Consider the following 576,716-nt stretch of genomic DNA (forward strand, 5'->3'; position numbering starts at 1 on the left):
GCACTGCCAGGTGTTAATGAGGAGGTGCTGCACTGTCAGAGGTGTAGCCTTTCAATTGAGAAACTGAGTCACTAATAATGAACATTTTTAAAAAATCTGACGTAATCCTCCAGTACCTGTGTGACACAAAATATTCCCGATCCTGCCATATTTCTAACCTTCCGATCTGGAACTCCCTCCCCCGTGGTAACTGTGTGAGTTCTGGGGTGTGATGTTTGTCAGATGGATGTTGCTCACTGTCTTCGATTCTTGAAGGACTCATTTCCTTCAAGACTCAAAATGCCAGGGGGTTAAGATCTTTAAATAAGGCAGCTTTTGGCACACTGGCCTTCATAAGTCAGGGCTTTGAGTATAAAAGTTGGGAGGTCACGGTGCTGTTGTACAGGACACTGGTGAGGCCGCACTTGGAGCATTGTGCTCAGTTTTGGTCGCCCTGCTATAGGAAAGGTGCTATTAAACTGGAAAGAGTGCAGAAAGGATTTACAAGGATGCTGCCTGGACTTGAGGGACTGAGTTATTAGGGAGAGGTTGGACAGTCTGGGACTTTATTCCTTAGAGTGTGGGAGACTGACAGGTGATCTTATAGAGGTCTAGATAGGGAATAGATAGGGTGAATGCACTCAGTCTTTTTCCCAGGGTTGGGGAATCAAGAACTAGAGGGCACAGCTTTAAGGTGAGAGGGGAGAGATTTAATAAAACTTAAGGGGCAACTTTTTTACACAAAGGGTGGTATCTCTGGAATGAGCTGCCAGAGGAAGTGGTTGAGGCAGGTACAATACCAGCATTTAAAAGACAGTTGGACGGGTACACGGATTGGAAAGGTTTAGAAGGTTATGGGCCAAATGCAGGCAAATGGGACTAGCTTGGGTGGGGCATCTTGGTTGGCCTGGACCAGTTGGGCTGAAGGAACTGTGTAAGTCAATGACTCGATAAGAAAAGTAGGATTGGGGGTGGGGGGGAGGTGATAGGGGAGGGGACTGCAGGAGATGTAGAAACCTTTACCACATTTAAAAAAACAATCTGATATACACTTGAAGAGTCATGACATTTACCACAGAAGAATTTGTCCTGGAAGCTGGGGTGAAGTGGTTTAGATTTTATCGACTGGCACACATGTGATAAGCCAAATGGTCTCTGATATTGTAAACTTTGTATGGTTCTATTAGGTGCTTTATTAAATAAAAGAAAGAGAGCGAGAGAGAGTGTTAATTTTGTCTGCACATTACAAATTCAGGCAATCGTTCCTAGCCCACAGCAGTGATATAAAGCAGTTGGTCACATTGTGCAATTTTTATGGGTGTGTACACCAGCACTGCATGTGCCACGGATGTTATGATCACGTTGCGCTGCTCAGAGGAAAGGGGAGCTCTGTGTGTCAACATGTCCCAACAAGTTGACTGTTCCCTGGAATGAGCAGGTTCTCTAATGAATGGTTGGACGGCCTGGGCTTGTAGTCACTGGAACGTAGAAGAGTGAGAGATAATTTGATGGAAAAAAATATAAGATCTTGAGATCTTGACAGGGTGGACGTGGAGTCAAACGTACAAGTCAGGCCAGTAGGTCCCTCATGCCCGCTCTTCCATTTAGTAAGCCATTCCTGTCTACCTATGGTAACCCCCCTGTGTATCAAGTATCTATCTAAATCTACCTTGAAAATATTCTGCCCTTTGGTATTGGTATTGGTTTATTATTGTCACTTGTACCGAGGTATAGTGAAAAACTTGTCTTGCATACCGATCGTACAGATCAATTCATTACACAGTGCAGTTACATTGAGTCAGTACAGAGTGCATTGATGTAGTACAGGTAAAAACAATAACAGTACAGAGTAAAGTGTCACAGCTACAGAGAAAGTGCAGTGCAATAAGGTGCAAGGTTACAACAAGGTAGATTGTGAGGTCAGAGTCCATCTCATTTGTATAAAGGAACCATTCAATAGTCTTATCACCGTGGGGTAGAAGCTGTCCTTAAGTCTGGTGGTACGTGCCCTCAGGCTCCTGTATCTTCTACCCGATGGAAGAGGAGAGAAGAGAGAATGACCCGGGTGGGTGGGGTCTTTGATTATGCTGGCTGCTTCACCAAGACAGCAAGAGGTAAAGACAGAGTCCATGGAGGGGAGGCTGGTGTCCGTGACGCGCTGGGCTGTGTCCACAACTCTCTGCAGTTTCTTGCGGTCCCAGGCAGAGCAGTTGCCGTACCAAGCCGTGATAGTTCCAAAAACTCATTACTTTCTGAGAGAAAATGTCACCTCATCCCTGTCTTAAATAGATGACCCCTTGTTTTTAAAGAGTGACCACTAATTCAAGATTCTCCTCTAAGAGGAAACATTTTCCTCAATCTGTGAATCCTCACATTTTCTTCTGTGAAGATCCGTCAGGATTTAGTGTTTCAATCAATCTCCCATTCACTCTTCTAAACTCCAGTGGATACAACCCTAGCCTACCCAACCTCTTCCCTTAAGACAGCCTGTTTTAATTACTCAGTAATCTTTGTGTGAACTGCTTCCAGATCGTTAGCATACTTTTTTAATTAAGGAGACCGATACTGCACATAGTATTCCAGTGCCTTATCTATCTGAATCATAACCTTCCTACTTCTGTATTCAATCATCTGGCAATAAATAACATTCTGTTTGATTTAGTGATTACCAACCATGCCTGCACATTAGCCTTTTGTGAATCAGGCACTAGGACCCCTCTGTAATCGCTCACCATTTAGATAATATCTCTTTCATTTTTCCTGCCAAAATGAATAATTTTACATTTTCCAACCCCACCTCTTGCCACATCTTTGCCCACTGACTTAACCCACCTTTGTAACCTCCTGTGCCCTCCTCACAACTTGCTTCCCGGCCTGCCTTTGTGTCATTGGCAAATTTAGCAACAACGCCTTTTATGCCTTCATCCAGTTATATAAATTGTAAAAAGTTCAAGTTCCAGCTCTGTCCCCTGTGGCTCACCGATCATTACGTACTGTTATGAGCCCAGGTTGCTACTTGATGAGTGTCCCTTTAAGGCGCCTGAATGGTAGTGTGTGACTGCTACGAGCAGGGAGCTTCTATAACTGGAATGCTGCAGATGTCTGAAGGAGGATTCATTGCAGTGCTGGCAACTGCGGAGAATAGAGGATAGAGAGCGAGAGAGAGCGAGAGAGAGAGAGAGCGAGAGAGAGAGAGAGAGCGAGAGAGAGAGAGAGAGAGAGAGAGAGAGAGAGAGAGAGAGAGTTGGGAGCACTGACTGCCAGTCTCTGTATCTATGAGTGAAGCACCGTTGTGACTGTCACTTTACAATCCATACATGGATTTTTGGAGCAATCTGTGGAGTCCACTTTGTCCTTAACCTGTACCGGGAAACAGGTACTTCTGTGGGTGGCCACGTGTCGAGTGCCCTCGGTGTGGCAGATACTTCGGAACAAAGCAATGGAGATCTTCGGTGATTGTGGTGGCGTATTGGTTCCATCGTGGAACTTGTGGATTTCATAAACTCCTTCTCTCTATATTATACTCTACATTTTACTCTACATTTTAATGTGGTTTTCAGAAGCCTTTGCTCATCGTTTTGCTTCATGACTTGCTGAGCTGAACTGGTTTACCATCATAAAATTTTGAGAACTATTCCTAGACTGGGTGGTTTGGGAACTAGCCACACACACACTTAGGTTTATTTTGATCAGTATCTAATATCTAACGTTTTCTTTTCTCTTATTATTACAAGCCGTTATTAATACATAGATTTTAACGTGGAAACCTGGCTCGCTGTGTTTCTATTGTTGCTGGTACGTAACAGTACACCCAACCAGACAAAGATCCACTTATGCCAACTCCCTGTTTTCTGTCAGCCAGCCGTTCTTCTATCCACATCAGTATGTCAGCTCCTACACCACGAGTGGATGTCTTGAGGAAAAATCTAGAACTTGGGGTCAATGTCGTCTCTTCCATTCTGACTGGTTGCATCACGGCCTGGTGTGGAAACTGCATTGCATAGAAACACAAGAGGCTACAGAGAGTGGTGGGACTCAGCCACTTCTGTTACGGGTACAGCTCTCCCCACCATCGAGGACATCTACAAGAGGTGACGTCTCAGGAAGGTGACATCCATCATCAGCGACCCCCACCATCAGGGCCGTGCCCTCTTCTCGATGCTGCCATCAGGCAGGAGGTACAGGAGCCTGAAGACCCCACACCTCAATGTTCAACAACAGCTTCTTCCCCACTGCCGTCAGGTTCTTGAACTGACCTGAAAAACCCCAACACTGCCTCGGACCATATTTCTTTCACTCTCAACTTGCACTAGTGTCGTTGTGTTCATTTTGTCATGGAAGTTATACGTAATATATGTTAATTTAAGTTTATGTTAACATATGTTTGTCATGTCTGTAACGTACTGTGCTGCTGCTGCAAACAGCTAGTTTTCATGGCATTTATACCCTGTGTATGTGTGCCCAAGACAATAAACTTGAACTTTTTATTGTTACTTTAACATTTCTTTACAGTTTGCTGTTCTATACTTTGCACTATTCCATTGTTTTTGGCGCTTGTCACCGTATTTACTGTTGAATTTATTATTACCATGTACGCTGTTTACATTACAAGCAAGGAATTTCATATGACAATCAACTCACCTGAATTGAAGACAGAAGATTACGAGTCTTTTGAAACGTCTTCCTCAAAGGGAGGTGGAAACAGAGTCTGAGTACTTTTAAAAGAGAGGTAGGTAGACACTCAAGTAAGGGGATGCAAGGTAACTGGAATGGGAGAAACCTGGAACTGAGCCATGAGCCGCCATCCTATAAAAAGCAGAACAGCTTGAGGGGCCGAATGGCTCATGTTCCCAATTCATTTGCTCAATAGGTAACTAAGATCTGTTTACTGATCTCATTGCTATCGTGGGATCAGGTGGTTGCTGCCTTTCTCATGTTACAACAGTGACTACACTTCAACAATGAATAAAGCTCTGGGAGTTTCAGTAGTTTGAAGTGTGAAGAACAAGTTATTTTGAGAAGCTGTATTGTCTGACCTGTCCTTTAAGGTCAAAATGACCCCAGGATTACGAGGGCTGAGCTGCATTTTGAGCACACACGTCCAGTAATGGTTATTTAGTAATTTAAGTTTACGAGATTCAGGAGTAACAAGTCCCAGCCGGGGTGGAGGGAGGTTTTGCAGGCGGAACGTTTGAGCGGCTGGCGGTTGCTGGGGGAGTGTTGTGGTGGGTGGGGGGAGTGGCCCGGCCCGGGAGATGCCGGCGCTGGTGGCCTTCGGGAGGCGCTGGGGCCTGGCCGGTGACGACCTGGTCTTCCCCGGGGCCTTCGAGCTGCTGCTCCGGGTTCTGTGGTGAGGAGAGCGGCGGCGGTCCGTCCCCTAACAGCCCCCCCCCCCGCGCGTCCAACCCCCTCCGTCCCCCCTCCCCTCCTCCTCCTGTCCCCCCTCCCCCTCCTCCTCCTCCTGTCCCCCATCCCCCTCCTCCTGTCCCCCCTCCCCCTGTCCCCCATCCCCCCCTCCTCCTGTCCCCCCTCCCCCTCCTCCTCCTCCTGTCCCCCATCCCCCTCCTCCTCCGTCCCCCCTCCTCCTGTCCCCCATCCCCCCCTCCTCCTGTCCCCCCTCCCCCCCTCCTCCTCCTGTCCCCCATCCCCCCCTCCTCCTCCTGTCCCCCATCCCCCTCCTCCTCCTCCTGTCCCCATCCCCCTCCTCCTCCGTCCCCCCTCCCCTCCTCCTCCTGTCCCCCCTCCCCTCCTCCTCCTGTCCCCCCTCCCCCTCCTCCTCCTCCTGTCCCCATCCCCCTCCTCCTGTCCCCCCTCCCCTCCTCCTCCTGTCCCCCCTCCCCTCCTCCTCCTCCTGTCCCCCATCCCCCTCCTCCTGTCCCCCCTCCCCCTCCTCCTGTCCCCCCTCCCCCCTCCTCCTCCTGTCCCCCATCCCCCCTCCTCCTGTCCCCCCTCCCCCCCCCCCCCCCCCCCCCCCCCCCCCCCCCCCCCCCCCCCCCCCCCCCCCCCCCCCCCCCCCCCCTCCCCTCCTCCTCCTGTCCCCATCCCCCTCCTCCTCCGTCCCCCCTCCTCCTGTCCCCATCCCCCTCCTCCTCCTGTCCCCCCTCCCCCCCTCCTCCTGTCCCCCATCCCCCCCTCCTCCTGTCCCCCCCTCCTCCTGTCCCCCATCCCCCCCTCCTCCTGTCCCCCATCCCCCCCCTCCTCCTGTCCCCCCTCCCCTCCTCCTCCTGTCCCCCTCCTCCTGTCCCCTCCCCCCCTCCTGTCCCCCATCCCCCCCCCTCCTCCGTCCCCCCTCCCCCCCATCCTCCTGTCCCCCCTCCCCCCTCCTCCTCCGTCCCCCCTCCTCCCGTCCCCCCTCCTCCGTCCCCCATCCTCCGTCCCCCTCCCCCCTCCTCCTCCCCCCCTCCTCCTCCCCCATCCCCCTCCTCCTCCTCCCCATCCCCCTCCTCCTCCGTCCCCCCCTCCTCCTCTCCTCCCCATCCCCCTCCTCCGTCCCCCATCCCCCCTCCTCCGTCCCCCATCCCCCTCCTCCTCCGTCCCCATCCCCCTCCTCCGTCCCCCATCCCCTCCTCCTCTGTCCCCCATCCCCCTCCTCCTCCTCCCCCATCCCCCTCCTCCTCCGTCCCCATCCCCCTCCTCCTCCTCCCCCTCCCCCCTCCTCCTCCTCCGTCCCCATCCCCCCTCCTCCTCCCCTCCCCCCTCCCCCCTCCTCCGTCCCCCATCCCCCCTCCTCCTCCGTCCCCATCCCCCCTCCTCCTCCGTCCCCCATCCCCCCCTCCTCCTCCGTCCCCCATCCCCCCCTCCTCCTCCGTCCCCCATCCCCCCTCCTCCTCCGTCCCCCATCCCCCCCTCCTCCTCCGTCCCCCATCCCCCCTCTCTCCTCCGTCCCCATCCCCCCTCCTCCTCCGTCCCCCATCCCCCCTCCTCCTCCGTCCCCCATCCCCCTCCTCCTCCGTCCCCCATCCCCCCTCCTCCTCTCCGTCCCCCATCCCCCCTCCTCCGTCCCCCATCCCCTCCTCCTCCGTCCCCCATCCCCTCCTCCGTCCCCCATCCCCCTCCTCCGTCCCCCATCCCCCTCCTCCTCCTGTCCCCCATCCCCCTCCTCCTCCTGTCCCCCATCCCCCTCCTCCTCCTGTCCCCCATCCCCCTCCTCCTCCTGTCCCCCATCCCCCTCCTCCTCCTGTCCCCCATCCCCCTCCTCCTCCTGTCCCCCATCCCCCTCCTCCTCCTCCTCCGTCCCCCCTCCTCCGTCCCCCCATCCCCCCTCCTCCTCCTCCTCCCCCTCCTCCTCCTCCCCCATCCCCCTCCTCCTCCTGTCCCCCATCCCCCTCCTCCTCGGTCCCCATCCCCCCTTCCCCCCCTCCCTGTCCCCATCCCTATCCCTCCTCCTCCGTCCCCAATTCCCCTCCTCCTCCATCCCCATCCCCCTCCTCCCTGTCCCCCATCCCCCCCTCCATCCCTATCCCCCCTCCTCTGTCCCCTATCACCGTCCTCCTCCTCCTCTGTCCCCATCCCCCTCCTCCATCCCTATTCCCCCCTCCATCCCTATCCCCCCCCCCCCATCCCCTATTCCTCTGGGATTCTGTGGTGAGGAGAGCAGCCCCATCACCCTTACTCTGCTTGTCATCTGGTGAGAGGCCCCACACCTCAAACGTTGCCTCTGTTTCTCTCTCCACAGATGCTGCTCGACCTGCTGAGTGTTTCAGACTTTTTCTGTTTCTATCTCTGATTTCCAGCATCTGCAGCTTTTATTATTCTTGTGTCCCTGATGCCTTGGTACCCACACCCCCGTGTTGCTTAACCAGACTGGGGATGGGTGAAGTTTCTGCTGGTGGGGGAAGTTAATGAGTGTTTGGAGCAGGATTTCACTCAAATGCTCAAGATTGTTTCTCATAAGATGGGTCAAAATCTGATGCTCCTTCAGTCTTTTGTGGATAAGTATGTCTTAATAGTGACATCTGTCAGGGTGACCCTTTCTGTGCTGACGTGTGGTAGGAGAAATTGGATTTATTGGAGAGTTAACCGGAATTCCCCACCTCCTGGGTTAGTTGTGTGTAGCTATGCCTCATCAATGGAATACCAAGTACCACTGACTCTAACACTATATTGCTGGAAGGATCCTGACCCAAAACGTTGACCGCCTGCTTTTCTCCATGGATGCTGCCTGGCCTGCTGAGTTCCTCATCATGTTTTTCAGCTAGATTCCAGAACCTGCAGTCCTTTATTTCTCTAACACTGACTCTAGCATGTATCTTACACAATGATAGTTGTGCAGGAAGCAGTTTAGAAATTTCTTGCTCAAGAATAGATTCTCAGATTGTTCCCACAGATGAGAAGGTAGCAAACAGAACTTCACTTTAAGAAAGGAGGATGAGACAATGGAGAACTAAAGTTTGGTTAGCCTGACCAGTGGTGTAGGGAAGACACTCAAACCTATTAATGAAGTAGCAAGGCAGCTAAAAAATAATAGTCAGTCTGGACAGGGTCAACATGGATTTATGAAATCGTGTTTGACGGATCTGTTGGTTTTTTGAGGTTGGATGAGAGGACCAAGTGTAATATATCCAAGTCTGCGGATGATGCTAAGCGAGTTATTGGTGTGGGTTGTGAGAAGGTGTTTTGCCAAAGTTAGCAGGATTGTTCGCAGATCTGACAGAAATAAGCCTTGCATGTGCAATGCAGCACACAACACACTTTATTGTGAAGTTACAACAAGTGGTACTTATCTCGGGAGCGCGCCTGAGCCCGTTTCACTGCAGCGCCCCGTTCCAATCGGTCCACGGCATCAGTCACAACCTGACCTGTGGTGAGCCCAAATCTGAGAGACCTCACCACCGGTGTGCTCACTCTTTTATACCCTGGTCACTTCTTTCCGCCCCCTACCTGGGTCGATCCTTTGTCCAGGTCGACCCATCACGTGACCATTGCCTCGGGCCCTGCTGGCTCATGTCTGCAGAGACAATACCTTGGTTTCTGAGCACCCAGGTCACCCTTCCCCGTGCACACACACCAGCAATTGTTCCTTGCGCTCTCTGGCCGACATTTCAGGATTCTTACCACAGAAGGATACGGAGAGGCATAATGGGGATACAGACAGGCTAAGTAAATGAGCAGGGGCTTAGCAGATGGCATATAATGTGAGGTCATTCAGTATGGTAGACAAAGCAAATGGGCAGAATATTTCCCAAATGTCGAGAGGTTGAAAAATATTGGCCTCAGAGTAATTGCAGTGTCCCTGTGTAGGAGTCACTGAACATTAATGTGCAGTGCAGCAGCCAGTTTAGCGACAAGCAGTACGGTGACCTGTGTTGCAAGAGGTTGAGAATGCAGATGTGTTGCCCGATTAATACAGGGCACCCGGAATACTGTGTATGGCTCTGGTTTCCCTACCTAAGGAGGGGCTTGTTTGAAATTGAGAGAGATGCTTCACCAGTTTGATTCCTGGGGATGGGATAGTTAGTCCTAAAGAGAGAAAAAGCAGATTGGATCCCTACAGAGTTTAAAAGAACAAGCGGTAATCTCATTGGAATGCAACAAATTCTTACAGGGCTTGACAGGGTAGATTTGGGGACGATGTTTCCCCTAACTAAGGTGTCCAGAATCAGGGAACACAGTCTCAAAATAAGGCGTGTGCCATCCAGGTCAGAGAGGAGAGAAAAATGTCTTTGTCCAGAGAGTAGTGAAGGTCGGAATTCTCTGCTCAAGAGGACTGTGGAGACTTGGTCACTGAGCATACTCAAGGCAGAGACCTTGGGATCTAAAGGGATGTGAGAGTGCAGGAAAGTGGTACTGAGGTAAAAGATGTGTCATGATGTTAAATGGTGGAGCAGGTTGATAGGACAAGTGGTCTAGTCCTGCTATTTTTTTTAAAACATTCTTTTGTTTCTCGTGTTCAGTTTTTTAAAATTCAGTTTTTCAGCATCTAGACAATGCTGGCAACGTTGCCCAACTCTAATTGCCCCTCAGAAGGAGATGGTGAGCAGCCCTCTTGAGCCACTGTAATCCTTCTGACGAAGGTGCTCCTGCAGTGCTGTTAGGTAGAGAGTTCCAGGATTCAGACCCAGTGATGGTGAAGGACCGGCATTAAATCAGGATGGTGTGTGATTTGGCAGGGAACCTGTGAGTGGTGGTATTCCCAAGCACCAGCTTCTCTTGGTGGCAGAGTTAGCAGTGGGGAGGTGCTGTTCAGTAGCCTGGGTGAGTAACTGCAGTGCATTTGGTTAATCGGATCAAGTAGTAACATACTATAAAGCGCTGAAACGTAACATTTATTGATTTCTTTCCCACAAGTTATTTAAATATTGTATTTTGCAACACTCGAGCCAAGTTGGAAATATCCCTCGGCAGCCTCAAAAAAACAATATGGAGGCAAGAGTACAAGTAGAATTTTCTGTTCCCATTCCGTGAAAACAAAATACAATTCCCCAACAGCAAAATTAAAAGTGCTTCTAAGATAATATAAAGAAAAACAGGAAAATGGAAGCAGGAGAAATTGAAGTTGACATCGAACAGGATCCACAAGATTAAGTTGGTTTGTGCAGTATTATAAGACGTTGGTGAGGCTGCCTTTGGAGTATTGTGTTCAGTTTTGGTTGCCCTGCTATAGGAAAGATGCCATTAAGCTGGAAAGGGTGCGGAAAAGATTAACAAGGGTGGTTGCCAGGAGTTGAGAGGTTGAGCAGGTTGGGACTTTATTCATTGGAGTGTAAGAAAATGAGGGGTGATCGTATAAAGGTGTATAAAATCATGAGGGGTGTAGCTAGGGTGAATGCACACAGTGTTTTCCCCAGGGTTAGGGAATCAAGAACTAGAGGGCACAGGTTTAAGGTGAGAGGGGAGAGATTTAATAGGAACCCGAGGGGCAACTTTGTCACCCAGAGGGTGGTCAGTGTGCGGAACGAGCGGTCAGAGGAGGTGGGTGAGGCAAGTACAATAACAACATTTACAAGACACTTGGACAGGTCCGTGGGTAGGAAAGGTCTCAAGGAATATGGGCCAAACACGGACAACTAAGACTAGCTTAGATGGGTGTCTTGGTCAGCATGGACAGGTTGGGCCGAAGGGCCTGCTTCCTTGCTGTGTGACTTTATGACTCTAAGCATTAATACAGTTGTCAGAAAGTGAATTATATAACAAAGTCTGTGGTGATTTTGTTTTTACTTGGTCACCTGATTCTAACTTGGTCGAGAGATCGTCCTTATTGGTTTTTATAGTTTATTTCACGCCATTATTTCCTTGGGGCTCCTTTCTTCTTGCTCTGTGCTGTTGACAGATTTAAAACTGGTCCTATGACACTAAGAATCTTTCTACCCTCCTGCTGTGCTGTGAAGCTGGCTAACGCTACCAGTTTGGTTTTGCAGGTGGATTGGGATCCTGGTTTTGTACTTGACGTACAGAGGCCAACTTGACTGTAAACATGGAAGAATTCTCCCCAGCTATCTTTTGGTCTTGATTGTCCTTTTGGCTGCAATCATAGTCATCCTATTGGTAATTGTGTGCACTAGTATGCAGGGTGAGTATTATTTGTTTACTGTGCCAGACTCATTGTGCATTTATTACCTCCATCCTGGGCTTCTGTCGCATTCAAGTAGCCAGAACTGTAAAATGTCTTAATTTTTGGGTGATGGATTTTGCAGTAAATTATTCTGGCAGGGTTATAAACACACAACTAGAAGTGGGATTAGCCACATGTCCTTTGATCCTGTTCTGCTATAAAGGAACCTGAAGGCTGGTGCTGTGCCTCAACCTCGTTCTCCTGCCTGACTTCCCCATGTTCTCTCTCACTGTCTTGGTGTCTAAAAGTGCCGGCCTTGAGTGTGCCCCAGTGGGGCAGAGAGTTCCAAAGATTCACTCAGCTCCTTCTCGCCATGTTCCCAATTGTCAAATGGAGGACAATCCGTTGAATGTGGAGCTGGGGGAAGGGGAAAGGTGAACCCAAACTTTGTTCTGGGTGGGTGGGTGTTGTGAAACAGATTCAAGGTCTCAGAGGCAGGGACTCTGAACACAGTCTTGGAGATAAATGATTTATTTACAAAAGACAAACGCAGGGAAAGGGTAACGGGAGCAACAAACACACGCGCACAGTTTATAGCAAGCATGGGAAAATCACAACGGGTAGAATACACACACACCACAAACTAGGTACAGACAATCAAGGAAAAACAATACGATACCCGCCACCCCTTGACTCAGTGCAGGCATGGCTCTATGCTACTGGGGTTACTAACTAGAACGCTCCCAATCCTATTAACAGTGCACACCCTACCAATGATTTCTCCTGCTCCGTTGCTCCGTTTGGGATGAAGCAGGGTGAATCCCTCGGAGCAGTCAAGAGAGCTGAGCACATGTGGCACTCTTTATAGTGCTGGAGGGCTGGGGGGTCCAGCCCAGGTAATTTACAGAGGCCAATGGTCAGGTGTGCACTGATGGGTGGGGCGGGGGCCAAACCTTGATTGGCAGTGCTGTCACGTGACAGCCACGACCCTCCACAATACAGTGGGGGTGGGAGGGGAAGTGTGGTGGGTATAGTTGATGGCCCTGTCAGCTACAGAAGGAGGGAAGCCACAATCACCTGGACACCCTTGGCCCCACCTTATCACAAACATTCCCTCCTCCATCTGCATCACCTCCCCTTTGTACAACTTAAAACATACTTGTTCCCTTTCTTCTGGTTCTGTTGAAAGGTGATAGACCTGAAACATTAACTCTCATTCTTTCTGCCTGAGCAGCATCTTCTATCATAGTAAATCACCTACAACTTGACTCTCCCTCCCAACATTTCTCTGCCTGTATCCGACCTAACCTGAACCAGGGTGATCCCGGAGATTTTCCAGCTTTAGAGCTCCAGTGTCGAAATGCAGTCAGAGAAGCAGTAACAAGGACACCTCAGGAAGTTTGGGATTCAGTAACAAGGACTCCTCAGGAAGCTTGGGATTCATTAACAAGGACTGCTCAGGAAGTTTGGGATTCAGTAACAAGGACTCCTCAGGAAGTTTGGGATTCAGTAACAAGGATTCCTCAGGAAGTTTGGGATTTATTAACAAGGACTCCTCAGGAAGTTTGGGATTCCACATTCGTCCAACTGGCCTTCTGAACTGAATTTGATAGTCGCTCTGTCTCACTTTGCAGAGTTGGGCACCGCTGCTTTATCTGATTGCTGTCATTACTTTTGAAACACTTGCCAACTTTATGCTTTCTGTACCTGAAAATAACCCCCAATGTAAAAGTAAAACGGTCACTGTAATCATTTCATCATCAGTTTTTGTCTGTTTCAGGAACAATCACCAATGTACGCCCACGGCGATATATACCAGTTCTGATCTACATCCGAACTGCTCTCTATCTACCCGAACTGATCTGGGCTATCTTGGGTGTTGTCTTGGTCAATGATGAAACAATGGGTTGCCCTGCCACCTTGGTTAATACAATTTCTATAGCTGTCATTGCAAGGTAAGAATGTGTTTAAACTCCAGTTACAACATTTAGCAAGTTGTTCAGCAATGGTTTAACTTCCCTCCTTCACAGAAGCCAGTCTTGATTCACTTCACGCGATATCAAGAAATGGCTGAGCACTGGATATACCAACAGCAGTTGGTCTCGACAGTAACATTGTACTGAAAGCCTGTGCTCCAGAACTAGCAAGTCAAGTCAAGCTTATTGTCATCTGCACAAGTCCATGTGTGCACCGGTGCGATGAGAAACTTACTTGCAGCAGCATCGCAGGCACACAGCATCAGATGAGCAGCATTCACAAGAAAAACATAAATTAAACATAAATTATACACAATCTTTACAAGAAAGAACACAATTAGAACAAAAAAGTCAATTTTAGTGCAAAGTGATCAAAGTGTTGCTATACCGAGGTAGTGATTAGGGTTGTGCAGGTTGGTTCAAGAACTGAATGTTTGAAGGGAAGTAGCTGTTCTTGAACTCAGTGGTGTGGGGTCTTAAGGCTTCTGTACCTCCTGCCCGATGGTAGCTGTGAGAAGATGGCATTGCCCGGATGGTGGGGATCTTGATGCCTTCTCGAGGCAGTGCCTCCTGTAGGTACTACCAGTGGTGGGGAAGGATGTGCCTGTGATGTATCGGGCTGAGTCTCTGAGTCATTACTCTCTGCGTTCCTGTACGTTCGGATTGCCGTACCAGAAAAATGATGGAACCAGTCAGGATACTTTCAACAGTACGTGTGTAGAAAATTGTTAGTGTTCGGTGACAAGCTGAACCTCCTAAACCTGCTAAGGAAGTAAAGACACTGGTGTGTCTTCCTTATGATTGTGTCTACGTGCTGGGCCCAGGACAGTTGACGTAAGCTAGCTGTCCTCTAGCCAAGCTATCCCTGTACAATCATAACACTGATGTCCACCTGACTGTGGAAACTTGCCTAAGTATATTTCATTTACAAAAAGCAGGGCAAATCCAGTCCAGCTAATTACCATCCAAATCTTGCTCTCAGTCATCAGGAAAGTGGGGGAAGGTGTGATCAATGGTGCTGTCGAGAGGCACTTATTCACCTATAGCCTCACTGGTGCCCAGTTTGGGTTTCACCAAGACCACTGGGCTCCAGACCACATTACAGCTTTGGACTGGGAGATGAATCCTAGGGAGGTGAGAGTAACTGCCCTTGTCATCAAGGCAGCATTTGATTTGGAGATAAGACTTCTTTATCAGTCACATGTATATCAAAGCACACAGTGAAATGCATCTTTTGTGTAGAATGTTCTGGGGGGCAGCCCGCAAGTGTCACCACGCTTCCGGCGCCAACATAGCACGCCCACAACTTCCTAACCCGTATGTCTTTGGAATGTGGGAGCATCCGGAGGAAACCCACACAGACACGGGGAGAACATACAAACTCCTTACAGACAGCAGTCAGAATTGAACCCAGGTACTGACGCTGTAATAGAGTTACCCTAACAGCTACACTACTGTGACATCAAGGTGCCCCTGATAACACTGAAGTCAGTGGACATCAAGGGGAGTACCTTCCAGTGGTTAAAGCCATACCTTGCACAAATGAAGATAGCTGTAGTTGTCCCTCACCCCAGCCTCTGGACATCACTGCAGAAGTTCCTCTGAGCAGTGTCGTAGTTCCAACCATCTTCAGCTGTCTCGTCAATGACCTTCCTTTCATCGTACGGTCACTGACAACTGCACGATGTTTATTTCCATTTGCAACTCCTCAGCAGCCCCGTCTGCATGCAACAAGACCTAGACAACATTAAAGCATGGGCTGGTAAGTGGCAAATCACAACGTTACCAGGTGAATTGGTTTATTATTGACATATGTACCAAGGTACAGTGAAAATCTTGTCTTGCATACCATCCAGACAGATCATTTCATCACATCAGTGCACTGAGGCAGTACAAGGGAAAACAATAACAGAATGCAGAATAAAGTGTTAAAGTGCAGTGCAGGCAGACAATAAGGTGCAAGGCCATAACGAGGTAGATTGTGAGGTCAGGAGTCCAGAGTCCATCTTATACTAAGGGACGGTTCAATAGTCTTCTAACAGCGGGATAGAAGCTGTCCTTGAGCCTGGTGGCACGTGCTTTCAGGCTTTTGTCTCTTCTGCCCGATGGGAAGGTGAGGGGGAGAGGAGGGAATGTCTGGGGTGGGTGGGGTCCTTGATTATGTGGGCAGCGGGAAGTGTAGACAGAGTCCATGGAGGGGAGGCTGGTGTCCGTGATGTGCTGGGCTGTGTCCACAACTCTCTGCAGTTTCTTGCAGTCCTGGGCTGAGCTGTTGCCGTACCAAGCCGTGATACATCTGGATAGGATGCTTTCTGTGGTGCATGGATAAAAATTGGTGAGGGTCGAAGGGGACATGCCAGTCACTAATAAGAGTCAAACTACTTGCCTTCCTTCACACTCAGTGACATTATCATTGTCAGGTTATGCACCAAGAACCACCTGGGGCTCACCACTGACCGGAAGGTCAACCGGACCAGCCACATAAATACTGTGGCTGCAAGAGTAGGTCCAAGGCTGCATATCCTGCCGTGAGTGCCTCACCTCCCGACTCTCCAAAGCCTTCCCACCATCTACCAGCCACAAGTTGGGAGTGTTGACAGAGCACCCTCCATGCCCGGATGAGTTCAGCTCCAACAGTTCTCAAGGAGCTCGACACCTGTGTGATTGGCACCCATCAACCACCCAAAACGTTCATTCGCTCCACCTCTGGCACAGTGGCTACAGTGTGTACCATCTGCAAAATGCACTGCAGCTACACCTGTTCGGAGTGGAAATAAACCGTGGGTCTGACTTGGGGAGCAGGTGGGGGCGTGGTGCACTGCTGAACATACACTAAAGCAATGGTTTTAAGATGATGATGATATCTTTATTGGTTGCATGTACACCGAAACACACAGTGAAATGCATCTTTTGCGTAGAGTGTTCTGGGGGCAGCCTGTAAGTGTCACCACGCTTCCGGCGCCAACATAGCATGCCCACAACTTCCTAACCCGTACGTCTTTGGAATGTGGGAGGAAACCGGAGCACCCGGAGGAAACCCACACAGAACGTACAAACTCCTTACAGACAGCGGCTGGAAGAGGTCCAGTTGAGTTTAAGAAAAGTTATTTTTGAGGAAAATACATTTTTTTGCTAATCCAAATATCCCTTTTGCAGCTGGATTTTCCTATTATTCACAGTGATTGCAGTCCTCATTGTCTTCGACCCTCTGGGCAGACCCAAGCGGTTGGGTTTGGCGGCGAACAATGAGCATAACCTGGAGAGCAGTGAGTCGTGGCAGCTGCTGTACACAGCCCGGTCCATGGCAGCTCGGGTGTGGGAGTACAGGTTTAAATTGCTGTGCTGCTGCATTGCGAGGGACGCAGATATCCAAGCTGCCTTCACACACATCGGGGAACTCTTCAGCAGCTTTTTCATGGTGAGTTCCCAAACACTGCATTTCTCTGGGCAACGTTTTAAGAACAGCTTGTAAAATCCCTCTTTGCGTTTAACGTGGCAAATCATTTCACTGAACCGTAAAGTGGAAAATAAAAGTTTAAAGAACGGGCAACCTGATTACTAGTTGGTATTGGTATTGGTTTATTATTGTCACTTGTACCAAGGTACGGTGAAAAACTTGTCTTACAAACCGATCGTACAGGTCAATTCATTACACAGTGCAGTTACATTGAGTTAGTACAGAGTACATTGAGGTAGTACAGGTAAAAACAATAACAGTACAGAGTAAAGTGTCACAGCTACAGAGAAAGTGCAGTGCAATAAGGTGCAAGGTCACAACAAGGTAGATCGTGAGGTCATAGTCCATCTCATCGTATAAGGGAACCATTCAATAGTTTTATCACAGTGGGGTAGAAGTGGTCCTTGAACCTGTTGGTACGTGCCCTCAGGCTCCTGTATCTCCTACCCGATGGAAGAGGAGAGAAGAAGGAATGACCCAGCTGGATGGGGTCTTTGATTATGCTGGCTGCTTCACCAAGACAACGAGAGGTATAGACAGAGTCCAAGGAGGGGAGGCTGGTGCCCATGATGCGCTGGGCTGTGTCCACAACTTTCTGCAGTTTCTTGCGGTCCTGGCAGAGCAGTTGCTGTACCAAGCCGTGATACATCCAGATAGGATGCTTTCTATGGTACATCTGTAAAAGTCTGTGAGAGTCAAAGGGGACAAACCAAATTTCTTTAGCTTCCTGAGGAAGTAGAGGCGCTGGTGAGCTTTCTTGGCCGTGGCATCTACGTGATTTGACCAGGACAGGCTGTTGGTGATGTTCACTCCCAGGAACTTGAAGCTCTCAACCCTCGACCTCAGCACCGTTGATGGAGACGGGTGCATGTACGCCGCCCCCTTTCCTGAAGTCTTGTGAGCAGTTCGGTTTGCTGAACACTTTGGTTTGCTGACTGCTGTTTCATTGGTGGGTTTGATTCGGATTTTCCTCAGTCTAACACGGTGCAGTACGATTTGATTTTTGCCTCTTGTTCTGGTTTTCTTTGTGTCTGCTAAATACTTTATCAGATTTTTAAAAAAAACTCTGCATGCTGTTCTTTACTAACTGGATTAGCCCCTCAGCCTTTGATTGTAACAGAACAGTAGCAAGAGCTCAGTTAAAACACATCGATGTCCATGTGAGTGACATTTCAGGAGCAAGCTGGGAAAGAAGTCACAATACACTGACCAGCATTCTGTGGGACTGACTTGCTGGACCCGATGGCACACTTTCCGTCTGCTAGACTTGTATATTCATGTTGTTTCTTATTGTGGGCCTCCTCGCCCCTCTCCCATCCATCGTCCAGGAGCGTCACTCCTTGGGTCACAGGCCACAGTCTGAAGAGCCAGCAATCCAGAAAGGCCCAAGGTTCTGCAGTGTCTAGGGGACCTGTGGGTAGAACGAGTCTCGTATTTATTAATTGTGCTCCAGAGGCTGAAAGTCAATAAGGAAACCAATGTTCTTTTTGCATCAAGGAGAGCTTGGGATGTATTCTGACAACTGCTCCCCGGGATTTTTGGAGTTTAGACGGGATATTATTTGTTTATTGGGTGTGGCAATCTAATTGCACATCTCAGAGGGCATTAGGTCAAGTGCAGTGGATGGGTCTGCAGTCGTGTGTTGGTCAGACTGGGTACAGGAGCAGATTCGAAAGGCAAAAGAACTGCAGGTGTCAGAGATCAGAACTAGAAATACTGGAAATACTCAGCCAGTCAGGCAGCACCTGCGGAGAGAGAAACGGATGAGGGTTTTGGGTTGATGAGCTTTCAGAATCAGATTATCACTGACTTAAATGATGTGACATTTGTTCTGCAGTAGCAGTACAGTGCAAAGATATAAAATTACTATAAATTACAAAAGTAAATAAATGGTGCAAAACAAAAAGAATAACGAGGTAGTATTCATGGACTGTTCGGAAATCTGATGGCGGAGGGGAAGAAGCTGTTTCTGAATCGTCGAGTGTGGGTCTTCAGGCTCCTGTACCTCCTCCCCGATGGTAGTAACGAGAAGAGGGCATGTCCCTTATGGTGAGGGTTCTTAGTGACGGATGTCGCCTTCTTGAGGCACCGCCCCTTGAAGATGTCCTCGATGGTGGGGAGGGTTGTGCCCGTGATGGAGCTGGCTGAGTCTACAACCCTCTGCAGCCTCTTGCGATCCTGCACATTGGAGCCTCCATACCAGGCAGTGATGCAACCAGTCAGAATGCTCCCCGCCGTACATCTGTCGAAATTTGCAAGAGTCTTTGGTGACAGACCAAATCTCCTCAAACTCCTATTTCAATTTTCATGACTATTTCCAGCATTTTCTATTTTTATTTAAATAAGCGAGTTAGATTACCTTCCCTGAAGGATATGAGGCCATGTCGTGGGTTGTGACGTGAATCCAGTTGTTTCACAGTCACCATTACTGGCACTAGATTTGATTTAAGTTCCTTAGCTGCAGTGTTGGGATTTAAACGTGTCTTTAGATCAACAGTCCATTATCCTAGGCGACTATATCTTTTATTATCTGTTATCTTCTGTTTTTTCTCCCCACCCATGGACAGGACACAGACCTGGTGCCCGGTGATATAGCTGCAGGGCTCTCCCTTCTGCATCTGGAGCAGGATAAGATAGAGCAGAGCAGGGACCCGGAGGATGTGGTTTGCACTGACCGACAGCCAGCATCTGCTGTAAGTTTGCAGTCAAAATCAGCTTGTGGATATAAAACCAGTGACGAAACTTGTACCACCTGCCTCTTCCCCCCGAGTGCTCCGGTTTCCTCCCACATCCGTGGGAGTCAGTTGGTTAATCGGCCGCTGTAACTTGCCCCGGGTGTGTAGGTGGGTGGCAGGACAGTGAAAGGCAGTTGGAGTTGAAGGGGACACAAGTGGGAAAATGGGATTAGTGTGAACAGGTGCTCGATGGTCAGGCTGGACAGGATGGGCTGAAGGGCCTGTTTCTGTGCTGTATGACTCAGCAGGTCAGGCAGCATCTGTGGACGAGAAACAGTTAATATTTTGGGTCACTAAAAGAACTGGTAACTGTGAGCACACCGTGGCAATGTTATCTGCGCCGTGCCAATCGCAGCCATTGAGTTCATCTTGCTACCCGTGCCACAGTGTGTTACCACAAACGCAGGCTAGCTGATCGTCCTGTCACTATTGGAGACCTGCCCTTCCTCAGCCCCTGCCCCTCGGGCAGCAGGATCCACCTCGGTGAAGTATCTGCAAGGGCTGCTGTGCACTGGTGGAGCTGGTCTACGGCTGTGGACTATTAGACGAGTTGACCTGTGAGTCTGAACAAAATAATCCAGACTTTATAAAAGTGAGATGCTCCCATTGAAGTATACAAAATCCTCACAGGGCATGATGGTAGATTCCCCCAGCTGGGGTGTCTGGAACTGGGGGTTGCAGATTCCAAGTAACAGGTCGACCATTCGGGGTAGAGATCAGAAGAAAATTCTTCAGCCTGAAGGTGGTGAATCTTTGGGAGTCTCGGGGGCTACGGAGGTTCAATCACTGAGTATATTTCAGCAGAGAATGATACATTTCTGGTTGTTGAGGGAATTGAGAGATACCGGGCTAGCAGAGGAAAGTGGCAGCAAGGTCAAAGATTGAGCCTGATCTTACTGAATGGCAGAACAGGCACGAGGGGCCGAATGGCCTACTCCCACTTCTTACATAGCTTTAAGTCGTGCGTGCCTTAGCATCAGTTCATTGTCCTCCCAGGCTGAGGAGCTGGATGTGGAACTGGAGAATGCTGCTCACTACATGCAGTTTGCCGCCGCTGTCTATGGATGGCCCCTCTACATCTTCAGTCACCCGCTGACCGGTGTTTGCAAGCTGAACCGTGACTGCTGGTGGTAAGTCCCTTTGACGTTATAGAGTAGTACAGCCTAGAATCCAAGGGGCATAGACAGGGTGAACGCACTCGGTCTTTTTCCCAGGGGAATCAAGAACTAGAGGGCACAGGTTTAAGGTGAGAGGGGAAAGAGATTTAATAGGAACTTGAGGGGCATCGTTCTTTACACAGGGGGTGGTCAGTTTGTGGAATGATCTGCCAGACAAAGTGGTTGAGGCAGATACAATAACTTTTAAAAGACAGTTGGACAAGTACATGGATAGGAAAGGTTTTGAAGGTTACGGGCCAAACACTGGGAAATGGGACTACCTTGGTCAGCATGGACGAATTGGGCTGAAGGGCCTGTTTCTGTGTTGCGTGACTCTATGACCATGTTCACGTCGACCATCTACGCTCATCCCATTTGCCAGCACTTGGTCCATTGCCTTCTCTGCCTTGGAGATCCAAGTGCTCGTCCAGATACTTCTTAACTGGCGTGAGAGTCTCTGCTTCCACTGCCCCTGCAGTCCCAGATTCCAGCCACCCTCTGGGTGAAAAAATTCTTCCTCTGATGCCATCTTTTCCCCATAACCTAAACCTATGTCCTTTAGTCTTTGGTCCATCTGCTATCGGGAAAAAAAATTCCTCCCGTCTGTCGGCCCTTATAACTTTGTTCCCTTCTATCGGGTTCTCTGTTGGCAGCCTCAGCTCTGAGGAAAACAAGCCCAGCCTTCCCAGTCTCGTAACTGAAACGCTCCATCCCCGGCAACAGCCTGGTGCTTCTCCTCTGTACCTCTCCAATATAATCAGCCCTATGGTGTTGTGACCGGAACTGCATGTATTACTCCAGCCGTGGCGCAACCAATGTGTTATAAAGTTGTACAATAATCTCCCTCCTCTTATATTCTGTGCCCCGACTAATGAAGGCAGGTATCTCATGTACCTTCTTCATCACCTTACCTACCTTGGTTGCCACCTTCAGGGATCCTTGGACTTGTTCACCAAAGTTTCTCTGTCCCTCAATACTCCCTAGGGCCCTACCATTCATTAATCCTCCCAAAGTACATCACCTCGCACCAGTGAGGATTAAATTCCATCTGTCATTGCTCTGCCAATCCTTACCAACTGATCAATAGTATCGTGTAGCCTAAAACCATTCTCCTTGACATTGACATCACCAATTTTCCTGCCATCTGCAAGTTTACTAACTGTACCTCCTACATTCATATCCAAATAATTCAGTATATAACAGCAGCAAGGATCCCAGCACTGATTGCTGTGGTACACCACTGACCACAAGCTCCCAATCACAAAAGCAACCCTACACCCTTGCCCTCTGTCTCCAATTACCAAGCCAATTTGGATCCAATTTCCAGACCCTTTCGCTTGGTCTTCCTTGGGCCTGTGCGGAGTACGGGAGAACTGATCGCGTGCAGTGTGGATGTTGTCCCTCCTGTTTCCAGACTGATGCCCCGAGGCCATTGCATCATCTACACGAGTTGGTTACTGAGCACCTAACATGTAATGCAGCCTGCCTCTGGTTAAAAAGCACCGTTGTTTCACCTGACTGAGTCTTTCACACAGTTGAACAGAAGCTGGTTATGGACTTGAAAGCGGCTTTTTATGTTGTGCTCTTTGTACCACTTCAAGAACATCTCTTGACCTTCCAGGTCAATGAAACACTCTTGTTGTGTGGTCATTGTAGTAATGAGACTACAGGTTGGCAAGCATCAACATCTTAAAAACAGTGAGATATTAACTCTGTTTCAGCTACATGGTTGAGGTATAAATATTGCCTAGGGCAGTGGGGAGAATTTCCCTGTGATGGTATATCCACCTGAGAGAGCAGATGAAGTTTTGATTTAATGTTTCATTAAAAAGACAGAAAAAATATAAAAGAAAAGGGATGGGCACTGAATGAGCAATCTGCATCTGCCTACAATGAAGAGAATATTGCTAAGTTTTACATAAGTACAGGGCTTTCTTAATTTTTTTTGAATTTCCTCTTGTGTCAGACACATTGCGCAATGTCCTGGGGTGTGGTGGTGGATTCAGTCAGACTTCTGAATTAAGCTATTGACACAGGCTGGATGTTGCAAAGCTCGGTTGCGACTCAGCAACTTGTCCACGTTGACATCCTGATTTCTAAATGGGCAGGTGGCCTTGAAAATCAACGTCGAGTTTATTGTCACATGCACAGGTGCAATGAAAAACTTACTTGCAGCAGCATCACAGGCACATAGAATCAGATAAGCAGCATTCACAATTAAAACATACATTAAACAAATTTTACAAGGAAGAACACAATTAGAACAAAAAAGAACAAAGTTCATTTTAGTGCAAAGTGGTCATAGTGTTGCTAAACTCTAGTGATTAGGGTTGTGCTGGCTGGTTCGAGAACTGAATGGCTGAAGGGAAGCAGCTGTTCCTGAACCTGGTGGTGTGGGACTTCAGGCTTCTGTACCTCCTGCCCGATGGGAGCTGTGAGAAGATGGCACGGCCTGGATGGTGGGGATCTTTGATGATGGATGTTGCCTTCTTGAGGCAGCACCTCCTGTAGATACTACCCCGTGAAAGGCAAGAGTTGCAAAGTAAAATCCTGCCAATTCCCAAATCCAGCCTCCCTGCTTCAGGAATTGTGTCCTGCACTGAGTTCACAGTTAATGTTAAAATTTGTTGGTCCTTTGAGCAATGACCAGAGAACATAAACTGAGCACATTAGTCAAACATGGCCATTGGTGGCCATTCACACGTCAAAACCAAAGGTGTCAGCAAAGGTAGATAAGGTGGTAAAGAAAACACAAGATGCCTGCCTTCATTAGCCGGGGCATCAAGTACGAGAGCAGGGAAGTTGTGGCACAACTTTATAACACACTGATTAGTCAGATTGGCATCATGGTCAGCACAGACGTGGTGGGCTGAAGGGCCTTTCTGTGCTGTACTGTAGGCCACAGCTGGAGTACTGTGTGCAGGTTATACCTGATGCTTGCCTTAACTCCACCTGTGGATTTGGTTCTGTGACCGTCAAGTCTTTACCAAGTAACAAAAAGTCTTTCCAACATCTTCGATATAAAATCCGGCCTTGCAGCTTTCTCTGTTTGGGATCGGGCACGGTGTTGGCGGGGTTGGTGCTGAGTTCCTCACTTCCCGCGCGGAGGAACTCTGCGCGTCCACCTGTTCGTTACCGGGTTGCCCCCAGGGGCCCTTTGAACATCCTGCCTCCGATCCGGTGTTCCATGTGGTGGTTATTTCCCTCTCCAGCTGCAGGAGCCAAGTTCTTGAGCATGACGTAGTCGGTGGGGACTGCCTGAACTGCCACTTCAGCTCCATGCTGCAGACCACGGGGCTGCAATACCGCGACTTCATCCACATCAGCTGGCACAATAAGGTAACGGCCTATCCCGCCAAACTGCCGCTCAGTTGGAAGGTCACGAGTTCTAGTCTCACTCTAGCGGCAAGTACTTAATCCAGGCTAACTCATCAGTGAGGGGGCAAGTCTCACTCTAGCGGCAAGTACTTAATCCAGGCTAACTCATCAGTGAGGGGGCACTGTACGATTGGAGGGTGGTCCCACAGCATGTTGTTGGAGGAGTGTTACTGCAAGGCCAGAACACTGCCAGTGGTACTGCTTATCAGACTTCAGCACTGTCCGTCTAAGAAGGCTTCAGGGCACTTTAGTAAGAATTCTCCCAGTACCTTGTGTTAAAGAGCGAATGTGTTTAGAACATGGAACACTACAACACAGTACAGGCCCTTCAGCCCATGATGTTGTGCCGACATTTTATTCTGCTCTAAGATCTACCTAACCCTTCCCTCCCACATAGCCCTCCATTTCTCTATCATTCATGTGTCTATCTAAGAGTCTCTTAAATGTCCATAATGTATCTACCCCCACAACCTCTGCCGGCCGTGCGTTCCATGCACCCACCACTCTCTGTGTAAAAAAAAAACTTACCCCTGACCTCCCCCTTATACCTTCCTCCAATCACCTTAAAAATTATGGCCCCTCACGTGAGCCATTTTCACCCTGGGGAAAACGTCTCTGGTTTGGTGTTCGCCTCATTGCTTTGTGCAAATAGATGTCAAATCTCTATACAGGCCACACCAGGTAACAAATGGGTTCTGATTTTACAGATGTCCATAAGTCGATTTTGTCTGTAAGTCGGAAAATACACAGAAATCACGGTCACCACACCTCCACAGTACTCTGATGAAGGGTATCGAAAGCACATAAGACTGATAAGAAAGAACAATTACTAAAAGTGGAGAGAGAGAGAGAGGAAACTAGTTCTGCCATTTGTAGGAACAAATGTTTGTGTAAACGTTGGACTTTTGAATTTAATTATATTATGGGAGCTTGTTTGTATGTAGAAGGGTGTCCTTTAGTCAGGTGTTTGTAACCTGTGTTAAAATAGTTGAACAGCACTTTTGAACCCTGCATCTAAGGAAAGATGTGGAGAGGGTCCAGAGGAGGTTCACAAGAATGATCCCAGGAACGAAAGGGTTAACGTACGAGGAGTATTTGATGTCTCTGTGCCTGTACTCGATGGCGTTCAGAAGGATGAGGGGGGATCTCATTGAAACCTCCCGGATACTGAAAAGCCTGGATAGAGCGGACGTGGAGAGGATGTTTCCATCAGTGGGAGAGTCCGGGATCTGAGGGCACAGCCTCAGAATAAAGGGATATCCCTTTAAAACTGAGATGAGGAGGAAGTTCTTCAGCCAGAGGGTGGTGAATCTGTGGAATCCGTCGCCACAGAGGGCGGTGGAGGCCAAGTCATTAAGACAGAGATTGATGGGTTCTTGATTGGTGAGGGGGTGAAGGGTCATGGGGAGAAGGTGGGAGAAGGGGGGTGAGGAAAACGAAATCAGCCATGTGAATGGCAGAGACTCAATGGGCCGAATGGCCTAATTCTGCTCCTATATCTTGTGGTCTTACTCACACAGAGGTGTGTAAGGATGTTGTAAAGTGCGAGTTAACCCTCGCTGGTGTACGAGCTGCTTTTGTTTCTTTGTAACACGGATTTGACTATTGCAAAGCTTGTCCTTCGCAGAGTCAGGTGCTGTTATTCCATTGGAGGTTTTTAGGAATAGAAGAATAAGCATTTGGGGAGGTTATCACTGGCGACTGCTCAGGGAATATTTGGCGTTTGGTATTGGTTTATTATTGTCACTTGTACCAAGGTACAGTGAAAAACTTTTCTTGCAAACCGATAGTACAGGTCAGTTCATTACACAGTGCAGTTACATTGAGTTAGTACAGAGTGCATTGATGTCGTACAGGTAAAAACAGTAACAGTACAGAGTAAAGTGTCACAGCTACAGAGAGTCAGGTCTGCTTCACAGTCGTTCCTGGAGGTCGGAAGACCGCCAGCCCTGTAAGAAGATTTAAAAGAACATTGTTAGTAATAGTAAGTGACCTAGAATTTAAGTTTAAAAGTGTGGAACGATTATAGTCAGGGTAATGAGCAGATCTGTAGAGAGCAGCTTGCAACGAGTCGCCACGCTCCGGCACCATCTTGCACTGATGGGCTTTAATTCTAAGTTTAAACTGCCACAAACTTGTAGCAGCTTTGGTGAGTGTAGACGAGTGCTGGGTCTTGCCCCATCACTGTCAGCCAGCCTGTGACAGAGGCAGGGGGTGTCTGCACATTGACAGCCTTTGGTGATTTCCACCTTGTAGGGTTATTTAACCATTGAGAGCACGCCCGCATGTAATCAGTATTCAGTACGAAAGGTGACATCAGGGGATTGGGAGCTGTCGGTTGTGAGAGGACAGTCGTAAATCTCCACATTTTATTTTCACCCCATGGTACAGATTTACGAAATTCCCTTTTTCGTGGCACTGGATCACAAGAAGGAGGCAGTGGTGGTGGCTGTGCGAGGAACCCTTTCACTGGAGGTGAGTTCCCTCTTGGTTTTTTAAGCTTCAGTTGTGCAGATTTTGAAGGCTGAATTGTATTGAGTGGAAGGTATCTGGAATCTGTTTATTTATCTATTTACGCACGAACGTGGTGCCTGACGTGAATTGGCTACTGTCCCATTGAAGTAATGCGGGCAGACTTGTCATCCTCCCAGTGGAGTGCGTTGTGTAGCCAGTAGCTGTCCACAGCTCCACAGCCCAGTGCAAGAGCAGAGCCTTGGAGTGTAGGCGGCTGCCTGCAGTGGCACTGCTACGCCTCCTGGCCCTGGACCACTGGCTCTTTGGCTTGCCCTGTGTTTTGGGTTTGAATTTGACTGGTGCCGGCTCTGCCCCTCCTCAGTCTCATGGCGAAGTCCACCTCTCCATTTACTCCACACCTGTTCTGTTCACTGAACCACATGTATGTCACAGCCCTCCCCGCCCTCGAGGGCATCTTCAAGAGGCGGCGCCTCAAGAAGGCGGCATCCGTCACCGAGGACCCTCGCCACCCGGGACGTGCCCTCTTCTCGTTACTACCATCGGGGAGGAGGTGCCTGAAGACCCACACTCAATGATTCAGGAACAGCTTCTCCCCCTCTGCCATCAGATTTCTGAATGGTCCATGAACCCATGAACACCACCCTGTTATTCCTTTTTTGTTTGGACTATTTGATTTTTGTAATTTATGGTAATTTGCACTGTATTGTTGCTGTAAGACAACAAATTTCACATCATCTAAGTCAGTGATAATAAATCTGATTCAGTTGAGCTCAGAACTCAGGACTCATGAGCTCCCCCTCGTGGCTCTCTGTCCCAGGGTCGATATGCACCTTAAACCCTGGTGGTTTAGATGAGTTTGCTTTGAAGTTAAATAAAACTTCTGGCCATGTTGCACACGGTTCCGTGAGTGCTGGTTATGCTGGCATTGGAGGATCTGTGTGACACTCGGTCACATTGAGCTGTGGGTCAGTGGCATCACTGTTGAATGAAAAAGCCATGCACAAAGGAGCTGGGGAACTCAGTGGGTCGGGCAGCATCTGTGGAGGGAAATGGACAGTGGATGTTTCTGGTCGAGACCCCTCGCCGGTCCAGATGAAGGGTCTCGACCTGAAACATCCACTGTCCATTTCCCTCTGTCGGATCTGGTTATTTTTGAATCCACAGGTTCTTTCAGGAGTCCAGGAACAACTCGGTGCTTCACAACGTTGTACTGGAAAAGTTTAAAACAAAGAAACAGTCACAGAGCGCACGGCACTAGCTTTGATGAGCCGAGACAAAGGGAACTAAAGATGAGCTCAGGCCAGGGAGGAGGAGAGCAAGAGAGAGATTAACAAAAAGCGACACCTTTTATACCTGAGATAAGAGGGCCTCCTTAGCTAACAATAGTCCAATCAGGAAACCTATTAGATACCTGTGGCCAAACCAACCAATGAAAAAAGCACATATTCACCTATGGATGAACCAATAAGCTAGTAAGCGGCCATTCCTCGTGCAGCCACTTGAGGTGTATTAAACACTTTACATGTTAAAAAAACTAATTAAAACAGTCGAATCCAACACCTCCAAAGATGCTGCCTGACTCGCCGAGTTCCTCCAGCAGTTTGTGTGCGTGTGTGTGCGTGTGTGTGTGTGTGCGCGTGCGTGTGTGTGGGTGCGTGTCTGTGTCTCCAGATTCCAACATCTGCAGTCCTCACTGTTGAATGGTGCTGCGATTTAAGGTGTTAATTCACCCTTACCTCATCAATTTGGCTACTCAGTTCACTACTCGGGGTGAGGGGAGACCTGATAGAAGTTTATAAAATTATGAGAAGCTTAAACAGGGTAGATCATCGGAGCCTTTTCCCTCAGGGCATAGGTTTAAGGTGAGAAGGTACAAATTTAAAGGAGGTTAATGAGGCAAGTTTATTTTTACATAGAGAGCAGTAGGTGCCTGGAACATGCTGCCAGGGGAGGTTTAAGACAGGTAAGTGAGGAGGCAGGGAATGAAGGGATACAGACCATATGCAGTTTAAATTGGCAGAGACAAAGTGGGCCAAATGGCCTGTTCCTATAATATTCTGTGTCCTATATCCACACCATTTCCGAGCTGGAATGGTGAGGGCAAAATGAGTGCTGGAGAGATTTGTGGAGGGAATTTCACAGCCTGGGGCTTTAGCAGCCGAAGTAGTGGAACGATGAAGATCTGCTCCCAGCACAAGACCAGAAGGATCTTGAGGGTCGTAGGGATGGAGGACATGAGTGAGAGAGGGAGGCTCAAAGCCAGGGGGGGTTCAAAAATAAACACGAGAGGTTTAAAGCTCTAAAGTTCACAAACTGTAAATAAAGTCCATAGCTCCCTGAAAGTGGCAACACAAGTAGATAGGGCAGTAAAGCTGGTGTATGCATGGCCAGGGCACTGAGTACAAGAGACAGGAAGTCATGCTGCAGCTCTATAAAAACAAACTTTGGTTAGGTTGCATGTGTGAGCAGTTCTGGTCACCCCATTACAGGAAGGATGTGGAGGCTTTGCAGGGGGTGCCGATAAATGTTCACCAGCATGCTGCCTGGATTAGAGAGTATTAGCTATAAGGAGAGGTTGGACAAACCTGGGTTATTTTCTCCAGCTCATCAGAGGCTGAGGGGAGACCTGATAGAAGTTTACAAAATTATGAGAGGCATAGATAGGGTAGACGGTCAGGGTTTTTCTTCCCAGGGTGGATATGTCTAATACTAGAGGGCACAGCTTTGAGATGAGAGGGGAAAGTTTAAAGGAGATGTGTGGGGCAAGTTTTTATTCCCACACACTGGTGGGTCCCTGGGACATGCCGCCAGGGCTGGTAGTGGATGCAGACCTGATTTAAAAAGCATTTAAACATAACGTCAACGTGCAGGGAATGGAGGAATATGGGTCAGGTGCAGGCGGATGGGGTTAGTTTACATTGGTATCATGGTCAGTGCAGACTTTGTGGGCTGAAGGGCCAGTTCTAGTGCTGTACTGTTCTATATAAAGAGAGGATCAAAATAAGGTTCGAAAACAAGGATTTACTAGAACGTTTCCGGGTCTTCAGGAGTTGAGTTACAGGGAAAGATTGAACAGGTTAGGACTTTATTCCTTGAAGCGTAGAAGAATGAGGGGAGATTTGACAGAGGTTTACAAAATTATGACGGGTATAAACAGAGTTAATGCGAGCAGGCTCTTTCCACCTAGATTAGGAGAGAGAAGTATGAGAGGACATGGCTTTAGGGTGAAAGGGGAAAGGTTTAGGGGGAACTTCTTCACACAGAGAGTGGTGGGAGTGTGGAGCGAGCTGCGGTAAATGTGGGCTCACTCTTAAGTTTTAAGAATAAATTGGATAGATACATGGACGGGAGAGGTCTGGAGGGTTACGGACTGGGTGCAGGTCATTGGGATTAGCAGAATAAAGTTTTGGCACAGACTAGAAGGGCCGAATGGCCTTTTTTCTGTGCTGTAGTGTTCTATGGTTCTAGACTAGTGTTTTCCTGACCTGGGAACGAACAAATGGAGGGAGCAAAATGAGCTGGAAATGTTTTTCGTTCTGACTCTAAGGGAGGAGTGTATTCTTGCTTCCGGTGCGCCCAGCTTCTGTGACTGCTCTAACGCTTGTTTCAACCTGTAGGATGCGTTGACGGATTTATGTGCGCACTGTGAGGCGTTGAACGTTAGCAGGGTGACGGGAGAACGTTTGGCACACAAGGTAGGTGTTCCACTCAATCTATGTTGACCGTCCAATGAGAATAACCGGATGTTGCAAATTAAAATTGTTAAAGCTACATTTCTGCACCTGTTTTAGCTTCAGGAGTCCAGCTTCTTTGCAGTTCTCGTTGCACTAATAATCTCGTGGCCTGACCATTGATTCTGGGCCACAGGACATCTCTGCAGGACTTCCTTGGGGTAGTGTCCTGGGCCCAACCATCTGCAGCTGCTTCATCATTGACTGACTGTTTATTCAATAGGTCAGAAGGAGGGATGTTTGCTGATGATTGCACAATGTTCAGAATTGTTCACAGCTCCACAGATAATAAAGCAGTCCACATCTAAATGCAGCAAGGCTTGGACTGATAGGTGGCAAGTAACATTCACACCTCACAAGTGCCAGGCAATGATGAGAGAAAATCCAGTTCTCATGCCCTGATGTTCAATGGCATTCCCATCACTGAATCCCCCACTTTCAATATGCTGGGGGTTACCACTGACAGGAAACTGAACAGGAGTGGCCACAAACACACTGTGACTACAAGAGCAGGTCAGAGGCTAGGGTCCTGAGGCGAGTAGCTCACCCCCGCACTCCCCAAAGCCTGTCCACCATCTACAAGGCTCAGGTCAGGAGTGTGAGGCAACACTCTCCACTTGCCTGGAGGAGTGCAGCTTCAACAACACTCAGGAAGCTGGACGCTGCCTGCTAGATTTACCACCACTCCTTCACCCCACCACCCACACACAGCAGCAGCAGTGTGTACCGTCTACAGGATGCACTGCAGCAACTCACCGAGACTCCTTAGGCAGCACCTTCCAAGCCCACCACCTCTGCCAGCCAGAAGGTGCTCATCACCACCTTCTCAGGGGCAATCAGGGACGGGCAATTAAATGCTGGCTCAGCCTGCGCAGCCCACACCCCTTGAATGAAAAGTAAAAGAGTTTGAAAGCCATTGGGGAATTCAGTTCAGTGAAGTAAGTACAAATCCAGAGTAAAATGTAATGGTGATGGTGAAGCTATCTGAAAATCTGCCTTCCTTACCAGGTCTGGTCGCTGATTTCAAATTCACTCCAAGGTGTCTGTTCAGTGATTTCAAATTCACACCAAGGTGTCCGGCCAGTGATTTCAAATTCACACCAAGGTGTCAGGTCCGTGATTTCAAATTCACAGCAAGGTGTCAGGTCCGTGATTTCAAATTCACACCAAGGTATCCAGTCAGTGATTTTAAATTCACAGCAAGGTGTCCGGTCAGTGATTTCAAATTCACATCAAGGTATCTTGTATAAAATGGCCCAGCAAGCCACTTAGTTCATTAGCAATAAGTACTTCAGTAAAATTCTACTCTGCATAGCTGGGGAGAGTTCCTGTTTGTGTTGTAACATTAGTTGAAGCCTTAGACCATCTGATTTGAGTTTCAGGTCAGCACCTGAGGTTAAGGTGTTTTACATTTATTCACCCTTGGGGTGTGGAAGTTGCTGGTGGGACTGGAGTTTGTTGCCTGCCTTTGGTTGTAGCCTAACCATTTCAGACTGGTGGGTTCGGAAGCTGCATCACCCCACTACCTAGGGGCAGATTTCTTTCTCTGTAACACTTCTGCATTCTGTTATTGCCTTCCCTTGTACGGCCTCAGTGGAATGATCTGTATGGATGGTATGCCAAACAAGGTTTATCGCTGTATCTCGGTACATGTGACAATAATAAACCAATTTACCTTCTTTGAAAGATGTTGGTGAAGCAGATGGGTTTTATAATAATCTGATGTTTCACGATCTCCTTTTATTGAAACCAGCCTTTTAACCCAAATGGAATTACTTGAATTTGAAGTCCCACTGCCATGTGCGCTGGCAGTGGAGTGAATTTGCGAGCTCCCTCAGTCCAGAGCAGGTTCAGGGAGAGTCTTGAAGGGTCAGAGGCAAGATCCCCACAGCAGAGGGCACTGTCGAGCTTCCATTGAGTGCTGCAAGAACCAAGCCGCCAGAGGAACTCAGTGGGTCAGGCAGCATCTGTGGAGGGAAATGAACTTTTCAGGTTGAGACTCCTCATCCGGACCTGACCCGAAACGTCGACTGTCCATTTCCCTCCACGGACACTGCCTGACCCGCTGAGTTCCTCCAGCAGTTTGTTTTTTTTTGCTTCAGATTCCAGGATCTGCTGTGTCTTGTGTTTCCGTTGACTGTTGGTTCATTGGCTCCGCAGGTTACGAGGTCTGTCTGGGTTACAGAAGGCCTGATTTACAGAAATCCAACTCCACATAAATTCTCCCATAAATTGAATAAACTGAATGTTTTGTTAGCTTAACAAATAATATTATCAGAATCAGGTTTATTATCACTGATGTATGTTGTGAAATGTGTTGTTTTGTGGCAGCAGTACAGCACAAGACATAAAGATTACTGTAAATTACAAAATAAATAGTGCAAAAAAGGAATAATGAGGTAGTGTTCATGGGTTCACGGACCGTTCAGAAATCTGATGGCTGAGGGGAAGAAGCTGTTCCTGAACCGTTGACTGAGGGTCTTCAGGCTCCTGTACCTCCTCCCTGATGGTAGTAACGTGAAGAAGGCGTGTCCTGGGTGGTGAGGGTCCTTAGTGATGGGCACCTCCTTTTTGAGGCACCACCTCTTGAAGATGTCCTCAATGGTGGGGAGGGTTGTGCCTGTGATGGAGCCGGCTGAGTCTACAACCCTCTGCAGCCTCTTGCAATCTTGTGCATTGGAGCCTCCATACCAGGTGGTGATGCAACCAGTCAGAATACTCTCCACTGTGCATCTGTAGAAATTTGCAAGAGCCTTTGGTGACATACTGAATCTCCTCAAGCTCCTAATGAAGAAGAGCTGCTGGCCTGCTCTAAGATCTATCTAACCCTTCTCTCCCACATAGTCCCCCATTTCTCTATCATTCATGTGTCTATCTAAGAGTGTCTTAAATGTCCCTAATGTATTTGCCCCCACAACCTCTGCCAGCAGTGCATTCCACACACCACTCTCTGTGTAAAAAAAAACTTACCCTTGATATCCCCCTGATAACATCCTCCAATCACCTTAAAATTATGTCCCCTTGTGTTAGCCATTGTCGCCCTGGGAAAAAGTCTCTGACTGTCCAAGTTGTGGTGTAATGGGATGGGGGTGGGAAGGGGGGATTCTGTGCAGAATGGGATGTAGTGAGTTGGAAGTGAAAGATTGCACTCTTTAATCATTCAGAGTGTGGATGTCTCTGGCAGGCACGGTAGTGTAGCGGTTAGCATAACGCTATTACAGTGCCAGCGATCCGGGTTCAATTCCAGCCGCTGTCTGTAAGGAGTTTGTACGTTCTCCCCGTGTCTGCGTGGGTTTCCTCCGGGTGCTCCGGTTTCCTCCCACATTCCAAAGATGTACGGGTTAGGAAGTTGTGGGCATGCTATGTTGGCGCCGGAAGCATGGCGACGCTTGTGGGCTGCCCCCAGAACGCTCTATGCAAAGGATGTATTTCACTGTGTGTTTTGATGTACATGTAACTAATAAAGATATCTTAAATCTTAAATCTAAATCTAATTGTCCATCTATAAATGGTGTTAAATTGTGTGGCTTGCTGGGTCTGGAGTGTATATAGATTAAGATTTCCTCTCTTGGAGGATGTTAGTGACCAGATGTTTTGCAACAATCTGGTGGTTTCCTGGTTCACCATCTCTGGGACTAACTTAATGAACCAAATTCAAATTCCCAGTTTCCGTGGTTGGATTCAAACTTACCTCCCTGGAATGACAGCCCAGACTGTCGGGTTACTAGTCCTGGACCATAATCACTACACTGTGTGTTGTCCTGGCCAGCAACCGTCCCAGCCTTGTCATTGGAAGTGGTTGCCACAGTGAACTAACCCACAAAAACTCTGTCTTTTCAGGGCATCCTCCAGGCAGCGACTTACATTTACAAGAAGTTAATGGACGACGGGATTTTGAGCCAAGCCTTCGCCATTGTTCCTGTGAGTCTGTCGGTTACTGTTTTTGAGCACTGGCCTGTCTAACCCGCCTCAGTTTTCTGAGAATAGCTGGAAGAGCAGAGACGGGGTCGCTCGGGGCATTCAAATTACAATCCTGACAAAGGCCATCTGACCCCAGCTATCTTTACTGTCAGTCCAGGATATCTTACTGATCCTGTTTTAAAGAAAGCAGTTTGTTATGAATGCCGTATCCTGACTGAAAGAACTGAATTGTTCTGCTTGTCCTTGCTTGCCTGCACTGTTGGCTTTGCATGCAGCAGCTGATCAGCACAGTGCATGAAAGCAGACCCTATCAGGAGCTATACAAATGTTCAATTCCTTCCTTAGCCAGAGCCCCGGGTAGGCTTTCCTGACAGTCACTGGTTAAGATCCCAGACCACAGATCTGAGCACAAAATTTCTTAAGCTTAGGTCTGTGGCCTCGGATGGATGCACAAGTCCTCAGAGGAGTATTTTCAAGGGGAGGGGAGATATTGTCCACAGTACTCCATATAATATTCAACCATAGAACCATAGAACACTACAGCACAGAAAACAGGCCATTCGGCCCTTCTAGTCTGTGCTGAAACTTTATTCCTCTCGTCCCATTGACCTGCACCCGGTCCATAACCCTCCAGACCTCTCCCGTCCATGCATCCATCCAATTTATCCTTAAGACTTTAGAGTGAGCCCACATTTACCACGTCAGATGGCAGCTCGCTCCACACTCCCACCACTCTCTGAGTGAAGAAGTTCCCGCTAATGTTCCCCCTAAACCTTTCCCCCTTCACCCTAAAGCCATGTCCTCTCGTACTTCTCTCTCCTAATCTAGGTGGAAGGAGCCTGCTCGCATTAACTCTGTCTATACCCCTCATAATTTTGTAAACCTCTATCAAATCTGCTCTCATTCTTCTACACTCCAAGGAATGAAGTCCTAACCTGTTCAACCTTTCCCTGTAACTCAACTCCTGAAGACCCGGCAACGTTCTAGTAAATCTCCTCTGCACTCTTTCAATCTTACTGATATCCTTCCTATGGTTAGGTGACCAACACATAGCCTTTTTTTTTAAACAAGGAAACCTGGTTAGAATCAAATTGCTGTTTATGGGATCTGGCTGTGCCCAGCTGGGTTCAGCATTTGTACATCAGGCTCCCCTTGATACAAATATCTAGTTGCTGATCCAATGTACCTGTTCTTGTGTTATCAGAGCAAGAAGAGGCACTGAGGCCATTTGGCCCACAATGTCTGGTGTTGGCTCTTTGAGACTATCCAATTAATCCCACTCACCTTCTCTTTCCCCACAGCCCTGTAATTTTCAAGCGTTTAAAATGCCTTTTGCAAGCAGCTATTGAATTTACATCCACATCCTCTTGGAGAGCATATTGGATTTTAGTAACTTGGATTAAAATAAAATCTCTTCCCTCTGGTTCTTTAAGTGATTTACCTGAATCTAAGAGCTCTGGTTACTAACTTTCCTGGCAGTGAATAGCAGGGGGGAGCAATCACAGCCATCTTATCCCTTGTACACACTAAACTAACCCTTTGTTCAACTGCCTGCATTTTAAATTATCCAGTTCTTCTGTCTTGTACTCCATACATTCCTAGTGTGCTGTGAGGTTTGTTTCTCTGGATTGATTACATGTAAATGATTAAACCAGTTCCTTTGTGGAGAACTTCCTGGAATTTCTTTAAGGGACTTCCCTTTTAACAAGCTGAATGTTAACCTCTGTACTTTGCTGACTGAAGGAGTTGTTTATGATGTTCCCCATTCTGAAAGCACTGAGTGGAAGATGATTCTCTCTCTGACTACTTCTGTTAGGCCAGCATTATAGACAACCAAACGTATAAGCCCAGCAACAGATCCTCCTTGTAGTGTTCTCTTGGCTGCTCTGGGGAGGGAAGGGGATATCCATTTAATGCTCCTGCTTATAGATTCACATTAACACAGCATCGAAACTGACCCTTTAGCCTAACTCGTCCATGCTGACCAAGGTGCCTATCAAACATTGTCCCATTTGCCGATCTCTGGTCCATATCCCTCTAAACCTTTCCTATCCATCTGCCTGTCCAAGTGTAAAAGTCGACCCACACTGTAATAAAGCAGACAACAGCAGAACCAAGGAGCGTACAATTAATGCTTTATTATTTAATGCTAGTGGGAGTGAGGGATACAGAGAAAGAGTAAACAGTGTAACCCGAGCTCTGTACTGATCCCCACTCTGAGACTTACATGTTAGTGTCCCTCCTTTTGTACTTAATCTAAAGAAGCCTACTGTGCGTGGGAAACTGCACATACTAGGGCAGTTGCTTACAGCAAACTTTTAGCAATATGTCTTAAGCACTTCTTTGTTTCTCACCAGCACCTGCACAACTTATAGCCATAACTATAGTCACACCATGGTTGAAGCAATAATGGCTGCACACCATTAACCCTTACATGTCCAGTTTAACCCTTACATTTCCAGTTGCCTTTTACACAAGGTTTTTCAACGTTGTGTACCCACCTCCACCACCTCTTCTGGCAGCTCATTCCATATACTCACCACCCTCTGCGTGGGAAAATCTTGCCCCTCAGATCCCCTTTAAACCTTTCCCCTCTCACCTGAAACTGATACCTTCTAGTTTTAGATGACTCTGGGGGGAAAAGATGGTAACCGTTCACCTTGTGATTTTATAAACCTCTGTAAGGTCACCCCTCAGCCTCCGTCGCTCCAGGGAAAACAGTCTCAGCCTCTCCCTATAACTCGAGCCCTGGTGTTCTCCGTGATCGTGTGCTCCTGGAGTAAGCCTGTTTCTCTCCGTAGGAATACAAGCTGGTTGTGACTGGCCACAGTCTGGGGGCAGGGGCTGCCTCCATCCTTGCCATTATGCTTCACACCTCCTACCCAGAGCTGCGTTGCTATGCGTTCTCGCCACCAGGAGGACTGCTGAGGTGAGCCACTGAGGGGCCGGTCAGGTGGCGCCGGGCACTCTCTGCGGCTATGGTCTGCTGAAGCGTTCAGCCAACGTTAACGCAGGGACTCTGCACTTGGGGAACTGTAACTGTGACATGGTCCCTCGACTCGGTGAAGTTGTATCTCCTCTCTCCTGCCTGCCGCCCATATTATTCTGTTCCATAGAACCATAGAACACTACAGCACAGAAAACAGGCCATTTGGCCCTCCTAGTCTGTGCCAAAACTTTACTCCTCTAGTCCCATTGACCTGCACCCAGTCCATAACCCTCCAGACCTCTCCCGTCCATGTATCCATCCAATTTATTCTTAAAACTTTAAGAGTGAGCCCGCATTTACCACGTCAGATGGCAGCTCGTTCCACACTCCCACCACTCCCTGAGTGAAGAAGTTCCCCTAAACCTTTCCCCTTTCACCCTAAAGCCACGTCCTCTCGTACTTCTCTCTCCTCAGAGATGTTCCCAGTGTCTAAGGTTTGTTGATCCTGTGAAAATCCCCACGGACTGAGCACCCGAAGCCGTCTGGAGGAGAGAATTCCAAAGATTACCAACCTTGTCCTTGAGTAGTTTAATGTTGAGTGGCTCCTCTTCACTGGACTTTCCATTGGCAGAGGCTGTGCGGTTGAAGGTCACCGTGGTAGGCTGGACCAATCAGGTGCAACTTGATTGTTGCTCAGTGACTGGCCAGATTTGGTTGGAGATTCTATCACATGATCACCTGCCTCCATAACCCCGCCCACTGCAAGTCAGAGACCCCCTCGCTGCCTGATTGACAGCTGAGTACCATCCAATGAGAAACCTTACTCCCACCGTGATTCCCGCTGTGTCGATCCTGCGTTGTCCGTGCATGGTCTTGGACCATTGGTCATGGATTACCGTGTCCCCTTATGGTGTTGGAATCTTCTAATCCCTTCAAATTAGTTTATGCCCTGTTACGTTTCAGGGAATCGTTCAGCGCAGAAACAGGCCTTGCAGCCCACCTCATCCACGCCCAATCCCACTCTATCCAAGTACCCGTCCGAATGCCTCTTAAACCTTCTAAATTGTATCACCTCCTCTGGCAGCTCGTTCCAGATATTCACCATCCTCTGTGTAAACACAACAGTACAGCACAGGAACAGGCCCTTCGGCCCACACTGTCTGTGCCCACCACGATGCCGATCTAACTAATCCCAACTGCCTGCACGTGGTCTGTATTCCTCTGTTCCCTGTCTCTTCATGGCTGTCTAAATACCCCTTAAATGTTGCTACTGTATCTGCCTCCACCACCTCCCCCAGCAGCGCGTTCCAGGCACCCACCACTCCGTGTATTTTTTAAAAAAAACCTTCCTTGTAAATATTTTAAACTTTCCCCCTCTCACCTTAAATGCATGCCCTCTAGTATCTGACATTCCTACCCTGGGAGAAAGATACCGGCTGCCTACCCTATCCGTGCCTCTCACAATCTTATAAACTTCTATCAGGTCTCCCCTCAGCCTCTGACGCTCCAGAGAAAACAACCCAAGTTTGTCCAACCTCTCCTCATAGCTCATGCCCTCTAATCCAGGCAGCAGAAAAACCTGCCCCTCAGATCTCCTTTAAATTTATCCCCTTTTGTCTTAAACCTGTGCCCTCTAGTTCTAGGTTCCTTCCCTGGGGAAGACAGTCTATCCTCTCTACGGCCCCCATAATTTTATAAACATACTTCAGCCTCCTATGTTCCAGGGAGAACAAACCCAGTCTATCCAATCTTTCCTTGTAACTACAGTACTCCGTTCCTGGCAACACCCTGGTGTGTCTCTTCTGCACTCTCTCTATTGCTACCACCCCCTTCCTGTAGTGTGGCTTTGGCAAAATCCAACCCCCCCCCCCCCCCCACAAAAAAAAACAAATATTGACCCTGAGTCATGCCCATCAGCACAGGCAGTCAGTGCATGGTCAGACGGACTAGGATACGGAGCTGAAAGCCTGTTGTTCATTGAGTTAAGATTGCTCCACTGCCAACTTGTGGAGTTTTAGTACACGGGTTAAACAAGTAAAGGTGTGGCCCCTGAGGATGGAACAGTTGCCTCTTGTCCTCCCTTCAGAGTGCAGGCGAGCCTGCCTGTTCCCGGACTTTGGGAGGGTTCCTCCAGCCTCTGAGATCGGATCACCTGGGTGATGACGAGGCAAGTAAATGGGAAGTGTCCGGTGCTCTCTCACGTAGCACGGGACCGAGCGGGCGGACATCGACGTTAATCCTTGCGGGAGAGTCACAAGCAAGGGGACATAGTTACAAAATAAGGAGCCAGTACACTCGGAGGCAGTACACTCTAAAGGGCAAGACCCTTAACAGTGTTGAAGAGCAGACAGACCTTGGGGTGCAAGTCCATGACTCATTGAAAGTGGCTACACAGGTCGACAGGGTGATTAAGAAGGCTTATGGAATGCTTGCAGTTATTAATCGGGGTATTGAGTACAGGGGTCAAGAAGTTCTGATGCATCTCTATAGAACTCTGGTTAGGCTGCATTTAGAGTATTGCGTGCAGTTCTGGTCACCTCACTATAGGAAGGATGTCGAGGCTTTAGAGAGGGTGCAGAGGAGGTTTACTAGGATGCTGCCTGGATTAGAGGGCATGTGCTATCAGGAGAGGCTCTTTTCTCGGCGGAGGCTGAGGGGTGATCTGTTGGAAGTGTATAAAATTATGAGGGGCATAGATAGGGTGGACGAGCAATATCTTTTCCCCATTATTGAGTGATCCAATACCAGAGGGCATGCATTTAAGGTGAGAGGGGGTAGGTTCAGAACAGACGTGAGGGTTAAGTTTTTTACTGAGAGAGTGGTGGATGCCTGGAATGCGTTGCCTGATAGGGCGGTGGAGGCAAACTCATTGGGGGCTTTTAAGAGGGACTTGGATGGGCAAATGAATGAGAGGAAAATGGAGGGATGTGGGCATTCTGTAGGTAGGAGGGATTAGCTTTATTGGCACAACATTGTGGGCCGAAGGGCCTGTTCTGTGCTGTACTGCTCTATGTTCAGTCATCTAAAACTGAGGTGCGTAGAAATTCCTTCTCCCAGAGGGCAATGAATCTCTGGAATTCTGTCCCCGAGGGTGGGGCAGGTCAGATCATTAGATATTTAAGGTGGAGATAGATAAATATGTGAAAGGTCGAGGAACTGAGGGTCGTGGGGAATGTGCAGAGGAGGAGCTGAGACCAGCAGAGATCAGCCATGATCATATTGAATGGTGGGGTAGGTTTGAGGGGCCGGGTGGCCTACTCCTGCTCCTATTTCATGTGAGGATTAAATGAGTCAAAGCCACAGTCTTCAGGTTGTTGTTTTCTGCATTGCTGATTTACATGTGATTTACTTATTAACATACGAGGAATGTTTGACGGCTCTTGGGCTGTACTCCTTGGAGCTCAGAAGAATGAGGGGGGAACCTCATAGAAACATTTCGAATGTTAAAAGGCCTGGACAGAGTAGATCTGGCAAAGTTGTTTCCCACGGTAGGGGAGTCTAGTACAAGAGGGCACGACTTCAGGATTGAAGGGCGCCCATTCAGAACAGAGATGCGGAGAAATTTCTTTAGCCAGAGAGTGGTGAATCTGTGGAATGTGTTGCCACAGGCGGCTGTGGAGGCAAAGTCACTCGGTGTATTTAAGGCAGAGATTGCTAGGTATCTGAGTAGCCAGGGCATCAAAGGTTATGGTGAGAAGGCAGGGGAGTGGGGCTCAATGGGAGAATGGAGCAGACTCGATGGGCCGAATGGCCGACCTGCTCCTTTGTCTTATGGTCTTATGGAGTTCGTGGGCAGTCTGCCTGCTGCCGATTCTCCTGTCAGCCTGCAGTGGCGAGACTGGAATCTGCAGCCTCCGGTGCCAAGCCTCCGCCATCCCAGGATCACCCCTCATCGAAACACGTTTCCCCCTCGATTCAAACTCTTCTGCGTTGCCCGTTTCCAAGCTCATTAACAGCAGCTTCAATCCCTGCCTCTGTTGTAATCGGGGAAAATATGTTTTGTTTTGTAGCAAGGCGCTGTCTGATTACAGCAAAGGATTTATCCTGTCTGTCGTCTTGGGCAGAGATCTTATTCCAAGGTCAGTGCACCACTTCTGCACGCTGTGGCTCTGCTTGTTTCCTGCGTGGGTGCTCCCGCTGCTGCCTCGATGCTCACTGTAACCTCCTCCTCCGCAGGCTGAGTCTCCCTAATGTCGAGGACCTGAAGAAACGGATACTCAGGATAGTTGCCCACTGCAACCGACCCAAGGTATTGAGGTGTCTGCATGCTGCACTGCCCTGCCTTTACAGGGCCTTGTCCTCTGGAGTGTACTTGTTCCCATCTTGGTAATTGGTTTATTGTTGTCAGATGTACCAAGACACAGTGGAAAAACTTTTGTTTGCGTGCCATCCAGACAGGTTAGGGTTAACCCTAACCCCCAGATTCTATGCATAAGTACATCGAGGTAGTACAAAAGGCAGAAAAAGCAATGCAGAAAGTGCCTGCACAAGTCGACAGGGCGTAAAGAAGGCCTACGACATTAGTCGAGGCACTGAGTTCAAGACTCAGGAAGTTATGTTGCAGCTTTATAAAACTCTGGTCAGGCCGCATCTGGAGTATTGCATTCAGTTCTGGTCGCCCCGTTCCAGGAAGGATGTGGAGGCTTTGGAGAGGGTGCAGAAGAGGTTCACCAGGATGCTGCCTGGATTAGAGGGCATGAGCTATAAGGAGAGGTTGGACAAACTTGGGTTGTTTTCTCTGGAGCGTCAGAGGCTGAGGGGAGACCTGATAGAGGTTTATAAGATTATGAGAGGCATAGACAGAGTAGACAACCGGTATCTTCTTCTCTGGGTCGAAATGTCTAATACCAGAGGGCACGCATTTAAGGTGAGAGGGGTTAGTTCAAAGGAGATGTGCGGGGTAAGTTTTTTTTTACACAGAGAGTGGTGGGTGCCTGGAATGTGCTGCCAGGGGTGGGGGTGGAGGCAGATACGATAGAGGGGTTTAAGACAGGCACATGGATGTGCGGAGAATGGAGGGATGTGGATATTGTGTAGGCAGAAGGGATTAGTTTAGCTAGGAGTTCAATTACTAGCTTAATTTGGCAGAACATTGAATTGTTCCTGTGTTGTACTGTTCTATGGTCTATGTAATATTAGTGTTAACTTACAGAGAAAGTGCACTGCAGGTAGGCAAATAAAGTGCAAGGGCCACGCCAAGGTAAATTGAGAGATCAAGAGTTCATCTTTATTGTTCTGTTCGAGGGGCTATGCAAAAAGCCACTAATAAATCTAACAGAAATTGAGAAACTTTTAAAATATCTGTGTGGAGTTTGTACTTTCTCCCTGTGCCTGCCCAGGATTCCCCTGGGTGCTCCGGTTTCCTCCCACATTCCAACGACCTGTGGGTCGGTGGGTTAACTGACTCCTAGTGTCCCTTTAATACCTAGAAATCGGTCTTTACTGTGAACGAGCTCGATAGCTGATTCCCCCAAGGGAGAGAATTCCAAAGATCCACCATCCTTTGAGTGAAGAAGTATCTCCCGATCTCCACACTCAGTGGTCGACCCTTCATCCTGTGACTATGACCCCTGGTTCTACACCCCTCAGTTGGAGAAACATCCTCCCTGTGTCCTTCCGCTGCAAGCTGTGAGAGCTTTTGAGTTTCAAGGTGTGGTAGTGTAGCGGCTAGCGTAACGCTATTACAGCGCCAGCGACCCAGGTTCAATTCCGGCCGCTGTCTGTAAGGAGCTTGTATGTTCTCCCTGTGTCTGCGTGGGTTTCCTCCGGGTGCTCCGGTTTCCTCCCACATTCCAAAGACGTACGGGTTAGGAAGTTGTGGGCGTGCTATATTGGCGCCGGAAGTGTGGCGACACTTGTGGGCTGCCCCCAGAACACTGTACGCAAACGATGTATTTCACTGTGTGTTTTGATGTACGTGTGTCTAATAAAGAAAACTCTCTGGAAAATACAGACCCGCTCTCCCCACGTACAGTAAACCCCAAGACCCAGGTGAAGGAATCTTCACTGCACTTCCTTCTGGCAACTACGTTCTTTCTTCAGTACGGAACCAAGACTACTCCAGGTGCAATTCCCCCCTCCCCCCCCCCCCCAAGGCCCTGTTTAACGGCAGCAAGAATTTCCTCCTTAGTCAAATTCAAATCCAAATCCTCTTGCATTGAAGGAATAACAGTGTGTGTTGGGTAGTGTGGGGACTGTACCTGGAGGGAAACACGAGCAGATTGGACCCATTGTGCTCTAATTTCTGTGTCACTGAGACTTCACTGGCATTGGGGTCTGCACACATTCCATGATGTGGAGCTGGTCGTAATCCCACCGTCTCTGCCTCTCGGCGGCACAGTGACGAGGATGTGGAGGGTTGCCAGTAACTGAAATCCATTCTGTCTCGTGAGCTGGTGTCAGAGACCAGAGTGAAGCATCGCTGAAGTATGTTGTGACTCCGGAGTCCTGTGTCTGCAACTTAATTACACAACAGTGCAGCCTATCTAAAAATAAAGAAGGTAATTACTGACCACAGAACGATTCAGCACAGGAGGCCCCTCCTACCTGAAACAGCTCTGTGGAGCCGATCAGTCCCCCTCTCCCTCCACATGCCAAACAAAGGTGCACATACTCATCCTGTCTGTCTCCCCCCACTACTCTGTGTGGGGAAGTGATTTCAGACATCACCCCCGCACAGCTCCTGTCTGGCCCCCAGCTGGAGTTGAACAAGACGTTGGTGAGGACGCATTTGGAGTATTGTGTTCAGTTTTGGTTGCCCTGCTAGAGGAAAGATGCCATTGAGTTGGAAACACTGCAGAAAAGATTTACGAGGATGTTGCCAGGACTTGAGTTACAGGGAGATGTTGAGCAGGTTGGGACTTTATTTCTTGGAGCGTAGGAGAGAGGGGTGATCTTATACAGGGTGAAGGCACAGAATCTTTTCCCCAGGGTTTGGGAATCCAGAACTAGAGGGCATAATTTAAGGTGAGAGGGGGAGAGATTTAATAGGGCAACATCTTCACCCAGAGGGTGGTCCGTATATTGAACAAGCTGCCAGAGGAAGTGGGTGAGGCAGGTACAATAACATTTAAGAGACCCTCAGACAGGTACATGGATAGGAAAGGTTTAGAGGGATATGGGCCAAATGCGGGCAAACGGGACTAGCTCGGATGGGCATCTTGGTTGGGCTGAAGGGCCTGTTTCCGTGCTGTGTGACTCTGCTGCCGCAAAACAACAAATTTCATGGCAAATAACTCAGTGATAATAAAGATAAGATATCTTTATTAGTCACACGTACATGGAAACACACAGTGAAATGCATCTTTTGCGTAGAGTGTTCTGGGGGGCAGCCCGCAAGTGTCGCCACGCTTCTGGCGCCAACATAGCACGCCCACAACTTCCTAACCCGTATGTCTTTGGAATGTGGGAGGAAACCGGAGCACCCGGAGGAAACCCACGCAGACATGGGGAGAACGTACAAACTCCTTACAGACAGCGGCAGGAATTGAACCCGGCTCGCTAGCGCTGTAATAGCGTTACGCTAACCACTACACTACCGTGCCTGCCCTGATTCTGATACAGTGAGTAGTATCTGCTCATCTGATCCCTTAGTCGTTTAACCATCTCCACTGGGTCATCCCTGCACACAGACCCAGCCAGCTGTTCACCCTTCCAGGGAAGTTGGTGAACAGATCCCAATTCAACCTTCGACACTGGTATTGGTATTAGTTTATTATTGTCACTTGTACTGAGGTACAGTGAAAAACTTGTCTTGCAAACCGATCGTACAGGTCAATTCATTACACAGTGCAGTTACATTGGGTTAGTACAGAGTGCATTGATGTAGTACAGGTAAAAACAATAACAGTACAGAGTAAAGTGTCACAGCTACAGAGAAAGTGCAGTGCAATAAGGTGCAAGGTCACAACAAGGTAGATCGTGAGGTCAGAGTCCATCTCATTGTATACAGTTCAATAGTCTTATCACAGTGGGGTAGAAGCTGTCCTTAAGTCTGGTGGTACGTGCCCTCAGGCTCCTGTATCTTCTGCCTGATGGAAGAGGAGAGAAGAGAGAATGACCCGGGTGGGTGGGAGTCTTTGATTATGCTGGCTGCTTCACCAAGGCAGCGAGAGGTAAAGACAAGAGTCCAAGGAGGGGAGGCTGGTTTCCGTGATGCGTTGGGCTGTGTCCACAACTCTCTGCAGCTTCTTGCGGTCCTGGGCAGAGCAGTTGCCATACCAAGCCGTGATGCATCCAGATAGGATGCTTTCTATGGTGCATCGGTAAAAGTTGGTGAGTGTCAAAGGGGACAAACCAAATTTCTTTAGCCTCCTGAGGAAGTAGAGGCACTGGTGAGCTTTCTTGGCCGTGGCATCTACGTGATTTGACCAGGACAGGCTATTGGTGATGTTCACTCCCAGGAACTTGAAGCTCTCAACCCTCTCGACCTCACTGTGGGAATAACCTGTGTGCTTAAACCGAGGGAGATCTTACTGCACTAACTGTTACCTTGTTCTCCACCTCCCCCCCCCACCCACCCCACCCCACCCCCAGTATCAGATCCTCCTGCGGGGCTGTTGGTACGAGGTTTTCGGCGGGGATCCCAACAGGTTCCCCATTGAGCTGACCGACGAGCACCAGGCACAGTTAACCCAGCCGCTGCTCGCCGAGCAGAACCTGGGCTGCAGGCAGTCGGGATCCAGCGGCAGCGTCTCCGACACGTCGCCTCCCTGCTCCCCGTTCCAGGGGCCGCCGCTCTTCCTGCCGGGGAGGATCATTCACATCGTGGAGGAACGCAGTGTTGGATGGTGAGTGACTCCTTCCCTCTGTGTTTGGATGAGGTTTCCATGCGAGGTTGGTGCAGGCCCAGAGCTACAAGGGAGGTGATTGGTGCAGGGGTGTGTGTTCGATCGCTCGGGTACACTGCAGTCCATTCGGCCCATCAAGTCTGCTCCCCCATTCAGTTATGGCTGATCTTATTGTTTTTTCTCAGCCCCCTTCTCCCTGTAACCCTAAACCCCCTCACCAATCAAGAACCTATCAACCCCTGCCTTAAATACACCCAATGACTTGGCCTCCACAGCCCTCTGTGGCAACGAATTCCACAGATTCACCACCCTTTGGCTAAAGAAATTCCTCCTCGTCTCAGTTCTAATGGGACATCCCTTTATTCTGAGGCTGTGCCCTTGGATCCTGGACTCTCCCACTGATGGAAACATCCTCTCCATGTCTGCTCTGTCCAGGCCTTTCAGTATCTGGTAGGTTTCAATGAGATCCCCCCTCATCCTTCTGAACTCCAGTGAGTACAGGCCCAGAGACATCAAACGGTCCTCATAAGTTAAGCCTTTCGTTCCTAGGATCATTCTTGTGAACCTCCTCTGGACCCTCTCTATGGCCAGCACATCCTTCCTTAGATACAGAGCTCAAAGTTGTTCACAATATTCCAAATGTGTTCTGACTAACACCTTATAAAGCCTCAGCAGTACATGCTTTTGTATTCTAGTCCATTCAAAATGAATGCTAACGTTGCATTTGCCTTCCTTGCTGCTGACTCAACCTGCAAGTTAAACTTAAGGGAATCCTGAGCTGGGACTCCTAAGCCCCTTTGCACCTCTGATTTCTGAAATCTTTCCCCATTTAGAAAATAGTCTACACTTTTATTCTTCCTACCAAAGTGCGTCACCCCACACTGCCCTACGCTGTACTCCGTCTGTCACTTCTTTGCCCACTCTCCCAACCTGTCCAGTACCCCAGCACATCTAACACTGACCTGTCAGATGTTACACATTGCTATAATTTTCCAGCAAGTCGGCTAAGTTGACAGCACAGGAACCCGGGCCCCAGTGAGCACGCAGTCACTCAGTGAGCCTCATGCAGAACCAGCGAGATTTCTGAACCATTGGCTAGCAGATTATTGAAGTTTGACTGCACAGTCTGACTCGGTCTGGGTGTACATTCCTCTCTGACCCTTGGACTAAACTATCCGGTTTATCTCACTCCTTCGTCCAAGTCTTTCAAGTGAACGTTCATTCTCTCTGCCTCAGAAGTGCTGACCTTCCATTGAGATGATAAACTCCATGTGTGCACTCCCTCATGGTCAGCCACAGTTGGCCAAACGTCACTAACAGATCAGAGCTGTGGTCGCTGTCTCGTGGTTCTGTGCACGGGAACCTGTTACGGGCAGATTGACTGTGGTGTATCCTGCATGGTGGCTCCAAATAATCTGTGTGTGGGGTGTGGACTGGGTGGGAGAACAGGCCTGAACTTGGGATGCCGTCAAGATGCAACACCCATAAATGACCCTGGAATGACACAGAGCCCAGGCAGTATAAGGATGGCAGATTTCACGGTCATAGAGCAATACAACACGGATACAGGCCCTTCGGCCCAACCAGTCCATGCCGACCACTGTGCCCACCCAGCTAGTTCCAATTTCCTGCGTTCGGCCCATATCCCTCCAAGCCCCGTCCCTCCACGTACCTATCCAAGTGCTTCTTAAATGATACTGTTGTACCTGCCTCACCCACTTCCTCTGGCAGCTCGTTCCATATACTCAGCACCCTCTGTGTGAAAAAGTCGCCCCTCAGGTCCCTTTTAAATCTTTCCCCTCTCACCCTAAGCCCATGCAACCTAGTTTTGGACTCCTCTACCCTGGGGAAAAGACTCTTACCCTCCACCTTATCTATGCCTTCATAGTTGTAAACATTTCTATAAGGCCGCCTCTCATTCTCCCACATTCCAAGGAATAAAGACCTCGCCTGGCCAACCTCTCCCTATAACTCAGGCCCTCCAGTTCTGGCAACATCCTCGTAAATCTTTTCTGCACTCTTTCCAGTTTAACCACATCTTTCTTATACCAGGGTGACCAAAACTATACCCAGTGCTCCAAGTGCAGCCTCACCGGCGACTTGCACAACTGCAACATAACGTCCCAACTCCTGTACTCAGTGCCCTGACTCAATTTCCTTGCATGGAAGACACTGGTGAACCAGATGGAGTTTAATGACCAAGTATGGTTTCTTGGACCCTGTTACCAGCCTTTGTGTAATTCCACATTGATTTAATTGAATTTAAATTCCCCATCTGTCAGAGTGGGATTAGAACTTGTCTCACTGGCCTTCATAAATCAGGGCGTTGAGTGTAAAAGTTGGGAGGTCATGGTGCAGTTGTACAGGACGCGGGTGAGGCCACACTTGGAGCAATTGTGTTCAGTTTTGGTGGCCCTGCTATAAAACAGGAAAGAGTGCAGAAAATATTTACAAGGATGTTGCCAGGACTTGAGGGACTGAGTTATAGGGAGAGGTTGGGACTTTATTCGTTGGAACGTAGGAGACTGAGGGGTGACCTTACAGAAGTGTATAAAATCCTGAGGGGCAGAGATAGGGTGAACGCACACCCTTTTTCCCCCCAGGGTTGGGGAATCAAGAACTAGAGGGCATAGGTTTAAGGTGAGAGGGGGAAGGTTTAATTGGAACCTCAGGGGCAACTTTTTTTTTTACACAGAGGGTGGTCCTTATCTGGAACGAGCTGCCAGAGGAAGTGGTTGAGGCAGGTACAACAACTTTTAAAAGACAGTCAGACAGGTACATGGATAGGAAAGGTCTGGAAGGTTATGGGCCAAACGCGGGTAAATGGGACTAGCTTGGACGGGGTCGGTATGGACCAGTTGGGCCGAAGGGCCTGTTTCCGTGCTGTATGACTCTATGAACTCTGAAAGTGATATTTAAAATACTTATTTTAATCTGAAACCCTGCACTAAAGATTAGTGAGTTAATTGTATTGAATTAATTGTTGAACGTTTAGTTCTAATCCCTCTCTCTCTGCCGTCTAGCCTCTGCTTTTCCAAGGTGAAGTACCACGCCGTGTGGCGTGACGCCTCTTCCTTCGATAGCATCCTCATCAGCCCCAAGATGATAACGGATCACATGCCGGACCTTCTGCTGAATGTCCTGCAGGATCTGACACGAGAGACTCCCTTTGTCCTCTGTCCCTCGCCTGACGCTGCGCAGAGTGAGACCCTCCGCGTCTAGCTGTGCCCTGGAGCCTCTCGACGTGACTGGAGCTGAGCCATGGGCGTGCTGGGAGAGAACAGAGTGGTTTTACACGGGGCTGTGCCTGCCTGTCGAGCTTGTTGCTATGCCTGTGTCCCTGTTGTGTGGACTCCTTGCATCTGTCTCATGTTCTGTACTTAATGGACTTCTTAGACTGAAAACTATTGTTCTGAGTTATTGAACACATTCACCTTAAACAATATAATGGATCTAATCACTTATATTAACGCTGAGCACTTTGTAGTGGTGGTAAGATGAGGAGAATTGAACAGCTCTTTCAATAAGAACTATTTGAGTGTACCAGGCCAAAATATTTCTTCTGATCTCTCAAAATGGAGTTTATGTGGATTAGTTTGACTTTTATAAATCTGAATGTGTAAAATCGTATTGTAGAACCGATAATATTTATTTCCTCAGTTTGGTGATGGGTTCGGCTGCAGCCTTGTGGGATGTGGGCAGTTCCACACGAGCCTCGACTCCTCTCCCTGCCCAGTTGTGTGTGCGGCTGAGATTAGATGTTCCCTCTCAGCTTGGTCCATTCATGTGTCTGTGAGGTTTGCCCATGGGATGTGGGTGCTGCTGGCTTTTATTGTCTGTCACTTGTACGAACTGCTTGTTGGGTGTCCTCGTCAGAAAGTCGGAGATGCACGAAGGCCAGAGCAGGGGGGAGGCAGATGCAGTGGACTGTCAGAACCCCCAGCAGGCTCACTCGTGTCATCGCAGTTCCTGAAACCCAGACTTGGTTCAGTAACATCCTTTGATCTCCAACCAAGCATCACCACAGCTTCTGTACTACACCTTTTTCAGATCCTGTTTGGGACTGTTGACTGGCCGCTTCCTTCAATAACTGCCCAGTCTGAGGGCTATTCCTCTTTAACAGCCGCAGTAGTCTGGGCTGGGGGCGGGGGGGAATAAAAAAGCTGCCAAGGCTGCACACCTTGTGTTTAATGTCAGTCCAGTGAAAAATCACAGCAGCAGTTGTCCTGTTTATTCCTCTCACCTTGTCCTGTCCCTTGGCCTCGGATGTTATGTGCTGTGTCCGTGGGTGCCCAGCCTCCGTGTGCTTCCATCCCCGCGTTGAGGTGCTGAGTCATTGGCCAAGGCTTCTGAGGCAGCGAAGGATTTGTTTTCCTGGAACGCTGGCTGTGAAGGAGTCTTGTGTCAGGTGGTGGACTGTGTGATCAGAGCCTGAGGCAGTTGCTGGTGGTGGCTCCCCTGTCTCTATTGCTTGACTACATGAAACCATAACCAAAGGTGTGGAGATGTAGGGCACTGGTGTGTGTGGGGCTTGTGGTAACCTCAAGCTCTCCAGTACCTCCCTGCTGACTTGTGTGTGACAGCTCTCACCGTGGGCTACATGAAGCTGTACCCAGAAACTTTAACTCCCTCCATGTTTTTGTCCCTAGCTGTTGAAATTCCACTATTGCAGAGACTGGGTACCAGTGGTATCAGGACTGAGCTCCTCCTGCTGGGTGTAAGTCACTGGTTGGCCTTGCATAGTGATAGTTTCACTCTCAAGCAAGAACAGAACCAATCTTACAGAAAGCTTCAACAGCGAGAGGGTGGTGACGACCTCGGAGCTGGTAGATTGTTGCGTTGTGGATACTTTACATGCAAAGTTCATTGCCCAACTTTTTTTTAATTATACAATTATATGGTCTGTCTGCTAATTAAATCTCTCAGCAGATGGTGGTGGGCACTGTCGCTCAGCTAGGCTCCTGCCTTGTTTTGCTTTTTATTTATCATTACATCAGCATCAGCCGTGCCCGGTCACCACTGCAGAAAGTTGAGATGCTGGCTTGTAGCTCAGTGCCAGAATTTATGAATGGAAGCAGTTGATGCCACAGGCAGCAGACATGTGAACCCCCTGCCTCCACCCCTCTGCTACTCACTGGACTCTCTATTTTTTACAAAAGACTTTTACAAGAAAAAATCAATGCTTAACCATCAGTTAACATTTAAGTAATCATGAGAAGTTTGCTTTTAACTTATCAGAGCCCAAGAAAATGAAACTATTGGAAAGTCAATGTACGTTCAGCTTTTAAAATTGAACTCCAGTAATTGATTCTCAGGAGGTGTGGGCCAGTGATGTTTAATCCTGATCTATAGACGTTCAATAATGTAAAGGAGGTTCCATACATCATTCCAGTTAATGTACAAAATAAAAGTTTATAAATGTTGTTTCCTGAGCTGATTGAGTTGTTCTTGGGTTTATTGGCGTTTTGGGGGTCAGCGGATAGCAATGCTACTGCATTGTTAGAACTGATGGTACACAGAGAGAAGTCGCATTCAAAAACCACAGCAAATTTTTGCCTCCCCGCTGCCAGCGTGGTAGAAAAGAATGCAAACAGCTTAAATCTTTCAATCAGGTGCTTAGGAAAGAGTCTCTCCTGTTCACAGCCTGCTAAGAAGCTTCGAAAAAAAAGATAGTGGTTAATGGCCTTCCTCTGGATTACTTGCAAAATCAAGAAGCAGTTCTAAACCAAGAATAAGATTCCCACTTCCTCTAAACAATGGTTGTTTTGGAACTGTTCTGGGTGAAATTTAGAACAATTGTACTGATAAAAACTACAGAAACACGCAAGCCTTTCATTGTAACACCCTCTGATAAGCTATGTCTGTAACTATGGCTTTGGACAGTAATGATATGCCTGAGATCATTTAATAGCCTTGGAGAGTAATGATATGCCTGTGGCCATTTAACCTGTTAATCAGCTCTTCAAAGGAGGAAATTCAAACTGCTCACACTTAGGCTAATGTTAAATCTCATGGCAACAAGTGTAAATTTTACTTGCAGAGCACACTAATAACTACTGCCGGAACAAGAGTAATTCAAGTGTTTTTACAAAGTACATTATCTGGGTTTTCTGCCCATAAACTTGTCCCCCAATGGCTCAGATCAAACAACAAAGGACATTCCCAAGGCACAAATAGTGCACTGTGGTACAAAACAAGAAAATTTCCCTGGCAACGAGTGGAACTGACAATTCAACTTCTACAGAGACACTGTTGAAAGTTTCCTGACCAGCTGCATCACGGTCTGGGACGGCAATTCGAATGCGCAAGAACACAAGAAGCTGCAGAGAGTGGTGGACTCTGCCCAATACGTCACACGCACATCCCTCCCCACCATCGGTAGTAGCTACAGGAGACGCTGCCTCAAGAAGGCGACATCCATCATCAAAGATCCCCACCGTCCGGGCCATGCCGTCTTCTCACAGCTCCCATCGGGCAGGAGGTACAGAAGCCTGAAGTCCCACACCACCAGGTTCAGGAACAGCTACGTCCCTTCAACCATTCTGTTCTTGAACCAACCTGCACAACCCTAATCACTACAGTTTAGCAACACTATGACCACTTTGTATTAAAATGGACTTTGTTTTTTTTGGTTCTAATTGTGTTCTTTGTAAAAATTGTGTATAATTTATGTTTTTCTTGTGAATGCTGTGTATCTGACGCTGTGTACCTATGATGCTGCTGCAAGTAAGTTTTTCATTGCACCTGTGCACACATGTACATAAACTTGACAACACAGACAACAAACACTTGCAGGTCACAGCCACAGATTCTTACCCTGTCCATGCAGTCACTAACAAAGCCAATTTTCACCTGTGTCACATTTGGCTCAGCAGCCTTTCAACTAACAAGGTGTTGAAACACTCATTTACAGTCTGACACCCTTTCACTTAGCAATTCCAACTCAGCAAGCCACATATCCCTCCCCGAACTTCTCTCTCTAAACCATGAGAAAACTTCTGGGCCTTAAGCTAATCCATCTTCCAAGCTCCTGTGACCTGCACTATGTTTAGGTTGAGCAATACTTCACAATGTTGCTTGCAAACCCTTTGTGGCCCCATCAGCTCCCCCAGCCCTGGTTAATTGTGAGAGCTATCCCACAACATGCTTTTCCAGTTCATTTTACCTCAGTAATCTCAACATTTACCTGAGCCACAGTTTCCAGCTATGACCCATTACTCGAACTTTTGCTCCCTTATCCCAATCGTTTGGTCATTTTCCCTAATAGTTCACGCAAAAGGCTCTCCTGTGAAGTGGTTGGGGGAGCAGTGAACACATTATATAAACTGGAGAGTTTCAATTTAAGTCTTTTCTGGCTACTTTGTTGAACAGAAGTTTTTTCTGACAAGATAGTCACATGCAAATCTCTAACTGATCAGCTTATTAACCATTTATTTAAATCACACAGTAAACATAGAACAGTATTTAGAATGCAAGCAAGCTGTTCCTCTTTTTCCAACATTTTAACACTTGTTTATATAAAAAGCAGATTAATTTTTGTTAACAGCTGTTCCCCCCCCCCACCGGTGGAACCCACTGTTCCAAAACAGATGAGCAACATGCACAGAACGTAACCTGTTAGAAAAATTAAGTAGAAAATACATTGGGATTATGTACATTTTTAGAATAAGGCGTCTATGGTAGATTTAAACCAAGCACGAGGACAAGCAAGGTGTTAACAGCTCCGTGCAGGATTTGGTCTTTAAGGCTTCTCAAAGTTGAAGCAGGAAAGTATTTTAAGATCTGCAGTCATGGAGGGATAAAACCAAGGTACTGAAAATACTCTTTTACTGACAGGATCGTCGCTTAAAGCATTTGCCACAGAATCAAGTGTTGACAAAAATTTGCAACTTTGTTCTCACTAATTGACTTCCAGTTCATGAAACAGCACTTGAGAAATGATACTTCCATACAACTTAATGTTAAAATTTACTTTTTTTTAAAAATGAAGATCTTGTTAGCCACATACAGCTGTGAGGTTAACCATCATCAGAAACACATGAAAGGTATGTTACACAAAAATCCCTTAAAGATACAAATCAGAAGATTGTTAGGACCCAGTCAATGCCTTCAATGAACCATTCTTTCTAACCCCAGGTTCTATAACTGCTCCTGCCATAATCAGCACTCCTTTCCACTTGTATCTTTACTAAAAATATACAATTCAGCAAAAACACATACAGGTGTTTCAAAAATCTAGCATCTGTTTTCCATCTCTAAATCAGTCCAAGAATACTGAAAACTCTCAGTTCAATGCCATATTGTTAACTACACCTCCAAACCGGAGCACCTCCTAGTTTTATTAGTAATTTGCGTAGACTTCCAATGTGTTAGTTTTAAGTTTAGGTAATACAGCAACAGACATGATTAACTTGTATTTAACGCTCGCATCAATAAAGCATCTGTGCCAACTTCAAGCTAGCAAGGTAATGTGGTTAGTGTATAAAGTAATAAGTAAAATCAGGGCCGACTATAGTAACCTGGAGCCTCTGAAGTTTTCTAATCCAGTCACATCTTCAGAGCTGTTCCGAGCCATACTACATCAACACAGTCACTTCCAGCTTGTGCTGACAGTTAATTTGGAGTGATCCTGAGATGTCTGGGAAAAGGTCCTACACCAGTAACGGTTAGAGTTCTGGAAAGCTTGTAAACAGTACCAGATGACAGAAAGGTGCAATTCCTTCTATGATTTAGTGTTTGCAGTGCAAATGAAGTGTTTCTCTAGTTTACAGCGGATAATTTGGCAATTTAAATACAAATGGGTGTAAATAGGCAAAAGGGGGAAATGGGGGAGGGAGTGCAAAGCAAGTAGGTTGTTTAACCGATCCTCTCGTTATTTATTAAATATCTGAAAAATTAGATGGGTGTGTTCAATAGCCATTCTAAAGGGGGAAAGTAATCACAACGCAGGGGAAAATATTGGCATACTTGAATCAATGTTGTGGGCCTGGTAAACTGGTGGGAAAGAGTTACAGAATGAAACATTTTCTCTTCTTCTTCTTTACAGGAATAGGGCAGAGAACGGCACGGATGGCTTCGTCGAACACGGTCTTTAGGCCTCGCTGAGTTAGCGCCGAACACTCCAGGTACTTCACTGAACCTGAGGGAATAAACAGGTTACAAAGGCGGCACTATCACGTCTGCGGAAAACATCCTGCCCCAAAATGTGTGGAGAAATCATGCGCAACTCTCTCTCACACGCACTCCCTCTGCCTCCACTCCCCCTCCAACTGCCACACAGGTCTAAAATGAAAATTAACGAACCTATGCAAAATGGAAGTTAACTATTGAAACTATTAACTATGTGAACTGGAAAGGGTACAGAAAAGACTTACAAGGATATTGCCAGGACTTGAGGGGCTGTTATAGGGAGAGGGTGGATAGGTCAGGACTTTATTCCTTGGAGTGTAGGAGACTGAGAAGTCATATAGAAGTGTATAAAATCACAAGGGCATAGACAGTGCGAATGCACTCAGTTTTTTCCCCCAGGGTTGGGGAATCAAGAACTAGAGGGCACAGATTTAAGGTGAAAGGGGAAAGATTTAATAAGAATTTGAGGAGCAACTTTTTTTACACGAAGGGTGGCACATATGTGGAATGAACTGCCAGAGGAAGTGGTTCAGGCAGGTACAATTACAACTCTTAAAAGAGATTTGGACAGGGTACGTGGATAGGAAAGGTTTAGAAGGTTATGGGCCAAAGGGGCTGTTTCCATGCTGTATAACTCTATGACTCTAATCTACAAATAGGAACTGGATAGATACTGAAAATCTGCAGGCATTTAAGGAGAAAGAAAGGAAACTGAATCTATTTGGAGAGTGTTCCCAAAGAGCTAGCATAGGGAGTAATGGGCCAAATGGAATGAGAGAACAGTGAGTGAACGTGTACATTCCCCAGTCGAGGCTCCACCGCCTTGGCTACAGCTGGCTGCCAGTGCACACATTGTTTACAGACCACACCACCCCCACCGTATTTTTCTCCTCCACAGCTGATTAAAGTTATCCTTGCGCTGTGCATGAATGCCAAATGATAGAAAGCACACAGCTAAAAATCACTCCCATATACAGCTGGCAAAAGGTGCACGGGGTACTCAGCTCACTGGAGAAATCTCGACAAAGTCGAAAAGCAGCAAATAGTTTAAATTCCAGCGAGTGTGAAGTGAGCTCCCAGACAATTTTCCAAATAAACCAAGTTTTGTTCATCTTCACTGCCACTAGATGAGTTTAAGACAGAGAAGCCTCGAAACTACTGCTCAAACTCAGACCACTGATAAATCTCAGCACGGATTAAAGGGAGACCAAGGCTGAGGGAGGTCTAGATAATGTACCTTCTGGAAGGAAACCCAAATAGGTTAGTGATAAACCTCATCCTTAACATTTTAGGGGCTCAGTTTACTTTACCCGACAGCAAGGAGACTAAATTTACATTCATCTGGATACAGAGAGTTAAACAGCGGATCAAAACAAAAGTGCTTTAGTTTAATCTTAATCTAACTACGATGTCCACATTGAGAGACAAAAGGAGTGTTACCCCCAGGAAAGGATTGTTGGTGTCTACACCTCAGACTGGTGTTCCTCTGCCTCTAGACCATCCCCATTTTAATTGCTCCACACTGGCTGCCAAGGCCCCAAGTGCTGGGACCACGCCCTGCCCTGCTCTCACCTATTTTGTGATGTTCCTTGGAAACAGTAGGCCACTCAGCCCCTCAAACCTGCCCCATTTAATGTGATCGCACCTGATCTATGCTGGCTTCGACCCCTCTCCTGTGCCATTTCTCCACACCCCCCTAGTCCTCGATCTTTCAAATATTTATCCAGCTCCACTAAATCTAATGATCCGACTTCCGCCACCTTTGGGGGCAGAGATTTCCAAAGATTCACCACCATCTGAGGCAAGAAATTTCTACGCACCTCAAGTTTTAAATGTCTGGCCCCTTATTTTCTAGCTGTGTTCCCTTGTTTGTGACTCTCACTGGTGAAAGCAACCCAACATCTACCCTGTTAAGCCCCCTTGGATCTTATATGTTTGAATAAGGTCACCCCTCTACAGAGCTCAGACCCAAACTGTTTAGCCTCTCTTGAAACCTGCCTGACCCTGCTTCTGGTCACTGGCCCAGTGTTATGTGACTCAAGGCCATGTGGTTTGGACAAGCATCTCGGCCTGTTTTAATAAGGTCACTGTGCTATATAAATGAATGAACTCAGTGAGTCAGGCAGCACCTATGGAGGGAAACGTCGACTGTCCATTTCCGTCCACAGATGCTACCTGACCCGCTGAGTGTTACTCATGGTCCCAGCATCTGCAGGCTCTACTGTCTCCATATAAAGGGGGAGAGAACAGCCTCCTGCTTAGTGAACCGTCACAATTGAGGAGAAATCTCTCTGCTTCCAGCAGTGTTATTGCTGGGGCTGGTCTCTCACCGCAGAGGCACCCCTGACAGCAGTTTCAGCGCCTGCGGACACAGAGCTGATGGTGCAGGGCAGCAGAAGGGGAGGGGAGGGGTGCCTACCGATCTCTTTGGCCATAGCCAGGCCCTGCGGGTAGGTGATGGGTGTCAGTTTCTTCTCTCGCAGCTTCTCAATCGTGTCCTTGTCATCTCGCAGATCAAGCTTGGTCCCCACCAGGATGATGGGCGTGTTTGGACAGTGATGCCTCACTTCAGGATACCACTGGGGGAGGGGGGGGGGAGGCAAAGGACGAAGAACATAAATCACAGCAGACCATTCCTGTCCCCACGTTCAATAAGAGCCCGGATAATCCTCAATCCCACCTACCGCAGCCTTGAGTAACACCCTCGCCCACACAGAGCATTTAAACAGGGATGAACTCCATCCCATATGCTTGGGGCCACAATGACTCAGTGTAATTTGCCCCCCAGCCCACTGAAGACATTGGGCAGGGCGTGGGCTCCTGAGTGGAAGCAATAGAGGCGGATACAGTTACGACACTTGGACAGGTACGTGGATAGGAGAGGTTTAAAGGGACGTGGGCCAAACGCTGGCAAATGGGACCGGCTTCGATAGGCAACTTGGTCGGCATGGACCAGTTGGGCTGAAGTGCCTGTTTCCGTGCTGCACAGCTCTAAACATTCAGAGGGACAGGGAAGAAACCTTCACACCATCGCTCAGAGATGGAATTGGACCCAGTTGGCGAGGGGTGAAGTGATGGTCAGCCACCCCACACTCACCGTTCCACCGAGGCCATTTCGATGCTAAGGGTTCTGTCTTAAGCACCCCACATTAAACTGCCAGTCACCTTGTGGCTGGACAGGTGCCCTTGGTAACAGCAGTGCAAGATGCAAAGTCTCGAGCTTAAAATGTATTCAGTGGACTGCAACAAGTCAAGTTTATTGTCCTGTGCACAAGTACGGTGAGGTACAGGTACAATGAAAAGCCTTACTGCAGCAGCATCACAGGCATGTAGGTACAGGCTACACACAGAACATAAATCATACACGTCAGAGTTGCACTATGTAGGTGACAATGAGTGAGTTTAGTCCCTTGTGGAGATGTGCTGCCTTAGTGGGTACTTCCCAAACTCTTCATAACCCCAGGTTTTGATTGCAGTGGCACCTAGACCATCACGAGATGGCGACAGAAGCAGGCTGCGGTGTGAGGCACTTACCTTGGCACGGACGTTTTCAAAGGAGGCCGGGCTCACCAGGGAGAAGCAGATCAGGAACACGTCCTGCACAGGAGCGAGAGACATGATCACGAAGGGTTACAAAGCCTCTGCTCCCTCCCCCCCTGGGTGTCAGACTCGAGCAGCCATTCACGGGCAGGGGAGACACTTGAATCTAACCAGCAGCTGACCCCACACAATGAATCACCACTTCCCACAAACGCTCAAGAAAGGCAACAAACAATCTGCTGGAGGAACTCAGCAGGTCGAGCAGCATCTGTGGGGGAAGGAACTGTCGACGTTTCGAGTTGAAACCCTGCAACTCCCACAGATGCTGCTTGACCCGCTGAGTTCCTCCAGCAGATTGTTTGTTGCTGATTCCTGCATCTGCAATCTCGTGTTCCTGTTCAAGAGCAAACCTGCATTGCTATAGCCACCATCACCTTGGGATGTCCCAAACCCTTTACAACCAGAGTCTTTCCACTGCAATGTAGAAAGTGCACAGCAAGCTCTCACAAATAACTGAGACAATGGGTCTGTACCTGTGCTGTATGACTCTATAATGAACAGGAAGGGTTTGGTCCCTGCTGAAGGATTAACTAGAGGCTGCAGTACAGATTCACTGCTTCTTCAAACCACACCATCGGGTCTCACGCAGCCACCTGAACACATACAGGGTTCTGGGGAAACATCCCAGTCCTCATTATAGGAAGGATGTGGAAGCATTGGAAAGGGTGCAGTGGAGATTTACCAGGATGCTGCCTGGTTTAGAGGGTATGCATTACGAGAAGAGACTAAGGGAGCTAGGGCTTTACTCTTTGGAGAGGAGGAGGATGAGAAGAGACATGATAAGGTGTACAAAATATTAAGAGAAATAGATAGAGTGGACAGCCAGTGCCTCTTTCCCAGGGCACCAATGCTCAATACAAGAAGGCATGGCTTTAAAGTAATGGGTGGGAAGTTCAAGGGAGATATCAGAGGAAGATTTTTCACCCAGAGTGGTTGGGGCGTGGAATGCGCTGCCTGGGGCGGTGGTGGAGGCAGGTACATTGGTCAAATTCAAGAGATTGCTAGATAAGCATATGGAGGAATTTAAAATAGAGGGATATGTGGGAGGGAGGGGTTAGATAGTCTTAGGTGAGGTTTAAAGGTCGGCACAACATTGTGGGCCAAAGGGCCTGTATTGTGCTGTACTGTTCTATGAACCACGATCACTGCTGTCTCAGGCACGTCTGCACCCATCCTGTGACTCGTGGCCACACTTCCCTTCCTGGTCTGGGGTGAAGAGCTTCTCCCACCGTGGCAGGCACTTACTCGCTGACCAACCAGGGAGGAGGATCCTGGCAGCACGTTCCCTCGCTGAACTGCACTACGCTTCCTGAACCTGCCACTCTAAATGCTGCGGAACCTCTCAAGAAGGTTTCAGCAAGCAGCCAAGTTACACGCCCTAAAAGCAAACAGCACAGCCGGTCGCTCAGACTATTTTTCCTGTAAGGATGAAGGTAGGACTGCAAGTTACAACACATCCACTCAGCCTGCATGTCTGAAAAAGCCTTCGAGTCCCTTTATCAAAGGCAAGAGGATCAAAATGCTAACGCACACTGAACCCACCTGACAACGTCCACACAGTACTGATGTTATCAGAGAAAATGCATCACTGGCCCAGGGTTGGTAGAGACCTGGTTATGGTGGAGGATTCTGAGCAGTGAATCAGATATTTTTCTCTTTTTACAGAGCCTGAGCCTATCATTCAGCGCTGAGTTGTGCTGGCTCCCAACTCCACCCCTGTTCTTCCCTCCTACAGAGTTAGAAAGCTGTAGACCTGAAGTATTTTGCTATTCAAGGTCTTTCAAAAGTGATGGAGCTGGCTGAGTCTACAACCCTTGGCAGCCTCTTGTGATCCCGTGCACTGCAGCCTCCGTACCAGGCGGTGATACAACCAGCTACGGTTGATATTCTCTCCATGTCCACATTTGAAGGGGAAAGTTTATAGAGGAATTGCCTGAGCTTGGACTCTGTAGGTGAGGCTGGGCTTTAGATAGCAGCTCAAGAAAACATGGATTCCAAGACTACAGAGCTTAAGTGGAAGACAACCGTTTCTCTTCCCAACTAACCTGTTAAATATTCCCAGCATTTGCTGTTTTTATTGGTAATAGGTTTATTATTGCCACACGTATCGAGGTACAGTGAAAAACTTTGTTTGCGTGCCATCCATACAGATCATTTCACCATATCAGTACATTGAGGCAGTACAGGGGAAAACAATAACAGAATGCAGAATAAAGTGTCACAGTTATAGAGAAAGTGCAGTGCAGGCAGACAGTAAGGTGCAAGGGTAGATTGTGAGGTCACGAGTCCATCTGATCGTACTAGGGGACCATTCAATAGTCTTATAACAGCGGGATAGAAGCTGTCCTTGAGCCTGGTGATACGTGCTTTCAGGCTTTTGTATCTTCTGCCCAATGGGAGGGGGGGGGAGAAGAGAGAATGTCCGGGTTCTTTTTTATTTTAACAACTATGATTTGGTATCAAGGACGAGAGACTTGCATGTATCCCAGGACCGAGACAACGTGGGCTGTTGAACATAGGGACAGGGTTGAACAGGATTTGGTGCAGGTTAAGGTGTCGAAGAAGGAGTCTCAAATCATTGCTCCACTGCAAGGAGGAAGCAAAGTACTCGGGGAAATCCATAGCAGTCTTTAAAGGCTCGTCAACTCCTCCCCCAACTACAGTGCCTGTATTATCAATCCATTACCTGCTCAGCAAGCACAGAAACCAAACAATGAGAGAAGGAAACTGGAACACAGAGCGCAGAATAATCAACTGGCTCCTTTAATCTATGGAGAGGAAAAACAGTCGGGTCGAGACCCTTCATCGGGACAGGAAAGGAAGAGGGCAGAAACCGGAATAAGAAGGTGGGGGGGGAGGGGGAGGAGTGCAGGCTGGTAGGTGAGAGGTGAGTCCAGGTGAGGAGGGGAGGGGGGAGATCTAAGAGGTGATCAGTAGAAGAGGCAAAGGGCTGGAGGAGGAGGAATCCAGTCGGAGAGGGCAGTGGACCATGGAATAAAGGGAAGGAGGTGGGGAATAGAAGGGGGGTCCATGAGGGAGGGGACCAGAGGAATGAGGTAAGATAAAGGAGGAGGGGGAGGAAAAGAGGGAGAAAAAAGAGGAAAGATGTGGGGAGGGGGTTACCGGAAGTTAGAGAAAGCGATGTTGAGGTCATCAGGTTGGAGGCTACCAAGGCAGAAGGTGTTGCTCCTCCGGCACTTCGTGTCTTGCTCCAGATTCCAGCATCAACAGAACCTCTTGTGGCTCCTTTAACCTGCTGCTCACTTGGGCCACAGACCTGCGTACCTCTGGCCCCCACCCACCCGTCACCTGGACCCCCCACTCCCCATATCGAGCTCAAGCAGCACACACCATGACCCGCTGACCACTGCCCACAAACCATTCCATGCCCGCTGACACCCCTCACCTGCTGCACCCTCGCTGTCCATCAAACTGGGAACCCCGGATGTTCCCCTCCCCAGTCACCTAACACCACCAGCTCCCCCCCGCCCCCCCCCCCCCCCCCCCCCCCCCCCCCGTCACTGCTCCACACCAGCCCCAGGACCCGCACCGTTCCGGGACAACAGCCCCAGCCCCGCCCCCTGGCAGCGGACGCACACTCACTGTTTGCGGGTAGGAAAGTGGGCGCAGACGGTCGTAATCCTCCTGTCCCGCTGTGTCCCACAGGCCCAGGTTCACCGGCTTCCCGTCCACCATCACGTTGGCAGAGTAGTTGTCAAAACTGCAGCAGGAGCAGAGGTTTAGGACAGCGTGCGGAGACAGGGGGGTGGTCAAACCCCTTTCACCACCACCCAGCCATGAGTTACATAGAACAGTACAGCACAATACAGGCCCTTCGGCCCACCATGTTGTGCTGACCTTTAAACCTCGCCTAAGACTATCTAACCTCCTCCTCCCACATATCCCTCTATTTTAAATTCCTCCATATGCTTATCTAGTAATGTCTTGAATCTGACCAATGTACCTGCCTCCACCACCACCCCAGGCAGTGCATTCCATGCCCCAACCACTCTCTGAGTAAAAAAAAACCTTCCTCTGATATCTCCCTTGAACTTCCTACCCATTACTTTAAAGCCATGCCCTCTTGTATTGAGCATTGGTGCCCTGGGAAAGAGGCACTGACTGTCCACTCTATCTATTCCTCTTAATATTTTGTACACTTCTATCATGTCTCCTCTCATCCTCCTCCTCTCCAAAGAGTAAAGCCCTAGCTCCCTTAGTCTCTCCTCATAAATGCATACTCTCTAAACCCCGCCAACACATCTTTGCCCCAATACCCCACATGCTTTAGAAACACAGAAAACCTACAGCACAATACAGGTCCTTCAGCCCATAAAGCTGTGCTGAACATGTCCCTACCTTACAAATTACTAAGCTTACCCATCGCCCTTTATTTTTCTCAGCTCCGTGTACCTATCTAACAGTCTCTTAAAAGACCCTATCGTATCCGCCTCCACCACTGTTGCCGGCAGCCCATTCCATGCACTCACCACTCTTTGAGTAAAAAAACTTACCTCTGACATCTCCTCTATATCTACTCCCCAGCACCTTAAATCTATGTCCTCTTGTGGCCACCAATTCAGCCCTAGGGAAAAGCCTCTGACATCTACCCGATCAATGCCTCTCATCATCTTATACACCTCTATCAGGTCACCCCTCATCCTCCGTCACTCCAAGGAGAAAAGGCCAAGTTCACTCAACCTGTTTTCATAAGGTATGCTCCGCAATCCAGGCAACATCCTTGTAAATCTCCCCTGCACCCTTTCTATGACTTCCACATCCTTCCTGTAGTGAGGCGACCAGAACTGAGCACAGTACTCCAAGTGGGGTCTGACCAGGGTCCGATATAGCTGTGACATTTCCCCCAAAGCTGCACTAGACCCCCAGACTCCTTGCTATCTCCGCCAACCCCGCTCCCAAAAAAAAAATCCAGGGAACACTCTCCCTACCTGTTGTAATGTCCATGCTGTCACACACACCTCCCACCACCCATCCTATACCCCATACCCGGACACAAAGAGTGAAAGACCCAGACTCACACAGTGGGGATGTATTCTCCGGGGAAGGCATTGGTTGTGTAGCTGATGAGCAGGCAGGTCTTACCCACCGCGCTGCAGGGAGAGACCAGAGTGGAGTTAGACGGGACTATCGGTGCCCACAGGGAAGGGATTTTCTGCTGACATGCAGGACGCTTTAACAGAGATACATCCGCTGGTGACTTCACCAGTTCCGTGCCATCGATTAACTGATTTAACCATACAGAGAATGCACCAGTTCCAAGAATTCTGGTTGAAGGAACTTTAAAAATAGACACACTGCAAGAAGTGAGCACGAGACACTTTGGGCTTTACCCTCATGGGTCAGTTCATGACCCACTGCCCCTCAGCCCTGTTACTAAGGGGCCACTAACTGAGGCGGTAACTTGGAGAAGAGGGCTCAGTTGGAAGCTGTGGTTGGGGAGGAGATAAGACCTTTTATCTTACAGAATTTGGATAAGATATGAAGCTTAGTCCAAAGGGATGGAATTCCAGAGGGTCTGGGCAGCTGAAGGCACGGCTCTCAGGAGTTCAGGACTGTCCGATGTTTCTGCGGGAATAACAACAGCACCAATACATCGGGGCACAGAGACCCAACATTCATGAATCGATAAGTCACAGTGGGAAAGACTCTGCGGAGAGGAGTCTGACTTTGATCTCTCGTGTAGCTATCTCCAAATCACAATTCGAAGCAGATGTGAAATGCTGCTATACAATATGGAATTAAGAACGTGAATATGGCTGTGGTGATCGGGGACAGATTATGGAATACTTAACCCAGTGTGGGATCGTGAACAAGACTATACATACACACACCCCTGATGTAATCACATAGCTCAAATTTATAGCTTTACTCTTGCAGAAACTGTACAAAAAAATTGATTGAGTTTAATGTGATAAAGCAGTACTAAGCACTTCACAGGAGGATTATCGAAGTTTTGATTTAGCTGAAATAGAGGGTTTTGCTTGAGGGTAGAGATTTAGGTAGCAAATACAGGCCTATGAACACCGACACCTGAAGGTAAAGCCACTAATGGTGGAACTAAATTCAGACACATACCGGTGATTGGAATCGGGGATCACAGGGTACAAGAGTGGGAAGGGCAAGGCCATGAATGGATTTGAAAATTAAGAGAACTTAATCAGGGCATTTTTAACCAGGTGGCAATGGAGGTTGGCATTGAGGGGAATAGGTTTCAGAGCATGTGGGGACAGAGGTAAGGAACATAAACCAAAATTAACACTTCAGGGATCTTTCAGCTAAGTGCATACCAAATGCACAATTCAGTACAAGGGCAGTGAAAACAAAACAGCACCAACTATTTACAAACTGTGCAGATCCTCCAGAACAGTCGAACAGAGTTACTCTGCCTGAGCCAGAGGTGAAGGGGAATCATTCAGAAAACCACTCGAGGCAACTGCCTGGAAGTTTACCAACCCGGCCATTTCCTCAAGAACAAAACACACCAAGAGTCAACCAGACCGTGAACATCATCGCAGAAAAGTGGTTTGCTCAACACTGTACAGAAGTGATTGATGATGACCGCGATAACTGGGCCGTGGGTAGTGACTGGAGGGCGGGAGGGAGGTGGGGGAGAGAGAGAGAGAGAGAGAGAGTCGGGGGAGGGGGTGTAGGAAAGAGAGGTAGGGAATTGGGGTCAGAGTGGCCGGGCGGGGAGCTGGGTTTGGGGGGGGGGGCCGTGGGTGGGGGGAGTGTGCCGGGACTTGGGGGGGGGGGGGGAGGGAGGGGGGACCGGGAGAGGGTAGGGCGGGGTGGGGGGGAGAGAAAGAGTGCCGGGACCGGGGGGGGGGGGGGTGAGAGTGCCAGGACCGGGGGGGGGGTGAGAGTGCCAGGACCGGGGGGGGGGGGGGTGAGAGTGCCAGGACCGGGGGGGGGGGGGGTGAGAGTGCCAGGACCGGGGGGGGGGGGGGTGAGAGTGCCAGGACTGGGGGGGGGGGGGGTGAGAGTGCCAGGACTGGGGGGGGGGGGGTGAGAGTGCCAGGACCGGGGGGGGGGGGGTGAGAGTGCCAGGACCGGGGGGGGGGGGGGTGAGAGTGCCAGGACTGGGGGGGGGGGGGGTGAGAGTGCCAGGACTGGGGGGGGGGAGGGGAGGGAGGGAAGACCGGGAGAGGGTTAGGGCGGGGTGGGGGGGGGGGGGAGAAAGAGTGCCGGGACTGGGGGGGGGGTGGGAACGGCCGGCCCGAGTGGGGGGAGGGGAACGGGGTGGGGGGGGGAAAGAGGACCGGGCCCGGGGTGGGTGGGGGGGGCCCGGGGTGGGTGAGGGGGGGCCGGGACCGGGGGGGTGGGGGCCGTGGGGGGGGGGGGGGGACGGCCCTGGTTGGGGGGGGGGGGAGGGCGGGGCCCCCGGCCGGAGGTTTTCCTGCCGGGACCGGGCCCGGGGCGGGACGGTGGGTGGGGGGCAGCGCGGCCCCCGGGACGGAGCGGGTGCGGCGGGGGGTGTTCCGGAGCCGAGGGGCGGCGGTGCCGACACTCACCCATCGCCCACCACCACGCACTTGATCGCCTGCATCAGCCCCGCGCTCCGCGTCCTCGCCGCCTCAGCCGCGCTCCCTCACCGGAAGTCCAGCCCGGCCCTGCCAACCCCCACTTCCGGATCCCCGCCGCCGCCCTCCCCCGCGGCTCCCGGAGGGAATGGCAAAGGGACCGGCCAGCAGCGCCGCCCCCGCCCGGCGACTCCCAGGATCACTGCAGCGCCGCCCCGCCCGGGGCTCTCAGCAGCGCCGCCCCGCCCAGCGGCTCCCAGGGTCACTGCAGCGCCGCCCCGCCCGGGGCTCTCAGCAGCGCCGCCCCACCCGGGCGGCTCCCAGAGTCACTGCAGTGTCACCACGCCCAGGGCTCAGCAGCGCCGCCCCGCTTGGCGGCTTCCAGGGTCACTGCAGTGCCGCCCCGCCCAGGGCTCAGCAGCGCCGCCCCGCCCGGCGGCTCCCAGGGTCACTGCAGTGTCACCACGCCCAGGGCTCAGCAGCGCCGCCCCGCTTGGCGGCTTCCAGGGTCACTGCAGCGCCGCCCCGCCCGGCGGCTCTCACAGTAATTGCAACGGGACTTGTTGCAGCGCCACCGCACCCCCCCCCCCCCATCACAGGTCTCAGCAGCGCCTCCCCGCTCCACGGCTCCCAGGGACACTGCAGCGACATCCCACTCCCCAGCGGCTCTCAGCAGCGCCGCCCCGCCCCGCGGCTCCCATAGTAATTGCAACGGTATTGCTTGCAGCGCTACTCCGGCCCGCGGGCTCCCACAATCACTGTGGCACCAACTCCTCCTCCTCGGAGACCCGATGTCACTCCAGCAGCACTAACATCCCACCCCCAGGGTGACTGCAGCCCTCCCACCCCATGTGGTTCCCCCCCCCCCGCTCCACCATGTGGTCGCCGGAGTCACTGCAGCGCCGCCCCGCCCGGCGGCTCCCCGAGTCACTACAGCGCCGCCCCGCCCGGGGCTCAGCAGCGCCGCCCCGCCCGACGGCTCCCGGAGTCACTGCAGCGCCGCCCCGCCCGGGGCTCAGCAGCGCCGCCCCACCCGGCGGCTCCCAGAGTCACTGCAGCGCCGCCCCGCCCGGGGCTCAGCAGCGCCGCCCCACCCGGCGGCTCCCAGAGTCACTGCAGCGCCGCCCCGCCCGGGGCTCAGCAGCGCCGCCCCGCCCGGCGGCTCCCAGAGTCACTGCAGCGCTCGGAGCCGCTGTCTCTCCAACCGGCGGCCGGCCACTACAGACGCTCAATCCTCAATCAGGTTATTAAATTGCTATAAATGGGTTTATTATTGTCACATGTACCGAGGTACAGGGGAAAAACTTTGCATGCCATCCAGACTGATCATTTTATCACATCAGTGCACTGTACAAGGCAAAACAATGCGGAATAAGGTGTCACAGCTGCAGAGAAAGTGCAGTGCAGGCAGACAATAAGGTGCAAGGTCATAACGAGGTAGAATCAGCTCTACTATCACTGATTTATCTGATTTATACACTGCAGTCATAAAATTACAAAAATAAATAAATAGTGCAAAAAATAATAAAGAGGTAGTGTATATGGATCATTCAGGGATCTAGAGAAACAAAGGACTGCGGATGCTGGAATCTGGATGAAAAACACGATGATGCTGGAGGAACTCAGCAGGCCAGGCAGCATCCGCGGAGAAAAGCAGGCGGTCAGCGTTTCGGGTCAGGACCCTTCCTCAGGACTGAAGATAGGGAAAGGGGAAGCCCAATATATAGGGGGGGGGGAAGCAGAGCAGTGATAGGTGGACAGAAGAGGGGAGGTGGGGTGGGCACAGGGTGGTGATAGGTAGATGCAGGTAAGAGATGGTGATGGGCAGGTGCGGGGGAGGAGGGGAGAGCAGATCCACCGGGGGATGGGTCAAAGGTAAGGAGAGAGAGGAGAAAAAGAGGCTAGGGAAGGGAAGAAGAGCCGCATGGGGGGGGGAGGTGTGGGGAAGGGGGGTTGGGGATTACCTGAGGTGGGAGAATTCAATGTTCAGAAATATGACGGCTGAGAGGAAGAAGCTATTTCTGAACCTGCAGAGATGACAGAAAATCATCTCAAATCTGTTTGTCCTCAGAAATTTGTCTCCAATCTACACCCACTCCAGGACGAGATGCAGGATGTGAGGCCAATCAACGGGTCCCAATTCCCAGTGCACACTCAAGCATTTGTGGCCTCATCTCCCCAGCATCCGTACTATTCAGAATCTTGTATTTTTCAATAAGATCATTTCCCATTTTTCCAAATCCCCATGATCTGAGATGTTGCAAGATGTTTATATTCACCCGACACCCACCCCCACCCCCCCCCCCAGATTTTGGTTTGCATTGTCATAACCATAAATACAACAAAGCTCTAGATGTCGTTTCTAATCATTTCAGGTCACGTTCCAATTAGAAGCCAGCCAGCAGGGTGGAGTATAAACACCTTGTTAATAAAGCTTAAAATATTGGATATCTTTGTAATTCCTGAAAATAAAAACCTGGAAACATAACCTGAGTTATTCTATCTGAATGTTACAAACTGTGTGCTCTTAATTCTGATAAGAGGACACTGATTTAATTACAGAGGTAAATCTTAGGTTTAAAGGAGTGTGGGGTGAATTGAACATTTTGATACATAAGAGCACTACAGCACAGAACGCAGAGCACAATCCTGCGTTCGGCCCATATCCCTCCGAGCCCCGCCTCCATGTACCTATCCAAGTGCTTCTTAAATGATACTGTTGTACCTGCATCACCCACTTCCTCAGGCAGCTCGTTCCATGTACTCACCACCCTCTGCGTGAAAAAGTTGCCCCTCAGGTCCCTTTTAAATCTTTCTCGTCTCACCCTAAACCTATGCCCCCTAGTTCTGGACTCCCCTACCCTGGGGAACAGACTGTTACCGTCCACCTTATCTATGCCTCTCATAATCTCACTTCTACAATTTCATTTTCCTATGTTCCAAGGAATAAAGACCCAGCCTGGCCAATCTCTCCCTGTAACTCTGGCCCTCGAGTCCTAGCAACAGCCTCAGAAATCTTTCCCGTTTAACTGCATCTTTCCTATAACAGAGTGACCAGAACTGTACCCAGTGCTCCAAGTGCAGCCTCACCAACGACTTGTACAACTGCAACATAATGTCCCAGCTCCTATACTCAGTGCCCCGAGGATGAAGGCCCAGCGTGCCAAACGCCTTTTTCACCACCCTGTCTACCTGTGACGCCGCTTTCAACAAACTATACACTCGTACTCTTTGATCACTCTGTTCCAATACACTCCCTAGTGCCCTACCTTTCGTAGTATTGGTACTGGTTTATTATTGTCACTTGTACCGAGGGTACAGTGAAAAACTTGTCTTACAAACCAATCGTACAGGTCAATTCATTACACAGTGCAGCTACATTGAGTTAGTACAGAGTGCGTTGAGATAGTACAGGTAAAAACAATAACAGTACAGAGTAAAGTGTCACTGCTACAGAGAAAGTGCAGTGCAATAAGGTGCAAGGTCACAACAAGGTAGATCGTGAGGTCAGAGTCCATCTCATCATATAAGGGAACTGTTCAATAGTCTTAATCACAGTGGGGTAGAAGCTGTCCTTGAGTCTGGTGGTACGTGCCCTCAGGCTCCTGTATCTTCTACCCGATGGAAGAGGAGAGAAGAGAGAATGACCCAGGTGGGTGGGGTCTTTGACAATGCTGGCTGCTTCACCAAGACAGTGAGAGGTAAAGACAGAGTCCATGGAAGGGAGGCTGGTGTCCGTGATGCGCTGGGCCGTGTCCACAATTCTCTGCAGTTTCTTGCGGTCCTGGGCAGAGCAGTTGCCGTACCAAGCTGTGATACATCCAGATAGGATGCTCTCTATGGCGCCTCGATAAAAGTTGGTGAGAGTCGAAGGGGACAAACCAAATTTCTTTAGCCTCTGAGGAAGCAGATGCGCTGGTGAGCTTTCTTGGCTGTGGCATCTATGTAACATAAGATTTCTTTATTAGTCACATGTACATCGAAACACACAGTGAAATGCATCTTTTGCATAGTGTTCTGGAGACAGCTCACAAGTGTCGCCATGCTTCCGGCGCCAACATAGCATGCCCACAACTTCCTAACCCATACGTCTTTGGAATGTGGGAGGAAACCGGAGCACCCGGAGGAAACCCACACAGACAAGGGGAGACTCTGTACTGTTATTGTTTTTACCTGTACTACATCAATGCACTCTGTACTAACTCAATGTAACTGCACTGTGTAATGAATTGACCCGTACGATCAGTTTGTAAGACAAGCTATTCACTGTACCTCAGTACAAGTGACAATAATAAACCAATACGTACAAACTCCTTACAGACAGCAGCCAGAATTGAACCCGGGTCACTGGCACTGTAATAACGTTACGCTAACCGCTACACTACTGCGCCTGCAGTGCCTACGTGATTTGATCAGGACAGGCTGTTGGTGATGTTCACTCCTAGGAACTTGAAGCTCTCAACCCTCTCGACTCAGCACCATTGCTGCAGACAGGTGTATGTACACGGCCTGATGCAGACAGCAGCATTGCTGAAGACAGGTGCATGTACACGGCCTGATGCAGACAGCACCATTGCTGCAGACAGGTGCATGTACACGGCCTGATGCAGACAGCAGCATTGCTGCAGACAGGTGTACACAGCCTGATGCAGACAGCAGCATTGCTGCAGACAGGTGCATGTCGACGGCCTGATGCAGACAGCAGCATCGCTGCAGACAGGTGCATGTTGACGGCCTGATGCAGACAGCACCCTTGCTGCAGACAGGTGCATGTCCACGGCCTGATGCAGACAGCAGCATCGCTGCAGACAGGTGCATGTCCACGGCCTGATGCAGACAGCACCCTTGCTGCAGACAGGTGCATGTCCACGGCCTGATGCAGACCAGCAGCATCGCTGCAGACAGGTGCATGTCCACGGCCTGATGCAGACAGCAGCATCGCTGCAGACAGGTGCATGTCGACGGCCTGATGCAGACAGCAGCATCGCTGCAGACAGGTGCATGTCGACGGCCTGATGCAGACAGCAGCATCGCTGCAGACAGGTGCATGTCGACGGCCCTGATGCAGACAGCAGCATCGCTGCAGACAGGTGCATGTCGACGGCCTGATGCAGACAGCAGCATCGCTGCAGACAGGTGCATGTCGACGGCCTGATGCAGACAGCAGCATCGCTGCAGACAGGTGCATGTCGACGGCCTGATGCAGACAGCAGCATCGCTGCAGACAGGTGCATGTCGACGGCCTGATGCAGACAGCAGCATCGCTGCAGACAGGTGCATGTCGACGGCCTGATGCAGACAGCAGCATCGCTGCAGACAGGTGCATGTCGACGGCCTGATGCAGACAGCAGCATCGCTGCAGACAGGTGCATGTCGACGGCCTGATGCAGACAGCAGCATCGCTGCAGACAGGTGCATGTCGACGGCCTGATGCAGACAGCAGCATCGCTGCAGACAGGTGCATGTCGACGGCCTGATGCAGACAGCAGCATCGCTGCAGACAGGTGCAGGCCGCCACATTGTGACGCCGTTACACGCACAGCTTTGCTGCGGGCTTGTGCTGAGCGGCGCCGCCGTTGTCCGCAGCCCCAGCAGCCGCCCCTCTCGGCGCCTCCACAAACTTTTCCAAACTTCTGCCCAACTTCTGCCCCCCCGCCGACGCTCGGCCGGAAGTGGGCGGGGCCTCGGCCGGAAGGGGCTCGGTGCGGCCGAGGGCGGGCGATGCGCGGCGCCGGGGCCTCGACCGGGGCCTGAGGCCCGGGGACCGGAGCCCGGGGACCCGGGGACCCCGGCCCTGCATGGCGGGCCTGCTCCAGCTGGCGCTCACCCCTCAGCCGGCCCGCCCTCCTCTCCTACGGCAGCTTCGCCAAGGGCCTGAGCCGGACCCTCGTCACCCTTCTTCGAGCTGGCCTGGCGGCTGCGGCTCCGCTTCCCCTACCTCTACCTGGTGGCCTCCATGATGCTCAACGTCCGCCTGCAGGTGGGGGGGGGGGGGGGGGGGGGGGTGGGGAGGGGGGGGGGTGGGGGGGGGGGGGGGGGGGGAGGGGGGGGGGGGGGTGGGGGGGGGGGGGGGGGGGGGGGTGGGGGGGGGGGGGGGTGGGGGGGGGGGGGGGGGGGGGGGGGGGGGGGGGGGGGGGGGGGGGGTGGGTGGGGGGGGGGGGGGGGGGGGGGGGGGGGGGGGGGGAGGGGGTGGGGGGGGGGGGGGGGGGGAGGGTGGGGGGGGGGGGGGGGGGGGGGGGGGGGGGGGGGGGGGGGGGGGGGGGGGGGGGGGGGGGGGGGGGGGGGGGGGGGGGGGGGGGGGGGGGGGGGGGGGTGGGGGGGGGGGGGGGGGGGGGGGGGGGGGGGGGGGGGGGGGGGGGGGAGGGGGGGGGGGGGGGGGGTGGGGGGGGGTGGGGGGGGGGAGGGGGGGGGGGGGGGGGGGGGGGGGGGGGGGGGGGGGGGGGGGGGGGGGGGGGGGGGGGGGGGGGGGAGGGGGAGGGTGGGGGGTGGAGGGGAGGGTGGGGGTGAGGGGGAGGGTGGGGGGTGGAGGGGAGGGTGGGGGTGAGGGGAGGGTGGGGGGTGGAGGGGAGGGTGGGGGTGAGGGGGAGGGTGGGGGGAGGAGAGGAGGGGATGGTGGGGGGGGGTGGGGAGGAGGGAGGGTGGGGGGGGAGGGGAGGAGGGGAGGGTGGGGGGGGAGGGAGGAGGGGAGGGTGGGGGTGAGGGGAGGGGGGGGTGAGGGGAGGAGGGGGGGGAGGAGGGGAGGGTGGGGGGGGGAGGGGAGGAGGGGAGGGTGGGGGGGGAGGGGAGGGGGGGAGGGTGGGGAGGGGGGGAGGAGGGGAGGGTGGGGGGTGAGGAGGGGAGGGTTGGGGGTGGAGGTGAGGAGGGGAGGGGTGGAGGTGAGGGGAGGGTGAGGATGGGAGGGGGTGGAGATGAGGAGGGGAGGGGGTGGGGATGAAGGTGGGGTGAGGAGAGGATAGGGTGTGAGGAGGGGAGGGTGGGGGTTGGTGTGAGGAGGGGAGGGTGGGGGGTGGAGGTGAGAAGGGGAGGGTGGGGGGATGATGTGAGGGGGTGGCGGTGAGGAGAGAGGGTGTGGTGTGGGGGGGTGGAGGTGAGGTGGGTTGAGGAGGGGGTGGGTTTGGTGGTGACATGGGGGTGAGGAGGAGTGGGGGAAGGGAGTTGAGAGGGGTGGAGTGAGGGGTATGTGGGGTGTGAGGGTGAGGTGAGATGTGGGTGGTTGGGGGTGGACGGCAGGGGTAAGGTGGCAAAGGCGTTGAGGTAGGAGATTGGGAGGATGGGGGAGGAGGTGGGGGATGGGGTATGGGTTGAGGGAGTGGGGTAGCAGTGGGTGGAGGGGGATGATCGGAGTGGAGGAGGGGAGAGAGATTGGGGAGCAGATGGGATTGAATTTGGGGTGACGGTGGCAGCGGGATTGGGGAGTTGTGGGAGGGTAGTGGGGTCGGGGAGTCAAGAAGGGGATTGGGGAGTCAGGGTGGGTGGAGGGGGGTAGGGCTTGGGCATTCAGTGGGTGGGGTCGGGGAGTTGAGGGGACGGGGGTGATGAGATGGAGAGGGAAGTGGGGTCAGGATGGGAGGGGGGAATGATAGGGTGAGGAACATGAATGAGGTTTGGTGGTGGAGTAAGGGATGGGGGGGTCATTGGAGAGTCTATGAGTGCAAAGGTGAAAGGGGAGGGGGGGATGGGGTTATGGGATGAGGGAGTGGGGTAGCAGTGGGGGTGGAGGAGGGGAAATCAATAAAAGGAAATCCACTAGTGGGTGGGGTTGGCACTTCTGAGTGGAAAATTTTCATGTCTTAATTCTTTACAGGTCCACATCGAGATCCACTAGGTAATTTGGATCATGTCTTTACGTTAATTCCGTTCTGGACTGTGAAATCATGTTAATTCATCAAGCACTGCTAATGTGACCCTAAATCTTAGACTCTATTGGAATATGTGGAGTGTGACTGCCTTGGAGGATATCACTTATGATTCAGCACTTGTGCTTTTAGAACACTGTTATCAGATGAAAGCAGTGACAGAGACCGCAGCGGAGAGGATGGTGTTTGCCGTAATGATACAGCCACAGGTGCCTGTGGACTTTCCACACGATCACAGGATTTTAACTCGCAGCTTGGTGCTACCTTTCCTTTGAGAGACAGACCAGGGGTTGTAACAGAGCAGATGCAGTCGCTGTGTATAGATGGGAAAGAGTCTCTTTCTTTAAAGGAACTACAAATTCAAGATTGCTTTCCAGCAAGGATTTTTCAAATGGTGTGTGACATTCCAAGTTTGGCTGTTGTGGGGGGAAATTTGGACGAACACTTTACAAGCCCCAACACAGCGGCAATGACAGACTGTCTACAGATAGCGAGTGAAGCTTTAAAGCCCTTCAGGATATGGTGCAATCCAGGGGAAAAGTGTGCGCACTTTGCCAACTTCTGGTTGTTGGTGAGGCCACAATCGGAGCTGGGAATACTAAAAGACAAATTAAGCTTCTCAATTGCACGTGGATTGAACTCTGTTACGAGGTGACTTTCAAAATCAAAATGACGTGTTTCCTTTTAACTAGTGCACCGAACCCCCCCCCCACCCTTCCCTGGGAGTCAGCAGACTCTGTTTCCTGACATTGGAGCACAATTTCGATACGAATCGCTGTTGTCTGATCTCAATGTTCAATTTGCAACGCAGTGGATATGCATTAAGGGCTTTGCTGCTTGATATTCAGTGGCATGATGTAGTTAAAGGTAAATTAAAGTTATGCAGTGCAGGAACTGCAATTATAACGAGATAACCAGCTTTCCAAATGTATTGTTTCCATTTGTGCAATTTTGTAAAAAAAATAACTTTGGTGAGCGACTGTTTAAATCTTAATATTTTTTCAAGTTTGATAAATCATGAATACAAATCATAAATCTTGTCTTAGCAACTGGCAGATTTTTTTAGACTTGTTCAATACATTTGAACAAGTCCTACAAAATCAAAATGCAGTGAGTTCTGCTTTTCCTCAACTTCCTGACAGTAATGGTGACTCAGTCCTCCATCGCTGTAGGTAGTATACGCCTCTGCGGTTTTCTTCTTGATCCTGAGTCAGAGATGTCTGGTTTTGAAACCTCCTGTAAACAGTTCTGGAGAGACGGGTGCTCCAGGAGTAACCGGGATATTGCCGGGACTGGAGGCTTGAGTTAGAAGGAGAGACTGGGTAGACTGGGACTGTTTTCCCCGGAGCGTATGAGGCCGAGGGGTGACGTTAAAGGGGTTTATAAAATCATGAGGAGCGTAGATGAGGTGTATGGTCACAGTCTTCTCCCTAGAGTAGGGGAGCCCAAAACTAGAGCACATCGGTTTAAGGTAAGAGGGGAAAGATTTAAAGGGACCAGAGAGGCAAGTTTTTTTCACACAGAAGGTGTTAGGTATATGGAACGAACTGCAAAGGAAGCGGTAGAGGCGGGTACAATTACAAGGTTTAAAGGACATTTGGACATGTTCATGGATAGAAAAGGTTCAGAGGGATATGGGCCAAATGCAGGCAGATGGGACTGGCTCAGGTAGGAATCTTGGTTGGCATGGACCATTTGGGCTCAAGGGCTGTTTCCATGCTGTATGCGTTTATGCATAAAGTTTACAGCACTGAGTGTAAACCGATCTACCTTGTGCCATTTCCTGCGCTGTCCCCATAGCCCTGGATTCTCTTAATGTCCAGGAATCCGTCCGACTCTGTTTTGACTGCCCTGAACTTCCACAGCCCTCCCAGGATAGAGAATTCCAAGGATTTATCACTTCTTATCTCAAGTCTAAAATAGCCTGCCCTTTTAACTGAGCCTGTGACTCTTTGTTCTAGATGCCTCAGTAGGTGAAACGTTTACCCTTTCCAGTCCTGTAAGACTTTCATGCATAAGCTTCAACAAAATCTCCTTTCGTTGCTGTGAATTCTAGAGAACACAGCAATGGTGTCTCCTCGTGTGATGAACCCGCTGTCCCAGGAAGCAGTCAGTTTTGTTGAGCTCCCTCTACGACTGTTGTACCCTGTTGGCCACAAGAAGCTACACAGTGCTCTGAGTGAATGCCCTACATAATTTCATTAAGAGTTATTTCTCCTGTATATAAAAAAGGACAGAAGGGGGTGTTTTTTGTCCATAGTGTCGATTCAGACCAAGAAAAGATTTAGATTCACTTCCACTTCCCATAGAACAGTACAGCACAGGAACAGACCCTTCAGCCCACAATGTTGAGCCAAACTAATGATACTAGTAATTAAATGCCTAATTAAACTAATCCCATCTGCCTACACAAGGTCCATATCCCTCCATTCTCTGCACATCCATGTGCCTATCTAAGAGCCTCTTAAACACTCTTAAATCATATCTGCCTCCACTACCACCCCTGGCAGTACATTCTAGGCACCCACCACACTCTGTGTACAAAAGAAATGTGCCCCGCACATCTCCTCCCACAGTGTGTGGGTTACAGCTCATCTTGCTGCCTTGTATGTGACACAGGTTTCTGCCTCTGCCATCCTTTGAGTCAGTGAGTTCCAGACCCCCCCACCAGCTTCAGTCTCCTGTCCACCAAATGAGAGAGAGAGATTTCTTTATCAGTTACATGTACGTCAAAAACACAGTGAAATGCATCTTTTGCCTAGAGTGTTCTGGGGGCAGCCCGCAAGTGTCGCCACGCTTCCGGCGCCAACATAGCATACCCACAACTTCCTAACCTGTACGTCTTTGGAAGGTGGGAGGAAACCGGAGCACCCAGAGGAAACCCACGCAGACATGGGGAGAAGTACAAACCTCTTACAGACAGCGGCTGGAATTGAACCCAGGTGGCTGGCGCTGTAATAGCGTCTCAATTTATTGATCCAAATTGGGTGAATTTTTGATTGGTTGTCCTCTGATATAGAACATTACAGCACAGTACAGGCCCTTCGGCCCACGATGTTGTGTGACATTTTATCCTGCTCTAAAATCTATCTCATCATTCTCTCCCACATAGCCCCCTATTTCTCCATCATTCTTGTGTCAATATAAGAGTCTCTGAAATGCCCCCTAATGTATCTGCCCCCACCACCTCTACCAGCAGAGCGTTCCACGCCCCCACCACTCTCTGTGTAAAAATAAACTTACCCCTGACATCCCCCTCGTATCTTCCTCCAATCACCTTTAAAATTATGTCCCCTTGTGTTTAAATTTAACCCTTGGGAAAATTTAACAATGGCTTGGGATATTTAACAATCAAAGAATTTTAGGCTTGTACCGTGGCTGGGCTACTGGGAAGGATGGTGGCAGACGGATCCTCCAGGACAGTTGAAGGGGAGGCTGACTGCATCTCCAATTCTAATTAGGACCCTCTATCATCAGGGTGCTCGTTGTCTTGTGTAGGAGGGGGTTTGTACTCCTGCTGCTTAGAGGGCAGGCATGGTAGTGTAGCAGTTTAGCGTAACGCTATTACAGCGCCAGTGACCCGGGTTCAATTCTGGCCACTGTCTGTAAGAGGTTTGTATGTTCTCTGCGTGTCTGCGTGGGTTTCCTCCAGGTGCTCCGGTTTCCTCCCACATTCCAAAGACGTACGGGTTAGGAGCTGTGGGCATGCTATGTTGGCGCCGGAAGCGTGGCCTGGCACTTGCGGGCTGCCCCCAGAACACTACACAATAGATGCATTTCACTGTATGTTTCGATGTACATGTGACTAATAAAGATGTCTAGCCCAAGGACTGGAGTGAAGATGTCCGTGGCCTTTGAAGAAGGCCAGAGGGTTCATCGGCTTGTGAATCTCTCTTCACCCTGTTCTCAAAAGGCGAGGCATCTCCCACTGCTACTCTGGGCATTCACTGGGAAGTGAGATGTTGTTAATGAAGCTTGTCTCACCTCCCCAGTGAGACGGGTGGTGTGTTCATCGCAGACTTTAATAACTGCAGGAGGAGGTTTTCACTGGTGGTCCACCAGGGTAGGGAATTAAAACCTGACACCACCACAGCTGATTCGAGATATAAACTGAGGGGCCGGTCATTTAAAACTGTGTAGAAATTCCTTCTCTCAGAGGGCAGTGAATCCCTGGAACTCTCTGCCCCCCTGGGTGGTGGAGGCCGGATCATTGGATATATTTAAGGTGGCACAGACGAGCTGGCATAGATCAGCCATGATCATTATTGAATGGTGGGGCAAGATTGAATGGCCTCCGTGCGGTGTAACCTCCTCCTGCAGTTATTAAAGTCTGCCATGAATTCACTAATGCTCCTATTTCCTTGTGAGCCTGGCTTGAGCCCAAGCATTTGTATTTATGGTGATAGTCGGCTGTGGGGGAAAGTTTTAAAACAATCTCTAATCAGGTTGACCTGCTGGTGGATAAGACGTGAAACATTGATCAACAATAAAGGGCAATGGCTTGTCTAGGTAACAAGCAGGTTCTGCTTTAACAGATGTCCACAAGTCGATTATTGTTTGTTTTAAGTCGGAAAATGCACAAAGTTACTCTATATGGTATCTATTCCTCCACTATGTAACGAATGGCATTTAAGGACTGATAAGAAAGACAATTACTAAAATGGAGAGAGAGAGGAAACTAGTTCTGCTGTTCGAAGGAACAAACTCCTGTATGTACGTCAGACTTTTGAATTTAATAATATTATGGGAGCTCGTTCATATGTAGGGGTGTCCATAAGCTGGGGACAAACTGTTTGACACAGCATGGTCCAGCTCAAGCCTGAATGTTGTATCAGAATGTGTGCCAGACACAGTTGGACCCAATTGGGCTCAGGTTGAGCAGTCAGGCCAATCAGCCCATCGAACCTACTCCTCCATTCAATAAGATCACAGCTGATTCCCTCAGTATCCAAAAAAAATCTACCCACCTCGGCCTTGAATACAACCTTCGGGGGTAGTGAACTCCACAAATTTACAACCTATGTAAAAAAAATTTCTCCCCATCTCACAAACCCATCTGCTGTGACTGTGACCCACAGTTATGGACTCTCCCTGAGAGGAGGCGGCCCCTCAGTGCCTACCCTGTTATAGAATCTCTGAGATCTCATCCTCCTAGACCCCAGTGAGGACTGTCCGGTCTTATTCAACCTCTCCTCATTGAACACTCCCCCTTCATCCCAGGAATCAATTTGGTGACATCTAGGCCGCACTGACTCCCAAGGCAAACGTACTTTGGAGACTAAGAGACTTCAGATGCTGGAATCTGGAGCAACACACAATCTGCTGGAGGAACTCGGGCAGTGTCTGTGGGGGAGAGGGAGGGATAGTCGTGTCGTCCCGAAATCAATTTCCCTATCTGTCCGCTGTAAATAACACAGTGCCACGAGGTCGATTCGAACAAATACCTTTATTAGCAGTGCACCGCTAGGAGAATTTCTCTTCAGCACTAAGAGTCGCTTCCCGAGCTCTCCCAGTACAAAGGGGTAGACAGAGACTTATACAGGTATTGTCACGTACACTTTAATGAGTCAAGTGCCGGAGATCTTGGTTTAGCAGGAAACGGACAAAGGGCTACTGCAGATGGACAAAGAGCAGCCTCACACCACAGGTTCAGTTAATCATTTTGCAATTGGGTCAGACAAAGGCAGGTATCACCTTCATTGTTGAGGCAGCCTTCCCATTTCCCGTTAAGATTGACCATCATCTCCATAGTCAAGCATAATGGAATCCAATTAAGTTCCAGACACAGCAATTACCACACAGCACCCAGCCCAGGTAAGCAGTGGTGGCTGTTTCTGGCCTGCAGGACACTTTTTAAATCAGTATTTCGAGCAGCCATAATTCTCATCCGTCTTAAGATATCAATACAGTCATAGTTTATTAATCCTATACCTCCTCAGTCGGAAATAGAGAGGGAAACTGTGTGCACCCTGGGTGGGGGTCGGAAAGAGGAGCAGGTTGAATTAAATGGGATTTGACTGCGTAACTCAGCCATGAGCACTGGATAGTGTTTTAGTTATTATCTATTCTGATAGTGCATTTTTTTTTTTGTTTTAAATACAAACTGATGGTTAATCAAGGTGCCATTGCTTTGAAGAATTAATTCTCACTCAGGGTGAGCACTACTGCAGCTGCTCATAAGGAAAGAATAACAAAACATTCGGCAATCAGGCCATTGAGTGTGGGGAAAGGAACCAGTGGGGTTAGTTAAAGCTTCAGGTCAGTGACGGTTCACTCAGATAAAAAGTGACCTATCTTCCTCCTCCACCCCCCCCCCCCCCCCCACCCTTATAGAAATACAGAATGTTGGAAATACTCACTGGGTCAGAAAGCATCTGAGGGGAGAGAGATGTAGTTAATGTTTCAGGTCAATAATTTTTCATATACCCACCACCCTCTGTGGGGAAAACCTGCCCCTCAGGTCCCCTTTAAATCTTTCTCCTCTCACCTTAAACCTCTGCCCTCTAGTTTTAGACTCCCCTACCCTGGGGAAAAGACTGTGAACATTCACCTGATCTACGCCCCTCATGATTTTACACGCCTGTGGGTGAAGCCTCGCCTGTATTAGATTGGGAAGTTGGCTGAGAAGCAGGCCATTGACGGGATATGACTGGTGGGGGTCTAAGGATCAGTGAGGAATTGCACCATTTCACCATCTCAGAGCAAGTTAGGTGTTGAGCTAGAAAGCCGTTTGAGTGCCAGGTGCCATTGTAAGCAGGGTAAATGGAAGGATAAAACTGCAGAGTTTAATAGGTTGATTGAAATTTGTGAATGGATTTCTACATGAACAAACGTGAAGTCATCCACTGTTGAAGTAAAAAAGCACAGAAGAGAGCTTTTCCTAAATGGCTAGAAGTGGTGCTGATGCATTTACATCAGGCACTAAAATGAACAGAAGCTGATCGCTGGCCTTGTTATCAATGTTTCTGGAGAACAAGATTATTTCAGATACGTCAAAAGCAGGCACCACACTTTACGATATACACCAGTGGTCTTGGATGGAGTGCTGTTAAGATTTATCGACATAAAAACTGAAGTCCAAGGGTTTAAATTACAAGGAGAGATTACACAAAGCAGAATCATATTTTCTGGCAGTGGGGGACATAGTCTAAAGATTAGACTGTGAGTCTTCAATGAACTGTTAGGAAAGACTTCACACTGTAATGGTAGCAGTTTGGGGTTGTGTTCTACAACTGCCACTTAATGCTGGGCGCATTGTTTATACGATGTTCAGGCAGGAAAAAGCAGGTCTGTGGAATTAGTTCACAGATCTTTCTGTTTGGAAAACAGCCGTGAAATATTTAATTCACTTTGGAATTAAACAAAAAAGCTAACGCACAATTCAGATCTCCCCTTCACTATTTAAATTAATATTAAGATCTTAAACTATATATAAAATTAATTAATATTATATTAATTAACATTATATATAAATTTAATATTAAGACCTTTTCTGCTTTCCTTCAGGAAAGAAGCACATGCTTTTCTAAGCTGAAGAGTATCTAGTAAACAGTGCATTTCCAACAGACAATATTCATACTAAGTCACCGCTCCATCTGCCATGACCTTCTGAAGCTCCCGGTTGACGGCCGTTTCAATTCTGGGTTGCAGATCAATTCCGACCACTTGGTCGAACGCCCTCGTTTCCGTCCGCTGTGCCGGCCGGGATCTCCCGGTGACCGGCCATTTCAATTCCACTTCCCATTCCCACACCGACGTGTCTGTCCACGGCCGCCTCCACTGCCAGGTCGAGGCCAAACACAGATTGGAGGCACAGCACCTCGTATTCCACCTGCACAGTCTCCAACCTCGTGGCATGGACACTGAATTCTCAAACTTCTGGTAAACCGCTCCCCCTCTGTCTCTTTTCCCTATTCTCTCTCCTGATCCATCTGACCCCCCTCCCCCATCCTCCCCATCACCCACAGACCCCTCCCTCTGGTTCCCCCTCCCACCTCCCTCCCTTTATTCCAGGCTCCCACCTTCCTCTCCTATCAGATTCCATCATCTTCAGCCCTTTGTCACTTCCACCTATCACCTCCCAGCTTCTCCAATCATCCCCACTTCTCCCCCCCCCCTCACCTGCCTATCACCCCCCCTCACCTGGATCCACCTCTCACCCACCAGATCTTGCCCCCCCCCACCTTTTTATACCAGCCATCTCCCCTCTTTCCAGTCCTGATGAAGGGTCTCCATTGCCCTCATAGATGCTGCCCGACCTGCCGAGTCCCTCCACCATCTTGTGGGTTGCTCCAAATTCCAGTATCTCAGTCCCTGTGTCCCCTCTGTCTCTTTTCTCTCTCCTCCTGATCTAACCTGGTCCTCCGACACCCACCCAGTCTCCTCCGACACCCACCCAGTCTCCCTCCGACACCCACCATGTCCTCCGACACCCACCCATGTCCTCCGACACCCACCCAGTCTCCTCCGACACCCACCCAGTCTCCTCCGACACCCACCCATGTCCTCCGACACCCACCCAGTCTCCTCCGACACCCACCCAGTCTCCTCCGACACCCACCCAGTCTCCTCCTACACCAACAAGATGAGCAATGTGGTAATGGCCTGAGAATCAGCTTTCAGAGATATTGATTGAGAGAAAAATACTGGCCCATTGTAGCCAATTATGGCCCTGGGATATCTTACATTCACCTGTCGACACAGGGTTAGTTTGAACCTATTTTGAAAGGCACCAGCTCTGACAGTCTGTACTCATCACCACACTGGGCTGGAGAGGGAGGGGGAGGAAGAGGAAATAAGCCAGAGCGACCTGTTCTGACTGGACTGATTTTGTGTGAACTTTGGTAGAAGGTAAGGATTGGGCTTCAAAGGGAATGGCAGCTGACGTCTGGCACTGATCACCCTATGGGCACACAGGCAGACCGACAGATGCAGACACATACAGGCTGACAAAGACACGCACACACACAGAGGCTGAGACACACAGACACAGGCTGACACATACACACAGACAGGCGGACATACACACAGATAGGCAGACATTGCACACAGGTTGACACACAATACACACAGACAGAGGCACACACACACACACAGTCTATGATGCTCGTTGGTACCCAGGACATCAATGTCCAACGAAGGAGTTAAATTTAAAAAATGCTAAGTTATATCTATGCACTAAAAATTCATTTTCAAAAACTTAATTTAAGTAAATTGGTTTATTATTGTCACAGGTACCGAGTTCCATGAAAATCTTTGTTTTGCATGCCATCCATACAGATCATTTCATCACATCAGTGCACTGAGGTAGTACAAGGGAAAATAACAGAATGCAGAATAGAGTGTTATAGTTACAGAGAAAGTGCAGAGCAGGCAGACAATAAGGTGCAAGGCCATAATGAGGTAGATTGTGAGGTCAAGAGTTCATCGTGTTGTACCAGGGAGTCAATTCAATAGTCTTATTACAGCATGCAGGGGTGGCACTGTGGCGCCGCGGGTAGAGCCACTGCCTTATAGCTCCAGAGACCCAGCTTCAATCTTGACCTCAGATGCCGTGTGTGTGGAGTCTGCATGTTCTCCCTGTGCTTGCCTGGGTTTCCCCAGGTGCTCCGGTTCCCTCCCACATCCCAATGACGTGCGGGTTGGTAGGTTAATGGCCACTGTAAATTGCCTCCAGTGTGTGAGTGAGGGGGTAGAATCTGGGGGGAGTTGATGGGAACGTGGGGAGAATAAAATGGGACGAATGAAAATAGGAGCTTGACGGTTGGCGCGGACTCGATGGGCTGAAGGGCCTGTTTCTGTGCCGTACAAATCTATGAGTTGTAGGCATCACTGACACGGCCCATCCCTAACCTCTCAGCATGAAAGTTAGCCACTTTAATTACGATGGCCAAATCAAGATGGAAATGATCACAGTGAATCAGTAATTCCCCCAGCCGATGGCAGGATGGTTTGTAATGTGTAGGACCCTCCCCGGGTTATGAATGCTCGGCTTAAGGACAACCCTTACATACGATCGAGCGTTTGGGAGACCAGTGGGATGGATGGTGATGGACTTGTCGGCTGCTGCGTGCTGCAGCAGTCTTCTGCCGGGTAGGAATGGGGCATTTATAGAGGCATAGAGTCACACAGCATGGAAACAGGCCCTTCGGCCCAACTCCTCCATGCTGACTCTGTTGCCCAGCGAGCTAGTCCCATCTGCCCGTGTTTGGCCCATAGTCGTCTAAATCTCTCCGATCCATGTACTTATCTAGATGGCTTTTAAATATTGCTAATATGCCTTCCTCAGCCATTATTTCTGGGGTAGTGTAATGGTTAGCGTAAAGCTTTACAGCGCCAGCGACCCGGGTCCAATTCTGGTTGCTGTCTGTAAGGAGTTTGTATGTTCTCCCTGTGTCTGCATGGGTTTCCTCCGGGTGCTCCGGTTTCCTCCTACATTCCAAAGACGTACAGGTTAGGAAGCTGTGGGCATGCTATGTTGGCGCCAGAAGTGTGGCGACACTTGCGGGCTGCCCCCAGAGCACTCTACGCAAAAGACGCATTTCTCTGTGTGTTTCGATGTACATGTGACTAATAAATCTTATCTTATCATTCCAAATACGTGCCACCCTTTGTGTGAAGAATCTGCCCCTGGTGTCCCTTTTAAATCTCTCGCCTCTGATCTTAAACCTATGGCCTCTTGTTTTTAGCACCCCCTCCCTGGGGAAAAGATTGTGCTTTCACCCTGTCTATGCCCCTCATGATCTAATATACCTCCATGAGAGGTCACCCCTCAATCTCTTGCATTCCAGGGAATAAAGTCCTCGTCTACGCCACCTCTCCTTGTAACTCAGACCCCCTCCCCCCTAAGTCTGGGCAACACCCTGGTAAATCTTTCCTGCACTCTTTCCAGTTTAATAACACCCTCCCTGTAACAGGGCGACCAGGACTGAACAGAATACTCCAAGTGCGGCCTCACCAACGTCTTATATAACTGCAACATTTCCCCGCGCCCCTGAGCTGCAACAACCGGGGGCTGGGGGAAGCCGAGCAGAGCCGGGGGCACCGGGCAGGCTCACTCCCTCACTCACGGAGTCAGCGAGGCCGGCTGGTGGCCGCTCTTTCCTCGCCTGCTCCCTCTCCTGTCGCCGCTGTTTCTGCTCAGGTCCGACTTAACGAAGCGTTCAGTTTACGGACAGTTCTCGGGAACGGAACCCTGTCGTAACCCAGGGACTGCCCTCATCTTTCATCTCAAGGCTTGACGTGAGATTACCTATCGACTCTGCCTGCCTTCATCTGATTACTTCCTGACCTAAACCTAACTGAAGGGTGAATATCGGAGGCACAGGACACTGCGGGTGCGGGAATCTGGAGCAACACACGAGATGCTGGAGGAACTCAGCGGGTCAGGCAGCATCTGTGGAGGGAGATGGACAGTCTGCAGATGACACCAAGATAGGTAGAGGACTATGAAGAAAACAGAAAGGTTGCAGAGAGACTTAGTTTAGGAGCATGGGCAAAGAAATGGCAGATGAGATTCAATGTTAAGAAATGTGTGGTTGAACACTTTGGAAACAGAAACAAACAGGCAAATTATTATCTAGATGGGGAGAAAATTCAAAATACAGAAGTACAAAGGGACTTGGGGGTCCTCGTGCAGGATACCCTAAAGGTTAACTACCAGGTCAGATCGGTGGTAAGAAAAGCAAATGCTACGTTGGCATTCATTTCAAGAGGTATAATGTATAAAAGTAAGGATGTGTTGATGAGGCTCTATGGGGCACTGGTGAGACCTCATTTGGAATACTGTGTGCAGTTTTAGGCCCCTTATCTTAGGAAGGATGTACTGATGTTGGAGGGGGTTCAGAGAAGGTTTACGAGGATGATTCCCGGAGTGAAAGGGCTTACATACGAGGAGCGATTGTTGGCTCTTGGACTGTATTCATTGGAGTACAGAAGAGGACCTCATAGAAACATTTGGAATGTTGAAAGGACTGGACAGAGTAGATGGGGTTAAGTTGTTTCCCTTGGTGGGTGAGTCCAGGACTAGAGGGCACAGTCTTAGAATTAGAGGGTACCCATTTAGAACAGAAAGGTGGAGAAATTTCTTTAGCCAGAGGGTCGTGGATTTATGGAATTCGTTGCCACATACAGCTGTGGAGGCCCGGTCATTGGGGGTGTTTAGGGAGGAGATTGATAGGTATCTGATTAGTCAAGGTATCAAGGGAAATGGCCGGGAATTGGGGCTAGGTGGGAGAATAGTTTAGCTCATGGTGAGGTAGCAGAGCAGACTCGATGGGCTGAATGGCCCACTTCTGCTCCTTTGTCTTGTGATCTTGCGACAGTCGATGTTTCGGGTCAAGACCCTTCATCTGGACTGAGAGATAGAGGGGAGATAAAGAGGGGAAGGGGTGGAGCAAGAGCTGGATCCAGGTGAGGAGGGGGGTGATAGGCAGATGAGGGAGGGGAGAGTGGGAATGGTAACCTGGGAGGTGAGAGGTGGAGGTGACAGAGGGTTGCAGCTGGTGGGATCTGAGAGGAGCATGGAACCAAATGAGGAGGTGGGGAGAGCAGATGGGAACAGTGGGGGGGGGGGTATAGGTGATGGGCAGAGGGGGTAGGTGAAGGAGGGGAACGAAACAGGGTGATCGGGGTTTGGGTGGGGAGCGAATGGAGGGAGATTGAAAGAAGGAAGGAAAAGATGTGTAAAAATAAGGGGTAAAGAACCAGAGTTGGTTGGTTGGTGGATGAGAGGAAGCAGCCTAAAATTGGATAAGCACATGTTCTCTGCGTTTATTAAACGGACACACTGTAAGAACAGAATACAGGCCGTCCCCAGCCTGCAGCAGGGTTCCCTACCCGTGAACTGTCCGTAACCCGAACACCTCGCACGTGGGAAATGTGGAGGTGAACCAAGTTCCGACCCGGCAGAAGAGGGCAAATCCATCCCTCTGGTCCCCCCAGAAGCTGGTTTGTATGTACGGGCGGTAGATAAGTCAGCCCTTCGTAAGCGGGGAAGACCTGTATACACCTCACTTTCTTCCGATTCACTCAAGAATAGATTTCTGCCAAATACCACCCAAGGCATGTTAGCTAGTCTGAGGGTGTAGAACTGTGGTTAGGTCCCTGGTTGCAGCATTACCTACATCCCAGTGGTAAACCAAGGACCCCGATAAAGCTAAAGGCTGCTCTGACAGCTGTTCCATGCATTCACCTACTCACCTCTATTTAGACAACTGATGCATGCTTCAATTCATTCTAGACAGAGTGGTAAAGAAAGTCTGTGGCATGCTTGCCTTCGTCAGTTGAGGCATTGAGTTTAAGAGTCAAGAAGTCATGTTGCAGCTGTATAAAACTTTGGTGAGGCCACACTTGTGGTATTGTGTGCAGTTCTGGTCGCCCCATTACAGGCAGGGTGTGGAGGGTCTGGACAGGGTGTAGAAGAGGTTCACTAGGATGTTGCCTGGATTAGAGAGTATTAGCTATAAGGAGAGGTCAGACAAACTAGGGTTGTTTTCTCTGAAGGGCTGGAAGTTGAGCGGAGACCTGATTGAAGTTTATGAGATTATGAGGGGCATAGATAAGGAAGACAGTCAGAATCTTTCTCCCAGGGTAGAAATGTCAAATACTAGAGGACATGCATTTAAGGTGAGAGGGGGAAAAGTTTAAAGGAGATGTGTGGGGCAAGTTTTTTTTACACAGAGAGTGGTGGGTGCCTGGAACAGGCTGCTGGGATTAGTTTAATTCAGCATCATGTTCGGCACAGACATGGCGGGCCGAAGGGCCTGTTCCTGTGCTGTACTGTTCCATGTTCTTTTTTACGTTCCATTTGAGGGCAGAACAGTGATGTATTTTTCTCTTCCTGAGCCGTCAGTCTGACAGTTCAGTCCTGTCCAGTGAAGTAGGCTGTATCACCAGCAACAGGTATGAAATCTGTGATACATGATGCCATTTCTAACCTATGTACGACAGGTGTTGGAAGCCTCCTGATGACACCTTCCGAATCTATAATCTCCACCAGGAAGAACCAAACCAACAGCTGGATGAGGACATCACCAGCTCCGAGGTGTGGAAATTAGTCATGTTGCTCACATTCGTAGACCTTACTCCACACCACAGGGACTGTGGTGGCTCAAGAAGGCAAACTAAATTGGTAAATTGGTTTATTATTGTCACTTGTACTGAGGTAGGGTGAAAATCTTTGTTTTGCTTGCCATCCATACAGATCATTTCATTGAGGTAGTACAAGGGAAAAGCAATAACAGAATGCAGAATGAAGTGTTAGTTACAGAGTAAGTGCAGTGCAGGTAGACAATAAGGTGCAAGGGCCACGACGAGGTAGATTGTGAGGTCAAGAGTCCATCTTATCGTACTGGGGACCATTCAATATCCTTATAACAGTGGGATAGAAGCTGTCCTTGAGCCTGGTGGTACGTGCTTTCGGGCTTTTGTATCTTCTGTCCGATGGGAGAGGGGAGAAGAGAGAATGTCCGGGGTGGGTGGGGTCTTTATGTTGGCTGCTTTACCGAGGCAATGAGAAGTGTAGACAGAGTCCATGGAGGGCAGCGGCTCACCCCCACCTTCTCGAGGAACAAGTGGCGATGTGTGTTAATTCCCAAACTTGTTAGTGTCCCATGAAAAAAATGATTCAATCCAGCAACGATGCCACTCAAAGGCGTGTTCACAATGTAATGGATGCAGTAATTTGCTGGTTTCATTTATTGTGATTAACATCCCAGGCCTGCAAACTCACTTTGCTATTTCACACCAATTTCTTTTAGCTTCTCCTTAAAAGCACCAGTAATTTATTACAGGCACAGAAAACATTTATTACCGCGCCTGACTCACTCACTCAGTGATTGTGTTAAAGAGGGTGTTAGGAGTCACGGATAGGGTAATTTCATCCGATGTCCTCCCCTAACAAACGTCAGTGAAACAACTGGTTTTGCACAATGCTGGCTTTTTATTCCAGATTTATTTAAAGAATTTAATTTAAATTATCAGAAGCCAGGGACGGATTTGAACCCGTGTCTCTTGGGTTTCAGTGCAGTGGGATAACGACAGTATTACGTACCCCTAGGGGAGGTATTTTGAGAGAATAAGAAAGTTGAGATTTCTCGTGGTTTCAATGCAATTTTTTTGCTTTGCTAAATTGCTCTTTAACATAATCCGGGTTTACATCTCTGTCTGTGTATCTGCACAAATAGGTTATTCAGCTCAACTGGTCCATAATATTCTTTAAGCTCCATATTAGCCCCATCCTGTATCTACTCCCTTCTCCCTTGCCTGCTCTCATCCTCTCTCTGGGTCTCTGGAAACGTTTAACTACTGTTGGAAACGTTTAACTACTGTTGGAGGATATTAAACCGCAGTTTGCATGTTTACATGCAAAGCTTTAACCAAAAAATTCTTTTTAAAACGTCTAACTTTTGGATTGTATTTCTGCTTGTTCTTCATAAGTTATTTTGAAGGAGGGTTGGGGGAGGGTGGATGTTGCTGGTGGGCAGCTCTCTTCCCTCAGAGTCAGAACAATGGTTCCAAGCTGGTTCCTTGGTGCGGCGCTGAGAGAGCTGCACTGTTGGAGGAGCCGTCTTCTCCTCCAAGCTGAGGCCCTGCCTGCTCTCTCTTCTGGATGCGAAAGCTCCCATGCTGCTATCTCAAAAAGGTGAAGAGCACACAAGATGCCAGTAGACATCTCTCCCTCACTATCAACTGGTAGATCCGCTGCCTCACAGCACCGGAGACCGGGGTTCAATCCCGACCTTGGGTGCTGTGCCCGAGTATTTGATTTTACTTTAACCCTTTCAGCTCCCAGTGAGTCCATGAGGTCAATGAAATGTGAACAGCTCCCGAGACCCGGGTTCAATCCTGACCTCCGGCGCTGTCTGTGTGGAGTTTGCACATTCTCCCCGTGACCACGTGGGTTTCCTCCAAGTGCTCCGGTTTCCAAAAGACATATGGGTTGGTAGGTTAATTGGCTGCTGTAAATTGGCCCCGGTGTCGTCGTGGCTATCCCTTGGGGTCAAGGATGATGGTCTTCATTCCGTTGATCTATTTATGGGCTCTCAAGTGGCTTATGAGTCCAATCTTGGCTCTGAAAAGTAGCCCACAGAGCGAAGACGCCTGTGCGTGTGTTTGTTTAACATTATAGATTTGCACTACAAAAAGCACACGATACTTCACAAATCAACCAACTGATTCCAGTGGCATGGAAACCACGACGATTGGAACTGATGGATTTGTTGCAGCCTTCATCCGCCTTCACAGCCATTGAGTTTGAAGTAACTTCGTCCGCCTGTTCCACCGTTGAGGTCTTGGTTGGATTGTTCTTTGTCAGGGATCTCACCATCGACCTTACCGCCATGGGTGACCCTACCAGGAGCAGAGCTCCAGACGGCATCGCTCTCAGGATCTCGGGACCACACAGGCTTCTCCACCACGACAAGGTGATAATCCATGGAGAAGATGCCCCAGCATGTGGGTATGTGGTAAAATCTAGGGGGAGTTAATGGGAATGTGGGGAGAACAAAATAGCTTAGGGTGGTGTTAGTACCTGATGGTTGGCAAAGTCTTGGTGGGCTGAAGGTCCCATTTCCCTGCTGATTCTCTCTCTGACTTTAGAACAGGAACTATACAGTCATACAGCACAGAAACAGGCCCTTCAGCCCTTCTGGTCCATGCCAGCCAAGATTCTCAGCTCTGATGAAAGTTTACTGACTTGAAACATCAGCTCAATTTCTCTCCCCACAGATGCTACCTGACCTATTGTGTGTTTCCAGCACTTGCCTGATTTTATGTCAGATTTCCATCATCTTCAGAATTTGGGGCTTGTGTTTGCAGCTAACACACTGCCTCCTCGAGATTGCACCTTCTCAGCACTGGCTGAGCTGCACTACTATTTTCACCTTCTTACAGCCTAGTTACTTCCGTAAAAATAAAAGCAGCAGCATTGCTCTTTCAACAGCTTCTTTTTCACTGAGATTCCAATATCTCAACAAATGGGGATTGTTTAAAAAAATACAGACACCTCCTTGATTTAACACGAGGGGCACAGATAGGGTGAATGCACACTGTCTTTTTCCCAGGGTTGGGAATCAAGAACTAGAGGGCATAGGTTTAAGGTGAGAGGGGAAAGATTTAATAGGGGCAACTTTTTCACCCAGAGGGTGGTGAGTATATGGAACAAGCTGCCAGAGGTTGAGGCAGGTACAATAACGTCATTTAAAAGGCACTTGGACAGGTACATGGATAGGAAAAGGTTTAGAGGGATATGGGCCAAATGCAGGCCCATAAAATTCCAATCTTAGATGGGAATCTTGGTCGGCATGGACCAGTTGGGCCGAAGGGCCTGTTTCTGTGCTGTATGATTCTATGGCTCTATAACGATTTTTACTGAGTGAAACATTAAGCCCTGAGGAGTCTTGGCCGGGTGGATGTGGAGAGGATGTTTACTCAAGAATCAGAGGTTACTGTTTGGAGATAAGAAGTTGCCCATTTAGGACAGAGATAAGGAGGAATCCTTTCTCACAGAGCACCTTGAGGCTCAAAAGGTAGTGGAAGCAGAGCCTTTGAATATTTTTAAGGCAGATGTAGATAGATACTTGGTAAGCGAGGGGTGAAAAGTTACCAGGGGTAGGTTGGAATGTCGAGAAGAGGTTACAATCCATGAATGTTGGAGTGGGCTCAAGATACTCTGCTTCTAATTTGTATGTTGGAGACATGCAGCACAGAAACAGGCCCTTCAGCCCACCTAGTCTGTACTAACCGTCAAGCAATCGTTTAATTCTCCCCACATTCCCATCAACTCCACCCAAGTTCTACCCCTTATCTACACCTGCCTCAGAAATTAGGTACAATAACAACATTTAAAAGACATTTAGACAAGTACATGCATAGGGAAGGTTTAGAAGGATATGGGCCAAATGCAGGCAAATGGGACTAGCTTAGATGGGAATCTTGATTGGCATGGATGAGTTGGGCCGAAGGGCCTGTTTCCGTGCTGTATTACTCTGTGACTCTACACACTGGGGCAATTTACAGCAGCTAATTAACCACCAACCCCACGCCTTTGGGATGTGGGGGGAAACCGGAGCACCGGGGGGAAACCCACAGGGTCACAGGGAGAACGTGCAAACTCCACACAGACAGCGCCAGAAGGGTGCTGGAACTGTGAGGCAGCAGCTCTTCCTTCTGTGATTGTGCGACACCTATTTATGTGTTTTGATGACCATTCCCCGTAAAACTCTCCTAACTTTAACCATATCCAACTAGCCAAGACCTCTTATAAAGCTGTCACAAATTTCATTGATGTATTCTCCCTCATATGATCCGTCACAAGGGCTCGCTGCTGAGGATTTTATTTGTTCAAGGGGTGTGGGTGTCCCTGGCCTTGCTGGCAACTTATTGTCCATTGCTGACTGCTCCTGAACTGAGGAGGAAGTCAACCGTTAAACCACACTGGAGGGTCAGGAGTCACGTAGAGTCACACAGCACAGAAAGAGGACCTTCGGCCCATTGCATTTGTACTGGCTGTCGGCTACCTACCTAAACCAATCCCATCTTACAGCAGAGTCACAAGAGACTGCAGATGCTGGAATCTGGAGCAACAAATGATTTGCTGGAGGAACTCAGCGGGTCGAGAAGCACGTGTGGGAGGAAAGGAGTTGTTGACGTTTTGGGGTGAAATCCTGCATCTTGCAGCACTCATCTGGAAGCCTTCTATTGCCATGGCATTACACATTTTCATCGAAATGCTTCTTAAATGTTGTGAGAGTCTCCACCTCCATCACCTCTCAGGGATAGATTTATCAATTTGAGTTGCAAATTTTAGACAGACACATGAATATGCAGGGAATGGAGGGGTATGGATCATGTGCAGGCAGAAGGGATTTAGTTTAATTTGGCATCATGGTCAGCGCAGACATTGTGGGCCGAAGGGCCTGTTCCTGTGCTGCACTGTTCTATGTTGAAGGGGCTGAAACCATTAGCGGTTCAGTACAGCTTAGTTGCAGCATTGCTCTGAACCACTTCCAGCTCCAGTTCTCTCTCTGTGACACAAATAAGTAATGTGTTGCGCATGTTACTATTTTAAGACGCATCACGCAGTGAAAGAGCTCTCCTGAAGGGAAGCTGCGTTTCATTGTTATTTGGTTAAGTTTGATCTAATTTGGAACAATTTACACTGTGTTGCCATTCCAGCACTGGAGTGGGGAATCTGCCCCTGCTCCAATTTTTTAGAATCACATAGAGCAGAGAAACAGGCCCTTTGGCCCATTGAGTCCGCACCAGCCACAGAACATAGAACAGTACAGCACAGGATCAGGCTCTTTGGCCCACAATGTTGTGCTGAACTAATTAAGCTAATGATGCCTAATTACACTAATCCCTTCTGCCTGCACATGGTCTGTATCCCTCCATTCTCTGCATATTCTTGTTCCTATCTAAGAGCCTCTTAAACACCTCTGTCGTACTTAAGATAAAATATCTTTATTAGATATTTATTAAATATTAGATATTTATAAGATATCTTTATTAGACTTTGATTTGTTGATGGTGCATTGAGTTTGTGGAGCATAACTGTCAGTACTGTCCTAAAGGGCCGAATGGTATTTTTCTGTGCTGTGGTTCCTTTGTAATATTTACTAGCTGTATGTACAATGTGGTCTTTCCTGTGCCAGAATACACACATATATCTTGTCATCTCATTTTCCTTTCCCTGCTCCTATGGGAAAACAGTAATTCCAATAAATGGGAGCAGGAGAGGACAAAATGGAATTTGGAAATACAAAACACAGGAAATAGCAACAACAGGCTCTCCTGACCAAAACTGAAACCATATGTGCTCGCAATAGCGCTGTTCCCATTGGCAGGGGTGTCAAGAACTGAGAAATGGAGCGAAGCTGATTGGCAAAGGAGGCAAAATGGGCAAGAGGTGATTTTTTTGGCACTGCGAGAACTTAAGATCTGGAAGGTGTTGCCGGGAAGCAGTGGAGGCAGATTCAATTGTGGTGTTCAAAAGGCAGCTGGATGAATATCGGTGCCTGAAAAACAAATGCAGGTAAAGGGAGAGGCTGGGAATAGGACTGCCTGGATTGCCCTTATATGGTGCTGGTAAGAACTTGATGGGCTGAATGGCCTTCTTCCCTGCTGTAACCGTTCTGTGAATCTAATGCACTGCAAGGTCTGGGTTCTCAGCTGTGATCTGATCTTAAGGTTCAAATCATGATTAAAGCCAGTTGAGGATTTTTACACTACACACCAATTCTGGACTCTGTAAACAATTGCTCCACTGTTGGCAGCCGTGCCTTCAATTGCCCAAACCCTGAGCTCTGGAATCCCCTTCCTACACCACTCCAGCTCTCCCTACCTTCCATTAAAGACATTCTTTCCAACCTTTCCTCTACACTCCCCTGCGCTAACACACTTTTAGAGTCAGAATCAGAGACACAACACAGAATCACTCAGTCTGTGCCAACCTTCTACCACCCATTTACACTAATCCTAATTAATCCCAATTAATCCCATTTCATTCTCCCCACATTCCCATTAACTCCCCCCAGATTCCACCCCTCACTCACACACTGGGGGCAATTTACAGCAGCCAATTAACCTACCAACCCACACATCTTTTTGATGTGGGAGGGAACAGGAGCATCCAGAGGAAACCCATGTGGTCTCAGGGAAATGTGCAAACTCCACGCAGACAGGGTCAGGATCGAACTCGGGTCTCTGGTGCAATGAGGCAGCGCCACTGTGCTGCCCGTGTTTTGTGACACTGACATACCTTGCCTGACTCTGCTCCTGTGTGAGGTGGTTTGGAATGTTTAACCCTGGTAAACTGTTTGTAGTTATTGTGGGAATGCTGCTTTTATACAACTCCTAAGGATGTGAATGCACTGGAGAGGCTGCAGAGGAGATTCACCAGGATGTTTCTTGGATTGGAGCATTCTAAGAATGGGTAATGGATAGTAATGATTAGGCTGTTTTTTTCAGAGGAACAAAGGACTGCAGATGCTGGAATCTAGATGAAAAAACGAGGTGCTGGAGGAACTCAGCAGGCCAGGCAGCATCCATGGAGAAAAGCGCATGGTCAACGTTTCGGGTCAGGACCCTTCTTCAGGACTGAAGATAGGAAAAGGGGAAGCCCAATATATAGGAGGGAAAAGCAGAGCAGTGATAGGTGGGCAAAAGAGGGGAGGTGGGGTGAGCACAGGGTGGTGATAGGTAGATGCAGGTAAGAGATAGTGATAGGCAGGTGCGGGGGAGGAGGGGAGAGCAGATCTAGCAGGGGATGGGTCGAAGGTATGGATATTCTCCCTTTCTCTCGATTTCTCTGCCTCTGCCGCAGCTGTTCCCATGACGAGGCTTTCCACTCCTGGACGTCCGAGATGTCCAACTTTACTAACCATGGCTTCCCCCCTACTGTGGTCGAGAGAGCTCGCACCTGCATCTCTGCCATTTCCCGCGCCTCTGCTCTCACCCCCACCCCTCCCAGACCCAACAGGGATAGGGTCCCCCTTGTCCTCATATTTCATCTCACCAGCCTACATATCCAACACATCATTCTCCGCCACTTCCGCCATCTCCGACGGGACCCCCACCGTCAAGAACATCTTCCCCTCCCCACCCCTTTCTGCCTTTCGCAGGGACCACTCTCTCTGCGACTCCCTAGTTCACTCCTCCTTCCCCACCCATCCCGCTCCCACCCTGGGGACTTTCCACTGCCCCCGCCATAGGTGCAACACCTGCCCCTACACCACCTCCATCACCTCCATACTGGGACTCAAATGTTCCTTTCAGGTGAGACAGAGATTTCCTGCACCTCCCTTAATATCATCTACGGCATTCAGTGCTCCAAGTGTGGCCTCCTCTACACTGGCGAGACCAAATGCGGACTAGGTGACCGTTTCGTAGAAAACCTGCACTCCATCCATGACGGCGATCTGCATCTCCCCGTTGCCTGTCACTTCAACTCCCCCTCCCACTCCATCACTGATATGTCAGTCCTCGGCCTCCTCCACTGCCGGGAGAAGTCCAGATGCAAACTGGAGGAGCAGCACCTCACTTTCCTTATTGGAACTTTGCAGCCTGACTGCATCAACATTGAATCTCCCACTTTAAGTAACCAAACCGCCCCCTCCCCACACCATGCGTCTTCTTTTCTCCCCTTTCCTAGTCCATCTCCCTTTTTTCTCCTCGCCTGTCCCCCCCCTGCTGGGTGCCTGTCTCCATAGCTTTGACCCATCCCCCGGTGGATCTGCTCTGCCCTCCTCCCCCGCACCTGCCTATCACTATCTCTTACCTGCATCTACCTATCACCACCTTGTGCCCACCCCCGCCTCCCCTCTTTTGTCCACCTATCACTGCTCTGTTTCTCCCCCCTATATATTGGGCTTCCCATTTCCCTATCTTCAGTCCTGAAGAAGGGTCCTGACCCAAAACGTAGACCGCCTGCTTTTCTCCACGGACGCTGCCTGGCCTGCTGAGTTCCTCCAGCACCTTGTTGTTTTTTCAGGCTGTTTTTTTCCCTGGAATGGAAGAGACTGAGGGGAAATCTGATAGATATACAAAATTAAGACCAGGGTAGAAAGAAATAGGCAGTAAAAATCTTTTTCTTATGGTATGGGTGTCTAAGACCAGACAGCACAGTTTTATGGAGAGAGATGGAAGGTTTAGGGTTTCTGAGGGGGAATCTTTTCACGCAGAGAGTGGTTGGAGTCTGAAATGTATTGGCTAAAGAGGTGGTGGAGGCAGATTTCGGAAGCATTTAGACAAGTATTTGACTTGCCAAGGCATAGAAAGCTACGGACCTAATGTGGGTAAGTGGGAGACGCACGAGACTGCAGATGCTGGAATCTGGAGCAAAAAACAAACTGCTCGAGGAACTCAGTGGGTTGAGCAGCTTCTGTGGGGGGGAAGAAGGAATTGCTGACGTTTTGGGTTGAGACCCTGCGTCAGGGTAGGTTAATGTGATTAGTGTAGACAGCTACAACTGACAGCATGGACAAGGTGGGCCGAAGGGCCTGTTTCTGGGCTGTACGGCCTTCTGAAGGATGCTTAATGTTATTTAGGAGCTGGCCATTTTATTCCAGATCCACCATCCTCATGTTTCACTGACTTTCATTGCCTTGCCAGTGCAGGGTTCTCATCACGATGGTTACATTTCCTGCAATTTAGCCTCTCCCAGTCATTTTGCCCCCTGGGTCATCTCTCTGGGTCATCTCAAAATAACCACCCACAAATAACCATTCCTTAAGGTCTCAGTGCCGAGGGCATGCTATTTCATGTTAGCGGCATTATGCACCGGCCTTGATTAAGGTTCCATCGTGCTTAAGTTACCGAGCTGATGTTCAAAGGTCTGGCCACACTGATCCAGAGTCATGAGTTCGAATCCAACCTCAGCAGCCGACAAGTTTGAATCCAGGGTTGGTGAGTCTCTGGAATTCTGTGCCCTGGAGGTCTGTGGAGGCTGGATCATTGGGGAGATTTAAAGAGGCTAAACTTTTGAAAGTTCGGGGAACTGAGGGTTATGGGGACTGGCACAGAAGAGTAGATAAGGCCTGGGGCAGATAATATTTTATGGTGGAACAGGTTTGAGGGGTTGAGAAGCGTACTCCTGCTCCTATTTTCTTGTGCTCTTGTGTGAGTAATTAAATACATTTAGAATGAAAAGCTAGCCACAGTAATGATGACCATGGAACTGCTGGATTGTTGTGAAAACACATCTGTTCAGATACACCAATGGGGTTGGGTCTTAACTGCCTCCTTATTTCAGGGGCATTGAGGGATGGGCAATATATGCTGGCATCGCCAGCAACGTCCACATTCCATGAATGAATAATTCCAAAGACAAGTGGAATTCCATCACTGGTTACTGGATTGCAGTCCAGGAGTGGGAATCTGCATCCCTCATGATCATCCGTTACCAATCTGATCACATCTGCCCCAGCTGGGTTCGATCTAAGACCGCAGACTGATCACAAAACCTCCTGCTGATGGCTTTGAACATCAGCTCAGTAACTTAAGCATGATGGAACCTTAGTCAAGGTCAGTGCATAATGCCGCTAAAGTGAAATAGCATGGCCTTGTCACTGAGATCTTAAGGAATATGGCTAACATGAGGGGGCATAATCTTAGGGTGACTGGAGGAAGGTATAAGGGGGATGTCAGGGGTAAGTTTTTCCACACAGAGAGTGGTGGGTGCGTGGAACACACTGCCGGCAGAGGTTGTGGGATAGATACATTATGGACATTTAAGAGACTCTTAGACACATGAATGATAGAAAAATAGGGGGCTATGTGGAAGGGTTAGATAGATCTTAGAGCAGGATAAAATGTCAGCACAACATTGTGGGCCGAAGGGCCTGTACTGTGCTGTAATGTTCTTTGTTCTATGATGGACCTCAGCTGTACCAGATACACAGAACCGTTAAAGTACAGACAGAGGCCATTCGGTCAGTTTGAGTCTCCTAGTACACCAATCCCATCAGTCTCACTCCCCCTCCCCTTCCCCACAACCCTGTTAATCGTTCCTTCTCAAGCATCTATCCAATTCCCTTTTAAAAGCACCGATTGCTTCTGTTTGCAACCTCCCTGCAGCCAGCAAATCCCAGAACGTAACTCGTCTCTAAATAAAATGTGCTTCTTCACATCCATCCTCTACCTTTTGCCAAACTTCTGTCTGGTTGCCATGTCTAAACGAGTCACGATCTCGTCCACCTTTACCAGATCTCCTCTCAAACTGCTTTGCATGAAAAAGAGGGAGACCAGCTTCTCTGGTCTAAGCTTACAACTGTAATCCCCCCTCCCTACAAGATCTCCTGGAACCATTATAAGATCGGTTAGGTTTCCAACTGAGGAAAAAGACTATTCGTTTAAATGACAACGCGTTATAAATTCCTTGTCTCAAAGGAGTAATAAGACCTAAATAAACTCATTAAAGCTCTCAGTCTAGACATTCCAATACTCCCTGAAACATTAAAACTGTTCTTTTCAACTTACAATGATTCCTTTGTGAAATCCATCTTGATCGACCTGGTTTCTTCATTACATTCCTAAGATTGTTACTCTGAACTCACAGCTCCAAGGAATTAAACTAATCCAACTTTGTGATGAATGCACTTTACAATTTGTACAAACTGGTGGTTTGGATAGCGAACAAAATCTTAGCGATGTTGGGAAGCAATAGCCAAGACAGCTCACTGGAACAGTATTTTTAAAAGGCCTCATTTAGAAATAAATGTACATTCTTTCTATAAGGAATGCACACCCTATAACCAGGTAGAATGGAGATGATTGGGTAATTCTCCAGCAATGACTGAGATTAACTTAATGCACATCACTTCCTTCCAGCCAGTCCATCTTCACCCTGCGTTCCTTCAGGAAGGCTGACGGTATCGTCAAGGATGCCTGTCATCCTGGCCATTCCCTTTTCTCCCTTCTACCTTCTGGGGGAGGATACAGAGCTTGAAATCATGGACGTCCAGACTTAATAACAGCTGCTTCCCCACTGCTGTCAGACTTCTGAACCAATCACCTCTTTCACATCCCCTTCCCGGTGGTGCTGCCACGATCTCGGACTCTTAACTCTGCCTCTCTTGGTTATTCCACTATTGTCACTTCAGCATTTATTTTTGCATTACTTCAGATTGCACCACTATACACCATTCTGCTGTTTTGCACTCATCGCTCTATTTGTTGTTGTATTTATTATCACCGTGTACATTGTTTACTCTGTGAGCTTCACACAAGCAAGGAATTTCATTGCACCCTGGTGTATGTGACAATAAACTCATCTGAATCTGTATCTTCCACTCAGCGCACCTTCCATGGGATGTTGCTGTAGTCTCTGTGTCCACAGCAGTTCAGACGTCATTTTTGAGTAAGTTGACTATTGAACAATCATCTGTTTGCTGCGAGCAATATGGTTAGTGCCCTACTCACCCCACAACCCTTAAGATAAGATAATTATTTATTAGTCACATGTACATTGGAACACACAGTGAAATACATCATTTTGCATTGCTAAGAATGTGCTGGGGGCAGCCCGCAAGCGTCACCACTTTTCCGGCGCCAACATAGCATGCCCACAGCTCCTAACCCGTACATCTTTGGAATGTGGGAGGAAACCGGAGCACCCAGAGGAAACTCATGCAGACATGGGGAGAATGTACAAACTCCTTACAGGCAGCAAGGGGAATTGAACCCAGGTCGCCGGCACTGTAATAGCGTTACGCTAACCCCTACACTACCATGTCGCCCTGATATATATACTGTAGCGACTCACTGCACCGGCATCGAACCGGCTCCCGACATCGTCGGAGGCCCCGATCCAAGACGGCACGGGGCCTTCCTTCTTCCCTAGTGTTGGGCTGGGAAAGTCCGCGCGCCGGAAGGTCAGGTGACCCGTGCGTAACGTCAGTGCGGGAACTGTAGTGCGGGAAGTTTTCGGATATTAAAGGTGCACCGCATCCCTGTCGGCATTCAACCTCTGATTTCGAAACCAGCGACTCTGTGTCTTCATTTCATAGTGTGTAGCTAGCCGCTACAATATTATGTGCCTGTGATGCTGCTGCAAGTAAGTTTTTCATTGCAGCTGTGCACACATGTACCTGTGCATCTGACAATAAACTCGCCTTTAGATGCACACTCTCTTGCCAGGTAGAGTGGAAGTGACTGGGTAATTTCCATACAAATCAAGCCATGGGTTCATGGACCGTTCAGAAATCTGATGGCGGAGGGGAAGAAGCTGTTCCTGAATCGTTGAGTGTGGGTCTTCAGGCTCCTGTACCTCCTCCCCGATGGTAGTAACGAGAAGAGGGCATGTCCCGGGTGGTGATGGTCCTTAGTGATGGATGCTGCCTTCTTGAGGCACTGCCTCTCGAAGATGTCCTCGATGGCGGGGAGGGTTGTGCCCGTGATGGAGCTGGCTGAGTCTACAACCCTCTGCAGCCTCTTGCGATCCTGCACATTGGAGCCTCTGTACCAGGCGGTGATGCAACCAGTCAGGATGCTCTCCACCGTACATCTGTAGAAACTTGCAAGAGTCTTTGGTGAGATACCAAATCTCCTCAAGCTCCTAATGAAGTAGAGCTGCTGGCGTGCCTTCTTCGTGATTGCATCAACGTGTTGGGCCCAAGATAGATCCTCTGAGATGTTGATGCCCAGGAACTTTAAACTGCTCAGTCTTTCCACCGCTGAACCCTCAATGAAGACTGGTGTGACTTTCCCTTCCTGAAGTCCACAATCAATTCCTTGGTCTTGCTGATGTTGAGTGCGAGGTTGTTGTTGCAACACCACTCAACCAGCCGATCTATCTCACTCCTGTACACCTCCTCATTGCCATCTGAGATTCTGCCAACAGCAGTGGTGTCATTGGCGAATTTATAGATGGTGCCTGAGCTGTGCCTAGCCATACAGTCATGAGTGTAGAGAGAGTAGAGCAGTGGGCTAAGCACACATCCTTGAGGTGCGCCTGTGTTGATTGTCAGCGAGGAGGAGATGTCATTACCAATCCGCACTGACTGTGGTCTCCCGATAAGGAAGTCAAGGATCCAATTGCAGAAGGAGGTACAGAGGCCCAGGGTTTTGAAGCTTGTTGATTAGTACTGAGGGGATGATGGTGTTGAATGCTGAGCTGTAATCAATAAACAGCAGCCTGATATATGTATTGCTGTTGTCTAGGTGCTCCAAAGCCAAGTGAAGAGCCAGTGAGATTGCGTCCGCCGTAGACCTGTTGTGGTGGTAGGCAAATTGCAGCGGGTCCAGGTCCTTGCTCAGGCAGGAGTTAATTCTAGCCATAACCAACCTCTCAAAGCACTTCATCACAGGAGATGTGGATGCTACTGGGCGATAGTTGTTTAGGCAGCTCACCCTGCTCTTCTTGGGCACCAGTATGATTGATGCCCTTTTGAAGCAGGTGGAAGATGTCCTTGAACACTCTAGCCAGTTGGTTGGCACAGATTTTCAGTACCCGGCCAGGTACACCGTTGGGGCCTGACGCCTTTTGGGACCTTGGCAGTGGAAGACACTGCTGCCAATATGGAGTCAATTAAGTTCATGAATAAGCAAGGGTCCAGAACTGGAGGACCGCAGAGATCTTGGAGGACCATGGAGCTTGAGAAGACTACAGAGGTGGGGTGGGGGTTGCAAAGAGTGAAATACGAGAGGATCGGGTCGGGAGAGACCGCTGCTCATTAACCAGCAGCAGGCAGGTCCCAACAGATGTGCTGTGTCAATGTTCAGTCCCAGGACCCTCTTAGCCTGCTGTAGTTGTCAATCACCCCTCTCCTGCCTTTGACATCTGAGTGCTCTGACTAGGCAAAAGCAGTGCTGGTCCAGGTGAGCTGAACACTGAATAAGTCAAGTGTGAAGATGGTGCAGGAATGTGGAATGGAGCGTGAATATTCAGTGGGTGTCATTGGTAGAACAGAAGGTGGGAAGGAACATTTTCAGACAATAAAAGACAGACCTGTTCTGATCTGTTCTCCTGCTTATACCACACCTCATTATCAGTGGAAAATCTGCTACAGGCACAGTTTCAATTTACATTTCTTCCCAATATTGCCTCAACCCTTTCTCGAAAAGAGAGATCAGCTGGGTCCACTCCTGTCTGCATGAGGTCAACCATTCCTGGCATTTGGTAACTGACTGTCAAGTTCCTTCTGATACACAGAGAGCTGACTAGCAATTTTAGTTTGAGTGTCTTTCAATCCCAATCTTGAATAGTCAGATAGTACTATAAATGATGTCAATCTCAGTCATTGCTTGATTGACTGGAGGATTACCCAGTCACCTCTACTCTGCCTGGGGATAAACCAATAGGGATGAGAGAATAATGATCAGGGGTGGAAACCTGGCTCAATTTATCCCCTTTTACCTAGGATATCCATAACAAGCCATAAGGGCAGGCACAGTAGTGTAGCAGTTAGCATAACGCTATTACAGTGCCAGCGACCCAGGTTCAATTCCGGCCGTTGTCTGTAAGGAGTTTGTACGTTCTCCCCACGTCTGCGTGAGTTTCCTCTGGGTGCTCCGGTTTCCTCCCACCTTCCAAAGACATCTGGGTTAGGAAGTTGTGGGCGTGCTATGTTGGCGCCGGAAGTGTGGCGACACTTGCGGGCTGCCCCCAGGACACTTTAGGCAAAAGATGTATTTCTCAGTGTGTTTCGATGTACATGTGACTTTTAAAGACACCTTATCTTATAACCTCAGTTTGTTGAATTAACTAATTCAGGACAGGCAAGCGATGGCACATGTTCCCAGCCACTATCTTCACCCAGGTTCCCTCCTTGCTCTCTTGCGAATTGATGTTATAATATTTCACCACACTTTCTTCAACAACAGCCCTGGTCTCTGGATCTTTGCTAAGTACAGCTTATGAATGCTCGACTTATGTACAGCTTGTACATGCATATGAGTGCTTGGGAGACCAGCAGGATGGATTTGCCATCTTCTGCCATGTGGGAACTCAGCTCATAGCTGCATTTCCCAGTTCTGAACTGTTCAGGTTACAAACAGTTCACAGAAACAGAACTCTGTCGTAACCTGAGGAGGACCTGTACTAGCTTCTTATCCAACGTTGTAGATGGTGAGATTGTTGATGGTCCCTTCCTGTTCTAGATGGCTGGGGTGATCTGATTGATATCCTTATGATGATAAAAGGGTTTGGCAGAGAGCATATAAGAAAGCATATAAGAAAGACCAAAATGCTGAGCTCTATGTTGAAGATGGACTTCACTGGTATTGGTTTATTATTGTCACTTGTACCAAGGTACAATGAAAAACTTGCCTTGCATACTGTTCGTACAGATCAATTCATTACACAGTGCAGTTACACTGGGTTAGTACAGAGTGCATTGAGGTAGTACAGGGTAAAAACAATAACAGAATACAGAGTAAAACGTCACAGCTACAGGGAAGTGCATTGCAGGTAGACAATAAGGCGCAAGGTCATCACAAGGTAGATCATCAATGAATACAATCAGAATGCAGGAGAATCATTTTTATCTGGAGAGTGGTGGGAATCTGGGAGTGTTGAGGTGAATAGCAGAGACGACACAAGGAAGGTATGTTGATAGGACAAAGTGAAGGGAGAGAGGAGGAGGCAGGTGGAGACGCAAGTCTTCATGGACTAGCATGGACTAAATTGACCAAATGGCTATAAGGTCAATGAATTATTCACTGGATAAGCACTAGCCAACAGTTCCCTTGTAAGTGAGAGGGATTTCCCCACTCTCTGTGTCTGTCATCCCAGGGTTAGTGATGACACATCACTCACAGCAGGCTGGAGCCTGCTTAATATTTATGGGTGTGATCATTCCCGATGACTGCTTTAGTCAAAAGATCTGGAGGAGGAACAACAACAGACATTAGGTCTATACGATTGAAATCATCACTGTAAAACAATGCAGAGAGCTATTTCAGGAGTGGGGAGGTGTGCTTACATTCTATTGATCAGTCTTGTATGATAACTGCAACAGATTAGGGGAATAAATCTCCTGCGGGCATCAGAGTGTTGACAGAATAGAAACAGGGCATGGAATTGAAAGAGGCGCCGTGAAATCTCTTGTTAATTAGAATACTTGATGGACTTCATCATCCGGAACTGTGACGTGCTGCCTCCATCAGGAATGTTTGTCTAACCTCAAGAAGGGGTGGGGATGGTTAATCTTCAAAAGCATTTTAAGGGCTGTGTTTCATTGTCTAATCCTTTTATTCTGAACAACACTCTAAAATGAAGTTAATAGTGGGGAATTAAGAATTATGGGGACACAAGAGTCGGCAGATGCCGGAATTTGGAACAAAAAGCAGAACACTGCAAGAACTCAGTGGGTCAAGCAGCATCTGTGGAGGCAAAAGGTGTAAGTCAATGTTTTGGGTTGAGACACTGTGTCAGGACAGTAGCCAGAACATGTTGTCCCCAGGTTATGAACACCTGACTTACGGACACCCCTACATACAAGCAAGTTCCCATAACACAGTATAGGTGACCGTTTGCAGAACACCTGTGCTCTGTCCGTAACCGTGATCTGCATCTCCCCATTGCCAGTCACTTCAACTCCCCCTCCCACACTATCACTGATATGTCAGCCCTCGGCCTCCTCCACTACCAGGAGAATTCCAAGCGCAAACTGGAGGAACAGCACCTCATTTTCTGTCTTGGAACCTTGCAGCCTAAAAGCATGAACATTGAATTCTCCCACCTTAAGTCATCCCCACTCCTCTTCCCCACACCACCCCCTCCCAAACCATGCCTCTTCTCTTTCCTAGCCTCTCTCTTTTCTACCCCCTTTTTTCTCCTCTCTCCTTACCTTTGACCCATCCCCCAATGGATCTGCTCTCCCCTCCTCCCCCACACCTGCCTATCACTATCTCTTACCTGCATCTACCTATCACCACCCTGTGCCCACCCTGCCTCCCCTCTTTTGTCCACCTATCACTGCTCTGCTTTTCCCTCCTATATATTGGGCTTCCCCTTTTCCTATCTTCAGTCCTGAGGAAGGGTCCTGACCCAAAACGTTGACCACCTGCTTTTCTCCACGGATGCTGCCTGGCCTGCTGAGTTCCTCCAGCATCATCGTGTTTTTCATCTAGATTCCAGCATCTGCAGTCCTTTGTTTCTCCCATAATAATATTAAATTTAAAAGTACAAACACAGATTTGTTCTTACGAACACAGAACTAGTTTCCTCTCTCTCTTTAGTAATTGTTCTTTCTTATCAGTCTTACGGGTTTTTTATGGCATTCGTTACAATACTGTGGAGGTATAGCTACCATATCGAGAGATTTTTGTGCATTTTCTGACTTAGGGACAAAATCGACTTATGGACGTCTGTGAAAATGGAACCCGGTCATTACCCAGGGATGGCCTGTATACAAAAGTACGTTGAGACCAAGATCCGATTAGCCACAATTGTGCTGAGTGACGGAGCGAACTTGAGTTGAGTGATATCCTCCCCCTCCTGTTTCCATATTATGTTCTTTCATAAACTCTTAAGTGCCTGGCTTCTTCATTGAAATTACAATAACAGGAATTATCACTGGCTCCTTATGATCTGAAGACTTGAATCAATTCCAGTACTTCCCTGAGTGAACACATCAGGATGTCCCTTACTGAACATACAGACCAGAGACTATCCAGCATCAATCTCCGTTAACTGTTCCCAGCCGGGGATGACTGATGTGAACCGGATGGGAGCACGGATAATTGATCTGAATTGTTAGTGGCTCCTGGGAAAAAGGTGTCACCGCCTGTAAAAGTGATTGAGGGTCATAGAGTTGTACAGCATGGAAACAGGCCCTTCTGCCCAACTGGTCCATGCTGACCAAGATGCACCCTCCAAGCTAGTCCCATTTGCCAGCGTTTGGCCCATAACCCTCTAAACCTTTCCTATCCATGTAAGACCATAAGACATAGGATTAGAATTAGGCCATTCATCCCATCGAGTTTGCCCTGCCATTCGATCATGGCTGATTTACTTTTCCCTCTCAACTCCATTCTCCTGCCGTCTCCCTGTGACCTTTGATGCCCTTACTAATCAAGAACCTATCAACTTCTGCTTTAAATATACCCAATGACAAGGCCTCCACAGCTGTCTGTGGCAATGAATTTCTCAGATTTGCCACTCTCTGGCTAAAGAAATTCCTCCTCATCTCTGTTCTGAAGGGACGTCCTTCTATTCTGAGGCTGTGCCCTCTGGTCCTAGACTCTCCCACTACTGGAAGCATCCTCTCCACGTCCACTCTATCCAGGCCTTTCAATATTCCGTAGGTTTCAATGAAATCCCCCGTACCACTCCAACTGTCTTTTAAAAGCTGTTATTGTACCTGCCTCAACCACTTCCTCAGGCAGCTCATTCCATATAGATAGCACCCTTTGTGTAAACATGTTGCCCCTCAAGTTCCTATTAAATCTCTCCCCTCTCACCTTAAACCTATGCCCTCTATTTCTTGATTCCCCAACTCTGGGAAAAAGACTCCCCAGCTCTCAGTCCATTCACCCTATCTATGCCCCTCATGATTTTATACACCTCTATAAGATCACCTCTCAGTCTCCTACTCTCCAGGGAATAAAGTCTTAGCCTGTTCAACCCCTCCCTATAACTCAGTCCTTCAAATCCCAGCAACATCCTTGTAAATCTCTTCTGCACTCTTTCCAGTTTAATAACATCTTTCCTATAGAAGGGTGACCAAAACGGCCTCACCTCTTGAACTGTTGCAGCTCTTGGGGTGCCTGTGCCTTCTCCATGGTGTCTAGTAGGGAATTGCGAGAGAAAGCAACCTCGTGACAATGCAGGAATGGTTGGCACATCCAAGTTGGGTTGGTGACCAAAATGGAGGAGATCGTGGATCTTAAGTGTTCCCATTCACTGCTGCTAGACAGTTTGGGTCTGTATTCCTTGGAATTTAGAAGAATGAGGAGTGTACAGTTTTGGTCGCTTTACTTTAGGAAGGATGTCATAGAGCAGGAGAGGGTGCAGAAAGGATTCATGAGGATATTGCCAGGACCGGAGAGCTTGAATTATAAGGAGAGACTGGATAGGCTGGGGCTTTTTTCCCTGGAGTGTAGGAGGCTGAGGGTGACCTAATTAAAGTTTATAAAATCATGAACAGTGAGGCAGTGGCTTTACCTGCTGCACCACTGTGTTGCCCCATGTGTTCTTTCTTGGGGCAGGAAATATTAGTGAGGCTTGTTTGGAGTAGTCGTAACATAGGGCATAGTATAAATCAGGAAATTAGTGGTACCTGTAACAAAGATAGTAATCATGGAGGGACTCATGTCTACATATAAAATGGACAAACTAATGGTAAAACTGTGGAGAACAACTTAATGGAAATGCCCACAAAATATTGTGTTAGATCTAAACCTACTATATTGCAATGAGAAATGGTTAAGGGGACTTTAGGGAAGAGTGCTCATAACACGATTGAAAGTGATTTAGTTCAATCCAAAACTAGGGTCTGTTATGAATGAGAAAACAGTTTCGATGGGTCTCAAAAGCAAGGACTCTGAACACAGTCTGGCAGTAAGGGATTTTACTTACAAAGGACAAGCGTGGGAAAATGGTAACGGGAATAACACACACACACACACGCGCGCGCGCGGTCAGTTTATAGCGAGTGTGGGAAAATTGCACCGGGGAGAAAATACACACACACACACACACACACACACACACACACACAACGAACTAGGTACATACAATCAAGGAAAAGCAATGTGATACCCTCCACCCCTTGACTCAGTGCAGGCATGACTCTATACTACTAGGGACGCCAACTAAAATGCTCCCAACCCTTAAACAGTGCACACCTCACCAATGATCTCTCCAGCACCGTTCCACGGTACTTGGCCTGGAGTGAAGCAGGGTGGTCCCTCAAAGATGGCAAAGAGAGTGAGCCGAGCACACGTGGCGCCCTTTATAGTGCTGGAGGGCTGGGGGGGGGGGGGTTCAGCCCAGGTAATTTACAAAGGCCAATGGCCCAAGGCCAAGTACAAAGGTACTTAAAGGGGCCAACGGTCAGGTGTGCGCTGATGGGTGGGGCAGGTCTAAACCTTGATTTGCAGTGGTGTGTCTTCTGACCAGGTAGTGGGCAGTGCTGTCACATGAAAGCCACGACCCTCCACAATACAGGGTCTTAAACTGAAACGAAGTAAGTTACAGAAGTATGAGGTGTGAGTAAGTGATGCTAGACCGGGAAACAAGTAATGACAAAAAAATTGAAGAATTAATATATGGTTTGCAATAAAGATATGAAATAACAACAAGATGCTGAAGTTCCTCCTGCAGTCCTTTGTTTCTCTTGCAATAAAGATATTACTGGCATACACACGATGGGCCAAATGGTCTCTTGTATGTGATTCCAGATCCACAGCATTCTGATTGACTCATCTGTCCTCTGAAATGGCTCAGAATGGTTTTAAATGGTTCAGCGCTAACTAGGGATGGGCAATACATGCTGGCCTTACCAGTGATGCCCAGAAGAAAAAGCCAATTATTTCCAAAGTTTGCTTCCACTTTCCTGCATCTGTTTTATTTTCCACTTTGTTCACTGTGACCTTGTTCTTTTCTTGGAATCCAGACAAAAAGGTTGTTGAAGAGTAATGTGAAAGCCAGAGGGATAAAGGAAGAGGGAGAGAATGCAAGCCAAAAATAGGAAGTTCAGACATGTCGGGAAAGGTCCAATGAATGAAGGCCAGCAGGAAGCCAGAGAGAATGTGTCGGAAGAGACAACAGCTTGGGTCCATTAGAATCAGGTGTTCTTCTCCAGCTTTCCAAACAAGTTCTTTAACCCTTTTGAGTTTAAATCCTCCATCCCAAATTAAGAATTGAATGTGGTTTTTAATTTTACAGTCTATCCTGGGTTACAAATGCCCAACTTATGGACACCCCTACATACAAATGAGCTCCCATAGTATTTTTAAATTCAGAAGTCCGACATACATACATGTTTGTTTCTACGAACAGCAGAACCGGTTTTCTCTCTCTTTCCACTTTTAATAATTGTTCCTTTTTATCAGAATTATGTGCTTTCGATGCCATTCACTAAAACACTGTGGAGTTTTGGTTAACATATCCAGTGATTTTTGTGTATTTTCTGACTTACGGACAAAATTGACTTATGGACGTCTGTAAAAAATGGAACCCGTTTATTATCCAGGGAAGGCCCAGTTCTATGAGTTTTGCAAATTATCAGACTCAACATTAAGATTTTATAACTATCGAACAATGTGGCAAAAAAAATAGGAGCAACGAACAGTTGTTGGAGGAACTCAGTGGGTTGAGCAGCATCTGTGGTGGGGGAAGGAACTGTCGATGTTTCGGGACGAAACCGTGCATCAGGACTTTGTGATGCAGGGCTTCCACCCGAAACTACAACAATTCCTTTCCTCCCACAGATGCTGCTCGACCCGCTGAGTTCCTCCAGCAGATTGTTTGTTGCTCCAGATTCCAGCATCTGGCAAAAAAAAATTTTGAAGAATTTTTTTCGGTGCACATGGGGTTAACTGGCTGGCGTTACTGGTTCCAGTTTCTTCAAATCTAACTGTGGAGAGGATGTGTTTAGTCTTCTGAATCCTTTTGTGGAGGCTTGAGAGAGTAAAAGCAGGGTTACCATTAGTGATGTGTGTTTGTGTGACCCTAGGTTGAGAGTTAATCTGTGATCCAATATTTGTCACAAAACCCTCCTCTCTAACCTCAGTTCAAACTGCTTTCTAATTTGTTCTGAGCATCTGTGTTTTTAAATATACTGTGGACACAATAAACTTTGGGTGAAAGCCAGACAGTTGACAAGTTCAAAGGGATGAGATACATTAAAAAGACTTGCACCCTTCATCTTCCTTTCTGACTGTTCCAATAAAGCTCTTCTGAAGTCTACTCAAGTTGAAATGTATGAAGGTTGACGACCAGTTTGCACAGAGTAGGTTCCTACAAACTGCATTCTGATAAATGTGTGCAAATTTTTGTCATAACCATAATTTTTGTCCTTAATGCTTTTGTGGGAGTGCGCGGGAAGTTGAATAAATTTTTGTAGGAAAAGACTCATGGGTCAATGTTATGGGGGAGTGTTCTCACTAGTGTCCACGTTATACATATTTATTCAGATTATTAGTTAGGGCTGGGGCTCTTCTTGGCCCCAACCCCACTTTTGCTTGCCTCTGCTTTCTTTATCATTTACCTATGATGTCTTGGAACTTAGGAACAGGAGGAGGTTATCAGTTCAAATCTATTCTGCCTTTCAATGCTACTACCAAAGGGAGATGGGGCAGGGCTTTCCCTGGTGCTGTGGCCAATAATAAACCCTCAACCGATGGTTCTTTGAGTTCAGAGAAGGATTACTGGACAAATATGTGAAATGGACAGGTTTTTTTTGTGAGTAAAGGTTAGATAGGCTGGGCTTTTATCCGCTGTTCAGAGCAGTGAGAGAGGATTTGATTGAAACCTAAAATCCCAAGGGGTCTTGACAGAGTGGATATGGAGAAAATATTTGCTCTGCTGGTAGAATTTAGAACTAGGGGTCACTGTTAAAAAAATAAGCAGTTGCCAATTTAAGGTAGAAATGACATGATTTTTTTTCTTTCAGAAGGTCATGAGACTTTGGAGCTCTCTTCCTCAAAGAGCAGAGCCTTTGAATATTTTTAAAGCGAGGGAGTTAGGTTCTTGATTAGCAAGGGGTGAAGATGACCAGGGTAGTGGGGGATTACAGAGTTGAGGGTTACAGTCAAGTCACATTACATTTCATACATTCTTAATGAATGGCAGTTCAGAGTCAAGAGGCCTGCTCCTGATTCATATGTTTGTCTACTTAAAACAGATTATCTGGTCAACTAATTGCTACTTATGGGAGCTTGCTATGAACAAATAGGCTGTCATGTTTCCTATACTATAACAGTGACTACACAACATCAGAACTTAAAAGAGGAGCAAGGTTCCCAAGGACACTCCACGGTTCAGTGAGATTATCTTATGGTTGGTCTCCGTTCCATTCCCTTGCCTGAACCCCATCATTTTTCGTGGGACCATGCCCCAAAGTTCCAGACCATCCTACCACTGGAAAGATCTTCACAATATCTACGTTGTAATTCTTCAGAATCTGACCTCAGCATCTACTGTACACGATTCTGGCCTCCTTAGATGTATTGGAGACAGAAGGTTGACTGGGTTGACTTCTGAGGTGCAGGGCTTGTCTTAGAAGAAATGTCTGAGCTGTTTGGGCTTATTGGAAGAAAGAAGGATGAGGGGTGATGTTACTAAGACATAGATTCAGAGATGGCGCGACAGGGTGGATGCTGAGAAGATGTTTTCTCTTATAGGGGAATGTGGAAAAAATGCATAGTTTTAGAAATAGGTGTCACCTGTTTAAGATGGAGATGACAAAGGATTTCTTCTCTCAGAGAAAGGTGAATCTTTAGAATCATAATACCAGAGAGTAGTGGAGACTGAATGATTGAATATATTCAGGTCTAATATGGGCAGAACTTGGACTGTATGGAAATTATATGCAAAAAAGACAAACTCAGCAGGTCAGACAGCATCTATGGAGGCAAAGGGTTGGTCGACACTTTGGGTTGAGGCCCTGCATCAGTCCTGAGGGTGTAGAGGAGCGAGCATCCATCTGCCCGTCATTTCCCTCTTCAGCTGGTTCCACATCAGCTACATCAGCCCTCCCTCTCACCTCTTTATATCAGCTATCTCCCCTCGACACTCTCAGTCCTGATCCAGGTCTCGACCCGAAATGTTGACTATCCCTTTGCCTCCACAGATCCTGCTTGATAACTATTTGAATTGAAACTATTGAATGGTGGAGCTGGTTCATAGGACATTCAAAGGGGCAGGCACGGTAGTGTAGTGGTTAGCGTAACGATATTACAGCACCAGAGACCCAGGTTCAATTCCGGCCGCTGTCTGTAAGGAGTTTGTACGTTCTCCCCGTGTCTGCGTGGGTTTCCTCCGGGTGCTCCGGTTTCCTCCCACATTCCAAAGATGTATGGGTTAGGAAGTTGTGGGCATATCTCTGTGTGTTGTGACTCTCCTTATGTCAACCCAGTTAGGACTGTCATTGTATATTTGACTCACTCCCCCTCTTCCTTCAGCAAGCAGCAGCAACAAACTGCAAGCTACATCCTTCCACGCTATACCCCGCAGTTCTTTGATTTGCATTTCATCATGTACATTTGCATGTAGTCCTGCAATTAACAAACTCTGAACGCCAGCTTCAACAGCTGCAGTACCATAGGAAAATTTGGCAACTCTGGAGAAACCAGGAATGCCAAAATATAACATTTATTTCCTTTTTGCATTTTGCAGTTGTGATGAGTCCAGCTGAAGTATTTGATCGTGTTGTGTTCTTGGCGTTATTTAGTATATTAAAACCAGCTGTGTTTCCCTAAACTTGCAACCACCTGCAAGTTTAATCTTAAAGTTGCATACCCATCCTGACTTGGAGATATATCGTCGTTGCTTCGTTATTGCTGGGTCTAGATCCTGTAAATCTCTTCCCGACAGTGGGAAGCACTGCAGCAGTTCAAGAAGGCAGTTCGCCACTACTTTCTCAAGGGCAATGCAATATATTCTCTTGCCAGCAATACCCACATTCCAGGAATTTTAGAACCCTTAAAGTCAATCGTCCTTGCCAAATAAGGAACTGTTTTTCTCCTTCTACAAGTCTATGTCCCAAGTAACTATTTTGCCTTAAAGGCATTACAGATGAGTCTCATATGGGTTTGCTCTCTCCCCTGTCCAGTGATGCTGAGGCCGACCATAATACCAGCTGAGGTTTGCCAGTGTGGAACAGTCCGAGTGATTGCACCCCCTGGCAATGCCCAGCTCCGAACCTGAGTCAGCTCGTCTACTGCTGAATCCCTCTCGTCTTAATGATTTCAATGTTCCCTTGGTTAGTCTCTGCCGTTCTAACCTCTGCACACTCATCACCCGTGCTTGTCAACCCACAAGTAAACAATGCCTCGACTTTAAAAGTTCTCATTGAATCCATACAGAGTCTCCCGCTCCCTATTTCAACAATGTCCTCCAGCTGTATCACACTCTGAGAAATCCTCAAATTTCACTGCTTAACCACCCCCAGATCTCAGAGCTTCACCATTGGCCACTGGGTTTTTCCCCTACACAATAGGAAGGATGTGGTCGTACTGGAGAGAGTGCAGAGGAGATTCACCAGCATGTTGCTTGGATCCGAGCACTTTAATTATGGGGAGAGATTGGCCTGTTTTCCCTGGAGCGATGGAGGCTGAGGGGTGACGACAGAAGTATATAGGAGGCATAGATGGAGTAGATAATCAAAATCTTTTCCCATGGTAGGGCTATCAAAAACAGGAGGCATAGGTTTAGGGTGAGAGGAAGGAACTTTAAGGGGGATCTGAGGGGTAGGTTTTACAGAGAGAGTGGTTGATATCTGGAGAGTGCTGCCAGAGGAGGTAGTGGAACAAGATACAATCACTATATTTAAGAGGCACTTAGATATACACTTAAATTGGCAAGACATAGAAGGATAGGGCAAATGGGAACAGTGTAGCTGGGCAAAAAGGTCAGCATGGATGTAGTGGGCCAAAGGACCTGCTTCTGTGCTATACCACCATTTGGGGTGGGGGGAAGGCAAAGACGACTATAGCTAGGGCTTGATGTTTTTGGCTTTTACCGATAATAAGAGAAAAAAGCACTCCGAAGATCTAGTTCATTTTTTTAAGCTGCTACGACAGCATTGACGATACATTTTATAACATCAACCATGCATTTTACTTGGTCAATGTGGCTTTGAAAGTGCAGGTATCATGCACAGACTACTGACCAAAGTTCACTTGTCCACAGATGTATAATGGAATCTGCCAGTCAGAAATGTAACGGGGAGCCTCTGGTCAGAAATACAGGAGGCGATGGACAGCGTTGGACGTGTAGGGACTTTATATTGTCATTACCAATTGAGTGGCAATTTATTGTGGAACCAAAATTTGATTCATTTACTTAAAATTTCCAATTGCGCCAATCATTAATAGTAACAGAAAAACGTTTGTGATCTGAACGCAAATAAAACCTGGAAAATCCAGGCCCTAAATATACTTGGCATTGCAGACAATATGACTACACAGTGGGCAATCTCAGGAGATTGATGAATGCAGATGTGGCAAACTCCACCCTAAGCTTTTGAAAGCAGCTGATCGGGACTGGTTGGACAGAAACCAAAGCCACCACATTCTAAATAAACAATATTTCTAAAAATACCTTTGCAACACAGCTGCCAAGTTCTGTGATGTGTGCAGTTTAAAATAAAGCCCTGTATTTCTATAGTACCTTGCGTTAGCTCAGGGCTTCCAAGACATCAATGAGGTGCCTTTTGAGGTGTAGTCATTATTGTGGTATGGCAAGATCCCACAATCTGTAAAGGTGATTTTCGAAATAGCTCAGTTCTGATTCAGGGTCTTGACTCAAAACGTTGATCTTTCCTTTGGCTTCACAGATCCTACCTGACCTGCTGAGTTCCTCCAGCATTGTTTTTTTGTGCCAGATTACAGTCTCTTGTGTCTCCATTTTGCCACATCTGTATTCACCGATCTCCTGAGTTAAGTGTCTGGTTTTAGTGAAATTGGTTAAGAGAAAGACCTTTGCAGGAAAGATGACTCGGCTGGTGAAAACAAGGGTTAAAGACAAGAATCCCCAAGAGTTTAAAAATATTTTAGAAGCTCCATGAATAAAAACATATTGCAAAACTAAAACAGGTCCAGCTGTTTTTTATACTAGTGTTCTGTTTTAATTGGTAAATACAGTTTCCCTCATCATAAACCAAGTCAACTCTTGCAGGCTAACTTGTTAGATCAAAGGACAGATGGTGACTATTTATATTGTTAGGAACACTAATCTGCAACAAAGAATCTATTGTTGGTTTGTCTTTTACTCTACTTCAGCTTGTTTTGATTCTATAAAGGCGGTAACTGTATTCTCTAAACATAAGGGCAAAAGAAATAGTATTTCACTTAACATCTTAGAATAAATGTCAAAGAAAAACACAATTTAATTTAAGACAAATACACACTGACAAGATAAATAAATGAAAAATCCTTCCTACGGCCTTTAAATGCATACCAGCTTATCAGTGTGTGGTGTGAGTGAGTGGACCTGTACAACTTTATGAATTATGTAGGGCTGGGGGTCCAAATGAATAGCAGCTATTAATTCTGTGAGGGGCTAGGTATTTTCATGACTAATAGAGTTCGCCGGGGTTTGGAATAGGTGACATATCTGAATGAAGGAGAATGAAGGGAAACCTTGCATTCAGTGTCAGCAAGACCAAGGAACTGATGGTGGACTTCAGGAAGGGGAAGTCAGGAGAACACACATCCGTCCTCATTGAGGGCTCAGTGGTAGAAAAGGTGAGCAGCTTCAAGTTCCCGGGCATCAACATCTTAGAAGATCTATCCTGGGCCCAAGACATCGATGCAGTCGTGAAGAAGGCAGGCCAGCGGCTCTACTTTGTTAAGAGTTTGAGGAAATTTGGTATGTCACCAAAGACTCTTGCAAATTTCTATAGATGTACAGTGGAGAGCATTCTGACTGATTGCATCACAGCCTGGTATGGAGGCTCCAATGCTCAGGATCGCAAGAAGCTGCAGAGGGTTGTAGACTCAGCCAGCTCCATCACGGACACAACCCTCCCCACCACTGAGGAGATCTTCAAGAGGCGGTGCCTCAAGAAGGCAGAATCCATCACTAAGGACCCTCACCATCCAGGACACGCCCTCTTCTCGTTACTACCATCAGGGAGGAGGTACAGGAGCCTGAAAACCCACACTCAATGATTCAGGAACAGCTTATTCCCCTCTGCCATCAGATTTCTGAACAGTCCATGAACCCATGAATACTGTTATTCCTTTTTATTTGCTCTATTTATTTATTTTGTAATTTATAGTAATTTTTATGTCTTTGCACTGTACTGCTGCCACAGAACAACAAATTTCACAACATACGTCAGTGATAATAAACCTGATCCTGCAAGAGCAGGAATGAGGCAGATTTGGCAAGTATATTCTATGTGGGCACATTGGCCTGGATTTTGATAATTTTTTCTGCCGTTCCACATACTGGAAAACACAATTTCCTGTTCAAATGAAGCTCCTATTGTTGTATTATTAGTAACTGGGCCTGTACTTGGAGCTAACAGGAACAAGAGCTGATGTTATTGAAATATTCTGAAGGGGCTTGACAGGGTGGATGCTGAGAGAACATGGGAGAATCTGGAAGTCTCAAAAGTCCATGGAGATGAGGAGGAATTTCTTCTGTCAAAGGGTTGTAAAGCTTCTGAATTCCCTGCCTCAGAGAATTGAGGAGGATGTGTCTTTGAATATTTTCAAGGCTAAGACGAGTAGATTTTTTGAACTGTGGAACAATCAAGAGGTATGAGGAACAGGCAGTAAAATGAAATTAAGGTTAAATCAAATCAGGCATCATCTTATTGAATGGCAGAGCAAGCTTGAGGGGCCATTTGTTCCAATGTACTTACAGCGGAACTCTTTCACATAAGATATGTGAGGCCACTGATTGAATCTGAAATTTCTAAAAAGAAGCTTAAGTTTCCTTTAACTTAATCTTATTTCTTGTCTGATGCTGGAGTTCTTGACTATGCTTTGGCAGACTCACTGTCTCTCTGCTGAGCATTCTGTCTGAACAGTTGACCTGATACAGAAAATACACTGTACTAAAGGCTTCCACTCTTTGAATAAACTAGAGTGGATGGACTGAAGATAATGACCTGGATATTGGAATCAGGAATTAGGAAGCGATATTTGTGGCGTGGATTACTATTTACCCAAAATTAGCTGTTTTTAGGTGTCAGATTTGGGGAACCCTGGCACCAAAACAACAAAACAAAAGAGCTGGTCATTGACTTCAGGAAAGAGGGTGGTGTACATGCACCTGTCTACATCAATGATGCTGAGGTCGAGAGGGTTGAGAGCTTCAAGTTCCTAGGAGTGAACATCACCAATAGCCTGTCCTGGTCCAACCATGTAGATGCGATGGCCAAGAAAGCTCACCAGTGCCTCTATTTTCTCAGGATGCTAAATAAATCTGGCATGTCCCCTTTGACACTCACCAGCTTTTATCAATGCACCATCCTATCTGGATGCATCACGGCTTGGTATGGCAACTGCTCTGCCCAGGACTGCAAGAAACTGCGGAGAGTTGTGGACACAGCCCAGTGCATCACGGAAACCAGCCTCCCCTTCATGGACGCTGTCTATACCTCTCGCTGCCTTGGTGAAGCAGCCAGCATAATCAAAGACTCCCACCCACCCGGGTCATTCTCTTTTCTCTCCTCTTCCATCAGGCAGAAGATACAGGAGCCTGAGGGCACGTACCACCAGACTTAAGGACAGCTTCTACCCCACTGTGATAAGACTTTTGAACCGTTCCCTTATACGATGAGATGGACTCTTGACCTCACAATCTACCTTGTTTGACCTTACACCTTATTGTCTACCTGCAATGCACTTCCCTGTAACCTTGACACTTTACTCTGTATTCTGTTACTGGTTTTACCCTGTACTACCTCAATGCACTGTGTAATGAATTGATCTGTACGAACAGTATGCAAGACAAGTTTTTCACTGTACCTTGGTACAATTGACAATAATAAACCAATACCAACACCAATAAGAATTAGGATCAAGATTTGGTTATCTGGACTTTCGAGGATGCTCAGCCATTCATCAATATTGTGGCTGAACTACCTCAGTGACTTTCTGCACTCTACCCATATCTTTGATTCTTTCCAACGATGCTGTCTGACCTGCTGCTGTTCTCAGCCTTTTCTGTTTTTACTCCATCTCTTTCCTTGTCATCCCTCTGAAACTGTCAGTTTTAAAACAAACATCCTTGGAGTCACTACCTATCACCACCTCTGTGATATCGCCTGAGTTCACCTTGACCTCAACTTATCTGCTGCTGAAACCCTCATCTTTTGAAGCACTCCTGGCTGCACTTCCTTATTCTGCTCTCCATAACCTGGAGTTTATCCAAATCTGGCGATCCATGTCCTAATTTGTACCCACTCCCATTTAAGCACCATCATTTGCACTCATATTGATCCCATTTTATTTTAATTCCATTTTAATTTACATCTTTGTTTGCAAATCTCTATATGACCTCAACCCTGCCTGTACCCTTAACCTCCTTCAGCCCCACACCCCTCTGTGGTCCTCCAATTCTGGCCCCTCGTAAATTCAGCATTCCAGAAAAAGAAGTGGTTTAGTGTTAAATTTTGTGTGATAATCACTCTTCTGCTATGAGATAATCTCTCTGGTATTGTAATCACCTTGGGCTATAAACATGTCACCTGTAGCTCAGTGGCAACCTGTGGCAATACTCTTGTCTCCCAATTAAACGTTTGTGGTTCAAATCCCATTCCAAGCACTTGAGTGTAAAATTACTTAGGCAATAGGATGTGGAGAGAGCCACTTAAATCCAAACTTTTTAAGCTGATGCTTATGACCCTTTCTGAGCTCTTCCCTCCTCTCATCTAAATCTATCTGTGTAACTCTATCTTCCCTCTCTACACACATGCTTGTGTGGCCTCCCCTTAAATGCAATTATTGTCTTCACTGCAAACAATCCCTGTCGTAGCAAATTCCATGTTCTTGATGGTAGCACAGTGGTTAAATTACTGGATTAGTAGACCAATGCCATTGATTCAGATCCATGAGTTTAATCCCACACTGCTAACTGGGGAGGATTACCAAGAAACTGCCTGGATTAGAGGGTATGTGCTATAAAGAGAGGTTGGATAGACTTGGGTTGTTTTCTCTGGAGCGGCGGAGGCTGAGGGGAGACCTGATAGAAGTTTATAAGATTATGAGAGGCATAGATAGAGTAGTATCTTTTTCCCAGGATTGAAATGTCTAATACTAGAGGGTGTGCAATTAAGGTGAGAGGCAAAAAGTTCAAAGGAGATGTGTGGGGTAATTTTTTTTTACGCAGAGTGGTGGGTGCCTGGAATGCGATGCCAAGGCTGGTAGTGGAGGCAAATATGATAGTGGTGTTTAATAGGCTCTTAGGTAGGTACATGAATATGCAGAGAATGGAGGGATATGGACCTTGTGTAGGCAGAAGGGATTAGTTTAATTAAGCATTTAATTACTAGTGTAACATCATGGGCCAAAGGGCTGTGCTGTACTGTTATAGAACCATAGAGTCATACAGCACGGAAACCAGCCCTTCAGCCCAACTGGTCCATGCCGACCAAGATTCCCATCTCAGCTGGTCCTATTTGCCTGCCTATGGCCCATATCCCTCTAAGCCTTTCCTTGTCCATGTACTTGTCCAAGTACCTTTGAAATGTTGTTCATGTGGCTGTCTCAACCACTTCCTCTGGCAGCTCATTCCAGATACTGACCACCCTTTGTGTAAAGAAGTTGCTCCTCAGATGCCTAGTAAACATCTCCCCTCTCAATCCTGTGCCCTCTAGTTCTTGGTTCCCCAACCCTGGGGAAAAAGACTCTGTGCATTCACCCTGTCAACGTTGATTGGAGTATTTTCCCTCAGATGCCCATTTGACCAGTTCTGGCATCACCTCCTGCCTTGCTGTCAAGGGCAGTTACTCTCACCTCATGGATTCTGCTATCCAGTCCATGTTTGAGGTGACTAACTGCTCTGCCCAGGACCGCAAGAAACTGCAGAGAGTTGTGGACACAGCCCAGTGCATCACGGTCACCAGCCTCCTCTCCTTGGACTCTGTCTTTACCTCTCGCTGCCTTGGTGAAGCAGCCAGCATAATCAAAGACCCCACCCACCTGGGACATTCTCTCTTCTCTCCTCTTCCATCAGTTAGAAGATACAGGAGCCTGAGGGCACGTACCACCAGGCTGAAGGACAGCTTTTACCCCACTGTGATGAGACTACTGAATGGTTCCCTTGAAATGGACTCTGACCTCACGATCTACCTTGTTGTGACCTTGCACCTTATTGCACTGCACTTTCTCTGTAGCTGTGACACTTTACTCTGTACTGTTATTGTTTTTACCTGTACTACATCAATGCACTCTGTACTAATCCAATGTAACTGCACTGTGTAATGAATTGACCTGTAGGATTGGTTTGCAAGACAAGTTTTTCACTGTACCTCGGTACAAGTGACAATAATAAACCAATACCCTAGGGAAAAGAATCTCTGCATTCACCCTGTCTACGTTGATTGGAGTATTTTCCCTCAGATGCCCACTTGACCAGTTCTGGCATCACCTCCTGCCTTGCTGTCAAGGGCAGTTACTCTCACCTCATGGATTCTGCTCTCCAGTCCATGTTTGAGGTGATTCTTGTGGGATCTTGCTGTGCGGCAGCCGGCCGCCACGTCGGCTGCGCTGGACAGACGAAGGCGCTGCATAAATGTAATTTGTTGCTATTACATTATTGGAAAGGCTGGAACGGGCAACGTGGAGAAGGGAGAAGGGACCAGGGGCAACGCTTCAGGTCGACGACCCATCACCCGAGCCGCTCGTTGTTGTTGTTATGGACGACCAGCGGCCCCGCCCACCTGCCCACGTGGTCCGGGGCGGGCTGCCGGCCGACCCACGTGACCGTGTGACGTAGGAACCTTCCCCCCACGGAGCCGCGAGCAGCGCGGACGGCAGCTGACGATCCGGTTTGAGCGCTGGTTACTGCTAGTTAGTCGCCGGTTATCCCGCTGGTTAGCACGCAGCACCTTCCGCTTCCCACTCGGGTTTCGTCATGGTGTCGAGAATGGAGGAGGATCCGCCGGGTATGGCTCGGGGCGGCGGAGGAGGGTGGGAAGGGGTGAGGGGGGATCAGGGAGGGGAGGGTGAGGGGTGGGAGTGAGGGGGGGATCAGACAGGGGAGGGTGAGGGTTGGGAGTGAGGGGGGGATCAGACAGGGGAGGGTGAGGGTTGGGAGTGAGGAGGATCGGGCTGAGGGGAGAGGAGTGGGAGTGAGGGGGATCAGACTGAGGGGAGGGTTGGGAGTGAGGGGGATCAGACTGAGGGGAGGGGTGGGAGTGAGGGGGATCGGGCTGAGGGGAGAGTGGAGTGGGAGTGAGGGGGATCAGACTGAGGGGAGGGGTGGGAGTGAGGGGGATCGGGCTGAGGGGAGGGGAGGGGAGGGTTGGGAGTGAGGGGGATCAGACTGAGGGGAGGGGTGGGAGTGAGGGGGATCGGGCGGAGGGGAGGGTTGGGAGTGAGGGGGATCAGACTGAGGGGAGAGTGAGGGGTGGGAGTGAGGGGGGGATCAGACTGAGGGGAGGGTGGTTGGGAGTGAGAGGGGGATCAGGCTGGGAGGAGGGTGAGGGGTGGGAGTGAGGGGGATCAGGCTAAGGGGAGGGTGAGGGGTGGGAGTGAGGGGGAATCGGGCTGAGGGGAGGGTGAGGGGTGGGAGTGAGGGGGATCAGGGCGAGGAGGATCAGGCTGAGGATGAGGGGTGTGAGGAGGAGGGATCAGGCTGAGGGTGATGAGGGGTGGGGTGTGATCAGGCTGAGGGGGTGAATGGTGATTTGGGTGAGGGAAGATCAGCCTGAGAGGGGATCAGACGGAGAGCGAGTGAGGTGAGGGGGTATCAGGCAGGCATTGAGGGAGGTGGGGGTGAGGGGGCCATCAGGCTGAGGGGTGGGGGTGATGGGAGTGAGGGTGAGGGGGAGAGAGTGGCCGTGAGGGGGATAAGGCTGAGAATGAGGGGTGTGAGGAGGAGGAGGGGTGTGAGGGTGATCAGGCTGAGGGTGGGGTGTGTGAGGAGGAGGAGGGGTGTGAGGGTGATCATGCTGGGAGCGAGGATGAGGGGGGAGTCCGGATGAGGGGGGAGTCAGGGTGAGGGGGGGATCTCGGGTGTTCCCCGTTCCCCTCCCGCACTTGGCTCCCTGCTGATGAAGGGAGGGGATGGGACGTTCAGGTGGGGGTGGGAGTTTATGTCAGCCTTCCCCTGCTGAAACAGTCATGGGATCCACATCACTGAGCCGCCTATTTATGTCGGTGCCTCTGAATAATAAACTTGTTGCTAGTGACATGGATCCAGCAGTGCTAATGTGTGTTAATCTTGCATGCATCACGGACCTGTGTGTGCAACCTACAGTTCTTTAACTGCGATCTGTTTTATTTTGGGCGTTTAGGGGATAGTTTTAAACGTGTCATTTGCAGAATTAAATTCAATATGTTCCTTCTCCGCCCACATTTAACCCCATTCTCCTATAGTTTGGTATACGGGGTCATTTTCATTTTGCTACCTTTGACTTGCAAATGATGGAATTGCATTGCCTCTGGTTTATCTGGTGCTGTCCGGAATTGTGCTATCAGTCGTGGTCTGTTTCGCTGTGCGGCGAGAAAGTGTGTTTCAACTTGTGTTTTCATGGAATTTGATTGATCATTTCAGCCAGGCATCATTAGTATTGAACGTGCGATACTGTACTGTGCCTTCAACAACAAACAATCTGCTTGGAGGAAATCAGTGTGTCGAGCAACATCTGTTGGGGTGGGGGGAGGAATTGTCGATGTTTCCGGTTGAAACCCTGCATCGCCTTGTCTTGTAGGGTCACTAGTTTGCCTAGTAGACCTTCTCTAATGTGAACTAAGAGGATGTCAACTGATTGTGAGGTTTGTTTCTTTTAATGATCAAATTTGGTTACCTCCTATGATCTGATACCCACTTCCCAGTGGGGTCACTTGCTAATAATCAGGATCTTTGGGTAATTATTGTGTCCATCTCCCCGGCCCCCTTCATCATCACCTCAAACTGTGAAGGTGGTGCTGTCTGTTGTATGATCATAACTCTTAACAGCAGCTAACCTGACAGAACCTCTGTGAATATTTTATAATTGCATAACATTAATTTATCAGCATAATTGGTTGGGGAGAAAGTTAAGTAGCTTCAGAGTGGGTGAATTGTTTGAACTGCAGGATGATAGCACTGGAAACCAGGCAGTCTGTCATACCTGTGCGAGGTGATAAGTCATATTTTTGATATTAGGGTGATGTACTTTTGATGTTCATTGATGTAAAGAGCAATGTATGAGCCATTGGCATATCCTTGCAAGCTGTTTGCTGCATTTGTGCCAATAGACATGAGCAGTATGTCCAGCTATCTGTTTTCTATTTTAATCTGCATTCCTGTAACCTTCAAGCATTCATTGTTTTCCATTTGATAGTGTAACTATTTTAGCAGGATTCCAAGATGATCACAATGCAAACTTGGCAGAAGGTTTAAACTGTTTGGTCTTGCTGCAGTTTACTGACATCCATGTTCTCCACTGATTGGTGGGGTTTGGACAACTTTCCTGGCTGATCATTGATGCCACACAACTGTAGTGTTGCCTTCTCCACTGTACCAACTTCTGCCACTGTAGTTTTTCTCTGTACCTAATCTCACTTTCAGTTTTGGCAACTCTCCTTGTAGTTCTGTCCTGTCCAAATATCTCTTATCTCCTGGCGTCTGGTGAGAATATTTTATTCTCCATCATCTGCTGTACCACAGCATTCCCATATTTCTCCGAGGAAAGATGCTGAGAGTGAAGAGCAATTTGTTTCAGGCAGTGAACTCCTGCTAATGTTGACCATTTGAGACACAAGACTGCAGATGCTGGACTGTAGATTGTTTGTTGCTCAAATGTTGACTGTTTTTTGCTCTTTGGGATGATGGGGGTATGTAATCTAGTTGTTAAGATGGCCTTCGTAAGAAATTCCCCTTAGAAGTAAGTTATTAGACCACTTTAATTTATCTTCATCCAATTGCAGTAATACCCAATACTCTCTTCAAAGTATCTTCAGTAGAGCTCACCCTAATTCATTCTTTGTCTGATCACTGGTTATGGTATCTTTGTTCATTTGCACATTGTTTATTTCTCTTTCATATACAATCTGTTTCTTCTTTCAGAATAGGTTTAGCAGAAGTACTTGCAGGCTAGGGCAGTATTCCCAGGCTATGCTGGGAGTACAGTTGGCCAACCCTGACAAGACTTTTCCTATAGGATGTCATCTTATTATTCCGGACTAAATGTGAAAAATAGTTGCCATGACTGGAAATGCATTTTATTTATAATCATGTCTTTTCTGTAATGTACAGTACTTTTTTTCTGCATTGCTTCTCTTGTCACCAGCTTTTCATTACCTGCTATTGTATTCTGATTCCTGCTTTAGTTCCTTGAATATTTCATTTTGTTTCTCTAAAGAATTCTCTGAAACTGGTCTGTTTTCACTGTAAGGAATACTTCTAACATGCATTGCAGGAGAGACTTGAGTCTTTCCTCTTGCAGTGGGAGCTTTAGCCAACAGACGTTATAAAATGTATTTTGCAGATGGAAGGAAATACCCTGGGCTTGAATCTCGGAAATGCCTTGACTTAATTTGTATACGTTTAGATCACGACAGGTTTTTTCAATTGACTGATTCTGACTGGGATCAATACCATTATTCTGAGAGGTGGGTTTTGAGGTAGGATGGGGGAAAGAGGGTGAGAGAAAGAGGGATAAATGCTTCACCCATAGTTGGAGACATTAACCCATTGAAAATGAACAGTTTGTATATTCTACTTTAATAAAGGCTGTGTTCCTCTAGGAGAGGTGAAGAGTATGGGTGGGATGAAGAAGTGCGGACTGTGAAGGAGAAATAATTCAATGACTTGCTTCAGTACAAGTAACTGGAATTAGAGAGTTATGCTTTGATTTGTTGAGTTGTCTGGCTCTATTTGTGTATATGTTTGCCCCTGAGGAATTGTCTAACTATAATATCCATTTTGTGTTGGAAAAGTTTCAGGTCAGAGACCCTTTGTCAGAACTGAAAGGTCTCCAATCTGAAACGTTGATTGTTTCACTTCCCACAGACACAGCCCGTCCTGCTGAGTGTTCCCAATATTTCTGATTTTGTTTTAGAATCGGGAGTCACTATTTGAAAATAAAGAGTTGCCCATTTAAAAGTGACATGAGATATAGTGCTTTCTTTGGGAGTTGTGAGTCTTTGGAACTCTCTTTCTCAAAGGCTGGTGGAAACAGAGTTTATTAAAAGGTGGAACGTCCTTGAAGGGCCAGGTGACCCATTCAAGCTCCTACACCTACTTACCTTCCCCCTCTCACCTGGACTTAACTATCACCTGCCAGCTTGTACTCCTCCCCCTCCCCCGATATTTTTATTCTGGCTTCTGCCCTCTTCCTTTCCAGCCCTCTTCCTTTCCAGCCCTGATGAAGGGTCTTGACTTGAAACGTCGACTGTTTATTTCCCTCCATAGATGCTGCTTGACCTGCTGAGTTCCTCCAGCATTTTGTGTGCCAAACTCTTAGTTGGTATGTTTGTGTACTTGGTATCACCTTTGTGTTTAAGTGTCAAGAGACTTAGTGTGGCTAGTTTATTGAAGAGGAGAAAAGCTTCAGAATAACAGTATTACATTGATTTTGAGTTTATTTCTGGTAACTATTATGCCTTATATATGATGTATTGCATCTACAGTCATATTATTGTGTACTTGACATGTGACAGAGTTGGTACCCTGCATAGGGTGACCTGTTACCATCCATACAGATTTATTACACCAATTTAATGATTTCAGTTTCAGTATAGAATTTTAATAACTTGGTAATTTTCTTCTGTAATATTTTCAAAAATTTTAGTTTGTTACCATATTGCAAAATACTTCTAAAATGTTGTTGCAATGATGGAATGAAGTGATGACATTTGCAAGCTGATTTAAATTTGTCATTTTTATGCAAGGAGTATGTTAAATGGTGGTTTGTGTTGGTTTTGGTTATAAAATTATTTCGTCTGAGATAAAATCTATGGCATTTTGTTTTTGTAGACTTGGCAAACGTATAAAACTAAGATGAACTTTCAAGAACAAGTGCAATTATTTTCCTTGAGACCATGCATGTGGTGTGTGCATGTAGCCTTTGGCACCAGCTAACAAGGAGAGAGAATGTTTTTCACGAAATTCCGAAGACTTGAAAGTGGTTGAGAATGCAGGCAGGACAGAAGGCAATTGTAACCAACGAGGTGTGGTGGTTCAAGAGCTTGGGAAGTCTCAGATTTGATGATGTTGGATGAAATGACTGGAAAATATATAAATATATTAAAAGGTTTGATGGAGATGGAAAGAAATTGGGCAGACATGACTAAAATGGAAATGGGGGTGGGGAGGTTGGAGTTGAGAAAGAATTGAGCAAAAGTCTAGCAACGGTATTTTAATTCTTTAGGATTTTTGAGCAACCTGAGTTTAAAATATGCCTTTTCAATGAGATTCCTTTATTGGAAGCAGTGGTATGAAAATGAAGTTAATTATATGGTTGGTTCTCTCACAGGGAGTTGGGTAACTTTCCTGATGCTCAGTGCCTGAATTATTTGAGTGGAAGATTTTGTTGCAGTACCCCAGGACAATGATCAAAATCAGTATGGAACGGCAATGTCTCTGTAAAGGAGACTGTTAGTCATGCATCATTGCATTGAGGTTAATGCGGTGCAAAAAGAGTAGAGGAATTATTTTTAAAAGGGCAGATTTCCCTGATTTTTTTTAAAAGTTGATTTCTTGCTACAGAATGTTAAATGAGGCACCAGGATGAGGACTTTAGCAGATCATTCTGGAACTTTACTTGGTCATTTGAAAAGGAATTCCTGGGTATTCAGAAGGTTGACATCAAGTAGAGTGAGGCAAGAGTGATTAATGATAAAATGGCTGCCAGATTTCCAAGAGTGACATTTATCAAACAGCAAGGGAGTAATTATTGAAAGAAGAGATATCAATAAAACAAAGCATCAAATTAAGACGGTACTGCCAGAAGCAGCTGGAAGGGATGAAAATTGAAACACCCACGCTTTTTTTTAGAAGAAAAGCATGGTACATTGATGTGCTTCAAACGTTTTTTTGGAGTCATTTATATAGTAGGAAAATGGTTTGTGTACACGTGGGCAGAGTATTTGGTTGAGTATTCAGGCTAAGTATATATTTAACAAAAGCATTTGCGTTGAAGGAGGAACAATTGGAAAATTTGTAATTGCAGTAGCCACTGGGGAGAAGATTTAAGCTATTGTTTATGTGCGTAGGAGGGAAACTTGGGGTGGTTGTGGAAAGTGAGCTGGTTAATGATGACTAGTGGTGCCCCAGAAGGTTCAATGTCTGGATTTCATTATGTTTATTAATGATGTCCATAAGGAAATTATAAACTAAATATCTGAACTGTGATTTTCTCAAGTGTAGAATTCTCCCTATTTTTGTCCCTCTATTTTGGCACCCATTGTCGACAGGATGTGAAAGTGGGCTGCTGGTATGCTCTAGTACATGCTCTTGGGACTGGAATTGTCCCCAGTCCCACTGTCCCCTCCCCCTTCCATGAAAGTGCACTCTATCAGTTTTGAAGCTGAAATGTGAAAGATTGTGAAGGTTTGCGACTTTGGCTGATTGGAAAGCATTGGTGTTGTAGCACGATGCCAAAATACCAGGGTTGATATCATGGAATTCACACCAGTGTTGTATAGCAAAACAAAATTGTTAGTTCTGTAAATGGAAAGCTTGCTGTAGGGACATAAGACCAGTTGGGCTGCAAACCAACTTAGTGCCCTTTCCTGTTCTTGCTTGGGTAATGTTTTGATAAATTCCCAACTCTTATTTGTTCTGGTTTTGGTCTGTTTGTTTCTTTTCTGTCTTTACCGGTTTTCACTGTAGAGGAGCTTCAGAGAAATGGGTCAGGTCAGTAAAAAAAAGGAAACTGCAGCCATCTGTTTGCCTGCACTTGGATTTGCCCATTGTCTGTGATGCTGCACTGTTGAAGGTGTTGTCTCTGTGGCATTTAAACCAAATCAGCTTCGTGTCATACAGCCAATCAGAACAGAAACAGGCCCTTCGTCCCACAGTATCCATGCTATCAAGGACTCATCTATACTAATCCCATTTACTAGCACTTTGTCCATTAGCCTTCTGTACCTTGTTGATACAAGTGCTTCATTATATACTTAAATGTTGTGAGAATACCTGCCTCCACTACTGCCCTCTGGTAGTGTGTCCTAGTTTCCAATACCCTCTGGGTGAATAACGTTCCTCCTCTGATCCTTGCTGAGCCTCTTGCCCCTTACCTTAAATCTGTGCCCTCTAGCTTTAGACACCTTTGCTATGAGAAAAATTTTCCTGCTATCTACCTCTCTATGCCTTACATAATTTTGTATACTTCCATCAGTGCCCACCTTGGTCTTCTCTGCTCGAAGAAAAACCAACCTAGCCTGTTCATTTTCTCCTTGTAACTGAAATGTTCCGTCCAGGCAACTGGTGAATCTCCTCTGCATCATCCTCTCCAGTGCAATCGGGTCCTTCCTATAGTATACACGCAATAGTACAGCGATGGCCAAGCCAATGTTTTGTAAAGTTGTATCATAACCTCCCTGCTCCCATATTCCATGTCCCAAGGGTCCCTGGAGGTAGCAGCACTGGTGATAGTGGATAAGGTGGTAGAGAAGGCACACAGGATACTTGGATGTACACCAAGCCCCCTCTGTCCCTCAATATTCCTTAGGACCCCACAATTCATTGTATATGTCTTACCCTTGTTTGTCCTCGCAAAGTGCATCATCTCATGTTTATCGGGATTAAGTTCCATGTGCCAATTTTTCTGCCCATCTTACCAATTGATCAATATCATCTTGGTCTGATATCGTAGCGGTTAGCGTAACGCTACTACAGCGCCAGCGACCCGGGTTCCATTCTGGCCGCTGTATGTAAGGAGTTTGTATGTTCTCCCCGTGACTGTGTGGGTCTTCACCGGGTGCTCCGGTATCCTCCCACATTCCAAAGACGACGGGTTAGGAAGTTGTGGGCATGCTATATTGGTGCTGGAAGCGTGGCAACACTTGCGGGCTGCCCCCAGAACACACTATGCAAAGATGCATTTCACTGTGTGTTTTGATGTACATGTGACTAATAAAGAAATCTTATCCAACTATCCTCCTATCAATAACACTTCAAAACTTCTACCTTTCTAGATGAATGTTTTTTAAAAAAAGTCATGACATTCAGTGAAGAAGGGTAGGTGAGTCCTCCCCAGTTTCCTGGCTAATATTTATTAATGCTGCTTGACTGAGTATTTCCAGGATTTTTTAAAAAATGGAGTCATTTATATTTGTTATTGCCTGTGGGGCTGTGTTGTACCTAAGGTGGCTGCTGTGATTCTTACCTGACATCGACTACACTCGTAAAACTGCACTGCACTAATGCTTTTGGTGAAAAATATTGAATGGCTTTTGATATTCTGTAACCTGTAGTTAAAACAAAAAATAAGGTGGAAACTGTTTCTACTGACTGATGTAACATGGAAGGTTGGTCAAGGGAACTGTATAAGCATAATGGATTACTGTTTTGTGTAATGTCATAAAAGGTTCTATGCAAATGTGAGTCTGTTTGTTCTTTTATGCTGGTGTTGTTGTTAAGCAGGCAGGCACAGCCATCTGTTGCTTTGCTTAATACATGAGTAAACCTGGGTGATTAACGTTCAGTGTTTGTAACTGACTGCCTTTTGGTGTGTTTGGACCATGCCCAGGTGATGCCTTGCCAGTGCTGATTGATGTTTGGGGAGCCTTCGCCTTTCCCCAGTTAATGCGCAAATGTTTCCTTTCAAAGTTTTTAAAAGTGGTGCTTAAGTAAAATGGATCATGTTAAAATGATCCTTGTAAAGGAGCAAAGATGAGCTGAGATAACAAAAAATCCTCCCGCATGTGCACTAATTTCATCATTCTCTAATTCTAGCAACAATACACGGTGTGGGAGAAGGATTGTGCTTTCAGCCTTTGAGCTGAGAATAGTTTGGGGAGCACCGTGGAAGTGTTACATAGCTAGGGTTGGGTAGGATCAATGCAGTGCTGTAGGGTTGGGCAACATTGAGGGGATGCTGCACAGTCACAAGGTGGTAGTGGGCAACATCAGAGGTTTTAAATTGTACTTTATTTGTAATAGTTATAAATGTACATTACAGTACTTTTGTATGTTGCCATTCACACAATCCACTACTTGCTTGCATAATTAATATATCAACATGACATCAACTTTTTCTTAACATATGTTCTATGAACAAATAAGTTGAAGGGTTCCAGTCCCTTGGTGAGAAATGGCTTGTGGGGGGACGTGGGGGGTGGGGTGGTGCTTAAACTTCCGTGGTAGCTGCACAGGGTGTTGCTCGGTACATGGCCCTGGAGCATTTAGCTGTGGAAAGCTACCTGCACTGGAACACTAGCAAGTTTTGGGCAAACTCAAGGTGACCTTTTTCCAAGTTGATAATCTTGCATTAACGGTTGATGTTTGTCTTGGTGTACATCCCAGGGGAGAGATGTCCTGTCGCAGGGTGAGGGTGGGGTGCAAGGGGGGCTCCATGGTAGGGCCAAGGGGGAGTTGCATTCTGAGGTCCTGCCTCCAGTAGTGTATGGATTAGTTTGTATGAAGTATTCAGATTTTATCAGATGTTCTGATGAAGCAAATGTGGATAAATTGTTTTCACCAGGATGTAAGGTAATTGACAGAAGAACAAAATTCATCCATTTTAGGGGAGATTGTTGGGAAAACACAGTTTTTTTTATTATGAATAGCATTCAATGTTTGCGAGTTTTTTAAAAAGACGAGTTGAAAATAGTTTCTCAATGAATGGAATAACATGAAAAGTCAAGAAATCAGCTTGAGAGTAATGAATTTTTGCTTGGTGAAAACAGCTTTCAACAACGTAAGCCAAGATGGTTGTTGAGACAAAGAAAATGGATTATATTGCCAGATATGTGATGTGAGATGTCCAACAAGGTGCAAAATTGCAGGTTTCGAGCATATTTCTCATTGCTCATCAAAAGATATTCTCTTACAGGAAACAGTATGCAAACGAAAATACTTAAATTAACGCTATTTGCATCTCATTGGAAAAGATTATAGCATGGCTTCCTCTCGTATTGTTTGGTTCTATATTACAAATATGCTTTGGTGTTTCAGTAAGATTGTTGAATTGGTATTCTACTTGAGGTGTTTTTTGTCATGGCAGTGATGGTAATGTACTGTGTTTTAGCCCATTGGCTAATAGAGGTTAATAAAATCCAATTATCTGTACTTAAAATTGCAGGAGCATATAGAAGTTAATTGGCATAAAGCACATTGGATTTAATTATATAAAGAATATTGCATTTCCTCTGGAGGAGTAATGGCTGTCTTGGGGGAGGTGAACAGTCCTAAAGTAAAACGGACAAACAGTAACGTAGGCAAATTGAGTTCATCTTCTGCCAGATTTAATCCTTCGCGTTTCATGTATAGTTTTAATTTGTGGGTCTAAAGGGGTGTACTTGTGTGTCTGTGCATGATTTTGTTCTTCTTAGCAGCAGTGCAATGCTGCATTCACTACATTTTCTGGTTGAGGAGCTACCCTTTCAGGTGAGGGTGGCTTATATGAGTTGGAGCTTAGAAGTATAAGACGTGTTCTCACTTGAGCATAATATTTCAGGTGTGGTTGGGGGAGAGAGAGGTCGGACTGCTCCTCCAGTGGATGTTAAGTGCATATTAGACATTTAACTTTGTAATGTGTACATCTGTAATATGGATGAATCTAATATTGCCCTCCAAAGTGGTCAAATTTAAATTCACAGATTCTGTAAAGGATTGACTGATGCCAAAGCTATTTTCGTCCTGGCTAAAGAGCTAGAAGTAAGGCCATGTGTGTGTGTACATGAGTTGCAGTGTGCTGGGCACAGTATAGATCTGGTGTTGAAAGGCTTCATTGAGCTGTCTGACTGGGACCTGGGCCCTCTCCCTTGTGTTGCCAACTGTCTGGATATATTCCTGGAAGTTTCTCCACCATGACCTCGTGGCTTTGACTGCACCACCCCATTTAAACAGCTTTCTTTCCCCTTTGGTAATATATTTTGTTGAACACCTTTGATTGTTCTAAGCAATCCAGACAAAAAATAGCAATGTTCAAGAGTTCAATCATCAGCTCCTGGACTCTCCCAGGCCATTCCTGGAAGGTTGACAATTGAATTGAACTGCCATTGCTCATTGTTGAATTGTGTCAGTATTACAAAACAGACATCAGAGTTAGTTTATTAAATTGTATGATTTGTACATCCTGCAGAAGAAATGCAATTGAGAGATGGCGCAATGTCAGTAACATTTGCAAGTTTCCCTAGTTCCAGCCGGAATTTAGGTGCAGGAATAACAGCCTTCTGTTTCAATTATTCAATCAAGCCTGGAGAGTTAATATTGTGTATCTGGATGATTAAATCTTCTTTTAATCTGCATTACAATAGTGACTGTACTTAAGGAAAAGTACCTTATTGGCTACAAAGTACATGGGAATAATTTGAAAGGTGCAATAGAAATGCAAGTCTTTCTTTAATTGCATTTGGCATCATACATGGAGCCAGACCAGAGCCATTTTGTAAGAGAAATGTTGTTACCCTTTCTCTATCCACTATAACTTCTCCCTCTCCCCCCCTTCCCCTCGGTCTCCCTCTCCCTCTCTCAACAGGGAGGGAGGTGTGTCTCACATTAGCAGGAGGATGTAATGCTGGATGAAAAATCTGGAAAATTCTCATGGCTCAGTGGGTCATTCAGATTTTAATTGTGTGCTGATCTGTTGTGGAAAGGGTAGGGTGGGAATAAGTTACATAATGGATCACAGGAAGCTAATCTAACTAAAGCAGAAGGAACTAGGTGGTGCTAATCACACAACTATGCTCCACTGCTCTGACTGTGACTGCGGTGTAAACATTTGCCAAGTTTCCTTCTGTTTTCAATACCAGGGGAATCTAAATCTGAATAGAAATCCATGCATCCTTCAGTATGGTCATAACCAGTGTGGCGTCACTCGGATATAATGGACGTTTCCCATTGATAACTGATGTGATCTGACCTCCAGTGTAACTAGTTAAACACAGAACTGTTTATGTAAAAATGTGAATGGATCAGGTTCTATTCTGCCAACTTCTTGTATCACTAGGCTCAACTCCATTAACCCTCTGGTAGAATCGGAAAGGTGTGCAACTTGCTTTCTTGCCCTGTGTATCTGCTTTTGGGAGTGATTTCCATCTGCAACCCTGATGATTCCTCCCTGCTCACCAGTGGCTGTGACTGTAAAGTAAGCATTTGCCAAGTTTGCTTCTGCTTTCAATGCCAGGTGAATCTAAATCAAATAGAAATCCACACATTCTTGGGATTGGGTTGTAACCCACCCCAGCCCAATTCATACTTTTGTGGTCTGATTTCTCTCACTACTCTTCCTGCTTTCCCATACCGTCCTTCTCCTGTTTGTCCCTTTTCTGTGCTGTGATCCCCAGTGATCCATTGTCAATGAGCTTCTTGTATTTAATTGCCTCAGCAGCACTGTTGCTTTGAGTAATCCTCCAATGAATGGTGCAGTGCTTCTCAGCACGTCACCTTGAACTCTGTTCTCCTCTTCTTACCTGATCCATCCAACAGTTGCTTTCACTGTAATCTAGGCTAAAGTGACACTGCCAGTATTGAGGGAGTGCAGCACAGTCTGTGGTGGTGCTTCAGGTAAGACTAAACCATGGCCAATAAAATGAAATACTCACATTTTGAAGAGCAGGGGTGCTCTCCCTGGTGTTTTCATCAATATTTGTACTCTGTAAACATTCTCTAGAACAGATTATCTGGTTGTTATCTCAGGGGAATTGCTGTGGAAAAAATTAGTTGCTGCATTTTGTACATTTATAATAGTGACTTCACTTCAAAAGTACATCATTGCTGTAAAGCAGTTTAGTCCTTCCTGGAGTGAAAGGCACCATTGTGGGTGCTTGTTGTTGTATTGCTGCCCTAAGCTACTTTGCATTGGTGTTTTCCTTCCCCACCTACCCCCCCCGCCCCCGAATAGCTTCCAATCCTTCAACTCTTCTTCTTTTTAACCTAGTACAGCTGGACAACAGCAGGCATCATATTTTACTGTGAGATGAGCTTCAAACTTCTTAACTGAGGTGTGTCCATCTCATCCTCTGGGGATAAACTTTCGGAAAGATGTAAAGATCCTTGAGGGGGTGCAGAAAAAAAAATGGAATAATCCCATGGATGAGTAGTTTTGGCTTCAAGGTTAGGTTGGAAAAACTGGTTGTTGTCCTTGGAGCAAAGAAAGCTCAGGAGATTTGATGAAGGTGTACAAGATTCTGATAGGTTTAGATAAGGTAGACAAAGAAGTTTGCCACTTCCAAACTTTGGACCATTGTGTCTGTGCCAACCATTGGGTAACTATCTATACTAATCCCATTTTATGGCACTTGGCCTAAAGTCTTCTACACTGTGGTGTTTTAGATGCTCATGTAAATGACTAAATGTTGTGAGAGTACCTGCCTCCACCCTCAGCTGGTGTGTTCCACATTGTCCTGTGCCTCTAAGTATATATAACCTCCTTTGTCCCTCATAGGTCCCACCCTACCTGCTTACTACTTACACATGGGTCAAAGATTTTGGCTCCTTCTGGATTCATCTGGTACACTTTAGACTTGACCATTCCAATGAGCTCCCTTGTAAACTTGGGGTCACGCAAAACTAGTGTTCTAACTCAACCTTCACTCCAGTGTTTGCTGACCTACACTAGCACCTGATCAAGCAATGTCTTGATTAAAAAATGTTGTACTTTGTTTAAACCCCAACCCCTCTCATGCTGTCACTCCCTCCCATTCTCTATAACTTTCTCAATCAGTATATTCCTCAGATCTCTGTGCTTCAGGTCTCTTGATCCAACCTCCCCATGACTTAGTTGCTCCATAATAAAAACAGAAAATGCTGGAAAAACTCAGTAGGTCAGCAGCATCTGTGGAAAGAGAAATACTTAACACTTCAGGTTGGACTGATGAAGGATCTTCAACATGAAGTGTTAACTATTTCTCTTCCACAGACGTTGCCTGACATGCTGAGTTTTTCCCAGGATTTTATGCTTTTTTTTCAGATTTTCAGCATCTGCAGTGGGTTTGATTTTCATTAAATTGCTTCATCTCTGGTGGTTGTTCATTCGAGCTGCCATCTCTACATTTCTTAAAATCTCTCCTGCTCCAAGGTAATCATTAACACCTGGTCCTAATCTCTTCTTAAGTGCATGGTAAATTTGGTTTGGTGATCGCGTCCTGCAGACCTCTTTGAGACATTGAATATATGCACTGGTCTTAACCTAATAAAATCTGTTTCATTCTTTTGAGTGAGAGTGTGAAGTCACAGGTCTGCTAGAGGCCAAGTTAGCATGAATGTTATTACAACAATATACTAATGTCCTGGGACCAGCTTAAGATGAGTTAAAGCTGCTTTCATTGCATAGCCATATTCCATTTGGATTCAAGACAAGATGGTTCTTGTCAGATTGCTAACTGCTGTTAACCTATTCCAATGTCAAACATATAGAGTAGGTTTCCGATGGGTTTATGGATGGGTTGTAGAAGTCGCTCAGTCGGTGGCAATGGCTGAGAATACAGCAGGGTTTATGCACAAAATGTGAATTGGCATAAAGAATGAGTTGTTACAATGTGCTGAGGCATTATTGTTAAATGAGGTCAGTAGCAGCCTGGAATATTGATAACCTTCCAAGGGTTCTGGAAAGTACATGATTATTCTTCAGCATTTGTCTGACTCATCAGTACTGGAACAAACTCTTGCTTGTAGTGTGGAAACAAAATATTGGAAATAGGCCTCTGCTCCTATTCAAATTCATATCACGATTGTAATTAGTAGAACAATTGAGGATGACTTGAAGGTAAGTCTACAGACCACACTTCTCCTCTTGTTTACAAAATTGAGATCTTATATTTGCATTGAATCTCAGTTCAGATAACATCAGAGTTAAGTGCAAAGTTCAGGATGTTGCATGGCTGGGGAAATTGGAACAGAGGGACCTAGGAGTACAAGTGCATTGTTTGTTGAAAGCGCATCACAGGTAGACAGGGTGGTTGAAAAGGTGTTTAGCACGCTGGCCATCATCAGTCAGGGCTTTGAGTATGGGAGTGAGACATTATGTTGCAGTTGTATAAGTCGTTGGTGAGGCCCACACTTGGAGTACTGTGTACAGTTTTGGTCACTCTGTTATAGGAAAGACATGGTTAAACTGGAAAGAGTGCAGATAAGATTTATGTTGCCAGGACTAGAGGGCCTGAGTTATAGGGAGAGGTTGGCCAGGCTTGGTCTTTATTCCTGGAATGTAGGAGAATGAGGGGTGTCGTTACAGAAGTGTTTAAAATTATGAGAGGCATAGATAAGGTGGACAGTAACAGTCTCTTCCCCAGGGTAGGGGAGTCCAAAACTAGGGGGCATGAATTTAGGGTGAGAGGGGAAAGATTTATAAGAGACCTGAGGGGCAACTTTTTCACGCAGAGGGTGGTGAGTATATGAAATGAGCTGCCAGAGGAGGTATAATGGTATCAGTTAAGAAGCACTTGGATAGGTACGTGGAGGGGCGGGGCTTGGAGGGATATGGGCCGAACACAGGAATTGGGGACTAGCTAGGTGGACGACGTGGTCGGCATGGACTGGCTGGGCCAAAGGGCCTGTATCCATGCTGTATTGCTCTATGACTCTAAAATTCATAAAGAGATGTTGCATTTACATTGAATCTCAGTTCTGATAACATCAGAGTAAGTGCAAAATTTAGGATGTTGCATAGCTGGGGAATTTTACCTTTGAGCGAGTAGCATGGTTGGGCTATTTTGTTTAGAATAAGGGTGTATAAACTTATGAAATGTCCAGATGGTGTGAACGGAAACCATCCACGGCCATCAGCAGAAAGGTTGGTAACGAAGGAGTAATAATACAGGAAACACTGCATATGCTCAGCATTTGTGAAGAGAGAAGTACAGTTAACATTTCAGCTCCAAGAGGAGAGAGACTTAAGGCAAGAGACAACAGATTCTCATTATATTTGAAAAGCTACCTGGAAGAGCACTTCTAGAACTGTAACCTATCTGGCTGTAGACCAAGCTAGAAAGTGCGCTTAGCCTCAATGCCTTCTTTTTGGAGGGGTAAATGGGTGGGAGTTGGGTGACTGTGTGGACACAAATTAGACAAGTGGCCTTCTCCAACATTGATATTATTGAGTTTGCGCATTTTCGTTTAGAGGAAGTTAAGCCGTGAGACAGCAGGAATAATTTTATATTTTACCTGCTTGCAATGAAACTCTGAGGCACAGCACAATATTTTAACTTGTCCTCCCCATTTTCCTTTCCCCACCACTGGGTTTCATTCTTCAATTTCCTCCTCCGCCACGAGAATTTTGAGAACTTATTTTGCATATTCTGGCTCTTTCAACAGATGCGTCAGGAAATGCTCCTGGGTGAGGAAGCTCACCAGTTTCCTATTCAGTGTCGCAGGTTATACTCACCACAGGGAATAAACTGGTCTCGCATTACCAAAAGCTACAGCCAGTAAACAGTCAAACAGCACTGACTGTTCACATGCTGCTTCATGGCCTGTAGACCAATCCTGGGAGTCTGTCCCATGGTTCTGCAAGTTTCACATTCATGTGGTTCGTCTCTTCTCTCTTTCTTTCCTTCCTCTTAATGTGCTTGTTTCCTTGTGTTATCTTTAACTCGGACTTCATCTCTGCTTTTCCAATCCTTCCACAGTTGTCTTTTCTCTCCCTGTCTTGGCCCACCCGTGTACTCTCTCACGTACTCTCGTGATCTATGGGTGTGGTAAAGGGAGAGCACAGAGATCAGTAACCACTCTGCATTGCTGGAATGGTTATCATTTTTGTTTTCCTGACTGTATTGTCAAATACGTTTGCATACGGAATTCCCAAAGGGCATGTTAAGTTCAGTAGGGTTAGTTAGGAATTGTGTCCAACTCCTAAACCATTTTCCACGTTGTATCGTACTTCCTTGTTTAGCAATTTTTTTTAAATTTAAAGAAAGGGCTAGACTCAATCAGTTCATTACATGCTAAATGGGGCAGTCTGGAACTAAGAGAATGAACCTTAAAATTGGAGCCAGACACTTAAGGAGTGATGAGGTAGGGCCTTTTCCATACACAGTGATGTCTGGAACTTTCTCCCTACATAGCTGAGAGACTGGTGGTCAATTGAAAATTCTTGGAACTTAAAATTATAGATTGATTTTGTTGGGCAAATGTATTGAGTACAGAACCAAAGTGGAACTTGGTTAACATTGATTACGATGCCATTGGCGAGGGGTGGGGACACCACTTGAAACATTTAATGATCTCCTGTTGGTATGCCATGCAGAAAAATAGGAAAGACAATTGATTTAGGAATTGGTGGAAAGGCATGCCAGTTTGATTTTGTTTGACTTTAATGGAAGCATCAGCTCTAGTCATGCACAACTTGCAGGACCACTGGATCATTTCCTTTCACAGTACAAGGTTAAAGATTCTGTGTACTGTTTCAGTTGGAGTAACCAGTAATCGACATCTTGGCGGTCAGAGTTGATTGACTTTGTACATGGTTGGTGGTTTCCTTAGAATCATAGAAACTTATTTTAGCCCCCCAAAAAACCAACTTTGGGATGATTGAGCATGTAAAGTCTTTGAAAATCTGCTCAAACCTCCTTCCATCCTGACAATTCTGGCATTGTTTGAGACGCAAGAAACTGCAGGTGCTGGAAACTGGAGCAAAAGATAAACTGCTGGAAGAATTCATTGGGTCAGGCTGCATCTGTGGAGGCAAAGCAATGGTTGACGTTTCGGGTCGAGACTTTGGATCGGCTATTGTGTGTTGTGAGAGGGGCAACCAATCCATTGACTGCTTATTTAAATATTATAATGAGGCTGCGAGCTTCACGTTGCATCTCTGTCAGGTTTAGAAGTGGGGCTGCTGGAGCTTTAGGAGAAACTTGGTGTTCTGGGAGGCAAAGGATGTAAGGTTGTTGCATGGAAGAGGTAAGTTTTTCCTGTATTGTTTGAGGGCCAGAGGAACAAGAGTAGTTAGACTGTGCCCCTGTTCTCCCCACTCCACTAACCAGGCTGCCAATCATCCAGTGAAAGGCTCCCTATCTGCTGTAGGGTGGGATTTCTTATTTCTTGCCTGACAGAGGCAATAGTATTCCAAATGGAGACCTTGCTGTGAGGGAAAAAAATACACATACTCTCTTCTTCCACCCCCTCCCTCTCTCCAGCTTGGTAGGTTGATGCCACTGAAGCAAAGGAAGGGCCATACAGCCTGGTCTTCGAAAGGACAGTTGCATTTGTCTCCCACCGAAGCTCTCCTCTGTGACCCTGCAAATAAGATAAGATAAGATATCCTTATTAGTTGCATGTACATCGAAACACACAGTGAAATGTATTTTTGCGTAGAGTGTTCTGGGGGCAGCCCACAAGTGTCGCCACGCTTCTGGCGCCAACATAACATGCCCACAACTTCCTAACCCGTACATCTTTTGAATGTGGGAGGAGACCAGAGCACCCGGAGGAAACCCACGCAGACACTGGGAGAACGTACAAACTCCTTACAGACAGCGGCTGGAATTGAACCCGGGTCGCTAGCGCTGTAATAGCGTTACGCTAACCGCTACACTATTGTGCCTGCTTTGAGTAACTGTGCAGTTGCTTTTTGAAATTTCCTGTGGAATCTGCTTCTGCCTCACTTTTAGAACAGAGAACATAGAACATTACAGCACGGTACAGGTCCTTCAGCCCACGATATTGTGCCGACCTTTTAGCCTACTCTAAGATCAATCCAACTATTCACTCCCACATACCCTTCCATTTTTCTATCATCCATGTGCCTGTCTAAGATTCTCTTAAATGTCCCTAATGTATCTGCCTCTACCAGCACCACCGGCGGCACGTTTCATGCACCCACCACTCTCCGTGTAACAAAAAAAAAATTACCTCTGGTATCCCCCCTGTACTTTCCTCCTATCACCTTAAACTTACACCCCCTCATGTTAGCCATCTCCACCCTGGGAAAAAGTCTCTGGCTGTCCACTTGATCTTTCCTTCTTAACATCTTGTACTCCTCTATCAGGTCACCTCTAATCCTCCTTCACTCCAAAGAGGAAAGCCCAAGCTCACTCACCTATCCTTATAAAACATGCTCTCCATTCAGGTAGCATCCTGGTAAATCTCCTCTGCACCCTTTCTAAAGCTTCCACATCCTTCCTATAATGGGGCGGCCAGAAACTGAACACAACATTCTAAGTGTGTGGTCTAACCAGAGTTTTATAGAATCTGCAACATTACCTCGTGGCTCTTGAACTCACTCCCCCGACTAATGAAGGCCAACGTGCCATATGCCTTCTTAACAACCCTATCACTTGTGCAGCAACTTTGAGGGATCTATGGACTTGGACCCCAAGATCCCACTGTTCCTCCATACTGCTAAGAATCCTGCCATAATCCTGTATTCTACCTTCAAATTTAACCTTCCAAAGTGAATTACTTCACACTTTGCCGGGTTGAACCCATCTGCCACTTTTCAGCCCAGCTTTGTATCCTATCAATATCCCATTGTAACCTAGACAACCTTCTACACTATCCACAACACCATCAACCTTTGCGTCATCTGCAAATTTACTAACCCACCCTTCCACTTCCTCATCCAAGTCATTTATAAAAGTCACAAAGAGCAGGGGTCCTCAGATCAGATCCCTGTGGAACACCACTGGTCACCGACCTCCAGGCAGAATGTGCTCCATCTACAACCACCCTCTGCCTTCTATGGGCAAGTCAATTCTGAATCCACACAGCCTAGTTTCCCTGGATCCCATGCCTCCCGACCTTCTGAATGAGCCTATCGTGGGGAACCTTATCAAATGCCGTACTAAAGTCCATATACACCACATCCACTGCTCTACCCTCATCAATGTGTTTGTCACATCTTCAAAGAATTCAGTCAGGCTCATGAGGTATGACCTGCCCCTCACAAAACCATGCTGACTATCCCTAATCAGACTATGCTTCTCCAATGCTCATAAATCCTGTCCCAAAGAATCTTTTCCAGTAATTTGCCCACCACTGAAGTAAGACTCACTGGTCTGTAATTCCCAGAGTGATCCCTACTCCCTTTCTTGAACAAAAGGAATAACATTTGCCACCCTCCAATCTTCTGGTACTACTCCTATGGCAGTTCCCCATATTAACTTTTTGGTACCTCATCCCTTTCCTACTTATGTTGTTGGTACCAATGTGTACCACGACTTCTGGCTGCTCACCCTCCCCCTTTAGAATGCTGTGGACCTGATCCAAGATGTCCCTGACCCTGGCACCTGGGAAGGCAACATACCATCCGGGAGTCTCTTTCACATCCACAGAATCTCTTGTCTGCTTCCCTAACTATAGTCCCCTATCACTATTGCTCTTCACTTCTCCCCTTCTGAGCCACAGAGCCAGTCTCAGTGCCAGCAACCTGATACTGTGGCTTTCCTTGATAGGTTCCTCCTCCACCTCCCCACACCACCCCCCCCTCCCAACAGTATCCAAAGTGGTACACCTGTTATTGAGGGGAATGGCCACAGGTGTACTCTGCACTACCTACCTATTCCTTTCCCCTCTTGTGACAGTCACACAGCTACCTGCCTCTTGCAACTTGGGTGTGACTAACTCCCTGCAGCTTTTATCTATCACCTCCTCATTCTCCCGTATGAGCCGAAGGTCATCCAGCTGCAGCTCCAGTTCCCTAACACGGTCTCTAAGGAGCTGCAGCTGGATTCACCTCCTGCAGATTGTAGCTATCAGGGAGACTTGAGATCTCCCACATCTGGCGGGAAGAACACACTACTGACCCTGGATCCATTGTCTCTACTTTAGCTAGGCACTAGAGACCGAGAGTCCTGCTTCTTGCTCTAAGTCATGGCCCTCGCTACCTGGAAAAAGCGGGATCACAACAAACCCCTCCCCTCCCCACGTTTGGGGGGGACAAACTTCCTGTGTTCACTTGTTTGTTTGGAATGCAGTTGTGAGGCACATACAACCGTATTGCGACAAGTTACAAACAGGAAATGGCTGACTTCCTAATCTGGGTGGATAATTTGCATCGGCTCTGACAGGTGGACTTCAGACAGTGCAGTGGGTTCTTTAGTTCTTGCTGTGTGATATTTGGTGGCTGTGCTTCCAACATTATGCTGTAACTACACTTCAAGCAATAGTCAGCTGGATGTAAGATGCCTGCGGACATCTCGGGTTGTGAAAGGTGGTGTAAAAATAGTTGACTCTTTACTTTGTTCTTTGATTTGCTTGGTGATGAATTTTATTTACTGCTTTTGTGAGGTTGAAATGTGCAATGCCGATGAGCAAGATGTCTCTGTCTGCAGTGGTGCCCTTCACACGGGTGAGGCTTCACTGCCCTGTGCTGCTGCCTTGATGGGGTTGGAGTGTTCCTTCTGAACGCTGTTTTCTGGTGGTATCCATCATCAGGGACCCCCACCATCCAGGCCATGCCCTCTTCTCGATGCTGCCGTCGGGCAGGGAGGTACAGGAGCCTGAAGGCTTGCACCTCGAGGTTCAATCACATCTTCTTCCCCACTGCCATCAGGTTCTTGGACCGACCTGAAAAACCTTAACACTACCTTGGACTATTTTGTTTTCTTTCTCTCTCCGGTCTTACACTAGTGTTGTTGTGCACACGTGTAAGTTATGTATAATTTATGTTAATTGAAGTTTATGTTAACTTGTGTTTGTGCTCATCTTGTAATGTACAGTGCTGCTGCTGCAGAAAGCTAATTTTCATGGCATTTATACCCTGGGTTATGTATGCCTATGACAACAATAAACTTGGAATTTTCTGGGGGATTGCAGGAGCAGGGTTGTTCCCTGTGTTGCGATGCTGCCTTCTTGCTAGGGTGGAATAGGATGGGGGTAATTTCTGCCCTGTGGTGGAGGGGAATGGTGGTGGGGGGGGGGGGGGGGGTGGAGGCTACCTGCCTTCTGGAGAGGTGGACAGCTTCTTGCTCCATGGCAGGGTGCTTCCCTACTCTGCGATACTGCTTGCTACCTTGCTTGTTGTCTCTGCCCTCTGACAGGGCTCCTTTGATGCAGCCTTGCCCAGTTCCTCCTATGCCCCTGACTGTCTAATAAATGACAGACTTAAAAGAAACTCTGGATAGTTTCTTCACTTAGCGAGGAGGCTTCAATCAAAAACAGCTGTTGGCATCAAAGACCCAGGTCCTATGCAGGTTCAGAGCTGTAAACAATTTCCCATGAACCTTAAGTATTGCTAGATACTGCAGTTTATCTTGGCTATTATGATTGGAATCATTTCAGTGCACACTATGCAATTGTTTCCTGTGTCCATGGGAAAATTTGAGCGTTTCCAATTTATTTCCTGCTTTGGCACTTTCCCTTCTGGTTTTATTGATATTCTGCATTGAAGTTCTGGTCTATTTCATGCATGTGGACTAATGTAAAACATTGGCTTGGCGGTGCTGTGGTATTTGAGTCACCTTGCATAAGTACATTAAATGTGAACAATTGAATATCATTAGTCGTTTGGGAACTTGCCAGGAATAATAAACTATTAAAATTTACTTTCATCCATCTGGCTTCATTAACACTGGTATTCGATACTTGAAATATATTGCCTGTTGCTTTTATTAATCTAAATCCTGGGGCATCCTTCCCAACAGCACTAGAAGGACTACAGCTTCTTATCATTACATTCTAGGCAATTACTGACAGATAAAAGATGGTGGCCTTCCTGGCAGTACCTACATTCCAAAGTAAGAACTTAAATATTTGATTAATGAGGGAAACGGGAGAATTCATGGTATTTACAAAGAAAAATTGCTTCGGGCTGTTGATGAAATGAATGCTTTTCTTTTGGTAGTGTTGCTCTTCCCCATCTCTCTCCCCTTACACATTGTCTTGCTTTTTTTAAAGTATCTTTTCCAAAGTTTTATTCATCTTTTCTGTGATTGAACTTTTACAGTCTCTTTCATCTTGGGATATAAATATGGGCTTAGCCACAACTTGAGTATTGTGTCTAGATCTGGGCATCACCCATGAGGAAAGATGTAAATGCTTTAGAAAGACTGCAGAAGATATTTATGAAAATCATTCCAGGGATGGGGAACTTCAGTCATGTCGATAGACTAGAGAAGATGTTTACCTCAGTGTAGAGAATGTTCCGGGGATCTGTTCGAGGTGTTTAGAATCTTGAAGAGCTTAGTCAAGAAGCTTGGGGAGAGGGATTGAAAGTCTTTGTCAAAAGAAGCAAAATTGCCATTAGTATTTTTTTACATGAGTGGTTAGAGTCTAGAATGCACTGCTAGTGATAGTAGAGGCAGATTCAATGACAGCATTCAAAGGGGAGCTGAAAAATATCAGAGGTAGCAAAGATATGGATAAGGGTTTCAGCAGTAGAAGATTTCACTGGTATGAAAATATATGATTATGGTAATGGCATGGATCTGAGGTCTGAAACTTGACTGGTGCCTAATGCAGTTCCCAGGGAGAGTTATTGATTCTGTGTATTGGGAATGAAATTTGTGGTGGGACTAAAGATGATGGCATCTGCTCACTCTGAATGAAGATTTGGGGGGGGGGGGAAACTGCAGGTGCTGGAAACAATCTTCTAGAAGAACTCAGCAGGTCAAGCAGCATCTGTAGGAGGAAAGCAACTGTCGATGTTTCGGGTCAGAGCCCTGCATCAGAATTGTTGGCAATTTCTTTCCTCCCACAGATGCTTCTTGACCTGCTGAATTCTTCCAGCAGATTGTTTGTTGCTCCATATTCCAGCGTCTGCAGTCTCTTGTGTTGTAGATGCTGGAAATCTGAAATAAAAACAAAATGCTCAGCAGGTCAGGCAGCGTATGTGGAAGAGGAACAGAGTTAATGACTCTGACAGAACTGGGAAAGAGATCAAAGGTAGTTTTTACTAACTGAAGTGGCAGGAAGGATAGATTATCCTATACATCTCTCCCACCATCCTCTCTGTAACTAAAAACTACCTCTTTTTTTTAGCTCCTTCTGAGTTCTGATGAAGAGTCTTCAACCAGAAATGTTAACTCTGTTCCTCTTTCCGTAGATGCTGCCTCCTGTTGAGTGTTTCCAGCCTTTCTTGTTTTTTTTTAATTTGCTCATTCTATACTGCGCAAAATCAAACAACTTAGGCACTGAAAATGGGTCAAGAGACAAAACTGAGATAAAACTGTGTGTGTTCAGCAGATATCAGATGCTGTATTTTTGGGCAACATTGTTAGTTTGCACATTTGCTTTATGGAATATGATTGATACTGAGCAAGGATTGTGGAGGCTAGAAATGAGAAGAAAGAAATCGGGGAAGGAGATGCTGGGTCAAGAGCAGAGTGGTTTGGTTTGAGTATGAAAGCAGAGGTTTAGCAATGGTGAAATGCAGGAACATGGAAAGAAATCACTGCACGTCATCTCTCAATGATGAGTTGCATTTCTTGCCTTCACTACAACTGTCATTTGTCTATTGCTATGGCTCTGTTCTTTTGGCTACCGTCTGCTCCCCAATAACCTTGGCAAAGCTGTTGTTTGAGCACAAGCCTATTCACTGGTTGATGGAGTGAGGTGGATGGGCATGAATGACCACATCTCATATCTGCTGACCTCTTAATGTGTGCAAGTCCCCAATTGTTTTATGGTGGAGCCTGCCTAGCTGACTGGATCCAACTGTATGTGTCGGGTTCAGGTTGGGTTCGATGAGCTCTTGTTGGTTTGGGCTGGGTCAGCTCAGTACTTCCTAGTTTGGAACTGAGAACTCTATTGGTGCGCAGGTGCTGTGAGGTGGCTTCCCTTGTGGTGCCCGATTCCCCTCTGAGCAGATGTAGCCAAATGTTGAGAAAAGATGCTGCTGAAAGGGGCAGCAAAATTTGAGGGTATGTGACTTTGGCTTGGTGCCTCTCTGGGATGGGGAGTTTGGTGCAGGAGAGGGAAAAGACAGAAATGTGCTTGGGGTTTGTATGGAGATAGAATCAGGTTTTTATCACTGACTTGCATGTTGTGAAATTGGTTGTTTTGCGGCAGCAGTGCAGTGCAAAGACATAAAATTACTATAAATTCCAAAATAAATAGGGCAGAAAAAAGTAGTATTCATGGGTTCATGGACCGTTCAGAAACCTGATAGAGAAGAGGGCATGTCCTGGATGGTGAGGATCCTTAGTGATGGATGCTGCCTTCTTGAAGCACTGCCTCTTGAAGATGTCCTCGATGGTGGGGAGGGCTGTGCCCGTGATGGAGCTGGCTGAGTCTACAACACTCTGCAGCCTCTGATTCCTCACTGGAGTCTCCATACCAGTTTACAACCTGGACAAGTACAGCAGCCACGTAAATGGGTCAAGTAGATGCGTGCTGCATATGAGTTTTGCCAATAGCTTTTATGGCAATGATCTGGCACGTAAAGTTATATCCTTGGGCTGGGGTCGTTTGGATTGTCAAGTCAGGTTTTGTGCAACAGCAGACTGCAAAGGCCTGTGAAGCACTTTATGTGTTATAAAGTAGGGAAGTACGGCAGCCAATTTGTGGGGAGCAGAATCCCACATAGTGCAATTTGATAATGTTCATTTGTTGGTTAAGGGGTGAATTTTGGCCAAAGACACTCGGAGAACTCCCCTACTCTATGAGGTGGTACTATAGATCTTTTATATCTACGAGCGAGCATCGTAGACTGTGGTTTGAGATTACTTTTGTTTATAGTATGACCACTGCAAATTTTACAGAGGAGTTATGCTTGATATGTGTGTGTCGGTGTGGGAGAAGAGTGGGTTGCATGTGAATGCATGCACAAGTGAGGGGGGGTTCAAGTGAGAGCATGAAAGCAATATGATTGAATGTGGATGTGAATGTAAGGGAGTGTCTGTGGGACACAATAAAATCCAGAGTAGATTTCCACTGCTGTGAGCCAAACAGAATGGAGTTTAAATGATTGTAGGTCAAGCTTTGGAATGAGAGGGGAGTATGATCTTGGGCCAAGATGAATATTTGCATATTTCCTGTTTATTCGCAGCATCCTTCCACTCAGTCAGTTGAGCCAAGTTATCTAAAAGTACATGTAACCCACAAATACAGAAGAGAAATGGAACCTCTAACTTGATGGGTCAGTTCTATGGACAATGGTTCACTGTGGCTGCCTCAGTGGTGCTGTTGAGAGAAATTGCAACTTGCATAGCTCTTGGGTTATGTGGTATTGAATTCAGCATGTTTTGTTTATTTTGAACCTCTGAATTCACCTTTTTTTTTCTGTTCCTCTATTTAAAATGTTTTTTTATTATTTGGCTGTACGCACGCACGCTACTTAATTTGTGTGCTTAAATGTCTTGGTAAATGCAGCTTCTTTTTTAAATTGGGATTCAGAGGCATAAATTTGGATGTCCATTGAAGGGGTTCAAAATTTAAGTGAAGAATCTTATCTTTTTCCTTCCCTTCAATCTGAATGACATTGTGACATATCTCTCTGTCTGTCTCTTAAAATCACTTCTAGCCCTGGACTGTTGAGATTTCTGGTCTCTGATTGTACTTTTCTTTAATTGCCCCTACCATCTGCAACCATGGCTTCAGTTTCAATTAACTCCTGGAATTCCCTCCCTAAACCTTCTTTACGTCTCTGTCCTCTGAGGCACTCCTTAAAACATGCCTCTGGCCAAACCTTTAGTCATCTGCCCTAATATCTCCTTAAGTGGTTCACTGTCAAATTTTCAGAGGAACTCAGCAGGTCAGGTAGCATCTTTGGAGGGAAATTAACAGTCGATGTTTCTGGTCGAGACACTTCATCAGGATGTTCCAGATTCCAGCATCTGCAGAATCTCTTGTGTCACTGTCAAATTTTGAGTGATGCTTCTTCATCAAGCACATTGAAGCTTCACTATGCTATAGGTGCTATCTAAATGCGAGCTGCCCTTATTGTGGATGGGTATTTTCCTATAGCATCAATTTTGTCCTCGTTAAATTTCCTGGGTGTTGCTCTTACTGAGGTTCCAGTTCCATACACGCCAGTGGCTTCCGCCGACTTGCCCTAGCTGTCTACACTTCATATGTATGCCTGGAGCAGAATGACAGTGGCTTGTTTGACTGTGGTAGGGCAGACAGTCACAGCTGCTCTCAACCCCATCCTCACCTGATACCTGATCACTTCCTGAAGGAGTTGCCTAACTGAGGAAGATCCAGGGTTGTCAGTGTACAAGAAGAATAACCTTTCATTGATGAACCAGATGGCAACAAGCTGAAAGACAACCTGGTAACATAATGGTTGCTATTACTGAGACTAGTTGTTTATTCTAGGTTAATTTAATGAACTGAACTCTTGAAGTTGTTACCTTGGGTCATTAGTTCATGCCTCTCTTTTATTTGTTGGTTCATTAGATGTGTAGATGTCACTGGCAACATTGACATCTGTTGCCTGACATTAACAGAGTTAAGAGTCAACCATATTGCTTTGAGTCAAAAATTGTAGGTCAGACAAGGTAAAGACAGAAGATTTCTTTTCCTGAAGAGCATTTGCAAATCAGACAGATCATTATCAACAATCCAGTTTCATGATTATTACTGGGGCTAGCTTTTAGCTTTCTTTCAAATTTGTCTAGTTTGGTAACAACTGCTGTGTTATATATCCTCACAAGCATTTTCCTACATTGTGATGATGACCTCAAGTATTTTGTTGGATATAAAGCATTTTGGGACATCTTTTGAGTGCTTAGAAAAGAAAATATTTCTTTGTTCTAAGCAAAAGGCCGAATAATACATTTCAGATTGAGGCCACTAACACGGCACATTTTGGATTAATCAGAAAAGCAAAACTCATTGTGGCTTACCCCAAACATGCAAGAGAGTGAAAGTATGCAAATTCAAAATTAATTCCAGCTTTTTCACAAAACAAAGGTAACCTGATTCCCCTGTTTTGTAACTTGTTTTGTTTCCAAATAGTTATAAAAACCACTTGCAAAGTTTCCTACACTGTCCAGCTCACAGAAGTTCAGTGACTGAGAGCCACAAACGTGTGGACACAATGGGCCAAGTAGTTTCCTACACGTCCCTGAATTTACCTCTCTGTTTCTACTTCATTATACCTGTGTTTATTTTCATAAACAGTTTATGAATTAAAGTTTATTTGAAGAAAAATAACCCATGGAGTTTTCAACGTTGATTAGCAATAGTTTAAAGCCACCATTTTTGGACTGCACTCCCAAGGTCGCTCTGCATATCAACGCTCCTAAAGTCCTTTCCATTCTCTTTATATGTCCTGCCAGAATTTGACCACTTTTGGACTGTACTCATTGGAGTACAGAAGAATGAGAGGGGACCTCATAGAAACATTTGGAATGTTGAAAGGACTGGACAGAAAAGATGTGGCTAAGTTGTTTCCCTTGGTGGGTGAGTCCAGGACTAGAGGGCACAGTCTTAGAATTAGAGGGTACCCGCTTAGAACAGAAATGAGAAGAAATTTCTTCAGCCAGAGGATCGTGGATTTATGGAATTCGTTGTCACATACAGCTGTAGAGGCCTGATCATTGGGTGTGTTTAAGGAGGAGATTGATAGGTATCTAATTAGTCAAGGTATCAAGGGATATGGGGAGAAGGCTGGGAATTGGTGCTAGATGGGAGAATAGTTTAGCTCATGGTGAGGTAGCAGAGCAGGCTTGGTGGGCTGAATGGCCCATTTCTGCTCCTTTGTCTTATGATGTTGTGATTTTTCAGAAGGATTTTTCAGCTTGATCTCTTCCTAATCAACTAGTAATGTGACCTTGCAAAGTGTACTGAGAAGACTTGTCGGAATGATAGCAGTATTGAGGGATTTTTAAATCCTAGAAATCTACAGCACAGAAATGGGCCCTCTCGGCCCACTTTGTCCATTCCGACTGTAGTGCCCATCTATGCTATTCAGATTTGCCCACGTTAGGCCTGTATCCTTCTATGCTTTTCCTATCTAAGTAACTACCCAAATGCCTTTTGAAATGTTGTAATTGTATCTGCCTCCACTACCTCCTGTGGCAGTTATTCCAGATGCTCACCATCCTTGCTGTAAAAAGACTTGCCGCTCAGCTCTCTCTTAAATTTCTCCCCTTTCATCTTAAACTTGTGCCCTTTAGTTCTAGACTCTCCTTCCCTGGAAAAAAAATTCTGACTATCTGTCCTATCTTTGCCCCTTATACAGTGGTTTTATAAACCACTGTAAGGTCACCCCTCAGTTTCCTACATTCCAGTGAGAATAAACCCAGCCTATCCAATCTCTTGTTCTAACCACTCTCCTTCATTCCAGGCAACATCCTATTGAATCTCTTCTGCGCTCTCTTCCTACCAGTGCGATCTAACCAATGTTTTGTACATCTGCAACATGACACTCCAACTCCTATATTCAATGCCCCAACCTTTGAAGGTAAGCTAACAAAATCCCATTTTCACTACCCTTTCGACCTGTGTCATCACTTTCAGAGAGATATGGACTTGCACCCTAAGGTCGCTCTGTATATCAACGCTCCCAAGGTCCTTTCCATTCTCTCTATATGCCCTGTCAGAATTTGACCACCCAAAATGCAATACCTCACACCTATCGGATACAATTACAACATTAACTCCATCTGCCACTGCTTTGCCCAACTTTTCAGCTCATCTATGTCCAGCTGTATCCTTAAACGGCCTTCTTCACTATCTTTGACTCCACCAATTTTTGTGTTGTCTGCAGACTTGCTCATCAGATCCCCTACATTCTCATCCAAGTCAATTATACATGTATGTTAAAAACCAAGGTCCCAACACCAATCCTTGTGGTGCACCACTTGTTACAGATTTCCAGTCAGAAGAACATCCATTTCGGTGACATGAAGGGACTGGAGATCCCAGGAAATTTGAGGAGCAGGTCTAATAAAATTTCTCTTCAAAATTATGATGGGTTTTGGTGGGGGGGGGGAGGAATTCTTTCTAAATGTCAGAGAAGTTATTACCAGAGGGAACTGATTTATGCTTATTGGCAAAAGAGCCAAAAATGAGACAAAATTTGTTTTGTTATGACTCAGATGTATTGGTATTTGTTTATTATTGTCACTTGTACCGAGGTACAGTGAAAAACTTGTCTTGCATACCAATCGTACAGGTCAATTCATCACATAGTGCAGTTACATTGGGTTAGTACAGAAAGCATTGAGGTAGTGCAGGTAAAAACAATAACAGTACAGAGTAAAGTGTCACAGCTACAGAGAAAGTGCAGTGCAATCAGGTGCAAGGTCACAACAAGGTAGATCGTGAGGTCAGAGTCCATCTCATTGTATATGGGAACCGTTCAATAGTCTTATCACAGTGGGATAGAAGCTGTCCTTAAGTCTGGTGGTACGTGCCCTCAGGCTCCTGTATCTTCTACCCGATGGAAGAGGAGAGGAGAGAGCTTGAAAAGGTGGTAAAACCAAGGTGTGATAGGAACCATATATATGCTTGAATGGAAAAACTTTGCACGGTTGTGGGGAAGGAGCAGGGCAGTGGAACATTGTTTGGCTCTCTCAAAAAGCCAGAATGGGTATGGCAAGCTGAATGCCCTTTTTTTTGCCGATTTTCCATTTTATGGTTTGGTTAGCTTGGCTGACGTTTTACAAAAAAATAAGTTGTGACACAAAATAAGTTTTCTGCAGAAAATTCAGTTTATTGCCTATTCCCCCAATGTAAGTGATGAGATTGGCATAGGTTGGTTGTAGTTCTGATAAATTTATTTTTTGACTTTCTGCAGATTTGTCCCTCAGTTTGCCAGGAATAATTTTTTAATATTCCTCAGAGGTAAAAGGTCTTGTTAAACAGTTGGTGGGAGCTTATTCAAGGAAGCTTTGTTCTTGTTGTCCAAGGCAGTACGTTGAATAAGTCATGGACCATTTTAATAACACATTGCCAAACCAAATTTTCTTACCTTTTAGTTTAGTTGGTCTGCTTAGTTTACAGATGCTGCACGTGATGTGTTTTAAATTACGTACAGATGTGAAATCGATTTTTTTTCCTATCCCCACAGGGCTGATTCAATACAGTTATAAAAGCGCTTACTAGAAGTTTGGGATTTTTATTTCAGGCAGCGGGGGAGCTTTTTAATTGTCAGAACGTGGAGCCCAACTTCACCCAGCGTGACAGGAACTAGCCAGGAATTACTTTACTGGATGTCCTTTTGCTGAGCTTTCCCAACAGGGTATCTAACCTGCAGGATATCCAGAAAGTTCCATTCAGATTGTGACAAGACATGAGTTTGAGACAGACATTTCCCAGAAATTATCCTTCTTTGAATTTGAGCCCAAGAACTGCTAACCATGTCTCAGAATCCCACAATGCAAGAGGACATTTACTCCATCATGCTGTATTGATTGATTGATTTATTATTGTCACGTGGACCGAGATACTGTGAAAAGCTTTGTGTTGCATGCCATCCAGTCAGATCATTCCAAACATAAGTACATTGAGGTAGTACAAAAGAAAAACAATAACAGAATGCAGAATATAGCGTACAGTTACAGAGAAAGTGCAGTGCAGGTAGACAGTAAGGGCAAGGGCCGTGGCACAGTAGAGCCAACCCTTTCAGGCTCACACCCCTGTCTTATCTCCATAATTTCCTGTAAGATTTTTTATTCATACAGACCGTTCAAACCTGTTCACAAGATCACAAGACAAAGGAGCAGAAGTAGGCAATTCGGCCTGACGAGTCTGCTCCGCTACCTCACCATTGGCTAAACTATTCTCCCATCTAGCCCCAATTCCCAACCTTTTCCCCATATCCCTTGATACCTTGACTAATTAGATACCTATCAATCTCCTCCTTAAACCACCCCCAATGATTGGGCCTCCACAGCTCTATTTTGGCAACGAATTCCATAAATCCATGACCCTCTGGCTAAAGAAATCTTCTCCTCATTTCTGTTCTAAATGGGTACCCTCTAATTCTAAGACTGTGCCCTCTAGTCCTGGACTCACCCACCAAGGGAAACAACTTAGCCACATCTACTCTGTCCAGTCCTTTCAACATTTGAAATGTTTCTATGAGATTCAATTTAGATTCTATTTTGATTCCACTTGCAGTGAACACCAAATCACAACAGCTCGCTGTGTTTTCCTTACCAAAATAAAACTTGCAAATTATCTTTGGAAATGAAAAGATAGAGGGTGAAGTCAAAGCCGTTAATTAACCATGGTCCAACTTAATGATTGGAGCAGGTTCAAGGGGACTAGTCTGCTGCGATGTCTTGTGTTCCAGAGTGTGTGTCACAGGACTATTGATTGTCCTCCCAGGGGAAATGGCTTCTTCTTTACCAAATCCTTTTACACCACTAAAGCAGCCAACATAATCAAAGGCCCCTCCCACCCCAGACATTCTATCTTCTCCCCCCTATCATTGGGCAGAAGATACAAAAACTTAAAAGTACGGACCATCAGGCTCAAGGACAGCTTCAGTCAAGCTGTTGTAAGACTATTGAGCAAACCTGTTATACGACAAGGTGGACTCTTGACCTCATAATCTACCTTGTCATTTACTTTGTCATGGCCTTGCAACTTATTGTGTGCCTGGATTGCACTTTTCTGCAACTGTAACACTTTATTCTGCATTCTTTTACTGCTTTTGCCTTGTACTACCTCGATGTACTGATGTGATGACCTGTATGGATGGCATGCAAAACAAAGTTTTTCACTGTACCTCGGTACTTGTGCTGATAATAAACCAATTTACCAAGTACCCTTTGCCTCTCCCAATCAGAAAGGGAGGGTGGGATAAATATCCTTACTGTGGCTCCATGCTATTAGCAGATGCTTGAATAAGCTGATGGTTTCTTGTGTAGAGTTGGAGCAAATGAATGTAGATTTTAAATAAAAGAGGAAACTGGGTAAAGCTACTGAAAATACAATAGGTGCATTTTAAAGCACTCCTGGCTGAGAGAGTCCTGCACTTCAGGGGTGACAACTCTTCATATGGGGTGTCTGCCCTCTTGGGTGGATGCAAAACACACCGCTTCACAGAAAATCAGGGAGTTTTTCCTTGTGGCCAAGCAAATATTTATTCTTCACTCAGTATTATTGCTGTTTTCAAATTGGCTGCTGTATATCTTTGACCACAGTTCAAAAAGTAGGCACGGTAGCGTAGTGGTTAGCATAATGCTTTACAGCACCAGAGACCTGGGTTCAAATCCCGCCACTGTCTGTAAGGAGTTTGTACGTTCTCCCTGTGTCTGTGTGGGTTTCCTCCGGGTGTTCCAGTTTCCTCCGGGTGTTCCAGTTTCCTCCCACATTCCAAAGACGTACAGGTTAGGAAGTTATGGGCATGCTGTGTTGGCGCTGGAAGCGTGGCGACACTTGTGGGCTGCCCCCCAAAATCACTACACAAAAGATGTATTTTCACTGTGTGTTTCGATGTACATGTGGCTAATAAGATCTTATCTTATCTTATCTTAGTTAATTAGTATACACTTGATATCCTGAAGTTGTGCATGGTGCTATTGAGTTGCAAGTTTTGTTTGGATGATAGAATTGAGCACTTTGGAGGTTAGGATGAGTTAAGGTACACTATGATTTTGTTAAATCTAGGAGCAGGCTTGGGGATCTATGTCACTTTCCTGCACCTGCCTTTGATTTTTTTTATTGGAAACCTTGAGTTGGAGACGTGCTGATGTGATTGTGGTTGCCCTACCTGCACCATTGTCACCAAATGTCTGCTCTACTCCCCCCTCAGCATTTGTTTTTTCATGCTTGGCATGTGCTCGAGGCTTTGTTTCCTAACGGTGAAGACCTAAGCAAGCAGCTATCAGGGTAACTTGATCTCTCTGTGCTGAGTCCCCACACTATGACTGATGGTCCCATCATATTCGATTGTAATGATGCCATCTGTCACCTTCATGGAAACTTTCCTCCAGCATATGTGTGCGGTGTGGACTAGCCTGTTCACTTGTGGGTTGGGCTTTGTGGAAGGGGCGGAATTTGTTTTTACATTTCACTGTGAGCCTTGGAATAGAGGTTCTTGAAAGAACCAACTGGCAAAACCCTAATTACCACTACAGTTTAGCAACACTATGACCACTCTGATCACTTTGCACTAAATCGACTTTATTTTTTTTTGTTCTTATTGTGTTTTTATTCTTGTAAAACTGTGTATAATTTATGCTTAATTTATGTTTTTTCTTGTGAATGCTGCTTATCTGATGCTATGTGCCTGTGATGCTGCTGTAAGTAAGTTTTTCATTGCACCTGTGCACTCATGTACTTGTGCATGTGCAGGTATGACTTGGACTTTGAACAGACCAGCTTTCATTTATAGAGCACCTTTAACATGGAAAATTGCTCCCAAGGTCGTTGGCAAGAGTGACTTGTATGAGATGCTAGGTCAATGTTATTAGAGTCATAGTCGTACAGTGCAGAAATGGGCCCTTCTACCCCACTGTGGTAAGACTATTGAACGGTTCCCTTATACAATGAGATAGACTGTGACCTCACGATCTACCTTGTTGTGACCTTGCACCTTATTGCCCTGCACTTTTCTCTGTAGCTGTGACACTTTACTCTGTACTGTTATAGTTTTTTACCCTTTTCTAACTCAATGTAACTGCACTGTGTAATGAATTGACCTGTCCGATTGGTTTGTAAGATAAGCTTTTCACTGTACCTCGGTACAAGTGACAATACTAAACCAATACCAATACCATGTCGGTACTGACCACTTTACCCATCGAACACAAGTTCAATTTGCCCGCATTAGGACTGTATGCTTCTATGCGCAGGAGTGTAGCAGTTATTGTAACGCTACTACAGCGTCAGCGACCCGGATTCAATTCCGGCTGCTGTCTGTAAGGAGTTTGTACGTTCTCCCTGTGTCTGTGTGGGTTTCCTCCGGGTGCTCCGGTTTCCTCCCACATTCCAAAGACATATGGGTTAGGAAGTTGTGGGCATGCTATGTTGGCGCCAGAAGTGTGGCGACACTTGCGGGCTGCGCCCAGAAAACTCTACGCAAGAGATGTATTTCACTGTGTGTTTCGATGTACATGGACGAATAAAGATATCTTAAAATAATACAACTAAACAGAGATTTTAAGGAACATCTTGGAGGCAGAGAAATTGGAAAAAAAAAGTTCCATGCTGAAGTTATAATGAAGTGATTTAAAATTGGGGATGAAGAAACAGGATAGAATTTTTAGCTGCCCAGAGATCCGATGGTTTTGAGGATGGACAAAATTACAGAGATAAGAAGAGGAAGGGGGGTGAAAATTCAGGAATTTTTTTTATCCCAGGCTGTGACACAAACATGGAACCCACTCCCGCACAAGGAGTCATTGAGATGAATATGAGAGATACTCTCAGCGGGAAAAAAAACAGAAAATGTTGGAAACATTCGCAGGTTAGGCATCATTAGATGTGAGGATCCTGGACCTGAAACATTAACTGTTTCTCTTTCCAGAGATGTTGCCTGACCTGAGGAGTGTTTCCAATACTTCTTGTTTTTATTTCAGATTTGCAGCATCTGAATTTTATTTTTGCAAAGTTATAAGGGGAATGTGAATAAACACGTAAGGGAGAAGGGAACAGAAGGATATGGCGAAGGGATGAGATGGAGGCTTGATGACAGAAGGTTTATGTGGACCATAATCACTCTATCAACCATTGTTCCTGTGGCTTGTTTTTCTTTGTTGTATATTCTATGTAATTCTTGTATCTTGGGAACATCCATTATCTAAGCACATGGTTTTCAAATCTTTATTTTTCCAAAGTGTATGTAGCAAGGCTTGGACCTATTCACCAATGCTCTCTCGTGATAAGACAGTGCAGTTTAACTGTCAGAAGGGATTAATTAGATTAGAATCTATGCCTATCCGATTCTTACAGACATAGAGTCATAGAATTATACAGGATGGAAACAAGCCCTTTGTCTTAACTTGTCTGTGTTGTCTACCTGAGCTAGTCCCATTTGCCTGTGTTTGGCACATATTCCTCTAAACCCTTCCAAACCATGTACCTTCCCAAATGTCTTTTAAACCTTGTAACTGTACCCGCCTCCTACAGCTTCCTCTGACAGCTCGTTCCATATGTAGCCACCACCCTCAGTGTGGAAAAAGTCACCCCTCAGGTTTCTTTTAAATCTTTCACCTTTCAGCTTAAACCTATGCCCTCTAGTTTTAGACTCCCTTACTCTGGTAAAAAGACTTTGACTATTCACTCTGTCTAAGCCTGTAAGGCTTTTATAAACCTCTATAAGGTCGCCCCTCTGCCTTCTATACTCCAGGGAAAAAGCCCCAGCCTATCCAATCTCTCCTTATAACTCAAGCCTTCCTGTTCCATTAACGTCCTCGTGAATCTTCTGTGCACCTTCTCCAGCTTAATGACACTATACTCCAAGTGTGGCCTTGCCAGTAACTTGTACAGTTGTAAGAAAAGATGAGATATCTTTATTAGTGACATGTACATCGAAACACTCATTGAAATGCATCTTTGCATAGAGTGTTCTGGGGGCAGCCCGCAAGTGTCACCATGCTTCTGGCGCCAACATAGCATGCCCATAACTTCCTAACCCAGATGTCTTTGGAATGTGGGAGGAAACCGGAGCACCCGGAGGAAACTCACGCAGACATGGGGAGAACATACAAACTCCTTACAGACACAGCCGGAATTGAATCTGGGTCGCTAGTGCTGTAATAGCATTATGCTAACCGCTACACTACTGTGTCTGCCCATAACATGGCATCCCAACTCCTGTTCTCAATGCCTTGACTAATGAAGACAAGCATGCCAAAAGCCACCTTCACCACCCTGTCCACCTGTGTCTCCACTTTCATTGAGCTATGTATCTGTATCTCTGGGTCTCTCTGTTCTACTCTCTAGGGCCCTACCATTTACTGTGCAAGTTCTGTCCTGGTTTACCTTACTAAAGTACATCACTTCGCACTTGTCTGAGTTAAATTCCATCTGCCACACTTTGGCCCACTTCCCCCAGTTGATCTAGATCCTGTTGGAATCTGAGGTAACCTTCTTCCCTGTCCACTACACTGTGAATTTTGGTATCATCTGCAAACTTGCTGATCATGCCAACTAGATTCTCATCCAAGTTGTTAATATAGATGACAAACAATAGTGGACCCAGCACCGATCCCTGTGATGCACCACTGGTCACAGGCCTCTACCCTTAATAACAACCTTGCACTGTAGCAACAAACAATCTGCTGTGGAGGAACTCAGTGGGTCAAGCAGCATCTGTGGGGGGGGGGGGGGGGGGGGTGGGGGAGGAATTCTCGACGTCTCGGGTTGAAACCCTGCATCAGCTTTCAACCCGAAACGTTGACGATTCCTTTCCTCCCACAGATGCTGCTTGACCTGCTGAGTTCCTCCAGCAGATTGTTTGTTGCTGCAGGTTCCAAGATCTGCAATCTCTTGTGTCTCCAACAACCTTCCACAACCACCATCTGCCTCTGTCAGTGAGAGAGTCCTGCAGACAATAAAAGTTCTTGTCTTGATTCCCTTTTGTATCCTGATTGGCAAGCCCTTGAATAGGTTTTTTGATCTTGGCTGACCTGGGAATGCCCACAGAATTGCATTTAAATTTGTTTTCTTAGACTTTTTTTTGTTTTAAGTGTGTTCTTTCTTGTAAGAATTGTGTATGATTTATGTTTTCCTTGTGAATGCTGCTTATCTGATGCTATGTGCCGGTGATGCTGCTGAAAGTAAGCTTTTCATTGCACCTTTGCATACATGTACTCATGCATATGACAATAAACTCGACTTATTAAATGCACTTTTCACAACCTCGGGACATTACAGCCAGTGAAGTACTTTTTGATGTGTAGCCTTTGTTGTAATGTTGGAAAAATGGCTGCTATTTTCCCGCAAATAGCAATGTTATAATAGCCAAATCTCCTGTTTTTACATGTCCAGCCGTGTAAGGACAAGCTGAGGGTTCGATTTTGGCCCAAGGTCTATGTGGAGAACTCTGCTGCTTTTCAAAATAGAGCCCTGGGATCTTTAATGTCGACTGGAGAGAACAAAAGGACATCGGTTTAATGTCTTGCCCAAAAGATGGCACATCTGGCACTGCAGCACTTGCTCTTTATCGTGCTGGAGCACAAGTTTCCTGCTCCTATCCATGGAGTGGAGCTTAAGCCCACTTGAGTCCAATGCAGGAAAGTGACCCTGAGGGCACTTCTGAACGTCCCCGAGCTGTGGGGTCCGAGTAGATATGGAGACAAAATCTGTGTTGTCTGTTGTGCCTTCAAGGCCAGAATCAGGTTTATTATCACTGACACGTCGTGAAATTTGTGGTTTTGTGGCAGCAGTACAGTGCAAGACATAAAGACATAAAATATTATGTTACAAAAATAATAATTTTATTAAAATAATAGTGTAAAAGAGGAATAATGAGGTAGTGTTCATGGACCGTTGAGGTGCCAAGTAACATTCTGACATGGGGGGCGGGTGGAGGATCTATCAAATGGTCAGCACCTTCATGACCAAATGATAAGGTATCCCTTACTCGATTTTTACTGCTCAACGTCCCAACATCGGTGATGGTCCACAGAGACACTAGAGACTGTAGATGCTGTAATCTGGAGCATAAAACAAATTTTTGGAGGAACTCACAACAGACTCTCTGAAGCAACACGCACAAAATGCTGGAGGAACTCAGCAGGTCCTGATGAAGACACGAGAAATTCTGCAGATGCTGGAATCTGGAGCAATACACAATAAGTGCTGGAGGAACTCAGCAGGTCAGGCAGCATCCATGGAGGGAAATAAACAGTTGACGTTTCGGGTCAAGACCCTTCATCGGGACTGGAAAGGAAGAGAGTAGAAGCCAGAAAAAGGTGGGGGAAGGAGGAGGAGCACATGCAGGCAGGTGATAGGTGAGTTCAGGTGAGAGGGGGAAGGTAGGTGGGAGGGGGGAAGATGTAATAAGCTGAGAGGTGAGGTCTAAGAGACAAAGGGCTGAAGAAGAAGGAATCCGGTAGGAGAGAGCAGTGGACCATGGAATAAAGGATGGAGGAGGAAAGGAGATGGGCAGGTCATCAAGGCGGGGGAAGGGAGCCACAGGAGTAAGGGAAGACAATGTAATGAGGGGTGGGGGGAGGGGAAGAAAAAGAAGGGGCGGGTTACCGGAAATGAGAGAAATTGAATATGAGGTGTTCCTCCGTCCGCTGCAACAGCCAGGACCTTCCGCTGGCCACCCACTTCAATTCCACATTCCACTCCCATACTGACATGTCTATCCATGGCCTCCTCTACTGCCACATTGAGGCCTGACGCAGGCTGGAGGAACAAGACCTCGTATTCCGGCTTGGGAGTCTCCAGCCTGATGGTCTCAATTTCTCTAGATCCATGTCTAGATTGTATAACTGAATAAAGTTATTGTGAATAAAGTTTATTTCTGAAAAAGGAATGCCAGTATTGCCAAAATCCCATGAAGGACAAAAAAAAACCCAAATCGTCTATCACCCCAGCATTTGCTGATCCCATTAGACCATAAGATATCGGAGCAGAATTAGGCCATTCGGCCCATTGAGTTTGCTCTGCCATTCAATCATGGCTGATTTTTTTTCTCTCTCAGCCCCATAACCCTTAACCCCCTTACCAATCAAGAACCTATCAATCTCTGCCTTAAATACACCCAATGACTTGGCCTCCACAGCCCTCTGTGGCAACGAATTCCACAGATTCACTGCCCTCTGGCTGAAGAAATTCCTCCTCATGTCAGTCCTAAAAGGATGTCCCTTTATTCTGAGGCTGTGCCCTCAGATCCTTGACTGTCCTACTAATGGAAACATCCTCTCTACGTCCACTCTATCCTGACCTTTCAATGTTGGTTCCTGGACTAGTAATAGTTCAAGTCCTCATCCTTGTGTCCCTGCCCCCTCCTCATCTCTTAACTTCCTCTCCAGGGACTCTGCATCCCTCGAAGCATCACCAGTTTCCTCTGCTCCTCCACCATGGGAGCTGGGAATCCCACATTCCAACTGGCTGCCTCTCAACCTCTTCCTCCTTCAGGAGAGGTTGGACAAACGTGAATTGTTTTCTCTGGAGTGTCAGAAGCTGAGGGGAGACCTGATAGAGGTTTATGAAATTAAGAGAGGCAAAGATAGGGTAGAATCTTTTTTCCCCTAAGGTATAAATGTCAAATACTAGAGGGCATGGGTTTAAGGTGAAGGGGGGTGGAGTTTAAAGGACATCTGCATGGTAAGTTATTTTACAGAGAGTGTTAGGTGCCTGGAACGTGCTGCCAGGGGTGCTCGTGGACACAGACATGATAGTCGTGCTTAAAAGGCATTTAGACAGTCACGTGAACGGGCAGGGAACGGAGGGATATGGATCAGGTGCAGGCAAATGTGATTAATTTAATTTGTCATCAAGTGCTCTTGTGAAGCAACTTTAGATGTTTTACCATCCTGTAGAAATGCACATTGTTATTTGGCTGCGCTGCTCAAGTACTAACAAGTTGCAACCTCATTTTCAGATTATCTCCATGACTAAATGCAGTATCCCGGAAACACTGGTTCCTCATCCAGGAATCAAAATGTGATTAATTAGAAATGCAACTGATGACAAAGTCTGATTTCCCCTCTACTCCTCCCAGTTGTGGTTTTATTTTTCTCACGGGGTTCCCAAAAGCATTACTCCTGTAGCTGTGGACATGCTGATGCTGAGAAAATGGTCTTTATTGTGTCCTGGATTTTGCGCTCTCTCCTGTTTTCTCTCTCCTTTGCTCTTAATTACACTGTTATATGGAGATTTAATGGAAAAGACTCTGTAGGGTGCATTGCTCCTATGGATGTGATGGGTGGGTTCAATTTAGTAAATTGAAGGGTCTCGACCTGGAACGTTGACTGTTTATTTCCCTCCATAGATGCCGCCTGACCTGCTGAGTTCCTCCAGCATTTTGTCTGTTTGCTAGTAAATTGGTAAATTGGTTTACTATTGTCATGTGTACTGAGATACTGTGCAAAACATTGTCTTGCATGCCATCCATACAGATTATTTCATCACATCAGTGCACTGAGGTACTACAAGGGAAAACAATAACAGATTGCAGAATATAGTGTTACAGTCACAGAGGAAGTGCAGTGTGCAGGCAGACAATAAGGTGCAAGGCCATAACAAAGTAGATTGTGAGGTCAAGAGTCCATTCTTATAGTACTAGGGGATCGTTCAATAGTCTCATAACAGCAGGATAGATGCTGTTTGTCGATGATAGTCTTTACCCTTTGGTTGCTGGGTCAGGAGAGTTCAGTTACGGGCAGAGGTTGGGTCTACCAGCCCCTTAACTGGGATGGAAATAGATGTTCTGTTGTAACCTCAGCGAAATGCCACTCTGGCCTTGGATTTAACAAATTTATTGTTTTAAACAACCCCCTCTGTCCCCCCCCCCCCTTTGGTCTTTGGAGTCTCTTGTGTGTTGCCAAAGTGAAATAGGGGGAGGGGTGTGGGAAGAGAGAGATAGTGGGAGACACAACAGCAAATGAGACTGCAATGCTCATCTTCTGTAAGTCTCTCTGTGACTACGTCTTTAAAGAGCCTCGGGTGTTCAACATTCCACATTTAAAATTTCACAGTTCTGTTGGGAAAACATCCCGAGCTTGGTCCTAGCATCATTGCTCTGTGATTCAGTATAATACTGCTGGGTGGAGCAGTCCATTTTTGATTTCTTCCTTCCCTTCCTATTCCGCCATCCACCACCCTCACCACCCCCCCCCCACCCCCCCAAGCCAGAACAGAAATATAACTCCCTCAAGGAAATCAATGCAATTAGTAACATCCGGAGTACACTTGTGGCTGTATTAATGTTGGGTGACCTCTACTCTGTTTTGAGTGCGACAGTGTTCCATCTGCTTGGATTGTAACTGGTTCTATATTGATTTGCTGTGTTCTATTCTCTCTGCTAATAGTACACAGACTGGACGGCCTGTCCTGATCGTTAGTTGCGGAGTGTACAGTTAGTTGGGTTTGGGTTGCTGCGGTGGGGGATGGGGTTAAATCTAGGACTGTCTTCGCCGCTGTAGCTGTCCCGGGGGACCTCCTTGGTTGCGAACGAAACGTGCAGATTTTTTGGGGTAAGTCCTGACCAAAACCACCTTGGATTCGGGCTTGGTCTGTGCATCCAACCCAATGACAGTGTCTTGGCTTAATTGAAGTTCTGGTTCAGACATCAAACCATCTCCCTCGCAGAGTGCCGTGTGCTGGAAAACAAGTCCCCGCTTGTCTCTTGCAACCTGTGGATTATTTAAGGCCAGTTGCGATAAGTGAAGTTAATTTTGCTTCTCACTCGATCAGTCCAACATTGGGTTGTAGGTTCACGCGGTGGGCTAGCACAAGGTCTGCCTTTCAGGCACGCTGCCTTGGTGGCTTCGCTCCCCTGGGTCAACTCTTTGCAGTGAAGGGGGTGAGTGGAAGGAATTCCCTGCGGATATTTACAAAACAGCCTGTGCATTTATCAAGGCTTCACACTACAGTCGGCTGTGTCTTCTAACACTGGCCCACACCTACTCCCCGCAGCCCTTCCACAAAATCCAGTAACAGGTTGTCGAAACTGCCTTCTGGTAAATGCTGATCCGCTGCGCTGACTCTGTATAGAACCTAACGCAAAAGCAAAGTGTTCTGGAAGTCCTGAAATAAAATCAGAAAATGCGGGAAACATTGGAAACCGTAGAAGTGCCTTGTCCTTTTTACTGGGGGAGTTTTACCATGAACGTGGAGGTCACCCATTAAAGACAGAAACGTCTCATAAATACTTCAGAGGCCAGGGACCATCAGTGGGGAGAAAATCAATTCTGATTCTGAAATGTTAACCCCGCTTCTCTCTCTGCAGACATTGCCTGACCTATTGGGTATTTACAAGTTTCTCTTGTTCAAGGGGCGATTCCAAATTTCTGGTAAAACTAGCCCAGTGAAGGGCTGAAGTAACACGATGCCATTTTAAATTGTAGTGAAGAGAATGCTGCCTAACTGTTTGATATCTTGCCATGGAAAAACATTACATATCATTGAGAGGTCTGAACAGGCAGTGTAGATTGCTTTGACGTAGACTGATAGGTAAAGCTCCCTTGAAGAGGGAATGTTACCATTCCTTTTATCAACCGTGGAAGGGTACTGTGATATGGATTGTGTTGCAACCAATTTTGCTTTAACGCCTGGAGTGCATCAACTAGATCCAGAGTTTTTGGGTCTTTGGGTATGTTGGCCTTTTTGACTGTAGTGACAGAAAGGGGGTTGCTAAAGGCAACCCCTTTCCCTGTGGCCATGTTTTGGTGTGGATTACTGGGTTTTCATTACTGGGTTTTCATTAGAATCTTTGGGTACAGCACAAACGGGGAGAAAGCTATGTTAATGGAAATGTTGAACAAACTATTAGAGCTGTAGCATTGGTTCTGTCTGTGTCCTACTCCAGTTCACAGGCTTTGGGAAGGTAGTGATTATGTATAGTCAACAAAAGCAAAAACTAGAAGTGTTGGATGGTGCGCACTGTACTGAAGAGTCTCGACCTGAAACGTCAACTGTCCATTTCCCTCCATGGATGCCACCTGACTTGCTGAGTTCCTCCAACATCAGAATCAGATTTATTATCACTGACATATGATGTGAAATTTGTTGTTTTGCGGCAGCAGTACGGTGCAAAGACATAAGAATCTATAAATTACAAAAATAAATAAATAGTGCAAAACAAAAGTATTAGTGAGGTAGTGTTCATGGACTGTTCAGAAGTCTGAAGGCGGAGGGAAGAAGCTGTTCCTGAATCATTGAGTGTGGGCCTTAAGGCTCCTGTACCTCCTCCCTGATGGTAGTAATGTGAAGAGGGCACGTCCCGGAAGGATGATGGATGATTCTTGTTTGTTGCTCCAGATTCCACCATCTGCAGCCTCTTGTGCCTCCACCATGTACTTTTAGCTGGCATTCTTTCATAATCTAAAGCCATACAGTTTTTGGGTTCCTGGGATATGTGTGTTGCTGGCAAGGCCAGCATTTATTCTCCATCCCAAGTACTCTTGAACTAAGAGGCTTAGTAGGGTTAACAATCAGCTGCATTGTGGGTCTAGAGCTATGCAGGTCACACTTCTATCCCCAAAGGACAATAGTGAGCCAGTTGAGTTTAAACAGCTTTTTATTCCAGATCCCTAATGTATCTGCCCCACAACCTCTGCAGGCAGTGCATACCACACACCCACCACGCTCTGTGTACCCACCACGCTCTGTGTAAAAAAAAAACACTTACCCCTGACATATACCTTCCTCCAATCACCTTAAAATTATGTCCCCTCATGTTAGCCATTGTCACCCTGGGAAAAAGTCTCTCACTGTCCACTCGATCTATGCCTCTTATCATCTTGTACACCTCTATCAAGTCCCCTCTCATCCTCCTCCTCTCCAAAGAGAAAAGCCCTAGCTCACTCAACCTATCCTCATAAGACATACTCTCCAATTCAGGCAACGTCCTGGTAAACCTCCTCTGCACCCTCTCTAAAGCTTCCACATCCTTCCTATAATGAGGTGACCAGAGCCGAACACAATACTCCAAGTGTGGTCTGACCAGAGTTCTATAGAACTGCAACATCACCTCGTGATTTAAGAGACTGTTGGACACATGAATGATAGAGAAATGGGGGGCTATGTGGGAGGGAAGGGTTAAATTGATATTAGATAGAGCAGAATAAAATGTCGGCACAACATTGTGGGCCGAAGGGCCTGTACTGTGCTGTAATGTTCTGTTTATTAAATTTAAATCCCCTGGTTGCCAAGGTGGTATTTGAGCTTGTGTCCCTATAGCCCAGAACCTCTGGATTCTAATAGGCTGTCATAGCTTTACACTGTCATTTGGAAAGTATATTGAACAATAACTTCCTTGACATAAAGACCATGTGATGAGATTTGATTGCCTTCAGAGATGATACTTGCCGTAAAAATATAACTGTAGAAATTAATTTTTTAAATATGCAAATGTTAGGAAATTTTGCTTAGGTTGGATGAACGTTCATAAACCCAGGTGCATATAATTGAAGGGTATATTTATTTATAGTCTGTGTGTTGTGTTGTTTCAAATTTAATGTGCACTTCTGCTTAAATTGCACTCATCTGAAATACCTTCTTTCACAGTGCCAGCAGAGCTATCCTTTGAAGAGAGGGAGGAGTTGGAGAACATTAGACGAAGGAAGAAGGAGCTGATGGCTGACATTGAGGTGAGTCGGCTTAGCTTGACTGTTGCATATCGTTTAATCTTGGGAGTCTCCTCCATCTCTGAGCTAACCTGTGTTCCTCCAACTGTAACCTCTTGTACATGCCCCTCCCTGCACTCGCTCTACTGTCGGTGACTATACCTTTCAGTTGGACCCTAAACTTTGAAATTCCCTGAGAATCTTCCTTTTAAAATGAATATAATGCTTGCCTCTTCGAAGCATTCAGTTGTCTGTTATAATCTCTGGCCCAGTGCTGATTACTTTCCCCCATTTTTGATAATGCTCTGTGAAGCACTTTGAGACATCTTATGATATTGGGTACTATATAACTACAGGTTGTTACTGTAAGGAAGCCTAACGTTTTGTGATTGTATATTTTATATGGCCACAAACCTCATCGTACACTCACTTTGCATCAGGGTTAAATTGAACTTACGTCTATAAGGAATCAGTCTCCTCAGCATTTCTGCTGTGAACTGGAAAAATGACTTAAAATGAAAGAAGTTATCCACTGTGGTTGTCAGTGTATATTTTTGGAGATGGGCATGTGGCTGTAGTTGGGTGATACCAGCACAGGACCTCAGGGATTCTGCTGAGAATTTCAGACCACCTTTTGTGAGAGATTTTCAATCTTGGCTTTGGTCTACATTTCTGAGTAAGTGCACATCTGCATTGGAATTGATCGAAAGGCAGATCTAGATCGAAAAGTGTAGCCTAATTGAGATTGTGCTTTGGCTCTCTGTCTCTGTGGCAACCACACTTAGAAAGATATTCACAGAGGATTAGAATTTATTTGAAGTGACAGCAACAGCATTTTTATGTCTGGCGTGTATATGGTATTTGCATTTTTGCAAATCCTGTATTTTAATGTTTGCTGTTTCCAAAATGTGCACAGAATAATACAGTCCATCTGAATCACAGCTCAGTCATGACCTGTGATGATGTTTATTTAATATGTGTTTAGAATGTGGGCGAGGCTGGCAAAGTCTCATTCATTGGCAGTCCCTAAGCAGGTGGTGGGAGTTTTCCCTTTTGAACTGCTGCAGGCCTTGTGGGTCACTGCTGGTTTGCACCGTGAGTGGTTAATGTCAGCATTTCCAAAGCCCATTCCATAGTGCACACAGTTTTATTGATGCTTTTTTAAAATTTTGTGACTGTCTTTACAAATGGGAAAACTTAATGAGTGGAGATAATATTTTTTCCCAAATGGGTGTATATTTCTCTATGGACTTGTATCACTTCATTTTCTCCCCACTTTAAAATTAACCTTCTGCCTGTTGATTAATGAACTTGGCTGAATTCTCCAGAAGCTTTTATTGTTGACTATTTTCTGTTCATACCAGCCCCTTGTGGGGGTGGTGTAGCGGTGTCAGAAACCATTACAGTTCTTCCCGAGTTGTAACCAATTTTTTTTAGCATTGTTGGATTTTATCTCAATGTATGTTGCATGTAGTACACTTCACTCTTGCATTTGTAACACAAGTCCAAGAAGATTTTTACAAGGTGCACAAGTTGTAGGGGTTCTATTATTTGCTGATGTACACTGTAACTATGGTAAATAACGTAACTTGTAGACTGTCATTTCCATTGCTACCTTTATGCAAAATAGGATGATAAGTGAGAATCCACTGCTTTTTGGTAGATGTAGAAATCTTAAGAGCGAACATTGTGATTCCCAAGCCACCAGCTCTCACCGAGACAATAATAATCAGAGAATGGAATGCATCTGAAGTTATTCGCCTGGAATAAATTCAGTGGTATTTCCCTCTTTTGCGTTGTTGCATTACTTTACAATCCTTGCTCCTAATTTTATCCTGGGAGAGTAGGTTTGAATTCCCCTGGGGAGGTAGAGGAGGGGAGTGATTTATTTTGTGGTATTGTCTGTCTACAGCTGCTTGCCACATGAATAAGATTTGCTTTATTGGATTTTGCATTTCATCAGTGACTTCATCTTCAGAGGCGTCGGGCTTCTTTTTTGGAAATAGACTTGCTGGAAGTGTGTGTTCATTGCATTTGCCTGCCTCTTAAGCTGTCTTGTAAAATTGTATTCAGAGTATAAATATTAATTTTTTTAAACAGAGGTTGAAAGACGAGATTGCTGAAGTAATGAGTGAGATTGAGACTCTGACTTGTACTGATGAAAGGTGAGTTGCCATTTCATACCTCGTTTTCTGTTGCCTAAATGTTTTTAAAAATTAGCTATTCTAAATATTGACTTAAGTAGGATTTGTGCGTGTACACGCATGTCAGTATACTCATGATATAAGCGTAAAGCATGAATGCTTTTTACATCTCTAAAATACTGTCGCTTTGGTAATATTTTACTAGACAGATTGCACCAATTTGCCCCTCTTCCATTCCACAAATATGAATTGAATTAAATTAAACTTTTTACAGGGGCAAGTATTCTGAAAGTATTCAGTTTCTGTTGTATAGAATTAAAGTCCATATATTTTCTGCTGTGAGAGGTTTCTAACTATTGTAATATATATTGGCATTTATCTCAATGTGCTGTGTTGGTATGCGGGTGACCTGGATGTGTGGAATATAGCAATTAATTATTTCTTCCACTAATGATTAGTATTCGGTGTTTAATGCTGGCATGTATTGCTGGGTCTTCAAATATTTCCCTTCTCTAATGATTTGGGTCAGAGGGAGATAACACTTAGTACAGCAATTATCTTTGTCTATACTGTAGTAAGGTTATGTTCAGCAATTGTTTGCATTTATGTAGAGCAGTTGCCATAGTGAGACGTCCTAGGGTGCTTCATGGGAATGTTTTCAAATAATATTTGATACTGAGCCACAATAAAATGTTACTACCGATTTAACTGAAGCTTTGAGAAGGTCTTTCAGGAAAGAGAGGGGTTGGGAATGAGTTCAGAGAAAAATGCCAATGGTGGAATGATAAATTTCTAAATTGCTTAAGAGGCCAGAATTGGAAGAGTGCAGAAATCGTGGAGCACCATGGGTTGGAAAGAGGTTGGAGATTGGGAAAGATCAAGACCATGAAGTGATTGGAACATATGAGGCATTGATGGACTGGGAGCCAGTGAAGGCCAGAGAGTAGAGGGGTTATGGATTCATCTCCTTCCTGTGCCAAATTAATCAAATGGTGGTTTAAAAAAAGTAGGACAATCTCACTTTTAGCATTCCCAGGGAGCAAGTAGTCAGGGCTCCAGTAGATCTCTCTGGCTGCCCCTCTTGGACTTTGTGATGAAAGGCTCCTTTGTGTTGATCAAGTTTGCCAAAATTCCATTAGATTCATGTGGAAAAATATCCGCCAGGCATGGGTAGCAAAAGTTTCCTGACCACAATGAATGTGATTTGGGGCAGAAAACTGAGGAGGAGAGAAGTAGAGAGATGATAAGGCAAGGAGTGTTGGTCTGTGGTTTCTGTTGCTGGTTTCTGCTCTTTGCTTCTCCCAAAGAGAGAGAATCAAGGGCTAAGCAAATGAGGTCAGTGAAGTGTGTTTTAATTTTGAGACTTGCAGTTTTGCATTGCTTCGCTGCTGCTAAGCTTAAGTATCTCGAGTTCCTTCTGTTAGTATTTCGAGCACACAATTCAGGGACTCTCTGATTTTTGATTCCCAGTTTGTGCTGTTCATGTCCTGGTTGCTCTTGGCCTATGGCTGGTCATTGCTTTGGAAACAAGAGCCCAGGGATATGAGAGGAATACCTTCAAAGCCACATCCAGACACACTGCACCCATACATCCAGCACTGACTCATTCTCCAAGCTCTGCAGATTCCTGGCAGAATTGAAACTGTTAACCCATTCAGGGAAATGCTGGGAAATTTCATTCCAACTCTAACCCATATGAGTTGGGCTCCAGGAGCAGCTTTGGAATCTCAGTTATAAAGATCTAGTTTAAGCTCCACAGAACTACATCCAACCCTGTCAATGCATCCTTCTGTACACTTTTTCCCCTCTGTATTATCTAACTTCCCCTGAAAGATATCTCGGCATTCCATCTGACACTTTTGTTGTTGTGAGTATGGAAATATCTTTTTGTGGTTGTTATCTTTTATAAAAGGATGGTTTAAAAAAATCCACCCCTACTGTATGCTCCATGAAGGTAAAGTCATTCCTGCATCCAACCCAATTATTTTCCGCTTGATTTTTAAACGCACATTCTTCAGTCTTGTTATCCTTGCCCATCTCAAAGGGTGCTTTCAGATTGGTCAGAGTCCAAACTCAGTCTTGTTTTAGAATCATTTAAGAAAAGAAATTTTAAACCTTTTTTTATCTAAAGTGAAAGCTCTACTCCTCAAGCAACTGCATCTAATGTAGGTACTATTGGGAAGTAATCAAACTGGCCATCAACCTCTCCAAAGCCTCTCTTCCTGTTGGCATAGACAAAGGGCTAAAATTTTGGGTTTGCCTTGGATGCTTTGAGGGCCTCTAGAAAGAGGAGGGAAGGCCAGCTCAGGATCTTAGTGCTCCTCACTGGAAATGAACTGTTTTTTGCAATCGTGTATGCCTACTGTGGAAGTATGAGGGACTGACTTCACGTGGACTCAAACATGAGCAAGTTTGACAAAAGAAAATAGTGAAAGATGGAGAGTGGAGAGAAGATACTTGGCACATTTCCTACGTTATCTCAATGTGTGTTGATGTTAAGTGTTATCACAGTTGGCTGTTAAATCTGTGACAGTAATGAATGATTGGAAACTGGGCAATCCTGAGGTCTGAGTGAGTAACTCCAGCATCAGTGGCCTCAGGCAGGTGAAATGGTGGGGTAGAGGAGAGGAAACCTTTCTGGTGGAGGCATTGCCAATAAAAAGCAGGTAAGCCAATCATTGATTGAGAGAGTGACTTTCACAACCTGAAAGTGATGCAATCCCAGCACTAACCAGGTCCTTGAGAGGTGACAGAGACTGCACAGTCCCAGCCATAGCATCCTACATCATCAACATTGCCACTGCTCTTGCTGCTCCCCTACTGCCGCCTACACTGTCGTGAATGCCAGCACCAATCACAACTAGGTTCCATGTCCTCCGCACCTCGAACGTAGGATAGTCTTTCAGGCTGATCAACTGGTGTTGAAGAAGTGAACTCATAGGCAGTGGAATAAAACATAGGATTTCTCACTTCTTTTGTGACTTCATTTACAGTAAAACAACCCCAAAGGAATAAACAAATGGCGATGGACGAAAGAAATTCAATATGGATCCCAAAAAGGTAAGGGGTATCTCCCATGGTGGTCAAGACCTGAGGACAGTAACAATGTTTTTCTCTGCAGATGCTACCTGACTTGCTGAGTATTTCCTGCACATTCTGTTTTTACTCTAGATTTCCAGCAACTTTTCTGCTTTTTGGATAATGGATATTTTACTGAGGGCTTATCAGTTAGTGTAATTCTAAGACGAGCTGGAGTCAGCGAATGACCCTGGCTAATCCCGTGTGTTAACTCCACTTTTCTTCTCTAATCTTGTATACTCAGTGAGTGGACATCTCACTGAGTATATGAGAGCCTTCTGGGTTAGAGATTTCACAGATTTACAGCCTCTGAGTAAAGAAATTTCTCTGCATCCTGGTCTTAAACGGACAACCCTGATATCCTGTGGCCCCTTCTGGTCTGCTCCAAATTGGGTCTGGGAGTCTGTAGCCCAATTTACATCTTGCAACACTGGTATGTCGCAATATAACTGATAATACTCCTCAACTTTCTGGGATTTGATTTGGATTGTAAACCCTCTGCTGAAAATTGTTTCCTGATTCTAACGGTTTAGAATCCAGTTGTTGCTGTTGTAGCCGAACGCGGCGCCTGGCAGAAAAGAAACGCAGATACGCAGAGGCTGGACTGGAGCACACTTCACTGACTGAAATAAAGCGCGCGCATTTGCAAAAGGACCTGAGAGCCTCTCCGGCGGGACGTGACGTAAGGTCCCTGCCGGAAGGCCCTCCCCGCGGTTAGTCTACGCCACACTCCCTCGCATGTGCCCGCGGCCACCGATGGCGGTTCGAGTTCTGCGGGTCCGGGCCGCTACACTGTTTCCTCTCACTCTGTACTTCGATTGTCAAAAGGCTGAACTGCTTTTGTTCCATTCTGTCTCAGTACTGTTTGTGGGAGTTTGCTGTGTCACAACTAGATACTGTATTTCTTACTTATGAACTCAAGCTTGAGCAAGTTTGACAAAAGAAAATCGTTGAAAGATGGAGAGTGGAGAGAAGATACTTGGCACATTTCCTGCAGTGACTACAGTTCAGAAGTACTTCACTGGCTGTAAAACACATTAAACTGCTAAGGGAAATAAATTATCACTATCTGTCCTATTTATGCCCTCAAAATTTTGTACACCTCAGTCAGGGGACCCTGCAGCTGCAAAGGAGACAAACCCAAGCCTATCCAGTCTCTTCTCTTGGCTGAAATGCTCCATCGCAGGAATCATTCAGGTGAATCTTCCCTGCACCTTCTCCAGTGCCAACACTTGCTATACAGTCGAAGTAGAGTTTATTGTCTTATGCACGAATAGCAGAATCAGATTTATTATCACCGACATATGCTGTGAAATTTGTTGTTTTGCAGCAGCAGTACAGTGCAAAGACATAAAAATCTATAAATTACAAAAATAGATAGTTAAAAAGGAATAGTGGGGTAGTGTTCATGGATTGTTCGGAAATCTGATGGCAGAGGGGAAGAAGCTGTTCCTGAATCATTGAGTGTGGGTCTTCAGGCTCCTGTACCACCTCCCTGATGGTAGTAACAAGAAGAAGGCATGTCCCAGATGGCGAGGGTCCTTAATGATAGATGCTGCCTTCTTAAGGCACTGCCTCTTGAAGATCTCCTCTATGGTGGGGAGGCTTGTGCCCGTGATGGAGCTGCTGAGTCCTGCAGCCTCTTGCAATGCTGTGCATTGGTGCCTCCATACCAGGCTGTGATGCAGCCAGTCAGGATGCTCTCCACCGTACATCTGTAGAAATTTGTAATACATTCATGCATAGATGCAATGAAAAACTTACTTGCAGCAGCATCACAGGCATGTAGCATCATATAAGCAGCATTCACGAGAAAAACATAAACATAAATTTTACACAATTTTTACAATTTAGTTTACTACAGTTTTCTAGCTGTGGCCTAACTAATGGTACAACTATGAAAGTCGTAACTTCCCTGCTCTTTATGAACTCTGCTTTCAAGAATGGCAAGTGTCTGAAAAGGGAAGAGACTTCTAAGGAGGGAATTCCAGAGATTAGGACCTTGGCAGCTGAAGCTGGTGGAAAATCATGGATGTACAAGAAGCCAGAATTGGAGAACTGCTGAGACCTCAGGGAGTCATGGGTCTGGAGAATTTGCAGTGATGGAGAGGTCGGATTGAAAACCAGATTTTAAAATTGTGTTATTGCTGGGCTGGGAGCCAGTGGAAGTCAGTGATGTAAATATAATAATGAAGATCAGGTTAGTGGGTTGGACATCTGTGTAGATCTTTTATTTGATGTAGGTTGAGCTGTCTTCCAATGGTCATTTAAAAAAAAGCTCAACACTGTAATTTCCACATCCCATCACTTCCCTGCCTCCCCACTCCCAAGACCTGCTGGTGATCCTGTTTACCTTTGTCCAAGCAGCCACTCTTCATACCAGCACCTTCCTGGTAAATGATGTGCTGCTGCGGTGAGCAGCTTTGTATCTGAGACTGCTGGCAGTGCTGGAGGTTGACCTTCCAATAACTGAGGGCTGAACCCAAGTTCTCTCTAGACTTAACTGTAACTTTGACCTATAACTGTGCTCAGGCATATTTGGTTAGGTCTGCCAATTGTAAAGCTAGGCTTTTTTAATTGGTAGAGAGTGTTCAAACAAGGGTGAGTGGGCTCAGATTCTCAGATCTCCACTGGACATTAAATACGTATGAATGTCCAATGCAATCAAGGGTCAGATAATCTAGTGGTATTTGCTCAACCCACAGGACACATGGTCATTTGCATCAGGAACCCTAACAAACTGTGTCCCACCATCTTCAGGAAACGTGAGGGTTGGAGGGAACAGCATCGCGCTAAGAAGCTGCCATTGCATCCAAGGATTGTTCTGACACTTATTTTCTCTGTTTACAGGGTATACAGTTTCTAATAGAAAATGACCTTCTCCAGAACACTCCTGAAGACATAGCCAGTTCCTATACAAGGGGGAAGGATTGAATAAAACTGTCATTGGGGACTATTTGGGTGAAAGGTAAATATCTGTTCACTTAATGGGCTGCAGTAGAGAGTTAGCTAATGGTATTAAACTAATGTTCTGGGATAGCTTCTAACTCTCCCCTAGCTCTGTCACTAGTTTCTTTTTGCAATAGGTAAACAGAGCAAGGTAGTTGTGGGACTCAGTGGGTGAGTCTGTTCGTATCTCCGTGACTGGCTGCGTGCAATGTGTGTGCAGTTTCTCTTTGCACACCCGCAGTCTTGTTCAGATTTTTTTCCACATCTTACTCTTGTCTAAGTTGGACCAGGAGGGTCAGTTACAGCGGATTTAAGGGCCGGAGCAGCTAAAGAGGATGTTACCGCGACTGGGGGCTTGAGTTATAAGAGAGACTGGATAGGTTGGGACTGTTTTCCCTGGAGTATAGGAGGCTGAGGGGTGACCTTATAGAGGCATATAAGATCGTCAAGGGATGTAGATAAGGTGGGTGCCTCTTTTTCCCAGGGTAGGGGAGTCTAAAACTGGAGGACATAGATTTGAGGTGAGAGGAGAAAGATTTAAGAGGGACCTGATGGGCAAGTTTTTCCACACAGAAGGAGGTGAGTATATGGAATGAACTACCAGAGGAAGTTGTAGAGGCGGGGTACAATTATAGTCTTTTAAAATACATCGGGACAGGTTCATGGATAGGAAAGGTTTAGAGGGATATGGGCTAAACACAGGTAAATGGGACCAGATCTGATAGACATGTGGGCTAGCATGAACACGGTGGGCTGAATGGCCTGTTTCCGTACTTTATAACTGACTCTGAGTCAGAAACGAGGTGTGATGATTTTTTATGTAGCCAGTGTGATCTGGAATTTGCCTCTTGAGGACGTTAATTGAATTTTTAAAAGGCAACTGGATAAATACTCAAAGGGGAAAATATTACAGGGGTGTGTGAAGGAGCAAGGTGAATGGGACTAATTGGAGAGCCTGGAAAGGCACAGTGAGCTGAAAGTTGACGTTAGGTGGGTGGGAATGCAGATTTGAGGTCAGCCATAATCTTATTAAAAGGAAGAGATTATATTTGGTAACTTGTATATTTTTGTTTGCTTATTGCAGAGATGAATTTAATCTTAAGGTTCTACAAGCATTTGTCGAGCTTCATGAGTTTGCTGACCTTAATTTAGTACAGGCTCTGAGGTATGTGCTTTTTACAAATAAATGCTTATCTGGAATCTTGGGATTATTGTAAACCCAGTAGATTATCAATGAATAATTATGCCATTAGTTTTATAATCTCTACCTAATGAATGGAGGAGATTATCAATGTAAACTTTTATTTCACATCATAGAACCATAGAACACTACAGCACAGAAAACAGGCCATTTGACCCTGCTAGTCCCATTGACCTGCACCCAGTCCATAACCCTCCAGACCTCTCCCGTCCATGTATCTATCCAATTTATTCTTAAAACTTAAGAGTGAGCCTGCACTTACCACATCAGATGGCAGCTCGTTCCACACTCCCACCACTCTCTGAGTGAAAAAATTCCCCCTAATGTTTCCCCTAAACTTTTCCCCTTTCACCCTAAAGCCATGTCCTCTCGTACTGATCTCTCCTAATCTAGGTGGAAAGAGCCTACTTGCATTTACTCTGTCTATACCCCTCATAATTTTGTAAACCTCTATCAAATCTCCCCTCATTCTTCTATGCTCCAAGGATAGCATAGCATTTTCCTTCCTAGTATTAATAGATTCTTTTCATATCATGCAACCAACTTTTTGAAATGCTTTGAAAGGGGTGTGTGTGTGTGACCAGATTGGGGATATGGTAGGAATTTGATGCGGTGAGTACCAGTCTTGCTTTCAAATCTGAAGGTTGTGGATCAAAGTCCCACTCCAGAGTCATGAGCCCACAAGGACAGCATAGCAATTAGTACAGCTGCCATCTGGCTCCAGGGACCTGCGTTTGATCCTGGCCTTGGGTGCTGTCTATGTGGTGTTTGCACATTCTCCTGGTTTGTTTGTTTTGTTTCTGCTCTGGTTTCCTCCCAGTTCCCAAAGATTTGCTGGTAGCTTCATTGGCTACTGCAAAAATAATCAAAGGGGAATTGATGGGCACGTGTGAGAGAATAAGTTGCAGTGCTACAGAATAAATTGGAGCAGGAATGGGACTGATGGAGTGGTGCTGCTGGCAGCAAGCACAGATCTGATGGGCCGAATGGCAGCTTCCTCTGTTGTAATGACTGAGGCCACGAGGCGGCACTGAGAGTGCTGACTGTTGGCGATGGGCCATTTGGGTCTGGGAGAAGGTGTCCTGTCTGCTCTCTCAGGTGGATACTTGTCTCAAAGAAACACAGGGGAGCTCTCCCCCAGTTATACTTATTCCCCAGTTTGTGCCAAAGACAGACAACAATACAGTAAATAACCAGGCTTTCTGTGGGATCTTGCCTTTTACCCAATTGGTATGCATGAATCCCTATTACAAGGGTAACTAGTCAACAGGGCGTCCATATTGGCTTTGGGGAACCCCTGTGAGGTTGAAATATTAGGCTTCATGTGATTTAGGTTATTGCTATGTGGAGAATAAAGCTCTGCTTGAATCCGTTTCTTGTACTGAGAGTTCTATCACTGGTTTGAAATGGGACATGAAGCTAGGTGTGGCTGTTCAATGTTAACTCATACCGGAAGACAGTTGCAGTGTTACATCAGCAAAAAAACATTGGGACTATGGGTGATGTGGTTCATGAGATACCTATGATTATATTAATTAATTATCATAGAACACGTGTGTACGTATGTGTGCCTGTCTTAGGGTATGTGTGTCTGACTGTACAAAGGAGCAGGAGAGATTAACTTCCATTAATTGGCATTAAGTGTACAATGTTCAGCCTGTTTTTTAAAACCATCATCACATGGTGACACAAGAAACAATGCCCCAGTGTGCTTCAAGCTGTTCATGTTGTGAGCGATGGAATTTGTAGAACTTGTAGCAATGAATAAGCCCTTGGCACCAGTCCGCTCTTTCAGCGTAAGAAACTGCGGATTGAACAAGTTGTTCACAATTGGTCCTCCTGTTGTTCTGTGACAGGCAATTTCTGTGGAGCTTCAGGCTGCCAGGAGAGGCACAGAAAATAGACCGCATGATGGAAGCATTTGCCTCGCGTTACTGTCAGTGCAATCCAGGGGTCTTCCAGTCAACAGGTTGGTAAAATTATATCTACAAGCAACAAGTACGTTCCATAATTTTGTGGGTTTGCTTCTTTTTTCTCTCACCTTTTAGTCTTTTATGTTATAGTACTCCCTGCTTGTAAATAGAAGGCACTCAGGAATTTTGATTAATAAATGTTGAGAGGCTATTACCCCCTTCTGGAGGGAGAGTTTATAACTGGGAGTTTCATCTCGGGATGAGTGGTTGGACATTTAGGTTCGAGGTAAGAACCATAAGAACTTTAAAAAAAAAAGGAGCTGGAGGAGGCCATCTGGCCTGTTGAGCCTGCTCCGCCATTCAATAAGATCATGGCTGATCTGGCCGTGGACCCAGCTCCACCTGCCTGCCTTTTCCCCATCACCCTTAATTCCCCTACTGTGCAAAAACCTGTTTGTGTCTTAAATATATTTAATGAGGTAGCCTCTACTGCTTCCCTGGGCAGAGAATTCCACAGATTCACTACTCTTTGGGAAAAGCAGCTCCTCCTCATCTCCATCCTAAAGGATGAGGAGGAGTTTTTTTGTTGAGGGTTGTGCCTCTTTGGAATTTTCCACCCCAAAGGGCAAAAATGCTGAGCTGTTGAGTAGATTTCAGGACACTAAGGGATATGGGAGTTGGATGGAAATGTTGATGAGGCATAGGATCAGCCACAATTGTTTTGAATGACAGAAGGTATTATAGTTGTATGGCAACTCCTGATTCTATATTACATAATTTTTGAGTAAGAGTATTAAAGGTTATTCAACTAAGGCAAGTAAATAGAGACAGTCACAAGAAGCTGAATAGTCTCCTCTCAGATTAGGGTCAGCAACTTCTCTCACTCTTGACACATCACAGCAGATCTTGGTTTGTCTTTTATACAATGAGCTATACTATGAGGCTGCTGGATGAAATGTCTTTGCATCAACACATTTCCCTTCACTCCTCAAAATTCCTCTGCAAGTCCGGAGGATCCGAAGATAACAGTACATGAGGAGCCATGAGGGGGAGGAATAGTCTTGGTTATTCCCATATCTTGGTCCAGTTCCTGTCATTTTGCCAAAAGCCACTTCTCGTCTGAAAAGTCCCAGAAGTTTCTTGAGCTACAGTACAATGAGAAGCAGCCAAAATCTTCACCAGTGCTGAGGACAGTTCTAGCCTTTATCATGTGTCAATTTTTCATTTGAATTTTATTTACGGTAATCCAAGTATTGGAGGGAGGAATTGAAGAAATGACAGCAAATTTCAATCTTTCCATTCTTTCTTACAGTATAAGATTAGATATAAGATATTTATTTATTAGTCCCATGTACATCGAAACACACAGTGAAAAACGTCTTTTTGCATTGCTAAGAATGTGCTGGGGGTAGCCTGCAAGTGTCGCCACTCTTCCGGCGCCAACACAGCATGCCCACAGCTCCTAACCTGTACGTCTTTGGAAGGTGGAGGAAACCGGAGCACCCGGAGGAAACCCACGCAGGACACGGGGAGAACGTACAAACTCCTTACAGGCAGCAGTGGGAATTGAACCCAGGTCACTGGCGCTATGCTACCATGCCGCCCCTGTTTGGCTCATCTTTTATACCAGCTAACACAGCAATTCCATTCCACCCCCAATAATTTTCCCTGTAACTTGTTCTCCCCACTTCCCTATCATTTCTACCACCCACCTATATTAGTGGAAGTTTACAGTCGACAGTTAACCTACCAACCTGCACATCTCTGGGATGTGGGAGGAAAACGGAGCCCTCTGAGGAAACCGTTATGGTCACTGGGAGACCGTGCAAATTCTGCGCAGGCAGCATGAGAGATCAGGATTGAACCCAGCTTACTGGAGCTATGAGGCAGCAGCTCTGTTAGCTTCACCACCATGTCATCCCAATTCTTAATCTAGGTAGGGTATACAATGTAGGAGAGGGTGAAGACCCAAGTGTAGGAATACTTAAATAATGTTTCAACTTTTTTCAGCCCCAGAAGCTTAGATCTTGTTCATCCCATCCCTGCAGCCTGGAAGAAAAAATTAGTTTACAGACAGCAGCAACTTTCATTTCTGTTGTCTCTTTAACGTAGCAGAAATATCTCATGGTGCTTTGCAGAAGTGTCATCAAGCAAAGCTTGAAGTCCAGGCCACATTCGAGAGCAAGAACTGGGTCAATGTGGTAAGGAGCACTTTAAAGGGAGGACGAGGGAAGATGAGGTGAAGAGTGGAGATGGGGTCGATGCAGCGGAAAGCAGAGCAGCGGTGGTACATTAACATCAGTGAGTTCATGAGGCCATGAATGAAAGAGCATAGAAAGCCTGGAAGGTCACAGAACTGGAGTATTGAAGGGGAAAGGTGGAGGGAAGCAAATACAAGGATGGAAGTTTTATAATTGATGCAAATCTCAACTGGAAGGCAGGCACGTAGTGCAGCGGTTAGCATAACGCTATTACAGCGCCAGCAACCCAGGTTCAATTCCGGCCACTGTCTGTAAGGAGTTTGTACGTTCTCCCCGTGACTGCGTGGGTTTCCTCCGGGTGCTCCGGTTTCCTCCCACATTCCAAAGACGTATGGGTTAGGAGCTGTGGGCATGCTATGTTGGCGCCAGAAGTGTGGCGACACTTGTGGGCTGCCCCCAGAACACTCCACGCAAAAGATGCGTTTCACTGTGTGTTTCAATGTACATGTGACTAATAAAGAAATCTTATTTAAGTGTCTGCAGGCCCATGGGTGTTGGATGGATAGGAGATGGTGTGAATTAAGACAGGTGCAGCTGAATTTTATATGACTTCAAAGTTCATGTAGAGTCCAGCAATGGAGGCTGACGAGTGTTTTGGAGTATTGAAGTCGAAACTTAATGGCCGTGTTTGAGGATTTCAGCAACAGATGAGTTGAGGAGTTGGGTGATGTTATGGAAATAGAAAAAGGTGGTCTGAGTGGTGGAGTTGATGTGTGATGTAAAGCTCATCTTGTGGTTTGGATTTGGAAAAGTGATATCAGGGGTTCAAATAGTCTGTCAGGGGAGCAGTGATACCTGGGGAACAGAGGTTGAAATGAAGATTGAAGACAAGGGTAGGCTTTATTTAGTTTATTCCAGTACTTCCCTGGCCTACCTTCCAGCAGTCCTTGAGTTTATTCCTTATCCTCATCCGTGATCTTTGCATTCCATGTTTGGTTGACAGTTTGGGTTCTTTACTTTTCTGTCACGTTTCGCTGGATTCAACTACACCTGTCCTGCTCACCTGGCCCAAGTGTGATTTGTGTGTAGAGGAGGCATTTGGCTGTGGAAGGTTGGCTTCTAGTCTTGGGCACCTGCTAGGTCAAATCTACTGAGTGCAATGTGTTGTTGTTAAAGTCCTGCTGCTTGTGTTACTGGTTTGCATTCTCACCATTTTGTCCATCACTCTCTCTCCTGTGCCCCTCTGCCCACCCCCCTTTTTTTAATAAGAAATTCCCTGAACAATTTTTTGGTCATCTGTGGTAATATTTCCTTCTCTGCAACCAAAATTTATCTAATAAATTCCTGGTTGGCATCTTCAAAGTGTTTTGCCACATAAAGGGTATTATATAAATGTGACTTGCGATCATCTCTGCACTCTGAGTTACCTCTTATTGTCAAACATTAAGCAGTTTTTAGAAATTCGGTGGTCTAATAAAAGCAAATGAAACAGTTGACTTGAGTCACGTCAGCATTTATTATTTTTTGGCTGTTTTCGTCCTTGGTTTCTTTAAGAGTTATTCAATTAAAGTTTCAATTTAATCTGTAGAGACACTGCAGCCTTCCTCTTGACTCTGGGCACTCCTCCCTCGCTGCCCCTACCCCCTGTTCCTTCCCCTATCTCCGCTCCATTCGCTTGGCCCTGGTATGCTTGTAGCATCTCGATGCGCACTTCCTCTTGAACGAGGGCGTGGATAACCTGGGCTGGCTTTCCTAGCTCCTGACTGCAATCCAGCATCTCCTGACGCTGGGGTTGTGGAGGTCAGTCACCACCTGTGTACCAGCGTGGGAGTAGATCACTTGAGGAAGAGTGAGTAAATAGGGTAGGAAGTGTCTGCGCTCTTCAGCAGGACAGTAAATCTTGTTCACAAGAGTGCTGATCACAACTCTATACTAAAACGTTCTCCCAAAGGGGATGGAGGTGGGGGCGGGGAGAAGATTAAAATAGAATAAGATATTGATTCAGTTTTGAAGCTTGCTACTTGCTCTTTGTTTGCCTGTCTTTTCTCTCCCCCATCTGGACTACTTCCCTAATTTCGGAAAAGGAAAAACAAATGCTGATGCAGATCGATGTGTAACACACCTTTGACCACTCGCGGTCAAGTTCATTAAACAGGATATCCTCTAACCCAGCAGCTTCTGTGTAGAATGGTTCGTGTGAAAGGTGGCAGCTAAAGCCTCATCTGTGTCTCTGACTTTGACTGTTTGTTCAATTAAATTTCTTTTTCCTTTCTCAATATCTGCATGTCTGCTTTGCATTTTTAGTCTATCTTGGCTGGCTTTAAAAGAACAATTGTCTATTAACCAGGTATCAGGTTAAGCGAGAGGCACTTTTGACCCTTGTGTTCAAGCCTCACTTCAAAGATTTAAGTGTACGGTCTAGGCTGCCGCTACAGTGCACAGCTGTGGGAACACTGCAGTGTTGGAGGTGTGGTCTTGAGGAAGAGGTATTAAACAGAGTCTGCCCTAAAGACATCCCATGCATGGTTTTGAAAAACAGGGGAGTTTGCCGTGGTAGCCTTAGCCAATATTTATCCTCCCTCATTCAACACCAAAACACATTATCTGCTCATTGTCATTTATAGAATCTTGTGGCACACACATTTGCAATTATATTTTGTAAAATCATAGGGATTTACAGCGCAAGAGGCCATTGAGGCCATGCCTGTAAATGGGCAAAACTCCCTTACTCCTTTCCCAGTACTTGGTCTGCAAATGCTTACCCAAGAAGATTCCTGGCTCTACTTTTTCAGTCATGAGTTCTAGACCCCCACCGTTTCTATGGTTAACGTTTGCCTCAATCCACTTGAATCCTTTCACAATTAAATTTAATTTTACGTATAACTGGGGCCACACTTAATGCTGCCTTTGTTATGAAGTGTTTTGGGCATCTGGAGATTGTGAAAAGTTCCATGGAAATGTAAGTTTGTTCTTTCTTTACTTGCCACGTACAATATTTAATGAAAGAGAGAGGCTCCATTTTGTTTGACACAAATTGCTTTAGAATTTCTCCCAAGATCTTATTTTTAATGTTTGATTATTGAATTTTTAATGATTGATTTGCAAAACCTTTCAGTATTGGAAGGAAAACAAACTTAAAATGTAAGGAAAAATAAACTTGCATTTGTGTTGCAATTTTTAATGAAGTAAAACATTCCAAGACCATTCACAGGAGCCATATGAGGGGATATTGGGACAGGTGACCAAACTTGGTCAAAGAGGTTCCAGGGATGAGAGACTTCAAACCACAAAGTTAGTCTAGAAAAGTAGTTTTCCTTGGAGCAAAAGGTGAAGATTTGATATAGCTGTGCACAAGTACAACTGGTTTAGATAGGTGTTTCAATTAGCACAGGGTCCGAGGACCATGGGTCAGAGATGTAAAATGTTGGGCAAATGATAGAAGGGGGTCTGGGGAAAGTCTTTTGTTAATTTGCAGGGATATGAGGAAGGAGCAGAGGATGGGACTGATGGGGTTGTTCTACCTGGAGCTAGTTGAATGTTTACTGTGCTATAACCATTGGATGGTTCTGTTAATAGAATATAGAACACTACAGCACAGTACAGGCCCTTTGGCCCACAATGTTGTGCCGACATTTTATCCTGCTCTAAGATCTATCTAACCCTTCCCTCCCACATAGCCCCCCCATTTCTCTATCATTCATGTGTCTATCTAAGAGTCTCTTAAATACCCCTAATGTATCTGTCCCCACAACCTCTGCCAGCAGTGCGTTCCACACACCCACCACTCTCTGTGTAAAAAAAAACTTACCCCTGACATCCCCCTATACCTTCCTCCAATCACCTTTAAAATTACGTCCTCTCGTGTTAGCCATTGTCACCCTGGGAAAAAGTCTCTGACTTTCCACTGGATCTATGCCTCTTATCATCTTGTACACCTCATCTGTTGACGGGTGTATGGAACCATAAATGGATTAACCAAAAGAAACTGTTCCCAATAGTAGATGGTTCAAGGACTAGGGGACACCAAGTGACTGGTAAAAGTTTCAGGGATGTTATGAGAGGAAAACTATTTCAATGCTAAAAATGGTTGTAACCTAGAATGGTCTGATGATATAGATATAAATATGGCTTTCTAAAAGGAATTGGATAAATAGTTGAAGGTAAGTTTTCAGAGCTGTGGAGAAAGATGAGTGGGGGCTGACTATGTTGGTATACGAAAAGCCTGGCACAGACTCAATTAGCTGAATGGCCTTGGTGGAGATGTTTGAATTTAAGACACTTAAGACACAAATATCGAAGAAGAAAGTTGTGTTTAACTGCTTGTCTTTTCCTGCCCACAGACACTTGCTATGTGTTATCATTTGCCATAATTATGCTGAATACAAGTTTGCATAATCCCAACGTGAGGGACAAACCTGCTGTTGAAAGATTTATATCCATGAACCGAGGCATCAATGAAGGTGGGGACCTTCCAGAAGAGTTACTCAGGGTGAGTGTTTAATTAAAGCATTTTTCCCTTTTTGCCCCAATAAAAAGCCATGAGGTGGGGTGGATGTTAGGGAAGTGTGTTCCGTGAATCAAAGTTGTTTCCTCTGTCAGCACAGCTGGGTTAGCAGTGCTCAGACCACCTGAATCTGGTCATTTGTTCAATCGATACCACAAGATTTATTGCTTAATATGGGCTAATCTTTCAGTACACGTTGTAGGGGCATCTTTCGATGCAGTTTTAAACTGAGGCCCTAACGTCTTGGTTGTTTGTAAAAACAACAAAATCTTCTTGCACCTCTTTGGAGAAGAGCAGGGAGTTGTCCTGACCAGCGTTGATTCCTTAAAAAAAAACTAACTGGTCATTTTATCTCATTACCTGTGTGTGGGACCTAGCAATGCCTGGTATGGCTATGACGCTTACCTGAGCTATGACTATAATTAATTGCATAGGAAGTAATTAGAAATCTCCTGAGCACTTGAGGCATTTTAAATACACAGTTAAAAGTCCTAAAAAGAAGTGAGTTCCAATTGAAATGTTTTGGCTGTTTTACCAGTGAACAACGCAAGAAAAAGCGTAAAGAATACTTACAAAGAATGTCCCAGCACTGAGGTTCTACACATCAGGAAAGGCTGCCTGGGAGCCTTTGGTGGAGACAAGGTTAAGAGTTCGCCTGATCGAGGTCTTTAAGATGACAAAGGGGCTTGATAGGGTAGACACAGAGAAGATGGAATAGAACTCATGGAAATTACGACACTGAGACCACGTGGCCCATTGCTAGCTGCAAAAGATACCTTGTCTGATCCTACTTTCAGCAGTGGGTCTGTAGCCTTCCTTGCTGGTCACAGTTCTTCAAATACACTTTCAAGTACTTTTTAAATATAAGATTTCCAAACCTCCTTCACCCTCCTGCTTAATTTATTTTCCTTCTCTCTTCCACCAATTATTTAAAACCTGTGTTCCCTGGTTTCTTTGACCCCTCAGCTAAGGGAACTAGGTCCTTCATATTTACTAGGTTCTTCATATTTACTGGTCATTTTAATTTTGTACGCTTCAATTAATTGTGTCCTCAGCCACCTCACTTCCATTTTTAAAAAAAAGCAACCCCAGTCTCTCCAACTTTTCCTCATATAGCTTTTTTTTTTCACAGTCCTGGCAACATCCTTGTAAATCTCACCTGCACGTCTCCAGCGCAACCACATCTCTCCTCCGTAATGTGGTGACCAGAACTGCAGAAAGTACTCGAGCCGTGGTGTAACTAGTGTTGTATAACTCCCTGTGCCTCTGCTTATAAAGGAAAGCGTATTTATACTATTATTTTGCCATCTTATTTACCCGTTCTGCTACATGCAAGGATTTGTGGACGTGCACTCAAAGGTCCCTTTCTTCCTCCACACTCCCCCATTTATCGTAAATTCCATTGCCTTCTTGCACTAACCCAGCTGCATTACCTCGCACTTCTCTGGATTAAATCCCATTTACCACTTTTCTGTCCAGTTGACCATCAATCTAGATCTTGCTGCAATCTAAAGCACTCTCCACTGTTGAGCATCGATCCAGTTCTTGTATCATCTGAAAACTATTGTGCTTCTACATCTTGGACTAAATCATTACTTTTTGCCCCTTGCTTTATAATAGCATGAAGTACTGAGCTCTACAGAGTCCCACTGGTAGCAGCCTACCAATTGCAAAAGCACCCGTCCACCATTATCATTTGTGTCCTGTCACTGAGCCAGTTTTGGATCCAGTTTGCTCCTTCTCCTTGGATCCTTTGGTTTTTGCTTGCTTTGAGCAGTCTGCCATGTTCAATCTCTCAGAAACCCTTGTTTCAGTGCATGTAGGCTACCTAAGCACAGATAGAGAGTGTCTGTTTCCTGTGGTAGGGGTGTATCAAACTCCAGGGGATAGGTTTAAGGTGAGAGCCTCCTTGGTTCCTTTAACAAGTCAGTGTAGTTGGTTGGATAGGACCTTCCCTTAGCAAAGCTGTACTGATTGTTCCCTGATCTGATAGAGGTGTATAAGATGATAAGACGCATTGATCATGTGGATAGTCAGAGGCTTTTCCCGAGGGCTGAAATGGTGGCCACAAGAGGACACAGGTTTAAGGTGCTGGGGAGTAGGTACAGAGGAGATGTCAGGGGTAAGTTTTTTACTCAGAGAGTGGTGAGCGTGTGGAATGGGCTGCCTGCAACGGTGGTGGAGGTGGATATGATAGGGTCGTTTAAGAGACTTTTGGATAGGTACATGGAGCTTAGAAAAATAGAGGGCTATCGGTAAGCCTAATAATTTCTAGGGTAGGGACATGTTTGGCACAGCTTTGTGGGCCGAAGGGCCTGTATTGTGCTGTAGGTTTTCTATGTTTCTATCTATCTGTGACTTTCTAAATGGAAGGTTTGTACTGTCCTTTTAGAGTGTTCATTACTGTAAATAAAGGCTAGTTAGTTTAACAACTCCTGTTATGAGTCCTGTTTTAAACAATGTTATGATGTTAGCAGCCCTCCAATCCTCTGGCACCACTTCTGTGCAAGAGATCAGGGCTGGAGGTTATAATAATGGTTAGGCACGTCTAAATCTGCAAGACATTCCTTCTTTATAAAGAGGGAACGTGGAAATCGCTCCCATAATGAGAAATTAACGTGTCTGTTCAGTTTCCTCTAAATACACAAAGGGTTAGAAAGACATGTTGAGGGGGCCTTGGGTGGAACTTGGAACCCTGATGTGGACTGGAGGGGCTGTGTCGGCTATTTCTGTGTTTTAAGTTAATTTAAATGGTATTTTATTCATTAGTTTTGTGCTAATCTCTTTCCCATCTCTCTGCAGAACTTGTACGATAGTATTAAGAATGAGCCTTTCAAAATCCCTGAAGACGATGGGAATGATTTGACCCACACGTTCTTTAACCCTGACCGCGAAGGCTGGCTACTAAAATTAGGTTAGTTTGGCCTGTTGTATTCAAATACTGTGTAAAAGGGCATTTAAAGGATGTTACCCAAGTTGATGCCAGGACTGGTGGTACCACTGTAACAGGCTGGGGGGTGTTTGTAGTGAGTGTAGTGGGCTGCATTTTTGCCACTGAGGCTTCTGCACATAATGTAGGCTGATGTTCCAGTGCAGTAGCGAGGGAGCCCGGCACTGCTGGGGCATCCTTCACACTAAGATGTTGAACTAAGCCTGTCTGCACTTTTGGAAGTCAAAGATCTTGTCTTCTGTCCTGGCTAGCTTTTAGCCCTCAAGGAACATTACTAAGTCAAAGATTTTTGGGCATTATTTCACTTTGTGGGATCTTGCTGTGCACTGACTGTCCCGTCCCCCTCATTACCATAAGACCATAGTAGCAGAATTAGGCCATTTGACCCATTGAGTCTGATCTGCCATTCAATCATGGCTAATTTTTTTTTTTCAACCCCTTTCTCCTGCCTTCTCCCCGTAACCTTCAATTCCCATTACAACGATGCCTAAACTTCAGAAGGTATTTCAGTGCATGTTATAGAAATGTTATAGAAATTGCAAGTCTTTTATACTCCCTTACGTAAATTCCAGTAAGGTTTGTCTTTTATGCAGGGGTCGAGTTCTCTGACTGTTTGTGCCTCCCAGTGCCACAGTGCTGTCTGTTGGTTTCTGGGGGCAGGATGTTGTGAGCTGGTGTGCTGTGGAGTTTAGGTTTACCCTGTGAGCTCCTGTCTTCATGCTTTAGCTGTGCTGCTGGGATAAGCTTACAGAGTCATAGAGCCATTCGGCACGGAAACAGGCCCTTTGGCCCGTCTCCTCCATGCTGACATTGCCTTACATGAAGGGCAAGAGCAAACCATCAGGCAAGCTCTGGCCACTGAAGCTGCCTTGGTAGAATCCTGGGATCCAGAAAACATTTAAAACTGAGGTGAATTTACAGAGCTCTTATTCTGACATCTTGACTTCCTTCTGAGATTCCCCACTTCACAGAATCCAATCTTTGCCTGTTTTATTCAAGAAACAGCTCTGAGTACTGGATACAGCAAGTGCCGTGGGACTGACAATATCCCAGCTGCAGGACTGAAGACCTGCAGTGTAAAGCTGTCTCTAGCCAATCTATTCCAATACAATTACAACACTGGCATCTACCTGAACATGTGAAAAATTGCCCAGTTTTGTCCTGCTCACAAGAAGTAGGATGAATCTAATTCGGCTAATTACCACCCAATTAGTCTACTTCCAATTATCAGTGAAGTAATGGGAAGTGTTGTCGACAGTGGGTCAAAAAGCCAAGGTTCCGAGATGAGACTGCCTGTCCTTGAGGTTAAGGCAGGATTTGACTGACTATGGCTTCCAGGAGCCCTGGTAAAACTGGTCATCAAGGAGAAATCACTCCAGTGGTTGGAGTCATACCAGCCCCAGGCGTCACTGCAGGAGTTCTTCAGGGCAGTGACCTAGGCCAAACCATCTTCAGGGCAGTGACCTAGGCCAGACCATCTTCAGCTGCTTCATCATAATTGGTAAATTGGTTTATTATTGTCACTTGTACCGAGGTACAGTGGAAAACTTATTTTGCATACCGATTGTACAGGTCAATTCATTACACTGCATCGAGGTAGTACAAAGTAAAACAGTGACAGAATACAGTAAGTGTTACAGCTACAGAGAAAGTGCAGTGCAGGTAGACAATAAGGTGTAAGGCCATAACAAGGTAGACTGTGAGGTCAAGAGTCCATCTCAGGGGAACTGTTCCATTGTCTTATCACAGTGGGATAAAAGCTGTCCTTGAGCCTGGTGGTATGTGCTTTCAGGCTTTTGTATCTTCTGGGGATGTTTCCTGATGATTGCACAATGTTTGGTTCCATTCACAACTCCACGGCAAATGAAGCGTCCATGCCTGCAAGCACCAAGACGTGGGTGACATTTGGGCATTAACCGATACCTGGCAAGTAACATTTGCACCTCAAATGTGGTGGGCAGGGTCCGTTTCCCACATGAGAAAGTCCAACTACCTACCCTCGATGCTCAATGGCTTTACTGTCTCTGGGTTCCCCTCCATCAACACCGTGGGTGTCACCATTGACCAGAAACCCATCCGGACCAGCTACATAAATATTGTGTCCATAGAGCAGCTGAGATTCTCTGGGTATCCTTGAGCAGGTGACTCACCTCCTTACGTCCCAAAGCCTTTTCACATCTGCAAGGCACAATTTCAATTGTGGTGAAGTAGTTGTCGCTTGCCTGGCTGAGTGCAGTTCAAAGTAATCTCGCCACCATCCAAGACAAAGCAGCCCACTCAATTGGCATTCATTTCAAGAGGAATAGCGTATAAAAGTAAGGATGTGTTGATGAGGCTCTATGGGGCACTGGTGAGACCTCATTTGGAATACTGTGTGCAGTTTTAGGCCACTTATCTTAGGAAGGATGTGCTGATGTTGGAGAGGGTTCAGAGAAGATTCTCGAAATGCAAGGGCTTACATACGAGGGGCGTTTGTCGGCTCTTGGACTGTATTCATTTGAGTACAGAAGAATGGGATGGGACCTCATAGAAACATTTTGAATGTTGAAAGGATTGGACAGAGTAGATGTGGCTGAGTTGTTTCCCTTGGTGGGTGAGTCCAGGACAAGAGGGCACAGTTTTAAGAATTAGAGGGTACCCATTTAAAACAGAGATGAAAAGAAATTTCTTTAGCCAGAGGGTCGTGGATGTATGGAATTCGTTACCACATACAGCTGTGGAGGCCTGATCATTGGGGGTGTTTAAGGCAGAGATTGATAAGTATCTAATTAGTCAGGGTATCAAGGGATATGGGGAGAAGGCTGGGAATTGGTGCTAGATGGGAGAATAGTTTAGCTCATGGTGAAGTGGCGGAGCAGACTCGATGGGCCGAATGGCCTACTTCTGCTCCTTTGTCTTGTGATCTTGGCAGCACTACCGAACTCCTGAAGAATAAATGATGCATTGGGTGCATTCCCTTCTGGTCGCCCCATTACAGGAAGGATGTAGAGGCTTTGGAGTGGGTGCAGACGAGCTTTACCAGGATGCTGCTTGGATTAGAGGGCATGTGCTATGAGGAGAGGTTGGACAAACTTGGGTTGTTTCCTCTGGAGTGGCGGAGGCTGAAGGGAGACCTGATAAAGGTTTATAAGATTATGAGAGGCATGGATAAATTAGACAGCTGGTATCTTTTTCTCAGGGTTAAAATATCAAATACTAGAGGGCGTGTATTTAAGGTGCCGGGGGCAAGTGCACAAAGGAGATGTGCAGAGCAAGTGTATTTTTACACAGAGAGCGGTGGGTGCCTGGAATGTGCTGCCAGGGGTGGGGGTGGAGGCAGATACGATAGAGGCGTTTAAGAGGCTCTTAGTAGGCACATGGATGTGCAGAGAATGGAGGGATGTGGACATTGTGCAGGCAGAAGAGATTAGTTTAGTTAGGCTTTTAATTACTAGTTTAATTAGTTTGGCACAGCATTGTGGGCCGACGGGTCTGTTCCTGAGTAAGGTAAATTAGAAATATCACCATTTCCTACTGCTGCTGGTTTGGAACTCTGGAACCTCCTAACGACTTGCACTGAGGGAGACTTTCAGCAGGAGTGCAGCATTCAAGAAACTGGTCATTAGCACCTTTTCTATGGTGAATAAGCAATGAATACTGGTTTTGCCAGTGACATCTACCCATGAATAAATGTTGCCTCTGCACAATTTTGAAGCACCTGTTAAGACTCAGTCAAAGCTCAAAGATAAGTTTAACTGCCTTAGAAGCCAGCCACCAGTTTGCAATATGCAAAGTTAAGATGTATTTTTAAGCAGCAACATATATTTTTCTAAGGTTTGCATTTCTAGTTGATCTATTTTGAACTGGGGTGATTCTAATCAAACTGGAGTGAAAAGTGCCCTTAAGTTTTACCCTGTACTTAAACTTTCCCTTGGTAAAATCAGACCTGATGGACCCAGTAATGAGCAAATGTCATCCATTTCTCTGCACGCTGGAAGCAGATTAGGTGTTCGGGTTTGGCTATTGTCTCATCATGATGGCCTGTGCTCCACAGTGTGGGTGAAATTATTTTTTGCCATTGGACAAGAGAAAGCACTGAATCGTTTGTTTTACACCATGCCAATTGCTGCTTGTGCAGTGCCTAGGTCCAGCAAAGATGGGTTTCACCCCATGTCTCATGACAATTATGTGGCTTGCTGTAGTACAATTTTACAGATCTGCGAGATGTAAGGAGGGATGCCAAGTGTGGTTCCGTATCCGACAATGTAATATGCAGAACAAGACATTATTGGGGTTAAAAACAAACAAACTGCTGGAGGAATTCAGTGGGTCAGGCAGCATCTGTGGAGGGAAATGGACAGCCTGACTCTATTTCTCCATAGTTTGCTCCATATTCCAGCATCTGCAGTCCCTTGTGTCTCCATTTTACTACATTACAGGATGGGTTGGTTGAGGCTCAGTAATACAACCATTGGAGTCAGAATGTTGGGGGTTCCTATCTCACCAGAGACTCAGCACAAACAGCCCAGGGTGAAGCTCCGCTGCTGTACTGAACGAGTGGTGGTTGTTTCAGGTGTGATCTTTCAAATTAAGCAGAATCCTTTCTGATCTCTGAGTGGACGTGAAAAATCTTTCATGACTGTTTTGACCAATATTTTGCCTCTGATCAGCATGTTTAGTAACCTAGTCTGACCCTTGTCACTTTGCTGTTTGTGAGATCTTCCTGTGGACAAATTGTCTGCAGTGTTTTCTACATTACAAACAGTGACTACCCTTCAAAAAAAATATTTCATTGGTTGAAAAAGCACTTGGGAGTGTCTTAAATGGGATGTAGAAGATGCCACAAAAGTGAGTGTTTTTCTTCATTGCCCATCTTTACCCAATAGAAGTTTTAGTCTTGCCCTTGTGTGAGGGTGTGGAACTTGGAAGAAATGTTACTGCAGCCTTCATTTTGTTCCATTAGTTGATCAGGACTTTTGTTGGTTAGAAGAAGTTATGTAGAGCTGTGTGTAAACACGGTATTCTTCCCACACTCTGCTAGTATGCGAATCCCACACTTCAATAATGGTGATTTAATATTAAATATTGGGGCTGGAATCTCATTCACAAAATTGCACATTAACCACTCGACTTAATTTGTATTTCTGGCCATGATACTGAAGCTTGTTGTGGTTCAAGCTTTTCAACTTCCTATATAGGAAACAGATGGCACCCTAAAAAATTATAATTTGTGCATGTCTTTATTTTTCTTGCATTACTTGTGATTTTCCTATTGGTTTGTGTGTTTGTTTGCTGTGGCTTTTTTTTATAAAATTTGCTTAAATGTGACTTCTTGTTTTCCTCATGGCCTTTGACCTGTCACCTTTCTGTTCTCTGACTGGCTGTCTCTGCTTATTCTGCATTAGGAGGTACGTACCCGAAGATCTTCCAGATCCTCAAGTCTGTTGCTTCACTTTTGTTTTCTCCTCCTTTTGTTGCTTTGAAAAGCAAGAAAGTATTGTGGTGAGGTGCCTCCTGCAATTGCCTTCAACTTGTCTGGTTGTAGTTTCCATGTTAACTCTGTAGTCCTTTCTGCTGCATTCCTGCAGTATTTCCCAAGGCTTGGTGATGCATTCATTAGTGAGATGCACAATCTTTGAAACATTTTCCTCTTGGCAGTCACCAGACAAAACCAGTGAAATGCTTGTGTGCTTTGCAATCACCTATTCCTGTGCTCTTGTACTAACTCGTGTTAATAGTGTGCCAGAACCGTGGCTAAGTGTGTTAACCAGACAACATGGGCATCACACATGTTATTCCCATTTGGCACCAACGAGGGTGATAGTCAGGGGAACAGTACATGAGAGAGTGAGAAAACCGGAGTTTAAAAAAAATTGTACGGTCCCTCTACTGCATTCAGTAACTTGCAGCAGGCACTTCACACAATTGTTTGCTCTTTGACAATTCTTTCAGCTTGAATGTTGAAATGCAGAGTTAACTTATAGCCACAACTGGTAGTCTTCAGAATTAAAGTCGCCAGTACAATGAGCCTTAACATTGTAACCAGCTGTTTTCTATTCCACTAAAGCTAATTCAGGCCCTGCCTAATTAACCACCATCAAAAAACGCTTGCTGACAGATCTTGCTGGTGAAGAAGTGTTAATAGCTTTATAGAACACCTACCGTATCTCACTTTACCTAACAGAAAAATAAGTATGTCAAATAGATCCACTGAATAAACTTATTTAATTTGCTTGTTACTCTGGAAGTGGATTAGGACATTGTGCATTAGTCCTAGGCTCATTGAGATTCATCAGAGCATTGTTTGTCTTTGAGGAAGTTGCTGTTTCATTACGTCTAGATTGTAAACAGCTTTCCCATATTTTACTTTCAACAGTCAGATTTCTGCCTGTTAGGTTGGAGTCTTGCTGAGAATTTAAACGTCATTTGAACAGCATGTGGGCTGGTGCACAAAATCTTTGGGTTGATAAATAACAAGGGGGAAAAAATGTTGTATTAAACTCTTAAATGGCGGGTTGGACAGTGGGAATAACATCAGCTCCTGCCTCACACTTGGAGAGAGGGTTAGCGACATTGGACAGGATACTTTGGGTATGTGGTGAGCCAAGAGAAACTGGGAGGGTTCTCCTTGGAGCAGGGAAAGGTTTAGTAAAGGTGCTCAAAGAGTGTTCATGTAAACGCTGTTTCACCTGGAAATTTCAGTGGGCAGAAGGTACTGAATTAAGATAATTACTGGAAAGGCTAGGAGGTGTATGGGTGAATGTTTTTATGCTAAAAGTAAATGCAATGCCTGAAAGGGTAGAGGTATAGAGAGATGCAGCATGGAAACGGGCCCTCCATATCAATCTGCATCGACCATCAACCACTCATTTACATTAATTCTACATTAATCCCATTTCATTCTCCCCACATTCCCATCAACTCCCCCCAGATTCCACCCCTCACTCACACACTGGGGGCAATTTACAGCGGCCAATTAGCCTACCGACCCGTGCATCTTTGGGACGTGGGAGGGAACCGGAGCACCCATGGGGGAAACTCGCGCAGTCACAGAGAACGTGCAAGCTCCACACAGCGCTCGCGGTCAGGACTGAACCCGGCTGTGTTGCCCATTCACTGTCAACAATCAGAAGTGAATTACAAAAGGGCTGTGGGAAAGAGCAGGGGTGTGGGCTCTTCAGAGATTGAGCATGTGCCATTCCCCATGCTGAGGTATTCCATGTTTCCAGATATGTAAATGATTGCCCTGCTTAAGTTATCTAGTTTAGGAATTGTTTATCCCCAGCTCTGCTCTGAGACACAGAGAGTTGAAAATGTCCTGACTCTGAGCAAAGGATTTGGGGAGGGGTGGTGAGGACGATGTGGAAGGCAGGGATATAGAGTGTAATCACTGGTGCTGGATCATTTGTCTGCATTCCCCTCTGAAGTGCAGCTCACTGACCTTGTTTTGTTTCTTTAATGATCAGAATCGATCAGGTCAAATCACCATTTGCCTTGTTACAAAATGGCTGCAGATGTTGGTAGACGAAATGAGATTCAAAATTTTTAAAAAATTACATGGAAAGAGACTTTTAGAAAAGTTTAATTGAAGATCTACTACTAGTTGGACACTCTAAAACACCTTGGGGTTTGAATTAGTTTCAGCTGTTGTGACCATCCTTCGCAGAGCTAAGTGAGCCATATGAGAAAGAAATCAAGCTTCATTCCAGGGAAAGACAGCTCATTCCTGCATTTGCAAGTTTATTTGCTTGTCTGCACTTTGTGTGAGAATTGAGGGGAGATAAATAGCAGGATACCACAGAGGATCACTTGAGGACTTAAACAGATGGAACTCTAGAGCAAGAATTCTTGAACTTTTAAATAATGTGCGGGTGGATTATATTAGTCATCTTTAATATATACAGAAAGTGTATAAAAGGACAAGCAAGTTCGAAGCCTAGATGCTAATTTTTTTTTCCTTTTCAAAACTTGCCCACTTTAGGAGGAAGAGTAAAAACATGGAAAAGACGATGGTTCATTCTCACAGACAATTGTCTCTATTACTTTGAATACACAACAGTAAGTGTTCTAGCAGCCTGCCACCTGAGTTTGTGGAGCTTTAATTTTAAATGTCTTTATAAGGAAGCTACATTCTTTCATTGATTTAATTGCCAAAGGGTGATTAAATATTTAATGCGTGTTATATTTTATGGGGATGAATCAGCACTATCAAAGGAGAATACAAACTGATTTACTACTCAGTTACAGGCTGTAGATTTGTTGCTCAAACTTGTACACTGGTGTTGGTCTCACCTATAGAGAACGACTAGTGCTGGCATTGCTGGGTTTGACCAGCTTGTTACTGGGTTCGTTGTTGGGTATGGAGAGAGTCCTGTGAGCAGCCCACCACTGGGCCTGAAGTGGCTGAGTGAGTGCTGTGGGATCATGGTACTGGTGATTGCAATTGCATATCAAGTTGCCAACATCAATATTTTTTAACCACAGGACAAAGAACCGCGAGGAATAATTCCTTTGGAGAATCTCAGCATCCGGGAAGTTGAAGATCCAAGAAAGCCCGTGAGTAATTTTAATTTATTTCATGCTATTGAGTTGTGAGTGATGTGTCATCTGCTGGGCAGTGAAAAAATTTGGGAAAACCCTTTTAGAATATTTCTTGCAATTATTTAAATGTGCTGTGTTGGTCTGTGACACTAGAGGTGAATGGATTTCGAACTCTTAAGTAGTTATAGCTCTGATAACTGTTACCCCAAGCCCTGGTTTTCTGAGGGCTTCTGTGTTGAGCTCCTGTAAGCAGTGATTCGTGTTTTAATCTATTGATGATCAGGAGCATTAGACAATGGCATGTGCCAATGGTGCAACCACTGACGAACAAAATGGAGAACTTAATCAAAAGAAAGAACAAGAAACCAAAATGTCACACCCCACTTACCTCCACAGTTGCTTATCTCGTTGACCAGGTTGGAGATTTCCCATCTCCTACCTGAACAAATGTGAAAGAGCCACTCAGACTCGGCAAGAAAACTCCACAGTATTGTGAGCATATTGGAAAATTGGAGGAAGTCCCATGATTGCTAGATTGGTTGGGTGGCAGGGCCCATGTCCAGCAACTCACTAACATCAGCAATGTTTCAGTGCAATAACCCAGTGGCTTTTACTTCCCCCTCTCTCTGTCTCACAATGGACCCTAATTCCCAGACACCACCATATCCTATGTTGGGCCACAGCAGATGAAATCAGAATCAGGTTTATTATCACTGACATATGCCGTGAAATGTGTTGTTTTGTGGCAGCAGTACAGCGCAAAGACATAAAACTACTATAAATTACAAAATTAATAAATAGTGTAAAAAATAATGAGGTAGTGTTCATGGACCGTTCAGAAATCTGATGGTGGAGGAGAAGAAGCTGTTCCTGAATCATTGAGTGTGGGTCTTCAGGCTCCTGTACCTCCTCCCCGATGGTAGTACTGAGAAGAGGGTGTGTCCAGGATGGTGAGGGTCTTTAATGATCAATGTCGCCTTCTTGAGGCACCACCTCTTGAAGATGTCCTCAATGGTGGGGAGGGTTGTGCCCGTGATGGAGCTGGCTGAGTCTACAACCCTCTGCAGCCTCTTGCAATCCTGTGCATTGGAGCCTCCATACCAGGCTGTGATGCAACCAGTCAGAATGGTCTCCACCATACATCTGTAGAAATTTGCAAGAGTCTTTGGTGAGATACCAAATCTCCTCAAACTCCTAATGAAGTAGAGCCGCTGGCATGCCTTCTTTGTGATTGCATCAACGTGTTGGGCCCAGGATAGATCCTCTGAGATGTTGACACCCAGGAACTTGAAGCTGCTCACCCTTTCCGCCGCTGACCCCTCAATGAGGACTGGTGCGTGTTCTCCCGACTTCCCCTTCCTGAAGTCCACAATCAGTTCCCTGGTCTTGCTGACGTTGAGTGCGAGGTTGTTGTTGTGACACCGCTCAACCAGCCGATCCATCTCACTCCTGTACACCACCTTGTTGCCACCTGGGATTCTACCGACAACAGTAGGTAGAATTTATAGCTGGTGTTTGAGCTGTGCTTAGCCACACAGTCGTGTCCTTACCCGCTAGTTGTGCATTGTCCAGCAAAAGTTCTGGAGTTTGGGCTGGTCACTTCTCCTTCCCAACACCCCCCTCTTCCTCCTCAAAACATGGGTGCTGAGGCTGATTGTAGCATCCTGACCTAATCAGCTAACTGGGCACAAGCCATTGTTCCCTGGGTAAACTTTGAAACTCCTCAGCAGAGAGTGGAACAGCCAGGTCCCTCATTTTCCACTCTGCAGTTACCCTCAGCAAAGTGCAACATCAAAGCTCATTTAAACAACATTATTCCTTCAATCCATATCTTCTGCTCTCTGAACCCTAACTTCTGGACTTCCCTCCCACGGAAGATCTACTTTTTGGATCGATATGGCTTGGAGGCAGATTTTCTTTGCCAGCACTTCTGCAATAATTTCCATCCCGTGTGCTTGGATATCTGTCCCATCTTGGCCGGTGAACTGGTCTTGATTTAAGCTCCCTCCGCGGTGTTGATTCTTGCTGAGTGAATGTGTCTTGTTTTATGTTTGAGCAATTACTGTTCTGTTGGAAGTTCTGGTGCTTCATAGTTCTGTGAGACACTTTGGGATGATAGTCGATTGGATCCTCGAGGTCTGGCGTGCCGCCTTTAGTGACCTGCTGTTTATCGATGATCTGTGTGGCTCTGACATTGGCTTTTCTCTCCCTACTCCAGAACTGCTTTGAGCTTTTCAATCCCAGCCACAAAGGCCAGGTAATCAAAGCCTGCAAAACGGAAGCTGACGGCCGGGTGGTAGAAGGGAACCACGTTGTGTATCGAATATCAGCACCAACACCAGAGGAGAAGGAAGAGTGGATAAAGTCAATCAAGTACGTGATAAATTGTGGGTGTGTGCTATGGGTGTGCTGTTCCTTTTGGGCCAAGGAAATGGAAAACTCTAGAAAAAGGATCAACTGACACTTGGCAGCCAGAGGAATGTTACAACATAGAATTATTTCAGACTTTACAGATATGTGAGAGGGAAGACATGGTAGGGCTATGGGGAAGGAGCGTTCAGACTGGCTGGCTCTTTCCAAGGCCTGGCAGGGCAGGTCACCATTTCATGCCTTACATTCAGACCGATGCTCCGGTTACACCACTCCCCAGCCTGTCCGCTGTCTGCATTCTGATTCGGCTACCTCACCAGCAAGGCTGGCAGGCTAATTCTGTGCCATTGAAACCACAACCTTGGCCAAGGGCCAAGCACCAGCCATCTTCCTCCAGTCAGGCCGCTGGGCTCCCAGGCCAGTGTGAGGTGTAAAACAGCAGGTCAGCAGTCTGTAAATTTGGGGGGGGGGCCTTGTTGGATTATTTTTACATTTGTTAAATAGTCTGATGGTAAATGGAGGCGGGGGAGAGCTATTTCCTCATCGTGTGGTTAGCAACTTTGTTTAAAAAAAAGTAATTCAGTCAAAGAGGGTGATTGGAATGGGGGTGGTTGTCACAGTTCAGGGGTGTGTGTGTGTGTGGCTCCACGCAAGTGATAAAAGGGTGACATTGCTCCCGACCCAAGCAGCTGACGCGTTCACCGGGCTGGGAGGATGAATCCCCACCTGTGGGCCCAGTAACATAGAATGCATTCTTGTGGGCGGTGCTGGTGACAACTGTGATGGACTAAAGTGTGGGAATGCAAAGTTTAAACCAAAAATTCTAACCAGCCCTTGTAAAACTGTCCACCATAAAAATGCAGTACCTGTACAGAGTAATTTACGTCCAAGCTACCTGGTAAACTTGTGTGTGTCTTATTAACTAAGGATTTTCCAAATACAACTATAATTCCCATGTTGCCATTCACAGCGAGAGACCTCACTCCATGTTTTACATGCGGTCATACTGATAACATTTTTCTTTCACGCGTGTAAAGTCTGAGGTTTTTGCAGAGGTTGAGCCCTCAGTGCCTTAAACTGTGGCCTTTCCTCGTAGCCTTCACAGGACCCACCCTGAGCTTTTGTGCGTGAGGTGTGAGGCACTGCCCACAGGTATTGGGCAGACCAGAGTCTTTCACTGATCTTTCCACAACAGATGCATCAGGGCCTGATTCATAGAACATAGAACACTACAGCACAGTACAGGCCCTTCGGCCCACAATGTTGTGTCGACATTTTATCCTGCTCTAAGATCTATCTAACCCTTCCCTCCCACATAGCCCTCCATTTCTCTATCACTCATGTGTCTATCTAAGAGTCTCTTAAATGTCCCTAATGTATCTGCCCCCACAACCTCTGCAGGCAGTGCGTTCCACGCACCCACCACCCTCTGTGTAAAATAAATACTTACCCCTGACATCCCCCTTGTACCTTCCTCCAATCACCTTAAAAATTATGTCCCCTCGTTTTAGCCATTTTCATCCTGGGAAAAAGTCTCAGACTGTCCACTCGATCTATGCCTCTTATCATCTTGTACACCTCTATCAAGTCACCTCTCATCCTCCTCCTCTCCAAAGAGAAAAGCCCCAGCTCACTCAACCTATCCTCATTAGACATGCTCTCCCAATCCAGGCACAATCCTGGTAAATCTCCTCTGCACCCTCTCTAAAGCTTCCACATTCTTCCTATAATGAGGTGACCGGAACTGAACACAATACTGCAAGTGTGGTCTGACCAGAGTTCTATAGTTTCCTGGAGCCGGGAGTCAGGATGCACTGGGCTCTTTGCTTCTTTGCTGCTCCTTGGCTGAGGTGGTGTTCAGCACATCAGGTCCTTGCCAGCTTCTCCCAGCCTCCCCTCATTGCCTGTGCATAGATCAGGCAGGCGTCCTGTTGTACCCCACACAGGTTGCAGCACTTGCAGTCTGGGCTGGTGGCCTTCCCCTTTTGCTGTTCTGCAAGAGGCTGCCACATGTCCTGGCTCGCTGGGGGCGCAGCACACTCTGAGTCGTCCTCTGAAGGTTGGGTGGGTTTTGGCTCCCTCTCCCTCCATTGTTTGCTTGTCCAGACCCTACTGAGGCTGTAAATTTTGATGCTAGTTCCTGGCAAGGAAGGTACGAAGCTTCAACCAGAACGCAAGAGTGCACGGTTAATGTGCAGGAGAATGCACAAAGTCTCTGACTTCAGAATGGACACTGGGCCTTCTCTTCTCTCTGCAGGCCTGCAGTAGTTCCAAAATCATGTTGAAATATCCATTAGTTGGGAATTCCTAGGGGCAGATGTGTGATTTTCAATTCATGGTACTTTCCTAATGGAAAAACAAGCAGTCCAGTGGATAGCTGTTATCTACGTTCCCTGTTGCTCTTAACTGTATTGCAAACCCCTTCTGGCTGCCTGTCCAATTAACCTGCGTGCTGCTTCACAAGAGCGAGCTCCTGATGTGGCAAGGTGTTAGACCAGGTCCTGACCAGCAGTGAGAGCTACCTGTACACGGCACCAATCTACAGCTGGAGGAAACTGTGTGTGCCAAGAGCTTTGTGGCATTCTTCTGTCAAGCCAAAATGGGTTTCTCAGCACACTTAGAGGTGATTGTCAGTAACTGAAAATCAAAAACTGAAGATGCTGGAAATCTGGAGTAAAAACAGAAACTGCTAGAACCACTCAGCAGGTCAGGCAGTGTCCGTGGGGAGAGAAACAGCTAACGTTTCAGGTTGAGTACCTTTGTCAGAACTGGGAAAGAGAAAAACAAGTTTGTCTTCAGTTGCAGAGAAGGTGGGGAGGGGTAGGAAGGGGAATACTCACAGTAGGGCAAGGCCACAGGAGTAAAAGTGAGTCACGTTTGGAAGTACATTGAGACGTTAATATTTTTCGTTGAAAGCGGCGTCACAGGTAGACAGGGTGATGAAAATGGCGTTTAGCACACTGGCCTTCATCAGTCAGGGCACTGAGAATAGGAGCTGGGACATTGTGGCAGTTGTTTAAATTGCTGGTGAGGCCGCACTTTGGAGCACTGGGTACAGGTTTGGTCCCCTGTTATAGGAAAGACGTGGTTAAACTGGAAAGAGCGCAGTGAACATTTACGAGGATGTGGCCAGGACTAGAGGGCCTGAGTTGCAGGGAGAGGTTGGCCAGGCTGGGTCTTTATTCCTTGGAACGTAGGAGAATGAGGGGGGAATCTTAGACGTTTATAAAATTATGAGAGGCATAGATAAGGTGGACGGTAACAATCTTATCCCCAGGGTAGGGGAGTCCAGAACTAGGGGGCATGGTTTTAGGGTGAGGGGAAAGATTTGAGGGGCAACCTTTTCACACAGAGGGTGGTGTGGAACGAGCTGCCAGAGGAAGTGGGTGAAGCAGGTACAACAGGATCATTTAAGAAGCACTGGATAGGTACATGGAGGGGCAGGGTTTCACCTGAATGCAGGAAGTTGGGACTCCATGGGTGGGTACTGTGGTCACCTGTATCCGTGCTGTACTGCTCTATGACTCTTATTAAAAGTTTCTCTTTCCACAGATGCTGCTGAATGTTCCCAACAGTTTTTGATCATTAGCAATCTTTGGTCAAACTAATATGTCCCACAACCTTTGAATGTGTTCGATGAGTTTGCATGGTCTGACATTATTTTTTTTGTTTCCAGAGCCAGTATCAGCAAAGACCCCTTTTATGACATGCTGGCCACCAGAAAAAGAAGAATAGCCAACAAGAAGTAACCCCGCAAGGAAACTGATTTGTGCCTTGCAGGTGCTCATCTGCTTGAAACACACCAGTCTTTGGAAGCTTTATAGTGAAAGAAATGAAGGAAGCTACCTGATCCAGGGCCTTGTGATTGGAATTTATTGGACATTCCTCTGCCGAGGTTTATAGAGAAGTCTCACTTTAAAAAAGTGTTTTTAACACAAAACCTTTTACCCAGAAGCAACGTGCAGCTGTGTGAAATTCTACTTTTTTAAAAAAAAGACTTTTGCACCAACTACTTTCTGTGGGGTGGGTGGGGTCACGATATCAGGGCACCTCTACCTCAGCTGGTCTGAGGCTGGAGCACAGGAGCACGGATGGCTGGTCTGAAAAAGTGGGCTGCATCAACTAGGAGAAACTACTTTCCATCAATGTTTATCTATAGTCAGAACTATAATCAAGTATTAGTTTGAGTCCAAGAATGTGACAGATACATTATAAACGGTTGTACTAAGTTCTTTGTTAGAATGAATAAAAGCATAGACAAGAGAGCACTAATCATTCTTACAACTAGAGAACCATGAGTGCTGTTTTTGGCACAGGGGGAGTGGAAGCAAAAGTTCTCGCCAAGAACTTTATTTAATATAATCTGCACTACAACATGGTAAAAATTGTATATTTATTTTCTTAGTGCAATTGCAAAAATGTTTGTATTGTAATTGTTTAAAAATCTAAACCTTTTAAATTATATGTAAATATTGTACAGATTGTTTTATTGATACTAACACTATGATACATGTTAAAACTATTGTTAATGGCCTGTAGAAATAAAACCTATTACAATTAGGAACAAAAAGACACCCCTTGTATCTGCCTGAATTTTTTGTCCAATATTGGAGTTAAACATGTTTCTGTCTCGAATGCTGGTTTCTTTCACCTTCATTACCTCACCACTGGTGCAGCTGGGAGGGACTCCAAGTTTTCCTAATACACCCAAACTATTCTCACCGTAAGCTTTTGTATTATGTAGTGTTATCGTGATTTAGTTGGTAACGCTGGGTTGCTTCAAATTGCTCGTCACTTTAATGCCTCAGTAGGCGTAGAGGAGATGTAGTCAGTGCCAACTTACTAGAATTCTCAGAACAGCCAAAGGGATGAGATGCTGATATCATTCTCAGTTTTTGGCTCGTCTCAGCAGGAGATAAGGCTATTAATTAAACTGGTTTTACATGTAGAAATTGCTTCATACAAATTAATTTCTGCCCATGGTGGAAATCCTACAAATCTTCACAAGGAATTTATCATGACCCACATTCTAAAATAGCATTTTCACCTTCTGAATATCAAGATAGGTGTTGTGCTGTGCTTCAGAGCAACTAAATCACTCTTCTACAATGAGATATTTACTGTTTTTATCTTAGGAGACCAGATAGTTTTATTTCTCAAGCAGAAATACTGGAAAAATTCAACAGGCAAGTCCCTGTTTGTAGAGAGAGAGGGAAACAAATTTAATGTTTCAAGTTGATGACATCAACCTAACTGTTAAATCGGACTTCTTTTGAAATTGCTAATTATTTTGCTTTAATATCAAAACACACGCTTTTTGCAGAAACCAAATTAGGGCTAATGGGAAATAAATCAAAGTGCTGAAAATGTGCAACATTTCTCTTTTCACAGGCACTGCGTGACCCGAGGGATTCCAGCATCAGTACTTAATTGAATTTCATTAATTTTTTTTTATATTTTATATAAAAACACACACACAACTTTCACAGTCATACAACACAAATAGGCCTTTTGGCCCAACTCATCCATACCGACTGCGTGGCCCAGTGAGCTGGTCCCATCTGCCCATGTTTGGCCCATAGCCCTCTAAACCTCTCCTATCCACGTATTTTTATCTAGATGGCTTTTAAATGTTACTAATGTGCCCACCTCAGCCACTATTTCTGGCAGCTCATTCCAAATACACACCACCCTTTGCGTAAAGAAGCTGCCCCTGATGTCCCTTTTAAATCTCTCCCCTCTGATCTTAAACTTATGTCCTCTTGTTTATAGCACCCCCTCCCTGGGAAAAAAGATTATGTGCTTTCACCCTGTCTATGTCTCTCATGATCTAACAACCTCCATAAGATCACCCCTCAATCTCCTACATTCCAGGGAATGAAGTCCTAGTCCACACAACCTCTCCTTGTAACTCAGGCCCCCAAGTCCAGGCAACATCCTGGTAAATCTACATCGATTTTTCATTGTGCATGTGCATTACCTTTACAATGGAATCCAAGCTTGGGGCAAAGACCACTGTCGATTCAATAAAATGGAGAGAAGCCAGGGTGGGTTGGAGCTATTGAACTTGAGATGCAGGACAGATCACTTGTGAATAAGGTGATTTTTAAAAAAAAAACTGCAACCGTTTCAATGTGGATCATGAAATAAAAATGCAAACTTGAATATTTCTAAGTGCTTGCAAAAATAGTCACCACTTTTCATTTGCACATGAAAGGCCTTTTCAAAACTTTACAACAGATTGCATTTGAAGTAGACCCTTTGAATTACTCTATTGAAATGAGCCCAGTTATAAATATCAAAGCACAGTATTATTCAATTGACAGGAATGGTGATTTATACATTTGCCCTTACAAAATGATCAGGTTGTGTATTCAACAATACTCGTAACACTGGCTCTCTCAGAAGAAGTACATACAGTAAATGCTAATGGCCAATCCAATTTCTGTGCAGTATTTTTCAGCATAAAATCAAACATCAGGGCCCTTCACACAAACCCTTGTCATCCATCCCCATAACTGACAACAAAAGATATTCACTAGTAATCCACTAAATTGGTTTCCAGTTAAGCATACTTTAGAAAACTTGTTCTAAAGAATTAATCAGCAAATTTGGTTCTACATCTACAACTTGAAATCACCTCTTTATTAAAATCATCCACAATGTTGTTCAACATTTGCAGGTGACAGGAATGGTGATTTCTAGACTACTTCTCCCTGGCTTGATCTCCCTAATAGTCAATATCAGAACACCCACCTTATCAGATGCTTTCTGAAGATTATAATACAGGCACTGGTTGCTCTCTATCCTTGTGGAAATAAAATGATACACCCCAGAAGGAACACATACGATGAATGAGGCATGGGCAAGAACAGGCAACATCGTTGGGTACCTTACCTCAATAAGGGAAGAAGCCTCATTTTCTATTTGTAATTATTTCAAATAAGTTTGGAATAATTCATTTAAAATGAATTATTCCAAAGTAGCAGCACTAATCTCAGATGGCCTTTAACCCTCCAATGCAGCAAATCAATTTACATGTCTGAACTTTGGAGAAGTGCCTTTAATGCCCATTCTGTTGTTAAGATTGATTTTATAGCCTGGGCAAGCATGTTGCTCCTGTAACCATCCAAGCCTGCAATGTGCCGGCTTACTAGTGTGAAGGGTCATGTAAATAAAAGTGCATAGTGTCCATCTGCAGCAACCTGAACAGAAGGAAACTGAAAGACAGATGAAAACTAACATCTGAAGTGTCAGAAGAGTTTCTGATGGTCGAGATTAAATTTGTTTCCACAGCTCCCACCCACATCAGAAAAGCACAATGACCTTAAACGAGGATATGGGGAGGAGGGGGCTGTTGCTCCTTTTGTTGTTGGACTTGGATAGGAATGTTGACTGTGCATTGTGAAAGGAAAACTGTTAACACGTTGCATTATATACATTTCTTTCAGTTTTACTTCATGTTTGTACATTCTACAAATTTCACATGCTACAGTACAATATGGGCAGATGGTGGTTGCTCCATCCAAAACGCCTCTCGACCAATCCAATTAAAGTTAAACACACTTCAGTACAGCTCCGAACCACACACACTTTCCCGTAAGAATCACACGGATTACATTTTTGTTATTGTTTTCCTGATACAGGACCAAAGTTGAAATAGCTGGTATCACAGTTTGAGTGCATCTCAGTTTTAATATTATTTGCAGGATCCATTTCTGTCTGCAGCTAGAAACTTAAAGTGACTTGTAGTCAGTGACAGGACTGGAAGCACCTCACGCACAAGAAAGGCAACTGCTGCATTGCACGCGGACCAAGCCCAGCGTAAATGCGCATTGGGAATTTTTGCAATCAAACCAGGGCAAGAAATTCAAATGGTCCAGATTAAATTACATTTTTTTTTCTTTTAAACAATATAGTCTATGTACATATCAGTACAGTTTTGCCCAAGGAACATTTTAGAAGGAAGGCAGTACATCAATTTAGAACAGTAACATTTAAAAGAATTTACATTCTAAAGCCCTTCTTTTATACACAAATTATAACTTGTGAACTTAAAAGACAAGTATATAAACTAAGATAGTTTAAAATTAATATCTCAAGAACTGGAAGAAATGCTCAGAATTTGGTATTCTAGACCATACAACTTTGAACATGGATTTTTAAAAAAAATAGTTTCTAGTTTCAGACAGAATCCCAGTACAAATAAGTCACTGTTGAGATTCTTCTCAAGTCTAAACTATTCTGCTTCTACTCTTGACTGCTTTTGCTCTTGGAAAAACTTTCGGTTTGTAAAATAAAATTTAGTGCTTGGTTTATTAAAACAAACCTCTGATTTCACAGTCTGTTGCACTATTCCTGCATTCCAAGTAGCCATTTCCTGGTCCTTTTTTTTGCACCAATTTGCACCCTATAGTTAACCACTAAAAATTACACATAACACACAAGTAGTAATCAAACCTGAGTCTGTGGCTGAGCAGCATTCGAGTCTTTAAAAAAAATTCCAGGGTGACCATTTATATATTACAGCTATTTATACAGTATTTGTACAGTGTTCATCAAGGAACAGAAACTAACAATCCTTTTTGGATTTTTCACTAAACGTGTAAATTAAAAAAACTCCCCAAGAAGAAAACTAAAAGTGTTTCCACCCGGTCAGTAATGTTCTGTACAGTATTTTAAGGAATAAAGCACCACGTGCAGGATCCCAAAGTGTGAGCTCTTGAAGTTTCGTCACATTTTGTGGATATCTAGACAAAGACAGAAGAATGGGATTAGGCGCAACATTAACAAAACACTTCCCCACTGCCCAGGACCCCGTTCTCTGTTAGTTGAGTGCAAAACTGATTTAAAATTCCTGGTGCTGGTTACAAGTGTTTCTAGATTATGGTACACCTGCCGTACTGGATCAGACAGCACAGTAAACCCAGCCATCAACATTTGGATCTGATCACGGTGCAGATTTCTCCGTGTTATCGTGGGAACAGGCAGGAAGCAACTGCGGCAGGAAAACCATGGAGCTTCCTCCTAGGTGAGGTGCTCTGCAGCTTCAGACACTGCAGACAGTCCACACCAGGTTATGCTTCTCATCTAAACTGTTGCAAATTCTTCATTCATTAACAGAAACCAGGCACATAGAAACTAATCAAAGGATGTGAAAAAATACAAACGGAAGTCGAGGGGCGACTGCAAGGTCCCAGTGATTACAGGATGTTAAACTTCCAAGGGAATTATTCTTTTGTGTTCAGAAACCCAGGCAAAATATCCCAGAGGGTGGGAGGTTTTAAGTAGTACTAAAAATCAAACAGGAATTTCAGACACAGTGATCGAAGGTAACATTTGTTAGTTCAAAGAGAACAAGCACCAAGCCAAGAAACGTGCCTGCAGCAGTGATCAAAAATATACAGTAGTGAGTCCCTGAATCACAACGCATGGACGCATTCACAGAATGATGGTAGCTGGAGAGGTAGCTTTTAATTCCATACCAGCTCCGTGTAAAAGCCATTCAGCTAGCTCCACACCCCATCCTCTCCCCACAGCTTTCTCAACTTTCTACTCCCTTTTGGAAGCGACATCAACCTGTCTCCACTTTTACCCTGGTAGCAAATTCTAGATCTTAACCAGTCTTCTGGTCCCAGAAGACTAATCCCAGGGCGTCTAGTCAATCTGAGTAACTAACACTCCCCACCCATGGAAGCTATTTGGTAAATCTCTTCTGTACCCCTCTTTCCCTTTGTTCCTACAGCGGGCACCCAGAACAGGACACAACTCTCCAGCTGACGCTGTGCCAGTTTTTATGAAGGTTTCTCATGACTTCCTTGCTCTGGTACTCCAAGTCAATATGTATAAAACCCAGGATCACGAATACTTTAATTATTTTCTGAACTTGCGCTGCTAATTCCAAGAAACTGTGCACACAGCCCTCTGTAACACAATAACAATAACACAAGATTTCTGTTCTTGTACCTCTTTTAGAACAATGCTCGAGTTTGCTGCCTTCTCTCATTCTTCTTACCATAGGGTAAAATTTTGCAGCTTAGTCAGTGTGAACGAGTTGGGCCTGTTTCCATGCCGTATGACGCTATGAGCATTAAGTTCCTTCTGCCACCCATCCATCCTCCCCATACCACACCTCAAAGTTTTGCATCACCTGCACAAATTCCGATCAACATACTTCTCTCTCTCTCTCTCACACACACACACAGTCTCGTCTCTCTGAAAGACTCAACATGATCAACTTACACCGACAGTAGTACCGACCAGTTTTGCCTTTCTGCTTTTAATCAATTAGTTTTCAAAGCATTTTGTTTACATGCCTGAAGTCCACCTACAACTAGATGGTGGCTTCACTGATGGGAAGATGCTAGAAAAATAGACCAGAGAAGGATCACAGATGCTCAGAAATAGCAGATGCTGGACAAGCTATGTACAATAAAATTACATTGATTGGCAAGTGAGAAACAATAAAGGTTTAATACTTAAAATCATCATCAAAATTGCAAAAGAAGTAGAAGAACATCTTTGCACAGGATGGTTTAAGTTACTAGGCTAGTAATCCAGAGCTCCACTTCAAATCCCATGATAGTTGTAGAACTTAAATCTATTTGCTGATCTGGAACTTACAAAAACCATCATTAGTAATGATGACTGTTAAACCACTGGATTGCCATGAAACCCATCTGGTTCACTAATACCCTCCAGAAAACGGATTGGTGACTGCGATTATAAAGAAATACTAAAAAAAAACAGGATTCTTCCCAACAGAAGTTTAAAATCCCACGTCCTTTAGGACATTACTGCTTACTCAGTCTAGTTGTTATGTGACTTCAGAAACACTAATGTGGTTGACTCAAAGGCCCTTAGAAACACAGCTGTGTGCGCGCAACATCTGAGTGCATGTGTAGCGAAGGCAAATCAGAATGGGCACTAAATGTTGGACTTGACAGTGATGCCTAGTTCCTGAAAAATGAGTAAAAAAGAACCCTCTACTTTCATCATTTTAAAGCATTAAAAGAAAAGGGTGTGGTGGGGGGGGGGGGGGGGGGGGGGTTGGTGGGGGGAAGCAGGTAACTATAAAACATTCAAACAGCTTGGAAAATGTAAACCTCTGACACACAGATAGCCAGCAGAGGAATCACAGATTAAAGCAGGCTTATCCTCAAGTTATTTCCATAACATTCCAGTCTGTTAGCAAGGCTTCACTTTGGCAACACTACATGGACCCATCCCTGTCACACCTACATACCTCAGATGCTTGTTTACAGCTACCTGTACAATGCCCTCATGCATTTTTTCTTTAAATCACCACGAGCCTTTGATTCAGAAGGCAGTAATTACCAGGTTTGGGACTTTGAGACTACACTCACCATCCACAGGTGTGATTCCAGTATTTATGGAGCTATGAAAGCATAACCAACACGTCACTTCCTCCTTCGACTCCTTGGTGATTCCAGGTCAAATCCCACCTGGCCCAAGAACTTTTGTTCTATTTTCTGCATAATGTTTTCCTAATCTCCACCTTATGGAACACTTGGGTCCTATTTACCTTGCCTGGAATCTGTCTGCAGGGAACCCTCCTTTGGGAAAGTTGAAGAATCCATTCAATGCGCTGCCATAACCTCGGGAGTTAGCTTTTCCCAGTTTGCCTTATAATGACCACCAGCCCTTTGATCAATTTTCTATTACACTGCCTTAAAGCCTTTCTGCTTGCATCTCCCTTCTTGCTGCACCTTTTTCCTTTCTCTGTCTTTAGTTAGTCCCTAGATGGCAACCGTATAAATCTCTCACACTATTTCACAATGGTTCGCTTCCTATTTAAACCTCCTCTTTGGTCTTGTTTTTAATACAAATTTTCCCCCTGGCTTTTTAAATGCCTAGTTTCTGATTGCTGTCGAGTAGGACTGGGTTACTGGGTTTTTCCTCCAGACATCATTAAATACACTTTTCCAACAGTTCACTCTTTGCATTCTAGCTTTGAAAGCATCAATCTTCTGCAAACTTAATCTTGAACAGGTCCTGGTTTATAGAGATTGTGCGAATTGGGTGTCTTTAAAAACCCACGTGTTCCTGTGCATCGACCGATCACTGACCTGTATTAAAGTTTCCCTTCCATGAGCTTCTACTGAGCTTTCTCTTCACATCTCTTCTCATCAGTCTGTTAAAATACAACATGTACACAAGTCACGACTGCAGGACACTGCTAGTGCATGAATTTATAAAACACTAAGTAGCTCTACTCAGAGGTGAAGATTATTTTCTAAACTGTGTTTCAAATTATTTCTCAGGCAATTTTTTGTATTTTAGGCTGCTGAGCAACATCACTACTGGAGAATGGAAGTAGCAGATTTTAACACTCACTCATGGGTTACGTAGAACAGTACAGCACCAGACAGGCCACTCGGCCCACGATGTTGTGCTGATCTTGATGCCAATTTATACTAAATGTCCTCCTCCTGTGCATCCACATCCCTCTATTCCCTTCGTATTCATGTGTCTGTCTAAAAGCCTCTTAAACTCCACCAAACTGCCTGCTTCCACCTACCCCGGTAACCCATTCCAGGCACCTACCACTCTGTAAAGAAAACTTGCCCCTCACATTGCCCTTAAATCTCCCCCCTCTAACCTTAAAAGCACGTCCTCTGGTGTTTGACATTTCTACCCTGGGGAACAGATTCTGACTACCTACCCTATCTGTGCCTCTCATAATTTTATAAACCTCAATCAGGTCTCCCCTCAGCCTCCGATGCTCCAGGGAGAACAACCCAAGTTTATCCAACCTTTCCTTATAGCTCATACCCTCCAATCCAGGCAGCATCCTGGTGAACCTCTTCTGCACCCTCCCTACATCCTTTGTGCAATGGGGCGACCAGAACGGCACACAATACTCCAAGTGCAGTCTGACTAAAGTTTTATTTGGCTGCAACGTGACTTCCTTTCTCTTATACTTAACACCCCTACCAATGAAGACAAGTGTGCCATACGCCTCCTTTACCTCCTTATCCACCCACAACTTTCAGTGGGGACTGGACAGTTCTCCCAAGGAACTGGCACAGACAGTGGGAATGCATGACCACCATTCTGAGCTGTAAAATGGTTCTACGTGCAACTAAGCATGCAGTATAACAGGAACAAACTACTTGCTCAGGTGGGGTAACTGAAAATGAGACGACAAAATTGCTGACGGAAACTAAATCTCTTTGTGGGTAGGAACCTGAAGTTCTCTCCCCCAAGTCTGTGCCTGCTGGGGCAACTTGAGCTTGAGGCAGTAATATATCATGTTGCAGTTATACAAAGCGTTGGTCAGACCACACTTGGAGTACCGCGTGCAGTTCTGGTCGGATGCCATTAAGCTTGAGAAGGTACAGAAAAGATTTACAGGGGTGTTGCGTGGACTGGAGGGCTTGAGTTATAAAGGAGAGGTCGGATGGGCTGGGACTGTTTTCTCTGAAGTGACAGAGGCCAAGGAATGACCTTGGGAGGCTTATAAAATCATGAGGGGCATTGACAGGGTAGATGGTCACAGTCTATTTCCCAGGGCAGGGAAATCTAGAGGTCATAGGTTTATGGTGAGGGCAGAAAGATTTGAAGGGGGTCTGAGGGGAAAGTTTTCCCACACAGACGGCAGTGGGCACGAGTCATACGAGTAGCCAGTGGAAGTGGCAGAAATTACATTTAAAAGGCATTTGGACAGGTACAGGGATAGGAAAGGTTTAGAGGGATATGGGCCAAATGCAGGCAAATGGGAGTAGCTTAGATGGGCATGGATGTGTTGGGCCAAATGGCCTGCTTCTGTGCTGTATAAATATGACTCTATACTTGTTAAGGTTAACCAGATACAGGGGTAAACGCAGTGGAGGTAGAGATTGCTCGTGTGCTAATTGATTAATAGACTGAAGGATCCCTCGCTGTTCCCAACTCCAGGAAGGTACATTGTATTAAGACAACAGTACATCTGACCCTCATTTCCAGATAGTAATTTACAATGATATAATTTTGTTTTCTGTGGAAGATGGAGTTTAATCCAGCCAAGTGTGAGATGTTGCTCGTTGGGAGATCAAATATAAAGGGAAAGTACACAATAAATGGCCAGAAGTTTGGGGTCCACGTCCATAGTTCCCTGAAAATGGCTGCACAGGTTGATAGGGTGGTAAAGGCGGCATACGGCACGCTTGCCTTTATTAGTCGAGGCATTGAGTTCAGAAGTCAGGAAGTAATGTTGTAGCTTTATAAAACTCTGGTTAGGCCGCATCTAGAGTATTGCATTCAATTCTGGTTGCCCCATTATAAAAAAGATACGGAGGCTTTGGAGAGGGTGCAGAAGAGGTTCACCAGGATGCTGCCTGGATTCGAAGGTATGTACGATGAGGAGAGGTTGGACAAACTTGGGTTGCTTTCTCCGGAGTGGTGGAGGTTGAGGGAACACCTGATAGCAGTTTATAAGATTATGAGGGGCATAGATAGAGTAGACAGCTGATATCTTTTTCTGATGGTCGAATGTCTTATGCCCAGAGGGCGTGCATTTACAGTGAGGGGGGTAGGTTCAAAGGAGGTGTGGGGCAAGTTTTTTTTGTTTACACAGAGTGGTGGGTGCCAGGAATGCGATGCCAGGGGTGGTGGTGGAGGCGGATACGATTTTCATTTAAGAGGCCCTTAGATAGGCACATGGATATGGACTTGTGTAGGAAGAAGGGACTAGTCTAGTTAGGCTTTTAATTACTAGTTTAATTAGTTCGGCACAACATCATGGGTTGAAGGGCCTGTTCCTGTGCTGCACTGATCTACATTCTGTGCTGCAGTCTTCAGAAAAGTACCATAAAATTCTGTATCAGATCACCAAGATTTTGTTCAACAATAAACAATGTGCACATACCTTCCGTCTTGTAGAGTCCCTAAAAGAACTAACACCAGAAAAATTGCTCCTGCTATCTGTTGGACAGCATTCTTTGTAACTGTGAGAGTAGTGCTTTTCTCGTACTGTCAAAAGAAATCAAAAATAAATTGGTTTTAGTTTTCAGAAAGCAGAGCCAGTATGCAAAGATTCCATCTCAAGTACCCCCCACATTTGAGTGCAGATTGTGAAAATCAAATTAGCAAAACCCAGTGCTTTTCAGGTTTATAAAATGGAGCAAGAGTATTCTCTCCAACAAAGTGCGTGTTATAAATAACGTTTATGAAATCAACTCCCTAATCCAGCAGATGCCCTCCCTCTGGGCCAGTGATGAATAAGCTGGCTGCTTGGTGTGTGCAACAGATCTACACTTGACGAATGGAGACAAGGTCAAGTTTACTGACATCTGTTCAAGTCTAAATGCCAGCAGCGAAGAGCTGAGGGGCAGTGCTCTACCACTTGAGCATTTTAACTGGTAGAAGTGGATTCCACTAAAATTAAGTAACACAAATTCCTCCAGCATCGCTGAAAAGGTTTATCCAAACTAAATTTTTAGATTGCATTTTTAAAAGGTACTTTTTCCCCCCCCCACTTCCTCTCGCTGTCACTCATTGTGGCTTAAAGAGCAAGTTCCACCTGTTCTCTGTTGAATTCCAGCAACACAGGGAGAACAAACTGGCCGGACCGGTTAGTTCACTGCTTCAGGAACTCAATCAGCTGCCAGTCTGGGGGAGGAAGTGCAGTGACAGAAGGCAGTTGCAGGAGCACAAACTAAAAAGAGGCTTTCTGTTGGCATGCATACCAAGCACATAATGTAACCCATGGTGTAACTGAGTCTGTTTGTTTTGTTGGGGAGCATATAGCGGATGATCCACTGTATACTTAACCCCACTCTGCATAGGACATTAAAGGAACTGGGCATCTTAAAGGCACAATGGGCCAGAACACCCTCTTCTGTACTGTATTACTAGGATTCTTCTCCCTAAGAATGGCTTACAGACCTGAAGTCTGACGAGGATTATCATTAGAACAATACTAAATTATTTCTCTAATAACCCTGAGCCTAAAGCTTTTACATTACTTGGACTTCAAAGTCTGGCAATTCCTAGCCAGAACAGTTTTGTTTAAATCCATGCTTTCATTAGATATCATAAGAACATAAGAAATAGGAGCAGGAGTCGGCCATCTGGCCCGTCGAGCCTGCTCCGCCATTCGATAAGATCATGGCTGATCTGGCCGTGGACTCAGCTCCCCCTACCTGCCTTTTCCCCTATAATCCTGAACTCCCCTACTATGTAAAAATCTTTTTGTGTCTTAAATATACTTAATGAGGTAGCCTCTACTGCTTCCCTGGGCAGAGAACTCCACAGATTTACTATTCTCTGGGAAAAGCAGTTTCTCCTCATCTCCATCCTAAATCTATTCCCCTGAATCTTGAGGTCATGTCCCCTAGTTCCAGTCTCACCTACCAGTGGAAACAACCTTCCTGCCTCGATCTTATCTGTCCTTTTCATATTTTATGTTTCTAGAAGGTCCCCTCTCATTCTTCGGAATTCCAGTGAGTATAGTCCCAGGCAACAATCTCTCCTCATAGGCTAACCCCCTCATCTCCGGAATCAACCTGGTGAACCTCCTCTGCACTGCCTCCAAAGCCAGTATATCTTTCCTCAAGTAAGGAGACCAGAACTGCACGCAGTACTCCAGGTGCGGCCTCACCAGTACCCCGTACAGTTGCAGCGTAACCTCCCTGCTCTTAAATTCAATCCCTCCAGCAATGAAGGCCAACGTTCCATTTGCCTTCTCGATAACCTGTTTTTTAACCAACCTTTGCGATTGATAACCAACCTTTTGCGATTCGTGCACAAGCACTCCCAAGTCCCTCTGCACAACAGCATGCTGCAATCTTTCACCATTTAAATAATAATCTGATCTTCTATTTTCCCTTCCAAAGTGGATGATCTCACATTTACCAACGTTGTACTGCATCTGCCAGACCCTTGCCCACTCACTTAACCTATCTACATCTCTCTGCAGACTCTCCGCATCCTCTGTGCAATTTGCTTTCCCAATCAGCAAACTTAGATACACTACACTCGGTTCCCTCTTCCAACTCGTTAATGTATATTGTGAACAGTTGTGGGCCCAGCACCAACCCCATCATACCCCACTCACCACTGATTGGCAACCAGAGAAACACCCATTTATCCCAACTCTCTGCCTTCTATTGGTTAACCAATCCTCTATCCATGCTAATACATTACCCCCAACTCCATGCATCCTTATCTTATGGCTAAGTTTTTTTCATGCGGCACCTTACTGAATGCCTTCTGGAAATCCAAGTATACAACATCCACCTGTTCCCCTCTATCCACTGCACTCATTATATCCTCAAAGAACTCCACTAAGTTTGTCAAACAGGAACTGCCCTTCCTGAATCCATGCTGTGTCTGCCTGATGGAACCACTTCTATCCAGATGACTCGCTATTTCCTCCTTAATGATAGCTTCAAGTATTTTCCCAACTACAGACGTTAAGCTAACTGGCCTATAGTTACCCACCTTTTGCCTACATCCTTTTTTTTTAAAAACAGTGGTGTGACATTCGCTGTCTTCCAATCCATAGGGACCTGCCCAGAGTCCAGAGAATTTTAGTAAATTATCACAAACGTCTCTACTATAACTTCCGCCATTTCTTTCAGTACCCTGGGATGCATCCCATCAGGACCAGGGGACTTGTCTACCTTTAGGCCCACTAGTTTGCTCATCACTACCTCTTCAGTGACAGTGATTGTATCAATGTCCTCACCTCCCATTGCATCCATAACCACTCTCTCTTTGGCATGTTAGACTGTCCTCCACTGTGAAGACTGACAAAATAGTCATTCAAGGCGTTGGCCATTTCCACATTACCCAATATTAATTTCCCCTTCTCATCTTCCAAGGGATCTACATTCACATTAGCCACCCTTTTCTGCTTTATATAATTATAAAAACTTTTTACAATTTTTATATTTTGTGCTAGTTTACTTTCATAATCTATCTTCCCTTTCCTTGTTGCTTGCTTTGTGGTTCTTTGTTGCTATGTAAGATTTACCCAATCTCCCAGTTTCCCACTACTCCTGGCGACTTTGTATGCATGAGCTTTTAGTTTGATGCCTTCTTTTATTTCCTTAGTTATGCAAGGCTGGCTCTCCCCACCCTTACTGTCCTTGCTTTTAACTGGAATATACTTTTGTTCAGCACCATGAAAAATCTCTTTGAAAGTCTTCCACTGTTCCTCAACTGTCTCACCATGCAGCCTGCGTTTCCAGTCAGAGTAATACAGCACAGAAACTGGCTCTTCAGTCTAACTGGTCCATGCTGATCAAGATTCCATCCAAGCTAGTCCCACTTGCCCGCGTTTGGCCATATCCCTAGAAACCTCTCCTATCCCAGGGTGTCCTATCCCGGAATGTTGGAGTGAGATAGAACACCTGGTTGAGTAATGTTGCAACAACAACCCCTTGCTCAACATCAGTAAAACTAAAGAGCTGATTGTCAACTTCAGGAAGGGGAAGGAGGGTGAACATGGGCCAGTCTACACTGGGGGGATTGGCAGTAGAGAGGGTCAGCAGCTTTAAAATCCTGTGTGTTAACATATAGGATGACCTGATCTGGGCCCAGCACGTAGATACAATCACAAGGAAAGTGCCTTAGGAGGTTAAGGAGGTTCGGCTTGTCACCGACCACTCTAACAAACTTCCACAGATGTACTATTGAAAGTATCCTGACTGGTTGCATCATGGTCTGGTACAGCAATTCAAAACGCACAGGGATGTAAGAAGCTGCAGAGTGTAGTGGACTCTCTCCAGTACATCACAGGCGCATCCCTCCACACCATCAGTAGTATCTACAGAAGGCATTGCCTCGAGGTGGCAACATCCATCAAAGATCCCCACCATCCGGGCCATGCCATCTTCTCACAGCTCCCATCGGGCAGGAGGTACAGCCTGAAGTCCCACACCACCAGGTTCAAGAACAGCTACTTCCCTTCAACCATTCAGTTCTTGAAACAACCTGCACAACCCTAATCACCAGTTTAGCAACACTATGACCACTTTGATCACTTTGCACTAAAATGGACTTTGTTGATTTTTTTGTTCTAATTGTGTTTTCTTGTAAACATTGTGGTTAATTTATGTTTTACTTGTGAATGCTGCTTATCTGATGCTCTGTGCCTGTGATGCTGCTGCAAGTAAGTTTTTCATTGCACCTGTGCACACATGTACTTGTGCATGTGACAATAAGCTCAACTGTCTGGCCCACCAGATTCAAATCTGCTTAATATGAACGACTTCAATTTGAATAAGAACCTGTGCTGTTTAATTGTTACTTAACTGAGCCACAGCAACATTACTTATGCAATACATTTAAGGTGCGTGATATAAGCATAGAAGCAGGTTTGGGGGAGTAGGTTTAGGTGACTGAATGCAAGCTCACAACAGGTGGGCAGCGTTGCAGGTAATGAAGGCAATAGTGGGGCAGAGGGTGGAGGTACATAGGACACCAAAACAGGAGGACGGAAGGGTACAGGAGGGGAAACCACACCTGGAGAAGCTGCCTCTACAGGCAAGGAGGCATATTGCTGAGAGAGATGTGAAGGCAGAGGAAACAAATGATCAAAAACCTTGCTCAGAATCAGATTTATCACCGACATGTCAAATCTGTTGTTTTGCGGCAGCAGTACAGTGCAAGACATTAAATTACTATAAATTACAAACATAAATAAATAGTGCAAAAAAAAAGGAATAATGAGGTAGCGTTCATGGACCGTTCAGAAATCTGATGGCGGAGGGGAAGAAGCTGTTCCTGAATTGTTGAGTGAGGGTCTTCAGGCTTCTGTACCTCCTCCATGATGGAGTCTGGGGTAGGTGGACATTAGAAGACTGGTCAGAAAGCAATAGAATAATTCTTACAACACGCATTAGCGTTTCCAAAACGGAGCAAGAGCAAGCGGGCTGGGAACGGCAAAGCTGGAGACAGAGTCAATTTTAGAGTCATAGATCAATACAGCACAGAAACGGGCCCATCAAAACCTTTCCTATCCATGTATCTGTCCAAATGTCTTTTGAGTTGCACAGTTAAAAGGATGGGAGACGTGGAATCTGAGCCTGGATTAAGCAGATTGCTTGATCACCATCTCTGCCATTTTTCAACTTCCAACATTGGAAAGTATGTAACTTCTTTCACTCTTGCCCAGTTCTGATGAAGGATCAGTGTCCTGAAATATTAACTTGCCCTTTCAACAGATGCAGCTTGACCCATTTCCAGCATCTGTTTTATTTCGGACTTCCACTGTCCACAGTATGTTTTGAGCTCCTTGGGTTACTGACATGAAGAACCTGATACCTGTTAAGCATTTACTCTGTCAGTCCCGCTGAATCTTGCAGGTCCCAGTGAGCTGCTGCAAAGCAAGTTTTTCCATTGTACCTGCACCTCACCGTACTTGTGCACGTGACAATAAACTCGACGATTTGAATTGAGATGCTCCCTCACTCCATTCATTCTGCTTAATCTCTCCAAGAACCATCACTCATCCCAGGAATCAATCTAGTGAACCTTCACTGCCTTCAAAGGAAGTAAATCCTTCCTTAGAGAGACTAAAATTATACGCAGTACTCCAGGGGTAGTCTCAAAGGCTTGAATAGTTGTAGCAAGATTTCCTTGCTCTGATATTTCATCCCTCTTGTAATAAAGTCCAGATTTCCACCTTTACTTGCTGCACCTGCTAACCTTGTTTCTTGTGAAAGGACATGCAAATCTCTCCGAACATTCAAAACATACCACTTAAATAAAATATTCTGCTATTCTATTCTTCCCACTCATGTGGTTCACTTCACACTTCTCCACATTATACTCCATCTGCCATTTTTTTGGCATCTGCCACTTAACCTACTTCCCTGTGCAGACTGTGTGTCCTCATCACAACCTTCCTTCCCACTTATTTTTGTTGTATTCAGGAAACATGCACACATTACTCTCAATCTCTACATCTACGTCATTAATAGATTGTAAATAACCCAGACCTAGCATTGATCCCGGAAGCATCCCACTAATCATATCCAGCCAATTCCTACTTTGTTTTGTCTGTTTACCAATCTTCTATCCTTGGTAACATGTTACCCTCGAGCCCATGACCTTGTGCAGTAACCTTTTAAGTGGGAGCTTCAATAGCATCTGCAGTACTTTGGTTTTTAACCTATTGATTTTAGATGTGCAGAACTAATTTAACTATCCTAATCAAAGCCTGACACGGAAGCAGGAAAGCCAAGGAAAAGCAACAGATTTAAATTAAGTGAAATATTTTAAATAGTAATACAGTAACTGACTTACAGTGTTCTTTATCCAGTTTTGAATGTTTGTATGAATCGTTGCCATTTTCTAACCTCTTCCTGGACCACTCATTGTGACAGTCAGAAATCGATCCTGAACCAACACAGTCTAGAAGGTGCCTGCTAATACCTCCATTATGCTCGTTTAGTATTTCATCTGTAAAGTAGTAATACAGTGATAAGGAATCATCGGAAAAAGTGACATTTAGAATTGAAATATTTAATAAATTTAGAAATTTAGTACAAAGATCTAATGGTGAATGTGAACAATTACTTGGGTTTGCAAATAGCTTAATAAAGTGGCTCAAAACAGTTAGGAACATCTTCCCCGTTCCGGGATAACAGATTTTCTGATGAGATTCTACCCACTGCAGATGCATCTTATAGTCATTCATAGGTGTAGTTTTAAGTCACACTTGAGGCCAGGTTTGTCATTATCATATTGTGCAATGTAACTTTAACTTGATCAATAAAAGGTCTGCTAATACTTTTCCTGGGATGCCCAAGAGATAAAAAGCAAATCCAATTTTGCAAATACCTTGCACATTATAGACAGAGGCCTTAACTTGTAAATTTAACCAATAAAATTCCTTTTAAAATGTTCTTTCATTCCCTGACAGGATGTTTTTCCTCAAGTTATTTTATTCAGCCATTGATATCGAGATGTCAGGCAGCCTGGCTCCACACAGTGGCCGTCTGCTCAGATATAAAACGCAAACCTGACTCTGAGGTCTTGTAATATTTTTCATGTTTGACCTGACCCAACCCCGAGACACCCCTTTGGCTCTGTCAGGATTGAGTCATGTGGTCAAACACCACAGCAACGGCCAGCTCTGCAGGGGTAACATCATGCAGCACTGCACTGATGCACTCATGGCTTTACTGATGTTTGTAATTGAGGAGAGCACATCTAATAGCATTATGGGGAATTAAATTATTAAAAGAGAAAAAAGCCAAGCCCTGCAGATCCTGGAAGTTAGCACAAGTAATTATTAAGAGCTGGCCTGATCTGACCTGAGCCCCAAGAGTAGGGGCTCATGCCCAAAGTAGGCCTAAATCAGACCCATGGTCAGGTCACGTCAGGCTCTGGCTCTACATTTTAGGGCTCTTACACCTGAACAGGACAGTTTCTGGTACTGGTACAGTTATGTGGCTGCAGAAGAGCTACTGGGGACGTCGTGCTGATGTCTTTTTTTTAAAAAGGTAATTTAACGTCTCACTCTCAACTACCTCCTGCTGCGCACAATTTCCTCTTCTTCCACCTCCCCACCTCCACCCCACAATGCCCACGTTAAGCCTTATACACTCCACAGGACAGTTTCCTAATCTTACATTACAGGCGTTTCAACACATAGACTGGCAAGGAGAAAACAGCAGACCTGGTCTGCTGTTGGGAGCCTGCTGCTTACAACAGGGCTTGTGGAATTTGCATTAGTCAATCACTTACAAAAACAGGATCTAATTTAGGGGATTTAAAGATTCCCATTTGAACTCTTGCATGGTCAGAAATAGCAAAGACTGATTTCCCCAGGAAATTTGGTTAATTTAGGAGACTTTTTTCAAGTGTTGTTTTTGTATCTTAAACACCATGGATCAAGATTCCAAAGTGATTGTTGTGCAGACATTAAAAAGACCCATCTCCTGAGCAACAATGCAAAATGTTAAAATTTTGAATAGAACTCTAGTGCAAGTTAATAACATTCACCATGTTCTCTGAACTTTCACCCAATTTTTCTGACTGATCATTAACTAGATTAACAAGCTACAAATGATTCAAAATATTCAAAAATAAAAACAGACAGGGCTCAGCAAACACGTTAATAGTGGACAGCACGGTAGCATAGTGGTCACCACAATGCTTTACAGCGCCAGCGACCCAGGTTCAAATCCGGCCGCTGTCTGTAAGGAGTTTGGTACGTTCTCCCTGTGTCTGTGTGGGTTTCCTCCGGGTGCTCTGGTTTCCTCCCACATTCCAAAGACGTACGGGTTAGGAAGTTAGGGGCATGTTACGTTGGCGCTGGAAGCGTGACGGCACTTGCGGGCTGCCCCCCAAAATCACTACGCAAAAGATGTATTCCACTGTGTGTTTCGATGTACATGTGACTAATAAAGATCTTATGTCCTAATTCATTAAACATCAGTGCTTCTGATCAAGTTTTCAACAGAAATACCATTTTACCAATCACAGCTCAGCATTGTATCCTACCTCTGCTGTGGAGGTGAGATCCGTTCTGCTTGCTTTCTATATGAGCAATTCTAGCTTTCTGTTGCAGTCGATCATCATACATTTGTTTGTATCTGTGCATCTTATCTTCAGAAAAGCCACTGCGGGTTGGTTCACAGTTCCGCTCCCGTTCACCTGTAGTGTTAGCCGATTTCACAGCGTGGTGTTTCCTGGAATGGTGGTAGGCTTTCTGGTAATGGCCATCTCTGTCATCGTGATGTCGTTTCTTCTTCTTCTTCTTCTTTTTCTTTTTCCTGTGTTTCCTTTCCTCAGTCCCGGAACCCAGTTCAGACATATCCAACAGATGTTGCCTGGAAAGCGGAGATTGTGATCAGCAAAATAAAATTGGTAATTGATTTATTGTCACATGCACTAAGATACAGTGAGAGATTTCGTTTGTATGCCAGATAATTCTATTCACAAATACAGCGAGGACAGGCACAGTAGTGTAGTGGTTAGCGTAACGCTATTACAGCGCCAGCAATCCAGGTTCAATTCCGGCCGCTGTCTGTAAGGAGTTTGTACGTTCTCCCCGTGTCTGCGTGGGTTTCCTCCGGGTGCTTCAGTTTCCTCCCACATTACAAAGACATAGGGGTGAGGAAGTTGTGAGCATGCTATGTTGGTGCCGGAAGCATGGTGACACTTGCGGGTTGCCCCCAGAACACTCTATGCAAAAGATGCAGTTCACTGTGTTTGGATGTACATGTGACTAATAAAGATATCTTATCTTAGGTAGTACAAAAGGGAAACAGAATATAGTGTTACAGTTACAGAGAAAGTGCAATGCAGGTAGACAAAGTCAAGGGCCATGGCCAGGTAGATTGAGAGATCAAGAGTTCATCTTCAGCGTACAAGAGATCCATTCAAGAGTCTTGTAACAGCAGAATAGAAGCTTCCCTTGAGCCTGGTGGTATGTGCTCCAAGTTTGTGTATCTTCTGCCAGAAGACAGAATGACAGGGGTGGGAGGGGACCTTGATTATGTTGGCTGCTTTCAATGACTGAAAAGCTTTGGCATAGACTACCTAAACCAGTTTTTCGACATAAAAGAATCATTATTCAAATTTCTGGTCAAGTTGCTACTAACATATGAAAAAGTCAAAACTGCTTTTAGATCTAAAAAAAGTTGAGAGATAGCTATTCAGAAATTTGCTCTGTTCTCTGAAGTAAATTAATTTTCCTATATACTTCATTATAACATGTACAAAGTACAGTCTTGCTTGAAAGTGGATGAGTTGTTACAGTCACATATCTCCAGTGGTACCAAATGCAAAGCGTAAGCAATCAAGTTACAAGTGGCATGGTGGCGCAGCAAAGAAGAGCTGTTGGCTCTCAGTGCCCGAGACCTGTGTTCAATCCTGACCTCGGGTGACGTCTGTGCAGAGTTTACACGTTCTCCCTGCGGCTGCTTGAGTTTTCTCTGGGCGCTCCAGTTTTCTCCCACATCCCGTAGGCGTGCGGGTTTGTAGGTTAATTGGCCGCTGTAGATTACCCCTAGTGTGCGGGTGAGTGGTGGAATCTGGGGGGAGTTGATGAGAATGTGGGGGGAATAAAACAAAAACGGACCGGGGTAGAATTAGGGTGGCTGATGGTCAATATTGACTCAGTGGGACAAAGGCCTGTTTCTGCGCTGCATCTCTCTATGACGATGATTAGTTCTCGACTAATCTGGAAAATGGAAGGTCTTGGTATTGATGGAGCTGGGGGTTTTCTCTTAATCAGCCCAGTGTTTACAAACATCAAGAGTCAGAGCAGGTTGATCCCAAAGCCAATCAATATCATGCTAGATCAATGCCAGCACTGGGTATAACAAGAAGTTCCCAGCTTCAATAGTTCCCACTCATATCTGATCATCTTCAGATGAGAAAAATAGTGCCGCGGTTCTGACCAAGGCACTCTATTCTTGGCCAAGTTAAAGAAAGCAGAAGCAACAGAGCGTGCAGCAAGAGCATGGCTTAGACTCTGTGCTGTGGGAAGTCTCTGCCTGTCCCCTGCCCTGATGAAAAAATGAAGCATCACAACACAAGCAAACCGGTCAAAGGTATAAAGGATAGAGGGAAAAAAATTAATAAGCTTCAAACTGTAAAGAAATTCAACTGCAAAGGCTTTCAAATTACTTAACAGTTTAAGCCCACCCAAAGGTGAAAGCTGTACTTCTTAGACAAAGGCTTGAGCCGCTCACAGCTATAACCATACGAAAGCCATTTTACCTATGATTCCTCTCCCTGCGTTTGTCTTTTGATGCCTTTTTCTTCTTTGATTTCTTGTGCCTTTTCATTCTCCTTTCCTCAGGTGGCCGATCCCTACAGAACTTTTTCCATTTCCTTTCAGTGTCACCATCGCCAGTCTTGCTGGCGCAGTGTTTCCGTTTACGCTCGGATTTGCTCTCTAGTCCATTATATTCAAACTGATTGCTCCAAGACCTTCCATTAGAGCCCGAGCTGTACTTCTCTCTGTAAAACTTATCCTGACAAGGGTGGTGGGAAGACGGAAGTGGCTTTGAATTGCAGTAACTTTGCCTGTCAGCTGGACATTCATTATCTCTTTTATATTTATCAATTCTTCCATCTTGATAGTCTATTTTGTGAGACCAATTACTATAATTGCAACTTGCTGGTTTTTCAATATCCTTTTCATTTTGAGATAATCTTCTTTCTTTGTGTTCCCTAGACCTGTGCCTATAGTTGGAGTCACTCCTATAACTATCCTTTTGTAATATTCTACCTTTCTCTTCACTAGTCCGTTCCTTGCTTCGAGCTTCTGCTGTAACAGTGTTCTCTTTCTCCTGAATCCGGGTTTCCTCTGGACCAGCCATAACCCTGCTTGGAGAAAGAACTGATGCTTTGTAAGTGCTGTCAAGTTCAAAATTGCTGTTCTTATTTTGATTAGAGCTTTCCTTAACAGATGCGATGACTAAACCACTCAGTTCCTGCTCTGGCTTCTGGTGGACATCCTTTCTGGCAAGCTTTTCTTGAAGCCTCTCTTTGTTGATAAGTTGGTTATTTTCCTCAAAAACCCATTTCTTCTTTTGATTTTCTGTTTCCCTATCAGACTGATGTTTCTCAGCTGAATGTTCATATTTTCCTGCTGGAGAAGTTTCATCTTGACTAATTTTTGCTTTATTAACGGCGTGTTCCTTATTAGTTTGGCCCCCACTTTCCAAGATGCTCTTATGATCATAATTAGATTGAGGTTTAATTCGATGATTTTCCATTTCCGGCAATTTGCTGCCTGGATCTTGACTAGATTGTTTATTATTTTCAAAACCATGGCCATTGATTGGGTGGTCCCTCACCCACACCTCCTTTCTGCCCTGATTAGGTTGGACTCTTTCTTCGGACTGCCTCTCAAAATCATTTTTCTCCAGGACTGGTTGCACGTTGTGGACGGGACTCTGGTCGCTGGGACTCTGGTCATCAATGTCTCTCTGAAAATCACCATTGCCTTTCAGGGGATCAGCTGGGGATGATGATGTAGACATTCCATCAGTGGCTTCTTTTAATGGAGAATTTAAACGTGCTTCTTTCTCGGTCATATATTTTTGGACCGTGTCTGCATCACCGCCACCACCACTATGATTTATTGCAGAACTGGTCTTTGACAGGATAAGCAAGTGGCGTTCACTTCCCCTGTAAAAGAAATATTTTATTAGTTTCTTAAGCTGCAATTCAAACATATGAACATAACAGCTGTAAAAGTGCTTATGCTACCTTTATACCATACCCTAATACATCACAATCCCTCTCAACAATCAGGTTGTTTAATTACATCTACTAGTATGGATCACCTTGATATAGGGATGAAATTCTGTTTGCAAAGATCAATTTATATTAAGCTTGATATTCTTTCGTTGGCCTCTATTCAGCTGTTTATATGGCAAGTAACAGCTGAGTGATACAGATCAGATATCTATATTCAATAGCATCAGGGAGACAAGGCTCACAGTTCTTGATTCAGGGGCATGTCTAAACATAGTGAGGATTATTTACTCCAAGTTCTCAAAGGGTCAAGGAGCTTGTGCAGCACATCAAGGTTTTGATGAGATTGTTGATCAATTTTCAATCACTGGGGCATCTGTTTGCCCGCGCGCACGCACACACACCAGTCAGAAATGTAAGGATTAACTTCTACCCCAAGGATTGAGCAGATGACCTCTGTGCCACCATGTTGCAGCATTGTCAGGAACACAATTGTTTGGACAAGATGCTGTACATGTAAGTCGCACTGCTCAATTTGAAGAAAATGAACCTTTCAATATTTCTCCCTTAAATGCTGCTACTAAACACTCACAATTGCACCTTGCACAAAAACGAACCTGGGTATTTTAAAAGTAAATTACACACGTCAAGAGACAGTGCAGAGTTATTGCGTCAGATGTTAACTTTAGATCAGATTGGATTATAAATATGCTTCGTAATGTGACACAAGTTGTTCTTCCACAAATACTACTATTCAGAAGTACTGATAGTACCTGGCTTCTTCAGATCCGTTCTTTCTGCCTGTTGAGTTCTGCGCTACACTTTCTGTGTTTGGATTCTGAGCAGAAGGATGGTCCTGGAGTGGTGAAATAGTCGAAATAATTACCTATTTATCACAACAACACAGAACCAATGAATATACCAGACTACAAATCATTTCTATTTGCGTGGCAGTGATGATGCAAGGTGTTGGTAATGCATTAATAGAAAAAGGTAATCTGGAGTGTTACCCTATCCCCTATTGGCACTCGTGGTTAGGCTAACCCAGAATGGAGTATTTGGATATAGAAGGAATCTAAATGCAGATCAACCCAAGACTCATACCCGAAGGGCACAGTGACTCAGTTGTGAAATTCTATATTAAGTGGAAATATTACAACATCCCAGAACAATCCAAATTACTCAGGTAACTAGACTAACTCTCAGGAAAGATTGAGCAGATTGGGTCTATATGCTCTGAAATGATGCTATTTAAGCTTACAAGATCTTGAGGATGTTTGGCAGGGTAGATGAGATGATGTTTCCTCTGGTGGGATCTTGAACTTCTCTCAGAGGTTGTAAATCTTTGGAAATCTTTACCCCAGAAAGCAAAACAGGGTAAGCTATGAAGTATTATCTCAAGGCTGACATGGATTTTTCAACATCAGGAGAACCAATGAGGAGAGGAAGAGAGGAAGTGAAGCTGAGACCAAGATCAGATCAGCCATGATCTTACTGGATGGCAAAAGCAGGCTTAAGGGGCGCAGGGCCCACTCCCACTTCTCTGGTCACAGCTCTGGTATTGTTCCCTACTTCTCCAAATCCCAGCTACATAAACTTGTATTCATAAGCTTCATCAGGAATGGCAATGCTAACAGGAGGAGCGTTAAAGTGGTCATGACAACATTATGCATAGAGATGTGATGCTGACAAGTGCTGGTATTGAGAGAACCTGGCACGAACCCCTGCCCCCTCTGCTGGTGGGAACTTGGGAGTTCACCACTGCCCTCTCTGCTGCTGTGATGGGACCAATCTAGCAACAAACTGCCCATAGCTCAATGTGGTGAGGCTCCCTCAGAGGATAGAGATTAATCCAAGATACCAGACATGATTCCACTGCTCTTCATCAACATGGAGGCTATAGGATCTTTCATGCCCATGAAAGACACAAGATGGGGTTTTGGTTTAAACACCTTATCCACAAGACACGTTCAAAAGTGCAGCATTCCCTTGGCACTGCACTGAAATATCTACATAGATTTTGGTGTTGAAGACCTGAACTCAAAAGCAACAGGGGGCCACAAACAGTAATATCTTAATGTGAATAACTAGGTCAAAGGCCAAAATTATGCTGGAAGTAACACGATTTGCATTGGGATTATTGTGAATTCTGAAACTCTCCAATTTTCCAGTCTTCCAGCCACAGCTTATTCTGTAATATTCAATACCTTAGCTCTGGCAGATTTTCAACCGTGATCGATGATTGCAACAGCTTCACTGTTCAAACATTCCTGCTCCTGATGCCATCTACTGGCAAGACTCTGAGCAGTCAAATCATCTCATTAAATATCCCCTCCACAGCATCAGTACATCTGAAATGGCGATGTGCACATACAAGCCCTCTTGCCATGGAACATTGCTGGAAATGGTAAACTATTTAGAAGGATTTAATATAACGTAGCATCATTTATAAGATCCCAATGTTGAAAAAGTCTGTTACTTTTCAGCACATTTTAAATCTAAAACTATAGACCGGATAGCTCGGGAAAGGACAGTCTAAAGATTCCCACCATCCAGGCCATGCCATTTTCTTGCAGCTACCATCAGGCAGGAGGTACAGAAGCCTGAAGTCCCACACCACCAGGTTCAAGAACAGCTACTTCCCTTCAACCACTTGGTTCTTTAACTAACCTGCACAACTCTAATCTCTACAGTTTAGCAACACTTTAATCACTTTGCATTAAAATGGACTTTTTTGGTTCTAATTGTGTTCTTTCTTGTAAAAATTGTGCATAGTTTGTTTGTGTTTTTCTTGTGAATGCTGCTTATCTGATGCTATGTGCCTGTGATGCTGCTGCAAGCAAGTTTTTCATTACACCTGTGCATACATGTACTTGTGCATATGACAATAAACTTGACTGACTTTGAATATTCAAAGGATTCCAGGTATCGCTGCAGTAAGCAGAGGACGGATGGAAAATAAGATTGAAGGCAAACAAACATAAATAAATCTGACTATTCAACAGACTACTTACTTCAACAGCAGGTAATCCTTTTGTGGGTAAACCGTTTGCAGGACAATTCACAGACTGCACCTGAGGAACAGTAGGTTCCGATGTCTGATGCCTGCCATGATCCCTTGCATCTCGAAGTGCATCAGTTTTTGTCGCATCTATCTCGGACAGCTTTTCCGGGTGGGAGTCACCACAGGTGGCTGTAGACACTGAATTCATTTTGAGATATGCACTGGGTCCGGTTCCATTAATCGCTCTGTTCAGAGACTTTGTATAGCCATTTTCCTTAATCAAGCCCTTGGGTTCTTCATCAGATTCCTCTGAAGATTCCTCATTATATGGAACTAAAGAATTGGAAGATCCCTTGGACTGACCATTCACCATTAAGTGAGAAGAGGATGTGTTGGATGCCACGGGTTGAGTGGCTATGACAGTTGTAGCAGTTGGAATGGAGGGTGGGGATCCTGCCACCGAGGTTCCCGAGGTAGATGGTGAAACATTGGCATGGGAAACACTGGATGGAGCTTTGTACAAGTTCTCCAATGGACTACTGTGGAGCTTGGTCAGGGGCTGGGCTTGTCTTGTCCCTGGCTTAGAAGGCTGGATACTGAAGGAAAGTTTTTGCCGTTTGGAAGATTCAGGTAAGGTGGTTGGTCTGGGCAGTAACCGACTCTGAGAAGGTCCAGGGGGTGTAGATATTGTCCTGGTTCCACTTGTGCTGGGCGTTGCATTGCTGTGAACATCTTTCAGGGAGCAATTTCCATTTGTTAAGTGATTTGATTTCTGTAATGCAGGAAAATCATTTACTAAACACTATATGCATGAAACATTAAGTTAATGCTAACAGAGTATGGAATTTTAGTATTAGCATCAGTCTAAATACAGCATAGACCATCCATCATTAATAAGGTCAAATGCTTTACTTTGCTCTTCAATCTGTGTGCAGCAAAACAATTTAGACCATGAATTTAATTCTAGGTATTTAAAATTAAGTTACTACTGTTCAACATGCATACATTAGCATTTCAAGAGGATTAGGATACAAAAGCAAGGATGTATTGCTGAGGCTTTATAAGGTGTTGGTCAGACCGCATTTGGAATATTGTGAACAGTTCTGGGCCCCATATTGAAGGATGGATGTGCTGGTTCTGGAGAGGGTCCCGAGGAGGTTTACAAGAATGATCCAAGAATGAAAGGCTTAACATATGAGAAATGTTTAATGTCTCTGGGCCTGTACTCGATGGAGTTCAGAAGGATGGCGGGTGGGCGGGGTGGATTTTTCATTGAAACCTACCAGATACTGAAAGGCCTGAATAGAGTGGATGTGGGGATGTGGAAAGGATGTTTCCATCAGTAGGAGAGTCTAGGATCTGAAGGCACAGCCTCAGAATAAAGGGACATCCCTTTAAAACTGAGGAGGAGGAGGAATTTCTTCAGCCAGGGGATGGTGAATCTGTGGAATTTGTTGCCACAGAGGGCAGTAGAGGCTAAGTCATTGGGTGTATTTAAGGTAGGAATTGATAGGTTCTTGATTGGTGAGGGGGTTAAGGGTTATGGGGAGAAGGCGAGAGAATGGGGTTGAAAAAAAGTCATCCATGACTGAATGACGGAGCAGACTCAATGGGCCGAATGTCCTAACTCTGCTCCTATATCAGGACACAGAACATTACAGCACAGTACAGGCCCTTCAGCCCACAATGTTGTGCCAACATTTTATCCTGCTCTAAGATCAATCCAACCCTTCCCTCCCACATAGCCCCCCATTTCTCTATCATTCATGTGCCTTATTTCACTAAACTGGAAGCCTTTAGATCCACATGCTCAGAATTTGGTTGAATACAAAATATTTCTGGCAGACATCAAGGAACTCTGCATAGAGCCAAGAACATACTGCTCTTGTCTGTGTTTTGATCAGTATAGAGATGCCTTTAAATTCAAAAGCCCAGACAAAACCTAAACTTGATCATCACTATTTAGAAGGCCCAGGGAGAGAGCCACTTGGCCAAAGGAGCCTCTCCATTCAAAGTTCACATACAATAACCCAAACCTTCCAGAATAATTTAATTAAAATCTGATCATTCAAATTTTTGGCACCGAATTTCTATTTAACTTGCGTAAATTATTAACTTTATACTTTAAGCACAGAATCTGATTGAATTAAAAAGGATTGCTCCGCTGTGAACTCAACACCCCTCCCCCACCCCCCACACAAACAAACCATTGAGCCTGCTTTACAAAATGGTAAGTTGGAATAAAATTATAACGGTCTAATGCAGGGAACAGAAGCAGGAGTTGGGCCATATGCCCTCGCGCCTGCTGATTTGGTCTTGGTTTCAGCTCCACTCTCCTGTCCATTTGTCATAACCTTCATCTCTCCTATAGTTCAGTCTTGAATATGTTCAATGACTCAGGGTCCATAACTATATCCGATAAAGAATTCCAAAGATTCCTCATCTCCATATAAATGGGCAACTATTTATTCTGAACTATGCTCCTATTTCTGTATTCCTAAGGGGGATCACCCTCTGAGCATTGATCCTGTCAAGTCCCCTCAGATTCTTATATGTTTCAATAGGATCACCTCTCATTCTTCTAAATTCCAATAAATATTGGCCCAAATCAGCTTAACCATTCCCCACAAGATAACTCCTTCACCCCATGAATCAATCTAGTGAACTTTCTCTTTGAACTGTTTTCAATACAATTATCTCCCTCGTTACACAAGGATAAAACTGTACCCAGTACTCCTTGTGTGGTCTCACCTACATTCTGTACAGTTGTAGCAAAACTTTCCTATTTTTATACGGCATTTCCTTTGACCAATAAAGGTCAACATTGTATTTGCTACTGCAACAACACACAAAACGCTGGAGGAACTCAGCAGGTCAGGCAGCATCTATGGAGGAAAACAGAGTTGACGTTTCGGGTTGAGAACCTTCATCAGAATGTTCCATTTGCTACTACCTTCTTTCCTTCTTCCTTTTCTAATTATTTTATGAAATCAAGTTAGTAGAGCCACTGTCTTGCAGTGCCAGAGGGCTGATCTCAGGTATTGTCTTTGTGGAGTTTGCACGTTCTCCCTGTGACCATGGAAGTTTGCTCTGGGGGCTTTGGATTCCCACCTCCCAAAGACGCGCAGGCAGCATAGATTAATTGGCCACTGTAAATTGCCCCTAGTATGTAGGTAAGTGATAGAATCTTGGGGGGGGGGGGGGGGGGGGGGGGGGGGGGGGGGTGGTGGCAGGAGCTCATGGCAATGAAAGGAGAAGAATTTTAAAAAATGGGATTAATGAATGGTTAGTGCAAATGGGTGGTTGATGGTTGGTGCGGAATCGGTGGGCTAACGGGTTTATTTCCTTGCTGTACAATTCCTTGACTAAAGTAAAACAAATCAATGGAACCACTAGTAAGAGACACAACCACAAAGAATTATACAAGAATGGCTGCTGTAAATAAACCTTTGAGTCTTGGTGCTACATGCAATAAGAAGGTAATGAAGCTGAAACCATTAGTCATGGATCTTACATTCACAACATTGTTTCAGCTTGGAGATTGAAGTGATACTATATATATTTATTAATTAAACAATGCAGAGAAAGCAAACTAAAATTGAAAATAAAAGCAATTTAACCATTGCCTTGATTACAAACAAAAAAATGTAGGTACATAGTCCAATCTCAAAGTAACAGTGCTTTTGATAGAAGGTGTAATTAAAATCTAAGACAAGATTTTGTGTGGCATAACTTCAGCACGTATGATGGGCTCTATCAGTTCATCGCAGAAAAAACATTAACTGATTGTCCACAAATCGATAGTTTCATTTATTGTTCCTACCTTGGTCATTTGGGGAGAGAGTTGTGGTCCAATAAAACCGGAAAGAGCTTGGTTGGTAGCCAATCGCTGGTTGACAGGTGGCCTTGGAGATGACTGGCCCATGTGATTAGAATGCTTTGAACCATTTTTTGTGTCATGCGATCTGAAAAAATCATGAATCATCGTTTTAGGAGAAGGGTGAAGTTCTGAGCTTATGGAAATTTCAATTCCAAATATTTTGTGAAGTACTGATGTAAATAGTACATAAGCTTGCTGATTCAGCACTGATCGGATGTCACTTGTAGATACAAGGGAATCGTTCATCTGGTACCACTGTCCATTACTGGCCTGGGAATACATTTTCAATTTCAAATACAGTTGCTAACATATGAAGGTTCCATTACAAAATCATGTTCTGAAGAAATGCAAGCAACTTGCCACATTAACCGAAAAATTCACAGAGAACTTTTGATGCAAATACTTTTCTAGTATTTGACTACTTTAAACAATTACCTTGATATAACAGTAGTAATGTCCAGCATGACAGCTGAATCCCGAATGTACCAACACTGCATACAGAGCATACACTACTGGCTCTCCATTTGACTGTGACATATAAGGTCGTACATCCAGATACTCTGAATACCTCACCTCCTAAAAACAAAACAAAAGTAACGGTTCACATCCTAAATATGGTATTGCGAATGCCCAATTTCTCTTTGTGTATTTTAAACTGCATTATTCCATGAATTATTTCCCAACAAGGGAATGATCAAAGTTGTTCAAGTTACAAAGGATTTGTTGAAAAGAACAGCTTTAATGGGCAGGTAGTCTTAATGCACACTTGGAAATTTGTGTACCTCAAGAGTACTTCACTAGTCATGAATTACCTTGGGATGTCACAAAAAAAATTTAAAGGCACTATAAACTGCTTGTACGGCTATAAAACATGGTACACATACTCCTCTGGATCACAATATCTTTCTCTGAAGGGCACCCCATTTTGCCTCAAGTAGAGGAGCCTGCAATTTGGCCCTATCACATAAAATATAGAGATCTTGTTTGCCTCCAGCAAACAGATTTTTCCACTGCTGATAGAAGGGTTATTCTCAAAAGGAGCAATCAATATTGATGAGGTATTTTAATGCAAGTAGAGAAAGCAATACAAATATCTCATTTAACCAACTTCAAACTTCATCAGATAAACAAACATCAACACTGGTCTCAGCAAAGTATAAACGGAGGAAAATAAATTCAACAACTTGGTATCCTCACTTCAGTCCTTAAAGTGGTAACCAAAATGCATCCTAGGCATAAAAAAATAGTTTAAGAGGAAATGATCAGAGTTTAAGAACATAAGAAATGGGAAGAGGAGTAGGGCATTTGCTGTTCAGGAGCATGGCTGATCTAACTCCACATTTTCTTGCATTATTTTCATTTCTCTCAATTCCTTTAACTTCCAGAACTCTATTCTTTTGTGTTTTGAATAAATTCAATGACCAAGCCCCCCAGGATAGAGGATTCTAGACATTCATCACCCTTCGAATGAAGAACTTTCTCATCCCAGCCCTAAATGGTCTACTCCCTGCTCTGAGACTATGACCACTAGTTCTACATTCCTCATCCAGTTCCATCAACCCTATGTCCCCGTAAGAATTTTGCAAACTTTAAAAAGATTACCTCTTGTTCTTAACTATAGAGAATAGAGGTGCAATCTATTCAGTTTATCTCCTTTAATTCGACCTGACCTCTCTGGAAACAGCAAGTCTGTGAATTGTCTCTGTACTCCTTCTATGGCAAGTATATCCTTTGAGGTAAGGAGAGCAAAATAATACTCTAAGTACAATCTCACCAAAGCCCTATTTAATTGTGTAAGATACCTTTATTACGTTCTCTCATAAAGGAAGATCAAAATGTCATTTTCTTTCCTCATCACCTGCTGCACCTGTACATTGTATTTCAGTGACCTGTGTACAAGGACACCTAGGTCCCTTTGAAGATTATACCCAAACTCACTATTTAAAAATAATTCTGCTTTTCAGCTGTGTCCACCAAAGTGGATAACTTCGTATTTTTCCACTATTAGATTGTGCCTGCCATGTTCTTGCCCATGCACTCAGCATGTCTATGTCCCCTTGAAGCCTCTTTGCATCCTCCTCCCTCCTAAGAATCCTACCTAGTTTTCCATTATATAATTAGATACAGGAACTAGAGACTATGAAAAGGGCAAAGATAATTCATGATAATATAATTAACATGGTCTTTTAATAAGGCAGTCACCTTATGGAATGGCTTGCCTCAAACACTGATGCATTAATTTCCAAAACTGCAAAATACCTTTGTGATCTTTCCACCTGTAAAGTTAGCAAAACGCTTTAAAGAGAGCGTCAGCACATTTGAAGCTCGATGGATGGTGAATCTCTTTGAGGCAGGTACCATCTTCTTACACCTGGTTTTATTACAAAAGAAATGTTAGATAATTAGTTAACAATTTATTTTATGTTATTTGAATTTACTGCATAGCTATGATGTGGGTTTGTTATTTTTAAAAATAACTCTGCATGTCTAGAAGTACTATTCAATGTATAACATTTATCTTGCAATGCATCAATCAAATGTGCTTGAGGAACTAAAGGTCTGGTTTTTCCACCTGCAAAGCTGTCACAAGAATTTGTCTGATGCATTTGAGATAATCAGTCAATTTCATGCCTTGGCTGTTTCATGGATTGCTTTACAGTTTATATCATTATGCAAGTCTTTGGGCTACCAAAATTGTACCTTGACAAATGGTAATTTAAACGTCAAATTAACAGTCCATATGTATCTTATAGTTAACAAACAACAGAGTAAACTCAGTAAACTTTTACAATGCCACAATTCCTCAGATTTAAAAACCTGGATTGAGTTCTCAGATTCAGCTGAATAATGATGGCAACATGATTCTGGTTCCTCTGATATTTGTATAATAGTGGAGATTCCAAATAAACTACTTTGAATAATGTGAAATTAAGGCCAGATTTTAAATATATACATGAGATACAAAATTCACTACCTTTACTGTTGATGGGTTGCAAAGTTTAAGGTTAATGGTATTCTCCAGTGTTCAATAATAAGACACTCAATTATAATATTTATCCAGTTATACTACCAGATAATTGGGTTCCTGATCTAATCAGGAAACATTAAACTGATACAGCTTTGGATGGTTGCCTATCAAGATCTGCCTTGTTGTCTGTAGCCAAAACTCTTAACTGGAATAATTGCAGAATGGATATTTTAAACCTCTTAAAGGGCAAATACTTCAAGGGACAAAGGAAAATCTCCATGTGAAGATACATGCTTTATGTACAAATTAACTGACGCTATAGCTACAATTCTTTTATAGTTTATTCCACCTCAGATGGAATTACCCAGCAGAGAATCTAAGGGAGACGAAATTTCTCATGTAGATCACATGCCATCTTAAGGAAGCAGTATGTGTGCCATATGCAGAGTGCTTGTGTTTGTAATTTATCAGTTTTACAGCAAGTTTTATTGAAAGATGCTGCAGAAAGGACACTCAGAATGGCCTTGTATATATTTCAATGTTTTCCCTGTTTTATGAAGAAATAGCTGATAGCAAGACAATGACATGATAATATTAATTTGGGGTGGGGGGAAAGAAGGTAAATAAATCAATTTCTGCTCCAACAGTATATCTGACTCCTTGAAAGTGGCTGTGTGCAGATATTGAATAAGACAGGGTTAGAATCAGCAGTACTGCTTCACCACAACCAGGTACCTTCTATGACTCCTTACTGTGTGAGGAGTTTTTAAAAATTTTTAAACAAATTTTATTTATAGCGTGGTAAAAGGCCCTTCCGGCCCAACGAGTCCGCGCAGCCCATTTTAAACCCAAATTAACCTACCCGTATGTCTTTGCAATGTGGGAGGAAACCAGAGCACCTGGAGGAAACCCACGCAGACACGGGGAGAACGTACAAACTCCTTACAGACAGTGACGGAAATCGAACCCCAATCACTGGCACTGTAATAGCGTGGCGCTAACCGCTACGCTACTGTGCCGCCCCACAGTTCCTTGGGCAAGACAGAAATAATTAGGTAGTAGCCTCGAGCATGTGGGTGGTGTTAAAATAAATCATGGATTTAATTGAATGATGGAGTAGGTTTGAGAAGCTCTTTAGCTCACTAAGGGTCAATGACCTACCACTGTCACTCAATGGCATCACTATCAACCTAGGGGTTACCACTGAGCAGAAACTCAACTAGACCAGCCATCTCCAACAATAATCCAGGTATTCAACACCATTTACGACATTGCTGCTGCTTGACTGGCATCCCATCTCCCACCATAGACATTCATTCTCTCCACGACTGATGCACAGTAGCTGCAGTATCAACTACAAAATGCAGTGCAGTTACTCCCTTAGGCTACTCTGGCAGCACCTCCCAAATGTGTGACCTCTACCAACAAAGTCAACAAGTGGGTGGGATCACCACCATCAGCACATTTCTCCCCAAGTCGCACACCATCCTGATTCGGGAATTGGTGCTCCATCGTTGCCAGGTCTAATTCCTGGAACTTTTTCCCAAACACCAATGTGAGAGCACCTTCACCTCAGCAGTGCAGGGATTCAAGGCCACAGCTCAACATCATCTTCAAGGGCAATTAGGGCTGACCAATAATTGCTGGCCTTGCTAGCGACACCCACATCCAAAAAAAGATTAAAAATGTCACAAATCGGCAACGTTTCGCTGTATAATAATGCATAACCTGGCAACATGCACCATTTTATAACGAGAAACTACAGTAAATTTAATAGCAGGTAGTTGGGGACTTGTAAATATCTGCTCAATTGACCCTGCAGATCACGGAAATACCACTGCAAATACAAAGCATTTGACATTTGTGTGCAACAGTCACTAATATGCCTCCAACAGCTTATAATTTGCAGTGGCAATAAAAGAAATTTTGTTAGTCCTAATCACCGTACATTTGAGTATGTGGCACTTAATGTGGGGTTATGTAGTTGGCCATCCTGCTCTAGTAATTAAATCAGCAATGTAATCAAATCTAATAACAGGATTTACAAATGAAAGCTTGTCTATTAATTTTATACATTAAATCAGGTGGAGAAAACACAAACAGATTTGATGCAAATTAGAACCCACAGTTTGGAGCCCTTTGTGTAACCTTTTAATCCTATAGTAATTTATTCATGAAAAAAATGGCACTGAATACAAGGCTAACACTTCTGCAGCTAATGGAGAGCTGCACGGTGCAAACACGTTTGGGCTAGAACATTAACCCAGCTTTATCAAGGCAATACTTTTTAGTTCTTCAGATAAAACTGAACTCTGTTGCCTGTATCAGCTAAGAATAAAATTCAACCAGTAAACATGAACGGAAGGCATAAAATTTCATTTTATGCTCTGCAAAATGTTTAAAAATTTAAAATTGTGCATTCAATGGTTTGTGGTGTGAAAAATGGTATAGATGGATACTTGATGGTCGGCATGGGCACGGTGGGCCACGTAACCCATTTCTGTGCGGTATGACTATGGATCTAATACTTCAATGCTATTAGCTGCTCAAGCCTGCTTGATGAAATCACTTATGCTGGACTACAGAGATCCCCTGTAGTTGATGCCCGAGAGAAACTGACGTTGAGAAAGGTGAAATTCATGTCAGTGCACACTAGATCTTTATAGGTAGCTTTGAGGTGTTAACACTTCCCACTGACCAGAAGATCCAGGCCTTTATCCTTGTCGTTCACAATAACGTAACAAGAACTGATATCTTGAAGCAGTTTTCCAAAATAAAAAGCTATGAACTGTGCTAATTATGCAAAAGATGTGCAGTTAAACCGCCTCGATTCTTCAGTTTACAGAAATGAGCACCAGATGACTCACTCACGTCCCGACCAATGCTTTCACACATTTCTCAGATGGTTTACTGTTTTATAATTATAGTGAATTCACAATGTAGCATTCACAGAAGATAAGAGTCACAGTCACAGAGCAGGCAAACAGGCCCTTCGGCCCATCACGTCTATGCTGGCTATCAAGTACTTACCTGTACTCATCTTATTTCCCAGCATTTAGCCCTTAACCATCTTTGCCACGGCTTTTCAAGTGCTCATCTAAATACTTTGTAAATCTTGGGAGAGTTCCTGTCTCCGCCACTGTCAGGTAGTGCATTATAGATTTCAAATATCCTCTGGGCGGGGGGAAAAAAATCAAGACCCCCTCTGAATCTCCTACCCCTTATAGTCATGCCCCTTAGTTACATACAACTCTCCTGAGAGGAACGTCTTTCACTATTTCCTCTATCCACATCCCTCATATTTTGTACACCTCAGTAGAATCTCCACTTTTTCCCACCACCTTTAGCTTTCTCTGTTCCGAGGAAACCAAATCCAGCCTATCTAATCTCTCCTCATAACTGAAACCATACTGTCTGATAAATCTCCTCTACACCCCTTCAGTGCAATCGCATCCTGACTACAGAGTTTTATGTAACGCTACCATAACCTCCTTACTCTTACATTCTACTCTCCTGTCAATGAAGGCAAATTGGAATTGGTTTGTTATTGTCACATGTACCAAGGTACAGTAAAAACTTGTCCTGCATACTGTTCATACAGATCAATCCATCACACAGTTCATCGAGGTAGTACAAGGTAAACAATAACAGAATGCAGAATAAAGTGTAACTACAGAGAAAGTGCAGTGCAAGCAGACAATAAGGTGCAAGGTAGACTGTGAGGTCAAGAGTCCATCTTATCATACCAGGGAACTGTTCAACAGTCTTATAACAGCAGGATAGAAACTGTCCTTGAGCCTGGTGGCATGTGCTTTGAGGCTTTTGTATCTACTACCTGATGGGAGAGGGAGAAGAGAGAATGTCCAGGGTGGGTGGGGTCTTTGATTATGCTGGTTGCTTTACTGAGGCAGTGAGAAGCATAGACAGAGTCTATGGAAGAGAGGCTGGTTTCTGTGATGTGCTGAGCTGTGTCCACAACTCTCTGCAGCTTCCTGCGGTCACAGGCAGAGCAGTTGCCATACCAAGCCGTGAAGCATCCAGATAGGATGCTTTCTATGGTGCATCGATAAAAATTGGCGAGGGTCGACAGGGACATGCCAAATTTCTTTAGCCTCCTGCAGAAGTGGAGGCACTGGTGAGCTTTCTGGGTCATGGCATCTACGCGATTGGACCAGAACAGGCTATTGGTGATGTTCACTCCTAGGAACCTGAAGCTCTCAACCCTCTCGACCTCAGCACTGTTGACGGAGACAGGTGCATGTACACCACCTCCCTTCCTGACGTCAATGACCAGCTCTTTTGATTTGCTGACATTGAGGGAAAGGTGGTTGTCATGACACCATGTCACCAAGCTCTCCATCTCCTCCTGTACTCCAACTCATCGTTATTTGAGATACGGCCTACTACAGTGGTATCTGCAAACCTGTAGATGGAGTTAGAGCAAAATCTGGTCACGCAGTCATGAGTATATACGGAGTAGAGTAGGGGGCTGAGGACGCAGCCTTGTGGGCACCAGTGTTGAGAATAATCGTGCTGGAGGTGTTGCTGCCTATCCTCACTGATTGCAGTCTGTTGGTCAGAAATTTAAGGATCCAGGTGCAGAGGGAGGTGTTGAGTCCCAGGTCTTGGAATTTGGTGATAAGTTTGCTTGGAATTATAGTATGAAGGCAGAGCTGTAGTCAATAAACGATAGACTAACGTACGTGTCTTTCCAGATGCTCCAGAGATGGGTGTAGGGCCAGGGAGATGGTGTCCACTGCAGACCTGTTTTGGCAGTAGGCGAATTGCAGTGGGTTGAGGTTTTCCGGGAGGCTGGAGTTAATGCGTGCCAATGACCAGCCTTTCAAAGCACTTCATGAAGGGAAATATCCCATTTGCCTTTTTAGCTATCTACCTGTGTTGCGGCCTTCAGGGATTCTCGGACATATACACCAAGGTCCCTCTGTTCCACAGTATTTCCCCTCCTGGTCCAACCACAATGACGCCACGGCCAAGAAAACTGACCAGCGCGTTCACTTCCTCAGGAGGCTAGAGAAATTTGGCATGTCCTCATTGACCCTCACAAATTTTTATCAACGCACCACAGAAAGCATCCTATCCAGATGCATCACGGCTTGGTATGGCAATGCTCTCTTCATGACTGGAAGAAACTGCAGAGTTTTGTGGACACAGCTCAGCATCACGGACACCAGCCTCCCCTCCATGGACTCTGTCTACACTTCTTGTTACTTCAGTAAAGCAGCAAACATAATCAAAGACTCCACCCCCCCAGACATTCTCTTCTCCCCCCTCCCATCAGGCAGAAGATACAAAAGTCTGAAAGCACGTACCACCAGGCTCAAGGACAACTTTTATCCCACTGTTTTAACACTATTGAACTGTCCCCTAGTATGATAAGATAGACCCTTAACCTCACGATCTACCTCATCATGGCCTTGCATCTTATTGTCTGCCTGCACTGCACTTTCTCTGTAACTGTAACACTTTATTCTGCATTTATTGTTTTCCTTTGTACTACCTCAGTGCCCATGTTGTAATGAAATGATCTGCAAGGACAGCACACAAAACAAGATTTTCACCGTAGCTCAGTACACGTGAAAATAATAACACAATTTACCGTTCACCGTGCTCATCCAGCCTTGTCCTCCCAAATTCATCACACCACATTTTCCAACATTAAATTCAATCTGCCATCATTCTACTAACTCGTCAATACTGTTTTCGATAGCTGAAAACTACCACCCCTCAACTGTCAACATCACCACCAATTTGCTTCATCTGCAAACTTTTATAATCATATCTCGATTTTACACCTAGAATGTAAATGCAAAACAAACAGCCAGGCTCCTAGCACTGATCCATGCAGTACGCCAGTGAGACAGGCATTCAATCACTAAAACTCTTGAACCTCACCCTCTGCCTCCTGTTACCAAGTCAATTTTGGACTCTGGGTCCCATGGACTCTTACCTTTTGGATCAGTCTCCCATGTGGAGCCTTGTCAAAGTCTTACTGAAGTCCACGATGACATCAAACACACTACCCTGATCGACACAGTTACCTTTTCAAAAAATTCATTCAAATTAGTCAGACAGGAGCTCCCCTTAACAAAGCTATACTGATTATCCTTGATTAATCCCTGTCTATTAAGTGCATATTAATCCTGTCCCTCAGAACCCTTTTCAAATATTTCCCTACCATTGACATTACCACTGGCTTGTAATTACCTGGCTCATCCTTGCTGCCTTTAAATAAAGTACCACTGTTGCTATCCTTCAGTCATCTGGTACCTCTTGTGGCCAGAGATTTGACAATTTCTATCAAAGCCCTAGCAAACTCCTCCATGGCAACCTGGAATACTTCTCATCAGGCTCCAGGTCCAGCTTTAAGCTTGCTAATATCTCCAACACTTTAATAGTAATTTGTTCTAGAGTTTCATCATCCCCTCCCTGAATTCTCCAACTACAATGGCCTTCTCCATAAATGAATATTCATCTGTATTCAGTAAGCTTTCACCTACATCCTCTGATTCCACACAGAGAATGTCACTTTGGCCCCTATTATTACCTTATTCTTTCCTTGTTAACCTCTTACCCTTAAAATAATTAGGAGAATCCTAAAACATTTTATATCCAACACATCCTATACTCCTGTATGGTCTTTGTTTCCAGTTATCTATATGTGATAGCTTTTTTTTTAAAAAATCCAACCCTCAATATCCCTTGACATCTGAGGTTCCTTGGATTTGGTGGTCTAACCTTTCCACATTAAGAGAAAACATTGGCCCTGAGCTCTCACTATTTCATTTCTACATGAAACCCACTGGTTGTATGTAGACCTACCTGCAAGTAGCTGTACCCAGTCCACATTTGCCAAGTCCTTTCTCTTCATACTGACATCAGCCTTCCTTCAATTCAGGACCTTAATTTCAAGTCCATCCTTGTCCTTTTCCTTCTCTATAACTACCTTAAAACTCAGTTATGGCCACTAACTCCAAAGTGGTCTCCACTGCCACTCCCTCCACTTGCCAGGCCAACCAAACAATAGGTTCAGTTCTGCCTCTTCTCTCCATCTACATTATGGATACATTTTAAGAATTCTGCCTCTGCCAATCCTTTCACACTAAGGTGATCACTGTTAATATTGGGGAAGTTGAAATTCCCTGCTGATATTACTTTATTCCTACACTTCTCTGTCATTTGCCTACATTACTGTTCTTCTACTAGCAATGTGTAGTGACCATTCTTTTGTTTCTAAGCTCTACCCATACGGGGATCACTTGATGAACCTTCTGGGATATCCCAACTCCTTACTGCCAGCAATGACTCCTTGATTTGTACGATAACACTGCTGTTTCCTTTATATCCTTGCCTCTCATCTTGCTTGAATATTCTATACCCTGGAACATTCAGATGCCAGTCCTGCCCATTGTTTAACCACATCTGTGATAGCAATGATATCATATTCCCGTGTTAATCAACACCTTCAGTTCATCTGCCTTACTTATCAGACTTCTTGTGTTAAGCTAAATGATTCAGCTTTACATTCCTTCCATGCGCCTTATCAAAGTCTATGCCGTCTCCACTGAACTGACACTTTTCCTTCTGTATTTGGAAGTTCCTCACTCCCCGAATGCCCTCATGTAGTCCCCAATCCCATACTAAATTAGTTTAAAACTTTCCCAACAGCATTAGCAAACCGCTGCCCACTCTCAAAGGACATGGTCTCCTTCTGGTTCAGGTGCAACCTCTCCAGCTTGCACAAATCCTACTTTTCCCAGAGACATTCCTAGTGATCCAGAAATCTAAAGCGCTTCCTCCTGCATCATCTCTTCATCCAAGCATTAATCTGACCTATCCTCCTATTCCTACACTCCTTTTACCTACATAGTTTTTAATAATTATTAAACCTGCCAGAAGTGTTACAAATGTTTGAAATCAGAGGTGAATTTATTCAAATAGTCAGAAGAATACATAGATTAACAAGTACGACTGAGTGAATGTTGGGCTTCACTGTCTCAGCAACCTACAGATGGCTGCAGCATCAGAATTGTATATACAGTAGGGCAGCATGATGGTGCAGAAGTTACCACTGGTGCCTCACTGCTCCAGCGACCTGGAATCAATCCTGACCTAATCAAAGATGTTGTCTTGCGTGGAGCTTGGATGTTTACGTGTGACCGCGTGGGATTCTGCCAGGTACCCCTGTTTCCTCCCACAAAGTAAAGCATTTCTTAGTTTATAAGTGGAGAAAGAATCAAAGGGAAGTTGACGAGCAGTGAGAGAATAAGTTGCGGGAGGGAGAGGAGTGGAATGCAAGGCATTGTTCCTTGGTGAGCCTCTGTAGACCTGACAAGCCAAATTGTCTCCTGTGTTATAATAAGGATTTTCAGGTATGATTACAAACCTTTACTAATTGAAGGGTTAATGATAAACAGAAGAAAAATTGTTTATAAATATATGAACTCCACAAGGAATTAAGTAATGTTAAGTAATGGAAAGCAATTCATTATCTCAGATATTGATTGCTGGTCTTATTTGCTGAGCACGTGCCTGGATATAACAGGCAGATTTTGCATAAACAGTCAGGAAGTTTTTAAAAAAAATTTTATTTACACTGTGGTAACAGGCCCTTCCGCGCCGCCCATTTTAAACCCCAAATTAACCTACCCGTACGTCTTTAGAATGTGGGAGGAAACTGGAGCACCCAGCAGGAACCCACGCAGACACGGGAGAACGTACAAACTCCTTACAGACGGCGATGGGAATCGAACCCCGATCGCTGGCGCTGTAACAGCGTCGCGCTAACCGCTACGCATTGATAGAACAGGTCTGTGCCAACCATGATGCCAATCCAAACCAATCTCATCTGCCTGCACGTGGTTTATATCCCTTCATTCCCTACCAGTTCATGTGCCTAAATGCCTCAAATGTTGCTATTTTATCTGCTTCCGCCATTACCCCTGGCAGCATGTCCCAGGCATCTGTGTGTAAAACACTTTCCCTGTAAATCTCCTTCAAACTTTCCCCCTCTCACATTGAAGCTATGCCCTCTAGTGTTTGACACTTCCACCCCGGGAAAAAGACTCTCATAATTTTATATTCTTCTATCAGGTCGCCCCTCAGCTGACCGAGAGCATTCATTGAAGCACCTTTGCACTGTGTTAGAGTTCAGCTTTGAAGGCCACATGATACAGATGACCTATCTTGGCCATAGAATCTTTCAGAGATAATTAGTAGAAGCCACACATCTCCTCAGAAAACAATCCAGATTTTGAGACTGAGCTACACAACAATTTTTCTCACTAATTTGAAACCAAATATTTGCAGTAAGAGGAGGAAAATATATTCTACTTTGTAACCTAGAGTGACACACAAAAAGCTGGAGGAAGTCAGTAGGTCAAGCAACATCTATGGAAGGAAATGAACAGAAGAATGGTTTCAACACGAAACATCCTGTCCAGTTCCCTCCACAGATGCTGCCTGACCCGCTAAGCTCCGCCCACTTTGTGTGTCGCTCCAGACTTCCAGCATCTGCAGTTTTTCTTGCATCTATTTTGTAATCTACTTTTCTTGCCCTTTGGTTAGTAGTGATGTGCAAATTTAGTCTTCCATTTCACTGCTGATGCTCTTTTAGCAAAGTGTGAGAGTTGTTTTGCTGCACTGTTTCCCCACCCTTTGGAGCTTCAGTTCTAATCTTCCAAAAAGATTAGATGGTAGCAGACGGGATTCTTAAACAGTATTGTTGAGGCTGGTGAATAAATATACTTGTCAGTTAAATGAGTGACCGACAGATATTTTCACATTACATTTTACAGTGGCACACAGATGGCAGATGTTCAAAATATTGAAAGCACTTCTGCTATCAAGTGCAATTTAATATTTTGCAAATATCACAGCATAATAGTTTGATTTCTTCACATGATACACATGCTGACAAATGGACACGTAGGCATGCACTTGTAAGTAATGAGTGAGAATTTGGGGGACCCAGTCAACTTGCTGCATCCTGAATCTGAATAGAGTTTAGTGTGCCAACAAGTTGGCTCACATTGGTGAAAAAGTAGTTAGCATTGTAAATTGGTGATGAATTGAGTTTAATAAACATCTTTGTTGTGGATACAGCTGCATGCTCACAAGAAATCTCTGAAAGCAAAGGTTATGCTTTTATATTTCTTAGAGAAATCCATTGAGATTATACCTCCTAGTTTAGCTAAATGTTATTTTACAGTTTTAATTCTAACTTTTAATCAATAATGAGACAGAATATATTTACTAATTTATAAATAAGCAATGGAATTTGGCAATACACATGTATTGAGCTGTGTTAACAATTGGTCAAACAGTACAAAAGCATCACGGACAGCGTGATTCAGGATAACAGTAAGACTCCAATAATCCACTATCTGAAATCCCACTGCTTCGGCACGTGGCTCACCAGATACTTGCCATGTTCCCCTTTGGCTCACTGGAGCCCCGGTACTTGTACACCCTCTCTACTTGTTGGACTGTGATCCCGACACTCCCTTTCCACTCCCAGGGACGATGATTCCCATGCTTCCTTTAAACTTACCTGGTTAACTGGAAAAATCATATTGTGTTTTAACAAAAGTGAATTAAAAGACTATTGAGGTATAAATGGAAATAACATCCATTAATCTGGAAAACCTGCCAGCCCTGCACCAAGTCCCAAGCATACTGGATTATCAGAGTTTTACTGTATATGGAAGGTCACTGCCATGGTGAAATCAATATGTGACACACAAAAGAGCCAATCAATAGTTTGCTAACAAATCTTCATTATAGTAATGAGTAGTTTACTCACTTGGTACACTTGTAAGCATTTTCCCCGTCAAGCTGCTCAGGTTTCACAAACTGCTCCAGAGCTTTTATGATGTTTGGTGCTGTCTATAAAATATTTCATATATTCACAGATAATCACAGGACAATAAGTCAGAATTCCTAATAAAAAAACTAAACATATTTAATATATCGAGTCTTAAAAGCATTTAAATCAGTTGAAATTTTTTTAACAAGCCTACGAAGCACTGGACCAAAACTAAATTCTACAAAAAAAATTACGTGCAACATAAAACTGAATTACAGCATATAAACCAAAATCCAAACTGAACAGAAATCAAAAAAGTTTTAAGTATGTAATCAAGATCAGAACTTAAACAGCGACATAAACTCACATCTTTTATTCACTCAAGCCATTAAGAAATACCAAGTTCTAAATGAGCAGCATGTATCTGCCTGCCTCTTATCAGATTCATGACATTAAACTGCAATAGCAATACTATCTTTTTACATCCAGATTTTTCATAATAGAATCAGATTATAAATTGGAAAAGATTGTGTTGGCTGATAATTATTATTACTGTGTCCATATTCTCTGCTGTTTAACTACAAAATATAATGTGGTGATTTATTGCACCTACATTGCAAGCCAAAACAGAATCATTTACCACACAGGTCACTTGGCCCATGATTCCTGTGCCAGCTCTTTTATAACTTTTCAATTAGTCCCACTCCACTGATCTTTCCCCGAAGTCATAGAATGTTTTCCATTCATTAATTTCTTCAAGTCTTGACACCCTTTGTAAAAAGTGATGACCAGAATGCAATACAATCCAGAAGCTGAGCCCAAACCAGTGAGGTTCAATATAATTTCCTTTCAGTTCACTGTCTGCCTCTGTTTATAAAGGCAAGGCTCACGATGGCTTGTTTAGATTTGGTTTCTTTGAAATGTTATTGACAAGGTACACCATTGTCTGAAGGTGAGGGCTATTCATATAGACTACCGAATAGCTTGCTACACTAGGAGCAACTACAACCTCTGGGCAGTGTTACTACAGAAAGGAAAGATCTTAAAGGAAGTAAGCTTCTGGGCTATCAAAACCAAGGTTGACTAATGGAAACAGATTGTACAAAAGCAGAGACAGGGAATGGCTTCTTAAAAATGCAAATTTTGTGGTTAGCAAAGAGTATATTCTAATACCTTTATTTCCAAAGCAATATCCAAATACGGGTCATATGTGTCAGAAACTCCTTTGCAGTTTAAGCATTTAACTAAAATTGGAAAAAACAGTTAGAAAAGTGCTCTTGTACATGGGTAATACAAAACATTTAAGAATTTTAACACTGAAGAAATTCAGCATAGTACAATAAACATCCACCTTTCTAATGATCAGGTAAACTGATGCCCAGAAAGCAAAAAGCAGTTTTGCATTTACACATCCATCATTTCTGCAAGAAGCATTTAAATACAAACAACTGATCTTTACAAAAATACAACATACCTCTCGACCTTAAGTATCCTCCAAAAATTTGATATATCATTGTAGTGGCCTGAGTTTGTCTATCCAATCTAAGGAAGTATCGAGAAGAAAATTTCAGTACATTTTAACTTTAAAAGTAATCTTCAGTTAACACTGTATACATTTTGATAGCACAACATATTGGTGTGTTCACATATCTCAAATAAAGTGACTAATCTTCACAACTAAAAGGTGATACCAAACACAAGCAATGTCCATAATGATATGGGAAACCAAAAATGGAGCTCATCACCAGTTGTTCCATGCTTTGAATTCTGTGATAACAACAGAAACATGGAGGATCCTGTGCTTTTCAAACTCACCCCATAAGAAACTGAACAGTGTACAAAGCCATAGAATGGCCTATAGTGAATGAAACCCATCTTGGTGAAACTATGGTTGTTTTAAATTAAATCTGTCAAGTATTATTTTAAATTAAGCAACTCTGATTTTATATAAATTTAAAAACCTTTTATAATCCAATTCTTACAGAGATCTTCAACTTCTTTGCACTACAGGTTGTCCCCAGGTTACAGCAGGGTTCTGTTCCTGTGAACTGTTTGTAACCCAAACAGTTCGCAAGTCAGAAATGTGGCTGTGGACCGAGTTTCCAGGTGGCAGAAGATGCCTGCAGCCCCGCAGCAGCTGGCAAATCCATCCAGCTGGTCTTGCCCGTATGTACAGGCTTGTACGTAAGTTGGCCGCTCGTAAGCTAGGAGGACCTGCAGTTTGCTTTTATGATAGAGCTGGGGCTGTTTGATACTTTTTACTGTACAAGAGCATTTTAGTTTATGCAGTTACAAATTTAATATTTGCAGTCATTAGTACTCAATGAAGATATGAAAAGGTGCTACTAAATTGCAAAATCTTAATTCAGCCATACTCACTTGTTGCTTCCATTTAGGCATGCTTTCTGGAGAGCATCAACTGTGTAACGGAGGAATTCGTGTGCGTCTTCTTGGTTTCCAAATCGAAAATGTTTTGCTATTCCTAAAAGATTGAAAATATAATAAAGGAATTGACTAGTAACTAAATTCAGATTATTTTCAAAAATTAATCTTTTACTATGAATGCACTTTTGAGCCTGTTACCATGACAAAAGTTTCTTCCACAAGATTAGGAGAAAACAAAAGGATAACAATTTTGACCTGTGCTGAATTGGCTGACCAGTGACAGGGCAATTGTCTTTAATGCTCTACACTAGCAAGGGAAGAGGCGAAAAGAAGCCACTGATTATTCCTGGCATAATATTCAATCTAATGCCCTTTGCTGAAATACAACTGAGGACAGGTTCAAGCTTAGATGTGAAATCCCCCCTCTAAAAGGTATGTGAGCAAGAGAATTTTGATCAATAACTTGAAATACCAAAGTTGTAAATAACTGTTCCTGAAGCAACTCTCCATTAGGGAAGAGATGGGCTATCCCCAATGATCTGGTTACAAAAGGCAAACTGCAGCTTGTATTTACATTTTGTGTGCTGTGTCAGTGAGAACCTGAGAAGTCAGCATAATTAGCCAGGGTAACATAAATCAGATAGAGGATGTAATGGGAACAAATTGCAATCCACTGCAAGAGTGGAAGAATTCAGTGCGTGTACACAAACACAAGCAGTCAAGGGTGATCTTCAAACACTGGGCTAAATTATTATTTGTTAGAACCCAATTTATACCATTTACATCAGTAATGAACTACAGAAACTATTAATCTACAGTCACAATGCAATAGAAAATCAATTAGTTGATATAACATGTTACATTAATTGAGACTATTGTTACAATAATTGCTCAGGTTGATAAGTGTTTTATAGATGAATGGAATTAAGACAAACCCCTAGAAGTACAAATATTCCCACACTTCATTTGAATATCTCCAAATAGTCCAGCACAAAATATAGCAGCAGCCAAATAAACAGCAAAATTCTTGAAGCAAACAATAAAACCAAACCCAATATTTTGTGCTTATTTCTCAGCAGCAACAACCAACTAACAATTTTCAAAAAAGGTACTAATTTACATATTCTATTAAAATTTATCCTTCAAGAGACCTCAGATTACCTCCCACAATAAAATATGATTTAGCAATTTCAAAGCATCCTATGTGAACTTAGGAAACAGCCAAGTTTATATAATGGTTTACTTTTCAGGTGTCAGTGTAAAATACTTCCTTGTGTAAATACCAAAAGTCAAAGAGCAACCAGTCAAACTGCATTGGCCAAAAATAATCTGGACTATTAAATTTATTATAGAATTGTCTGGCAGTTTGTTCAATATTTCCATTCAATGCATGGAGTATGCTAATCTCTTGCCTTCCTTTCCTGAAGCTCATTTTCCAGAAACAATTGCTTCTCAAGTACAAGCACAAATCCACATCAACCAAGCTATCTACAGACATAACACAATCAAAGAACAATGTAAAAAGCCTAATCACCAGGAAAAGTGCACTACTACAACACCATGAATTGATATGCATCAAGTAGTTGACCTGGTGGGAATACCTTCACCTTTCAATGAGGTAAACAGTGCATTTGGGTTGACCGGGCCAGCAATAAACAAACCCAAGTTCCTCCAGAAATACTAAAAATAAATCTTACAATTTGAAATGACAGATCTTGTTTACTAAAATGATGTCTGGTCATCATTTTATGTTATCAAATGTAAATTAAGAAAAAAAAACAAGAAATCAAGTACCATATTTCAAATGCAAAGTGGCCAACGTTCTACAAATTGCCATAAAATTTAGTCCTTGATGCTCAATCACCAGGAGGAACATCTGCATCTTTTTATAATTTTAATTAAACTTTTCTTCTGATGGCTGCAGTCCCACCCATTTCTAGTGAAATTCAAAATCTATTACCAGTTCTCATTTTGCATGGTCTATACATGATTACGCAGTGCATTATATAGTTATTTGGAAACAAGAACTTCCAAGATTCAATGTCTTGGTAAATTCTTGCAAGTGTAGCAACAAATTCCCCTTAGTTACAAATACTAGCCATTACGGAAAGTTGCCAGAGTGCACACAATCATGCTCTCCACCAGCTAATTCTGTTGCATTAGTCATCCCAAATACACCAAAGATACTCAGTTATGCAAGCAGCTCTAGTTTAATGTCAATGAGTGACTCTCTGAGCAAGTCATTATGAATAAATTATCCCAATCTTGAAAATATTTTAAAGGGGATTGCTCAGTTCAAACAACATCAACATTATTTTCTAGTGCCACTGGAAAATTATACAGTAATTCAAAAGTTCCAATCTTTCTGAAACACAGAAGATAAGAGGGCAGAAACTTTAAAGCAAAGAATCAAGAGAATAAAGTACACGGTCATTAAAAAGTTATCTTAGAACGGGGCCTGATTTTCAACAATTCAGCACTCGCAAAAAAAATGTGTTTTAGCACTTTTATGTAGGTCTGTCATTTTGCAATGTGTTTATTTTGGGGCATTTTGCAAATTTGAGCATTGATCAGGATATCAAATTAGTAATCACAAATATAAAGTTTTCCCATTTTTAATGAATGCATCAAGTGTAGAGGAAGTTCCTTATAAGTTTGGTAAAAATCTAATAAAGTCTAACTTACTGAGGTCACGAGTCAGTGCTTAGGTGCTGTATCCAGTTCACCTACTGATTTATCAAAAGGTACCACGAGTCTGAAGAGAAAAATCACTGATCAAGTTTGGTGAAAATCAGATAAAATGTTAAGTTACTGAGGTGATAAGTTAGCGTTCATGTATAAGGTCTACAGAAGCACAGTCCAGCACACCAGGCATGCCATTTTCAAAAGGAACCCGAGATAATAGACAGGAAGTCATGAGTTCTTTTTAAGTTCTCATGAATTCTCGGGTTATTGAGATGTAATATCAATGAAGTGCTTTACACAAAAAACAAACCTCCATAACAAAACCTCCTCATTTGTATCTTTAACCTTAGCTTGTATCTGGTACAGCATTTTTAAGAATGCTTCTCCCATCAGGCCCATGGACTTTAAGGGAACACTGGGTCAAATTTCATGGCGTACAAGGAATTTTTAAAATTAAGGATTTTGGGTGGGTGGGGGGGTGGTGGTGGTGGGGGAGGGAACTACATTCCATAAAAATTACAAACCAGTAGCCTAGTTAGCAGCTTCAAGTCACAGTCAATAAGATTCTCAAAGTCTAGACACACAGTGGAACTTCCATTATCCACATTTCAATTATCTGCCAAGACTCGTGTACAAAATCTTACCTTACTAAACAGTCTGCTAATATCAATCTCCTTCTGATAGAAGTTAACCTTAGGCATAAGAAAGATTACATTTAGTTTTTGTTACGTGAATAGATTTTCTCTGTGCCAAGAGTATTCTCTTATACTATACACTTCAAAATTTGTGGTTATCCATCAATTTTCAATGTCTACTGCAGAACATTACATTAAGGCAGATAATTGAGGTTCCACTGTATTGTTATTTTGACAGTTTATCAAATTGAGGTAGCTCAAGAAAAAAAGCAGTTCTTACGTCTGAGATCATTAATGACGGACATGGGCTTGATAACATTTCCAGAATTGGAAAAGACCTGGGTAATATGGTTCTGCATCATGCACATCATACAGAATCCCTGTTCATTACCTATAAGGAAAAGTAATGGCAATTAGTGAATCTGGCAATGTACTGTATTTACTGGGAAGTTAGCAAAGAAGTTATGTCCATTCAGTGTTACGCCCATTCAGTATGGTGTGACTTTTCTTCATTTTCACCCCCTCACTCACTTTTTCTTTCCTGTTACAACTGCATTGATCTCACAAAACTTATTTTTCAGAATAATTCGAATCCCACGTCCAACCTTTTCACAACACCAAAACAACAAAAAGGACGAAACTAAAATCCTTATTAATATTGGGATCTGAATAGATTATCTCCCTGCATTGAAGATCAAAAAAAAAATCTGCAGATGCTGGAAAATTAAAGCAAAAACAGAAAATGCTGAAAGTACTCTGCAGGTCAGGCCACATCTGTGGAGAGAGAAAAAAAAGAGTTAATTTTTCAGGTTTGAGACCCTTTGTCAGAACAGTTCTGACAAAGGGTCTCTGACGTGAAACGTCGACCCTGTTTCTCTTCCCACGGATGTGGCCTGACATCCTTATTATTTCCAGCATTTTCTATCATCCCTCTTTATTGTTAGTCTCCTTGAACACCTCCGTTCAATTCTACAGAACTAACCTTGCATGCTTCCACTCTGCTTAAACAGTAATGCCAGCAACTGATCTCTGAACCTGTGCAGGTTTCCAAAATCCTTCAACAATTAATATTCGTCTATGCTACTCTATAGTATAATTCTCAAGTGTCTGTGGAGAGCTCACATCCATCTACCATCTACAAATTCTCTCAGTTTTAACTGTATCAGTATGGTCAGGCAGTTTGGCCAAGATCTAGCAGAGCAAGGTTTTCAATTTTGCCAGGCTCAACACTGCTACAAAGACTGAAGCCATCACCTTTGGCCCTCATCACCAAACTTGCCACCAATTCCATTCAATTAACCAGCCACACACGAACTAAACCAGACTTTGTCCTAGTCCAAGCATAGCCACAGAGCCACATCCTCTCCATAAGGCTATTTTGCTTACCTTGCCACTGACATCCATGTCACCTCCAGTCTCAGCTGCTTCCTTCCATCTTCAATAAACTCCATCTTGTCCAAACTCTTGACCCCCATAACCCCACTCCTTGCTGCTCCACGTAAATAAAAGCCATTCAGCCCATAGTGCCTGTTTTGCCATTCAAAACAGAGGATAGATAAGAGAGAGGCAGGAAAGTTGTTTCCACTGGTAAGTGAGACTAGAACTAGGGGATATAGCCTCAAGATTCGGGGGAATAGATTTAGGATGGAGATGAGGAGGAACTGCTTTTCCCCAGAGTAGTGAATCTGTGGAATTCTCTGCCCAGGGAAGCAGTAGAAGCTACCTCATTAAATATATTTAAGACACAGTTAGATAGATTTTTGCCTAGTAGGGGAGTTCAGGATTACGGGGGAAAAGGCAGGTAGATGGAGCTGAGTCCACGGCCAGATCAGCCATGATCTATTGAATGGTGGAGCAGGCTCGGCGGGCCAGATGGCCTCCTCCTGTTCCTATTTCTTTTGTTCTTATGTAAAAGATCTCAGCTGATCTTTTAATAGTGACATTTTCCTGTACTAATCCCATTTTCCTTAATTCCTTCAATATCCAAAAATGTATTGATTTCTGCCATGAATATACCCAGCAATTGAACCACCATATCCCTTTTGGGTAAAGCATTCCCAAGATTCTCCAGGTAAAGATATTTCTTCTCATCTCCATCCTGAATGGTCAAGCTTTATTTTAAAACTATAGATACCTCAGCCAGGACAATACTATCCCTGCAGTTTCCCTGTCATATCTGTAAGATTTTTATTTCAATTAAATCTCCTGTGATTCTTCTAAACTCAAGTGTGTAAAGGCCAGTCTGCTTAACCTCTCCTCACATGAGAGACCTACATCCCATCCCAGAAATCTGGCTACTGAATCTTTGTTGCACTTCAGCAAGCATATCTTCCTCAGGTAGGGATACCATACTTGCACACAATACTTGCATCTGGTTCTTTCCCATCCCACCAATCCTTTTTAAAATCTTCAAGCCTTCATACCACTCTGCAGTTGCACACCCTTCCAGCTTCTTTTCCTAAATCAAACTCTCCACCCCTCTGACCTCTTTCAATTCTCTTCCCCCCACCCCACTCCAACTGAGACTTCCATCACCAAAACCCTACACTTTTTCTTTTCTTTTTCAAAATGCTCCCTAAATCCTTGTTCTCAACTAGATTTTTAGTTGCGCCTCCTAATCTTGTTTCCACACAAACTGATTTTCAAGTGTCACAAAAACGTTTGAAATATTAATATAAAGGACAACTCATGCAGTTGTCCAGTAGTTTGAAATCTCTTACATAAATATTGTAATGAAACATTAGCGTTGGGGAGAGCAACTCTAATACAACTCAAATGTAGAAAGAATCTTGTACTTTCTGCATGTTCAGACACATTCAATGTAAAGCTGCAACACAATGGGTCTTCAAAGACCAAAAATAACTTCCAGCACCCCAGGAATTTCATTTAAACTATTCTTAACAAGAGGGCATGTGCTGACGCCAAATTGTCTTAACTTCATGTTTAAGATGCCTTTGGCAACAGAATAACACAGTGACAATGCTAAGCTTCAGACATATGTGCAATATCTGAGACGAGCAATTTCCATCTGTGTAATGCCGACCAACTCCTCTCTTGCCCTGGTTCGTAAGCTGCAAAAATATCACCTACGCCTTTGTTAATGCACTTCTGCTTAGCCTTCCTGTTCAATACTTCTATCTTGAAGTGACTTAAAGCTGGACTCTGTGTCCTGATTTCCATTTGCACATCTCTTCTAGGCTTGCTGACCCACATTGGTTCTGCTAGGCAATAAATCAATTTGAAAACCTGCATATTTTTTAAAAACCATTTTGTATCTCTGTAGTGAAGCCTCAGGAACATTTGCACTCTTCCAATTCCAATTCCTCATTCCGAGATTAAAATGCTCCACCACCGGTGGCTGTGCTTTCAGTTTTCCCAGGTTCCGGAATGCTTCCCTAAAATGTTCCACTCCCTTTCCTCCTTTAAGATGCTCCTTAAAACCTAGGAGACAGAAGAGACTGCAGATGCTGGAAGCTGGAGCAACAAACAATCTGCTGGAGGAACTTAGCGGATCTGCTGGAGGACTGATACAGGGTTTCGACCCAAAACGTTGACAATTCCTTTCCTCCCACAGATGCTGCTCGACCAGCAGATAGGTTTCAAAGAGCAACAAACAATCCCTTTAACCAAACTTTTGTTGATCTACCTTAATATCACCTTGCAGGGCTTGGCTTCAATTTGCTCAAAATTTTCCATGATGCTCTTTTGCTACATTAATTGGAATTTATTGCTGGTGTTCCTTTGGTGTCATAACATAACCTCTTGAACCTTATCATAGATTTAAATGCAGGTTCCTACACAATCCTATTCTGATGTCAGAGTTGATGTTGGAAAGGAAATGTGAAAATGGACGATCTGGGCTGCATCACCACATCTGTCAATCGCAGCCCTAGGGACTGGTAGCTCACGACATATCCTCAAGAGTATGTCACGAGATGGGGACAGAAAAATCAGGAAACATTTTTCTATTGAATTTGTTATCTACATACATGTTCTGGAATGTTCTCGGGAAAGCATATAGTTTGCAAGAGGTGGCGTGTAGGTCAAGCACTGCAGAGCAGAATTCAGGAAGCAGGTGTTGCCCAAGTTTTGGAGGCCAGCTCCTATTTTATGGATCTGCTGCCATTTCAAGGAAATCTTCTCCGCTGGAAACAATATTTTCTGTGGAGGCGCTATCCCATCGCCACTGCCCAGGACACCTAAAATTAAAATAGTAAAATGAATGGAGATCTCAATTCAAACATCTCAGCATTAATTCAATAATACATATTGGGCAAATTACTTTCATTAAGTGATACTTATTATGACAATGCTCTCGGTGGAGATGATAAATCAAGTTTGGTGACCAGATTGTGGCAAATGAATGAAACTGCCCATAACCTGCAAGAATTTTTGTGAAGAATTTACCCTGCTATTACTGAGAGACCTTGCTGCAGTTTCTCCTTACTCCACTCTTTAACTGGACTCTGTGCTCTGAGTGTTGTTATTTGGTGTACAATAGACCGCATGTTACGTTATAACCCTACTCCACTTCCAGTTGATTGGCTAAGCACTGCTCCCAATACATTGATAAAACAGGATTCTGCATCATCTGTTTTACTCTGTACACAGTTCATGTAAAACTATGTACCGGAATAGGTGAAGACAAAAATGTGTGTTGATTCGCGAGACCTGCATGTTACTTGGAGTGTAAAATTACATGCTAACTAAAAACATGCTTTACACAATTGAGCAGTGCTAAAGTGTCAAGTCTTACAGCAGCTTAAGTCAAATTTAAGCATCTATGTTCAGGGCGATTACAGTGACCAATTAAACACAAACCAGCACATCTTATGGATGTGGATGGAAACCGGAGCACATGGGGAAATCCATGTGGTCACAGAAAGAAGGTGTAAATTCCACACAGGCAGCACCAGAGGTCAGTATCAAAGCCCAGCTGCTGGAGTCGAGACAGCTGCACTACCTGCAGCATCACTATGCTGCTTGATCCACAAATTATGGCAAGTCATTATCACAAGATAAGATCAGATCTTTATTAGACACACATACATCGAAACACACAGTGAAACGCATTTTTTGCGTAGTGTTCTGGGGGCAGCCCGCAAGTGTCGCCACGCTTCCGGCGCCAACATAGCATGCCCACAATTTCCTAACCTGTACGTCTTTGGAATGTGGGAGGAAACCGGAGCACCCGGAGGAAACCCACGCAGACACGGGGAGAATGTACAAACTCCTTACAGACAGCGGTGGGAATTGAACCCGGGTCGCTGGCACTGTAAAGCATTACACTAACTGCTACACTACCATGCCGTGCAAGTACTAAGCTCAAAGAAATATTAACCAACAACTTTGCCACCAAGAATTGATTCTGAGACCTATGTGTAGCTTTCATCAAATATTTGAAGGAGAATTCAGTGTAACCATCCAACATTTCTTCTGTCATAGCAAACATGCCCAAATATTAAAAAAAAACTATAGATTTATAGCAAAATACTATTTACTGCAAAATATGTTGAAACTTTACACCCTTCCAAAGAGGATACTGAAATCAGTCAATATGGATAATCAAAAATATTGTCAGTAAAAGAAAAATGTAGGTCAAGCAAAAATGTTACAATCATGCACACAAAAATGGGAAGCAGGAATCATGCACTACTCAGGAAGATGCAAGAGGTCAGCAGAGAGTTTGACAGCCGAAATATTTTGAGCTATCCAAGTACCTGCTTATCAGTACAGTTGCTACGCTAGGGCAGAAGGTTAAAAACCAACACAAGTTGATCATAATCTAGACTGACAACTTAGTGCATTAGTGTGAATGCTATACTATAAGGAGATGCCATCTTTTAAGTGCAATGTTAAAGTGAGCTCCTGTGGCTGTTCAAATGCATGCAAGTGATCCTATGGCACAATTTGAAGAAAGGAATTTAAGCTGTCACACACTACACATAAACCAACTGGTTAATCACTTCACACTGGCTACTGAGACTTCTCTGTGCAATTGACACCTGAATCCATCTATATATAGTGAGTAGATTTCAGTTTGTGAAGTGCCAAGACATTCAGTGAGCAAGGTAAAGCACGTCCACACAAGACAGGAAGGAATAGGATACTTTGATATGGTTAGACGGTGGGAGGAAGCTGGTGGATTATAAACACCAATATGAACTACCTAGGATGAATGCCCTGATCCTCTCTCGGAAATTTAATGCAATATCCAAGTTCTTATCATCTCAAGGGAGTAGCAAAAAACACTTAACTGCATGCCAATATAGGGTACAACTGGCCAGTGATATCAATTATAGCCAGAACTTGTCTGCACAGCCATCTTGTAGATGTAACTAATTCTGTTGTACAGGCTGAGCATAGGAAGTGTTTTTCAGAGTCAGATAGAGGAGGAGAAATTTTTATAGAGCTTTTAATAGAGTTTTTCCATTCCAATTTCTTCATTTGCAACAGGATCAAATGCTCAGGTTCAAAACAAAATATCAAAGAATTGCTGCGGCAGTGCATCTTTCAGATAGTACACACTGTAGCCACAGTGTACTGGTAATACGAGTGAATAAATGTTTAAGATGAAAAGATGTCAAGGATGATGTCAAGTTTTTCCAGAGCTGTTTGAACTACTCATCCAGATAAAGGAAGTGTGTCTTTTTATATATATATATATAATTTGTACCATATAGGTGGTTGAGTGTATACTTCTTAAGCATGTCTGTAGCTAATTCAGTTAAGTTTCTGGGCAACATTGACCTCCTTACCATTTTACCCTCCCAACTACAAAAGTTGACAAACAATAGTAATGGCATTGTTAAGATGAGGTGATTAGAATTCCCCTTGTTGGAGATTACTACTCTCCAGCACTCAAGTGCCACAAATGTTGCTTGCTGTTTATCATCCCAAGCATGGGGATTTATCCAATAGGAACAGTAATGAGTAAGAGTTCCACAGACATGAGTTTCTAGGACCTATGTTTAAGATGTTGATAAACATGAGTAAATTATTCAGATTTTATAAAAATTGCTTGAGTATAAAAGAAAGTATACCATTCCAAAAAGCTGGAACCATTGAGCAGATTTTGTAAGACTGGGTTTTAATATGGATAAATATATTTTGAGGAAGAGGAGGGAAGAAGAGACAATCATTGCAGTGCTTGTATGATTAACAGGCAACCTGACTTAGGTAATGTTTATTGTAAAAGGACACGTTAAGTACCTATATCTAGTAAAGAGAAAGCCATTAGGGATGGGAGAGAGTCTTGGATGCAAGTACTGAATGTTTGCTAACAAGTTTAATTTGATGGAAATTGGTAATAAGTGTAACAATTAGAAACAATTAGTATCCTTCACCCCATCCCTTCCAAACATCCCCCCACTGCCCACCCCAACAAACAACATTCCAAGATCAGTGCAACCCAGGATTCCCAACCAAAAGCCTTCAATACTGTGAACTTGTCTAAATTTCATGCAGCACTGGGTCAACACACTTCTTAGAGTCAGGAAACATCATGATAAGGACTTTTTTGAAATAGGCAGGCCTGGAACAAATTTTAATAGTTATAAAGTTCAGAAGCGAGACAATGAATCACCCCAGAGTACAGAAAACATTCTCAATTTCATTTTGAATTGCACTACTACTTTGGTATTCAACAACATTTTCTCTCTTACAAACTGCTCCCCTCATTTTCCAGATTTCAAGTAATTTAATGGGGTTAATCTGTATTCTAACACTAAACCCTGAGCAAAAGAGCAGAACTTTGAAGTCAGTCAGACACCGCTTTGAGGAGCAGATTGCATGTAAATCATGTACCACCACCGATGCATGGTTAACAAGTTAATGAGACAGTTTGGAGCACAGAGAGTAACCCTTTTGTCACCCAAAAAGGTCACCGAAAGCACCAGAGAAAGTGTAACAATGAAGAAAGGCAACACTGGAAACTTAGGCACTGAATTAAAAAGACAAGTGATTTTCATCAGAAGAATGCTGAGGTGAACAGCAACAGAGAGAGAAAAACTTGACCCTGGTCTTCAAAACGAAGCATGCATCTAAAATGAAATAAAAGCTATTTAATCTCATCTGGGGGCAAATGGTTTCAGTGTACAGGGATGAAATTAACCAGCCTCATGAAAAACACATGGAACAGCCGTCAAGCTATTCTGGTATTACCTTCAACAAAGAAAATTTCATTGAAAACTTACTTTGATCTTTTTGTACTGGTTGCTTTGGTTTCTCTTGTAGAGACATTGTATTGGTATATAAAGCAGCTCCAGGCATGGGTCCTAAGATTTTGTTCTTCGGTACCTCTGTAATAGGAGATGTTGCACCCCAACTTGCTGTCCCTGGCTCCATGTTCTTCTCTTTGACAATTCCAGAGAAAGGCACCACGGAGCTGCAGGTCTGGTTCTTGCAAGCTGCAGTGATTGAGGCCTCTGTCACTTTATCAACTATGGTCATCATTCATTTCTGTAAGAATACAGTTCAAACAAAGACTGTCATCCACAAGTTCACCTGTAACTATTAAAACTTAACTGGCTTGCTCCATAAAAATCTCAAATCCATAATAGCTTTGACATTCACCTATTCTTTAAAATGTTTTCCTCCTGATATAAATTCTCCCTTAAACAGCTGTCAAAGGCAAAATTGAATTTAGGAGCACTTGTCACTTCTCACGACTTTCTTTTTATGCATCATGCTTTAAGAAGCACAACCATTTCATCGCTAAATTCTTACTTTTTAAAAAAAAATACAACTTCCATTTGTTTAGCGCCATTAACAGAAATATTGCAAGGTGCTTGTTAGGAGTATTATCAAACAAGTACTGATTCTGTGCCACAGAGATAATAAGGCAAAGGTTTGGAGAAAATGGTAGGTTTTAAGGTGTGTTCTGAGAGAAAGAGGCAGTAAGGAAAGGGGAGGGATTTTCATAGCTTAAGGATTTGGCAGCCAAAGAGCACCAATAAATTTAGAATAAGCAAAAATCCAGAAAGAGTGCAATTATTTGAGGGTCATAGAGAAGAAGGAAGTCTCAGGGATAAGAAAGGCAAATGCAAGGAAGAATCTGAAAACTATATTAAAAATTTAAGTCAAGTGAAGGCAACATCCTCAGGGTAAGTGGCTGAATGAAACTTGACCTGAGTTAGGACACAGATACAGGCAACTAATGGACACCAACCCATACGGATGAGCTCCCATAATATTATTAAATTCAGAAGTCCAATGTACAGACATACATTCATTCCTACAAATGACAGAGATAGTTTCCTCTCCACTTTTAATAAGTGTTCTTTTCTGCTTTCGATGCCATTCATTACAATACTGTGGAGGTGTGGTTACCATATTGAATGATTTTTGTGCATTTTCTGACATGGACAAAATCACCAAGGATTTCTATAAAAACAGAATCAGTTCATTACCCAGCAACAGCTGTAGCAGACTTTTGGATGATTACAAAAAGTAGAATAAGGAAGTCATTCCAGGATTGAGTTCAATTAGTCAAGTCGGGGGGAGGGGGTTAAATAGGCATGAATAAGACTTTTAGACGAGCTAAGACAGTGACCCATTTAGCCATCTTATCGTCTTCCAAAAAAGTTAACGATCTGAATACAACTGTCTTTGTTTATGGTCATACTTTTGATTAGCTATGCCTCAATCATGAGAAAAATACATCAGCTAATCTTAAAATACATTTTCATTGTTGACTTTCTGATCATATTCCTTTTAAGGTATTGTTCAACATCAGAACAATGGCACAATATTTGTGTTTGTGAATTTTTCAGTACATGGGTATCACTGCAAGGCCAGCACTCATTGGCCAACCCTAATTGCCCTCAAGGAGATGATAGCGTGTTGCTTTCTTGAATCATAGCAATTCTTCTTGTGAAAGTACTCCTGCAATGCTTTTGCACAACGATGGTGGTTTTCCCATATGCTTGAAGCCCTTGTCCTTCTGGTGGTAGAGGTTACAGGTTTGGCTGTCACATCAGCCTAGGCAGAGTATCTTGTAGGTGGACCACATTGCAGCCAGTGTACAGGTGGCGGAAGGAATGAATGAATTAATATTTAGGCTAGGGGTGGGGCACCAATCAAGCAGGCTGCTTTGTCCTGGAAGGTATACAGCTGTTGTTGGAGCTGTACTCATCCAGGCAAACAGATTATTCCATTATGCACCCCGACTTGTACCTTGCAGGTGGCAGAAAGGCCTTGGGATGTCAGGTGAATCACTTACTGCAGCATACCCAGCTGCTCATGCAGCCACAGTATTTATATGGTTGGCCCAGTTGAGTTTTTGTACAATGGTGACGTAGAGGACAATGGGAAGGGAGCGCTGGTGAACAAAGGGTTACTCTCTCTCTCTCTACTGGTAAACAGCTTGAGCCACCTGCTCGTGCAAGGAGTTGCTGAGCTTGGCTGATAAGGAGTTGCTGAGCTTCAAGGCCACAGGGAAACAGGTTTGTTTTTTTTGACTAACTGTGAAAGATGTGTTAACCTATCCGGCTGCACATAGCAGCCTCGGCTTGACCAATGGTAGCGTGAGCTGGTCAAGCATAGGGTATGCCTGCGCAGTAGGTGGACACCCACCAGAGAACAATGTATTTAAGTTTGTTAGCACCCTGTATTCCTTGAGTGGGGCCACATGCAGAAAAGAGCAGCACTGTTTGCTCCTCCATGTACCCCCTACTCACGCTAGTGTTAAACTAATAAAGCATTAATCGTAAGTTCTTTGGTTCTGCTGTTGTCTGATTTATTACAGAGCGTGGGTCGACTTTCACAGTGACTCCCCAGGATGTTAATGGAGGGGGGACTTAGTGATGACAATGAATGACAAGGATCATTCCTTTGTATTTCTACTTCAGTACTACATTTTGAATCCCTCTCATAACAACCGTGACATATTTCACTACAGTTCTACAAGTGCCAGGTGTTCTCTATGCTTCACCCAATCATTTATTTTGAAAAATAGTAATGCCAGCGTGACATTCAATAATGTTTTATAGTGGGAGGGGCACAGAAGAAACACAAGAGCTGAGCTTTTATCCCAAAATCTGAGGCCAGTTGCTATATTGCTGCCACAGCTGAGATCACATAAGTGAACAAATGGAATGGACATCTTTCTTAGTTGCTTTGGCAGAGTGAAGTCCCTTTTTCTAACCCTACTGCACTTCAGAAGTGCGAATTCCCACTAGTTCTTACGAGCCAGAAAATAGATTATTTAAATCAGCCCCACCCTTATGGTGTAGAATGGACACAAAGATAACCTTGCTCCCAGAACCGATCCCTGTGGGACACCACAAATCACAACCCTCCAATCCAAATGCACTCACTCCACCTCAACCCTCTGCTTTCTACAGGCAAGCCAATTCTGAATCCACACGGCCAAGCCTCCCTGGATCCCTTGGCCTCTGACCTTCTGAAGAAGCCTACCATGTGGAACCTTGTCAAACGCCTTACTAAAATCCATGTAGACCACATCTACTGCACTACCCTCCTCAATCTTCCTGGTCACCTCCTCAAAGAACCCTATCAGGCTAGTGAGACAAGATCTTCCCTTCACAAATCCATGCTGGCTGTCCCTAATCAGTCCATGATTCTCAAAATGATCATAGATCCTATCTCTTAGAATCTATCATCTCCCAGCTTCTTGCATCGTTCCAACTCCCCCACCTCATCTGGATTCACCTATCATCCGCCGGCTCTTGCTCCACCCCTTCCCCCACCTTTTTACACTGGCCATCTCCCCTCTTTCTTTCCACTCCTGATGAAGGGTCTCGACCGAAAATGTCAACTATTCATTTTCCTCCATAGAAGCTGCCTGACCCACCGAGTTCCTCCAGCTCCTATGTGTGTGGCTTTAAATTTTTTTGCACAAGGTTGTCCAAGAGTTCTTGGTCATTTCCGTTGCGGTCAAGTATAGGTCATTACTTCTGTATGAAGAATAATGTAGGATAGACAAAAGGAAGTTTCCTGATAACTTTCTACCAAATAAAATGGACAAGAAATGCCTTCCTCTATTTCTGGCCTCTGCTTAATCACACACAAACCAAATAAGACAATCCAGGGACACAGCGTAGGGGTTGGAATGGAAATTAAAATAGGCTGAATAGCTTTACGAATAGTGAGTCATAGAGTAATACAGCATAAATACAGGCCCTTTGGCCCAACCAGTCCATGCTGACCACGGTGCCCACCCAGCTAGTCCCAATTTCCTGCGTTAGCCTCATATTCCTCTGAGCCCTGCCCCTCCATGTATCCAAGTGCTTCTTAAATGATATTATTGTACCTGCCTCAACCACTTCCTCTGGCAGCTCGTTCCATATACTTACCACCCTCTGTGTGAAAAAGTTGCCCCTCGGGTCCGTTTCCCCTCTCAACCTAAACCTATGCCACCCAGTTTTGGACTCCCCCACCCTGGGGAAAAGACCATCCACCTTATCTATGACTCTCATAATTTCAAACATTTCTATAAAGTCATCCCTCATTCTCTTAGGTTCTAAGGAATAAACACCTAGCCTGGCCAACCTCTCCCTAGAACTTGGGCCCTCTAGTCCTGGCAACATCCTCATAAATCTTCTCTGCACTCTTTCCAGTTTAACCACATCTTTCCTATAACGGGGTAACCAAATCTGTACACAGTACTCCAAGTGCAGCCTCACCAACGACTTATACAACTGCCACATAATGTCCCAACTCTTATACTCAATGCCCTGTCCACCTGTTACACCGCTTTCAAATGAACTATGCACTTGTACTCCTTGGTCCCTCTGTTCCATTACACTCCCTAGTGCCCGACCATTCATAGTATAAGTAGGTCTATTATCTATCAATAGTGTCAATGACCAGAGGCAAAATCTGGGAAGAACCTCCACCTCTAATTAGTAACAGTATCCAAAGTACATACACAGTAATCCATATACCTTACGGGACTGCTGAAGTATTAAATGAAAGCTCGCCTTGAGAGTCGGAGGGTTATGCAGCTTCTGGAATATCTTAAGGGAATGTGGTTGATGATACTGACTTGTTAGCATTGGTATCTCTCTCCAACAGGGAGGTTCCTAATGTCCATGGTCCCACTCCTGTGATGATGCTCTTCACATATGGCAAAGGACGACTGAGGACTTCAGGATAGTTGTATTCCCTACACATACTTGTCAAAAAGCACGATGGGAAAGAGGGAAGCAACTGAGCTCAGTGGAAGGCAATTTGTGGAACTGTCATACATCATTGTGCGTGCTAGTTACGTTGGAAGATCTCCACTGTTTCTAGATTCAGCTCTCTTTGGACCTACCCTGGGAGTTAGGAGGCCACAGCAATGACATCAGCTAGCAGGCATCAGAGTTGCTAGGAGGATCTTTCTAAAGCTAACAGAGATCTTGAAAAAAAATCTGATGTTAGCATGTCTTTATGACTTCTACCTATAGATTTTGTTAACAAAATATGAAAAACTCAATAGTCAATCAAGCTATTACAAAATAGACATGGGTAGAAAATTGCACAATATCACATTTTTGTAGCAACTACTAATACAGAAAATAGCAATGAACATTTTGCAATCATGAAACAAGGCAGGATAAGAAGAGGGTGATGGGAAAATAATACTTAAAAGGGCAGGGATTAAACATTTCACTACAGAATGTTTAACACCGATCATTACTTTTGTATGAATATAGAGTTTTAAAAAAGAGGAAATTCCCAATAATTTTTTGCCAAATACAATGAACAAAAAAATGTCCATTGCCTTCCTCTATTTCTAGTGACTGCTTTAATCACAAACTAAAAAGAATCCAGGGACATAGCAAAGGAGCTAGAATGGAAATTGAAATATGCTAAATAGTTTTACTAACAGTGAGTGGGTCTATTTTCTATCTATCAATTGGGTCAGAGGTCAATGATCAGAGGCAAAAATCTGACAAGAACCAAAGGTTGCTGACGTACCTCCATATCCAGGTTTACAGGGCCAATTTTATACGAATCACAGATTCAAACAAAACGAGATTTAGCCCATTGTGCCTCTGAGTTTTTTTGAAAGAACTATCTAATTAGTCCCACCCATCTCCCTCCCTCCCCCCCTGCCTATACAAATTTTGTCATTTTCATCTGAACCATCAAATAGGCAGAGGGACTGAGAAGTCAGAACTGCAATGCAATGTATTTAAAGTAATTGGATAGGTTGCAGGACATTTTGTGTTTAACATCAGAGTTCTTCAGATCACAGTTACATAAATACAAGTATCTTCACATTATATGTGGGAGGCAGTAAAGGGGCAGGTAAAGAACTACAGCAAATGGAGCAATTTCCCAGGGCCGAAATGGTTGCCACAAGAGGACACAGGTTTAAGGTGCTGGGGAGTAGGTACAGAGGAGATGTCAGGGGTAAGTTTTTTTTACTCAGAGAGTGGTGAGTGTATAGAATGGGCTGCCGGCAATGGTGGTGGAGGCGGATACAATAGGGTCGTTTAAGAGACTTTTGGATTGGTACATGGAGCTTAGAAAAATAGAGGGCTATGGGTAAGCCTAGTAATTTCTAAGGTAGGGACATGTTCAGCACAGCTTTGTGGGCCAAAGGGTCTGTATTGTGCTGTAGGTTTTCTATGTTTCTAATTCCTAGTTCTGCCTGTGAACCAGCTTCACAGAAGTAAAGCTTGTTTGACTTGCTTGTAATTTTAGAACACTATCATGCAGAAATCCTGAAGCTCTTCACACAATGAATTACTTATGAAGGCAAATACTCCGTGGTCAGCTGAGCCACAGAGGTGGTCTCAAGATCAATACCAGACAGTGATGGGTCATCTGATCTTGCACGAACCTGAACGACCTCACAGGCCTGGATGAGGGAAGAAGGAATAAAGGCCAGAATTTGTATCTTTGATAACTTTTAAGGAACAGTAACCAGAAGTGCAGATGTGCAACTCAAGGAGAAGGCGGGCTTAGTTCTGAGGACATGGGGGAAAAGACTGTTGAGGGAAAAGACTGTTGAGGGAAAGACACGCGTTATTTGCGATGGAGAGCAACAGGGTGAAGAGTCAATAGTGGTTAGTTCCTCTGCCTGGACCAGAGAGTAAATTCCAAGATTAAACACATAATTTAAACAGCAATTTTGATTAATGGGATTTCTAGCATCAGCCTAGACATAACTGATTACTAATATTTAAAGACACAGAACTTAATGTTTCAAATAAATGAGAAGTGTGAATTTTGTCAGTTAAGCAGTTCCAACCCAGAGCTGCCATGTAACAGTTAAACCAGCACTCCAAAGAGTTAAACCAACGACTTTCTTTGTTCAAGCATTTATAACTTTAGTGCAATGCGAAGAATATCAAAATATATTAATTTGAAGACTTATCTTTTCCCCATTGCCAATGATGTCTGGAAGTCCATTGTTAATGGAAGTGAACTATGCTGTATTTTTGATACCAGAAAAATCTGGTAGCTTTAAAGATTCTTCTCTTCATTTTCCTTCCAAAATCCATGAAAGCAAAGCTGCCAAATTCCCATTTCAATCAAGTCACATTGCATTTCAATCTGCCTTTTCATGAAGATATTCCATGCAAGCAAATTCCAATGACCTTGTTGGTATAATTTAGAGGAATTTATAATTCCTACAGGATTTAGGTTTAAATACAGCCCAGACTACTAGGAGGAAAGTTTCTTTAGTGGCCACAGATATCGTGCTTGAACAATCTCAATCTACCTAATGGGTAGGAGTTGTCTTCTACAAAACTACACGTAATATGAAACTGGTTGTTTAGAATTTAACAAACTAGGTCAACTGAAGTCTTCTGATTGTGGCAATTTAGGGACACTGTACAGACATTAGTTTTACACTGCAACAAGCTATGGTACACCGTAAACAAAGTAGAAAACTATTTCCGAGCATTAGCAACTCCTCACCTTGATTGAACAAAATTTTTAACCACTAGAAACATTTTTAAAATACATGACAAATTCAACAAGATCCAATACTTACAACAGAAAAAGGTAACTATGATTAATTTTGACAATCACAAGTTAATTCCTTATTAAGCAAGACCTGCTGAGTAAAGTGGGTGAACTGAGCAATTACTGAAACCAATGGTGCGCACTACTTAACATGCAGCTGAAACATGTCAGTACCTTTCCAACATCAGGAACATGGACCATGTGGGGAACTGCAAATACAGATCACAATTCCAATGTACAATGCCTCAGAACACCAAGCTGGAAAGCAAATTACAACAACCTATTGTAAAATTTTGCTATTGCAATTTTTATTTGGTCATCAGATGCAAATATCACTGGCAAAGACAGGAGTATTTCTGAACTGTACAGTCAACCACACTGATGGGTCTGGAGTAAGATGAAGGCCACATCAGGCAGGACAGCAGATTTCCTCCCCAAAGGAGTTTAGCTTTTTATTTTGTATTTCTAAATTTTATTAAATTACGAAATAAAATTCCCCAGCTGCCATAGAAGGATTTGAACTCAGGTCTCTGGATCCAGACCTCTGGATGTTAATGCAGTAAATTAACTATTATGCCACCATATTTTGCTATGCAGTGTGGCTGAAACTGGAAAAATCATTGTGAAGTGACCATTATACATGATAAACAGTTTACCTTTAACTCTAGGAAACATTAAATACCTCATGAAATAATCAGTTAACGTTGGAAGTCTTTAGAACAGGACAACTCCATGTTCTGCACAGGATGTATAGAATGCTTTGATGTTTCACAGTTTCCCCCAAGTTAAACATTGTTCCGTCACCACTTCCAATCTCTGATGTTGACTGCAGAATACTTGAAAGTGGTGCCCTTTAACTCCTTCCTAATTCATTGAACAAACTCAAGTAATGAATGGATAACTGCAGGGTTTGGTAATAGAATTACTCTCGACACTGTAGAAGTAACAGCCACAATATTCCAAAATCATGCAAAATTCTTTGAGGCATAATACAAGCACCATGTTTACTTAAAAGATACACTTCCAAAATTCCCCTCTAAAGTCACCATCAATAGTCTTCCCCACAGCTGCTGACTGCACTGCACAAACTTTTCCTACAACTGAACATATCCAACACTTCCAAAATTCCCCACTAAAGTCACCATCAATAGTCTTCCCCACAGCTGCTAACTGCACTGCACAAACTTTTCCTACAATTGAACATATCCAACACAAGAGAGACTGACCATCCAAAACACGTCCACAAATCAATTTTGGATATTCATAGGAATATGAAAAATGTTATTTAAGTGACAATTTGGACTTGGTAGAAGTTTAAACTACTTAATTTTATGGCAAACTTGTTCATAGTTAAACATTACAACAGATTCCTACATTACAACAGTTATGACATTTCATAATACTTCATTGGCTGCAAAATGCTTTGACAGTTCTGAACAGAACACGAGAGCCACCAAAAAAAATCCAAGTCCACCTTCTGAAAACCTGACATTTTAAAAGATGTCCTGTTTAATGATATCAGCAAAATTTGTCCTCCAAATGAATGCTCTCTATACAAATGTCATCACAGTCACATCATTTGAACCTCACTGGTAGGGGACGTCACACAAAAAAGGATAAATTTGCTGGATACTGTTAAGGAAGTAGCTTATAACAATAGCACACATTCACACAGTTTTCCTTGCACTATTTTACCAACAGATTTGCATCCACACTGTGTACATCACAGTCCCAAAGTATCTATTACGCATTATTTACTCATCAGAAATGTGGTTACTCACATCCAGATTCCTAATTAGTCACATTTGGCTCATGGCCAAAGTGCTAGACAACATTGCTTTAAACCTCAATGGCCATGTAAAGACTATAGTGCACTTTATACACTTCTCATTTTAAGTTTTAAATAGTTTTTGCAAAACGTGATAGCCTGAAACATGAAACATAAAATCCTTTACCACAATACTTCGCATGCATTAGAAAGGCACTTAAAATTGAGAAGAAAAGCACAAAACTGTGATAACTTCTAACCTGCAGCACATGTATGAGGGACAAATTTCCCTTAATGTTCATAAGCAATATTTGCTTTAAACTTACAAAGCGATGTGTTTTTTTCCCCTGATGTTTGCCCTTTATGTTTATTTACAAAACTAAAATAATCACAGAAATGGAAAATTCCACACTTTTCCAAACTGAAAAATCAACTGATCTGCTCATCAGGTACTACTGCAACCACTTTATACTGTTTAAGTTCCATATTAGGGAAATCTTGAAGGTTCATTGCTTTCTTCTGAACGATGATGTTTTATCTGAACCTCAACCAGAGGAAATCAATGTCAAACAAAAATAAAGAGACCCTTTTGAAACAATATGGCAGGTAAGACAGAGAAATCAAGCAAAGATGGAAAAACAAATTTACTGTCCAATTCTGTTAATTTCTTGTTTTTGGTAACTCCCCCTTGCTTTCTAGCTATCAGGGTTCCTAGATTAACTATACATCCAAAGACAACATTACCATGCCATTCAAAAATCATTCACAGGAATGTGGGCTTCCCTGACTAGACTGGTTGTAAATGACAACCCAGAATTGCCCTAAATATTCGCAATAGTTTGAAAGAATTTGCGAAGCTATGCCAGACAGCAACTAAGAATCAACCACATTGGTGTATGACTACATGCTGGTCTGTACAAGGACAGCAGTAAACCAAAAGCATTTTTAATAGTCCAATAATTTTGTGGTCATTTTAAAGTGACTGAATTTAACCAATTATTCAATTTGGCAGTATTCTACACAAAACTGAAATATGTGTACAAGGCAAAATAGTATACAGATAATAGACATACAAGAGCAAGGATGCCAATTTGCATTCAATCCAAGACTAAATACTGAAAAAAACTTCAATATCCAGTTACTTAAATTAAGCCATATAACATTTCTGACAAGATGTAATAGCGTCTTATCTTAAAATTACCTTATCTATCTTATAAAGAAATTGTCTCATATAGTATTTAATATTTCTTTCAACTGAAACAATATTATTCCACTCCCACTTCCGATCAACATTGCCTTTAAAAGGACTGAATTTTCTGATGCCTGAATCTTCTGTCCCACAGCATTTGTGAAATTTTAGGCAAAAAGACAATCGCAAAAAACCTTAAGACATACATTCCATCAAAATTCCATTAAACCATGGCCGGGTGCGGGGTTTGCACATTCCTGCATTTACAAGTGTACTTTCAACTAAAATGTTTACAAATAGATCACAGAAAATCAATTTTATCTGCCAATTCGACTCTCAAAAAAATGGTCAAAAACAAACACAAATCTACGTAAAGATGAAAATGAAACCCGCTTTCCGTGAAGCAGCTTGTAGGAAAGATCCGCACTTCTTTTCAGATACAAATCTCCATTTTTTTTTACCCTCTCCCGAATACTACTGGTTAGTAAAACGTGCGACTGGTTGTAAAAGCGACTTCTTACACTATTCATTCAAAAAAAAGAGGCACACACGCTCAACCCAAACCCTGGTAACAAACGAGGGAGGGAAGGAGCTGCTCTTTGCAACAAGTTCAACACCTTATCCACCCCCCGCACCCCACCTCTGCATCCCTCCCTCCCTCCAGACTCGCATGCAAAGACTTCCCTCTTGAAGGGCACAGGGTGACTGTGATACCCTGATCCTTGTCGCCCAGATCACCAAAATTAAACCCTCTCGGCGTGCAAAAGGGAAACAAAGCGGCGGCGGAGGGGGTGACACGCGCAAGCGCGCACACGTGCGCCCTCTCCCCTGTGGATGGGGAGGGGGGGGGGGAAAGAGATGCAGGGAAAGCCGGCTTGGGGCCTACACCACCAGACCCCGGGGTCTGAAAGGTAAGGGAAGGTCGGGTCTCCCCGGGAGGGGTGGAAGAGAGGGAGGGGTTGGGGGAGAGGGAGGGGTTGGGGGAGAGGGAGGGGTTGGGGGAGAGGGGGGGGGGAGAGGGAGGGGTGGGGGGGGAGAGAGGGGGAGGGGGAGGGGAGGGGGAAGGGGGGGGGGAGGGGGAAGGGGGGGGGGAGGGGGAAGGGGGGGAGGGGGGAGGGGGAAGGGGGGAGGGGGGAGGGGGGGAAGGGGGGAAGCGGGACGCAGTAACCATGGAGGCGAGGCCGGTAACTGAGGGGAGGCGGTGCAGGCCCGGCCGGGGGGGGGGGGGGGGGGTAACTGGGTCTCGATTAGCGGCCGGGCGGAGGGAGGGGGGTTTCGGAGACGCCCTGTTCCCCCCCGCCCCGGTACATACCCCGGGTGTTTCCATGGCGGCGGAGCCCCCCCTCGCCGCCCCCCGACCGGCTACGACACGGGAGCGAGCTCACAATCAGCACATCCGGGCACCGCGGCCCGGCCCACAACACACCGCGGGGACGCGGCGGCAACTGCTCGGCAGCGCCGCCAGCGCCGGGAGGAGGACGTTACCGCCGCCGCCGCAGGAAGATGAAGGGGGTGGGTGGAGGAACTGCTCGGCAGCGCCGCCAGCGCCGGGAGGAGGACGTTACTGCCGCCGCCGTTGGAAGCAGGTCACTGCAACTAAACGATGCTCGGCAGCACCGCTGCCGTTGGGAGGAGAACATTGTAACCACTCGGTAAATTGTTTTATAGTTGTCACTTGTACCGAGGTACAGCGAAAAATTTGTCTTGCATACCGCTCGTACAGATCATTTCATTACAACAGTGCATTGAGGTATTGGTTTATTATTTTCACTTGTACCGAGGTACAGTGGAAAGCTTGTCTTACAAACCGTTCATACAGGTCAATTCATTACACAGTTCAGTTACATTGAGTTAGTACAGAGTGCATTGAGGTAGTACAGGTAAAAACAATAACAGTACAGAGTAAAGTGTCACAGTTACAGAGAAAGTGCAGTGCAATAAGGTGCAAGGTCACAACAAGGTAGATCGTGAGGTCGGAGTTCATCTCATTGTATAAGGGAACTGTTCAATAGTCTTATCACAGTAAACGAATGTAAACAAAGTGCTATATTTACAGAAAAAGTGCAGTCCAGGTAGACAATAAGGTGCAAGGTCATTACAAGGTAGATTGTGAGGTCAAGAGTCCATTTTACCCTACAAGGGGATGATTCAATAGTAGAACAACAGGGTAGACAGCTTCTATCCTGCTGAAACTTGAGCCTGGTGGTATGTGCTTTCAGGCTTTTGTATCTTCTCGTATTGGTATATTATTGTAGCTTGTACTGAGGTGCAGTGAAAAACTTGTTTTGCATACCATTCATACATCAATTCATTACACAGTGCATGGAGGTAGTACAGGGTAAAACAATAACAGAATACAGAGTAAAGTGTCACAGCTACAGAGAAAGTGCAGGGCGGGTATTCTTAGAGACATAGAATTTAAATTTAAAAGAGTAGAACGATTATAGTAGGTAATGAGTAGATCTGCAGAGAACAGCTTGCAATGAGTCCCAATGCTCTGGCGCCATCTGACATTATTGTTCTGCCCGATGGGAGTGAAGGAGAAGAGAAAATGTCCGGTGTGGGTGGGGTCTTTGATTACGCTGGCTGCTTTACCAAGGCGGCGAGAAGTATAGACAGAGTCCATGGAGGGGAGGCTGGTTTCTGTGATGTACCATGATGGTAATGGGTGGCTTCTAATTCTGGGAATGTGATCCTTGGAGTCAGATTTATTGTCACTGACTTATATGATGTGAAATTTGTTGTTTTGCGGCAGCAGTACAGTGCAAAGACATAAAATTACTATAAATTACAAAAATAAATAAATAGTGCTATAAAGAAATAATGAGGTAGTGTTCATGGGTTCATGGATCGTTCAGAAATCTGCTGTGTGATTGACACACCCTCTCCCCTCCTCTGTGTGTGTGTGTGTGTGTGTGTGTGATATAGCTATCTCTCTTTCTTTCCAATCCAGATGCTGCCTGACCCGCTGAGTTCCTACTTCATCTGATTCTGTCTCTGTGCTCGGGAGCTGGCACACAATGTGATTGACACTCCCTCTCCCCTCTCTGTGTGTCTCTCTCTGAGCCTGGGGGCACGCTTAGGCTGTGATTGACACGGCCTCTCTCCTATGAGTGTGTCTCTCTGCGCTGGGGGGCGGGATCACCTTGTGATTGACTCTCTCTCTCTCTCTCTCTCTCTCTCTCTCTCCCCCCCCCCACTCTCTGAGCTTGGGGGCGGACTCAATCTATGATTGACACTCACTCTTCCCTATATTTGTGTGTGTGTGTGTGTGTGTGTGTGTGTGTGTGTCTCTGTCTCTCTCTCTCGCTCTCTCTCAGTGCACGGGGGGGTGGGCTTATCTATTGATTGACATACGCTCTCCCCTATGTGTGAGTCTCTCTCTGAGTCCCGGGGCGGGCTCACGCTGTGATTGACATACGTTCTCCCCTATGTGTGTCTCCCTCTGAGCCCCGGGGCGGGCTCACGCTGTGATTGACATACGCTCTCCCCTATGATTGTGTCTCTCTGAGCTCGGGGCGGGCTCACGCTGTGATTGACATACGCTCTCCCCTATGATTGTGTCTCTCTGAGCTCGGGGGCGGGCTCACGCTGTGATTGACACCCCCTTCCTCTCCTCACTGTGCCAGCGGCCTAGGAGCTGTGAAATGGCCGCCGTCCTGCTCATGTCGAACGGAGTGAGAGAGTGCTGCCCCCCTGGCTCCGAGGAGTCCCGTCCCTCCCTCCCACCGGAGCCCATGGACGATGGACGGGAGCAGCCCCGGACCAGACTGGCCTTCAGCCTGCCGCAGGACGGCCCGGTTGCTTTCGACGGTAAGCCGGCGGTTTGCGGCTGCAAGCCCGGTCTGATGCAACGTGTGGCCCGGGGGCTGCAAGCCCCAAACCCGGCTCCTCCCCAACGTTTGCGGGCACTAAATCTGATCTGCAGCCTCTGGGCAGCTAACAGGAGGCCATTCGTCCCGTCGTGACTATGCTGGCTCTCTGCCAGAGCAGCTCTCCAACATGAAACAGGAAATTCTGGCAACACTCAGCAGGTCGGGCAGCATCTGTGGAGAGAGAAACAGTCAACGTTTCGGGTCCAGGGCCCCTCTGACCCCTTTATTTCTGACGACTTTTTCTTCATCACTTTGGGGGGGGGGCTATGTGGGAGGGAAGGGTTAGATAGATCTTAGAGCAGGATAAAATGTCGGCACAACATTGTGGGCCGAAGTTCCTGTACTGTGATGTAGTGTTCTATGTAGATACAATAGAGGCGTTTAAGAGGCTTTTAGATAGGCACATGAATGTGCAGAGAATGGAGGGATATGTTCTATTTTGGTTTTTTTCATTCACTAGTTCCACCTTTCTTTGTAGGTTTGCATTACTTTTACTCCACCAGATATTTATCCGGTTCCTTGAAAACCACAGTGGCAGCATCTCAGCAGACAGTGTGTTCCACATTCCAAGGCAGATGTGCAGTTTCAACTGGTATGGTGGTCGGCACAGATGTGGTGGGCCGAAGGGCCTGTTCCTGTGTGCTGTACTGTTCTATGCTCACGTTGCTGTGTTTAAACAAAAAATCAAGTCACTCTGAATTCCTCTTCCCCTTTGTTTTGTACCTGTAGCCTCTCGTCCTCGAGTCCAGTGAGAACCACCTCTCACTATCCACGTTCAGGCGCCTCATTATTTTATATACTTAAATCAAGTCTTCCCCCTGCTTGGCCTTTTTACCAAAGAAAACAGTCCTAGCCTCTCAAATGTATCCTCATGACTATAGTCCCTCATCAAAACATAAAGCAAACTTTCTGGACCCTTCACATCCTTCCAATGATGTGATGATCAGAATTGAACGCTGTACTCTGAATAAGTCCAGACGAGTGTTTTATAAAGGTTCAGCGTGACTCCTGTGCTTTTTGGTGTTGGTTTATTATTGTCACTTGTACTGAGGTACAGTGAAAAACTTGCATACCGATCATACAGGTCAACTCATGACACGGTACAGTCACATTGAGTTAGTACAGGTAAAACAATAACAGTACAGAGTAAAGTGTCACAGCTACAGAGAAAGTGCAGTGCAGGTAGACAATAAGGTGCAAGGTCATAACAAGGTAGATTGTGAGGTCAGAGTCCATCTCATTGTATAAGGGAACCATTCAATAGTCTTATCACAGTGGGATAGAAGCTGCCCTTAAGCCTGGTGGTACGTGCCCTCAGGCTCCTGTATCTTCTACCTGATGGGAGAGGAGAGAAGGGAAGATGACCCGGGTGGGTGGGGTCTTTGATTATGCTGGCTGCTTCGCCAAGGCAGTGAGAGGTAAAGACAGAGTCCAAGGAGGGGAGGCTGGTTTCCATGACGCGCTGGGCTATGTCCACAACTCTCTGCAGTTTCTTGCGGTCCTGGGCAGAGCAGTTGCCATACCAAGCTGTGATGCATCCAGATAGGATGCTTTCTATGGTGCATCGATGCTCTGTGCCTCTTAATAAAGCTCAGAATTACATTATATTAAGAGACTGGATAGGCTGGGTTTGTTTTCACTGGAGTGGAGGAGTCTGAGGGGTGAGCTGATAGAGGTATAAAAAATCATGAGGGGTATAGAAAGGGGAAATGGTAAAATCTTTTTCCCATAGTGGGGGTATCGAAGACAAGAAGGTATAAAGGAATTACAGATGAAAGGAAGGTTTACAGGGGACCTGAGGGGGATTCTTTTCACACAGAGGGTGATTGGAGTTTTGAACCTGCCACCTGAAGAGGTGGTGAAGACAAATACTTTCACAACATTTAAGAAGAATCTAGACAAGTACTTCAATTGCCAAGGTACTAAATTAATAATTGGTTTATTATTGTCACATGTACCAAGATACAGTGAAATATTTTGTTTTGCATGCCAGTTTCGATGTATATGTGACTAATAAAGATCTTATCAAAATATAAGTACATCGAGGTAGTGTAAAGGGAAAAGCAATAACAGAATGCATTGAATTTAGATTTAAAAGAGTAGAACAATTATAATAGATTTAATGAATAGATCTGCTGAGAGCAGCTTGCAAAGAATCGCCACAGTCTGGTGCCATCTTGGGGACAGACCTAATGTGGGTCAAAGGATTGGTGTAGGTGGTGGTGGTGGTACACTGGGTGGTGTGGACGTGGTGGGGCAAAGGGTCTGTTTCTGTACTGTACAACTCTATAAGAGTTGCGTGTGCCTAATGAACCACTTTCTCAACCCACCCCCTCTCTCAATGATTTGTGCACACCTTTTTCAAGTCCCTTTGCTCCAGCACCCCTTTCAGAACAGTAATCTGCATTGCACCTCTTCATTCTTCCTATCAAAATGCATTATTCTGCGTTAAATTTCATCTGCCTGTTCAATCAGCCAGTTTATACTTTGCAGCAATTGATCACAATACTGCCAAACTTTGTGTTATTTGCAAATTTACAACTGGTGGTTCGCACCCTCAAGTTTAGGTTGTAAATATAGATCAAAGGAAGCAATGGCCCCCAACACCGATCCCTGGGGAACACAATTATTCAGTGTGCGTATTTTCACTTATCCCACTGTTTGCAGAGTCTTCCTGTATTTATCCAATTCACCTTTTGGAATCTGTTACCAAATCTGTGTTTTCTTTTAAATTCTCCTAGTTCGTTTGCACTTATTTTAAATCTGTATTAATTACCCATCCTACCATTTTTATCCAGCTTCCCAACCTGTCCTGTGCAGGGGCGTAAGAGGAGATTAAATCTGACTGTTTTTAGGTCACCTTAAACAGGTGCATATCGTGCACACTCTCATGTGCTTTAGATTGGGGGAGCCTGCCCTGGTGTCCCTCTATCCTTGCACACCACCCTCATCGTGTCCCCAGGTCCTTTTATCTTTACTTCGTTCAAAATTGTATCACTTACAGGTCTGCATTGCTTGAAAGAAAGACATGCATTTCTGTAGCAGCCATCAACGGCCTGGGAGTTAAGGGATATAGACCAAGTGCAGGCAGATGCGCAAATCAGAATCAGGTTTATTATCACTGACTTATATGACGTGAAATTTATTGTTTTGTAGCAGCAGTGCAGTGCAAGGACATAAAATGACTATAAATTACAAAAATAAATAAATAGTGCTTAAACAAAAAGGAATAACGAGGTAGGGTTCATGAACCGTTCAGAAATCTGATGGCAGTGGAGAAGAAGCTGTTCCTGAATCATTGAGTTTGGGTCTTCAGGCTCCTGTACCTCCTCCCTGATGGTAGTAACGAGAAGAGGGCATGTCCTGGATGTTGAGGGCCCTTAGTGATGGATGCCACCTTCTTGAGGCACCGCCTCTTGAAGATGTCCTTGTTGGTGGGGAGGGTTGTGCCCGTGATGGAGCTGGCTGAGTCTACAACCCTCTGCAGCCTCTTGCGATCTTGTGCATTGGAGAATCCATACCAGGCTGTGATGCATCCAGTCAGAATGCTGTCCACTGTACATCTATAGAAGTTTAAATTGACATCTTGGTCAACACAGGCGTCGTGGGCCGAAGGGCCTGTTCCTGTGCTGTATTCTTCTATGTTTTCTCTGTATTACAACTTCAGAATGTGCCAAAGCAGTTGAAAGTCAATGGGTCACATTCTGAGATGTCTTCACTGTTGGGAGTGTGATAGGCCATCTGTGCACAGCAGAGTCCCACAAGCAGTGACGTGGATAGGTAATATGTGTTTGCAATATTATTTACGGGATAAATGTTCGCCAAGATACCAGTAAGAAATGCCCTGCTCTTTTTTGAAATATGTGATGAAGAGGTGGTCTCTTGATGAAAAGTTGACCAGGCTGGGGCTATACTCATTAGACGAATGCGAGGTGAAACATAGAGGATCCTGAGGGGCCTTGACAAGGTTAGTCTCTGAGTGGGTGTTTCCCCTGTGTGGGATTTTTGATGAAGGGCATAGATATGGAGTCATACAGCAGGGAAACAGGCCCTTCGGCCCAACTCGTCTGTGCCAACTGTGTTAGCCAGCGAGCTATTCCCATCTGCCCGTGTTTGGCCCATAGCCCTCCAAACTTCTCCTCTCCATGTACTTATCTAGATGGCTTTTAAATGTTGCTAATGTGCCCGCCTCAACCACTACTTCTGGCAGCTCATTCCAAATACGCACCATCTTTTGCATGAAGAAGCTGTCCCTTTTAAATCCCCCGCCTCTGATTTTAACCTGTCCCCTCTTGTTTTTAGCACCCCCTCTCTGGGGAAAAAAGTATGTGCTTTCACCCTGTCTATGCCCCTCATGATCTTATACACATTTAGAATAGGGGAGCACGATCTAATGTGGAGATGAATTTCATCTTTCAGGGGGTTGCAAATCTTTGGAATTTGAGGCAATGCAGTTTGATAGGAAGAATTATTTTGAAATTCTATACCCCCAGAGAGATTGAGTCACTGAATGTATTCAAGGCTGAGACAGATTTTTAAAGTACAAGGGTTCCTTGGGTTATGGATGACCTGATTTATAGAAATCCGACTTTACACAAATTCTCCCATAAGTTTTTTAAAGAATTTTTCAATATACTAGTAATAATAAAAAAATATTTTGTTGTATTCATTAACAACTGGTTGCAATAAATAGTCCATTTGTTTAATTATGGGTAGTGTTGGGGTGAATATTTGATGAAATGCAGAGCGATACAGTATGGGTAGCTATAGAAAACAGAGCAACACACAAGGTGCTGGAGGAGCTCAGCGGGTCAGGCAGCATCTATGGAGGGAAATGGATAGTTGATGTTTCAGGTCGAGACCCTTCATCTGGTAGTATAGGAAATGGACGATTCTTACTTGCGGAGAAATCGTCTTATGAACAGTTTTCGGCAACAGGACCCTTGCGTAACCAGGGACTGCCTTGGATGGGTGAATCAAGAGTTATGGGATCAGGTAGGAAAATGGAGGTGAGGCCAGTAATCACATCAGCTGTGATTTTGCTGAATGGAGAAGGGACTGTATGGCTGCTATTTCTTGTGTTGTTATGTACGGCCAACTAATTGGGCCTCTGCTTAACTGTGAAAGTTGACCCGCGCTGTAATAAATCAGACAACAGCAGAACCAAGGAGCAAGTTCTTTATTGTTTCACGCTAGCGGGAGTGGGGGGTACATGGAGGAGCAAACAGTCAGTGCTGCGCTTCCCTGCACGTGGCCCGACTCAAGGAATACAGGGTGCTAACGAACTTAAATACATTGTTCTCCGGTGGGTGCCCACCTACTGCACAGGCATACCCATATTTGGGTATGCTTGACCAGCTCACGCTACCATTGGTCAAGCTGAGGCTGCTGTGTGCAGCCAGACAGGTTAACACATCTTTCATAGTTAGTCACAACTCTGTTTCCTTGCTCACAGCTCGGCAACTCCTTATCATTCCAAGCAGACTACACGAGCAGGTGGCTCAAACTGTTTACCAGTAGAGAGAGAGAGTAACCCTTTGTTCATCAGAGCTCCCTTCCCATTGCCTTCTACATAACCTCTGATCTGGCAGATGACATCACCAATAACCTTGCCACATTTCCAAAGAGAAAATTTGTGATAACAGTTGTGCCTTTTGTGAACTCAGCAAAAATTGTACTTTGTAGTGTAGAACCTATCTTAGTGCTGTGAATCGTAGCGGGCAGTTTACACTGTATCTAATTTTCTGGGTAGTGTTGACTGTTTAAATGTAATCTCCCCCCCCCCCCCCCCCCCCCCCCCCCCCCCCCCCCCCCCCCCCCCCCCCCCCCCCCCCCCCCCCCCCCCCCCCCCAATTGTAGAATCTGATCTATTGGAGGGCTACGATCTGGTGGATTGCAGACGAACAGTTCCAACGCTGATGGACTTCATGGTGGCCATTCCCAACCAGCTGTTGCTAGTCTCGCTCTTGGAACATCTCTGCTACATCTACGAGAGAAATCCTCGCAGGTCCATGGTCCTGTTCAAATGTAAGTACTGTGGTGCATCTAGAGCAAGGTGCAGAGGCTCATTTGCAGGATGGCTCCCAGTTAATGAAGGAATCAGATGTATAAGAATTAGGCTCGACAAGGCTGCTCCACTATTTATCAGTATTATGGTTGACCTACCTCAGCAACACTCTCCTGTTTTATCCCCATGTCCCTTGATTCCTTTGATATTGTACAGAACTGGAAAATTTCCTGACATTTGCTGCCAATTTCTACCGGGCTCTCACCTTTGGTAATTTGTTTATTATAGTCACATGTACCAAAATACAGTGAAAAACTTAGTTTTGCAAGCCGTCCATACAGATCATTTCAAAACATTAGTACATTGAGGTAGTACAAGGAAAAGCGATAACATTGCAGAATATATTGTTACAGAGAAAGTGCAGTGCAGGTAGACAATAAGGTGCAAGGCCATGACGAGGTGGATTATGAGGATCTTTATCGTACAAGAGGTCCGTTCAATGATCCTTCCCTTCCCCTTTATGAATGTCTCCATCTCAGGGGAAAGGATAGAGATAAACATCCATTACAAGCCTACAGACTCCCACAGCCATCTCAACTACAGTTCCTCCCACCCTGCCTCTGGTAAGAATTGCATTTAATTCTTACAGTTCCTCTGTCTCCTTTGTACTTGCTTCAATGACAAGACTTTCCTCCCAGGTGTTTTTTGTTCTTCCTAAACCATGGCTTCCCTTCTACCATAGCTGACAGAATCCCTAGTTTCTTCCCCTGGTCCTTGCCTTGCACCCCACCAGCCTTCGCAGATCATCCTTCACAATTTCCGCTGACTTCAACAAGATCCTACCACCAGACCCATTTTTTCTTCCCTCTCCCTTCAGCACTTCGAAGGGGACCATTCCCTTTGCAACTCCCTGGAAGGCTCTTCTATCCCCACCAACCAATCCCATTCGTTAGGCACTTTCCCATGCAACTGCAGGAGATGCCACATCCGTCCCTCCCTTCCCACCATCCAGGGACCCAAACAGTCCTTCCAAGTGAAGCAGCCATTCACTTGAACTTCCCCTAATCTTGTGTTCTGCTGTCGGTGTTTACGACATGGTCTCCTCTCCAATGGGGAAACCAAATGCTTCTATGGGGTGACCACTTTGTGAAACATTTGTGTTGGTATTGGTTTATTATTGTCACTGGTACTGAGGTACAGTGAAAAACTTGTCTTGCATACCGATCGTACAGGTCAATTCATTACACAGTGCAGTTACATTGAGTTAGTACAGAGTGCATTGAGGTAGTACAGGTAAAAACAATAACAGTACAGAGTAAAGTGTCACAGCTACAGAGAAAGTGCAGTGCAATAAGGTGCAAGGTCACAACAAGGTAGATCGTGAGGTCAGGGTCCATCTCATCGTGTTCAGTCTCCTGGGGCAACTCAGAGCTCTCTGTCCTGCTACTAATTCTCCATCCCACTTCTATTCTGAGCTACCTCTCTGTGGCTTCGTGCACTGTTATCTTGTAAGCTTGAGGAACTGCATCTCATTATTTGTCTAGTCACATTGCAGCCTTCTAGAATTGATCTTGAATTCAATAACTTGAGGTAATTCACTTCCTCTGTATCAGAACTGGCCATTTCTGTCGTAAATTGTTCAAATGGCTCCATTTCTGTCTTTCCTTAGCACAGCCTGATCTGCCCTGCGCTTCACAACTTTTTGCTGTTCCTTTGTTTCTCTAATTGTTCTCTTCTCAAGGCTTTTGTTCATTTTCTATCTGTCTAACTGCCCCCATTAACTCATTGACTGGATGACCAAAGCAACTTATCCCCACAGCAACCCTGGCTTCACCCTACCCCACCCTCTCTACAACATAAAACTAGCTCCTTTTTTCTCTTTCCCGGTTCTGACGAAGAGTCTTTGACCTAAAACATTAACTCTGTTTCTCTTTCCGTTGAAGCTGTCGAACCTGCTGAGCATTTCTTTTCAGCTCTTTAAAAGAGCTGCTTTTAATCAGATTATTTTCTTTAATATTAAAATCCACAGAGCATCCGTGGCTGGGTTTGGGTATCCACAGCTCACCTGGCACTGTGACAATCCTTCACTCAGTGTGTGTTGGTTACCAAGTTCCCAATCTGATTTGCCCTGGATCTTTTCTTTGAACTTCTGACCGTTATGTTCAGGTCCCAACAGGGTCTTGACCATTCCTACCTCCGTGACCCCTGCCCCCAGCCCTATGTACCTTAAAAAGTCAGCTCTCCTTCAACTCCAGCCCCTTGCGCCTTCTGCATTTTCGTTGACCGTGCCTTCAGTAAACTGACACAAGTAGTCAACTTCCATCACTGAACCTCTCTTTCTCCCTGGTTGTTTCTCTAATAACAATTTATTATTCATTATTGATGTAAATGATTTGGATATGAATGTACATGGCATGATTAGCAAGTTTGCTGATGATACTAATTTAGGGGGTCTTGTTGATAGTGAAGCAGGTTACAATGAATTGCAAACAGATCTTGATCAGTTAGGGAGATGGGCTGAGGAATGGCAAATGGATTTCGGCTTGGGTAAGTGTGAGGTGATGCATTTTGGACAGTCAAACCAGGGTCGGACTTGTATAGTGAATGGCAGGGCACTGACAAGTGTTGTGGAACACAGGGACCTGGGAGTACAAGTGCATAGTTTGCTGAAAGCGGCCGCACAAGTAGACAAGGTGGTGAAAAAGGCGTTTAGCACGCTGGCCATTGTCAGTCAGGGCACTGAGTATAGGAGTTGGGACATTATGTTCCAGTTGAATAAGTTGTTGGTAAGGCTGCACTTGGAGTACTGTGTTCAGTTTTGGTCACCCTGTTATAGGAAAGACGTAGTTAAACTGGAAAGAGTGCAGAAAAGAATTACGAGGATGTTGCCAGGACTGGAGGGTCTGAGTTATAGGGAGAGGTTGGCCAGGCTAGGTCTTTATTCCTTGGAATGTAGGAGAATGAAGGACAACCTTCTAGAGATGTTTACGATTATGAGAGGCATAGATAAGGTGGACAGTAACAGTCTTTTCCCCAGGGTAGGGGAGTCCAGAACTAGGGGACACAGGTTTAGAGTGAGAGGGGAAAGATTTAAAAGGGACCTGAGGGGCAAGTTTTTCGCACAGGGGTTGGTGAGTATGTGGGACGAGCTGCCAGAGGAAGTGGTAGAAGCAGGAACAACTACAGCATTAAAAAGATATTTGGACAGGTACATGAATGGAAAAGGTTCAGAGGGATGTGGGTCAAAGGCAGGCAAATGGGACCAGCTCGGAGAGAGATCTTGGTTGGCATGAATGAGATGGGCTGAAGGGCCTGTTTTCATTCTGTATAACTCTGGGAAAAACTCCAATAATCCCAGCGATTTTGGTGGTGCAGCTGGTGAATTTCTGAACTATTGGATGTTATTCCTTTTAATACCTCAACACACTATTTTTTTCGATGTTACACAGTGGCATAATAAATTTTCTAGTAAACACAGTGAGTTTAAAGACAGGGTGGCAAACAAACAGGCGAGGCAGATGCCAAACCACTGAATGTTCCAAAAAATTGGATAGTGGTTTATCAAGAGTTTTACTGCACATGTGTTTGTGGTGAAGGGAGTTTCCCAGTTGATATATCTGTCACAACATTTCTACCCAATGCAGTGCTGTGTCAGAAGCTTGCAGAAGTGCACCTGATTTCACCAGTCACCTTCAGCGATGAGTTCAGCACCGTGAGGCTGCAGCACAATCAGGCCTTTACAAACCTGCTGCGGGCGGCAAGCAATGGTTTGTGCGTGCAGGTGAGTCCGTTCTGCTGGCTGACCCTAGAGGGCTCCGTATCTCGGAGACATACAGCACGGAAACGGGTCCTTCAGTCCACTGAGTCAGTGCCAACCATCAAACACCCATTTACACTAACCCCACTTTTATTCCCCTCACCTTCGCACCTGCTTCCCCCCCCCCAGATTCTAACTCCCACCTACACACTAAGGGCAATTTACAGCGGCCAAATATCCTACCAGCATGTCTTTGGGACATGGGGGGAAACCAGAGCGCCCAGAGGAAACCCACGCAGTCACATGGAGAACATGCAAACTCCACACAGGTAGCACCCAAGAGCAGGATCGAACCTGGGTTGCTGGAGCTATGAGGCAGCAACCCGACTAACTATTGCCTCTTTGCTCCCTCTTTGTTTATGTGTGATCATGCCTCTCCCTCTGTGTTCCTTCCTCTGTTTGTGTGCCTTTGTATGTGAGTACAAGGCTTTAGAGAGGGTGCAGAGGAGGTTTACTTGGATGCTGCCTGGATTAGAGGGCATGTGCTATCAGGAGAGGCTGGACAAACTTGGGCTCTTTTCTCTGGAGCAGTGGAGGCTGAGGGTTGATCTGTCGGAAGTGTATAAAATTATGAGGGACATAGATAGGGTGGACAAGCAATATCTTTTTCTCATTATTGAGCGATCCAATACCAGAGGGCACGCATTTAAGGTGAGAGGGGGTAGTCTCAGAACAGACGTGAGGGGTATGTTTTTTACTGAGAGAGTGGTGGATGCCTGGAATGTGCTGCCTGATAGGGTGGTGGAGGCAAACTCATTGGGGGCTTTTAAGAGGGGCTTGGATGGGCACATGAATTAGAGGAAGATGGAGGGATGTGGGCATTCTGTAGGTAGGAGGGATTAGCTATGTCGGCACAACATTGTGGACTGAAGGGCCTGTTCTGTGCTGTACTGCACTATGTTCTAGTCTGTATGTATCTGTGTGATACTTCGCATTTTTCTAGCCTAGATTCTTTTTCTCAACTGTCGGGGCCCACTATAATTTTATACACTCCATTTGCCTCCTCTGTTCCAAACCAAACAACCCCAGTCTATCTAATCTTTCTTTAATTTTCCAGTTCTTGCAACATCCTTGAATTTTTCTCCAGTGCAGTTCATCAGCGCTGCAGTATGGTGACCAGAGCTGTACACAGTGCTGTGGTCTAACTAGTCTTGTATGGTGTTCTGGAATAATGTGCCTTTACCTGTTGGTGTCACTGCTGGACAGTAACTATGGACTTAGTGGCAGGTTTAAGGCTTTGATCTTTAAACAATTGGCCAAAGGCTGTGGTTATACAGAAGCTGACGGTGGAGTGAGAGATGGTCCACCTTTGCCAGGATCCTGCCATCGTTGGAGGACGGCGTTGTACAGAAGGGGCCTTTGTCTTGTCGAGAGAGCTCGGAGTGGGATGGTGAATTAAGGTGACCGGTAACAGGGAACTTCGGGATTGGATGCAGGTGCTCTGCAACACTGTCACTCACACTGCGTTTGGTGTTTTCAGTATAGAGGGCGTGCATTTAAGGTGAGAGGGGGAAAGTTCAAGGGAGATGAGCGGGGCAATTTTTTTTTACACAGTTGTGGGGGGAGGTGCCTGGAATGCGCTGCCAGGGTGGTGGTGGAGGCAAAGACGACAAGAGGCATTTAAGAGTCTCTTAGACACATGAATATGGAGGGATATGGACCACGCACATGCAGAAGTGATTAGGTGTCATGAGCTTAATTAGTTCGGCACAGCATCTTGGGCTGAAGAGCCTGTTCCTGTGCTGAACTGTTCTACGAGACTGCATTGTGAACAAATTAGATCAGAAGACGTGTAAATGACTTGCTCTCTGTTGCCTGCCACTTTAATTCCCCATCTCATTCCCACTCTGACCGTTGTCTGTGACTTTCTACACTGGTAAAATAAGGCCAACAAGGCTGGGGCCATTGCAGCCTTCTGGACTCTTAATCAAATTCAACCCCTTCAGGTAACTTGCATTCTTTGTCGATATCAGCCAGTTCTAATGTATCCGTCATCAGGGAGATTCACCTGCAATATCAGCTCAGTTTTTCTCTTTATTTATTACTCTGTGCAATTGTTTGGCAGTGCTTTGTGTAGGTGGCAGGCACAGTAGTGTAGCAGTTAGCGTGACGCTATTACAGCGTCAGCGAGCCAGGTTCAATTCTGGCCTCTGTCTGTAAGGAGTTTGTACGTTCTCCCCATGTCTGCGTGGGTTTCCTCCGGGTGCTCCGGCTTCCTCCCACATTCCAAAAACGTACGGGTTAGGAAGTTGTGGGCATGCTATGTTGGCGCCGGAAGCATGGCGACACTTGCGGACTGCCCCAGAACACTCGACGGAAAAGATGCATTTCACTGTGTGTTTCGATGTACATGTGACTAATAAAGAAATCTTAATGTTCAAAAATACTTAATTGGTATTGAAAGGAATGTGCACTTCTGGAATACCTTTCTACGTACGATACTTTGTAATGAGTTTTGCAACCTTTGATGAACCTTTGAAATGTCATCTCCACTGTAATGTGGGAAATCCAGCAAAGTTGGTTGAGGGTTAAACATTATCCAGGACGCATGCTCTTGCTCTTTGAAATAGGGCTTTGGGATCTTTATCTTGCACCTGGGAACAAAGAGGGCTTTGGATTAACAGCACATTCGAGAGACGTCACCTCCGACAATGCAACGCTCTGCCCAAGTTTCTGGAGTGGGAATTGAACCCACAACATTCTGATCGAGAGAAGGCCGTGCTGCTCCTGAACTGCAGCCTGTATCAGAAGCCAACAGTGAGCTTACCAATGCCAGTGCTGAGTCCAGAACCTCAAGGCGTGTTATCCACACTGTGGATGGAAAGCTGGGTTGAACCTCTCTTCGCCCCTATACCCCCCAAAGTTTGCAAGCAACAACATCATTGGGTTGCCCAAACAAATGCCCCAATGTATTTGTAGAGAGCTGATTTTGAATGTGGAAGGGGTGATTGAAGTAGATTATTGGATTATTGAAAAGCTTGAGTGCATTGTTCCTTATAATTTTCATCTACAGTCTGTAGTTGAATAACTGCAAAAGGGGATATAGGTAGGGAAACTCATTGAGAAATGGTGAACTTTCTTTGGGAACTTGTGGGACAAGGGTAGATTCAGCACAGTTGTCAAGAAGTGGGCTGTTTGTAACACAAAAACTTAGGTTGCTTTCTGTCTTCTAGGGGCGTGCTGCCAATGGAGATGTCCATCCCCAAATCTCCAGCAGGTACGTGTTGAGTGCAGTGTACATCAGAATCAGATTTATTTTCACTGAATTAAATGATTTGAAATGTGTTGTTTTGCGGCAGCAGTACAGTGCAAAGACATAAAATTACTATAAATTACAAAAACAAATAGTGCGAGAAAAAGGAATAACAAGGTAGTGTTCATAGGTTCATAGACCGCTCAGAAATCTGATGGCGGAGGGGAAGAAGCTGTTTCTGAATCGTTGAGTGTGGGTCTTCAGGCTCCTGAACCTCCTCCCTGATGGTAGTAACGAGAAGAGGGCATGTCCCGGGTGGTGAGGGTCTTTAGTGATGGATGCCACCTTCTTGAGGCACTGCCTGTCCTCCATGGTGGGGAGGGTTGGGCCTGTGATGGAGCTGGCTGAGTCTACAACCCTCTGCAGCCTCTTGAGATCCTGTGCATTGGAGCCTCCTTACCAGGCTGTGATGCAACCAGTCAGAATGCTCTCCACCGTACATCTATAGAACAGTGGGGATTTACTGGATCCAGGGAGTGAGTTCAAATCCTGTCACAAACACCTTGAACATCTAACTAAAATTTTGCAATTGGTAAAATCGTCTCTGAACTACTGTTAGAAACCTGACTGATTCATCAGTGTCCCTCTAGAGAAGGGAACCTGCTGCCCACTTCAGGGGCAACCACATTGGTGTGGGACTGGAATGACATATAGTCACAGACCAGGTGTGGACAGCAGGATCATCAGGAAGATGAGAAACGCTGGCCTTACCAGCGATGCCCATGCCCCAACTATAAACCTTTATAGAATGTGTTAACTGGAACTCTGGAAATTGATGGGTTGCATTTTGGTTTTTGAACAGAATAAAGGAAACGCTCTTTCAGGGACAGACGTCTCGGTACATGACTGAATTTGAAGAAATCACCAGCCTGGGTAAAGGGAGCTATGGAAAAGTATATAAGGTGTGTGACAAAATCTTTGACTTGGATTTCTAGATTCTACTTCCGGTCTAAGTAAAATTGAACCGTCACCTAGTTTTGCAATGCGTGCAGAGAGTGAGACAGATGGGATCCCTTCCCGTGTCTGAACCTCCCATTCGCGACAAGCGTGTTATGAACTTCCCCAACAGTGTCGAGAGTTTAAAGCTGCAGAATCCCATGGCTGATGGTGTTCTTTTTTTTCTGTGAAGGTTACTGAGGGGAAAAAGCCTTGCATGTGTTTCTCTTGAGCTATAGCTTCCTGTATCTTCACCACAAGGTGACTCATCACCACCTCCTCAAAGGGCTTTTAGGGATGGGCGCTAACTGATGATCTTGCTGGCAATACTAATATACTGAGAACTGAATAAATATTAAAAAAAAACCATGATCTTATTGAACAGCATAGAGGGCTCAAGGGGTTATATGGCTGACTCTTGCTTCCATTTCACGTGTTCTTAAGTTCTCAAGGCCTAGACTTTATAGATCGGAATATCAGGAGGCCATTCAGCCCCTCATGTCCGTTCTGCCATTCATTTGGAGAATCAGTACCTTCATTTATCCACCTGGTTTCCACAACCCTTAATATCCATGGATAACAAAAATCTGTTAAACTGACATTGAACCAGACACATGAATGATGGAAAAATGGGGGGCTATGTGGGAGGGAAGGCTTAGATAGATCTTAGAGCGGGATAAAATGTTGGCACGACATTGTGGGCCGAAGGGCCTGTACTGTGCTGTAGTGTTCTATGTTCTAAGATAACCCCTAAACATCCCAACTTTAATTTTAGGTTTATACCTGTAAATGTTTACATTGTTTTACATGTACATTGATGGTACTGAGGTATTAGCCCATTTAAAGTAAAGGGGTTAATGGCCCATAAAGAAGGTATATATGTGAATGGGTTAGAGATGTTAAGTTAACCACTCAGAACTTGTATTTATTTCAGGTCAGGAATAAATTGGATGGACAGTTTTATGCTTTGAAGAAGATTCTGATGAAGAAGTTCACAAGATTTGACTGTATGAAGGTATTCAGTTAGTATTAATGGGTTGGTGTTATTATTTACAAAGTATGAAAATGCTGATGGTACTCAACAGGTCAGAGGGCATCTATAGTGAGGGAAACAGAGTTAATGTTTCAGGTTGATGAGCTTTGGTCAGAAGTTGGTGAGGAACAGATTTTAAGGTGCAGGGGAAATGGGGAGGGGAGGACAGAGCTGAAGGGAAAGTATGTCATAGGGTAGAAGGCAGGAAAGATTGAATGAGACAAATGGTGCAGGCTTTCTCTACAAATTTGAAGTTTTTAACTTTTGCAGCATTTTGTTCTATTTCAGATTTCCAACATCTGCATTATTTTGCATTTAGATCATTTACTCTACAATAATGTTCACAGCCTCTTGGTTGGCTGGTTGGTGCAGAACTTTCTGTCCGATGAACCTCCCAGCTCTGCAACCCTCCAAGAAGTCAGCTGTTCCAGCTCCTTGCATGTCTCCCAATTTCCGTCATCCCACCATTGGTACCTGCATCTTCAGCTATGTGGGCTTCAGCCCCGGAATCCACCCCCTCAACTTATTTCTCTTTTTCTATCTATAAACTGTCCCTTTAAACTCGCCTTTTTCACCAAGAATTTGCTGATCTACTCTATGTACTCAATGACACATTTTATGTGTGGGGACTTCTCACAATGTTAAAGATGTTGTATAAATGTGTATATATATACAGGGTGGTATTAATCTTCCTTTATTCTGATGAAAGATCATCAGCCTGAAATTCTAACTCTGTTCCTCTCTGCACAGAAGCTGCCTGGTTTGTTGAGTATTTCTATCTTTTTCTGTTTTCATTTCTGTTCTAGTCATACTGTTTGAGATGCTGGAAAGCACTCTCCTTGCTTTGGTTTAAAACAGTCTGTGAGGGGCTTATGTTTACTGCCAGTGCAGCTTTCCCTGGTACTGGCACAAAGAATGTCCACTTATGCAGTGGGCTCAAGACCAAAGGTAAACACATCTCCATCTGTCAGTGCAGCAATCCCTCACTGTTGTATTCGATTCCCTGAAGTGCGACTTGAACCAGCCTAGTGACTGATTATCCAACTGGTCGTTTGGTTGCTGTCTGTGGGACCTTGCTGTGCACAAATTGGTTGCCATTGAAACACAATCAATAATTTGTCATATTTCATATTTCCTTATGACATAAAAAGAGGCCATTTGGGCCATCAAGACTGTGCCAGCTCTCAGAGCGATCCCATCAATCCCCTTCTCCCACTTATTTCCCTGTAATCTATTCTCTTTCACCTGCCCATTAACTTCCCCCACTTTTCCCACCAGTCACCTACATTAGGAGTAATTTACAGCAGTCAATGAACCTACTGACCCATACATCTTTGGGATGTGGAAGGAAACCAGAGCGCCCATGTAGTCAAAGGGAGAATGTGCAAACTCCACACAGACAGCACCTGAGGTCAGGGTTGAGTCACTTGAGCTGTGAGGCTCCAAGATAGGAAGAGTTTAAAGGGATAACTCAAGTAAGTGGGACTAGCTCATGTAGATAACTTGGTTGGCACAGATGAGTTGGGTCAAAGGGCCTGTTTCTCTACTGTATAACTATGACTATAATTTGAGGGCCATGTCTTTTTAAGATCATTGAAGCTGGAGGAGGATTTTAATATGAGTCTGTTCTGCCATTCAGTTTGACTTTGTGTGATCATTTGTAAGTATTGTGGGTTTTGACATATAACTGCAGCCTTCTCTCTGTTCTGTTTCAGGTCTTACGAGAAGTTAAGGTTCTGGCAGGTCTTCAACACCCGCACATAGTTGGCTATCACACTGCTTGGATAGAGCATGTACAGCCACCAGCTCTGAAAAGTAGTTAAACTTCAGATCTCTATATTAAAAAACAACTTAAGTCATACTCCACCCTCTTTGTCACACTTTAACCAATGTATTTTCCCTGCTTTTCACTGTTTAGGTAATCAGAAGTCTCTCAGTAATCTATGTGCATTGAAGGGCCCCTCTGTTCAGGAAGATAGCAGGTAAGAACCTTGTATACTGTAACTGAAAACTTACCGACCACACTGCTTGAGCCAGTGAATAGGAGGTGGGATGGGGTGCCGGGCTCGCAGAGAGCACTCTACTGCACAGCAGTTAGTCAGCAAAGAGAAACTACAGCAACTTCTCCCAATAAAAGCAGGATCATTTCTCCAGAAAGATGCACTGAGTGGAGGATGGTTGCTTTTCATTCATTCACGGATGTAAATGTTGCTGGCACTGCTGCCATTGTTCAGTGCCTAATTGTTCCTGAACTGAGGAGGCAGTTAAAACTCAACCACAATGTGAGCTTGTAGGCACATACAGACCGGACCAATATTGATGGTCCACATACACTGTTAGTTTTCCTTGTAGTTTAAGTTGGTTTTATTTATTTGATAGCTTAACATTGGTAAAACTAATGCATCAAATTGATTTCCATAGAAACTCTACAGTCCAGAACACACAAACCAGTGGCTCAAGTATAATTTTTGCAGACACTAGTTCTGCTTTGAGAGTGGGAGAGACTCTGTCAGGGAGCGGACTGGATGAGGAAGAGATGAGTGTGGACAATTTAAAGGAAAGTGGCAAGCAAATTTCCATCCACAGTGAAGACTGTGGGGCGAAGCTACCGAGCAACAGTGAATATCGACTACTGGGTGTAAAGGACTTCGGCATGCATCTTCCTTGCTTTTATTCCAAGGGTGTGTCCATGCACAGCAACACAGACCTGAGCTCTGAGCTACAAGTTTCCCAAGAGAGAGGGAGCAAACAGAAGATGTTAGTTGAAGCACTGGAGACTGAGACACAAGAGCTTGAGAGAGAGAAGGAAATAGGAACCGGTGGTGTAGAGATTTCAGGTACCTCTATAAACGTGAGCAGTAATTCATCGTCAGGGAGTGATACATCTTTCATAGACGTATCTTCTGTCTCCCAGGTGAGAAAGCACTGTACCATCAAAAACATTTCTAGTTTCATTCTCTTTGAACTCTTAATACAATTACAAGTGTAATGTGGAGAATGTTAGTACTGGAGAGAGGATGTTTTATGGCAATTGGTGTTTGGTCCCCCTGACGCAGCAGGTTTCAATGTAGAGTAAAGATCCCTTTACACTGTCCCATGCCAGAGTAGGAGGGGTTAGGTACAGATCAAAGCTCCTCTTACATTGTGCCATTTAATCACTCCCAGGACATGTACAGCAGAGTCACACACAAAGTAAAGTTAAGGCAGCACAGATATAACACGCACTCCCAGGACCGAGACAGCATTGGGTAGACACTGTGTAAAGCTCCATCTAGATTTGTGCTGTCAATCACTCTCAGGACAGATACAGAATCTCTAACAAAGTTGTCATATGTGATTTCATAGTTATACAGCACAGAAACGGGTCCTTCAGCCCAACTGGTCCATGCCGACCAAGATTCCCATCTAAGCTAGTCCCATTTGCCCGCATTTGGCCCATATCCCTCTAAACCTTTCCAATCCATTTACCTATCCAAGTACTTTTAAATGTTGTTAATGTACCTGCCTCAACCACTTCCTCTGGCAGTTCTCCTTCATAACTCTGCACGATGCTATTACTATATTCTTAACGCCCGGTATGACTTCCTTAATACAAGATTCTAGCACTTGCCCTACTACTAATATCACGCTAACTGGTCCATAGTTCCACACTTTCTCTCTCCCTCTTAAATATTAGGGTTTTGCTTCCTTCTAATCTGTGGGAACTGTTCCAGAACCTACAAAATTTTGGAAGATGACAATCACAGAATTCACCACCTCTTTCAAAACCTTGGGATCAGGACCAGGCTTTATCGATTTTCAGTTTCATTAATTTCTCCAATACTCTTTATTACAAATACCAACTTCTTTCAGCTTCCTCACAAACCTCTTGCTCCCTACTGTTTTCTGGAGACAGTGTTGTAATGAGAATAAAGGCCAAAGCAAGACTTTGTCTTTAGCAGTGCAGGAGGTTGTCTGGTGACACTGGGGGAATCTGACAATCTGATACCATCCTTTCAAACTGTTCAAACTTGCATCCTGTTGGATAATCGGCATTCTGTTTTCTTTTTACTACCTCAATGTAATAATGTTTGGCATGATCTGCATGCAAAACAAAAACTTTTCACTGTCTCTCAGTACACGTGACAGTAATGAACCAATAATATAAACCAATCCTGACATACTCCACCACGCCACCCACCCCCCGCCCCCCCAATCTGGTTCCGGCACGGTAGTGTAGCGGTTAGTGTAACGCTTTACAGTGCCAGCGACCCGGGTTCAAATCCGGCCACGTGTGTAAGGAGTGTGTACGTTCTCCCCGTGTCTGCGTGGGTTTCCTCTGGGTGCTCCGGGTTCCTCCCACATTCCAAAGACGTACAGGTTAGAAAGTTGTGGGCATGCTATGTTGGCGCGGGAAGCGTGGCGACACTTGCGGGCTGCCCCCAGAACACTCTACGCAAAAAGATGTACATGTGACTAAGAAAAATAAAGATATCTTCACCTCTCCCCTAATGGTTCCCATTCTCATCTCCTGTACTTATCAGCATCTAGCAGACTGTGTTCCTGTTTATCCCCCTTCACACTCCGCTCCCCCCACCTTGCTCCATCTGTTTCGTTTTTCCTCTCTCTGTCTGCCTCCATCTATCACTCACTTGTCACTGCTCCGCCCTTGCTCGCCTCCCCTACCTGGCCGTCATCTTGCACCCCTCAGTCCACCAGTCGCCTCCGAATCCTTTCTTGCCACTCCCCCTCTCCTCTTTGTACTGGCCACCTTGCCTCTCTACTCTAAGTCCTGATGGACGGTTTCGACCTGAAACGTCGACAATTCCATTCCTCCCACAGATGCTGCTCGACCCGCTGAGTTCTTCCAGCAGGTTTTTGCTCCAGATTCCAGCATCTGCAGTCTCTTGTGTCTCTTGACATACTCTGCCTGATAAACTCTTAACCTGGAGACATGTGAATGCATGTGTTGTATGTGTATGTTCACGTGTGAGTGTTAAATAGATTCAGCAGGAGAAATCAGGAACAATTAGGATTGACGAATTAAGTTGCTTTCATTCCTGAATGCATCTTGTATTCAGTAAGTGTATCTGATCGATCCTATTGTCTTTACTGCATGTCTTGGACACAAATAACACTCGCAGTGTGCCATTGAGGGAGTACTGTGCAGTCAGAGGTGATGTAATGCTAAACTGAGACCCCTGCTGCTCTTTCGAGGTTAAAAAATCCCACACTAGGCCCAATGGTGATGTTTACCCCTCAACCAATATCACTAAAGCAGGTTGTCTGCTTAGTTACTTCATCGCTGGCTGCGGGATCTCCCTTTGCTCAAATTGGCTGCTGGCTTTGGCATGTCCCGAGGTCGAGGAAAATGTTTTATAAACGCAAGGGTCTTTTTTTTTGCTTATTTGTTAGATCCATTTCCATCTTGTGCTTCATATACAAATGCAACTGTGTGAAGGGTCTCTTCAGGATTGGATTTTGGAAAGGAATACCAGACAAAGAGAGAATCTGGCATTTACCTGTGAGTTGCTTAATTCTTTGTTGTACCTTGCACATTATATTGACTTGGTTTCAGCCTTCTGATTTGGCATATTTTTCATTGAAACTGCCAAGCATCCTTTTCATCTGTTTGCTGTTGTTCAGGCCCGTTTGCTCTGGTGGAGTTGGATTGGACCATTCACATATTTCGCCAGCTCCTCGAGGGAGTACGTTTCATCCACTCCAAGGGTGTCATGCACAGAGACCTGAAGGTGAGTCTGCATCACAAGGTCCACTGCAGCACCAAATAATAGTGTGGTAGAAGGCTATACTGTTTTTTAATCTGTGCTGGCTCTTTGAAAGAGCTGTAAGATTGGTCCCACAGTTCCCTGCTCTTTCCCCAGAGTACCACACATTTTATCTTTTCATCCAATTCCCCTCTCAAAGTTTCTGTTGAACCTGTATCCACCCCTCTCTCAGGTGGTGCACTTCAGCTCACAGATCACTGCGGGCTTAAACTAAATGTTAGCTTTTTGCCACTGGTTCATTTGTCAATTATCTCAAATCTTTTCTTTGATTGTCTTTGGAAACAGTTTCTCCCTTTTTATTCCTTCAACATTTGACTTTGAATGTTGGCAATCCCCAGAACTACCACAGCTGTAAGGACTGTTCCAGCTTCTTCACTCTAAGTGATGGAATTGACCCAATATTAAATTACACATACATTCTACTCTTATAATATGCACTAATCTCAGGTAATGCAATGTTGCTTTAGTTTCATAGTTACTGTTTAGGAACCTCACTCCATATTTATGGGAGAATTAAGAACCATAGTCAGAAAGAAAAGTTGCATTCATGTAGTGCCTTTTTCATTCAGAACATTTCAAAGTGCTTTGCAGTCAATGAAGTATTTTCTAAAGTGTGGCACTTTGCACTGTATGTAGTGCATTAACTAATTTGCTCACAGCAACATCTTACAAAGAAACAATGGAGCTCGGGAAACCCGTTTAGATTTTCTTCTTATGAGGCAGCAGGCAGCCGGCAGCCATTTCACCCATTGGATCCTTGCTGGTTACCACCAGAACAACCCCATCAGTACCATTCTCCCTCTTTAGTTCTTTGTAGCTCTGCAATTTATTCTCTCTCACAGGCCCATCAATTCTCCTCTGATTCTTTTTGCTGCTGACATACGCAACAGGCTAATTACAGTGGCCAATTAACCTACCAGCACATCTTTAGGATGTGGGAGGAAACTGCAGAACCTGGAAGAAACCTACTTAGGGAGAACCTGCAGACTCCACACAGACAGCACCCAAGGTCAGCATAAACACAGGTCCCCGGAGCAGTGAGGCTGCAGCGTTAACTGCTGCGCTATTGTGCCGCCTTTCAGAAGATCTGACATCTAGTTAGTCACAGAACGGAATCACAGACACTTTTGGCATAGGAGATTACACCCATTGTGTGTCAATGTTTGCTAAAAGGTACTGAGGCTAATACCTCAGGTGACGGACTAAGAGCTGGAAAGTAGTATTGGTACTGGAATAAACCAATATCAATACCACTTTCCAGCTCTTAGTCCAGAGTCCTAAAAGTTACATCTTGCTTATCCAGGTACTTATTAAGTAAGAGGAGGATTTCTACCTCTACCACCCTTTGGTTCTACTCCACTGCTCTGGATGAAATACTAATTGCAGCTCAAAGGTAACATCTGCACATCCTGGTTTAACATTACAAAGAAGTGCCCTTCTCCGTTAGGCTTGAAATTGGCTTGAACAAAGCAGTAAAGATGTCTTTGATCCTGAAGCAAGTCTTCACCGCCACCTGTCAGCAGGCACTTGTCTTTCAGTCTCCCACTCACATTCATTTAGTTCTCGGGAGACACAAGAGACTGCAGATGCTGGAATCTGGAGCAACAAACTGCTGGAGGAACTCAAGCAGGTCGAACAGCATCTGTAGGAGGAAAGGAATTATCCAGGGATGCAGGGTTTCTACCTGAAACGTCGACAATTCCTTTCCTCCCACAGATGCTACCCGCTGAGTTCCTCCAGCAGATTGTCTGCTGCTTCATTTGGTTCTACCGTAGAACAGTACAGCACAATACAGGCCCTACGGCCCACAATGTTGTACCGACCTTTAAACCTCTCCACTCATTCCTCCTTATTTGCAACTTAAGACATGTTTGATTTCAAGCTTTTACTGGGCATGAATGAATTGCTGGAGCAAAACCAGTTTCTCTCTCCACGAGTGCTGCCTGACATAAAGGACACAAGCAGAGGGAGGCCATTCGGCCCATCCTACCTGTGCTGCCATAAGATCCTTGAAATGGAAAGACTCACAGCCTAGGCGTGTCTCGTTGTAAATGAGGGAAACTTAGTGAGACTTTTTTTTATTTTCTTACGAGTTAATGGGGTTGGAGATGCTTAGAGGTACAGGCTGCTGAGGCTGTTGTCCAGCCTGGCTTGGGCTTCAGGCTCCTGCCGCTCGTCCGGGCCTCCCGCCACTACCTCCTCCAGTCGCTCGGCGTAGTCCTGGTGACTGTAGACGAAGCGCCAGACGGGGCCGGGCAGCAGCTGCTGAGCCTGGTGGCGGCTGTGGGCCCTGCGGACCGCTGCCCGGCATAGATCACGGAGAGCCGGCGGTTGCCGGCACAAGGCCTGCAGGAACTCACGGTGGCAGCGGAACTCCGGGCCTAGTAGGCCGCTGGGCAGCGAGCCACCAGCGCCGGCGATGCGAGGCGGGCAAGAGAGGCTGAGCAGCTTGGCGAGCAGCCGGTGGCGCCTCAGGTTAGGCCGACGCTCCAGGAAGAGGGCAAGGGGAGACTCGCCGAGCTCGGTGCAGAGGCCCAGGTTGGCGCCATGCTCCAGCAGCAGGTCCACCACCTCCTCCCGCCCGCCGAAGCAGGCCTCGTGGGCCGCCGACCTGCCCCGCCAGTCGCGGGCATCGACGGCCGCCCCAGCCGCCAGCAGCGCCCGCACGCAGTCCAGCCCAGCCCCCAGGCGCCGGCCCGCCTTGCCCGAGGCGGCACCCACGGCCAGCTGGAGCGGCGTGCAGCCGCTGCCTGGTACCCGAGCGTCCAGCCTCGCCCCCCGGCCCAGCAGCTCCTCAGTCACCCGCCGGTCTAGCAGGCCGCTGGCCATGTGCAGCGGCGTCATGCCGTGCTGGTCGGTGGCCTCCAGCTCGGCCCCGTGACGGGCCAGCACGGCCACGGCCGGCCAGGCCCCGTGGCGGACGGCCAGGTGCAGCGGCGTGTCCCGGCTCTCGGTGCCGGCCGTAGCGTTCACCTCCACCCCGTGGCGGCACAGCAGGCGGAGGCAGGCCTCGGCCCGGCTCTGCATGGCTGCCATGGCCCTCTCGAACTTGGTCTTGGGCACGATCCAGTCCCGGGCCGTGTTGGGCCAGTGCATGAGGATGAGGTGCAGTGCCCTTCGGCCCCTTGCATCCCTGGTAGGCAAAGAGAGAGATAAGATATCTTTATTGCACACGTGTACGTCGAAACACACAGTTTAATCCATCTTTTGCGTAGAGTGTTCTGGGGGCAGCCCGCAAGTGTCGCCATGCTTCTGGCCCCAACATAGCATGCCCACAACTTCCTAACCTGTACGTCTTTGGAATGTGGGAGGAAACCGGAGCACCCGGAGGAAACCCACGCAGACACAGGGAGAACGTACAAACTCCTTACAGACTGTGGCCGGATTTGAACCCAGGTCACTGGCGCTGTAAAGTGTTACACTAACCGCTACACTACTGTGCCTGCCCATGAGAAACTTCAACCGATAGAAGCTGCATTTAGAGTCAGCCAGCACGGGAACAGGCCATTTGGCCCAAGCAGTCCATGCCAACCAAGGTGCCCCATCCAAGTGAGTCCCCATTTGCCTGCGTTTGGCCCGTAACCTTCTAAACTTTTCCAATCCATGTACCTGTCCAACTATCTTTTAAAAGTTATTATACCTGCCTCAACCACTTTCTCCGTCAGCTGATTCCACATAGGTACCACCCTCTGTGTGTTTGTGTGTGTGTGTGTGTGTGTGTGAGAGAGAGAGAGAAAAAAAGTTGCCCCTCAAGTTCCTATTAAACCTATGCCCCCTAGTTATTGATTACCCAACTCTGGGGGTTGTGGGGGGGGGGGGGAAGGTGGTGAAAACTGAGTGCATTCACCCTTTTTATGCACCTCTATAAGATCACTTCTCAGTCTCCTACGCTCTAAGGAATAAAGTCCAAGCCTGCCCAACCTCTCTCTATAACTCAGTCCCTCAAGTCTTGGCAGCATCCTTGTAAATCTTTTCTTCACTCTTTCCTATAGCAGGGTGACCAAAACTGAACACTATACTCCAAGTGCGGTCTCACCAGCATCCTGCACAACTGCAATGACCTCCCAACTTTTATACTCAATGCCCTGACTTATGAAGGTCATTGTGCCAAAAGCCACCTTCTATAGCAACTTCCACCAACCCAGAGCCAGTCTACCGGGGAGCAATCGCCCCTCTTTCAGTGCAGACAACAGTGGCCAAGTCATCCTATTTTTGCAACCAACAATCAACAGGAGGATATTGGCGGTTGAGCAGCATCTGTGGGGGGTGGTGGGGCAAAGGAATTGTGGACGTTTCTGATCAAGACTTTCACCCCTCAGCCGGGTGGTGTTCCACATCTCCGCGAGGGACACAAGACTCCCCAGATCGCCTTCGCCATTCTGAACAGTAAAAAATAAACCATAAAATAGGAATGGAGACACAAGAGAATGCAGATGCATCAGGACTCTTTCCTCCAGCAGATTGTGACTCCAGATTCCAGTGTTTACAGTCTGTTGTAGTCCCACGTCCTCACATGGGGATCCCTGGCTGGTCACGGTTCAAAATGGAGGATGAGATCCAGGGAGCCTTGTGTCCCTTTGGGAACATGTGGAACACTACCTCCCATGCTATCCACCAGGCCATACCCACCAGCACCTCCTTGCCTGTGGCAGAGTCTCCGTATCCCTAAAGTGCCACCTCAGAACCCACAGAACTGGAATAAAAGCAGGTCATCGTCGGCCCCAGAGGACCACTTCACAAACATTATCCCCAGTATCCTGGGTAATACTGTTAGAGACCGAAGGGGCAACTTTTTCCATGCAGAGGGTGGTGTGTACATGGAATGAGCTGCCAGAGGAAGTGATAGAGGTGGGGACAATTATGGCATTTAAAAGATACTTGGATAAGAATGTGGACAGGACAGGTTTGGAATTGGTTTATTATTGTCACTTGCACCGAGGTACAGTGAAAAACTTGTCTTTGGAGGGATATGGGTCAAATGGAGTGAAATGGGACTAGCTTAAGCAGCGAACAATCTGCTGGAGGAACTCAGCAGGTCAAGCAGCATCTGTGGGAAACGTCAACAATTCCTTTCCTCCCACAGACGCTGCTCGGCCCGCTGAGTTCCTCCAGCAGATTGTTTGTTGCTCCCGATTCCAGCATCTGCAGTCTCTTATGTCTTCATGGGACTAGCTTAGATGGGCATCTTGGTCAGCATGGACAAGATAAGATAAGATTTCTTTATTAGTCACATGTACATTTTACATTGAAACACACAGTGAAATGCATCTTTTGAGTAGAGTGTTCTGGGGGCAGCCCACAAGTGTCACCACGCTTTCGGCGCCAACGTAGCACACCCACAACTTCCTAACCCGTACGTCTTTGGAATGTGGGAGGAAACCGGAGCACCCGGAGGAAACCCACGCAGGCACGGGGAGAACGTACAAACTCCTTACAGACAGCGGCCGGAATTGAACCCGGGTCGCTGGAGCTGTAAAGCGTAAGACTAACCGCTACACTACCGTGCCAAGTTGGGTCAAATGGCCTTCTCCCATGCTGCATTACTCTATGACTATGGAGAAGGCTCACACACAGCTCAAGAGCAGAATACTGCTGTATAACTCTATGACCCTCTCACTTACTTTGCCTCCAGATCAGCTTTGTGTTGAATTAAGCATTCCAAGCTCCTTGCCTTTCGATATGTTGCAACCAAGTGGATTGGTAGGATGGACAACCCCTGAGGATGGTAGAAGTCAGATTATTCATTGAAAAACAAAAAGAAACTGCAGATGCTGGAAATCTGAAATAAAAACACGGTTAGAGATATTCAGGCAGCATTCTGTGGAGACTGAAGCAGTTGGTGTTTCTTTACATCGGAATTGGAGAAGTGAGTAAACAGTGTGTTAAATCAGTTGCAAAGAGAGGAGAGGGCTGGAGACCAAGGTTGTCCCGGTGACACAATGCTCTTGGTTAATAGATTAATGAGGTTATAGAAAACAGAGGAACATGCTGGAACTGAGAGACGCAGAACATCGCGGATACTGGAGATCAGAAACCAAAGAGAACGCTGAAAATGCTCGGTAGATCAGGCAGCATCTGAGAAGAAAGAAATAATATAACATATCCTGTGCTGTAAATTTCCATTCATTCTGTACCAGAGCATCTGGGAAATGGGTCAGTGATACAGTAAGCTGTTGCCACGATCATTTTGGGGTACAAATGTATTTACAAGATGTTTCCAGTGACTTGCTTGACCACTTACTCTGGGAATTGAGGGATATGGGATTAGTGCAAGGAAGTGGCACCAAGATAAAAGATCAGGGATGGCAGGGCAGGCGTGAGGGAGGGTGAATGGCTTACTGCTTGCTTCTACCCTTGCCCCCATCTCTACCCCCTCAATTATAAGGAAAACTGCAAGAGAACTGATCGTGCTCACTGGCCTTTAGCTGTTCTTGTGCTTGAAGCCTTGGCTCGATCAGATCAAATGGATGAATTATAGATTCTTCCTCTATGTGGAATATTTCTCTTGAAAGTTGAGATGTTCAACTCTGGACTTGAACGATCTGGCAAAATTCTCTTAAGGGAGTTGTAGAAAATTATAAAGAGGCCATTCAGCCCTATGTTGTGGAACAGGAGCTACACAGTCTAATCCCACCTTCTAACACTTGATATGTAGTCCTGCGGATCACAGCTTTTCAAGTACACGTTCAGGCACTTTTTAAACATGATGCCTCTATCACTCTTTCAGGCAGTGAGCTCAAGACCCCTCCCATCAGGGTGAAAACATCTTTCCCCATCACCCTTTCAGTCTTTCTACCAACTACTTTAAACTCTGCTTTTTGATCCCTTTGTTAAGGGAATTAAGTTGTTCCTGTTAACTCTATCTGGGCCCCTGAATCTTATATATCTAATTTAAATCCCTCTCACCCTCAATTCCAAAGAAAGCAAACCCAACATATCCAATCATTTCTCATTGCTACATTTTTCCAGTCTTAAAGCCAGATTTTATTGCAACCAATAAAAGATTTGACACAGGTGTTTAATATCCTGAAGGGTTTAAGTAGAGTAAGTAAAGAGGAACTATTTCTAAGTCAATGAGTTCATAAAACAAGGACACAGATTTAAGGTAATTGCAAAATGAAGTGGAGGCAATAAAAGGGAATCCTTTGAGAACAGAAGTAAAAACTGTTCTTATGCGCCGAATGTCAAGGATTTGTCATAGAACAGTACAGCACAGAACAGGCCCTTTGGCCCACAATGTTGTGCCAACATAGCTAGTCCCTCCTGCCAACAGAATGCCCATATCCCTCTCTTTTCCTCACATTCCTGTGCCCATCCAAGCCCTTTTTGAAAGCCCCCAATGAGTTTGCCTCCACCACCCTATCAGGCAACGCATTCCAGGCATCCACCGCTCTCTCAGTAAAAAAAAACATACCCCTCACGTCTGTTCTGAACATACCCCGTCTCACCTTAAATGCATGCCCTGTCGTATTGGATCGCTCAGTAATGGGAAAAAGATATTGCTTGTCCACCCTATCTATGCCCCTCATCATTTTATACACTTCCAACAGATCACCCCTCAGCCTCTGCCGAGAAAAGAGCCCAAGTTTGTCCAGCCTCTCCTGATAGCACATGCCCTCTAATCCAGGCAGCGTCCTAGTAAACCTCCTCTGCACCCTCTCTAAAGCCTCGACATCCTTCCTATAGTGAGGTGACCAGAATTGCACGCAATGCTCTAAATGCGCTGCCTGCTAGGGTGGTGGGTAGTCATAGAAACGGGCCCTGCAGCCCACTACAGCAGTGCCATCATCATGCACCCTTCTATATTGTTCTCATTTTTCCTCTCATGTTGCCATCCACTCCAACCCCTCCACCCCCCCCCCCCGAGTTCTTCTGCTGCCCACCGCCACACTAGGGGCAACTTACAGTTGCCAATTAACCTACCATCTGCACGCCTATGGGGCATGGGAAGAAGTTGGAGTACCTGACGGAAACTCATCGTGCAAACTCCACACAGACAGCGCCAGAGGTCAGGATTGAACCCGGGTCTCTGGAGCTGTGAGGCGGCAGCTCTACCCGCTGTGCCACCCAATGGCGGCTTTCACATTGGAATTGGATAAATCTTAAAACGGGGAGAAAAATCCAGAGGGGTGGGGTTGTGGGACTATTTGGATTGCTCTTTGAAAGGGGTAGCATTGACCTTATCGGCCGAATAGCTTCATTCTTTGCTACACTGTTCTATGATCATTCTGCCTGTTTAATGAGAGGGAGGCTAGGTCCTACCAAGAAGGTTTTAATGTGGAAGGGGAGTTGGGGAGGATCCCATGATCCTTTCAATACTTTGAACTGCCCAGCATGCAAGTTCCAAGAATAATGATTAAATTACATTAGTAGATCATTTTATGACCAATCGTTTATAGAATTAATATAAAAACTTTGGGCAGACTTGCTGGATTTACCTGATTTTGATATATAGGCACCATGGCACAATTTTTCCAGATAGTTATGGGCTCATTGACTGGATGCACTGTCAGCAGGCTTGTGATAGTCTCCTGGTCACCTCTCATTATAGCATCATGAAGCTTGGCGTGGAGATCATTAAATTCTGCCTGGCATTCACACATTATTTTTGAACGTAAGGTTCTTCAGCAGTGGTTCTATAGAGAGCGAGTGTTCAGTAGAGGAACATTCTCTGCTTGTAAGTTCTCCTTGCCAAAAAAAAATACTTGGGGAAAGTTTGGCTGCCGTCACTTGTGGTTGGATTGGGATTTCCACAGCTTCTCTTTTGCTTTGGTGTGGGGCAGAAGTTTCCTGTTGGGAGTCAAGTAAGCGCGATTTTGATTCGTTTTGGGTTGTGATGGTAGCGGATTGTGACATCGTGGTCTTTCTGTTCCCTGTGGAATTCGTATTACAACGTCATCTTCTTGAGTGGAATTTTAGAACCTTGACCAACCACTGATCTGGTACCATTTGGATCTTTGATCCCAATGAATTAGCACTGTATTGGCCGTACTAGTTATGGTGAATAGGACCATTTTTTGGATAACTATCATTATGTCCACTCATTCCTCTGCAGCTGGATAAAACTGGTTAGGCCACACTTGGAGTATTATGTGCAGTTCTGGTTGCCGCATTACAAGAAGGATGCGGAGGCTTTGGGGAGGGTGCAGAAGAGGTTCACCAGGATGCTGCCTGGATTGGAGAGTATTAGCTATATGGAGAGGTTGGGCAAACTTGGATTGTTTTCACTGGAGCATTGGAGGCTGAGGGGGGACCTGATAGAAGTTTATAACATTATAGAGGCATAGATAGTGTAGATAGAGTCTTTTTTCCCAGGGTAGAAATGTCAAAGGGGGCATAGGTTTAATATGAGAGGGGGAAAGTTTTAAGGAGATTTACGAGGCAAGTTTTTTTTACAGAGAGGGTGGTAAGTGCCTGGAAAGTGCTGCCAAGGGTGGCAGTGGAAGTAGATACAATAGTGGCGTTCAAGAGGTCTTGTATGTTAAGATAGATTCTTGACCTCACAATCTACTTTGTCATGGCCTTGCACCTTGTCTGCCTGCACTGCACTTTCTCTGTAACTGTAACACTTTGTTCTGCATTCTGTTATTGCTTTTCCCTTGTACTACCTCAATGCACTGATGTAATGAAATGATCTGTATGGATGGCATGCAAAACAAAGTTTTTCACTTTTCAAGTGACAATAATAAACCAATTACCAATTACATAATGGTTACGTTGTATGCAAACTGCTTTGTTCATGAATATAATTCAGAAAGAAATATATTCACACTGTGTTCTGTTAAAGCCAAGGAACATCTTTCTCCATGCCCCTGACTGCCATGTCCGGATCGGGGACTTCGGATTAGCCTGCAGAGACATCGTTGAGACGTCGGATTCTTGGCCAGCCAAGAGCACAGGAACCAGTGAGTATCGGAGGTGACAGACACATGTTGTCCGGTGGATAGCTCACTTCCCTCTCTGTACGACGATTAAACCAGAAAGCAAGTGGAAGTCTTGCACTATGTAGTTCAGCATTTCACAGCACTGACTTTTTCACCTTCTTTACCATTGACTTTTAGTTAAGTTTTTAAATAGTGCTTTTAATTGCATTTAGAATTTGAGATAATTTGTCCCTGTTCGCAGATTTGTATTCCTGCTGTGCCTATCATAAACTCAGGAAGTTCCGATCGGTCTACAGCCAGTGAAGTTCTTGAAATGTTTTTTTAGAGTATTTTGGAGTACTTCTTGATGAAAACTTTTTCGCACAGAGGGTGGTGGGGATATGGAACGAGCTGCCAGAGGAAGTGGTAGAGGTGGGTACAATTACAACGTTTAAAAGACACTTAGACAGGTACACGGATAGGAAACGTTTAGAGGGATATGGGCTAAATGCAGGAAAATGGGATTAGCACAGATTGGCGTCTTGGTCAGCATGGACGAGTTGGACTGAAGGGCCTGTTTCCGTGCTGTATGAATTAATGAACCACGGACAAGTAGTGCGGCAAGGTCCAACTAAATGGGACATTGCGTGGCAACGAGGGCAGGCACATCCTTCGAAACACTGGCTTTACAGCATGGTGGGTGCCTGGAACGGGCTGCCGGGGTGGCAGTGGAAGCAGATACGATCGTGGCGTTTAAGTGGCTGTTAAAAGAGGCTGTTAAATAGAATATGTAGGGAACGGAGAGATATGGACCACATGCAGGCAGGGATCTAGTTTAATCTGACATCATGTGGGGCACAACATTGTGTGCCGAAGAGCCTGTTTCTGTGCTGTACTCTTTTGTAAAACACAGCAGTAAATTTGTGCACAGCAAGATCCCACAAACTAGCTACATAATTATTTTTGTAAAGTTGACCGAGGTAAGTGTTGGTCATGACACTGGTGAGGACGCCGCTGATTTTCTTTGAAGTTCTTGCTTGTCGTGCTTATGTAAGAGGGTAGATGGGTCCACCTTATCCAAATGATGCGTCTTTGGACAGTGCAGCACTCCCTCAGTACTCCACTGAACTATTGAGTCACCAGATTCTTGGCCAATCAAGACCAAAAGAATCAATGGGTATCGGATGTGACGGACGCGTGTTGATTGAGAGGTGACGGTGCTGTCATCTTTATTTCTCTATTCATGTAAGGGCCTGAGTTATAGGGAGAAGTTGGGCAGGCTAGGACTTTATTCCTTGGAGCGTAGGAGATTGAGGGGTGACCTTATAGAGATGTATAAAATCATAAGGGGGCATAGGGGTGAACGCACACGGTTCTTTTCCCAGAGAAGAGAAACTAAACAACAAAGGGCATGGGTTTAAGGTGAGAGGTGAAAGATTTAAAAGGGGCAACTTCTTCACACAGAGGGTGGTGCGTATATGGAACGAGTTGCCAGAGAAAGTGGTTGAGGCAAGAACAATACCAACATTTAAAAGACATATGGATAAGTACATGGATAGGAGGGATTTAGAGGGATACGGGCCAAGTGCGGGCAAGTGGGAATAGCTTAGATGGGCACCATGGTCGGCATGGACAAGTTGGGCTGAAGGGCCTGTTTCCTGCTGTGTTACTCTATGACTCAATGTATATTAATTAAGGGTCAGATGTATTGGGAAAACTAACTTGTATGTGAATAAAACAAAATAAGATTGTGGAAATACTCAGGTTAGACAGCACCCGTAGAGGGAACATATGAATTGGGAGCAGGATTAAGCCACTTTCCCTCTTGAGCCTGCTCCACCATTCACTAAGATCATAGCTCTCCTCTTTATAATGCCTACCTTGCCTCTCCACTCACGCAGGGTTTCGACCAGAAACGTCGACAATTCCTTTCCCCCTACAGATGCTGCTCGACCTGCTGAGTTCCTGCAGCAGATTGTTGCTTCAACAAGATCATGGCTAATTTGACTGTAACTTCAACCACATTCCCACCTACCCCCCAGTAACCATTTCACCTCCAATTTGATTTTGTTTCCTTCACTTAGGAAGGTAAGTCTCAAATCTGCTGCCAGTTAATTTGGAGTGTCACTGTGGACTTCTTCCTCAGTAGCTAGGTCAAGAACACAGTTATTCAATAGCATTCCATAGCTGAAGAACAGAGGGGTGTGTTGGGGAAGTATAGACAACAAGCAGAGAAGACGTGGGTATGCTTATTCATTGTCCCATGGTGGGTGAAGTCGTTAGGTGATGAGGTCTGTGATAAATTGCTCCTTTTTCTTTTTCAAGATGGAACGGTGTAACTCGTGGACTGCCCCCAAGGATCAGTTCTTGGCCCTCAATTACTTACTATCTGTATCAATGACTTGGAGGAGAGGAGCAGAGTGTACAGTATCCAAGTTTGCCGATGACAGGAAAGTAGGTGGGAAGGCATGGTGCGATAAGGACATTCGGAGTCTGCAACAGGATAGAGATAGGTTGGGCAAAAATTTGGCAACGAGACTTGACTGTAAAAATGTGTGATGACGTGTACTTCAATGGGAGGAATCAAAAGGAGAACTATGACCTAGACTCAGAGAGTTATACAGCATGGAAACAGGCCCTTCGGCCCAACTTGTCCATGCTGTCCGTGATGCCTATCTAAACTGGTCCAACTTACCTGCATTAAATTAGTAATTGGTTTATTACTGTCACATGTTCCCAGGTACAGTTCAAAGCTTTGTTTTGCATGACATCCATACAGATCATTTCATCACATCAGTGCACTGAGGTAGTACAAGGGAAAACAATAACAATGCAGAAGAAAGTGTTACAGTTACAGAGAAAGTGCAGTGCAGGCACACAATAAGGTGCAAGGCCATGACAATGTAGCTTGTGACGTCAAGAGTCCATCTTATCATACTAGGGGACCGTTCAATAGTCTTATAACAGTGGGATAGAAGCTGTCCTTGAGCCTGGTGGTACGTGCTTTCAGGCTCTTGTGTCTTCTGCCCTGAAAGCACGTAGCACCTCCTTTGGCAGCTCATTGCAGCTAACTACCACCCTTAAGTTACCCCTGAGGTTTCCTTTATGGTATATTGGCCTTTACTGCTAGCGGGCTAGAGTTTAAAAATAGAGTATTGTTACAGTTGAGGGACACCTGGGGTCTGTGTGTTGGTTAGGTCTCCTCATTTAAGAAAAAGGCTTTACTAGCATTTATGGATACTGGATGTATCACGGCTTGGTACGGCAACTGCTCCGCCCAGGACCGCAAGAAGCTGCAGAGAGTTGTGGACACAGCCCAGCGCATCACGGACACCAGCCTCCCCTCCTTGGACTCTGTCTTTACTTCTCGCTGCCTTGGTGAAGCAGCCAGCATAATCAAAGACCCCACCCACCGGGGTCATTCTCCCTTCTCTCCTCTTCCATCGGGTAGAAGATACAGGAGCCTGAGGGCACGTACCACCAGATTTAAGGACAGCTTCTATCCCACTGTGATAAGACTAATGAACGGTTCCCTTATACAATGAGATGGACTATGACCTCACGATATATCTTGTTGTGACCTTGCACCTTATTGCACTGCACTTTCTCTGTAGCTGTGACACTTTACTCTGTACTGTTATTGTTTTTACCTGTACTACATCAATGCACTCTGTACTAACTCAATGTAACTGCACTGTGTAATGAATTGACCTATACAATCGGTTTGTAAGACAAGTTTTTCACTGTACCTTGGTACAAGTGACAATAATAAATCAATACCAATACCAATTTGTGAAAAAATTCACTTACCAACTTCCTGGGATAAGATAGATTGTCCAGTCATGAATGGCTATAGAAGTTAAACCCATATTATTTGAGCGTGGAAGAATAATGAGTTATCTTACTGAAAAATAAGATCCTAAGGGGGCAGAACAAGGTGCATATTGAGCTGTTTCCACTAGTGGGAGAGTCCTGAACGGGGAGACATAGTTACAAGGGGCCGGCCATTTAAAACTTGAGGCGCATCGGAATTTATTGTTGCTCTGGAATTCTTCACCCTGAAAGTTGTGGAAGCTGGATCATTGGAGGGATATAAATTTTTGAAAGATCGGGGAATTCTGGGCTGTGGGGTGCAGGAGAGGAGTTGAGACCTGGGGCAGATTAGCCATGATTGTATAAAACCGAGGAACTGGCTTGAGGCACCAAATGACCCACTCCTTCTGCTCTTTTTTTGTGTCACAAATAAGGTGCTGAAGGAACTCAGCGGGTCGGGCAGCATCTGTGGAGGGAAACAAACAGTCGATGCTTCAGGTCGAGACCCTTCATCTTGTGTTCACAGGAATCTATTTTCAGTTCGCTGACCTTGTTCTTGGCAACTCTCTTGAACTCAGCGAACAGCATCTGAATGCCTGAACAGGCACATTATAAATTCCGAGACACAACCCTTGAGTTCAGCAATTTCAGAAAATTGCTCTGCTATTTACACTTACACTATCTGTAGACCCACATATATTGCTTTAGTTATCTTCCAGCATTCTCTTGTTTTATTTCAGATATCCAGCATCGACATTGCCATGTTTTTGTATCGCCTATTGTACACTATTCAATGAATAGCTGGGAACCCTAATAATCCCATTTCCAACCTCCTTCAGTCCAACAACCCTCTGATATTTTTGGTCTCACCCATTTCTTATCCCATTGCACATTCTCTGAATTCCCATCGGCAGCCAAGCCTTCAGCTATTTGGACCTTAAACCCTGGAATCCTCTCCCTAAATATCTCCACCTCTCCCTTCACTGCTTTAAGATGGCTTTCTAAACTTGTCTCTTCCTGCTCCCGTGCCCTGACATCTCCCGAGAAGGTTCACTGTCACATTTTGCAGTATTTTGCTTCTGACCTTTTCTATTTCCTCTTTTCATGCAGATCCAAAACACACCTCGGGAGTTGGAACCTGTCTGTATGCTTCCCCCGAACAACTAAGAGGCTCTCACTATGATTTTAAGGTACACGTTTTTTTTGTTAAAAACAGGACTCCTATTTAATTCCATTTATAATTCATGTATTCACCTGGCCAGCACTCTAACTGTGGCACAGCAAGAGGAGCTGCTGCCTCATAGCTCCAGCAACCTGGGTTCAGTCCTGACGTCGGATGCTGTCTGTGGTGCTCCTGTCTACATCAATGGTGCTGAGGTCAAGAGGGTTGAAAGCTTCATGTTCCTGGGAGTGAACATCACCAATTGCCTGTCCTGGTCCAACCACATAGATGCCACAGCCAAGAAAGCTCACTAGCTCCTCTACTTCCTCAGGAGGCTAAAGAAATTTGGCATGTCCCCTTTGACTCTCACTAATTTTTATCGATGCACAATAGAAGGCGTCCTTTCTGGACATATCACGGCTTGGTGTGGCAACTGCTCTGCCCGTGACTGCAAGAAACTGCAGAGAGTTGTGGACACAGCTCGGCACATCACGGAAACCAGCCTCCCCTCCATGGACTCTGTCTACACTTCTCGCTGCCTCGGTAAAGCAGCCAACATAATCAAAGACCCCACCCACCTCAGACATTCTCTCTTCTCCCCTCTCCCATCAGGCAGAAGATACAAAAGCCTGAAAGCACGTACCACCAGGCTCAAGGACAGCTTCTATCCTGCTGTTATAAAAGTATTGAACGGTCCTCTAGTACCATAAGGTTGGCTCTTGACCTCACAGTCTACCTCGCACCTTATTGTCTGCCTGCACTGCACTTTCTCTGTAACTAACACTTTATCCTTTATCCTGTATTGTTTTCCCTTGTACTACCTCAATGCTCTGTGTAATGAAATGATCTGTATGGATGGCAGGCAAAACAAAGTTTTTCGCTGTACCTCGGTTCATGTAAAAATAATAAATCAATTTACCAATTCCTCCTATGATTACATGGTTTTCCCCCAGGTGCTCTGATTTTCTCCCACATCCCAATATGTGCGGGTTAATTGCCCCGAGTGTGTAGGTGATTGATAGAATCTGGAGGGAATGTGGCAAAGGATAAAAGAAGAAAAAGATTTCTTTATTAGTCACATGTACATCGAAACACAGTGAAACGCACCTTTTGCGTAGTGTTCTGGGGGCAGCCCGCAAGTGCCGCCACGCTTCCGGTGCCAACGTAGCATGCCCACAACTTCCTAACCCGTACACCTTTGAAACGTGGGAGGAAACCGGAGCACCCGGAGGAAACCCATGCAGACATGGGGAGAACGTACAAACTCCTTACATACAGTGGTCAGAATCGAACCCGGGTCACTGGTGCTGTAATAACATTACGCTAACTGCTACACTGGTGCTTAGTGTCAGTTTGGACTCAGTGGGGTGAAGAGTATGTTTCTGTGCTGTATGACTCTCGATTTTCAGAGTCGGGGTCATAGATTGCAGGATGTATTTCAGGATGATGGGGTCAGACACGTAGATGTTTGTAGGGTATGAGAACGGGGCTCACATAGAGGATAAACACTGATGGTGTGGTTGGCGTGACTGGACTGCTTCTGTGTTTTAACAGCAGCGTATTTCTATCTGCACTTTCAGTCGGATATGTACAGTGTCGGCATCATCTTACTGGAGCTCTTTCACCCCTTCGGAACTGTGATGGAAAGGACAAAGATAATCACAGCACTTCGAGAAGGCCACATCCCGGAAGACTTTGCACAACAGTGGCCAGTACAAGCTAAATACATTAAGATGCTAACCAGCAAAGTTGCCTCCCACAGACCAAGTGCAGATGAGATGCTGGCCAGTGAACTCTTCTGTTCTCTCAAGGTAATCTGTCCTTGGCCCTGGTGGTGTGTGTTCTCAAGAAGAGAGAATGACCGGGGTGGGAGGGATCCTTGACTGTGTTGGCTGCTTTCCCGAGGCAGCGGGAAGTGGAGGGGAGGCTCAACTGGGCTGTGTCCACAACTTGCTGTAATTTCTTGTGGTCTTGGGCAGAGCAGTTGCTGTACCAAGCTGTGATGCATCCGGATAGTTTGCTTTCCAAGGTGCATTTGTAAAAATTGGTGAGGGTCAATTTATATAAATGATACTAATGTGAACGTACAAGGCATGGTTAGTAAGTTTGTCAATGATACTGAAGTAGGTGGTGTTGTAGACAACGTAGAGGTTATGAAAAATTACGGGGGGAATCTTGATCAGCTGGGTATGTGCGCTGAGGATTAGCAAATAGCTTTCAATCCAGATAAATGTGAGGTATTGCATTTTGGGAGATCAAACCAGGGTAGGACTTATACAGTGATTGGTAGGACTCTGGGCAGTGTTGTAGAACAGAGGGACTTAGGAGTGCAAGTGCATAGTTAATAGAAAGCGGCATCACAGATAGATACGGTGGTGAAGAAAGCAGTTGGCACGGTGGCCTTCATCAGTCAGGGCATTAAGGGTTGGGAAATTACGTTGGTGAGGCCGCACTTGGAGTATTGTCTACAGTTTTGGTCACCCTGCTATAGGAAAGATGCTATTAAACTAGAAAGTGCATAAAAGATTTACCAGGATGTTGCCTGGACTTGGGGGCCTGAGTTACAGGGAGAGGTTGTGCAGACGAGGACTTTATTCCCTGGAACATAGGAGATTGAGGGGTGACCCAATAGAGGTATATAAGATCATGAGGGGCATAGACAGGGTGAAAGTACAGTCTTTTTCCCAGGGAGGGGGTGCTAAAAACAAGAGGCCATAGGTTTAAGATCAGAGGCGAGAGATTTATAAGGGACATCAGGGACAGCTTCTTCACAAAGGGCGGTGCGTATTTGGAATGAGCTGCCAGAAATAGTGGTTGAGGCGGGCACATTAGCAACATTTAAAAGCCATCTAGATAAGTACATGGATGGGAGAGGTTTAGAGGGCTTTGGGCCAAAGGCGGGCAGATGGGACCAGCTCGTTGGGCAACACAGTCGGCATGGACCAGTTGGGCTGAAGGGCCTTTTTTCCATGCTGTATGACTCTATGGGACATGCCAGATTTCCTTCACCTTCTAAGGAAGTGGAGGCCTTGGTGTGCTTTCTTGGCCATAGCATCTACATGGCTGCACCATCACAAATTGTTGGTGGTATTTTCACCTAGGGACTTGAACCTCAGCACCATTGATAAAGACGGGAATGTGTACACTGCCCTGCTTCCTGAAGTTATTGACCAGCTCTTTTGTTTTGCTGACATTGAGGGAAAGGTTGTTGTCATGATACCATGTCACTAGGCTCTCTGTCTCCTTCCTGTACTCCATCTTGTCGTTGTCTAAGATCCAGTCCATTATGGTGGTGTCATCTGCAAACTTGTAAATGGAGTTAGAGCAGAATTTGGCCACACAGTCGTGAGTGTATAGGGAGTAAAGTAAGGTGCTGAAGACATAGCCTTGCGGGGCATTAGTGTTGAGGAGGTGTTGTTGCCTATACTCATTAACTAATTGTAACTAACATCTAAAATTAACTGTACTAATCTGTAGCTAATTAACCTACCAGTGCAACTTTTGGGATCTCAGCAGACAGCATTTCTGATTTACGGAAACTTTCGGCTAAGGACTGTTCTCAGAACCCTTACGTGACCCGGGGAGTGTCTGTCCTTAAAAATCACAGTTCTCCTGCTCAGAGGAAGATGATCAGGGGCTATTTCTGTGGGTCTGGATTTTCATTGGTTTGGCACCAGTCAGGTCCCAAGGGTGCCAAACCAGAGTGTTTCAACCTGTACCAACAATCAGAGATGCCCTTTTTCTCTAAAGCCTTTGACTCTTTCAGCAGGGAGGGGGTGTGAAATACCCTCCTCAAATTTGTCTCCACCTTTCATTTTGCTTCATGATGGCATGCAAGCCTGTCCAATACTCCACAACAGAGCTATCTTACTGAAGACTGGTACCAAGCAAGACTGTATCTTTGCCCTAAGCATTTTTTTCAGCCCTGCAATACTCTACCTTACCTCCAACAAGCTTTCCACTAGGGTGGAGCCAACCTGCAGGACTAATGGGAAACTATTCAATCTACAGCCCCTACATTTCAGAACCAAGGTCATTCAAGCTCAGCAGCTGAGCCACAGTACGCGGTCAACACTGGTGTTTATCCGTGTTTGGAGGAAGAATTAAGTCATTATGACTTGTTCACTGTATACGAGAGGACGGGTCTTACAATCGCCATTTGCAACTCGAGGGTCCTCTACCACTGCCGCTGCTGTATAGCATTGCCCACAATAAAGGTTCATGGATCACTTCCCATATCTCGGGAACCGCCTCTTGGTGAAGGCAGATTGATGATATAGTTCAATGTCACCTTCATTGTGCCAGCACAGCCATTTGTCCACTGCATAGTGTGTTTGAAGATCAAGACCTCAAACCCAGTGTAAAGCTAATGGTATACCAGACAGCAGTGATCCCTACCCTTCTATATGCTTCAGAGACCGGAACTACTTACAGCAGGCACCTCAATGCACTGGAAACGTATCACCAACACTGTCTCCACAAAATCCCCTGAATCCATTCTTTCCCTTCTCAATCCGGCATCCCCAGTGTTGAGGCTCTGATTGCACTCTGTTGCACCACCTCCTTTGCATGCCTGATGTCAGACTCTGAAACAGACATTCTTCCAGGCTCCATCAGAGGAATTGGTTAATTGGTTTATTATTGTTACATATGTACCGTGGTACAGTGAAAAAGTTTGTTTTGCATGCTATCCATACAGATCACTTCACCACATCAGTGCATTAATGTACAAGGGAAAATAATAACGGAATGCAGAATAAAGTGTTGTAGTTACAGAGAAAGTGCAGTGCAGGTAGACAATAAGGTGCAAGGCCATAATAAGGTAGATTGTGAGGTCAAGAGTCCATCTTATTGTACTAGGTATAACAGTGGGATAGGAGCTGTCCTTGAGTTCGTGGTACGTGCTTTCAGGCGTTTGAATCTTCTGCCCAATGGGAGAGGGGAGAAGAGAGAATGTCCAGGGTGGGGTGGGGTTTGATTACGCTGGTTGCATTATCGAGGCAGCGAGAAGTGTAGACAGAGTCCATGGAGGAGAGGCTGGTTTCTGTGATGTGCTGAGCTGCGTCTGCAACTCTCTGCAGTTTCTTGTGGTCCTGGGCAGAGCAGTTGCCATACCAAGCCATGGTGCATCCAGATAGGATACTTTCTATGCTGCATCTATAGGAAGAGATTACAAGGCAGATAAGGAAGAAACTAGAGTATGTTCTCTAAACCTTCTTTAAAAAGTGTAGCATCTCCACTCAGTCCTTGGAATTCCTGATCCATGACCACTCGGTTGGAGAAGGAGAACTGAAATACTGAAATCCATTGAGAGCACATAGAAGCCTAGCGTAAACAACAGATGAAGCACATCGTCTTAAAAATACCCAGGCACCTCGTGAGTATCTATGGAGGACTGTGGTTCGCTTAGTCACTTCAGAACTAGAGTGGAAACATGTCAAGCTCAATCCAGAGGTACTGCCTGAGAGAGATAACTTGAAGAGTTGGGTAATTGTTTCTGGTATAGAAACAATTACCCAACTCTTCAAGTTAGCTGATAATAATTAGTCCTCAGTCAACATTATCATAGGCACCAAATAGCAAGAAAACAGACCTTTTGGCCCACTGAGTCTGCACAAAATACTAAAAAAAAAGTTATCTGGCCAGGATTGTATTGCTGTTTGGGAGCTTGCTGTGTGCAAATTGGCTGCCACAATCCCTAGAACAACTTGAGTATTTCATTGGCCCCAGATGGCAAGAGGATGTATAAACAGACGTGCTTTGGGGAGAGAGGTGGTGTTTAATCTTGTATACTTAGCTATCTTTGCCCTCATGAGGATTTAACATCCCTAGAAAGTTGAGGGTTCAGTCATCGACAATGAGAATCTGGACCCGTTTCAGGATCTGTTTTGTGTAATTACTAGTTGGATTGTTATTGTTGCATGTGCCAAGATACAGTGAAAAGCTTTTGCTTGCATGCCATCCAGACAGATCATCCCAAACACAAGTACATTGAGGTAGTACAAACTGAAAACAATAACAGAATGCAGAACATTAGTGAAACAGATACAGAGAAAAGCAGTGCAAGTGGACAAATAAGGTGCAAGGGCCAAGACAAGGTAGTTTGAGAGATTAAGAGTTCATCTTTATTGTACAAGAGGTCCATTCAAGAGTCTTATAATAGTGGGATAGAAGCTGTCCTCTAGCTTGGTTGGTACATGTTCTCAAGCTTTTGACCTTCTGCCCCATGGGAGGGGGAGGAGAGAGAATGACTGGGCTAGGAGGGGTCCTTGATTATGTTGGCTACTTTCCAGAAGCAGTGAGGAGTGTAGACAAGAGTCCGTAGAAGGGAGGCTGGTTTTCGTGATAAGGGTTATGAAACGTCTGTGATATTTACTTTATGCTTCACTGGTTTTCTTTCTTTCCCTCCTACGCACAGGTCACTCCGCTCCAAGAGAAACTGGAACAGAAACTTGTGATCCAGGAACAAGAAATTAGGAGCCTACAACAGAAAGTGATTGATCAGGAAGAAGAAATCAGACACCTGAAGGAACAAGTCAAATTACTGGCTCGGGAAGGAGAGAGCAGCTAGAGATCTTCACTATTTCCCAGAGAAATTCTCTTACTTTGCATTCTGTCCACCCAAATTTACTTGAATACCTCATGTATAAAAATGGTGTATGTGCTTTGAATGAGCTGAGAGGTGTGAAGTATCAAAATTATTAATTAATACATTGAGGCTTTGCACTCATTAAAATTCAGTGTTATCTATGGCTTAGTGGGTAGAAGGTTGTGTTCAAGTCCCACTTCAGAGATTTGAGCACAGAGGCCAGTGTCTTAATGAATGCCAAGTTACTTTATGTAATAGTAAAACTTTGATTAGACAATTCATCCAAGTTAACGTCAGCTGCGGTGCACTTGGCAGCACTCACCTCCCAGTCAGGTTTCGGGTCCAAGCCTCACTCCAGAGACTTGAGCACAAAGTCTCAATCAAGTTTGTGGACAGTAATGAGTGTCAAAGGTATCATCTTGTAAAGAAAATGTTGAACCTTTCAACTGGATTTAAACAAAAAAAAACCTATGCAACTATTCTGAAGAGCAGGGGAAAAATTCCTATGGCTGTATTTCAAATAGTAGGGGAATCGTTCCCGGTGTCCTGCCCAATATTTACCCCTCAATCACCACTAAATCAGATATCATCAATACAAATTATTCTTTACCTTTACTTCTTCACACAGCAGATCATTGTCCTTGAAGCACAGAATCTCTTCCTACAATCTACATTGCAGGAGGAACCTTATGTAGAATAATTACCGTGTTCCAGGTAAAGAGTTCATTGGAATTAAGCTCCCAAAATGATTTATTATACTTAATCCTACTGTTTAAGATTGAACGGAATGACAATTTGCACTGCTATATGCCTTAAGGATACTGTCATCAAGGCACTTCACAGGAGTGTTATACAAGTTTTACAGCTACACAAGATGTTAGAAGTGCAGTTGGTCAAAGGAAGGTTTAAAGGATGGCAAATTGGGCCAGAGAGGTGGGGATTTAGAGAGGGAATTCTATAGCTTAGGGCCTTGACAACTGAAGGCGTGGTCAACACGTGCAGAGTAAATCGTTAAATCCAGGATGTGCAAGACTTGGAGGAAAGCAGGGAATGGGGGAGGAGCAAGACCACAGGTGAGGTTTGAAAACAAGGGCAAGGACTTCATAAAATGAAGCAAATTTAACTGCAAGCATCAAGGTAAATTACTCTTGGAGAAAAAGAGTGAACTGGATCATTAGGGATGCAGCACGTATGAAACAGTAGGAGCGGCAGAAAAGCGTTTGTGTCTAATCCCAAAATAATTCCTTTTTCCATTAAATTCCTCTTGCCTCTATTCTGCAAGAGCCATTTAGTCAGGTTTCAGACCATTTAATCCATACAGATTATGCAGATAATCACCCACTTTATGATTTTGTTTGTGTCAACAATCGAGGTCCTAACCGGTGCTGCAGCAGCAGAAAGAACTGATACATAGCTCCAGCAACCTGACCCCGGGTGCTGACTGTGTGGAGTTCATACATTCTCCCAGTCACCATGAAAGTGTCCCCCAGGTGCTCCAGTTACTTCCCACATCCTGAAGACATGCTAGTAGGCTAACTGGCTACTGACATATTGCCCCAGTGTAGAGGGGGTGGCATGAGAATTAGGGGTGATTACTGGGACGTGAAGTATAAAGAAAAGAGGAATAGGACTGATGGGTTTGCTGTAAGAGCTACCATAGATTTGATGGGCCAAATGGCTTCCTCCTACCTTGTATTTTCTTACAAGCAAGAAACGAATGTAATTTCAATCAAGATGCCTTTAAAAATATTTATTAAGTATTTTAAATAGGTACGTCCATGTGTAAGTATTAAGAGCTAACTTAAATGCCACAGAGCTAGAGGATAGTTTCCATCTAACCCATGATATTTACTTCAATGGTTTCAATGCCAGATTAAAGCATGCTAGATTCTCACAGCACTTCACCCATCGTTGGATATTGGCTGGGATGTCCTCAAACCCCATCTCCAGCAAGACACAGTACAGCACCACGTCAGCCAATGTCAGATCGACTCCCACCACCCACGGGCTCTTGCCCAGGGCAGAGTTCAAGGAGCGCAGTACTGCTGCCTTCTCCTTGCTGCTTCCTTTCTTCAGCTGGAAGATGGCAATGTCCACCCAGCTGTCGATCTGTGTGGAGGTCACCACATCATACTTGTGGCCCAGTAACGCGAAGAGGAAGCGAGCGATGTTTCCCTCGCCTTCGATGGAGCACATGCTTTGGATGCTGAACTTCATCTGAGGTTTGAGCACTGCCAAAACAAACAGAAATACAAGCTGTCATGTACAGCAGATGCCAACCCTCAGCCTACACTGCCCTCAGACCACAGAAGCACTCCCACACACCACCTACCTCTTACCCCAACCCTAACCCTAACAATCACAGCCCTAACTGTAACACTTCACCTTTGACGAACCTCCCCTCAGCCCCCAGAAATCATCATCTCAGGTGGAACTCCCCTCTCCTCAAGCCCCAGTAACACACTCCCGGCCCTCAGACCCCACTCCCCTCAGCCCCCAAAACCACTCCCATACACTCATACCTGTGACCTCTGATCCTAAACAATGCCCACCCCCACACACTACAATTGCTGGGACTCCCACCCACCTCTAATAAAAAGCTAAACAATAAAGCCTGGACCCCAATAAAGGCAATTGGGACTGCACGAGGGTAATGAAGGCATGGGACAGATCAAAGTGGCAGTTTCTAGTGAGATGGGATCTCCAGCAATGGGAACAACAAGCACAAGAGGAATAATTATCCCACTGCCCACAAACTGACATAACATCGAATTTCTACATTGACTAACTGTCAGTTTAGTTATCAAATAAGAGTACAAAAGCAAGATAGGACACCTGGTTGAGAGGTGCCACGTAGATGCCACGGCCAAGAAAGCTCACCAACGCCTCTACTTCCTCAGGAGGCTAAAGAAATTTGGTTTGACCCCTTTGACTCTCACCAACTTTTACAGATGCACCATAGAAAGCATCCTATCTGGATGTATCACGGTTTGGTACGGCAACCGCTCTGCCCAGGACCGCAACAAACTGCAGAGAGTTGTGGACGTAGCCCAACGCATTACAGACACCAGCCTCCCCTCCTTGGACTCTGTCTTTACCTCTCGCTGTCTTGGTGAAGCAGCCAACATAATCAAAGACCCCACCCACCCGGGACATTCTCTCTTCTCTCCTCTTCCATCAGGTAGAAGATACAGGAGCCTGAGGGCACGTACCACCAGTCTTGAGGACAGCTTCTACCCCACTGTGATAAGACTATTGAACAGTTCCCTTATACAATGAGATGGACTATGACCTCACGATCTACCTTGTTGTGACCTCGCACCTTATTGCACTGCACTTCCTCTGTAGCTGTGACACTTTACTCCGTACTGTTATTTTTACCTCTACTACATCAATGCACTCTGTACTGACTCAATGTAACAGCACTATGAAATGAATTGACCTGTACGATCAGTTTGTAAGACAAGTTTTTCCACTGTACCTCAGTACAAGTGACAATAATAAACCAATACCATAACAACAACCTCTCACTCAACATCAGTAAAACTAAAGAAATGATTGTTGACTTCAGGAAGGGGAAGGAGGGTGAACATGCACCAGTCTATATTGGTGGATTGGTAGTTGAGTGGATCAGCAGCTTTAAATTCCTGGGCATCAAGATATCAGATGACCCGTCTTGGGCCCAGCACATAGATGCAATCACTTTCTTAAAAGGTTGAGGAAGTTCAGCACGTCACCAAACACTGTAACAAACTTCTACAGATGTACTGTTGAAAGTGTCCTGACTGGTTGCATCATGGTCTGGTACGGCAATTCGAATGTGCAGGAACACAAGAAGCTGCAAAGAGCAGTCGACTCAGCCCAATACATCATAGGCACATCCCTCCCCACCATCAAAAGTATCTACAGGAGGCGCTACCTCAAGAAGGCAACATCCATCAAAGATCCCCACCATCCAGGCCATGCCATCTTCTCGCAGCTACCATCAGGCAGGAGGTACAGAAGCCTTAAGTCCCACACCACCAGGTTCAGGAACAGCTACTTCCCCTCAACCACAGTTCTTGAACCAACCTGCACAACCCTAATCACTACCTCAGTTTAGCAACACCATGACTTTGTTAATTGTGTTCTTTCTTGTATAATTTATGTTGTTAATCTACATTTTTCTTGTGAATGTTGTGTATCTGATGCTGTAACCCTGGAATGGGTGAGTTCTCTAATGAGGAAAGGTTGGACATGCTCGGTTTGATTGAAATATATAAAATCCCAAGGAATGGATGTGGTGAGGATGTTTCTCCTTGGAGAAATCCAGCAATAGGGGCCATTGTTTAAAAATAAGGGGTCATCCATTTAAGACAGGCGAGGGAATTTTTTGTTTCTCCGAGGTTCTCTCTACCTCAAAGGACAACGGAAGCAGGGTCTTTGAATGTTAAGGCAAAGGTAGACTCTTGATAAGCAAAAGAGATTAGCATGAGCAGACAGGATTGCAGAGCTGAGGTTACAAATCAGCCATGATCTTATTGCATGGTGGAGCTGGCTCAAGGGGCAAATCTGGGCAGCTGGTGAATCCAGGTGGCAGGCTGGATCAGGTCTAGGAATGATCTGGCCCAATGTAAAGTCACTTTGCTTATGGAGTGAAGCTTAGAGTGACAGGAATAATTGGAAAGCAACCCCAATTTCACATGCAGACACTGGAACATGCCATCAGATATACTCCACTGTAGCAGTCAAATTTCTACCACAAAATCTGGATCTTCTTGAAAAGTCAGTAACCAAGTCACTGAACATAATTGGTTGTGCACATGTCACGTACTATCAGGTGATCTGCCAGAATTAGAAGTAATTTAGGCTCTTCACACTGCCTCATCTCTTGAACCATTTCCAATTTCGCCTGACAAGGTTCCCCAAATAGTCCTTGAAGTGAATTCAGCAAGATTCATTGCATAATGTACTTGCTTATTCACCAAATGGACACTGCACTTCACCCTTTAATGGCACATTTCTTTGAATTAATGTATAATGGGTTAGTATCTTTGACCACTGCACTCACTTGTCCCAGATGCCATGTCCATTAATAAAAAGTTCAAAAATAACATGGAAGAAGCAGGCCATGAAGCCCTCAAGCTTCCTCCAATCATTTAGGAAGATCATGGCTGATTCTGCATCTCACCCACTTTCTAGCCCAGTCCCTGTATTGTCCGATTTCCCTTAGTGTCCCAGCCTTGAATATATTCAGCAGCTGAGCATCTACAGTTCTCTTTCAACCTAAATTTCCCCAGGTACAGATTTATAGAGCACATTTAACTAACTGCACACAAATTTGAGAAACCAGGGATCCAAGATGACAGTTCCTGATTTTTAGCTTTTATGCTAGAAAATTTAATATTTTGCTCTGAAATCCTAGAGGACAGAAAATGAGCTTGCTTTGTCAGCAGAATTACTGCTAAACTGTGAACATCAACAATTCAGTTTTTCAAGAAAGCTCTGCAAATATTCTTGTATTTGTTTTCCTCACCTTCCTTCCAAACAAGAGTGAAACCGAGCTGATATTCCCGCCGGGATCGACAAATGCTTCTCTTTCCCAGACAGTTCCAGAGTTGGGAGGGGACGTTTTGGACAGAGGAGTGCACGTGCACTGAAGACAGCACCCTGTATTGTTCAGACAGCAAATTGTGTAGGACCAACAGTGACAGCGGTACTTCAGATGGGTTGGCATTGATGACGATGTCTCTGAGGGCACCAGAGTTCTAAAATTAAAAACAATTGTGAATGTAACATGGTACAAAACACACAACTGTTCCCGCACAGGAACACAGGCAAGGTATTTATTCCCACTGCATCTCAACTCCTTTTCCCCATCTTTGAAATCATTACATAGTAAAAATCCAGAGAGCTGAGTCATAATGGAGCCTTTTCATGGCTCATGAATATTTAATTGACCCAATAATGAACTATAATTAGAAGAGACACAGGAGACTGCAGATGCTGGAATCTGGAGCAAATAGTAAAGTGCTGGAGGAACTCAGCAGGTCTGTGGAGGCAGAGGGATGGGGGACTTCTCAGGTCGAGACCCTGCATCTGGTCTGAGGATGTAGAGGGGAGAAAGCCAGTATGAACAGGTGAGACAGGGAACTGGCAGGGGATAGCTAGGGAGGGGAATGGGTAGAGCCAGGTGGGGAAGGGGGAGGGGAGTTGAGAGACAGTGGCTGGTGGGTGATAGGAACAGATAAGGAGAGAGAATAAAAGAGCAGATGGAGCCAGGTTTTGGGGGGTGGGGGGTGGGGGGTGGGGTGGTGGAAGGGTGCGGAAGGTGAAGACAAGAGCAAGAGGCTGGAAGGTGATGCAGAGAAACAAGAGGCCGCAGGTGCTGGAATCCGATAAGGAAGGTGGTAAGTGGAACCAGATAAGGGAGGAATGCTGAGCAGGTGGAGCCAGTTGGGGCAGCAGACAGGAGACTCAGTACGTTAAGTGTGCGGGTGATGGGCAGATGAAACCAGAAGGGGGAGGGGGAGGGTGAGGGTGGTGGTGGTTTGGGGGAAAAGAAAAGGGGTGGCGGTGAGAGAACCTGGATGGATCAAAAGGAGAGCGAGAGAGCGAGGAACACGGGATGTGGGTTACCCGAAATTGGAAAATTCAATGTTCATTCCATTGGGTTGTGCAATACCCAAGTGGAACACGAGGTGTTGTTGTTCTGTTAGTTTGTGTTTGGCCTCACCCAACGATAATTAGAAAACCTGCTTTTCTGGATTTGATGGTTCCAGAGACACTTGTTACAGGTACAGAAACTTCTTCAGCATAGCCTTTGTAGCAACAAACGTGAAGCCTACAATTACAAGCAGCAATGGCCTCGGGTGGTAATTTTAGAAAAACTATTTTGATATAAGGGCTAATTTTATAATGTATAAAACTGCAGTGAGCGCTAATATGTAAAGTCCACTGACAGGACTGAGCTGGCAGTATTACTAGAATCCTATTTGGAAAGCTGCAATACAGTGAAAAGTAGAATTATGTCTGAAGATGCTACACTCCCACTTTGTAATCTGATTAATACAGGAAAGATTTTTTTTTAATAATTGCAACAAAAAGCCTTCAAATACAAATCTCAACTCAAATAGTTTGTAGGATTGCTTGCTATGGTGACTTTTGATGGAAGTACTGCATGTACCATTGCTAAGACCATCAATGTTTCACAGGAAGTAACACAATCCCTAGTAGGAATGCAAGTGGCCTCACTAGCTTCGATTTGGGGAAGGGAGAACTGGCCAGAGGAACAGAAGGAGGAATTTAATGCAGTAACTGTGTGGCTATACATTTGGGCAGGAGGAATAGGACAAATGCTAAAAAGGTCAGTGGGGTAGTTGGAAGAAAGGAAAAGAGGTTGATAGGTGAAAGTGGATCAAAGAGGAAGCAGTTTAAATAAGAGTTTGAAAGCAGGGGATGATAATATAACAAATAGACTGACAATACATACTTAGTGCCTTTGGCTTACTCTAGGACGAGCATACTACAGTCATCTGCACTGAAAGCAATGGATGAGGCCAGAGGAATTTTACTCCAACTGTAAACATGGCCCAAGCAGGAGACCAACTGATCTTCCTTGGTGACTTTAATGCCAGAGCCAGAAACAGTCTGACCTTCTGGGAAGACGTGACTGGCGTGGAAGGAAGATAGAAAGCCAAGTCCAAAGAAATCACCCTCCTGACATAATTGGAACATGGGCTTGTCATAAGCAACACCATTTCATGAGTAAAAGGTACAAGATATCACAGCAACGTCCTCAATCTGAGTGCTAGATTTCGTCATTGAATGAAGGACTGCCGGAATGTCCACACAACTTATGTTACGACAAGTGCCAATGACTGCTGGACTGACCTCTTCCTAATCCAGTTTGTAATCTTCATCAACCTCTAAACAATAATGGCAACACTGCCACAAGAAAATCAATGTCAAAAGACTCAAAGATCCTGCATCAAAAGCTCTTCCCGGATAACCTAAACCCAAACCTGTAGGAGCAATGTAGCATAATTAGCACTAGCTAAGAGACTATTGACAATTCCACCAAAAGACACCAGAATCATTCAATAAGAATGACCAGGAGATCCAGGAGCTAATTGATTCTTGTACTGGGAACACACACACACCTTAAGGGCAAAACACAGACCTACAGGTACATGACAACCAAGGTCCAAATATCCTTCACCCAACGAGTAGAAAAGAGCAGAGGAGATACACTAACTGCCCAATAACCTAGATGTGTGTGGACTCTTTGGTGCTATTAAGATCATTAACCCCCAAACACCAAAGGACCCACTTGTTGAGAGCCAAGAACTGAGAAGACCTTATCAAGTACAGTGAGATGGTCAGCACATGCTCAAAGCAGCACTTCAAAGATCTGCTCAGTCAAGACTCTCCAGTCAATGCAAGTGTTCTTAACTCCATCCCGCAGTTTCAACAGGCCACATTCTTGTGCTGCTCTACCCACCAAGAGATGAAATTGGCCATTCAACAGCTGATACCCAACAAGGCTTCCAGAGTAGAATAAATAATTGCTAAGGTACATAAACGTGGCAAAGCATTTCTTAAACAAATTCACTACCACACCTGGGAAGATGAGAGCATGCCAGGGTCCTTGGAGACTCCTTATTTGTGGTCATCCTCAAGAAAACAAGATGGTGATTTGTAGCAATAACAGAAGGCATTCCTGCCATCTCCACAGAGAAAGATGTTGCAAGGATCCTCCTCAATCTCTGACCTCCACCTATTGAAGAGCTACTTCCAGAGTCGCAGTGTAGGTTCCATCCATTAAGATGTTCTATAGTCGTGATCTACACCGAATGAAAATCCAAGAAAAACGTAGGGAGTACAACCAATTATTGTATGCGGCCTTTTCTGACTCACCAAATCCTTCAACTGGGAGGCATTGTGGAGAATCACTCCCAGTCTTCAAAGTTACTACCAATCTACAGCAATAGAGGCATTGCAAGCTGTGAACCTACATTTACCCCCTCGTGCCTGCTCTACCAGTCAATAAATTCACAGGTAATCTTTCACCCCAGCACCACTTGTCTGCACTCACTCAGTATTCATGATTCCCTTAATATCCAAAAATCTATCATTCTCCACCTTGGATTTATGCATATTTATTACAACACGGAAGACAGACATTTGTCGCATTAGATCCATGCCGCTGCCAACACAGCAATCCCAGAAGATGCATTCTACACCCCCATCCCTCGCACCCCCCTCCACCCCCCCCCCCCCCCATTTCCCTGTAGCCCTACAGTTACTCTCTCTCATGCACCCATCAACTCCCCCTTACCTGCTGGTTCTAGACACCATAGCCAGGGAAAGACCATCCCTTCATCTAATCTGTCATTCTGAAATTTTGCATTGTTCATCTTGCATTCTTCTAACACTAGGGTCTCTTAATCTCTCCTCATAGAACAAACCCAGGGTTTTATACCACTGTAATGTCTTTCATCTTGTATTCAGATCCTCGTGTAATAAAGGCCAATGTATAATTTGCCTTTCTAACTGGTTGCTGTACCTGCATGTACACAAATCACTGAAAGTTAACAAGGATACCCAGGTCCCTCAGAATACCAACACTTTTCATCTTTCTACACTTTAGTTATCTAGCTTTTTCTACTAAAGTGGATGACCTCACACTTTTCCATCTGCTCATTCACTTAACCTGTCTGTATTTCCCTAAAACCTCTCTGCATACTCCTCACAATCCACACCAGCACACAGCTTTGTATCTTCTCGAATGCGGTCAAGTAAGTCTGCACCATCGCTCCAATCCTCTTCTGAACCTTCCTTGCTGCAATACTGCAACTCACCTCCAACAAGCTTCCAAGTGGAGTTAGTCTACAGAACTTATGGGAAAATGTTCAACCTTTGACATGTCCACTCCAAAGCCAAGACCACCTCAGCCTTGATCATCAGATTACAGATGCACGTGAGCACACTTAGAGACCAAGCTCCAAACCATTAACTCCCTCACTGAAGCACATAAAAGGATGGGCCTCACATTAAACAACCAGAAGACAAAGATCCTTGACCAACCTACCCCTGACAATCAGGATCCATGGCAAGATCCTGGTAAAAGTAGATCACTTTCCATACCTTGGAATCCACCTCCCACCAAAAGCAGGGATCAATGATAAAATTCAATACAGCCTTCAGCGCTGCACTGACCAAAGAAAGACCATTCAAAGACTAAGAAGTCAAACCCAGCACCAGGCTCATGGTCTACCAAGTAGCAGTGATCATCCTCCTCCTGTATGTTCCTCACAGCTCCAGGGACTTTGGTTCAATCTTGATCTCTGGTGCTATCCGAGTGGAGTTCATACATTTTGGACAATCTGCAATGGACACCTCAAAAAGTGCAGAATTATTACCAATGGCATCTCTGTAAAATCCTACAAACTGTTTGCCAGGATAAGCAAACCTATATCAGTATTCTCCCCCAGACCAATAACCCCTGCAGGGAAGCTTTGGTCTTGTTCAACCAACTCCAATGGGTGGGTCACATCAACCAGCAGACTCCTGCAACCAACACTATAGTTTGAACTCTGTCAAAAGATTTCTACAAACACAGAGAAAATACTTCAAGGATTTCTCAAAGTTTCCTTGCAAAAATGCAACATCCGCACCAGTTCAGGAGAATCCCTAGACCATAACTGCTAAAAATGGAGGAGCATTGGGATGGTGCAGTATCTTGAGTGTCAATGACGAAAGCACCCAAAAGCCATGAACAAATAGTGGAAGGAATGCACAACATCCCAAGCACTACTTGCCCCAGCTGTGGAAGAGTCACATAGGACTATTTAACCACCTCAGAACCCACAGGACTACACTGAAAGCAAATCATGCTCAAGAATAAATCAGGCAAAAAAACCCTTCAGGTCACTATGTGGATTCTCCATTAAGTTTATTCTTAACCACATGCAGGAACTCAGCAGGTCAAGCAGAATCTGTGGGAGGAAAGGAACTGTGAATGTTTTGACCTGAAAGGCCGCCAATTCCTTCCCCACCCCACAGATGCTGCTCGACCCGCTGAGTTCCTCCAGCAAATTATTTCTTGCTCCAGATTCCAGCATCTGCAGTCTCTTGTGTCTCCACCCTTAACCACGTACTCATTTATCAAGAATCGTTGTGATTCAAACCTACCTTTCCCAGTACAGAGTCTAAACTAATTGCAGTCCGAATTGTTGGCTCAGAGCAGGCATGGTTAATTTCTGTAACATCCAGGTCAGCATCTGGTGTGAGAACAGTCTTTGAGAGACCATCAACGACAGCCTTCAACTCATACAAACGATTCAGGATATCTGTCTGTCTTGATTCCAAATTCAGGAGCTCTGGAGACTCATCCCCATTCTGAAAACCAAACAAGGATTACATTGTATTGATTAGTTGCATTGCTGCCTGTTGTAATTTGCTAGGTGCTCATCCATATTAGGATAGAATCTGGGTTTGATAGCACATTGGGAAGAAGATATTTCTGTACTACACTGAAAATTAACCTAGATTTAATGTTCAGATTCCAAGGTTAAAGTTCAAAGCCATAATATTTTGACTAAAGAGTGAAACTGCAGTCACTGAACTATAGCCAGCAATAGAGAAATTATATTTAAGATGGAACTCATTAAAGGGTTGAGAAAATATTCAGTGTCTTATCAAAGTAGATGCTGAATCAAACCTTTGCTCTATGGAATAACCATATCCTTAGGAAGGATATACTGATGTTGGAGAGGGTACAGAGAAGATTTACGAGGATGATTCCTGGAATGAAAGGGCTTGCGTACGATGAGCAATTGTCCGCTCTTGGACTGTATTCATTGGAGTACAGAAGAATGAGAGGGGACCTCATAGAAACATTTCGAATGTTGAAAGGACTGGGCAGAGTAGATGTGGCTAAGTTGTTTCCCTTGGTGGGCGAGTCCAGGACAAGAAGGCACAATCTTGGAATTAGAGGGTACCCATTTAGAACAGAAATGAGGAGAAATTTCTTTAGCCAGAGGGTCGTGGATTTATGAAATTCGTTGCTCCATACAGCTGTGGAGGTCCGATCATTGGGGGTGTTTAAGGAGGAGATTGATAGGTATCTAATTAGTCAAGGGATATGGGAAAAAGGCCGGGAATTGGGGCTAGGTGGGAGAATAGTTTAGCTCATGGTGAGGTAGCAGAGCAGACTCGATGGGCTGAATGGCCTTCTTCTGCTCCTTTGTCGTGTCTTGTGATTAGCTATACATTTCTTAATATCGTGGCGGTGTCTAGGATTCCAAAGTCGGCTGAGAAATGCATTGCCTATAAAAGATGATAAATAAATGCAAGTTCCCCGAGACAAGCAGCGTGTGTGTGTGAATGGAATTGTCGATGTTTCCAGTTGAAACTGTGTGTCAGTTTATTCCTAATCTTGTTCCAAGCTAGTACAGTAATTCCACACCACCCATCCCCCCAATTCCTCATGTTCTGACCTTGTTCACCGACTGCCTGGGTAGGACCTAATCAAATGCCTTCAGAATATCCAAGTATACCATATCCACTGGTCCCCCCTCATCTACTCTCAGATACTTCCCAAAGAACTCCACCAAATTAGTCAATCAAAACTTCTTTTCATAATTCCACATGGACTCTGCTTAATTATATTATCATTTTCTATGTGTCTTGATACCACATCCTTTCTTACAGATTGCAGCATTTTCCCGCATCTACTGACTTCAGGTGAACAGGTCAGTGGTTCTGTATTGTCCTTCTCCTTCCTTCCTTTAATACTGGGGTCACATTTGCTACCATCAGCAGGAACCATACCTAAATCAATAGAGTTTTAGAAGGTGACCAGAACTACCAACTCCATGGCCACCTCTTCTTAAACTATGATGCAGATTCAGGTATTTGGGATTTATCAGTTCCAGACTCATTAACTTCTCTAGAAATATTCCTATGTTTTTTCCTATTTATTTCTTTTATTTCCTTGTTTGCAGTCACCCCTCAGTACTCCAGTATTTCTGGGAAGTTTTTTGCCCAACATGAAGTCAGACACAAAGAATTTGTCTAATTCCTCTACCAAATTTTTTATTCCCCTGCTGTATCTATCTGAGAGAGTCCCACATTTGCTTTCATCAGTACTTTCCTTCTTGCATTCAGTTTTTAAAGCATATTACTAGATTACTTTCATTTTCTATTTCCCCTCTCTTTTCAATTTCTTAACCATCCTTTGCTGAACTCTAATACTTCCTGCCCTTGGACTTTCTGCTTTTAATGGCAACTTTGTAAGCCTTTCCCTTAGATTTATTAATACTTTCAATTTCTCCTGTAATTGGACCATTTCCTTTTAGTGTCTTTGTTGCTAATCACCTATTATTTCTGCAAGCGCCGGTCATTGTCTGTCCACTGTCATTTCTTCCACCCCATCCAAGAATTTACCACTGTAATTTTTCTACTAATTTGATTTGCCCAGTGTATATACAAAGTCCTCCATGAATACTGTATTAGTCTCATTACATGCACCTCATTTAGACCTTCTCCTGCTCCCTACAACCATTTGGAGGCTTATAAACAACAGCCACCAATGTTTTTACCCCAGCTGCTGCTTAGCTCCACACAAAATAATTCGAATTCTGTATCACAACCTGCTGAGTCAAGGTCTTTTACAACTACTGTACCAGCATCATCCCTCATTAACAGGCTACCCCACCTCCTTTTCCTTTTTGCCCATCTTTCCTAAATGTAAAATACCCTCAAATATTTAGGTCCCACTTTTGATAATCATATAGTCATGTTTCTGTAACAGCAGATCACACCCATTTAGAGCTATTTCAGGTACAGCATACTTTTTGATGTAATGTCTTTAAATTTAGCCTTCTAACTTTTCAGATGCTGCTTATCTTCATTTCCACTGACTATGGGATGCACCCACCTAAAGTGGGATGTATGCAAAAGAGCCATGAAGACACAAGAGACTGCAGATGCTGGAATCTGAAGCAACAAACAATCTGCTGGAGGTCAAGCAGCAACTATGGGAGGAAGGAAACTGTCGAAACCCTTCATCAGGACTGAGAATGGAGAGGCAAGAGATTGCCGGTATAAATGGAAGGGGAGTGGTAGGAAAACAGTCTGAGGTGATTGGTGGATTGAGAAGAGGCGTAAGATGACGGGCAGGTTGCACTATGTAGGGAAGGGGAGAAGGGGGAGCTATGAAGTCTGCAATGCCATTCTTCACAGCCTATTTGGTGTCTTCACCATAGAGATCACACTATCATTCTGCCACAGGAGAAGGAGGGGCGGGGTCAGGCGAGGAAGCCCCTTAACTATTGTTAATATGGGATTGCGGTATCACCCCAGGGATCCACACGAGTGGCATCAGTGTGGTTCTTTTTAATAAAAAGTTAACACTAATGATTGGTCTGTACATGAATACAAAGGTTTACATTGTTTTATAGTTGTATATAGTTTTTTTTTATGATGAATAAAGTTTACTTTGAAATTAAAAAATCGTAACATGCAAATATATTGCCAATAAAATGTACAAATGTTTACTCAATGTACCAACACCGTTCATATAATTGTATATATTGTGCATGTATACAATTTTCTGTCTTTTTAAAATTATTTAACTTTGTAAATGCTACTTCAAAAGTCCCCTGGGACCCCCACTAAGGGGAGAGCAGACCTTTGAAGCAGGGGCTCTCATCAGAAATTCAGAGACTCTGACAGTGCCACACTCGCTCAGAACTGCACTGGGTTGCACGGAATTACAAGGGCTCCAGCATGGAAGGCCGCCATTCGAGTCACAATCGGCCACGTGTAAAAGTTATCCAACCAGTCCCAGTCCCACTCCCTCTTCCCATAGCCCTGTAGATTATTTCTTTCGGGTAGCCAGGCTTGGTGCTGCAGAACAGCCAGCGGGTCGGGCGGGAAAACGCGGCCCGTTCCGGGCGCACGCCTGCCCTGCCCTGCCCAGCCCAGCCCTCCCCGATCCCCTGCGACACCCGCTCACCTCAGCGTCCACAGTGGATCCGTGAAAATTCTCCACCTTGTACATACAGGCGGGCAGCTCCACGGCGCCCTGATTCAGGTGATACGACTGCACCTCATACATCTGCACCGCTGACGAACCGAGCCCCCATTCACCATGAAAACCTAACGGCCGCCACGCCTCGTCCCGCCCCTCCTTCACCCCATTGGTCAGTCATCGCCGCCTCTCCTTTCTGTTTGGATAAGAGAGCTGTCAAACAACTAAAGTCGCGGCCTATATAAAATGGAGGAACTATTTGAACCAAATAATTCAGCGCAGAAGTAAACGTTGTAATTCAATTCGCGCTTTCCTGTCAAAAAATGTTTTATTATTAGTGAAAAAATAAATGACGGTCGACCGGTCTTTGTAAGGCTCGGCATTGTAGTTGTTGTAGTTCGGGGCCGCGGGGTTGCGCTGGGGGAACGTGAGCTCATGGACTACAAGTCCCAGAGGGCAGTTCGCGGCGCTGGGCCGCCGAGCGGGGCGGTCGTCCGTTGGCGGTCGGGCCGCTTGTGATGGCGGCGCGGCGTTGGGCTGGGGGGCGTTAGGGGGCGAGTCCGGGGCTCGCTGTGGTCGCGGCGGCGATGGAAGCCTGGTGAGTTCCAGCGAGCGGGAGCGGATGAATGAAACGGGCGACCGAGCGCGGGTGAAGGGATCGGCGGCCCGGGATCAGAGTCATGGTGTCGGAAGGTTGGAATGGAAGTACCAGCCTGGACTAAGTTGGCACCACAAGGGTCGTGGGCTGCAGCCCAGGCCGGCCTCCCTCTCTCCAAAACTCTGCTCCCGGGTGCCATCTGCTAAATGGTGCACTGACCTTGGTGCATTAACGCCTTCATGTTCAGATCTTTCAAATCCCCCATGTTTTATGCCTCTCCCCATCACTCTAGCCCAATACCGGCCTCTTGCACCTCTGACTCCAGACAAGATCTCAGGCAGTCCCTTGGGATGGAGAAAGACTGTTTCCGCTCCAGTTTTATTGGTATTGGTTTATTATTGTCACTTGTACCAAGGTACAGTGGAAAAACTTGTCTTGCAAACCGATCATACAGGTCAATTCATTACACAGTGCAGTTAAATTGAGTTAGTACAGAGTGCATTGATGTAGTACAGGTAAAAACAATAACAGTACAGAGTAAAGTGACACAGCTACAGAGAAAGTGCAGTGCAATAAGGTGCAAGGTCACAACAAGGTAGATCCTGAGGTCAGAGTCCATCTCATCGTATAAGGGACCCGTTCAATACTCTTATCACAGTGGGATAGAAGCTGTCCTTAAGTCTGGTGGTATGTGCCCTCAGGCTCCTGTACCTTCTACCTGATGGAAGAGGAGAGAAGAGAGAATGACCCGGGTGGGTGAGGTCTTTGATTATGCTGGCTGCTTCACCATGGGGCTGGGACAGGTGCACGGGTAGTTTGAGAAGTGGTGTTCTCTTTCCGCTGCTTACACAAGGCTTCTGTGTGTTCCCTATGCAAGGACTCAAACATCTCAATACCATCCCAAATGCTCCTTCTCTAAACAGTCACAGGCAAAAGATTTTCCCAGGACTTGGTGGGGATGTTGCAAATCTTCAAGGAGCTTTTGAGCATATCCTTGAATCTCTTTCTCAGTATGCCTGTTCCCATGACAGAACTCATAATAGTGTATGTTTTTGGGAGGCTTGTGCCAGGTATGCAAGTGACTTGGCCTGCCCAATGTAGTTTGCTGCATGTAATTAGATTTCTGTCCAAGACTCAGAACCATGTAGGAGGGCAGGGATTTCTGCTACCTGATAGACCGTGAGTTTTCTGCCAGATCTGAGGTGTCCAGTTGATCAAAGTGTTGGTATCTTGAAGATGTTCATCTATATCTGCCTTCATTCAGAGGTGACTTCTGAGATATGGGAATTAGTCCATATTTCCAGAGTTTTGCTGTGAACTTTTATTGTCGGAGGGCAATATGAAAAATGGCAGACGGAATTTAATGCAGTCAAGCGTGAGGTGTTACACTTTGGGATGACAAACCAGGGTAAGACTTGCACAGTGAATGGTAGGGCTCTGAGGTGTGGGGTAGAACAAAGGGACCTGGTATTACCTCCGTAGTTCCTTGAAAGTGGTGATACAGGTAGATAGGGTTGTAATGAGAACTTTTGGCACTTTGACCTTCATAAATCAGGGTATTGAGTACAGGAGTTGGGATGTTATTATTGAAGTTGTATAAGATGTTGGTCACCTATCTACAGGAAAGATGTCAATAAGCTTGAGAGACTGCAGAGAAAATTTACAAGGATGTTGCTGAGACTTGACGACCTTCTCATTCAACAGTGCATTGATTATTAAAATTTTGATTGGTCATCAAATCCCATCATTTTCCTGTTCCTTTCCATATTTGCAAAGTCGTCCTGACGTGCAACCATTTGACAAGCCAGCATTCAGGAATTCGAGAATTAGCTGAGGTTCAGTAATCATCTGTCCTGCCTCTGTGACCAAAGGTTCTATTTCTGTCTCGGAGACGAGCATAGAATATAAGGTACTGAGGGAGTGCTGCACTGTCAGTGGAGCTGCCTGTCAGATTGAAAACACAAAATAGGAGCGTGGGTAGGCTATTCAAGTTTGCTCCGCCACTCAATACCATTGTGGTTGATCATCTAAATTCAGTACCCTGCTTCAGCTTTCTCCCCGTATCCCTTGATCCCTCTAACCAAGGCATCCAACTCCTTGAATATGTTTAATGATTTGGTTTCAACTTCTTGTGGTAGAAAATTCCACAGGTTCACCACTCTCTCGGAGAGAAAATTTCTCGTCATCTCCGTCTTAAATGACTTACTACATATGCTTAGACTGTGACCTCAGTCCTGGACTTCCTGGCCATCAGGTGCATCCTTCCTGCATCTAAACTGTCTAGTTCTTTAGAATTTTGCATTTTCCTATGAGATCTCTTCTCAATCTTCTAAACTCCTAGTAAATGTAAGCCTAATTAACCCAATTCATACGTCAGTCCTGCCATCCCATGAATCAATCTGGTGAAACTTTACTGAACTCCCTCCATTGGTATGGTCTCAGTAAGGTTCTAAACAGCTGCAGCAGACACAGATGAGGCACTAAATGAAGCTCTCTTGGGTAGATCTTCAGAACTCTATCACAAGATCTTTTAGAAGAAAAGGCAATTTCTCCCCAGTGCCCTGTCTAATGAACATTACTAGAGAAAAAAATTGTTTTGTCATTATCACATTGTGGGATCCGCAGTGTGCGAACTGGCTTCTGCATTTCTGATGTTACAACAGTGATGAAGCTCTTCTTGGTTTTAAAGTATTTTGGGACATTCCAAAATGAGCATGAAGTCTTTCAGTTCTAACCTCTTTTGTACCCTTAATTTTACTTAAGCCAATGCTTGGCTCTCATTCCTACGATCTTAAATTCTTGAATACCTTGCAGACACTTTCTCCTAAGAGTTTTTCTCTTTGATTAGTCTTCTGGCCTCCTGTTAAAGCCCCCTCATTGGCTCAGATATACCTTTTGTCTGATAAAGTGTCTGAAAACTACCTTGGCGTGTCTTGTTGTTAAATATGTCTACTATAAATGTGAGTTGTTGCTAATGTATACTTTGCCAATGCAACTAAAATCAGTTTTACTCATTCACCTCACTGCTGTTTATATTGACTTCTGGTGTTACCTACATAACAACATTGATGACACTGTTAAAGCTCTTGGGCTTGGGACATGCATTGTGTCATTAAAAAAATTCTTGTATCTGTTGCTTAAAGCCAGGTTAGATAGTTCAAGCACAATGGAACTTGATTGGGTTCTGGAAAAAAATCTCTCGAGGCACAGGTCAGATTGGGCCACACTGGCTCTGTATGAATGAATGCATTAGTGTGTATATAAATACACTACTACATGTTAGCATGAGCCGTGCGGAGGCCTAGCAACACTGGGTTGAGTGAATGCGTGCTATAAGCTGCATGATCAGGCTGGAATGGGATTCTGGATGGTGATGGTTGGATTACAGGAGAAAGTCTGATTGGGATTTGATTGGTTGTTGTTGGTAAACCTGACCGGAGCCCTGATACATAATTCTCTTCAAAGCTAATCAAACAAGAACCTTGCACATGTAGTCAGGTACCATCTGCTCACCAGTTCTAATGAAAGGTCATTAACCTGAAACATTCATTCCGGTTTTCCCTTCCACAGATGCTATCTGGCCTGTTGAATGTTTCCACCATTGTCTGTTTATATTTAAACCCTTTCAATCTTTTTTTAAACTATAGTCCTTTCATCCATCATGCTTATGAATTGTGATAGTGTAATTTATTTAATATTTAAATTGTTGGATTAGCATTGTTGTACCTGAGTTTCTTTTTGTGCCTGTTAACTACATCATGACTGATGTCAATACTTTCTATGTGTTTTGTGGGTTTGTTTCAATAGTACTTTGTTTCCTGTTGATTTAGCTTGGAGTCTGCAAGAGAGATCAAGGCAATTGACCGGAAGTCAGTGCACCGGATTTGTTCAGGCCAAGTTGTGCTAAACCTCTGCACTGCAGTAAAAGAACTGGTGGAAAATAGTATAGATGCTGGAGCTACTAACATTGGTAAGGACAAACCAAGATTAATTTAAATCTACATTATTTTTCAGCAGTGTACTTTTATATACTTTTTTTTTCAAAGAATTGGTGCAGTCATGATAGACCAATTGGGTTCCACCTGTATCATCTTGTGATAAAGAAAGCTGCTGTGTTTTCTTTTATTTCATACAGGCTTCTGAAACTTTAGTTGTATGCTATTAACGGCTGGTAGCAAACTCCAACAATGGTTTGTAGTTACTTAACAACTTTACTGAAATTCCTCAGGGCACATTACAAAAAGAATGCTGATGTGAGTACTTAGGAGGGAAATTGAGTAGTGCAACAATGATCTTGTTCTTAAAGTGAACATTGGTTGCAGATGTAAGTACTTAAAATGAACAAGATCTTTAGATGTGCCAACCTGAAATCCTCAATAATAACTGATTTTAAAGAGTTAGACTGAGACTTGAAAACTATACCTTTGTCAGTTTACCAATTTTTCAGACACTAATAGTATTAGCTGATGAGAATTCGCAACAAATAAGTATAAGCACCAATTGCATTTTATCAGACTTCAGACTGCTCACTAAACAACTATTTCTATTAAAATAACTGGCATGCTAACATAAAGGGCAACTATGTATTGGCAGTAAGAATTAATGGTTTGTACTACTGCTCAGTGTAAAGGTTACCTGATTTAAACATGGTGCTGTATTTGCTTTTTATTAAAAGGGAGCTGTTCATCAGTGCAACTCTGAGCAGAAAACACATGAATAGATGTCCGAATTTCTTTTTAATGTTGCAGTTAAACGTTTAACTGTATTCAGAGCAGATGACTTCTAAGAAATATTCAATTTGAGGTTAAATTTATTCCTCTCTTTCTCTGGACATTTTTCAGAGATTAAATTGAAAGAATTCGGAGCAGATTTGATTGAAGTATCGGATAATGGAGATGGAGTGGAGGAGAAAAACTTCGAAGGACTAAGTAGGTTTTTCTTTCTTTCATGGGATGGGCAACACTAGCAAGCTCATTATTGCCCTTCCCTAATAAAGATGGTGCTGAACACCTTCTTGAACCAATCTATATGTTGAAGGAACTCCCTTGGAGTATGAGATTTGGAGCCCAACTATGATGTTGTAGTATGACAATGATTTTAAAAATAGTGACAATTTCTGTGTAAGGGGATGAAAAACAAAAGTATTGTACATTTCAAGTGTTGTCATTTCCTTTTTACTCATTTACTTGTTATATTGGAGATGAGGATTAAACTATTCCTCCAGTAGAATTTTGACTTGAATTTTTCAGTCATACAGCATGGAAACAGGCCCTTCGACATGCTGACCAAGATGTCTATCCGAGCTAGTCACATTTGCCTGCATTCCAAAGGTCCACCTCCCCATATGAAGCATTTTATCATCTCAGTCCGAAATGGCTGTCCCCTTACCCAGAGACTGTGCCCTGTAGTTGTGGACTCTCCAGCCAGGGCTCACAGCCTCTCAGCTTTAACCCCATCAGTCCTCCTCAGAACCTTTTGAAGAGTTTGTCCATTATCTCCAGACAACATTGGCAAATTCTGCTCACTCTATCCTGAAAGGACAAACTCTCATCCCAGGAATCTATTCAATGAATCTATGTAACGTAGACTTGGTGAGATCTCTGTAGAGATATTGTTGTATCTATTTTGTATTTTATTATAGTCCACTTTAATGATATTTTAAGGTAAAATAGCACATTGCCTGTAATGTTGCATGCAGTCACTGATGTGTATTTCAGTTTACATAGAGGAGATGGGAAAGAGGGGTCAATTCATCCTTCTCCAAAGGTACCTCCCACCCAAGATTTTTTTTATGTATGTACAGGCAGATTGGTAACTTTTCAATTGTGATGATATCTTGAAAATAAGGATGGGATTCTGCAGGTATATAAACATCACAAATATGGATGATGCAATTTTACTACTCCTTGTGTTCATGTACATTGTTGAACACTGTGTAATACTGTATTGATCTTGCAAATAGTTTGATTTAGGTTTGAAGCTGGCCTATCAAAAGTGATGAGTTTTGAGCAATTTGAATCCAGTACTAGCTAATCCCAGGAAATAAATGCCCCAGGTCTGATATTACAACAATTTAATTAAAACAATTTAATCTTGGCCATAGGTACACCTTGAGCCTATTCTGCCATTCAGTGAGATCATGGCTTTTTTGTGAATTAACTTCATATTTCCATCTTTTGCCTGATAATTTTTTGTTAACCAAAAATATTATTGGTCTCAGATTTAACTAACAATTTCACGGTTGCCATTTGTGCAAGCATTTTCCAAATTTCTACCACCCTTTGCTTGTTAAAATGCTTCCTAGCTTTACTTCTGAAAGGCTCGACTTTAAGTTTTAGATTCTGACTCCCCTAGCTCAAAGAAAACATCTTCACTGTCCTGCGAGCTCCTCTTAGTACTTTGAAATCTTAAACCAAGTCATCCTTTATCCTTGTAAACTCCAGTCCTCATTTGTGTAAGCTTTTTTTTTCGTAATTTAACCTTCAGAGTCCAGGTATCATTCTAATAAATCTCCTCCAAGGCCATTATATCCTTTATAAGGTCTAGTGCCCAGAACTGCTCACAATGCTTCGGCTTTATACAGCTGTCAAAAACTTCGACCCCTTTGCACTCCATTCCTCTAGATGTGACATTAAGAATTCTATTTGCATTCCATGAGGGAAGAGAAAATTTAAAAAGCTCTGTTAGGCCTTTTATTTAGTATGGAGGTGTGTAGGCAACCCTCACTCTTGGTCCAAGTGCTTTACTTAGCCTTGATAGTACTTTATACTAACCCTGAATAAAGAAGATGGCTCAAATATCCCCTATTTTAGTTGGAGTTAATTTGTGTTAAAATACAAATTAAGAGTCAATAGAATAATGTTTCTAAGGTTTTAACTTTAATAGTGACTAAGAATTTGTTATTGAAATTCAAACAGTGTAAACATGGTAAATTTATGAGACAAATATACATAGTCCAGACTTTTATACATTGCAAATATATATTTATTCATTTTTAAAGCACTGAAGCATTACACATCCAAGCTACAAGATTTCTCTGACCTCTTACATGTGGAGACATTTGGATTTAGAGGTGAAGCTTTGAGCTCCTTGTGTGCCCTGAGGTACAGTGATATAACTTTCAAAATCTTCAGTTATGTTGCACTGTATGAAGATTCTGGAGTCGACATTATTATTTTCTGTATCCACACAGACTTTCCTTGGAGAATAGTGTGAAGCAGTGGAAAGATTTATAGGCTGATTAACCTACTTGCAGTCATTGACATGAACATTGGTTCCACAGCTATACATTTATACCAGCTGATAGTCATTAGAACCGTTCCCTAAATATTAATCTGCTTCCAGAACCCAAACGATTAGGAGGAGTGGATGGTAAGGGCGTTCTTACTCACATGATGTGAATATTGCAGTAGATATTGTATTGATTTCTTAATGCTTGAGATCTGTACCAAGACTCTTCCAAAATAAAGGAAGGGAGATAATTGCCAAAACAGACGGGACATAAGGCTTGTACAAGCAATTTATTATGAATTGTCATAGTCGTATCGCACAAAAAATAGGCGCTTTGGCCCACCACATTCATGCTGATTTTTTTGCCATTTTTGTTAATACCATTTGCCTGCATTAGGTCTGTTTCCTTGCCTATTCAAGTACCTGTCTAAATGCCTCTCAAATATAGTGATTGTGCATTCCAGTTATCAGCAACCCTCTGTGAAAAAACTTACCCCTCAGTTCCTGGTACCTTTTTGATATCCCTGCCATGGGGAAAAGATTATGATACCTACCTTTATGCCTCTTATAATTTTATATACCTCTATCAGGTCACTCCTCAGCCTTTTTTGCTCCAGGGAAAACAAGTCCAGTCTCTCTCCCCATAATTTCTCCTCGTAACTAGACAACCTCCAATCCAGGCAATATCTTGGTGAATCCCCTGTGCACAATACTCTTAAGTGTGGTCCAACCAATGTTTTGTAAAGTTGCAATACAAGATCCCAACTTTTATATTCAATGCCCCGACCTATTAAAGGCAAGTCATATGCCACCTTCACCTCCCTATCTAGCTGTTTTGCCACTTTGCTGGAACTATGGATTTGAACCCCAAGATCCCTCTGTTCATCAATATTCCTTAGTGTTGTACCATTTACTGGATATATTCTCCCCCTATTTGACTTGCCAAAATGCATCACCTTGCACTTATTGGGATTAAATTCCATTTGCTAACACTCTAACCAACTTTCCATCTGATGTATATCCTGCTGTAATCTTAGTGGCCCTTTGGCCCACCATTTGCGCTGACCAGGAAGCACTCATTTACACTAATCCTTCATTATTCTCACTTTATTCTCCCCTTATTCCCATCAACTTTGCCCAGATTCTACCACTTGCCTACACGTAAACTGCAATTTACAATGGCAAATTAACTTATCAACTTGCAACTCTTTGGGATGTGTGAGAAAACCGGAAGAAACCCAGTCACAGGGAGAATGTTTCAGCTCCACACAAATAGTACTGTTGGTCAGGATTGGACCTGGGTTGCTGGAGCTGTGAGGCAGAACTCTATTACTGTGCCTGCCCTGTATGGAGTTCCAAGGGAGGGTCCAAAATGGCTAGAGCTCTGCCTGTAATACTAAAGGCTAGGATCATAGACATGCAGTGTCTGGAAGGGAATATAAAGTGAAGGATTGCAGATATAGGGAGGGATTTATGAATGAAGACAAGGTTTTTGAGTTGAATACATTAAGAGACGAGACGTGTGTATATCGGTGAAAGGGTATGTGGTTAGCAAGAAGAATGGGCATTCTTCGAGTACTGGAGACCTGCAAGAAAACTAGGAGAGTTGTCCAGTCTAGAGAGTGCTGAAGCTGATAATTAAATATTTCATTTCACTGTTTTAGCTAATATTTTACCTCAAGGGAAGAGATCAGACTGTGCTGTGGATCACTTATCATTGTCCTGTTGCTCTTGCCAGCAACCTTTCAGTCGTGACTTGCCACAAGACTGCCAAAGTTGGAACCCGCCTGCAATTTGACAATAATGGGCACATCAGCCAAAAGATACCGTATCCTCGACAGCAGGGGACAACAGTTAATGTTCAGCAGTTGTTTAATACACTTCCAGTCAGGCACAAAGAGTTTCTGCGAAATATTAAGAAGGTAGGTTATGTGTTATTTTAAAGTTTTTCAAGTAAACCAATATAAATAGTCAACATGAAACATTTTCAAGTTTAAATCATTCAACCCCTCACTGGGTGTAATATGGGTACCAGTCTCCAAAAAACACTTCGTTTCAGTTGGGATGGTGAGGTGGCCTAACAAGTGGATTTCTCTGTGACTCACCCTCATGTCTGGTAACATAGCTGGAATTTGTAGACTAGAATAAAAACCTTAACTCCTGGAAATTATGTCTGGGAATGAGAAAATTGCCGTGAACTCTTAAGAAAATCCCATCTTTCTCAAATTTTGAGAGATCTGTTGACCACCTCCCTGCAACTTTTTTTTAAATTTTCATTTCAAACACTTGCAGTTTTGTTTAGAATGTACATGATAGAAACGAGCATTGTACAGCCTATTGGATAAGATAAGATATCTTTATTAGTCACATGTACATCGAAATACACAGTGAAATGCATCTTTTGCGTAGAATGTGCTGGGGGAGTCCACAGGTGTTGCCACGCTTCCGGCGCCAACATAGCATGCCCACAACTTCCTAACCCGTATATCTTTGGAATGTGGGAGGAAACCAGAGCACCCAGAGGAAACCAATGCAGACACGGAGAACGTACAAACTCCTTACAGACAGCGGCCGGAATTGAGCCCGGGTCGCTGGCGCTGTGATAGCGTTGCACTAAACGCTACACTACCATGCCTGCCCTCAGATAGATACTGCTCTTTATGTTTTCAAATGACCCTCATGACCATATTTTATAAAACTGTATCAGAATAACCTTCCTGCTCATTCTTCCATTTTATAACTCCGTAAATGCATCTTCTTAGTTTAGATTCTGGCATTTTGTTATCCAACAATTCTGATTGCAAAATATTCATTATATTGTAAAGAAGTTGTTCAAACCGCAACATTAATAATCCTAAACTTTTAAACCTTTTTTTTTACTTAAAACAGGAGTACAGTAAAATGGTGCAGGTACTGCAGGCCTATTGCATCATTTCCACAGGCATACGGATCACTTGCACAAATCAGATTGGACAAGGAAAGAAAAACCCTGTTATTTGCACCAGTGGATGCTCCACATTAAAGGAGAATATAAGTGCTGTATTTGGATCAAAGCAGGTGAAATATTTATTATGTATCATTTTGGGACAGAAGTCCTCTAACTGCATTTACAATCACATCTTGTCAGTGCACTTAACTGCTGTGCCAAGTGATTATGATAGTGCCTCCTCCGTGAGCAGGATTTGGAGTATTACTTCTAGCTAATTTCATAGAAATGGAACAGTACAACACAGTACAGGTCCTTCGGCCCATGATGTTGTGGCGACCTATATAAACCTTATCCACATTCAACCTATCCCCCTCTCTACTTCACCTCCCATAACCGTCTATTTTTCTTTCATCCATGTGCCTATCTAAGAGTCTCCTAAATGACCCTAATTGATTATCATTAGAATGCAATTGGATTCTGTTAAGAAGATATTAACAATTTAGTGAGTAATGTAATGAATTTATGATTCCATCCTAACACAGAAGGATGCCATTGAGTTTGTGCAGGCTCTTTGTTGGACAATCCAATCAATCCCATTACTCCACTCTTCCACATAGCCCTACAAATTAGTTTTCCTTGTGCCTATCTAATTTATTTTTTGAAAGTCTTAATAGATTCTGTTTACACCACCCTTGCAGGCTGTTTATTCGAGATCACCAGTTGTGTAAGAAAAAGAATTTCCTCTCATTCTTCCAGTATTTTTAGTCCATTACATTAAATCTCTGTTCCTTGGTCCTTGAATGATCTACTTATGAGAGCAGCTTCTCTCTATTACCCCAGCTTCTCTCTATTACCCCAGCTAAACCAGTCATGATCAGTCTCAACTTTTTCATTTTAATCTTGTAGCTGAAATGCTTCATCCCTGGAACCAAGTTGTCCTAATACAGCTAAGTTATCATACTTATCAAACATTTAAGAAAATTGCACATGGAGTTAGACACTCTTTCAGCTGTGTTCATCCTCTCCCAGTTGCCCCACTCAGTTGGTCCCTTTTAGCTCTCGTTGAAGAGCACGACAAGTTGTTGGCATCTTTAGTAAATCAGTTTGTACAATGTTACTGACTGAGATTGTCTGTTCTGTTATTACCAAGTAAGTCTAGGGAAGAGTAGAGAGGTAATTTTGAGAACAGCTGCTCACCATTAACTTCAAACAGAGACGTATTCTTTCAATTCAAAATAATTTAAAGGTCCGGTTGGTAGGATTTTTTTGTGTAAGGCAGGTCAATGAATGAGCAACTGTAGAAAATCCCAAACATATCCAAGGGATTGTGTATAAGAATTTGGGAAGGAGGAATGTCCTGGGCCTTCACCAAATGTCAACCTATGATTGGTAATTGGTTTATTATTGTCACGAAATGAGACACAGTGAAAAGCTTTAGTTTGCATGCCATCCAGATAGATCCTTCCATACATAAGAACATCAAGGTAGTACAAAAAGGGAAAAACAGAATGCAGAGTATGGTGTTACAGAGAAAGTGCAGTGCAGGTAGACAAATAAAGTGCAAGGATCATGACAAGATAGATCGAGAGATCAAGAGTTCATCTTTATTGTATAAGAGGTCCATTCAAGAGTCTTATAACAGCAGGATAGAAGCTGTCCTTGAGCCTGGTGGTATAAAGACATCTGGCAAGAATGGAATCTGCCTTGACTTACCCTTCTGTTATGTTACTGGTTCAATTAGGACTCCTATCAATGGAATCTTGTCTCTTTGAACATGAAAGCTCCATTGTCCATGTAAAGATTCTGAAGTCCGTTTATTCAATACCATCCAATGAAATGATGTAGATGTTGCGTGGATCACTTGCTATTATACTGTAACAACTGTAGCAGCAAAGAAACCTCCCTAGTTCCCTGAATCAGAGTAATTAATGAAAGGCACTGCACTGAGTTTGGTACTAAATTAGTATTACTTGCATATTTTGCCTGTGCCATAAAATATCAAGGGTAGAGCTCACAAATACACAATCCTTGTTTGCAGCTGTGTTAGCTATTTAACACTTGCCAAATTGCACAAAGTCAAAAATAAAGTGATAACTGATACTTTAAGGGAGGGTTTCCAATGGGTTAGGGCTGGCAGGAATTGCTCTTTCATATATATTTTGTGCCATTGCACTAATGATTTAAGAAATAGTGTTGCAGAGCGCTGTAGAAGGACCATATTGGTTCTGGATTCTAACACAGTGTTTAAAATGGGAAGTATGAGCTGCGCAAACTTTCATTGAATATCAAAAGTTTTCATACCCTCAAATATACTGTATACAAATTGTTTGTCAGGTAGCATTAATTTATACTTTGCACCTTAGGAATCTTGCATAAGGACTTGATCTCATGAACTGGGGCAAACTCCCAATTCAGTTCTAAGTGAATGCTCTTGGCTGGCCCAGGATATGACACTTACGCTTGCTTGATGGACACTGAAAGATCCATGGACACTACTTTTACCCACTGAGAACATTCCAGGAAATGAAGTATAACTGGTAGAGGGAGAAAGGGAGCACCAGGTTGTTGTGATATCAAAGACATTGCCTGGAAACAGATGCAGGAATGAAAAGGGAATTGGATAAGTAATTGAAAGGAGAAAATATGCAAGATTATGGGAAAAGGCAAGGTGATAGATTTTTCAAGAAATTGGCTTAGACACAATGGTTTCGTTCCATAATTTGTGTGTAGTATTACTTTTTTTAAATTTCCAGTTACAGAGCCTTGTCCCTTTTGTTCAACTAAGTCCTAGTGAAGCTATTTGTGAAGATTATGGAATTAATCCTGTTGATATTCCTGAAAAACTCTACACGTAAGTAACAAACAATTCTGATGAATAATATTCTGATATTAACTTTTTTTTAAAAGTAATGGGCAGAAATTGAACAGTTGTAAAATAGAAGTTACGATTCATTCATGTTTTCATTATGATGTAGACAGAGGCCATTCAGTCCATTGCATGCATTTACATAACTTTGTAAAACCTCTCAGGGCACTGCACTAGAGCATTAGAAATCAACATTTGATGGAATCACTTAAGGAAATAGACATACGACTTGGTGACAATGGCAGGTTTTAAGAAGTGCCCTGAAGGAGGAGGACAGAGGCAGAGAGTCAGGGAGGTTTAAGGAGGCAATTAAAGATATGCTAGCCTTGGCAGCTGAAAGTATAGCTGCAGTGGAAATGCAATAAATTTGGGAATGATCAACAGCCAGAATTTATTTTGGGTAGTCAGGATGGAAATTTTAGTGCCAGAAGATATTAGGACTAGGAAGGGGAGAGGCCATGGAGGGATTTGAAATGAGTGAGAATTTTAAAACCGTGGCCTTAATTAACGAGAGACCAATTAAGTTTTTCGTGATATCCTGAATGTCTTGTTGCAGGGGTGAAAGAAACTTAAATTTCTTATGGGTACATTTGTAACACTAACATAGCTTCAGCTACTTTCTTACTCGTACACTGTACTGGCTTACTTTCACCTCTACTTATCGTGCCTATGAAAATGGAATCGTATTTATAATTGAGTATGCTTGAAGGGGAAGCAAAGTTTTGTGTGCGGGGAAGAGGTTAATGCAGGCAATTAGAAGCACAGAATCAGCCCACTGAACCCATCTGATTCAGGCCATTGTAAATGCTCCACAGAAGCCTCCCCCCTCCTTGCTTTATCTCACCTTCTCCTTTCCTTCTACCAACAGTTAAGATTTTTCTACAGCTCAGTGAAGTTGTCCAAAGAGTTGTTAGGTCAGGTGGTCTGGGAAGAGCCCAGGTAGGTGTCCCATTTTAAACTGGCCCAAGGCTCCCATCCTATTAGGGGAGGAGAGGGATTGAGATAAAGAGCAGAACTGGAAATGGTCAGCAGGTCAAGTAATATCTATGGAAGGAGAAACAGTTAACATTTAGGGTTAAAGACCTTAACTCAAAACTGGGAAAGGGAGAAAACAAGTTTAGCTTCTCTGCAGCTTGAAACTGGGATGGATGGGAAAATTGATGAATAGGAAAAAGGGATTATCGCTAATAGAGTGAGGATTGCCATGGGGATAAATTGTTGAAGTAGTCTGGTTGCTAGGTTAGTGAGGGCAGTCAGAGATGACAAAATCAAGGAGTGTAAAAGCTGCAGAATGCCAAGCCGTAAGGAATGTCAGGCGACAGGTCACGCTAATGGAGATAGAAAATCTGAGCCAACATTGCAGATGAATGACCTACTACAGAACTGGCCTGACCTGTTCAACAAAAACAGCCTGTTGGAGGAACTCAGCAGGTTGAGCAGCATCTGTGGGGGATGGTAAGGGAATTGTTGACGTTTCAGGTTGAAATGCTGCATCAGGACTAAGAGTGGAGTGGGGAGATAGCTGGTATAAAGAGGAGAGGGAGTGATTCCAGCATCTACAGTCTTTTGTCTCCCCAACCTATTCAATCTTTCCTCATGTAACTTATTGAGCCTTCTCTGAACTTTTGCACTACAGGTATATTGCTGCTTAAATAATGTCAACAAAGCTACACAGTTAATAATATTTATGTGCTATAACAGTAACTTTCTTCCCTGTGATACACTGAAGGATCACAGGTTTTGTGTCTCGTAGTGATCATGGAGTTGGTAGGAGTTCAACTGACCGACAGTTTTTCTTCATCAATCAGCGACCATGTGATCCATTAAAGGTAAACAGCAGTAATAGTGAATTATGAATTGTTAAATTGAAGTGACCAACAGTTCTGTCTGCATGCAAGCCGTCACAATGGCTGCAGTCGACTTGAATCCTCCTATTGGTCCTGTACAATTTAGGGTTTTGAATAACAGCCACCATAAACAATAATATTGTTGATAGATGCACCCACTCCTTGATTATAATTTGTATCCACGATTCCAGTGACCTGTACCTGATCTATCTGTACCAGAGTTCCTTGCTGTCACGTTCTGATCTGGTTGTGCCATTGATGAACTTCCTCCCAGGAAGTAAAGTGGGATAACACGAAGTTGAGTTAGCCCATTACCAATAGTATGTTTCTCTTAGGCTATTAGACCTCGGCGGGGGACTGTTATGAATTTTAAGGAATTGTAAAAGGGTGAAATTATGAATACATTAGGAAGATAGAAGAAGTATTATGTGGAATTACACCAAATTCCTAGCAGAGATTGGGACAGGTGACCCAGTCAGTCCATGCTGGCATTTATTGGGTGACACAGTGGAACAAGTAGAACTGCTGCTTCATAGCTCTAGTGACCTGGGCTCAATCCTGACCTCTGGCACTACGTGGAGTTTGCACGTTCTCTTTGTGACAATATGGATTTCCTGTGGGCTCTCAGGTTTCCTTCCGCATCCCTAAAAGTTAATTGGCTATTCCAAATTATCTCTAATGTAGGTGGGTGATGGGAGAATCTGGGAGCAGTTAATGAGCATGTGAGAGAATTGGCACGAGGGAAATAAGTGGAGGAAGGAGATTGATGGGATTGTTCAGAGAGCCAACATAGTCTTAAATGGACCCAATGACCTCCTTGGTTGGAAGGAAACGTGATTGTTTTCATCACTTGAGTCTTCACCTGACCTTCCTCCTCATTCTCCATAACCTGTAACCCTTTAATTCCTTCTACCTCGTATGTTTTTCCAGCTTCCCTTCAACTTAATCCAAACTATGTGCCTCAGCCACTTCCCGTGGCAGTAAGTTGCGCATTTTCACTACTCTTCTGAATAAAGACTTTTTCTGAACTCATAGTTGATTTCTTGGTGACTATACATAGCATATACGATGTCTCATCTTCTTGCTCACAAATGGAAACTGACTCTGAGTTTGCTTCGTAGAGACACGAGACTGCAGATGCTGGCAATCTGGAGCAACGTACAAAGAAGCATGAGGAACTCAGCGGGTCAGGCAGCATCTATGGAGGGAAACATCTACTGCATGACCTGCTGAGTTTCTCCAGCTCCTATGTGCGTTGCTGAGTTTGCTTAGCCTTTATTCTCCCCCAAGGTGAGAATAACAAATTGTTTAACTGATACATAAAATGAGAATGTATCATTGTGTTCCCTTGAAAATTTACAGAATTATTTTTACTTTTAGATTTCAAAGCTTATAAATGAAGTATATCACATGTACAACAGGCATCAGTATCCCTTTGTTGCCCTGAATGTCTGTGTTGATTCTGGTAAGTGATAATTAAATGCATATTTCAGGTTTTTTTGCAAATCATGCTTATTGAGAATTTTGGATGAAAGATATCTGAACTGATTTTCCAAATTTTTCTTTTAAATTGGGAGGAACAAATAACCTGTGGATTGATAGTACTACTGGGTTTCTGTTCTAATGATTCAATCAACTAGAGAATTATGGATCCTCCAGCATTAATAACTACGCTGAAGATGACTAGATTAATTGAGGTCTGTTTTGTTATTTCTAGCGTGTGTTGATGTCAATGTCACACCAGACAAAAGACAAATTCTTCTTCAGGAAGAAAAGCTCCTCCTTGCAATTCTGAAAACATCGCTTATCCAGATGTACGATTCTGATGCCAACAAGCTCAATGTTAATCAGAAGTTTCATCAGATGACAGGTAAAAACTATAACGACTATGTTTGATGTTGAGTAGTCAAAATTGTTTTCTAGTTGCTACTTTGAAGACTAAAGATGGAATAAGCAAGTAAAATTACTGCTGTAATATTTGAGAGTAGATTACAGTTGTGAAGAGCACTGAGGTATTGATTGCTTTTATTGGTAATTGGTTCATTGTTGTGACATGTACCAAGATACAGTGAAAAGCTTTGTTAGTGTGCCATCCAGACAGATCATTCCATACATATGTACATTGAGGTACACAAAAGGAAAACAAAACAGAATGCAGAATACAGTGTTACAGTTACAGAGAAAATGTAGTGCAGGTAGACAAGGAAAATGCAAAGGCCATGATGAGGTAGATTGAGAGATCAAATAGTTCATCTTTAGCATACAAGAGATCCATTCAAGAGTCTGATAACAACAGGATAGAAGCTGTCCTTGAGCCTGATGCTATGTGTTCTCGAGCTTTTTTATTTTCTGCCCAACAGGAGGGAGGAAGAAGATAGAATGACTGGGGTGGTTGGGGTCTTTGATTATGTTGGCTGCTTTCCCGAGGCAGCGAGAAGCGTCGACAGTCAATGGAGGGGAGGCTATTTCCAGCACACAATTCTTGTACATCTCGATCAGCACTTCCAAAAGGGATGGGTATGAGGGGAAATAATTTACAGGCTATACAGAGTGAGACTAAATATATTGCTGTACAGAGAGCTGGCATGGACTATGTGGAACAAATGGCCTCTTTCTATGCTGTAATGATTCTGTGTTTCGCATGTACAAGTGTAGTTGTGACAACTATTCACAAATGCTATTATAAATAGCATTTTACTTCAAGATTGAGAAGAAAACATTCACTTTTAAATTGAAATTTGTAGGCCTTCCTTTACTAGAACCCTCCAGCTTCACGCTTGTATCATCTTTAGTCCACCAGTCACCAAAAATCTTAATCGTACTTCTTTGGCATGAAGCACTGTAGTTTTGGCACTGGGTTTGCATCTCAGATGCCACAGGTTTAAATAGATTTCAGCAAATCCGGTAATTTGACTTGGAACCAGAAAAAAATGATCGTGCAAAGCTGGCAGAATGCAAATTATAAAAATAAATAGATGCCTAGAAAGAGACCTGATTTACTTTCATCCTTCCTCGGGAAGGGAACTTGCCACTCAATCTGAAGTAATATCGAACTTCAGGGTAAGTGGGGATGTGCAATAAATACAACCCCGCCAGTATGCCCCATCAACTATAAAGAAAATTGGCTTCATTTATTTTTAATGTGTTAGAGATTGACCATGGAGTTAGTTATGCCATTCTACACACTTGGAGGAAAAAAAGTCTATGACTATGACCTCACGATCTACCTTGTTGTGACCTTGCATCTTATTGTACTGCACGTTCTCTGTAGCTGTGACACTTTACTCTGTACTGTTATTGTTTTTACCTGTACTACCTCAATGCACTCTGTACTAACTCAATGTAACTGCACTGTGCAGTGAATTGACCTGTACAATCGGTTTGCAAGACAAGTTTTTCACTGTACCTCGGTACAAGTGACAATAATAAACCAATGCCAAGTTTCATTTGTATTTTAGATAGCTTATTTTCTGCTTTTGTTTTCAGTTTTAGGCAACTCTGAGAAAGTTCCCCAGACAGTCAGTCTGGAGTCTTCTGTTCCAAATGAGTGTGAATCTGCTCCTGTGCATTCAGAGAAAGAGAAGAATATAAGCATTGCCAGATTACGTGAGGCGTTCTCCCTGCATCAGTCCTCGTTCTGTAGATCCAACTACAGCGAAAAGCGGGATTTGCCAGTGCAAAGGAAACTACATTCGTTTTTGACCAATTCTAAATGGAGCAGCCCTCAGTCCAATTGTAGGACTGGCTCCCATGACGAGATTCCATCCAGAAATCTCGACCAATTGGTGAAAGACTGCAAAAGCTCTGAAAGTGACACAGATTCTGGAAAAGGCAGCACCATGCACTTGTCGATTGGCAGTAACACACCGGAGGTCAACAATTCAGCCAAATCTAGTGACGCCTCTGACAGTGCAGCGAGCTCACCCATTGCACTGCAGAATTTTCCAGAAGCTCGGAGAGGGGATGAAGAACTGAAAACTGAAGCAACTATCTGTGACGTCTTGATTCCTAGCATTGCTGTGTCCACAGGGAAAGCTAATTCAACAGGAAATGGTGGCCGACCATTGATGGGTTCTCACTCGTATGATAACGCCATCCAGAGTGCAAAACGTGCTAAGGTTGAGGGTTTGTGTTTGGATGTTGACTTGTCTTTGGGTCTCGGACCTTCCCAGAAATTGGAGGTCGATAGACCGGTTGAAATGAATAAAAAGATTGTGAAGCTCCCTTTTTCCATGAGCCGCCTTGCTGAAAGGCTGAAAGTGATTAATATGCAGCAAGCACAACAGGAAGAGGCACAGAGATGTAGGCGATTTCGAGCTCGGATTAACCCCGGAGACAATCAAGCAGCAGAAGAGGAACTCCGAAAAGAGATCAGGTAATGATATCATCAGCGTTTGCATGAATAAATCTGAAGAGGTCTACACGGTAGTGTAGCGGTTAGCGTAACGTTTTACAGTGCCAGCAACCCGGGTTCAATTCCAGCCGCTGTCTGTAAGGAGTTTGTACGTTCTCCCCGTGTCTGCGTGGGTTTCCTTCGGGTGCTCCGGTTTCCTCCCACATTCCAAAGATGTACAGGTTAGGAAGTTGTGGGCTTGCTGTGTTGGCGCCGGAAGCATGACGACACTTGTGGGCTGCCCCCAGAACACTACTCAAAAGATTCATTTCACTGTGTGTTTCGATGTACATGTGACTAATAAAGATATCTTATTTTATCTTTATAAATCACCCATGGCACTTGATTATCTGACTGGAAAGACTATACACAGTCTATGCTGTATAAATTATAACTAAGATTGATTCCATTGGACTTGTCAAAGATAAACTGTTCATTTACAAGTCATCTCGTATTGATTACATTTGAAGAATTGGGAGTAAATCTAGCAGCAAATTCAAAGTTTTCACCAGCTGTTGAAAGTTATTAACTGTAATTTCATCAGAAAAAAACTTTTTAAAAAAAAATGGCTTTGCTAATAAAGCATTAGAATGAGCAAAGGCCACCAAGCTTGCTTCTTTCTGCAAACCACATGTAACGTCACATAAACTCTCCTGGGCTCAAGTTCAACTGAATATTCCTTGATCTTTCAATCTAATCCAGCAAAGCCCCAGTTATCCAGTTCTATTCTTCAACTTTAACTGACTAGAACAACAAACAATACATTTACCACCAACTCCAGCCCAGCATCACAACAACCAGTGATTATCTCAGTTTGTACTGATCCCTAGAGGCCAACATTTACCAGCATCTTTCAAAGACGCTAATTGTTCCTTCCATAATTGCTCTGGCTGAACGTTTGTTGCATGTGTTCATTGTACAGGCAGGTACAGTGAATGTATCAATTCCAGTTTTCAGTATACTTAACATTTCAACCTAATAAGGCCATGGTACATATATCAAAGAAGAGCAACATTTTGTGATGGTGTACGCACTATGATATTACTTTTAAATTTCCCCATTATTTTTATAATTCATATGGACAGGGAGATATAATCTCAGTTTAACATCTCATCTAATTTTGGCACCGTGCATGAAACACCACTGGAGTGTTAATCTAGATCAGAGTGGTAACTGATCTAATCTGGCCATAATATAGCTCTTCAAAACAAGGAAGCAATAAAAGTATGATCCTTTATTGATTGGAGGAAAAATAAGTTTCATGATTGGATACAGTAATTGCTCGTACCATCGTTTGCTGCCTACTGGGAGTTGGCATGGTCCTAATGGGCCAAATGAGTTCTTGTGTTGTCATAGGTATAAGATAAAACATATAATATATTACATCATGTACCGTAACATTCTATTTAGTGAGTGGAATATTGGAGTGTTAATTTTCTGCAGTAATTTGCAGCTGCAGTATATTCAGTGGTCTGTCTTTTCTTGCCTGCAGCAAAGACAAGTTTGCAACCATGGAGGTTCTTGGCCAGTTTAACCTAGGATTTATTATCACCAAGCTTGAATCGGACCTGTTCATTGTCGACCAGCATGCCACTGATGAGAAGTACAACTTTGAAATGCTGCAACAACACACCGTTCTTCAAGGTCAAAAACTGATAGCGTAAGGCTTTTCTTTCTTGTAAGTTTTACTTCCTGTAAAAAAGCCTTCCAGTAAATGGTAGATATTTTGGAATTCTCTGCCCTTGGGCAGTGGATGATATGAAATTTCAATATTGAGGTCATTATTAACGTTGGACCAAAAGTGAGTGAGGGACTTAAGACGCAGATCAGCCATGACCTAATTGAATGGTGGAGCAAAGGCAAGAACTGGTCTCCATTTCCTGTGTTCATAGCCTTTGACAAATTGATAATGAGAGACCTGATGTTTTATTAAGATGCATCTCCCATCTTGAGAAATAGAATATTAGACGCAAGAGTTTTCACTCGTTAAGTTTATGTAGTCCAATTACTCTGACCTCTGTTCTGCTTAGAAGAGAATTGAGGACAGAAGCATTTAATTGGGTTCTTTTGGATGAATTGCCATTATTTTTATTTTACTTCTGCCTACCATTTTAAATTGGTGTTCCCTGGTCCTTGAATCATCCACAGACAGTCTGTAAATACAGTATACCCCCCCCCCCCCCCCCAAGTACAGAAGGATTGCATTCCTAGAAAACCATCCAGATTGCAATTTGCCATGATACAAACCCTTGACAAAAATTGACAAAATTTGTTGTTTCTTTTGCATTTTGTCTTTAGTTAGTTACTTTTTTACTTCCTTAAATTCAATAAGAGCAAATTTTTATTCCGTTTTTCAAAAACTTTGGTAGTGATTTGTGAATTCCCTAAGGGTGCATTTCTGTCACCCAAACAGTCATGATGCACCCTTACGGAATTCACAAATCACTATTGACTCTTTGCAGTTGAATTCTTAAAAAATTGAACAGAAGTTAGAAGTGATTTTGTGCTTTTTTTCCAAGAGCAGTTTGGACAGTCTGCTCACTCCACATATTGGGCTGGCAAATGGGAGAGATGGTTTTGCTTCTCATTTTGGGCTGACAGATGAGGTCGTCCAGGTATGTCATTTATTGGGCTAAGTAGCTAGGGTAAGCTGGCTCCTCTGTGTATTAGCCTGGTAGAAAGTATAGTCTAGTTCCACCAATATTAGGCTGGGTAACATAGGAAATGGGGTAACTAGGTTTGTTCTCCTTGGTGCAAAGATGGTCGAGAGGAGATTTGATTGAGGTGTACAAGTTTGTGACTGCTTTCATCATGGTAAATAGAGGGAAGCTGTTCCTATTGTGGATGATTCAAGGACAAGGGAACACTGATTCAAAATGATAGGCTTGAAGGGGCAGGAGGAATATAAGTAAAAAAAAACTATGCAGAGAGTAGTCTTGAACAGGAACTAGCCACCTTTGAGGGTGGTGGAAACAAGATTAACCAGTGCATAAAAATAATAGGCACTTGAGGAAGAATAATTGCTGGCTACAGGGAAGAGCAGAGGAATTGTGTCTGATTGAATTGTCCTTCTAGGAGCTAGGATAGACTCGATGGGCCGAATGGGCTCCTCCTGCGCCATAACAATTTTCTATTAATAAAATTTTTTTCTGTTTCCACTCTATAATTTCAGACCTCAAAATCTTCATTTAACAGCAGTGAGTGAAACTATACTGATGGAAAACATGGACATCTTTAGAAAGAATGGGTTCGAATTTATCATAAACGAGCAAGGTTGGTTTGATCCTTTGCACTTAAAACACAGGGTAGAGGTTTTATTCAACAGTCTTTTGTTTAGATTTGTTAGATGTCTGTATTTTTGCAAAAGCTGGTAAACTGCTGATTTGTTATGGGTTATTTGGGAAACATCTGATTCTTTGAACCCCAGCCATTTGCGATGTGGGTGGCCTGTTTCATTGCAACACCTGCTCACAGATAGGGTTTATTTTTTTGTCTTTGGCGGTTTTCTGCACAGCACCTCCTACAGAGAGAGTGAAACTGGTTTCCTTGCCAACGAGCAAGAACTGGACATTTGGCGTACAAGATATCGAGGAGCTGATTTTCATGCTGAGTGACAGCCCCGGGGTGATGTGTCGGCCATCCAGAGTCAGGCAAATGTTTGCTTCCAGAGCCTGTAGGAAATCAGTAAGTGCTCCTCAAAGTGTTTCCACTAATAAATACAATGCCTCTAATGCATTGGATTATATTTGTACCCTTGTTTAACAACACGTTTGATGTCACTAGTGACATCAAACCTGCAGAGTCATGCGATCACTTTCACAGAAATTTATTTGCTGATCCCAAAGCAAGCTCATCTGACAATATAATGATGCATTGTGGAGTATCTGTAGCATAATGGCAGATTTCACACCACTATAAAGGATATTATGTTTTGGCTGAAGTTCAGAATCATATAAAAGAGCTGTAGATACCATTAGGTTTTCTTCCAATATCCAGAAATTCACTGGATACGAAAGGCCATAAAAACTGCGATTGCAGAGATTTGCTTTCCCCTACCCATGACTTGCTTGTGCTTTTCACCAAATGTGCCTCTATCTCTTCCAATGGCTTGGTGCATAGATGTCCGATGAATTGGGAGTGGAGAAATCAAGCTGGCTTCTGCTTCGGATTCTTGCAGTCTCTTGTGCCTATGTTCTTGCTGAAATGTATGTGTGTCAGATTGGCAGCACAGACACAAACCCTTTGGCCCACCACGTTCATGCTGATCTTCGTGCCCGTCAACGCTAATTCAATTTGCCCACACTACATCTGTATCCTTCTATGCCTTGCCTATTTAAGTGCTGTCTAAATGTCTCTTAAAAGTAGTGATTGTATCTGACTCCACCATTTTCTCTGGCAGAGTGTTCCAGATATCAAGCACTCTCTGTAAAACAAAAACTCCCCTAGATCCCCTTTAAAACTCTCTTCTCTCACTTTAAACCTATGTCCCTTTGTTTTTGATATCCCTACTATGAGAAAAAGATTCTATGTACCCCATCTATGCCTACTATAACTTTATATGCCTCTAGCAGGTCATTGCTCAACCTCCTTTGCTTCAGGGAAAACTATCCCAGCCTATCCAATCTTTCCCCAGATTAAAGTCCTCCAATCCAGGCAACATTCTGGTGAATCTCCTCTGCACTCTCTCCAGCACAACCACATCCTTCCAAAAGTGCGGAGACCAGGGCTGCGCAAAAAGTGCAGTGTAATTAGTGTTTTGTAATGTTGCAACATAATGTCCCCACTTTTATATTCTGTGCTCCCACCTATAAAGACAAGCATGCCACAAGCCTTCTTCACCACCCTATTTACCCACATGGCCACTTTCAAGGAACTATGGACTTGAACCACAAGGTTCATCATCATTCCTTAGGATGCTCCCTATGATTTACCAACTTCCCTACGACTTACCATGTCCTACCCTTATTTTACTTTAAAAAAAATCAATCACTGAGCACTGGTCAGGATTAAATTCCATCTACCACTGCTCTGCCCAACTTTCCATTTGATCTATATCCTGCTGTAGCTATAGACAACCTTCCTCGCTGTCCCACAGCACCACCAACTTTCTGTCATCCGCAAACTTACTAATCATAACTCCTGCATTCACATTCAAGCTGCTGATGTTTATCAGAAACAAAAGGTCCCAGCACGGTGTGGTTAATGAACCTAAACTGCAAAGCCTCCGACTGCTCATTGGTTCCTCATAGAAGACAGGAAAATGCCAAGGCAAAATCTTGAACCCAAAGGTGGCACCAATGTATTTATATTATGTAACTCTTTATCAACAGGTGATGATTGGGACTGCACTTACTAACAGTGAGATGAAGAAGTTGGTTACCCACATGGGTGAGATAGAACATCCCTGGAACTGCCCACATGGACGCCCAACCATGAGACATCTAGTCAACTTGGACATGATATCTGTGGAATGAGTGGCTGTGTTTGGACCATGTATATTAAACAGTTAATCATAGAATAACTACACTGGTGTTTAGCGCTCAGGATGCGTTTCCAGTAAGGAGAGTGCTAATAGAACCAGCACAAAACTGGGTGTCAGTATGTGGAGAGAGGTATTACTGACAGTGCTGCTGTGCTAGGAACCTGCCCTCCCTGCTGTTGCTTGCTGCTCTGCTGGGAATCTGGAATCTAGCATTGAATTGCCTGTAGCTCAGTGTTTGGAGGCTGCCTGTAAGGTCTGTCATTGGGCAATTTGGCAGTACAGCCGCTCGGCACTGAGAGGTGGCGCTCAGAGCTGCATTCTGGCCAGCATGGTCAGTATGGGTATAGTGGGACTGGCAGCACCTGTGCCAAGTAAGCCCCACCTTTCAGCACCAGGTGGCTGCACCACTCAACCTCGCCCAGCCAACACCAACCCTCACAGGCAGCCTCCTCACACTGAGCCACGAGGGGATTCATTGCTGGGGGAGTGCTAGTAGAGGACAGGGTTTGACACCGGGTTCCTGGCACAGTAGTAGTGAGGGTGGGGGTCTGCGCCAGCTTCCTCGCACAGCAGCTCGCAGCCTGAGCGGCTGTCTTCTGTAATGTGCAGACAGGAGGACCAAGACCGGTATAATGATCGACAACCCTGCAGGATAGCGTTAAGTGGGGTACCAGAACATATTATTTTCAAAGTTATATCATCAAGTGCAATTAGATTGTACAGTAGTAAACTACCCTCTTTGGAATGGTGTATAAGAAATGAAATTTTAAGCAGTATTTTAGTTGTGAAAATGCCAATGATTTATTTCATTTCTATTAAAATTTTAACTTTTTTCATCCTTTGTACCTCTGTTTACAAAACAAGTAACCTGAGGAACTCTTGGCTGGGAGTTTGCCAATGGCATGTAATGAAGTCCTAAATTATTTGATTCCTCAAAACTACAGCTGGAACAAGATCAAATGCTAAAATTCAATGCTTTCCTATCTCTGAACTAATCACTAAGACAGTTTCTCAACATACTAGAATCAGACTATCTGAATGGCTTAATTGGTTTGTTCCATCATATCATCAAACATTATTTCCTTAATATTGAAGAGATAATCACTTGTAGTTGTACATTGTTGCAGCATACTAGGGGCATATAGAAAGGGCAAGCTGATCCTATTGTGCCTCTTCTATTCTGTGGAGTAACTCTTGTGCACAATAACCCCATTGGCTCTCAGAGTCGCCAACCATCTGATCACCCAGAAGAAAAAATATGGAGTGCAATTTAGGAAGGGAAATTCCAAAGGCAACTAAACCAGTTCAAAATAGGAGTGGATCATTTAATTAATAAAATAGCCACAATTACAATTTTTATAACCACTTGCTAAACCAAACCTTAGATTAATCTCCAAGTAATTAAAAATATACTATTTTAGAACATAGAACAGTACAGCACAAGAAAAGGCCCTTTGGTCCATGATGTTGTGCCAAACTAATTAAACTAGTAATTAAACGCCTAACTAAATTAATCCCTTCTGCCTACACAAGGTCTGCATTCCTCCATTCTTTGTAAATTCATGTGTCTGTCTGAGAGCCTGTAAAACACCTCTACTGTATTTGCCTCCACTACCGCCCCTGGCAGTGCATTCTGGGCACCATCACTCCCTGCCCCACACATCTCCTTTGAACTTACCTCCTTCACCTTAAATGCATGCCCCTCTGGTATTAGACATTTTGACCCTGGGAAAAAGATACCAGCTGGTTACTTTTATCTATGCCTCTCATGATCTTACAAGCTTCTGTCAGGTCTCCACTCAGCCTCTGCTGCTCCAGAGAAAACAATCCAAGTTTGTCCAACCTGAGCCCAAATTTCAAAAGAATCTGGGTCTCTGATGCACTTCCAAAGCCATGTGTAGTCCTTTAGAAAGAGTTTGAATACCTGGATGAGTCCAGCTCCAAGCAGCGCCACACCCTCCACGACAAAGCAGGCTGCTGAATGGCACACCAGCCATCACTGTAAACATTTTTCCTTCCACTGCTGATGTATCATGGCTACAATGTGTGCTATCAACAAAATGCAGAAGTTACTCACCTAGGCATCTCCCACACCTCTAACCTCCACACCAAGAAGCACAAGGCCACCTGGTGCAGGGAAACATCACCACCTGCAGGTGTTATGTTGCACACATTCTTGATTTGGAAATACATTGCCAACCCTTCATCATTGCTCGGTCGAAAGCCAGTGGGGGACACTACCCAACAGGACTGGGAGCACTTCTCAGCCAAAGAATAGCAGTAGATGGCAGTAAATACCACTTTATCCATGGCAATTAGGGAGAGGCAATAAATGCTGACCTTGCTAGCAATGCCCACACCCTGGAAAAATGAATAACTAAAATAATAATTCCAACAGCGTAAACATGGCAAAGATTGGGGGTGGGAAGCATATAGACTGGGTATTTACATGTCTTTACACGAGAACGCTCGAATACTTTACGTTCTCAACCGCGTGTGCGACACTTTTTGAGCCTCGCGGCGATCCGTAGTCGACGTGCGGAGCCGTCGCCTTGGTAACCGCGGCCCCGCGTTGCTAGGGCCGCCGCCGAGATGGCGAAGGGGACGGATAAGAAGAAAAAGAAAGGGAAAGACGAGAAGGAGAAAGAGAAGGAAAAGGATAAAATCAAACCAAGGAGAGGGAAGTCGGGCGAGCTGACGGAAGAGACGGCCCGGGAGCCGGAGTTGGCGCAGTCGGAGGGGAACCTGATGTGCCGGCTGGTGTCCGACCCGCCCGAGGACGGCGCGTTGGAGCCGGTGCCCGAGGAGCCCGAGGGCCTCGACGTGTCGCCGGAGGCCACCGCCACCTACTATGAGGAGCCCGTACTGACCAAGCTGATCGTGGCGAGGTGCGGCTCTGCGATGGGAAGCTGTAGGGCCCGGTGTACGGTTTGAGAAACCAGCCCCTGTCTCTGCACTTCCAAAATACAGTGGTGACAATAAGGTATTGGTATATTACTGTCACCTGTACCGAGGTACAGTGAAAAACTTGTCTTGCAAACCGGTCGTACAAGTCAATTCATCACACAGCGCAGTTACATTGCGTTAGTACAGAGTGCATTGATGTAGTACAGGTAAAAACAATAACAGTACAGAGTAAAGTGTCACAGCTGCAGAGAAAGTGCAGTGCAATAAGGTGTGTCACAAACCAGCAACAAAAGAAACACACTGAGCATGATTCAGTGTTAAAAACTATTTTATTAATCACTACTTATGATAATACGTAAAATAAAAGTAAAAATGTTAGTATGTTAGAATTCAAAAATGTTAAACCTCGAACGTTAACCCCAAAACTAAACTCTTCGTGTGTGTGTGTGTGACAAAGTCCAAAACTCCCAGTTCCTGAATGGTTCTTAAAGTTCAGTTCCGCAAGCCATAAGGTGAAACATGAGCAAGGGCTTCTTCAACAACCACCGTTGTCTGAAGATAAGATGTAGATGTAGAAAAACATAGAGAGAGTACATACGAAATCCAAATGTTCCACGATGGAACCGAAACGACACTTCAGTGTTTACTCGGTAGTGACTTCCTCACCCCGAAAAGCATCCGAACCGTGGTCGTCCACACACAAATACCTGTTTCCTTCTACAGGTCAGCAACAAAGTGAACTCCACCGGATTACTTCCAACTTCCATACATGGATTTCAGTAGCAAACACAGTTATTGTTTCTCATCCATCGATAGAGAAAACAAGCAGGCTGGTGTCTCTCTCCCTTCTCTCTCTCTCTTCTTCTTCTGACTTCTTCAACAACGTCATTACGTCCTTTATCTTCTATTGACGTAAGCACGCCCCACACACACATACACACACACTCTCTATCTTAAAGGGACTTTCACTGAGTCCGTAACAGGTGCAAGGTCACAACAAGGTATATCGTGAGGTCATAGTAAACCGAGCGTTGCCCCCAAATCTTAAAGCGAATCCTAACTAACCACAAAAACCTTTAACCCTCAGGATTAGGCTGAAGATCCTAGGTACAAGTGCCAATAATAAACCAGTACCAATAGGCATGAGTCCCTACCACCAGACTTAAGGACAGCTTCTACCCCACTGTGATAAGACTATTGAACAGTTTCCTTACACGATGAGATGGACTCTGACCTCACGATCTACCTTGTTGTGATCTTGCACCTTATTGCATTGCACTTCTCTGTGACACTTTACTCTGTACTGTTATTGTTTTTACCTGTACTACATCAATGCACTCTGTACTAACTCAATGTAACTGCACTAACTCAATGTAACTGCACTGTGTAATGAATTGACCTGTACGACCGGTTTGCAAGACAAGTTTTTCACTGTACCTCGGTACAGGTGACAGTAATATACCAATACCCTTCCAACTATATACATCCTCTTTAGGGATTTGGACTTCAGGAAGTCATGACATATACTGTAAGTCAGTGATAATAAACCTGATTCTAATTTGCCTTGACTCCAAGTACAGCTGGACAAAAGCAAGTAAAACTTAACAAAATAATAAAGAGCATGAGCCACATTAAAGTGGCAGTTGCCAGTGAATCAAAGAAATCTAGGATATGAGAATAACAAGCATAAAGGCAATTGCCCTGTTCCATGCAATTTTAAGCATGAGTGCTAAGTTTTTCTGTGAACCTGAATGTTTAAATTAACAGTGAACCTTAACTGCAACTCCTGATCAAATCTTAACTTGAATTCTAAACTGAACCACTAACCTTAATTTGAACCTTAAGCCCCAATGCAAACCGAGAAACTGGCATTAATCTAAAGTTGTATCTCTATCCTTAAAACCTAAGTTATTGTTGTCATTGCCAATATGAGAGCTGTGTTGTTGTTAATTGTCATTCCTCGGTGGGATTTAATAACTTTACAACTTCAAAGGTTCACCTGGAGGGGAAATAATGCTGCTAAACAAAATGAAACTCTCTAAGTTACGTAACATAAACAAAAGCTAGGAATTGGAAACAAAAATGGATATTGGTATTGGTTTATTATTGTCACTTGAAAAACTTGTCTTGCAAAACAATCGTACAGGTCAGTTCATTACACAGTGCAGTTACATTGAGTCAGTACAGAGTGCATTGATGTAGTACAGGTAAAAACAATAACAGTACAGAGTAAAGTGTCACAGCTACAGAGAAAGTGCAGTGCAATAAGGTGCAAGGTCACAACAAGGTAGATCCTGAGGTCATAGTCCATCTCATTGTATAAGGGAACCATTCAATAGTCTTATCACAGTAGGGTAGAAGCTGTCCTTAAGTCTGGTGGTACGTGCCCTCAGGCTCCTGTATCTTCTACCCGATGGAAGAGGAGAGAAGAGAGACTGTCCCAGGTGGGTGGGGTCTTTGATTATGCTGGCTGCTTCACCAAGACAACGAGCGGTAAAGACAAGAGTCCAAGGAGGGGAGACTGGTGTCCGTGATGTACTGGGCTGTGTCCACAACTCTATGCAGTTTCTGCGGTCCTGAGCAGAGCAGTTGCCATACCAAGCCGTGATACATTCAATGTGGAACTCCCCCAAACAAAGGATAGTTGCGGTGAAAACGATAGTTGCACTTGAAGGAGAAAGGAGTGGAAGGAAATGCTGACTGGGTGAAATTAACAGTGAGGGTGGTCCTGTGAAACATAAAAATGACTAGATAGGACAAATAGCCTGCTTTTGAAGAAACCATTCAGCAGATTAGTGAGTATCTGCAGAGACAATAGATGAATTAACACTAAAATTATTATGACAGGCATGATCATGGATAGAAATATAGTTTATGCTTAAAGTCAGTGTCCTCACAGCAGTTTTGACACTGCATTATTCCTAGTGTCATCAAATAAGAATAAGGAAAGACTTTCATTTATTTTTAACAGGGCAATTTCATGTCTCTTTCAGGATGCCCTAAAGGATTTTACAATTGCAGTCACTGTTAGACTGTAGCAACCAATTTGTGCTCCACTGGTGATATCAAACAGCATTGTGAAAGTAACCCATTGATTTTGTTTTAGTAGTGTTGTGTTAAGAGTAAAAATTGGCTGGGTCATCAAGCATAATTTCCCTATTGTAAAATTTTTTGCATTCACCAGAGATGATAGATGGGTCCTCGGTTTAAAGTCCTATCTAAAGGACATCATCCTGACAGTGCACCTTTCAGTACTGTATTGGAATGTTAGCCTAGATTTTTGTGCTCAAATCTATGTAGAGGAACTTGAGCTTGGAACCTTCTGACTGAGGCCAAAGCATAGATGTCAATAAGCTAATGAAAATGATGCTTTTAAACTGCGAATTCAAAAAAAAGGTATAAATATTAATAAAATCACATCTTGCATCTGGTGTGGACAGCACACTGCAGTCATTTATCTCAACAGATGCTGACTTACCCCATGAGTGTTTCCAGTATATTTAGTTTTTATTACATAACCTTAATATGATTTTATGCTAAGTTTTTACTTTATTCTCTTTTGTATGTATTTCCATGATCATATACTTTGTTCAGTTTCCTAATACTTTATGTACTCCTAATACATTGTGGCGGCACGGTAGCGTAGCGGTTAGCGTGACGCTATTACAGCACCAGCGATCGGGGTTCAATTCCTGTCGCTGTCTGTAAGGAGTTTGTACGTTCTCCCGTGTCTGCGTGGGTTTCCTCCGGGTGCTCCGGTTTCCTCCCACGTTCTAAAGACATACGGGTAGGTTAATTTGGGGTTTAAAATGGACGGCGCGGACTCGTTGGGCCGGAAGGGCCTGTTACCACGCTGTAAATAAAATCTAAAAAAAAATCAAAAGAGGGGAATAAAACTGGTGTTTAATAACCATGTACAGACTTAAAAAAATATGTTGGACCTATGAATCTCTTCCTTTTGAGATGAGCACCACTCTTTTTGCTGATTTGCACACAAGATGTGAACAGTTGCCAACTAGCAAATTTCAACTCTGAATCAGCTGCTCAGAATGTGAGAGTGAAGTCTTACCTGCTTTTGGCAAAATTAGAACCTTCTCAAATTTTGAGGTGGGGCAGGGCATTAGGATGAAATGAAGATCCCATAACTAATTTTAGTTTAGTGAGAAACAAAAAAAAATTATATCAGTAGAAAAGTGATGAAACATAATAACTACAGTGAAATGAGCAAATGTGTTTATTTCTAAAACTGATCCATTTCTTTTAAAGCTATGAGGGAGAGACAGTGCGAGGTCTTTATGAAGGTGTAGGGACTGCCTATTTCCAAGGAGGTCATGTCTATGAAGTAAGTGGAATTCTACTTTCAATTCTCTCTCATTTAACATTCACCTTAAGAACAAATATTCTCTGTGCGGTGAATGTTGTGAAACCTTGGTGCGCAATGTTACGCTAACTGTACTCCCCAGGTCACCGTTTACAAGATTATTCTCAGCCACATAGGAAGGATGGCTGGTTTTGCTTTTTGTTTCTGCTTCAACTACCACATGGGCTTTTGTGAATCACTCTATTGACCTAAGGAGTTAATTGGATCAGTTCAATGAAACCACAAATAAATGCTTATTAAATTTAGTCAACATTAGTTCAACACCAGATTTACACAAAAATAAATTTAATTCCCAGAAGGTCAGAAAAAAATGACTGTCATCCTATAATAAATTTTTTGAGTGTTTGGTACTTAGTGTCAAATCTGACGCAGACTTGATGGGCTGAATGTCCTCCTTCTGTGCTATAATATGTATTACACCAATAAAACATGTTAGTGTTTATTTCAGTATCACAGCAAGTGAAGCACTAAACATTAAAATCCAGATTACTGAGGTAGCATCACAGTACATGAATCAATATAATAGCCATAATCAGTTAAACCAAATACTATTTCAGTAAGGTGGAAATCGAATCATTCACTTCAACTCACTTAGTATTTCTTTCTACATTTTTTATTTGCATATAACCATGATTACCAGCATACAGTCATTGGCAGTTCAATTGGCTACGACACCTAAGGATTGCTTCCTCTCTCCTGTTGCCTTTAACATCTTACCTGAGGGTTACTGAAATGCTAGCATTGTGGAGTTGTATAGCACAGAAAGGGGCTCTTTGGCTCGCCACATCCATGCCAACCTTTTAGCCCATCTACACCAATCATGATTTCCCACACTAGGTCTGTATCCTTCTGTGCCTTGCACTTTGTCAGGATTAACTTCCACCTGCCAATGCTCCACCCAACTTTCCATCTGATCTTTCTCCAGCTGTAGCCTTAGACAACCTTCCTCCCTGTCCACAACACCACTAGCTTTTGTGTCATCTGCAAACTTACTAATCATACCTCCTACATTCACATCTAAATCATTAATACAGTATATATCACAAACAACAAGGGTCCCTGCACCAATCCCTGCAGTACACTGCAGGTCACAGACTTCTACCAGAAAAGCATCCTTCCACCACGACCCTCTGCCTCCTATCACCAACCCAATTTTGAATTCAATTAGCCAGTTCACCTTGGATCCCACATACCTTAATCCTCTGGATCAACCTTGTCAAATGCCTTACTTAAGTCCATATAGATGATATCTACCACCTGCCTTCATCAATCGTATTAGTTACCTTCTCTAAAAAAATTCAATCAAATTAGTGAGGCAGAACTTCGCACCCACACAAAGCTATGCTGACTATTCCTGATCAGCCCCTGCCTTTATAAATGTACATAACTCCTATCCCTTAGGATTTGCTCTAGTGATTTCCCTACCACTGATGCAAAGCTCGCCAGCCTATAATTACTTAGCTTATCCCTGCTGCCTTTCTTAAATAAAGGAAAAACGTTAGCTATCATCCAGGTTTCTGGCACCTCACCTGTGGCTAACAAAAATATCTGTCAGGGTCTCAGCTATCTCCTCTTTGCTTCCCATAGGGATAGATCTCATCTGACCCTGGGATTTACCAACTCTTACTCTTCCCATAACATCTAACATCTTAATACTGACCTGCTGCAGATTATTCATGTACCCCTCCCTGAACTCACTATCTTCCATGTCCTTCTCCGTGGTGAATAAGGACCTAAAGTGTTAATTTAGGACCTAAATAAGGACCTAAAGTGTTAATTTAGGACCTAGCCCACATCACCTGGCTCCACACATAGATTATCCCTTTTTTCCCTCTGGTGACCCACTCTTTCTTCTTGGCTTCCCACTTGCTTGCATTCCATTCCTGTTCACTGTCTGACTGGGAATGCCTATTGGGTATTTGCAGCCTTCTTTTTGACACTACAGATAGCCCAGAGGCACACGCAATATTGGGTCTTGGGCCAATTTATTCAGGTGCAGGAACTGCATTTTGTGACGCCCCCACACCCTCCCACTATTCAACTTCCAGTTGAATTTCCATGCCATACTTTTTTAAAAGGTTCTCCCCAAAGATCCTTGCTCCATTTATTGATAGCTTGCAATACTTAATTCCACTTTTACCATTATTCACCATGGTTGTCATCAGTCTTTCAATGTAATGCTTACCCAAGTTTTGTCAAGCTGCCACATTATAAAATTTTTTGAGAGCTAGGACAAACTTAGTGTAAAGTTTTTTAATAATCCCTTCAGAACATGTTCCTTCCAAGACTACACTATGCAATGAAGTAACTTGCTCCTACAGTGAAATATAGCATTGTTAAATATTGTTTACAATATTTGCAGATTAAGATCACGAGCCAATTTTACCTTTTTTAAATCTAAATGATGAAACAAATGTACTTATCAACGTCTGTATTTTGGATGGATATTTTTGGTACATTGTCAGGTAAGACATACATTACTGCTGCATAATGGTTAACAGTTTGGATTTTAAAATGTATTATCATTTTTATTGAGTTGAAAATGAATTGTAGTATATCAGTAAAAGGTTAGCCACTAGTTCTAAGGGTTGGCACTTCATATTTTGCCACAGGGTATGTTTTCGGAAGGCCTGATGCATGGTAGAGGCACCTACGTGTGGGCGAACGGAATAAAGTATGAAGTAAGAAAACACCAATGTATATCAGTGTTCTCAGTCCTTTCAAAGTGTTTTGCAGTGGATGTCTGCTGCTGAGCAAGTGCATATATTGACATGTTTGCATGATGCACCACTATAATTGCTGCAGAATCTTCATGAAATGTAATCAGTCAAACTTGAGGAGAGCAACATAGCTAGTCCAACTCCCCATTCTGTCTCCATAGTCCTGCAAATTCTTTCCACACAACAATTGAATCTACTTCCACTACTACCCCTGTCAGTACATTCCAGGCTCTAGAGCAACAAACAATGTGCTGGAGGAACTTAGCAGGTCATGCAGCATCTGTGGGAGGAAAGAAATTTTTGACGTGATGTCCTGATGCAGGGTTTTGATCTGAAACGTCCACAATTTCTTTCCTCGCACAGGTACTGCTCAACCCACTGAGTTCCTCCAGCAGACTGCTTGTTGCTCCAGATTCCAGCATCTATGGTCTTTTGTGTCTATATTCCAGGCCCTAACCACTTGCTATGTAAAGAGAAAACTCTCATGTAATTTTTGATTCTTTTGCTGATTATGTTCATTTTGTCTCCCCTAGTTCTTGACCCCTTTGCGACTGGGAATTCGATTCTGTTAAGACGCTTCATGATTTTGAAAACCTCTATCAGATCCTCTCACAACCTCTTCTTTTCCAAGGAGAACAACCTGTGGGCCGAAGGGCCTAAATTGTGCTGTACTGTTCTATGTTCTATGTTCAATCTTTCCTGTCTATTTACATAACCAAAGTTCTTCATCCCTGCAGTCATTTTAGTAAATCACTCGTACACTCTCTAAAACCTTTGTATCTTTCCTAAAGCATGTTATCAGAACTGGACATAGTATTGCCCTTGTAGCTGAATTAGCATTTCATAAATATTCCTCTCACACTCTATGCCTTTATTGATAAAACCCAGGATATCTTTTGCTTTTAGAAACTACTTTTTCAACTTGCCCTGCCACTTTGAAATAAGCATAGGCACTATTTGGGGTTTGATGTTATCTGTTCTTGATTTTTGGCATGACACAGGAATAGGTTCGTGGAGCTTTTTCCTTTCATGGTCCCAACACATATCAACTGACAAATTATATTTATTGCTAAGTGTTATGGGTTTAAGTTCCCAATCAAGGGACTTGAACATGACATACCCAGTAAAGTGCTGAGGGAACACTTCACTGTTGGGTATCCTGATGCAGGGTTTTGACCCCAAGTGTTGACAATTCCTTTCCCCCCACAGATGCTGCTCAACCCACTGAGTTTCTTCAACAGACTGTTTGTTGCTCTAGATTCCAGCATCTACAGTCTCTTGTGTCTCCACTTCACTGTTGGAACAACTTCCTTCAGATGTAAAGTGAAGTTGATAACAAAGATTACATGACACCATAACCAAAGAGAAGGCTGAATTCTCCCTGATATCCTGGCCAATATTTATTCCATCAACCAATATAATTATTAAGTGATCTGGTGATTTAGCACGTCTATATGTAGGACCTTCCTGTGCTTAAATTGGGTGCTGCATTACCACAGCGATTGCTGTACTTAAGCACTTAATTGGCTTTAAAGCATTTTGGGATATTGTGAGGTTATGAAAGGTACTGCAGTGCATATATTAGAGTTTTTCTTTTTCTCAGGGAGATTTTTCGATGAACACCCCAACAGGCCATGGCACTTACACATGGACTGATGGCAGCACCTATGTTGGTGATGTGCAAAATGGAATACGCCATGGACAGGGGATATTCACGAGTCCTGATCGATCTGTTTCTTACACTGGAGAGTGGTACTTTGGTAAGAGGCATGGAAAGGTAAGAGTTAATACTTTAACATTTGATTATTATCATTTTTATTCAGTTGTTAAGTTGTGACTCATACGGAGCAATGGACGGGCAGAAGGGACTACAATCATCCACAGTATCTTTGACATCTGATCTTCCTTTCCTTTCTTAGGGAACAATATACTATAATGAAGAAGGAAGTTCATGGTATCAAGGTGATTGGGTGAACAATGTCAGAGAAGGCTGGGGCATTAGACGGCAAGTAGATATCTAAGGAAATACATTTTTTATAGTCTCTGGCTAATACAAAATCAATTTCAGATTTTGTGCTAAAATATTGAATTATTAATTTGCATTAAACAATAGATCAAAAAATTAGCATTTTTTAATAAGATACCTTTATTAGTCACATGTACATCGAAACACACAGTGAAATACATCTTTTTGCATAGTGTTCTGGTGGCAGCCCGCAAGTGTCGCCACGCTTCTGGCACCAACATAGCATGCCCACAACTTCCTAACCTGTACGTCTTTGGAATGTGGGAGGAAACCGGAGCACCAGGAGGAAACCCACACAGACACGGGTAGAACGTACAAATTCCTTATAGACAGTGGCCAGATTTGAACCCGGGTTGCTGGCACTGTAATAGCGTTACACTAACCACTACACTACCGTGCCTGCCAGATCACCCGCTAGCTCCTGCTCCTCCACCTGCCCCCATCCTTTTATTCTGGCTTCTGGCCTCTTTCTTTCAAGTCCTGATGAAGGGTCTTGGCCCGAAATGTTGACTCTCCATTTCCTTCCATAGATGCTGCCTGACCCCCCTGAGTTCCTCCAGTGTTTTGTGTGTGTTGTTCCAGATCTCCAGCATCTGCAGTCTCTCTTGTGTCAGCATTTAAAAGATAAGCTGAATTAAAAGGAATATTTGTCTTTTTTATAGAACACAAGCAAATTTCCACTCTTTAAGTATAAAATATGAAAAATTATTTAATATATTTTTCTTGTAAATTTTGCATTGATGAGCAGCAGCAAAGGAGACTTTCATTATAAGTGCAAACCAGATATTATTTCCATGGCAACTTTACTGTGTGAAAGTTGCGAAGTAAATACAAGTTACTGTTGGAAAGGAAATTACACCGACTGCACTGAACGCCTAGATTTCACTGTTGGTAAACTGAAAATAATTACACTATAATTACTCCCTTGTCAGAAGGAGCAAAGTGAATGGGCTTCAACATTTTGCACTCTCTAGATTTTATAGCACTCAATAGTCCCATTTTGAACTTGGTATGCAAGTTAGTCATGTATTTGGGTTGGCTGTGTTACACATAAACTTCAGAGTTTTATTTCATCCCCATACTATTTCACTGTTCCAGACATCATTTTTACTTTGCCTGAAATTGCTAGAAGTAGCATTCAGAAGACTTTTAGGAGTAAGCATGATATTTTCTCTCCTTTGTCCTTCCCCTACATTTTCTGACTGTTGTATATATTAGTGTCCGCAGAAGGAGCCATTATTTATCTGTGAACCTGGAGAATAGGGTATTTGACTCCAGAAACATCACAGATAATTTTAATCCTATCCTCTCCTGACATCCGTAGACCCATGTCCTGACGGTTCATTAAATGAAAGTCATGAACTGTTTGATTTTTTAGACTTCTTCCCACTTTCTCCACCCTCCATTTAATGCCGGTTGGTGTTTTCACCATGACTTATCTGATTCAACAGAAGCCATGGACTATACTTGTGGTAGGGAGAGCTTTCTACTGGATGAGTCACCAGATTATTCGGGTGACTATAGAAGAAAATTACCCATTCCATAGCTTTTAGAATGGGATCCAACACTTCATAAAGGGCACCACTCAAATATTCTGTGTTATCAGTTGCACTTTAACATAAGCATATATCCCTAGGTATAAGAGTGGGAATGTGTATGAGGGAGAATGGAAAAATTTTATACGCCATGGAGAAGGCACAATGAGTTGGATTTCTACTAATGAAGAATACACAGGCCAGTGGGAAAATGGTATTCAGGTGAGATTGCAGCCATCTCTATTAAGCTTCCTTCTTGTTAGAGGAAGTTATCAACATAAAAATATCCATAATACGGTTTCCATAATTATAGCTTCCCAAATTCCAAGTTCTGTATAAAATGTATTTCTGGGGTTTGCAGTGTGCAAATTCAGGAAAGAGTGAAGGTCTTTGACACAATATATGATTCCTGATTGTAAATGGGAACTGGATACATGGGTGTAGAAAGGGGGTCATCTGCATAATTTCTAGTGTACCATTCAAATTTTTCAAACCATCTCCTGAATTAAAGCCAGCAGATAGAAGCAGAGAGAACTCCCCTGCTCCTCTTCAAAATAATACTGTCAGGTAGATGTAAAAGATCCCGTATTATTATTTTGAGGAAGAGTAGTGAGTTCTCTCTGATGGCCTGGCCAATATTTAGCCTTCAATCTCCATCACTAAAAACTGATTATCTAACACTTTTCTCTTTGCGGGAACTAGTGTGTAAAATTAATTCATCATTTCCTACAATGCACTTCAAAGTACTTTATTGAGTGTAGTTTGTCAAATAAATATATATTGTATTCTTCCTTTAGTTTCTACAGAAAAAAAATGATATGGCTATTCATGAATTCAGTTTAAAATATCATATGGTACCCCTTGGACTTTGATTCTTTGATTTTTTTCTTAGTAATGTTGATTAAGGCCAGGACACTTGGGATAATCCTACTCTCTTTTGAAGTTGTAGCAAGGGAACTTTTATGTTCAGCTGAAAGGGCACAAAGGACCTTTGATGTCTCAAGTGAAAGATGGTGCCTCAAACAGTGTCGCAGTCCCTCAGTACTGCATTGGATTCTGAGTCTTGGCCTTTAGATTCAAGTCTCTGGAATGAAACTTGAATCCACAACTGATTCTCCATATATCCTATTATGTGATATGTAACAACATCGCAGGGTGTTAATAAATGTCTCTTATATACAGTTTAGTAACTGTACTTGATGTAAATTTTTCAGTATAAACCAAACTTTTACCCGACTAGCTCAGTGTCAAAGTGAAATACAGCTTTATGTGGCTATGTTATACGCATATGTATATCCATGTTTGGCAGTATGATGATGTGCATGTGTTCATTTGCATACAGTTATTGTAAACACGTGTTCATATCGTCAGAAGTAGCAGCAAGAATGCAAAGTAAGGAATAAAATGGTGCCGCTAATTGTTGGATGCATAAATTTAGTAACTTGTGATGCTTTGCAAATTAGATTTTATATTCCACTTGGGAACCAATTTGAAGATTTCTCAGGTCTCTTGTTTTTTTTTCCAGCATGGATTTGGGACTCACACCTGGTTTCTGAAGAGGGTGCCAGGAACTCAGTATCCATTAAGAAATCAGTACATAGGACAGTTTGTAAAGGGACTCCGTCAAGGACATGGCAAATTCTTCTATGCAAACGGGGCTTTGTATAGTGGTGAATGGCTGGCAAGCAAGAAACATGGTTTAGTAAGTTCCCTCCACCAATAGACACTGGCTCTTTTTATTTTAGTCATTGACCGTTTTCAGTGCACAATCATTATTAGCTTTTCCAAAAGTATTGAGAGTTTTGTATTTTTTTCCAATGTCTTTTATATAAAGACATTTATTCTCACTTTGTGGTTATTTTAGTGAAAAGATTTTGTGTGGAAAATCTACTAAAGGGATGCTAGAATCCTTTGGTGTAGTTGGACACCAGAATTTGATGGTGGGGTCAGTAGGGAGGATCAGGGAAGGGTTATTGTAGTTGTGGGGTTGAAGGATGGATTTGGATCGGAAATGTAGATGTACGTGCATCAGTAATATTGTTGCAGGGAGATCAGCATTCTGACAGCGGTAATATTATCATGGTGGGGCTGGGGGTTGGTGGGCAGGAGAGAGGGATCTGCAACCAGGAGTTGAAAGAGAATTGGGGGATTGGAGGCCAAGAGATCACATGGGGGCTATAGTGGAGTTAGAGAAATGCAGATTGGGAGGTGTTGGAACCTGGAGAGTGGGAGTTTGTTAGGGTTAGTTTTAATGTCAGTGAGGGGGTGGTGCAAGGATTTAGGTATGACATCCAGATCGGTGTGTTGGGACTAAGACCATCTTGTTCCATGAGTGCCCAGTGATTGGTGCCATCAAGACAACATGGTCAAAACTCCCTGCTGTGGGGAATGGCATCATAAGGGAATTGCATCAGAATCACAACCAGAAGTGCCCAGCTGAATTTTCAAAGTGACCCAGAACAACCTGTAACTGGCCATTATCATGCTTCACTCAAGGGAAAATCAATTTTCAATTGTGTATCACTGAAAAAGTGAATTAGGTCATTGAATTTCCATTTTTGAAGGCAGTCGGTCACTGAACCATTGGGTCTGAAATGTTTCTTGCAATGAAAAATGTGATAATGCCTATTCTGTTCTGAAGGCAGAGACCCATTAACAAAACTGTGGGAATATAGGAACCATCTGCTTTCAGGGAATGTTATTAGCAATTTGTTAACTGTGGATAAAAGCAAGCATTATCTGGCTGCTTTATATACAGAGGAATGTCAGCTCCATGATGCTCTCAAGTCCCTGGAGCAGAGTGTGAACCTATGACTTTCTGACAAAGAAACTATGCTACCACTGAACCAGATTAACTAGATTAACAATTTTTTTAAAAAACCCTTTTTGGAATAACAATATGCTTTCCTGAAATGTAATCAACTCCATTAACATTTACATCTAAATTGCCACGCACTGAAAATTTAAAATGAGATAATTATGTAAAAATGCACTATTGTTTACTCTGGTTTGTATTTCTAGAAGATTAATTTTAGTATTTTCAATATGATTGAATCTGAATTGTTAAATTCAATCTTTTACCTTTCATAATATTAGGGAACATTCATCTTTAAGAATGGTCGTACTTTTGAGGGAGAGTTTTTGGAAGATCGTATGGCAGAGTTTCCTAATTTTTCGATTGATGGGATGAATACACCAGACCTCAGTACAATACGCACCCAGTCACCATTTGAAACTGGCAAGTATATTTCCAGAAGAGTGTGTGTGTGTGTGTGTGTGTGTGTGTGTGTGTGTGTGTGTGTGTGTGTGTGTGTGTGTGTGTGTGTGTGTGTGTGTGTGTGTGTGTGTGTGTGTGTGTGAAACTTCCTCTCCACAATATATTAATGGATGTTTTAATAATGCTTTATTAACAGAATTACATTTCATGTATCTGACCCATGGTAATGATATATCTGTGTTGGAAATTGCAGCATGAGTGACTTAAGCCTTTGCACGTGCCACATGTACCAGTTTGCAAGCTTGGTGCCGAGAAACCAATGCAGGAAGTGGCAGTCTTGGAGTGTGAGTTCTGAAGGGTTGCAGTGTCAGTTGCTGAGACCAGCAGCAGATGGGAGAGGTAGGGGTAGTACTGGCAGATGGATGTGAAGGAGAAAGGCAGATTGCACCCGGGGCAGCACGAAAAGTGGTGGACTTCTGAAAGGAAAAGAGACATTGAAAAATTGCATAGATTCAGAAAGCACAGAAACAGGCCCTTCAGCTGACTATCAACGATCCATCTATTCTAAACCTATTTCCAGCCCTTGACCCGTAACTTTCTATGCTTTGCCAATTCAAATGTTCATCTAGATACTACATAAATGTTGTGAGAGTCTCTGCCTCCACTTCCTCAGGCAGTGCATTTCAGATTCCAACTACCCTCTGAGTGATAAAGTTCTTTCTCAGTAAGGTTAAGGTAAGGTTCTTATCTTAAGTCTATGCCCTCTGGTTTTAGATAACTCTGTTCTGGGGAAAGGTTTCATACTGTCTATACTATCTATACCCTTCATGATTTTGTAACCCTCAACCAGGTGCCCTTCATTGCAAGGAAAATACACCCAGCCTATCTAGTCTTTCCTCATAACCTGGTGAATCTCCTCTACACTCTCTCTAGTGCATCACATCCTTCCTATAGTGTTGTGACCAGAAGTATACACAATACTCCAGCCAAGATAGAACACTACAGCACAGTACAGGCCCTTCGGCCCACAATGTTGTGCCGACATTTTATCCTGCTCTAAGATCTACCTAACCCTTCCCTCCCACATAGCCCTCCATTTCTCTATCATTTGTGTCTAAGAGTCTCTTAAATGTCCCTAATGTATCTGCCCCCACAATCTCTGTAGACAGTGCGTTCCACGCACCCACCACTCTCTGTGTAAAAAAACTTACCCCTGACATCCCCCTTATACCTTCCTCCAATCACCTTAAAATTATGTCCCTTTGTGTTAGCCATTGTCACTCTGGGAAAAAGTCTCTGACTGTCCACTCCATCTATGCCTTTTATCATCTTGTACACCTCTATCAAGTCACCTCTCATCCTTCTCTCCTAAGAGAAAAGTCCTAGCTCACTCAACCTATCCTCATAAGACATGATCTCCAATCCAGGCAGCATCCTGGTAAATCTCCTCTGCACCCTCTCTGAAGCTTCCACATCCTTCCTATAATGAGGTGACCAGAACTGAACACAATACTCCAAGTGTGGTCTAACCAGAGTTCTATAGAGCTTCTATGATGTTGTACCTTAACTTCTCGGCTCTTATATTTTATGCCCTGCCTGATGTAGGTAATTAGACAGAGCTTTCCAGGCTAATCCTGATCACAGTGTGAATTTTAGATACATTTGAAAAATCGTCAGTTGTGACCCCTGTATTTAAGTCTAAATCATTGATCAGAATCAGAAACAGAATCAGACTTATTATCACTGACTTAAATAATGTGAAATTTGTTGTTTTGTGGCAGCAGTACAGTGCAAACATAAAATTACTATAAATTACAAAACTAAATAAATAGTGCAAATAAAAAGAATAAAGAGGTAGTGTTCATGGGTTCAAGGACTGTTCAGAAATCTGATGGCGGAGGGGAAGAAGCTGTTTCTGAACCATTGAGGGTGGGCCTTCAGGCTCCTGTTCCTCTTCCCCGATGGTAGTAATGAGAAGAGGGCATGTCCCATATGGTGAGGGTCCTTAGTGATGGATGCCGCCTTCTTGAGGCACCGCCCCTTGAAGATGTCCTCGATGGTGGGGAGGGTTGTGCCCGTGATGGAGCTGGCTGAGTCTACAACCCTCTGCTGCCTCTTGCGATCCTGTGCATTGGAGTCTCCATACCAGGCTGTGATGCAACCAGTCAGAATGCTCTCCACCATACATCTGTAGAAATATGTGAGAATCAAACTCATAATGAAGTAGAGCTGCTGGCGTGCCTGCTTCATGATTGCATCAATGTGTTGGGCCCAAGATAGATCCTCTGAGATGTTGACACCTAGGAACATGAAGCTGCTCACCCTTTCCACTGCTGACCCCACAATTAGGACTGGTGTGTGTTCTCCCGACTTCCCCTTGCTGAAATCTACAATTAATTCCTTGGTCTTGCTGACGTTGAGTGTGAGGTTGTTTTTGCTACACCACTCAACCAGCCAATCTAGCTCCCTCCAGTGTGCCTCCTTGTCGCCATCTGAGGTTCTGCCAACAACAGTGGTGATACATATGTACCAAAAAGGAAGGGACCTGGAACTAAAATCTGTAGAACTGTTTATTATTGTCACTTTTACCGAGGTACAGTGAAAAACTTGTCTTGCATACCAATCATACAGATCAATTCATTGATCTGTATGAATGGTATGCAGGACGGTAGTGTAGCAATTAGCGTAATGCTATTACAGCGCCAGTGACCCGGGTTCAATTCCGCTGCTGTCTGTGAGGAGTTTGTACATTCTCCTCATGTCTGCGTGGGTTTCCTCCGGGTGCTCCGGTTTCCTTCCACATTCCAAAGACGTAAAAGTTAGGAAATTGTGGGCATGCTCTGTTGGCGCCGGAAGCGTGGTGACACTTGCGGGCTGCCCCCAGAACACTCTACATGTGACTAATAAAGATACCTTATCAACCCTCTCGACCTCAGCACCATTGAGGCAGACAGGAGCATGTGCACCACCCCCCTTCTTGAAGTCAATGACCAGTTCTTCTGTTTTGCTGATATTGAGGGAAAGGTTGTTGTCATGACACCATGTCACTAAGCTCTCTATCTCCTTCCTGTTCTCTGACTCATCATTATTTGAGATCCAGCCCACTACAGTGGTGTCATCTGCAAACTTGTAGATGGAGTTAGAGCACAATCTGGCCACGCAGTCGTGAGTTAACATCATAGGCATGTCACAGAGTATAATGGCAATATGTATATTCCACGATGTAAGTCCCTGTCATACAAAAAACTATATTTTATGGTACTTAACTATATAACAATATGTGTTTTATAATCAAACAGTAGAAACAAAAGATTGTTATTACTTTCTTTGAAAGGAAGTGTGAAAGGAAGTGGATCAAAAGGTGTTATTCAATCAGTTCTGCAACATAATGTGGAGCTTAATATTGCTTCACTTTTGGAGAAGATCCCAGAGGATGACAGACAAAATGAGGTTTTGCAGGTAAACAGAACTCTATCAAATTATTGAATTATAGATGCTGGAAATCTGAAATAAAAACAGAAAATGCCCGAAACATTCTGCGTGTCAGGCAGCATCTGTGGAAAGAGAAACAGAATTAACGTTTCTGGTCAAAGACCCCTCATCAGAACTGGGATGAGGTTGATTTTAGGTTGCAGGGAGGGTGGGGGAGGAATGGATAGGACAACGAGCATATCTCCGATGGTGTGTGACCAGGTTGTGCAAGTGATTCTAATGTTTACAGAGCTGTTAACAGATTAATGAAGAAGGTTAGAGAGAGAAAAAACAAATAAAAGAACATTTTACAGCTGTGAAGAGCTGTAGCTGAACCTGAAATCAAAAAGGAGGATGCTGGAAATGCCCAACAGATCAGGTATTATGTATAGAGATGGAAAAGCTGAGTTAATATTACAGATGGATTACATTAGAGCAGAACTGGCCAGATCTGGTACAAACAGAAAAAGCGAGTGATTGAGGCAGTCTGCTGGAGGAACTCAGTGGGTCAAGCAGCATCTGAGGGAGGAAAGGAATTGTCAAAGTTTTGGGTCAAAACCCTGCATGCAGATCCTGATGCAGATTTTCGACTGGAAATGTCGACAGTTCCCCCCCCCCCCACCACAGATGCTGCTCGCCCCGCTGAGTTCTTCCAGCAGATTGTTTGTTGCTCCAGGTTCCAGCATCTGCAGTCTCTTGTGTCTCCATACAATTGATTGAAATTGTTGAATTATTGAATTTTTAAGTCCTGAATGTGCAGAAGAGGAGGTGCTATTCCTCAAGCTCACACTGGACTTTTTTGGAAGGTGCTAGAGGCCACAAACAGATAGGTCAGAGTGGGAGTGGAATGCTGCCTGAATTGTTGAGTGTTTCCAGCAGTTTCTGTTTTATTCCAAATTACAAAATCTCGCACCTAAACTACTACCAATCTGAAATGACACTTTATTGATTTAATATAACTATTGGTGTCAACATTTCAGGATAATATAAATATGTTTCATTGCAATACATATTCCTCTAATAATTTAAAACTTGGCCTGCTCTTCTGCAGTTCAATTTGAACAACATATAAGATACCAAATTCACAGAAAGTTGGCTGTCTCCTCTCTCTATAACCAGTTACTGCCTCCCAGGTCCTGTGGCAAATCTACATTTACTTAACTATCATTATATTGGATATAGCAACCTCAGAGTACCTAAAAGAATAATCTTACTGGAATCATTCAACTATGAAATTTGATGTATCAATTATTAATTTCAGAATACTTTTGTGTTAGTTATCTATTTGCTGTCTATGTAAGAAAAATTAATGCTTTTGTACTGCATATCCAACTGATCTGCGGAATTCATCTGTCTGTTAATTACTTATCACTTTATTGAAGACCAGTTCCCAAGTTTCTGGCTCAGCTCCCATTCTACAGCCAAGTTTCACTCATCTTTCCTTGTCAACTCAGTCCACAAGCCCACACAGCTGCAGAGATCACATGGATCGGTTGGAGTGGCAGTCGGACTCACTAAGGAGCATACAGATGGAGACATAGATAGGAGTTTAAGTGAGACACAAGAAGGACTGCAGATGCTGGAAATCTGGAGCAACACACAAAAAATGCTGGAGGAACTCAGCAGGTCAGGCAGCATCTATGGAGGGAAATGAACAGTTGACGTCTCGGGCCGAGACCTTTCATCAGGACACTTGAAGTGTTGGAGAGGTCTTTGGCAGGTCGTAGAGAGCGAGACCCGGAACTATGGGAGGGAAAGAGACAGGGCCAGCAGGTATCTGCGCATAGAGGTGAGGATAGTGCATAGAATATGGCAGGAGAAGTGGAGAGAGAAGCAATCAATGGGTCCTGGTGAAGGGTCTCAGCCCAAAATGTCAACTGTTCATTTCCCTCCATAGACATTGCCTCACCTGCTGAGATCCTCCAGTATTTTTTGTGTGTTGCTAGGAGTTTAAGGGAGGTGGTTACATCGCAGGTTCAGCCAGATAGGTGGGTGACCGCTGGTAGCAGCAGGCAGATAGTGCAGGAGTCTCCTTGGCTATTCACCCTTCTAACAGATTTATCACTTTGGATACTGTTGGGGGGGTGGGTGGGTAGCCTCTTAGGAAATAGCAGCAGTGGCCAAATCAGTGGCACCATGACTGTCTCTGTTGTACAACAACGAAGGTCGAAGTCTAGGTGAGCGGTAGTGGAAGGGAGTCTATAGTCAGGGGCACGGGCATTTCTGTGGCTGCAAGCAAGACTCCAGGACGGTATGTTCCCTCCCTGGTGCCAGGATCAAGGATGTCTCTGAGTGGAGTTCTGAAAGGGGAGGGAGAGTAGCCATGGACCATCTTGGTACTAATGGCATAGGCAGGAAGAGAGGTGAGGTCCTCATAGAGAATTTAGTGAGTTAGGTAGAAAGTTAAAAAGCAGAATCTATAGGGTTGTAATCTCAGGATCACTCCCTGTGCCACGTGCTAATGAGGCAGAAATAGGAACTTAGTACAGTTAAATGTACGGCTAAAGAGTTGGTGTAGGAGGAAGGGCTTTAGATACCTGGATCATTGGGATGTCTTCCAGGGCAGACGAGAAGGATGTGTGGCATCTAAACTGGAAGGGGAGCAATATCCTTGCAGGGAGGTTTGCTAGTGGTACTTGGGAGGATTTAATCTAATGTGGCAGTGGGGTGGGAACTGGAGCAGTAGGTTAGCAAGTGGAATGATTGAGCAGAAGGTAGAAGTTAAGAATAAAAGCAAGAACAGTCAGGGCAATGCACATTGCAGGAATGATGGTCTGTATTTATTTTAATAGAAGAAGTATAATGGGTAAGGCAGATGAGCTTTGAGCCTGGATTAGTACAAGGAGCTTGTCTATTATAGTCATTACAGGATCTTGGCTGAGAGAAGAGCAGGATGGCAGTTCAACATTCCAGGGTACAGATGTTTTAGATGTGACAGAGAGGGATGTAAAAAAGGTGGGGGAGTTGCATTACTGATTAGGATCTGGAGGCTTTAGAAAAGGTGCAAAAGAAGTTTGTTGGATTGCAGTGTATTAGCTGTAAGGAGAGGTTGGACAAACTTGGATTGCTTTCTCTGGAGTGTCAGAGGCTGAGGGACAGTATATGAAATTATGGGAGGCATAGATAGGATATATATACCAAATCTTTTTCTAAGGGTGGAAATGTCAAATACTAGAGGACATAGGTTTAAGGTGAGAGGGGTAGAGTTTAAAGGAGATTTGTGAGGTAAGTTTTTACACAGAGAGTAGTAGGTGCCTAGAACATGCTACCAGGGGAGTTGGTAGCAGCAGATACGATAGCAACATTTGAGAGGCATTCAGACAGACAAATGAACAGCCAGGGAATAGAGGGAAATGGACAATGTTCAGGCAGATGGGATTGGTTTAACTTGGCATGGTCAGCACAGACATGGTGGGCTGAAGGGTCTGTTCCTGTACTGTACTGTTCTATATTCTTTGTTCTTTGTCCTTCATCAAATGCCTCTCTCACCTCATGATGACCTCTGCTAAAATTTTATAAAGTTACTTTATTGAAGTTCAATGTTACGCGACCTTAGTTTTGTTTTGTGCAGTTAGAGTATGCTATTCTTCGACATTTCACACAACTGAAGAGAATCTACAGTTTCTACAGTAGTCTGGGACATCAGCAATCACTGGATAATACCTTCTTAATGAGCCAGCTCCAGTTCTGGCGTTTTCTGAAAGACTGCAAATTTCACCATTATGGTTTGAGCCTGGCTAACATGGATAGAATCCTTCATGGTAATTAAATCTTCTTCAGAGTTTACCCAGTTTTGTTCTGAATGATAGTGCTGACATATTATAGCCAATAACTAACAGATTTTCCCTTTGGAATACTACTGGGGCTAATGGTTCCTCAAGGGAGTGCAGCCAGAGTTTGCATAGATAGGGAGTGCAGTCAGAGTAGGGTGGATAGACAGGTGTCTCTGTGGCCGTGGATGTGATTCCAGGATGGTGTTGCCTCATTGGTGAAGGATGTCACTGAACAGTTGCAAATTATCATGAAAATGGAGACATTTAAGAAGCATTTAGACAGACACTTGAACAGGCAGGGAATGGAGGGATACAGACCACGTGCTGGCAGACTTCAGTTTAACTTGGTATTGGTGGCACAGGTATCATGGACTGAAGGGCCTGTTCCTGTGTTATACTGTTCTATGTTCTATGTGTGGGAGAGTGAAGAACTAGAAGTTGTGGTCCACATCAGTACCAATGACATAGGTAGAAGAAGAGATGAAGGTTTGTGAATAAATTTTAGGAACCTAAAAAAAGAGATTAAAGAACAAGTCTTTAAAGTCAGTAATCTCAGGATTTCTACCAGTGCATGTGATAACACATGCAAGAATAGGAGTACAGAGTAAGTGAACATGTGGCTAAAGGGATGGTACGGGAGGGAGGGCTTTAGATTTCTGAGGCAGGTGTACAAATTGGATGGGTTACACTTCAGCTGGATGTCAGGTGAGGGTTTGCTAGTGTTATTGGGTTAGGGTTTAAACAAGCTTGGCTGGAGGATGGGAACTCCAAAGGAAATTCGGAAAGGGGAGAAACAAAGCAAGAGGAGGAAGTTAGAAAAGTAGTAAACAAAATAAATGGGCAGCGTAAACAAAGCTCAGCAGCAGCCAGGTCAAAGTATGGAAGCATGTTAAAACAATAGAAGTAAAGACGCTTCATCTACATGTCCACAGCAAGGTCGATACTTAGGGTTGAGATCAAAACGATCTTGCCTCAGCAGGTCACGATGTAGAATTAGAATCAGGCCACTTTGAATGAAGTTACAATTCTGGTGGCAAATCATGGGCAGTTCTGAGCAATGGATATGTGATCACAAGAAGAATCTCTTGCAGATTGAAGAGAGAGATCAGACTGCCATCCCATTGGGTGGAATCTAGGTCCCAAAAGTGACCGAGTTAATAGAATGTAAGAAAATAAGAAATTGAAGCAGAAGTTGGCCATTGGGTTCCTCAAACCTGCTCTATCATTCTATAAAATCGTGGCTAATCTTGTGCCTCTCTTTCTAGTCTGACCTCATATCTCTTGATTTCCTTAGTGTTCAGAAGTCTAAAAGTCTTATTAGTTTTCTTTTAATTTAGTGTCAAGGGTGCCCTAGATCATTGTGCTACTGCCTTATTCAACAGCAGAGTCAAAAGGAAAGTCATTGTTGTCATATAATTATCCAATTAGAGTACATAAAATATTTGGACTAGAATGCAAACCTTGAAATTTTACAAAGGATACGTCATATTCTATTTTTAAAAAATTATTGTTTTGGAATTAAGAATGCTGTACAGGTAGTTAACGTGTGTTGCCATAACGCGAATTGGTTATAATGCTTCGATGAATTAGGTGACACTATTTGCATTATGTAGGCCGCATTGGTTTTCACATGATCACAATCAGAAAAGCCTGTTTAAATCTGTGCTTTGAAGGCAACTACAACCTGTTCTGCTATAATGGGACTTTCTTATAATGTAAGGTTTCTTAGGGACATAACTATTGCATATTATCAGAACTACCTGTACTCATAAGGACTGACCATGATCTCTGCAGTGTTATAAATTCAGAATATTATGAAAATGTTAAATACTTATCCCCCGGGCATGATACATGTAAAGCCACTAATCTTCTGTCTTTTGCAGAACAATTCACTACAGTGGAGGATACTCACTCTCCGTTTGATACATTATTGCTGGGGAAGTTCCTGAGCTACCTTGTTATCCTGGCATACCACATTTACCACAAAGAACATGAGTAAGAGACCATTATTTAGTCCCTGAAAATTGCTGAAAATTACCTACCCATATATATTATTTAAATATTGTCTATAATTAGTGGTTGTTATATGTTTTTCAAATCTTCAAAAATTAATTCAATGTAACTGCTCTCCCATTTCCACCTAAAGTTTAATATTCCCTGCTTTAAATAAAATCATTCTTTGTGCATCAACTCTTTTAAAATATTATCTGGAATTACTTGACTGAGCACTGTTGTGAGATTTAAGGAATGCTGACCACTCTTACAACATTGAGCTGCATTCAAGAAAGCCATTTAGCATAATAAACATAGTATTACACCTCATCTATTGTAGCATTCTCAAACTGAACAGACACCATTTGCCATAGTAATGATATTCTCATTTCAGAGGCCAGCATCCAATTCTTGAAGCTTGCTTTTCCAAGCTAGTGACTGACAATCTTATTCCTTATGCCTGCACTGTTAATGGTATGTATAATCTAAATATGCCTCTGGTATTTTACTTAATTCAAAAATCATGTAATGTGGGGTTGTCAACAGTGTAAAAGCATTATGAAGATTCTTAATGCTGATATGCAACCCATGAATGTGGTGGCTGTTCTATTTGTAAGTTGTGAATCATGTCAAGTGACTCCTCTATGAGCATTGTCTTATCAGTCATTCTTCCTCTGCTTGTGAATACTAAAGTATGAAACAACATTGTACACTGGCCTGCCTAACTCCTAAATCATGCCATTTATTCGTATAATTGGTAATGTTTTGTTGCTTTCAATGTGCAGTTCAGAAGTGGCTTGCACAGGGAAGGGCAGGTATTTTCTGGCTTTATAATTTCTACATAACACATAATACCAGCACTCTTGCCACAGCCCAGACAGTCTTCAGTTGTGTATGTTCTCCATCCCCAAACTATAGCCTCTGGAAACTCAGGCCTGTTGAAGGGGACCTGTCTGAAAGTAGAGTACAGGTCAAGGAGATAATCATGTGGGGAGATGAGGCGAGGTCAAGGTGAGGATTGCATGCAGTGTTGGGGGGGGGGGGGGGATGGGGAGAAAAACCATGGAGAGCGATGTTGGGTAGATGATGGTGGAGGGAGCCCATGGGAGGTAGGACAGGCATTCACAGGGATTGGGCAGGTAATGGGTATGAGTGAGTTGGGCAGATAATGTGGGGATCAGCTGGGCAAATGATGAGGGAGGTGATGTGGATGGGGTGGGACGTTGGGAGCAGGGGAGATGATGGACTGTGCTGGGGGCATTGACAGCAGGCGTACGGAGGTTTTGGGGGTGATGGTAATGATGGAATATTTAAAAAAGGCACCTAGCTGAAGGGAAATCAATAGTTTGTAGAAGCTGCCCAGGTAGGATTGGGCACTTTCACTACTAACAAAACAGGCCTTGATTCTCAATTTAAAATGAACTTCTGTGTTTATGCACATAGAATTTTGCACAAGTGATGTCAAAGGAATATTGCATGTGATTTAACGGTTCCTATGGTGCCCAGCAATTCCTTGCACTGGTGCAGCATGTGTAAGGAAGTGCCGGTGACAATTTCCACTCATGGTTTTCTGTTCCAACTTGATAAAGGCCATCCAAACCCAAATCTTTGAGCACCCTGCTCTATGCATGCTCATTATACACAGGTTCTTCCAAGTACACTTCTGATGGTATTTGTCCAGTGAAAATACAAGTTTACATTTTGTTAAGAGAAGTTTCACTTGACATTTTTATACAAAAAAATTATAATCTCCAACTCAAAAGCTAAACAATTAGTTTACTGAGGAGTAGGTGATGGAATATCCCTACAATAGTGAGTGATATACAGAGTGTATACATTACTTTTGGAATGTTTTTCCATCTTTTAATAACTTATGAACATTATTGGCATGGGTAATTTGATTAAATTTTTATTGTTTTGGAATCCAAATGAAATATTCGGATGGGAAGGGGAACGCCGTCAGGCAAGGGGATATTTCAAAGAGATTGAGAGATAACACAATAGATGCAACCAACCTTGCCGTTTTCTCTTTGGTCTCTGATTCCTGATGGATTTCCATTTGATGCAGGGAGTTTATTTCAACAACACGAAAGTACTACAATCACACTTGGCTACGCAAATAAATGCTGGGAGGTGTACAGAGCCTATTGTGAACAAAACCGTAGGCCACCCAACACCAGTATCATGACAATGAGACACTTCCTGTGGATGCTCAAGGTACATGTTTGACCTGATCTGTACAACAAAGATATATATCATGATAGGATATTAAAATTAGGAATATTATCAATCACTGACTATCAGATATTGTTTTAGTATTTCAAGATTTGGATCTCATCTTGAATATTAGCTTCAGCTGCAATTCAGTGTCTGACATTTTATGTTTAGGAGTATGTTCTGTCCTCCTTAAGGTCATGCTCTATGATTTGGATACCCTAAGGATATAAAGATGGTTCTCCCTTATGGTTTGAAGATAAATTGGTGACTTTTGCATATTTGTTTATTAAATCTTTAAAGGGGGCTCAGAGAAAGCACAAAATAATGATAAGAGGTGACTATATGGAACAACAGTTACAATCAGACTCATTTAGTTCAATCAGTACGACTTGTTTTTTTGTAATATTATAACATGATAAATGTATCTTATTTTCCACATCACTGTTAGTTCTTAAGCAAAATAACTACTAAGGCTGTCCAAACCTAGCCAACATTTTTATCGTTTTGTATTATTTGACAGCTGTTGATGACTTTCTCTATTTGTTGTCATTCTCTGTTCATAGTTAGAAAAGGATTTCTGGTGTAAGATGTTTTTCAGCTACTGTGACAGCCTAACAATTTATTCTAATGAAAAGTCTTTGAACTGAAATATTAATGATGTTTTCCCTCTACAGATATATAATGACTTGCTAAGTATTTCTAGTAATTTCAGTTTTAAAAACAATTTGCTTACAGTCTATGGGGAAACAACATGAGAGCTTAGCTCATTAGTACTTTATCCACAAATTATTTGCATTTTAAAAATCATGTGAATATCATGTCCTAAAAATGCAACATCTGAAATTTTCATTTTTCCCCAAAGGATTAATGGAGATCACTCCATTTCCAGTTTAATTTTGTTCACAAAAGTGCAGCTTTAGGAAGATTAATTGCAATTTGGAATCCTCCTGAGAAGTGATATAATGGGATGATTTTTCACATTATCTTTGCTCTGCAGAAGATTAATTTCATTAAAAACATATGACCTTTTCAAACAATTGAATGGGTGATGCAGGGAGCTCATGCAGTAAAATCCAACATGTGAGAAATGCAAGTGGTAACCCAATAGATACCCACTGGAAGCACTCAACAAACCACGTAGATTGAACTCCACCTTCCATAGTGCAGGAAGGTGGAGGAATTCCTTGTGTTCTCAGGAAAGACAATTGATCACAGTATATACTATGGCAGCACCTGGAAGGGAACCTTGATGAGGAGGCAATGAAGAGAGCCTGTATTCTGTAGGCAGTGGTCATGTAAATGGGGCTAATGCAGGTCCTGATGCAGGATCTCAATCCAAAACATCAACTCACACCTTTTGCCTCTTCGAATGCTGCTTGACCTGCTGAGCTCTTCCAGTGTTCAGTTTTTTGTTCCAGATTCCAGCATCTGCAGCCTCCTTTGTCTTCTCCAAATGGGACTCCTTTGGTTTCAGGCACAGACCTTCAAAACTAGCGCAGGCTGGGTCATAAAGTAGTAATTTTATTTCAAAATAATGAAGGCACTATTAAATTATTTGTCATTGGAGGTCCACTGAAGGCAGTTTTAATAGAAATCTGGAAATTAAGCAGTCCAGTTTTCATATATCTCTCCTGAAAATGTTGACCACTTATTGGTGCTAAAATCACTTTTAAGACCATCTCGAAGTACCTATTCTTCATGTGTGGGCCAAGACAGTAAACTCAGCATGTATCTAGACAGCCAGGTACAATCCTAACCTAACCCAATGACATTCATCGCATCAGGGTTGAGCAGATAATCAAGAGCAAGGTCCTTAGAAAATTACTCTGACTCTTTAATGAAGGGAAGAGTCATGTTAAATAGAATCCAAAATTTTATAATTAGAAATTGCAGCATTTTGTACATTCACTTTTTCTTATATTTATCTAAACAAATGCATTTATCCCACTTTTTATCTTATTCTGTAAATGCAGGACCTAAATTTATTGAGCAAGCACTTAACAGCAACTTGTACTATAGAGATCTTGTCTCAGGATAACCCTGCAGTGTCTGACGGAACTTACAATAACATGGACATTGAGGTACGTTTTGTTCATTGAGTCTTAATTAAATGGTTTAACTCTAACTTTCTGCCTCCTAGACAAGAGTTCTAGCAAATACACCAAAATGTTCCGTTGTATAAATTAAAGCATATTTTTCCGTGCAAAATTTGACTGCTGCATTTAACTAAGATGCAACAGTAACTGCATTACAGTAGTTCATGATTAGTAGTGTAGTACTTAAGGGTTTCCTACATAGAGTCATAGAATCATACAGCATGGAAACAGACCCTTTGGCCCAACTGGTCCATGCCAACCAAGATGCCCATCCAAGCTAGTCCCATTTGCCTGCGTTTGGCCCAATACCTTCTAAGCCTTTCCTATCCATATACTTGTCCAATTGTCTTTTAAAAGTTGTTATTGTACCTGCCTCAACCATTTCCTCTGACAGCTCATTACACATAGGTACCACCCTCTGTGTAAAAAAAAAGTTGCCCCCAATTTCCTATTAAATCTTTCCCCTCTCACCTTAAACTTATGCCCTTAAGTTCTTGATTTCCCAACCCAAGGAAAAAGACTGAGTGCATTCACCCTATGTATGCCTGTCATGATTTTATATACCTCTATAAGATCACCTTTCAGTCTCCTATGTTCCAAGGAAAAAAGTCCTAGCCTGTCCAACCTCTCCCTATAACTCAGTCCCACAAGTCCTGGAAACGTCCTTGTAAATCCTTTCTGCACTCTTTCCAGTTTAATAACATCTTTCCTATTAGCAGGGTGACCAAAACTGAACACAATACTCCAAGTGCAGGTTCACCAGCGTCCTGTACAACAGCACCATAACCTCCCAACTTCTATATTCAATGCCCTGACTGAAGAAGTGTTCCAAAAACCTTATTCACCACCCTATCTACCTGTGACTTCACTTTCATGGGACCATGTACCTGAACTCCAAGGTCCCTGCACAATACCACCTATTTTAGTGTCATCTGCAAACTTACTAATCATTTCTTGTACATTTTCATCTAAATCATTGATATGGATGACAGACAACAATGGGCCCAGCACTGACCCCTGAGGCACACCACTTGTCAAGGGGCCTCCAGTTCGAGAAACTACCTTCCACCATCACACTCTGCTTCCTACCATCAAGACAAATCTGTATCCAATTAGCCAGTTCTCCCTAGGTTCCATGCGATCTAACCTTCAGAGTAGCCTACCATGTGGAACCTTATCAAAGGCCTTACTGAAGTCCATATGGACCATATCTACCGCCCTGCCCTCATTGACTTTCTTGGTCACATCATCAAAAAACTAAATCAAGTTCGTAAGACATGATCTCCCTCACACAAAGCTGTGCTAACTACTACCCCTAATCAACCCCTGTATTTCCAGATGCATGTACATCTCATACCTCAGAATCCTCTCCAGTAACTTACCTACCACAAAGGTTAGGCTTACTGGTCTATAGTTCTCAGGTTTCTCTTTGAAGCCTTTCTCAAATAAAGACATAATTTTCGCTATCCTCCAGTCTACTAGCACCTCACCTTTGGCTAGCCCTGATACAAGTATCTTAGCAACGGCTCCCGCAATTTCTTCTCTAGTGTCCCACTGTGTTTTTGGATAAACTTGGTGAGGCCCTGGAGATTTGTCTACCTTCATACAGTTTAAGATGTACAGCTCTTCCTCTACTATAATGTGGACTATCCCCAAAACCTCCCCATTAACTATCTGTAGTTCTGAAGTCTTCATGTCTTTCTTAATGGTAAAAACAGAAGAGAAATATTCATTGAGTATCTTGTACATCTCCTGCAGCTCCACACATAGATGTCCACTTTGGTTTTTGAGGGGCCCTATTCTCTCCCTAGTTACTCTTTTACCATTAATATACATAAAATCTCTTTGGAATCTCCTTAATCTTCTCTGCCAAAGCTATCTCACACCCCCTTTATGCCCTCCTAATTTCCTTCTTGAGTACACTCCTGCATCTCCTATAATCCTCCAGGGATTCGCTTGATCCCAGCTGCTTGTACCTGACCCATGCCTCCTTTTTCCTGGCCAGGGCCTCAAACTCTCTTGTCATCTAAGGTTCCCTACTCCTGCCAGCCTTGCCCATCATTCTAACAGGAACACGCAGACCCTGAGCTCTTGCTATCTTGCTTTTAAAAGCCTCCCACTTGCCGGAGGTCCCTTTGACCACAAACAACTTATTTCTAATCAACCTTTGCAAGCTCCTGTCTCAAAACTTGCCTTGCCCTAATTTAGAACTTGAACCTATGGACCAGTTCTGTCCCTTTCTATAACTATTTTAAAATTAATAGAACTATGGTCACTATTCCCAAAGTGCTCCCCCACTGTCACCTCGGTCACTTGCCCCACCCTATTACCCAACAGTAGATTGAGTTTGCCCTCTCCCTATTGGGGCCCTCTATATATTGCTTGAGGAAACTTTCCTGAACACACTTAACAAATTCCACCCTATCTAAGCCATTAACATTATGGCAGCCCCAGTCTATGTTAGGAGAGTTAAAATCCCCTCCTATGATAACCCTATTATTCTTGCAACTCTGCACAATCTCCCCACATATTTGTTCTTCTAATTCCCATTGACCTATTTGGGGGCCTATAGTACAACCCCAACAAGGTGATCATCCCCTTCTTATTTCTCAGCTCCACTCATAAAACCTCACTGGATAATCCTTCAGTAATTTCATCTCTGACTACTGCTGTGATGTTCCCCTTAATCAAAAATACAACTCCCCCTCCTCTCCTTCCTCCACCTCTATCCTACCTAAAGCAAATGTATCCTGGAACGTTAAGCCGCCAGTCATGTTCCTCCCTTAGCCATGTTTCCATAATGGCAGTAATATTCCAGTCCCACATAGCTAGCTATGACCTGAGTTCATCTGCCTTACCCATCAGATCTCTTGCATTGAAATAAATGCAATTTAATCCAATAGACTTCCCTAGCCTGCTCCCATACTCCTGCCTGTCTTGTCTATCCAACTTGCTGTCGCTGACTTCTGTATCACTTTCCAGCCTCTCATTTGCCTCCCTGCTGCTTAGGATCTCATGCCCCCACCAATGTAGTTTAAACCCTCCCTAGTAGCACCAGCAAATCTGCCTGCCAGGATATTGGGCCCCCTCCAGTTCAAGTGCAACCCATCCCTCTTGTACAGGTCACCGCTGCCTCAGAAGAGATTCCAATGGTCCAAAGATCTGAAAACCTGCCCCCTGCAACAATTTTTCAGCCACGCATTTATTTGCCATATTCTCATATTCTTGCCCTCACTAGCACATGGCACTGGAAGTAATCCAGAGATTATTACTCTCAAGATCCTGCTTTTTAACTTCTTTCCTAGCTCCCTATATTCACTCTCTTTGTAATTTCTTTTATTTTCAAATTGCTATGGAAGTCTCAAAAGCAAACATGAAAGCAAGGTCTTAGTAAGTATATTATACGGTACAGTTAACATGAGCAACATTTTTTTTGCAGATGGTTTTCTTAGAATTTTTGGAAGCCCTCCTCTCATGTGCAGCAGTATATGTGACTAAAAGAATGCTTGAGAATTCAGAAGCATCCTCTACCAGGTCAAGTGGTGTGAATCTAACACTTGTAGTAAATGCTACGTCTGCTCAACCAAGACAAGAACCTTCAGAGCAGGTAATCAAATACCTTTGATTTCTTTTTTTAAATAGAAGTTGCTGTTTAATACCAAACCAAATAAGAACAAATACCTCGTGTGGATAAATTTTCTTTCTGTACATTACATCTTGCCCTCACTAAAATCTGTCAGGTTTAATTTATAGAGTCATAGAATGATGCAGTGCAGAAGGAGGCCGTTTGATCTCTTGGGCTCCTGGGGGCTCTTTGAAAAAGCTAGCTCTTTATTCCTGTTACTTTCACCTATCCAGGACAAAGCAGCCCACAATTTGTACTCCATCAATCATTTTAGCATTCTTGCCTCCAGCACCAGTGCACAATGGCAGCAGCGTGCACCATATACAAATAGCAATGCTCTGCTCATTCCAGCATCTCCCAAACCCTTGACCTCCACCACCAAGAAGGTCAAGGGCAGCTGGCACATGAGAACACCATCAACAGGTGTTCTCCTGCAACCATTTTGACTTGAAACTGAACTGAAATACACTGAAGATCACCGTGTCTGCCCTGTTTCCCCTCACGTCCTTTTATCCAACTACTTTGGGAATAGATCCATTAAGAGAGGATGACCTTTGCAGTACACGACCAATGTGTGGCAGTCACAATGATTCTCTGTGGTCTTTACAATTAATATGGTGAGTTTCAGTTGGGAATTGATCTGACACTAACATTAAAGGCAATGATGTTGTGACAGATCTAAATTAGTCCAACTTGCTGTCGCTGACTTCTGTATCACTTTCCAGCCTCTCATTTGCCTCCCTGCTGCTTAGGATCTCATGCCCCCGCCAATGTAGTTTAAACCCTCCCTAGTAGCACCAGCAAATCTGCCTGCCAGGATATTGGGCCCCCTCCAGTTCAAGTGCAACCCATCCCTCTTGAAGGCATCAGTCCACTGATACTTACACATAGGGACCAACAGTGCAGAAATGTGAGGTTTATTTCAGCATTGTAATATTTCTTCAAAGCAATAAACCATTGTCTATACAGGGGTAGAATTAACACTGTACTAAGTCCAAACTTAGTTGAGAGAATGATGATCTGAACCCACTGAACAACACAAAGAGAACTTGTATAAGATGCGAGAGATTAAAATGTAAGTAAAAGCAAAAGACAATTTTCTAGATATTCCAGTATGTAAGTAAAAGCAAAAGACAATTTTCTAGATATTCCAGTATGATAAATTAATAAGAAAAGCTTTGGAAATGTTGATAGGTTTCCAAAGTTCCTGTAGCAGTGTGCTTCAGATGGGCTAGTTGTGGCAAATACCATTCAGTGAACTTCATTCTTTCCTGTTACACTGGAGTTGTTGCAGAGTATTTTGCTCTTATATATCTCTTAATGCTGAGCGCAGCGTGAAGGGGACCGTGGAATGTCCTATGGCAGGCAGCCTGCCGTCCTGTGAACTGGGAAGTGTGCGTGATCCTAAAGTTTATACCAAAAATCGAGAAACAGGAAATAAATTCAAAGGCAAATTTCAAACTTTATCTGTCCAAGTGTCTGATTTTCCCAGATGAAGACCCAAGCTGTGTGTCTGTATAACCCTATCATTCCAGTAACCCACAATGAAAAATTCTAACAAAATGCTTTTATTAGCAATATCCCATGCCACGGAGTTTCAGTGCCTACTATTTGATTGTCTTTAAGTGATATTGAACAAAAATATGTATTGAAAAATCCTTTAAATTAATCAGCAGGTCATTGTCCAAGGACACATTTCTCCAGAACCAAATGGACGTAGTGTAAAATCCCTCGCGAAGAAGCGTGGAGAGACTAATGGAAGCACTTCAAGGAGATCAGAGGTTTGTATGGTGATTATGGATTTCATTTACTCATAAGCAGAATTGATCTAAAAATAGGTTCTTTTCCTAATGCATTTTCTTTGTGCCAAATATTGTCCTGTGAAGATGATAACTCCTTTCCTGGTTACAGTTACGTAGCAGCAGCCAACTCACCGGAAGTACAGGCTTTGCTAGGTTGTTTTATTTTGTATGTAAGCCTGAAGCTTGATTGGGCCAATGCACTTCTCAGCTGTTACACAGTTTTGGCAGAGTGGGGTTCAGTTAAAAGCTGACAATCAGGAGGACAAACTCTGATTGTTAACTGATGTAAATAAGTTCTGGATATCAGCACACATATCAACAATCTCGATTGATAGATCACCTGCAAAATACAAAAAAGAAAGCCAAGATGCTGCATGGAAGCATGGGAAATATAATGGACACTGAGCCAGTGAAGGAGATTTTATATTCCCGTTTGTAGTCTCCTTATGGTCCTCTTTACAACTTACTTTCCTACCTATCTTTGTGGCCATCAATAAATTTAACTTTGGTGCTTCATACAAGTCATTTTATATTATAGAAATTGAGGCCGCAGAACCAATCCCTGTGACTCACCACTCTTACATCTTGACATCGAGAAGACCCATTTATGCTTCCAAACCACTGGCCAGCCAATCATCTATCCTTCCCATTATGTTACCTCCTACAACATAGAACATAGAACATTACAGCACAGTACAGGCCGATAACAGCAGTGTTGTGCCAACATTTTATCCTGCTCTAAGATCTATCTAACCCTTCCCTCCCACATAGCTCCCCATTTCTCTATCATTCATGTGCCTATCTAAGAGTCTCTTAAATGTCCCTAATGTATCTGCCCCCACAACCTCTGTAGGCAGTGTGTTCCACGCACCCACCACTCTCTGTGTAAAAAAATTTACCCCTGACATCCCCCTTATACCTTCCTCCAGTCACCTTAAAATTATGTCCCTTCGTGTTAGCCATTGTCACCCTGGGAAAAAGACTCTGACTGTCCGCTCGATCTATTCCTCTCATCTTCTTGTAAATATCTATCAAATCACCTCTCATCCTCCTTCTCTCCAAAGGGAAAAGCCCTAGCTCGCTCAACCTATCCTCATAAGACATGCTCTCCAATCCAGGCGACATCCTGGTAAATCTCCTCTGCTCCCTCTCTAAAGCTTCCACATCCTTCCTATAATGAGGCAACCAGAACTGAACACAATACTCCAAGTGTGGTCTAACCAAAGTTTTATCAAGCTGCAGCATCACCTCACGGCTCTTGAACTCAATACCCCGACTAATGAAGGCCAACACTCCATGCGCCTTCTTAACAACCCTATCGACCAGCACAGCAACCTTAAGGAATCTATGGACATGGACCCCAAGGTCTCTCTGTTCCTCCACACTGCTAGGAGTCCTGCCATTAACCTTGTATTCTGCCTTCAAATTCGATCTCCCGAAGTGTATCACTTCACACTTTTCCGCTGCAACATCTCTGATTGGCCCCAGAATCTGTTCCATGAAACTCCCCTTAAAACACTCTATGAATTCCTCTTCCAGGTTTCCATATTTTCAAATTTCCTTGCCACATACAGTGGTTATTTGACCCATCGAGTCTATGACAGCTCTCAGAGCTATCCCATAAATCCAACTAATTTCTCTGAGACCTATTCTTTCTCTTAGGACCCTCAACTTCCCCATCAGCCATCTACACTAAGAGGTAATTTACGGTGGCTAATTAGCCTACTGGCCAGCATGCTTTTGGAATATGTGAGGAAACCAGAGAACCTAAGGGCAACCCACACAGTCACAGGAAGAACATACACACTCCACACAGGCAACACTGGAGGTCAGGACTGAACCTGTGTCATTGGAGCTGTGCGGCAGCAGCACTACCCACTGTGCCACTGCACATTTGTCCATCTAATTTTTCTAGTGTATGTGTCTGGGTTAGTATCCCCCCCTCCCCCACCTCCATACTTTTCTGGCACGCTCCCATTATTTCTTCCTTGATTTCAGACATGAAGTCTGAGAACATGGATATCGTGGAGAGATGGAGCTGGGTGTTGGCAGCACTAATGGGGATAGTGACACTTTGGGCCACAGTTGGACACTGAAGTTGAAATGGCCATGGATAGAAATGTCAATAGGAACAAAACAGGAGAGATGAATCACTTGTTTTATACAATTGTCCAGTGTCCGAGGGGTTGGCAAATTGTGCAACAGACAGAAATTAACTTCTCTCTCTATTTTAGCGTAAGAAAAATAAAGCATCTGCCTCATCAGCTGAGAAGTCTTTGAAAGCATCTGCCCATCATGGTAAGTTCAGGATCTGAATGCATGCAGCAGTTACAAGATGATATGTGGATTTATTTCTATGGCAATCATTTTATAAAATGGATATTTGTCTGTCTGGCTTAGCTCAGCTCAGCTCAGCATTTACCAATGTATTGAACAATAATGGTAAGTGGAAAGTTTGAACATTGGCTCTGTTAGTTCAGAGCCTTGGAATCCTAAACATCACAGGTTTACTTCTCAGCCTGGACTAAGTTGGTCAATTCTAACTACACTGGAGGAACTACACAGTTGTCCAAATTGCACCTGAACTAAGCAGTTTAAAAATTCTGAAAGGATGCCGAGCCCATTGCACTTTGTAGAGGAGGTGGAAAGGGTTCGAAATAGAAGGAGTTAACCGGACAAACAAAAGAATGCCTATAATAATCAATCTATAGCAGGCCATTTCAGCATGTTGTAAGACCTAAATCAATCCTAGTTTCGTCTTGGGCAAGGTGAGTGGGAATGGAAATGGGAAGGGCTTTGGGGAAGATGCTACCTCTTTTGGTTATTTTGTCATTGTCACTTTAGCACTTCTTTTTTCACTACTTCAGATTTGCACTATTACCTTTGCATCATTCTGCTGTGTTGTGCTCGTCATTGCATTTATCGTTGTATTTATTAATACCATGCATATTGTTTACTCTGTGAGCTTCATGCAAGCAAGGAATTTCATTGCACCCTGGTGTATATAAATCTAATCTAATAGTGTAGGGATTGGACTAGCCTTAGTGATTAAGGATTAAATCATTTTTATGATTAGAGATGATACAACGATGCAGTGAATTACAAAATAAAAATGGATTTAAGACTCTAGTGGTAGTAGCTCCTTGTAGCAGTTTTGGAGATTGTATAAATGCAAGTTGGAGGAGCATATAGCAAAGGCAGAGTGATTTTAAATGGTGAATTTTGACTATCATTTAGATTGGGATAAACAGATTAGCTCATGTCAGAAATATAATATTTTTAAGTGTGCTCAAGAAAGTTAAAGGATATATGTTTAAAATTTACGTTAAAGGAAATTGAAACATTGGGATCCCACCTCACCTCCACAACAGTGAGAGGCAAAGAACTCACTAAAGCGCTGGGATTCCCAGCACAACTTAAAATGGGCAGAGACCTAGAATCCATGTCCCCTTCCTCTGAGCCTGCAGGATGTTTCTGTGGGTGACGAGTTTCGGGAGCATAATCTCATTGATTTGGAACTGAAATAAGGAGCAAGTTCTTTACTCAGAGGTTTGTGAGTTGTTAGAATTTTACCTTCCTAGAAGGCAGTGGATTTTTCGTCAAAGGTGAGATTGATAGAAATTTAAACACTAAGGGAACGAAGTGACACAGGGACTGAGCATGAAAGATGATTTGAGTTAGAAATGATCTTATTGAGTGGCAGAACAGGCTTGAAGGGCTGCATGATGTAACTGTATTTGTTATGTTATTTTGCAACTGCTGATCTTCCAGACATCCACCATATTTTAATCCTAACAATTGTTACTGATTTGCACAGATCAGAATAAATCTGCAGCTTCAACAAAAGCAGTTCAGAAGGAAGAAGAGCTAAGCCGGAATGCATCACCGTCGCTGGCTCCTGTGGAATCCATAGCACCATCTGGAGATTCAGTGAGTGAAATAAGTGAACAAGGTGAGACTGGTTTTATTTGTCTGCTTGGGTTTTTTCCTGCATTTGGTAACACACTGGTTTTCATAGTGGAGACACAAGAGATGCTGGGAATCTGGAGCAACACACAAAATGCAGGAGGAACTCAGCGGGTCAGGCAGCATCTATGGAGGGAAATGGGCAATCGCCATTTCGGGTCAAGGCCCTTCATCTGGACTGGAGAGAAAGAGGGGAGATAGCCGGTATAAAAAGGTAGGGGGGGTAGGGTTGGAGCAAGAGCTGGCAGGTGATGGGTAGATCCAGGTGAGAAGAGGTTGATAGGCAGGTTTTCATAGTGGGGTAGGATTTCAGTTCTAACTGCCAGCAGCTATTGAAAGAAGGAAGAAGTGACATACATAATCTAAACCAAACAGTTACTGCTTGAGACTTCCATAAGTAGCTAAATCTAGTGAGGAGAGCAGTTACAGAAGTCATTAGAGATATTCCTAGGGCTAAGAATGTACTCAAACCCACTTGGGGAGCAGCAGATGTTTTAAATATAGGGAGACAGTATCAGTAAGAAGATCCCACTGCAATGTGCAAGGTGCTGGACCACCAGCGCTTCGTGTGTTGCTCCAGATTCTAGCATCTGCAGTCTCTTGTGGCCCCACTGCACTGTGGGCCTTATTGTCCTGTTTGATCATTTCGGCACAAATGTAAAGGTAAACATAAAATACCAGTTCCCCCTTTATACCTTTAAAATTACTGAACAAATTTTTCTCCTGGGAGTGACGTTAAAGGTGATATATTGATCGGTACAGCAAATATTGATTACCTGCACAGTACAGAGTAACAGGGAAAAGCATACAGCCTCTGGGAACCTTTCCACTATTCAGCTGGATCTTGGTTGATCAGTATATCAACCATTCATCCGCTTTTGTTCCATATCCCTTGATCCCCACGCTTAATGCTTAATAAAAGTCTTGTTCTTGAAAGCTTAATTGATCCAGCATCCACACCCTCTTGTGGAAAGGATTTCAGATTTACTCTTTGCAAAGGTGTGTCCAGGTTTCACCCTTCAGTGACCTCTGGAAAGATTTAAAATGGTGCTTCTGTGATATGGATTCCCCTCATCATCAAGGCCCCTACTGAGAACCTAATTAGATTAGACCTAATCCAATCAAAAGCCAAGTTTATGAAATCTGGCCTCCATATACTGATGTTATTATTGTGAATTTGTAGTATTACTCTTGCCAAGATCAGTATATTTTCCCTAATAGAAAATACATAGACTAGGCTTCCTCTGGTAACTTCAAAAGTGAGGGCATTACTTGTTGTGATGCTGAGAAAAGACTGAGTTAGCTCACCCATGCATCCACTGCTTGTGCCCAGCTACAGACAATCTGCTGGAAGAACTCAACACATCGAGCAGCATCTGTTGGAGGAAAGGGATTGTTGACATTTCTGGTCGAAAGCCTGCACCAGGACATAATTCCTTTCCTCCCACAGATGCTGCTCGACCTGCTGAGTTCCTCCAGCATCTTGTTTTTTGCTCTGGATTCTAGCATCGGCATTCTCTTGTGTCTCACTTGTACTCAGGTAGCTGACTTAGTTAATAAGATAAGATATCTTTATTAGTCACATGTACATCGAAACACACAGTGAAATGCATCTTTTGCGTAGAGTGTTCTGGGGGCAGCCCACAAGTGTCGCCACGCTTCCGGCGCCAACATAGCACGGCCACAACTTCCTAACCCGTACGTCTTTGGAATGTGGGAGGAAACCGGAGCACCCGGAGGAAACCCACGCAGTCACGGGGAGAACGTACAAACTCCTTGTGAGAAGGATGCTGATGTGTGTTGAATAACTTCCCAGTGCATGTCAGTGTCTTCAGGAGGTCAATGGGAAAGAGATGGCTTAATGACAAATGATGCAAAAGCACTGCAGTGAATGAGTCATCTGTCATTATTAAAACAGAAAATGCTGGAAACATTCAACAGGTCAGGCAGCATCTATACAAAGAGAAGCAGCGAACATTTCAGGCCTGAGAACTTCCACTCTTGATAACCCTGCATTGATGACTTCACAATCCTTTATCGCGAGCAGAATGTGCATTCACTTACACACACGATCACACTTACACACTCTTATTCTCAAACACTCACTTTCTCTCTTTGCCCCCTCCCATCAGGCAAAAGATTCAAAAGCCTAAAAGCACGTACCACCAGGCTCAAGGACAGCTTCTATCCTGCTGTTATAAGACTATTGACTAGTCCCAATACGATAAGATGGACTCTTAACCTCACAATCTACCTGGTTATGGCCCTGCACCTTATTGTCTGCCTGCACTGCATGTTCCCTGTAACTGTACCACTTTATTCTGCATTCTGTTATTGTTTTCCCCTAGTACTACCTTGATGCACTGATGTGATGAAATGATCTGTATGGATGGCATGCAAAACAAAGTTTTTAACTGTACTTTAGTACTTGTGACAATAATAAACCAATGTACCAATTTACCAATTTAAATACACACAGTCACTCTCATACACTCATAGACTTACTTACACACTGTCCTGTTGCCAGTTCAACAAGCAGCTCGACCCAGAGCAATAGGTTTAAGACAGGTTTAAATCTGTAAGCATTATAAGATACAATAGAAGGTGGTCAATCAATATAAAAGTCCTTGCACTGCTCTCACAGCTGTTAATCAGATTGTTACGAAGTATTTACTTCCTGGAATTAATCCTTATCTTCACAAGTAAATCTGTGATTTTATTTTTCTTTTCATTAAGGCAAAGCACCAGAAGTTTTGTTACCAGAGCCCAAGGTAGCAAAAGCTTTAGAAGAAAAGGTTCCAACTGTGAAGCCTTCCATACCAAAACCTGCGGTCAAGTCAGGGGCTGAGCTGGAGTTCTGGTTGAGTCAAATCTGTTTCTTCTTCATGAAGAGACTGTTTCCGGCCTTCGAGCATGCTGAAGTCTTGAAGGTGGAGGCAAAGAGAGACATAGTGAGACAGAATGAGCTGGCTCGCCAAGCAAGGATAGAGGCTGAAACAAGAGCAAGGTCTGTATCCCTGGATTTACTGGGAAATACTATATTAACCACAACAAGAGGACTCTACCCCTTACAGTGGGTGTGAGGTGGATTTACCTTGGCCTAATCTAAATCAAAGTTTTTACAATGTTGATATCCTCATACCCTGAGGCTTGTCTAAGAGTCTGATTACAAGCATCAAGGGAGATCGTTTGTTCCTGATGATGCATTTGTCATATGTGTGTGAAATAGCCTTGTGGTTGTATTACTGGACTGGTAATCTAAAGGACATCAAGTTCTCATTCACACCTTGCCTTGGTGGTATTTGAACTCCAGAGTAAGGTTAAAAGGTCTGTATCCAAAGGGGAAAGTTGTGAAATAAAATTCATTAAATTGATGACTATGGACTGGCACCAAAAGGACGTAAAAATAGAATCAGGAGCAGGCCATTTGGTTCTCAACCTGCTACATCACTTGATAGAATTATGGCTGATTTTTAACGTCAGAGCCACTTTCTTGCATATGCATAACTCCATATCCCTTGATTCCCTGAATGACTAAGGATCTTTCAATCTTGAAGATCTGTTCTAAACACCCAGCTGGTTCAACGTTAGCCTTCAGAGAAAGGAATTGCTGCCTTTCCTGGTCTAAGATACGTCTCCAATCCCACACTGATGTAGTTACCATCCACGGGAAAGGACACTGAACAATGAATACTAGACTTGCCAAGAACAAATTAAACATTCACAAATCTGATGGCAGAATATTGTATTAATGGTAGGACCCTTGGCAGTGTGGAGGATCAGAGGGGTCTTGGGGTCCGAGACCATAGGACACTCAAAGCAGCTGCACAGGTTGACTCTGTGGTTAAGAAGGCATGTGGTGTATTGTCCTTCTTCAATCGTGGAATTGAATTTAGGAGCCAAGAGGTAATATTGCAGCTATGTAGGACTCTGGTCAGACCCCACTTGGAGTACTGTGCTCAGTTCTGGTCACCTCACTACAGGAAGGATGTGGAAGCCATAGAAAGGGTGCAGAGGAGATATACAAGGATGTTGCCTGGACTGGGGAGCATGCCTTATGAAAACAGGTTGAGTGAACTTGGAGGGACGGAGGATGAGAGGTGACCTGATAGAGGTGCATAAGATGATAAGAAGCATTGATCGTGTGGATAGTCAGAGGCTTTTTCCCAGGGCTGAAATGGTGGCCACAAGAGGACATAGGTTTAAGGTGCTGGGGAGTAGGTACAGAGATGTCAGGGGTAAGTTTTTACTCAAGACAGTGGCGAGTGCATGGAATGGGCTGCCGGCAATGGTGGTGGAGGCGGATATGATAGGGTCTTTTAAGAGACTTCTGGATAGGTGCATGGAGCTTAGAAAAATAGAGCGCTATGGGTAAGCCTAGTAATTTCTAAGGTAGAGGCATGTTTGGCACAACTTTGTGGGCTGAAGGGCCTGTATTATGCTGCAGGTTTTCTATGTTTTATGTTCTATTATGTTGGCTGCCTTAATGAGGGGTGCTCTTCCACTACCTAACATTGAGCTCACAATAACACCAGACCGTGCAAAGGGGTGAAAAATTCTCTTCAATCTTGGTTTATTCTTCTGGAAATAACCTTCCAAGTAGTCTCCCATCCAATTTTGTTTAATTCAACCCAAAATTTTCACATCCACTACTCAACCCATTCTTTGATTCAATTACAGCTGTTAGACCTGTAGGAAATTTGTCTTTTATCACATTGACTGTCTATCTCCACATTTCACTGTCATGATTTGAATGATATAATGTTTTAAATCCACTGTTAGTGTACCATTTCTACTTCTCTGAGGATATCTTAGTTGCCTCCTTTCAAGCCTGAAAAGGCTAGGCTTATCCAATCTTTCTACATAATCTTTGTCCTTTGAAGCAGGGTTTTCGTAATCCCTTCCATTTGTTGTGTTACTGTGCTCTAGAAATTAGAACAAGAGGGATGCTACAAAAAGATTGCATTTGACTATATGTTGAATGTTTTGAGACTAAACATGTTAGTCCTCTGAAAATGATATTGGCAGCTGGATTATTTTACTCATTCATGACTCATCCATTGGAGTTTTTTTCTCTGTTATTCTATGAAATAATTTTAAACTCTTGCATTTACATAGTGTGTATATTTATAACACTGGAAATTTACCACACTGGAAGAGGTCATTTGGTTCATTGCCTCAGTTTCAGGCCTTACTAGCAGCATCAAAATCCAGCTGATGGGGTATCATACCAGTGGTATCAAAATCTAGCCCCACTTTTTCCCAGAAGACCAGTCGGTTCCCATGTTTCAGGTGTTTAGCTGATTTGCCATTAACAGGTACAGTGGTTTTTGCCTCAACCAGTGCCTTCCTCAGTCAAGCAGTATTTTGTAAGGACATATGTCAAAATCACTTACGGCACACTCTTGTGTTACTGACTCGCCAACCAGAGGAAATATTCTTTCCTTATTTATCCTATCAAAATGTTATTAAAGCTACTAATACAACTCCTCTTAACTGTCTCAGTTTCATTGGGAATTGTCTCAGGATCTTGTCTCTCTCCTCATAACTAGAGATTTTATCCTTGGTTTCACCCTGTTGTGTCAGCTCTCTATGCAGTCTGTGTCATTAATGTATTTTCTCTGAAGGCCTTGCTCAAACCCTTCTCACTCTTTCAATTTTGATCTAACAATTGCTTTGGACAATTACCTTGATACTCGATGTGCTAAGGAAGAGAATTCCAAACATTCAGAGTCTCTCATTCCTAAATGACTGACTTGTTATTGCTGGTCCTACGCATCCACTTCTAGACTCTGCAGCAGAAGAAACAGCTTTGTAGAATTGTGGTGAGCTATTGGATTTTGAAATTTGGCAATAACTGATGCTTGCATACCTGCCTAAACTTCCTTCATGCTGCTCAAACCTTGTGGTTTGTTGTGATGTAATTACAGGGTGAAAGAGAAAGTTACAAAATGCAGCCCAGAGAATGAATTGTCATTGAATGCAGAGAATACTGGATCACAAAGTGATGAAGAAGATAAAAATTCTGCTCCAATGCACAAGGACAGTCTTTCTGCAACGTCCACCAAGAAAAACAGTGCAACCAAAAAGAAGAAAAAATCCATGTGAACTAGTTCCTCACTATAAACTGGGAGCAATTTTAATAAACCACAAGACTATTTGTATTAATCCAATAATTTTTGCACTCTCACAGAAATGTAAAATTGGATATTAAGAAAAACCTTTGCAATGTTTCTGTTTAAATGTAAGTCATAACCGGGGCTGATGCACAAGAAGATATATGGAATATATGTTCTATTTAATAACTGTTCCAGAGTCCCTCCATGGCCATGCCCCCTGGTATCTCAGTAGTCATTTCCAGCCCTCCAAATTCTCTGTGCTCCTCCAATTATACCATTGTTCAGTCTTGCCACTGCTAGTGGCCGTGACCTTGGCTGCCTGGACTGCAAGATCTTGTTTTCACGCTCTGCATCTCTGCACCTTTTCTTCTTCCTTTAAGATGTTCCTTAAAACTTATCCCTTGACCAAGCTTTTGTTTACTATTTTAATATCACCTGTATCCCTCAGAGTAAAATAATAACACCTATGAAGTTCTAAGGATGATTTGCTACATTAAAGATGCTATTTCAATGCACAGTGTTGTGTTAAGTAAATTTCAATTATTTGGATTCATTGGAATGTCAACAATGCAAAATAGCTATTTGAGGTTTGTGAATTTAGATACCATCCAAGCCTCGCCTTATCCTTTCTCAAAAGCCCAGTGTGTTCCACTAGTTTCAGATTTTTGCCTAACTTGCCAATAAAAGGTGCAGTCTCTTCCTCAACGAATGAGAAAGACAGCACGAAGTCAGTGTCCGAACCAACGGGTGATTTATTGAAGCTGGTGCACACCAGGTTAAAGGCGAGGTCTAAAGGTCAGCACAACATTGTGGGCCGAAGGTCCTGTAATGTGCTGTACTTTCTATGATTCTATGAACACCAGGAGAGCAGCCAAAGCTGATCTGCCTGGGCATGATTTTTACACTTCTCTGCACACATGATAACACAGAAAAGTTTTGATTATAGAATAAAACACTTAATTATCAGTAAATCTAAATTAGTTAACAGTAAATCTAAGTTTTGGTTACAGCAAATAGTGCTATAAGAATTATCAAGCTTACGTACCTCGAGTGCAGTTACAGCTGCATCCCGTCTCTCTCTACTGTTAAACTTTATCAGCACTTCCCTGTTACCACATCAGCACAAGCTACATCCTATTTCGTGTTAGTAACCCTCTCTTTTCCACAACAGGCTGTGACAGTAATCAAGCATTACTTTTGTCTAGACGTACATTAAAACCTCACAATCGCCTAGGGAAAAGCCAAAATGAATTATCCAATCAACATTCCTGGCTAAAGATAGTTACAAGTGCTTCAATTTTGTCTGTTATTCATGCTACACTCTGTTACACACTCCAGTGTTGGATCTCACCTCCAATAAGTGTCCTGCAGAACGGGGAATCATTCAATCTAAGCTGCCTCCATTCCAGACCCAACCTCACTCCTTCACTCAATGAGCTGCAGTGTGCCAACAGTGCTTATGTAGAATATCTGTTGCTCCAGGTTCCAGCATCTGCAGTCTCGTGTGCCTCAGCTCTCTGAGTTGGATGTATTTTGAAGAAGAGCAGGGCGGAGTTCTCCCCTGTGTCCTGGTCAACATTTAACCCTCAATCAACACTGCTAACTTGGGACAGATTGATCTTTGTTGTGTTCTCTGCAGGGTTCTGCTGCCCATTTGCCGCCTCTGTCCGGAGTCCCTTCAGCTTTCGTGTCTGTGCAACTGTAGCACTGAAGTTGGAGACAGACAGTCTAACCTCCTGTTCTGCAGCTGGACTCCACTAGGTTGAACTGAGCTGAGAGGCTTAATGACTCTGCATCCAGCCCGTTGATTAGAGAGGGTTCACCAATCTTCATTAAAGGGTAAGTTTAGCTTTTTTTTAATGTTTATTTTTCTTTATTTTGTTATACATTTATGTTTTAATTATAGATTAGACACTAATCCCACGTGCCTGCGTTTGGCCAAAATCCCTCTAAACCTTTCCAATCCATGGACCTGTCCAAGTGTGTTTAAACTGTTGTAATTCTACCTGCCTCTACCGCTTCCTCTGGCAGCTTGTTCCATGTACCCACCACCCTCTGTGTGAAAAACTTGCCCCTCAGGTCTCTTTTAAATCTTTCCCCTCTCACTTTAAACCTATGTCCTCTAGTTTTAGACTCCCCTACCCTGGGGAAAAGGCTGTGACCTTCCACCTTATCTACGCCCCTTGTGATTTCTAATGTGTTTTAGGTCAGCCCTTAGCCTCCTTTGCTCCAGGGAAAACAGCCCCAGGCTCTCCAGCCTCTCCTTATAACTCAATCCCTCCAGTCCTGGTAATATTCTCGTAAATCTTTTCTGTACCCTTTCCAGTTTAATGACATCCTTCCAACAGCAGGGTGACATTAATACATCTTCAATGTGTGCCAGACACTCTTTGATACAATTTAAGGTGGTTCACAGGACCCATATGTCGAAGGACAAGTCAGCCCGTTTTTATCACTGCATAAATCCTATATGTGACAGATGTAATTCAGAGGTGGCTTCCCTGACACATATGTTTTGGTCCTGTCCTCTTTTGGAAAAATACTGGATGGACATTTTTAACATTATTTCAACTGTATTGAATATTGATTTACAACCTCACCCAATCACTCCAATTTTTGGGTTACCAGTGATGGAATCTGGCCACCTATCTGCTGCTGCTTGTCGTATGATTGCCTTTGTTACATTAATGGCCAAGCGATCCATTTTGTTTAAATGGAAGGATCCAATACCCCCCACCACTTTTCAATGGTTTTCTCAAACTATAAGCATGTTTAAACTTAGAAAAAATTAGGAGTGGCACTGTTGATTCTTCGCTTAAATTTGAGGAAGTTTGGAGTCCATTTATTCAATATTTTCATATGATATAGATCCCTTTTCAATAATCTTTGAACTTAGAGGAATGGGGCTGACAACATAATATTGCTCTTTGTTCATCGAGAAATATCAGTCCAGTTTTCTTTTTCTTTTGAAATTTTTTTTTAGTTTGTTTCATTTTATTACTTACAATTTTTTTTCAAGTTGGGTTTTTTATATAATAAATCTTTTTCTTTCTCCTTTTGATTTTTTTTGTAATATATTCGTTTACCAAGAAACCGTGGGGCCTAGAATTTATTTTTTATTCTTTATGACTATATATGTCATGATTGTCCTCCTGATCTCTTTGTATTACGTATATAATTACCGATGTTATATGTTCAAATCTGTATTAATTTGAAATTAATAAAAAGATTTAAAAAGAAAGCAGGGTGACCAGAACCGTAGGCAGTACTCCAAATGTGACCTTACCAAAGCCTTGTACAATTAACAGTACTATAATGTGTTCATAACTAAATTTATTATCTTTTTATTAATTCAATCCATTTTAACTGTTTTTAATGTCCCTCAATATTAAAATCAGTGAAAGATACCAGAGGCTGTCAGGGGATTCTGGCGTAGGGGTGCTTTAGGTTCCACCGTCTGAGGCCTGGGGGCCACTTGCAGCCTTCTCTGCCTCACGGAAAGGCTACAGAATGAAATGGCCCCCGTAAAGCACTGCGATCTTGCTCGGAGCAGTGGGGGTAAGTGCGGGTGGTGGGTTGAATGGAACATGGTCCAGCTCATTAGCTGATCACTGTCACACACTTTTGGAATCTTGCTGTGTGCAGCATAGCTTCCCTGCTTCTCACATTACAACACTGACTATCCTTCAGTACAATGCTTCACTGGTTGTAAAGCACTTTGGGACTTGTTGAAGGGGATGCGAAAGGTTCCTGTCTGCCAATATGTTCAATCCCAATTAAACATGACATTTAGAACTTGTAGAACAACATCTGTCGTCAAAAGTCCCCACCGTCCGGGCCGTGCCATCTTCTCGCAGCTACCATCGGGCAGGAGGTACAGAAGCCTGAAGTCCCACACCACCGGGTTCAGGAACAGCTACTTCCCTTCAACCATTCGGTTCTTGAACCGACCGGCACAACACTAATCACTAACTCAGTACAGCAACTATGACCATTTTGACCATTTTGCACTACAATGGACTTTTTGTTCTAATTATGTTCTTGTATAATTCTGTATAATTTATGTTTTTCTTGTGACTGCTGCTTATCTGATGCTCTGTGCCTGTGATGCTGCTGCAAGTAAGTTTTTCTTTGCACCTGTGCACACAAATATATCTGACAATTGACTTGACTTTGATTCATGAACATAGTGTGAGTGGGCAAAAAGTGAAAAATACTCAGGGAGATTATTTGTGTCTTGGTATTCCGATTTCCATTTCCACTGGGAAAAAGCCTCTGACTATCCACACGATCAATGCCCCTCATCATCTTATACATCTCTACCTGCAATGCACTTCCCTGTAGCTGTGACACTTTACTCTAGACTCTGTTATTGTTTTTACCTGTACTACCTCAATGCACTTTGTACTAACTCAATGTAACTGCACTGTGTAATGAATTGACCTGTACGATCGGTTTGCAAGACAAGTTTTTCACTGTACCTCAGTACAAGTGACAATAATAAACCAATACCAATACCAATTTTGGTTGCATCATTATAGGAAGAGTGCGAAAGCCTGAGAGGAAATCCAGAGGAGATTTATGATGATGATTCCTGAGACGAGGACTAGCACAAGGATAGACTGGAGAATCTGTTCCCAGTCCTGATGAAGGGTCTCGGCTCGAAACGTCGTCTGTTCATTTCCCTCCATAGATGCTGCCTGACCTGCTGAGTTCCTCCAGCTTTTTGTGTATTGTTGGAGAAGCTGGAACTGCTTTTTTAAGGGAAGGCTGAAGAGAGATTTGATAGAAGGATAGAAGATGAGGAGTCTGAACAGTGGATGATGAGAGGCTGTTCCTCTTGGTGGAGGGTTATAAGACTAGAGGTCACAGGTATAATGGGGAAGAGTCACGTGAGGAAAAGCATGAAGTTGGAATCTGGAACGCACTCCCTGCAGATGTGGTGGAGGCAGGTTCCATTGTGGCCTTTGGTATTGGTATTGGTTTATTATTGTCACTTGTACCAAGGTACTGTGAAAAACTTGTCTTGCATACCGATTGTACAGATCGATTCATTACACAGTGCAGTTACATTGGGTTGCGGTTAGCGCGATGCTATTACAGCGCCAGTGTTCGGGGTTTGATTCCCATCGCTGTCTGTAAGGAGTTTGTTCTCCCCGTGTCTGCGTGGGTTTCCTCTGGGTGCTCTGGTTTCCTCCCACATTCGAAAGACGTACGGGTAGGTTAATTTGGGGGTTTAAAAAATGGGCGGTGCGGACTCGTTGGGCCGAAAGGGCCCGTTACCACACTGTAAATAAAACTTAATTTAAAAAAAAATTTAGTACAGATTGCATTGAGTTAGTACAGAGTGCATTGAGGTAGTACAGGTAAAATAATAACAGTACAGAGTAAAGTGTCACAGCTACAGAGAAAGTGCAGTGCAATGAGAGAAATCGATAAATATATGGTAAGGAAAAATTTGCAAGACTACAGATAAGTGTCTGGGGGATGGAACTGGTGAGTTAGAGAGCTGGCATGGACATAATGGATGGAAAGGCCTCCTGTGCTGTAACGATTCTGCGATTCATTTGTACAACCCAGACGTCTGTAATATAGGAGATGAGCACTAGAGGACACTCTCACTACTCAGAAGGCACAATAGGGAGCATCTCTTTTGAGATTCGAAGTGGAGTTTATTGTCATAAGTACATGTGTGCACAGATGCAATGAAAACTTACTTGCAGCAGTATCACAGGCACAGAGCATCAGATAAGCACCATTCACAAGAAAAAAATTAAACATAAATTATACACAATTTTTACAAGAAAGAACACAATTAGAAGAAAAAAATACAAAGTCCATTTTAGTGCAAATGTTGCTAAACTGTAGTGATTAGGGTTTTGCTGGTTGGCTCAAGAACGGAATAGCTGAAGGGAAGTAGCTGTTCCTGAACCTGGTGGTGTGGGTCTCCAGGCTTCTGTACCTCCTGCCCGATGGAGATTCATCTCTGGGTAAATTTACTTGCCCTTAAGTTCTAGTTTGATCTTGTGACTTATGACAAGAGCTAGCTTACCCAACCTGGAGAAAAACAAAAATCACATCACCGGCCCTACTCCACCCCTATCATTCCTCAGTATAGTATCTGCCATTCGTTAAATGAAGCCTGTGATTCCGACTGCAGGATGTATTGAAGAGGTTTACAGCCAATGAAAATTTTTTTTTGAAGGAGAAACTCGGCAGTCAACTTACACACGAGCAGTCATTAATAACTGACCAGACCAACCTGTTAGAACCACAGAACACTACAGCACAGAAAACAGGCCATTCGGTCCTTCTAGTCTGTGCCGAAACTTTATTCCACTAGTCCCATTGACCTGCACCCAGTCCATAACCCTCCAGACCTCTCCCATCCATGTATCTATCCAATTTATTCTTAAAACTTAAGAGTGAGCCTGCATTTACCACGTTAGATGGCAGCCCGTTCCACACTCCCACCACTCTCTGAGTGAAGAAGTTCCCCCTAATGTTCCCCCTAAACCTTTCCCCTTTCACCCTAAAGCCATGTCCTCTCGTACTTCTCTCTCCTAATCTAGGTGGAGCCTACTCGCATTTGCTCTGTCTACACCCCTCATAATTTTGTAAACCTCTATCAAATCTCCCCTCATTCTTCTATGCTCCTTCACTAATTCACTACACTCCTTCACTAGTTTCACTAATACTGATTAGGGACTTCAGATTGAGCAACACACTGGTGAGAACCTGCTTATTATTCTTTGAAATGGTGGCCGTACATCCATCTAAGAGGGTATTGGTGTAACATCTCACCTGAAAGATGGTACCTCTGGAGTGAAAAAACCTTGAAGTCTTCTGTGTCTGCCATTTTAAGCTTCTTTGCCGTCCTAAGGGATTATCCATCAGTTGCAGCTTCATCAATTTTTCACAAGAGCTCAGTTTTAGTGTTATACATATAAATAATAGGGCAGTTATAGTTTATTTCCTCTTCCACTGCTATTGTTCCAAAACTCGAAATGAGATCAGATTTTAAATTATTCATTAAATTGACACCTACTGCCTTTTATGGGCGAGTGTTTCATACTTCCATGACTTGCTTGGAGAAGGGGGTTCCTAACTCCTCTATGGCCTTTTGTTCTGGATTTCCTCAGCCAGCAGAAGTTTCTTGCTATCTGGCCTATCATTTCCGCTCAAAATCCTAAAAATCACAATCAAGCTCTGTGTAAAACCAGTCCTTGATCTTCTAGTGTAAACCCAACTCATGTAATCCCTCACCTTATGGCATTGAAGGTGCTGACAGAGGCTGGACAGACTTCATGTACTAAAGATCAACCCATTTCCCGCCCTGCCTGACCCACTGAGTTCCTCCAGCATTTTGTGTGTTAACCCATGTTCTTACTTAGACACCATTCAAGAATTTATAGAAGTCTTTTTCCCTGAGCTGGGGAATCAAGAACGAGAGGGCATAGGTTTAAGGTGAGAGGGGAAGATTTAAGAGGAACTTCGGGGACAACTTTTTTTACACAAAGGATGGTAGAGAACATAGAACACTACAGCACAGTACAGGCCCTTCAGCCCACGATGTTGTGCTGACATTTTATCCTGCTCTAAGATCTATCTAACCCTTCCCTCCCACATAGCCCTCCATTTCTCTATCATTCATGTGTCTAAGAGTCTCTTAAATGTCCCTAATGTATCTGCCTCCACCACCTCTGCCGGCAGTGCGTTCCATGCACCCACTACTTTGTGTAAAAAAACTTACCTCTGACATCACCCCTATACCTTCCTCCAATCACCTTAAAATTATGCCCCCTCATGTTAGCCACTTTTGTCCTGGGAGAAAGTCTCTGACTGTCCACTCGATCTACTCCTCTTATCATCTTGTACACCTCTATCAAGTCCCCTCTCATCCTCCTTCTCTCCAAAGGGAAAAGCCCTAGCTCACTCAACCTATCCTCATAAGACATGCTCTCCAATCCAGGCAGCATCCTGGTAAATCTCCTCTGCACCCTCTCTAAAGCTTCCACATCCTTCCTATAATGAGGCGACCAGAACTGAACACAATACTCCAAGTGTGGTCTAACCAGAGTTCTATAGAGCTGCAACATCACCTTGTGACTCTTGAAATATATGTGGAACGAGCTGCCAGAGGAAGTGGTTGAGGCAGGTACGATGATAACTTTTAAACGACATTTGGACAGGTACGTGGATTGGAAAGGTTATGGGCCAAATGCTGGTAAATGGGACGATCTTGGAGGAGGCATCTTGGTTGGCATGGACCAGTTGGGCCAAAGGGCCTGTTTCCATGCTGTATGACTCTATGACTCATTTTCTCCTAAATGCGGTTATTTTTCATCTGTTCATTCTTCAGTGGGGGAAGGCAACGCAGATACCACTGTCAGCCAGAACATACTGCTACATGTTCCTCGCACTAAGGTGAAAGGGGCGGAGTGGTTTTGTCCTGTTCACAAACAGAACATCCCTGATTGTAGGTTCTCCAGCACAGGAGGAAGTCGTTTGCCCTGGTATCACTGCACTGGAGCATTTTATCGGTTTCTATTCCCAAGGTTTTCCTCATATCCTTCAGTGCCGGCTGTGGCTAATTGGATTAAATTTGAATCATAATCCAGAGATTTAAACACTTAGTACAAGTGTGCATTTCCATGCAGTACTGGCAGAAATGGTGTCTTTCTGCTGGGATTTTAACTAAAGGCCACATGATGCAGCTCTACAAAACTCTGGTTAGACCACACTTAGAGTACTGTGTCCAGTTCTGGTCGCCTCATTATAGGAAGGATGTGGAAGCGTTGGAAAGGGTGCAGAGGAGATTTACCAGGATGTTGCCTGGACTGGAGAGCATGTCTTATGAGGATAGGTTGAGCGAGCTCGGGCTTTTCTCTTTGGAGAGAAGGAGGGTGAGAGGTGACTGGATAGAGGTGTACAAGATGATAAGAGGAATAGATCGAGTGGCCAGTCAGAGACTTTTTCCCAGGGTGACAATACTCAATACAAGAGGGCATGGCTTTAAAGTAATGGGGGGGGGAAGTTCAAGGGGGATATCAGAGGGAGGTTTTTCACCCAGAGAGTGGTTGGGGCATGGAATGTGCTGCCTGGGGCGGTGGTGGAGGCAGGTACATTGGTCAAATTCAAGAAATTGCTAGATAAGCATACGGAGGAATTTAAAATAGAGGGATATGTGGGAGGAAGGGGTTAGATAGTCTTAGGAGAGTTTAAAAGGTCGGCACAACATTGTGGGCTGAAAGGCCTGTATTGTGCTGTGCTGTTCTATGTTCTAGCTCTCTCAGCTGAGCATATAAGATTCCCTGGGCTTCTGTATGTGCTTCAACCATTTTATTCCTTCTTAAATGCCCTTTTACCAAGTAACTCAAGTAGACGACAGGGCGAAATAGACTCAGCGCTGACAGTGTCCTCCAGCTTCTGGTTGGTTTCTTCTGGATTCTACCAGTCAAGCTCAAACCCATGAGGATTAAGTCTCTGCTCTGCTGGTCCGTTACCTAATCCTTAGCTGACAGGAGATTTACTGAGCAATTCAGTTCCTTTTTCATCAAAACCAATGTTCATGCACACACACACACACACTCTAAACGACACTGAGGCAGTGCTGAGATACCATCATTCCAGTGAGATGTTAAACAGAGGTTCTGAATGATTTATCAGGTGGGTGTAAAAACTCCCATGGCACAAATCTGAACAAAAGTGGTGAAGTTTGTCCTTGGGCCAATAGTTCTATCCCAAAGCTTTTGGTGCCTATGTGCAGATCAGTTGCTGTGATGTCTGCAATACAACAGTGACAATACTTCAAAGTACTTGGCTGCAAAGTGCTTGGAGACAATGTGAATGGCTCATTATGAGACACAATTCATTCAGTTACTTCAGTTCAATTTATCTGCTTATTTTTGGCATTGAATTCACTCTCTTACTGCATTTCCAGTGCATACATTTAAATTACAGTAAAACTCTGACATATCCACTATGCAATTGTTTGGCATCTGGCTCACATGTCCCTCTAACACACCTGTGCTCCTGTTCCTGCCCTCTCTCTGGGGCCCAGGTTCCTGCACTCACACAGAAGTCATCAGGGCCCTGTTTTTCACACTCCCTTTAAACTCAACTGCTTCTGTTTCCTGCACTCTCTTGCAACTTATGGGTTCACTGGGAAAATTTATTATACTAGCGTACAGTATAACCTTTGAAAAAATGAATCAAAGGAATGTTGGAACATTAATGGGAAATAGCATTCAGTAGACTGGAAATTCAGCCAGTCCAGTGCTGGCCAAACCCCGAGCTTGTTGGATTAACTGTATTCTAATTTTTAATGTCAAATCTACTTTGAGTTATAATATACAAATACAAGTTTTTCAGATAATTTTGATTATAACTTGACAAGATCATCAAATTTGTCTGCTTGCAAGTTTAGTAAATACCATTAGCAGAGGACATCTTGCAAACTGCAATTAGCAACTAAAAATCCACAAGCTTAGGATGAAAAATCTAGTCATCAGCGAAATCGAATTCAGCAGGTTCATTTTAATGCCAGTTAGCTAAAATATACACCACAACATCTTTTTCCCTGTGGTATCTTTAATTTCACATAACCTTTGGGTCCAGTGTAGAAAGATGACAGATCCATAAGTTAGTGCAGATAGATTTTTATTTTTTTTAAAAAATGCATCATTACATGGATAAATCAGCACCATGTCTCTCAGACAAACCCGTTTCACTTTGAGGAAGTGAAGAAAATAAGGAGGCAGAATTCTTAAATGCTAAACATAACCTGCCAGGGGTACATACCTGCAGTTGTCTGATATGAAAACTAAGTTTGAGGTACAAAAGTTTTGCTAATTTTTAAGTTGAGAACTTAAAGCATGCAACATACAAGATCACACATCTAAAGACATGACATTTGAGTGCTTTGAAAAATCTGCAATGCCATTAAGACTGGGAAGTTATGTCTATCTGTGACTAGTTCTTGGCTGGGAGAGGCAGAGGCAGGGTGGGGGAGAAAGATGTGGTGGTCTGGGTGGATGGTACAAAACAAAACCAGCTGTCGTTATATTGCTGGATACCTTGAAAACCAGGCAACACCAGGGAACTGTTGGGCAACAGAAACACCTACAGTATGAAAAGAAAACCCCTTGTACTAGCTAAGCTGTGTTTCATGTACAAATGTTTACACGAAGCAGACACTTCCTGGGCCTTGTTCCGAAAACAATTTTTTAAATTAAACATACAAATATAGGGTCTAAGTGACATTCAGTTTCATTACACCAGCACTAAACCAAAATATCTTAAAAATAAGAAACAGATTTTCAAATTACAATTTACTCTGCATCTCCATGTTTGGAAATATTACAGAATGTGCAGTAGTCTTGTTCAAAGTCAAAACTACACAGTACATAAGGATCTTCTGCAGTGCAACCTTTACCACAATAACCTGCACAGTACTGAGTGAGAATACTTCCTCATAAATACAGGTCACTTCAAGCATAAACCCATCACTTTTAAGTATAAAAAGGGGCCCACATTACATAGGAAGATCACGCAGCTTTCATTAGAGAATACATTATTTCTTTTTTTTTTATAAAATACCCAATAATCGACCCTCCTAAACAAGGGTCAACATAAATAAAGCAAAAATACACAGACACAATGGGAAAGTTAAAATCTCACTCAAATGTTATTGTTAATTTATTTTTTTTACAATACAAGCTTGCCATATATTACAGAATGGAATGATAAAGTTGTCATTCTTTTAACTCAATTACCATAAATATTTAAAATCTAATTATCTTACATTTCATGGAAATTTCCTATAACAGCTACTGCTGTGTGCAAGGTGAAAGGCAGGCCCTTTCCCTTCCAAGAACAAGCGTAGTTAACGAGGATGCCGTAGTCGTCACTGTCAACCTTATGGGATGAGGTTTTGTTTGCCACAGTGGCATCATGTGGTTCTTTCCTGTGCCCGTGATGTCTTCCCACAAGCCCGCCCCGTTACCGAAGCCACAATGGGCGGTGAATTCAGCAGTGGTTAATCCAAGAAGAAAATGTTGTTAAACTGAGTCGCGCAGAGTTTCTTGACTTCCTCTGGATGGAGAACGAACAAGGGAAATGTCAAGGGCACTGACAATGCCAGCTTTTGCAGAGAGAATTGCCCAGCATCACATTCAAACTGCTTAAACATTTCTTGCATTACTAATCCTACCTCAGCAACGGAACACTACAAACCACCTCTTGCACTACCAGGGACTTGTTTCCAATTATGTTTTTTTGCACTCAGGTCTTGTTTTGCACTCTTTTTCTTCACTGCCTTGTATAATTTATATTCTGTGTGTTGTCTGTACCTACGTGCCTGTGATGCTGCTACAAGCTTTCATTGTACCTGTACCCTACTGTCCTTGGGCATGTGACAATAAACTCGACTTGACTCAATTACCCTTCAGAAGATACTACAATGGCTCGATTACTGTGTACACTGCTGGCACCACATTACATGCAAAATGTGATTGCAGAGGAGATTTACAGAGATGTACTGGAAGTGGAGCTGAGACAGAGGTGGGAAGTGCGGGGCTGGGGCACTGTCAGGTTGGAGGCTGTGCGGGGGAGATGGATGAGATGTGTGACATTGCAGGAGACAGTGGCTGGTGTTTGATGGTGGGGTCATGGTCCAGAGGTTGATATGAGAAGGTGTCTGAAAGCTGCCAACTGAACTGAGCAACTTATTTATTTTCCTGCTTAAAACCAACCTGCCTGACCAAACATCGGTCATCTGCCCCAATATTTCTTTAGATCATAGGAAACAGAAGCAGCACAAGGCCATGCAAATCCCTTACGCCTGCTGCGCTGTTCAATAACATCACGTTCACCGTTGGTCTTTCACCTTTGCTCCATTTTCCTGCACTAATCCCACATCTCCCGACTCCTATAACATCCAACATTCCACCCCTATTTTGAATATACTCAGTGACCGAGTCTACACAGCCCTCCTAGTTAAAGAATTCCAAAGATTAATAAGGGCAGGCACAGTACTGTAATGGTTAACGTAACACTATTTACAGCGCCAGCAACCCAGGTTCAATTCCGGCCACTGTCTGTAAGGAATTTGTACGTTCTCCCCGTGTCTGCGTGGGTTTCCTCCGGGTGCTCCGGTTTCCTCCCACATTCCAAAGACGTACAGGTTAGGAAGTTGTGGGCATGCTATGTTGGCGCCGGAAGCGTGGCGACACTTGCGGGCTGCCCCCAGAACACTCTATGCAAAAGATGTAATTCACTGTGTGTTTCGAATAACATAAAGATATCTTAAAAAAAATTTACTCTCAGGGTGAAGAAACTTCTCTGTCCTGAATGGCTGTACCCTTGAGACTGGACACTTACACCAGAGACACATCATGTCAACCCCCTTGAGAATTTATCTTTCATTAATTTCAGCTCTCACTTTTCTAAACTCTAGGGAGTATAGGACAGTCTGTTTGATCTTTCCTCATCGGGACAATCCCACTTCTTAATCCTAGGAATCAATCTGGTGAACGTTTGTTGCACTCCCCTTATCGCAGGTGTACACCTCCTTAGACCTGACCTGCACACAATATTCCAGGTGCAGTCTCACAAGGGTCCTACATAATTGGAGTAAGGTGTCCGTCTCATCTTGTACTTGTCTTCCTAAATGCTTTCTGTAGCTGCGTGTTAACTTTTAGTAACTCTAAGGATGCTGCCTGGATTAGAGGGCATGTGCTATGGAGAGAGGTTGGACAGGCCTGGGTTGTTATTCTCTGGAGTGACGGAGACTGAGGGGAGACCTGATATAAGTTTATAAGGCTATGAGAGGCATAGATAGAGTTAACAGCCGGTATCTTTTTCCCCAGGGTTGAAATGTCTAATACTAAAGGGCATGTATTTAAGATGAAAGGGGGTAAATTCAAAGACGTGCGGGGTAAGTTTTGTTTTACAGAGAGAGTGGTGGGTGCCTCAAATGTGCTGCCAAGGGTGGTGGTGGAGGCAGATACGATAGAGGCGTTTAAGAGGTTCTCAGATAGGCACATGAGTGTACAGAGAATGAAGGGATATGGGCATTGTGTAGGCAGAAGGGATTCATTTAGTGAGGCGTTTAATTAGTTCAGCACAGCATTGTGGGCTGAAGGGCCTGTTCCTGCACTGTACTGTTCTATGTTCTTGACTCATATACAAGGGTACCCAGGTCCGTCTGAACACCAAAACCTTGCAATCTTTCACCATTTAAAAGGTTTTCTGATTTTTTTAAAATTATGGATAATGCTCCTGTGAATCCCCCCAGGATGTTGTCCTACATCAAAGGTGCTTCATAAATACAAGTTGTTTATCTACAAATACTTAATCAATAACATTGCTGGAGGTGAATTTACATTTAAATAGAGAAGTAACATGATACTTGGAAAGTAAAACCCAGGATCTGAAACCTGTGATCTTTATCGGTGTTTAACAGATAGGTTCCTATATTAGGGCGTCCTTTATCACACATGCTTCAACATAAGGTTATACTTGAAACTTGAGCCAGGCTACATGACCCAAGCCTAGTGGGATCCAACTGGATGTGTTCAGTGAGGTCAATATTCTGCTAAAACAGTTCAAAGAAGGTTTCCTGGACTCTAGGACCTGGAATGGGCCGGTTGTTTGACGACGGAAGGTTGGATAAGGAAAGACTCGAGTCCGCTGGGGCTTAGGGACTTGATTGCAGCATGCATGATCTTAGAAGGCCTTGACAAAGATGAAGGTGTGGACTCTTTTCGAAAGAGAATTCAGAAATCAGAGCTGCAAAGGGACTTGGGAGTCCTAGTTCAGAATTCGCTGAAGGTTGACTTGCAGGTTGAGTTGGTAGTAAAGAAGGCAAATACAACGTTAGCATTTATTTTGAGAGGATGAGAACATAAAAGCAAGGATGTACTGCTGAGGCGTTATAAGGCGTTGGTGAAACTGCATTTGGAATATTGTGAGCAGTTTTGGGCCCCATATCTAAGGAAGGATGTGCCAGCCCTGGAGACGGTCCGGAGGAGGCTCACAAGAATAATCCTGGGAATGAAAGGATTTGAAATGAAAGCATTTGATGGCTCTGGGCCTGTACTCGGTCTGTTTCTGGCCCCTTCAGAAACCTACCAGATACTGAACATGGAGGGGATGTTTCCATCAGTGGGAGAGTCCAGGATCCAAGGGCACAGCCTCAGAATAAAGGGACGTCCCTTTAGAACTGAGATGAGGAGGAATTTCTTCAGCCAGAGGGTGGTGAATCTGTAGAATTCATTGCCACAGAGGGCTGTGGAGGCCAAGTCATTGGGCGTATTTAAGGCAGAGATCGATAGGTTCTTGATTAGTGAGGGCGTTAAGGGTTATGGGGAGAAGGCAGGAGAATGGGGCTGAAACAAAAAAAAAATCAGCCACGAGTGAATGGCAGAGCAGACTTGATGGGCTGAATAGCCTAATTCTGCTCCTATGTCTTATGGTCACAAATGGGACTAGGCATGGACTAGATGGGCCGAATGGTTCTAGGCATATCATCAGGTTGGCATGGACTAGATGGGCGAATGGCCTGCTTCTGTGCTGTAGTACTCTAATGACTCTACGATGAGGAAGAATCTAGAACTAGGTGGACACTGTTTAAAAAATAAGGGGAATGAGGATTTTTTTTCCCTCTCAGAAGATAATGAATCATTGGAACTCTCTTCTTGAGAGAACAATGCCGAGTCTTTGAATAGGTTTAAGGCAGAGGTTGATGGATTCTCCTGATAAGCAAGGGGGTGAGAGGTTACCATGAGAAGATGGGAATGCAGAATTGAAGTCACAGTCAGGTCAGGCACGATCTTATTAAATGGAGAAGCAGACCCGAGGGGCTGGGTGAGCTACCCCTGCTCTTCAGTCATTTGTTCAACTTGGGCAGTGCCAGCACAGCCTGCTACCTTATACAGGTCAGGATGATTTGTTCAGTATTACCACACGTGGCCTCTGTTCGTGATCAATGTCAATGTACGTCCAACCTGGTTGGCCTTCTCTGCAATCACCTCCAGCTTAGGAACGGGGGAAGTCCTGGCCGTGGGTCAGATTTAGGTCAGCTGTGGTCAGGCTGGGCTTTCACTTCACCCGAGCAGACCTCCACCCGAAACACTCAACCCTTTCGGTTTTGCCCAGAACTTGGAACTCAATATCTCACCAAGAGGTCGAGGCAAGCATTTCAAGGAGAAGCAAGATAAACACTGGAAGGAGAGAGGCTATGAAGATGGGGGGAGATGGACCTTTCTGATTTCCTAAGCTAACGAAGCGGACAGGATGTACAAGGTCATCAACTCTTTATTCAACTGTCCGCATGTTAACGATGAGATGGGAGATGATTACTGAGGATGGGGCTGCTATACAGACACTTGATATCAAGTCCAAAGCACAGAAAGAGACCGCTCAGCCCAACTGGCCCATACCAACATCAATGCCCCAAGTGACCCTCTATCTCATGTCATCCACACAGCCCCTCCCCTTCCAGTGTTTCTCTAGTTCTTCTTAACAGCCTCTCTGCCATTTGCCTCAACCTCTCCCTACAGTACCCAGATCTAAATTCCAGGCTCCACACCACATCTTTCCTGGAAAGGCCACAGAAGGAATACAAGACAATTTCCCAGAACGTTATCAGGGTTGAGGAGAGGTCAAAGTTAGATCTGTTCTCCCAACTCGCCGTTTTTTTTTTACAAAAGTGAGTTTTTAAAATGGAGAGAGAAATTTATTTAGTTGACGAACCATGAGTGGGCATAGATTTACAATTACCGGCAACTTTTAGAGGCCGCCTGCACCTGTCGCGTGTGTGTGAGTGTGAGTGTGAGAGAGAGAGAGAGAGAGAGAGAGAGTGTGTGAGAGAGAGTGTGTGTGAGTGAGAGACAGTGTGAGTGTGCGTGAGAGTGTGTGAGACAGAGAGAGGGAGACAGAGTGCGTGTGCGTGAGAGTGTGTGAGACAGAGAGAGGGAGACAGAGAGCGTGTGCGTGTGTGAGGGAGACAGAGAGCGTGTGCGTGTGTGAGGGAGACAGAGAGAGGGAGACAGAGAGAGGGAGACAGAGAGAGGGAGACAGTATTTTGTTCTCTCAGTGAGTCGATGGGATCGGGAATATTATAGAATACCACCTGATAAGGGTGTGGAAGCTGATTCTATCAATAATTTTAAACAGGAGGGGACAGGTACTCCTGTTCGGGGGAACTTACCAAGGTCATGGATGAAGAGCAACAATACAGGATTAGGCACAAGAATGAAGGGCTGAATGACCTCTTTTTATGCTGGAATTAAGCAAGTTCCATTGACACTGCACTCTCCAGGTGTTAATTCCTGGGCATTAACCTATCGGATGACCTGTCCTGGGCCCAGCACACAGATGCAATCACAAGGAGGGCACACCAATATCTTTACTTTCTTAGCAGTTTAGGGGGGCTTGGCTTGTCACCGAACATAGAACATTACAGCACAGTACAGGCCCTTCAGCCCACAATGGTGTGCCGACATTTTAACCTACTGAAAGATCAATCTAACCCCTCCCTCCCTCCCATATAGCCCTCCATTTTTCTATCATCCATGTGCCTAAGAGTGTCTTAAATGTCCCTAATGTATCTGCCTCTACCAACACCCCGGCAGCATGTTTCACGCACCCACCACTCTCAGTGTAAAACAAAAACTTACCTCTGACATTCCCCTTATACCTTCCTCCATTCACCTTAAAATGATGCCCCCTCGTGTTAGCCATTGTCACCCTGGGAAAAAGTCTCTGACTGTCCACTCGATCTATGCCTCATCATCTTGTTCACCTCTATCAAGTCCCCTCTCACCCTCCTTCTCTCCAAAGAGAAAAGCTCTAGTTCGCTCAACCTATCCTCATAAGACATGCTCTCCAATCCAGGCAGCATCCTGGTAAATCTCCTCTGCGCCCTCTCTAAAGCTTCCACGTACTTTCTAATAGTGAGGTGACCAGAACTGAACACAATACTCTAAGTGTGGTCTAACCAGGGTTTTATAGAGCTGCAGCATTCCGTCGCAGCTCTTGAATTCAATCCCCTGACTAATAAAGGCCAACACGCCATACACCTTCTTAACAAACCTATCAACTTGCGCAGCAACTTCGAGGGGTCCAAGTCCATAGATCCGAAGATCCCTCTGTTCCTCCACACTGCTAAGAATCCTGCCATTAACCTTGTATTCTGCCTTCAAAGTCGACCTTCCAAAAGTGAATCACTTCACACTTTTCCAGGTTGAACTCCATCTGCCGCTTCTCAGCCCAGGTCTGCATCCTATCAATGTAACCCTAGACAACCTTCTACACTACCCACACCACCATCAACCTTTGCGTCATCTGCAAACTTACTAACCCACCCTTCCACATCCTCATCCAAGTCATTTATAAAAATCGCAAAGAGCAGGGGTCCCACAACAGATCCCTGTGGAACACGACTGGTCACCGACCTCCAGGCAGAATGTGCTCCATCTACAACCACCCTCTGCCTTCTATGGGCAAGCCAATTCCAAATCCACACAGCCTAGTTTCCCTGGATCCCACGCCTCCCGACCTTCTGAATGAGCCTATCATGGGGAACCTTATCAAACGCCTTACTGAAGTCCATATACACCACATCCACTGCTCTACCCTCACAGAGCCCTGCTGACTATCCCTAATCAAACTATGCTTCTCCAAATGCTCATAAATCTAAATCCTATTCCAAAGAATCTTTTCCAATAATTTGCCTACTACTAAGGCTCACTGGTCTGTGATTCCCAGAGTTATCCCGACTCCCTTTCTTGAACAAAGGAATAACATTTACCACCCTCCAATCATCTGGTACTACTCCTGTGGCCAGTGAGGACACAAAGATCATCGCAAAGGGCTCAGAAATCTCTTACCTCGCTTCCCATAGTATCCTGGGATATATCCCGTCCGGCCTTGGGGACTTATCTATCCTAATGTTTTTCAAAAGTTCCAGCACATCCTCCCTCTTAACATCGACATGTTCTAGCTTATCAGCCTGTTTTACGCTGTCCTCACAAATGTCGTTCTCTCTCACAGGTGAATACTGAAGCAGAGTATTCATTAAGGACCTCCCCTACCTTCACTCTAGTCATCCTCCTGCTCTTCACATACGAGTAGAACACCTTGGGGTTTTCCTTAATCCTACTCACGAAGGCCTTCTCATGCCCCCTTCTAGCTCTCTTACGTCCATTCCTAAGCTCCTTCCTGGCCACCTTGTAACTCTAACAAACTTCTACCGACGCACTGTTGAAAGTATCCTGACTGGTTGCATCACGGTCTGGGGTGGCAATTCAAATGCGCAGGAATGTAAGAAGCTGCAGAGAGTAGTGGACTCTGCCCAATACATCACAGGCACATCCCGTCCCACCATCGGTAGTATCTACATAAGGTGCTGCCTCAAGAAGACAACATCCATCATCAAAGATCCCCACCATCCGGGACGTGCCATCTTCTCGATGCTACCATTGGGCAGGAGGTACAGAAGCCTGAAGTCCCACACCACCAGGTTCAGGAACAGCTACTTCCCTTCAACCATTCGGTTCTTGAACCAACCGACACAACCCTAATCACTACAGTTTAGCAACACTATAACCACTTTGATCACTTTGTGCTAAAATGACTTTATTTTTGTTCTAATTGTGTTCTTTCTTGTAAAACTTGTGCATAATTTATGTTTAATTTATGTTTTTCTTGTGAACGCTGCTTATCTGATGTTATGTGCCTGTGATGCTGCTGCAAGCAAGTTTTGGAGGACTGGAAAATCACAAATGTTACTCCACTCTTTAAGAAGGGAGGGAGGCAAAAGACAGGATATTATAGGCCAGTTAGCCTGACTTCAGTGGTTGGTAAGATGTTAAGAGTCCATTATTAAGGATGAGGTTTTGGGGTACTTGGAAGCTCATGATAAAATAAGCCGAAGTCAGCATGGTTTCCTTAAGGGAAGATCTTGCCTGACAAATCTGTTGGAATTCTCTAAGGAAGTAACAGGCAGGATAGATAAAGCAGAGTCAGTGGATGTTGTTTACTTGGATTTTCAGAAGGCCTTTGACAAGGTACCACACACGAGGCTGCTAAACAAGATAGGAGCCCATGGTATTACAGGAAAGGTACTAGCATGGATAGAAGATCGGCTGACTGGCAGAAGGCAAAGAGTGGGAATAAAGGGGGCCTTTTTTGGTTGGCTGCCAGTGACTAGTGGTGTTCCCCAGGGGTCGGTGTTGGGTCGACTACTTTTCACGTTATACGTTAATGATCTGGATGACGAAATTGAGGGCTTTGTGGCCAAGTTTGTGGATTATACAAAGATAGGTGGAGGGGCAGGTAGTGTTGAGGAAGCAGGGAGTCTGCAGAAGGACTTGGACAGGTTGGGAGAATGGGCTAAGAAGTGGCAGATAGAATACAGGTACGGAAGTGTAGGGTCAAGCACTTTGGTAGAAGGAATAAAGGCATAGACTATTTTCTAAACAGGGAGCGAATTCAGAAAATCAGAGGTGCAGAGGAACTTGGGAGTCCTAGTGCAGGATTCCCTAAAGGTTAACTTGCAGGTTGAGTCGGTAGTAAGGAAGGCAAATGCAATGTTAGCATTCATTTCGAGAGGATTAGAATATAAAAGCAAGGATGTAATGCTGAGGCTTTATAAGGCGTTGGTCAGACCACATTTGGAGTATTGTGAGCAGTTTTTGACCCCATATCTAAGGAAGGACGTGCTGGCATTGGAGAGGGTCCAGCGGAGGTTTACAAGAATGGTCCCAGGAAGGAAAGGGTTAACATATGAGGAGTGTTTGATGGCTCTGGGTCTGTACTCGGAGCTTAGAAGGATGAGGGGGGATCTCATTGAAACCTACTGAATATTGAAAGGCCTGGATAGAGTGGACGTGGAGAGGATGTTTCCAGTAGTGGGAGAGTCTAGGACCAGAGGGCACAGCCTCAGAATAGAAGGATGTCCCTTTAGAACAGAGATGAGGAGGAATTTCATCAGCCAGAGGGTGGTGAATCTGTGGAATTCATTGCCACGGACGGCTGTGGAGGCCAAGTCATTGGGTGCATTTAAAGCAGAGGTTGATAGGCTGTTGAATAGTAAGGGCGTCAAAGGTTACGGGGAGACGGCAGGAGAATGGGGTTGAGAGGGAAAAATAAATCAGCCATGATGGAATGGCGGAGCAGACTCGAAGGGCCAAATGGCCTAATTCTGCTCCTATGTCTTATGGTCTTTTTCATTGCATCTGAACTTGTGCATGCGACAATAAACTTGACTTTGACTTTGAGATGTAATTCCAAGAACTTCCACTCACCGTTAACTTCAATTAGATTTGCGTTCTTTTGACTCAAAATGACGTAAAGCTCGCGTTGATCGGATTTTTTGCCAACGACCCAATAATCCGTCATCGCCTTGGCAATGACCTCTTCGTCCTCGTCAGCTCTGAGGAAAAAAAAACATACAAGTAAAATAAACGACAGACGACGTTTCTCCTCAATCACCCGGTCGTCGTTGGAAGGCGTTAATTGATGAAAACACAGGCAGCACCTTGAGAAATCGCTGTTAATGTCCCCCAGGATCTTCATGAGATCGGGGTGGACTGAGGTCAGGGACAGGCTGGCTGTTTTACGCATGTGGATGGTTGTCTTCTCGGCCAGGTTCATGTGGTTGAAGTAAATATATTTAAAGTGAGGTTCTTTTTCAGGCCTGCAAGAAAAAGGATTAAAGTTTTGTAATTGCGAAGGGTACCTGCTGTCATTTCTTTCTCGAATTAACTGACATGCAAGTACAGGTTCTACCTCACAGCTCCCCCCACCCTTCCCCATCCTGCTCTGCAACTGGGTCTCCCCACTAACCCACCACAATGGCAGCAGCTACATGGGTACACCACCACCTACAGGTTCCCCTGGCCATTCCACATCGCCCTCACGAGGAAATACTTCACCATTCCTTCAACGTTACTTAACTGGTCGTAGGCCTTTGAGTACAGGAGTTGAGACGTCACGTTACAGCTGTACAAGACGTTGGCGTGACCACATTTGGAGTACTGTGCGCAGTTCTGGTCGCCCAGCTATAGGAAGGATATCGCAGAGCAGGATAGGGAACAGAAAAGATTCACCAGGATGTTGCCGGGACTGGACGGCTCGAGTCACAAGGAGAGGCTGGACAGGCTAGGATTGTTTTCCCTGGAGCGCAAGAAGCCAAGGGGTAACCTTATGGAGGTTTATAAAATCATGAGGGGCATCGATAAGGTGTATGGTCTCAATCTTTTTTCCAGGATAGGGGAGTCTCAACCTAGAGGGCATAGCTTTAGGGTGGGGGAGAGATTTAAAGGGGACCCGAGGGACAAGTTCACTCCCCCCCCCCCCCCACACAGAGGGTGGTAGGTCTATGGAACGAGCTGCCAGAAGAACTGGTAGAGGCGGGTACAGTTACAATGTTTAAAGGCATTTAGACAGGTCCATGGATAGGAAAGCTTTAGAGGGATACAGGCCAAATGCAGACAAATGGGACAAGCTCAGGTCGGCATGGTGGTTGGGCTGGTATAACTCTATCCTCCAATTCCCATCCCCAGTTCCGACCCTTCCACCCACTCGGTGCTGGCTGCTTGGGTCTGTCACTCCTACACCGACCTTTAAAGATGCAGTAAACGATGAGAGTGAGCTAGTAAAACAACAGAAGCTGATAAGAGTGAGTGAGTTGTGTTGGACATAACCAACGTCATCAGCAGCAATGTCACCTGCGGAGAGCAGTGGACTCTGCCCAGTACATCACGGGCACATCCCTCCCCACCATTGGGAGTATCTACAGGAGGTGCTGCCTCAAGAAGACAACATCCATCAAAGGTCCCCACCATCCGGGCCGTGCCATCTCCTCGCAGCTCCCATCGGGCAGGAGGTACAGAAGCCTGAAGTCCCACACCACCAGGTTCAGGAACAGCTACTTCCCTTCAACCATTCGGTTCTTGAACCAACTGGCAAAACCCTAATCACTACAGTTTAGCAACACTATGACCACCTTGCACTAAAATGGACTTTTTTGTTCAAATTGTGTTCTTTCTTGTAAAAATTATGTATTAAACAAACATAAATTATGCTTTTCTTGTGAATGCTGCTTATCTGCTGCTACGTGCTTGCGATGCTGCTGCAAGTAAGCTTTTCATTGCGCCTGTGGATATGACAATAAACTCGACTTTGACCTGCCTAACACACGTAGAGAGCTCTGCCGGGCTGGAGTGCGGAGAGAGAAGCTGTCGAGAAGGGAAACCTAGAGACAGGGAGGGTGAGAAGCAGACAAGTGGTGTGTCCATACTGGGTCACCATCACTGCAGCACGGAGGAAGACAACAGACTGGGAAACGGGAGCAGCGATGCCCGTTATCTGACTGAGCTCGCCCAAGTGAAACCACCATGTAACCTTCACAAATCCAGAGGTAACATCGTAGATCCACCAGTAACTACAAGCTTTAATTTCAAATTTCATAAATTTCAATACATTTTAAATTTAAATTTCAATAAAAATTTACATTTCAATATATCTTAGATTTCCTGAGACAATATTCCAAACTAAATGTAACATGATGCTCACGTGTCAGTAATACCTCGCTGGCATCCATATCGAATAAGCCGTATTTAGAGCTGTCTTGCTTCCTTAGCAGAGCACCATAGGTTCAAGTGCCACTCCAGAGACTAGAGCACAAAAGTTTACACTGGCGCTGCCGGGACAGTACGGAAGGAGTGCTGCACAGTCAGAAGGGCCGTCTTCCAGATGACTTGCCCTAGCTGTTCTTACATCGTCTTAAAGAAGCGGGGGGAGGGGGGGGGGGTGAACTGACCAGCAATATCCCTCAATTAGAGGGATCTGGTCATTGCTGCTTGTTATGCACAGTGTTCCCTACAGCACAACACAGGCTACACCTAAAAGCACTCCTGAGTTGTAAACCACTTTAGAATATTGTGAAAGGGTTGAATAAATGCATTATTTTCAGGACTGTAAACCACAAAACTGGTATTGTTAAAAAGTATTGCATAGATCTTCTGGACTCAGCAGATCCAACAATGCAATCATCAAAAATAAACAGCTGGCATCCATTTCACACTACACTTAAAAAATTAATTAACAACAAAGGTGATTCTGGATATCGGGTAACAGGACACCAGTCCTGTTAAAAACACTTCTGATGACCATGAACAAACCCTCACAAACTGGGCCATTAGTTCCCAGTACAATTTTAGGTGGAGTCAGTCATAACGAAAGGCCTTGGGGTATCCAAACACTGCTCAGATGTATTGATAAAACGACCAGATCATGATCCGTGTCACACCGGGAACTGAGGCTGGGCCTTAACATTGGGGAATTCCATTCATTTCTAACCTTCAAGCTACGAAGTCAAGACACTCATACAGGCTGCATACACCCAAGTACACATCACATCCACTTGCCAACAACCCTGCTGAAATTTTCAGTTATTTGGAACATAGAACAGTACAGCACAGGAACAGGCCCTTTGGCCCAGTATGTCTGTGCAGACCATGATGTTAATCCAAACTAATCCCATCCTCCACATGGTCTATATCCTTCCATTCACTGCCTGTTCAGATCCTTTTCCAATTATTGTAAGTTTGCTCATTTTTTTAAAAATATAATTTCAAGCTCCTTGCTCTTGGGTAAAGTGACAGAGAGCCGATACCATGTTCCCTCATTTGCTCCCTACAGCAAGGAAATGTTATGTACAAATATCAGACGACTAAGGGAAAACTTGATTGAGATGTTTAATGTTAGGAAGGCTCAGGTGACACAGAAGTTGTTTTAAGTCATGCTTTTTCTGACTTCTGAATGTTCTAAAGTGATCCTCAGAGGATGAATGCAGATTGCGAGCAATTTTTGTGGGGGTGTGTACATGGAACAAGCACTGGAGGAAATGCTAGAGGCGGGTACAACTACAACGCTTAAAGGACATTTGGACAGGTTCATGGAAAGGAAATGTTTAGAGGGATATGGGCCAAATGCAGGCAAACGGGGCTAGCTCGGGAAGGTACCTTGGCCGGCATGGACGTGAAGGGCCAAAAGGCCTGTTTCCGTGCTGTGTAACTCTATGACTATGAATTTCCCAAGAACATTGTGGGAGCAGCTCCCGTCGGGCAGGAGGTACAGAAGCCTGAAGTCCCACACCACCAGGTTCAGGAACAGCTACGTCCCTTCAACCATTCTGTTCTTGAACCAACCTGCACAACCCTAATCACTAGAGTTTAGCAACACTATGACCACTTTGCACTAAAACGTCCTTTGTATTTTTTTGTTCTAATTGTGTTCTTTCTTGTAAAAATTATGCATAATTTATGTTTATGTTTTTCTTGTGAATGCTGCTTATCTGATGCTATGTGCCTGTGATGCAGCTGCAAGTATGTTTTTCATTGCACTTGTGCATTTGACAATAAACTCTACTTGACTTGACCAGGAGAACTGCAACGTTTCAAGATAGCGGCTCAGCGTGACAATTTTGGATGGGGAATAAATGCTTGTCAGTGACTCCCAGATCTCTGAAAAAGCCTCGGTGCAAATCTACCAGAATAAATAGTTGCATTTACTTCATCCTCAGTATCTAAGTGGGTAAATGAGTAAAGGTGGTACTCATTTCAAGAGAGCTGTTCAGGACAACGCAATACATCACAAGGAATTAACCACATGTGTCAAACCAGGCTGTGGTGTCATCCAGTGAGGAACAGTCCTATTCCCAAAAGCCTACCTTGTTCTAAATTTCCAAAGGGCTTTGGTGAGATTACACCTGGAGCTGCAGGCTGTGTTTTTATAAGGTATATTATTGTCTTGAAACAAAGCATGGCTCAATTGACTCCTGGGATGGAGGAGTAAAGGTTGGGTAGATTGGGCCTATCTTCTCTGCAGTTAAGAGTGAGAGGTTGTCTTACAGAAACACAAGGGTTTCTTCAAGGGTTTGAAAGGGCAGTTTCTGGGGTAATCTGGAACCAAGAGGCATAGTCTCAGTTTAAGGGATGGGAAGGGGATTGCCCAACCATCTCTGAATCCTTTCATCACTTGAATCTGCTCTTAAATGTTGGCCTGGCCTCTGTTTAGGTACTAAGTCCTTTCAGAAATCCACAGCCTAAAACTCTGGGGGGGGAAGAATCTCTGGATTGTTCGACCCAAATCTCTTACCCTGAACCGACATCACCTTAAAAAAAAAGCAGGGATCATCTAATCATCGCCCCAGTCCTGCTTGTGGGATTTTGCTGTGCAAAATTTAGCTGCCGCATTTCCTACATCACAACAGTGACTACATTTCACTACATCCCATTGGCAGTGAAATACTTCAAATGTCCCAACACCATTAGAGGTGGAATATAAATCCAAGTCTTTTATTAAAATAAATCTTGTTCCTTCTCTTTAGTGTTGCCTGTCACTCTCATTAAATCATTCAGTGATTGCCATGTGCTCCAGGGCAACAGCTGCTGGCTTTGCCAACACACTGATGTCCATGCTTCACACATACCTCCTCCCACCCCTCTTCATCAGCCCCCACTGGTATCTCCTTCCTTTCACACATTTAGTGTCCACACAACCACTCTGAGTGAAGAGGTCTCCCCTGAATTCCCAATCACGTCTTCGGATACTTTTGGTCCCTAGTTCTAGGGTTGCCCTGGTGGAAACACCTTTGCCATCGTCTTTTGCAAACTTGAGGGTGTCTAATAAGCCATCAAAAGCAAAATGCTGGAAACTGGAAACAAAAGCAAGTGCGGAAAACACGCAGCAAATAAGGCGACAAGTTTTCCCAAGTTCCTTGCTGGATTATTATGTGAAATTCTTGGATGGGTCATCCACTCAAAATATTTACTGTTTCATCACCTACAAATGTGCCTCGTCTGTAATTTTTTTTTACAGCATTTTATTTCAGGTTGTTGGTCTCTCATTCTGTTCTCTTCTACCTGAATGTATCATCTTTCTCTCCACCCAATCGTATCCTTTCATAATCTCAAAGACCTGTGTCAGGGCTGTTCAGTCCACCAGCAAAGCCCAGCCCTCTCTATGTTTAAAGCACACATTTCCTGTGTAATTACATTTGCTACTCTTTGTATCAATATGGTATACCATTTCCAAATGGTACTCTGTCACTGCGTTCTAATTAGCCAGAAATTCACAACCCATTTTATCTCACTTACTTACTACAACACTGGAGGTTCATTTGGAGACAAGAGACTGCCGATGCTGGAACCTGGAGCAACAAACAAACAAATGATCTGCTGGAGGAACTCAGCGGGTCGAGCAGCATCTGTGGAAGGAAGTGTCGACAGTTTGGATCAAAGTCCCGATTCAGGGTTTTGACTCAAAACGTCGACAGTTCCTTCCCCCACAGATGCTACTCGACCTGCTGAGTTCCTCCAGTAGATTGTTTTATTGTTACAGGTTATTTGGCCCATTATATTCATTCCGGCCACCAGCAGATTAATCCCATTATCCCTCTCTTTTCCCTGTATTCCAACTTATTCTCTCTCACGTGCCCATCAACTCCCTTTAGATTCTTTTGCCACTCACCTACTCCAAGGGATAAGTTATAGTAGCCTAATAAGCTGCTGTGGATAAACCCCCGCAGTCACAGAACTTTCAAACCTGCAAACTGCAGACAGCACCAGGGGTCAGGATGGAACCTAGGACCCTGGAACTGTGAGGCAGAGGCACTAACCACTGCACCACCATGCTGCCCTGATGCGTCACTGTCCAGTCTGAACGTATCGTTCCAGCGCCCAGAGTCTGCTTGTACTCACGCGGAGAGCCGCTTGTTGGCATTGAACTGTTCACAGATGTCTGATGCCAGGAGTGTGAGCTGAGGCCCCACGAGATTGTCCAGTCTCTGGCAGAACTCTCTGGTCAGATCCACTGAGGCTAAGGAGAAGCAAAGCAATCACATCAACTACACCAATGGTCCGAGTCATTGAGAGGCACAGAGTCATACAGCACATGGTCAGGCCCTTCAGCCCCTCATGTCCATACTGACCACCAAGTATTCATCTAAAGGATGCAAGGGCTTTGGGAAACAGGCATGAATGTGGAGCTGAAGACATGCCAGGCTGCCAGAGCCTCAAGGGGCTGAATAGCTTGCAGTTGAAACTCTAGTCCGGCACCCTTGGCCCCTGATTGGTGCCAGACCGCAGAAAATGTGCTGAGAACCCCCTACGTAAACACACGGCTTGCCAATACACTCTATATTTATCGCTACATCATAAAAAGTGGAATAAAGCTTCAAACAGAAAACTATTAATGCCGTAAGAAATAGTTTTTATTGTTTCATGAAGTATTCGGAGAATGCCGTGTCAGTTTCCAAAGCAAATCCCACAAGTGGCCTCACTCTGAACTGGCAGCCTGCAATCATTGTCCTTGACAAACTCGTTTAGTTTTCTGTATACATCCGTGTTTATTTATTTGTTTTCCACGTAAGTTCTGTAAGAGCATATTTTTATTCCTTATCTCAATTTTTGCTAATAGAGAAAAAATTTAGCTGACGAAGCCGCCCTGGTGATCACTCTGAACTAATGGTGCCAGATTCAAAACACGCCAGACCACAGGAGTTGCTGGACGAAAGAGTTTCAACCTGTATTGCTGCTCCTCTTTCTCCTGCTACACCCAAACAGTGCGAATCCACAAGAGGAGTGGGGTTTTAGGCAAGGGGGCAGAAGGATCCAGAAACAAACAAAACTGCAGATGCTGGAATCTGAAACAAAACAGAAGTGCCAGAAGAACCCGGCAGTCAAGCAGCATCTGTGGAAAGAGGGAACACCGAAGGGAGGAGATTGCTGGGGCTCTGACAGAGAGTTTTGTATCTTTGTTAGCCACAGGTGAAGTGCCAGAAGACTAGAGAATAGCTAAATATTGTCCGCTTATTCAAAAATGGCAGCAAGTGCAAGTCTGGAAACTATAGACCAGTGAGCCTTACATCAGTGGTAGTAAAGTTGTTGGAAGGCCGAATTTATGTTCACTTGGAAAGGCAGAGACTGATTAGGAGTCAGCGTGGTTTTTGTGACTGAATTTTTTTTGAAAAGGTTACCAAGGTAGGGCGGCAGTTGTTTCCTTTATGGACTTTGTTAAGGCTTTTGACAAGGTTCCGCATGGTAGGCTGGTCCAGAAGGTTAAGGCACAAGGTGTGTTGGTGAATCGGATTCAAAATTGGCTGCCTGATAGAAGGCAGAGGATAGTGGTGGGTGGATGTTTCTCTGACTGGAAATCCGTCACGTGGTGTATCGCAGGGATCGGCGCTGGGACCTTTGTTATTTGCAATAGAGAATGTAGGGGCTATGATTAGTAAATTTGCAGGCGACACGAAAACTGCTGGAGTTGCAGACAGTGAAGATGCCTGTTTAAAGAGATGGTGGTACATGGATCAAGCTGGAAAGTTGGGCAGAGCAGTGGGAGGTGGAGTTTAATCCAGTCAAGTGCGAGGTAATGCACTTTGGTAAGTCAAATTCTGATAGGAGGTATAGAGTAAATGGCAGGGACTTTAGGACCGTTGACGTACAGAGGCATCTTGGGGTCCAAGTTAATAGCTCCTTGAAAGAGGCAATACAGGTGGACAGAGTAGTGAAAAAGACTTTCGGTATGCTTGCCTTCATAGGGCAGATGCCATTTAAGAGTTGGGACGTCATGTTGCAACTGTACAAAGCTTTGGTTAGACAGCATATGGCTTACTGTGTACAGTTCTGATCGCCACACAAGACGGGTGTGGTAGCAATAGCGAGAGTGCAGAAGACACTCACCAGGGTGCGCTGTGGTTATAAGAAGACATTGGATAGACTGGGTTTGTTCTCACTGGAACGCGAGAAGCTGAGGGGTGAACTTTATAGAAGTTTACAAAATTATGAGGGGCACATATAAAGTAGATATTCAGAATCCCTCTCCTAGGGCAGGAGTTTAAAACTAGAGGGCACAGGTTTAAGGTGAGAAAGGAGAAATTTATAGGAGATCTGAGGGGTAAGTTTTTCCACACAGAGGGTGGTGAATATTTGTAAGAAGCCGCCAGAGGAAGTGGTGAAGCCAGGTACAATTACAAGGTACTTGGATAGGAAGGGAATAGAGGGATGTGGGCCTGATGCGTGGATCATGGTCAGCATGGACAGGTGGGCCCCAAGGACACGTTTCCTTGCTGTATGTTTCTATGAATCCAGTCTCAACAACCCAGTCAGTTTCACAGAACTGGAACAGCGGAGAAATCTCCGAGAGAGAGAGAGATTTGGAAAAGGATGATGAGGCACTAAGTAACAAGTAGATGGAGAGATTTGAGCACAAAATGAGGATTTTTAAAGTTCAAGGTGTTGCGACATAAATCAGCAAAGGGGGAGAGAACAGTCCAATGTCAAATAATTCTTCTTGCAAGAGTGATCAATGTGTCATATGAAAACCTCAGGTGAAGTAGAGGAAAAAGTCCTAGGAAGTTTAAGGAAATAAATCAAATATTTCTACAGGGGAAGGGAGTGTACTATGGGGTTGAGGAACCATTTTATTCATCTGTTTATCATGGTAAGTTGGTAAATTAATTTATTATTGTCACATGTACTGAGGTACAGTGAAAAACTTTGTTTTGCATGCCATCCATACAGGTCGTTTCATCACATCAGTGCATCGAGGTAGTACAAGGGAAAAGCAGTAACGGAATGCAGAATAAAGTGTTGCAGTTACAGAGAAAGTGCAGTGCAGGCAGACAATAAGGTGCAAGGCCATGATAAGGTAGATTGTGAGGTCAGAGTCCATCTTATCGTACTAGGGGACTGTTCAATAGTCTTATAAACAGCAGGATAGAAGCTGGTCTTTATTGAGAATATAGAGTGGCAATTAAGATGCCCTTATCTGCAAATGATATGAAATAGGGCCACTCACCATCAATCAGGAAACACACCACTGCGCTCATAGCCTGAAAGAAAAACAATGTTTCAGCATCCAAAAACATTTAATAAAAATTTACATTTAAAACAAAAGTAGCAATATATGAATAAAATGGCAGATCTGCAAATAAGTGATTTTTTAAAAAAAATTAAGCAGAAGCTGTAGAGTTGAGTTAATACAAAATGTGCTTCAGAAAACCACTCTTTCCTCTTGTTGCTGTGTTTATGTTTGTATGCTGAGCTTTGCTCACACGATCTACACCACTGATGGAAAGATTCAGGAAAATGTAATGAAAACACAGGAAATCTCAGAAGAAATCGCAGAGATCTGTGGCATGGGAGGGTACTTCGCCCATCACATCTGTGCCAGACGAACAAAAACTTTCTAGTCTGACCCTGCCTCACAGTACAAGGCCTTGTCAGTTGCTCACTTTGGATGCTCATACTTTTAAAAGAACTGAGCTCCTGCCCCCATCACTCTTTCAGCTAGTTCCAGAGCCCAATCACTTCGGGTGGAAACATTTCTCCCCAGTTTCTCTCTCTGATCCTTCCCCTATCTACTTCTAATCTATGGCCCCTGCTGGAGTGAAGAATCGAATACCCTGTAGGATCTGGAGCAGGTCAAGGGAAAGTTTTGTAATTCATTTTTCCCCAGTGTTCCTAGTTTGTGGTAACATTGGTATTTAATGATTTGGAGCCTCTCAACGGACAGCCTCACAACATTCCAAAGCCAAAGATTTGGTTCTATTTTGCAAAACCCAATGTGACTCACAGCTCCCATCGAGCAGGAGGTACAGAAGCCTGAAGTCCCACACCACCAGGTTCAGGAACAGCTACTTCCCTTCAACCATTCGGTTCTTGAACCAACCTGCACAACCCTAATCACTACAGTTTAGCAACACCAAGACCACTTTGCACTAAAATGGACTTTGCATTTTTTTTTTATTCTAATTGTGTTCTTTCTTGTAAAAATTGTGTTTATGTTTTTCTTGTGAATGCTGCTTATCTGATGCTATGTGCCTGTGACGCTGCTGCAAGTAAGTTTTTCATTGCACCTGTGCACACATGTACTTGTGCATATGACAATAAACTCGACTTTGACTCTGACCAATGATCTTATGAGCTCCCAAAACCTCTTGGAGGTTTTCGATAAACTGGGAGATTACAAGAATGAGAGGTTATCTCGTGGAAACGTGTAAAATCCTTAGGGGCTTGGCAGAGTAGATTCAGGGATGATGTCTGGTGGCTAGAACCAGGGAGCTGGTTCTCAAAATAAAGAGTCAGCCAATCAGGACAGAGTTGAGGAGAAAAATCTCTTCACCCAGAGCGTAGCAAGACTTCTCTGAGGAGGCTCAAGATAGATAGAATTTTTAGATATTAACGGATATGGGATGATTGTAGAAAAGTGGTTTCTGAAGTTAAAGGTCAGCCATGGACATTGAATGGGGGAGATGGTGTGAGGGTTGAATGGCTTCCTCGTGTTTCTGTGTTTTTACGTTGGTGGAGATTTACTGGATGGTCACCTGTACGACGGTCCTTTGGCAAGAACGGAACCCACTTTGACTTGCGTAACTGGTTCAGTTAGATCTGCCATCAACAGCTACTTGTTTCATTTAACGCAAAAGCTCCATTGTGCATGTAAGAGCTTCTGTGGTCTGTTTATCCGATGCCATCTAATGAGATGGTGCAGACACAGCCTGGATCAGTTACCATTGTACTCCAACAACTAGAGCGGCAAAGACATTTTCTCAGTTCCTTGAACAATGCACCTATCAATCAGATTAATTAAACAAAAACACTGCACTGACTTGGGATGGTATCAAATTAGTATCACTTATTTGTTTTGACTGCATCACAAACCATCAAGGATAAGGCTCATTTAGACAATATTGTACTTACTACGAATTTATGATTGCTTCAAGTCCCTAGTTAAATATTTAACACTTGCTATATTACACAAGAGCTAAAATAACGTGACTTTAATTGTCACTTGGCACAGGAATCGATCTGTCCCTCAGAAAATCAGGGGATCAAGCCCCCCAACTGAGACTGTGGACAGAATCCAGGCCGACACTCCCAGGGAAGTGCTGCTCTGTTAAAGGTACTGTTCCATTAAATGGGGTCAGGAGAGGGAGAGCTACCTTGGCACTCTGGCACATGTTTATCCCTCGAACAACATCACTGACGTAGATTATCTGGTCAGTTATCACGTGGCTGTTAGTGGGAGCTTCCTATGCACCAACTGTCTGCCATGTTCCCTGCATTAAAGCAGTGACTGCACTCCACAAAGTACCTCAATGGCCCAAAGCTGGGAAAAGCACTCTTGAAATGCAACTTAGGTTATTCCCGTGAATGAAACAGCATTAAAAATTCTCTGGAACATTACATTAAAATCCACAAAATGCCTACTCGTCAAAGAGACAGTCTGGGTCAATGCTGTTCCGTCTACTAAGACACAATTGTTCTGCTCTAGTGGGATCTTGCTGTGCAAAACATGCCTGCAGAAGTTGCCAACATTACTGCGGCGACTCCACCTGCACATGAAGAACTGCAAGGCACTGCGGAGAAGGGAGGGAGAGGGGAAAGAATGCTTTTTCATATATATTAATTAAAAAATAGTACATACTGACCCATCACCCTCTCAGAGCACACTGCTTTACATCAATAAACTCCCTCTGCATTGTAGTTCCGTAAGAGATATGACAGCCCACAGCAGAGGGAATGTCCCCAACTATTTACCTTTCTTCCTTATAGAAGACTTCGAGTTCCTTCTCGAAGTGCTTATTCCTGGCAAGGCCAACATTCCTTGCCCATCCCAGTTTCCTAACCATGGATGGGAAAGGTTTAGAGGGATATGGCCAAACACAGGCAAATGGGACTCTCACTTATCAGCCAGCATGTCTCGATGGGCCAAAATGGATTCTTTCTACATCATAAGGAACCTTGGTCAGCATGGACGAGTTGGGCTGAAGGGCCTGTTTCCATGCTGCATAACTCTCTGACTCTTCTTTCATTGTTACCAATCATGGTGTAATTGGCCTTGTGTTATCTATTTAGTTGAAGTTTGTGTGGGTTCCACTGACAGCAGGCGGGCCTCACCTTGTAGACAATTAAGTGCAATTCTTCATAGGTGCTCTCTGTATTCACAAAGATCCTGGGAAACCGCACCACAAGTTCTGGATCGTTGATATTGTATGGGCCAGTGAGAAACCTGAGATAACACAAACACCTCCGCAATTAGATCTCCTCTACGAGACGTAAAATAAGAGACTGCTGCCGAAGAAATCTTGCAGTGCAAACACGTGGAGAGTGCAGCTTTTTTTCCCCCCACTGTATGGTATAATTTTATGTATAATTTATATTCTGTGTGTTGTCTGTACCTACGTGCCTGTGATGCTGCTGCAAGCTAGTTTTTCCATTGTACCTGTACCTCACCGTACTCGTGCACGTGACAATGACCTTGACTTGACTTTCAGTGAAGTTTAGCTCAATGTACAGCAGCATCACCGGCAGAATGCCCGAACAGTGGCAGGCACACATGCACTGACCATCGATTTCTTGCTTTAGCTACACAAGAGTATTGACAGCCCTTCATCCCAGTGATCTGCATGGATACAAAATGAAAACCCAGAGACTTATCACCCTTTGGAAACCCGACACAACCATCACTGTCCAGAATCACTGTCACAGCCCAGGCACCATACCTACTTGAGCATTGCTAGGTCCCTGTGTGGCCTCACTAGCCTGCAATTTATTTATAAATGTGCACTACTCTATAAAGTCCTAAGCATCAGTGCAGTTATTTATAAGGAGCCAGCCTGGCCCTGCACCGGGGGAACTTGAACAATCCATAAAATACACCATTCATGACAGTCTGGGATTGCAATTTGAATGAGCTGCAGAGAGTAGTGGACTCAGCCCAATACATCACAGGCACATCCCTCCCCACCGTCGGTAGTTTCTACAGGAGGCAATGCCTCAAGAAGGCGACATCCACCATCAAAGATCCCCACCATCCGGGCCATGCCATCTTCTCGCAAATACCATCGGGCAGGAGGTACAGAAGCCTGAAGTCCCACACCACCAGGTTTAAGAACAGCTACTTCCCTTCAACCATTCGGTTCTTGAACCAACCGGCACAACCCTAATCACTGCCTCAGTAATAGCAACACTATGATCATTTTGCACTAAAATGGACTTTATTTTTCTGTTCTAATTGTGTTCAGGCACAGTAGTGTAGGGGCAGGCACGGTAGTGTAGCGGTTAGCGTAATGCTATTACAGCAGCGACCCGGGTTCAATTCCAGCCGCTCCCTGTAAGGAGTTTGTACGTTCTCCCCGTGACTGTGTGGGTTTCCTCTGGGTGCTCTAGTTTCCTCCCACATTCCAAAAAGACGTACGGGTTAGGAAGTTGTGGGCGTGCTATGTTGGCGCCAGAAGCGTGGCGACACTTGTGGGCTGCCCCCAGAACACTCTATGCAAAAGATGTGTTTCGATGTACATGTGACTAATAAAGATATCTTATCTTACTTGTAAAAAATGGTGGATAATTTATGTATAGTTTATATTTTTCTTGTGAATGCTGCTTATCTGATGCCATGTGCCTGTGATGCTGCTGCAAGTAAGTTTTTCATTATACTTGTGCATACATGTACTCGTGTGTATGACAACACACTTGACTGTGACTTTGAAAGAAGAATTATCAGGCTGTAGGAGACAGAGAGGGACGAAGTCTTTGAGAGGTCAAGGACCAGAGGGGTGCTGGTGATGCAATGGCACGGAGCTGTGGAGACTGCAGATGCATGCAAAAGGAGTGTTCCGTTGGGGAAGTTCTGGTGCACGGACATAGGGCAAGTGTTATAGGTGGTACACAGTTCTCTGAACCATGCAAAGCCGTACCTGCCATAGTGGTGAAGGCTTCCAGTTATTCCTCCTCTTCCCGGGGAATCACGGCCAATTAGCTAAAGGCGAAGAGACATAGTTGGGAGTCAAACAGCACGACTGTGCACATTATCGTAATTTCATTCACAAAATAATAAATTACTTATACTTTGACAGTGAACTCCTTTACCACAGAGGGGAGGGGGTTAACAAGTCACCCTCTCACCTCTGGGATCCTGCCCTAACGGAACCAGTGAGGTGGACAGTCAGCTCATAGCCAATGCAAAGGCTCTGTGGGGAAGGCCCAGAGTCTGGGCTCCTTCCGCTACCGCACACGGAGGGGCTGAGTCACGTGGGGAAGCCCCTCAAACAATGGTAAGGTGTCATCACCCCAGGGAGCCACATGTGGCAATGGTGCTCTGGTTTTAAAAAAAAAGTTAACACTACTAAATGTAACGACCATGAATATAAAATGTTTTTCACTTTCTTTTGTATACATTTATTATGAATAATATTTCATTTCATTTTATTTTGAAATTTAAAAAAATTGCCTGCACTGCCTACGACCTCACTCCAGTTAGCTGTCGCTCCCCAGCTTCTTTCCCCGAATCCACACAGATTTTTTTGTTTTCCGTAGTTATCCAATTCTCCTGTGGAAGTTCGTATTTCCACTGCCCTTCCAGTGCTTTCCCAGTCACAAAGAGTCTGAACCCCTCCTCCCACTTCTTTTGCTAACTGGAAATAAAGCCTCCTGAGTCCCAATGGGATCAGTGTCTCTGTAAGGTCCAGAAGATGTGAACTGAAGCTCCTTTAACTGGGCGTGGGGTGGGGGAACTGCTCTGAATGGAATGGATTGGACCTTGGAGAGCACCCAGCTTTATTGGTGTAGGAAGTGGAAACCCAAGGTGCTGGGTGGGGCGGCTCACTGTCTGGCCAGTGGACAATCACCCTGTCCAGCCAGGGGTGAGACAATCACCCTGTCCAGCCGGGTTCTCAGCAAGCTCCCTAAATAAGGCAATGTGGGGAAAATTAGTGCTGAGAGCCAGCATATCTTGATGGGCCGAAATGGTTTCTTTCTACGTCATGAGGAAATATGGAAACCATCATTCCTCCAGTCCTTAACATTTCTCACTGCAATATACAGAGTCATGCAGCACGGAAACAGGCCCTTCAGCCCAACTCGCCCGTGCTGACCAAGGTGCTTACCTAAGCTAGCTCCATTTGCCTGCGTTTGGTCCACATCCCTCTAAACCTTTCCTATCCATGAACCAGCCACACCGATAAAAAGCACAAATTGTTCACCCAAATCGAAAGGACTAAACAAGGTGCGGCTTCTGATGGGACCAGCCCATTCTGCCTCCTCATTCAACCAGATTGTGGCTTAACTCCAGGTTCTGTAATACAAGAACTAAGACCTACCTGATGATCTGCTCAATACCCCCTGCCTCAACGACTATTCCCAGAGGTGGAAGGGCGGTGGGATAGGTTTGGCTGGACACTTACTGGCCCTTGTGGTCAGCATTGTCTCCTGAACGGCCAGGTTCTAATTTTAAGGTTACTCCCCCACCAAATGCGCACCGAAGATGTGTTGGAAATACCTCAGGCTCCAGATGCCTTGGGAAGAGCGACGTTGTGAGATACTTGTACAAGATCCGCATATCATCTTGCTCCAGTCCACTCCTGAAAGGAAGGAAGAAAGAAAGATTTGAATTTCTATAGCACCTCTCACAACCCCAAGACGTCTGGAGGTGCTTTGCCAATCTTAAGTATTCTGAAGAGTAGCGACTGTTATAACTTAAACACAGCAAGATCCCACAAACAGCAACGTGACCATGACCAAATCATTGGTCGGTCAATGGTTAATCAGGACAGCGAGACAAAAATCAATAGAGCTACGGAATCTCTCACATTCCTCTGTGGGAGCAGGCAGGATCCTCAAGTTTAATGTTGTATCCAAAAGATGGCACTACTGACATTGCACCACCCCCTCAGTACTGCACTGAGCTGTCAGCATAAGACTCTGTAAAGATGAGAGAGGGATTCTGCATACAATTTGGTGTCACAGAGTGGCAACGAACACTGCTTTCCCCACCCCATTCTCCTGGCTCCCACAGCAGACAGATGGCAGAAGATGCACACATCCCATTAGACCAACATCCCAGATCCTCCTGGGTCCTAACAGCCTGCTGCCGTTGGCTCTCAGGATCAGCAAGGTTGCAGGATTACCCCTTGACATGGGCTGGACCTGACACTGTAATGTGTCAGTTCTAGTCATAAAACATCTTTTCCAGTGTCACTAGTTTAAAAATGTCAATTAGTAGTGATGTATCAAGTGCACATGGTGCTACAATTAGCAAGAAAAATCCACTAATCCAAGATACAAAATCTATTGAACATCAAATTCTCAAGAGCTCTTGAGCTACAAAGAATCTGCTGAAGGAACTCAGCAGATCGAGCAGCATCTGTGGGGAAGGGGGGTGCGGGGGGGGGGGGGGGGTGTGTGGGAGGAAGGAATCGTCGATGTTTCAGGCCACGATGAAGGGTCTCAACTTGACACATCAACGATTCCTCCCCCCCCCCCCACTCCCCCCACTCACAGATGCTGCTCGACCCGCTGAGCTCCTCCAGCAGCAGTTTCTTTGTTGCTCCAGATTCTAGCATCTGCGGTCTCGTGTGTCTCCTTAGAGATCTTTACAGATGGATACTTTGCTGAGGATGGAAAGATTGGGTACAGAGGGTTAAATCTTCTAGACTGAGATTCAGAGAGTCCATTCACAGCCCGGTCCGTCACAACCTCGTCACTTCCTTCCCTCCAGTCCACCTTCACGGTGTTTTGCTACATAGCCGTTACTTCACGGTGCGTGGCTAGCTGTATCGTCAAGGACGCCTGCCACCCTGACCATTCCCTTTTCTCTCTTCTACCTTCTGGGAGAAGGTACAGCAGCTTGAAAGCCTGAACGACCAAACTCAAGAACAGCTTCTTTCCCATCGTTATGACTTCTGAACTAATCACCTCTTTCACATCCCCTTCCCGGTGGTGCTGCCACATCCTCAGACTCTTAACTCTGCCTCTATCGGTTATTCCATTATTGTGACTTGAGCATTTCTTTTTGCACCACTTCAGTCTACACTCCAGCCTTTGCACCATTCTGCTGCTTTGCACGCATTGCTGTGAACTTCATGCAAACAAGGAATTTCATTGCACCCTGGTGTACGTGACAATAAACTAATCTGAATCTGAACAATTTTATTCTTTTTCCCAGGGTTGAAATGTCTAATACCAGAGGGCATGCATTTAAGGTGAGAGGGAGTAAATTCAAAGGAGATGTACGGGGCAAGATTTTTTTTTAAAAAACACAGAGAGTGGTGGGTACCTGGAATGCACTGCCAGGGCTGGTGGTGGAGGCAAATATGATAGAGGTGTTCAAGGGGCTCGTACACAGGCACATGAATGTGCAGGAAATGGAGGGATATGGACATTGTGTTTGTTTATTCACACAGTTTGTTGTTGTAACTGGGAAGGATGCAGGGAAGTTGTGAGGTGTGCAGAGGGCGCTGAGATCACCTGACCCTGAGATCCTTTGTCCAACATTAACAGGCAGAGTTGCCTTCTGAAGACTTGATTGTTAAAGGCAAAAATCAGTTATAAACAACAGATCAGTTTAGTTGGGCATTTGATTACTAATTTAATTAGTTCAGCACAACATCGTGGGCCGAAGGGCCTGTTCCTGTGCTGTACTGTTCTATGTTCGATGAGTGTTGCAAATCTTTGGAATTCTCTACAAGGGCTGTGGGGGAATGTGATCTATGGTCTTATTAAGTGGTGAAGCTGAAATGGAAACAGCCTCCCCATGTTCCTGATGTTTAAATCCCCAGGAAGAGCCACCTGGAGGACCTTTAAAACTCAACATACATTCAGCTACATCTCAGTGGGCAGCATTTGCGTGCATCCAAGTCAGAAGGCTGTGAGTTCCAGGCTGAACTTCTCAGTGGACTACCAATGGGGTGCAACACTATCAGAGGAGCTGTCTTTAGGTTAGCTGATGAAGCTGGGTCCCTCGGGTGAAGGAACTGAGTGAATGATTCTTAGATTGCCAAGGCTTACACTAAATCAAGGACAGCAGACAAGGAGGGACCTACCAGATGAGCTGATCATTGTACAGGAAGGCAGTATACTTGACCAGATCCAGGCTTTCTTCCATCCTGTTGACAAACGATTGGATTTTCAGGTAGGTCATCTTATCCAAGGGGAAGAAACTGATTCCCCCAAACACGTCCAGCAGGTCACAAGACTGTAGGTGCAACGTTTGCAAGTACTGAGGGAGAATGAAGACCAAAAAGGGATCAGACATACTCACTTTTAATTGTTCTTTACAAATTGATCCCCACCCCCCAATCCAACCTAAGGACAGAGGCCTCTCAAGCCTGTTCCACAGGGCAGGAGAAGGTCACTTACCCTAGGAGTAGGATCGCAAAGCACAGAAACAGGCTGTTCAGCCGCTGAATCCGTGTTGACCATCAACCACTCGTTCACACTAATCTAATTTATTCTGCCCCATCCCATCAACTCCTCCCACCAACCCCCCCCGTCCCACCCACATTCTCCCACTCACCGCCACACTAGGGGAAACTTACAGCGGGCAACCCGCATGCCTTTGGGATGTGGGAGGGAACCGGAGCACCCGGGGGAAACCCACGCGGCCACAGGGAGAAGGTGCGAACTCGACACACGGACAGCACCGGTGGTCAGGATCAAGGGAGTGCTACACTGCCAGAGTACTACACTCTGGCAGTGTAGCACTCCCTCAGCACTGGCCGTGTGGTGTTCCCTCAGCCTTGCAATGGAACACAACCACTTTCATCGGCCGCCAATACCACTGTGTACAGTACGTACAAAGACTATTAGTATTTATTGGTGGGGTTTGATATACACACACACACACACACACTGCAGGGCACAGTTTCCTGACCCAGTGCAATTTGAGGCTGCGGCTTCAAAACAGCATTAGAACATAGAACAGTACAGTACGGGAACCAGTGCGGACAACGGTGTTGTGCCAAACTAATCTGAGCTAATGACAGCCAAGTCCCTTCTGCCTGCACATGGTCCACATCCCTCCATTCTCTGCACATTCATGTGCCTATCTAACAGCCTCTTAAATGCCTCTAACGTATCTGCTCCCACCACCACCCCTGGCAGCACATTCCGGGCACCCACCACTCCCTGTAAAAAAAAACCTGCCCCACACATCTCCTTTGAACTTTCCCCCTCACACCTTAAATGCATGCCCTCTAGTATTAGACATTTTGACCCTGGGAAAAAGATTCTGACTGTCTACTCCTTCTGTACCTCTCATAATTTTATAAACTTCTGTAAGGTCTCCCCTCAGCCTCCACCGCTCCAGAGAAAACAAGTTTGTCCAACCTCTCCTGCACATGCCCTGTAATCCAGGCAGCATCCTGGTCAACCTCTGTTGCACCCTCTCCAAGGCCTCCACATCCTTCCAATAATGGGACGACCAGAACTGAATGCAATACTCCAGATGCAGCCTAACCAGAGTTTTATAAAGTTGCAACATAACTTCCTGACTCCTGAACTCAATACTTCGACTAATAAAGGCAAGCACACCTTACCACCTTATCGACTTACAAGCCCACTTTCTGGGAGCTATGGACTTGGACCCCATGATCCCTCTGTACATCAATGCAGTTAAAGGTCCTGCTATTAGCTGTGTACTGTCCCTTTACATTTGATCTTCCGAAGTGCAACACCTCACATTTGCACAGATTAAACAGTTAAAATATCAAAAGCAGGCAACACAATCCTGCCATTGGCTGCATTTTATATTGGATAAATTTTATATTGGAATACCCTTGGGTTTAAACAAGAGAGTGAGGAAATCACTTTAAATTGTCTCACTGTCAGTTCCAATGAATTATTTAATTGCAACATTATACAAGTTTCATTACAACATTTGTTGCCACAGGCAGGCAGCTGGAGGACTCATCTGTAGCAGCAGACACTATAAATCAAGACGCCATGGTTGGTGCTGCTCAGGTTAGACCATAGAGATACAGTTCAAATAATGCAACTATAAAACGAAAATGTTTGCACAGATTGGGTCTAAAACAGGTCATCAAAATGCAATGCTAAACTGGCCATTAAAATGTTATATTGAAGGGTTATGTTGAGGTAATGTTGCAGCTATATAGGACCCTGGTCAGATCCCACTTGGAGTACTGTGCTCAGTTCTGGTCGCCTCACTACAGGAAGGATGTGGAAGCCATACAGAGGGTGCAGAGGAGATTTACAAGGATGCTGCCTGGATCGGGGAGCATGCCTTATGAAAACAGGTTGAGTGAACTCGGCCTTTTCTCCATGGAGCGACGGAGGATTAGAGATGACCTGATAGAGGTGTATAAGATGATGAGAGGCATTGATCGTGTGGATAGTCAGTGGTTTTTTTCCCAGGGCTGAAATGGTTACCACAAGAGGACACAGGTTTAAGGTGCTGGGGAGTAGGTACAGAGGAGACGTCAGGGGTAAGTCCTTTTACTCAGAGAGTGGTGAGTGCGTGGAATGGGCTGCCAGCAACGGTGGTGGAGGTAGATACGACAGGGTCTTTTAAGAGACTTTTGAATAGGTGCATGGAGCTTAGAAAAATAGAGGGCTATAGGTAAGCCTAGTAATTTGTAAGGTAGGGACATGTTCGGCACAACTTTGTGGGCCAAAGGGCCTGAATTGTGCTGTAGGTTTTCCATGTTTCTACGGTTAGATCTCAGTGATATTTACTTGGCAGTGTGTTTCATGATTAACCTAATCCTAACACTCATTATTCAGGCTGAGATAACTACAAGGCAACAGGGATATTGGAGGCTGCAGGGGAGGAGAGAGAAAATTCAGCAATATAGTTTCGACCCATTTAATACTTGATATGGTTTCAGACCTACTTAACTGCTAAAATCAATCACAATTGCTAAAATTATTGCATTTAACAACTAAGCAGCGTTTTTAAAAAGCTGAAAGGTGTTGCAGAATGCTGAACACAAAAATGGGACAAGGCTGTAAGATATGCAAAGAGACACAGAATGTGCCTCAGGCACAACGTTTAACCTTTAGACCACGATCTCCTGGACCAGTTTTGATCACCCCAGGGGAGTTAAGCAGCAAATTCCCAAGAAATGTTTTGCCCTCATCAGCCCTGGGGCCCTTTCGATATCACACGGCTGCAGGAGGATGGGTAGGTGTGCAATGCATGTGCTTCCCAACGCAGTGGTCACTCAGTCACACTCCTCCAACAATGTGGTGTTCTCTCAGCTCTGCATTAGAGCACACCATTTTCACAGGGAGACACAAAACACACACAGAGTTTTACATTGCCAGTAGTCGAAAGACACACACACACTCCTCCCAGCTCTTTTAAAGCTATCCAATAAAACACACTTTCCCTTTCAGTACGTTCTCAACTCACTTCTGGAAGTCCCTGCGGAACCTGCTTCCAGTGCGTGTTCCAGATTGCAACAACTCACTACATGTCGGATGTTTGCTTTCATCAACTGAGGCACACAAGTGCAGCCAGGTTGCCTTAGGACTGGTTGGGCCACAGCTGGAGTAACCTGTACATTTCTAGCCACCACACTACATTAAAGCCCTAGAGAGGGTGCACAGGAGATCCGAGAGGACAGGATGCTGCAAGAGAGAGTAAAAATGTGTGTGTATGTTGACTACAGGCAGAGTAGATCCCAATAGCAATCAGTATGTTGCCGTGCTGGAAAATTATAGCAACAAGGGGAAGAGAATTAGGCTCAGGCTCTTTTGTTTGAAACAAAAGAACACTGAGATAAGCTATCTTTATTAGTCACATGTACATCAAAACACACAGTGAAATGCATCTATTGCGTAGAGTGTTCTGGGGGCAGCCCGCAAGTGTTGCCATGCTTCCGGCGCCAACATAGCATGCCCACAACTTCCTAACTTGTACGTCTTTTGGAATGTAGGAGGAAACCAGAGCACCCAGAATAAACCCACGCAGTCACGGGGAGAATGTACAAACTCCTTACAGACAGCGGCCGGAATTGAACCCGGGTCGCTGGCGCTGTAATAGTGTTACACTAACCGCTACACTACTGTGCCTAACCACACAGGTGAGATTTAATATGGATGTATAACATTATGAGAGACTTACATAGGGTGAATTGGAGGGAGCTATTTCCCTAAATAGAGGTAAATAACTTGCCAATAAAAACTTCACCCAGAGTGGTGGAGGTAGAAATCTCATCACATTTAAAAAGTAAACAGCTGAGCATTTGAAAGGCCGGAGTGTGTGTAATGAAGGCTAAGGATTGGGAGCAACATAAATAGTTCTGGGTTTTGCTCAGCACTGATACACAAAGCTGAAGTATCTCCTCCAATCACCTCCCTAACTCCCTCCGCCTCTCTCCTCTCTATTTTTCCACCACTTTGACCAAGCTTTTGGACATCTGCCACAATCTCTTCTCATGTGCCTTGCAGTCAATTTCTTTTTAAGTTTGATCACACTCCTGTGAAGCACCTTGGGACATCTAGTCTTCTTAAAAGGGAAATGTTGTATCTCTCCAGTCTAACCTGAGCAGCACCACTCCATGGCATCTTGATTGATAACAAGTCATGAGCCCTACCCTGTAGAAAAAAGCTCTGGATCCTCTCCTTCTCTGAATCTCGCCACCCTGCTGGATTTTATACCGATTCTCTTAAATCCATGCCCTTCAGTTACCAATGCTGGAAACAACTTCCACTTACTCACTCAAAACCGACTTTTGCATTTTATCACATCTTGTGTGATTATCACATCATGGGCTGAAATGGTGGCCACAAGAGGACAGAGGTTTAAGGTGCTGGGGAGTAGGTACAGAGGAGATGTCAGGGGTAAGTTTTTTTTACTCAGAGAGTGGTGAGTGCGTGGAATGGGCTGCCGGCAACGGTGGTGGAGGCGGATACAATAGGGTCTTTTAAGAAACTTTTGGATCAGTACACGGAGCTGAGAAAAATAGAGGGCTATGGGTAAGCCTAGTTAATTTCTAAGGTAGGGACATGTTCAGCACAGCTTTGTGGGCCGAAGCGCCTGAATTGTGCTGTGGGTTTTCTATGTTTCTATTACTATCCTCTGCACCAATGAGGACAATCCTACATTTGTCCAGCCTCTCAATGTAACTGAAGCCCCTCTTCCCTTTCAACATTCTGCTTCAATCTCCCCTGCACTATCTCCCAGATCGCAACGTCCTTCCTAAGCACCTAGGTACAACCACTGACTGATGCAGCCTCTAGGACCTCAGGGTTCCTCCAGTTTTTGCAAGTCCCCAAATTTCACTGCTCTACCACAACTGGCCGTGCCTTCAGCTGGTGAGATCCTAAACTCTGGAATCACCTCCCTAACTCCCTCCATCTCTGTCCTCTTTACCTATTTTTCCACCTCTTTGACCAAGCTTTTGGACATCTGCCCCAATCTCTCTTTATGCGGCTTGCAGTCAATTTCTTTTCAAGTTTGATCACACTCCTGTGAAGTACCCTGGGACATCTAATCTTCTTAAAAGGGAAACGTTGTTAACAATTCATGAGCCCTACCCTGTAGAAAAACTTCTGGATCCTCTGTTGCAGATGGTCAATGCCTCCAGCCTCCATGGATTTTGCAAAGGTGCCATTGAAGAGCTGAATATGCGGGAAAACCAGATGCGAATGTTAAGCTGGGAAAGTTGGTCAGAAAAGAAAACGAGAAGAAGAAAATGGCTAGGAACTAGCCGATCCACATCACCTTATACATGGAGTAGCACTGCTGGATTACGGCCCCATACACTGTGTCCTGGAAGGCAAGCAGATACACGTTACTGAAGGTCAACGTTGTGTGGCCCAAATAATGTTCTTTATATGAATAAAGGTAAAAGTAGCACAAGAAGTAGCAGGAGTAGACCATCTGGTCCTTTGAGCCTGCTCTGTCATTCAAACGTACTCTGGATTATCTGCCTCAACCTTCTCAAATTGTTGTCTCCTTATTCCCAAACAATGTCCCCTGCTGAAGTGTACAAGGCGTCTTCCTTGACCTTTCCGCATAAGACAACCCCTTCATCCCAGATATAACACAGTGAACCTCCAGTTACCTCCAATATGCATCTCCCTCTCGAGGTAAGGAAACCCAAACGCCACATGGTAAACCAGGTAACATCAAGTGTTTTCCTTTCTCTTCACTGATGCTGCCCACTCTATTTCCAACATTGCTTATTTTACTTCATACTTCCAGCTATGTAAAACTCTCGGCAGACCACACTGTATTGTGTGCAGTTCTGGTCTCCCCATTATAGGAAGGATGTGGAGACGATGGAAGGGTGCAGAAGAGGTTCACCAGGATGCCACCTGGATTAGAGGGTACGAGCTACAAGGAGAAGTTGGACAAACTTGGGTTGTTCTCCCTAGAGCGTCGGAGGCTGAGGGGAGACCTGATAGAGGTTTTTAAAAATTATGAGAGGCATAGATAGGGTAGACAATTAGAATCTTTTCCCCAGGGTAGAAACGTCAAGCACCTGAGGACATGCTTTGAAGGTTAGGTGGGGGGGAGGGAGTTTAAAAGTGACGCAAGGGGCAAGTTCTTTTTATGCAGAGTGGGAGGTGCCTGGAATGGGGTACCAGGGGTAGTAGTGGAAGCCGGCAGTTTGGTGGAGTTTAAGAGACTTTTAGGTAGACACATGAATATGAAAGGAATGGAGGGATGTGGATGACACACAGGAGGACATTTAGTATAAATTGGCATCAAGATTGGCACTAGATTGTGGGCCGAATGGCCTGTCCCGTGCCCTACTGTCCTATATTCTATGTTTCGTCTCAGCAAAGTGCCCCAATTCAATAGGGAAATAGCCGCAGTATCGGTGCTGCCCCCACTGTTGTTTGTCATCTATATTAACAATTTGAATGAGAACGTACAAGGCGTAGTGAGTAAGTTTGCAGGTGACACTGAAATTGGTGGGATACTGGACAGTGAAGAGGGTTATCCAGGATTACAAGGGGATCCCGATCAACTGGGCAAGTGGGCCAAGGAATGCCAGGTGGAATTTAACGCTGACAAGTGTGAGGTGTTGCACTTCAGTAGATTAAACCACAGCAGGACTTTCACAGCAAATGTAGGGGCTTGGAGAAAGTTGTAGAACGGAGAGACCTAGGGGTACAGGTACATTGTACCTTGAACGTGAAGACAGAGGTAGACAGGGTGGTAAAGAAGGTATTCGGCATGCTTGCCTTCGCCGTTCAGGGCAGTAATTACAGGAGTTGGGACATCATGTTACAACTGTACAAGTCATTGGTGAGACCAGACTTAGAGTACCGAGTGCGGTTCTGCTCATCCAGCTATAGGAAGGACGTCATTCAGCTGGAAAGAGCGCAGTAAAGATTCATGAGGATGTTACCGGGACTGGAGGGCTTGAGTTACAAGGAGAGACTGTATAGCCAAGGACTTTTATCCCTGGAGTGTAGGAAGCTGAGGGGTGACCTTATAGAGGTATATAAAATCATGAGGGGCATAGAAAAGGTGAATGATCACAGTCTTTCTCCCCCCCAAGGGAGGCAAGTCCAAAATTAGGGGGCACAGGTTTAAGGTGAGGGGGAAAGATTTAAAAAAGACCTGAGGGGCAGACTTTTCCACACCGAGGGTGGTGGGTATATGGAACAAGCTGCCAGAGCGAGTGGTGGAGGTGGATGCAACGGTTAAAAGACACTTGGACAGGTACACAGATAGGAAAGGTTTAGAGGGATATGGGCCAAACACAGGAAAATGGGACTAACTCAGGTGGACAACTTGGGTCAGCATTAATGAGTTGGGCCAAAGGGCCTGTTCCATGCTGTGTAACTCTTGTTTCTGTACTGCATAACTGTATGACTCTAATATCAGAGCCTGTTTATTTTTGACACACAATGGCTTTTAACTTTATTGACATTAGTGATTGTTACTGACGTGACCCCACACTTGGCCTCTGTGCAACTCTAATCACTCCTCCTCATGGCACTGAAGACGTTCCCCTTTCTCTCTTAAAGGTTCCAAATATATTCAGAATGTTGCTCATTCTGGGTTTAGGTTATTTTCCCATGCACTAATATCCTGAGTCCATTGCTGCCTGGTAATGTCACACTCTAGGTCTGTAACTGAAGAACGTCTGGTGAAATACAAGCAGATACCAACTAACCAGTAATTCATCCTCCTGGTACTCTGGTACACGAGTGCCGTCCTTGTTCACCTTTTCGATCATGGGATTCGACACCACCTGGACAGTGAAACACACAGAGCAGGGGTTGCAACAGGGCAGAAACAAAACCTGCCTTCCAAGGGTTAGAGGAAAGGAGAGGCAAGGGAAGGGAAGGAGGGTGAAGGGATGGGTGGGGAGGAAAACAGATGAGGAAGAGCAGAAGAACAGAGTGCAATTTGTGCACAGTAAGCTCCAATAATCAATGAGACAAGTGACTCAATAACCTAGTGATATTGGGCAAGAGTTAAACATTGGCCAGGATACTGATGCTTTCTATCAGGATACTGATGCTACTCTGCTTCAAGGTGAACTTTGAAGTCTACTGGAGAGAGCAGACAGGGGCTCAGTTTATGCAAGAGGACTTCTCCCTTGATAATGTTCTGAAAGTGTCAGTCAGGATTATGAGCTTAAGTCTCTGGATTGAGAGTGAACTCACGACATTCTGATTTAAGAAGCATGGATAAATGCTTTACACCTAGAGTGAACATCAGCTGCAGGCTGTGCTCACCTAACCCTGGAATAGCCGAGATCAGGTCAAACCGATGCAAACGGTAGCATGTGGACAGTGGAGACACAAGAGACAGCAGATGCTGGAACCTGGAGCAACAAACAATCTGCTGGAGGGACTCAGCAGGTTGAGCAGCACCTGGACAGTCCTGTGTCCACAAATCAGTCTCAAACACGTGCAAGGGACAAGTAAGAGTTCCGGGGTCACACTAGTATGCAAACCACAAGACATTCTGCACACAGTACGTCACGCAAGGTGTACCATAACCATCCAGAAATTCTCCTCCGCTTCATAAAAGAACTGTCTGTTTTTCTGCGTGTGCAAGGACTTTGCAGGCTTGCTGGGACAAAAGGTCCTGCGAACAACAGGAGAAACATGCAGGTTAGTCTAGATGGGTCCTACATCTGCTGTGGCCCACTAGTAGCTCTCTTGCCTCCAGGTCAGAAGGTTGTAGTTTCAAGACACACTGTAGAGACCAGAGTACAGAAGTCCCAGATACAGTACTGAGGGGGTTTTGTAACTGTGGCAGCGTCTTCTTTTGGACAAGACACTGAACTATAACCCCATCTTCTCGCTAGGGTGGCACCTAACGGAAGAAGAGCAGGGAGATCTCTCTGGTGTCCTGGGCCAATGATTATCCATTAATAATCACCGTGAGAAGAAAAACAGATTATCTGGTTACCATCACACTGCAAACACGCTCGCACAAATTGGCTACAGTGTTTCTGACGTTACAATAGTGGCAGATCCCGAATGTCATTATAGAAGTGATGTTCTATAACATGCAGTCTGACTGGTTGCATCACAGCCTGGTATAGAGGCTCCAATGCACGGGATCACAAGGGGCTGCAGAGGGTTGTAGACTCAGCCAGCTCCATCATGGGCACAACCCTCCCCACCATCGAGGACGTCTTCAAAAGGCAGTGCCTCATGGAGGCGGCAGCCATCACTTAGGGGCCCTCACGTCTGGGACATGCCCTTTTCTCATCACTACCATTGGGGAGGAGGTTCAGGAGCCTGAAGACCCACACTCAACGATTCAGGAACAGCTTCTTCCCCTCCACCATCAGATTCCTGAACGGTCCACGAACACCACCTTGTTATCTCTTTTTTTTGCACTATATTTATTTTTGTAATTTATAGATTTTTATGTCTTTGCACTGTACTGCTACCGCAAAACAAAAAATTTCACATCATACAAGTCGGTGATAATACACCTGATTATGATTCTGAAAGAACTTTCTTTTCTTTGTGAATCTCAGAACTCTCACAGAACAGACTATGGATAGAACACAATTGATCTCAAGGATGATGAAAAATATTTGCAGATTAGGACTGGTGGGCAGACAACAATATGATAACGACCAGATCACCCATGCTTCCGTGATAATAGTTGAGGGTCAAACATTAGCCAGAACACCAGAAGAACTCTCTTGTACTGCAGGATCTTCCACATCCACATAAAAGAGCAGACAGCACCTCAATTTCACATTTCGTCCAAATGAGGGAACAGTGCAGCTCCCCCTCTCAACCTTGTAGGGAAAATGCCTGCATAGATTTTGTGTTCAATGACCTGAACCCTCAAAGTTCTGGGATAAGAAAGCTGCCCACAAAACCACAAAATACAGCAAGCAGTAGCTACATACAATTTTCCCCATCATCTGGTTAACATTGAGATTACGCTCTGTATAAACATTCCCTCATCCTAAGGTGTAATCTAAAAGACTCCCTATCCATTATGACCAACTCCCTCAACAGAATCTCCAGCATCTCCTCACATACAAGATCCCTCACCGACACCAAACATCTCCAATGCTGCAGTTAAAATTCCCACTCTCAATCCCAAATAATCCCCGTCTGTCCTGAAACCCCCACTGTTGTGGTCTGTATTCCCCTCCACCTCTCGGCAACAACAAGACTTTAATCTAACTTCTCATTAATTCCAATTAGGTTTTCTGTCTGCTACCTCCAAGAGCACTTAAAAGACTTCAAATCGCACTCTGTCTCATTTAAACAGTAGCACTAAATCTGCTGTTCACGAGAGAAGCGTTAGAAGAGGCAAGAACATAAAACAGGAACAGGTATTGGCCAAACTGTCCCTCTAGCCCGCCCCATCATTCATCAATATCATGATGATAAGATCTTGACCTCAGCTTTATTCTCCTGCTCATTGCCTACAAACCCCAACTCTCCTATAAACTAAATCTCTGTTTCAACCTTGAAATATACTTAATTATTCAGTATCTATAGCTCTCTGGGGTAGAGGACTCCAAAGGTTCACGATCCTCATGAAAAGAAATTCCTCCTCAATTCTATGATGGGTGATCCCTTATCCCAAAGTCACGCCCCACAACATCTGCCCCACATTTACCCTGCCAAACCCCCTCAGAATCCTGCATGCTTCAATAATATCCACCTCCCGTTCTTCTGAACTTGATAAATGTGGCCCTTGCTCAATAATTCTGCCTTGGCCTCTTTGGAGAAATCATTCACACATACAGGGGAGTGTCATCTTGTGAATACAGTGACATCTTGTACGTAAAAAAATTCCCGTGCAAGATCCTTACCTTGTAAACTGCACTATTGCTTCACACAATCCAACATTCCTAATCTTTTCATTTTTATCAACCTCGCTGGGATGATAAAACAGGATCTTTTTCTCCTCCTGTAACACGAACCACAAGTTATTTAGTGACTTACGATGACCCACTCCTTTAACTTACTTCATAATAGCACTCTCAGTAAATACCCTGAAGGCACTTCTCTGCTCTGTTAATCAGACAATGTGACACCAAGCTGTAGAGAGATAGGTCTTAAGGAGCAACTTAAGAAGAGAGAGGCAAGAGATTTAAGGAGAGAGCTTAGGGGAGAGGCAATGGTGGAGTGATGGAAAATGTGCCTGCACAAGAGACCTTGGAAGATTCTAGATTTGAAGAAGGTTACAGAGAGGAAGGGGGGGGGGGGGGATGGGGTGGGGTGGGGGCAAGACCATGGAGGGATTTGAAAGCAAAGCTGAGAATTTTAATGCTGGCATATTACTGGATCTGGGAGGCAGTGTCAGCCAGAAAACATAAAATGATGGATCAGCAGAACTTTGTGCAAGTTAGGATACAGGACAGGAGAGTCCAGCCTGACAAACTGAAAGACTAGGGTGGCACACTACTATTCTGGAATTGTTCACGGAAGGCGGGCAGTTCCAACAGTGCTCCTGGCTTACCTCACCTTCCTTTGGTCCAAGCTTTGGATTGTAAATGAAAAAGCTCAACAGTGAGGGAGGTAACTGCTTCTCTTGTGCTGTTGTCATCCTGGGGCTGTTGAAAAAGAAATGCAACAAGAAGATTTATGAGCTCCATCCACCAAAAGCATTTATATATATAAAAAAAATTATTCCTCAGTTCAGGATCAGGCTCATTACTTGGCAAGGCCCATCATATATAACTCATCATTAACTTCCCTTGAAGAGGCTTGTTAGGCCATTTGTCAGCCTACCCATTGATAGGGTTGGAGTCACATATAGGCTAGATATTCTCCACTAAATGATATTAATGAACCAGTTTTTACAATTGAATTTAAATTCCAAAGTTGCCATGGTTGTATTTGAACTGACATCCATGGAGAGAGAGAGAGAAAAACTCTCTTCTCTTTGAAGTGTTTGGATTTTTTGTCAGATAACTAACTTCTGCACCACCATATCAGCCTGGTCTCTTCTATAATGTGTTTTGCTGTAAATAAGACACTCATTCAAAGTAAAAAGATCCCTTTCTCATTGCAGATTCTTTGCAACAATATCATCGCACCATAGAAAAGTGTTCAAACACTGGTTTGCTTTCAACAGACGTTTGCTGACCTGCTGAATATTTCTAGCATTTTCTGTTTTATTTCAGATTTCCATCATTTGCAGTTATTTTGAATTTCATTTTGGATTAATTTTTGTCCGATAATGCTCCTGTGATGCATTTTACTACATTGAAAAAAAAAGTTACATAAATACATGTTTTTCTTGTTGTATGTATGTATCAAATCAACGGGGCTCCTCTCCCCACTGAATCCTGTGAACACAAGAATAACCAGCTTTGAAAATTACCTTGTCATCAACATCGGCGATGTTTTAATTCAATTACTTTCTCTATCTCGGTGCTGAAGACCATTACTCAAGTCTCAGACAACCATCTACTGAGAAAGAGAGAGAGAAGTGTCAGAAGAAGAGTATTTTTCCCTCCACTGCTCACTGCTGAGCTCCTGATTGCTCCATAAATTGGAAAAGCCTTTTGAAGGATCCAACTGAGAGTGGGGCAGTGGGGTGGGAGGGAGGATCAACGTCTTTGGTTCAGATGTAGGGTGACGAGCAAGGTGAGAGAAGACGAGGTAAAGGTTTTTCAAGATTTTGGACGGCAGGAGACTTGTTGACAGATGACTGGATTTTCAAAGAGCGCTAGACGAATATAAGTGGGTACACCAGGTAGAACCCAGCCCTCAACCCTGTAGAACCCCACTCCCTCTATGCAAAAAGATTGAATTTCAGATAGAGATGGAATGAAATGAGAATTTAGTTCTCCTTACTGAATACAAGGAAATATTCTAACCACACCCTCTCTACAGTCACTCTCACAATGCTATGAATTAATTCCAAGACGTAGGTTAGTGGCAACATTTTGCCTCCGGGTAAGAAGGTTGTAGGTTTAAGACCCACTCGAAAATCTCTAACATAAAATTCTCAGCCCATATTCTGGTGCTGGGCTTTGGGTGAGAAAACAGCCCTGTATGCCCTCTCAGGCAGATCTGCTTTGAAGAACAGCGATGTCTTGTACTGTTCATGGTTACCCCTCAAAGTACAGGTGGTCTCATACTGCTTGTGTGGGAGCTTGTTAAATGCAACTTCGAGTTTAATTCATGCAAGTGCGAAGTCTTGCATTCTGGAAAACTCAAAGCAAGGTGGGACTTTCAAAGTGGACGGTAGGGCCCTGAGGATTGTTGCAGAACAGAGGGACCTTGGAGTTCAAGTACACAGTTCCCTTAAAGTGGAGTCACAGGTAGACAGGGCAGTGAAAGCGGCTTCTGGCACACTGGGTTCATCAGTCAGGGCACTGAGTATAGAAGTTGGGAGGTAACGTTGCAGTTGTACAAGATATTGTTCAGGCCACACTTGGAGTACTGTGTTCCATTTTTATTCATCCTGCTATAGGAAAGATGCTATTGAAGTGGAAAGAGCACAGAAAAGGTTTACGAGGATGTTGCCAGGACTTGAGCAACTGAGTTATAGCGAGAGGTTGGGCAGACTAGGACTTCTTTTTCCTTAGAGCAAAGGAGACTGAGGGGTGATCTCATAGAGGTGTATAAGATCATGAGGGGGCACAGACAGGGTGAATGCACTCAGTCATTCCCCCCCAGAGCTGTGGAGTCAAGAATTAGAGGGCATAGGCTTAAGGTGAGAGGGGAGAAAGTTAATAGGAACCTGAGGGGCAACTTTTTTTTTAAAGACACAGAGGGTGGTAAGTATGGGGAATGAGCTGCCGAAGGAAGTGGTTGAGGCAGGTACAATAACAATTTTTAAAAGACAGTTGGACAGGTATATGGATATGAAGGTTTAGAAGGATATGGGCTAAACATGGGCAAATGGGACTAGTTTGGATGGGTTTCTTGATCAGTACTGTATAGTTGGGCCAAAGTTCCTGTTTTGGTGCTTTATAGAACATAGAACAATTACAGCACAATTCAGGCCCTTCAGCCCACAAAGCTGTGCCGAACATGTCCCTACCCTAGAAATTACTAGGCTTACCCATAGCCCTCTATTTTACTCAGCTCCATATACTGATCTAACAGTCTCTTGAAAGACCCTATCGTATCAGCCTCCACCACCATTTCCGGCAGCCCATTCCACGCACTCACCACTCTCTGAGTAAAAAACTTACCCCTGACATCTCCTCTATACGTACTCCCCAGCACCTTAAACCTGTGTCCTCTTGTGGCCACCAATTCAGCCCTGGGGAAAAGCCTCTATCTACCCTATCAATACCTCTCATCATCTTATACACCTCTATCAGGTCCTCCCTCATCCTCCGTCTCTCCAAGGCGAAAAGGCCGAGTTCCCTCAACCTGCTTTCATAAGGCATGCTCCGCATCCCAGGCAGTGTCCTTGTAAATCTCCTCTGCGCCCTCTCTATGGCTTCCACATCTTTCCTGTAGTGAGGCGACCAGAACTGGGCACAATACTCCAAGTGGGGTCTGACCAGGGACCTATATAGCTGCAACAATACCTCACGGCTCCTAAATTCAATTCCCCGATTGATGAAGGAATCATAATTCCCCGATTTATGATTCTATGCTTGCTGAAGATCCTACATTATAACACGGACCACACTTCAAGAGTACATCATTGACTATAAACCACTTTGCTAATTAAAGTGGCTGGGCAATACAAGGAAAATCTTTATAGACAGTGAGGTTATGATCAAAATAGTTCTATGATCATTGATTCAAAAGGGGCTTGGAAAGGGAACCAGGATAAATATTTACTTCAGAACAGGGGAACAGGATTGACTAACTGCTCTACAACACAGCTGACGTAGACTTGATGGACCAAATGACCTGCTTCAGTACAGACTACAATTCTCTGGATGTGAAAGGCTCCATGGAAATGCAAGTTTTTAAAAAGAGGCCGTTTTTGGACACCTCTTTCAATTGCAATGGCTTCACCACCGCCTTCCATTAGGGAAGGGCAGAAGGTATTGACCTTGCCAGAAACACCCACGTCCCCTAAATGAATGAATGAAATGAAGTTACTATTATGTGATATAGGAAACGTAGCAGGCTAAAAACACACAGTGAGGTCACACAGCAATAACACCTAGATCATCTGTTGACGAGAGACAAACATTTACCCCAGAGCTTCAGGGAAGAACTCTGCCCACTAGATCTAGTGTTGATGGAAATGCTTTTCAACCTTTCTGATTGAAAGGCAGCGCCCCCGACAATGCAGCAGTCCCTCAGTGCTGCACTGAGAGTATCTATTAGTACTCAAGTAAAGCTTGAATCTGCAATCGTCTGACTCCAACTAACCCCTGAGCCATAGCTGACACATGGAACTCCTTCCTCCTCACCAGTAAAGTATAAAGCTTCCTACTCAATGGTTACTTATCTCCTGGCTGGGTGTGGAAGTTCACCCTGGGTAAACTAGCAGTTGCATTTCCTGGATTACAACTACACTTTGAAAAGGTAATTCACTATCTCTGAGTTGTTCCGAGTTTGGAAAAGGTACAATTTTTCTCTTTTTGTTTAGGGTACCAAGTGGCAAATATTGGATACAAGCAAATAATAACTGCTTAAAGTTATATAGCAGCTAGAAAAATGCCCAGACTTCACAGAAGCACCAATCAGACAAAAATGAATACCACATTGAGATAAATGACAGTGGATATGTTATATAAATCACTCTGGCTCACACAAAGTCTAACAAGTTTAGGATGAACACAAGTTAAATGCTCAAAAATACCATTGATCTAATCTAAAGAGCCAGTTGAACCTGTTTATCTGTCCAAATTAAGAAACTGTTTCTTCCAAAGTGTCCAGGTCAGTTTTAAAATTCTTCTTCTTTAGTAAAAAAAAAACAAATTCTTGACAAGAGGTTCTTTCTAAAAGTAAGTTTAACTGTTTTTTCTCCCAAAGGAGAAATCTTCCAGCATTTCAGTGTAGGCCTCGTTTGGGGCCGGGCTAAATTAGAAGCCCATCCCAGTCACCCCGCACCGAGCCTGGGCTGGATTCCCACCCAGAACGGGGCCTCTAGTCGGAAACTTGAGGCGAAGGCGACTCTCCACGATAACAGCAGTTCGTTTAAAGTGCGACATTATTAATGAAACATAAATAAAGCGGCGCATTTGATTGAAAAAACACTCCATAGCAACACCTAGGCCTCATATTTCGAGCAGGCTCAATTTAAGCGGCTACCCAGCCGCAGTGCCCACTTCCTGGGACAGTCACAACACCCCCCAAACCAGCTAGGAATTTCCCCCACGTCAGGCTTCAATGGCATAGAATTTCTTATTATTCCTGCAGTAACTTTAAGCACTTCTTTTTAAAAAGAAATATAAGTGATACCTTGTTAATGATTTCAGTCTGAAGTCCTGCAGCATAAACCATCCTGAAGACTCTGATGCTGGGACTCCACAGCACCACATACTGGTTGTTTACATATTTCTGGCCCATGGAAACATTTACATACTTTTTGGGAAAATTTCTCCTATATGTGCATGTTTTTAGGAAATAAAATCATTTAACATTTTCAATCAGTGAAACTAAAAGGATTTTAAGTGGGATTTTCCCAACAAAAGAAAGTCTAGTTTACTTCTGTATATTGCTCCCTCCCTCTTATTGTTCTCTCAACCCAATACATCATGGGCACACCCCTCTCCATTATCTACATGAGGCGCTGTCTAAAGAAGACAACATCTATCATAAAAGACCCCCACCATCCAGGCCATGCCATCTTCTCGCAGCTACCATCGGGCAGTCCCACACCACCAGGTTCAAGAACAGCTACTTCCCTTCAACCATTCGGTTCTTGAACCAACCGGCACAACCCAAAGTCAAAGTGAAAGTCAAAGTTGAGTTTATTGTCATCTGCACAAGTACATATATGCACAGCTGCAATGAAAAACTTACTTGCAGCAGCATCGCAGACACATAGCATCAGATAAGCAGCATTCACAAGTAAAACATAAATTAAACATAAATTATACACAATTTTACAAGAAAGAACACAATTAGAACAAAAAAAAGCAAAGTCCATTGTAGTGCAAAGTGATCAAAGTGGTCGTGATGTTGCTACACTGAGGTCGTGATTAGGGTTATGCAGGTTGGTTCACTACCTCAGTATTGCAACACTATGACCACTTTGATCACCTTGCACTACAATGGACTTTGTCTTTTTAATTGTGTTTTTAAACATAAATTGTATAATTTATGTTTAATTTATGTTTATTTTGAGAATGCTGTGTCTCTAATGCTATGTGCCTTTAATGCTGCTGCAGGTAAGCTTTTCATTGCACCTGTGCATACATATACTTGTGCATGTGACAACAAGCTCGACTTTGACTTTGACATCTTGTTGGCTGTTGAAATTAAAACGTCTCGGCTATTGTGAAATCTTTTTAATGTAAAAGTTTTGTTTTAAAACTGCAGTCAACTCTGGCTCCCAGATTCCACCATCCAAAAATGTGAGCTTATCTGCTGCCCCATTTACATTGGCTCCTGGTTCTCATCTTTGCAAAACTCTTCTTGGTCTTACTCCTCCCCATCTCCTCCAGCCCTATAACTCACGGAGGTATTTCTGTTGACCCAATTCTTGCCTCTTGCTCATTCCTGAATTTCATCTCTCCAACATTGGTGGCTGAACTTTCAGCTGCCAGCAATGTCAAGATCTGGAATTCTTTCTCTCTTTCAAACCTATCTCTTTTGTCCAAGTTTTTGGCCACTGTTCCTGAAACCACCTGATGTGACTCGATATCAAAATTTGTTCGATTATTTTTGATCTGATGAGCTTTGTGGGGCAGGATTGAGGTCTTGATCTTCTAACGCCTTTACCTCAATTAACCAGAGACTGTGTGGTGCATTGAAGGCAGTGGTGAATTTCAACATCAATATTTGCCTTCACCAGGAGGTGATTTGCAAGATATGGGAAGTAGTCCATGTTTGGTAATGGAATTGGAAATTTTTTTATTATTGTTCCATGTACCGAGGTACAGTGAAAAACTTAGTTTTGCAAGCCATCCGTACAAATCATTCCAAAACATAAGTACATTGAGGTAGTTCAAGGGAAAAGCAATAACATAATGCAGAATATAGTGTTACCGTTACAGAGAAAGGGCAGTGCAGGGAGACAATAAGGTGCAAGGCCATGACAAGGTAAATTGTGAGGTCAAGAGGTCATCCTTAACATACAAGAGGTCTTATAACAGCAGGTTAGAAGCTTTGAGCTGGTGGTGTGTGTTTTCAAGCTTTTGTATCTTCTGCCTGATGGAAGGGGGGAGAAGAGAGAATGTCTTTGATTATGCTGGCTGCTTTTCTGAGGCAGCGAGAAGTGTAGACAGAGTCCATGGAGGGGAGGCTGGTTTTTGTGATGTACTGTGCTATGCCCACAACCCTCTGCAATTTCTTGCGGTCTTGGGCAGAGCAGTTGCCATTCCAACCTGTGATGCATCCGGATATGATTCTTTCAATGGTACATCTATAAAAATTGGTGAGGGTCAACGGGGACATGCTGAAATTCCTTAGCCCTCTGAGGAATGTTTTCAAGGGTATCACCATGATCCTATATTGTCAGAGGCCTGTGTTGTACAGCAGGGTCAGATTCACAGAGGACATTGGTCTTCATAAATGTTAGGTGTAAGGCCCATCCTAAATAATACTGAATAGGAATTAAGACCATAGATCCACAGAAGTACACAGTGCACACCTAGAAGAGCCACCGGCTCACAGTTCCAGAGGCTTGGGTTCAATCCCGGCTTTGGATGCTGACTGTGTGGAGTTTGCATGTTCTCCCTGTGACTGTGCTCCAGGTTCCTCCCCATTGTAAAGATATGCGGGTTGGTAGTTTAATTGGCTGTGGTAAATTGCCCCTAGTGTGCAGGTGAGGAGTAGAATCTGGGGGAGTTGATGAGAATGTGTGGAGAATAAAATTGGATTAGTGCAGGATTTCTGTAAGTGAGTGATTGATGGTCGGCATGGACTCAGTGGGCCAAATGGCCTGTTTCCATGTTGTATGTCTCTGTGACTCTACGACATTGCTGGCTACAGGCCTTTGGCAGAGGATTAAAATATAAGAGAATGTAAGATAAAATGGAATAGGGTGGCACCATTATGCCCTAAAGACACCTTCCCAAAAGATCAAAGTCATGAACTCTGCCCAGAGGACCCTGGGCTAAATATCGCAGGCAAAGATTTCATGCAGAAAATGCCAGAGAAAAACTCAACTGGTGCAGAGCATCTGTGGAGAGAGAAAGAGAGTTACCATTTTAGGTGTACCACTTTGCACCAGAAATATTTGCAGTTTTTTTTAATTTTATATTTCCAACAGCTGAAGTATTTGCTTCAATAAAGATCGGGGAAATCTCTCCCTGGTGCAACTTAATGAAACTCAATTATGTCCATCTAAAGTTAAACTGCATTAGATGGTATTTTTCACCTTTTTGGCAGCACTTTGACCTCTGGGTCCATCAAGTCTTCAGTGTGAGTCCAACAGTCTGCAAAGTTTCAACACTGAACAGTTTTCACTAGATACATATTAGAATACGCTTAAACTATTTCCAGTGATTAAATATTAATGTTGTCTTCTCCATAACCCATATCTTTAACCAATAAGTGATGTCCAATATGGTAACTACTGATAAGTGACATCAAATAGTGACATCTGTACGATACTCCTGGAGCAAGACTAGACAACAGCAGAGATCAAAGACAATGAGTGAAAGTGAGAAACACTGCTAATGGTATTGTTATTTTGCTGGCTAGATTTGAGGCATCCATTTTTTGAGTGATGCCTTAGTTGTTAATGTTGCCCATGAGAAACTTTTTCTCCATTTAGGTTTAGTACACAAAAAGTGCTGGACTAATTCAGAGGGTCAGGCAGCATCCATGGAGGGAGGAGAGGAGAGGAGATGGGCAGGTCATCAAGGTGGGGGAAGGGAGCTAAGGGAAGACAAAGGAGTGGGGGGGGGGGAGAAAAAGAAGAGGTTTCGCAACTGGATCCTTGACTTCCTGACCAACAGACCACAGTCAGTAAGGATAGGCAGCAACACCTCCGGCACGATTATTCTCAACACTGGTACTCTCAACATAGAGAGTTTAGTGACATGGTGTCATGACAATAACCTTTCCCTCAATATCAGCAAAACAAGAGAACTGGTCATTGACTTCAGGAAGGGGGGCAGTGCACATACACCCGTCTACATCAACGGTGCTGAGGTCGAGAGGGTTGAGCGTTCCAAGGAGTGAACATCACCAATAGCCTGTCCTAGTCCAACCACATAGACGCCACAACCAAGAAAGCCCACCAGTGCCACTACTTCCTCAGGAGGCTAAAGAAGTTTGGCATGTCCCCTTTGACACTCACCAACTTTTATTGATCCACCACAGAAAGCATCCTATCGGGATGCATCACGGCTTGGTATGGCCCGGGACCGCAAAAAACTGCAGAGTCAAGGACACAGCTGAGCACATCATGGAAACCAGCCAGTCATGAACTCTGTCTATACCTCTTCCTGCCTCAGTGAAGCAGCCAACATAATCAAAGAACCCACCACCTGGGTCATTCTCTCTTCTCTCCTCTCCCATCGGGCAGAAGATACAGGAGTCTGGGGGCACGTACCACCAGGCTCAAGGACAGCTTCTATCCCACTGTGATAAGACTATTGAACGGTTCCCTTATACAATGACATGGACTCTTGACCTCACAATCTACCTTCTTATGACCTTGCACCTTATTGTCTACCTGCAATGCACTTCCCTGTAACTGTGACATTTTACTCTGTATTCTGTTATTGTTTTTACCCTGTACTACCTCAATGCACTGTGTAATGAATTGATCTGTACGATCGGTATGCAAGACAAGTTTTTCATTATACCTCGGTACAAGTGACAATAATGAACCAATACCAATACCAATCAGTGGAAAGGGAAACTGTTAACGTTTTATCTCTGATGAGGGGTCCAGGACGAGAGGCATTAACTGTTTCTCTCTCCGCAGATTCTGCCAACTTTTTCGTGTATTTTCTGCATTTATTTCAGGTTTCCAGCTTCTGCTGTAATACACACAAAGTGCTGGAGGAAGTCAGCAGGTCAGGTAGCATCTCTGGAGGGAAATGAACAGTTGACGTCTCGAGCCGAGATCCTTCATCAGGACTGGAGAGGAAGAGGGCAGAAGCCGGAATAAGAAGGGGAGGGGGGAGGGGGAGGAGCACAAGCTGGCAGGTGACAGGTGAGTCCAGGTGAGAGGGGGAAGGTAGGTGGGTGGGGGAGAGGGCGGTAAAAGTTAATGATGTGAGAAGCTGGGAGGTGATGGGTGGAAGTGACAAAGGGCTGAAGGAGGAATCTGATAGGAGAGGACAGTAGACCATGGAATAAAGGGAAGGAGGTGGGCAGGTAGTGAGGGTGGGGGAGGGGACAGAGAAGGGGTGGAGGGCCACAGGAATGAGGGAAAACAAAGGGAGGGGGGCAAGGAAAACAGAGGGGAGTGGTTACTGGAAGTTAGAGAAATTGATGTTGACCCTGGTAAGGGGGGAATGTAGTAGGTAGGGTCCCCATCTTGCGTCTGTGGTTCCAGTTTCTGCAGTTTTTTTTTTGATGTCCAGCCAGAGGGACATTCAGATTGACTGCAATCCAATGTGACTGGAAGGTAACTTAATCGTCTATATTATTGATCACAGGAGACATCAGCTGGGATTAGTTTAATTTAGCATAATGGTTGGTACAGACGTGTGCCGAATGGCTTGTTCTGTGCTGTATTGTTCTATATCCTAAATCAGCAACCCAAACACTGACTCTGTGAATATTAATTAAAAATAGCTGTAGAATTTCTTAACCACTCTTGTTAATTCAATAAGGGGTAGATATTTCTTGACTTTCTGCAATAGTGTAAAATGGGTAACAGCCCAATTTGCATTGAGTCGTTGAGTGATTACATCACAAAAACAACCCACCATGTTCACGCCAACCAATCTGTGCTCATCCACTTTCCCAGCATCTTGTCCATCGCCTCCTGTTCCTTGGTGATTTGAGTGCTTCTTAACCGACTATCTGCCTCCACCGCCCACTCAGACAGTGCGCTCCAGATTCCAACCACCCTCTTGGTTGGAACATCTCTCCCAATATTTATAAGTGACAAAATAACTTGCTCAATGAAGGTCCACAGTGGTGGGAAGTAAGGGAGAGGTGGAAGGGTATCCTGGATAAGGAAGTAACCAAAGTCCAATGGGAATTGGATGCTATAAAGAGTACGGCAGTTATAATTCATTGCCAATGTTGGAAAAAGGACATCCTCAAGCTTTGTGCAATCACGTCAGCCTATTTTTAATCTGCTTATTCATTTTCCAGGATGTGCGTATTTCTGGCAATGCAATCCCTAATAACCCCTGAAATAGAGTGGCTTTCTATGTTGATTAAAACAGCAACCATATTGTTGTGATATATAACTAATCTACTGGAAAATCCTATTGTTTCATGGTCAATATTGCCACAAGCTTTTCTTTAAATTCCAGATTATTAATCTGAATTTAATTTCTACAGCTGCTATTGTGGGTCTTGAACTCAGATCACTGGATCAGTTAGTAGACCAACCACTGCCCCATCACCATCCTTCCAGGCATTATTCTGGCTTCTCACTGCACTTACTCACAGCTTCTCTCACACCCAGACCCCAAAGATTCTTAGTTAAGTCTGTAGCATGGAGCTGAAAGACAAGACACCAGACGGTACCCGGAACACTTGTACACACAGAACTGCAGAACACCAGGTCTGCTGAGGTCGGTGCAACTGTTCTTCCCCGCTGCAGAACTGGGAAAAGGCTGCAGGGTTGCTACAAGCATTTATTTAATTTACGGAACTCTCCATATTTGGGACTTTCCATTGATTTGAAAGGAATTGCAGAATAAAGCTCTTTACATGGAACAATGATCCTCCGAATTAGGTTTCAGGCAGAGGTATATTTGATGCCAGTCTCCAATAACATCGAGCCTCGGTGTAGCCTTGCAAACAATTAGGTCTACAGGAGGATCTGTAACCACAATACCAGTTTCTCACCTACCTTGCTTCACTGAAACGTTCATGCAGGTGATCTTGTTTCACCACACAGGTTGCTGATCTGTAGATTTCACTCTTTTTAATGATTTATTACCAGCGATGAAAATGACCCAATCCCAAACTCGAGAGGGAGAGCTGGATCCAATCATTCTGTTTTCCTTTGAAAACGTAACCCTCACAGTCTGCATTTTCTCTTGACTGTTTCAATGTTGTATTTCTGGTATGAGTCTCCTTCAGGAGCTTTCAAGACTACAAACTTTTTTCCTTCCTCTTAATAGCCGTCAAATTGTTAAGCAAAGCAAATGCAAGAAAGGATTCAGAATACTTAGAGTCATAGAGTCACAGTGTACTGAAGTAGGCCTATTTCAGTCACATGGTGGCAGCTTCTGATAACATTTGTTGCAGGAATTCATTGTGTTATTACTTTAAGAACCAAGAGACAGCAGGAAAACCATAAACTGGTTCCCTTATACGATGTGATGGACTCTGACCTCACGATCTACTTTGTTGTGACCTTGCACCTTATTGCACTGCAATTTCTCTGTAGCTGTGACACTTTACTCTGTACTGTTATTGTTTTTACCTGTACTACCTCAATGCACTCTGTACTAACCCAATGTAACTGCACTGTGTAATGAATTGACCTGTACGATCGGTATGCAACACAAGTTTTTCACTGTACCTCGGTACAAGTGACAATAATAAACCAATACCAATACCAATGGAGAGAATTAAATGTTCTCAAATTTATTTTCAAATCAATACATAGCCTCACCCCTTCTTATCTGTGTAATCTCCTCCAGCTTTACATCCCTCCAAGGTCTCTGTGCCACTCCAGATCCATTGCTGTTTGAAATTTTCTCTGCCTCTCTCTTTCTTTGAAACCTCACTCTTTGACCAACCCCTCAGGTGTCTGTACACATATCACCGTATGTCCTTAGAAGACTGTTACTTGTACTCTCACTGCTGTGGGAGTACTGTACATCTGGAAACAGTACATTTTGAAAGAGAGGCCTTGTTTGTTCTATAGGGTGATTCCAGGAACTGGCAGAGGGCTTCTTTTCTGGTGTCAATATTTATTCCTAGAACAGCTCCTACCACACCCAATTGGTCTGTCCCAATGCTCAAGTCATTAGTCACCAAAATCTGCAGCCTTCTATAATCCATAATCAATATACACTGTCTTTGCACTGTACTGCTGCTGCAAAACAACAAATGTCATGATATATAAGTCAGTGATAATAAACCTGATTCTGATTCTGATTCTGATAATCCATAATCCAGGCCATGCCATCTTCTAACAGCTCCCATTGGGCAGGAGGTACAGAAGCCTGAAGTCCCACACCACCAGGTTCAAGAACAGCTACCTCCCTTCAACCATTCGGTTCTTGAACCAACCTGCACAACCCTAATCACTACCTCAGTACAGCAACACTGTGACCACTTTGATCACTTTGCACTAAAATGGACTTTGTTTTTTTTTGTTCTATTTGTGTTCTTTCCAATAAAAATTGTATTTAATTTATGTTTTTCTTGTGAATGCTGCTCATATGATGCTATGTGCCTGTGATGCTGCTGCAAGTAAGTTTTTCATTGCACCTGTGCACACATGTACTTGTGCATCTGACAATAAACTCGAGTTTGACTTTTTCCCACGCCAATTGGAATGCAGTTGGGAAAACCTTGGGTGTTATTTTTACAATTGGTGAGCAAAAAGATTTCTTTTAACAATTTTTAAAATTGCTGTTTGATTTTTTTCCCCAGAGGTTATCACAGCAGCGTCTAGATTTTACTGATTAATTTCTAAAGATTCCAGGATAATCCTGGGAGGCTGGCAACCTGGGTTTACCTGGGAGTCTCTCATGACAGCTGAGCTGTGGGAAAGACAGAGGAGCAAGTAGTGTGGACATGATGTTATTCCTCAGTCTAGAGGGATCGATAAATACTTTGAAAAGGTGATGGGGGACAGAGGTGGATGAGATTGCCTACTCTCCTGGATTGCCTAGATAGAAGATCAAAATCAGGTTTATTATCACTGATGTATGTCATGAAATTTGTTGTTTTGCAGCAGCAGTACAGTGCAAAGACATAAAATTACTATAAATTACAAAATAAATAAGTAGTGTAAAAAAAGGAACAATGAAAAAATGTTTATAGGTTGATGGGCAGTTCAGAAATCTGATGGCGGAGGGGAAGAAGCTGTTCCTGAATCATTGAGTGTGGGTCTTCAGGCTCCTGTACCTCCTCCCCGATGGTAGTAACGAGAAGAGGGCAATTCCTGGATGGTGAGGGTTCTTAGTGACGGATGCTGCCTTCTTGAGGCACCGCCTCTTGAAGATGTCCTCGATGATGGGGAAGGTTGTGCCCATGATGGAGCTGGCTGAATCTGCAACCCTCTGCAGCCTCTTGAAATCCTGTGCATTGGGAGCCTCCATTACCAGGCTGTGGTGCAACTAGTCAGGATGCTCTCCACCGTACATCTGTAGAAATTTGCAAGGGTCTTTGGTGACATACCAAATCTCCTCAAACTCCTAATGAAGTAGAGCCGCTGGCGTGCCTTCTTCGTGATTGCATCAATGTGTTGGGCCCAGGATAGATCCTCTGAGATGTTGACACCCAGGAACTTGAAGCTGCTCACCCTTTCCACCACTGACCCCTCAATGAAGACTGGTGTGAAGATGGCATGGGAGATTTTCAGCCACTCTGCCAGCAACCCAGAAGAAAAGCACTTTGTGTTCATTTCTTGGGCTGCCTACAGCTTTGCTGCAACTATTTGGAATGTACTAGCATGTTGCATACTCATGCTGGAGCATACGCCAGTTCCTTGAGAGGTGAAGCTAGAGGCTGGAGTGTGGTTATAAGCCCACTGACTGTGTGTCATAATTGTATTCCTGAACCTTTTTCAATACTGGGTTCTAGGTGGCTCAAGACAAGGGGGGATTTCTGGAGGCTTGCTTTTAGTCTTCACAAGGGAAAAATGATTAAAATCTTTCAACAGCTGACAAATATGGGCTGCTCCTCGGTTCTGGTCAGTGTTAGTACAGTTTTGGTCACCCTGCTATGGGAAGGATGCCATTAAGTTGCAGAGAGTGCAGAGGAGATATATGGGGATGTTGCCAGGACTTGAGGAACTGGCATAGACCAGTTGGGCCGAAGGGCCTGTTTCCGTTGCTGTATGACTCCTCAGCAAAGTCAATGCTACCTAACACAGAATAATTCAGTATCTTTTCTTGGTACTCTTTGTGTGACGTTGCTCTGTGTTAATGATTGAAATGTTTCCTACATTATGACCTCAGTATTTAATTGGCTGTATAGTATTTTGTGATGAACTGAAGTCATAACGGAAATGCAAATTCTTCCTCTGGGCATGTTCATCCTAGGCCCAAAAAACTGATCTCAAAAGCTGCAAACGTGCTTGATGTTATCAGGGGGCTGGGAATCTCTGATCATTATCTAACTTTAAATTTGGGTCTAAAATTTAGATTCCATGTTGACGGTCATATTCAGCATTTTTCACCATCCCCTGGTCCTTATCAAGATCTCTCTCACTGACAGCTTGCAAGAAACGCCAATCACATGTGCTTGGAGGTCTTGCCAAGACTTGAAAAACGGCTACGCACTTCAAGTTGGTGTGTCAGATTGGCTTCTCTTCCCTCAGCCTAACATAAAATGAAGGTCTTTTATCTCTATAGCACCTTTTATGATGCATCTCTATAGAACTCTGGTTAGGCCGCAGTTAGAGAATTGCGTGCAATTCTGGTCACCTCACTATAGGAAGGATGTTGAGGCTTTAGAGAGGGTGCAGAGGAATTTTACCAGGATGCTGCCTAGATTAGAGGGCATGTGCCTCTAATCCAGGAGAGGCTGGACAAACTTGGGCTCTTTTCTCTGGAGTGGTAGAGGCTGAGGGGTGATCTGTTGGAAGTGTATAAAACTATGAGGGGCTTAGATGGAGTGGACAAGCAATATCTTTTCCCCATTATTGAGTGACCCAATACCAGAGAGCATGCATTTAAGGTGAGAGGGGGTAGGTTCAGAAGAGACGTGAGGGGTAAGTTTTTTTACTCACAAAGTGGTGGATGCCTGGAATGTGCTGCCTGATAGGGTAGTGGAGGCAAATTCATTGGGGGTTTTTAAGAGGGGCTTGGATGGGCACATGAATGAGAGGAAAATGGAGGGATATGAGCATTCTGTAGGTAGGAGGGATTAGCTATGACGGCACACCATTGTGGGCTGAAGGACCTGTTCTGTGCTGTACTGTTCTATGTTCTTTTGCATCTTTTTCAGGGTGTCCAAAAGTGCTTTTGAGGCAACACGCTAATTCTGAAGTGTAATCTCTATTGAATTGCAGGAAACACAGAGGCTAATTTTTCCCAATGCAAGTTCCCACCGACGGTAACGTGGTGATACTGTTTTTAGTGATGTTGGCTGAAGGATAAATATTGTTCACGACACCGTGATAGTTCTCCTGCTGATCTTCAAAGTGGACCCTAAATGAACGACCGGACTTTGGTCTAACATCTCACAGCAATGGATTGTTTTCTTGGTGTGTCAGAGGCTGAGGAGAGATCAGGTAGCGGTTTATAAGGTTATGAGAGGCATAGGTAGGGATAGGCAGTCAGGGTCTTTTTCCCAGGGTGGAAATGTCAATTACTAGAGGACATAGCTCAAAGGTGAGAGAGGTAAAGTTTAAAGTAGGTGTGCGGGGTAAGTTTTTTACACAGAGAGTGGTAGGTGACTGGAACGCGCTGCTTCGGGTGGTAGCAGAAGCAGACAGGATAGCGGTATTGAAGAGGCGTTCAGACAGGCTCATGAAAAGGCAGGGACTGGAAGGATATGGATCAGGTGCAGGTATATAGGTTTAGTTTAAGTTGGCATCATGGTTAGCACAGACATTGTGGGCCGAAGGGCCTGTTCCTATGCTGTACTTTTCTATGTTCTAACCTAGACTGTTATGCTTAAGGCTGAAGTGGGACTTGAACTAGCAACCACCCATCTCAGAACCAAAATTACAATCTGCTGAGCCTCAGCGTCCAGGGTTTGCACAAGCTCAAGGTGAGAAAATAAAGGTCATTCAAGAGCCATCACTTGGAGAAATGTGTGTCTTAACATCAACCAGAAAACAATATTTCGGGGAAATCAGGTATTGAAGAGTAATTTAACACCTCAATGTTGGTTTTAACATTTCAGGTTGATGGAAGGTCATTGACCTGAAAGGTTTTGTGTTTCTCTGTCCACAGGTGCTGCCTGACCTGCTGACGGTTTCTAGAATTTTCTGCAATGTTAGCAACATCTCGCTTTTCTCTCAAAGCTGGTTTGAGCAAATCACACTATTGGAAATGTTAAACATATGATTAACCCAATTGTTAAACATACAATACGAATATGGTTTCAATTTCGTAAAATTTTTGGATTGAATAAATTTAATCTATCAAGTCCCATTCAATCTAATTTTTTCTTTTATCCATCTAGAGTTGACTCAGCTTCTTCCATACAGAAAAGGAAGGGAATCGTATGTTTTCGTGATTTATTCATTGATAACTGTTTTTCATCTTTTGAACAATTGTCTAACAAATACAATTTGCCTAGATCACACTTTTTCCGATATTTGCAAATTAGAAATTTTTTAAAAGCTACTATACCCTCTTTTCCCACACCTTACAAAACTGAAATTACGGAAAAAATTTTTGGTTTTAATCCTTGTCAGAAGGGCTTGTTAGCAATAATTTATGATTTAATTATGAAAATTTGTTCAGAACCACTGGACAAAATTAAGAAAGTGAACTCCAGACATCTATACCTACAGAGACTTGGAAGAAAATTCTTCATTTAGTTAATACATCTTCAAGTTGTGCCAGGCATTCTTTGATACAGTTTAAGGTAGTTCACAGGACCCATATGTCAAAAGATAAGCTAGCTCATTTTTATCAACATATAAATCCCATATGTGACAGATGTAAATCGAATGTAGCTTCTTTGACACATATGTTTTGGTCCTGTCCTCTTTTGGAAAAATATTGGAAAGATATTTTTAACATTAGTTCAAATGTATTGAAGATTGATTTACAACCTCATCCTATCACTGCAATTTTTGGTTTACCAAGGATAGAATCTGGCCAGCTATCTGCCTCCGCTAACCGTATGATTGCCTTTGTTACATTAATGGCCAAACGATCCATTTTGCTTAAATGGAAGGATCCAATGCCCCCTACTACTTTTCAATGGTTCTCTCAAACTATATCATGTTTAAACTTGGAAAAAATTAGGAGTGGTACTGTTGAGCCTTCGCTTAAATTTGAGGAAGTTTGGAGTCCATTTATTCAATATTTTCACACGATATAGATCCCCTTATAATAACCTTTCAATTTAGAGGAATGGAGTTGATGACATAATATTGCTCTGTTTCTATTGAGAAATTTTAGTCCAGTTTTTTTTTTGTTTTTAAAAATTTTTTTTTTCTTTAGTTTAGTTTGGTTTGATATATTGCTTATAATTTTTCTTATTGTTTTGTGTTTTTTTTCCTTTTTTTAATATTTTATAATAAATCTTTTTCTTTTATATTATATTCACTAACAGATCATTGGATCTACAGAGTTTTTTTATACTCTATTGTTCTTTATGATTATCCATGTCATGATTGTTCTCCTGATCTCTTTGTATTACATGTATAAACATTGATATATTAACTGTATTAATTTGAAAACTAATAAAAAGATTGAAAAAGAAAGGAAATGCAAATACAGTATTATCTCTGAAGACCCAACTGCCAAACAGAATTCAGGAAGTGGAAAATCAAACTGTTTTTCACCATCAGGACTAAATTTCTGCCTCTTCTATTGTGAATCATAGAATCCATGTGTTAAATCACTGGGTAAGAGGAAGCTGTTCAAATCATAGATCACATGTCAGTGGCAAAGAAGGGGAGCAAGTTGGGCCTGCAATCTCTGGACTTTAGAAGAGTGAGAGGTGATCTCCTTAAAACATATAAGGCTCTGAAGGGGTTTCATGAGCTAGGTGCAGAGAGGATGTTTCTCTAGAGGAGTCTGGAACAATAGCCACAGGAGAACAGGCTGGAGGGGAAGGATTGTGAATCGAACCTTGAACAGTACAACACAAGAACAGGCCCTTCAGCTCACAATGTCTGTACTGGCCAGGATGCCAATTTAAACTGCACATCTGCCTGTACGGGGTTACGGGGTCTATATCCCCCCATTCCCTGCCTGGTCATGTGTCTATCTAAATGCCTCTGAAACGTTGCTATCATATCTGCTTCCCTGGCAGTGTATTCCAGGCACCTACCACACTCCGTGTAAAAAAAAACTTGCCACGTAAATCTCCTTTAAACTTTCCCCTTCTCATCTTAAAGCTGTGCCCTTTGGTATTTGACATAGCAGCCAGCATAATCAAAGACCCCACCCACCCCAGACATTCTCTCTTCTCCCCCTCCCATCGGGCAAAAGATACAAAAGCCTGAAAGCACGTACCACCAGGCTCAGGGACAGCTTCTATCCCGCTGTTATAAGACTGTTGAACGGTTCCCTGGTACAATAAGATGAACTCTTGACCTCACAATCTATCTCGTTATGATTTTGTACCTTATTGTCTACCGGCACTGCATCTTCTCTGTAGTTGTTACACTTTATTCTGCATTCTGTATTGTTTTACCTTGTACTGCCTCAATGCACTGTGTAATGAATTGATCTGTATGAACGGTATGCAAGACAAGTTTTTCACTGTACCTCGGTACATGTGACAATAATAAACCACTTCCAATTCCAATACCCTGGGAAAAAGATACTGGCTGTCTACTCTATCTATGGCTCTCATAATTTTATAAACCTCTATCAGGTCTCCCCTCAGCCCCTGATGTTTTAGAGAAAACAATCCAAGTTTGTCCAACCTCTCCTTATAGCTAATACTCTCTAATCAAGGCAACATCCTGGTGAACCTCTTCTGCACCCTTTCCGAACCCTCCACATCCTTCCTGTAATGTGGTGACCAGAACTGCGCACAATACTCCAAGTGCAGCCTAACCAAAGTTTTATACAGCTGCAACATGACTTGTCAACTCTTATACTCAATGCATCAACCAATGAAGGCAAGCTTGCCATATGCCTTATCTACTTGCATTGCCACTTTCAGGATGCTATGGACTGATGCCCCAAGAACTCTTTGTACAACGATGCTTCTAGGGATCCTGCCATTTATTGTATATCTTAAGTCGTTGAAAGATGTGGACACTTCCCACAAGTATCCCATTTGAAAGCAGAGACAGGTTGATTGAATACACGTGATATGGCCATTTCCTATTAAGAAAAACTGAACACGGGACCACACCATTTGCTTTACCACTAAAAATCCTGTAAAATATATGTGGAAAATGTGTGCTTTGCCTTATGAGCTGGTAGAATCCAAAGAACAAAATTAACAGGGCATAATTAGCAATGTGCACAAGAAATTGTAGTAATGCCCTTGAACCCAAGGATAATGAGGAAAATCATAACAACTGCTATGCTTCAAGAGTATTTAATTGTCTGTAAAGTGCTTTGGGACATCCTGAGACCTGAAAGGCACTATACAAATGCAAATGGTTTCTTTTGTGGATTGAGTGGATCATTAAAATCTCTTAATTAATCTAAACACTGCATAACTGATGGAAAATGAACAAGCACCCTTACAAATAAAGGGCTACTGCTCAGCCCAAAGTAATAATTTCAGTCATTTATCAATTAATCTTAATCTGGGGAGAAAAAGCATCATGGAAAGTCAGAAATGACCCATGTCCTTTAGGTACAGGATTTTATCTTCCTGTCTTGGCAGTTCATCAGGTGTTAATGTACAGATTGCCAAACAACTGCACATTATTGATTTAACAAGATATGAAATAATTCCTACAACCTTGCAATTGTCTGTCTGTCTACTTATTCCAATCAGCTGCAGAAAGATTTTCACAACAAAGAATCTTACATCAAATATCCTTGAACTGTAGCCACTCCTGTAGGGTAAGAAATATTAAAGAGCCCCTTTGCACCTCAACATCCCACAAACAATAATACCACGTTGAATGAAAGGAAAATATTAGCCAGGACACCAAGGGAAACCTATTCTGCTCTTCATTAAAATAGCTTCAGGGGATATTTTACATCTACCTGGAAGAGCCTCGGATTGACATCCAGTAGGACAGATGGTACTTCTGACAGTGCAGCACTCCCCCAGTACTGTTAAATTAGTAATGTGCTTGAAACTACAAACTCCAGATGCTTAGACTCAATCCAGTAGAGGCCATTCGGCTCATCAAGTCTATGCCAGCTCTTTGTCAAGCAATCAAGCAATCAGAGTCTGAGATTCTGCTTCCGCCACCCTTGAATCTGTGTCTCCTGATCCACGAGACATCCGCGAATGGGAATATTTTCATTCTGTTTACCCAACCTAAACCAGTCGTGGCCTTGTCCTGATCAGTGAAGGAGGGCATCGCCAGTGTGTCTTCATGGAAACACCAGCCAGAGGTAACCAAGAACCTGCCCATCATTTGCTCATTAGCACATTGCTGTTTCTGGGAGCTTGCTTTGCACAAATTGACTTCTGCACATCCTACATTACACATTTCGACTAATTCTTTACTGCTTGTGAAACATTTTAAGGGTGCCCTGGGATGGGACATGCTTAACATAAATGCAAACTCTTTTTTTCACTGGAATATCTGTTTCAGATGCTCCATAATAGGAGTGGATTATTCAGTATTAACATCCTTAACCTTGAATGGTGATAGTTAGATATCTTTTAACTCCCCTCTCCCATCACTCCCCATGTTCAGTCATTTTATTTCCAATGCAGGAGCATTGTGGCTTGAGGTGTTTCAGTGGGATATTTTTGATCTTGAAGAAACATTTGCACTGTGATTAATGCAGAGTCATGAACCAATGGAATTAATTTGCACCCAAAGGCAAAATCATTTACTTTGCAATTGTAGGGAATGCTTTGTGAATTACTGCAAGGTTAATTGGCCAGCAAATAGGTCTTCATATGCTTTGGAAACTTTGGACACAAAAGCCCATATCAAATCTTAAATGAAAGTCTACATACACCTCTCTATTCAGCTACCCTTTAATTTAGTGTATACTTGAAAGAATTTCAGTCAATTTATGAGGCATAAGCAATGTTCCTGATCACCCCGGGTGCTTTCCTAGGGGATCATTCAGCTTAAGAAGGGTGTTTTGTCCTTTGGGAACTAATTAAGACTAGAAATAGCTTGAGGCATAATTACAGGTGACACACCAAGAGGTTCATTTGGATATCTTAACTGCAGTGTCATACCATGTAACATCATCTTCATCCCAAGGCAGGTTTTAAAATATATCTTAAAAGGAGGAAAGAGGGGAGAGGTTCAGAGAGGGAAGTCCAGCCCTCAGGGACAGATGTAAATGAATGAACAATTAAAATCGGGGGTGCATTGGAGGCCAGAACTGGAGGAATGTAGTAAGCCAGTGAGAAGTGTAAAGGTATGCTCAGCTGTGTGCACAACTCTCTTCAGTTTCTTGCAGTCTCAGGCAGAGCAGTTGCCGTACCAAGCTGTGATGCATCCAGATAGGTTGCTTTATATTGTACATCTATAAAAATTGGAGCATAATCTCCCTACGTCAGCACATCACGGAAACCAGCCTCCCCTCCACTTCTTGCTGTCTCGGTAAAGCAACCAACATAATCAAAGACCCCACCCACCCTTGACATTCTCTCTTCTCCCCCTCCCATCGGGCAGAAGATACAAAAGCTTGAAAGCACGTACCACCAGGCTCAAGGACAGCTTCTATCCCATTGTTATAAGGCCTTTAAATGGACCTCTTGTAGGATAAGATTGACTCTTGACCTCACAATCTACCTCATTATGGCCTTGCACATTGCCTGCCTGCACTGTACTTTCTCTGTAACTGTAACACTCTATTCTGCATTTTCTTATTGCTTTTCCCTTGTAGCTACCTCAATGTACTGATGCGATGAAATGACCTGCCCTGATTAATGAAGGCCAGTATTTCCTGAATGAAAAATACGATGATGCTGGAGGAACTCAGCAGCCCAGGCAGCGTCCGTGGAGAAAAGCAGGCGGTCAACGTTTAGGGTCAGGACCCTTCTTCAGGACTGAAGGTAGGAAAAGGGGAAGCCTGATATATAGGAGGGAAAAGCAGAGCAGTGATAGGTGGACAAAAGAGGGGAGGCGGGGTGGGCACAAAGTGGTGATAGGTAGATGCAGGTAAGAGATAGTGACAGGCAGGTGCGGGAGAGGAGGGGAGGGCAGATCCACCGGGGTTGGGACAAAGGTAAGGAGACAGAGGAAAAAGAAAGATAGGAAAAAAGAGGCTAGGAAAGGGAAGAAGAGAAGAAGCGTGGTGGGGGGGGGGGGGGGGTGGGGATAACCTAAAGTGGGAGAATTCAATGTTCATGCTATTAGTCTACAAGGTTCCAAGACGGAAAATGAGGTGCTGTTCCTCCAGTTTGCGCTTGGAATTCTCCTGGCAGTATCCAGTGTCCAATTTCTCCAGTATTTTCTGTGTGTTCCCAGCCATGTTATCCACCCGCATTTTGTCATTTTGTCCTCTTCTTCCACATTCGCTGTTTGCAGTCCTTTCCATCATCACAATTTTTCAGGCCAAATTTGGTATCGTTGATCCATCCTCCTCGTTTTGGTTTTTCTTCCTCCTCTTTTAAACCTTGGGTATGTCCCACATTGACAGCTTTGACCTTTCATCCAGAGTTCCCAGTTCACTAGGTACGCCACAGGTCCTCTCATTGACGGCCCCCATGATGTGGTAGTTACGGCCAAATTCTGCAGGTATCACCTGACTGCCTAACCCCTCAGAATATTTGACTTTACACATCAAGAACCCTGTTTTATCTCAGTAGAGGCAGAACAATAACTACCTTACGTTGAATAAATTATGTGTAGTGTCAAACTAATGAAGGGCGTACCATAAACCAATAATCAACTCAAAGTGGACAGCATTTGAGCTGATTTCAGGTGTCAAGCCTCTTGCAGGAGGATCCAAAGTTTTAGATGTAGGGTTTTTTGGGCTGTCAGTGTGCTGTCATTGTAAGACACTTTAATGGACCTGGAACAATACAGCACGGATACAGGCCTTTCAGCCCAACCAGTCCATGCTGACCATGGTGCCCACCCAGCTAGTCCCAATTTCTTGCGTTCGGCCCATATCCCTCCAAGACCCATCCCTCCATGTACCTATCCGAGTGCTTCATAAATGATACTGTTGTACTTGTCTCAACCATGTCCTCTGGCAGCTCGTTCCATATACTCACCACCCTCTGCGTGAAGAAGTTGCCCCTCAGGTGCCTTTTAAACCTTTCCCCTCTCACCCTAAATCTATGCCCCCTAGTTTTGGACTCCCCTACCCTGGGGAAAAGACTGTAACCGTCCACCTTATCTATGCCTCTCATAATTTTAAACATTTCTATAAGGTCCTCATCCTACTATGTTTCAAAGAATAAAGACCTAGCCTGGCCAACCTCTCCCTATAACTCAGGCCCTCTAGTCCACTACTTCCTATGCAATAAAGACGGACTCTTGATCTTTCAATCTACCTCGTCATGGCCCTTGCACTTCATTTGTCTACCTGCACTGCACTTTCTCCATAACTGTAACACGATATATAGCGGTTAGCGTAACGCTTTACAGTGCCAGTGACCCGGGTTCAATTCCGGCCGCTGTCTGTAAGGAGGTTGTACATTCTCCCCGTGTCTGCGTGGGTTTCCTCTGGGTGCTCCGGTTTCCTCCTACATTCCAAAGACGTACGGGTTAGGAAGTTGTGGGCACGCTATGTTGGCGCTGGAAGCGTGGCGACACTTGCAGGCTGCCCCCAGAACACTCTACGCAAAAAGATAATTTCACTGTGTGTTTCGATGTACGTGTGACTAATAAAGATATCTTATCTTATCTTATCGTTTTCCTTCTGTATTATCTCGATGTACTTATGTAAGGAATGATCTGTCTGGATGGCACGCAAACAAAAGCTTTTAACTGTATCTTGGTACCTGTGACAATAATAAACCAATTACCAATTAGTATCGAGCATTGGCATTTCTTTCTACTGCAGAATATCAGTTCTATTTGGCTCATGTCAAGGGTTCCCTAAGTAACCATTGACATGCTGCTGGGCTTCTTTACTAGATGTTTAGTATCCAAGTTACAATTTGAGTTATTGGACCTGTCGGTAAATGTTCCTCCCCTTTGGTGTGAAGCTCAGCTCTGTGAGCCCGGAGTGTCCAAGTGATGTCAACTGCTGTCTTCTCATTCCCCCAGCAGACTACATTCTGATCCATGCCTCTCAACTTCTCCGAATCCTAACTGCCAACTCATTTCCTATGCTAATGGTTCAGTTGCTGGAAGACCTTAAAAGGAAGGTGAGATCACTGAAGCTCTTCTTTCTCCTCACCCATGAACAGTGGAAATTCAGTGAATTATTGATGACTCAGAGCATTGGATAGAAGGGAGATTAGACAAGGATCATTTATGAGTCACCCTTTTCCCGTCTCCCTCTTGTACCTTGGCTTGGAATATGAAAGTGATGCTGGAGGAGTCCATTGAAAATGAGGACAGTATTCAAGTCATGAATGTGCTTGGGTGTAATTGTGATGTGTGGTTGTCTGACGAGGAATGATGCAGAGGGTACAAAAGGCTAGTACGTTTCCTGAAAGCAGCTTTGTAATGTGGCAGATAAATAATTCCAAATTCGTACAGGGAAAATATGAGGCTGGGAAAAGCAACAGAGGAAACAAAACATGTGTGAATCATTGTTGTGAAAATTGTATTCAGACATCATATTCATTTCATGTTCCTTCCCTTTTACACAGCTTGGGGACTGGAGTCACAATGATTATTCATCAGACAGGATCTTACACTACCTAGTGAACAAAGGGATTAAACATTTACAATACAACCTGGGTGGAATAAAATGTAAATTAATCATGATTTCAAAGCCGCATTCTCTGAGTTCATCATGAGAATCAAATCTAATCTTGTCCTTACATTTTTCCTACTGTATGATGATCAAGTTCTTAAATTGGGATTGAAGATTATCTGGTACTTAATTTGACTTTTGAATGTGATACAAACCACCTCTTGCACAACCACGGACTTGTCTCCGTATTTTTTGCACTAACGTTTTATTTTGTGCAGTCTATCTTGTCACTGTCTTGTATAATTTATGTAGAACTTATGCTCTGTGTGTTGTCTGTGATGCTGCCATAAGCAAGTCTTTCATCGTACCTGTACCTCACCTTACTTGTGCACATGACAATAAACCCGACTTGACTCTCAGATAAAAATTCACCAAGGCATTCACCCCAAATAATATTCTGGGACATGCATAGGAAGTCATACCACATTATAAGTAAATTAATACATCACTTCACACCTCCCTGTCCAGGTGAAAGTAAAAATAAAAACAATATAGTAGAACGTTTTCTTAATGTCCTGGCCAATGTTCATCTCTCAACCAATGCAACCAAATGATTATCCAATCATTTATCCAATGGGCAGACACGGGAGCGTAGCAGTTAGCATAACGCTATTACAGCGCCAGCGACCCGGGTTCGATTCCTACCGCTGTCTGTAAGGAGTTTGTATGTTCTCCCCACGCCTACGTGGGTTTCCTCTGGGTGCTCCGGTTTCCTCCCGCATTCCAAAGACGTACGGGTTAGGAAGTTGTGGGCATGCTATGTCGGCGCTGGAAGCGTGGCGACACTTGCTGGCTGCCCCAGAACACTCTACGCAAAAAGATAATTTCACTGTGTGTTTCGATGTACATGTGACTAATAAAGATATCTTATCTGTTTTAATGTTTGTGTCTTACATGTAAATCCAATTGATTGGCTTCTTAGATATGAGAGCAATATTTAAGTGGGTATTCAAGGGCTAGGATGATATTGAGATTGAGGAGGGGCTGAAAAAGGGATGTGTATTTGGTACAAGGCTACATTTGGTGACAACATTTTAGCCAGACAGAATGGTGATGATTGGGTAACTTGCCTGTCAATCACACTATCATGGGTCACTGAGATTGATGTTATGCACGTATTCTTATGTAGCTATCCTCTGCTTGCTGCATTTTTCTGGAGAAATCACCCCAGTTTTACTTAGAGAGGTTGCTGTAGTTTGTTTCCCTGCTTTTTAAGTAGATTGTTTAGCAACAAAAATTAACTTTGCAAAAGACTTTCCAATGCCTCACAATGAGTTCGTTGAATGGCCTCATGTTGACAAGAAATGCTCTTAATCTGTCTGCACAGAGAGTAATGTGTTTCATGACAGCAGTTTCACAGTGAAGGGTGAGATCCAAATGGAATTGGGAAAATTGTGGAAGCCATGAACACCAATCGCTATATAAATGAAAAAAAACTTCAAAGTTATTGAAACACAGTAAATGCAGCGAAAGAGGGGTTTTTGAAAGATTAATTTTCAGTGGAATATGGGAAAAAGAACCATTAATTTTTTGCATGAATTTGGGGTCATCTGGTACTTTTATTGCTAAAGGGTTAAAATTAAATTCTCATTCATACAAACTTCTCTCCTGAAGGACTATTACAGATAAAGCTGGGAAATTAATATAGCGGCAGCATTATATAAGGGTATGGTGGTAGCATAGTGGTTAAATTACCAGACACAGGTAATCCAGAAATCTGGACTAACAATCCAGAAACCTGATTTCAAATCCCACCACAGCAGCAGTGGAATTTAAATTCAGTTGGTAATCCTGAATTTGGAACAGCTCATCACTAGTTAAAAAAAAGGCTTGAAGTAAAAACCCATCATTGATGTAAGTGATGAGGAGGAAATCTGTCATCTCATCCTAGCCTAGCCTAGACGTGACTCCAGAATCATGTGGTTGATTCTTCAATGCCCACTGAAATGGCCAAGTGAGACATTCAGTTATACCATCTGGTTCAGAATCAGAATCAGAATCACCGACTTATATGACGTGAAATTTGTTGTTTTGCAGCAGCAGTACAATGCAAAGACATAAAAGTACTATAAATTACAAAAATAAATCAATAGTGCAAAACAAAAGGAATAACGAGGTAGTGTTCATGGGTTCATGGACTGTTCAGAAATCTGATGGCGGAGGGGAAGAAGCTGTTCCTGAATCGTTGAGCGTGGGTCTAAGAGTATGAGTCTTCAAGAAGGTGTCTCATCGCTAAGGGTGATCAGGATGAGCAGTCAATGCTGATCTTGCCAGGAAGGCGCAAAAAATGAACTTCAGAACTTGAAACCTTTGAAACATCATAACAATATTACCCATATGCCCAAAATTCTGCTTTGATCTGGATAATCTTAGCAGAAACATATGAATGCAGGAAAAGACATTTGGATACAAGGCAAGCTTTTTTTTATTATTGATTACAATCTTCCAAGGACAATCTTCCTTTACAGAGCAGGCTATAGCACACATTACTCAAATAGTGGGCTACATCTGAATCTCTGAGTGCTTGTACAATCTCTTCATCACAACAGATAGGTGTTGTTCATGCTGCAGTCACAAAAACAGGAGCTTTGTATTCAATGTACACTTGCAATCAAATGCCGGAAGCAATGCCATCGTAGGAGAATCTATGATAGTACCAGGTCAACAAATTCTGTAAAATAACATCATTGTTTAGGGTTTTCTTCAGTTCATTAAAATATTATCAATACATGCATTTTGATAGCATTAATACAAAGAAAAGAAAATCACACATGATTTTTGACTTTCACTGAAGGGAAATGGCACAGTGGTACAACTGACAGAACTGCTGTCTTCACAGCTCCAACAACCCAGGTTCGATCCCGACCTCGGGTGCTGAAGGTGCAGAGTTTGCACGATCTCCTTGTGACTGCATGGGTTCCCTCCGGATGCTCTGGTTTCCTCCCACATCTGGGTTGGGAGGTTAATTTGCCCCCGGTGCGTGGGTGAGTAGTGGAATCTGGAGGGAGTTAATGAGAATGTGGGGAGAATAAAATGGGATTATTTTACAATTAGTGTGAGTGGGTGCTTGATGGTGAGACTGGACTCAATGGGCCAAAGGGCCTGTTTCTGTTCTGTACAGCCCTACATCCATAAATCCCATCAATACTGCAGCACTAATTAAGATAAATAATTCATCCACATACCATCGGCACCAAGTTTCCCATCACCATCTTTATCGCCTCCAGCCATGAATACCTTGGTCTCATTATCACTGAGGACTCTTGCCCCAGCAGAGAATCTTTGCAGGAAATATCTACGGGAGTGAAACATTGCTTTATCAAATGAGGATAACTTGCTTTTCACTAAAATAACCTTCAATCCCAGCCCTGCCACCAATGTACCTAACCCAATCCAGCAACCACCAGTGGATTATAAATGACTTTCCGCTGGCTATAATATCTGCTCTTATTGATAAATCAAAATAAAATGACCACTTCCACCACTATTTGTACTAAAGTGATGGAATCAGGGAGAACATTATAATTGTTTTAATTAGTTTTGATTTTTCTTCATTATAAAACTATTTGTACAAATCTATAATAATTTATGCAAAGATCAATATGTTTTCTAAGTGGAACAATGTTGCCGCTCTTACATTTCCAATTCATACGGATGAGTGTTGAAGATAGTAAGACAGGTAGATGAGGTGTATAAAGAGGCAAACTTGATGTCGCCTTGATGAGCCAAGGCACAGAATGCAGGAGCAGAGCAGTCATGCTGTGAGGAGAGATTGTCAGACTGGGTTATTTTCTTTGGAACAAGGGAACTGAAGGGAGATTTAAATGTGGAAGACTGAATTATAAGTGGCCAAGAAAGGGGAAACAAAAAGGATCTCTTTGGTAATGGAGTCAGTAACGAAGGGCACAAATGTAATTAAATGGTTTCTGAATTGGAGACTAATTAAGAAGAAGAGATTTTACCTAACCAGTCTGAAATGTTGCCTAAGATGCTGGTGGAGGCATAAAGCATCACAGGCCTTCAAAGTTCCCAGCGAATATTTGAAGAGCTATGATCTGCTGAGCAATGAACCCAGAACTGGGAATGAAGTAAACAAAGTTCAATTTTCACTGTCACGGACACAATGAGCTACTTTCTGTCCTATAATGTTCCATGAATCAATGAATCGCTCACCCAAAGATGGGTGAGATAGCAGAACTTGTTACCACAAGCTACAGCTGAGGTGAATTCCATGGTGCATTTGGGGAAAGGTAGGTTGTGTGGATAGGCCAATAAGAAGTCTCAGATGGAACCAGTTTCTAGGCTGCATGTATTCATGCACATGGTGATGTCCCAATCATTGGGTCCAAGGGATACCTCTGATACTTCCCACTAGGGTATTTAGGTCTATGCTGAGCAGGATGATTTCTGCCAAGGTGGCCACGATTACCATGTAGTTGAGTTTGGTGTTTCCAATCATTGGAAATAAGCAACTAAATAATTGAAGGAACACTCCTGTCCATTAGCTGTGTTGGAAAGCTGTTGGCTGAGGGGAGGACAAAAGGTTGAAAGGGGAGTTACTTGCTGATGTATTTTCTGTCTCCAGTCTCTCCTTTTGAATACCCACACCCATCGTTTGAGCATGGTGTGATGGAGGACCATTTTGGATCTGACATGGTGGAAGGTCCTGCTGCAATCTGCAGAATTATTCTTCAGTAATAAACAACTTAGAAGAGGGAACCACAGGCCGGTGAGCTTAACGTCGTGGGGAAGTTGCTGGGGGGGGTGGGGGGGATTCTGAGAGACAGGATCTGCATGTTAAATTGGGTTTCACGAACTTAATTAAGTTTTTCGAAGAGGTGATCAAAAGGATTGACAAGGGTAGGGTGGTAGAGATTGTTTACGTGGACTTTAGCAAGGCTTTTGACAAGGTCTCACATGGTAGGCTGCTCCTGAAGGTGAGATCACATGGGATCCAGGGTGAGCTCACCAATTGGATACAAAATTGGCCTGGTGGTAGGAGTCAGAGGGTGACGGTGGAGGGGTGTTTTTCAAATGGGAGGCTTCTGACCTGTGGTGTGCCGCAGGGATCGGTGCTGGGTCCTCTGTTGTTTGTCAGATATACTAACCATTTGGATGAGAATATAGGGGGCATGATTAGTAAGTTTGCAATATTGGTGGTGTGGTGGACAGTGAAGAAGGTTGTCTAAGGTTACAACAGGATCTGGATCAACTGGGAACGTGGGCCAAGGAATGGCTGAGGGAATTCAACTAAGACAAATGCAAAGTGATGCATTTTAGGACGTTAAACCAGGGCAGGACATACACAATGAATGGTAGGGCTCTAGGGAGCGTTGTAGAACAGAGTGGCCAAGGAGTACAAATACATAGCTCCCTGAAAGTGGTGGCACAGGTAGACAAGGCGATCAAGAAGGCATTTGGCACGTTCGCCTTCATCGGTCAGGGCACTGAGTACAAGCGTTGAGGTGTCATGTTACATCTGTATAGGACGTTGGTGACACGGCATCCAGAAGTTCTAGTCGCCATACTATAGGAAGGACGTCATTAAGCTAGAGAAGGTGATGAAAGGGTTTAGAAGGATTTTCCTGGGACTGGAGGGCTTGAGTTATAAGCAGAGACTGGATAGGCTGAGACTGTTTTCCCTGGAGCGAAGCAGGCTGAGGGGTGACATGATAGAGGTTTATAAAATCATGAGGGGCATAGATAAGGTGGATGGCCACAGACTTTTTCCCAGGGTAAGTGAGTCTAAAAGGCAGAGGTTTAAGGGAAAGATTTAAAGGGGACCTGAGGGACAAATGTTTCACACAGAGGGTAGTGGGGATATGGAACGAGCTGCCAGAGGAAGTGGTAGAGATGGGTACAATTACAACGCTTAAAAGACATTTAGACAGATACATGAGGAGGAACAGTTTAGAGGGATATGGGCCAAACACAAGCAAACGGGACTAGCTCAAGAAGGCACCTTGGTCAGCATGGGCTAGTTGGGCCGAAGGGCCTGTTTCCGTGCTGTATGACTCTATGACTCTGTGTGAAGGAAACTGAGGCTGAGGGATAGGTCTTCATAATGTTTCCATTCAAGCAGCGCTGTGGAGTCAGTTGCTCAAAGAACCAGCCAAGTACAATAATGGATAAGAAGAACTATGGGGAAACTGTAATGCCAAGTACTAGAGCAAACAGGTAAGGCAACCGGAAAGAACTTGCATTTCTATAGCGCCTTGCAATGTTATTCCAAACCAACATATCCACTTCAGTACTTTTAAATGTTGTTGTAACGTGCAGTCAATTTGGGTCTTGCAGCATTGCAGCTAGTAAAACCGCTGCCTCACAGCGCCAGAGGTCCAGGTTCAATGCAGACCTCGGCTGCTGTCTGTGTGGAGTTTGAAGGTTCTCCCCTGTGGGTTTCCCCCGGGTGCTCCGGTTTCCTCCCACATCCTAAAGACGTGCAGGTTGGTGGGTTAATGGGCCACTGTAAACTGCCCCTATTGAGTGGTAGAATCTGGGGAAGAGTTGATGAGACTTCGGGGAGAATAAACATCTGAGATTTATGTAGGATTAGCATAAACGGGTGTTTGATGGCTAGCACATACTTGGTGGGCCAAAGGGCCTCTTTCTGTGCTGTATCTCTCTATGCAGAGAGCAAGCCCCCATGATTGACAGTGAGATACCCATCTGAGTTATGAATGCTGGCTGAAGCACAGACATTGACCCTAAGGTACCAGGAAGACCTGCTCTGCCTTTCTTCAATGTAATGCCAATGGGTCTCTTACATACCTACATCTGAATAGGACTTCGATTTAGGGGCCCACAGCACTCCTGCCACAGTGGCACTCCTTCAGTACCACACTGGAGTGTCCGCCCGAACCTTATGAACCTGAAACCAGAACTCAGAGGCCTGGAGACTGAGAGGGTGACCCACTGAACAATGGCTAACACACATGAAGTGGCAGATTGGACCCCGGAAGTAAATTCACCAGCCTGCTGTTTAAAATCCAATGTAGAGAAGTTAAGGGGGAGCCAGAGAGGGGGTATCTTACTTTAACTCCTCTTCTTCGATGAAACCACTGTTATCATCGTCAATGGCCTGGAAAACTTTCCTGACTTCTTCAGCGGTTTTTATAGACAGGCCACAGGTCCGGAAGAACTTTTTGCAGTTGAAGGACTCGTTGGCTGTGAAACAAGAAAGAGATGGGTGTCAACGCGGTGACCTGCCTCTGATCAGTAACACGGGTACAGCCACACAGGGTGCATTACCTTGACATTCCTTCAGTGCGCTGGAGATGTCAGCAACAGACAGAACGTCGGTGATTTCCATTCTGCAACTGCTGGGAAATCAAACACAGGAGGGAATGAACTCATTGCCCCTGCTCACTGGCTCTCCTCCCCATCCATCTGCACACCGTTCCCTCCGTGACACTCTTTCTATCTCACAAACCCCTTTACCTTCTGTCTCACACTCTCTCCCTCTCTCACACACTTCTTTCCCCTCTCTCACACTCTCTCCCTCTCACACACTTCCTTACCCTCTCTCATACACTTCTTTCCCCTCTCTCACACTCTCTCCCTCTCTCACACACTTCTTTCCCCTCTCTCACACACTTCTTTCCCCTCTCTCACACTCTCTCCCTCTCTCACACACTTCTTTCCCCTCTCTCACACTCTCTCCCTCTCTCACACACTTCTTTCCCCTCTCTCACACACTTCTTTACCCTCTCTCACACTCTCTCTCACATACCCTTTTACCCTCTCTTTCACACTCTCTCTTACACATACCCTTTTACTCTCTCTCACACACACTCTCCCACATATCTCTTTACCATCTCTATCACACTCTCTACCTCACACTCTTTCACCCTCTCTCTCACACACTCTCTCTCATACTTTTTTACTCTCTCTCACACACTCTCTCTCGCATATTCCTTTACTCTCTCTCATACTCTCTCGCACACTTCTTTACACTCTCACACACACTCTCACATACCCTTTTACTCTCACACACACTCTCTCATACTCTACACTCTCACACACTCTCTCTCACATACTCTCTCTCTTACACTCCGTCTGTCTCACACAGTCTCACTCCCCCACCTTCCCACTTCCCCACATACCCTTTCTCTCTCACACACCTCACACCCTCACACACCCTCACCTTCACACAATCCCTCCAACCTCTCCCGCGTCCTCACACCCTCACTCCCTCACACTCTCGCACGCTTTCCCTTATTCTCGCACATCTCACCTCTCACGCACAGTGTCGCTCTGATTTCCCCCCCTCCCCCGCCCTCTCCCACAGACCAACATTAATCCACCCTCAGAGACTCCCCTCTCGTTCACCTTAGTTCTCACCAACATTCTGCAACGGACAGCTACCTTCTACACGGCCGGTCATAACTTTGCGCATTGATTTCAGAAGAGCTTATAGTATTTCCAAAGTAAAATGAATAAGTAAGCATCTTGCAGAGAATGAGACCGATCGGCCCACTCTGTGCCGTGCTAGCCGTTTACAAGTATCCCCCTTTCAACACATCCTCCTCGTGAGATTTTTCAGCTTAATTCGAAAGCCATTACCTTACATGGCATCACCAGCCCCGATGCCCCATCCCCAAGGACGGTTTGGGGAGGGAGACCCGTTGATCAGTTCCTTCTAACCGCTCTGACTTTCACATACAATGGAGGTACACATCCATAACCCTCTAAATTCCAGGACACACTCTCTCTCTCTCTCTCTCTCTCTCTCTTTCTCTCTCTTTCTCTCTCTCTCACACACACACAGAGTCACACACACATTGTTACAAGGCAAAACTAACACTCAAGTCTTCGCAAACTCCTTTTTTGTTACAGACAGACTCGGGGTGTGGATTTATTCTGCGACCCTCTAGTTCCTCACCTTTGCTGTATCTTTGACCTCCCTTACACCAGATGCGAGCGACTACCCTCTGTGCGTGTGCGTGTGTGGCAGACCCGGTTTATATGCAGTCCATTAAGGTGACTCTTTACTGTACTTGAGTTGCGTCGCATGGATCAAATACGCGAGTTTCACCTGCTATTGAATTTCTCAGCCAGCTAATAATCCCCTGCTATTTATATCCCCACACACCTGATATAGCCCCTTTCAAAGACAGTCCACTCCTCAGTGAAATATTACATTAGTGAGCGTTCTTTGGGGATACTGCAAAGCTTGTAGGTGGGTCGGTGAGATTTTAAGCAGAATATTTTACAATCCATTTCAGACTCAAGAGCCAACTTGGCAAGTCTAGTATGCAACTGGCAACTTTAAATCATGCATTTTCCTAATGCACTTTTTTTGCTGGTAGATTAAATTGATTCAATGCCAGGGCGATGTTTGAAAACTTCATCTACCAGTAAAAGCCATTGAAGTTCAGCTTCCCAGTTTTTTTTTGGGGGGGGGGGGGTGGTGAGGGATTGAGAGACGCGAGGTTGTTTCTTTATAATCTGGTTGAGGAAAATGGGAATTACAAATGAAGCAAGAATTGGGTGAGACTTGAGTACCTAATATTCTTCCTGATGGACACACAAGTAGGTAGGGTGGTAAAGAAGGTATGTGGCGTGCTTGCCTTCATCGGTTGGGGCATTGAATATAAGAGTCAGGAAGTCATGTTGCAGCTGTATAAAACCTCGGTAAGGCCACACTTGGAGTATTGTGTGCAGTTCTGTTCACCCCATTACAGGAAGGATGTAGAGGCTTTGGAGAGGGTGCAGAAGAGGTTCACCAGGATGCTGCCTGGATTCGAGGGCATGTGGCTATGAGGAGAGGTTGGACAAACTTGGGTTGTTTTCTCCGGAGTGTCGGAGGCTGAGGGGAGATCTGGTGGAAGTTTATAAAATTATGAGAGGCACAGATAGGGCAGACAGCATCTTTTTTCCTGGAGTAGAAATGTCAGTACTAGAGGACATGCATTTAAGGTGAGAGGGGAAAGTTTAAAGGAGATGTGCGGGGCAAGTTTATTACACAGAGTGTGGTGGGTGCCTGGAATGGGCTGCCAGAGGGAGTGGCGGAAACAGATACAATAGTGGTGTTTCTGAGGCTTTTAAACAAACACATGAATATGCAGGGATGGAGGGATATGGACCATGTGCAGGTAGGAGGGATTTAGTTTAATTTACAGTCATGTTCAGTGCAGATATCATGGGCCAAAGGGCCTGTTCCTGTGCTGTACTGTTCTATGTTCCATGTTCTATGACACCTTGTTGCCCAACACTTGATTAACCCCATGTCCAGGAGATCCAATGGCCCCTAGAATCTTAGACCTGGACCTGGTTCCAAACAAAAACCTGCAGATGCTGGAAATCTGAGATAAAAACAGAAAATGTTGGAAACTCTCAGCAGTTCAGGCAGCATCTGTGGAGAGAGAAACAACTAATGTTTCAAGCCCGGGATCTTTCACCTGTTGATGGACTTACACAGACTTAGGGAGAGGATCTATTCTGCAACACCTGAGTTCCTTACGTTCAATTAACGTTTCAGATCCGTGATCTGATGAAAAGTTCCAAACATGAAATCTTAATTGTTTCCCTTTCCATGGACGCTGCCTGACCTGCTGAGTGTTCCCAGCATTTTCTGTTCCTTTAGAGAACAGAGGTGGTGTAATCAGAACTGCAGATGTGGTGTGTAAGAAATAAAATGGTTGAAATGCTGTCCCAAAATAATAAGAGGCAGAAAGGCAAGACGGGAGAGGCCAGATATTTTGCAGTTGAAATGCTACAGATTAATTGTTAATACAGGCTTCCCGGGGAAACGCTGGAACTTGATATTGATTCAGATAAGTGGGGATATGTATTTCATTCAGGGAACAATATTTTGGGATCCAATGTAGGAGTAATTCAAGACATGACACGTTGAGTGTGGAATACTTGTCAGTTGGTGCTGTAGGAACCTGGGTTCTCAAAAGTTCTCCAGCGTGGCGGCTTCCCCCTGGGTCAGTTGTGGGCAGAGAGTAGACGCTGACCTAATGGGATCAGTCACCAGCTCCTACCCTCCTTTCTTAACTATTGAGTGACATTTGCTACCTTCCAATCTATGGAAATATTCTGCAATCCATGGAATTTTGAAAGACGAGAACCAGTGCATTTATTATCTCCATTGCTACCTCCTTCCTGAACCTATGATACAACAAGTCATCAGGTCCATTAATTTCTCTGACATGATTTTTTTTTACTAATTTTTGATAATTCTACTGATTTTTGCTAATTCCTTCCAGCTCTTCACTTACTAGGCCCTCCATTATATCTGGGAGATTTTCTGTACCACCTTCTGTGAAAACAGACACAAAATATTTGTTGAATTTCTCTGCCATTTCTGTATTCCTCAATGTAACATCTCCTGTCTCATTTTGTATGGCACCCACATTAACCTTTGCCAATCTTCCCCTTTTTAAGTACCTATAGCAACTGCTACAATCTTCTTTTTATGACCCTCACTTGGTTATTAGAGTCATAGAGTCTTAGAGCAACACAGCACGGAGACAGGCCCTTCGGCCCAATTGCTCCATGCCAACCATGTTGTCCACCCAGCTAGTCCCAATTTCCTGTGTTCGGCCCATATCCCTCCAAGCCCTGCCCCTCCATGTACCTATCCAAGTGCTTCTTAAATGATACCTCTGTACCTGCCTCACCCACTTCCTCTGACAGCTCGTTCCATATACTCACCACCCTCAGTGTGAAAATATTGCCCCTCAGGTCCCTTTTAAATCTTTCCCCTCTCACCCTAAGACAATGCCCCTTAGTTTTGGACTCCCCTACCCTGGGGAAAAGACTGTCACTGTTCACCTTATCTATCATTTAACTTTCTCTTTCCTTATTAATGTCTTGATTCTCCTTTGCTGAATAACATTTTCCCGATCCTCAGCATTAAACCTTTTGAAAACATTATACATCTTTTCCTTTAATCTAATACTATCTTTAACTTATCTTGATTACCATTCTTCCTGTCTTTTTATTACTTGTAAGCTATGTATGTTAGCCATTCAAATGTTAGCCATTGCTGGTTTACTATCATATTTTTTAACGTAGCTTTCCAATTGTCTATAATCAATGCCCATCTGATAGAGCAATACAGCATAGATACAGACCCAACCAGTCCCTGCTGAGCGTTCATGCCTTTGCAATTTGCTTTCTTTCAGATTTAAGACTCCAGAGTGAATTAATTCATTTACGTAAAACCTATCGTCTATTACTTTATTATGCTATCATATTATGATCACTATTCCCTAAAGCTACCAGATATTCAGTTAACTCTTTCTTATTGCACATTACCAGATCTAAAATAACCTGTTCGCTCACTGGCTATTCAACACACTGATCCAGAAAACCATCTCTGACACACTCCATGAAGGTTCAATGACCACACTATTACTGGCTCATTTGGTTATCTCATTCTACATATAGATGAAGATACCCAGGATTATTGTATTACCCTTATTTTATCCACCTCTAAGTTCCAGATTTATACCATACCTTGCATAACCTCTACCTCTGTAAGCTCAGTAGACAACTCCCACTAAATCCTCCACTTCTTCTCTGAGCTCCTTCCAAACTGACTCCATCTTAAATTTCTGAGCTAAGACCCTTCCTGTCTACGTCTTTTATCCCATTGTGTAATGTCAGCCATCCTGCCTGCCTCCTTTTCTACTTTGCCTATCTCTCCTAAAGGCTAAGTATCCTGGAATACTTTAATCCCCAACCTTGATCACTTTGCAACCATACCTTGATAATTGATTTATTTACAAGTTTATACATTTCATGTATTTTCCTCATGTGATATATGTTCCATTAGGATGATGCTGACTCACACAGAACAATCCCACGCAAACAAAAGCTTTTCACAATATCTCGGTACATGTGACAATAATAAATCAATTACCAATTACCACCCCACCACTTATTTTCCTGGAGCTTATTATACCCATTGATTTGTATTTGTACCATTAGTTCATCAATCTTGTTATGACTGGTGTGTGTATTCAGACAAAGAGCTCTCAGTTTTAACTTTTTATTACCTGTCCCTGCTCTGACCCTGATTGGAAGTTCCTTGCTATGTCTGTATGCTCTGACACACACTGGTTATCAACATCCATTCTGCTACCCTGTAAAATGTTCTACCTCGCTACCTTTTCAAATTTTCCTTCCCCCTACACCCCCACTGTTTAGTTTAAGCCCCATGTGTAGTCCTGCATCCCTCAGGTTCTTGAACTGACTTGGACGACTCTATCCCTACCTCATCAACACAACACTAAGGACCACCTCTTGCAGTACCGTGGACTTGTCCCTGTGTTTTCTTTTGCACTAATATCTTGTCTTGCACAATCTTTTTCTTCACTGTCCAGTATAATTTATGTATAACATATGCTCTGTGTGTTGTTATCTGTACCTATGTGCCTGTGATTGCTGTGAGCAAGTTTTTCATTGTACCTGTACCTCACCATATTTGTGCACATGACAATAAACTCGACTTGACTTGACCAGTTATTCAGTTCACTGGGACACTGGTTGAAGGGAAACTGGTGCCTATAATCACTCCCTCCAAAGCCAGGTATAATTAGCAGAAGCACTTCTCTCGTGAGCATAATATTAGCCATGCAGTCATGAATTTATACCACACGGAAACAGGCCCTTCAGCCCACCATGTCTGTGCTGATCATCCAACACCCATTTATTCCAGCACTTGACCCGTAGATGGGACTAGTATAGAGGGACACTTGATGGTCAGCATGGACATGATGGGCTGAAGGGCCTGTTTCTACACTATATAACTCTATGACTAACATTATGTTCAAGAGGGAAGAGTTCCAACCATCAGCCTCTGCTAATTAAACCTGGTTTTGGATTTGGGCTGTTGTCTTCATGACCTTTGACCTTGCACCCACTAATGACTGACATTTCCTAATCCCAGGTGCATGTGGGTACAAAGCACATTTATTTCTGTACGATTAATTCTGCCCAGTATTTTACTGGAGTGAAATGATCATTTTTAAGTATTTACTAGCCACACTTTTGTTCCTCCCTCACATCACAGACAAAGGGCAGAGCCAGTCAGGCTAACTTGTGGCTTTCTCACTGAATTTTGTGTACTGACTAAAAAGTGTGCTCATTCTGTAGAAACAGAACATAATAAAACATTCCAGATATAAAGGAAACTGGTGCATGGGCAATGGAGACAAGACAGAAATAGCAGGGAACATGCCTCCTAATGGAGAAATAGCATGACAGAAAGAGAGAGAGAGAGAGAGAGAGATAGGTAAAGATAGAGAGATAGGTAGAGAGAGACAGGTAGAGAGAGAGTCACAGTGAGAAAAGGAGGGAGAGAAAGAGAGGGAGAGAAAAAGGTAGATAGATGGGTAGAGAGAAAGAGACATTCACAGAGAGAAAGGGAGAGAGAGAGGGAGATAGGGGGAGAGAGAGAGAGAAGGAGAGAGAGCAGATACTTTGCATTTGCAAAACTGCAGTGTAATATTCAACACTCCCCAAGGGAATATTTATTTTCAATAATTTTCATGATCATCTTGATCATATTAACCTTGTGACAAAACAGATTAGAATGTAAGCATCTGAGTCTTGTTGATATATTTGCCGTAGGAGAGAGGTTGAAATCTACAATTTAAAACTCTTAAAAGAGATAAATACCAATAATCCATTGGCACTGTGTTCATACAACTGGGGCCAGATGTATCGGTCTGGCAATGACTTACGTAAGTGTTTGATTATTTTCCCAGTGGTGCACAAGGTGAAATAGGCCGGGTTTGTTGGATTCTGCTCCAGTCAGCTGCAAGGTGCACAAACTCATTCCTGCTCACATATGGTGCTTTCACCTACATGGATGTGTGTGGGGGAGGGGAAGGACTGAATCAGGAATTTGGTCATTGCATCCATGACTGGTTTCTAACCGCACTCTGTGGTTAATCAGCTTTAACACTGACCATGAGTGGTTAAGATATCAGCAGTCTTATCTGGAGCAGGGCATTGAATAGTTTTAATGAACAGATTTTCTCACTTTCCATATTTAGTGCTGTCGTTTGGCCCATATTCCTCCAAACCATGAACCTGTCCAAATGTCTTTTAAACATTGTAATTCTACCCGCCTCTACCACTTCCTCTGGCAGCTCCCTCCATAAAACCCACCACCCTCTGTGTGGAAAAGTTGCCCCTCAAGGTTCCCATTAAATCTTTCCCCTCTCACCTTAAACTTATGCCCACTAGTTTGAGACTCTCCTGAGAGAAAAGAAAGTGACTATCTACCCTAGCTACGCCTCTCATGATTTGATAAACCTTTATAAGATCACTTCTCAGCCTCCTTCACCCAACATCAGCAAGTTGAAGGAACTGATTGTGGATTGCAGAGAGGGGAAGTCGGGACAACACACACCAGTACTCATTGAGGGGTCAGCTGTGGAAAGGATGAACAGCTTCAAGTTCCTGGTCATCGGCATCTCAGAGGATTTATCCTGGGCCCAACACACGGATGCAATCACAAAGAAGGCACGCCAGCAGCTCTACTTTGTTAGGAGTTTTAGGAGATTTTGTACGTCACTAAAGCCCCTTGCAAATTTCTACAGGTGTATGGTGGAGAGCATTCTGACAGGTTGCATCACAGCCTGGTATGGAGGCTCCAATGCACGGGATCACAAGAGGCTGCAGAAGGTTGCAGACTCAGCCAGCTCCATCACAGGCACAACCCTCCCCACCATCGAGGACATCTTCAAGAGGTGGTGCTTCAGGAAGGTGGCATCCATCACTAAGGACCCTCACTACCTAGGGCATGCCCTCTTCTTGTTACTACCATCAGGGTGGATGGTAACCCACACTCAACGATTCAGGAACAGCTTCTTCCCCTCCGCCATCAGATTTCTGAACAGTCCATGAACCCATGAACACTACCTCGTTATTCCTCTTTTGCACTACTTATTTATTTTTGTAACTTATATGTCTTGCACTGTACTGCTGCCGCAAAACAACAAATTTCACGAGATATGTCAGTGATAATAAACCTGATTTGGATTCTGAACTCCTGGGGGAAGACTCTGATTTTATCCAATCTATCCTTATAACTCAAGCCTTCCAGTTCAGGCAACATTCCTGTGAACCTTATCATCACCTTCGTTGGGTCTCAGACCCTGCAGGCCCAGGCTCTTCAAGTACTCACCCAAGTACAGTTTAAATGTGGGGCGGGATTTTACATTGACTGCCCTTTCACATCCCACCACCCTCTGGAAACATTTTTCCTCATCTGCCCTCCAACCCTTCCCCCAATTACTTTAAACTCCTGCCTCCTTGGTTTTTGCCCCCTCTGCTGAAGAGATTGCTCCTCCTATTCACTCCCTCTAGGCTCCCTGTAATTTTATTCCCCTCATTTAAAGTATCTGCCTCCACTGCTCCAAAGAAATCAAACGAGCTTTTCTTGTGGCTACAATTGTCCACTCATGTCGAATTCGGTCGGAGAGAAGACTCAAAAGGCCACTGTTCTCGTTCAATCTCTTTATTACTTGATCCGAGGAGAGAGCAGCAAGCCAGGCACCTACATCCCGGACCGGGTGGTCTCTGAGATACATTGATCTACATACATTCTTATACGTTTTCAGAGGTGCAAACAATTACCACACAAGGACTGATCATGCATTAGTCAGGCAACATTGCACTTATTTTTTACATCGTGATTGGTTACAAAGGAATTTACTTAAAAAAGTTACTATTTCTACAAAAGCTATAGTTCCTTAATCTTTTCAGACCATCTTGTTCCACCAATTATCTTTGTATACATAAGGTTTCTCATGGTGGGCTCAGGGTCAGTTTAGTGGAGCAAGAGTCAAGTCTGCAGACTTGCTGAGACAAGAACTGATTTTACTGCATAATCATATCTCAAGGCTGAAGAAAACTAGCTGAAGTAAGCAAAATCTCTGAAGCAAAGCACTACAAAGCAAAGCACAGCTATTACAGCCATAGTGATGTACCCTTAAATTCTCTTTTCAGGGCTCACAATCTTTTACTCTCCTAACCTTTCATTATACCTTATACACATTCTCACTCAAGGCAATATCTTAATAAATCATCTTCTGTACCTTCTCCAGTGCATGTTATCTACACCTCTGCCTCTTGTACAGGTGAACAACAAACTAATATTTCTATCGTTCCTTTTTACTTAGAACATCCCAAAGGGGTTATTGTTTTTACCTGTACTACATCAATGCACTCTGTACTAACTCAATGTAACTGCACTGTGTAATGAATTGACCTGTACGATTGGTAGGCAAGACAAATTTTTCATTGTACCTCGGTACAAGTGACAATAATAAACCAATACCAATACCAATATCAATACAACCAATGAAGTACGTGACTGCTATAATGTATGTAAGACTGTTGTCAACTTGGACATGGCAAGTGATAAGTGACCAGATAATTTTGTCTGGTGGTAAAAGCAAGCAAAAATATTGGACATCACAACAGGGAGAACTCCCGTCCTCTTCTTCAAAACACTGCCATGTATCTTTTCTATCCGACTGAGAGATCAGCCAGAGATTGATACCGTGTCTTAATGATGGTATCACCAGCAATGCAGCACTCCCTCAGCATTGCACTGGGGCATCAGACTGATGGGAGGTAGCCAATGCCAGAGAGTCATAGAGTTATACTGCATGGAAACAGGCCCTTTGGCCCCAAATTGTCCATGCTGACCAGGTTATCTACTTGAGTTGGCCCCATTACCCCGTGTTTGACCCATATGGAGGGATATGGATCATGTGTAGCCGGAAGAGATTTAGTTTAACTTGGCGTCATGTTTGGCACAGACATGGTGGGCTGAAGTGTGCTGTACCGGTCTATGTTCTGTGTTCTATCCCTCCAAACCTTATCTTTCCGTGTGCCTGTCTAAATGTCTTGTAAATGTTGTAATTGTACCAATTCCTCTGGTAGCTCGTTCCATATACCCACCACCCTCTGTGCGAAAAACTTGCCCCTCAGATCCCTCTTAAATGTTTTCCCTCTCACTTTAAACATGTTTTAGACTCCCCTATTCTGGGGAAAAGACAGTGACCATTCACTTTATCTTTGTCCCTCATGATTTTATAAACCTCTATAAGGTCACCCCTCAGCCTCCTACACTCCAGGGAAAAATGCCCCAGCTTGTCCAACCTTTCCTTATAACTCAAACTCTCCAGTCTTGGCAATATTCTCCCATATCTTGTCTGCATTCTTGCCAGTATAATGACATCTATACTTTTCCCCAGGCGATCAGAACTGCACACAGTTCTCACCAACATTTTATGCAGCTGTAACAGTGGTAAGCTCCCAGATTGCTCAGGTACTCAAGAACCTGAACCTCATTAGCAAATGTCAATAGGGAAAGATTCCACCCTGCTGTAAAATTCAGTTGTTGGATTTGAGACACTAATCATGTTGGATTCAATCATTGTCAACACTCTTAATTAAACACACACAACAGAGGACTTGGAAATTACTGGGAATTTCTAAATTTAAGCACGATCTTTAATCATAATATATGATTCATCAAGAATGTGATGTCTGACCTAAGTTTAGACTGAAGATCAAAGAGCACAGTAGCGTAGTGGTTAGTGCGACGCTATTACAGCGCCAGTGATAGGGGTTCGATTCCCGCCGCTGTCTGTAAGGAGTTTGTACGTTCTCCCGTGTCTGTGTGGGTTTCCTCCGGGTGCTGCGGTTTCCTCCCACATTGCAAAGACGTACGGGTAGGTTAATTTGGGTTTAAAATGGGCGGCGCGGACTCTTGGGCCGGAAGGGCCTGTTACCACGCTGTAAATAAAATTATTTAAAAAATGCTGGGAATTTGAATGCTTGGTCTCTACCATTTGTTCTTTCAAAAATGCTCCCAGTTTTTCATTATCTAACACCCCTCCCCAGCTTGGGCTGCAGTTGTCGATCTCCATGTCCCAAAGTGAAATTTTAGTCTCTTGTTTCTCTTATTAATTATTCATTGCTTGGAAAGTAATGTATCTTCCAGTGGAGCTCTCTGGATAATGAATCTGCACACGGTGCATAATCAGGCAAGGAGTGGTGTACAAAGGGCGAGGCACATGCAGTATTGCTTTATGAAACTGTCGTGTGGAAATAGAAAAGTCCAGTGTGTTGGCATCAATCAGCACAGCAACCACTACATCTTCGAAAGGCTAGGGTACAGTCAGTTGACAGAAATGATCCACAGTTGACTTATCATTACTTCAGGCACAAATTTGAGCAGCAGAAATGAGTTCAGATACTGTCAGGGAGAAAGATTTGGAATAGGACAAAGACATGGCTGATCTATATCTTAACTCTTTGCTTCCATAACCCTTAACTCCTTTGCCTAACAAATGTTTATCAATCTTTAACAACTTACCCCAACCTTAATAGCTTTTGGGGGAGAGAGCTTCAGATTTACATTGCCCTTAGACACACAATATACGGTATAGACAGCAGGGCAGGCCAATCAGCATCTGGAAACCAGACGGCCTGAGTTACAGGGAAAGGTTGGCCAGGCTAGGTCTTTATTCCTTGGAAGACAGGAGAATGAGGGGCGACCTTACAGAAGTGTTTGAAAATCATGATAGGCGTAGATAAGGGGGATGGTAACAGTCTTTTCCCCAGGGTAGGAGAGTCCAAAACTACGGGGCACAGGTTTAGGATGAGAGGGGAAAGATTTAAAAGGTAGATCTGAAGGGCAACTTTTTCATGCAGAGGGTGGTATGTGGAACGAGCTGCCAGAGGAAGTGGGTGACGCAGGTACAGTAGTATCATTTAAGAAGCACTTGGATAGGTACATGGAGGGGTGGGGCTTGGAAGGATATGGGTCGGACGCAGGGAATTGGGACTAGATGGGAGGGCACTGTGGTTGGCATGGACTGGTTGGGCCGAAGGACCTGTATCTGTGCTGTATTGCTCTATGACTCTATCTAATAGCTGTTCTGCCATTCAGTAAGAGCATGGCCCATATTTCTACTTCCTTGTTACTCCATAGCCCTTGATTTCCCTAATATCCAACAAATGTGCTCAGTGACTGTGCCTCCACTTGGGCAGAGAATTCCAAAGTGTCACTAAGCTCTGGGTGAAGAAATTTCATTGTCTCAATGCTGAACAATTGGCCATTCCAGACCCCACAACCAGGAGAGACACCAACTCTGAATCCACCCTGTCAACCCCTGTAAAAAAATGGGTGTGTTTCAAGGAGATTGCCTCTCATTCTTCCGAATTCCAGCCAACACAACCTCAGCTTCGTTGATCTTTCTCACAGCACAGGTAATGTGTGAAGAAGGGTTTCCTGACATCATCTCTGAACAACAATCAGCAGGTTGAGCAGCATCTGTGAGGGGAAAGAAATTGTTGATGTTTCGGGTCCAAACCCTGTAACGTCAGCGGTTCCTTCCCCTCCCCCCCCCCCCCCCCCACAGATGCTGCTCAACCCACTGAGTTCCTCCAGAAGATGGTTTGTTGCTCCAGATTCCAGCATCTGCAGTCTCCTGTGTCTCCATCGCCTCTGAACAGCTGGCTCTAGATTTTAGGTGTTGCTCCTTTGCTCTAGAGTCACCCAGTTGAAGAAATAAATTCTTTCTCCCTACTGGTACCAACTTCTTTTATTGATTTAAACATCCACTGAATCCTCTACACTAAAAAGAACATATGCCAAGTCCTTGCAACTTGTCCTCATTTTGGCCAATTAACATTCTAACCAGGAAACTTAATGGCAATAGATCCCTCAAAGTTGGAGTGAAAGTTAATAGGGTGGTTAAGAAGGCTTATGGAGTATTGCCCTTCATTAGTTGGGGTATTGAGTTCAAGAACCATGAGGTAATGTTGCAGCTCTATAGAACTCTGCTTAGACCACACTTGGAGTATTGTGTTCAGTTCTGGTCACCTCATTATAGGAAGTTTTAGAGAGGGTGCAGAGGAGATTTACCGGGATGTTGCCTGGATTGGAGATCATGTCTTATGAGGGTAGGTTGAGTGAGCTAGGGCTTTTCTCTCTGATTAGGGGAGATGTCAGAGGTAGATTTTTTTACACAGAGAGTGGTGGGTGCCTAGAACACACTGCCGGTGGTGGTGGTAGAGGCTGAAACAATAGGGACATTTAAAAGACTGTTAGGTAGGCACATGTAAGTCATAAAAGATGGAGGGTTATGGGCTGTGTAGGAGGGAAGGTTTAGATTGATCATGGAGTAGGTTTATATAGGTCAGCACAACATTGTGGGCCGAAGGGCCTGTACTGTGCTGTCCTGTTCTATATTCTATGAATAACAGCAGAAAATGCTGGAAACACACAGCAGGTCAGACAGCGTCCGTGGAGAAAGAAACAGTTAATATGTTTCAGATCAAACATGGTCAATGCTGCTCCTCTCTCCATAGACGCTGCCTGACCTGCTGAGTGTTTCAAGCATTTTTTGTTTTTGGGTCCGGTTTCCGGCAACTGCAGTTTTTGATTAACAGGCCGACTGGGTCTACTTAAGAGAGATTAATTTTATTTTTTTAATTTAAAGATTTAGTTGTAAAATTCATATGGTTCTTTTCAAATCTCTCTCTACCACCCCTCCCTCTCATCTCTCCCTACCTCACCCCTCCCTACCTCACACTTGCAAGAGGCAGCACATGTAGACAGAGTGGTGAAGAAGTTTGGCTTGCCTACGTTGGCCAGGGCATTGAGTATAGAAGTTGGGATGCCACGTTACAGCTGTACAAGGTGTCGGTGAGCCCACATTTGGAATATTGTGCGCAGTTCTGGTCGCCCAGCGATAGGAAGGGTGTCATTAAACTGGAGAAGGTGCAGGAAAGATTCATGATGATGTTACCAGGACTGGAGGGCTTGGGTTATAAGGACAGGCTGGATAGGCCGGGATTTTTCACTCTGGAGCATAGGAGGCTGAGGGGTGACCTTATAGAGATTTATAAAATCACGAGGGGCATAGATAAGGCGAATAGCCAACATCTTTCCCCCAGAGTAGGGAATAGAGGGGAGTAGAGGGCATAGGTTTAAAGTGAGAGGGGAAAGATTTAAAAGGGACCTCAGGGGCAACTCTTTCACGTAGAGGGTGGGTTGGTATATGGAACGAGCTGCCAGAGGAAGTAGTAAAGGCGGGTACAACTACAACATTTAAAATGTGTTTGGACGGTTACATGGATAGGAAATGTTTAGAGCGTTATGGGCCAAATGCAGGCAAATGGGACTAGCTCAGTTAGGCAACTTGGTTGGCATGGACGAGTTGGGCAAAAGGGCCTGCTTCCGTGCTGTATAGCTCTATCACTCTATGACCCCTCCCTATCCCTGTCATCTTCTCCAGCTTTAAAGTATCTCCATGCTCCTCGAACTTTGCTCTTCTCATCATTCCAAAGTGTAACTGCTCTGCTGTTGGTGACCACACTTTCAGCTGTCAGTCCCCAGGCCCAGAAATTCCCTCTTTAAACTTTTCTGCCTCTCTATTCCTCTTCTTTCTTTCAAACCTCCCTCTTTGACCAATTGACTTAATACCCTTATGTGGCTTGTGTTTGATAGTCACTCCAATGAAACAGTTGATCACATTACCATGTTAAAGCTGCAATACAGTTTGTTGCTTGTTTGGACGTTTTTTTAAATAGGGAATTAAGACATAGAACGTCCTCTCAGAAACAAAATAATTTTTAAAGGGAAGTGAGTAAATTTGCCAAAAAAATTAGGACAACAATACTCTGGGAAGGGGAGAAAGGGATATAAGTGGAGAGACACGAGACTTCAGATGCTGTAATCTGCACAAGTCCATGTGTGCACAGGTGCAATAGAAAACTTACTTTTTAAAGAATTTTTATTTAAAGAATTTTATTTACAGCGTGGTAACAGGCCCTTCCGGACCAACGAGTCCGCACCACCCATTTTAAACCCAAATTAACCTACCTGTATGTCTTTGGAATGTGGGAGGAAACCGGACCACTCAGAGGAAACCCACACAGACACGTGGAGAACGTACAAACTCCTTACAGACAGCGACGGGAATTGAACCCCGATCGCTGGCACTGTAATAGCGTCGCAGCATCACAGGCACAGAGCATCAGATAAGCAACATTTACAAGAAAAACATGAACACAATTTTTACAAGAAAGAACACAATTAGAATTTTAAAAAAATCGAAGTCCATTTTAGTGCAAAGTGATCAAAGTTGTCATAGTGTTGCTAAACTGTAGTGATTAGGGTTGCGCAGGTTGGCTCAAGAACCGGTATAAGGACTATAAGTAATCGGGCAGCTATTTCAGACGCCAGTGTAGACATGAAGAATTGAATGTTTTCCTTAAAGTCTGCTTATCCCAAAGGGCTGGTCCAGTGGGTTGTATGCTTTGGACTTACAGATATTTAAAAAATTTTTAATTACTCTTTAAATTCTTTATTCAAGTGGTTAAACCGTGTAATTTTGTTATGAAGTGAGTAGCTTTGTGCACTACTTTTGCACTGTAAGAGGAGATGTCCTTTGAATGTAATGTTAAACAGAGGCCCTCTCAGATGGATGTAAGCATGTACAGGAACTTAAATATACAGGGGTTCCCTAGGTTCCAGATCACCTGACTTAAATTTGACTTTATGCAAATTCTCCCAGACATTTTTAAAGTATTTTTAAGATAGTAAATAATAATAATAAAATGTTTAATTGTATCCATTAATGATTGGATACAGAGTATATTCCATTAGTTTAATTATGGGTAGTGTTAGGGTGAATATTTGATAAAGTGAAAAAGTTATAGCTTGTGTATGCAGAGTGATACAACATGGGTAGCTATAGAAAATGGACGCTTCTGATTTACAGAGAAATTGGTTTACAGACAGCTCTCCGGAACGGAACCCTTACATAACCCGGGACTTCCTGTATTGGGTTTTGAGGAGCAGTTTCATTCATCCTTTATGTTGAGTGGTGAATGTGTGCAAATAAGTTTAACAACATTTTTTAGGTGGCTATTGTAGTTGTGTCCCTGTCTGTATCCTTGTGCACATTCCTGGTGGATGTAAAGCTCTTAAAATACTATTAGAAGAGCAAGGATGTTTTCTCCATGTCCTGCACAAAATATTTATCTCTCATCAATTCAAATAATGTGAACCCTAACATCGGCACAACATCGTGGGCTGAATGGTCTGTTCTGTGCTGTACTGTTCTATGTTCTATGACTGTACATAAGGGCTTAAATTAAACAGAAAATGCTGGAAATACCCAGCAGGCCAGTCAGCACCTGTGGGAGGGAAAACAGCAAACATTTCAGGTCAGAACCATTCACTGTTTCTCTCTCCACAGACGCTGCCTGAACTGTTGAGTGGTTCCAGCATTTCCTGTTTCTGTTTCAGATTTACAGCATCTGTGGCTTTTGATTTTATTACATTAAATGGTTGAGAGAGCGTAAGAGAAATTTAGACAGTTAAAGGACAAGGCTATAGTGCAGGGTAGACAAATGGCTAAGAATATTCAGCGTGTGTCAGGAAGGCGGAAAGGATGGAAGGGAGAATCATAGCAGGGCTAGATGGCGCAAAATCAAAGGCTCTTCATTTGAATGCACGTGTTATTCATAAGAAGACAGATAAATGAATTGTACAAATGGAAAGTCTTTTTTCCCAGGGTGTAAATCTCAAAGAGAAGAGGGAATAGCTTTAAGGTGAGAAGGGGAAAGTTTAAAGGAAATTTTTTTACCCAGAGAGCGGTGGGTGCCTGCGACTCGCTGCCAGGGCTGGCGGTGGAAGTAGATGCAATAGCAACATTTAAGATGCATTTAGACAGGCGCATGAACAGGCAGGGAATGGAGGGATAGAATGCACATGGAGGTGGATGGGGTTAGTTAAATTTGGCATCATGGCCGGCACAGACATTGTGGGCTGAAGGGCCTGTTCCTGTGCTGTACTGTTCTCTGTTCTTTTCTCACTGAAACATAATATTCCTATGAGCTTGACAGGGTGGATGCAGGGGTGATATTTCCTCTGGCGCAGTGTCTAAAACCAGGGGCTACAGTCCCAATGGTAGGAATCAGCCATTCAGGATTGAAGGATGAGGAGAATTTTTTTTCACCTAGAGTATGGAATTTCCTACCCAAGAGATTTGTAGAAGCTAAATCATTTCTCACACCGTGATGGAGAGCAATAGGTTTTTAGAAATGAATGGAATGAATGAATTTGGGGTCAGTGCAGGAAAGTGGTGCTGAGAGAAAAGATCGTATTGATTGGCAGAGCAGGGATGAGGGGCTAAGTTGCTTCCTCCTAGTTTTACTTCTAAACCTGTTCTTGGATAACCAGCTCTCCGGTCATTTAACTCGTTAGTGTCTGAGGGATCTTGTTTTGGCTGCCGTGTTTAATGGCGACGAGGAGTGAGGTAGGTCGGCTGGTTGAGCGGTGTCACAACAACAACCTCGCACTCAACGTCAGCAAGACCATGGAATTGATTGTGGACTTCAGGGAAGGGAAGTCGGGAGAACACACACCAGTCCTCATTGAGGGGTCAGCAGTGGAAAGGGTGAGCAGCTTCAAGTTCCTGGGTGTCAACATCTTGGAGTTTCTATCCTGGGCCCAACACATTGATGCAATCACGAAGAAGGCACTCCGGCGGCTCTATTTCGTTAGGAGTTTGAGGAGATTCCGGATGTCACCAAAGACCCTTGCAAATTTCTATAGATGTACGGTGGAGAGCATTCTGACTGGCTGCATCACCGCCTGGTGTGGAGGCTCCAATGCACAGGATCGCAAGAGGCTGCGGAGGGTTGTAGACTCAGCCAGCTCCATCATGGGCACAACCCTCCCCGCCATCAAGGACATCTTCAAGATGGTGCCTCAAAAAGGCAGCATCCATCACAAAGGACCCTTGCCCTCTGGGACATGCCCTCTTCTTGTTACTACCATCAGGGATGAGGTACAGGAGCCTGAAGACCAACAATCAATGATTTAGAAACAGCTTCTTCCTCTCCACCATCAGATTTCTGAACGGTCCATGCACCCATCAACAGTACCTCATTATTCCTTTTTTTTGCACTGTTTACTTATTTTTGTAATTTATAGTAATTTTATGTCCTTGCACTGTACTGCTGCTGCAAAACAACAAATTTCACATCGTGTAAGTCAGTGATAATAAATCTGATCCTGATTCTGATTCCAAGGTAGTTAATTGGCTACAAAATACATTGGTCCTTCTGAAATTAGCCAGCCAGATAACTTTGTCAGGGCATGACACTCAATTTTAGACATCATGGGTTGGCATCCCAGGTCTGGTCATCTGTCAGTGTGGATATGTTCGCAGGCTGGGCTGCAAACCATTGTCAACTGCTCAGTGGTGCAGTAGCTGTTCCCTGTGATCATGTGGGTTGCTCTAGTTTCCTCCCAAAGGATGTTCTCAAAGTGCCCTTGGATAAGATAAGATAAGATATCTTTATTAGTCACATTTACATCAAAATACACAGTGAAATGCATCTTTTGTGCGTAGAGGGTTCTGGGGGCAGCCCGCAAGTGTCGCCACTCTTCCAGCGCCAGCATAGCATGCCCACGACTTCCTAAGCTGTACGTCTTTGGAATGTGGGAGGAAACCGGAGCGCCCGGAGGAAACCCACGCAGACACGGGGAGAACGTACAAACTCCTTACAGACAGTGGCCGAAATTGAACCCTGGTCGCTGGCACTGTAATAGCGTTACGCTAACCGCTACACTACAGTGCCTGCCCCTGAAAAACCACATGGTCACAGGGAGAACGTGCAAACTCCACACAGATGGTCCATGGGGTCAGGATTGGACCCGGGTCTCTGGTGCAGTGAGACAGCAGCTCTAAAGTGTAACCGCTACCAATCTGAGGGAAATTCCTGGTCCATCAAGGCTCAGAAGAAAAGGAGCCTGCAAGATGGAAAGTGTTGTAGAACAGAAGGACCTAGGGCTACAGGTACATCGTTAGTCACAAAGTGGAGTCACAGGTAGACAAGGTGGTGTACAAGGCGTTTGGCACGCTTGCCTTCATCAGTCAGGGCACTGAGTACAAGGGGTCGGACATCATGTTACAGCTGTATAGGATGTCGGTGAGACCTCACTTGGAATACTGTGTATAGTTCTGGTCACCTGGATGTAGGAAGGATGTCATTAAGCTGGAAAGGATGCAGAAAAGATTCACCAGGATGTTACTGGGACTGGAGGGCTTGAGCTATAAGGAGAGACTGGACAGGCTGGGACTTTTTCCCCTGGAGTGTAGGAAGCTGAGGGGTGACCTTATTGAGGTTTATAAAATCATGATAGGTGTAGATAAAGTAGAGTTGGAATTGGAATGGGTTTATGATCGTCACATGTACCAAGGTACTTTGAAAAATTTGTCATGCATACCGTTCATACAGATCAATTCATAGTACATTGAGGTGGTACAAAGGAAAACTAACAGAATGCAGAATAAAGTGTTACAGTTACAGAGAAAGTGCAGTGCAGGCAGACAATAAGGTGCAAGGTCATAATGAGGTAGATTGTGAGATCAAGAGTTCATTTTATCGTACTAGGGAACCGTTCAAATAGTCTTATAACAGCGGGACAGAAGCTGTCCTTGAGCCTGGTGGTATGTGCTATCAGGCCTTTGGTCACAGTTTTTTTCCCAGGGTGGGGGAGTCAAGAACTAGAGGGCATAGAGAGGGGACAGATTTATAAGGACCTGAGGGGTAACTTTTTCACACACAGGTTTTGTGGGTATAAGATATCTTTATCAGTCACATGTACATTGAAACACACAGTGAATGTGTAGAGTATTCTGGGGGCAGCCCGCAAGTGTCGCCACACTTCCGGCGCCAACATAACATGCCAACTTCCTAACCCATACGTCTTTGGAATGTGGGAGGAAACCAGAGCACCCGGAGGAAACCCACGCAGACACGGGGAGAACGTACAAACTCCTTACAGACAGCGGCCGGAATTGAACCCGGGTCGCTGGCGCTGTAAAGCGTTATGCTAACCCCTACAAATGAGCTGCCAAAGGAAGTGGTAGAGGTGGGTACAATTGCAATGTTTAAGAGACATTTGGTCAGGTACACGGATAGGAAAGGTTTAGAAGGATATGGGCCAAACGCAGGGAAATGGGACTAGCTCAGGTAGGAAACTTAGCTGGCATGGATGAGTTGGGCCAAAGGGACTGTCTCAATGCAGTATGACTCTGGTACTGAGAACATTCAGTCCATTTGTTGTGAGTTCGCAGAAGCCCGGTGTAAACGGTGGTAAGAGCACACCAACTCCCAAACTCCCCACCTGCCCGTATCAGCCACGTCCTACCCTCCCATGGGAGAGCCTGGGGTTCCATATTGTCCCATCAGCCACCCACAGAACCAGAGCAGAAGCAAGTCACTCCCGATCCCAAGGGACTGCCTAAGAAGAAGGAGGTTGATCTGCATCTTAAAACGTACATGGATAGGGAAGGTTTAGAGGGATATGGGCTGGTAGTGTAGTGGTTAACGTAACACTTTACAGCGCCAGCAACCCGGGTTCAATTCTGGCTGCTGTCTGTAAGGAGCTTGTATGTTCTCCCCGTGTCTGCATGGGTTTCCTCCGGGTGCTCCGGTTTCCTCCCACATTCCAAAGACGTACGGGTTAGGAAGTTGTGGGCATGCTATGTTGGTGCCGGAAGCGTGGCAACACTTGCAGGCTGCCCCCAGAACACTACGCAAAAGATTAATTTCACTGTGTGTTTCGATGTACATGTGACAAATAAAGATATCTTAAAGATATCTTAACACATACAAATGGGAATCTTGTTCAGCATGGACCAGTTAGGCCGAAGGGCCTGATTCTGTGCTGTATGACTCTATGACTTGGATGAACTGAAAGGCTTTGGACCAAGAGTTGGGGTGTAGGGTTAATCTTACTGTCTCCTACTGTGACATAGTTTTCTGTGGTCCTATGATTTCATGAGGTCATGAAAGGACCTATAGAAATGTATTATTTTTGTATTATTTTTCACCCCATTTTATCTCTGGAATTTTATCCTCAAAACTGTGCATTGGCAGCAGGCAACTATAGAAGAAGAGGACAAAATTGACTATTGTTTGAGCACAGTTAATGAACTGACGTGTGCACCTGAGCAGAGAGAGTGTGTGTCTGACACTGATTCTCGGAGGCATGTGTGATCATTGTGGTGTGACACTGACTGTTTGGCTCAGGTTTCACAGCATCTCAGGCTAGCCAGCTCATTGTGTTTGCAGGAATGAGCTCATCCCCCTCCCACCCCACCCCCAGTCCATGCAACCTGTCTCACGGCACCAAAGAAGGTTGATGTTCACAGAAAAGGGGAAAGAATCCTCACTGTTTGAACAACTGAGTTGTGAGAAAATGAGGCACCAGTTCTGTGGGAACAGCAAACAATCTGCTGGAGGACCTCAACAGGTCAAGCAGCACCCGTGGGGGAAAAGTAATTGTTGACGTTTCAGGCTAAAACCCAACCTTAGGACCCAAAACATTGACTATTCCACTCTCCCCCCCACCCCCCCCCCCCCCGTGCTCTGAGCTAGAAGCTACCTGATTTAAGTTCCACTCCACAGATTCTAGCATGTTATCTCGGCAGTTAGTCTAAGGGAGTGCTACAGCTTCGGAAATTCTGACCTTCAAACGAGACAGTAAAGCAAAGCCCGGTCTATCCTCTGTGAGACATTTTTTAAAGGAGAACAGAACAATCGTATTAAGGGAATACTTTTCCTTGAACTGAAATTTTTAAAACAGATCATCCGGTCACTGCTGTTTGTGGGAACTTTCTGTGTGCAAATTGTCTGCTATGTTTCCTACATTGCACTGATGATATACTTTATAAATATTTCATTGGCAGAAATGTACTGAAAGGGATGTACAAGGTGCTATACAAATTTATTTGTTCCTTGTTAGCCCATTGTAATTTGATCATTTAAACTGCCTGAGAGGAGAGGCTGAAGTTTCAGTTTAAGATCTCATCCAAAAGCTTATATCTCCAACAGGACAGGCATGGTAGTGTAGCGGTGGCAGGCACGGTAGTGTAGCGGTTAGCGTAACGCTATTACAGCGCCAGCAACCCGGGTTCAATTCCGGCCGCTGTAAGGAGCTTGTACGTTCTCCCCGTGTCTGCGTGGGTTTCCTCCGGGTGCTCCGGCTTCCTCCCACATTCCAAAGATGTACGGGTTAGGAAGTTGTGGGCATGCTATGTTGGCGCCGGAAGCGTGGCGACACTTGCGGGCTGCCCCCAGAACACTCTACGTAAAAAGATGCATTTCGCTGTATGTTTCGATGTACGTGTGACTAATAAAGAAATCTGATCTTATCTTACTCTCTCAGTACTGTCGCTATCCACACAGTTCGTGTCTACATTCTTTTTCACAGATAAGCCACACCATGCACTTGCTTCCAAAATGTTCTTTATTTCTTATTGAGAGACCTTCCCTTGAGTAATAAACAAATCAATTACCTAGCACAAAGCATTTATCTGAGCGTACTTTTCAATTACATTGCTTGATTAAACAAAGCTCTCCCGATCAATGCTTGCTTCAGAGGTCGTAAGTGGATGCGTCAGGACATCATGGCCTTTACGGGTTAGTTCTTGACTTGGGCATCAGGTTTTCTTGACAACAAAACTAGTTGCAGGAATTCTGCAATGGAAACACAGGACTCTGTGCATTCAACAGTAAATTAACAGCAGGCAATTAAGCTTGTTCTCAATACAGAAGCTGAGATGTGTCAAATGTTGAAGAGAAAAGACAAGAGCAAGGAACACCTCTGAGATTAGTCACTCTGCCTAGGGGCTTTTGATGCTTTGGTGGCAATTGGATAGTAAATACCTGCTGCCATGTGTCACGGTAGGCCATTTGGCCCATCATACCCATGCCAGGTCTTTGGAAATAGTATCCAAAGTCCCACACTAGTGCTCTTTCCTCATACCGCTGCTGAGATTTTCCCTTTGAGCAAAGACGGGAAGACGGTGAACATTAGGTGCATTTCACAGACTGTAGGAGTTGGTGTATCCTTTGGCCGAACTGGTCCATGCCGAGAGAGAGAGAGAGAGGGAGAGAGGGAGAAAGGAAGAGGGAGAGAGAGAGAGAAGGGGAGATAGAGAGAGGGAGAGGGAGAAGGAGAGGGAGAGAGTTAGAGAGGGAGAGAGGGAGAGAGAGAGAGAGAGGGAGAGAGAGAGGGAGGGAGTGGGAGAGGGAGAGAGAGAGAGAGGGAGAGGGGAGAGGGAGAGATAGAGGAGAGAGGGAGGGAGGGAGCGGGAGAGGGAGAGTGAGAGGGAGAGGGGAGAGGGAGAGAGAGAGGAGAGAGAGAGGGAGGGAGCGGGAGAGGGGAGAGGGAGAGAGATATGGAGTTCTTACAGAAAAAACGATGGAGAGGAAGAGTAGTGGAGGTAGCTATGGGGAGTCTGTAGGGTTGTAATGGATACCTAACCCCCTGAGATGGAGATAGAAATGTCATGAACGGGAAGGGTAGATATCGTCGCGAGTTTATTGTCATGCTCACAAGTACGGTGAGGTAACAATGAAAACTTGCTCGCAGCAAGATATGAAAGAGAACATGAGAGCAGGGTTGAAATTGGTAGCCAAGGTGATGAAATTTTCCTGTTCTGTATGAGCACAGGAAGCAGCGTCAATGTAGTCATTGATGACTACAGAGTCATTGATGACAAAGGAGTTGAGGGAGGGGGCCAGAATAAGACCGTTTCATGTATCCAATAAGTTGCCTCCCTTAGCTCGGGCCATTTGAGTTTCCATAGTTACGCCTTTGACGTAGTAAGTGAGAGAGGTTGAAGGAGAAATTGTTCAATGTAAGGAAGAGTCTAGTCAGGCAAATGATTATGGTGATAGAAGGGGACAGGTTGGGTTTCTGTCCACAGAAGAAGCAGATGCCCCTCAGATCACCCCGGTGTGGAATGGAGGTGAGGAGAGAGCTCTATCGGCAACATTGATTGGGGTATAAACGTCGTCCAGAACATCACATTTGCTAAGTGATGGTCAATGGCCCAAATGGGGGCTACAGGTGAACATTCCATTGAAAATTTGACACCAACAATAGTGTTGAGCTCCCCCAGCACTTCGCTGAACTGTCAGACCACTCTTTGGAGTTGGATTTGAATCCACAAAACTCCAACTCAAACCCGAAAAGCCACAGGGGGCAAGGGGAGGACCGAAAAATGGACAGTGGCTGAAACATCTTCAAGGATAAGGAGTACCGTTTTTTTACCTAAAGGGAGTATTAAACTCACCCTGAAATTTGATTTGTCCATCACCATCATTGTCCACAGCAGAGACCATGGACTGAGTCTCTGTATCACTCAGCAGCCTGGCATCAGGAGAGAAATACTTGAGAAAAGACCTGGAGCGGGAAACATGATCGATGGAATGGTCAGGTTCCAATAAACGATAAAAAAAGGCCAATCAGAATCAACTCATATTCTTGTAGTAAAACATCCCAATGTGCTTCACAAGAGCAACACGCACAAAATGCTGGAGGAACTCAGCGGGTCAGGCAGCATCTATGGAGGGAAATGAACAGTCGATGTTTCGGGCCGAGACCCTTCAATCAGGACTGGAGAGGAAGAAGGTCAGGGCAGGGGGAGGGGCACAGGCTGGCAGGTGACAGGTGAGTCCAGGTGAGAGGGGGAAGGTAGGAGGGTGGAGGAGGGGGGAGATGTAAGAAGCTGAGAGGTGATAGATAGAAGAGGCAAAGGGCTGATGAAGAAGAAATCCAGTAGGAGAGAAAGGTAGACCATGGAATAAAGGGAAGGAGGTGGGGAATAGTTGGGCAGGAGACTCCACACAAGAGACTTTGCAAAATGAGCTTGCCTCTGGGCCACAGTAGGAGATATGAGGACAGCTGACCAACACCCTGGTGGAGCCGCTGCCTCACAGCTCCAGTGTCCCGGGTTCAATCCTGACCTCCGGTGCTGTCTGCGTGGAGCTTGCACGTACTCCCTATGACCGTGTGGGTTTCCCTTGGATGCTCTGGTTTCCTCCCACATCCCACAGATGTTCGGGTTGAAAGATGAATTGGTTGCTGTCAATTGCCCCGAGTGTGCAGGTTAGTGGTTTGTTGATGGGAATGTGGGGAGAATAACATAGGATCAGTGTAAATAGGTGCTCGATGGTCGGCACAGACTCAGTGGGCTGAAGGGGCTGTTTCTGTGTTGCATAACTCTCTAGAAGGGTAGAGACGGACAAGGTTCGGGAGGAATCCCAGAGCTAAGGACCTTGGCAGCTGAAGGCACAGCTGCCAATCATTGGGGCAATTCAATTCATGGATGTTCAAGAGGCCAGAGTTGCGGAAGCACAGAATCTTTGGAGGATTGCAAGGGTGGAGGCGATACCAGAGGTAGGAAGGGGCTGAGAGCACGGAGAGATTTGGAAACTGGGGTAATAATTTTCCAGTGAGGAGTTGCTTAATTGGGAGCCAGTGCTGGTGAGAAAGCCCAAGGGAGGGAGTGGTCAGGGCTTGTGATTATCACAGAACAGATGGTAGAATTGCAGAACAATTCCTAGCAGGAAACAATTCTTGGAGTTCATGGCACAGTCATAAAAAGTTACAACATGACAGAAGGCCATTCAGCCCATCATTCAAGTGGCAACCTTTTGAATGTTTTGTCTCATGCCTCTGCCAGTTCCCCACAGTCCTGCAAGTATGGCCTTTTCAACTATTCAAACAGCTCCCTTTTGAAAGTTTCCAGCACCTGTTCAAGCATCTCACTCCAGACTGTGACATCTCGCTGTGTGAGAAAAAAAAATTCCCTCATCTTGCCCCCAGCCCCATTGTCAATGAAGTCCCAGAGGTTGTATGGAATTGGGTAAAATGGCAATGGGTTAATTAGCTTCTCTGTGCCAAGGAGTGTGAATTACCCGTGTAGATTGATGATGAATGTGTTATCCAATCATCCAGCAAAGCCATGACTCAGCCAACTGAGACAATGACCCACCTTCGGATCGATATTAGTACATTAATCCCCCTTTGTTCAATAGAATCCAACACGCAGGCACACATAACTCTCATTGCAGTCCCAAGACTCAGAAACATTTGCCTGTTTTCCTTTCATAGACACCCTCTGACCTAAAGTCCTTTTCAATACTTCTTATTCCTTTTAAGCCAGTTTTCCAGCACAGAGTCATAGAGCAATACAACACGGAGACAGGCCCTTCAGCCCAACCAGTCCATGCTGACCACGGTGCCCACCCAGCTAGTCCCAATTTCCTGCGTTTGCCCCTATCCCGCTAAGCCTCGCCCCTCCATGTACCTATCCAAGTGCTTCATAAATGATACTGTTGTACCTGCCTCACCCACTTCCTCTGGCAGCTCATTCCATATACTCACCACCCTCTGCGTGAAAAAGTTGCCTCTCAAATCTTTCCCCTCTCACACTAAACCCATGCCCCCTAGTTTTGGACTCCCCTACCCTGGGAAAAAGACTCTTACCGTCCACTTTATCTATGCCTCATAATTTTAAACACTTCCATAAGGTCGCCCCTCATTCTCCTATGTTTCAAGGACTAAAGACCCAGCCTGGCCAACCTCTCCCTATAACTCAGGCCCTCTAGTCCTAGCAACATCCTCGTAAATCTCTGCGCTCTTTCCAGTTTAATCGCGTCTTTCCTATAACAGGGTGACCAAAACTGTACACAGTGCTCCAAGTGTGGCCTCACCAACAATTTATACAACTGTAACATAACGTCCCAAGTCCTATACTCAGTGCCCTGACTGATGAAGACCAGCATGCCTAATGTCTTTTTCACCACCCTGTCTACCTGTGACGCCGCTTTCAATGAAAAAATTGCAAAAGATGATGCAAAAAATTGCATCTGCGATATTTTTCTGCTTCACCTTGCTCCTTTGTTGTAAGCTCTGCTCACAAGTTCAAAACACTGGTGATTGGGGTTAGCTGCCCAGCAAATAAGACTGGATTGAGCTCTGTGGCTGCTTTTTACCTTGTTAGATACCACAGCCATATTGGAAGACAATGGATCACAATAATTTTGGAGATCCTCGACATTTTAAAAAATTTATTTAAAGGACCTGTCTCTATGATTTAGGTGCCACCGGTGAGGATCTTTCCAATTTACTTTAAACTTGATGCACAGGCATGGAGAGCCAGCTAGGGCTGCCGATTCGCTATTGTCCATTACAGAAAGTACTAGTGATAGGAAACGATCATTCAGACACTCAGACCTCACCTCAGCTGTGAGTAACTTGTAATTCAACTCCTTTTACCTCTCCGTCAAGTCCAAACCAGGTAAGGCTGGCAGGTCTCTTTCCTTAATGAACATCGCTGAACCAACTATTTTAACAACAGCCCAATCATCAGATAACAACAGGAGAAATTAAAGCAGGACTTAAGCCATTTGATCCCTGGAGGTTGGTGGGTACATGGAACGAGCTGCCAGAGGAGATGGTAGAGGCGGTACAATTACATTTAGAATACGTTGGGACAGGTCCATGGATAGGAAAGGTTTAGAGGGATATGGGCCAAATGCAGGCAAATGGGATTAACTCAGGTAGGCAGCTTGGTTGGCATGGACAGCAGGGCTGAAGGGCCTGTTTCTGCACTGTATAGCTCTGTGAATGTGTCGCAAACAACCCCAGCCAAGTCAGTCTCACTTCTTAATTACATTTCTCCCAGTAACTTCCTCATAAATCTCCTCACACTCACTGAACTGTCATTGAATATTACTAGAGTGGTGATGAAGAGATGGACCAACTAGTTCTGATGAAAGAACATCGATCTGAAAGTTAATGCTGTAAATATTCAACATCACCTCTCAGAGAAAATATTAATCGTTTCTCTCATCACCGATGCTGCCTGACCTGCTGAGTATTGCCAACATTTCTCCTTATATTTCAGATTTCGTGTATGTACAGTATTTAGTACCGAGACCTATGCCGTTGAAGATCATAGGCCAAAACTCCACTTGTCCTTACTTGAGCTCGCTCTTATCAATGTAGCCACTGCCATCCTTGTCCAGAATTGCGAAGACTTCCTTCACTTCATCGGGGGATTTACTGGAGAGGCCACTTGTCTCAAAGAACTTCTTGAAGCTGAATGATTCTGGGGATGGAATAGAAAGATAATTATGAAGGAAATGAGGCTGGCCTGAAAGGGAGTGGTCAAGAGGGAGGAGGGAGCCAGGAGGGAGTGGTAAATACCTTCCAGCCCTTAGACTCACACAACACCAAAAACAATTTAATCTTTAGCTGTTGACAAAGACATTTCTCCTGAACTCCCTGTTTGATCTATGGTGCCTCATAGTGACCCTGGTTCGATCCCGACCTCGGGTGCTGTCTGTGTGGAGCTTGCACGTTCCCTTGTGACCGTTTGGGTTTCCCCTGGGTGCTACAGTTTCCTCCCACATCCCGTTGGTAAGTTAATAGGCCTGTAAATTTCCCCCAGTGTTTAGGTGAGTGATAGAATCTGGGAGGAGTTGATGGGAATTTATTAAAGGGATAAATTGGTTTATTATTGTCACATGTACCGAGGTACAGTGAAAAGCCTTGTTTTGTATACCATCTATGAGGTAGTACAAGGGAAAACAATAGCTGAATGCAGAATAAAGTGTTACAGTTACAGAGAAAGTGCAGTGCAGGCAAACAATAAGGTGGCAAGGTCATAATGAGGTAGATTGTGAGGTCAAGAGTCCATCTTATCATACTAGGGAACCGTTCAATAGTCTTATAACAGTGGGATAGAAGTTGTCCTTGAGCCAGGTGGTACATGCTTTCAGGCTTTTGGGTCTTCTGATGGGAGAGGGGAGAAGAGAGAATGACCCGGGTGGGTGAGGTCTTTGATTATGCTGGCTGCTTTACCGAGGCAGCGAGAGGTATAGACAGAGTCCGGGAGGGGAGGCTGGTTTCCGTGATGTGCTGACCTATGTCCACAACTCTCCTGCAGTTTCTTGTAGTCACGGGCAGAGCAGTTGCCGTACCAAGCCGTGATGCATCCAGATAGGATGCTTTCTATGATGCATCGATAAAAATTGGTGAGGGTCTAACACCAGAGGACATGTTTTTAAGGTTAGAAGGGGAAAGTTTAAAGGTGACGTGAGGGGCAAGTTGTTTTACGCAGAGAGTGGGAGGTGCCTGGAATGGGTTACCGGGGTAGTAGCAGAAGCAGGCAGTTTGGTGGAGTTTAAGAGGCTTTTAGATAGACACATGAATATGAAAGGAAGGGAGGGATGTGGATGATACACAGGGAGAGGACATATGGTACAAATTAGTATCAATATTGGCACAATATTGTAGGCTGAATGGTCTGTCCAGTGTTGTATTGTTCTACTTTCTTTATAAAGCTGCTTAATTTTATTTAATAGCAGCACAGGAGGCCCTTGACCTCACTTCCAGCTGCTAAGGCAACAATCCCACCTCCCCTCCCCTTATTTCGTACCCCTGCAACCCACTCTCTCACATGTTCATCACCTTGTAACTCCCTTACCATTCACCTATACCAAGGGCTAATTTAACGTAGCCAATAATCCTACCAGCACATCTGTGAGGTGTGGGAGCAAACTGGAGCACCCAGGGGAACTGCAGTCACAGGGAGAACGTGCAAACTCTGGGCAGATAGCAAAGGAGGTCGGAATCAAACCTGGGTCACTGGAGCTGTGAGACACTAGCACTACCCACTGTACCACCATGTATTTAATGGCTTTTCCAGAGTAATATCATCACTACTATGCCCCTGTTTCCATTCATGTGAAATTTAATGCTGCAATGGTTCTTAGACTACAATCACTTGCTGTACAACACATACCACCAGGCTCAAAGACAGCTTCTACCCCACTGTCATCAGACACTTGAATGGACCTCTTACACAATAAGGATGAACTCTTGATCTCTCAGTCTACCTTGTTGTGGCCCTGGCACCTTATTGTCTACCTGCACTGCACTTTCTCTGTAACTGTGACACTATATTCTGCATTCTGTTTTGTTTTCCTTTTGTACTACCTCGATGTACTCAAGTATGGAATGATCTGTCTGGATGGCAAGCAAACAAAAGCTTTTCACTGTACCTAGGTACATGTGACAATATTAAACCAATTACCAAATATTTTTTGCAAATTAAATCAAAGAAAATAAATATTTTACCTTTGCATTGTTCAATTGCTTTGGAGATGTTGCCAGCTCCCAGGATTTCAGTTATTTTCATGGTAAAACTATCCGATAAAAATAATACAGTAAGTTGTAACTAGTTATCTATGCAAAGCGTATTTTTACAATATTATTCTTCAGACATGTTAACTTCATCAGACTTCGTTGACCAATAGTGTTTGAGTGCTTTCAGCTAACCATCTAATTGCCCCTTGAGATGGTGAGGACAATTGAATGACTTGCTAGGCCATCTCCATCAACCTCATTGGTGGTCTGGAGTCACGTACAGGCCAGACTGGTTAAGGTCAGCAGCCTTCCTCCTCTGAAGGACACCAGTGAACCAGATGGGTTTTTACAACAGAAAGCCACTTTTTTACAACTTTTTCCATTGCCATTACTAACGACAAGCAGTTTATTAATTGAATTTAAATTCTACACCTGCTGTGTTGGGACACGAACTCAGGTCCTTGAAGTGTTAACATCACCTTGATTACCAGTCAGGTTATTTGAACACTACCCCAGCGCCATACAGTGGCTCACAACCAACAGGGTGAAGCAACAAACAATCTTGCCGCAGGAACTCAGCGGGTCGAGCAGCATCTGTGGAGGAAAAGGATTCGTCGACTGATGCAGGCTTCCGACCCGAAACGTTGACAAGTCCTTTCTCTCCGCAGATGCTGCTCGACCCGCTGAGTTCCTGCAGCAGATTTTTTGTTGCTCCAAATTCCAGTGTCTGCGGTCTTGCGTCTCCACAATGTGGAGTGACGCTGTACGGCCAAGCAGAATTCCTGTGAGTTTTTAAAACATTCCCTGAAATAACTTTACAGGTGTGGCACACGTACAGATTTCATATCTACTTCCTGAATGACATATAAGCTTGTCTGTGAGCTTCACACGGGCAAGGAATTTCATTGCAGACTGATGTATATGACAATAAACTAATCTGAGTCTAACCTGAATCTTATGTTACTAAGAAGAATATTCCTTTAATAGAGGGCCACTGTGACAAACTCTCCAAGGCTCCAGGGTAAGGTACAAACTCCCCATTATCTCTACCACTACATCTGACTGATGTTTCCACCTGGACAGTGGGTGGAGTGATCAACAGTCAGATAGACCATGACCTGGACCGTCCTTCTGTGACAGCTGTTAAGTGGGTAGGCAGTGGGGTATTTAGTATCATTTGGTGGGAGGATTCTTTGGGCTCCTACAACCCCTGTTTGGGTGGTCCCAGGGTGGGGGAGGGTTGTGGCTGGTTGACCCAGCAGCTGTGAAGTGCCAGTCCAGATTTAGGAACTGGAACTCTACTTCCCCATGGCCAGGACTGTCCCGAGCGGGGGGAGCTTCTGACCCCTGAGCCTTGCTGATACAGGCTCCTGAAGTGATGGGGTGTCATCCCCAACATCCTGCACCTTTGCAGAGCGAGAGCGCAGATCCCAACACCACTCACCTGGCTGAGGTCTTCCTTCTTCCCCCGAGTGAGAGCGAGTGGAAAGGACAGAACCGGGTGCCGTCTGAAGTGTTGCCTGTGCCTTTAAATACCTTCATCCTGCATACCATGGACAGAATTGTGCGTCATGGCACATTTAGCAATGGCAGAGACCCGTGTCAAAGCAAAGCTGGTTGTTCTCATCATGGTACTTGGGATAACCAATGGGTTTGCTTCTGGGCTGTGTCTGGATGTGTGTGTGTGTGTGTGTGTGTGAGAGAGAGAGAGAGAGAGAGAGAGAAAGTGGTTCGCACACCTACAGGTAAGGAACAGTGGTGTTTACTGGTGAGTGATGGGTTCCTAGCCATTTACCTCAACAGTCTATGCAGGTGCAGTGACCTTTACAGTTTCACTGCTCCATTTATTTAATCAGTGCCGTAGTATGCACTATAGGCAGCCCAGTGTCTTAAACCGAGGCCTGTTTACTTCCTCAGCTGGATATAGAGTCTGTAAGGCTGTATCCTGAAGAAGAGCCTGCAGAAGTTGTCCTGGTGTCCTGTGGCCAGTATTGACCTCTCAATCAGTGCCGCAGAAACAGATGATCTGGTAATTGCTGTTTGTGGGATCTTGCTGTGTGTGAATTGGATGTTGTGTTTCCAACATTGCAACAGTGGCTGTGAAGAGATTTGGGGCGTAGTGAAGGGGTGATGGAAATTCAGTCTCTCGTCACAGAAAAGCTGTCCACAAGCATAATGGTGCAGAGTGTTTGCAACAAACCTTATTTTCAGGCTGATCCAACCATCAGGGGTTATTCCAACAGATTGTTATGAAGGTCAATTTGGAAAGCCATTTAGATAATCCAGTGATAATCCAGCAACCATCCGATGATAGTTTTGAACAATAATAATTCAGTGATAATCAGTGTTGGTTTTCAACAGCCATATCTCATTGGTAATCCTGTGTTGGGTTGAGTAATGATATCTCAGTGATAATCCAGTGACAGATTTGAGCAATGATATCTCGTGATAATCCAGTGACAGATTTGAGCAATGATATCTCGTGATAATCCAGTGACAGATTGGAGCAATGATATCTCGTGATAATCCAGTGACAGATTTGAGCAATGATATCTCATGATAATCCAGTGACAGATTGGAGCAATGATATCTCGTGATAATCCGGTGACAGATTTGAGCAATAATATCTTGTGATAATCCAGTGAAGGCTTTGAGCAATGATATCTCAGTGATAATCCAGTGATAATCCAACTGTGGCTTTGTGTTGGGCACCTCAGTGTTACCCAAGTATAATGATAATGAGACTTCAAGCAGTGGTAGCTCAGTGATAATTCTGTGATAATCCAGTGACCATTTCAAACAATGGGAGATCAGTAATAATCCAGAGATAATCCTGTGATAATCCAGTGATGGTTTGAGCAGGTGTAGGCCAGTGCTAATCCAGTGATGGCTTTAATACCTCGGGAACTCAGTGTGTATTGCATCTAGTTAACAATTTGCTCCATAGACCAAAGCTATTTACACCAGAGAGAGGAATCTGAATGGGTATCTGAGAGAGGATTGAAGGATGGTTGAAATGTCCCCAGTTGTCAGGGGAGCCCAGAACTCAGAGCCACAAACAGAAGATGATAAAACCAATAGGAACTCAGAAGAAACTTCTTCACCCCGAGAGGGCAGAGAGAATGTAGCTGTCACATCTTCACGCCTTGTACCCTTGGGGTTTGACCCAAAGACTGGAAATGTGAGAAAACTTCCTGGTCTCTGGGGACTTTGAACCTGCCATTGTTGTTGTAGGAAATTGGCACTGAGGCAAAGGGCCAGCCATGATCTTACTGAATAGGGGCCTTGGCTCTGATATCTTTGAAACAAGAAAACGACGCGGGAGTAGGCTATTTAAATAGGTGATATTTTACTCCAGTGCCACTTCCCTGCACCAACCCTATATCCCTTGATTCCCTCAATATCTAAAAACCGTTCACCTACGCACTAAGGGCAATTTACAGTGGCCAACTGACCTACCAACCTGCAACTCTTTTAATATTATCCACTGCTACATATTTATACCTTCTAATATAGTTTTCCAATCTACTATAGCCAACTAATGCCTCACTTCTTGTAATTTATTTTGTTTAGATGGTTTGAGATTGAACTAAAACACTCTGTCAGGCGATGGCTGATCTATTCAAAGGAGAGTTACGAGGCAGGTTTTCCTACACAGAGCGGTGGTGCCTGGAATGTGCTGCCAGGGGTGGGGGTGGAGGCAGATATGATAGCAGCATTTAGACAGACACATAGGCTGAGAATGGAGGGATACGGACCATGTGCAGGCAGATGGGATTAGTTTAAATTGGCATAGTGGTCGGCACAGACATAGTGGGCTGAAGGGCCTGTTCCTGTGCTGTACTGTTCTATGTCCTATGTTCTAAATAATTTTCAATCTTTATATAAAATGTTATCATATTATGATCACTCTTCCCCAAAGGACATTTGCCTGCAAGATTATTGGTTAACCTTTCTCATTCTATAATACTGGATCCAAAATAACCTGTGGTCTTATTGATTCTTCCACTGTACTGGAGCAAAAAAAACCCTATACATTGTTCTCCACAATACTCCTTCTAATTTGGAGTGCATGGTCTATGTAGATTAAAGATCTCTAAGATTATTGTATCGCTTTTTTTACTTGCACCTCTAATTTTCCAATTCATACCTTGCCCTACATTACCAATATAGACAACTCACAACAATCTTTTCAGGAGCTCTGAAAGGAAGAGTTCCATTTGGTAATCAGTTTATTATTGTCACTCATACCGAGATACAGTGAAAAACTTTGTTTTGCATGCCATCCATACAGATCGTTTTCAAAACGTAAGTACATTGAGATAGTACAAGGGAATGGCAATAACCGAATGCAGAATATGGTGTTACGGTTACAGAGAAAGTACAGTGCAGGCAGACAATAATGTCATGACAAGGTAGATTGTGAGGTCAAAAATTCATCTTTATCGTACAGGAGGTCCGTTCAGTAGTCTTATAACAGCGGGATAGAAGTTGTCCTTGAGCCTGGTGATATGTGTTTTCAAGTGTTTTCAAGGGAGATATCAGAGGAAGGTTTTTCACCCAGAGAGCGGTTGGGGCATGGAATGTGCTGCCTGGGGTGGTGGTGGAGGCAGGTACATTGGTCAAATTCAAGAGATTACTAGATAAGCGTATGGAGGAATTTAAAATAGAGGGATATGTGGGAGGAAGGGGTTAGACAGTCTTAGGTGAGGTTTAAAGGTCAGCACAACATTGTGGGCCGAAAGGCCTGTATTGTGCTGTACTGTTCTATGTTCTAAGTTTCTGTATCTTTTGTCCAACAGAAGGGGGGAGAAGACAGAATGTCTGGGGTGGGTGGCGTCTTTGATTATGTTGGCTGCTTTACCGTGGAAGTGAGAAGTGAAGACAGAGTCCATGGAGGGGAGGCTGGTTTCCGTGATGGACTGAGCTGTGTCCACAACTCTCTGCAGTTTCTTGCGGTCTGTATAACACATTGAACAAACGGCCTCAGAGTCGGAATTAAATTAGCTTATACTTAAGAAAAAGTTGTTGCACAAAATAAACTGGGAATTAACACGGACGCAAATATGATCAAAGTGCGGAAAACAGAGAGTGCAAATAAATGGACCTCTTTCAGGTTGATGGACAGTAGCTGCTCGAGTGTCACAGGGATTAAGTCCTGGGCCCCCAGCAACTCTCAGTGTATATTGGGACTTTGATGAAAAGACAGAGTTTAATGTGTCTGAGCTTGCCAACAGTACAGAGATAGTTAGGAGGACAGATCTACAAAAGGATATAGAGTGGTTGAACAAGGGGTGAGAGGGATGAGGTGGGGAAAGGTGAGAGTACTTGGTAGGGAGAATACAAATATAGAATACACTAGAAATGATGAGAAATCAGTTAATGTTGTTGTTCAGGGAGATCTGGGTATGCTGGTGCATTGGATGCAGAAAGTAAACATGCTGGCTGAATGAGCAATTAGGGAAGAACAAGGAAATCAGAATACAAGAGTTTCACAGGACTTTGATGAGGCTATTCCTGGAACACGGTACAGAATTTTGGACTCATACCTCAGGAAGGGTAAACCTGCCTTGGAGGCAGCTAAGCGCAGCTGCACTGGATTGATTCCTGGGATGAGGAGAGAGTCTGACAAAGGGAGCATGAGAGGGTTTATTAATACACACTGCAGTTTATAGGCTTAGAGGTTCTGAGAGGGATTGACAGGGAAGATGCTGAGCGACTCTCTGGCCTGACAGAACCAAGGGGCAGTTACAGGACATGGGGTCAGTGCTCACAGCATCGCAAACCCGTCCATGCCACCTATGTAAGCTAGTCCCATAGAACATAGAATGTTACAGCACAGTACAGGCCCTTCGGCCCACAATGTTGTGCCAACATTTTATCCTGCTCTAAGATCTATCTAACCTTTCCCTCCCACATAGCCCTCCATTTCTCTATCATTTATGTGTCTATCTAAGAGTCTTTTATATGTCCCTAATGTATCTGCCCCCACAACCTCTGCCGGCAGTGCGTTCCACACACCCACCACTCTCTGTGTGTAAAAAACTTACCCCTGACATCCCCCTTATATCTTCCTCCAATCACCTAAAAATTATGCCACCTCGTGTTAGCCATAGCCGCCCTGGGAAAAAGTCTCTGTCCATGTTTGGTCCATATCCCTCTAAATCTTTCCTGTCTAGGTGTCTTTTAAATATTGTTACTGTACCTGCCTCAACCACTTGCCATGACAGCTTGCTCCATATACACACCATCCTCTGCATGAAGAAGTTGCCCTTCAAGTCCCTTTTAAATCTTTCCCCTCTCACCTTAAACCTATGTCCTCTAGTTTTTGGTTCCCTTTCCCTGGGAAAAAGACTGTGTGCATTCACCCTATCTATGCCCCTCATGATTTTATACACCTCTATAAGGTCACCCCTCAATCTCCTATGCTCCAAGGAAAAAAGACCTAACCTGCCCAACCTCTCCCTATAATTCAGTTCCTCAAGTCCTGGCAACATTCTTGTAAATGTTCTTTGGATTCTTTCCAGCTTAATGACATCTTTCCTATAGCAGGGTGACCATAACTGAACCACAATACTCCAAGTGTGGCTTCACCAATGTCTTGTACAATTGCAAGATCATGTCCCCACTCCTATACTCAATGCCCTGACTGATGAAGGCCAGCGTGCCAAATGCCTTCTTCACAACCCTGTCTACCTGTGACATCACTTTCTTGTACTCCGAGGTCCCTCTGTTCTACAACACTCCCCCATACCCCAGGGTCCTACCGTTCACTGTGAAAATCCTACCCTGGTTTGATTTCCCGAAATGCAACACCTCGCACTTATCTAGATGGAATATTTGGCGTTCCTTGGATGCATCACGGCATGGTACGGCAACTGCTCTGCCCAGGACCGCAAGAAACTGCAGAGAGCTGTGGACACAGTTCAGTGTGTCACAGAAACCAGCTCCCCTCCTTGGACTCTGTCTTTACCTCTCGCTGCCTTGGTGAAGCAGCCAGCATAATCAAAGACCCCACCCACCCGGGTCATTCTCTCTTCTCTCCTCTTCCATCGGGTAGAAGATACAGGAGCCTGAGGGCACATACCACCAGGTTTAAGGACAGCTTCTATCCGACTGTGATAAGACTATTGAACGGTTCCCTTATACGATGAGATGGACTCTGACCTCACAATCTACCTTGTTGTGACCTTGCACCTTATTGTCTACCTGCACTGTATTTCCTCTGTAGCTGTGACACTTTACTCTGTACTGTTATTGTTTTTACCTGTACTACATCAATGCACTCTGTACTAACCCAATGTAACTGCACGCGTAATGAATTGACCTGTACGATCGGTGTGCAAGACAAGTTTTTCACTGTACCTCGGTACAAGTGACAATAATAAACCAATACCACTTATCTAGCTGATCAAGATCTCCCTTGTAATTTTTGATAACCTCCTTCACTGTCAACAACACCACCTATTTTCGTGTCATCTGCAAACTTACTAACCATGCCTTGTACATTCTCATCCAAACCAGTCATTCAAATGGCCCAGCATCGACCCCAGTGGCACACCACTAGTCACAGGCCTCCAGTCTGAAAAACAACCTTCCACCACCACCCCCTTCTTCCTTCCATCAAGCCAATTATGTATCCACTTAGCTAGCTCTCCCTGGATCCCATGGGATCTACCCTTCCTTCCATGCGGGATTAGTTCCAGAAGGCACCTTGGTCAGCATGGATGAGTTGGGCCAAAGGGCCTGTTTCTGTTCTGTATAACTCTATGACGTTTATAGTGTTCTATACATTGGTAACGTTCGCATATTCTGTCTGCATAGTACCATTGCCACTCATGTGGTCCCCTGGGGTAATACACCCTTTCATTGTTTGAGGGGTTTCCCCACTGGACTCAGCCCCTCAATGTCCAGTAGTAGAAGGAGGCCAGACTGTGGTCCTTCCCCACAGAGGCTTTGCATTGGCTGCACTGAGCTTCAGTGCATCCCCCAGCACGTACTCCTGCAGCCTGGACCGTGCCAGTCCGCAGCATTTCCTTACAGACACCTCACTGTGCTGGGAGACCAACAAGTTTCGGGCAGACCAAAGGGCGTCATTCACCGAAATGATGACCTTTCAGCAGCACTTGATGTCTGTCTCGGTGTGTGTCCCCGGGAACAGCCCGTAGATCAGAGTCCTCTGTCACGCAGCTGCTGGGGATGAACTGGGACACGGACCCTTGAATCCATCTCCACACCCTCTCAGCAAATCCACAGTCTGCAAAGAGGTGGGTGACTGTCCCTTCCCCACCACAGCCATCCTGAGGGCAGTGTGCGTTGGGGATGATATGATGTCTGTACAGGAAGGATCTGACTGGGAAGACCCTCTCACCGTCAGCCAAGCGAGGTCTTGGGGCTTGTTGGTCAGATCCGGCGATGAGGCATTCTGCCAGATGGTTTGGACAGTTTGCTCGGAGAACCACCCCACAGAATCCACAGATTCCCTGTCCCGCAGTGGCTGCAGGACATTCCGTGCTGACCACTGCCTGATGGACTTGTGGTCAAAGGTGCTTACTTGGAAGAACTCTGTGGACAGGTAGTGCGGCAACATCCAGCTGAATGGGGCGTTGGGCGGTAGAGGGGCTGGGCCCATCCTCCGCAGCACCAGGGACAGATAGAACCTCAGCACGTAGTGACACTTGGTGTCCACCTACTTTAGTTCCACACACGGGCTGATGCAACCACACACGAGGGTGGTCCATCAGGATGAGGGCCAACATTGGGTACACTTTTGCCCCCATTCTCCGGGGACTTGTGCATCGTGACCCGTCGGACTCGCTCCACCTTGGAGCCCCAGATGAACTGGAAGCTGGCCCGGGTGATCTTGAACCGACCGCCTGACTCAGAGTAGGGCCTGGTATCGGAGACAGTGCTGGCAACTCGCATTCCATCTCCGAGGAGCCACATTAAAGTCGCCTGAAACCAGGCTCTGCATCCTTGACTGGGAGCCATGTGCCCCCTGCTGGGAGCATTCAATAATAGACCAGGCTGTCTGCAATGGAGAGGAGATGCCGGGAAGAATCAGCTGGTCAGGCAGCATCTGTGGAAAGAGAAATAGTTGACGGTTCATGTCTGAGACCCTTCATCAGAACTGAGAAAGAGAGGAGCAAGTTAGTCCAGGGAGTGGAAATTGTGGGGCAGGACAATGGGTGGAATGAAAGGATATACCAACAAGCTGGATGAGAATGAAGGGGGTATGGTATTTGGTATTGGTATTGGTTTATTATTGTCACTTGTACCGAGGTACAGTTAAAAACTTATCTTGCAAACTGATCGTACAGGTCAATTCATTACACAGTGCAGTTACATTGAGTCAGTACAGAGTGCATTGAGGTAGTACAGGGTAAAAACAATAACAGTACAGAGTAAAGTGTCACAGCTACAGAGAAAGTGCAGTGCAATAAGGTGCAAGGTCACAACAAGGTAGATCATGAGGTCATAGTCCATCTCATTGTATAAGGGAACCGTTCAATAGTCTTATCACAGTGGGATAGAAGCTGCCCTCAGGCTCCTGTATCTTCTACCTGATGGAAGAGGAGAGAAGGGAGAATGACCCGGGTGGGTGGGGTCTTTGATTATGCCGGCTGCTTCGCCAGGGGAGTCCAAGGAAGTTTGTGGATGACACCAAAGTCTGCGGTGAAGTGGGCAGTGAAGAAGGTTGTCCAAGGTTACCACTGGATCTGGATCAACTAGGAAATTGGGCCAAGAACAGCAGAAGTTAACTCGGAGAAATGTGAAGTGTTTCACTTTGGGAAGTTAACCAGGGCAGGACATAGTAAATGGTTGGGCCCTAGAGAGTATTGTAGAACAGAGAGACCTAGGGGTACAAGTATATAGTTCTCCAAAGTGGAGACACAGGTAGATAAGAGGGTGAAGGAGGCATTTGGGACGCTTGTCTTCACCGGTCAGGGCATTGAGTGCAAGACCCCAATAACAGGTATACTGCTTTGGATACTGGTGGGAGGAAGCCGCAGCGTCAGGTCGCTGGCGCTGAGACTGGCTCTGTGGCTCAGAAGAGAAGGGGGGAGAAGTGAAGAGCAATAGTGATAGGGGACTCTATAGTTAGGGGAGCAGACAGGAGATTCTGTGGACTTGAAAGAGACTCCCGGATGATATGTTGCCTCCCAGGTGCCAGGGTCAGGGACGTCTCGGATCGGGTTCCACAGCGTTCTAAAGGGGGAGGGTGAGCAGCCAGAAGTTGTGGTACACATTGGTACCAATGATGTAGGTAGAAAAAAGGATGAGGTCCTGAAAAGCGAATATGGGAACGAGGTAGGAAGCTGGAAAGCAGGACCTCAAGGGTAGTAATCTCTGGATTGCTGCCTGTGCCACGCACCAGCGAGGGCAGGAATAGGCTGACTTGGCGGATGAATGCGTGGCTAAGAAATTGGTGCAGGGAACAGGGTGTCAGATTTGTGGATCATTGGGATCTCTTCTGGGGAAGGTACGACCTGTACAAAAGGGACAGGTTACACCTGAACTGGAGGGGGACCAATATTCTTGCCGACAGGTTTGCTAGACCTACTGCGGTGAGTTTAAGCTAGTTTGGCAGGGGGATGGGAACCGGAGTGTTAGGTCAGAGGATGGGGCAGTTGGTGTACAGGTTGATGCAGCGTGTAGAGAGACTGTGAGGAAGGATAGGCAGTTGAAAGAGCAAAATTGCAGTCAGTTGGATGGGTTGAAAGTGTGTCTATTTTAATGCAAGAAGTATCAGGAACAAGGGTGATGAACTTAGGACATGGGTCATTACATGGTACTGCAATGTTGTGGCCATTACAGAGACTTGGCTGTCACAAGGGTAGGAATGGCTGCTGGATATTCTGGGTTCAGATGTTTCAAAAGGGGCAGGAGGGAGGTAAAAGAGGTGGGGAGTGGCATTGCTAATCAGGGACAGTGTCACTGCTGCAGAAAGGGTAGACATCCTGGAGGAATCGTCTACTGAGTCAGTGTGGGTGGAGGTCAGAAACAGGAAGGAAGCAATCACTCTATTGGGAGTATTCTGTAGACTCTCCGACAGCAATAGATCGGGAGGCAGATTTTTGGAAAGGTGCAAAAATAACAGGGTTGTTGTCATGGGTGATTTCAACTTCCCTGACATTGATTGTCACCTCCTTAGTGCAAAAGGTTTGGATGGGGCAGAATGTGTTAGGTGTGTCCAGGAAGGATTCCTGACACAATATGTAGACAGGCCAACTAGAGGAGAGGCCATTCTGGATCTGGTAATAGGCAATGAACCTGATCAGGTGTCAGATCTCTCGGTGGGTGAGCATTTCAGAGATAGTGACCACAACTCCCTGACCTTAACCCTTGCCTTGGAGAGGGATAGGAGCAGACAGTATGGGAAAGTATTTAATTGGGGGAGGGGGAATTATGATGCTATTAAATGTGGAGGTTGTTTAGAGATCACTTGCAGGGGGTTCTGGATAGGTTTGTCCCATTAAGGCAGGGGAAGGATAGTAGGGTGAAGAGCCATGGTTGACAAGAGATGTGGAATATCTAGTGAAGAGGAAGAAAGAAGCTTACTTAAGGATTAGGAAGCAATGATCAGACAAGGATCAGAGAGTTACAAGGTAGCCAGGAAGGAGCTTAAGAATGGACTTAGGAGAGCTAGAAGGGGGCATGAGAAGGCCTTCGTGAGTAGGATTAGGTGTTCTACTCGTATGTGAAGAACAGGAGGATGACTAGAGTGAAGGTAGGACCGATTAGGGACAGAGGAGGAAACATGTGCCTGGAGTCGGAGCGGTAGGGGAGGTCCTTAATGAATACTCTGCTTCAGTATTCACCTGTGAGAGAGAACTTGACATTTGTGAGAACAGCGTAAAACAGGCTGATAAGCTAGAACATGTCAATGTTAAGATGGAGGATGTGCTGGAACTTTTGAAAAACATTAGGGTAGCTAAGTCCCCAGGGCCGGGACGTGATATATCCCAGGATACTATGGGAAAGCGAGGTAAGAGATTTCTGAGCCCTTGGCTATGATCTTTGTGTCCTCACTGGCCACAGGAGTAGTACCAGATGATTGGAAGGTGGCAAATGTTATTCCTTTGTTCAAGAAAGGGAGTAGGGATAACCCTGGGAATTGCAGGGTTATCCCTTCACTGTTTGGGATGCCACGTTACAACTGTATAAGACGTTGGTGAGACTGCACTTGGAGTATTGTGCGCAGTTCTGGCCACCTGACCATAGAAAGGATATCATTAAGCTGGAAATGGTGCAGAAAGTATTCACAAGGATGTTATCAGACTGGAGGAATTGCGTTAAAAGGAGAGACTTTGCAGTTGCCTTATAAGGAAAAACAGGCCTTTCAACCCAACCTATCCATGCTGACCAAGATTCCCATCTAAGTCAGTCCCATTTGCCCATGTTTGCCCCAGATCCCTCTAACCTCTCCTATCCATGTACCTGTCCAAATGTCTTTTAAATGTTGTTATTGTACCCGCCTCAACCACTTCCTCTGGCAGCTCGTTCAGAGCAGCACCTATGGAGAGGAAAACAATGTTCATGTTTCAGGTTAATGTCATCAGTATTAAGCCTGTCCTTTCTCCACAGCTGCTGACTGATTTGCTGAGTACTTCCTGCACTTTCTGTTTTCAAATTTCCAGCATTTACTGTTTTTTGAAAATTTCTCATTTTAAAACATTATTACTATTTTTATATTGAAATATGAATATCTATTCTGTACAAAAGAACAAAGAGCTGGTCACTGACTTCAAGAAGGGGGGCGGTGAACATGGTCCTGTCTACATCAACGGTGCTGAGGTCGAGAGGGTTGAGAGCTACAAGTTCCTAGGAGTGAACATCACCAACAGCCTGTCCTGGTCCAACCACGTAGACGCCACAGTCAAGAAAGCTCACCAGTGCGTCTACTTCCTCAGGAGGCTAGAGAAATTTGGCATGACCCAGTTGACCCTCACCAATTTTTATCGACGCACTATAGAAAGCATCCTATCTAGATGCATCATGATAGGTATAGGCTTGGTATTGCAACTGCTCTGCCCATGAATACAAGAAACTGCAGAGAGTTGTGGACACAGCTCAGCACATGACAGAAACCAGCCTCCCCTCCATGAACTCTTGTCTCTCCTTCTTGCTGCCTTGGTGAAGCAACCGGCATAATCAAAGACCCCACCCACCCAGGACATTCTCTCTTCTCCCCTCTCCCATCAGGCAGAAGATACAAAAGCCTGAAAGCACGTACCACCTGGCTCAAAGACAGCTTCTATCCCGCTGTTATAAGACTATTGAACAGCTCCCTAGTACGATAAGATGGACTCTTGACCTCACAATCTACCTTTTTATGACCTTGCACCTTACCATCTACCTGCACTGCACTTTCTCTGTAACTGTAACACTTTATTCTGCATTCTGTTATTGTTTTACCCTGTACTACTTCAATGCACTGTGTAATGAATTAAACTGTATGAACGGTATTCAAGACAAGTTTTTCACTGTACCTTGGTACATGTGACAATAATAAACCAATTTATCAATTTACTATGGGATTGCAGAGGGGAGGGGAGACGGGATGTAGAATATTAACAAGAATTCTGAAATCACAAATAATTAATTGACATAAACTTACTGAAGTTCACTAACTCGAACCACCTACATGGACAGTGCCTTCATTGTTAGTTGGCAATGGTCAAAATACGGGGTTTGTGCCAAAGGCAATGATCATTGAATGGTGTCTGTGGTACAGGACAATGGTCCAAGGTATGTGGTCCATATCTGGAGGCAGTAGTCGAAAATATGGGCTCCATTCCTTGTGCAACAATTAAAATATGGGGCCCAGGTCTTGTGGCAAATGGTCAAAGTGAGGGATCTGTGGGAGCTCACCCTCCTCTCCTCTTGGGTCATGAAGCAATCCTATATAGGGAGTCTCAGCAGTCCAGGCTCCTAGTTGGTATTTTATTCAATGGATTGGAGTTAGGTGCAATCGTGTGGCGTGTAAGTGGGGTGTGTGGGTTGCTGAGGCAAAGGATGGTGAGCATGTGGACAGGTTAGGGGATGGATTGGGAATTATTGGTAGCGCAGGTTTGGAGCTTCCTCTGTTGGGAGAAGGTGAGGTGTAGGGGGGTTGGGAGTGAGGGACCACTGTACCCAAGAACAGAAGTATACAAAATTATGAGAGGTATGAACAAGGTATTGGTATTGATTTATTATTGCCACTTGTACCGTGGGGGCAGTGAAAAAACTTGTCTTGCAAACCGTCCATACAGATCAGCTCATAGTAGTATAGAGTGCATTGAGGTAGTACAGGGTAAAACAATAACAGAATACAGATTAAGTGTCACAGCTACAGGGAAGTGCAGTGCAGGTAGACAATAAGGTGCAAGGTCACAACAAGGTAGATTGTGAGGTCAGAGTCCATCTCATCGTATAAGGGAACTGTTTCAATAGTCTTATCACAGTGGGGTAGAAGCTGTCCTTGAGCCTGGTGGTTCGTGCCCTCAGGCTCCTGTATCTTCTGCCTGATGGGAGAGGAGAGAAGAGAGAATGACCCGGGTGGGCGGGGTCTTTGATTATTCTGGCTGCTTCACCAAGGCAGCGAGAGGTATAGACAAAGTCCATGGAGGGGAGGCTGGTTTCCGTGACGTGCTGGGCTGTGTCCACAACTCTCTACAGTTTCTTGTAATCCCGGCCAGAGCAGTTGCCGTACCAAGCCGTGATGCGTCGTCTTTTTCCCAGGTGGAAATGTTAAATACCAGAGGACATAGGTTGAAGGTGAGAGGGGAAAGTTGAACAGAGGTTTGTGAAGCAGTTTCTTTTACACAGAGAGCGGTGGGTTCCTGGAACACGCTGCCAGGGGTGGTGGTGGGAAGCAGATATAATAGCAACATTTCAGAGGCATTAGACAGGCACATGAACAGGCAGGGGATGGAGGGATGTGGGCCACGTGCAGGCAGATGGGATTAGTTAGACTGGCATCATGGTCGGCACAGACATGGTGGGCCGAAGGGCCTGTTTCCTGTGCTGTATGGTTCTATGTTCTAACCTACCTAACCTTAACCTACTTCTGCTTTCCCTAACACACAGACTGCACAGAGTACAAAGTGTAACGAGACGGGCTCTGTCTCACTGCCGTCAGCGCTGACAGTGATAGATTACTCCAGGAAGGCTGCAGGTAGCCCCAGTGGAAACACTGATCTTTTCTCTTCCATTGTTTGGAAGATAGGCTGAGGTGATAAAGCGTGGGAGACAGTAAGCTGCCCTCATTCCCTCAACCTCAGTCTTTGGTTCACTCGCTGATCTTTTTATAGAATAGTGCCACACAGGAAGAGTCCACTGTTCCTGTACCTGCTCTTTGAAAGAACTCTCTGACCGTCGAAGAGTCACAGAGTTGTACAGCACGGAGACAGGCCCTTTGCCCCGACTTCTCCGTGCCGACTGAGATGCCTGCCTAAGCTAACCCCATTTTCCTGCCTTTGGCCCATATCTCTCTATTTCTTTCCCATCCACGCGCACTGTCCACGTGATTTTAAAACGCTGTGATTGTACCTGCCTCTATCACCTCCTCTGGCAGCTCATTCCGTATACCCTCTGTGTGAAAAACTTGCCTCTCAGCCTCCCCTTTAAATCTTTCCCCCCTCACCTTAAACCTGTACCCTCTAGTTCTTCTCTCCCCTACCCCTGGAAAAGGTCTGTGACTATCTACCTTATTGTATTAAAACAGAACTCAGGTTCTTTTGGGTTCCTTTTGAATGACAGATACATTAGGGACATTTAAGACACTCTTAGATAGACACGTGAATGATAGAAAAATAGGGGGCTATGGGGAGGGAAGGGTTAGATAGATCTTAGAGCAGGATAAAATGTCGGCACAACATTGTGGGCCGAAGGGCCTGTACTGTGCTGTAGTGTTCTATGTATGACAGAGTCGGTATGAAAGACACTACAATTTCACAGAAAGTTCAAGTAACCCAATTAAAAACAAAGGAAACTGCAGCTCTAGTTCGACATCTAAAACACAGCTACAAATCTAATCTTATCTAAACTAAAAGAACAAGACCAACAACCCTTTCACTTAACACTTCCCTGGTAAAATCGAGCTCAAATTGTGTACGATTCACGGTCATACTCAGCAACATCGCGATGTCCGCCACTCAGTCTATCACCGAAGGGGACTCCCGGGATACTTCAGCTGGACGTGAAGGGGCTTGAAAGTCAGCAGGCGTTGGCCGCAAAACCAACCCCTGGAGTAGCTCCGAAGGACTCTCCTGCGGGGCGCATCTATGTAGTCGAGGAGGGTTTTGCACCTCGCTTGGTCCTGGCATAGCAAAGGACTTCACACCTTTTGCTAAACCTTCCCGTTGTTTTCGAGAGTCTCATCAGTCATTGGTGCAGAAAAATCCATTGTTAATGCAGACTGAAGCAGATTAGAATTGGTGTTGGTATTGACATTGGTTTATTAGTGTCACTTTGTACCGAGGTACAGTGAAGATTTGTCTTGCATACCGATTGTATAGATCAATTTATACACAGTGCATTGAGGTAGTACAGCGTAAAAACAATAACAGAATACAGAGTAAAGTGTCACAGCTACTGGGAAGTGCATTGCAGGTAGACAATAAGGTGCAAGGTCATTGTGAGGTCAAGAGTCCCTCTCATCATATAAGGGAACCGTTCAATAGTCTTGTCACCGTGGGATAGAAGCTGTCCTTGAGCCTGGTGGTATGTGTCCTCAGGCTCCTGTATCTTCTGCCTGATGGGAGAGGAGGGAAGAGAGAATGACCCAGGTGGGTGGGGTCTTTGATTATGCTGGCTGCTTCACCAAAGCAGTGAGAGGTATAGACAGAGTCCATGGACGGGAGGCTGGTTTCCGTGATGCGCTGGGCTGTGTCCTCAACTCTCTGCAGTTTCTTGTGGTTCCAGGCAGAGCAGCTGCTGTACCAAGCCACGATGCATCCAGGTAGCATGCTTTCTATGGTGCATAATTAAAAGTTGGTGAGTAATCAAGGGGACATGCCAAATTTCTTTAGCCTCCTGAGAAAGTAGAAGCACTGGTGTCAACGTGGTTGGACCAGGTCAGGCTATTGGTGATGTTCACTCCTAGGAACTTGAAACTCTCGACCTTAGCACCATTGATGTAGACAGGTGCATGTACAGTGCCCCCTTTCCTGAAGTCAATGACCCGTTCTTTTGTTTTGCTGCTATTGAGGAAAGGTTGTTGCCATGTCACTAAGTTCTCTATCTCCTTCCTGTACTCTGACTTATCACTATTTGAGACACGGCCTACTATGGTGGTATCATCCGCAAACTTTTAGATAGAGTTAGAGCAGAATCTGGCCAGGCAGTAATGAGTATATAGGGATTAGAGTAGGGGGCTGAGGACGCAACCTTGTGGGGCACCAGTGTTGAGAATAATTGATGCTGGATGTGTTGCTGCCTCTCCTCACTGATTCCGATCTTCTGGAGAGTGAATGGCTCCATGGATGTACAACTGAGATGGTTTCGGGACAAACTCAAATAAGGCCCTGGGATCTTATCTAATGGGGCAAATTAACCCTCCCCATTGTCTCGCTCGGCTGAAGTACACCACGATTGTTTTGCAAAGCTGCCGTTTGACTGCTCCCAATTAACACTTGGGAGCTGCATTCTACGTTAAGGTCTGCTGTTTCACATGGTTCCACTAACTCCTGGAGAAACAACTATTCCTAACAAAGAAAGATATTTCTTCTGACTACTTAGTTACAAATCATTAATCATGTTTCATTTTACCACACCGATAAATCCCTCCCATAATTTTATAAACCCCTATAAGGTCACCCCTCAGCCTCCCTGCACACCAGTGAGAAACAATCCCTACCTATCCAATCTATTCTTGTAACTAAAACCCTCCAGTCCAGTCAACACCCTGGTGAATCTCTTCTGCATTGTTTCTGGCCCTACCACATCTTTTCTATGGTGTGGTGACCAGAACTGCACACAATATTCCAAGTGTGGCCTAACCAACGTCTTGTAAAGTTGCAACATGATGTCCCACTCTTATACACAACACCCTTGCCTATGAAGGAAAGCAAACTAACCACCTTTCTCACCACCCTATCTACCTGCAGCACCATTTTCAGGGAGCTATGAACTTGCACCCTCTGTATCTCAGTGCATCCAAGGTCCCTGCCATCCATTGTACATGTCCAGCCAGTATTAGTGTTATGAGAAAGGTTCTTTTGGTAACTTAAAGATAAAGGTATCTGAACACACAGTCTTTGTACTTTAAAAGGAGGATTTTATTCACAAAGACCGACGCGGGAACAGAATGTGAAGGAACAAATGCACCCTCGCACACCCGCACTAGGGTGATCGCGAAACGTGGGGGGGATTCGCAACAGGGGTGAAGTGCACACACGCTCACACACACACACACACACACACACACACACACACACACACACACACACACACACACACACAACGAACTAGTACAAACAATCAGGGAACGAACAAATATGTAGTCTGGACCCCCTGAATCGGGACAAACAACAGCCCTACGCTACTGGGAATCTACTCAGGATGCTCCTAGACCCCTGTGGAAGTTCACCCTCTCACCTGGTGGTCTCGACCCCAGCGGCAATTGGGGAAGAGGAAGAGAGCCCACGTGTACCATCTTCTATAGGGCTGTAGCGGGGTGGAGCCGCTCAGGTGAAACAAGCCAATGATTCAGCGTCAAGAACAAAGGTGGGTTACGAGCTGATCCTCAGGTGTGCTCTTTAATGGGTGGGGTGGAGCCGGACCCTTGATTGACAGTGGTGCAGCTTCTGACCTGATGGGCAATGCTATCATCCGACCATGGGGGTCAGTAGTGTTGTCACTGTCATCTGACCCCTGGCCTTTCATACTACAATTAGCCCACCCAAAATGCATTCATTCACACTCGTCTGGATTAATTTCCATCCACTGCCCCCTTTTCCAACTGATCTATGTCCCTTCTGTCTACCATTCCACCAATCTTCTTGGTCTCACACACCTTCCCTTTTCTCACACCCTTGTCAACTTTTCCCCACTTCAACAGTTTATCCAATTCCTTTAGAAAGTTCCCGTTGAATCCGCTTTAACTGCCCACAGAGCCAGTGAGACCTGGAACATAACTCACTGTGTTAGAATGTTCTTTATCTCCCCCCAGCCCGCCCCACTTCTGTCTATTGGTTTGTGGTCCCTGTCTACCAGATAAGCTGTAAAACGTGGGCTGCACCAATGCTCTGGGGTGAGGTGGGTGTAAAAGACCCCATGGTACTATTCCAAAGAAAAGCAGTTGGAAATATTTCCCATGCCCTGGTCAATATTTATTCTTCAACCAACACAGTGTGATATTGCCCAGATCATTTCTAGTAGAAATAATCTGGGCAATATCACCCTGCGTTGGTGGGAGCATGCTGTACATAATATTAGCCTGGATTTTTGGTATTGGTATTGGTTTATTATTGTCACTTGTACCGAGGTACAGTGAAAAACTTGTCTTGCATACCGACCGTACAGGTCAATTCATTACACAGTGCAGTTACATTGACTTAGTACAGAGTGCATTGATGTAGTACAGGTAAGAACAATAACAGTACAGAGTAAAGTGTCACAGCTACAGGGAAGTGCAGTGCAGGTAGGCAATAAGGTGCAAGGTCACAACAAGGTAGATTGTGAGTTCAGAGTCCATCTCATCGTATAAGGGAACCATTCAATAGTATTTTCACAGTGGGATAGAAGTTGTCCTTGAGCCTGGTGGTACGTGCCCTTAGGCTCCTATATCTTCTACCTGGTGGAAGAGAGAATGTGCCGGGTGGGTGGGGTCTTTGATTATGTTGGCTGCTTCACCAAGGTAGCGAGAGGTAAAGACAGAGTCCGAGGAGGGGAGGCTGGTTTCCATGACGTGCTGGGCTGTGTCCACAACTCTCTGCAGTCAAACTAATTGGCATTAGTTTAGCCAAATTAGTTTGGTGAAACTAATGCTGTTCATTATCATTGCCGTGTGTAATTAACAGTAAAAAAATCAAGAAGGAATCACCTGGACACCATGAATCCATATGTTTTATAATCTGGTCGCACTGGAAGATGCCCTGATTTTAGAACATAGAACAGTACAGCACAGGAACAAGCCCTTTGGTCAACGGTCTGTGTCGAACATGATGCCAAACTAAACTCATCTCTTCTGCCTACACGTGATCCATATCCCTCCATTCCCTGGCCGTTCATGTGTCTGTCTAAAAGCCTCTTAAATGCCGTTATTGTGTCTGCTTTCACCATTCCAGGCATCCACCACGTTCTGTGTAAAGACTCTTGCTCCACAGATCTCCTTTAAATTTTTCCCTCTCACTTTAAAGCTATGTCGTCTAGTATTTGACATTTCTACCCTGGGATAAAGATAAGATAAGATTTCTTTATTAGTCACATGTACATCGAAACACACAGTGAAATGTATCTTTTTGCATAGAGTGTTCTGGGAGGCAGCCCGCAAGTGTCGCCACGCTTCCGGCGCCAACATAGCATGCCCACAACTCCCTAACCCATACGTCTTTGGAATGTGAGAGGAAACTGGAGCACTCACTCTCTGACTGTCTACCCTATGTCTCTCATAATTTTTTTAAACTTCTATCAGGTCTCCCCTCAGCCTCCGATGCTCCAGAGAAACAATCCAAGTTTGTCCGACCTCTCCTTATAGCTAGCGCTGTCTAATCCAAGCAGCATCCTGGTAAAACTCTTCTGCACCCTCTACAAAGCATCCATATCCTTCCTGTAATAGGGCGACCAGGACTGAACCCAATACTCCAAGTACAGCCTAACCAAAGTTTTATACAACTGCAACATGACTTCTTGACTCTTGTACTCAATGCCCTAATCGATGAAGGCAAACATGCCATGTGCCTTCTTTACCACCCTATCAACTCGTGTTGCCACTATCAGAGAATCTTTAATTCAGTTACATTAAGACTTTAATGGCATACTCAGTCACAGTTACTGCCTTAGCAAACTGGTGTAATGAAGTTTCGTTTTATAAGTACTTCAAATTTCAAACTTATCACTTAAAGGTTTATACACAGTATGGCATTTTAGCTTCTACTTTAATTTTGTATCTTCAAATCTTTACTCAGCGTTCTGTAAAATGTTTAAAATGCTTAAATAAAAACAGAAAATGCTGGAAACACTCAGCAGTTCAGGTAGCATAAGATATCTTTATTAGTCACATTTACATCGAAACACACAGTGAAACGCATCTTTTGCGTAGAGTGTTCTGGGGGCAGCCCGCAAGTGTTGCCACGCTTCCGGCGCCAACATAACACGCCCACAACTTCCTAACCCGTACGTCTTTGGAATGTGGGAGGAAGCCAGAGCACCCAGAGGAAACCCACGCAGACACGGGGAGAACATACAAACTCCTTACAGACAGCGGCCATAATTGAACCCGGGTCGCTGGCGCTGTAATAGCATTACGCTAACCGCTACACTACCGTGCCTGTGGAGAGAGAAAAATAGAGTTAATAATTCTCAAGTTAAAGTTCTGGGCCAATGGCCTTTTATCAGAACTGGTCAGAATCGGTCTGTTGACAGGTCGTTGGCCTGAAACAATAAGTCTGTTTCTCCCTCCACAGACGCTGCCTGACCTGACAGGTGTTTCCAATGTTTGCTGTACTTATTTTGGATTTCTTTCAGGGTTTTTATTTGCCTTTAGCTTAACAATACATCCTGTGAGTATTCATTAATTTGATCATGTGACAGTTGTCAGGCATCAGGGCTGCCCTTTGACCTGACGCTCGACATCAACAGATGATGGAAAAGGTCGGTTAAAGCACATTTGAACATAGAATATAGAACAGTACAACACAGAACAGGCCCTTCGGCCCGCAATGTTGTGCCGACATAGCTAATCCCTCCTACCTACAGAATGTCCATATCCCTCCATCTTCCTCTCATTCATGTGCCCATCCAAGCCCCTCTTAAAAGCCCCCAATGAATTTGCCTCCACCACCCTATCAGGCAACGCATTCCAGGCATCCACCGCTCTCTGAGTAAAACACTTACCCCTCACGTCTGTTCTGAACCTACCCCCTCTCACCTTAAATGCATGCCCTCTGGTATTGGATCGCTCAATAATGGGAAAAAGATGTTGCTTGTCCACCCTATCTATGCCCCTCATAATTTTATACACTTCCAACAGATCATCCCTCAGCCTCTGCCGCTCCAGAGAAAAGAGCCCAAGTTTGTCCAGCCTCTCCTGATAGCACATGCCCTCTAATCCAGGCAGCGTCCTAGTAAACCTCCTCTGCACCCTCTCTAAAGCCTCAACATCCTTCCTATAGTGAGGTGACCAGAACTGCACGCAATACTCTAAATGCGGCCTAACCAGAGTTCTATAGAGATGCATCATAACTTCTTGACCCCTGTAGTCAATACCTCGATTAATAAATGCAAGCATTCCATAAGCCTTCTTAACCACCCTGTCTTCCTGTGTAGCCACTTTCAATGAGTCATGGACTTGCAGCCCAAGGTCTCTCACCTATTTGCTCACCACTGAAGCTGGTTCTGAGTAGCAGAATCCTGCATAACAGGGACTACACTCTAAAATGGGGCACATTAGTACAGGGGTTACGTTATTGAACCAGTAACCATGAGATCAGCAGACAAATCCTGCTATGACAATTCAAGCACTTAAATTCAGGCAATTAAATCTGGAGTAAGAGGCTGGTTCAGTGATCATAGAATTGGTACAGAACTGTTGGAGGCCGTTCATCCTATTGAGTCTATGTTGCCTCCTAGCAGACTAACCCTGTTGATTCCATTTCCCTGCACCTCCCCCATTGCCTTGTGAATTATTCACTCTCACGAGCCTGTCTGATTTGTTTTTGAAAGTCCTACTTGATTCAGCTTCTCGTTCCCACTAATGGGAGAATCTTGACTACAGGGACACAGTTACAAGACCATGAGGCCATAATTTAAAACTGAGTCACAGAAGTCATCGTCATAGAGTTATGCAGCATGGAAACAGGCCCTTCAGCCCAACTCGTCCATGCCGACCAAGCTGCCTAACTGTTAGTCCCATTTGCCCACATTTGGCCCATATCCCTCTCAACCTTTCCTATCCATTTACCTGTCCAAATGCCTCCTAACCATTGTAATTTTGCCCCTCTCCTACCACTTCCTCTGGCAGCTCGTTCCACATACCCACCCCACCTTCTGCGTGGAAAACTCGCCCCTCAGGTCCCTTTAAAATCTTTCCTCTCTCATCTTAAATCTATGCCCTCTGGTTTTGGACTCCCCCACCCTGGGGAAAAGACTGTGGCCATCCGCCTTATCGATGACCCTCATGATTTTATAAACCTCTATGAGGATACCTCTAAGCTTCCTACGCTGCAGCAAAAAAAACATCCCAGCCTATCCAGTCTCTCCTTATAACTCAAACCCTCCGGTTCCGGTATTGGTATTGGTTTATTATTGTCACTTGTACTGAGGTACAGTGAAAAACTTGTCTTGCATACTGATCGTACAGGTCAATTCATTACACAGTGCAGTTACACTGGGTTAGTACAGAGTGCATTGATGTAGTACAGGTAAAAACAATAACAGTACAGAGTAAAGTGTCACAGCTACAGAGAAAGTGCAGTGCAATAAGGTGCAAGGTCACAACAAGGTAGATCGTGAGGTCAGAGTCCATCTCATCGTATAAGGGAAATTATCACAGTGGGGTAGAAGCTGTCCTTCAGCCTGGTGGTACGTGCCCTCGGGCTCCTGTATCATCCTTGTGGATTTTTTCTACACCCTTTCCAGTTTAATAACATCCTTCCTATAGCTGGGCGACTAGAAATGTACGCGGGGAGCTGGAAGGGAACTTCTTGCAGCAGGTGGTGAATCATCTCTGGAGTGTTGCGCAGCTTGGGGCTATTTAACGAGGAGGGAGATAAATGTTTGAACGATTGGGGGATTCAGGGTGAAGGGGAACTGGGCACAGAAGAGGATTTGGGGCTTGGGACAGGTCAGCCATATTGAATGATGGGGCAGGATTGAGGGATCGAGTGGTCTACCCCTGTCCCTTTCTTCTCCTGTTCCAGCACCCTTGTAGGCAGGCAACTCCGTATTGTAGCAACTCTCTGAGTTCTTCTACACATCCGCTTTGTAGCTCATACTCATGGAGAGGTACAGCCCACTGAGTCCACACTGAACATCAACCACCCATTTACACCAGTCCCACATTAATCCCATTTTATATCCTCCCCACATTCCCATCAACCTCCCCCCACCCCAGATTCTCCCTCAAATTACAGCGGCCCATTAACCCACCAAGCCACACGTCTTTGGGATGTGGGAGGAAACCAGAGCACCCGGAGGAAACCCATGGGGGTCACAGGGAGACCGTGCAAGCTCCACACAGGCAGCGCCGGAGGTCGGGATCGAACCCAGGTCACTGGAGTTGTGAGGCAGCGGCTCTACTGGCTGCGCCACTGAACCACCATGGGTTCAGAGGAGATTTACGAGGATGATTCCAGGAATGAAAGGGCTTACGTATGATGAGCGTTTGTCGGCTCTTGGACTGTACTCACTGGAGCACAGAAGAATGAGAGGGGACCTCATAGCGACATTTAAAATGTTGATAGGAAAGGACAGAGTAGATGTGGCTAGGCTGTTTCCCTTGGTGGGTGAGTCCAGGACCAGAGAGCACAATCTTAGAATTAGAGGGTACAGTTTCAAAACAGAGATGAGGAGAAATTTCTTTAGCCAGAGGGTGGTGAATTTGTGGAACTCCTTGCCACGTACAGCAGTGGAGGCCACATCAGTGGGGGCGTTCAAGGAAGAGATAGATAGATATCTAAATAGTCAGTGTTTCAAGGGATATGGGGATAAGGCCGGAAATTGGGATTAGAATAGGTTTTTTTTCCCCTCCTCGTTCCCCATTTCTTTTTCCCCTTTCCTTGGAACAGACTCGATGGGCCAAATGGCCTGCTTCTGCTCCCTTGTCTTGTGATCTTGTGATCTTGTAAAGTTCTAAATCTGTGGCTCCTGGTCTTCAGGCTATCCTCTAATGAGAACAGCTTCCCTTAGTTTACCCTCAGTTGTATTCTTACTGACCGTGAAACCAACTGATCATCATAAGGACCCAATAATGTGGTTGTTGTGAAGGGGAACTGCCTTCCTAATCCAGACTGACCCATATGTGACTCCAGACTCACACCAATGTGGTTCACCTTAACCTCCCCTCTGAGCAAACCATTCAGCTCAAGGGCAAAGTACGTACCACCAGACTCAAGTGCCTTCTATCCCTCTGTTAACAGACTCTTGAATGGACCTCTCATATGCTAAAAGATGAATTCATGATCTCCCAATCTACCTCGTTGTGGCCCTTGCACTTTATTTGTTTACCTGATCTGCACTTTCTCCGTAGCTGGATGGCATGCTAACAAATGTTTTTCACTGTATCTCAGCACATGTGACAATAATAAACCAAAACCAATACCAATGAGGGATGAGGTAACTGCCTGTAACACCTCAATCCAGTAAATCAATTAATACATCTAAAAAATAAAAATGTACAGTACATTAGCTGATAAAGATATCCAGATTTTCTTATTCACTGCTTTCTACAATGTTGCAGAGTTTTAAAAGGTTGTTGCTGGGTTCATATAAGGAGCGTTAACAGAATAGAGTTCAATGGAATGGACGGGACGGTTCATTGACTGAAGCCCAATGCCACCAGGTGGCAGCACTGAAACAGATTGCTGCAAGTGGAGGTTCGAATCTTCTCAGGTGATCCCTCAGGGTCCAAGATGACTTGTACCCTCTCCACTTCTGAGGTGGCTGAAGAATGCAGTTCAGGGTCCGCCAACTCTGCCACAGGTGGAGCAGGAGGTGGGCGGGTGGGAACCACGGGAGGAAATCTGCATTGGCTAGATTTCCATGTACTCCCGATGAAGAGATGAGGCTCCATTTTCCTTACTAGATGCTCCCTCTCCATTTTGACTGGTTACTGGCTAGGGATTCCCGGGAGTCAATGATGATGTTACATTTTTTTCCAAGGAGGTTTTGAGAACGTCCTTGAAGTGTTTACCCTGTCTTCCCAAGGGAGTTCAAGGTAGAGTATCTGTTTCGGGAGCCTGGCGTCAGGCCCGTGGACAATGTGGGTCAGCACTGGAGCTGATGGAGTGTGATCACAAGGCTCAGTGCTGGGGATGTTGGCCTTGGGGAGTATGCTACCATTGATTCACCCACCCCGCCAATGGGTTTTGTGAAGACAGGGTTGGGGGTACCACTTCACTGCTGTAGTGTGTCCATGTCTCAGGGCGGTGGAGATCAGAACCGCCCAGGGATCATGAGCTTAGTGCTGGGTTTGAGATTTTGGTTTGCACTCTCTTCCTCTTAACAGCACAGTGACCCTTTCTCCCCAGTCTATTCCTACTGATTCCTGACCTTTCAAGTCAAGTCAAGTTTATTGTCATCTGCACAAGTACGGTGAGGTACAGGTACATTGAAAATCTTGCTTGCAGCAGCATTGCAGACATGTAGGTTCAGACAACACACAGAATATAAACTATGCATAGATTATATAAGACAGTGAAGAAAGAGAGAGAAAAAAAACACTGAGCAAAACCAAGACAGTGCAAAAAAAAACACAATCAGAGACAAGTCCACGGCAGTGCGAGAGGTGGTCCGTAGTTTTCCGTTGCTGAGGTAGGGTTAGGGGTGTGCAGGTCAGTTCAAGAACCTGATAGTTGTAAGAAAGTAGCTGTTCCTGAACCTGGTGGTGTGGGACTTCAGGCTTCTGTACCTCCTGCCCGATGGTAGCAGCAAGAAGATGATATGACCCAGATGGTGGGGATCCTTGATGATAGATGTCGCCTTCTTGAGGCAGCCCCTCCTGTAGATGCTGTCAGTGGTGGGGAGGGCTGTGCCCGTGATAGACCTTTCCCAGCGTACTCTTCCACCATTGCCTTGCAGAACCTCACAAAGTTTGGTCATACCTTCAACATTAGTGTGGATGCTCAAAGCGTGGACAGATAATGCGGGAAATGGGATTAGTTTAAATAAATTGGCATCGTGGTTGACACAGACATTGTGGGCCAAAGGGCCTGTTTCTGTGCTGCACTGATCTATGTTCTATGTTCTGACATATCTGCAGCATTTGAAGAACACAAAGCTCAGAGTTAAATCTTCAGGTCAATGACCTGCCATCAGATCTCAAGGATTCTCCAACAGCACTGTCACCATCACAGATACTAGCTTTTGATATTCTATTTAATTACATGCATTTAAATTCCCCAGCACCTGTGGTAGGATCTGAATTTCCACTGGATCAGGCCTCAGGATTATAAATCCAGTAAGTTTACCACAAAGTACCGCATCCCTGTGGATCCACAGTCCAGGTTCTGCTCACCACAGGGCAGAGTCTGAAGTCTGGAGCTGAATTGAAGACCTTCTGACTCAGAAGTGGGAATGAAGTGGATGCAGAGTGGCTCTGTTGTTGGATCGAGGAAATAGATACCAACAGAGGAAACACACTACAGCAAGCCTGTTGTTTTTACACCTTTCCACGATCTACCTGAATATCTGTACTTCTATCTCCTGCTGGCTATTGGGAGGCCTATAGTATATCCTCAGAGTGTTTGCACCTTTCTTATTCCTGAGTTCTACCCATATGGCCTTGCTGGAGGAGCCCTCCAAGATGTCCTCTCTGAGTCCAGCTGTGATATTCTCCCTGATCAGTTGTGCAGCTTCCCCACCTCTTTTGCATCCCTTTCTATCGTGTTTGAAACATTTAAACCCTGGAAACAGGATTAGTATAAACGGCTGGTTGTTGGCTGGCATGGGCTCAGTGGATCACTGCTCTCTGTCTGTCTGTCTGTCTGCCTGTCTGTCTGTCTGTCTCTCTGTCACTCACTCTCTATCTCTCAATAACATATGAATTAAGATTTGGCTACTCAGCTCTTCAAGTCTGCTATTCCGTCTAATAAGATCATTGCTGATTTGATGGTAACCTGAACTCTGTACTGCCCCCACTCCAGTGATCTTTTGCCCCTTTGATTGTCAAGTATATATCTACCCCAGCCTTCCAAACATTCACAGACTCTGCTTCCACTGCCCTTCGAGGAGAGTTCTGAAGACTCACAAGCGACAGAGAGGAAAAATGTTCACTTCATCTGTCTTAGACAGGTCACTCCCTTATTTTTAAACAGTGACCCACGATTCTAGATTCTCCCACTAGGGGGAACATCCTTGCCACATCCACCCTGTCAAGGTTTCTCTGAATCCTACGTCAAAGGGGCTCTTCTGGTCCTCATTGTCTACGCCAACTGTGATGCAAGCAAAGTACAGTAAGTTCAGGAAGGTAGTTCAGGACCAATGTTTGTTTGTCCATCTCAACTGCTTTAACATTGCCACATCATTCCTGCCTCTTACCCTCTGCCCTATCACCTGATTTCTCCACCTCTATCTGGATGCATCACACCTTGGTGTGGCACCTGCTCTGCCCGTGACCGCAAGAAACCGCAGAGAGTTGTGGACACAGCTCAGCACACCACGGAAACCAGCCTCCCCTCAATGGACTCTGTCTATACCTCTCACTGCCTTGGTGAAGCAGCCAGCATAACCAAAGACCCCACCCACCCGGGTCATTCTCTCTTCTCCCCCCTCCCATCGGTCAGAAGATACAAAAGCCTAAAACCACGCACCACTAGGCTCAAGGACAGCTTCTATCCCGCTGTTATAAGACTATTGAACGTTCCCCTTGTATGATAAGATGGACTCTTGACCTCACAATCTACCTCGTCATGCCCTTGCACCTTATTGTCTGCCTGCACTGCATTTTCTCTGTAACTGTAACACTTTATTCTGCATTCTGTATTATTTTCCCTTGTACTGCCTCAATGCACTGATGTGATGAAATGATCTGTGTGGATGGCATGCAAAACAAAGTTTTTCACTGTACCTCGGTACATGTGACAATAATAAACCAATTTACCAGTTTACCTCTCCTCTCTATTTCTGCATCCTGAGTTTATATAAGACAAGATAAGATTTCTTTATAAGTCACATGTACATCAAAACACAGTGAAATGCATCTTTGCATAGAGTGTTCTGGGGGCAGCCCACAAGTGTTGCCATGCTTCCGGTGCCAACATAGCATGCCCACAACTTCCTAACCTGTACGTCTTTGGAATGTGGGAGGAAACCGGAGCACCCAGAGGAAACCCACGCAGACTCGGGGAGAACGTACAAACTCCTTACAGACAGCGGTGGGAATTGAACCCGGGTCACTAGCGCTGTAATAGCGTTACGCTAACTGCTACACTACCGTGTCTGCCCTCTGACTTGCTACAGTTTTGCTGGAAGGCGATCGACCTGAAACACCAGCTCCATTTCACTCTCCACAAAGATGTGCTGAGGATTTCCAGCATTGCTTTATTTCAGGAAGCGACCTGTTTGGGAGTTTCAAGCAAGTTGCAAATAATGACCCACGGAGCAGCTTTATAGGGAGGGGAGAGTAATGGTGTGGTGGGGGGAATAATGATTGTAAACGCAGCTGTTTTTGTTATTTAATGGAAAAAATACAGGTGTCTTCTTTTACCAAGGTCAACCTGCCAGACACACATGCCTCCACTCTGTACTAAGTGGCTGACTCTTAGTGCCATGTGCAGTAGCTTTACCTAGGAAACCTCGAATGGACCATAGATACAGGTTACGTCAATGATACAGAAAAATACAAGTGAAACTTTTTGTCCCATGGTGTGTGATTTAGTTCTTCCTTCTTGAGGGAGCCGTTATAATAATTCCTCAGAATTAATTGTACTTAAATTCCCCAGCACCTGTGGTAGGATCTGAACTTCCACTGGATCAGACCTTGGGGTTATTCAATCTACCTCATCACGGCCCGTGCACTTTATTTGTCTGCCTGCACTGCATTTTCTCTGTAACTGTAACACTATATTCTGCAGGCATAAAAATTCTGCAGATGCTGGAATCTGGAGCAATACACAAAAAGCGCTGGAGGGACTCAGCAGGTCAGGCAGCATCCATGGAGGGAAATAAACAGTCGACATTTCGGGCCGAGACCCTTCATCAGGACTGGAAAGGAAGAGGGCAGAAGCCAGAATAAGAAGGTGGGGGGAGGGGGAGGAGCACAGGCCGGCAAGGGACAGGTGAGTTCAGGTGATAGGTGAGTCCAGGTGAGAGGGGGGAGGTAGGGGGCTGGAGGGTGGGGGAGAAGATGTAATAAGCTGAGAGGTGATAGGTCGAAGAGGCAAAGGGCTGAAGAAGGAGGAATCTGGTAGGAGAGGGCAGTGGACCATGGAATAAAGCATGGGCGAGGGGAGGAGAGGAGATTGCCTAACACCATCTACAAGTTTGCAGATGACACCACCGTAGTGGGCCGTATCTCAAATAACAATGAGCTGGAGTACAGGAAGCTTAGTGACATGGTGTCATGACAGCAACCTTTCCCTCAATGTCGGCAAAACAAAAGAGTTGGTCATTGACTGCAGGAAAGGGGGCAGTGTACATGCACCTGTCTACATCAATGGTGCTGAGGTCTAGTGGGTTGAGAGCTACAAGTTCCTAGGTGTGAACATCACCAATAGCCTGTCCTGGTCCAACCACATAGACACCACGGCCAAGAAAGCTCACCGGCGCCTCTACTTCCTCAGGAGGCTAAAGAAGCTTGGCATGTCCCCTTTAACACTGACCAACTTTTATTGATGCACCATAGAAAGCATCCTATCTGGATGCATCACAGCTTGGTGTGGCAACTGCTCTGCCCAGGACCGTAAGAAACCACAGAGAGTTGTGGACACAGCTCAGCACATCATGGAAACCAGCCTCCCTGTCACAAACCAGCAACAAAAGAAACACACTGAGCATGATTCAGTGTTAAAAACTATTTTATTAATCACTACTTATGATAATACGTAAAATAAAAGTAAAAATGTTAGTATGTTAGAATTCAAAAATGTTAAACCTCGAACGTTAACCCCAAAACTAAACTCTTCGTGTGTGTGTGTGACAAAGTCCAAAACTCCCAGTTCTGGAATGGTTCTTAAAGTTCAGTTCCGCAAGTCATAAGGTGAAACATGAGCAAGGGCTTCTTCAACAACCACCGTTGTCTGAAGATAAGATGTAGATGTAGAAAAACATAGAGAGAGTACATACGAAATCCAAATGTTCCACGATGGAACCCAAACGACACTTCAGTGTTTACTCGGTAGTGACTTCCTCACCCCGAAAAGCATCCGAACCGTGGTCGTCCACACACAAATACCTGTTTCCTTCTACAGGTCAGCAACAAAGTGAACTCCACCGGATTACTTCCAACTTCCATACATGGATTTCAGTGGCAAACACAGTTATTGTTTCTCATCCATCGATAGAGAAAACAAGCAGGCTGGTGTCTCTCTCCCTTCTCTCTCTCTCTTTCTTCTTCTTCTGACTTCTTCAACAACGTCATTACGTCCTTTATCTTCTATTGACGTAAGCACGCCCCACACACACATACACACACACTCTCTATCTTAAAGGGACTTTCACTGAGTCCGTAACACTCCCCTCCACGGACTCTGCCTAAACTTCTCGCTGTCTCGGTAAAGCAGCCAACATAATCAAAGACCCCACCCCACCCCGGACATTCTCTCTTCTCCCCTCTCCCATCAGGCAGAAGATACAAAAGCCTGAAAGTATGTACCACCAAGCTCAAGAACAGCTTCTATCCTGCTGTAATAAGACTATTGAATGGTTGCCTAGTACGATAAGTAGGTTCCCTCACCTACTCTAACCTCAACCCTTCTGAATGCTCCACTCCCTCCACACATCTGCAGTCCTTTGTTACTCATGATGGACTCTTGACCTCACAATCTACCTCGTAATTCCATTGAGCACCTTATTGTATCCCTATACTCTCTGTAGCAGTGACACTTTACTCTGCATTCTGCATTGTTTTACTATGTACTACCTCAATGTACTGTGTAATGAATTGATCTGTGTGAATGGAATGCAAGACGAGTTTTTCACTGTACCTTGGTACAAGTGACAATAATAAACCAAATCCAATTCCAGATGACACACATTGCAGCCAATGTATCGCGGAGGTGGAAGGAAGGAATGCTGAGGGTGGTTGATGGAGTGCCAATCAAGCAGGCTGCTTTGTCCTGGATGGTTCCTGAGTGTTTAAGCAAGTGGACAGTGTTTCACTACACTCCCGAATTGTATCTTGTAGATGGTTGAAAGGCTTTAGGATATCAGTGAAGGCGTGTCCCTCACTGCAGGACATCTCGCCTCTGATTTTTCTCTTAGCCATGGTCGTTATGTGGCTGGTCCAGTTGAATTTCTGGTCAATGGTGACCCACTGGAAGTTGATGATGAAGGATTCAGTGCTGGTAATGCCATTGAGCATCAAGTGTAGGTGGTTAGACTTTCTCTTGTTAGAGATGGCCATTGCCTGGTACTTTTGTGGCTTGAATGATACTTTCCACTTATCAGTCCATGTCGGAGTGTTGTCTGGGTCACACAGACATGAACTGGTTCATTTGCTGCGAAGCTTCAAATGGAATTGAACATTATGCAATCATAGAGTCTTACAGCACGGAAACAGGCCCTTCGGCCCAACTCGTCCATGCCGACTGTGTTGCCCAGCAAGCTAGTCCCATCTGCCCACATTTGGCCCACAGCCCTCTGAAACTCTCCTATCCATAAGACCATAAGACAAAGGAGCAGAAGTCGGCCATTCAGCCCATCGAGTCTGCTCCGCCATTCTATCATGAGCTGATCCATTCTCCCATTGAGCCCCACTCCCCCGCCTTCTCACCATAACCTTTGATGTCCTGGCTACTCAGATACCTATCGATCTCTGCCTTAAATACACCCAATGACTTTGCCTCCACAGCCGCCCGTGGCAACAAATTCCACAGATTCGCCACTCTCTGGCTAAAGAAATTTCTCCGCCGCTCTGTACTTATATCCATGTATCCATGTACTTATCTAGGTGGTTTGTAAAAGTTGCTAGTTTGCCCACCTCAACCACTGTTTCTGGCAGCTCATTCCAAATACGCACCACCCTTTGCGTGAAGAAGCTGCCCCTGATGTTCCTTCTAAATCTCTCGCCTCAGATCTTAAACCTATGCCCTCTTGCACTCGTAGTCCTACGTCCCTCTGTTCCATAACACTCCCCAGGGCCTTACCATTCACTGTACAAGTCCTACCCTGGTTTAATATCCCAAAATGCAATAGCTCACATTTATCTGGATTGAAAGCCTCAGCCCACATGCCCAGCTAATCAAGATCCCCCTGTAATTTTTCATAACCTTCTACACTGTCTACAACACCAGCTATTTTGGTATCATGTGCAATCTTACTAATCATCAGTGAATGTCCCCACTTCCGACCTCATGCCGGAGGCAGGTCACCGGTGAAGCGGCTGAAGATGGCTGGGTCTTGGACACTGCCCTGAACTCCTTCAGTGATGGTCTGGGGCTGGGATGGTTGATCAACAACCACAACAATCTTCCTTTGTGCAAAGTATGACTCCATCTATTGGAGTGTTTTCTTGTTGATGTTCATTGGCTTCATTATTACCAGGGCCTTGACATTACACTGGGTTAAATGCTGCTCTACTTGGCAAACAGCCAAACCTGGACTTTCTATAATGAGAGGCTGGGGCGTAAATGTGATGCCTTTCTTGGTAAAGTAGCATGTCTTCGTATGATGTTCAACAATCTTATGTTAACAGACAGGAATAAAAAGAGGAGAATGTGTGGAATGTTGGATGTAAATTTGTAAATTCTAAAATCTCTTTTAAAAATTCTATCGTTCTAAAGATTGAAGTCATTATTAATTCTAAAAATTAATTTCATCATTAATTTTAAACTATTAAAATAATAGCGTTCCTGTTTAGAGGTAACCCTAACGATGTTCTTCATGTGAAAATTTTATATTAGTTAAACCCTTCCTATTTGAGTACATGGAATGGAAAAGGTCAGAGTCAAATTCAAAAGGCATATATTAAATGTACAGTACATGACTATAACAAATATGGTTGGACCATATTAAATGTGAAGATTATACGGAACTCTACACCCTTCCACTGAATGTGCAAGGTGATATAAAATGTAAAGGGACTATATTAGGTGCACAGGACCATCTGGAATACATTCCGTTATTACAAATATCATTCTGCATTTAAAGTGTTTGCATATTAAATGCAAGAAAAAATAGATACCTTTATTAGTCACATGTATGTTGAAACACATGGTGAAATACATCTTTTTGTGTAGTGTTCTGGGGGCAGCCCACAAGTGCCGCCACGCTTCTGGTGCCAACATAGCATGACCCACAACTTCCTAACCCATATGTCTTTGGAATGTGGGAGGAAACCGGAGCACCCAGAGGAAACCCACGCAGACACGGGGAGAACGTACAAACTCCTTATAGACAGTGGCTAGATTTGAAACCGGGTCACTGGCACTGAAAAGCGTTACGCTAACCGCTACACTACCGTGCCCCTATTAATAATTTAATAGATTATTAAGTACAATAATCTATTGTAAATGACAGGACACGATGAAATCTAACTATATATTTAATATGTGTATATATGAAATTCTGGACAATATTAAACACACAAGGTGAGAGTAAGGGAGAGATTTTTAGATTGCGATGGGACCATACTCCGTTATAGAGGCATCAAAAACAAGAGGTCATAGATTTAAGGTGAGAGGGATGAGTTTAAAGGAGATTTGAGGTGAATTTTGTTTTACACACAGAGTGGTTGATATCTGGAACACTTCGTCAGAGGAGGTGGTGGGATCATATACAATCACCCTGTTTAAGAGACATTTAGACAGACAGTTAAATAAATGGACAGAGACCTAATGTGAGTGAATAGAATTAGTTGGCATGGACTTGATGGGCTGAAAAACCCATTTCGGTGCTGTACAACTCTATGACTCTTTTGATTGTCTTTAATGCAGTATGATTTATTAAATGCATTGTTCTGTAATGAGTATAATACAGCCACATTAATTGGGGAAATTTACATTTATTACAATTACAGTAATTCCCTATTTTAAGCCAATGTATATATTGTTTTATACTGTTTTCCATTTTATCCTGTATGCTGTGCTGTTTTTATTTTAAAATGTAGCCCATGAGTTTTTATTTCATAGATAAAAACTTTACGTTAACTGTCAGGTTGCAGGTTGAACGACTTCAATTGAGAAAGCCTTGAGCCAAGATAGGGTTAATGTTAAGGACAAGGAAGGTCTCAGTTAATGGGAAACTGGAGAAAGAGTCATAGTATGAGTGTTGTTGGGCTTGTACTGTACAGGACAATATACAGTTCAACATGCTTAATTATAAATAAGCATTTGAAGCATTTGACAGGTCAACACTGATACTCTAGACAGCTGGATTGTCAATTCCAAATCACTGCCTTGTTTGGAATCACTGGTACAAGATATAGCAGATGGTGATTGCATTTAAAGAATTCAGTTGCTATTGAGTTTCATTACTATATTTCTTAATTTCTAAGGAAGCTATGGATTGAAGTTGAATGATTAAGTGCAAAAGGTTCCTTCTGCTTAAGTTGGACAGGAGCAGAACCACCAAAAGGACCAATTTAGACCCAGAAATTGGGATTATGATAAAAAAAATCAGCTCATCCACAATTCTGCTACTCATGTTCTAACCTCTCCCTCTCCGGGCTCCCAGTCATGGAATGATAAAGTCATTTAGCACAGAAACAGCTTACTATCAAGTGTGTATTTGAACTAATCCCATTCACCAGCACTTGGTCCTTGGACTACTATGCGTTGGCTTGATTCCATTGGTGGCAGTTGGGTGGCATCGAGAGTGGGTATAGCTGGCTTCAATCTCTCTTGGCCAGTGAGGGTTAATCAGGTCAACCAGTCTTCCCGCTGGATGTGTGTGTGAGGATATGAGGTCTTGTGATGCTCCACTCGAAGAGTAGGCTGACATGAGAGGAATCTGTTTGAGAAGCCTCTGCTTTCACTTAACACAGAACATAGAACACTACAGCACAGTACAGGCCCTTTGGCCCACAATGTTGTGCCGACATTTTATCCTGCTCTAATATCTATCTAACTCTTCCCTCCCGCATAGACCTCCATTTTTTAATCATTTTGTTATCATCGTAAATGTCCCTAATGTATCTGCCCCCACAACCTCTGCTGGCAGTGCGTTCCATGCACCCACCACTCTCTGTGTAAAAAACTTACCTCGACATCCCCCTTATACCTTCCTCCAAGCACCTTAAAATTATGTCCCTTCGTGTTAGCCATTGAATTGGATTTTCTTCCAAAACTTTGAAAGATTACAATATGCTGGGAGGAGTGGAATGAGAGTGCCCCTTTCTCCATAGAACTTCCTTTAACATGGGACAGGTTATCTTGGTTCATGTTGCATTGCACTTTCTCATTGACAGTATACAATCCTTTTGTGGTCAAGAGCTAAGGAATGGTGTTGGTACCAAAGTTAGTCTGTAGCTGTCAGACTCCTCATGAGCAAGATCACGAGGGACCTGACAAAAAGGTGAATGGATTGAATTAAGTTCTACACTGTCTTTGGGTTGCCACACTTGGCAGGGATTTCACATCCTATGAGTTATTCCTTAAAATGTAGTTACAGGTGTGTACATTTTCCAATTAAGAAATGGTTAGTAGTTGCTATCCTTTTCATTTCTGAGATTCAGGCTGTCACTGATGTTTCCAAATATCAGAGTTATGGTAGAAATGTTCTGCGACATTCTTTGCCAGGCAGTAAAAATAATCAGAGACCTTGGCATATGGAAGCAAACACCACACTTGAACCTTGCTACTGGATGCTTGATAGGCAGAGGTGACCCAGAGCATCTCTCTGTGCAGGATTGTGGAGAAGCCACACCTGGAGTATTGTGTACAGCTTTGGTTATCCTATTATAGCATTAAACTGGAAAGAGTGCAAAGAAGGTTTACGAGGATGTTGCCAGGACTCGAGGGACTGAGTTATAGGGAGAGGTTGGCCAGGCTAGGACTTTATTGCTTGGAGCGTAGGAGACTGAGGGGTCACCTTGTAGGGGTGTATAAAGTCATGAGGGGCATAGACACTGTGAATGTTCACAGTCTTTCTCCCAAGGAAAGGGAATCAAAAACTGGAGGGCATAGGTTTAAAGTGAGAGTGGAAAGATTTACAAGGGACCTGAGGGGCAACTTCTGCACACAGAGGGTGGTGCGTATATGGACAAGCTGCTAGAAGAAATGGTTGAGGCAGGTACAATAACATTTAAAAGACATTTGGACAGATACATGGATAGGAAACGTTTAGAGGGATGTGGGCCAAATGTAGGCAAATGGCACTAGCTTAGATGGGCGCCCTGGTGGACAGGGACGAGTTGGGCGGAAGGGCCTGTTTCCGTGCTGTATTACCCTACGACTGAACTCCCGGCAGAGGGGACTAAATTCCTCAGCCTCTTTCAGTGGTCGGTGGAAACTGGCAATAGTTCTTGAGAACTTTGCCAATGGGGCACTTGAACAGGCATCAACCAAGTCAAAGAAGGAACAGAACTCTCAGAATGCCAACTAGAACAGTGCTGGGTTATTACGGAGGCGCGAAAACCACAAGAAAGTGATGAGGCAACGGTTAATCAGGTCCAGCATCAGAAACTTGAGCTGCACATCCAATCTCATGGGTTTAACTCAGTAAAGAGAGAGGACAGGGTAATCTTTAACCTTGCACTATGACTACCCCACTCGTTTTGATTGTAAGAGTTGTGAGTCTTTGGAATTCTCTACCTCAAAGGACAGCGGAGATCCGGTTGTTAAATATATTCACTACTTTCTTGTCTGCAATAGAAGCTTCCTCTTTGAGTGGATTATTGAAGCAGACGAAGGATCAGGAAATAATCCCAAACTGTGACATTGATTTGGAGAATGATTATTTCTAGTTACTTCTAACGTCAATAAAAGTAGAGATTAAAAATTATTTTCTTTGCCTTCAACCATCTCCCATTTATATCATCCATTAATATTTCCCTGCAGTTTTTAATTTCCTTGACTATTTCTCTTTGTTTCATTTGCATATCTTCAAAAACAATCAAGGCCACACTTCTCGCTGCCTCAGTAAAGCAGCCAACATAATCAAAGAACCCACCCACCCCGGACGTTCTCTCTTCTCCCCCCTCCCATCGGGCAGAAGATACAAAAGCCTGAAAGCACGTACCACCAGGCTTAAGGACAGCTTCTATCCCGCTGTTATAAGACTATTGAACGGTTCCCTAGTACGATCAGATGGACTCTTGACCTCACAATCTACCTCGTCATGGCCTTGCACCTTATTGTCTGCCTGCACTGCACTTTCTCTGTAACTGTACACTTCATTCTGTATTCTGTTACTGTTTTCCCTTGTACTACCTCAATGCAGTGTTGTAATGAAGTGAACTGTATGGATGGCATGTAAAACAAGATTTGCACTGTACCTCTGTACATGCGACAATAATAGACCAATTTACCAAGAAGAGAAAGCACACTCTAACAAGTAACCCAGCCTAGGAAATTATTTTCAATGTTGGCGTTCTTTATTGTTCTGTGGATTTGGCAATTTGAGGTGCTTTCCACAACTAAGACATCAGACAATAAATATTAATTAACATGCACAGAAAATGTTCTGTTAAAAAGTTTCAACAAAGGAAACGACATCTCGACATTTATTAATGCCATTTAACTGTATCAAAATGTATAAATAAAAATGTGCTTGCTCTGTGAGATGTTAGTAAAAGTGTTGGGACTGCTCAGTATTGAGAGAGTGGCTTCTCTTTCAGGTCCTTTATGCTTTGACCATTGTCTTGAACTCTGCAATGCAAGAAAGAGGTTCAGAATGAACATGTTTGATAAAAAGCAACATTGTCAAATAAATTTACACGTAAAACGCCTGCTTTTGATTTCACCCACATCATTGACTCAACCTGACACAAGATCATCATAGGTTTGTATGAGGCAAGTGAAGGGAAGCAGATCGTTCAAGGAGTCGTGGGCACAGATTTAGGTAAAAGGAGGATACGAGGAAAAACTTTTTACTCGGGGATTACAAAAAATTCCACGGATGCTGGAATCTGGAGCAACACACGCCAGGTCAGGCAGCATCAGGTTGGAGGAACAACATTTTCTTCCTTGGTAGTCTCCAATGTGACGACATCAACATCGGCTTCTCTAATTTCTGGTGACCCTTTCCCTCTTCCTGCCCCTTTCCCCCCCCCCTTCTGTCTTCCCTCATTCCTGTGGCCCCTTCACCCTTGCTGTTTCCCCTTCCCCCACCCTCATGACCTGCCCGTCTATTCCCCACCTCCTTCCCTTTATTCCATGGTCCGCTGCCCTCTCCGACCGGATTTCTTTTTCATCAGCCCTTTGCCTCTTCTACCTGTCACCTCTCAGCTTCTTACATCTCCCCCCTCCTCCCCCACCCACCTACCTTCCCCTCCTCACCTGAACTCACCTGTCCCCTGCCTGCGTGTACTCCTCCCCCTCCCCCCACCTTCTTATTCTGGCTTCTGCCCTCTTCCTGTCCAGTCCTGATGAAGGGTCTCGGCCCGAAACGTCGACTGTTTATTTCCCTCCATGGATGCTGCCTGACCTGCTGTGTGTTACTCAGGGATTACTTAGCTGGGAATATTCTTATAGATGTGTATAAAATCAGGCAGCATAGATAGGGTGAAGGCACACCGTCTTTTTCCCAGGGCTGGGGTATCAGAATCTGGAGGGCTCGGGTTTAAAGTGAGAGGGGAGAGATTTAATAGGAACCTGAGGGGTAACCTTTTCATCCAGAGGGTGGGATTTGCTGTCAGCGGAAGTGGTTGAAGCAGGCACATTAACAACATTTAAAAGACATTTGGGCAGGTACATGGGTAGGAAATGTTAAGAGGGATATGGGCCAAACGCAGGCAAATGGGACTAGCTTAGATGGACATCTTGGTTGGCATGGGCGTTGGCCAAAGGGCCTGTTTCTGTGCTGTATGACTCCATGACTCTGTGACCTGCCTGGCCTTCTATCTTTTACCTGCATTAACTTGAGTTTATCCAAGACTCAGTAATCTAGTTCTGCTATCCAGAATTCATGATGGTGAATGATAAGTGCGTTCCAAAGATAATGGGATAAATACTTGAGAAAGAATAATTTGTAGGATTATAAGGAAGGAACAGTGGAATGGGAAGGAGGGGATTATTTCACAAGAAGCCAGCACAGAACCAGTGGGCTGACTGGCCTCTTTCTGTGCTACAACAATTCTATGACTCTATGATTGTCTTTGCATAAGATCATAGAACTTTATGGTACAGAGAGAGACAACTTGGCCCATTATGTCCTTGCCAGCTGAAAAGGGGGCATCTCGTCTAATCCTAGTTCTGAGCCCTGGTAGGTAACACTCATTCTCTGATGCAGTGCTGTTTTCTATAAAACTGGATCATTCATCTCCTGGTCTGTGCTCGGGATGGGAACACTGAGGGGGGAGTGATGGGGGTGGGTGGAAACAATTGGGCCCTCAGTGGAGTAAATACACAGTCACCAGTTCTCTTGCTGGTCAACTGTATTTGTCTTCTGTGACTGCCCTCCAGTTGAGTGAACTGCCAACACTCAGAAGTAAAACTACCAGGGCAAAGATGAGACACCAGAAGGTATAAGATTGTAAGTCAGCTCCTTCAGGGCTAGAAGATGACATAACTGAAAGGAGTAAAGATTCATAACAGCTAACATAAACTGGATGGAAATTAGACCTCAACCAATGACCCACTACTGAACATGATCACAGTTTAAAGATTATGTACATGGAAATTCTGGTTGCCCCAGAACATGGATATGAAGGATGTGGAGACTTTGGAGAGGGTGCAGAAGAGGTTCACCCGGATGCTGCCTGGATCAGAGGGTATTGGCTATAAGGAGAGGTTGGATAAACTTGGGTTGTTTTCTCTCGGAGTGGTGGAGGCTGAGGGGAGACCTGATAGAAGTTTAGGAAATTATGAGAGGCATAGATAAGGTAGACAGTCAAATTTTTTTTCCCAGGGGAGAAATGTCAAATACTAGAGGACATGCATTTAAGGTGAGAGAGGGAAAGTTTTACTTTTTTTATTACACAGAGTGGTGGGTGCCTGGAACGCGCTGCCAGGGGAATTGGTGGAAACAAATTTGGGAGATTAAATGTAAAGGGAACAAACACAGTTAATGGCAGGACACTGAATTGTGTTGATGTACAGAGGGATTTTGGGGTCCAAGTCTATAGCTCCCTGAAAGTGGCTGCACAGGTTGATAGGGTGGTAAAGAAGGCATATGGCATGCTTGCATTTATTAGTCGAGGCACTGAGTTCAAGAGTCAGGAAGTTATGTTGCAGCTTTATAAAACTATGGTTAGGCCACATCTGGAGTATTGCATTCAATTCCAGTCCCCCCATTATGGGAAGGATGTGGAGGCTTTGGAGAGGGTGCAGAAGAGGTTCACCAGGATGCTGCCTGGACTAGATGGCATGTGCTATAAGGAGAAGTTTGACAAACTAGAGTTGTTTTCTCTGCAGTGGCAGAGGCTGAGGGGAGACCTGATAGAAGTTTAGGAAATTATGAGAGGCATCGATAGAATAGACAGCCGGTATCTTTTTCTCAGATGCATGCACGTAAGGTGAGAGGGGGAATGTTCAAAGGAGATGTGTGGGGCGAGTTTATTACACACATAGTGGTGGGTGCCTGGAATGTGCTGCCAGGGGTGGTGGTGGGGGCAGATACGATAGAGGCATTTAAGAGGCTCTTAGCTAGGCACATGGATGTGCAGAGAATGGAGGGATGTGGACCATGTGCAGGCAGAAGGGTTTAGGTGTCACTAATTTAATTAGTTTGACACATCATCGTGGGCCAGAGGGCCTGTTCCTGTGCTGTACTGTTCAATGTTCTATGCTCGTTCTATGAATATGCATTGTAAAAGTATTTAACACACCATCAACTCCAATCTTTCCATCATGATCACTGTCTCCAGCAGCAAGGAAAGCGTTTGTCTCTTTCTCATTCAGTTCCCGGGCAGTAGCAGAGAACCTCTTCAGGAACTGTCTAAAACCAAGAAAAGGAACCAAGTCAAATCATTAACATCAAGGCATGGGCCCACGCTTTCTGCAGTTGAGAAGAACGAGAGGTGATCATATGGACGCAAACAAAATTCAGACACTGGGAGACAGTTTTGTAGGCTGGGGAACCTAGAACTGTTGGACACAGGAGAAACTGAGCAGCATTTAAAACTGAGATGAAGGCATTTCTGTACTCATTGGAGTTGCAATTGTCTACACCAGAATGCTAGACATATTCATTCGTAGTGTTGGGACATAGTGTGCTGATGATGGTCTGTCACGGAGTGCTGGGGATACTCAGCCACCAAAATCAATAGACTTGTGGACACTAATGGAAAAGGGAAATGGGGAGTGGGTGGGAATATGAACGGGATACAGGATCTTATTGAAAGATGGAGCAGACTCCAGGGCCTACTCCTGCTCCTTATTATGTTAATAGCGATTATTAATAATAACTGCTTGTACCTTCAAAAGGAATGGGGAGACAGTGTGAAGGTGGTGGTGAGGCAGTGGATCATACCGAATGGGAGAACAGGTTCGAAGGGCTGAACAGCCTACTCCTGTTCCTATCTTCTATATATGATTTTAAATAGACCATAATCAGAAGGGTAAACACAATTAGTATCTCAAATATCAACACTTCATTCATATAGTCCTTGCATCGTCCAAGTACGGTGCCTTCCCCACCGCACGGTGTGGGAGACACACTCAGTTGGACTAACACCACCATGGAATGATTGGAGATGGAAATGCATCAGTGCTCCGGGTCTCACGGTAAGTCTGTGCGGGGCGTAACACAGGACGAAACGGAAATAATCACAACAATGGAATGGACATTTACAATTGACAGCAATAACTATTGGCTTCTGACTGACCTTAAACTGGTGTGACCATCATTTCCTTTAAATCAATAATTGAGTTACATTTATCCCAGTCTATTCTGTGGCTTCTCTTATCAATCTCATTGGACCTTTGCGGGATTTAGAGGCACGGGAAATGCCCGCGGAGCCTGTGGTGCGGCTTGCAGTAGGACTCATTACCCAGGGTTGCCCCTGTCTCAAAGGAAAGACCGAAAATGCAAAGGACCCTCCCCCTTGGTCCAATCCAAAACTTCGCTTTCGAATGTTGGAGAAGAAACAAAGGATTGGAAGTAAATGTTGAAGCAAATGTTCTACAGTGAGTGATCTATCAATACATGAAGTAAGAATTGCGGTCCCTACTTCAGCTCTTCCACCTCAATAAATCCACTCTTATCCTCGTCCAGGATGTCGAAGACTTTGGTGAGTTCATCGTCTGACTTCTTAGTCATTCCACTGACTATGAAGAAGGTCTTGTGGTTGAATGCAGCTGTTAGTGAGATGGGGAGGGAGGGACAGGGAGAAAGGCATTGCAAAAACAGTGCGGTGTAGCCCAGGTACCCCACCCCCCCCTCCCCCGTCGCTGAAACCCACTCGGTTCTAGGGACACAGCACCATCCCCCCTCCCTCCCCACCCCCACCGTCCCTTCCCTCCCCACATGCTCCCCCTCCGCACGCCTTCCCTTCCTCCTTCCACACACCAAACCCCCTCCCTTGCCATACTCCACTCCCCTCACCCACCCCCTCCCTCCCCACACCTCCCCCTCCACACACCTCCCCCTTCCCTCCCTACACCTGCCCCCTCCACCTCCCCTCCCTCCCCCACCCACTCTTCCTACAATCCCCTCCTCCCTCCCCAAACCTCCCCCATCTCCCCCTACCTACACTTACCCTCCCTCCCTCCACCTCCCCTCCCTCCCCACACCCCTGCTCCCGAAACTCTCAAGCAACCCCTGACCCTCAGGTATGACTGCCACTTGCTTTTAGGGCTTGATTAGGGTGGGATGAGAGGAGGGGGATGGGGGATGAGGAGGGGGGAGTGGGAGGAGACGAGGACAGGTGGCATATGGGGGGTGGGATGGGGGTTTGAGATGAGGGAGGTGGGAAGAGGGTTGAAATGACAGGGTGGGATGTGGGATGGGAGAAGTAGGGTGAGGGGGTGGGTTGAGGGGGGTGGGATGAGGGGTGGGATGAGGGGGGTGGGATGAGGGGTGGGATGGGTGGGAATAGGGGGTGGGATGAGGGGGTGAGTTGGGATGATGGGGTGGGATGGGGGTTGGGTTGAGGTGGTGGGTTGAGGGGGATGGATGGGCATGGGATGAAGAGGTGGGATGAGGGGGTGGGATGAGGGGGTGGGATGAGGGGGAGTGGGACGGGGTTGGGATGAGGGGGGTGGGACGAGGTCGTGGGATCAGGAGGGGTGGGATGAGGGGATGGGATGAGGGGGTGGGACGAGGGTGTGGGATGGGGGGTGGGTTAAGGGGGTGGGATGAGGGGGTGGGATGAGGGGGGTGGGATGAGGGGGTGGGACGAGGGGGTGGGATGAGGGGGTGGGATGAGGAGGAGTGGGATGAGGGAGTGGGATGAGGAGGAGTGGGACGGGGTTGGGATGAGGGGGGTGGGACGAGGGCGTGGGATCAGGAGGGGTGGGATGAGGGGGGTGGGACGAGGGTGTGGGATGGGGGTTGGGTTGAGGGGGTGGGATGAGGGGGTGGGACGAGGAGGAGTGGGATGAGGGAGTGGGATGAGGAGGAGTGGGACGGGGTTGGGATGAGGGGGTGGGATGAGGGGGTGGGATGAGGGGGGTGGGACGAGGGGGTTGGGTTGAGGGGGTGGGTTGGGATGATGGGGAGGGACGGGTTGGGTTAAGGGGGTGGGACGAGGGGGTGGGATGGGGGTTGGGTTGAGGGGGTGGGACGAGGGAGTGGGATGAGGGGGTGGGATGAGGGGGTGGGATGAGGGGGTGGGATGAGGAGGAGTGGGACGGGGTTGGGATGAGGGGGGTGGGACGAGGGGGTGGGATCAGGAGGGGTGGGATGAGGGGATGGGTTTGGAGGTGGGATCAGAAGAGTGGATCGTGTTTGAAGGGCCACATGATGTATGACAAGGGCTCTGTCTGGGAACACAGGGAAACATTGCCCTCTCTACTGAGCATTCTCGGCGGTGGCTATAAATACCCCACGGAACATGGGCGAACAGCGCTGAAGAATTTCAGGGCTCCGGTGACTTTCTCTAAACTACCGTACGATCGAAGGAGAAGGCTGTGATACTTCACCAGAACACTCAGCCAGGGCTTTTTCGATGTCACTTTGGCTGAGTAGGGTGGTGATCTCGGTGGTCATTGTGATGCTAGAAAATAATAAACACAAAAATGATGAATCACTCACTGTTCTTTCTTCAGCAATCTCCTAAAAAGCATTTTCTTAACTAAAAAAATACACCATTCTCCTCTCCCTCGGTCTTCAGACCAAGTTTCCCGACGTGAGAGGCAACAGCATCGTATCTCCACTTGCTGAGCGGCTTCTGAAAGCAGGGCTGGTTTCTTGTGAAGTGGTGAGCACTCCCCCTTTGGTGTCGAGGACCTCGAGGAACCGACCCCTTTCTCGCAAGACGGGCGGTTAACTTTTCAAAGTTCCGATGGCAGGTGCATCATCTTCCATCGGTCCTCACCCCAAGAGTCCAGGGTTAAATTGCTTCTGACATTCCAAGGCTAAGAAAAGTTCGCTGGAAGAACCGGCAAGGAGCCACCCCAGGACTTTTCCTACTCGGCTCTTGACGTTGTTGGAAGAATTGATGCCGCTTTGAAAAGACCAGAAGGAAGAGTGAGAGGTCTGGAGTAACTCACCTGCTTCTGTGGCTCTTCTCTCTCTGAAGGCGGGTCAGCAGATGAGCGGAGCAATACAGCGTGAGGCCCGGGGGTGGTCAGCTCCTTATATACTTTTCATTTTGCAAGGCGTTTGCAGAATTCAAATTTCAGCGTCATCACGGCTCCTCCAACATGGAGAAGGGATCAGTGTCAAATAAACCTACCAGCTAATCATTTTTTTAGATCTATTTTTATCTGGGCAGAATTTATATTTAATAACAATCAATACCTTGCTTGCTGCCAGGAAGATTGATAAGAGTTTTATGATCTCCCAGATGTTAGATGAAATGATTTTTCTGTGCATGTTTGATAAAAGGATAACTTTCTCAGGTGGTTTATACGTTAAGTATTACCCCTGGCTCCATGAACTGGAATGATACATAGCATCTTTTAAAAATGTTTAATGTATAGTTTAGGGATTCCTGGGTCACCAGTTTGAATTTCCAAATTTTCTGCACTTGCAACTTTTTGTTATAGACACCTCTGTATTTTTTAAGGCAATCAACTTGGTCTATCAAGGCTGGCTCACAAAGCAATCCCATTCCCCCAATGATTTTGCCTATGACCTATTGTCCCCTAAGCATCCATCAGCTCCCACTAGGTTCGACCATGTACCTATACACCAGGGGCAATTTACAGTGGTCAGTTTATCTGCCAACCCCTGTGCCTTTGGGATGTTGGGGGGAGACCAGAGCCCCTGGAGAAACCCACACAGTCACAGCAAGAACATGCGGGAGGTTGGGGTTGCTGTGAGGCAGGGAATCTACCAGCTGTGGACTGTGCCACCCCTATTGCACCAGGATCTTTCATGGTTTCCTGCTTTGGAATCTGAGTTAGGGTATCGCTGAGTTGGATTAGTCACTGGCTGCGCTGCTCTCCAACATTCCTTCAATTTTACTGCAGCAAATGGACCTTTTGGCATATCAAGTCTATGCTGTCTCTTTGAAAGGAGCACTTCCCTGTCCTTTCCCTGCTGTCATGCAAAGTTTTCCCCATCAAATATTTATTCCTTACATTATGAAAGCTCCTATTGACTCTGCTTCCCTGGCCCATTAGATAGTGCGTTACCGATCACAATACAAATGGAAGAAGGCTCTGCAGCCCAGCTCATCCATCCTGACCAAGGTCCCTACCTGAGCTAGTCAAATTTGCCTGTGTTTGGCTCATATCCCTCTGAACCCTTCCTATCAATGTACCCGTCCAAATGTCATTTAAATGTCATTGCATTTGTACCTTTCTTTACCACTTCCTCTGGCAGCTCGTTCCACATACCCACCACCCTAGGTGTGAAAAACTTGCCCCTCAGGTCCCTTTAAATCTTTCCCCTCTCATCTTAAACCTATGCCCTCTAGTTTTAGTTAATGCTCAAATCAGCTACAATCTAATTGAATGGGGAATAGCATACAAGAGTCTGAATGGCCTACTCCCAATCTTCAGTTCTGTACAACTTAACTCTGCTACTTTCAGTAAATTGGTAAATTGGTCTATTATTGTCACACGTACCGAGGTACAGTGAAAAACTTGCTTTACATGCCATCCATACAGATCATTTCATTACAATGGTGCATTGAGGTAGTGCAAGGGAAAACAATAACGATAATGCAGAATAAAGTGTTACAGTTACAGAGTGCAGGCAGACGATAAGGTGCAAGGCCATGCTGAGGTAGATTATGAGGTCAAGAGTCCATCTTAGTCTTTTAATAGCAGGATAGAAGCTGTCCTTGAGCCTGGTGGTACGTGCTTTCAGGCTTTTGTATCTTCTGCCCGATGGGAGGGGGAGGAAGCAGAAAGAACGTCGGGGGTGGGTGGGGCCTTTGATTATGTTGGCTGCTTTACTGAGGCAGCGAGAAGTGCAGACAGAGTCTATGGAGGGGAGGCTGGTTTCTGTGATGTGCTGAGCTGTGTCCACAACTCTCTGCAGTTTCTTGTGGTCACAGGCGGAGCAGTTGCCATACCAAGCCGTGCTAACTTAATTGAATTATTTCTCTGAGAAGTAAACTTTAAATGCCAAGTTCCTGCATTTAATGAACAGAATAATTGCCCTTGTATTTAGTTACCTACGTCAATGTATCCTGCCTTATTCGATCCACAGAAGTTAAAGACAAATTGAGAGTGGATCAGTTCCTGCTAGTGATAGCAGTCACGAACAGACTTGCAATGATTGTTAACAATGACTGCACTGGTAATTCATGCAGGTCTTCTGTTTGTTGTTGGCTGATTTACATCTAGGTCAGAAATTGGCAACTTCGTGTGTGTGTGTGTGTGTGTGTGTGTGTGTGTGTGTGTGTGTGTGTGTGTGTGTGTGTGTGTGTGTGTGTGTGTGTGTGTGTGTGTGTGTGTGTGTGTGTGTGTTTTAAAAAAGGGATTCACTAATGCAAACATTGTCAGCCGTAGCTCAGTGCACAGCCCTCTCATCTCTAACTCCAGGGTTCAAGCACCACTCTGTAGGCTTAGCACAGAATCCAGAGTGGCACTGCAGTGCCCGCACTATTGGAATTGCTGACATTCATAAGAGAGGTTAAACCGAGGCTCCATCTGTCTTCTCAGCTACATAACATATCTTGTGGCGCTGCCTTGGAGAAAAGCAGAGGTGTTCTCCTCAGTGCCTGGCCAATGTTTATACCCAATCAACATCACTAAAAAGCAGATTATTTGGATGCTATCACATTGTTGTTTTGAGACCTAGCTGTGCGTAATTTGGCTACTGCATTTCCACGTTACAACAGTGACTACACGTCAAAAATATTTTATTGGCTGTGAAGTGGTTTGGCAAATCCTGAAGGCGTGAAAGAAGCTACAGAAAGCAAGTCTTTCCTTCTGTAATTGAGCGGAGGCCAATTAATTCATTCAAACTGACCATCCAAAGCCCTGCAATATATTGAATTCATTATTTTTCTCATTGAGACAGCAGGAATGAATCTACATTCCTTGTGAATGCCTGTATTAGTTAATCACCCACATGGTCTAATTATTTTGGTCTGGTCTTTGGAACCCCACCAAGATCTGAAAATATATATAACACAAAAACAAAAAATGTTGGAAACACTCAGCAGGTCAGGCCGCATCTATGGAAAGAGAAACAGAGCTAATGGTTCAAGTCCAAAACTCTTCATCAGAAAAATATAAAATCAATCCCACTTTATCCCAACCCTGTCACAATTTTGTCACACCATGGATAATTAGTTCCTAATTTAACTCAAAGAGTCACACAGCACAGAAATAGGCCCTTCGGCCCACCTTGTCCATGCTGACCATCATTTATACTAGTCCATTAACCAGCACTTGGTGCATAGCCTTCTATGCCTTGGAAATTCAAGTGCTCATGTGGATACTCCTTAAGCACTGTGAGAGTACCTGCCTCCACCACTCAGGCAGTGTGTTCCAGACTGCAACTAGTTCTGATCAAAGAAACACCAGAGACTGCAGATGTTGGAAGCTGGAGCAAGAAACAACCTGTTGGAGAAACTCAGCGGGTCAGGCAGCATCTTTGGAGTAGAGGGGATGGTCGAGGAATGGTGGTTTTGGGTCGTGAATCTGCATCAGGATCAAGTTCTGATTAAAGGACATCGGTCTAAAATATTATCTGATTCTTCCTCCATAGATGCTGCCAGATCTGTTGAGTGTTTTCAGCATAGTTTTAATTGCCAACATTCACACTAGATTGAATGGTGATGCTACATTGATCCACTTTGCCAGTTTAATATAATGAGCTGAAAGGGATAATTGAAAGGGATAATCCGGGCCATGCCATCTTCTCACAGCTCCCATTGGGCAGGAGGTACAGAAGCCTGAAGTCCCACACCACCAGGTTCAAGAACAGCTACTTCCCTTCAACCATTCAGTTCTTGAACCAACCAGCAAAACCCTAATCACTACAGTTTAGCAACAGCATGACCACTTTGATCACTTTGCACTAAAATGGACTTTGTCATTTTTTGTTCTAATTGTGTTCTTTCTTGTAAAAATTGTGTATAATTTATGTTTAATTTATGTTTTTTCTTGTGAATGCTGCTTAAATTCAAATCATCTGCAATCTAGTTGAATGGGAATAGCATGACTACTTTGATCACTTTGCACTAAAATGGACTTTGTTTTGTTTTGTTCTAATTGTGTTCTTTCTTGTAAAAAAAATTGTGTATGTGCTCGGTGGGAGACTGTTTTGGAGACAGTGACCATAACTCCTTGACCTTTACCCTTGCCTTGGAGAGGAATAGGAGCAGACGATATGGGAAAGTATTTAATTGGGGGAGGGGGAATTATGATGCTATTAGGCAGGAACCTGGGAGCGTAAGTTGGGAACAGATGTTCTTGGGGAAGTGCACAATGGAAATGTGGCGGTTGTTTAGGGTGGACCTGCATGGGGTTCCGGATAGGTTTGTCCCATTGAGGCAGGGTAAGGATGGCAGATTGAAGGAACTATGGTTGACAAGAGACATAGAATATCTTGTCAAGAGGAAGAAAGAAGCTTACCTAAGGTTTAGAAAGCATGGATCAGACAGGGCTCTGGAGAGTTACAAGGTAGCCAGGAAGCAAGGTTGCCTCATTATAGGAAGGATGTGGAAGCTTTAGAGAGAGTGCAGAGGAGATTTTCCAGGATTCTGCCTGGATTGGAGAGCATGTCTTATGAGGATAGGGTGAGTAAGCTGGGGCTTTTCTCTTTGGAGAGAAGGAGGATAAGAGGTGACTTGAGAAGTGATGAGAGGTGACTTGATAGAGGTGTACAAGATGATAAGAGGCACAAATCGAGTGGACAGTCAGAAAACTTTTCCCAGGGCTAAAATGGCTGATACAAGGGGGCATAATTTTAAGGTGATTGGAGGAAGGTATAAGGGGGATGTCAGAGGTAAGTTTTTTTACACAGAGTGGTGGGTGTGTGGAATGGACTGCCGGCAGAGGTGGGTTCCCTGCACCCACCACTCTCTGCGTAAAAAGCTTACCTCTGATGTCCCCCTTATACCTTCCTCCAATCACCTTAAAATTATGCCCCCTTGTGTTAGCCATTGTCGCCCTGGGAAAAAATCTCTGACTGTCCACTCGACCTTTGCCTCTTATCATTTTGTACACCTCTGTCAGGTCACCTCTCATCCTCCTTTGCTCCAAAGAGAAAAGCCCTAGATCGCTCAACCTATCCTCATAAGACATGCTCTCCAATCCAGGTAGCATCCTGGTAAATCTCCTCTGCGCCCTCTAAAGCTTCCCCATCCTTCCTATAATGAGGCGACCAGAACTGAACATAATATTCTTAGTGTGGTCTAATCAGGGTTTTATAGAGCTGCAACGTTACTTCGCAGCTCTTGAACTTAATCCCCCGGCTAATGAAGGCCAACACGCCATATGCCTTCTTAACAACCCTATCAACTTGAGTGGCAACTTTGAGGAATCTACGGACATGGACTCCAAGTTCCCTCTGTTTCTCCACACTGCTAAGGATCCTGCCATTAACCCTGTATTCCGCCTTCAAATTCAACCTTCCAAAGTGAATCACTTCACACTTTTCCGGGTTGAACTCCATCTGCCACTTCTCAGCTCAGCTTTGCATCCTATCAATGTCCCGTAGTGATCTTTGACAACCTTCTACACTACCCACAACACCACCAACCTTCGTGTCATGTTGACCAGAGATAAAATGTTTAAATGATACTGATTGAGATGTCTTCCCCTGCCTTTCCTTTAGGCATTCTTGATTTTCACCTGAGCAAAAGAACATAGGAAATGGAAGCAGGTGAAGCCAATCAGATCCTCATGCCTGCTCAGCCATTCAAAACGATCATGACCAAACTTTACTCCAGCACTACTTTCCTGCACTTGATTCCCTTAAAAATCTATTCATTTTCACCTTGATTTAAAGTTTCATAAATTATCTCTTGTTAAACCACTATTCGAAATGGATATAGCAGCATTAGCATTTTTGCTGAACTATGGAGCAGATAGTCACTGATGTTACGAGCCAGGTTGCTACTTGGTGAATGTCCCTTTAAGGGACCTGGGCAGTAGAGTAGTAGTAGTAGTAGTAGTAGTTGTTGTGTGTGTGTGTGTGTGTGTGTGTGTGTGTGTGTGTGTGTGTGTGTGTGTGTGTGTGTGTGTGTGTGTGTGTGTGTGTGTGTGTGTGTGCGCGCGTGTGTGCGTGTGTGTTATCTACAAGACGCCAAGAATAATTGGAGCGTGCTGGCCGTTTTGCACAGAGTCAAAGAGAGAGAGAGAGAGAGAGAGAGACACTGACTGCTGGTCTCTGTATCAATGGATGAAGAACAATAGCTGTGTCTGTCACTACAATCCATGTATGGATTTTTGGAGCAATCAACTGAAATCCACTTTGTCGTTAACCTGTACTGGAAAGCAGGTATTTCTGTGGGCGGCCACATGTAGAATGCCTTCAGGGTGGCAGATACTTCGGAGATCTTCGGAGATTGAGGTGTCGTACGGGTTCCATTGTGGAACATGTGGATTTCGTAAATTCTCTCTACATTCTCTCTACATTTTCTCTTCAGTGAATGATGGTTTTGCAAAAGCCTTTGCTCACATTTCACCTTATAATTGCTGAACTGAACTTTGAGAACTATTCCTGGACTTGGAGTTTGGGAATTTGCCACACACACATTTCAAGTTTAGTTTTGGGGTTAATGTTTAATATCTAATGTTTTCATTTTTCTTATTATTACAAGTAGTTATTAATAAAATAGTTTCTAACACTTATACATGGCTCATTGTGTTTCTATTGTTGCTGGCACGTAACACTGACACTGTGTAATAAACACATGGGATATCCACACTCGAACTTTTGCAGGGAAAAACTGATCTTCCCAAATGGAGTGAAAGAATGAAGAACACTGACAATGCCCCACAAGAACAGCAAAGAAGCAGCTGCTACCATCATTGGCCGAGAGACAACAGAGGGTGTTGGAAATGACAGCTTTGGCAGATGAGGCAGAGCCAGTGATTTGCAGTAGGATGTTCACACTGTGCTGTGTTGCCAAGGATCGTTACAATCATCTGACAGTGATTGAGCACCATTGCCGTCCTCCTGGATTTACTGAACCAGAGATGAATATCTGAAGGCAAACCTTGCGTACTTATATTACAGATCTTGGTCCAGATTCAGTATTACCAAATGAGTTGGCAATGTTCTGTGTCTTTAATTAGAATCATAAAGGAATAGAATCATAGAATTGTTATAGCGCGGAAGAAAGCCATTCGGCCTGCTGATTCTGTGCCAAATCTTTGTGGTGCAATTTTGTCAGTTCCATTCTTTCCACGTAGCCATGTAAACATTTTATCTTCAAATGGCTCCCTTTTGAAAAGCCCCAGTTAAATCTACATCCATTACAGTTACATCTCAAACACTGAGTTGAATTACAATATACTGTGCCAAAGTAGCTGAGTGTGTGCCTGTCAGTGAGTTAGTAAATAGGGGGATATGACATGAGAGAAATTGGATATGACATGAGAGACATTGGACCTTAGCATTAAGTTCAGGATTCACTTACCTCTCATCCTTGGATGTTCTCATTGTCAGTAATTAACAGGGAGTTAGGGACTGGCAATCACTTCACCAGATTATTTTCTTGTATAATGGAAATTTAGAAGAAAGTGTGTTGTTCTTGTTGTAACATATAAGATTCTGAGGGAATTTGAGAGGTAGATGTTGACTGGATATTCCTTCATGTGACATGGATTCAGAATCCATTTAAAGCAGAAATGAAGAGAAATTTCTTCTCTCAGAGGGTGATGAATCTTTATAATTCTCAACCCCAGGGTATTGGTATTGGTTTATTATTGTCACTTGTACGGAGGTACAGTGAAAAACTTGTCTTGCATACCGATCGTACAGGTCAATTCATTATACAGTGCAGTTACATTGGGTTAGTACAGAGTGCATTGAGGTAGTACAGGTAAAAACAATAACAGTACAGAGTAAAATGTCACAGCTACAGAGAAAGTGCAGTGCAATAAGGTGCAAGGTCACAACAAGGTAGATCGTGAGGTCAGAGTCCATCTCATTGTATAAGGGAACCATTCAATAGTCTTATCACAGTGGGGTAGAAGCTGTCCTTGAGCCTGGTGGCACGTGCCCTCAGGCTCCTGTATCTTCTACCTGATGGAAGAGGAGAGAAGAGAGAATGACTGGGTGGGTGGGGACCCGAATCACTGACTATATACAAGGCTGGGATGGATGGATGTTTGATCCACAGGGGAGTCAAGGGTTATGGGGACCAGCCAGGAAAGTGAGGCTTGAGGCCAAGATCAGACTGGGGTGACACAGTGGCACAGCTTGTACCTCTGCTGCCTCAGCTCCAGGAACCCAGCTCCAATTCTAACCTCTGGTGCTCCTTGTGTGGAGTTTGCATGTTCTCTCTGCGACAGCATGGGTTTTCTCCAGCTGCTACAACATCCTCCCACAAGCCAAAGATGTGTGGGTTGGTAGGTCAGTTGGCCACTGTAGGTTGTCCTCTTAGAGTATGGGTGAGCGTTAGAATCTCAGGAGAATGGGTGGGAATGTGGCAAGGATAAAATGAAATTAGAGTATGGGTGAGCGTTAGAATCTCAGGAGAATGGGTGGGAATGTGGCAAGAATAAAATGAAATTATGAATAGTGTATATGTGCGCTTGATGGTCAGCACAGACTTGGCGGGCTGAAGGGCCTGTTTCCCTGCTTTACTACTCTATGCACACAGCAGACCTGAGGTGTATATGGCTCCTTCTGCTCCTTTTTCTATCGTTTATACATTCTTAATATGTTATTATTATATACAGTTGCCATGACACTCATTCTTGACCTGGCAATTGCAGCGTAGACACAAGAGATTTTAGTTAGTGGGCCCTCTCATGGCATTTCTTCTTTGAAGGACTATTATTAGAGAAGGTGAGCAAGTCTCAGCGTTTCCAAAGCATAAAAATAACTCCAGGAAGCCTTCCGTGGTTTGGGGCGAGCAGTGGATGGGGGCAGCAAGGAATGACGGTCTGTGAATGGAGGCATCTGGGGGCATTCAAGAAGGTGGTGTTTAACAATTACCATGTGCCACTTGCACAGAAGTTGTAACAAGTGAATTTTGCCAAATTCAAAAGAAAGGGCCTGCAATTCTTGAGTCTCGTGGATGCCCCAAAACATTTCATGCTCAAAAATAATATTTTTGGAGTATGGTCACTTGTTGCAACCTAGGAAGCGTGATAGCTAATCTATCGCATGGCAAGGTCCTTCCAAAATTAATCAGATAAATGACTAAATAATTGTTTTTTAATGATGTTGGTTGGTGTGATGTATATTGGCCAGGATAATGAGGATAACTTTCCTGTTCTACTTTGAAAGGACCAATATGAAAATTTAATTGAAGCATATGTTGCTTAATGTTTAATTTTTGTGGTTTAGAACACATTCCCAGTGGAGATGAACAGTAAGACTCCATACCTTGCATTAATCACTCTTTCTTTGGCACCTATTCTAAAACCTCAACATTGTTTTGAACATTTGCATATTCATGCATGCTGACGAAAACATTTTATAGCGTACCGCGTAGTGGTTGCATGTGGGTGTCATGGAATGACATCATCAGAGCTCAACCAATGACTAGACAAGGCACTTCTTCTTCTCATGTTCACCCACTATCAACTGCATGAATGTCAGAAGGTTGCCCAGGACCATGAAATGAAACCCTGGCCGTTGCCCATGGACAATATGCAAGAAAGAGGAAATCTTTGCAGATACTCCATTCTAATCCTGGAATAGGTTCATGGGTGGTTTCCAGTCGATCCGCCTTTCCCCAGTTGGTGAGAGGCCAGGCCAGAAAAGAAATTGACATTTTGCATCATTGCAAATATTCCATCTGGTATTGATTCAATCCTTTTACAGAAATGTACATAAACTTTCAGAAGTGAAACATAAGCTTGTTGTACCTGATCCAAAATATGCAGATAACATTTGACTGCAAAATGATCTAGGTTAGTTTCCATCTGTGAAGTGGCTCCTCTCTGACCTTGGCCTTTTGTCCATTCTGCTAACTTTAGGGGAAGTGATGAAATGATCACTTTGAATTATTGTTGATTTAGTTAAAATTGGAAGAAGGTGCAGATGACACCAACAATTTGTATTTGTTGCCTTTAACACCCCAAGGTGTGTCCTGTGGGCATTATCAAACCAATGAGCCACAAATGGACATATGACCAAAGCTTGCTCAAAGATAAGATAAAATATCTTTATTAGTCACATGTACATTGAAACACACAGTGAAATGCATCTCTTTGCATAGAGTGTTCTTGGGGGCAGCCCGCAAGTGTCGCCACACTTCCGACGCCAACATAGCATGTCCACAACTTCCTAACCTGTACATCTTTGGAATGTGGGAGGAAACCGGAGCACCCAGAGGAAACCCACGCAGACACAGGGAGAACGTACAAACTCCTTACAGACAGCAGTGGGAATTGAACCCGGGTTGCTGGCACTGTAAAACGTTATGCTGACCTCTACACTACCGTGCCTGCCCATAAGAGGTAGGGTTCAAGCAGCGTCTTGAAGTAATAAAGAGGTGGAGAGATTTAGGGAAGGAATTTGAGAGTGAATACCAACATGTGGATACCAGGCTTCAGTGAGGAGCGGGAGCAACACTAAGTTAAGGTGAGGGTTGGTTCTTACTCATTTTTTTCAGTCTCTTTAACTTCCCTCAAAGCTTTTTAGTCACGGCAGGTGGGCTCAGACCTGTGTCATGCTCCTCCTGTGCAATGTGGGAACTCAGGGAGGCTGCCAGTGTCCCTGATGACCACATGTGCAGGAAGTGTGTCCTCCTGACAGACAGCATGACGGCACCGGAGCTGCACATGGATTCACTTTGGAGCATCTGCGATGCCAAGGATGTCGTGGATAGCACGTTTAGTGAGTTGGTCACACCGCAGTTTAAAGGCCTAGGGAAAGACAGGCAATGGGTGACCAACAGGTAGAGCAGTAGCAGGAAGGTAGTTCAGGAGTCCCCTGTGGTCATCTCCCTCCAAAACAGATATACCGCTTTGGATACTGTTGGGGGAGATAGCTCATCAGGGGAAGGCAGCAGTAGCCAGGATCATGGCGCCGTGAGTGGATCTGCTGCACAGGAGGGCAGGAAAAAGAGTAGCGGAGCTACAGTGGTAGGGGATTCCACGGTGAGGGAACTAGACAGGAGCTTCTGTGGCCGCAAACAGGACTCCCGGTTGGTGTGTTGCCTCCCAGGTGCGAGGGTCAGGGATATCTCAGAGCGGCTGCAGGGCAATCTGGAAGGGGAGGGTGAACAGCCAGTTGTTGTGGTGCATGTAGGTACCAACAATATAGGGAAAAAATGGGATGAGGTCCTACAAGCCAAATTTAGGGAGCTAGGAGATAGATTAAAAAGTAGGACCTCAAAGGTAATAATCTCAGGATCACTACCTGTGCCACATGCTAGTCAGAGTAGGAATAGCAGCAGAGCTAGGGTGAATATATGACTTGAGCAGTGGTGCAGGAGGGAGGGTTTCATATTCCTGGGGCATTGGAACCAGTTCAGGGAAAGGTGTGACCAGTACAAACTGGGCGGTCTACACCTGGGCAGGATTGGGATCAATGTCCAAGGGCGATTGTCTACTAGTGCTGTTGGGGAGGGTTTAAACTAATAAGGCAGGGGTACTAGAGAAACAAAGGACTGCAGGTGCTGGAATCTAGATGGAAAATGTGATGATGCTGGAGGATATGGCGGGGGGGGGGGGGGGTGGGAAACCGGGCAGAAAGACAGAGGGAAGCAAAACTGAGAGCAGAGCAAAAGTTAGAAAAGAGAAAAGTAAGAGTGGAGAACAGAAAAGTCAAATGCAAAGGACACAAAGGAAACAAGATTCTAAAAGGACAATGAGTGTAAGGGCACTTTACCTGAATGCCCGTAGTATTCGAAACAAGGTCAGTGAACTTGTGGCACAAATCAGTAGAAATGGGTGTGATTTAGTGGCCATTACAGGAACGTGGTTGCAGGGTGGAGATGAGAGGGAATTAAACATCCAGGGGTATCAGGTAATACGGAAGGATAGGCAGGAAGGTAAGGGAGGTGGGGTAGCGCTCTTACTTAAGAGTGAGGTCAGGGCGATAGTGAGAGATGATATAAGATCTAAGGAGCAGAATGTTGAGTCCATCCAGGTAGAGATTAGGAATAGTAAAGGGAAAAAAATCACTGGTGGGAGTTGTCTATAGGCCACCGAATAATAACATTACAGTGACGCAGGCAATAAACCAAGAAATATTTGAGGCATGTGAGAATGGAACGGCAGTTGTCACGGGGGACTTTAACTTCCACATAGATTGGGTGAATCAAGTTAGTTGAGACAGTCTTGAGGAGGACTTCATAGAATGCATCCGTGATAGCTTTCTTGAACAGCAGGTTAGTGAACCTACAAGGGAACATGTTATCTTAGATCTGGTCTTGTGCAATGAGACGGGTAAAATTAATGATCTTGTAGTTAGGGATC

At 44.5% G+C, this 576,716-nt stretch overlaps 13 protein-coding genes across 21 annotated transcripts; 5 read left to right on the forward strand and 8 right to left on the reverse strand.

The window, feature by feature from the left end:
• Nucleotides 1-5,212: 5,212 nt before the first annotated feature.
• On the forward strand, nt 5,213-51,442 carry daglb (diacylglycerol lipase, beta). Its single transcript, XM_052022517.1, has 15 exons — nt 5,213-5,329; nt 11,337-11,488; nt 13,251-13,425; nt 16,603-16,864; nt 19,471-19,596; nt 20,635-20,768; nt 24,008-24,134; nt 26,565-26,648; nt 30,266-30,343; nt 34,220-34,300; nt 37,102-37,229; nt 41,240-41,308; nt 41,406-41,478; nt 45,765-46,018; nt 49,042-51,442. The coding sequence occupies exons 1-15, from the start codon at nt 5,235-5,237 to the stop codon at nt 49,238-49,240; spliced, it is 2,037 nt and encodes a 678-aa protein (XP_051878477.1). The 5' UTR covers nt 5,213-5,234; the 3' UTR covers nt 49,241-51,442.
• A 1,990-nt stretch (nt 51,443-53,432) lies between these two features.
• Nucleotides 53,433-66,489, reverse strand: rac1a (Rac family small GTPase 1a). The gene is made up of 6 exons (XM_052022530.1): nt 66,280-66,489; nt 63,787-63,858; nt 62,351-62,468; nt 58,682-58,744; nt 57,567-57,726; nt 53,433-55,157 (listed from the first exon to the last, which is right to left on the reverse strand). Exons 1-6 carry the CDS (start codon nt 66,312-66,314, stop codon nt 55,027-55,029), a joined length of 579 nt encoding a protein of 192 aa, XP_051878490.1. The 5' UTR covers nt 66,315-66,489; the 3' UTR covers nt 53,433-55,026.
• Nucleotides 66,490-121,219: 54,730 nt separating this feature from the next.
• On the forward strand, nt 121,220-202,963 carry cyth3a (cytohesin 3a). The gene is given in 14 exon segments (XM_052022521.1): nt 121,220-121,378; nt 166,501-166,583; nt 168,660-168,724; nt 171,697-171,763; nt 174,632-174,680; nt 174,683-174,749; nt 175,815-175,895; nt 177,788-177,900; nt 184,386-184,534; nt 187,352-187,463; nt 195,460-195,536; nt 195,963-196,034; nt 198,238-198,392; nt 202,066-202,963. Coding segments are annotated over 14 exon segments (1,194 nt in total). The 5' UTR covers nt 121,220-121,347; the 3' UTR covers nt 202,139-202,963.
• A 2,772-nt stretch (nt 202,964-205,735) lies between these two features.
• On the reverse strand, nt 205,736-272,292 carry usp42 (ubiquitin specific peptidase 42). Its single transcript, XM_052022531.1, has 20 exons — nt 272,148-272,292; nt 260,144-260,408; nt 255,938-256,147; nt 252,229-252,339; nt 248,623-248,725; nt 247,718-247,785; nt 247,417-247,487; nt 246,241-246,323; nt 234,710-234,821; nt 232,886-233,026; nt 232,629-232,720; nt 232,394-232,544; nt 228,581-229,342; nt 226,340-226,452; nt 224,079-225,497; nt 221,853-222,181; nt 219,648-219,803; nt 213,259-213,362; nt 210,479-210,543; nt 205,736-207,139 (listed from the first exon to the last, which is right to left on the reverse strand). The coding sequence occupies exons 2-19, from the start codon at nt 260,400-260,402 to the stop codon at nt 210,508-210,510; spliced, it is 4,320 nt and encodes a 1,439-aa protein (XP_051878491.1). The 5' UTR covers nt 260,403-260,408; nt 272,148-272,292; the 3' UTR covers nt 205,736-207,139; nt 210,479-210,507.
• Nucleotides 272,293-274,360: 2,068 nt separating this feature from the next.
• Nucleotides 274,361-321,164, forward strand: eif2ak1 (eukaryotic translation initiation factor 2-alpha kinase 1). 5 transcript variants are annotated; one of them, XR_007956757.1, is made up of 16 exons: nt 274,362-274,648; nt 280,570-280,737; nt 284,362-284,498; nt 287,708-287,751; nt 288,590-288,689; nt 289,658-289,738; nt 291,472-291,571; nt 291,675-291,738; nt 292,178-292,670; nt 295,151-295,259; nt 295,382-295,488; nt 305,312-305,429; nt 310,311-310,390; nt 311,943-312,173; nt 316,781-317,665; nt 319,914-321,164. XR_007956757.1 is itself a non-coding variant. In XM_052021138.1 (15 exons), the coding sequence occupies exons 1-15, from the start codon at nt 274,483-274,485 to the stop codon at nt 316,931-316,933; spliced, it is 2,151 nt and encodes a 716-aa protein (XP_051877098.1). In that variant the 5' UTR covers nt 274,362-274,482; the 3' UTR covers nt 316,934-318,553. The 5 variants fall into 5 exon arrangements, 3 of the variants coding, with proteins under 3 accessions (XP_051877100.1, XP_051877098.1, XP_051877099.1); XR_007956758.1 differs by lacking the exons at nt 316,781-317,665; nt 319,914-321,164 and adding an exon at nt 310,975-311,073 and having other exon boundaries at nt 274,361-274,648; nt 311,943-312,081; XM_052021138.1 differs by lacking the exon at nt 319,914-321,164 and having other exon boundaries at nt 316,781-318,553.
• LOC127573957 (ankyrin repeat domain-containing protein 61-like) lies at nt 297,637-304,127 on the reverse strand. Its single transcript, XM_052022582.1, has 3 exons — nt 303,939-304,127; nt 301,146-301,240; nt 297,637-298,657 (listed from the first exon to the last, which is right to left on the reverse strand). Exons 1-3 carry the CDS (start codon nt 304,125-304,127, stop codon nt 297,637-297,639), a joined length of 1,305 nt encoding a protein of 434 aa, XP_051878542.1.
• On the reverse strand, nt 318,687-332,117 carry aimp2 (aminoacyl tRNA synthetase complex interacting multifunctional protein 2). Its single transcript, XM_052021141.1, has 4 exons — nt 331,956-332,117; nt 328,127-328,333; nt 322,467-322,698; nt 318,687-319,182 (listed from the first exon to the last, which is right to left on the reverse strand). Exons 1-4 carry the CDS (start codon nt 332,055-332,057, stop codon nt 318,800-318,802), a joined length of 924 nt encoding a protein of 307 aa, XP_051877101.1. The 5' UTR covers nt 332,058-332,117; the 3' UTR covers nt 318,687-318,799.
• A 324-nt stretch (nt 332,118-332,441) lies between these two features.
• On the forward strand, nt 332,442-358,150 carry pms2 (PMS1 homolog 2, mismatch repair system component). Of its 2 annotated transcripts, XM_052021132.1 has the most exons (15): nt 332,442-332,568; nt 336,399-336,538; nt 337,410-337,496; nt 339,569-339,671; nt 341,537-341,720; nt 342,688-342,855; nt 345,481-345,578; nt 347,323-347,422; nt 348,821-348,905; nt 349,158-349,310; nt 350,927-351,815; nt 353,326-353,493; nt 355,006-355,106; nt 355,348-355,517; nt 357,164-358,150. In XM_052021132.1, the coding sequence occupies exons 1-15, from the start codon at nt 332,558-332,560 to the stop codon at nt 357,305-357,307; spliced, it is 2,601 nt and encodes an 866-aa protein (XP_051877092.1). In that variant the 5' UTR covers nt 332,442-332,557; the 3' UTR covers nt 357,308-358,150. The 2 variants fall into 2 exon arrangements, with proteins under 2 accessions (XP_051877092.1, XP_051877095.1); XM_052021135.1 differs by lacking the exon at nt 355,348-355,517 and having other exon boundaries at nt 332,448-332,568; nt 357,164-358,097.
• Nucleotides 358,151-359,980: 1,830 nt separating this feature from the next.
• On the forward strand, nt 359,981-403,656 carry rsph10b (radial spoke head 10 homolog B). Its single transcript, XM_052021229.1, has 20 exons — nt 359,981-360,203; nt 364,489-364,564; nt 367,216-367,284; nt 368,927-369,100; nt 369,243-369,328; nt 370,986-371,106; nt 372,410-372,586; nt 373,981-374,126; nt 377,440-377,560; nt 381,129-381,333; nt 383,229-383,340; nt 383,732-383,811; nt 385,406-385,554; nt 387,528-387,635; nt 391,090-391,257; nt 392,949-393,056; nt 395,312-395,375; nt 396,895-397,029; nt 399,780-400,050; nt 402,974-403,656. Exons 1-20 carry the CDS (start codon nt 360,064-360,066, stop codon nt 403,149-403,151), a joined length of 2,688 nt encoding a protein of 895 aa, XP_051877189.1. The 5' UTR covers nt 359,981-360,063; the 3' UTR covers nt 403,152-403,656.
• A 10,153-nt stretch (nt 403,657-413,809) lies between these two features.
• ccz1 (CCZ1 homolog, vacuolar protein trafficking and biogenesis associated) lies at nt 413,810-459,870 on the reverse strand. Of its 3 annotated transcripts, none has more exons than XM_052020844.1 (17): nt 459,784-459,838; nt 455,777-455,865; nt 454,910-455,003; nt 454,260-454,357; nt 451,954-452,047; nt 451,125-451,202; nt 448,712-448,759; nt 448,525-448,608; nt 443,064-443,239; nt 440,522-440,603; nt 438,942-439,003; nt 437,143-437,254; nt 434,039-434,072; nt 430,939-431,056; nt 424,710-424,868; nt 424,477-424,604; nt 413,817-415,258 (listed from the first exon to the last, which is right to left on the reverse strand). In XM_052020844.1, exons 2-17 carry the CDS (start codon nt 455,788-455,790, stop codon nt 415,203-415,205), a joined length of 1,437 nt encoding a protein of 478 aa, XP_051876804.1. In that variant the 5' UTR covers nt 455,791-455,865; nt 459,784-459,838; the 3' UTR covers nt 413,817-415,202. The 3 variants fall into 3 exon arrangements, with proteins under 3 accessions (XP_051876803.1, XP_051876804.1, XP_051876805.1); XM_052020845.1 differs by having other exon boundaries at nt 455,777-455,862; nt 459,784-459,833; XM_052020843.1 differs by lacking the exon at nt 455,777-455,865 and having other exon boundaries at nt 413,810-415,258; nt 459,784-459,870.
• A 23,034-nt stretch (nt 459,871-482,904) lies between these two features.
• Nucleotides 482,905-489,395, reverse strand: LOC127573051 (parvalbumin, thymic-like). Of its 2 annotated transcripts, none has more exons than XM_052020847.1 (5): nt 489,328-489,395; nt 487,695-487,762; nt 487,478-487,610; nt 483,629-483,738; nt 482,905-483,114 (listed from the first exon to the last, which is right to left on the reverse strand). In XM_052020847.1, the coding sequence occupies exons 2-5, from the start codon at nt 487,753-487,755 to the stop codon at nt 483,089-483,091; spliced, it is 330 nt and encodes a 109-aa protein (XP_051876807.1). In that variant the 5' UTR covers nt 487,756-487,762; nt 489,328-489,395; the 3' UTR covers nt 482,905-483,088. The 2 variants fall into 2 exon arrangements, with proteins under 2 accessions (XP_051876807.1, XP_051876806.1); XM_052020846.1 differs by having other exon boundaries at nt 487,695-487,765; nt 489,328-489,366.
• A 22,464-nt stretch (nt 489,396-511,859) lies between these two features.
• LOC127573217 (parvalbumin alpha-like) lies at nt 511,860-518,524 on the reverse strand. The gene is made up of 4 exons (XM_052021230.1): nt 518,464-518,524; nt 516,304-516,436; nt 512,606-512,715; nt 511,860-511,966 (listed from the first exon to the last, which is right to left on the reverse strand). Exons 1-4 carry the CDS (start codon nt 518,522-518,524, stop codon nt 511,860-511,862), a joined length of 411 nt encoding a protein of 136 aa, XP_051877190.1.
• Nucleotides 518,525-557,277: 38,753 nt separating this feature from the next.
• LOC127573147 (parvalbumin alpha-like) lies at nt 557,278-563,738 on the reverse strand. The gene is made up of 4 exons (XM_052021093.1): nt 563,679-563,738; nt 561,767-561,893; nt 560,423-560,532; nt 557,278-557,303 (listed from the first exon to the last, which is right to left on the reverse strand). The coding sequence occupies exons 2-4, from the start codon at nt 561,853-561,855 to the stop codon at nt 557,278-557,280; spliced, it is 225 nt and encodes a 74-aa protein (XP_051877053.1). The 5' UTR covers nt 561,856-561,893; nt 563,679-563,738.
• Between the last annotated feature and the right edge of the window lie 12,978 nt (nt 563,739-576,716).

The sequence above is a fragment of the Pristis pectinata genome, chromosome 8 (genome assembly GCF_009764475.1).
Source record: "Pristis pectinata isolate sPriPec2 chromosome 8, sPriPec2.1.pri, whole genome shotgun sequence".
In the NCBI taxonomy this organism is placed as follows: domain Eukaryota; kingdom Metazoa; phylum Chordata; class Chondrichthyes; order Rhinopristiformes; family Pristidae; genus Pristis; species Pristis pectinata.

Excerpts from the sequence above, each read along its gene's own strand:
- ccz1 (XM_052020843.1), bottom strand. The coding sequence starts at position 459,863 with ATGTGGTGCTGTGGAGTCCCAGCATCAGAGTCTTCAGGATGGTTTATG. Across the intron at positions 437,255-438,941 it reads AGCCTTCACCACTATGGCAG|GTTTCTCACTGGCCCATACA; the intron begins GTACGGCTTTGC and ends GTGTTATCTCAG. Across the intron at positions 415,259-424,476 it reads AAATCTAATTGAAGTTAACG|AGGAAGTCAAGAAACTCTGC; the intron begins GTGAGTGGAAGT and ends TTCTCCATCCAG.
- rac1a (XM_052022530.1), bottom strand. The coding sequence starts at position 66,314 with ATGCAGGCGATCAAGTGCGTGGTGGTGGGCGATGG. Across the intron at positions 63,859-66,279 it reads TGCGTGGTGGTGGGCGATGG|CGCGGTGGGTAAGACCTGCC; the intron begins GTGAGTGTCGGC and ends CTCTCCCTGCAG. Across the intron at positions 55,158-57,566 it reads GGCTATGGCCAAAGAGATCG|GTTCAGTGAAGTACCTGGAG; the intron begins GTAGGCACCCCT and ends TTATTCCCTCAG.
- pms2 (XM_052021132.1), top strand. Across the intron at positions 339,672-341,536 it reads AGCTCCTTGTGTGCCCTGAG|CAACCTTTCAGTCGTGACTT; the intron begins GTACAGTGATAT and ends TGCTCTTGCCAG. Across the intron at positions 342,856-345,480 it reads CTGTATTTGGATCAAAGCAG|TTACAGAGCCTTGTCCCTTT; the intron begins GTGAAATATTTA and ends TTAAATTTCCAG.
- LOC127573957 (XM_052022582.1), bottom strand. The coding sequence starts at position 304,127 with ATGTGTGAATGCCAGGCAGAATTTAATGATCTCCACGCCAAGCTTCAT. Across the intron at positions 301,241-303,938 it reads ATCCAGCAAGTCTGCCCAAA|GGGTTGTCCATCCTACCAAT; the intron begins GTTTTTATATTA and ends TACCATCCTCAG. Across the intron at positions 298,658-301,145 it reads AAAGCTGATCTGGAGGCAAA|GGATGCAAGGGGCCGAAGGG; the intron begins GTAAGTGAGAGG and ends TTTGCCTACCAG.
- LOC127573147 (XM_052021093.1), bottom strand. The coding sequence starts at position 561,855 with ATGACTAAGAAGTCAGACGATGAACTCACCAAAGTCTTCGACATCCTG. Across the intron at positions 560,533-561,766 it reads ATTGAGGTGGAAGAGCTGAA|ACAGTTCCTGAAGAGGTTCT; the intron begins GTAGGGACCGCA and ends TCTTGGTTTTAG. Across the intron at positions 557,304-560,422 it reads TGGAAAGATTGGAGTTGATG|AGTTCAAGACAATGGTCAAA; the intron begins GTGTGTTAAATA and ends CTTGCATTGCAG.
- LOC127573217 (XM_052021230.1), bottom strand. The coding sequence starts at position 518,524 with ATGAAAATAACTGAAATCCTGGGAGCTGGCAACATCTCCAAAGCAATT. Across the intron at positions 512,716-516,303 it reads ATTGATAAGAGCGAGCTCAA|GTCTTTTCTCAAGTATTTCT; the intron begins GTAAGGACAAGT and ends TTCCCGCTCCAG. Across the intron at positions 511,967-512,605 it reads TGGACAAATCAAATTTCAGG|AACAGGAAAATTTCATCACC; the intron begins GTGAGTTTAATA and ends GTGCTCATACAG.
- rsph10b (XM_052021229.1), top strand. The coding sequence starts at position 360,064 with ATGTGCCGGCTGGTGTCCGACCCGCCCGAGGACGGCGCGTTGGAGCCG. Across the intron at positions 372,587-373,980 it reads CAAGCAAGAAACATGGTTTA|GGAACATTCATCTTTAAGAA; the intron begins GTAAGTTCCCTC and ends TCATAATATTAG. Across the intron at positions 391,258-392,948 it reads GACAAGAACCTTCAGAGCAG|CAGGTCATTGTCCAAGGACA; the intron begins GTAATCAAATAC and ends TAAATTAATCAG.
- eif2ak1 (XM_052021138.1), top strand. The coding sequence starts at position 274,483 with ATGGCCGCCGTCCTGCTCATGTCGAACGGAGTGAGAGAGTGCTGCCCC. Across the intron at positions 284,499-287,707 it reads GCAATGGTTTGTGCGTGCAG|GGGCGTGCTGCCAATGGAGA; the intron begins GTGAGTCCGTTC and ends TCTGTCTTCTAG. Across the intron at positions 288,690-289,657 it reads GCTATGGAAAAGTATATAAG|GTCAGGAATAAATTGGATGG; the intron begins GTGTGTGACAAA and ends TATTTATTTCAG.
- LOC127573051 (XM_052020847.1), bottom strand. The coding sequence starts at position 487,755 with ATGGAAATCACCGACGTTCTGTCTGTTGCTGACATCTCCAGCGCACTG. Across the intron at positions 483,739-487,477 it reads ATCGAAGAAGAGGAGTTAAA|ATATTTCCTGCAAAGATTCT; the intron begins GTAAGATACCCC and ends TCACTCCCGTAG. Across the intron at positions 483,115-483,628 it reads TGGGAAACTTGGTGCCGATG|AATTTGTTGACCTGGTACTA; the intron begins GTATGTGGATGA and ends GTTATTTTACAG.
- daglb (XM_052022517.1), top strand. The coding sequence starts at position 5,235 with ATGCCGGCGCTGGTGGCCTTCGGGAGGCGCTGGGGCCTGGCCGGTGAC. Across the intron at positions 34,301-37,101 it reads AAGCCTTCGCCATTGTTCCT|GAATACAAGCTGGTTGTGAC; the intron begins GTGAGTCTGTCG and ends TTCTCTCCGTAG. Across the intron at positions 46,019-49,041 it reads GAGGAACGCAGTGTTGGATG|CCTCTGCTTTTCCAAGGTGA; the intron begins GTGAGTGACTCC and ends TCTGCCGTCTAG.
- usp42 (XM_052022531.1), bottom strand. The coding sequence starts at position 260,402 with ATGATGACCATAGTTGATAAAGTGACAGAGGCCTCAATCACTGCAGCT. Across the intron at positions 252,340-255,937 it reads CCGAGAACATTCCAGAACAT|GTAATGAACAGGGATTCTGT; the intron begins GTATGTAGATAA and ends TTTTCCTTATAG. Across the intron at positions 213,363-219,647 it reads AAAACTGGATAAAGAACACT|TACGAGAAAAGCACTACTCT; the intron begins GTAAGTCAGTTA and ends TTCTTTTGACAG.
- aimp2 (XM_052021141.1), bottom strand. The coding sequence starts at position 332,057 with ATGTATGAGGTGCAGTCGTATCACCTGAATCAGGGCGCCGTGGAGCTG. Across the intron at positions 328,334-331,955 it reads GATCCACTGTGGACGCTGAG|AATGGGGATGAGTCTCCAGA; the intron begins GTGAGCGGGTGT and ends TTTGGTTTTCAG. Across the intron at positions 319,183-322,466 it reads CACTCTTGTTTGGAAGGAAG|TGCTCAAACCTCAGATGAAG; the intron begins GTGAGGAAAACA and ends TTGTTTTGGCAG.